This window comes from Apteryx mantelli, chromosome 15, assembly GCF_036417845.1.
Source record: "Apteryx mantelli isolate bAptMan1 chromosome 15, bAptMan1.hap1, whole genome shotgun sequence".
Classification (NCBI taxonomy): Eukaryota; Metazoa; Chordata; class Aves; order Apterygiformes; family Apterygidae; genus Apteryx; species Apteryx mantelli.
The window spans coordinates 17,756,266-18,283,673 of NC_089992.1; the positions used below are offsets into that span (position 1 = coordinate 17,756,266).

Here is a 527,408-nt window from a genome sequence, read left to right on the forward strand (position 1 = left end):
TCAATGTTGATAAACTCATAAATTTCTAAAAGTGAAATTGCTAGCATTGTTAAAAATATTCTGCATTCCTTTTGCAAAATCTGTTAGTTGAAAATCAACTTCACCTGTACACTAAATAGATGCAAACAATCTTCAGCTACTCATCCAAGGTAGAATAAAATTGCAAAGTCATCATTCTATATATATACAGATGTACCCGACAGATCGATATGGTCTTCTTTCCTGGAAAGGCACAGTTTGCATATCTACAAAAACTTACCTCAAAAATGCCCAGTTCACTCCTTTCACAATGTTAAAGAGGTATCACATGCTCAGTGATGTTACACAGATTTTTTTTATGCTTAATTCTGCCCTTATTTAAATGCATATAACTCACGGTGACTTCTTTGTGCCCTTTAGGTATCATCTGTGCAAAGAAAAATGGATGAGGAAAAAGCCTTCTCCAAAACAAACAAACAACCCCCCCCCCCCCAGGATTTGCGTAATAGCACCATCTAGGGGCATCAACTTCTGACATGGCTTTTAACCATGAATTAATTGGATAGAGCTATTTTTTATCTTCTTCATATTATCATGAAGCAGTTCGAGACATTTCTATTTCCATCTCAAAACTTGTCTTGCTATCTTATTCACAGGTTTTTTTTTCCTTTTTCTTTTCTTTCTTTTTTTTTCTTTTCTTTTTCTTTTTTTTTTTTTTTTGAGTTTTCCCTTCTCTGTTGTAATATAAACCACACAAGAATTTGAGGTTTCCAGTGAAATTACTGCACCTCTCCCTTTTAGTTATGGCAACACCACATTCCATAGCAAAGCCACTGTTTCAACACAGAGAATTAACTCAATCTGTTTATTAAACTTTTCAAGCTTGGAAATATCAGGCAAAGTATATTCTTTCAGTAAGAAGCAAGTCTGACAATTTGCACAGAGAAATGAAAAGAGTGCAGAGCAAGCCAATCAAACCCCACCTCTTCCCATGCAATGATAAGACATCAGGAAATAAATCCTTAAGAATTATCACACAGAGAACCTACAGTGAACTTCCCACAGGTCCCTTATAATTTGAGCACTGATCCTGCTCACGACCAAACTGCACCAGCCCTGCTCCTGACAGAGAGGCAGAACCTGCATAAAGACAGTGGGGACAACCCCTTTTGGCCGCAGCCAACATATAGTTCAGGCTAACCATCAAACTGTGATTGAAAACTTAGTTCATAAATTCCCCTCTCCCCCCTATTTTCCCCTCCCCAGATTCAGTTATAATGTACCACATACCTAAATCAAAAAGGAATGCAAAGTATTTCTGTTATCACAGTACTGAGGGCAACATAGATATCGGAATAAGTATGGGAAGTGTCTGAAAGGCAAAAAAATCTGCCAGATGGGCACAGCTCTTGAAACTAATCCTTCCTCTAATGACCAGCAGCACATAATGTTGCAAAGTCATTGTAGAGTTCAGAGACAAATTGTTTTTTTAAACTTTTCCAATCTCACACCAGAACATACAAATGTCAGTGGCATCATTACATCACTACTGCAAACACATTATAAATGTATTGCTTTTACAACATTAAGAGAAGGAAGATGACAAATACAAAATCCATTCTTTAGTATGAAGAAAAACTATCTTAAAAAACAACAAAATCCAAAAAACCCACTAATTCAAAAAACAACAACAAAAAAAGCAGCAGCTTTGGACATTTTAGACAACTCTTCTCAAAGTAAAAAAATATTTTAGAAGTGCTCTGTTTTTTTATTTCCCTTCTCTACTTTCCCATCTGCCTCTAACTTAATATCTTCCTTCTAACTAAGATTGTAAATGCAGCTTAACTTGAGCTTAAGGCAGCCACTGGGGGTGTGGGGGGGTGGGGATGGGTGTCTAGAGGAATAGTGGCCGTACATTCCTCTCTAGCTCAGAGTACCTGCTAGTTTTCTGGGCTGCTTACAACCACAGAGCTTTCACAATCCATTAGGACATTGTTGCGCCTTGCTTGAGTGCTCCTAAACCTCTACTATTATAAAAATAAAAGGCCAAGGCTAGTTCTCCCCAGGTTAATGACTCAGAATCTGGATCAGGAGCAGCACTCTATGCAGCCTGTAGGGCAGGACAGAAAGATGTCACAGTCTTCTTACTGGCTTAGACAGACTTGCCTTTAGCTGGTCTTCTGAATTTCCAAATGATCTGGCAACTACTCCTCCAAAGGCAAACCTCTGAAATAGCAGGCAAGTGATATTTGTTCTGAAAGAGGCAATGTAGACACTAGTTATGATGCTGTAGGCTGAAAGAATTTATCCGACGATGAGGAAGACTTAAGAAGCATACTCCAGTTCTGATACATTTCATTGCAAAAAATCAACTGATGGGTAAGAGCCTTCTTTTATCTTTTTCGTTTTAAGAAAGTGCTAGATACCTACTCTCTTCAATGGGCTCAAGCTAGGCATATACAAGGCCTACAAAAATCAATCAATTTTGAAAATTAAAAAAAACTGATCTTATCTAGTTATTTAAAAACAAAACAGCAAACGCAGAGGACTTCAAAAAGGTATTTTAGTCTGCAGTCATCCACTAATATCTTGAGTTTTAGGGTCACATTTCTCAAGCTTTAGGGTCTTTATTAACTTTCAAACCAGCAAATTTAGTCATGGCCAAAGACAACCGTCAATCTCCCATTAATCTCATTCCAAAGCACACGTACACTAGAGCATACATAATACACTCACAGCTTCCCATCTACAATGCAGCCGGTTTAACCCAGCAAAATACATTGTCTGTAAAGAAAGAAAAAAAGGAAAAAAAACACAGTTGTGTAAGGATGCTGTGCTATATTGCTGCAAAAGAGCTTGTGCACATCAAATGACCTATTTCTAATTGATTTGAAACTCAAAAGACAAGGCTATCCAGCACACGATCAAGCTCAAAGCTTCTCAGCAAGAAATGGTAAAACTTTTCCACTAAAAAATTCAAAAAATTAGGAAAAAAATTCAACCTCCAAAACATACAGGAACAGATCTAGGTCACTGCTGTCCTCAGAAGGCAACAAGGCTGCTGAAGGTACCCTTGTCAGCAGGCAAAGTCAACACCGCAGCTAGAAGGAATTTTCATGGTTTTCCTCGTCCAGTTGTAGCTGCTACCACAAACCCTGAACAGTCTTTCAGTGGCAACAGAAGCTAACCCGGCTTTTTAATCTTCCGACATAGACTAAATAGGCAGAAAGCAAGGATATTGCTGGTAGCAGCAAAACAGCTGTCTGCTGACCTAGACAACTATCTAGTTAAACTTAGCCTAGGAGCCATCCTTTTCAGTAGACTTGATCAGCACACAATAGCAGCATTCGCTTTGAATCAAATTCTGCAGCTTTCATCCTGCTGACACCAGCCATCCTCCAGTGAGTCCTCCTATTCAAAGTGAAATCGTGAATAACACTTCCCAAGGGGCATATCAACTTCAGCTCATCTACGGATTACATTAAGGAAAAGCCTCAGTGCTAATCTTCTAAACACTTTCTATTGTACAAGCAATGCAAAGTATCCCAGCAGTGACCGAAGATTGAATTCAATTCCCAATAATATTCTTCAGAATATTTTCTTTTCTTCACATGAAAATGGGAAAGACCTTAACTTATTGAGATCTATCAAGAGAGAAGCACTGAAATGAAGCATAGGCTTATTTCAAGGAAGGAAGGGGGAGACAAAAAGACAACAGCAAATTGCAAAAGCAAAGAGTTCACAATAATCAAATCTAGAAATGGAGGGTAAAGAATGACTATCTAATGAAATGTTCAAAATATACTGCATTCATAGTACTTGTGTAGTATTCACCAACTATGGTTCAATCATGAATATACCTACCTATGGTGACTATAAGTCATGCTGGTTTAGAGAATTCTTTCTGGCTAGGACCTGTTAAATGTTCCTAAGCACATTCTCTTAAATGCTACTTTAAAAAAGTAAAAAAAAGAAAAATGTAAAAAATGATAAAATAAAATAAGTCCTACTTTTGGTCTTGACTGTACAATACATCCATGACTGATTCACTCCTACCAGTTCAATCATAAATACAGTGATTACATCTAACACATTTTATACCAGTTTCCAAAGCCTGCCTGGTAATCAGCATGATGATGAGAAAAGAAGCTTAAGAGAGAACCTGGTTAGTTTCTCCTTTATCTTTTGAGTTAAACACCTGTGTCAGTTCCAGGATGTCTGAAAAAGGAAACAGAGCACATTTGAAGGTTTTGAACCTCTGGAGAAGCAACCTTTTAGGATAAAAAGCAGAATTCAAGTGATCTGTTAATTGTGTCATCTAGATTAATTTTTGTCCCATACTAAATTCATCTAATCTGTATTAAGTTCCTTGTTGAACTGCAGTGAAATAAAAAGTGTAAGTATACAAAAAGGGAGATAAAAGGACACAGTCATGGTTTCAGACACAATAGCACTCACTTTCTCCATCTGCAACTCTCTTATTAATAAAGCCAGTGGCAAATTTGTTAATTTAACATTTATTTTTAAACCAAAATTGTTTTTTAGAACTAGGCTTACATTCCTACACCAGACAATTTGGTAATTAGTGCATTCAACTTAGATTTGGCAGGCCATAGGTCAAGTCTGTGACTCGTCACATTAAAGCCTTGGTCCCATATCTTAAGTGACTACCATAAGAAGTCACATTTGCACAATGACTAATTTGGCTGATGGCCTGTGGCCTTTTCTAATGGTGCATTTGATGTAGAGAGGCAATACACAGTAAAAAACTTTTTTTTTTTTTTAAAAAAAGAAGACTTTATCATTTAAATATTGTTAAATGACAGTATTTTGAACAAGGTATTTATATACCTTGCTTTTCTTAGTTGCGCCAGCAAGAGAGTAACATTTTAAACAGCAGAAAACTTGCTACAGAAATCCTAAATACCGGAAATCCAAAGCTTCTACTGACAGCCACATCAAACTACTACCTTTAGAAACACCAGACCACAGCTGTGTAACTCAAGTGGCCAGGGTGGGGAGTAGAACAATGACATGTACGGAAATAACTACAAAACATTGTGTATTATCATCACAACAAATCAATAAGAGCCACCACACTGTTGATTGTGATTAAAATGTGGTATTAAAAATATTTTAAACAACGATTTGATATTTTGTTTACAGAATGATCGAATTAACCAAATGTGAAATTTCAACAATTTGGGGAATTCATAAAAAGCAGTGTTGTGCTTTGTAGAAAATCTTGAAGGTAAATGTAATCATTCTGACTAATCATTCATCTAAACAAACAATTTACTGTTACTGAAAACCATTCAAGAGCACAGAGTGAAAAAGAAATCAAGTCAGTGCCCATCTCATCTTGACACCGAGTAGTGTGCAGTACTTACCAATACACGTAAGAACAATCTTCTGTACAGCAAGACAGCTGGTTAGAGAGAAGAAAAGCCTACACTGATACAGTAATACCATAAATTATTTCCCTGCCCTCCCCTAGTCTGGAGATCCCTTCTCTGGGTATAACTGGTGATTGCATCCACTGCAAAGAGCACATTTGAGAAATGCAGTCCATTTTGTGATACTATGCGAGAACCCACTGGCTATAGGCAGGGAGGGAGGGAAGATTTGACACGAGTGTGAAAATGGGGTTTAGAAGGCAATACATTCCAAGGCACCCAAGGGTTACTTCTTAATCTGCTTTCACAAAAACACCAATAATGAATCAGAAAGGGATTTTTTATTATTATTATTTTTTTTAATTAAGAACTGCAGAACTACCGATGTCAAAAATCCAAGATGCTGTGTACAGGCTGTTAGACTTAACCTGTGTCAATGGGGGTGGAAATGTGGATAGATAAGATAGTTCCAAGTTATATAAAGCAATTTTTATTAAATTTCCTATCAGCACTGCAGTTTGCCAAGAGAGGAAAGCCATTACTACTGCAGCACAGTCTTAGCTGTACTAACTTTCAGAAGAGAAAACTACACTGATCCCGTTTGTAATTTTTAAATCGCTTCTCGTTTATATTTTCCTGTGAAAATTTTTTTTAGCAAGTGGGACAGTGCCTTATCTCCCCACAAATTTTTGTTTTTAATTTCTTCTACAGGCTTCATCTGTTTTATATTTTCCTTAGACCTACTCCCATCTTTCAGAAACCAAATCACTTCCTGTGCAACTCAAAGATGTGCATCTTGGATGATATCTTAAGTGTTTCTTTTAGAAAAGAGTATCAGTCTTCTATCCCCAATCTCCACTTCTAATGAAGTTATTATACATAAAAAGGAGATCTCATTCTTCTATTCTCTTCAGAGTAAATGAATCAAGTATTAAAGGTCCAGGCTTTCTTTAGATGTTACAAATATAGGTCTATATCCTACAGCAGTTACTGTACACTTCATTTTATATATGTTACACATACATGTAGACACACGAACACAACTGAAGAGAGGTACCATCTATACAAGTAGCACGATTATAGGAAAACTCTGCACCGCTACAAATCTTTGAAATTTTAAGCTACAGCAGTATACAAATAGATTTGTACTGGATTTTAAACTGGGTTTCTTCTCCTTGCTTACATTACAGCACCACGGTGCTCTGGACAAGGGCAGGTACAGCCTCTCCCTCCTCCCCCTCCCCCCTTTTGCTGTTGATGATTTGCAATAACTTTCCAACTTTGCGTCTGCCAAAAGTATCCCAACATATATGGAAATAGTCCAAGACAAGCTGTTGAATATGTGCATGCAGCTAACACCAGAGATCAAGAGAACGTTTTTGTATAATATCAAATATCAGCTATGGCATTTTGCTTTGAGTATCTTAAACATTCACCACTGAAGGTACCAGATAACTAAAAAGCACTGAAAATGATAAAACTTTCTTAAAAACAACACTGTATACACTCTTAGTCCTTCAGGATATTAATTACTTTCTTGAAAGAGGCCAACTGGTTCTCTGTAAAACTTTATTTTGGACTGTGATTCCTGTCATTAAAACAAAGTTTCACAGTAATATTCTGCACGGTCAAAAATTTATGCATCTTAATAAAATGAAAACCCAGACCTATTAAGGCTCACATAAAAAATAATTACAGAGTTCACATGACAAGTTAAGTAGAGAAAGCCAGACTGTCATCTGTTTTTCCTCTGGCAACAATAAACAAGACTTCATTAAGCACTAACCACTAGAATTAAAGGATATCTGATTTATGGGTAAAAAAGTATTTTGAGGAAGAAAACATCATGTTGTCTATGTTAACCCATCACTGAACATGGCTGTAGCTCATCTTGCAGGTGTCCAGCATGAAGTTAGCTTTTTGAGAGTAACAATTACTAGGTAGTAAAACAACTATTTTGTAACCCGTAATGTCTGGAAAGCCTCTTCTCCCACTCTAAATTCTACTTTCATTAAAGGAATAAATTCACTTTGTTCATATATTGCCCAGTTATTAGGACTGAGACAGACAAATTGCAAAGGCATTGTAAGAGGATTAAACCATTTATATAATTGGAAAGACTGAGGAAGAACAAATACTTCCACATTGTGACAAAGACTCCTGATGCCCACAAAAGACTAGGTGACACTTTAGTTCGCAAGGTCTCAGCCAACACATCTGTCACAATAAATTGTGAAAAAACTTAATTTAGCAGCAAAGAGATAAGAGGTTTGAATCATCCCCTTCTGGGATTTCAATCTGAAGCTCTAGAAAGGCTTGATATTTCACAGTTGATGTTCAGATCTCAAAGCCACCAGCTCCTACTATTGCTCTCATTGAAATATATCATTCAAGTGTCAAAACATTTGTATGTTAACAAAATAAATTTTTGCAGAGTGAATGCATCTCCCCAACAACATAAACCTGCACTACATTTATACTCTTCTATAATGCTTGCAAAAGTACTAAAAGGAGCTTTGAGTCTAAAAAGTAAATGAGAAATCAAAACCCATACAATAACACATACATTTACGAGAGGAGCTTCCTTCTCTAGTGTTATTGCATTATAAATGCTAATCAGCTTTTTCCTGAAACGTTAAAATGTGTTATTGGTGACTACGAACACAGATCAGTAACAGCAAGTAATGGATTGAAGACACACAATCATGCTCATATCTCCATGCTCCCTCAAAATAGTAGAAGCATTATAAATTCTAGTAATTTACTGAAGTGTTGTACTATTTTAATAAACTCAGTACATATTGTTAACACACCAGGTTTCTCATTGAAGTAACAGGTGTTTATTGACTGAAGCATACAATTGCAAGCTGTTTTCTCACAAAAGGGAGTAGACATTCAAACACGCAATAGGCTAGGTAAGCATAATGGCCTATCCTCTTCTGATGTAACTTAATCTCACTTTGCTAGGAGAAAAAAAAAGCTGTTATTGAAGAAAAGAAAATAGAGTTAACTCAGATTACATCAGTAACTGTAGTAGGAGATAATGCAAGAAAATTCATGGAAAAAATTACAGGGTGCCAAGTTGAGCTTATGAACTAAACAGTAGGGAACTCCAAGTTATACAGCACAAACCTTGATTCATCAGCACCTACAAGATAACTATGCCTGAGGAGGATTTGCAAAAAGAAAGAAATTCTCTGAATATAAGGAGAGTACTCACAACTCATCACAAGAGACCAGTCTGGAAGTATTTACTCAGGCCAGACTTCTATACCACATTTTTCTGTTTTGTTTCTTTAATATTTTTGACAAGTGCATCCCAATTACATACACAAATTTAAATGTTCAAGGTTATGTCTCTAGTGCTAGTTGCTATGTCTCATAGCAACTAGCGTGGTGCAACAGGAGTGAATTTGTAGAGCAAGGAAGGTGCCGATAAATGTGATGTTCATCCTCTTTGTTTCAAGAAAGTTTTAATTCAGTTTACCTCTAGCTTGGACTAGTGGGACAAAAGCCCATCAGCAGCTGAAGCACATTAGATGTGCTCCTGAAGCTCATCTTTCAGGTTAGTTTCATCTAAAAGGAAGCAATCTGTGTACTCTGGGACTCTTCCATGACATGATCGAAAGCATGGTAAACGGAGATCATCAGGAGATTCAAAAGCAGACTCCTGATCTAAATTAACATGATAACGTAAACACACTTTATGTTGAATTTGAAAGATGAACTTGGGAACCTACAAAGGATGTACACAACAGTCTACACAACAGACTTGTGTGTGCACAGGTGTAAGAAGCTTTCTCCCATGTTAGTCTTAGCAGAGACTAACTAAACAAGCTTCACAACACTTTGCCTGTGTTACTCCCAGACTTGCTGCTCTGGCCACCTCTAGGCTACTCTTGCCAGTCATGAAATATAGTTCTGCTGTATGCCAGACACTTAACTTCAGAGACAGGGGAAACAATTTACCTGAAGTAAATCATGTGGAAAGCCATACATAAAATGAGTTAAAACATTATATTGTATCTCAGCATATTTAAATAAGATATCAAGTCTTACATATAAACGCGTAAGTGTCCCACAGCACCCCGAATTCACATTCAAGACAAGGTAAATCTAACATCAGCTGCTTAAACAGCAACATAACAAACACATGACCCAGCCTATACCTGGATGTTGGTACAATCATTCTCTACAACTCCTACAATTAAGGAATACAAAGGTTTAAACGGAGTAACGGTAGGGAATTGTGGCAAATTGTAGTCTATTGTAGTTTGCCATTTTGAAACAAGATTATTCAGAAATGACAGTAGAGATTTACTGAAATCCTTTAATACAGAGAAAAACCTACAGATAATGTGTAGCAAACAGACAAATAAGGCAGGCTTACTAATAGCAACCTAAGAGATACTTGGAAATACTTTAATATGCATGACAACTCCTTTTATCTCAATTATGCAAGTCCAAAAAAAGTGTGATTTATAAATCGTCAAATTCTGTTCAACTAAAGAAAGTTGGTTTTAATGACCAGAAAGGGAACCTGGATGATTTGTCCAGCAGGCTTTATCATACATGACAGCACTAACCTAAAAACATCCTCCCCACCCCCGCCAGACCCCGGTCACTTCACTTCTTCCTGCAATCTTTCATTTTTTAGTTCTGTTGGATTGATTTTATGAGCTTCTTGCTCACTATTCAGCAGGACTCTCCAAAACCAGCCTTTTCCATTACTGTACTGCCAAGGATGTGTGTGTTACGGAGAACCACCATAGCTGCAAGTTCCAAGCAAGAGATGCCCTTCATATTGATTACATATTAAGATGCTTCTGTTTTAATGAATGTATCAAAATAGTCATTTCTTTTGAAGTCAATAACTGCCACCTTTTAAAGCTAAACCGCAAGGTCTTTGAAGAGCATACAACACATAGGATGAAACAAGCAGAAAAACTGAAGGCAGTATATTCAGTATCTCTAATTTCTAATTTCCACACAAACATTTAGCAAAAAATTATACCCATCCCAGAGCAATCTCTGACACTCCCAAAGCTCTACATACATGGAATATTAACCCAAACACAGCAAAGACAGAGATGCATTGCTTCTTATGTGTTTATACACAATACTATGAGCCCTTCATTTCCAGTGTGCCTCAATATGTGGCAGAAGACAGAAGGACCGGAATAAAGTATGCTCTTTCAGGTTTCATACATCCTTCCAGTAGTGGTAATTCAAATCTTAATCATACAGACTAAACACTAACACCACTTAAAGCAGTTGTCTTTTAAAAACTGACAAATAACACTGCCAAAGATGCCTTTCAAAGGACAGTTAAGCTCACAGTCTCTTGGCTAAAAAATGGAAGCTTTCTTCACTTCTTTGCAATGTTGTCAATTCAGGCCCCAAATTGTTCCACCTCAAAAAATTCTTTAGAGATATTAGAATCAGATACTAAAAATCTTCAAAAACAGTAGAAATGCAAAACTGGGGGCTTGGGGGATGAGGCAATTTTTTTGCTCCTATCTTAAAACAAAAACAAAATTCTGGGAACAAAAAACTCTGAACCAGTGGCCCCTCTATATTATTGACTTTGGAGGCCTACCTCCCAAGGAGAGGATTAAAGTCTAGCTTTTTCTAAACATGGAAGATAAATCTTCCTTCCCAAAGAAAATAAGAATACTATAAATCAACGAATTCTACTGATTAAATTGTGTACACAGGACATGTTAGAAGTTACACAACACTGTGACCAACAGCTAAATAAGGAGACTAGAAACACAAAATGAAGCCAGCCTTCAGCCATTTTCAGCAGAGAGAAAACCATTTATTTGACTTTTGACTAACAAGTCAACAGGCTACGAACAGCCCTGGCTAGGTCTCTGTATTTTTTCTTTCCTTTAAAACAAAGACATCCATGTCAGAAGCACTAACATTCAAAGATGCTTCTTCCAGAGCAAGTATGCCAAGTGCTCTAAGCGTGCGAGGTTCCCCCGACTAGTGCTCAGCTACATTTGGTCAAAACCACCCTTGAACAATGTGAACCTATTCACTATATACCTTTGACTTCATTAGCACTTCATGTTAAAACTGAGAATCTGCACTATCATGCAACAGTACCACTTAACAATCCCTATCCATAGCAGCATCCATACCCCGGTTTATCCACCTTTAAAACAGTATCTGCATCATAATAACACAAACGCTTTATTTACAAGTGGAAGAAACACTGATTAGCATTAAGCTTTCGATGACAAATAATTTATGTCTATTGTAAAATATATACAGATTCTCACTCACAGGTACTATTAAAAATGATGAATAAAATAAGAATAGTCTAAAGCATGTACAAAGAAGAAGACATTGTCAAAACAATCTCAAAAATAAGAGGAAAAGCAAAATCAAATTCATAAATATAAAAAGATATATGCTGCTAACTCTATGGTACATACACTTTCCTTTTCATATACTGTTCTCTGATAATTCCTCTATTTACACTAGAATTCCTTTGAGGCAGAAATCTAGTCTGTCTTACTAAAAATCTTTCATGATGCTTTGGGTGATACATAAGTAGTTTGGAACGTGATCTTATTTTCTCTAGAACGTCTGTTTGACAGCTGCTTTTGCTCATGGGATATGCAGAAATGCCAGAGGGGAGTAACCCAGTGCTCCAATTTTCAGTAAAGGCTGACCTTGCTCTGCCAGAGCACAAGGAGAGCTGAGATTACACTGCATCTCAGAGAGCTAAGCTTATTTTAATTGAGGGGATACCTAGGTGGAGCAACTTCTGTAATTCTGCATCATTAATAGTTAGTATTAATAAAGACATTTGTATAGGTTTATGCTGCTCACCTACATTTCCTCTTTACCAAAACTTGGCCAGACGAGCACTTCACTTGTTCATTGGTATGGAATGCAGCAGTCAATGAGAGCCCTTCAGCAATGCTGCACAAGAAACAGATGAGGACACAGCTTTGCGTCATACGAGAAGAGATGCCAGCCATGTTTTTAACATTCATTGTAACATCCAGGAGCCTCATATGAGAATCTTATTCATTAAGAAAGACCATGAATTGAAGCAACAGATAAGAATAATTCTCTACAGAACATACTTAAAGTATCAATACCATGCTAAACATGTGCTGTCTCACATTTTAATTCACTAGCTGCTTTTTTTTTTTTTTTTTTTTATTAACAGATTAACTATATCCATTCCATCTTAATTTTCATTTCTGTTATTCTTTGGGATACGCTTATGTTTGGGGAAGCCACTACAAATAGGAAGAGACTTTCTCTCCACTTCACAAAGAACTCTAACCTGCAAACAGACTTTAATATAGCAACAAAACTCAATACCGGCGCTTTGGCAGTAAAGCCTGAAAAAAGGTTTGTTGTTTTCTATTTAACCACTTCTGTTCAGATACTGCAGAGAGTTAACAAACAAGCTGAACAAAGGCTGATTATTTCCTTGATGTCACTTATTTAATCTGATACAGCAAAACAGCTTGCCAGGACCAGAAACCAGCTATCCATCAGTGATAATACCACAAAATCTTTAGAGTTTCTTCTGGTAGGATCTCTTTTTCCCCCACTACTGCAAATTGATTCACAGGCACTTCAAGGATCAAGAATTGTGAAGCAGTCATCTGGCTGTTGTTCAGGCACAGTGGACAGGGTTTCTGTGCCTAGGACGTTCTGACGAATTTTGCCTTCACAATTCACATTCTTTAATTCTCAGAAGAAATAGAAAACAGCATTTTAGCTCAGCAAGAATAGGGTAGAGAAGATTAACAGACCTTCCCTTTAGGCAAGGAAGTTTAAAGAAAATAACATATTCTCATTCTTAATTAGTAGCATAACAATCCGCTCAATCAAAATGCCAAATTTTAAAATAATAATCCAATAGAGCTCAACAACCTATTGTTCTGACCTACAATATAGGAGGAGGATACTGGGATTCTGTCTCAAGTTTGTAATTTAAACCTTCATCCAGCCAATCTGGAAATTGATGACTTTGCACGTCTCTGAAAAAAACTTTGAAAAATTTGTCAAGCACTTTGACAGCAGAGAAGGAAGAGAGCAAGACAGAAAAACTATTCAATAGTAACATATTACAAGTAACCTGCAGGGTATCTAAATATTGTGCATGTATTTGATAATAAAATGCACTAACATACCATGTAGCCGGTAAGTAGGAAGCAACGGGCTAGTCCAATAAGAAACAAAAAACAAATGTGGTTGCAATCAACTGCTTTGCCCGATGAGGAGTGTCTCACAGCCCACTTTCTTTTACTAGATCCTCCTCCTTTCTCCCTGCCTACGAAATGAAGCTTGACATTTTTGACTCTTTTGTCTCACAACTGTATGACGATGTTTGTTAGTTCAAGTCTCAAGGTGAACTGTCATAAACCAAGAAGTAAAGCAGGTACATTCAAAAAAGTTTCAGAACTGACCAGAGCAGAACAGTCTACTAAACAGAACTTCCCTCATTTAAATTTCATAACCACATAAATTTAAGAAAGGAAAGGAGACAAAACACCCTAAAGAAGTAGTCACGTTCTGGAAAATAGTCTCTCAAAGCAGTTAATCTTCACTTACTCATCCCTCCCTTCCCCTGCAAAGTTTCCTCTTTTCCTTCTTTTCATATATACATATTTGGAGATAAGTGATGCACTTCTAAGTCTTCTTACACTTGCATGTTGGTGCTATCTGAACCACTCACACCTCGGTTCTTTACGGGACATTATACATGTTATACTGCCAACAGGCTGTTTCCTTCTCTTCAGAGGGAAGCAAAAAGAAAGGTACAATCTGTTTTTGAGCAATCTGTTGAATCAGTGCAAACCACATACACCAAGACTATTCTTAAGTTATTGTTTGCCAGCAATTATCATTCAGTGACCTCTCACTGTCCCAAGTTCTTCGCATTTCACAAGAAATAAGCACAGACATACAAGTGAAATATGAAATGCATTTTCTATAAAGGTAGTCAATGTACATTCTTCAAGTGCAAAAATGTAGCAAACCAATAAAATGTTAATGATTGTAAGCCTATCTCTTTTCATTCCAGAGGAACTTTCCTGTCATCTTAGTGTTTTCAATAAAATAATGAAGCTCAGTACTACTATACTTGATAATACATATCTCCCACAGTATACCCTTCATGGTCTGTTTTGGATTTACTTCCAAAAAACATGTTTTTTAATGGTTAACATCTTCAGGAGAAAGGTCCCTAGGATTATCTTTTGGATTATCTTTTGTGCATAACTGGTTGAAAAGTGTTTGACAAATGTATCAGCAATTTTAACAAAACTCTTCTTCAAAAAAATTATTTTCTTTACCCACTACTGGTACCATCAGATTCATGTGGCTAGAAATTCAATAGTGATGACAGCTAAAGGAATTCTCAAATTCAGATGTTCCTGGGACTTCATAGACCCTCAAAACAAAATTGTTTAAGACCAGATTTATCAAAGATTGCAACAAAAACAAGATAGTGTTACCTGAACTGACCAGATTTAAAAAAAAAAAGGGAAAGAAAAAGAGACCAAGCATTTTCTGTTTTGAAACATCCAACTATCATCAAATATCAAAATCCCTTTCAAATCATTCTCCTGTCATTTCACAACATTAGGTAAAATAAATAAGCTCCTTACAAAAAGATGCACTTAAAAATACTGTTTTGTTTACAAGTACTGCTAGGTATTTTTTCAGTATTGAGAAGGCTTGATGGGAAAATCTTGGGGGAGTGGGTGTTGTTTGTTTTTCAATTTAAACTATATTAACAGTATTTCCAAAAAGAACACACAACAGCTTTGACCTCAAACACATCACAGATTTCCTTGAACTGCACCTGGCTATTTACTCCTCGCATGTCTGTTGCATATCACCATAAAGAAATGCTAAATGACTGCCTCTCCCAATGACTCTTTAGGCTGTTGCTTTCTGAACACAGGGCACTTGCCAAAGCAATTCAAGCCCTTGCCATGAATTTGTCACAGAAATATTGACAACAATACATAATGTAGTCTTTTAGAAGCATTTCAGCCTTCTAGAGACAATCGCACAACTTCACTGTAACTCAGATTTGCATTTCAAACCTAGGTGTTTTTGCTCTGTCTGATGAGCATTTCTCAAGCATAACAATATTGTAAATCACTTTTGCATTTTTCCCCATTCTCATTTCACCTAGAATACCCTAAAAAAACTCTGTTAGACTTGTTACAAATGCCCCAAGACAGAAGTCTCTAAAAAGCCACTGCATTAGGAAGCACAACATACTAGTGAAATTTACTGAACAACTAAAATTCTGCCGGGTTTTACCCTCACATCCTTCTACATTACTTTGTTAAACCACCCTGTGGAACTTAATTACAAAAACTTAAATGGGAAAGTGGAACAGCCTATACAAACTAATGCCATATCTTTTTTTCAGTGAGAAACAAAAGCATATTCTGCCAAGTTCTTCTCTATTTAAAGATGCTATCCAGTTAAATGTCACTAAAAATGAGTAAGACAGACAGCAGGATTTGCCATCAGAAAACATGCACTTTGCATCACAAATCCACACTGTTTGCATACACTATTGTTTCATGCATTTTTTACCAATTGTTTTTCATTTGTAAAGTCTAATAAATCAGATTCTTTAAAATATTAATGATTTATCCCCAAACAAAAAGAGTTCTAATAATTCATGAGAAAATGGGCCCCTCTTGTTTGTATAAATTATTTGGATCTCATACTGACTAAGGCTATGCTTAGGCATCTTTCTATCAGAAAGAAAGAACGTATAGTATCCTTTTTGCCTATTCTGCTATCTCAACATTAAGACAGCAGACAATCTAAACCATGCCACATAATCTGCTCTTCAGCTAAAAGATTCGTATTTTATAACTATGATTTGTGTAAGGACCATCTATAGTAACAAGAGGGGAAAAAAGTCAACGTTTTTACCTTAGTTCAATCTGTAAATGAGAGAAAAATACGGTACTCAAGTTCCTTTCATCTCTTAAATTATGTTTTCTCTATTCTACATAAATCATAAAAATACAGTGAATCAAACATGAACAGGTCACTGCAGCACAGCAGTTAATTTACTGCTCAGCCACATAAATGCTACATATGATACTAAAACTGTTTGATGGACACTGATTTTTTGCATATGGCTTCAATGAGCAAAATACCATATTAATGAAAGATTTTTTTCATTGATTATTTTTAGACGGTGGGATGCTTTCCAATTCTCACACAGGAATTAAATTTGCTTTTCAATGTAACAAAGCAATCTCAAGCAGGCAAGTCACAGATATAGAACAAAATGTTTTTTTACGCAACTGCACTGGGTTGCAGTCATTTGTCTTGTAAATTGAAGCAAAAAAAAAAAAAAATCCCAGGGGGTCTTTACGGATCATTCCAAACAAATTCCAGATTTTCATACATGCTTAACTCTTGCAATGTATAAAACACTCCAGCTATGTCAAATATGCAGGACAAAGCAACAAACTTTTAATGCGGTATCTGTACTAAAGCTCGCCACAGCGAGAGCACGAGAGAACTGAAGCACGTTGTAACATCGTGTGGATAGAACTTTTCTGCGGTACACCAAGACATTAATGAGGTTTCTACTAGTGTAAGGGAAGGGGATTCACAGATTCCTCTATCATAATTAGACAAAACCATGAAGATTACTTGTTGCTAAAAATATTGTTTCCCCCATACACACACACTCTAAACCAGCCTTCAAATGTCAGAGATGCCAGAAAAAGAAAGCTTTTGAAATTAACATTTCCACCATTCCACAGTTGCATCAGCCAGGAAAAAAAGTTAGATCTTACTTATCCACCTGTCAACACATATATGTCCCCTATATTGTTATTCCTTGCTTTGGTCAGGCTAGTTTTATAGTGACAACAAAATGTATCCTCTGTTTTCCAAAAGTTGAACTAGAATTTACTGCTACAGACCTCTTGGTCTGCTTGCACTCTGATACGCTGAAACACTCCATGTCCTGGCATGTATCTGGTCATGATAAACCCATGACCAATGGTAGAAAAAGGGATCCAGCAATATGACAGGACTCAGGAAGTCGGCTATTCCTCTGAAGACCTGCTGAGAGATGCCGTGCTGCAGGAATACTTTCCTCAACTTCTCTTCAGGTTTGGGAACATTAAACACTAAGAACAGCCATAATAGCAAAGACCTTACAGAGCCATGCAGCCACTATCGCCAACACGGGAAGGGAACAGGAGATTTGGCTAAACAATTTTCCCCTAAGGGTTTTATCTCTCTTGTTTAAACTTCTCAGATATTTCAGAGACTTAGCTATCTGCCTGCTTCCTCAGTCTTGGAAAGTTGGTAGCATCATGATCACTTGTGCTAATGTTCAATGAATAACTTCAAACTTGTTGCCATTCTGCAGCCCCCAAGCATTCAGCTGCTTCTAAGCAATTATACATTCATTTCTTTCGAAGGACATTGTTTCTTTGATGTCCTCTAAAATTATCACCACAAGGACACAGTTCTGCAGCATGTCTTTACAATACTCTATACTTAGCTTTTCTCAGTGTAAAGAGACAGACAACCAAAGGCAGGTCGTTGTCAGACAACCAAAGACAGGTTTGTACACAACTCCTTTTTTTTTGCCCAGCAGTGGCCTATAACAGATGCTTCTGTTCTCTTCTACTTCATGTATAATAATCACCTAGCTATGAAAACAGCTTTCACAGTATTCACCACAGTATCAAACTTTTGTCCAGAGCACAGAATAGCAATTGTGCTCTTCAGTTTTAGGAATGAACTGCCAAAAGGCCTCAGTAGTCATCTGCTGCATGATATCCTACTCAGGCTAATATCAAACATATTTATCATTTTCTGTGTACTACTTCACGAAAATATTCTCAGAACTGGTAAAAGTTAGAGAATATCTAGATTTACCTCTAATATTTCTTTGAAAACAATCATCTTAGATTATTAACACAGCTTTTTGTCCTGTAGAATGGCAGTTTTCTAAATGCTACTGTTGCCAGAAGACTGGCAACAGAGCTTGAAAACAGTTGTGACAGTAACGCATTAGACTAACATTTTCTATCAAGAACTCACATCTAATTAAAGAAATTGCCAGGCAAGAACACAATTTGCTTGTTTCCTTTCAAATCACTTATGACTTAATCCATGCTTTCTTAGTCCTTCTACCACAAGGCCATATGAAATGGAAGGTGGGCCTTTAACATATGTGTAAGGACCTTCACCAGCATCAGCCCTAGGTTTATGGAAGGGAGACAGGTGACAACCCTCAGCTTAACCTGCAGTCAGTCCACTGCATACTCTTTATTATCTCTTTAAAGAATATGCATTTCCAGTAGTCCATATATACCAAGCTCATTTATTACTGTCCTCCACTATTTCAGTGGTTCTCTTCCAGAGTCTTCTGAGTCATCATACTGCAATGCAGTTAAGTCCATTTCATTTAGATCAATTAAGCAGTATTTTTTTCTGATGTCTCAAATTACAAAAAGAAAACATCCAACATTTTAAAACTAAAACTGGCTTTAGAGACTATTTTCTGCCCTTTATGAGTGCAGTTCATGGTTTCCAATCACTGCTTTTACCAGAAGATTCATCATCTGGAAACATTATACACTGTGCCATTCAACCTGGTTTTGGCCAGGGCTGGAAGACACTTAAGATGACTAGCCAATAGCCACCTATGATGTTAATAATTTGTGGATTATTACCAGTAGTATAAGGGTAGAATATTCCATGAGAAAACAAAATTCCTATGTAGCCAACTACTGTTTTTGCTGTAGCAACGCACAGGAATCACTGATATACCTGATACTGCTGTAAAGAAGAACAAATGTCTGCCTAGCCTTTCTTCTGAAGAGCTTACAGCATGACAGAACTACAGCTCTGTTGAACTACAGTTCAACCTTCTTTAAGGCAGCAATATCCAACCAAATGGATGGAAGTACACAGCAAGAACAGTCTTTTAGACTATTCTTCTCTTTTACTTTGCTAGTTACAATAGTTTGTGAAATTTGTTTATTCAGAAAAGTTTCCAACTTTATCCATTTATAGCAACCTTTTCTGTATAAGTTATGAATATTTTTCCTTATTAATTTCTATCCAGGCTTTTCAGCACCATCAACAATAATTCTTTAAAGCAACCATTTGACTTCATCTGTTCTGTAAAGGAAATGCACTGAGGCATCCAGTATGTGTTATTCACAGATCCGTTTATTACAGAATATAATGCACTTGGACGAATTTCTTTAACAAGATTTAGGCCAATAACTTTATCAACAATATACAGGAAGGATATCCCTCACAGAAAATTCCAATACTGTAGATATAAAGGAAAAACTATGTCCAACAGTATCCCTAGCTTCTCAATGGACAGTAACATCTATAAGTATAAAGTGTATAATAGTACTCCATGTGTCTCATTTTCATTTTAGGGTGTTTAAGATGCAGGCAACAAACAAGTTTAGTAAACATTTGCCCAACTCTTACAACCTGTCCTTTCTACTATTTTTAACTTCCATGGTTCAACGTGTTACATACCTACAGATACTCATTTTTTGAGGTCACTTAAGGATCAAATTAGTAAGATCAAAGAAGCAGAAACAGGTATTGTCATTTAAAATGAGCTGTATTTTTTTTAGACTGCTTCTTTGTATAAATGAATGTCTAAAGCACATTATCTAGAGCCAGGCAATAATTTGAGCATTGCCAGCACACCCTGCAGAATTAAACCCAAACTTTCGCAAGTGGTTTGAAAGACACCATCATCAAAACTTCTGAACAATCAGTTCTGTTGTTGTACAAAAAGTTACGTCTCCACCAGACAGGGGAGGTTATTTCAGAGAATGTATGAAACTAGTACTGGTCTGAACTAGTACACCCACATTGTGTGGCATATCACTGTGGAAGGTAAGCTCAGTAGGATACGACCATACTATTTCTAAAGTTAACATTTTCAGTTAGCTCAAGCATCTCTTCATTATGTTTTCTCTACATGACATAGACCACTAATTTTTAATACTGTGTTCAAAAGATTCCCATACTGAAAATCTATGTCTTCTTTGAAATCTACTGACTACTTGCTTCCATTTAAAAGTTCTCCTTTAGTGCCAGGTATAGAAGATCCATTAGAAAAACAAGCAGGCCCTGCAGTAAGAATCCTTTTTTCCAACTTCATGACGAAAGACAGAGACTTCAGATTTTATACTGATCCATTTATGGCCAACAGCCAAAAGACACAAATAGACTTTATCTACTGAGGGTCTCTTCTTCAGTCTTGTTTTGGGAAATGTGTTACTTGTGGCCACCATTGCTATTGCTATTACTGACTGCTGCCACCTAGTGCGGTCTGACAGCTTCTCCTTATACTAGAGGGACTCTTCTCCTAGCCCAGTCTTTTTAGTTATTATCTTTGACACATTATGGATGTATAACTCTCACATAAGACTGCTGATAGTTCTCTGTTCCTCAAGACAAGAGGTCTTATACCTGAGCTTCAAAAAAACTATCCATGGACACAAGGAATAATGAATACAGCTGTCAAGGCCCCCGAGTGCACTAATTGGCCTTAAACCCCTGACATCACCATAAACGTGCCTGATGACCTGGACTCTCAGCTGCCCCCCACTGCCTGCCCTGCTCCCTCGCTTGGGTACTGTGGGACAGGTCCCTGGCTGATGAGGCCCCTGCCCTGTTGGCCCTGTTACTGTGCTCAGCTCCCCCTCCCTTAGGGAGCTGCGTCCTGATGATGACGACTCCATAATTCATTCAAATACTTGCGCCGTTTTAAAGATGACTGCAAATGCCATTTAAGTGTCTTTCACAATACCATGAGAGGGTCTCATCTTTGTTTTAAGTTATGAAGGAAATAACATGGTGTCAGGTTAAGATATTTTGCCAAGGCTGCATATCACCTGTCACCACTAGAGTTGACTTGCAGCACTGTGTCCCTGCTGAACCCAAGGGATATGATCACATAGCTGCAAAAAGCAACTTAAGCAAAAACACAGTCTTTGGTAATATTGGGGAAAAAAAGAAAAAAATCCTACTATGTAAAATGATGAAAACGTATACAAAATACTTCTAAGGTCTAGATATGAAAATTCATACACTGTGACATGTATGAATTGACTTCACAATGATAATATGAAGTTGTTTTTCTATAATTTCATTGACGGTCTGATTTTGTATTCAAATGGATTAGGTTCCCTAAGTATTTGTAGTAATTATAAGAATTAATAAGTGCCTTCAACAGAAACTAATTATTTTCAAGCCATATTACTGCTACTCAGGTTCTTAATATTAAGATAATTCTACATTGTAGCTAATATGAAATATTTTCCTTTTCATGTTCATGGTTGATTTAACATGGGATTTTTAAGCAGAGGCTTTTTTTTTTCCTCCAGATTTCCAATACATGTAGGTAAATACTCAAATAGCAAACAGACTTCCTAAAGGAGAGTTGATGATTCATGAAACAGAAAATTAGAATTCAATACACCCTGATGCCAAGTATCTGCCTTCAGAATAAAAAAGGACTTCTCTCCTTTACGGCATTAAAAATGCTAAGCAAACTACAAAACAATTTGGAAAGATGCATTAGAGACGGAAAAACAATGTTCACTGAAAGAAGCTCACACAGAAAACAAGACATGTATATTCTCCATTGCAATTAACACTTGCTAGCAAGAAGGGCATATGTTATATCTGAAATTCTGAAATACATGAAATACCCATCTTGTATCATTTTTACTTTCTGAAAGTGAAAGATCTATTTAAGTCACATTCTGCAGAGTCACTGAGCGGCACCCATTGTTACTTGCTTACTGAAGCAATATACACAAGAGGAACATTTAAACTTATTTAAGCCAAACTCAGAAAAACCCTTGAAGGCTTCTGAGTTTAACTTACAACAGACCTTCTGCCTGTAAAAAAATAAAGGAAGCCATCTGCCATAAGCAGTCCTGGACTTTACTGATGACTGGCTTCAAAACACACAAGAAACTCAATTAATTACCCCTTCCCTTAACCTCTGCATATATTTTCACCTAAACTGTAACATCCTACCTTGCTGTTTGAGAACCAACTGCACAATTCAAAATCACTGCATAACTGAAAAGGAACAGTCATCACATATTAAACATTTGTTACATTAACAACCACTTGTCTTCAGCCTGCAGAACTTTCACTAAAACCAAAGTAATTTTTTGGGCTGACCTGATCATTAACATTCACCTGAATAGAAGGGCTTTCCAAAAAAAAATAAAACAAACCAAACATAAAAAAACCCAACCCAAAACAACAAAAAAACCCACAAACAAACAAACCTGTCTCACTTGCTCACTTGCTTCCATCCTTCTCAAGGGGAAAAAATTGCAGCCTGCCTTCATTTCAGTTTACTGACAAATTGCATTAAAAAAAAAAAGAAAAAAGAACTGTATTTTAGCTTAATTTTCTGACAGAAGCTTATGAGATCAAATTGTTTGTTTAAAAAGATGAGGACCAACCCTACTACAGCCACTGGAACTATTTCCAAGTAAAACTGAATACAAGATAGCCCAAGAAAATCAATTTCTCCAGTTCAGTGCATTAATAGCAATAAAACAAACATGGTGCTGTTCATGAAATATATTTCCTGTATTTTGTAACGTAAGTATTGCCCTGGAGACTTCTCTCTACAAAAAGAAATTGATGCTAGCTGCGGATCTGCACAAAGTCATTTTAACACCATCTTCTAATTCTAAGAGACAGAAAATAGTCTACTAATATGTTAAGTCTTTTTTTCTCACTCCCTAACCCCCTGCAGTATGTAAGCACACTGAAATTACTGTAGCTGTAAAAAGAGAGAATCAAATAATTTCTCTTTTTTCACATCATTTAGAAAGAACAGCTGTTGCTATTAACTACTGAGGAGCAATATTTGGGCAAGCTACTTGGAGAAAAAGCAACAAAAGGTTTGTCAGCATTTGGAGATTGGAATATTGAGAATTCTGGACTCCTACAGTAGAAGAAAGTATAGTAAAATAGGCCTTAATATCCTTGAGATTTTTTTAGGCAATGCCTACTGCAGTGAACAGTGTGAATGGATGCCTTAAATCTCCTGTGAAATTCACTTTGCATAGGTACATCTGAAATTTTTTTGCAAGAATACTACCTTTTTACTATGCAGGGTTTTGTACCACTGGGTGTCAAAATGTGATGAGAATAACGCATGCGATAATCCCAGATCAAAGTAATAATGATAATTAGCTTCTATGTGCCTTTTCAGCCACTGATCTCAAAGCTCCATATCACAGAAATTAACAAAGAAAGCTCCATTCCACCTATAGGGGAACTGAGGCAAACATAAGTAAGTTACTTCAAGTCACAGAGAAAATCCAATGTAAAAAACAGCTTGTTAAACCTCAGCCTAACATTCTTCCTGTTACACTACACTAACTATACAAAAAGCAAGATACTAAAGATTTTAAGCAACCTGCCAGGGCAATCAAGTATCATAAACACAAAAAAAAAAACATTTTTATTAACAAAGTTGATCCTATCATCACTCTGTAATATAGACAATATTCTCTCTAGAATGGAGGTTTATTCCGAACTCAGGCAGATTACACTGCACTATAAAACTTTGAGCATATTAGCTATTCAGTAGATTTAGAATATTCATAGTACTAGGTGTCTCCACAGCTGAAACTAGGCTTTAAACCTGTCATTCTAAGCTGCAACTAGGCTTTAAACCTGTCACTCTATATGGAGTTTCACAGTAAACCTTTTAATTAAGGGAGAACAATTACATATTAGGATTTTGGTGTTTGGAAGTTTGATCTATTCCAAATATCACATAAAACTGGACCTGGAATTATCCTTCAACAGATAATCTAGGGTTACAGAATAGCTCCAATTTGCCAATACAGTAAAACAGTGATGCAAATTCTTAGGAAGTTACTTCTTATTCAGGCCTGAGGACAGAAGGAACCAACTCACAGCTTCTAAGTAGTACTCCTCAGACAAGCTGTTAATTCAGAGTTCTCTTACTTGATAATGTTCTAGAACCAGTAGCAAGGCTTCACTGATACAAGATAATTCAAGCATCTAGCTACAGAAAGAAATAAATTTGCAAGGACTATGGAGGATGTAATTGCTGGGATACTGTGGAACCCAGGTGCACACTCAGCCCACTGTTAAAGTACTTTCAAGGTGCAAATCATTTCAGGAACTCCACAACTCACAGCTTTCTCCCTCTTTTCAGCTCTCTAATGTAACACATTGGCTCTCACATTTATGAAGGCTTGTATATGCAACTAGCAAAGTCAGGAAGGTGAACCTTAGAAATCATGTACTACTGCATTAATTCATATTTGAATTACACACAGATTAAGTCATATTCTTCCTTACCTTGCTTCAAACAGGAAAAACATCCAGATAGCTAAGGTTTGGAAAAGAGCAGAATCTGGTAGAAGCCAGGCTCAAAAAGCAAAAACAAAACAAACACTACACAGAGTATTAACATCAACTGTTTGTTACATTGTTCTGCATATAAATCAAAATAAGCTTGGTTTAAACTGCTTTGAAAAATGAACCCCCTATGTTATTCTAAGCGAAAGGCTATCTGTGGAGTTCGCCTAGAACAACAAGGGAACTTGGCTCGTACAGGTTAACTGTCAGGACAGAAAATACTGGTAACACCACAGCAGGAGAAATCTGCAGTGAACTTTAGTGCAGCTCTTTCAGCCTCTAGAAAAGTAATTCCACATGCAGAAGTAAAGCATAATCCAATGTAAAATGCAATCTCCAGATATTTGAGTTTTATGAGAATTCTAATATAAATTCCATAAAAGAAGCTTTTACACAACAAAGCAACACTGACTGCTGAAAACAAAGCTCAGGATCTAATACAATTTAGAAATCTAAGCCTTAACTCATAACACAAAACAGGATGGTTTCACACAGTTAGTGTGAAAACAACGGTGTAGATGAAACAGTCACTTTAATCACGCTTTTATACAGCATCAGGAAGTAATATTATAATACTGGAACCACTACTGGAAAACATCTTTAGTTTCTTGATATCTAGGTGTCAGGAATTTTTTTTTTTCCTTTATACAACATAGCAATTCAAATGAACTAAACCAGGATTACAGCTTTCAAATGCTTAAAATTTACTCCCTGTATTTTCCATCCATTCTATGTCCCATCAAGGTATCTGAATTCTCCAGTGAAGCCACAGCCTAGCACTATTGCATAGTACAGAAACTAATAATCTGATGCTTAGTTATCAGTTACTTCTGCAGGCACTGTGTTTATGGAATGAAAGAATCTAAGAACAACAATAATATTTACAAATAGTGTCAGAAAGAGATGCAAAGATCTAGAGAGAAAAGGAAAAAGGAACTCCTTATAAGTGGAATGAAATGTCATTGCTCAATGCTCACAAACTCCATATATGCAGAACCAACTTTCCCTGGCAGTTTCCAAAATCCTGAAACTATGATCTAGTAACACGTACAGAAGGTACCAGGCACATAATAGTGCAAATATATCATCTAATAGGAAAGACAGCTGCAGAACCCTTAATGAGACCAGAGTTTATTTAATAAGGAGGATGTTACCAGATTTCAGAAGCAGGCATCTTGGCACAAGAAGTCTAATTTATTATCAGGCTGCTTTAAATCTTACCACTACATCACAAATTTCATTTACATTGCACATAAACAGTTTGCAAATCCAAATGAGGATTGCAAACAGAGTTTAGCTTCCAAAACATTCCTCCCAAAAAAGTTAAAAGAATATTGCAATATTAGACTTTTGATTCATTTCTATGTTCCTGAAATCCTAGATGTACTTCTAAAAAATTCAGCTAAATTATAGTGTCATTGAAGAATACTGAATTTAATCATTGCAGGTTTTTCCCCCTATTTTCAGTTTGCTCTATAGTTTTTACTTTAAACCTTTACCTTTAGATCTTTTACTTTAAACTTAAAAATATGTAGAAGCATAACAACCTTCCATTAAAACCTGTGTATAGCTAGGGTTTATTTGAGATTAAGCAAGACTACTAACACTTTATGCTGTTGATTTGGGGAATTCTATAAATCAAACTAATTCTAGTCACAACATATTCCTTCTCAATTACAACATATTCCATTAACATAAACTCCATGTCTGAGAAATTAACCCATAGATATTATTTAACATTCTTATTCCATCATGCTAGTTTTGCAGCACAGTTCCTCACCCTCTTCCCCTTCTCCTACCCCTGTTGTTCTATCACCTATGCCATTAGAAGTCTCGGATGTGATACCAAAGTCGTCAATTAAGAAGGCTTTTTCTCCTGAACTGTGAATGATAGAAATCAGTAGTTCCCAAGCTTAAAAGACAAATACATCATGGTTAGATAAATAGCTGTTGAAATTTTGCCTTTTTTTGTACATTTTTTAAAAAAATATAAAGGTACACTCTTATTTTAATATAAAAATAATATCTAATACACAGAGCACTGGCTTTTGCAAATAACAATGATGAAATCTCTAGAATCACTTTTATTGCTAATACTGAGCATTTTTCCTTTCTCCTCACTTTACCTAGAAAACTTTTTTTTTTTTTTTTTAATAGAACACCCATTTATCTTTATGCAGAAATAAAGGTCATAATTCATCCATTTTTCTAATTCTACAGATGCCAAGAATAGGCTATAAAGTCCACAGAGCCTCAAACCGAATGATTCATCCATCTCTAGCTCTTATTCCTAATGGATGTTTACTTCCTAATTTATAGCCAGCATACTCTGGATTAGTATTGTTTTAGAATTGCAGCCAACCTGTGAGCATAATTCCTTATCAAATCCATTTGAGTTAATCAGAAAGTATAATATCCATTGGATTTACTTCATTTACCATGACAGTAATAGCTTAACAGACATCTCTGATGTCTTCCAAGTTAGATTTCTCCTTTCATAAAGGAAAACAAAATTGACAATCTAAGCATGATGTTGTGAAGTACTTAAGGTTTGGGTCAGTGTTCCCATTATTTAATTTATAACTGGTTTTTTTGATTGGCATTTAATCCTTTGTCTTTTAGAGACAGAAAGGACAGAGGAGAGAATCCTGCCACTGTAAACTCTCATCTACTTCCACTCTCTCAACATGCTTAATTACCATCTAACTCTGTCTTCCCTTGTCCATTTCTATTCTTACCATCAGACATCTAGTACTCTCCAAATGCTGGCAAGTACACGGCAATTTCCTTTGAGGAAAATGGATAACGAAGACATACGCTTTTTTCCCCAGTCGAACACACACAAAACAAGTTTCCCAATCTCCCACTTGCAGGGTTCTTTTTTTTAATCCCCCTCTACAAAGCATATTTTTCTTAACATTTGAGACACTCCCAAGTGACTAATTTTAAACACCTCACTTTCCTTCAAATGTAAAGGAGGTTTCAATTAAATATGTGAATCAAGTATCAGGCTGCATGATTTTTTTTTTTCCAAAAGAATGAGGAGGACTGTATAAGATAGCAATACAAGTTTTCAGGCATTGCTAAATTCCTAAGTAAGAGCACTTCTGCAGCAAACCTTCTGGACACCAAGCATACATGCCTTAACTAAGATAAGGAGTGAAAATATACCTTACCTCTCTTGTATTCACATTACAGTGACCATATCTACTTAGCTATTAAGACAGTGCGCTCTCTCTCTCTCCACTCAGTTCCTTTATGACTCTTTCACCAACTGTACACAGTTGAGAACACTGAGCTACTGCTCTTGCTGAGAAAATTCTCATGTAACTTTCCATTCAAGGGTTAAGTTTTGAAGCTAGTGATTGATACAGGCCTGCTCACTGGACAGTACAAAAAGCATCTTTTTCTCTTGTACTAGTATAAAGCACTTTCCTCAATTTGGAAAGGAAAAGGAAAGGATAACAGCCTCCATCTTTTTTCAGCCACTGGGGTAGACTCCTGCCAAAGGAAATCCACCTACAGCACCTCAAGAAATGATGTCCTCAGGAGCTCTGAGAAGCTTTGTGCCCTATCTTAACAAACAAGCCCTAAAGGCAACATGTGAACTAAGATTTACATAAATCTTCATTTAATTTAGGATATAGAATTCAGTGTAATGTTTTCCAGTCACCATCTACTTCAGAAGATGCTGCAGAGCCCCCTAATTTCCCCATCTGTCCCTAGAGACTCATTGCCTACTATTCTAGTCTCACACATTCCAAAGGCAACACTGCTACTCACTTTGGTATGCAAGCCTTAGGAGTCAGGAGAGAAAAGTATTATCTGAATTTGCCATGTCATTTTTGTTAATTGTGTTTCCTATTTAAACACCAACAAAAGAAATACATTATTGCATAGTTAGTTTTCAACTGTTTCTGCAACTGCTAAATCAAGATGTTTCTCTCATAGGTAAAACATTCATTCTACCTCCAGTTAGCTTGAAAAGCCGACCATTGCCCTCACATACACCTTCAGAAATTCCTTTTCTAATTCTGAACTCCACTTCTGTTTTATTGTTTAAAGAGAACATGTCATGTTCAGCAATTCTCAATCTATTCCTTTCAGATAGGTTAAGCTACTGTAGTATGCAGATGAACATATTATTCTTTGAATATTTTCTGATACTGATACAACGGGAAAAAACAGGTCATCCCTTCAACCTCTCCACTCCTAGGGCTCAATTTTCATTGTCTGTCTGAATCATTAGACTTGAACTGCTAGAGGATTCCTGCAGAAGATTTCTAGGCAATAAGAGTTACACAGGCTATTCCACTCAAAAACATGCAACAGACCTGCTACGCAACATTGCTCCATAACCAACCAAACTGAAGCTGGGGCTTCTCCATTACAAAGAAATAACCAGTCTATTAATCCAAAAGTTACAGCAGATTTCTAAATCTTGTCCAAGCGTAGAGGGGCAAACAAATGGTATCAAAAATGTCTGGCCTCTATTAAAATAGAGTCACTCTTTGGTCAAAATAGAAAGTAGTACAGCATAATGCATGGGATAAAATAATTATTTCTGCAGAAACCTTTGTTCACCTTATAAAAAGTTATAATCTGGTCTCTTGAGCAGATACTGAGCCATGATATCATTACTCCAGTAATGACAGGTAATGTTGTGATCACACTGAAAAAAATAACTGTAATCAGAGTATATTTACACTCATGAAAAGAAAATGGGAAACTTCTCTTAATCTTTAACAGCTAGAACTCCATAATGTCCAAGTGTGGTTTTGTTTCTTTCTTTCTACGTAAAGCTCACTGGAACATCTACTTTAGAAGTAACAGTCTTATTAGCATAAATGAATAAGTCTGTAATTAGAAAAGAACAGTCACATCAGACTCTGCACCATTATTCCTGTTAATTATAATTCTGCAATCTTTAATGTTGCTTTTTAAGAGAAACACACAATTTGTAAATATGAAAAAACAAATACAAAACCCTGAGAAGAGAAAAAGAGTTCTCAAGCTCCTTCTTCCCATTTTTACAATAGCTAGTTTTTATGATTGTTGGTTTGAATCTTGGAAAAGGAACTTGCACCTAGAGCCAGCCCCATTTGTTCTCTTCTGGCTCTCTCTGCCTACATCCAGACATCCTTGAGCTACATTCCCTGATCTGGTTCCAGCCCACTTGCCCTGCCAAGGACAGCAGTACTTATAATCCCACTGCAGAAAGGATGAAGCATGCCTCTTGTACAACAGGTCCCTCCCCCTCCGTTTTAATTTCAAAAAGCTCTTAATCATTTACCTGCTTTCTGTTAAAGCGAGGTACTATGTAAACACTTAAAAAAAAATGCAATGTGGGAATGTCTCCCTTTCTAATATTCCTTTCATGCTCTTCACCTAATCTTCCTTTTGTAAAAAACTTACCAAATTCACTGATCAGTTACAAAACACATTTTATACTGATTCATTCTTCACCAGTGCTATCTGGGCTGCATCGCCAGCAGCCTACAGGGGAAAAGAGCCTTTTCAATAGCTAAGCAATAGAGGTAGGAAGGATTCTTGAAGCTCTTGGTGCTTCTGAATGCTAGAGGAAAACACTACAAAGAGTAGATATTCTCCCCCCAGCATCTGTCCTCTGTCAGGCTCCATTTTGAGGAACTGTCCTATAACCAAGCTTAGGCTCATTTCCCTGCCCACTCACTTTGCAAGTCAACTCTACTCATTTTTCCTACATGTTGCCATGCAGATGGGAAGTGATGCATTTCCTGGTTAGTTTCCTATGGATATAAAAAGGGCATTTCCTTGACTCAGCAGGTTGGATTTTGTCATACATTCATTACACCAGTGCTTTTACCTAGCAGACCACATTAGGTTTTCCTATGTGTGTGTGAAGTGAACTAGTTTTATAATAAACCCCAACTCCATACTGAGAAAAAAGAAAGCAGCATAAAAAGGTGTTATAACACTTTTTAACTTTTCCTTCCCTGGGAAACTGCCACAATCCAAGATTACTAATAACATAGTGATTCCATGACTTGTTGCCCTGTTTTCGCAATGCTACACCAATAGAGAGGCAATTAGACCTCCTAGCACACACATTACAAAGTTGATTGATGTCTTTCCCTGACTGCTCTCAGCAATTCCCATTGTGCTACTGGCAAATCTGAGCAGAATCTGATCACAGGATAAGCAACTGCATTTCAGATTCTCTCAAATAAAACTGACAGCAGTTCAAGGGTTTGGGGTTTCTCTCCTTAATTTTGCTCCTATAAAACAAACAAACAAACAAAAAACAAAAGAAAAAAAACAGAACACCCCCAACATGCTGCTACAAAAAAAATAAGGGAAACAAATGTGTGCAAAAGAACCATTTAAAACTAGGTTAGCTTCTTAAACACAAGAGGAAGACACACTTTTCTGGATTTGCCTGATGAACAAGCCACAGACATTTTGCTCCTCAGGAACTTGATCTCATACTCTTCCCTTAGGAAGACACAAAGCCACTGCAAAGCTACTTGCAGCCCAATATCACGTCTAGAAACTTATCCTCAATTTTTCACAGAATAACACATTGAAGGCAAAACTGAATGACAAGCTATGGAAAGCAGCTTAAGAAGGCAAGGGCTGACACCAAGTCTCAGTCTTCCTGAGCCAGGCTCCAGTTCCAACAGTTTGGAAGTCAGGGACTCACTGAACCAGTCTTTGTACTTGATATCCCTCAACGAATTTCTTTCATAATTTACTTAGTCTTAAGTAGATTTTTAGCATTCGCAGTACCCTTTGGGGAAGGAATTTCATAGCTTAAAAACACATTGTTGAAAAAGCACTTGTTTGTTTTGAGCCTACCACCTTCATTGTACATTTGCTATGCATTACATATGAGTAATAATTATACACTGTCTCTTTCCACGATTTTACAGACCTTTATCAACATCTCATCTTAATCATCTGCTTTCCAGCCTGAAGAATGCCTAGGCATTGCTTGTACATAAGCCATGTCCATCTGGGCGTGCAGAACTACACCTAGTATTCAATACGCAGACACCAACGACGATGCGCTCTCATTCTCCGTTCCTTTCCCAAACAATTCCTATCATTCATGTTGCTTTTTAACAGTTGTGACATTTTCATGGAACTAACGTTACTCCTGATGAATTCATGGTCAGCTCAGGGCTCATTATTTCACATGCAAAATAGGATTTTCCCCTCCATGTGCAGCACTCAGAATTCAATGCAGAACAACAAAATCTGACATTTTAAAATTCAGTTTCTGCAATGCTTCAGCCTCTACTAGTCAATATAGTATAGCCAATTTATTATAATCAGCAATCTTTCACTTTTTATGAAGCCTCTTATGCAAATACTGAGCACCACAGCAAAATATACTTTTCGGTGTCCAACAGAAAATCCTCAACTTGTATGGTATTTATTTGGCTGCAACCATTTTATTTATTAAACACTCTGCAGAGGTTTTCATGATGACATCAGCTGAGATGGGGTACTTAGACACTTCCTCCCAATGAAATTGTTCCAGATTGTACATGTTCATATTGTATATGCTCTTGAATATACTATTCCAAAAAGATCTTCCTTTTATGGTATAATGCTACAGTTAGATTTTCTATTTAATATACTTACCAAATGATCAAATTCTACCCTTATTCTCTTTCCGGTAAGTGTCTACAGATGCAACTTGTTTCATTTACAGCAGGAGAGAGAACACAGATCAACAACCTATAAAAGAATTTTCATCTAATATTCCATTACAACACATTAATTTAATGCTCTGATGCTTTTTCTAAACTTCAAATATTTCACTTTGCGGGGGGGGGGGGGGAATCCACCTTTAACCAATAAATTATAAAAAATTAATTTCTCTTACTATGAGAGTATGCTTTATTGCACTGATTTTCACACACTAAATCTAAACATTATCATATGAAATATAAACATGCTGTTCCAAAATTTAAAAGTATATTTATTAGATAGTGCAAACACAGTTAACATGGCTGTACTGATAAACAAGAAAAGAATGCAAAGCATATAGTATTTTGGAGTTAGCTAAAAATAAGGCTGGGATTCAGATTCAGGACTGTAAAGTTTGAAATGATCAGGCAACTACAGATCTTGAAAGCTTCAAAGAGCTACAAGAAACACTATTCTTACTTGAGCTTGACCTACATTTAATGTGCAAGAGTTTTGCAGTGGTAGAAATACAGGAAGGACAAAAGTTAAAGTTAGGGTTATAGTTAAGATTTAAAAAAGCAATGGTTGCAGAGCTTATTATGGATTACTGCCAGATCACACACAGCCCAAAGGGCTTGAAGGAGGCCTGTTGTAAACCAGGACAGAAATTATATAGTCTCTTCTAGTGATTGTGATATTGCAAAGCCAAAGCTAGGATTAGAAGGAATGCAGACATATACTGGAGTACAGTTCGTGCTACTAAATGTTACTTGGCTAAGGTTTATGGTTTAACATTATATAAACATTAATGGTTTACATTTAAGAACACAAGTGTGAAAAAGCTCAGATCATCAGCAAACCTTCGTTAGCCCGAAGAGCTGGAATAAAAGAAGGCTTTGACTGGGACAGAATACGTACGGGTCTTTCTGGGTATTTTGGCATTACGCAGTTCTAGCTTTGCATTTACTGTCTTATATGCAGCATGATATGTTGCATATTCCTAGACCTATTAACATTACAAAACCCAGTAAGATGTATAAAGTTATAGAGCATTAATTTTATACACAATGAAAAGCCAGAGTATAATGTGTTCCACTTTTCTGACCTGTTCAATTCTACCATAGAAATGAGTGACTTCATTAAATGTACAACAAGGCTGTCCAACAGATTTCTCTTGATGTTCCCTGATGATGCTCTAATACAAATAAAAATTCATTACATCTAGGATTTGAACTTTATGCCTCCATCTGTCAAATGTACACCCTAACCAAAGGGGAAAAGCAACAAGTCAGAAGGGCCCTCCCCACCTTCTCCATGACTGTTTAGCAGCTTCCTTAAGTAAGCATAACTACTTCAACAAAAGAATGCTCTAAAGTCCTGCTAGTACATCCCACAAGTGTCTACTTGAACAACTTCAAGGAAATGCAACTGCCCTGCTTATAGACCAAAATCGGCCCAGCACAAACCACTCTTGTTCAAAATCTGTACACTCAGCAGACAGTAACCAAATTACTATGGCCTCATGTCCACTAATATGGCCCTGCAGCACTTTGAACAGACACTAACGTCCATCCAACTCAGAGAATCCACTTGCTAACTTGGATCAACATGCATCGAACTATAGAGACCCTAGATAATCCAGTATACTGGTTATATACACGTCACATGGTGCCAATTAAATCAGTGCAACACTACCTTCATGTCCTCCTCAGAGACCTAAACTTATGTGACAGCCAGTATTTTTTCTAACATCTATAATTAAGAAAAATTTGCTAGGTCATCAGGACAAACCTTCTTTAACCACTGCAACAGGAAAGCATTTACATCAGTTTTGGCCTTTTGTTTGGTTTTCAGAGAATAATCCAGTTAGAAGAGCTGTCACTGAGGTGTGATCAGCTGCTTACTACCTTTGTTTACTGCCTTATGCAAAAAGCCCAATTACTAAATGGTCCTTTACTGGCTGTAAAAATCAAGGTGTTCTACGATACTTGTATGTAGCCAGCTAGTGGTTAGGTTCTTGAACTTCAGGCCCAATTTTGGATCACATAATCTAGGACCCAAAGATGAAAGCAAATCAAAAAGCTGAGAGAGAGATTCAGGCATACAGAAATACCAACACAGTTGTCTATCTACTCTTGCAATTTTTTCAGTAATAATTAAAGACAAGCCTCTAACCTCTGTCTTCTGTTCCCATTCTGAAAATAACACTGCTCGCCTCACGAAATACACCTGATCCTTGGTCTACTCACTTCTTTGACTCTCTTTTATGAGAAAATTTATTAAACACTACTTTGTGCAATTGAGACTCCTGCTTGGAAATGTATCTAAACAGCCATAAAAGAGTTATCTAGGTCAGCTCTTACTGACAATCCAAATTACAACCAAGTGCTTAAATTCTGCATTTGGTTCCTATTTTTTTTCTGGCTAGCTTTTGCACGTCTTAGTCCTACAAGGTTCTTTCTCCACTTCAGAGAGAAGCTAGGGCACTTGAGCAAGATACAGGAGACAAAGGCACCACAGCAACGGGCTCAACACAGTCTCACAGACCAAGGAACTGAGAGTGTTGTTTGGAAAATATACTTGGAAGAAAATACAACACCATTCAGTCATGTTTCCTCTCATAACAATAATCTTTCTACAAGTTCATTTCAGCTTTAAAAACTATTTATACATTTGTATGAAGTCTGTTCTAACCTTGTTGTTTGCTAGTCCATCTCCACTTCCATGCTTCAGGCTTCCTGCTAATTAATTCAAACAAAAGCTAAGTTTTGCAAACTTTGGTTTGGACAGGCTTCACAAATGAGGAAAGCAGTTTCCTCAAGAAATAGCCATAATTCACACTTCTGCCTTGCAGTTTCTCACAGCTGCCATTGTCACTGAAGAAGCTTAGCCAGAGTTGTTGAAAACAGCACCACATGGGCATCTGTCTTGCCACCTACAAAGAACTTTTCAATCTGATAGGGCTGCTGCAAGAAGTTAGCTTTAGTACTTCCGAGGCCCAGTAATGCATTTAGAAATGATAGTTCTGCCATTGCCTGCATTATCCACATTGCATATGCTGAGTACATATTGCTAAGTGTCACACATAGAGACCATCTGTTATTTTTTAGTTGATAAAAATGTATGTCCTGCCTTGTCCTTTGTTCTCCAAGAGAATGTATCAGCATGCTGAAAGTGTCTGCTGTTGCATCCACTAAACAGTCAAGGAAAGTCCAAAGTAGGAGAAGAAGCCACAAAAAAGCATGCCTCAAAATTAAGATAAAAAATACTCTCTTGATAGTATTTCATATAACAGAGATTATAACCTTGCAACAGAAGCTAGGACTCGCTCTAATTTTCTCAGTTACATGGAAAACTGTATGCCAGACACCAGAAATTAACTAGTTCATTCACAGTGAGAATTTTGAGTGGGTTAAACACATCATTCTAGTGTACCAGAGAGCACAAAGGTTCAGGGCCAGCATTACACACAAATTAAATAATTTTTTATGGTTTCAGCTGTGAGAAAGAAAATCAACACTTCAAGTACGACTTCATGAAACTATACATTTTTTTGGAATACACCAATGAATTTTGTTACAGTCACTTCATCTGCTGATTTGTGCGGAGAAATTAAAGATGAATCAAAAAAATTCCACTAGGTTATCCCAGCAGAAAACCTTTTCTTTTTTTTGGACGAAGCAACAGCTGATCACTTCTCATCGATTATTTGATGAATTTTTCTGAATAATTAGGTTCATGAAATACGTTCTCAGTTGAACTGGTTTTATTGTTAAGAACAACCTCTATTTCCTGATCTTACTGTTGCTACAATCCATTCTCTTCCCCTTTATTTCATCCCCTTTTCCCAGACTTCTCCTCTTCCTTTTTCTTTATGTAAATCAGGTGCCTCCCCATGCAATTACATTACTCCTATATCATTCAATTATTTCTATGCTCCCAGTATATTTGCTGTTCTTTCCTGAATTACCTCAATCTTCAGATATCTTCAGGTTTAGAAGCGCCCAGAACTACAGAAAATAAAGTTTTAGTTTGTGTTCTTTTTTTAAAGTACTGAAGACCAAAAACTTCTAATACAACTTAGATATGAAGGTCCTGAAATTTTTTTGTATGTATTCTCACAAAGCTATTAGCTTAAAACTGAAGCAAAGCACAGGAAACTAAAATACTTCAGGACAGGGAATTCCCTGCCCATTGATGATGGAGCTGTGTAAGACAGTCTGTAGGAAATACTGAAGATGCATGGATTTATCTTCTCTGGACTTTGACACATCACTCAGTGCTACTAGGTAGTTCTTCCTCTTCCTTGTAGTTGGGAGAAACAACCTGGTACTCTCTCCTGAAGAAAAATATTTTAAACTTTTCTTAATTTTTAAAGTTTGCAAGAGAAGGAAGGCTGCCACCACCACCACCATTCTTCTTCTTTCTCCAACAGCTCATTCTCCTATGAGTCGGACAAGGTTCAATTCCCTCTTCCATCTTAATTTATACCACCTAAACTGCAGGAGTAGCTTCACTCCCAGACAGCTGTCCATTCTGAAATTCACCTTTTGAAACTGTTCTGCTTTGCATACATCATTTTAAGAGTCAGAGGAAAAAAAGAGCAGAATGAGAAGAATTATCTCTGACCTGCAGAAGAGGCAGTCTGCTTTAAGTGCAATATGATATTAAACAGTCCTTTGGATAAAGTAAGTAACAGTACTTGCAGCAAGGACCAGCTCTTCCAACTGAAGACTCTAACCATTAAATTAAAAAGTGATACTCCCCCTTGGTTTCTCTTTGATCCTTTTTCTCCACACTAGAGGAGATTCAGTAAGAGCAGCAAAGAATATATATACCACAACAAATGTAAGACTGAGTCTGCTTAGAAAGAAAAGAGAATAAATCTCAAGCTTCCCACACGTGCAGAAGCAGAATTTGCTAAACACAGGGAAAAGTTTTCTGTGGAGAAGAAAATAAACAAACAAACAATCCCCCCTCCTACCTCCCAAGGTATTCCTAAGATCAGGCAACAGCTGAACAAGTGCAAGCATTACCACTTTACATTTAGGTGCCTGGATTCCAACTCATTTACATATTATGTTCTCAATTTTTTTTTTAATCTTGTTCTCAGTAACTAACAGTTTGTCTTCCTTCTACCTTCTGAGTTCTAGCTACCCCAACTGCAGAGCCACAATACATTAGAATGTGTATTCAGCCCACCATGCATGTTTTTTAATGAACAGCCTTCAAAACATACATGAGAAAAGGAAGGGTGTTAACATCTAATAAAATGAGAAAATATACAGTACACTGTGACTAGTTTAAATGGACACCTGCTCAAGAAATAAAAGCCTACCACGAACAAACTGCATTAACAATTGTCATATGAAGCTCTTAAAAAGAATTCATGAACTTGCCAGAGATAAATCTACACTGCACCATCCATTCCCATGAAGCTATCTCAAACGAATACCCTGTACAGTGAACATATTTTAAAAAGAGATTACTTAACATGCCTATTTTATACACATCTCCACTGTCTCGCCATTTTACTAGAAGTCATACCCCTCTGCCCCAAAAAAGACTTCAATTGCATATCATGGCAAATACTATACACAAATGATCAAAGTGCTACACAAATTAAAATGAAATATTTAAGAGACTAATTCTGTCATTTAATAACAATATTCAGTATTTCTCCCTAGAACAGAAGCTGCAGTAGACCAACTCTGGTTATAACAGCTTTCACTTTTCAGTTACTCCTTATCTACCAATATTCCTGAATTGAATATACCTCTGGAGTTACTCTAGCCAAACTGGCCAATGCACATTTTAACTTCTCTAGGCCTTTGCCATGCCAGTCTACAGCACAGCTAAGCAATAACTAATAAACATGTTTTACAAATCCAAAAAGATAAGGTTCGTACTAACCTCCTTGGTAGACTATACCACAGCTTGATACACCACACCGTGTGACGTCTTCCTGATACTTCCCTAAACTACTTCATTCTAGCATACTCAAGTGTCAGGATTATCCTAGGTATTTCTGCGCCTTGACAACATTCATGCCCTGCTTCACTGTTCAACTCAGCAACCTTCGAGAAAAGATGCTCATAATGTCACAACATTTGGGACTCACTTCAGTTGAAACCAGGCGTTTGCCAAACCCTCCTCGTTAATAAGGTGAAATGAAGTGTGGCTGCAGCCTGCTCTTTCCAGGATGGGTGGTTGTCCAGGAGTTCATCGCTCTTGCAAGTAAAACCTACTCCATCTTTAAGTGATCATCTGCATATCCATCTAAACATAGATTTTGTCATTAACATCAGTGAGCCCAGCATTTCACCAGAAATACTGTATGGAGTATGTATTCACACTGATCTTAATTAGGGTAAAATTATCACAAATAGGACAACAAATACTTCTTGCAATAATATGATACACTTCCTATTAGAATATCAATAAAAAATGAACAGGGCTCTTTACTTTCTCCATCTGTTACAGGAGATCTTTTAACAAAAAACACCAACCTCTTCAAGAAGCAAAGGGAGTATTTGGTAACACAGTTAATTAGTGCAGACCCTCAACAGACTATAAGAGTATGTCACATCCTCTTCAAGCTTCACTTGAGCTGAAGGTTCTTGAATAGAATACGAAACATGCTAAATCAGCAATCCCAGATTTATGGGCAGCTTAATCCTTCAAAATTAACTTCAGGAGAGTCACGAAAAGTGATTCTAATTTAGATCCAGCTTCTCAAGTACCAGCTGACTGTTCCAGTGTGATTCAGAGTGCATGGATTTACATTAACCTTTAGTTGTTTTATGCACAAGGCATGGAGCAAATGTCTGCTTCACTCAGATCAAATTCAAGGTAAATTACTGGGTGAACAGCTAAGGGCTTTTTTGGAACTTACATTTATGAAGCTCCACGAACTTCCAGAAACATGCATTTACTGAATTCTGAAGATCAGGGCCCTTATGCATTCCTATTTATGAATCAACATTAATTAGAAAATAGTTTATTTTTCCCATTCAAATTGGTGATAAAAAGGTTGTAGGATTCTTTTTTTTTTTTTTGTGAAGAGCAGGATTATTTTGGAATCTAAGAATTTATTCAGGTTAAGCTAAACATTCTTTTACATCTTACCATTGCAACTTACAAATTCTAAAATGAAGCTTTTCTACATGTTTAAGAAAATTAAGTTGGTCATTCACCCAGTGAAGTGTATCATTTTAAGAAGCTTGCCTGAGCACATTACCCCCCCCCCATTTATTACACAAGTATTATGCAAGTCATTTGGAGTTCTTTAGGAAGCTGAATAAGAACCTGAAGGGCAAAGTCTTTATATATATATATATGTGTGTGTGTATGTATGTATATGTATATATTTATGTATATGTGTGTGTGTATATATATGTATACATGTATATAAAACAGACCTCTGCATTAAAAAAAAAGAAAACCTCCAGAACTTACAACCCACACACCAAAAGCAACAGTACTAAATCATTAACTCATGACACAAATGTGTTGTTACCTGCAATGGGGAGACAGGAGCAGTTATAAGTAGGATGTACAGCAAAATGCATTTTTCTAAGTAACTTTTAAAGAACTGTCACAGTTACATATTAGCAACTGAGCTTCCATTTTAGCAAGCCTTCTATTCTCCATTACTTGCAATGACACTTTTTTAGACTGTAACTGCAAGATTTGTTTAGCTTTTATACAACTCAAAATGGAACTTTATTATTTTGTATATTCTCTTTCATCTCTGCGATTGATTTGGATTAGATTTGTAATAAACTGCTCTCTTCTTTAAGCAGTATTTGAAAGTAAATTTTTATTTCCACCTGTTAAGTAATGTTTAAGAACATGGTTTAAGGAAACGCATTACTATTGTGCAATTTCTGTTCTCAGTCTTCATTACCTCACAAAATGATAACATGGAAGATAATGTTCTTTCCAATTAGTAATATATCTATGTATGTCAGTCCTACATTGCACAGCAAGGCTTGCTACTAAATAAGCATTAAGCAACAGATGCTAGTGTTGCACTCTTTAGATAGCTGAAGGTCTCAATCACACTCCAAACATGCTCTAACTTTGTAGTTCACTTTTCCCAATTTCTGCACCTTAATAGTTCAGATTTGCTTTTCCACTATCCACTCCACTTTTCACCTCCCCATTCCCAGTCAGGTAAGTCAGGAACTTGTACTTTAGGAAGTAAGCTGAAATTCTGGGGTAATGACATGCCACCAGGGTCAAGGGCTTTAAAGTAACGCTCAAATATCTAGAGAATTGTGCATCCAAGTGAAAATAACATTTGTGCCGAGGGGTACTAGAAAAATGCAAAACTCCTCATAGCAGCTACCAAATTTGAATTGCTTGAACAGCTGAGCCCCAAGTGAACATTTCTATTTGGCCAGCCACTGAACCGTTATCCTAATGGCACACAGGCAGAGAAGAAAAAACAAGCAAGCAACCTGCCCTGCCCCCCAAAACATCCCATACAATCACACCTCTGTTTTCATCCCCCTGAAAGTTCGCTACAATATAGCTAGAGTGGATTTGACAAAAATCATTCAGCATGTGAAACAAAATTAGTTTAGTGAGCTTCTGTACTGTAACAAGAAAAGTATGAAAGTGTAAGTAGGAATCTCTATTTTCACTTTTGGAAAATAATTAAAGCACTCATTGCTCAGTGTCATACTTTCTCTGTCAGCCTTGACCAATCCTCAAAATATTTCTAGCAAACAGAATTGAGCAATGAATTGTCACATAAATTGGTATTTTTTTTTTACTTTTTGTTTCTATTATGGCCATTTCTGTTTGAAACACAGAACTCTACTATATTTGAGAAAACTATGTGTTTAGGAGTTTACACCGCAAAGTTTGGATAGTCTAAAATATTTGTGGCAAGGGAAGCAACACTGTCTATAGAACAGCAGGAAGCTGCATTTCAGTTCTCTGTGATATTTCCTGTCCTTTGTTATACCACTTTGGCAAATATCATACCAAAACTCTTGGAGAAATGCATGCATTTATTTCTTTTATAAACCAAACAGTTCATTTCAGTGAATTCAGTACTCAATATCTTAATAGCCTAACATCATGCAGTGCACTGGGAAAAAAGCCAAGCCTACTATGAAAGTACAGAACATTAGAAAGGCATCTATGACATCAAACTCCAAATGGGGTAATCACAGAGCTTTTAGAGCAGAACCTAGAAAGAAGTAGGCTTTTGGGATAAAACACTGATTTGAAGGATTTCCCTTTTTTTTTTTTTTAATAATTCATAAAACAAAATTATTTTTGACAGCACATTCATGCTGTTTTGATGAAAGAACCAGAAGTTTTGAATGGTTAACACTGACATAAAAGAGAAAGGAGAGGGCATAAGGAAAGAGCAGGAATCTGCTCACCCTTTCTCCTCCTCAAATACAAAACAGCACACTTCTATTTTCCTGTCTTCCTCCCACAACGTAATTTTCTTTTTCCTTGCTCTCTCCTCCCAGTTCTGTATTGTTCCAGCAGTCACTACCATGAGATTTAGCTGCTGAAGCAAGATCACATCAGATGCCTTTCATTGCTGTACATAACAATATATACAAACTAAGGCTGGATTTGAGATAGATTCACTGGCCCCCCCTTGGGGATCCCAAGGGTGCAGTCACAACAGCTAAAGCCGATTAGGACCTAACAAGCCTATCCTGGCTACACATACCCCTGAAACTCAAGAATTTGCCTGATGAATCAGCTCCAGTTTAAAAGTCTAACTATGCTCCTCCTACCGCCCCCCCCAAAACAAACAAACAGCTTCATAAGGACAACGGACTGTTGAGGTCAAGCAGAAGGAGCAGAAGACTACCAATTGCAATGGAACCAAATCCTTAATCTCATCCATCAGCTGGCATTAAATTAAGCAATCAATTGCTTGATTAATAAAACTAACATCACTTTCTGCTTTCCATGGCACAGAAGAGATTGGACATTATTATAAATGCTTTACAAATGCTAAACCCCTTGCATAAGAAGCTGATAATATTTTATATAGCAATTTATTGTAGAAGAGTCTTTAAGGGCAAATTATACTCTGGACAATATATAATATTTTAATAGTTTACAACCCCAAAGGTGTTACTTTAGCTTTTGTTTGTGATAAAATTTACATTTATCATTATTATTCTTCATTTGCAATGGAAGATCAGAACACTACACTTTTTAAACTCTGTAGACAGTAAATAGCTGCAACTCATACCAATACAAAAATGTAGGCATTATATCTGTTTGGTAGTCTCCAGTAGGTAGCTTGTTGGAATAAGTATATAATTAGCTTGAGATAATATTTTAGGAATATTACTGTGAGCCCATTCAGATATTTACCTCCAACTGTAGCTTAATTTTCAGACCTAATAAACAGTCTTGTTGCAAAAAAAAAAAAAAAAAAAAAAAAATCTGTGCTTGGGCTGTGCACCTCTTTCTCCAGAGGTGCAAAGAGATGCTGTAGCAATACTCTGATGTATTTGCAAGGATCATATACAAGCAGAAAAGAGAAAGCCAAAACTAATACTACTTTTGACAATAGCTGTTCCTAAAACATCCAGTGGTTCTATTAGTTTTCCATAAGTGGTCTCTGCCAGAGCAGGTATGTTTGAGGCTAACACCTAAATTTTTTGCCAGCTACCAAGCATGACACAGGCTTTTGTTAGCCACGATACCACGCCAACAAATTACCCAACTCAATTTCTGCTTTTGGCAGAAGCCACATGAAGAACCATCTATTTTCTCAGCATCAAATAAAGAACATCATTAGCACCTCATGGTTTATTTTCCTATCCCCCTGGCCAACAGGAAACAATTTGTTATCAAACTGGTGTCAGCTGCTCATCATGAAACACTTATTTATCTGGGAAACTTTAAACCCTTAAGCTTCTCCTCTGTTACACTGGCAAAGGCCTCCAATACCCTCTAAGGACAAAGACAATCCTTCATTCCTTTCCTTTACAGAAAAATTAATGGGAATTGCGGGAGTTCAAGGAACATAGTATTTATAACCCACCATGAATCCTGTCCATTGAAGGATAAGTCATTTTGATATCATGGTTCTTTTTTTGTCTAAGGGAAGATTCTTGGTAATATTTCCATGTCACAGAAAAGTTAATTTTTTTTTACCAAACTCATTTTATAGAAGAAAATCCATCACAGAAGCTATTTTGTTGAGACAAAATGTACAGCACAGCAAGATCATATGTCAAGATTAGGATCTGAACTTAACTTCTGTTAAACCAGTTGCATTTTGCATCCCTTATTTTTAAATAAATACTTCCCTAGTTGAACTCTAAAGTAGTCTCCAATAGGCTATTGAATACTTGAGAACCGCCAAAGCACAAAATCATCATGCTACTTCTATTCAGACCGCGAATTTAATGAATCCCTAATAATTGAGCTGCTTAATTTAATATAGCCTATCTTGTTATTCCCTGTTAAACACGACCCTCTGAGTTGTACTGGGACTTTGCCCACTTGCGGTTTATGACCACTAGCTATATCTTAGTTTCAACACCATCTGAGAGAGAAAGCAAGCTGCGTTTTCTTCATACAATTTCTTCAGACACAAGTAGTGCTAAGACCTGAGTTGGAAAATTTGCAAATAAATGCATATTGCCTTTATTCAAAAAGGCTTGCTGAGCCATTGACCTTTGTGGTCCAAGGTAAAGAAGCCAGAGTTTAAAACAGTGTTGCACAGGAATGCAATAGTTTTGATATAAATATTAGATTAGACATTAGCCAGACCCTCATTTTACTATATTGTTATGATAATGGAAAACAACAAGCAACACCAAGAGGTAATATTATATCTCCACTTCAGAAGTGGAAAAACTGGTTGGCAAGGACTTCACAGGGAAACATAAGAAACTTTCACAGTTCAAAAATGCTAGAGTTCATAGGGGAAGTTGCTCTTTGGACCACTGCCTCTGGTGAAAGACACTTACATGCAAAGGCCCAGCCCTTAAGTCCTCTTCAGAGGCTTCCTGTGGTGCATGTGCTGGACACATGGCAGACTTTTCCTCTGGACATTCTGCAAACTGAAGTCAAGTCCTCCGGAAGCAACGCATAACACAGAGTAATTTCTTGTCCCTGAACTGTTCTATCTTTTGAACACACCTGTTCACTGCTTCAAAAAAAAGCTGTTTTTTCATTTAGTTTTCACACAGCTGTCTCACCACTTTTAACACAATAGCTGCGAGGTAGGAATTTGTGAGAGACAGAGTATGTAATAATTCCTGTAAAAACCTCATGAAAGAGAGAGCATCTTAAATAGTTTTCTTTTTTTTTGGGGGGGGGGGATGGGCAGGTAGAGACACAATGCAGTGTTGCAGAACTGACTCAGGATTAACGAAATAGTTTATATACATACAGTAAATATGCTATACTTCAGATTTCTATGTGGAGGCAAAATTCTTTTCATTACTACTACATCAGAAGAGAAATCAACTGCCTGATCCACATCCATGCTTAGATGCTACTCCTAAGAAAACCGGTAAGTGACAAAAAGGTTTTTTTCAGGAGATTCAGAACTCCCAACCCTTTGACAGAAGAACTATCACATCTCTTTTCCACTAGTGCAACAGAATTCCATGTGAAGTCTCTTCATTATGAAATGGGCAAGCTACTGTTACAGAATCTGTCCTCCAAATTTTCCAAGTTTTGGAAAGCATACAGCAATGTCCTGAAAATAAAATGCACTGTACAAATAAAACCTGTGTTACTTCTCAAGCACAGCCAGACAAGGACTCATGTTTAAAAAAGAGAGACCAAAAAAAAAAGAGGCACGGCAAAACAGCAAAACAAGACAAAATGCAGTGTCACACTGATGTTACTACCTATTGTCACTATTCATCGTCTTTTGACCTTCTCTGTTTGGGAAGCACATTCAATTAACTGCAACTAATATTTTCTAAATGAAAAGCTATAAAACACATACCAATATAAAGAAGAAATAAAAATCTGCAGGGGAAGCATCATTCCTACCAAGCAACATAATTTCCATTCCTTCTGCTCTATAACAATCTGAATTCCAGTCCTCTCTGTTTTATTGCAGCAGACCCTGGAGATGACGAGCAACTGTTCAGGATGCCATCTGGCAGACACACTTGGAAAGTGAAGGCAAAATAAAATAAGAGCAATAGTCACTGGGTTTGTTGCAATTCGTGTAATGGAAGAGCAGTAGTCTATGAACCCTTGGAATCCTTTCAAATATATCCCAGTCCACCTTTTAAGAGAGGTTCCCCTTTGAAATGGTTTCAGTACACTAATACAATACCAGCAGTGGCAAGTACAAGAAGACATGGAGGTTCTACACTCCAGGAACTGCAGCATATGGAAAGGAAGCCCCACGATAGAAAAGTTTTAAGGTTGACCAAATGTAGCTTTTCAACACAAATTCTTAAGGTCAAGGATAAACATCACCTGAAAATTCTGCACTCATTCATCTAAACACTAATATACAAGCCTCTGGGAAAAACTCCTGCTTGCGGTCCCATTATTTACTCCGTTCAGTGGATAACATTTGCAGGTTGAGGGCACTCCCCTCTGCTACAGACATGGCAGCAGAGATCAAAAAAAACATGAAAAATTTAAGATGGAAGGGTGAATCCACTTAAAACACTCATGAAGAACTGCTCAAAACTTTTTTTTTCTTTTTTTTTTTCAAATTTTGCTTTAAAATATAATTACACAGCATTCCAAGAACAAACAGGCATTCATTTTGAAATGTATTACTTAAAGAGTGTTCTGTGGTCAATAGTATGCTCCCTGATAATTAATGTAGTATCACTAATAAAAACTAATGCAGACATCTGAGAGTCCAATATGTAATAAAATTTTTATTCTACCTAAGTTTAAATTCAACAGGAACAAAATAAACTCATTAATAAACTAGTACAAGATCTTTTATATCCTATTTATCAGAAGTGTAATGGCTGTTTTCTAATTATAGAGAACGCAGTACTGTTGAACTATAGTAAAAGACTTGTTATGTTTAACTGAGCATAAACTTAGCTGCAACATGAGAACTGCATCACCACATATGAAGGTAATAATAAAAGCAAAAGAGCCTGTTCAAGATTTGTATGATTTTAGCAAACAAAATATATCCAAAAGAATCTTCCAGTGGTTACATGCACAAGTCATGACTCCCACACACAGCAATTGAAGTTTTGGACTTAAAGAGCAGAGAACAGACAGGATACAGCATAGACTGGAACAGGAGAAAGCTATCTAAATTTTTGTTTCTCATCAACTTTTAGTAGCCTGTTGTTGTAATACATGTTTCTTTCTACTGAAAGATGGATGACATGCAAATCAAACTGCTACAGCAGCTCAAGAGACTAGCTAAGATATTCTCTAAAAAATCGTTGCTATGTTTATGCCAAGGTTGCGTGTTCAAAAAAGGTAAATAAAAAGGATACCAGTTTTAGCATTTTTACCTCAGGCAAGCTACTAACTGCAAAGATAAAACCTTGGATTTTTGGATCTTAAATCTAGAGGTTCAGCTGTCTCAACTACTAGGCAAAATGAGCGAGCAAAACTACAGATTGTTTAAACAGGTCCATTAATGGAGCTGGTAGAATGTGCCAAGCAGTTGAATGTAAACCAAAGCATTTTTGAAGATTCAGAAAAAGAGGGATGACACTTTTGAAGGTTAAACATTATCTTTTGCTTTCTTCATTTCAAATAAGTTATTTATTTATAACTTCCATTTCAAATTGTCTTTCCTTAAAGGCTTTAAATTAAATGAAAAGGAATTGATCAAGTTTTATTTCAAAATTCCCCTAGCTCTGCTTCAGGGTCTGCAGGCTACATGTAGCCTCAGACTATATGCGTCTATGTTAAATAAAAGGAAAGCGACCTTCTTATACAGGCAAACAGGCAGTGTGTATGAGCACACTAAAGGGAAAGGCTCTAAGCTTCAGAATTAAATTCTTATTTAATTTCTCTGTCTGTTTGCCAATATCTGAAGAGAAAATGGTTGCCTGTCGGTAGTCACGGAAATAAACCATCCTCTGCTACCAGATGTCGGAGTGGGGGGACGGACCCGGAGTAACGATGAGTCTCAATATGAGTATGGTCGTTCTCCCTTTATTAGAGCTTACACAGAGTATATATAGACAAGCAATAAGCATGCACTAGCAATAGCTGTATGATTGGTTTACAGTCTGTTCACGCGCCTAAAGCGAATACACGATTGGTGCAAAGTTGCTGTTCACGTGGAGGGGCTTGTCAGCCCCCTCCTTTACTTGTTTACCACTACTTGCCTTCCCCTTTTGTAATGGTCTAGGAATGCTCAAGGACAGTTCACATAGCCGTGGGATCCTCCCTTCATCATGAAGGCAGGATTGCTCACTTCTAAGAGATCATACCCTCTCTCGCTTAACCATTCTCCCACAGTTGCCCACAGAGATTAGGCACAGCTTGGGTTGTATTCAGTTCAAAGCATATTCAAACATAACAGTGCAGATTATTAAAGCACACTAAACAATAATATGTGGGAATGTAACTGAGATGCACGTGTTTAAATACAAGGTCCCATGATACTAAATATATCTAGATGAAAATACTTACCAAGACCTTTCAAATCATTTTCAAAGTGGCAGATTTCAGATTGCAATAAATATTAATAAACCTAAATTGAGGAAAAAAAACCAAAACTGTTCTCCTTTAGTAAAAAGCAACTTTGTATCTCCTGCAGAATACTAAGGGGCTGCAGAGCCAAACTGAAAGAGGCAGACTGGCTGGCAATCTCTTCATGGTATTTTGTTGTATTCTTGTTCTCTGACTGGTGAAGACAAAAAGAAAGAGATGCAATTCCTCTAATCACACGCACCTATATTGGCAAGGAGACCCATGCTGAATTATACAACAGCTTCCCAACACAGGGCTGAAAAGATGCCAAATACACTGATATTGGGTTAATGAGCTGAGACTAGAGCTTTACAGCTAGAAGAAAAAGAGTAGTCACTGTTCTCTGTGCCCTTCTAAAACAAAAACCAAAACTGAAAATCATCAGTTCAGCAGCAGAAGCTGAAAAGGAATGGCAAGGGAGATTTACAGTATTCTTTGTCTGATCAGTCACTGCTCATATAGAGATCCAGGTGCTTCCGCCTTTTTGCTAAAAATATTCATAATCACAATGGATTTACTGTTCAATTTTAGTATGTTATTGAAGCAATTTTAGGAAAAGTGACAAGTCTGCAATCACAGGAGCTATGCCAAGATGTTCAGTGTTTGCCAAGCCCCAGACCTGGCATTCACTCACTCTTCATCATGCATTCTCAACGAAAAACTATCATTACTTTTGTTCAACAATATCTAATGAGGTGCTGTCTTAAGACTAACAATACCTAATAAAGACAGATACAATATGGATTAAAATTTCAAGATAAGTGTAACATAAATCATATAAATATCTATCAGAGTATAAAAAATTTAGTAATTAGAAATTCTTGTTATGAGTTCTGTTGTACCTGAGTGTGGTAAGCAGCAAAAACACATTTAAAGTCACAACCCACAGAAAAGTCCTAATTTTTCTTTACAATATCTACTGGAGAAATGCACTGATATTTAAGTAATTAGGCTTTATTATCCCTGTATCTCACCAACAGGAAGCAGACTACACAGAGACTAAGGTAAAAGCATCCAGATAATTCTGGCTGTCCAACCTGAGTTCCTACTATTTTAACTGCAGCTGGGAATACTAACTGCAGCTTTCAGAAGTAAACATATATATATTCATGTGTTATAAATAGGGCAGGAACATCCATAACCAAGGGATCTGTGAAAATTCTGGACTGACCTCTTTGCTCATAGTAACCTACCATCTGTACTTAGAAATAATAGCAGAGCTGATGGGATCAAGATGCTTTTAACATGCTTCCAGAGGGTTAGCTATCATAGGCTTAAGCAATTTCTGCGTTTTTCTACATTTCATTATTTACTAAATAAAACAAAACAAAAATTTGGCCACATCTGTGCCCTATCCTAAGAGGTAGAAATAGAACACCAACAATAAGATTTAATGAAAGACGCATAGCCTCAGGTCAAGCACAGGAACAAACAATGAAGGAGCTGGTGAATTTTTATACATATGGAAAACAATAAAATTTGTCTGATCCTACATGTTGTGAAATGTGTTTTTTCTAGTCAAATTATGCCATTACAATAGACAAATGCACTTAAACTGCTAATTTTCTTCAAATGTTAACCAAAGCTCCACTAAAGCGTTAGACTGAAGAGTCTAGATATATGCTCAAAAGATGCTTTATTGATCAGGTATTGCCTAACAGCGTCTAAAATGTTATATACTGTGATTGCATCTCTGTATGCTACACAACATGAAGCCAACTATCTTGCCAATGACAAACGTAACCTACTCGCCATTTTTCACTCTCACAATGAGAATCAATGAATTGGAGGAGGGAGAGATAGACAGGGACAACCTGATGGCAGCAGACTGAATACGTAAAATTTCAATAAAAATTCTCAGCATGGAAGAACCTCAGCTGTTACACTTGTTTTAAACCCCTCCAGACAGGAGGTTGAAGTTTACTGTGTAGGCAGTCCTACAGTAGGCAGACTATAGGATATACAGCCACACCAAAAATTGGCATTTGTATAGTGCTTTAACATCGTGAACTGGGATCAATACTGGGATTTTTTTTTTTTTTTTGGGGGGGGGGGGTTAATCCAAGAATAATTTAAAATTGCTTGGTAACCGTATTCCATTGGAGGGGGGGGGGGAACAGTTCCTCTCTGAAGTCCTAGATCTACTTCAGTATTTAAATATAAATTTAATAGGTTTATATTTTAACGAGTTAGGTTTTATTTTTTTTAAATAGTTTTTGATTTATAAAATTTTGAGAGCAGTTTTCCAGGTGAGTCTTTTTGTGGGAGAGAGTTGGTTTCTTCTAAGGAAGCTCTCTAAAATTAATCTATAACTTATGGATGCCACACTATTACATATTTGGTACACCATATCTGATGTTGCAGAAATCTCAAAACAGAAAAGGAGGTCTGTATTTTCACATAAAAACGGCAGAAATATTCACACCTAAAGAATGGCCTAGTGTAGCAGTTTGCAAAGGCATATTATTTACACAAAACTGCTTTGCATTTTATTTCCCTTGCTGTCTACAGACTGAAAACTAAGCCTGCAAGAGACAGACAAGGCATGCAAAGAATTAGGAAGCAGGTGTCCAAGAAAGACAATAGGAACAATGACTGGAGAGAAGCGGCTTTGAACAATACAGGCCTTTACTTAGAAAAAACAAAACACACATAAGTAAAGCTTCAGTCTGCGGTTTCCCAAGCCAGACAGCCTGAGCTAGGCTGCAGTGCAACATGACTGAGGGCTTGTATAGAAGGGGGAGCAGAATTTTCCACTAAATATAAGACTGGAGGATCCACTTTTCATAACCGGGGAACAAAGGAACACCTTTCTTCCTATAAATACAGGTTTGGAATGAATGAACAAGGAAAAAAACACTGCTGAATTGACTGTCATTTTTGGTACCATGTGAATCGATCTAAGCAGAACAACAGACAAACCATTGTCCTGAGCACAGAAACAAATATTCAGTTCAGAGTTCATGAAAATTAGAAGAAATTGGATGAAAAGGGGCATTTACAATGGATGTATGGTTTTATGTACAAACCCGCACTCAGTGTTTTCAAGATTGCTTAGAATACAGAAAACACCAGCTTCATCACAACATTGACTAGATATTAATATCCTCTTCTAAAGGAGATAGCACACAGCAGTACTGGCAGGCTAAGTTTCCCTAGTGGGGAAAAAAAAGTAGCAGAAATGGAATCAGCTAATTATCTCCTGCTTGCGCACACTGCTACAGACAATTTCTCAGCTAGTTATAAAGAGGTACAATTGTATTAGAGTAGGTAAACCTAGACACACATTTCTAAGCAAAACAGGACTTCTTAAGATATAAACTTGACGTATAAATAACATTGGCTCGTTGCAAGGAAGCAAGATTGGATTTGACAGTTCAAAGAGTGACAAGACATATTTGCCTGTGGCTTTCTAAAGAACATCAGCTTTTGATTTTCTATCAAAAGTCAAATTTCAAACAACCAGAGACACTTCAGGGACTTCATGTTTATTCATCAATATGCTGGTGCATTTCCAAAGAAGAATATTTAGAGTAATAGCTTGTGGTTTTATGACAAAGTAACTAGAATTTCCATCCATTCTGGCTGCAACTAGTGATAAATATACTACATTCAGAAAATCCTCAGGGAAGAAGACCTTGACCCAGAGAAAACAGCTAAATTGGGGTTTAATAAGCTATTCTTATGATTGAAGTTTATATTTATATAACTACTCACATGCCTAAAGCAACATGAATGCTTAATCTCATTGAAAAAAAAACAGGATTCAAACTTTCCTACAGAAACAAGCATGTTTCTGGATTTAAGGATTTAAGTTTTGCTCAATTCCAATCTCAAACCTTGTCCCAAGTCTTTCAATTGAAGTCTTTGGTATACTCCTTTAGTTATGAGGAATCCATTCACTTCTGAAATCAAATCAAAATTCAACTGCATCAAATCATTTCATGGCATGTTCCACAGCACTACCAAAGCAGCCAGCTATGAGCATTATTAGAAGGCAAGGAGTTAACACAATTGTCGTTATGTCACTCCGTATCTAGGAGCTTGGCAACCATGACTGCACTGAACACTACCGTTCTCCATGCTGCCTGACATGGACTGCCCTGGCTGAATGGCCCCCAAAATTTTCAGCTGTGGTATGCGCTGCTCAGCTACTTAACCAAACCAATACTTCAAGAATAGTGAGATCAAAGCACAATTCTAGGGCCTCTTAGGGAGATGTTGCATGAGAAGTAGGCAAAGGTGGACTCGTTTATGATACTGCAGTAAAGGTAAACTTTCTTTTGTAATCTTTAGAGCACAAGCTGAGATAGTCTTATAATTTCTTCTGCAACCTAAAATCACAGTACACAGTAAATGTAAGGCTAGTTAATAGTTGCTAATGCCGTTTCTCTGTTTTTGGTGGTGGTGGGTTTTTTTTAAGTGCATTCCGTTCCATGAAGTCACAGTTTGCAGACTTAAGCAGCAAGGGTTCAACGTGGCTTAGCCACTAACGATCACCATGGACTTCAGCTCCACAATGGATACTAAACCCCTTGTTGTGATCTTCTGTGATCATGAAGCAGAACAGAAGAATTTATGGAATCAAAACCAGTCCCTTGCAATCGTGACATGCTGTGTCATGCAACAAGACTCATGGTACAGAAAAATTCATGGCACTCCACGTGCCACTACACATCTCCAAACACCCTATAGCCCACCTAATGACCAGAAGTATAATGTACTAGGAAGAGCGCAAAGGAGACTGCTGTTGGTTGTACAGGATACTGAGTGCATAACAGGCAATGAAGGATTAATATTAGCTCTTTAGCATATAATGGACAATCAAAATAAAGAGAACAATGCTGTATGCTCTCAGCAAGGTAAGGTTGTATATGAATTTCACCTACTTAGCCATTACTACCAGAACCCCAATCAAAACTATATAGTCTTTTTTGTCAGCATTCCCCAGATAAAATATGCTTATTTCCAGAAATTAAGCACAGCTTGTTCCCTATTTCTGGTCAAGAATAGAAGAGATTTCAAAAGACTACTTTGTTCATCTCCCTTTCCTGAGGCAAGATTGAAAAACAGAAGTTTGTTTGAACTGTCCTTATCTACAACAACTCCAACATTTCTCCCCAGTCAGAAAACAGAGGTTGATTCTGTTATTTATTCACGCTGTTACAGAAATCTTCCTTCTTGAAATTTAAATTGGTTGCTGCTTTTCCTATCCTTGCCAGATACAGTTATTGATCAAGATACTCCTAGTAATACAATAATAATAAATTTTTTATAATAAAAAACCCAAACTGCAAAAAACAAAACAACAAAACCAACACATTTCACGCCATGAACTGTTAAATCCATGTCCAGGCTTCTTCTTCTAGAGTAAACAAACGGAATTCTTTTAAAAATTGCTCATAGTTGATATAGTGTAGCTGTTGGCCTGGAACAGTATTGTATGAGGAGTTAGTGATCCACATAAGGACTGATCCAAGTGTATGCCTACTGTGAACACTTGCTTCAGTAAATGAGCGTAAGATGAGATGTACTGTTCTGTCCATCTGATTTATACTATAACTTTGTCTGTCCACTGTAGGTACTATTCCCAAGAACTGTGGCTTAGTTTGTGATAAGAATGCTAGGGCGTATCACCCCAGAGGCCTTCCAAAGCCAAGTCCATATTTCACCGATTAATATTAGTGGATGGATCGCGAGCTAGGCTCTATAAAAGCAGAGAACAAGGAGCTGATGAACCTCACCACAGACAGGAATTCCACCTGGCATGCCATGGCCCTATGAAAGAGGTCTGTCCAATCCCGTATCAGCTCAGGGTTCCCGGCATCAGAAGACATATAAGATTGTTAAGACTGATAGCTATTTATTAACATAGTTATAGAAAAGGTAATAGCAGTGTCTGTGCCTTTCTTCCTGGGATCCCAGTGCAAAACATACAGTCTAACATCTTTACTTAGGTTTCCCTTTTCCAAACGCCCTTCAAATTGCCAATATTTCTTTCCATTTGGAAATAGGACTTTGGTAGAGGCCTTGTAAATGCTAGGGAGAGAGAAATCATTACTCTTACACAAACTCAGGTTGTCCAAAAAAGTCACTGTCGGAAGTATTAACTGTAATTATTCATTCAGCTTGATTTTTAATGCAGCTAATCTCCTTTTTGCGTTGGAGCATTTAATTTTACATTCTAAGTGCAGTATTTAATAATGTAACCTTTCTCTATTTTATTTCATCTACTGATTGCAGGCTTCAATTTACAAGCTGGATTCCTAAACTGGTCCTCAGAAGTACTTGCACAAAACACAGAAATATAGCATATGTATTCATATCAGGTTATGCACGAGCAAGAATTAAGAAAGTCAAGAAGCTGATCCATTGTCTGCATATGAGTACCTTCTACACACATAATATCTGTTGTCCTCATTCTTGACTTTCATTAACAATGTAGGAAGTATTTGATGCTCTGCATCCAAGTCCCAAAGAAACTGTCAAAGTGCTATGGCAAGAACATGATTAAAATGTGGACTTAAAGTGATAGAACATGATCTATGCACAGAATTTCTCTCCTCATTTTTGGAAGCAATTTTTCCAATAAACACCTTTTCCCAAGGTATCTACTAACAACTATAGAAGAAATTATTAGAACAGTTATACGTTTGTATTTTCTCACTTCCTCCTTTTCTACTTAAAATTGGTAAAATAGCAAAAAGCTTAACTGCCCACAGATGTTCCCATTCTTCAGACTCCTCAATCAAAAATACATCAGGAAAGTCTGACTGGGGACTTGCACCATTTATGTAGCTGAGCATAACACACACTGATCTCTGGGATGAAACGATGAAGCATTACTACATTTTATTCTCCAGTTTTAGTCAAAATTCAGTGCTGAGCACATGGTTTCAGTTACCAAGCAAAAATAATTTTTGAGTCAAATTCTTCTCTGTAATTAAGCTGGACACTCAAACTGTAATCAAAGAGATTACAAACTCTTGTTTCCCTTAATTCTGCAGTAGCCAAATAGCATTCACTTACAGTTCAAAGCCCACCTGACTTAGCGGGCTCCTAGATTGAACTAACACAACACCAAGGCTTTGAGGATGTCCTGAAGCAAGCAGTCTAAGAAAAAACAACAGAAGTTACCTCAAACTTGCCCCAAAACAGCACCTTCAGCTCCAATAACTTTTTCTTTCACCTTCATGTTTCTTCCTACTTCATTCTGAAGTCAGGCTTAATAACAAGCTGAAGCAACAGTCAGTCATATCCTAAGAGAAAAAAGGCACAGGTTAGTGTACTTACCAGGCCAGCATGTTTTTATTCCATTTTGAAGTTCTCTTGCAGGAAGTAGTAGAACCATTTAATAGAAAAACTTTTATCACAGACTGGCTAGTAATGCAATCCAGCACAGCTCCTTTAGTTTCAGCGGAATTCTGCTGAGTTACACTCCAGTGATCTGATCTGAGATGCCGTAAACTCATGATGGATCTCAGACTTTTCAAGATGGAAGAAAGATACCTCTACAAAGCTCTGAAACAAAGCAGTACCAGAAACCAAAAACCCAACCCTCAAGGATGTGGATTTGTTTTGCAAATACTCAGTGCTCAGCTCAGGAAGTGCAATTCCAAATATTGCTAATATAGCAAATATTTTGCTATGAAAAATAAGAAAAATGCAGATCCAGGTCAGCCAAACTAGTTTTTAATTCCAACATATATTTACCAAATTAATTCAAGGGAAGAGGGAACTTTAAGCATTAGTGTTTTGCCTTTTCAATATATCATGCTGTATAAACACTTTTGAAAGGTAAAAAAAGCATGTAACATGAAGTGAGATTAATTGCTTTATTAGATATAAAAATGAAATTATGTCTTCTTTATACCATCAAAAGAAAAAACAAGTTTTGTTTTGATCTGAAGCCTCTAAAATAAAGTTAATACCCTTTTCAGTTTTCTCAACATTTTTACATCTTCGTACCCAAGTAAATAGAACAATCATTAGCATACAACTAGCAGGACAAGGGCCCTTCTCTAACCTATGTCATCCCTCAAGGTAGCTTACATGTCACAACTATGTATCCGATGTGCTACATATTGCCCCCAAAAGTACCTGTAGCAGTATGAGGCTGGGACATCATCATGCAGAGCAGTGGAAGAGATACCTCATCCCTAAAGTATATGGGTTACAAAGCACTTAAAATGAAAGATAAGTGGATATTTCAAAGATGGACAAGCCTGTAAAAGAGACTGTCAAATAATTCACCTGGAGAGCCTAAACAAAAGCCAAGAACCAAATCTACATTTTAAGATTCCTGAGGCAGTGCTGAAAGTTCAAAAACATCTCTCTTCCTGTTCAATTCTTACTATGCAAAAAACAGAACTATTCCACTATTTCTAGGGAAATTAATCACACAATAAGCTCTGAACGACAACGTAAAAAGCAAGCAACATGTAGCACAAATTCTCATAAAGTCATTTCCCTGCTGCAAGCTAATGAAGCTATCTCGATTCTACTTTCGCATCTCATCACACCTCAGTGTGAGCAAACATGCAAGTATTTAAGTTTCTTTCTTGATATAAAAGTTACACCACACAGAAAGAAAATGGAGGCAAATAAAATTAGGTTCAATTCACAATTACATATGGAGAATTTGCTTGCATACATATAGAAACGGATAGAGAGAAAACTGAACTTCTACCTAAATTACCAGCATATTTAAGAAAAAAAAAAAGAGGTAATTAAAGATTTTTTTTTTCTTCCGTTGCATAGCAAAGATTGGAGACCTGAAGGGATCATCTCTCTTTCCTTGTACAGAAAAGCACCCACAAAAACACATAGGCACTTAGTAGAACAAACTAAGGCTTCTCTTTTGTACTTTGGAGTGCTGTTTCCAAAACCTGTACCGAGATCAAAACATTGATAAAAACAGCACTGACCTACAGAAGGACAGGAAAATGGATTTCAATATATAAAAATAAATACATCCCATTTTCATCTGTGGATAATATAAAGCACACAGTGCCTTCTGCTGTATTTATTTCAGTCAGCCTATGCAACTCTCTCACACCTATTTCTATTCGCAGTTATCACTTATATGTCTCTAGCAGATCAATGAGGAAGGAAAGAAGGATATTTATTGCACAGAAATATTTTACCTTTCTAAGCAAGCTTAACCCAGATGAAACTAACAGTGAGGAGTGTATCATCTCAAACAACACAAACGCACGTTTACTTCCATCCATACTGTTCAGTGTATCCTCAGTTCATGCCTATCCAGCCTATACATACAGATGTGCAAAGTGAAGCATAGCTTTCTTTTGCAAAGCACAGAAGTTGCTCAAGAGCTCATTAGTAGCAGCAAATCTACTTCAGAAAAGGTGATGACTGGCTAACAGATTTGTATTCATTTTCTAAAAGTACATAAAGATGAGTCATTGTAAGATTTGGCTTTTTTTTTTTTAATATATAGTGCAAATGGTTTATGACATATACTGCTCAACATTGGTTTCACCTGGGTTAAGGTCACTCATAAAGATAAAATATTTCTGTGCAATATCCTTCTTTCCTTGAAAAGCCCAACAGATATAAAGAATAGAGAAAGGGGCAGGGGGAACTTTCATCATCTGAAAAACAATCAATTTAAGATTCTATCTGCAGACATGAATGAAAACCTACAGACTTAACATGAAGTAGTGCAATTAGGGCAACCATGAAACTAATGCAAACTGTTGGGGTTGAACCAATTTACATTTCTCATGCAATTCACAAAATGGGTTCACTAATCAATTTTTCCAGTACGAGTTTATATACCTGTCAATACTGCAAGAAACAGTGGTCAAAGAATTTCAAAGCATCTTGCAAACAGGAAAGGTTGCAGCTGCATAAGATTCTGTACTCAGAAGACACACTTGGAACATGAATCACTGGGCTTAGAGCACAAGAGAAACTAATGACTGCAACCTTTGGGACATTCACTGTTCTTCACACACAGCTCTTAGTGTCACCCTCCTCATTCACCCCTTTTACTGCTCTTCAAATTTTGTTTTCCCTCCTTTCAGTCTCCAGCACTCTCCTCCTGCCTAAGCACCTTGTCCTGCACCCTCTCCGCACAGTACAATCTACTATACACTAGAGAGGATATATGAATTTCATAAGGTGGCGGTTATGTACAAGACACAGCTTGTTGGAATATCTTTGCAGTGAACACTGAGGTTTTATGGAACTGTGTAACCACTGCACAAATGAAATGTTTCATTAATTTGAAATTCCAGCTTTCATCCACTGACATGCCTTTCAAGAAAAATGATTCCATTGCCAGAAGCAGGTCATTGTGAAGCAATCATTTAACTGTGTTCAAATTGTTTCAAATACATTCAAAGTGCTTCAAACACAATCACACATTCCCTGCCCTGTACTTAAAAAAAAAAAAAAAAAAAAATGCAAAGGGAGGTACAGTATCAGAAACAGTTAATTAAATTTATCACCAATCAGCAAGAGGCCTATTTTGATTACTTGAATGCTGCATATGCTTTTTGTTGGTCTTGTACAGTGGGAAGGGAGAGTTATTCATTAAAAGAAATTGACGGTTAAGAATAATGGCAGTAATTTTATATGCAAAGGCTTTACTGCTTAAGAATATTTTTTGCTTTTAAAAACATGGTAAGATAATTACAGTGCCCTAGCTTAATGCAAAAGCTGAGGTTTCAACTACAAAAATTAAGCTCTGCTATCATTTCTCCCCTGTAAACTTTGTGCTTTCATTCAGACTGACACCATAGGGATGTGAGATAATGAAGTCAGCCGTTAACTTGAATTGGGAAGCAGGAGCTCTTTGCAAGGGTTTATTTACCATTACCAGAGCCTGAGCAATGCAGACGGTAGCTGCTACCTCCTTCACACAAGGGAGGACTTTTGATCATATACCATAGCATAAAGCAAAAACAGTTACCTGAGTGTAAAGCAAAAACAATTACCCAATGCAGACAGTGCCCCTATCCCAGTAGGATCTGATTTCCATTGGATTATCATAACACAGCTATGGACTGCCATTTCAGTAACTCAGAACTATAGATTCTAAAGTCCAGCCCTACATAATTCACACAATTGCAGAGTACGATTCACTAGTGGGGTGTTTCTGGAGGGGGGATTGTTTGTTTTTTTCCCCATATAAAGTAAGAAAAACATACTGGAATGCTGAGAATTAATTGGGAATTATGCTGGGGAATATTATTTGCATCTAATTATCAAAAGAATTTGTAAAGGCACAATTCATAGGTACAACCTTCAGATTCCTGCTTACTCACCACTCTGGAAAGAGATTCTCTCTCTTCCAAATAGCAGTTAGTCTAATGTGAAGCAAATAACAATTTTACAGTTGCTGGACTCCAACCAGATTCAAAGCAGACGTGATCTTCTTGATAATTACTGGAATGCTTCGCTGATCCATTTGCATACATATGTCCTAGTAATTGCATTTTCAATGCAGGTGATGTATCATGTTAATTTTATCTCATTTGAGTCAATTGCTAGTTTACCACTTGGACTTTAAATATTTAGTTATCTATGCCTTAATCAAATTACACAATGTATGAATATGAATGCAGTATGAAAATTATTTTAATCTAAGAGTAAATTTACTGTCAGTTCCTGATGTACTCTACTGGATTTTGTTACTCCTGACAGTCATTTTTTCTTTTTTCATACACTCCCTTTTCAATATACCTCAACCGAAATGAAGAGCAGAGAACAAGCGATATAAAACAGGCCGATGCAGGAAAGAAAAGATCAACAGAAATCATCTATAGCTCTCCAAGATGTGCCAGACATTTATGTGCAAATATTTATTTCCTCCCCTTTGCTCAGTTCCTCCTTAACTCCATTCCAGAATCTGTGCTTCTGATCTCAAGATTGTGATCAAGTCTTCTCAATCATTTGAGCTGTAGAAGTTACACATTTGAAGATGACACACCAGAATTTCAAATTTTAGCATTCTTCATATTTCACAAACTGTGGAACACTTAATTTGGTCATGCCTGAAGATCACTGGTGAGGAAAAAATCCTTGCTTTCTAAAACCACCACAGTTACTGGGCCTCTTTCTTCTGGCAGTCAAAATACAATTCAAAGTCTATTAAAATTTTACTTAAGTCTCATTTTCCTTAGCAGCACCATGTATAAATGATGAGTTAGTTAAATATGTATCCTCATAGTTTAATTAAATAGAAGTGTCCTCAACTTTATTTAGGGAAGTATGTGCAAAACAAAAGCTGTATTAGAGACAAGTTCAGCCCTTAGATTTGTAAACGTAACTCCCACAGAAGCCAACAGCAACTAGTCACCTAATATAAGCCTCTCACAGCACTTCACACAAACACAAAAGTAGTAAGTGCACAAGAAACTTCTAAACAAGCAGACCAAAAAGGCAGCGATTTCCTTTCTCCCACAGAAATAAAATTCAAAGAGAAGAACTTGCATTTCAGTATCAGGAGAGCTTTTAAAAGGGTAAAGTTTGGGACATTAACATAAAAATCCTCATTTTGTGTTTTGGCACTGAGAATATCTAGTATCCACTCAAATCTTATGAGCATCCATCTACTGAAAAAGAGCTATTTTAAGTATATCATTGCAATAAACTGTAGTTTGTAGTAAGATAACAAGTAATACTTGATAAGCAGTAATTCAATTAAACAAGACAGATGTAGACAGCATAAACAAGGTATCCACGTGTTTTTAACAAGACCTCTGGGAAGCTTAAAGGCACAACTCCTATTACTGTATATCCAATTATCTGTAACCAAACTCTTGACAGCTAGCATATGGCCAATTATAATGAGAAATACTAAATCAGTGGGATTAAAAAAAAGAAAGAAAGAAAAAAGAGAGAGAGAGAGAGAGATACTGAAAAGCTGAAGGATTTTAGTGCCTTTGTCCAGACATATTAAGTACATCTTTTGTACAGTTATTGCTTTAATTCTGGATGCTATCTGTGCATGCACTTTGGTTTCCAAAAGAGAACAATTTTTCCCCAGTGTCAGAAAAGAATCATTTAGCTTTTTCTCCAGCTGCTTCAGTCCTTCATCCCACCTTGAACATGTCTCCTAATACTATGCAGTCATACTATAAGACGTACATACCAGCATAGCCTGGTACAGCACACTGCAAGAGAAGGGGGTTTATAAGGGCAGGGGGATTAAAGGAAAAGGAAGTTTTAGTGAAGGTCTTCCCTTCTCCCTAGTAAAGAGAGGAATAGTTAAGAAAAAAAACAACAGATAATTTCATGGATTAATTCTCAATAATTAATGTGATATACTAGAAGGTATTATGTGAATAATACCATCTTGTTTTTTTTAGCACTGTCAGCTTTGCAGCATTTCTGGGAGTATTATGTTTGACTGTGCCTCCAGAAACGTTTTCAGCTAGGATACAGAAACTTATAAAAACTCATGTAAATAAGTGGCTTGCTCTCTTTGAGCTACTTATCCTTAGAACTCCAGGCATCCTCGACAGTGGGAATATCATTTGCCCCTCCTTTTCCTCTGTAAAAGCTTCTATAACATGACTTTTGTGGTTATCACACATTACTGAATATTGTTAAGAAAAAGAGGGAAGACCAAAAGAAATCATGAGTGTTCCTTATTACATCCTGGGGATTTTTCTCTGTCACTTACTCCTGTGATAGGTAAGAGAGAAGAGAGCAGTTTTCCAGTAGCTGGATTCGATTTGATTACAGAGAAGGATATCTTGGGTGCAATGTCCTGGTTGGCTCACCTAGAGGATTAAGGGGCAACTCCTCAGGATTGATTAAGAATTTAACAATTTGGGGGAAATAGGCATAAGGCTACATTCTTTCTCTTTGTATATACACCGCCAAAAAGCCCAAATAAATGAAATAAACACGAAGAAACCAACTGATTCTCAGTCAATGCTCAGATCAACCTAGTTGTACTACAAAATACGACAGCAAAATAAAGCCAACTTCCCAGTATCTATTTTTTATTGGAACTGGAATCTGAGGAGAGCCAAAATTAAGTTTTTGAGTTGCTTCTTTTAAAACTAATTCTTTGATTTTACTCTACGATAATGGTTTCCTTCAGTTTCCATTTGTTTTTGAGAGTACATGGTTAGCCGTAGCTGTATAAAAACTACTTGTATAAGGATATTCCAAACTGACAAACTAAAATTTGACATGGAAGCACGGCACTAAGACAGGAATTAGAGATCAGCACTTTGCACTAAGTAATTAATCAGTGCAGGGTTCCATGCCAGGGCTTAAATAACTTTGGCTACTGACTCCATATTTATCTTTAGACAGCAAACAACAAAAGCCCACTCTTCTCACGAGGAATGGAAAGGAGGAAACCCACTTTGCCTATGGGCAGAAGTGGGCAGTCCCTGCCAATACTAAATCCTTCTCATCCTACTCAGACCTGAAAGCTCTCATGACCTGTTGCACGTGTTGTGACCACCTCACTGAGGCCAAGATACCACTTCTGAACAAAGATGAGAGGAAAACAGGTACAGCATCCGCTACAGGACTGTAAATGTTGCATTGATATTTTAAAGAACACATAGAAGAAGTAAATTTATTATCAAGTAACTTTACAGCTCAATAGTCTAAGTTCGACTTTTTTTTTTTTTAAGCCCAGACATCCATTAAGCACCCGCAGCACTTTCACAAAGCATGGCACCCCCTTGACACCCCCTTCAGGGACAACCAGCGCCTATGAAGAACCCTGGTATTTAGTTTGGCCTGCACTGCAGCAAGGTGTTGAGATGAGGCACAGGAAGCACCATGCAGTACTTCACATGTAAAATAACCCAGCATTTACCTATCCACTTCAGCACAACAGGTCATCCAGACACCAAACTACTAGACAGTCTGGAGTAGTACTATTATTTCTGTTTTCTTACTGAGGGGCCACAGGTGGTCTTATTCTTGTAAAGTTTTTCTCTTGCTTTTTCCTCAGCATACACAAAGATCCCTTTCCAGTTTTCTGCCATGAACCTGCTTCACTCCTCATCTCCCCAAGGTATCAGAAAAGCAACTTACAGTTGGTGGCAAAGCATGTCCTTTCAGTCCTCCACCTCTCAGCTCTGAATAACCCCCACTCGTAAGCAGCTCACCGATCTGCCCTACCCCTCAGCGCCCTGGTCTCAGCAGGTCTTCCACAAGCTCGCTCACCCCACAGCTCCTGCTGGGGCCCGGCGCCGGGGCCGAGGCAGCCGCAGGGCGCTGCGGTGGTCTCCTCAGGACAAGCGCCCACGGGAACAGCCCCGCTGCCTCCTGGAAGAGCGCGTTTCACTACCGCCAGCGCCCTGTCCCTGAGGCGCAAGCACAGAGGCAAACCTCAGCGCCCGCAGAGCCCAGAGAGAGCAACAGGCCCTGGCGCCCCGTTCTCCAGCCCCAGGGGCCCCCACCCTACCCGCAGGCCCAGAGAAGGGGGCTCAGGCTGGCCCGCACTTACCCCCTCGGTGCGCACCTCCAGCTCCGCTCCAGGTCGGGGCTGCTCGCGTAACGGCTCGCAGCCGCCGCGCGAAGCGCCCGCCTGCCCCTCCTCAGCGCTCGGCGCGGCCGCCTAACGGCCGCCTAACGGTCGCGACGGGGCGTGTCCGCACCTGCGCCCGAGGCGGCGGCCGCGTGCCGAGCTCGCCGCGGAGCGGCCGCGCTGCGCCGGGAGAAGAGGCGCCTCCGCCGCCCCAGGCCCGCAGGTAGGAGCCCTTCCTCCCGCCCGCGGCGTCCCCCCTGCGCCCGGCGGAGCGGGCAAGGGCCGGGCGCCATCCCCCGCCTGGCCCGGGGCGTCTGCGAGCGGCTGAGGGCCACACTGAACGTTCCTGCTTCTTGGACTAGTTCTGTGCTGGGAGGTTTCTACAGGACAGCTGAACTCCTTAAGGGAGCGCTGCAGGCATATGGAAGAGCCAGGCCGGGCTGGGGTTAATGTTTCTGTTCCGTGTATCCCAGTACTTCAGTCTCAGCAGCCGCAGATGCGCTGACTTGAAGCAACTTTCTGCTTAGGACGCCTGTTCGGGGGCGCCCAACGTTCCCCTGGACTACGTGGGGATGCCTCGGCCCGCTGCTCCTTTGCGTCTGGCCCTTCAGGGCAGTACAGCCTCCGGCCCAGCTGATCTAGCTGCCGGGGCAGCACGGGAGCCCCAGTGCTTTCCCCAGGCATTCGCAAGGTCTGTCCACAGGGATCTTAGACCGTCTCCCCAGCAGTCTCTTGTGAGGAACCCAGTCAGTCCAGTGACCTCTGTGAACAAAACTGAACAGACTGTGTCCCCCACGCACCCTGGCCCAGTTTGAACAAGGAAAGGAAGTTCTGAAATTAAGCTGAGATGATCTTGTAAATAGTGCCATGTAAGCAGACTTAGGCCGATACACTGCCTTCAGCTACGACAAAACCCATTTAACTCAAATGAAACATAAATGGGACAGTTTCATTTCTACCTTCAAACAAAGCAAAAATAATGTGTGCTTTCCCACATAGAAAAAGACAGACTGATTTGTGATTAATTTTTTCACAGGTAAAAAATTATTTAAGAAGTTTCATATTGGAGCAGGAGCTACATGAACTTAACTGTCACTAAGATTCCAGAAATCTACACTTTCTTTCTAAAGGCTGCCAGTTTTTCTTTGTTCACAACACAAGCATTAAAAGCACCAAAAGGAGATAGTGGCATGATTTCAACTGTCGAGTATGGAGGGTAAGAAAAAGCACAGTTGTCCAACAGCTCTAAGGAAACAGAACAGTAGGGTTATATTACAGGTTTTCTCCTTTCACCTGGTCCATAGAGAAAATAGCAGTTGCAGCCCTCTAGCGACAAAGTCTTGGCTCTAATTTTAGAAATACCTTTGCATGCTTTTAGCTCTGGACTTTGCTGTGTCAGTCCTTGCATGTAAGCTAAGGGAGAGTCCTACTTACCCCAGTAAGTCTGGCACCTCAGGAAGCTTGAAAGGTTCTTCGTGTCTCCCCACCATACTGTTATGGTCGTACATTGTTAAACATGTAAATTACAAACAAAATTTAAGAGAACTTTAGTCCTCCAGCAAAATGTTAATACCATTGGCTAAGCTTCATTAGCAACTTTCCTCTGCTGTTTAAGTACTAAACTAATTTGTTTAACTGAAGCCCTAGCAGATGCTTAGGGAAACACCTGACATTGTACTGCTTTGTAAGGATCAATATTGTGTGATCTCTGCACTTAAGAACACAAGCAGAACACTCAGCAGTATTAAAACATGTAAATTGATTTAGTCAGCCAAAAGGATCCAGTTATAGGACAGTGCCATGTACTGTATGTATTTATCCTAACATTCACAATCATTATTGTCTATTGATGCAGGATAAGATTATTGCATTTCAGAACATAACTTGGACAAGGACCTCTAAAACAAACAAAATTCTCCCATGGCCTCCAGAGAGAATACAAATCTTAATCTAATTACTAAGGACTATATCCTGTGTGCATACCACATTTTTTTCTTTTCCAATACATATGTATTTTGGAAAAAAACCCAAAATTTTAAATACTGGAAACTTCCACTTTTCTTGAACTATATGGAATTTCTCACAACAGGAAAGATGAAAAATCAAAAGACATACACAAGTGATTTCCAAAAAAGCTTTGGGTATTGTTTTTCTCCCTTGGAATTTCACTGATTAATAGTGAAAGTATAATGAAATTTGTAATGAAATGTCTACATTTCTGATGTAGTTATGCAAGAGTTGGGGAAAAAAGTATAATGCTTGATCAGCTACCAACAGAAATTCTACCTACAGCCTGCACATTCTGTCAACACCCTAGGATACTTTAAAACATAGTTTTGTTGTATGAACACAATTTAGCTGCATCTGCACTGGGAGTATTTTGTTATTTAATGGAAAACAAAAGCAATTACAAAAAGATCACAAGATTCCAAAACTCAGAATGCCAGCTAAACGAAGGCATAGCAGGCATTACTGCTCCAGGAAATTTGTATTCAGCTTCTGGGAATACTGACAGCATGATGCAGCTGAGACTGCAGTACAGACTTCCATGTTTTCAACACCAGGTATGCAAGGTGTGTCCTAGCAAAACAACTTTATGGAGGAGTAAAGGAAAATCACAAGAATTAGTGAGAAAAAACTAACCAGTTAGCATTTAAACCATAATGTTATGAACCACTTCCTCTGATGAGTCTAGATAAGGGAAGTGACAGAGCTTTATTCTGCAAATTGACAATCAAGTTGAGAATATACAGGGAGCAAACCTGCAGAGGATATGAACAGGAGAGGATGGACCACCAGGAAATGGCCTTCTTTCTCATTTGTAATATGTATGATTATTATTATGGACAGTCTATCCAGATGTTGCTGGCACTTCTGTAAGGTTGTAACATAGGTTATGTAGCTTTTTGCAACATGGTTATATTTTGCCCAGGGTAAATATGAGTAAGGATTTCCTTAGTGAGACTTCTGCTTAATTCTCAAGAAACAATGACACAGGAAGAACAAATCAACCAAATAAGAAATACATCATGTCACATAAGTTCATCTTTAATTACTTTATTTTTCACAATAATAAAAATAAATTAGTCATAAACAAAAATAGTTAACATTTTTTCATCAAAGAGAAAATGTATACAATATGAAAAGGATGCTGTACAGTTCTGGTTCAGGTGCATGGCCATGGATACATATTCCTGAACGAGTCAGAAAGCAATTCATCTATATTCCCCTTTAATTCACTCAATGAACTGGCTAATCAGAAAGTTTATAAAGTTGTATTATGGATTTACAGCATGACATATATACATAAATATATATGTAATACCTGTGCTATAAAATTCAATTAAAAGCTAGATTAGTATGATGAAAGAGCTGGACAAAATGTGAATGGTATATGTAAATAAATACATATTAAGTCCCTTTTAATAAAAATCTGCCTATTCTAAATATTTGAAATATTTTGGTGCAGTGGCTTGTTCCATAGACACAGCTCAGAATACATATTTCCCATAGACATCTTGTATTTACAAATAACAACAAAATAAGTTATAATAAAGTATATCCTTCTGCCAAAATCAATTACTAGGTTAGGGTCAAGTAGAAATAATTTTACACATATAAAAAAGTTAGTTTTTTTTGTCACTCATAGTGTCAGGTTTAATAATCCACACAGTTAAGGCTCCAGTCCTTCTAGATCCTCTATGTGGAGCCTGAGTGACTTCAATGGGGCTTTAAAAGCTCATTTGTACCACCCCCCGCTAAGGCCACTTTAGGACTAGGTCTCAAGAGACCCAAATGTAGCATGAACAAAACAGCAAGCAGCACTGACAGACTGTCACTGGGAAGTTACTGATTTCTCAAAGGAAATAACTAAGCTCCCTTCCTCTCCACAGTGGCAGTTTCTGTCTTCTAATACATTAAAATACATGGGAATATAAAAGATTTGTAACACATTCTTAACAACTTGTGATTGCTGAAAGCTGAGAAGCAAAAGAGCCAAGTTCAGGCCTGGTGTAAGTTCTCTTAAATGAAATTGTATCTCTTTCACCAGGTTGGAATTTCACCCACACTATTTCTATTAAGATCTAATAATGCTGTAAAGTTTTCTTAAAAATATACAGAAAATTATATTGGTGGATGATTTTTCATTTCTGATATTAAAAGAAATATTTTACTGCATTTTCTAAGCAGAAGCTAATGTAGCCCCCACAAACATATTTGGTAAGCTCTGTTAGGAACTAAGGAAGTTTACTTTCAGTGTTCAGAATTTCATGTTTTGTGTTCCAGATGCAGACAGGCATGCAAATAATTATCTGGCCAATAAACAGAAAAGGCTCCTAGAGGGAGAGGAGTTAGAGGCACTAAGTGTTAAGTCTCAGGAAAAAGCAGGTGGATACATGAATTTCCTATTTGAGTGTAAACAGTATAATTCTTGTATTTTTTTATACAGTAGATGTTAGATGTGAGAATAAAGGGCCAATACATACTTTAATAGCTGTGCAATCACAGGTTCATTGCACAGGAATTTATTCAGTAGTTATTTTAATGTTATACATTTAAAACTAGGCAATGTGGAAACAAAAAAAATCATTGTTCGGGCAGAAATACAGCTCTATTAATAGCTGGGCTTATTTCTGACGCTTATTTCTTAAAAACACATTGCCAGTTCAGAGTTTTTTAGCAATGTTGGCAAAATTGACTGTTGTCATCCAAAGGATAGAGGGATGGAGCCTGTTGGCTCTCCATATCCAAAGGAGGGGTAAGAGGAAGAGATGAGCACCTAGCAGGGATAAATGGGAGAGAGGGTGGGATAAAAAGCCCTGGAGAGCCCCTTTTAATACCTATGGTGGTCTAGGTTATAAAGGGTGGAGTCCAGATATTCTTTCAGGGAGGCATAACCTCCCCTTCTATTAGCCATAAGTTGCTTCCAAAACCTACCTCCTTCCCCCCTCAGTGGTGACTACTGCAGATTTCTAGGACTCGGACATAAGCAAAGTAGCAAGGCCATGGCAGTTTCGCTGCCCTTGTGGTCTTCTGTTGAGTTCCATGTACTCACCTGAGTTAGGGCTATACTGACCACTTTTATCAAGTCTCTGTATAGGTAAGCTAAAATATGTCTTTGCATTAACACATCATCAACTTAACATGTTCTGCAAGACTCTGAACTGTACCATATTGTCATAAAGACGGGATCTAACAAATTACATTGATGTTAAATGCCACTTTATTCATATAGACAGTTCTCCATTTGCTGGAGCACTCCATGTATTGGGGAAAAAAAGAACAGATTATGCATGTAGTGAAGACGACACTGTGCAGGTATACTGAGGTAGTCTTGCATCAATCAGTGAGCTTACAACATAGCTGGACTTCAAGGCTAGCAGACTAGCAAAAGTGTCTCCTGCACTGCTCTCCTCAGCACTCTACTGCCTGCTAACAAGCTTTTCCCTAACCCAGAGCACTGCGGACTGAAGGTCAGAAACCCTAAAGCAAGTATTAATTCTGGCTCATGGCTGGTCAAGCCAGACACAGGGTCATTCCCACAGGAGCAATCCTCATGCTTCCACACCATCTTCTTCAGTTTCCCAGCTCATGGGAGGAATGGAGAAACCCATGAATTCAGTGCTGCCAGTAAATGCTCTCAGAATTTGGCATACAAGGGAGGGTGCTGATAGCTACACCCAACCAATTCTACCTATGTTTGCTTGAATCTGGCAGAGCTGGCATTGAGCAGGAGCTAGCTGTGCTAGACCCTTGATAACATAATAACCACCTGCATTGGTGCCCTCAATTCCAGGAGGAAAGTGCTTGAGACACAGAGCTGACTCTAGACAGAGCTGATTTTGGCCAGTATGGTTTTATCACTCATACTCTGCAAGACATGAAAGCTGCATGCTGTTTTCCCCCCTGTAAGCAGTTAGACTTAGAGCACTTCAAATCAAAGATCTACAACAGTAGATCTACACTTACTCTGGTCTTACTGGATCATATAACTGAAAATCTTTAAGGCAAGAACAGCTTTTTTTTTTTTTTCCCACCTAAGGGATTTTGATTGGTGTTAAAGTACCAGAAAAGTAACATTCAAATTCAGAATCAGTTCTTGCTTATAGTGGTTTTACACCTGATCTAACTCCACTGGATTCATTAATGCCACCTTTGATTTGCAATCAGATCATGAAAGTAAAATCAGGTCCTCTGTAGGCATCATGCTAACACTGGTGCACTGCTCTATTAAAACAAACGCTTGCTATAGTCACAATTTCAAAAGTGCACTTTGTGTGACAGTGAAATACTAGCATGGCACTTACTTTGTGTAGGTAGTTCTCCTACATCAAAGTGCTGAAAGAAGGGCTGATTAGTTCATATTTCAGGAACAACTATTTTGGTTACGCTGATACATGAGAAGAGATGATAAATGATTTAAGTTCAGTAAAATTCTGACAGCTTCCTTATCACCAGATGTTTAAATAGGTGGAGCAAATCTGTTATCTAGCACATCTGAAAACTGGCCACAATCTTTCAAAACCTTTTACTGGAAAAAAAAGGAACAATTTGTATGCCTGTGACCATAATTTACCACATTCAATTCACAAAGCTATACACCTTAGAAGTAATACAGGGTTATATTGTACATGTATGCATATATTGGATATTTAGCTTCTATGAGCTCTATTTACTTCAGTGGCAGCTTAATGGAGCCTACAAGAAAATAATCCTTGTAAAGTATTCTAATGGCTATTTATTCCAGAGCAAAATAACAAATTTTAGAAAAGACCAGGATAGCCTGCGTATTTGCTGACTGCCTCACAGTGAAAAGTGTGTGCAAGCAGATTATTCTCTAGGAATTGTTTGCAAACCTGATTATTTCTCTGTATTTCATTCTCCGTGTGGGTTTCAGCAAGTCTTTTTATGGAACAGTTATTTCCCTCAAGCTGACAGGATACATTTCCTTGAGACAAAAGAGACAACAGCAAAAATTATATACTGTATGTCAAGGTTTGCTGCAATGAGACATACACCTGAAAATCTGTATTTACGAATACTGGATTCAACAGTTGTTGATGCTGCACTTTCTCCGTATCACACTTTGGTCAAGAATCTATGGTATACAATATGATCACAAATCCCTCTGTTATCTTCATGATACAATGGAATAGGACTGAGAAAGCTTCATGAACTCAAATGAAAGGTTTTCTAAGTAGCATTTCTAACAGAAACACTTTCTTCTTTGTTTATGTCAATTAATTACAGTGAAAAAGCCCAAACCAAGGTATACAGAAACAGCCAGTGACATTTAATGATTTTAATCACAAACAGTAACTCCAAATTTCAGGGGAAATACTTGTTTCACTTAGCCAAACATTAATAGTTCATTGTGGCTAAGATATATTCTACATGAATGACAGAATCAAAAAAATCTAAGGTTTGTCTCAAGCCAAGGCAGCTGTCAGACTAGAAGAGTTCCACCTTGCTGTGCTCCTAGCTTTCAGTACACAAAGTGATGTGACTAGTATCACATCTAGCAACCTTTGCCTCCCACTGTCCTATTACTCTTCCACATCTCCTCCACCCAAACACTGAAAAGGAAATAAAAACAGATACACAGCTTGATTACTTGGGATGGGCTTTGGTACAAATCCAAAATGAGGCTCAAACATGCCTCTGAATCAGTAGCAGGAAATCTTAATCATTGTATTGTCACACCACTGGGAGTGGCTTAACATACATTATCAAAACTGTTTTTGAATCGAGACAGCAGGCATCTTGGAAGTAGATGCATAGTTTACTAATTTAATTTAATTTAAAAGCAATATGCTGTAATAATTGAACAAGCAGAGGTATTTATTTCTTCCTCAGCCTTATTCACACATTCAAAAGACCTCACACGTGAAGGCTAGAGAACGTGCACATAATACAACAACTTTCATCTGCACTGTATAGCTCATTCCACAGTGTATAGCACATTCTGTTTACCTTTAGCAAAGCCCAAGGCTGATTATAGTGATTGTGGAAATGAAAAATCACCACCCAAATTCAGGTCTAAGTCTGGAGCCATTCTTGAGTAGTATAAAAGAGGTGGTATGAATAAATCTGCTGGGTGAAACACTGACTACAAAGACAAGTATGGTTTAATAATCTTTCAAAACCTGAAAAGTGTCAATAGTTAAGATCTCCTTATTACAGAAGCTCAGCTAGCACACTCGCACTTACTGCCTCCTGATACTAAGAGTAACCGACTATTATAAAACACAGACACATCTTTTGGTGGTTGGTTCAGAAACTGGTGACGTATCCAGAGTAGGTCTGGACATGTTACTTCAGTATGGTAGTTCTCAAGCAATTGTGCAGAGACAAGATATTAGGCCAGATACCAGTTCACTGAAATAACTATCCTACAGGAAAGAGATTTTGCTGATGGAAACATTCACTTTTTTTTATACCAGCAAAGACTCCTCACCCTTAAATCTCAATCTCACTGACAGCTGCAGTTGCTAAAGCCTTAAAGGTCTGGACACTAGTGGCACTCTAGTGGGTAATATATTGCTTTTAAAATCCATACACAATTAGAAAAGTGTAACTTCAAGAGTTTATGAATTAAATATGAAGGCACTTCTTGGCAGTCAACTGTGTATATATTTGCTGCTAGAGGACAGGAAGTTAGTTAAAAGTACAACTGAGAGAGCTTAACACTAACACTAATTTATTATGCATGGACTGAAGTAATTAAAAACATACATTAGGGTGCTAAGAAACTGATCATGAATGGGTCTTCAAGGGACTGAGTTTTTGTGAAGTAATTCTTCTGATGTGCATGTTTCATTGATTTGTTCTAATTTAAGTCATTCCAAAATACCAAATAAGAGTAAGCACTCAGGAAATAATGCAGCAGCTGCATCCATACTGGTCAAATATCTCCAATAATTGCCTATGACTGATTTTCTTTTTATTAACTTCTCAACAGTAAGGCTGGTATGTTCTTTATATGATTATCTGATGAATAGGTGCAAAGAATAGTATCATTAAAAATTAATTCTTTAAAAAGATCATGGTTTTACAACAAACATTTTAAAAAATATGTAACTGCTCATTAAGCGTAACTGAAAGGGTGTGAGATTTAACCATAGTCTTGATGTGCTCAGCAATATAAAAAACATCTCTTTATGAAGGTAGAACCTGCTGTGGTCAAAACAGTAACACTGTTTAAACTCCATCTGAAGACTGATATTGCTGCTTTGAGTTGCAGAGTATTTGTTATCTGCGTCCTAGAAACCCTGACTGTCGATTTGCCACACGTGTACAGGATGCACAACAAGCTGTTTTGTAATAGGTGTAGACACAGAGCCGAGCCTGAACAACCACATTGCAATTGTAGTATTTATCTTTGCAGTTCTCATCTGTGGAGGAAAAAAAAAAAAGAAATTGAAAAATATAACATTAGAGCAACAAGGAAACAAAATCTTTTTTAAAAAAAACAAACACATGTAAAAACCCTTGAACCTGTATTTGAAAGTTCACTGTCAAGTTAAAATAGGCTACCTATGCAAATAACAAATTAGATGAATAAGGTTTAAAGATTTGCTGCATTTAATAAAGATACATAAAACCTGGGAAGAAATGTACCTTTCCCCATTTACATTGTTCACTTTTTTCTACAAAATTTGTCTTGAATCATAAAGATAGGAAGGTTTCTAGTCTTCTTCACTTAGGTACCCTTCCACTTCATTTTCAGATTCACAGGTACTAAACACTTGTAGCAGTGTAAAGATGACACCAGAACCTGCAAATGTTATTTTCAAGTGTTGCCAAGTCTAAATATCGGAAAATAATACATCACCTCCCTCCCTCCAAATAATATAATTGGTTTCAAATAACTGGATTCAAAAAAAGCACAAGTTAGTGTTCTTAACACTCCCAGCTGCTTTCTAAGCTGTTAGGATGCTGTCTGTTCATATTTTGAAATTTTCTATTACAATCAATAGGGTTAGAAACGTTTTGAAGTGATAGCTGATATTTTCACAAAATCATGTGATCACAGAAACTGAGGCTTTAAGAAGACGACCAAATGACAAAACACTAAAATCAGATGTAACAGTGAGCAATTCTGTACAAGCCTGTTTTAAACCAAGAAAAACTAACACTAATACAATAAAAATATTTTTACCAGTATCCATATACCAGTATTTTTAAAATAATTATATTACAAATACCTATGTTCAAAAATAATTCTGAACTGAAAACTGTTGTAAACAAAAAGTTCAAACCATTTCTTAATATTTGTGTCTTCCTTTCCCTAGCCATTCTTATTACTGTTAAAATCAACTCTGTATGAGAAAAACAACTAATTTCAATGCTGAATTACAACACTTGGCATGTGTATGTTTACAAAAAAAGTTGAAGCCACATTGGAATTTCAAAATCAAGAAAAACAGTGTTTTGCTATTTATGTTTTTATACAGAATATACATAATGTAATTGTTTCTTGTAGAACCTTTTACCAAACACAGTATATTGTACGTGGGTTTTTTTTGTTTTAGGGTTAAAGCAACAAGACTCTGCCAAAAGAAACACATGAGAATGCAAAGAGGCTGCTTAAAAACCACCCTAAATGTGCCATTTTCACAGAAGCAGACTTCTCACATTCTCAGCAACTTCAAAAGTAAGCCAGTTTCTTATATATTTCAAGGCAAACATTTTCATCAGAAATTAAAACCTATTTTCACACCACAGAAAAGACCTGTATTTTGTGTAAAAACAAAACCCTGAACTTAAAAAAAACAAAAACAAACAAACAAACAAAAAAAACCTTTTACATGATTATTAAATATTTTCTCCACTAGATGGAGTTCCTTAGTTAAAACAAGTTTCTCCTTCTCCTTCCTTACCTATTTCTGGGATACAATCTTGTGTGTTACATGGTTCTTTTTCTTCAGGTTTAAGCTGTGGATCACATTGAGTACTGGTTGTCATGTCATCTGATAGACATCGCACCTCTCGAACCCGAAATCCTCCTTCACAGGATTTGGAACACTGAAACACAAAAGTTGAATTTTATGAAGACCATATGAGATGTACAAATAAAGAGAGAAATAATGGGAGCCTTTAAGTCAGATCCAAATATCACCTTTTATCAACTTCAACACTTTTTGTCACTGTTTGTTTTCTAACTATAAAGTCCTTAACATACAGGTGTAATTTCCGTTAAAGGCTCAGAAACATTCTTGCCTTCAGGGCCAGTAACTATGTAAGTGAACAGGGAAGACATTGTAATTGAAACAATGCTAGAATATCCCTTTCTGGTATTATCAATTAGCGTCTTGCTTCTCTAATTAGTAGTCTTGTTCTCTGCTTATTTGTACATATCTCTTAAATCTACTCTTTCCACAGTGTTTACTTTTTTTTTAATTTAAGAAATTCTTGCACTGAACTTATTTCACTACTTGAAGGCACTGGCCTCCACTGCCCTTTCACCTCAATCTATAAGCAATCAGGAAAAATTTTAATCGCATTTTCTCTAATGCTCAATTCTTTTTTGCTTCCTGCAGCACAGTAGCTCTACTAAGCATTATAGGCTTGTCTGAATTTCTAAAGAAAATATTTCTGTGTTCCTTCAAAAACTGTTCTGAAGCCAAAGACTTTTGTACTTGCTTGACATGGTATTTTCAAAGCCAGTTACTACACACTTTTAGCCATAGTGAACCAAATCCTCTGTTGACTTCAGGAATTTTGCCCGAGTGAGATCTTTCAGATTTGGCTTACTGGGTCATTTATAATGATTAAGATTTTAATAGCCCCAAACTAGTCAAAATATTTTCTTTCTGCCTTTTTCTTGGCATATTTCCTTTTTTTTGTCAACACTGGAAATAAAACTTATCACTATCATCAAATCAGCTAACTGTAGCAAACTAACTAAAATATTCCCAATCATAAAAATTATTCTTAGATTTCTTCTTTCATCTCTGAATACAACCTTTCCCCACTTTAGAACAGACATGGATGTATAGCCACAGTAATGGCGCTCTCACAATTTTTTATATAATTACATTTGTTACATGTCTGTATAGGGTATTTCAATTGTTCCCTATCCAACAGTAAGGACTTCAGCTCAGGTCCATGGAGACTTAAGCACTTAAATGGAACTAAGAATTTAGATGTTAAGTACAACAAACCATACACAAAACCCAGCATTCTGCAATAGGTAGCCATTAAACATCCATAACTGAGAAGCTACCCAGTTTATCCAAGGTCACATAAAAAGTTGGCTGAAGATACAAACTGGACTGTTTCAAAACCTTGTACAGGGGCTCTAAACCAGCAACTAGCTAATGTGTTCGCAAGTAATCCCATAATCCTTTCTCTTCAGATCTAACAGTAAGAAATATCACATATTCTGCTGATAACTAACAATATCAGAAGAAAAATCAAAAAATGCTTGGATAATGATCTTGGAAAGCCTCACCTGGCATATATATTTGTTCCTGCAGTAAAAAAGATGGTCACCAAGGTTTAGCCCTTAAGGATTTTTAGACACTTAATTCCTACTTAGGCACTTGCATAATAACCAGGGATCTCTAAATACTTGTCAGATTCTGGGACTTAACATCTGTTTCTTCAGCGCTTGCAAAAGACAGCATATATTTTCGCATTCAGAAAGAATATATGTGCTGCCTTCTGTGAATGCAGATGTCTGGATTGCCTAAGTTGTGGGTACATAACTTGGTGCAGGTTCACATTTGAAAATGTTTTGGCTAATGGAAATGTATTTAATTTAATGTCTCAGAATCCAGAGAATTTCCAGCAACATCAAAGGAGATACACAAATCTACCTGGCTTTACCATGAGCCTAATTTGGATCTTTGTTTTCAAATAAATATCTATACCTGTGATTAAGGGAGAAAAATCAGGATTCTCTTTAGCTGATTTATTGTTAAAACTATTCTACCTTCTTCTCTGCTTTCTGGTGCTGCCATGATGCCAGGCAAATAACAGAGCACTTACTGAAAGTGGGAAAAACAAAGTAATTGCTATCTTTCATGTCATGTGGATGAAGAATTTTCAAAGGTTCCTGATTAAGGGAACTCAAGCTGAAGGGATTTGAGGGGTTTTCACATTCAGAGCTGTCATTCTGAGTTTGATTTAAGGCTCAAGGAAAGGAGTAAATTACTGCAGTCGATAAGGTGTCGTCTAAATACCTTTCATACCATTTTTCATTCTGAGAAGATACTGGACTTTCTGATTTTCAATTAGGAGTAAGATGTTAATTTTTCATAATAAATCCAATGAGCTTTGTAAAATGTAGAAATGTTGGGAAGATAGATAAAACCAAAGCCACTTGTGGCACTGGTGAATACAGTTGGTCTGCTTCCAGTGGAAACTGGAAATACATAGAGTTCTACAGTAAGTAAATAAAGGTCTAACTATTATGGTAAAGATAACATTACCTTAAAAAATAAATACATCCATCATTGTTTATTAAATGCCCCTTAATTTTATTGAAACCAGAGTTCTGAAAAAAACCACTTAGTGCACTACATACTGTCATTAAGGGGCAAACCAACTTTGTAAAATAGGAAGATTCTTCGAAGAAATCAGTGATGAAAAGACAACTATGCAGTGTTTCCTTCTGGTCAAGATACTGCCCAACTTTCCGAAGCTCCACCGGGTACTGCAGAGTGTGCTTTCTTTTCACCATCATTCTTCTGCAAAATTAAGTCTTATTTCATGAACAACAGTTTTATCCAAAGGGTGTTCCTTTTCAATAAATAAGGAAAAAACAGAAAAAGATGTATCGAACAAAACTAGATATAGAAAAGCCTGATGGACTTACTGTGCTCCATTCTGTATGAAACCACTTAGCACCACAGGGTTTGAGGTAGCAGGATTGCTGACTGGGAGGTCTTTCCAAATACGAACATTCATAGGGGTTCAAAACATCGAAATTACCTTCAGTTTTCCTAACACAAATGACTTCTCTCTGTTGAGTTCCACTGCCGCATTCAATAGAACACTGTATCAGAGAACAAAAAGATGGTGGAATTTATTACTCTACTTATGCCCTTGAACTTGTAATCTTCTGTTCACTGCTTAAATTGATTGCCAGTATTATTTCAGGCAGGACAGGCCACAGTCCACCAATTCACTTAAGTGTCAGCTTTCCTTCAGGCCCCTGAGTATTCTCGCTAGAGTCAACATTTAAGTGCTTTGCTGCATCGAGGCTGTTAATCGTGTTTGCAGGAGGGCAGGTTTTGGCTGTACCAGAACTGACCTGGTCAAGCCATACAAGTACTGTTCTTTTAACTGCTCTGTATGGTTAACTCAGTAAACAACTGTCACAAAAGATTTACGTAATTGGCAACCCAAGACTATCTTCAAGTACACTAGACTGACTTACAGCAATAACCCCTCCACCAGACTTTAGAGTTGCCATACTGTAGCATCCACAATTCTCCATTTCTGTTCTAACAGATACATTAAGTAGTATTTTTGTCATATCAGAATCCTACAAATAAATCTCTTAATACATTTAAAATATTTTAAGAGACATTTCAATGCCATTATTTCAACCAATCCTAAGATGTGGAAAAAGGAAACAAAGGACTTTCAAAGTGTCCCTTTTTTTTTAAATAACTCTTATGATATGAAATTCTATGCAACCATATTCTTTTCAAAAACAGTAACAGTACTTACATATTTTTCTTATCTGAATAAATGGTAACAGTAAAAATCCAACGTTAGATATTCAGAGTGGCAGAAATGTCTCAGTGAGTTAGAAGCCTAAGTCCCTTTGACTTTTAGTGAGCCTTAATGCTGATTCACCATCAAATTTTGCAATACTTTAGTTATTACATTAGTTCAACATCTAAACTAGAGTAACTGTGCCCCCAGTCAAAGGTTGCTTCATTTTCTCATTTTCCAATGGCCATAATGAAAAATGTATAAAACCTGTATATAAATAAGTCTTCTGGCTCCTAAATGCCCATGTCATTTTTGAAAATCACACTGAAAATGTGTTTCTAGTTAGCAGTCTCACCTAACTGGAAACCAACTGAAAGGTGTATAAGAATTAGTCAAGTGGTGATGAAATACTGCATCATAAATACATATTGAGGATTAGGATAAATTAATAAAATGTGTTTTCCCAAACCAAAATAAAAATCGCATCAGTCTGAATGGAACCTACTGGAAGCATTTTATGCTTTCTGTAGAAAGTGAGACAACTCTGTTTAAAATCAAATTTGAATTAAGAGCACAAAGTCCAAACAAATGTTACAAAACCTAATTTCAGAAAAGATATTCTGACTAAAACCATGATAATACTATTTGCAAACTTCTGCTAGCTCTAAATTTCACAGCTGTTGTTGTTTCATTTTTGTAATTGATCTCATCACATACTACCTATGGGACAGTTTCTTGATATTTATAGAAAAAGGAAAGTCCTTCACCGCCTGATAAAACAGAGCTGGGTAATGGTTATCACAAGGATAAACACATTTTGCTCATAAAGAGAAATTTACAGGAAATATAGGTTTAAGTGTTGAAGACAAAAAACTGGAAAATTCTCACTAAGCCAGAATATCAATCCATGATATTAAACTGAAAAGTCCTTGCACTCCAAAGCAGCTTTCTGTCATATCAAAACATTAATATTCATCATATAATACTGTGTAAATTGTACCCTGCCAACAATAGATACAGATTTCTGTCATGCCCCATTGGAAATATAAGGAAAGCAGAAGATTACCAGTGAAAATCTTGTATTTATTTATTAGATTTTAGGATTCAATTCTGATTATAGTAAATAATCTGCAAATATAAAAATAACAGCATTAGTCTGAACAGTGCACAAGAGGCTTATCTGTTACAATATGGCCCAAAAAGAATAAAGGAAGTGCTTTTAGCATATGGTACAGACTCTCATTCTCTGTCTGCTCACTGGTATTATTTTATGTATCATTTGTATCTTAGACATGACTACACCATAATTATAAACCTAACAGATCTTATCTTGACCTGTTCGCACAATACAGGAAGAAGTGGAGCCTGGAAGTTATCGGACTGTTTCATTACCAACTCATAGTATCAAAAAAAAAAAGAAAAAAAAGAAAAGAAATAAAAGAAAAGAAATAAAAGAAAAGAAATAAAAGAAAAGAAATAAAAGAAAAGAAATAAAAGAAAAAAGAAAAAAGAAAAAAAAGAAAAGAAAAAAGAAAAAAAAGAAAAGAAAGAAAAAAGTCATTAAATATTTCTTTTTCTATCTCTGAAGAAAAAAAAAAGCTTTAGTTCTTCTTTTCTGAACACATTCATTGCATGCTGACTTCCTATACCTCTCAGCTGTCAAGAAGTAAAGCTGCAGCTAGTAGATAAGGGATGGAATCTCCTTCCAAATGGAAAAACTGATTAGAGAAAATCACATGTATGCTTTGCCATTTGTAGAGAATATCTGCTTCCATAATCTTATATGGAACTATTATAAACAAACTACTTTGAAAGATCCCTTCTTTTCATGCAGCAAGGTAAACTCACTGCTGTTCATACCTCATTATTTTGGAACCCAAGTTGTGTTTTGTTGTACTTCTTTAGAATTTATTTTTATGAACAACAAAAAGAAAAATCTATCCAGCAGGCTGCATTCATCTGTGAAGTGACAGAATCCACACTGAATTTTGGTGAAAATTTTGTACTTTGGGTGATGAATGTGACAGGTCTTGTAATGTAGAAGTGATGAAATATTTTCACAGCCTCTAAAATAATTTTTAAACTAAATTTATAAATGTAGAGATTTCTGAGTGCTGAACAGCAGAACTGCCTCCAGGCTGCCTGTAGAAATAGCAGAGGGAGCTTGCCGATGTTGTCTTGTACCACTGTGAGTGCCCGGGCTTGATTCGGCAATGGAAAGTGACATATAGTCCAAAGTAGTTGAAATATCACCTTCATCTGCTGCAAAAACAGAACTTTCTTTAACTCTTTTCCCAGGCAGTAAGCCAATCAGGAACAGAGTGGTATATGCATGACTTAAGGAGAAAGGAAGAGGGAAAGGTATTCCTTAATTCCGTAAGTTTTTATCCCTCAGACCAGAATAGTAGCCTAGTTAACCATTGGATTATTATTATTATTATTATTATTATTTGTACGTAGTACTAACATAGTCCAGCAGTCCCAGTTAGGAACAAGGGCAAGAAAATGCTGAAGGACAGAGTAATGACTTAATTTATCAAGTGAGTAGTGACTGTGCCAGGTATTATATATTTGATTATTAATCTTAAAAATGGCTACAATGGTTAAAATTGTGCTTCTGTTAATTTTTATTCTAAGTGGTACTACAGACTGAAAATGTATTTCTAATTATTGTTACAAAGAAGAAAAAGAAATATGACTACAATGTGCACTCTTGGAGAAATCTAAAACTGTGGTTTTACCTGTAGCTACAAAAAGAAACTGATTTTTATTTTTCTAATAAAAAGGGAACCAAGACTTACTTTCTCCATAAACAGTGTTACCGCTTCTGGCTGAAGCAGGATTATATGCACTAAACTTCTAAGGGTTGTAAAGGTTAGAGCACATTTCTGCAGTTTTTCAGATCCCCACATTCTGTGCGGTTTTTAGAAAATGTCTGTATCTGCAAGAGTGTTCATTTAATGTTTGCAAGTGCAAACAAAGTGCAAGTGCTGGTTCCAGTTCTGAAATGCAAATTTGACTCACATGGACTCTTATTGCCTGTTTAAAGGTTAAATACACACATAATACTGTTCCTGGCACTTTTAAAAAGTTTTTTAGAAGATGATTCCAGCAACATATTGGTTTCTACATTGCATAAAAGACTATGATTTTCAAAGGCTTATTCTAGCCTAAAACAATAGAATGCTATTAAAAATAAGGATTTTGTTTGTATTTTGGGTGGAATTTGTGATCGCTTGAACAGATACCCACAAAAGACTTGAGACTAATGAAAAAGCACAAGGTCTATTGAGAAAATCAATATACAGTTCATCTACAATATCTTAAATAGCACCTACGCTGGCTTAGATTTACAACAGCAAGAGCTTGAAACTGTATGATTCCTGCAGCTAAAAGCTCCAGACCAATCCGCTACTGCACCCAAATAAATTCTACAGGACAAAATGTAACTGTTTTCTTTAACCCTGTACAGCTCTGTCCCTGCTCTCTTTTAATGGTTCTTCCAAAAGATGTTATCTCAACATTCGGCCTCTGCTCTAAAGAAGCTCAGTAGAGAAGGTCATCCACCAACGCTCCCTGCTCTGGTCTACTGACTGTCCGCTTTGGTGTCAGTATTTAGAAGTCGGCTGGTAGACCAGATTTGTCAGACTCTTCTTTCAGGTACTGTTCAGCAAAGACTTTGTACCCCTGAAATGCATCAAACAGAATGCAACACCATGCAAAGTAGTAAGGTGAATTAGCTTAAAAGAACAAGAATTTTTAAATAAAAGAAACTTTCTTAATCAACAGAATGGGGAGAGCTGCAATGACCTTATTGTAAGCTTCTCTCTGTGGTGGCAAGAAGGGATACAAAGCTCCTATTCCCCTGCATGGAGTAGCATAAGTAACAAAGCCTAGACCTTATCTGTTATTAAAATTGCAGCTATGTTTTAAATCTGAATCTATTATTACTCTTAATACAAATAACTTCACTTACACTTGAAAGCATTTGCATAGTAGGTGCCCTTTAATCCCCATCTCAGCTGTATCAGTCTAATTTCCAATTGCTTATCAGCTGGAAGGATCTTGGAATCTGAAATGCAGTGAGTTAACAGCACAGGCAAGAGACTTTTCCCTAACAATTTGATGAAATGCTAGTACCAGCAGTCCAAATGACTCTATAGGCTACATAATAGGCTCTTAAATGTTTAGGGCACCAGTTGAAAACTTCTAAAATTCCTCTGCTCCCAGAGGCAGTAGTGTTTGGTTAGAATCAGAAAGAGCACTGAGGTGTGGAGCACTGCAAGAATTTATACTGGCCACTAACCAAGTTTTGTTCTTTTCACCTATCACCACAAAATTCAGCACAACAAAACTGAAGCCAACTTTTGTTTTTAGCCACTGCTTTTATTTTCTCATACTCTATGCTTTGGCTATGGCCTACATATATCCCTACAGGCATGCAGGATCTACAAAGGCTCGACTTCAAAAGGTGCAAATCCATTGCTTTAGCATTCCCTTGAATATGCAAAGCAGCTTTCTGACATCTTTTGTTTTATAAGTAAACTTGGCCAGTAGATGAGAAATAAAAATGAAGCTACAGAGGAAAAGAAGAACAAAATCTTATTTTAATCAAAGCTCTTTAGTAAGACACAGCAGATGAAGAAAAGTAGCTCAGTAAAATATAGAAGCAACTTATCCAAATGTTCCACAAAGACATAGGTATACTTTATGGCTCGCATTTTCATGGCACAAAAAGATTTTTTTTAATAATAAGATTCCAGCAGAAAATAAATACATGTGTTAGATCTGGAGCTTACCTGCGTCCAGCTCCCAGCAAACCACTCCACTTTACCAGCACAGGGGCCATTATTACAGGGAGTTGTTTCAGAGGGTCTGTTATTCCCACAGCCCTCCAGAGGCAGGCTGCTGACATGGTTGGTCATACAAACCACTGAGCGCGTACGGACTCCGTCCCCACATTCTGCAGAACACTGAGGAGCAGAAGACAAACAGACATTCATTAGTCCATCCTCCAGACTGTGCAATGAAATGAGAAGCAAGAACCATGGAAAGGTAAATGAATTTATTCAAAGTCATTTATTTTTACTTGTTATCCAGTTGTAGCAGATCATCTTACAGATTCATACTTTTGAACAAAGTACAAATGAAAGAAAATGAAGGATGAGAAAGAAATTCATAGTTCTTTTAATAGACATCTATTTCCTTCCTTCTTCCTGTCTGTAAATCCTTTCAGTTTGCCTTTTATCTTTTTGCATACCAATTAGTAGGTCTGAGAAGGGATAATTTCAACAAGCAGCTTTTCAGAGAGGCATCAAAACTATGTTTGGGCTTTCGAATTTTTTTGTGAGTTTCTCCTTTGACCATTCAGGCTGTCAGCTAGGTAAACTCTTAGTTCAAAGGATAAAAGGCTGGTTAAAAGGATGAGGCAAGGAAATCTTTCTTGGAAGAATCTGCAGGCATTGGTTGTAAAGTGACTGCATAGGGAATCCTGGCACTTTTCCATATAGAGGGTAGAGAATGAGAGCACAATGAGGTAGAAAAAATGTAAGATTTTGTGAAAGGTGATTTCAAAAGGCTCAGGCAAATCCTCAAAATAAAATTACGACTAACACTCATTATTGCCCAACCTGTTTCAATGCTAAGTTGTTAGTTACAGTCTTAGGAGAAGAGCTGGCCATAAAAGTTGACTTTCATTCAATGTTGCTTGCTAACGATAAGCCTTCCCAGTAGCTAACAGTCACCATTCTCAACTTTTCACTGGTAAATTCTGAAAGCTCTTGTGAGTGATATGCAGATTCATGTATCACATCTCTGGAGATGGTATGCATGTGACACATAGATCATGCAGGATAAATTCCATCAAACATGAACCTTTACGCTTTTACAGCTTGGTCATTAATCTACTTCATTGGGAAAGTCTCTGATATTCCACCATTCTGGGCAGCATCAAACTATTGCCATTTAGAAAAACCAAAACATGCCAGAGAAATGATTAATTCATATGATAGACTCTTTTTTTCGTTTCTTACATCTTTCTTAACCTTCCTGTTTCTTTTTCTTTTTAAATGCATTTGGCATTTCATGACTAGACTATTAAAATAAAGAAAAAACATGTGCAGCTTGCTGAAAGATGTGTATATAATTGAATTTAAATAATTACAACCAATTATATTATATTACACATGCAAGGAAAACCATGAGTAAGAATGTGTTACATAGGAGAAAACATACACTTGATTGACATTTACGATTTTATTTTAAACATACAGTGTAATTAGTTAGGAGAAGCTGTGTATTACTTCCAGCATGAACAGAGCACCCCTTGTGAATGAACAGGTAGCTCTGGATTGGGATTTTTTTTATTGATGAAAAGTAAGAATGATTCAAAGAACTGGTAATGACACACAGACAGGCCCACTAGCTTGAGTTGGCTCCCATCAGTAATAATAAAAAGACTTCACATCCAGTAGTTGGAACTAAAGAAGAGCAGATGCTATGACAACACCGCTATTAAGAACAGGACTAACAAATACAGTCACTCATCTTCGCAAGAGAGACCAATGACTGAATGCACAATTGGTTGTAAACTACTCTTTAACCATACCCAGTGATGAATACTGGTTGTGTGGGAACATGCAGTAACGTATTTTTTCCACAGATCCAGGATAGAAAAACAGTTTTTGCTGTTACCAAGTCAGTTTTTTTCACAACATGAAAGACAAAGCTTTGCTAAAATGGAACCCCAAGAGGAATAAAAAAGTGATTCAACTTCTAAAAAAAAATTTTTTTACCAAACAAAATACAATTTTGGAATAACTAGAAATTCAGAATTTAACAGATGCTTATGTATTTCATTGGAATAGGACATAACTCACAGTTTGTAATGATTTATTCCTGGATCTGAAAGATGAAATAATTATGCTTCTCCTAAATTAAGTCTCTAAGTAATATAATGAATCTTATCTTTTTTTGTTGGTGCAGAACAAAATTTTCCAGTCACTTTCACACAGACGTACATAATAGTCAGACTCATCTCCTCAGCATACTGAGTTTGATGGCTAAGGAGGTCTTCTCAAGTTGCCCTCCATTCAGAAAACTGATAGCATCTTGAAAACACAAGAATCATGCAGATGTTGCTAGTAGTGAACCTTTTCCCCTTTATATACATTAAAATATATGTTTGACCCCACTTCAAACTGCCCACTCCTAGATAAATCGACTGTTTAACTGAGCCCCATAAATGGCTGCCTTTCAAACCCACTGTACAGAACTAAGTTTTGTGGCTATTCATCATATCATGTGCCAGGAAAGTACGCTCACTTACAACACCGCATAGGGAACTATCCTGCAAATACTTCTCTTATTTCTAAGTAATTTTCATTTGACAATCTAATTTGCCTTTATGCTTCACAAACCAAACAGAGCTGGGAACAAGTTTAGTCTATAAAATCACCCAGAAAATCTCCATAGTCTTGTGTTTAAAATGAGTATGTATGAGCTAGGCTTACAGATCAAATAACAAAGGAAATACCATATGGGAAGGTATAGGGCTGTCCCACCCTCTGCTGTAAGATTTTAGTACAGATTAACTACCCTCAAAGGATTTGCATAGCAAACTTAAACCTGAATGTTTCTGAGTTTAGTTTGGTTTTTCATGTTTTTTTTTTTCCTCTCCAGTAAAAATCTTCTGTGTGAAAGCCATGACTTCCAAAGCCAAAGGCAGGCAGCAGGGAGTGTCTGGAACATGAACTCTCTCCTTTCTGCTTTTGCAGCTGACACACCCACTACTTTCAATTTTGTGCCATTAATTTGTTGCATTAATACACTGTAACTTCCATAATCTAACACTGTATGACATGTTGAGTTACAAAATCTGAAAGGAACATTCACAAACTACCACTTCACTATTCTGGTCCTATTATTAAAGATATTTTGTTTCACTTTAATTGGCTGAAATTCCTTCAGAAATGTTAGCCTGTGGAATACCCTCCCTCCTTTTAAGAAGTTTGCCATTTCTCCTCTTCCTGAGGTCCTTCCCTCAACAGTTCAGTTTTAGAAGCTTTCCACTCCCATTAAAAAAATCCAGTACTCTGATAGTTGTCAGAGTAACAGCCCAGGAAAATGACACATGTTCCTGCAAACTTGAAAAGCTGCAAGAGGAAACCTGAATTTTTGTGTTCATCCATAGGACATGGTAAAGCAAGTAAAACCCTTTAACAGTGCCAGTTCCCTTTCACTAACATGCCAACATTACTTCTCATCCCCAGCTTTTATCCTCAAGTAGGACAAGTATGAACAAGCAGGAAATGTACCAGAACTCCAGTCATTTCACACAGCATTGTTAGCTTAAATTTTTAAACATCAACCAAGTTCTAATAAAATGTTCCCACATTTGGGCAGGATTTGTGTCTGCCTCACTTCAGCCTCTATCACCCCATAAGATACTTAAATTTTTGTGAATCATCATGTTACAATAACGCAAACAATATCAATGACAATCCATGTTTGAAATACATTTATGAAACCCCTTAGCATTATTAGACCTACTCTGAGAAAACTGGGTATGACTCCCTTTCAGAACAGATTTTTGAAGGATTATGTAACCTATGATTTACCGGTAAGAAACAAAGAATCTTATTTTAAGAGCTCACTTCCTGCCTCAACTCCAAGACCTGCAGCACATCTTCAAAGGAGGTGATGTTGGGAGCAGCCTTGTTTCTTTTAGAAAGGGGTCAGAAAAGCCCTAAAGGGTGGCCGCAACACTTTTTGATATATGGATTTAAGTTATTTCCCTCAGAGAGTGTATAGAGTAGATCTTGGATCAGAAGTCAGACTGGTCCTGTATTTCGTCTAGCAGATTCATGCCATCTTTCCAAGCTAACAATACTTTTGAAACTCGTTCTTAGAATTTTTGGACACTCTGGCTGGATAAGGATTGCCTCTGCTTAGGCATTACTACTTTCTTTGTATTCAGTCAGTAACACTGTTGGTGCACTCTAAAGTAAGCAACATTATGGAACACACTTCATTCCTGAACACAGCTCATACACTATCCCTTGCCTTAGAGCTGCAAGGACTTGTCAGGGCTGTGACTGCACTGACAGGCCTTAATGGCCCTGACCAGCCTCACCTGGGGCCTCCGCCCACGGGCCCAGGAGCACCATTTAGGCTCAGACCGAAGCCTTTGGTCCCTGCCTGAGCTGTGCTGTAGGAGTGCTGGTCTCTAGCTTGCTGGTGCTAGGCCGGGGGCCCTGCTAACCTGGACCCTCACCCTTGGACTGACTTCCTGGCTTGACATCGGACCTGCCTCATCATCACAAACTTGCCTGATGATCTTGACTCCTGGTTGGCACCAGCTGCCATCTGCAGGTGCCTGCCCTGCTCCCTCACTCAGGGAGCTGTGCCTCCCAAACATCAAGTTTCCTAAACCAAGGAGAGGGTTTATGAGGGTTCTTGCTAAGTGATTAGATGGAGTTATAGTGGTGAGGATAACAGAAACAATAGGATAACAGTTAGAAATGGAGTATAACCAGTGAAGATTTTAAAGCATTTAAAACTGCAAATTGCAGTGCCTTCATTGCAGTGATCTGATTTAGTAAAAGTTAGACCTTCCACAGCTTGATCTCTGAGGAGAGCTGAAACTATAGGTTACGGATAAATATTGGGAATACAAGTATTTTTAATATAGTAAAGTATCTTTGTACTTAATGTTCTGTGATGAAATACTAGCTTGCTTTACTGTAATTCTAATCGCTGTGTACAATTTCCAGTATTAAACTGCCTGGCTTTCCTTTATATCCATAGATATGACAGCACTGTGTACTCACCAGAACACTCCAGTCTGCCTATAAACAAACCAATTTGCTTTTGGTAGTTACATGTTGTTTAGAAAGTCCAGAGCAACTGAGTTTTGACAAAGAGAGATCAGCTGGAGAGGAAAAAAAAGCTTCTTGTAGGTCTTGGCCATTCTTCTATCAATGTATCCTTCAAAACTATCCTAGCTCTGTGTTTCAGTGCAAATCATGAAATGAGTTACATATTCGTACATAAAGAATGTCAAACTCCTGCTTCCATATGGTTTCCACACAACAAAATCAATTCCACACACAAAATCTTGGTTTCACTTCAAACTGAAAGCAAGCGAACAACGATAATGAAAAATAGCAAAACACTTCCACAAACTCCTGCATTTCCATGGTGGTCTCCACCTCCCCTTCCTCCCTTGCCCCCTCCCAGGATACAGGTGATTTTATCAGAGATATCCAGATTTAAGGAAAAAACAATGAAAGAAGAACGTGAGCTACAGTACTCACTGGTGGTTCCACACCTTCTGACTAGTCAATAAATCCAGTGTACTTGTAGGTAATCTTTTAGGATTGTGATGAATAAAGCATTGATTTTTATGAAGCACATTAGAATTCTCTGTTGAAAGCTGCTAGAGAAGCATTACTGTTACTCCTTCTAATGAAGTGTGAGATCCAGAGCATGCTTTTGATCTGCTCTGATTTGTTCCCTGATGTGCAACACTTCTTTCTTCCCTAGATTTTATTTTGGCCTCAGAATCTCATTAACATGTAAGAAGTTTTCGTATTTTGGCTTCTTTTCTACGTATGCTCTCAATGTAAATGAGAAACAAATGAACAAAGGACACGGCAATGAGGAATAAACAAAAATGCAATAGGGGAATGCTCTGGTTAGTTGGAAGGAAACTTTGGTGAGTTTCCCATTGCTGTAAATCAGGAGAAAGCAGGTTTCCTGCTTCTGACCCACAGGAGGAGTTCACTTTCCAGCAATTACAGCTGCAAAAGAATCAGTCGTGTGAAATGTTTGCAGGCATCTCATCTGCTCCCACCAATCCAATTTTGCTTCTAAGTTCAGTAAGGTTCACCAGCCTTACACATAGATCTCTACGGATGTATAGGTGCAGTTTAACACGGTATGACCTCTCAGGAGAATTATGAGAGACACGAAGCCATCTTCACACAAACTCATGTAAAAAAATTATGAAGGTTTGCCCAGATTGTCTACAGGCAAGAAGAGTTAGATCATGTAGTAGACAAAGCCTGTGAAACTTGAGTTAATTATCATTTATACAGAAGATAGAGCAATAAAAGTAAAAAGACAGGTAGATACAAAATAAGATGAGTCTTGCTGCTGGAGACTTTAACCTGCACTCTTTCCTTCCCACTGAAATGAGTAAACATTTCTGTTTCTCTCAAGATTGAGCCTGGGGGATTTGAAAATAATGGTGTTTAGATCTACTTCAAAGATAAATAACATACCATCTTCAGAAAATAAGGTTTGTTTCTAAAGGATGAATCACTTTCCTTCACCAGGTACGTATTCCACTGAAAATACAACATTATGCCCATGGTGGCCATACAATTCATAAACTTTGCATATAAAAGATACTGTGTAACATATATACAGTGGGCTCTGATACTGGTTTATCAAAATAACTCAAATCCAAGAAATTTATTGTTTCTAGGAACACAGAAGTTTTTTTATTCACATAAGATTAATTACATGTATCAGGAATCAGTCTATGCAGAAATGGAATCCAAGAAGGTCAATGCCATGTGGGGAAACAGGTGGGCTATAAAACACATAAATATGTGTTGTGGGAAAACAAGACAGGAGAACATGACAACAAGGCAGCTAAGTGTTATTTATGGAGAAAAGCTACATACAGTGCTTCCTGGGAAGGAGAAAGAACTACACACAACTTTGTACTCTGCGGCTTTTCAGTGCATATACACTGTATTGTAAAAGTTATATTTAGAATATTTTAATTATAGTATCTGCTCATTCAGAATCACAGAAACTATTAATGAAAATTTAAGGAACTGAATTGATTTTCCATTGGTTAAAACTGTGCAAGGGTTTATTAAAATTATTTTTAGCTCTAAATCCATTTTCCTTGTTCAATATTTGAGCTATCACAAACTTCTGAAACAACAACATACTGTAAACACGACAACACTGTAAACACTGTAAATGGATTTGAAAACACATGCTATTATATATCACAGTTATCAAGTCCTGAAATTTAACATCTGGTAGCAGTAAAGACAATCATAATTTTTATGTTACTCTATTGTTTTTCTCTAATGCTTCACTAATTATCCAAATCTATACTGAAATGCCCTATGTATCACACAGATCCAGACATATAACTTCGATATAACCCTTGCTGAAACAAAAAGTATGTGCCTAACAAACCCTCGACAGGCTTCTGGAAATCTCTGTTTGTTGCACATGCATTAGTACACATTAAGTATTTGCAAAATGGATTCAGAAAAGTACAGACTAGGCGTTCTCTTACGGCTGTAATCAAGTTTGAACGGAACCATTCTGAAGCTCCAAAGTTCTCAAAAATTATGATAAGTTCTTTTACCTCTTATTTCTAGCCACAGCTGAAATGCCAAAATACAATGGGAAAGACTGTTCTGTGGTATTTCCATCTGGGACTTGAAGTAGACATGTAATAAATCTCACAAAGAAGGTCTGTTCTTTTGAGATTTCCACCACAGTGTTGCAGACCCAAGAAGTCTGAACAAGCCTTCTTTAAGCATTTGAACTTTTGGCTGCTTATCTGAACCATTTGTGAGCTGCCCATCCCTGATCTATGCTTATTGCTGAAATGTGGCTTGGCTTAAAGTATCTTTTAAAGAATTGTTTGTGGAAATTAAACATAGAAAGCCCACGCCTCTGGGAATGCCCATTTCCATTCTCTGACAGAAATCTTCTCTTTGGTGTCTTTCAACAGAAACACACTCCACTATAAAGAAAGAGACTTCTGATCCCAGAAAACAGCCCTTGAAAGGCACAATAAAAAAGCTAATGGCCAAAGGCCTGACTTTGCAAAGCTACTGACTACTCCCATATCCCACCGATTTCCTTCAGAATCGCTACTGTTCATCACCCCTGAACATCTTATTCAGGTATGTTAGGTATAAACTGGATCCATACAAGATCCAAGTTTGAACATTCTAGCCTGAATCTGTCTTTATTTTTTTTTCTGAATTAAGCAGTTCCTTCCATTCTCTTTGTGAATCAAATTCCAAACCCATTTCTGGCAGAAGTGCTGGTGAATAATGCCAGATACAGTAGCAAGCATTTGGAAATAATTAATTTGTTCACTTATATAAGCTGAAAAGATAACAAAATCCATTCTTTACTTTCTGACCCTAAAATGTTTGTGGTAAGAACAAACACCAACATTTTCCACATCATCTACTTCATTTTTAGGTCTCATGTAATATAAGCATATATAAGCATAATAACATTCTGTAGTCATAACCTTCAGGTTTGCATGCAGAAAGTAATATAAAAAATCCTTGGCTACAAAGTTGTACTTTTAGTTCTGCAGAGGACAAAATATTGATGTAGGAGAACAAAAGAAAAAAAAAGATGCTAGAGCCTTCACTGGAATATATGTGCTTCATTTGATGGAACTGCACCAGCCGACAGTAGCTGAAAAGCTGGGCCAGCTTTTCTAAGAAATATTATTTTTAATTTCACTTTTAGAATGCTTTTTTCTCTCTCACTTGTAAAATACCACTTCAATAGCACTAATCTGTCTCTACAAGCTCAAAAAAAAAAAAAAAAGGGCACTGCCATTTGCACTAGAGCAAAAACTAGTGCACTGCCATTTGCACTACACATAGTCTTTAGCTGGTAACTTTTTGGCCAAGCTGTACAAGAACAACAACAAAAAAAGTTCAAATAACAACTACAATAATCTATTACTGTGTGAAGATTCTTTTTTACAAAAGCTATTTGAATTCTCTGGAAGCTGGAAGTTTTGCAGCCCTCTAATTGTAGCAGAAGTCTGATCATCTTTTTTTAAATTATGAGACAAACCAGGTACCTGTCCTATTTGTGAAAATCATCCTCCTCTGCATCTAAAACATGTCGAAAATCTTTTGATGGGGCAATACCTTCACGCCAGACCTTCTTAATTTATCAGAAATGGTCTAAATAATAAATCTGTAAAGTTATGAAGTCTTACAGTTTCAATTGATGAATGAGACTATTTGCCTACCATAACAAACAGTCAAAGGAAAAAAGGGAGCTAGATCAGGATTTTATAGAGACTGAAGGCTCAACTTGCCTGTAGATGAAATCTGATCTGGTCCACAAGAGGAACCAAAATACCAGGCATGTCTCAGCCACATTTGCAAGTCTTTTAATGAAAGCATATATGTATCTATTAAAGAACTTCTTTGAGCCCAATCATGAAACAAAATAAATCACCACCCTTTTTATTGCTTTCATGCTGAGAATCTGACTCCTTAGAATAAAAAAAATATATATCCACCTTCACAAAGCACAGAAAGCCTGAATTAACCTTGCCTGAGTTTGTGGAGTGTTCCCCTCTTCTTGCAGTTTAAAGATCATTGTTTTATGGATTGAGCATAAACCTAGACATCAGACCTCAAACCTCTCTCCCTTCAAAAAAAGCAGCAAGGAAACTTTTAAAACCTGAATCTTGAGACTCAGAGCTAAGCAAGGCAGAAAAATAAATCTCAACACACCCAATCTTTTGGGAAGTCGAAATTCAGATTCAGTTTTAAATCCAGATGTTTGGCCATGCACCCACACTCTTGTCCTTTCTATGGATTCTTGAATCTAACACAAACTCAGGATGCCTTTGGGATTGTTATTTTTTTGTTTGCACTTGCCTGTTTTACAGATCAAGTATAATTATAGAGAATAAGACCGTTCCTTTTATGGCTGTACATACATATATTTTTATTTCCAATGCATCTAGGTTGTTTTAGAAGATTTGGCAGAACAAAGATAACAGAAAGCCTTACCCTGTCACTCCATTCTGTAAGGAACCAGCTCTTTGCACAGGGACCCATGTCACAGTTCTCAATGTCATTCGGCCGTAGCTTCATGTTACATTCCTCATCATCAACAATGTCTCCAAGGTTGCTGACACATTTCACATCTCGAGTCCTCTGCCCCACTCCACAAGGTACTGAACACTGTAACAAAATGGAGGTTGCATCAGGATTCTGTGCAAGAATTGTCATGTTTTTTTCTTGGAGCTGGGAACATTCTGCTCATTTATTCCTATTAAGATATGCACAGGAGCTGTAGAACTACTCTGGAATCACTGGAGTAGTTTTACAATCACATCCTCAGACCATAGTGTATTCTGCAGTAACTGCGTAGATACATTTGGAAACATAAATTCAAATGGTATCTTTCACGCAATGGCCATGCTAAATGAACCGCTGGAATCTGGGGAGCAGGCCGATATATTCTGCTTAATTGTGCAAAAGCAAGAGAAATGCAAAGAAACACAACTTTTAACCCCTGTTAAAAGGAAAGGCCTTCTTCTCCTGCTCTATTTTCTCCAACCTGAGAGAACGCTGACAGCTATTAATGTCTCTGCCTGATGATGTGAAGTGTCCAGATCATCAAGCAAAAGGGAACATCATTTTCTGCTGTGTATATACATCAAATGTTTTGATGACTCCTGTAAATTCTCTAGAATTACTGTGGAAAAATCACTGGGAATTTAGAGATTAAAAATCTTAATACCTGCACACAAAGATACCTACCTGACATTGCAGAGGCAGCCTCACTCTGTTGTTTCCTTGGTTTTGAATGCTTAAACACATATACTATATTTACAGGTAAAGTTATTTATCACAGACCACTGCCAGGCCTAATGTATTCCCTATGGAAAGATGCCTTACAGACCTCATCTTCAAACTGCAGCTATTTCTTCACCTGTTTACTCCACAACACTTACCAAAACCCAGATCAGATATATGAAGTAAGTCATTAAGTGATGAAATAATAAGACTTATCAAAATAAATACTCCATTCTTCTGCTGTGTTTATCAGTAGAATTTAATCTGTGTTACAAAGGAAAGCATCATTATTATTACTATGTCATAAAAAGGGTGACTTGATCAGGGTTACTCAGTAAGTAATATAAAAGCCAAACATAAAATTGAAGCTCTCAGAGTTTAGTCTGCTGCCTCCGAGCTTAAAATTGTCACAGTGCCATCTTTTCTAATCATATTTAGATCAAAGTTTTTGACATTTGTTTGTCAGAAAAAATGGTCAGCACACTGAAATCTTAAGACGGGTTTGCTTTTAAGATCACAGAGCTGTCTCCAAAGTGAAAACCTAATTTCAGCTTCAGTAGGCTAACACAAAAATATTCTACTAAAACCAGAGTTTCCAAATTTCCTTACAGTGAGTCTTCCTTACCCAAAAGCTTAATTTTACTTCCAAAGTAATCACGTAATTACTCTTAATTACATAATTACTGGGATTACTGTTATATTCCACCAGTTACAGTTACTAAAACATATTTGTTTAGCTCGCTTCACAGTATGCAATAAAGCTTTGTATGCTGAAATACTAGTCAAAATGTAGTAACACAAAAAAACGGCTACTCTTTCTCATCAGCAACAATAAAATAATCTAAATTTTACCTTTAATAGCAAATCTACTGTCCTTGAACCCAAGACAGATTTTTAAATGCTGAATTCTGAATAATGCATTAATCAGCCAACATATCTTTGTATTTGTTTAGGTACTTCTGTGATGTTTATCCCAGGAACTCATCAACATGTCATTGATATCTCATGAATAAAAGCTAACAGTGTCCCTATTAGCCTCAGAAAGGGAGGAACAGAGAGAGTTAAGTCAGCAAGCTCAAAGCCACACAGATCTGCGGCGTGACCCCACTGGAAGTGTGCACATGGGAAGCTGCTCTGCTCCAGCCAGTGGAGCCAGCCCGCGGCCGATGCAGTCTGTGCTGCAGTATGCTCCGGCACGGCCATCACCTGGGGGAATCAGGAGCGAGGAGGTAGTTGGAAGGAAGGAGAAGGGTTAGGTCCAGTGCTAAGTTGGATTTTTTATGGTCTATTCACCCATATAACTCAGCAATTCTATTAAATTTTTTCTTTGTTTCACTGTTAAATGTAAAAGACCTATATATCGCTACCCCTAACACACCAGGTATTTTCTCCCTCTACATGATGGCCATTAGAGCATCTAAGATGGTTGTCTGTTGGCCAAACTTTCTGTAAACTGCACAGAAATTAAAGCTAAAATCTGTACCATCCGTGCTATCTGAAAGCTTTGGCACAGCCTCACACCAAATACGGTGACAGCAACTACTGACTCCCCAGGAACACATACGTAAGGTTAACTTGAAGTCCTGGAATGAAACTCTACATGCTAAGGAAAATAACTAAGTTTGCTGCCACAGGCAAACCTATCAGCTCCCTCCCAACTCTATTTCACATAGAACAAAAAAGAAAAACATTTTTAAGAAAGCTTGTGTGCCTCTGTATATATATCTGTTTTGTTCTATGCAATTGTTCTTTTTCAGTTTCTTTCTAGTTACAAATAGTAAATTTTCATGGTCATAATCACGCAGGTTTTTTAAACAAGGACACACTTATTTTCAAGTCTTTCTACATTCCATTTCTTTGTTGTAAACAAAACCAAATTTCATGTTTGATTAGCAATACCTGAGAGAACATTCTTGTTCCCTTCTAAGGTTTTATACCCCAAATTAATCAATTGTACTTACTGAAGTCCACTCTGTCCGAATCTGCCATTCACTGCAGATCTTCAGCTGGCAAGTGCTGGTTGTCTCTGGCTTCTCCAGGTGATGGCAGCGATACTGCTGAACTGTCAAGGTACGATTGGCATACATTTGCCGACACAAGATTTGCCGATGCTGCATACCAAGACCACATGTTTTGCTGCACTCAGACCACTCCCCTATATCCCAGCTAAAGGAAAGAAATAAAAAAGAAGGTAATTTTTTTTGTGAATAATACTAATAATACTAATCTGAACACAGTTCTAATGACATGATTCTGAAGCTGGGACAGAATCTTGAAATAAGACTTAAACCTCTGCATGCTTAACTTAATCCTTTATGAAGAGACCAGTATATATTTACAACCAGTCTACTTGTAGTGGTTGATACTAATCAGTATGCATACAGACTGCACAATGGCTTCAAAAGGCATTCATTAATATATGCATTAATTATGCATTGTTTTTAATATATTAATCAACTAAATTATTAATCATTAACATTTATTGATAATGTATTATTAATTAAAGTATTGCTACTCAATTTTTGCACTAACTAATCCACTAAAAATTGCTATTTGTATTTTAAGAATCTGTATTTTGTTACTCTAATGACACGTCCCAAAACTTTAAGATCTGTGCTGCATAAGGTTTACAGACTTTTTCTGAACACAGCTCAGCAAAGGCTCTAGAACGGCTCAGAAAGGCAACAGCACAAAAAGCTCCTAATGCCTATAGGCACTAATTCACCAATAAAACTGGAATGGCAAATGCTGAGCAATGAATAAATGCATTCAACTTTACAGATGAAAAAATCCCTAAATATATTCTTCTAATTTCAATAAAGATTTTACTGTATTTATTTAATCCCTTTTGTATAAATATATGCTTTCCTCTCAGTTTTAGTTTCAAGCATGCATACATATACAAATAAGGGAAATATCTGAACTGTTCACAAATTTTATTTCAGAACTCTTGCAGGAAGTGAGTGAAATCTCTGTATTCTTTTTAGTAAGTATTTATCTCGATTTACATTCTTGATATTATCTTGTGTGAATAAATGACACTGAATTAATATGAGCTGTTAGAAAGAAAAAGGTGGGAAAAATATTTGGTGATAGAAGACATCTCCATAGAAAGTGCTTCAGGAGTTCCTCTGAGTATCTAACAGTCAGACTACCTATAGGAAACTCCTTGTCGGGCAGCTCGAACACCCAAACAGCACTGCACCATTAGCAATTTCTGTGGGGTAAAGAGTGGCCAGTAACTGCTCAGAGGAGAAGCACTGAAGAATGTAACTACAAGAGAGATGAAAAATACAGTTGCTGACCTGAAGGAAAGGTTCTCTATAATGGCTACTAGGTTTAACTCATTTCTCTTCTTGATATGCAGCCTGGGTGAATGGACATTTTTTTCTATTTCAAATAAGCTTTTTAGTAACAGCTGTAGCTGCTTAGCTGTTCCAAGTCACAGTCTCTTCATGGAAGTGTCTTTCCAGAAGAAAATCACACCTGAGCTGGTGGGATATTTGGAGTGCTGGAAATGAGGGCTATCACTCTAGAATCCAGCCTTGGAGTTGAAGAACTACCAGCTCCCAGCAAAGACAGAGGAATAGTTGTGAGCGCCACCAGGCCAATCTCTAACAATGATACCATGCAATGAATCGGTGGGGACTGCAGCACGCTGATCCAGTCTGCAGTGAGATACCCTACAGAGCCCCTTCTTTGGACAGGCACATGCAGAAGCCTGTCACTTGGAAAAAAATATTCCCATAGAGAGACCACAGGTACGGTGTGTGCCTGAACAATCACACAAACTTTGAGAAATTACTAAACTCACTTGTTGCCAACTTCCCTTTCGTGTTCTCTGAATGCTATTAATGCCTGTGAAGAGAAGGCCCCCAATAGCTAAGGGATAATATCCACTGCACTTCATGAAACAACTGCAAAGTACTTAAGTGGCTCAAACTAGTTTCCTACTTAAAATAGCCTCTTCCATGTGCAGAACTTCAATGACATTAACTTCTTTATTTCACTCAAATCATAATGTCTTACAAAGCTGGACATGGGAAGAGGTTGCAGGCCTCCTCTTCTGGAATAGGCTTGGTGCTGCTGTCACAATAACCCTCAGGAACCTCCTCATGAGTGATTCTGTTGACACAGTGGAAAACTGGGTACTGTGACCCTAAAATGACAAAACGAAAATTAGGTGATGCACTGCAAAAGATCCTGCAATATAAACCTTTCATAGCAATAGGATCCAACACTGATGCAGAGAGGAAAAGCATAACATAACAACAAAAAATCTACACTAAGATTTTATCCAAAATATCCCAACACAAGAGAAAGCTGAATGCTACACTGTTTACATTATAATATTAAGGGAAGTGCTTCATATACAGAAAGTACAACATGGCATTGCAGGAAAGGCTGAGAAAACATACTACTTAGCCTGCATGAAATCTTTACAGTGCAGAGATTACAAATAGCAAGCCTAAGTCTTCAGGCAATTCAAAAACTGCAGCCAAGTGGCCGGAACACAGGATTGAGAGGATGAAAAATTTAACTGTCATCTAGCCCTCTCATGCAGGCTCCTGTTGTGCTTCTGGAAAAAGATTTAGTCTCATTACTTTAGAGTTGTCATGTCATGAGTGTCATGTCATGAGTGAAGATACAAGAATACTATCCACTTCACTCGGGTTTTGAGAAGCTTCATAAGATGAAGCTCACAGGTTGAACACTGCCAGAGAGTTGCTAATGATTACTGCTCTCTGCATTTAATGTGCATACATAATTTTACATAATTTTCATGCTAGAGCAAAAAGACAGAACTTCACCTTCACTACTGTTGAAAACCAACTACCAAAATGATGACAACAGCAAGGTGCTAAGGTGTCTACTTAATGAAAGAGTCAATTTTTACTTATTCAAACAGGAGTACAACTCCTACGGTTCTATTTATTAGGTTGAAAAAGATTTGTATAGCTCCTTCAACCACACACAATCCCTTTCTCATTTCTACAAAAGTTTTCCAATCTTTGCCCACAGAGAATTTGTTTTAATTCTTTTGAGAAGTTAGTCCCAAGTTGGCTGACTCTCTCTGTGCCGTGTTTATATCATGTAAAGCAAGAGCAACCCCTCCTCCTGCACTGGCACAGCAATGGCACACGAAGCCTGGAGGCACCTCCACGGTAACAGGAGCCACTTGGTTAAAAGAGAAACAGGACTCAGGCAGACAAAAGCGTTCAAGGTGCAATCCTCAACTGCAAGTTCAACCACTTGAAGTTATCCACTGCCCTATAAAAATTAGGCTGTTTTAGTTGTTTTAGGATGTCTGTCCTACAACAAAATACTCAAAATGGCTAATAATTTTTTGGTGTTGAAGCCTTCACAGTGTAGACATTCACAAGTGGGCAGGGAAAAAAACGACAAACAAGAAAATAAACTGCAAACTGAAAGAGAAACATTTAGCTTAGGCTGTAAGTAAGTTTATACCACAGAATGCAATGAACACGAATGGAATGTTCTTTAAGGAGACAAGCAGACACACAGTTTACACTTCTTCCCACAAACATTTCCTGGAATGCTTTCCTCCTTTTACTAGCTCTCCTTCCCAGATTTTGTGTTTGTCGTTTTGTCTTTGAAATGCATGGATGATCTGTGCTTGTTCTGAGTAAAAGCTTTGTTTCTGAACTAAAACTTTACTGACAGACTTTGATATTAATATACTCCAGAATTTGAGGAAATGTAGTGTACAACCTGAGGACAGTCAGAAATGTCTAATGCTCAGTGTCTGCAATCGAAAATGGAAGCAGTTAAAAGGCAAAATTCAGGTGGTTAAAGCAAGCACTTTTTAAACAGGACTCCTACCGCTTTCACACTGCTCTTTTCCAAAACATCTGTGCTTCACTACAAAAGCTACCGCTGTACCTCATGAACGTACTGTATACAACAGTGTCTCTAGACCAAGCACCTGTAGGATTACAGCCTTTCAGCAAAGTTTTTTTTCCATGTTACTGGCAAGACTTGAGAAAGCAAGGCATAAATTATCAGTGCAGAAACGTCATCTTTCTACCAAATGTATTTCTCTGTTCCTTAGACCAAAAATATATGCACACATATATATACACATTTACAAAGGCCTAACTGCACACCTCCGAGTAACGACAAAAGAAGTCACGTTCCTGAATTCACAGAGAGGTAATTTGCAGAGAATATTCAGCTGCATTTTGTTTGTTGTTGTTGGTATTTGTGTCAAAAAAGTGTAGAAAAGGGTCAGATTGTAAGAGTTAAAGCTCACATACCTCAAATGTGGGTTTACCAAAGCCTGCACTGAGTGTGATACTGATTCATGAGATTGCTGACATGAGATCTTAGGCCACTGGCTTGACGTTCAGTTTTCTCCAGCTTTCTAGTTCTAGTTATCCACTTGAACTTGCAGTCTAAGCCTAACATCCCTTGCTAACTAGCTGCACATTCTTACCTCCTGGAGCTCAAAATCTCTATAGTTTTAATGGTGAATGTTAAATTCTTAAAATTTTTCAGTTGTTTTAACAGATTTTGAAATTAGCAGTTCAAACATCTTATCCTGGGTTTACAGAAACCAATTTCCTTTGTCATGCAATCTACAGGTAATTTGTGTTTGTGAGCAAGAAACAGGAAGAAAAGAGATCAGTACACTCAGCATGTATTCAAAATATTATTGCACTAAAGTTCTGTAGTAATTTTACTTCATAACTACCATTTTGAGTAAAATAAGGATGGTCCTGGTTGACAGTAACTTTTGGCTGACACACTGCAATTTCATACAGAAAATTAAGATTTCCACAGAAGTAATATTTGCTCAAGAATTTTATCAAGGAAGGCCTTGCACCTCACCAGCTAACTTACATTAATACTGCAGAAAAAGCTCTTTTATTCTCTGAAATCTAAGGAAAAGATCTTAAGGACAGGCAGCTTGCACTCTTTAGATTTCTGATATTTTTTTTTACAGGAATACACTACCATGACATCACTGATAATAAACTACACATCCAAAGCCATTTCAAAGGCTTCGATCGCTGTTTTAAGGCCCAGGCTGCGCTCAAAGAGGATGAAGTGAGGCAGCTCCTCCCGTCGGACCTGGCGGACAGAACGGGAACCCAGTTCCTGCGGCCCCAGGCCAGGCGGCACCTGCAGCGCGTCTCTCCCCTGCTCTCGCCACCCAGCAGAGAGGGACGATGTGGTAAAGACTCCTCCGCTTTCCTGACATGGTACAGCAGCAGTGTCCATACTGTCCAAATTCAAGGATCTCCATTTTCTCAGTCATCTTAAATGGAAATCTGGGACAAGGGTTGGTGGCAGTTCTCATGTGAAGGACTTTTGCTTATTTATGATAACAGTGTTTTTCACCAAGCCAAAGCTTTACTGAAAAGTGCTTTGAAATCTTCCAGCTTTTCATCAAAACTGTTAATTTACTGTCCCTTTTTCCTTTGCTAGCACAGAAAACTTTTTCTTTCTTTTCCCAAACTTAAAGTTTTCCAAAGTTAATTAAACTCTGAAAAGTTCATTTTGAAAAAACAAAGAAGAAATTTAAAAACCACACTTCATCTACATTTTTGCCTGAAGGAACAAAAAGTAGGGGAAAAAAGGCAAACCTGGAAAAAAGAAGAAAAAGAAAAAAAAAGAAAGAAAGAAAAAACATTCTATATTGAATCACACAAAATGAGAACAATGCTTTAGACAGCACAAACTTTTTGGTGTGATTTTTTCACTCCATTTTTATCAGCCTATATAACTAGTTTGACTCGAAATGCCTTAGAGGAACCAGAGATTCATTAAGGCTTTCCAGGTCAAGATCATAAGGAAGGTTTGTACAACCCTAATAGTGTCAAGATCCTCCTCTCAAGGTCCTTTTTTTTTTTTTTTTTTTTTTAATTCAACTTGATCTGAAAATGCACACATTCTCCAAATCAAGGGAAAGGAGATACTTATTTTTGACAGTTCTGTTTAATTTCATGGAGGAAATTGAAGCAGCATAGAAGGCTGAAAGCTATCCTGTGAATTCGACATTTGTACAATTTTGCTATTATCATTCTGATTCAGATTTCACTAAGACTAGTGCCAACGGCTACCACATCTCTGAAGACATGGCAAAACCAATGTCCAAATGCCAATAAGGTCTACAGGAATCACAACCAAGACTTCCACACTTCTAGCAGCCCCCCTACAAAGTCAAGGAAAAATACGCTTACCCGAATGTGTATGTGCACCTGCACCATAATTTGAATATGTAAGTTCACCACATACATGATAATCCAGAATCTCAGCTGGTGATGCTCACTGGTTGTTGCTAAACAATAATCAGGTGCAATTAAGGAGTCTGCCCACATGACTTGTATCAAAGTCACCTCTAAGTATCAACCAAAATAATTCTGGTTTACATTCCCTTCTTTTCTCCACAAAAAGGCTGACTCCCAAGTGTTATCTGACTTCATCTGCTGTAGTGTAGCACTGCAACACTTTTGCAGTAAATTCTCCAAGCAAGACAGATTTCTCAATATATTCTCCAGGACAAAGAAGAAAGAAAAAAAAAGGAAAAGAAAATTTAAATATTGTGTGCTTTGTAAATAATTATCGGAACTCATTACTGTGATAATATAGATGCAGATCACAATACTACATATACTTTAACCTTCTTGCTGTAGCTCAATTTTATTCCTGAGAACAAAAATGTGTATTTAAAGAAAATTAAACCCATTTCCCACCCCCACAAAAACAAATGTCATATCTCTCTAATCCCCGTGTTCTCAAGAATACGTTATCAAGATAAAGTTAACTGCATCTGTCTCAATTCAGGAACACTTTACTTTTATGCAGAGAGGTATACATTCTGCTGCAAAAGAATGACTGCATTTCCCAAAAGAATATCTCTACCATCTTTATAGAAGTGTATGCAATTCGGAAGTAATTTTGGCTAGTATCAATACTGCTGTTTTGTCTTAGCTGTCGCATGGATATCTGTCTGGCCTTGGACCAAATTTGCAAAGTGTCCTCTCATTAAAGAATGAGATTAACTGGGAAGCAGATGTTGTCAGTGTAGGAGATCTGGTGACAATCTTCTCAGCTGAGCTCCTTCACTGGCAGGTCTGTATTTCTTAGCTCTGTGATTTTTCAGGTATGGTGATGGTGGCTATGTGCAGTACCAAAGATTTCACTCTTATGACTACAAAAATGTCTTCTTCCAAATAATTGCTAGTGTCATGCTTTGTTGAATCTGTGATCACTGTGAATGTTTTATGGCAAAGGTTTAGCTGGCAAGCTTAAAATAGTGTATGTGTCACCTCTCAAAAGGTCACTAATTAGCAGTCTCTTTCCATCTCCTCCTCCTTCCCAATCCTCCCCTATGAAAACTTCAGTTTTCTAAAGTCACATTATTTCTGACACAACAATATTCAACTAGGCAAGGAAATGTCTGGTGGAATCCCTGTGACATCTTCCTGTAAAGATCAGAAAACTGTTGACAGAGATACAAAAAGCACCTGACAAAGCTGAGAGGCTCAAAGAAAGGATAAAGAATGCCAAAGACCGCTGAGAAAAGCGTGTCAGGGGTGTGAGAGAGAGCAGCTTGCCACAAAATCCTTAAATACGGCCTTTCAGAAGCAGATGCCATACATTCCCTTTTAATTTAAATTTATTAATTTAAATTAAATTAATTTAAATGCTTTGCACTTCATATTTTTATTGTTCTGTTGATAAGAACATTTAATACTACAGATATGATTTTTCCTTGTAAAGTAACAGAAAGCACTGGGTCTAGCTATGCTCAGCGCATACGAGAGCTGCTGAGTATCCACAGTGCTTCTTCCCTCCATGCTTCTCTCCCAGGCTGAAAACCTCCCATGTCATCTATTTTCTGTGCATGCTGAATGAAGCACTTACCTTTCCCACATGTAGTGGTGCATTCAGTTTTTCCAATCTGTTTCCAGTTGTGTTCTCGGTTTTGTCTTGGTGGCTGCACAGCAGGCACCTGGTTTTCTGGCTGATGAGAAGAAAATCTTCCTGGCTGAATAACTGGAAAACTTCCAGCTGACTGTCCAGTGAGAGTGTCTGTCTCCCTATGCAAATCCTCATCCTCATGATTTGTACTTTCTGGAATTTCTAACTGACCATTCAAGGGCTCCCCTGATGACGGACAATAACAAAAAATTAAAATAATGAGCCTCACTTGCAAATATCGGTCTACGTTTTCAACCACTAATAGTCACAATGCTGGAGCATTATTAAACTTTAATCTTAAACAGCTTTAATCTGCTATGTACAGACTTCCTAGTATTGTTCTATGAAGACTGTGTTGTTTTAGATTAAGACAGCCAAGTCTCAGTCAGCAAATTCATTAAAAAATGAACACTCTCCAACCATGCTGTAGCTACTGCACCCAGTGTCCACATTTCCCAAAGCTTGTCTTTGTATCATGCTCTGTAGTCTGTGCCTCCCATGTCACAGAACAGCTGTTCCTCATTACAAAACAGACTGCAAACACACTCCAAAACTTGTCAAGGCAAGTCATGAACATTAAAAGTAGGACCAAAGTCACTTGCCAGTTTTCTGCTCTCCTTCAGAACCTCACACTAGCACACACAGCACACCTCCATGGCACAGAACTAGGAGCACCATCGGTCCAGATTCTAGCTTGGGAAGGTAACAATTTTGTCTTTGATCCTCTCCAATTGGGAGAGGAAAAGAGAAACTGAGAAGGGTTGTACTAAAAGTATCTCAAAATATTAAGAGAAAAGCACTATTTCACTTCTGAGATATGGATACAACACTGCAGCTCAAGCAAAAGCTATGCTTAACATTTTAACTAAAAAATTACTACTGAAAGTAGAAATATGTGACCAGATTCACTGCTACACAGGCCAGTATAAGTTTACTGAAGTTACCAGATCTAAGCAAGACTTCTCTTTGAAGTAGGGTGAAATTCCACACCTCTCCCAAATCAACAGCAGCATATAAACACTGAGCTTAATGGAATGAATTTCTCCATTAACTTATTAGGTAACAGAATGCACTTAATAATATGAAATAGTGGCATTTTACCTGGCCTCCTGTGAGCAAGCAACTGAGGACTAATGACATTGTCTCCTGGAATGATATACTCATAATGTATACCTGGGTTAGGCTGCTGATGTATCATCTAAAAAGAAAAACAGCCATATATTCACTTCTTCCACTTGTTATATTACTAATGCTTAAAAACGTACTTGAACTAATCAACTGCATAACAATATTTATCATTGGAAATGACAGAAATTTTGCTTAATGACTGCCTCCAAAAATGCAAAAAAGATTATTTGCTTCTGGAAAAAAAACACGAAAAAAAATCGGGTTGCAATGTTTGCAAATGGAATTAGGTTGTGATGGCAGAGAACTTGCTTCTCTAAACCTTCTGTACAGGTGCAAAATGTGTAAATGTAACCAACAACAACTTCACCTTTTGCCACTAGGTGGCAAAAGAGGTTTACATGGGCCAAGAGGGAATTAACAGACACATCTGAAGACTGCCAAAATATTCTCAGATACAAGGAGCTTGACAGATGCCAGAGGAAAGATAAGCAAGGAAGAAACAAAGCAGTGGCAAATAAATACCTCAGATCCCGTACCACAGTCTAGCTAACTCTCTTGTTTAAGGTTTATCACTGGTACTTGAATGGGGCATGGGCAGAGAGCACCTGTGAGTTAATTCATTTGCACCATCTCATAAATCAAATGATCCCTTGTATCACTGAGTAGCTAACTATACACAACTCAATGAAGACTTAGTAACCAGCTAGCAGAAACTAGTACGAATTTGTGTAGCTCTCACCATAGCCATTGCTCAATTATGCTCAAGTGAACAGATTACAAAGACCCCCATACTTGTTCCAGCAACTGGAGAATGCACCATGCAACCCTTCTGCAACTTTTCAAATGGATTTTCAACTGCATTGAGATTTAATGTACACGCAAACAGATTCCCACTGCTTTACAGCTAGCCACAACAATTCTTCTTTCAAGTGCTCCTTATGAAATATGGGTGGGAACTTTAAGTTTCTCTCCTTTATACATGAAAACCAGGCTGAGTGGTTTTAAAACCCTGCTGCACAACCCACATGTAAACAGACACAAGCAGCCGCTGAAGTTCAGTACAACTTCTTGTGTGCTTACTTAAGTAGAATTGCATAATAAGGTCTGAGCAAGATGTAACTTGACAAAAGCTTTTTAAAACTGTTAGCAGCACACTCTGCACCCAACTGGCTTGTATTATGCTGCTGATGAGGGACTGAGAATACTTACACTATAAATTTAAGGATACTATCAGCTGCTAATTCCATTAGTTGAACTTTGATTACTTGAGTACTGCCGCTACTGACACTGCTGCTTTAAAAGGGCTAAACCTTCCATGGGGATTGGTCTCATAGAAGCCTCAGATTACAGTTTCATTTCAAATACCTTTTTCTTTTTTTTAAAACAAATAACAGAGCTCGCACTAGTCCTCCGGTTCTGTCAAAGCATTGGCCAAAAGCGAAAACTCATGCTATGCCACTGGGTATAAGATCTAGCCAAGCACCCTTGCACTCAAGGTTTCACTACATTTGTTATACCAATTAACACCAACTAAGGATTCAGCCCTTTGTTTTTCCATGCCTCAGAATCACTTTTTCCTTGCCAAATCTAATAACTGTTCAACTCTGTCCCACAGAGATCATTTACTTCTCTGAACCATCCAATAATGCATTGCCTGTAGTACTGTCTATAAGGGCTGGCACTTCCCACGTCACTTTGTTATTTTGAAATGCGCTCACTTTGTGTTTGGCCCTGAGAGCTGAGCACTGTGAAGTCCTGTGGACTCCAGGGGAAGCCTGCAGAATGCACACCTTGCAGAATCAGGACCCCGTCCCTCAGGGTGGTTCCAGGAACAGTTTTCCAATTGTTTCCATGGTTTTTCCATCATGTTTCCCAACATAACTTACAGGCACGTTATAAAGAGCATAACTGATGAAGTCCCTAAGAATATATTGTCACAGCTTTCCTGTACATACTATGGAACTAAATAATAGTTTGGGTTTGAGTTAGTGGACCTAAGTCTTTGAAGCAATGTATACTGCATACTTGTGAAAAACTTGTTTCTCTTTTACCTTGCTAATTAAAACCTGTTATAACTTAGAGAGCTTTTTTCCTGTTTATTTTGATAGTGAAGGAAAGACAGCATGATCTGAGGAAAAAAAGACAGAAAGCCATTTGGAGTTATCATCAGAAAATCTCTTCATTTTTCCACGGAGAGTGTAAAGATGGAGAGTATGGATCAAAAGAGAGTTATACAATTCAGGAACTGTGAGATAAACACTGAAAAAAGGGGGTTGTATTGGTGCAGCCAGAACTTCTAAACCCATACAGGAAAGGCTGTATCATGCTGATGCTTGATTTTCTTTCCTCTAGCACTCTCCACTTTTCATCTTCCCATACTGTTCTGAAAAAGATACTGAGCTGTCAGCTCATCAGGAATTCCAGTATTCCCCACATCTAACAAGAAACGTCTCAGATAAGAGTGCAGTCAAATTATAAGTGGCAATCCACAGTAGCAGCCAAAGAGCAACTGCTGAAACTGTGCCCATCACATCAGCTTTGTTGTATTCATTGCAAAAGGGAGAAAAAAAGACTACACCTAAAGTAGTGTAATAGTAAAAAAACCTAAATTCATTACAATAGATTTAAGCTTTTAAAAAAAATTTTTTTTAGTGATACTTATTTGGAAATATCTGTTTTATTCACTTCCTGATCCTTTCCTCTCTGGGTAATGCAGTCATCATGTATTAGGCCTCAATTTGTTGACAATAAAAACACCTCAGCTCACACCATCATATAACTTTACATAAGAGCACACAGATATATTTTAAAAAACATGGAGTTTGTAGTGTGGAGTCTGGGAACCCTATTACCTAATCCTCTAGGCTTTTATTGTCTCATGTTGCAGTCAATCAGAAATTATTCAAATAGAAATAATGTTTTTGCAATTATTACATTGCTTTAATAAGAAATCACATAGCAGCAAATGGGGAATAACTTTGCCAACATCTAACTCTTCCCAGCTGAGGAATCAGGGTAGTTACTGTTTGTTTTTCTATGAAACAACACAGCATGTTCACTTTTCTACCACTTGTTGCACTTACAGGCAACAAAACTGACTGGATGAAACAACCAGTATCACCATTCAATCTGGCTTTTTTGACCAATACATTTTAACATGTGGAAGCGCATAACCTCAGAACACACAATTTATCTTATAAGTTATAATCAGCCCCAGTTATACTCAAGATTTCAATAAGATGCAGTAAAAACCTGTCCCAACTAAGTAAATAGGTTTTTCACCATCTTCCACATGGCCAGAATTCCCCTCTCCTAGCCAGTTTTTTTTTCTCTTCCTTTCTCAAATGGCTGTTTTCTATGATTTTCTAGTACAGCTTCCTGTTAAAACTGCCCTACTCTATCTCACACATTCTATGAGTTTTTTGGACTTGTATTTCTTTTAAAGGAAACTGAGATGGTATCACTCTGTGAGAGGTCTCGTCTGATCTGGTTACTTGCTCCAGTTCACTGTAAAATTAAACTATGACAAATGTGCTTGAGTAGGAAACTATCTGGAGGAAATCCATTTCACAAAAAATACAGACACCTGTATGTTCTACCTCTGATTTTACTGAACAAGTAAAATTGGTTTTACTGGGTCTATAAAGTCTGAGAGCAAAAGGCATCTGTTGCCTTTTAGACTTCCTACAATCTACAGCAAGTTGGGAGTAAAGAAAGTAATAGTAAAATATCAAAAGTGCCGTTTTAAGATTAAAGGAACAAAACATTAATGTATTGTTACTGAATGCGATTTTAGTGTTGCACGTTAACAGCAACTAGAACAAACATTTTCCATCAAGAAGCTAAATCTGAATACAAGAAACTTACATAGACATCAAGGACTTCATTTGTTGGGCCATCAGCTAAAAATGACTCTCCTGCAGTGCTGGAGATTTCATTTGGGCGTTTATACGTGAACATCGTCCCACCACCTTCGTATCTCCCAGGCCGATCAATTGCCCAATTCCCATTGATGATGGACCGTCCTGATCGACTCCGCAGTGCTGTTGAGGATGGGGACAAAAAGATAAGGACTTTGATCAGAAGGAATCATCTTTACATACCAGCGTTTAATCAGATTCACATACGTGTGTTACACTGTCCTGCTGTGTGACTGTTAAAAACAATGCTGTTATATTAACAGTTGTGCAAAAAAAGCAAGCTCAGAAACTTTGGCTGAACACTGCTTATATTTATGATGCAAGAAAGAAAAATCAAAGATACGCTGGATACTTTTTCAACAGCTTCTCCCAGGATGCCAGGCGGCACGCTCAGCCAGCCAGATGAGGACACTGAAAACGCCTGGATTCCAAGGAAGTGGTTTTCTCAAATTCCCCACTGAAGTGACTCTTTACTTAGTGGTTTAGTTACTGTAGTATAGAGATATAGTAAAACACCAAAGCAGACACAGATCACTACATTAGAGAAGCACCAAACAATCAAGTTTATTGAATCCATGAATATGCTGGGTTGGCAAATATTCTGGTTGTTCTTCACAAAGCCACTTGGCTACTGTTTCCTTTTCAGAACACTTTTCTTTTTGACAGAACATCTGCAAAGTCCAGATTCGCAGGCCTGTTTGGAATGACAAACTAGCTGAAAATGCCAGCATGCTAAGTGACTTTGCAAATCAGATACTAGACAGGGAAATATAAAATTCAATATGCAGTTGGGCAGGGCATCCGCTTTGTAAACACAGGCAAGTCACTCATTTGCTAGGTGCCTCTGTTCCTTCTTGCTTCTACTTCCTTCATCTGTCTATGTGACTTCAATTTTAAGTCCTTAAGTCAGAAACTCCTGCCATGTGCATATGCATGACTTTATGGAATATTACTGTTATGTGGTTTTTAAAATACAGTAATATCTTGAGGTCAAAACCATGTTAGACACTGTATAAGTACACAGGAAAGAGACGATCCCTTCCCCAAAGGGCCTATTCAGAGAATTTTCTATTTAATTATATGAACAAAGTTGTTTTTAAATACAGACTTACAACAAGACAAACAAATTTAATCATACCCTTGGCTGTAGGCTCTATATTGCTTGGCCATTTACTTTTTAATGCAAATTCAAGGCACTAGCTTTCATCTTATACAGCTTTAGGGTTGACCCAGTTACTTCAGGGACTGTTTGTTCTATCACAACAATTACAATACATGATTGAAATGTTCTCTGTGTTACACACATTATACAAGTAATTATTTAAGATATTGGGAACAACCCTAGAAAGGCTAGATGAATGGCCTAAATGATGGGAAATTAGATTTAATGCAGTTAATTCCAAGATAAGACATATTAGGGAAGAAATTTAACTGTTCTTGCATATTGCAGACATCTGAATTAACTGAATTAATCAGGAGAAACAGTCTTTGCTTTTACTGCAGGCCCTCAGTGAAAAACATCAGTGTGACAATGTGATGAGAAATGGTCACAAAATGTCAATGCAAAGGCTCATTATTTTAGAATAAAAAAGATAAGGATGGAGAACTACACTCCAAATATCATTATTCTTTTATATAAATTACTGATATTACTAAGTAGAGTACTATTGCCACATTTCAGAAAGTAGACTGATCCCTTCATTACGCTTTGAGCTCTCCCTTTTGCTGAAAGCAAACCTTTTGTATGAAAAACAAAATACGATAAAGATAAAAATGCAGAGAAGTATAAAAATATGGATTCAAAATCTATTATTCCTATCCAAAACCCTCCAAAATAAGGGAAAGTCAATGAAAAAAGTTTGTAAAATCAACAAGAACACTGTTCAAATGATGTGTCCACAGGACTACTGGATTCACTGCAACAGGAAGGCGTTGAGGTGAGTAGCTTAATAAGTTTCAAGGAAGGACTGGAGTGGCATAATTTTTTTTTCAATTAATACCTGTAAGTAATGGGAAGGGAACATCCTAATATTCTACGTTTCAACCTAATATACTTACTACATATATTAGGTTAAGTCCCATAACTTGAGCAGATTATTTTATATTTGCCAACTGCATATTCTTACACTATCTTATGAAACATCTTACTTTTTGGTCACTATAAAATAAGCTGAACTAGACAGATCACTGGCTTGATCAGCAGAGCGTTTTCTACCCTGCTTGAAGACTGACCTGATACCCAGACCCAGGCTTAAAGACAATCAGGCACAGCAGAAGGCTGAACGGAGCGTGCTGGACGAAGGGACAGTGACACTTTCTGTGCCCTTGCCTTGTTAAGTTGTCAGGTCCAAAGCCTTTTTCTTCTGTTATAGGAGTGGTTGCTGCTGACTAACTTATTTTCTGAATTGGTTAACTCTTGGTGAGCCTGTTTAGAGAAGACGGCGTTAGCAAGACTTCATTGTGTTTTTGATAAATTTTATAAATAGGGCTTAGATGTAACCATGTACCTATGTTAGCTGTACATCCTAATCATTGATATTTGCTAATGAAAATCAATGGCTCCTAAGACAAAGTGGGAGACTGCAAACTACCAGTCTTCAGGCAAAAGCTAACTGGAATTTGCAGTAGATTTGTGATTTCAGATCAGCTTGCATTAGTTTGCTTCATAAACAAAGACAGGCAGAAACTGGGAAGCGCAATACTAGTATGTCATCTAACTACCATTAATACAATTTAATGCAGTTGTACAGGCTTTATTAATCCTTCCAGTAGTAAACTGATATATTCATACTGCTAGAGAGGCTAAGGACTCAGCAATCGACATTTGTCAGGTATGTGAGGTAACAAATGATATAAGAATAGGTGCAACCTGCAAACTGGAAATATAAATTAATGCAATCATTATTAATTATTAGTACTCCAGTTTATGCAAGAAAACATTTTTAATAGGAACAAATCTGTTTGTCTTTAAAAGGAAAATAAGCTAGTAACTAAACAGAATGGGTTTTAATCTACATGAATGAATTGAAAAGCTTTTAAATTTTTGTATACCCTTCTGTGTACACCATAACACTAACAGTTTGTTTCATACTTCTGGATAAAATGTAAAATGTAAAAAGGATAAGGATAAAAGCAATTATCTACAGCTAGGTTCTGAATCTATGAGAAAGAAGCCCATACTGTTGCCAGTCAAAATTGCAATCTTTACTTTCAGGAAATGCATAGTACCACCACAGTTCCCCTAGGACCACTTGTCCTTATGAAGAGCCTTGGCCAGTGAAGTTTCAGACTTCTATTTCTCCATATGCACAACACTCAGTGGATTTTACTGGCTAGACAAAGCTGTACCCACATAAATTTAGTAGGCATGAGTCCTGCTGGAGAATTTTCTGCCTTTTTGGACTCCTGAAGAAAAGCAAATCTGTATTATTCTCAAAATAACACCAGAATAACTGGCGTAATCAAGAACTTGATACACTTGGCTTGCAATAAAAATATTTGTCATAATCTTACTTAAATAAAAAATTAAAATGGCATTAATGGCCCTCGATCACACTCCGCATAAATGTACTCACACATTCTGAAATTTTATTGTACTTAATGCAAAATGTTTTTCTTTCCAAGAGCTGTCTTGCATCCATTTGCTTCCCACATGATGTTAATGAATTAAGAGACTCTGTACCATGGACACTAGCTGACAAGTATTTTATACAACATCAGTTTTATTAACCATGAAAATGGCATTATCATTCTTCATACAGTGCTAGGAGGTAAAGTTATGGCTCACACACTATTGAATACAGATTACATATGAAATTCATCCACACTATTTACATGCTACTTACCCTTGCTAGTTACATTTTAATTCAGACACCTGTGGTATAAGCTGCTTTGCAAAATCTATTGGATACTAGCTTTACATTGTTTATCTGGAACACTTCCATTAAAAGCTTATGATCTGAATATTTTTTCTTACACTGCTGTTAAATAAAGAATTATTAAGAACTCAGAAATAAAAAAAGAGAGAGCTGGCTAAGATTAAATTGTTGTTAATAATGAAGCTGTAGAAAGATGGCTGTCTGGGAAACTGAGAGTCCATTAAATTTTCATTTGAAACCCATCACATGACAAGTCTGAAAGAGGCCTCCCCATAAAAAGTGCCTCTTATGTTTTGATCACCCTGCAGTTACCACCTAAGCTCTGCCCCCGCAAGAATTTTTATCACGTTAGTATTTTAGTCAAAGCATGAAAAAGTATGAAAAGCTTTACCCTTAATTCCTCATTAAGGTACAGTCTGCAGCTGATTTCATCTATCTGAGGGCTAGCTTCTTAACTAAAACTGTGTTGTTTACAGGGTCTTTCAGTAATGCTTTGCACTATATATATGGAATGGCTCAGGCTACAGACTCTCATCAACATTTCTGCTCAGGCTACAATTCAATGACGAAATCTCAATGTGCTATAAATTAAGACTGGTATTTCAAGTATCTTCAGAATATTAATTTTCCTACAGTTCAGCTTGCAGCACTCCTTTTAAAGATGTTTTACAGCTCCTCTCTTCCTACCTATAGATTCCATACAGCTTCCTCTGCAACTGGAAAAAAACAGTAAGAAATAATTTAAATCATATGTAGCTGATGTGGTAGTACTGGAAAGTGAAGTTGTGTAAACAATACACTCGCATCCCCTCTCAAGGCCATTATCTGCAGTTACAAGAAGTTGATGTTTGATGGTTTGTAAGTGTAACTTTTGGTATCCTTATTTAAACCACATGACTGTGATCAGAAAATAAAACATCAATTTCTCCAGTACTTTAAAGATAATTCCATTATTACTGTTCCATTTTATTGCATTTTTCAATCTTGCCAACTTTCTCCATTTCTCCATTCCATCTCCTGAAGACAGTACTCAAATACGTGCTAACATTCCCATGACAGTAGCTAATAAATGTACCATTAGACATGAGATAATGGCTTGATAAATTTTCTGCTCCTCCGGGCAAAAAGTTGTTTCCAGAATTATTGTCTGATCTTTAATGGCAAAGGGTTACTTTAATGACACAGCCCACTTGGTTAAAACAGACCAGAAAGTCTTTCTGGCCCTTCTGAATTCTCAAAACAAAGTAAATAGCTGCAAGTTGGCCGCTTAAGAGGTGCTTCACCTGCCATATAGTAAGTATTAACCTGAACAATAAAATAACTCTCTCTCTCTCTCTCATGAGCTGTGCCTGTGGAATTGATTGCCCTGATGAAAGAAAAATGTCATGAGTGAGTCGATAAGTAATTGTGAGTCAGCAAAAGAGTATTACATGTACAGATTAGCTGCAGAGGTTATAGAAATTACTCTTTATGAAAAATTCTAATACAGTTCCAGGTACCAAACAAAGTTTGAATAAAATTAGTTTTCTACATATTGTTAAGTACCTAAATTAGCAACAAGACTCATTAAATTGACAAAGGAAAAAGATTTCCAACTTCTAGAACTCTTAATTTCATAGTATGGTCACGTCACACAAGAAGAGCCTCTTCTCATGACATTTTCCTAAGTCTTAATTCTGGAGAAAGCCCAAAACACTCCTTTATGAAAATTAAATATAGCCAACCCAAATTTAATCTAAAAATATATTCAGCTTGATTTACAAGGCAAAGGTTCATATTATATCTTAATTTATCTAATTATTATTATAACATAACACAACAAAAAGACAAAGACAGAAAGAAAGAAAGAAACTGGACAAGTAAGAGAAATAAATGGCAACTGCCTCTGTAAGATAAGTAATTTATGGTGAATTCATGCCATGTGTCAGGTATTGCCAATATTACACATGTAGAACTTATGCATTATCAAACAGCATAACTTAAAGATAATCCAAAACATAAAGGGCAAACAGGAGTTTCTGTTTTATTCAACTTAATTGTTCTCACCTAAATATTTCTGAATAATGATGACAGAAGAGAAAAAGAATTGCCAAAACAGATTCAAGTATTTGCAAATAAAGATGGGACCTAATAATTAATTGAAAGTAAAAATAGCTTAGCATTAAATACTAATATATATGCTTACAAAAAGAAAGAAAATGTGTGTTTTACAGAGGAATACGTCTTTAACATGAGTGAATGATTCAACATCTAATAAGTTATCTTTCAAACTCTACTGTGAAAGTGCTAAATAGTTTTCAAGAGAAACAATTCTAGGCAACAGTTTATCTACAAGGAGAATTTACTGTGAAATTTTGGAACAAACATGCTAAACTAGTTTGGATTTGAACTTTGCAGGTGGGTAAGTAACGTAATTATTTCCTAGACCTATGTGAAGCACAGCTATCTGAGCAACTTCTACAATGTATGGCAACACTGAGGCTTTTTCCAGCGTAGCTGGCACTTGCGGCCAGTCAACTTTGTAAACCTTTAGCAATGAGGCTCTCAAACCCTGTTCTGTAGTATAATGGCTAACTCCAAATTTTTTTAATTAAGTTGCTTAATATGTTTTATTCTATGAAGAAGAGTAGTTAATTACTTTGTATTCTTTTTTACAGTAAAAAAATCTATGCCCTGCAATACACGTCTTTTCCAGACACAGTACCCTGCTAGGACAGAAATAGCTCTAATTTGGTATCTGGTAGGTGTTAGTTCCTAGCTAAATCATATCAATCTTAATGATCTTAACTATAACTTAAATAATTTGAAATTTTAGTTGAACAAGAAAAGATGATGAATACCAGTTATACCTCTGTATCTCCTGACTCTCTTTGCTCTTTTGCTCCTAAAAGCAAAAAGAGTCAGTGTAAAGGATATCAAAAGCCTGCAGCATGTAGTTATTCAGTATGCAGAATTCCTGCAGAATGGAATAATAAATTAAAACAATAAAAGCTATATTCAAACGTTACCTTTTCTTAGCCACCTTTTGCAAGCAAGCTATGTCAGAATTTCTTGTTAGTGAAACTACAGCTAGTCTGTCTGATCTACAGGGAACTTTATTGATTCATACCAGCACTTTTAACTGTGGGCAATAGAAGTAGTGGTCAATCAGCTGAAAATCAGGCTAATTTTTTCCGATGTGCAAGGTAAAATAGAGTTTCCATTTTATTCATCCTTATGTCCCTCATATGGAGGTTTTCACATGTCATCTATGTACACATTCAGATCAAGTCTATACAATGTCAAACACAGCTTATAGTAAATGAAGTATCTCTGCTCTGGCACTGCAAATGCATAGAACAGATGCTAAAAGTTTTGTATGATCCAGAAAGAGTATCAGTGTAGTATTCCCAAAGCAAGAACATAGCACAAAGTCCTATTTGTACTTCAGAAAACTGGAACTATCCCAAGCCATAGAGCAGTCTGGTATTTTCTGTAACCTTATTGCTGAAGGATTCTTATTTTTCTAACTGCTTCCTATCTGAAGAGCTGGAGAGAAATATTTTATGTGTAGGTCTAGTACCTAGCTATCTACAATACGTTTTCACCTAACATTATAGTATGTAGGCACAATACCGATAATACTATTCATTTAAAAATTACTTCCCATCTTGAACTAAACCTCTCAAACCTGGCAGCAGCACTAATACCCAGAGTAATCTAGTTAATTTATTTTCTATCCTAAGGCCTTTATGGTCTGGGAGAATGGTGTCTTTAAGTCCTACTTAATTGCTTTAGAAACCACATAAAGTTTTCAGACAGACAAAATCAAAGTTATTTCCTGTATATTAAAATGATTATAAAGTGTCTCTCATTTGGTCACGACCCAAACAGAGAAAAGCAGAGAAACAATAAAGAAAAATACGGATAAGGAATAGCAATGGGAATAGTGCACTCCAGCATGACTAGAAACTTGCAAGTTATTAAATGAGCGTGCAGGATGGTAATGTGAATTAACAGGCCTTCTCTTCCGGCAAGACCACCAGGTGCCTGCAACCGAGATCAGTGGGAAACAAAGTCAAGTCCGGGGCTGTTGAACTTAACTGCAAACGTCTCACTGGTAATTTAGGCAGGTGAATCTTTGATGAGCTGCAGAGGAAGGATGCACCCAAGATACAAGTCAAAGATTGGTAGAACATGGTAAAAAATTACCTGATAAACCCCCTCAACAGAGGGAGCTACAAAAGGTGAGCAGGTGAGATGGATGGTGCTCTCAAACCACATCTGGTTTGCAGCTGGCAGTTAAACCAAAGTGGCTTACGGGCAAGTGTAGTGACTACCCTTATTTATATCCCAGCACAACAAGTTTTACTCGACACATCACATTTGGGGCATATTTTTGGTATTTTACTTCAGTAAGCTCTTTTTTTTTTTTTTTTTTTTTTTTAGTTCTGTTGCAATTCAAGTTGAATTAAAGTTTAAGAATGTTTTGGCAAAACTAGTTTGCTTTAGAAACAACGTCTTCCCAGCATCTTCAGAGACAGAAACAACGCAATAAATAATATGACCACTTCTGAATAAGCACTATGATGAAAGGTGTGAAAGAAACACACAACGTCTACTCTTTATTTTTCCTATATGAAAATAAGTTATATGGAGCTTTTAGAGATAAATCTAAAATATTTACAAACTGGATTATGAAGACCAGTGCAGAATGGTTTATCAGCTATCAATAAACCATGGAGATACCATTTGGGGCCTTCTCAAGTGAGATAAAAACTTCAGTTTCATGGTAAACCCTAGGCCTAATTTGGTGGTGGGAAATTTAACTGTAACAGAGCCCTGGAAGGGGGGAATTTGTGGGCAAAGTGCAGCAAATGGACTGCATCAAGGTGGCCATTACTGGGAACAGCCCAGCTTGACAGCCTCTTGGTCAGCTGCCACACCACAAGTCTTGCAGTGTAGCTTTTAAAACCACTGTCTACTTCTTCATACCTATAAGTTGTAAAACCCTCTCTACAAAAGTACTTAAAAACAACTTCAGAGACAACATTTTCTTTTTCCTATTCAGTATGACAAAATATAGCTTGCCTTCATGCCCCTGAGACTTGCAGTATGGAATATATGGTACATTTTAAGTCATTAAAGAAACATAGCATAGTGACTACAATCTAGAAATAACCTTAAGTTATAGTATACAGTTTTTAGGATACTTAAAGCACTTCTGATGCATAAAGCGAAAAATAGACAAATGCCTGGAGTCTCAATAATCTACAAATTTTGAAATAATGAAATATGCATTAGTACGAATTGATTCTCCTGAAATAACTGCTTTCCAAAAGTACAGATATTTGTTGATTATTGGAACACACCTTAATATCTTAATTACAGAATATTTGGGAAAAATTTAGCATGCTCGTCTCATTATGAACTGAACTGTGCATTATTTGCCTCTAACCTTTTGAATTCAAACTCCTACTGAGGTCACGGCAAAGCTTCCGCAGGACTCAGAGCTTAATTCAAAAAATATTAGTAGAGCTAAGAATCTTGTAATCAGCATGAATCAAATGGTTTTGAACAGTCTGATTCTACAAAACCTTTGTTCTAATGCCAACTGAGGATATTAGAAGATGGTCAGCAGTTCACTGACTGGGCCCTAAATCACTATCAGATTGCATACGCTCAGTCTGAAAACAGCATCTCTGCAGGTGTGACACCTTCATCTCTTGCATTCTATTTGGTTTCTTCACTGGCAACCAGGACAGCATAAGGGCAGAGAATTTCCACAACAAAAATTGGGCATCTTCTAACTGTTCATAGCTGAGACAAAGTCTTGCCGAACTTTCAACAGTTTTGAAAGTTCAAAGACACTGTTGGTCACATTAACAGTGACAGAAAGGACCAAGACCAGGAGTTGGACTCTTCAAGGGGAAGTACTATACAACCTTCTATAAATACATTATCCTAACCCAGAGGAGTAATTTCTAATACAAACTTTAGGACCAAAAAAAACCCAAACAAAAACAAAACTGTGAATGCTTCTGCTCTTCTGCAGTCCAGGAAGGAACAGAAGCAAACATACTACACAAGCACAGTATGATTTTTCACATGGTATTCAGAGCCTTTACCTCATAATAATGATTACATAGAATAATTGGAAAACAGCTGAATGGCATCCAGTCATTTTTATTTTGTATAGAACATACTCACTACAAACTACAGTTCCCCATTTTTCTAAGAGGACTACAGCAAAAACAGGAAAAGCATCACCATAGATTACTTCAGCCACACACATCATCCATAGAGTCCAGCTGTTGAGAGGATCACTCACCCCTAAGGACACTGACCTCTATGTCCTTTACTTCTTGTCTTTCTCACTGAATATTACAATGAAGAAGCCCAATTAATGCAGCCTAATATAGAATTTGCAAAGTTTGAATGCGTACATATTAAGAGGTAGACTGGCACCATCATCGTCTCTAATCATTCATGAAACTTCATACTATCAAATGCTAACACTGCCTTTTGGTTACTACCAAGTCAAGGTGGATTGTAAGAGCTGCCAATTCAGAACTGAAAGGCACTACCATCCTGTAACATTATCAAGCTTGACAGCTACGTGCTCTCTTAAGAAAACAGCGTTATTTTTTGATACTCACACTCTCATCCAGAATACTGCACTACCTTGTTTCACAAAGTAATGATACGGGCAACTAGGAAAATCTACCAAACAGCAGGAATTTTAAGTAAAAGTACTTATATTTTCTAAATAAAATGTTGGGAAAAACATTTCTACTTCAACTGTCTCAACTAAATTCATTTGTGCATTCAATTAAATCAAGCTTTTTATCATGTACAGCATTAAGCTGCAACAATAAAATCAGTTTTTCATTTACTGGAGACTCTTACAAGTAATAACACCTGCTAATAAGAAACCTAAAGCAATTTAGATTTCTTTATAGAATGATTCTACTAACCTTTGTAACTCTAGTAGGAACTTGGGGAATCACTATGGTGTCAACTGAAGAGGAGGAACATTTCTAGAAATAAGTTTCTTTCTGTCTTTATCATTCTTTTTTCACTATATCATTTCATCTGAAGCCTCATAGGGCACCCACCATGTTTTAGAATGTCATCAGTAAAGCTGTCACTAAAGGGCCAGGCAGGAAGATCTCTAAAGAATGGTCATGTCATATCAAAGAAACCCTACCTTGTATTAGAACAAATTTGATACAGTGAATTGCATTAAATCAATTTTTCCAAGTTTTTCCCAAGGTTCTGCTTTGGCAGGTTTTACACTTCCATGCTAAAACAACCCAAAAAAGCCAGTATAAGAGATTTATGCTCTGTTGTCTTAGGTCTAACTTACTGTTGTTTCAGCTGTGCAGGCACAGAAATATTCTGGATGCATTTCCCAATGATTATGAGAGCCATGATTATTTTTTTAAACAACATGGTCTAGTAAATTGGCATCAATTTAAAGCCTGGGCAGTGTAATTGTCAGTGTTAGAATTGAACTAGAATGATTAATGGTAAGTTAGAATGGGTGGATGGGAATTCAGCTGATAAAAAATAATTATTCAAAGAAAATTAAACTTTAACCTCTATTACTGATTATAAGCTGGCAAAGCAACAGTTTTTCTGAATCTGTAGTTTTGTTTTACAGATCTAAGTTACATATTTATATATGACACAAATAATACAATCTTTATTATTAATACTAAGTGAGTATTCTGGCAGACAATATTCCTTCAGGGTTCATTTATTTTTTGCTGTTCACCTTGCTTGGTCACTTTGCTACCATTCATTGAGAAGGCTTACAGAGACCAGCTCTGCGAGTTCCACCTCACTTTCTGGGCAATTTCCCTTTCTGGACTGCACGCGAGTAGCAACCATGGAGGTACTTGGAACGCAATTGCTTCCAAAGACATACTCAAAATACACAGAATGTTCAAAACATTTTTGTGAAGACAGTTCTTTAAGTCCTCATCCTTCTGCTGTCTTATCTACTTCACTTAACCTTGGTTTTGGTCCAAAAATCATCTGACAGTCTCTTAAATTATGATTCTCTGGCAATGTCCTATAAATACTTTGAAGCATTTTTCTTTTGACTGACTATATCTATTACAAGAGGGTCCAGTATTAACAGACTGATAAAGCTAAACTACAGTGGCTTTTGGTGCTTTATTTGTAAGCTGCATGCTGGGCATGAACGATCAGTCACGTTGCAATTCTCCCTTATGCGCGGAGACATTTCAGCGCCTGCAGCACTGCATGCACCAAAGACAAATTACTGCCAATGGTTCCAAACACGTGTTGCCTGGAGGAGACACACAGTCTCCTAACGTTTCAGTTTAGATTTTCTGACCACCACTCTAAGCTCACAAAGGTCCATTGCTCAAAGCAGTCTAAAACCAAACACCTGAATGGCCTTTCTGTACTGCCTACAGCTGTACTAGCCCGTAAAGCTCAGCAAACAAAGCCAGGCAAACCCCCAAATCCACATAATACTACTTTGACACAAAATGAAATATCTCGCTTTGGTTTCAGAGTATTAATACTTTTGGTCTGACTTCGAAAAATGTAGACTGAATTTAAAATTTAATTGTGTCAAAGCAAAAATCCAAAAATATTGTTTCAGAAACATCTGTTGCTTTCCCTAAAAAGTTGTGATCAGAAGTACTTGCCAAATTTGCCACAGATGCATAGTTTCCATCCTGCCTCAGCTTTTTGTTGAATTCACTACTTTTCGGCAAGTATTTCGGAAGTTTTAATTACAACAACAAGTCAATTTTGGTTCACTTGATACAATTCTCTTTTTTTCTCCCTATATATTAAATTACCAAATTTCTAATGCGGCACTATGGGCAAAGCTTCATAGTTAATTACTGCTGTCAATACCATTTATTTCTTTCATGATAGTTTCCTGATCTTCCACAGAGAAGTGAGTTTAATCTTGCTCTGACTCGCTCATGTGCCTGTACTTACAGATCATCTCAGGCAACAAGTCCCACTGCAGCTTTCAGAAAATTCCTAATTTTTTTCTACCTACAAAATGAAGATACTATTTACCAGTGTAAAGGCAAAAGCTTACAGTTCATTGCTGTAAACTGAAGGGCTTATTTTCTGCCTCTGCAGTAAACAGTCATCTTCATTAAACTGTTGCTCTGTAATTTTCCGCTACTGATGGAGCTTCCTCTTCTCTCAGTTACGTCTGTTCCTTCTTTTGCTTCTGACCCCAAAAGCCTTGTCAGTGCATCAGCACAAGCAAAATGCTGTGGCAGCAAAGGAGAACAGAAAATTAACTACCGATGCAATAAATGGCAAGGACTTTGAGAAACAAAAAACAATTTATCGTATGGCCATATGATCTATTCAGGTCCAGGCACCACAGGAGGATTCAAAGTCTTGACAGCTTTCTAAAAAATTTCCCAACAAATTTCAGACTTAATCTGCATATTACAAGAAGGCATACGTGTTTATACTCTATGAGGGAGGATGGAGTATTTCCCCAGATGTTTTTTTATACAGTCTCCCTCAACAAGTATTACTAACAGTCATCTTAAAGAAAGAAACATTAGCATGACCCTTCCTCTTTTGTTACGTGTTTCTGATGAGATCAGAAAGAAAATAAAGCAAACCCACTCCGACTGCAGTACTCCCTTTACCCTCTAATCTTCTGGCATGTGCAAATTATTACAGAAGGTACATATGGTGATATGATAGCGACATATACACAGATACGTGTTTATACGGTATTCATTGTGCCTCTATGTCACAACTGCTCTCCCACGCATTATACTCAATCCTGCCTTAACATTATACTGTTAGTATCATGAAATACGGAGAAAACTATGCAATACTGAAGATCTAACCGTGGACTTTTTGAAAACAGATATAAATGGTAGTGCAACCTGATCACAGGATTTTTTTAAACCCATATACTCACCCAGCTGCAATATAAAACTGTAAATTTGTAACTATATATGGGCTGGAAATTTTAAACTAGGGAGTTCACGAAACATATCAGATGATGCAAGTAAAAAGGGGAATGAAAGCAGAATTTCAGCATTTTGGCAATTTTTACACAGCAAGGCATATGCATTCCTTATGGATTTAATCCTGGCTTTCATTTTCAGTTTTTATTCTAGTATGCTTCACCTTTTAAAATTGCTCTAATAAAAAGTCTTTTCCCATTTTTTTCAATCAGGCACACTTTTCTGAATGATTGATGACTTTTAATATTATTATTCACAGGTACAGAATTAATAACACTTACGTGACTCCTATACTTTCCATAGGGTGTAAGTTATGTGGAGGCAAGACTACCAAATGTTGAAATATGACTCTAAGTAGTATAGATGGAGCATACAATTAGTTTCTAAAAGCATTTCTTACAGGACATGTGAATATTTTCCTGGGAAAGTGAACGAAAGAATAAAAGGAAACAATAGTGATGAGAGTTGTCTTTATGTGAGTGTAACATTAACTAGGTCTCTAGCACAAAAATAAACCTCTTTAGTCCTCTTTAGCATGAAAGGCTTTACTAAAGTCAGGAAAGTGAGCAGTCCTATTTCCTGGTATGCTGTAAACTAGATACGCAATTAATTATATTTTTACCACTGTTCAGGTCTCTCCTGAAAATACTGAAGAGGAAGGATAGAAGGGCTGGTACAAAAGCACGCTGAATGAAATGATGGGAAAAGACAGCACTAAAAAACGGAGCAATGGAGTAAGAATCATGCATGTCTTGTGTCTACAGAGAAAATACATTAAATATATATGAAATTACACATCTCCCATTCTGTTTTACAGAATATGGTACCTCAGATTAACTCCTGTGGTTCAAGATGTCATAAGAATTGATCAGCAGAATCACAGACCTGTCACACGGTTGTGTTTCATTCTATACAGAACTTCCAAAAGTCTTTTCACATTCTTGCATATACATCTTTTATTTTCTTCTTTAAAGAAGGTAGAGCACAATTAAAGTTTATGAGTGACAGTTTCAGAACTCCAGTTGTTATAAGGCTTCACTAAAATTAAACGGATTTACCCCAACTCAAATACCTGTTTTGATTTTTTTTGTGATTTATTTCCTACCATACTTCAGTAACATTGGGAAATAATCTTCACTGAGAAGGGCTGTAAACCAAGCATATGGAAATAACAAACAATATTCCAAACTGGAAACCAGTAGTCTCCAAGAGGGATACATTTCCAATGTAGCAAGTGATATTTCAGCTGCATGATTCCCACTGAACCTGTACATTATAGCACTTGGTCTAGTTACATGATTTCAGTTAGAATCTGGTTCTTGTATTTCTGAAGTTGATCAAACTGGTTGTTAACGGTTCTAAGCACGATAGCTGAGCCTTCTGGCACAGTTCAACTTCACATTAGCTAGCCCAGCACACAAACTCAGCACACATTTGGCATAAATCTTATGGCTGGATAAACGCAATAGAGATATTTTCTAATCTAGACACCACTTGAGTCGGGATAGTCAGATTAGTAAAATGCACATGTGCATCTGTCTACCCCATTCTTTTCTCCAGCTGGCATAACAAAAAGCATTTCATAGCTCCCTGCACTACCTGACAATTGCCAAGGAATTGCCACTGGAATCATTATTTCAGAGCTAAGTAAAAACAGCAGACTGTGATATCGCTGCAGAACAACAGCACCATTTCTCATTATAATAAAAAGCTGAAATAGAAGGAATTGTAACTGCTGCTTTTGACTGCTAAATTGCTGTAATTCCTAGCAATGAAAAATTAGAGCTGATGAGTATTCTAAGCTGTTTTGAATTTCAGGTGGAATTTCTCAAGAATATTGGATACTCTGTGTGGTAAAGTTGAATACCCTAACTCAAAATACACAGATTTGTGAGCTGTAGCGCACTCTTGGGTCCCCGAGTTTAGACAGATCTTTCTCTGGTTCAACATCTGTCATTCCCACTCTCCAAAGAACTTCTGAACCTACTGTCTGATTTCAGGCAAATTTGACAAAGGTGCACAAGTCTCAAATACAGTAATACTTGAACAAACATTGGCAGCTGGATAGATCCAAAATATCGATCTGGGAGAGATCCAAAATAGTTTTCCCTTCCTGAAAAGAAGGATAAAGCCAAAGCCCAAGAGCTCTCTGTAACGCATGGCTGGCCACCTGGCCAGCCAGCACATCCATAGCTTTGAACCAGGCCCAGCACACAGGGGTGATGGGAAGAGGGTGCCGCAACAGGATTTGGGGGACATGGGATAGGGAGACTGAAGCTATTAAACTGAAGACAGGGATCAGAGGGTATTATGGGGGGGGGGGGTAAATAGGATTTAATTAGTTCAGTGGCAGGTAGGGTAAGGATACAGGACAGACTAAGCCTGGCTGCCTTAGTTCCACTGTTCATGGAACTAGTTTAGTACTAAAGAACCGTTTAATTCTTCACTTACTCTCTCTTCCAATAAAAGCTGACAACAACACAGTAAATCTTGGTCTTCAGCTTAAAAAACACATCAGTTTATTATGGATCCTCCTCAGTATTTGGCTCCCAGCAGAGAAAAATAATACATGCACTAGTGGAAAGGTGTCCCTATTTATCTAAGTACACTTTGCCAGAAGACGAATTCCTGGCAGTGTAAGTTGGGTGGCCAGAGGAAAGCTGGAAATACAGCAAGTCAATTCAGCACTGCATTTCTCATACATTATTTTCTGGCTATATGGACTCAATGCAGTCTTTGAAATGTTATCTTTCTGTCTTCACACAGGCAGTCCACTCATTTAAAAGTAAAAAAAAGATGTTCTGTGACCAAACTGATTAGATATGTATTAGTTATCAAATCATGTGAAACAAACTTCTCTCTGGTCAAATTTTATCATGGAAGCATGGAAAACATTAGGGATTTGCAAGTTCTGAATTTTTCTCCAGATGCTAAATAAGTCTGGCTAATTAATGGCCGTACTTCGACCACCTGCAGCATAGACAAAAGAATCAAGTCCAGATTTTGAATAGTTAATAGAAGAAAATGAGTTAAACTTAAGTATAATTAGTACAAACTGTATCATTATTTTCGATTCTGGAACTAAACTAAAGGTATTGTAAAGCTAATGTGGGAAATGTAATACTGAATATATGTCTAAATAACAAGAAAGCTGTTCTTTCCTTACTTTACTGAACAGCTATGCTGCACAGATAGACCTCTTGGCAAATTGCCCTGCAGACAGTCGTGCTGTTAATACATCTCCAGTATGACCTTCCAGACCTTCATCTTCCAGTCCAGTAGGTCTCCTGACCAATACTTTGAGCAGAAATAGTCATAGATATAGACTCATACCAGCCCAGATTTTCCAGAGAAAGTAGGGGAATCCCAGTAGTAATAGCAGGCTATGTATATGCTCCTGAGCCAGGAAACATGCCTACAATGAATTTACCATGTTGAACATTCAATTTTCATTACATTTCAGAATTTAATTCTGAAATTCATAAATTTCAGATTTGCACTTCATTTCAGAAACTAATTTCTTATTTCTCCTTTACAGCTCCAGTACAGAAAAGATAAATCCTTGCCAGTATCCCTGTAAGGGAATTTCTCCAATATCACTTTTTCAGAAGTGTAAAAAATGACTGGCTATAGCCTTAGTTTTCCTTTAAACCAAAAGTCATGTAATCTTCAATCAACTTTTTCTGCATTTCAGACAGCATTGTTCACATTCCACTCCTAGACAGCACTGAAAATCAAGTTTGTTAAGTGACCTCCTTGCTACAATTGGCAAAGCACTCCTGATCTTCAAACAGGGTAAGATTTCACCCCTATCTAGTCCACTTCAGTCTTTTCATGCTTCAGAGCACTGATTTTAATGGTTATCATTATAAGCATCAGTTCAATAGCTACTCTGCTAGTGTAATATTAATATTAATGATAAATTCCCACTGAAAACTTCTTGAAAACCAGAGAGTAAATGCTCAAGTAAACTGAAACATCTTTTTAAAATGGTGCTTTTTTATGGCTCTTACTTCACCAACCAAACACTTGTGTCTTTTAACTGTTTAATTTCAACTTTTAAATTGGAAATATATGACATCTTTTTACCTGTTATTACTGACTGATGAAATACAGAAATGGTCTAGCTACTGACCAAGTCTCTTATGAAAAAAATTTCTGGGGAGAAGGAAGCCAGAGAGGACCAAATATACAAACTTTAGGAAGCTATAGAGGCTAGGCATGTGGTATGTAACTACTTTACATACTGCATAGCAGGATGGGTAGCAATTGAGAAAGCAGAACTTGGTTAGTTATATAATGTTAATGAATTGAACTTGAGATACATTCATTTGGTAAGGCTACTGAATCACCTAAATGAAAAAAAATGAAGAAAATAAGTTTTAATAAATTAACTGAACCAAAAGAGTCTTAATCAGAGATGACTATTAATAAAAAAAATAAACATAAATCCACAGGAATCTATTTCATGACTTTTTATAAACATGTAAGTCTAAGTTAAAATTAATCTTACCATTTTAAAGATCACATTGGTAGAGTCAGTTTTTGTTTGAACGGGCTTTTGGTATTTCTCCTTACACTTCATTTCAATTCATATCTTCTTTCCTTTACTTTCTCCACTTCTTTTCTTTTCTTTTTCTACTATTAGCTGCCAAAAAATCTAAACTACAACACAAACCCTGTCCACCTCATCCAAAGAAACCAAAACCAGCTGATCCAATAGCAGTATCTTTTTCACTCAAGCCAATAAAATCATTACATACATCTGCACTGAAAGTCTATTCTGCTCAGAAAAAAAGGGGGGGGGGGGGGGGAGAGAGGGAGAGAGAACAAAAGACCCGGGATAATACCGCACACCAGTGCGTTATAAATAATGTACTGGCTGGGCAGCACCCATAATGGCTTTGACTGGCATAACACACACAGTCAAAAGCAGTAAACATTTGCTGAAGCTCACTTATTGCCGTCCAACTAATCAGCTAATGGAGTGTGTTTTTTTCTCAAGGGAGAAATTCAACACTTTTCTCAAATACATCATGCACACACCCCCTCTTTCTTCCCTCTTGTAATTGCAGCACGTGCAGCGAAAGGCCTCAGGACTCGGAACACCCTTCTGCAGTTCGCCTGGACGCCGGGGCCGTCGCGCCGCCCTCTGCAATGCTCAGCCGCGGGGGCACAGGCTTCCCCCGGCTTCGCGGAGCGGGGCCAGCAGGAGGTGCACCCCCTCAGGCAGCAACGAATGCTGCGAGCAGCACAGGAGCTTCTCTGCACCCATTAATAATCAATAACGATTGCCAATACTTATCGAGGCAGAATTAAAGCAGCTCTTTGTGTAGACAGAAATAGGGCAACACACAGCTGGATTAAACTTGTAGAGGACTAAGATCTTCCGTATCTACTGCCCAAAAGTAGCAGTCTCTTTATTTGTGTTTGTGCATATGTATAGGCACGGGAGGCATTAACATATCCATGACAAAACTTGTTCAAAGCCAAGAAATATTGCTGCATTCTGAGTTTTCTCCAAAAATCCCTGCTGTCACCCTGGCTGCCAACAGCCAAAAAAAGGGAGAAAGCAATATGTTACTGCAAGCTCAGTTTTATGCAACACACAAAACATAATAGATTAATAATACACTCATACACAAGAGCTCTAACACCTTCTCCCATCACTTAGATTCATTTCTGTCTATACTAAATAGGAAGATAATCACAAATCTAATAAAGTGAAGGTAAAATTTTCTCATCTAAACTGGCAGACTGAAATACTATTCACAGTCTTCAGTATGACATATTTATCCGTCTTTGTCTAATCAATCTCTGTTTCAGATTTCCAAGTTCACAGACTACTGCATTAACAATTATTTTCCTTCCAAACTAAGTATTATCTTTACTTTTTTTTTTTAAGGGTCATAATTTCTAGGGAATATATCTGACCATCAGCTGACAATGTATAATGTGAACCTAGTATTAAAGACATGCCTGTTTTTCTAAAGAAAACCTGCAGAAAGATCTGGGTGATACTGATATGTGTATTTTCTAAGGTCAGTGTGTTTCAAAGCTGCGTATTTTTTATTTATAATCCTATCAAAAGATCCACACAACTTTAATGGTTAGCAGGATTTCTTTGTTAACTCAGATTAAAATAGAAACCAACTCCACTCTAAATACCAAAATACAAACTGGTTCCCTTCACAATGATTTACTGTCAGATACATTTTAGTATAATGGTCACTCGATAAAGAAATTTTTGGTAATTCAATAGAAAGATAAAATATTTTGCATTATCACCTAGGCAAATACTGATGATTTTATTTTGTTTTACCTTTCTTTTTCCCTCATTTAAAGTGCCTTTCTCTTGACTCAGTCTCGCACAAAATCTATTCCATGTGTTTGCAAGTATATCTTCATTATAGGTATTATTACCATTTATTTTTAGGTTTTAGAGTTCTTTATTCAGCTCAGGTATTACTACATATTGCTTTACTTCCCAAGCAAAGAGCCAGGTCTTTTAGCTAGGCTAAGTGAGCACAGTCCCACTGAAATCAATGGTACCATTGTAGTTTACAAGCCACTAAGGATCTGCCCCTGCTTGTTTCAACAGCAGCTTTTTTACGTCTACAAGCACACAGGCATAAAAGTCTGCCGAAAGTTCAAAAGCATTTTTAATTTTTGTGCACTTCTTTTCAAACACTTTTAAAAGTTATTTGGGCAGCAGAAAAAAACAATTTATCCAGTCAGGCTCCAATGCTGTTTAATACAGTTCATTGCAGCAGCAGTGTTTAATGGGCATTTTCAGGCTGCTCCTTATCCTGCTCACAGGATCGTGAGGATCCAATTAATTAATGTCAGAAAAACACTTTGAAGATAAGAAGCAGTTTTTGTGATACTTTTCTCAAGGAACCAAGGAGCTTTTGTTTCAACAGCCAAATTCTTAATGTGGGCATGAAATACAAACCCATACACTGGTGGATTTCAGCAGAAAACACCATGGAAAGAAAGTGAAGGAGGGCAGCCTTGAACAGCAAGGGGTTTTAATCGCTGCTCCCACCTTCCCTCTTCAACTACTTACAATGCTGAATGGATTTTAAGTGCTACACAGCTACATTGCTACTAATTACTAATTTAAGAAGCCAGTGTCTTGAAATACTTTTGGAACATCATAATAATTTATTAAAGTCTGGGAATCTTTCAGAGAACAAGGAGAAACCCATGCAGCTCTACTTACACTCACAGACACTAAGTACACTAAACCATGCACGAAAAGAAAGGTCTGGCCCATTACTGCATTTCCTCAGAAGGAGATCAGTTTGAGCATTTTTCTCATATTGATTTGGACTCTGACACTACTGGGTTATAACAGTGGTGTTACTGAACTGCCTTAGAAAGAAAGAAGAGGTGAGAATTCAGACATTAACTGAAACATTAAGACAAACTCAGACATTAAGAGCTGTTTTCATGAATTTTTAAGGAAACAGAGCCATGGAATAGCAACTTTATACTGGAGGAGGGAAGAAAAAACACAAGTAAGGCAGCAATGCCTAACAGTTATCAGTTCTTGTTTAAATCTAAGTCCAACAGGAATTTGACTCCTATATAATAACATACCAATTTTAAGACCCAAGTCTATTATAGTCAAGTAATAACAGATTACTCATATATGAGCTGATACTATTATCAATGCTCACTGTTTGTTCTTGTTAGGTCATGCTACCTCTAAGATGTAATGAAAACTTAAAGACATTAAGTGAAAATGGCACAATTCAACCCAGTGAAAAGAAAAGAAACCAGCAAGCTGGTCTGACTAAACCCACTAAATTCACTAGGAAAATCTACTTCCTCAGCTGCATATGCTAAATGCACTAAAGAAACACTGAAGAAAACTTCAGATTTCATTAAGCAGTACCATAGCATTTGCTCTGCCTCTCTACTCATCTGTTTTAACATCCAGCACTTTCAGTTTTAGATTCTTATCTTGCCATCTAAGAGAGAACTTACTTACCAAACGTCTAACCTCAAGGACAGTTGAGGGTCTCTAAACACAACTATTTCACCTCCAGAAAAGTCTTAAGTCGCTGTTACATCATCTGTATTAGATATGGCATTAAAATAAAACTCAAATTCTTACACCCCCTTCCACACACTTCCCTGTGTTCCTTCCTCCTGCAGCTCTAAAAATTTCCAAGGTGGGAGCAAACCTACACCACTTGATTCCGTCTTGGCTTCAAAGTGTATGTAGTGGAAATGGTGATGCTAAAGACATATCATGCATTCTAAACTGAAAAACAGAGAACAGTAATGTTAAAATCCTTACTTACTTTGTTCCTCAGTTTAACTTCCAACTTTGGCCAACAAAATCTAACTCAGGAATGTGACTCTGTCAGGATAGAGTATCAAACATCCTCAGGCATCAGCCTCACCTGGTTCTCAGCACACACAGAATATCATTCATCTTCCCAGGTGCATACAGCAAGTCACATTCTTGTTGTCTTAAGAGTTTGAATCTCTGAAATAATACTCTGGTTTTTGTTTTTACAACAATACTGTGTTCTACTTGTTGGTATGTTCATTTCACAGTCTGTTAAATAAAAGCAGAAAACAAAGATGCAAGTTCCACCCTCCCAAATAGCTTGTGAAAGTGCTTTTGTTTGTTGTATGGTCAATGGGAATACTTCTCCTGGGTTGTTCTGCTCTCCTGACACATGATTACCACCCACAGTTTGCTATGGAGGCGCACTCCAAAGGGCCATCATCAATGCAAGGCAATTCAAGGTTAATGCCAACACACTGATAGAATTTTCCATGTTTATCTGTCTAAATTAAACTAGCTACACTGTTCACGGCAACACAATAAATTGTAAATATGTGACACTTCTTCACAAAGAAGGGGGAGAACACGACAGAATAAAATCCTGCAGTTTCCTGTGAAGTTCTCCAACATCTGTCTCCTGTGCAACAGCTCAAAACGGAGCCCACAGTAAGTGGCAAGGGGAAGGAACTTTCCATTTCATTCATAAACTAGCCTGTACTGGACCTTTGCTTGTAACTAACTGGTAAAACTGTGCCGTTTCAATGCACCATACCTCTCCATCTAATATGGCTAACCTCTAGTATTTAATAGTAAACTTGGTCTGCTGCTCACTAGGACTCTAAGACCAGTTTTAAAACAATGAATGAAGAATTGCTTTCAATCCAAGACTCAAAAGGTTTAGGAATGGACTATGATGTCCATTATGAAAGACAAGGGTTACAGGAAAAAGTAATTTCTCATTATACCAACAGATGCATTTGGAAGAAACTGGTAAATTCTTAGGAACACATGCTTTTTTTGGTGAGACTTTGGAAACACTCATTCAAAAGTGTTTCGCTTTCACAGTTCCACTTCAACTATAACAGAAAATGGTGAGGCTGAAAAGTTGCAATCTCCTAACACAAATGTAAGACTCCAAGATGGTTCTTCATCTACAGGTGTTTGCAGAAGAAAACCAGAGGAAAGCATTATCTCTTTACAATGTACATTTAAGCTCAAACCAACCCCATGACTTGGTTTTTCCCTGTTCCCCCCTTCCCCCTGTTGGGGAAGGAATGAAAAAGTATTTTGTAAGATCAACAAAAAAATCAGAGTGGATTATTGTTCTGGATATATAATAACTTCTCCTAGCTCTGCCAGCCAGTTAAGGAAAAATCAACCTCCCAGACCTCTGGAATATGAACCTACAAGAGAATGATGAAGTGTTGTGACAGAAACTCCACAGTAAACTTGCAATTCCACTTATTGAAGGAACCTTTATTCTACAGTCTGACTGAACATCTGCATATACATCATATATGCAGATGTCTTTGCCTGAGGCTCTTACAAGCAATTCAAAGACAAATGATGGGATCACGTTTTGCCAACAGAAATGTATCTCTTCCCAGAGTTTTCCAAATCTCTGGTATTGCTTGCTGTTTAAATGTTCTCATACTTTGGGTAGAGTATGCATTTCCTGCTCAGTGCAACAGCTGTTTACCTGATGTGTTTACTCTTTTTTTTTTTGGAGGGGGGGGTGGAGTAGAGAGAGGGGCTTGCCAGCCTGTTACCTTTAAAAAAAATAACTTTTAGCAAACCAAAGTTTCAAGTGTGCTTCTAAGCCAGATATTGAGTAGAACAGTGCTCATCATGCCAAACAAAAAGATTATGTTTATCTGAAGATAATTAAAAATTATTATTATGTATGAATGTGCAAACTTTGGTCCTAAAGCCATGCTCTTGAGGAGGCTATTGCTTTGTTTAGCTTTTGCTACTGTCCTTCTCACCGTTCTTTCCACAGGGTCCATTTGTGCTCACAGGGCAACCTATTTGTCCATATCAAGTATCTGAGCTAGCGCCATAACCTGATGATATTGCCCCAAAGAAAGTCCCATTGCTACTTATTCCTTTCTTTAAAAAACAATAACCAAACAGTCTAAGTCTACTAATAAATCCACAGAGAAAATCCACTAACAGATACGAAATATTTTCATCTCCTCCCTTTCCAATCTACCAAGTACAATCCTGCAAAAGCAATTTTCTGCCACAACATACTATTTCCTGAATCTGTGCTCTGGCCTCTGCCTTCTCCCATGATTAAGTTCAGGTAAGTCACCTGAGAGCTCCCCAAGTCCTGCACATGTCTGGTTCTGCGTCACTGCTAGTTTCTGGCAGGGTCCTAGGTACACTGATAGGTTCTAACTGCCCAGACCAGCCTCACCTGGGGCCTCCATCCCTGCACACTCTACCCCCAAAGGGTCTGGGAGCTCTGTTTAAGCATGGACGTGACCAGCCCTGACTGGTTTGCCTAGACGGTCCTGATCTATGTTGTAGCAGCTTTGTCTCCAGTCCTGGTTTTGGCGGTTTCTCCTGGACAGGCCCCAGCCTTGCCTCCAGGCCTGTCTCTGGCCCCGTACCCTGCTGTTCCTGCCCGGACTCCTTGGCTAGACCCCAAAGCTGCCTCCTTACCTCACCTTGTCCGGGACTGTCGATGGAAGCTACCAGCAGCCCAGCTCCACCGGCGAGGGCACTGCCTGCACCGTGCTCACCCCGCCGCCTGAGCTAGCCTCGGTCGTGCTGCTCCCTGACACGCACCCCCCACAACTTCTGTGACACTCTAGCACAAACTCCTTACCTTGGGTTATATTCAGACTTTTCCTGCTCTGTAGCAGCTCCAGATTAAGAGCTTTATATACGTAGAGAAAACAACTCTAGCCTCACGCCAGATTGATCCTTCACTCCAACGTACTGCATACTGGCTTAAAGCTGTGCATTATTTTCTTTGCTGGAAGTGCTGGTATAGGTGAATGTAGGCAAATGAGATGACAGAGGCAGTAACCTCTTAATGCAGATTAGCTGCAGTTGAACTACCATGTCCTAAATAAATCGCTTTATTTGCATTTTGTGGTTGCTGGTGGTCAACAGATATTCAGATTTTCTATCTCGAGGTCCCTAAACTATGTCCAGACTGGCAGTGCAAACTTTGCTAAGTAGCTCACTAAAAACAAATTTGTAATCTCACAACAGACATTTATCTGACCCAGAACTCAGCCAAGCTACCAAAAATTTCAGAATTAGAACATCTTGATTATAACACAGACTTACAAATAAATGGAGCCTTGACCATGCAGTAACTAATGCTCCCATGGGTGCCAATACAAAAGGAAGATTGGGTCTGTAAGGTTTCTAAGAAGCCAAATCTTTCTGACACAAAGTGTTTGAAGTAATATTCAATAGAAAACAAAGATACTGGACAAGTTAAGAAATAAAGGATGAAGTCTCCCTTGATTAACTTAATCATGCCGTCTATAAATGAAGTTTTAAATGCCCTACATTTATTGTCTATTAATAAAGACTTGGATTTCTTCTGGAATTTAATGCTGCAACGTAAAAATATTCTCTGCGAACAAAATCTTTTTTATTGGATCCAACTGTGAAGCCACTAATTACGTAGAATTTCTACTGGCTGATTATTTTACTAAAAAGTATTATAGAAAGGGCAAGCAATTCAGAAGTTCAAAGGAAAATCAGAGAAGCATCAGCAAAAAAGATAAAATATGTTTCCTTCACAGAGACAGACAGTGATGTAAGAACACATTCTATCTGACTAGATCAAGGGATGCTTAAGGAACAAAGAAAGAGGCTCTTCTCTATCCAAAAAATAATTTTGCTCAGAATAAAGTAAGATTAGGGAATCAAAGAATGCTGTACAGAAATGTTTAACACAATTGAAACCAGGTTCGCAGCCATTTTTTCTTAAGTTTTGTTCTGTAGAACTTGAACAACTATTTAAATTAGTAACAACCTCTCTTCTTGGCAAGAAAAGGAAGGAATGTGTCTTGATGTGATTTGGGAATTTGCCTATGGATAGTTTATGAATTTGGACTGACACTGGTGATTCTTTTCATGTAGCTGAGTCAAGAGTAGAAAATTCATTTTCAATTAAATTTTCTAAGACACGAGAGGAGAAAATGATTGTATCTGACACATGACTAGCAATGTTAAGATCACTACACCTTGATCACAACTTTCAAGTAAAGAACATCCTTAGGTAAACTAATGTTTACTCCAAGTAAAAAAACAACTGTGCAACAGATTGTGTATGAGGGACTTCGATCACCTCACAAAGCAAGTGATTTCCAAAGGGTACATGACATTCCAAAAATGACCCCTTGTTGGACATCTTAGAGACAAAGGAAGAAGGAAACAAGAAAGTCAGCTGCAGTAGCGAGAGAAGAATCCATGTTCCAGAGGAAAATCGCATGCAAGAGACAAGGAGAAGAACTGAAGTTCTAGATCCATTAAAAGACCTGACTGGAGGCCAGAGAGATCCTAACAGTGGTGAGGAAACTGAGACTAGTCAACAGGTACAGATGTTTTACTGTATAAAATTCTTGTATTGTCTACACTGAGATGCAATTATTACTATGTATTACCATGTGTTATTCCTATGGACTATCATAAAGATGTAAACAAATCAGGGTACACAAGACTTCAACTCCAGAAAAGAATGTGATTAAGCACACTGGTCACATGATGGGGGGAAGAGATGAACAGATCTCTGTATCTCATGCTACTATCAGAAAGCTACCATGATGAGCCTGTATCATGGACGAGTGGCAGAAAAGCTCATCAGTTTCAGAAGGGTTGAAGCCTGCTGCAATACAGGGCACGCTTCAAAGCATTCCAGCAGGTTCCAGCATCCAAAACCAAGCACGGCAACCTGATGGCTCCCCATCCAGGGCTGTGACACAGCGTATCACCAAACCCATTCTTCTAGCAGCCCATTTAGGATCACAAAGCTTTTACATTGAGAAAACCCAGTGTTTTCAGAACTCTCTGATTTTTATATCTAATTATCCCCTGTGTGAACACCAGCAGAAAAGCAGTACTTTCTATGTCACTGTGAAGAGTCACAGAGTTTCCTCTATGAACTGAGAAGAGGAGGAACCCAGTTTGTGCACAGAGCCTGCTTCAGAATGAAAGGGGAGCACGTGGGATCACGGGAGCTCTGCTTCCAAAGTGCACTTCTAATCCTAAAATGATAATGTAGATGCATATTTAATATTCTCTTACACCTAGTGAAAACTTGTGAGGAGACTGAAAACTCACAAATGACAGCTAGGAATGAATTACTCTTTGATACTTCGAAGCCTCAAAAGAAACACAGAGAATGAAGGAAATGGTCATGAAAATTGATCAGAGACATCAAATGTACACCTTCAGAAACTTAATTAACATATGCTGTTCAAAAGAATTTAAGATTTTTAATAAACCTTGAACAAAACGTGTTGATATTCCAAATACTGTGTGCTAGAGACAATAGCAAAACTAGTATTTTCATGCAAACTACTTAATGCTTTGGCCAGCAATGAGAAAACAAAACCAAACTCAGACCTTTCTAAAAACTTAAGATATAAGAAGTTCACGTAAGTGGGTTCAAGGAAAAACCTCACTCTGTTGTTTAAACCTCTTTGCCCACGTCTCCCCAAAATGCATTTTCTTTGAAATTTTGCAGTCAAGTTTCTTCATTCTGTCCATAACTGGAAACAGAAGCATAATCAAAACACTGTGAGAAAGGCTGAAATTAAAGATTTTGGGGTCTGACAAGAAGCAGGAAATACTGAAAATCTTGCAACAGAGTCAGTTCTCCAGAGAATTCCAGGCCAAGGGGGTTTGGAAAGTTATATAAGCAAGCAACTTGCTGAGCACTTTACAAGCCAAACTGAATGGCCAGACTTTCTGAGTTTCCTCTGTTTTACATACTTCTCTTTATCCCTTTCCCTTCCTTTCAAAGCAACCTTTTCATATTTAAAGGGAAAGAAAAATCATTCCTTTAATATAGTAGTTAGGAAACAAGCACCTCAGTGGGACTCATTGCTGCTGGCTGTTGTTCAGATGATGTATTTGCAGGGCAGATCATCAAAGCAACAGCAGGCTTCAGCTTGTGCACTGCTGTAGTGGTAACTTCTTGCAAGAACATTGCTTACAAACAAATGGTAAAAAAAAGAACATCACCTTTGTCAAATGCTGACAGAACTAAGAATCATTGAAAATAATAAAAACAATTTCTATGAGCTCCAAAACTGGTCATAATTGTTGTCATCATTGAGCAGGTATCAGCCACAAAGTCTAGCCAGTATGTGCTAGGCAAAAATATTCATGTTCTTCTTCAAGCTGCAGAAGGAAACAAGGGGGAGAAAAAGGGGGGGGAGGGGGGCAGGAAGCTGCGTACCTGGAAAACAAGCAATAAAGAGAACTCTCCTTGAGACTGAGGCCAGATGGATAAAATCACCCATCACCCATGCAAGACTGCTCGCTCAGCACCCAACTTAAGGGCTCTCTCTCAGCAGATGCCCTGCAATTTGGCAAGCAAAGGAAACTCTTTTAGAAGCTCCTGGGTGAAAATATCAATGACAACCTACATGCAGAGGACTGTTTTGTAAGATAGTGGTATAGAGGTTACTCTAGCCATTAAGGCTTATTCACTTTCCTGAGACCAGAGGAAAGAGTATTTCCCACTGTTCTTGAGACACCTAGCTCTTCATCACACAGCTGAGCTGCATTTTCATAAGATTTGCTGCTTAATACATGAAAAGGAATAAACCAGCTCTTGAAAAAGCATTTATTTTGTATGTTTTCAAAATGCATCTGGAACCCTACAGATCACTGTACAGTGTTACGTATTAGCTGGCTGTTTAATGAAGCCAGATGGGAAAAGGTCACCGTGGAACTACTATAATAAGATAACCTTGCCAGAAACTCTAAAATGTAATTATTTAAGCAACACCCATATTGAAAAAAATATATGGTCAGCAAAGACTATCGTACTAGCTATATTCTGGTTCAACCAAAGGTCATTAGGCTAGGTAAAAATTCTTGTGCAACTTTAATTCAGTAGAGTTGAATTCATTAACACCAGGGTTGAATTTCATCCAAAGTCTTAACAACTTCAAGGGCTTTAGTAAGCAACTACCCTAGCCAAGAACTGCATGTTGGCTAGAATAAGATGAACATTTATTTAGTGAAAGAAACTTTCCCTGCAGAAAATCAATTTGAAACTATTAGAAGGGTAATAATTTAAAGGATATGTAAATGTGTGTGCGTGTGTGTGTGAGTGAGCACGAGCAGGGGGAACCAGGCAACTTAGTAATGAACTTCACCTAAGAAGTGTGAGAAACATAGGTACTGCACTTTTCTCTTCTGTCTTAATATACTGTTTCCTGTTAGGTTTTAACCCTCTTTTTGCATTAGAAGCAAACTTGTGACGTATTTACTCTCCTTACTTACCTACTTACCTACACATACATTATCCTCAAACGTAGGCTGAATTTGTAAGATTCAATACGGACCCAACTTGCAAAGACTTCAAATAGCACTATACCAGGTCATAAGTGAAATTCCCTTTACAGCTTCAGGAGTGTTAGCACTGGATTTTAGATTGCTTCCTGTCCCATGACACTTCATGTGAAGCAGTCTCACCTTGATTCTTTAGCCCTGGATTTTTCTGCTGTTCTTTTTAAAAATTCAATAATAAGCTCACATTGTTTTCAGAAATGTTTTATACTGAGAAGAAATCACATCTTGTAAAAGTTTTTAGATGTGAAAGACCCTATGCTCTCCCTGGCTTTGTGCCTCCTAGATGCTTACCTAGCATCACCACAGAAGAGGCCTTCCCAAAACCCAGTATGAACTAATCCACTTGACAACATACAGCTGTTGCTAGAAAGCATAAGCAGTAATCTCCATCGTCCTGTCATCCAGCACTACCTTTCACAAAGGAAGTCCAGCTACCATATTCTGGAAGGAAAGGTTTAATAAATAGAATATTATCAATAATGCAATTAGTATACAGAAAAAAATACAAAGCACGACTGTTAAAAATAATACAGGGAACACTTCACCCGGGCTGTGATGTTTTATACAGAAGAACCTAGCTTGTCATGGCAGAGATATTACCACATAACACAAACTCCAAGCCCAGATTGACCCCAAAATTCCTGACAAAATATGCTTCCTGGATTTCTGTCATCTCCAAGCATAAAATTGAGACTCGTCCTGCCTCTTCACTATTGCCCTGAACCATCCAAACACAGATGGGCTATGTTAAAGAAAGACTGGCTATGTTAAAGAAAATCAACATCATCAATATAAAAATAACATCCCTCAAACAACAGAAGGACTTTTCTACCAGTAGCATAAAACTTTAAGAATTTAAGAACCTAAAAAACAAGGCTAGGTTTTAGAGCCCAAACCCACTGAACTACGGTGTGCAGAGGAAGACCATGGAATGATCACCTGTCTAAACAGAGAGTTTTGCCATAACCAATTAACGCATTATTGCACTTACTTTTTGGCTTAAGAAAAAGCAACCTACTGAATGTTTAAGGCCAATGGACATAGCCAAAACAATGTATATCCTGAAGCGAATCTGTCAGCAATTTGTATAATATTAACTCCCATGCAATGGACTGGGTAACTGCTAAAAAATACACATTTATCTGACCAGATTCAGAGCTCCTGTGTATCAAGGAAAAAAATTTTCCTGGATATGTCAGCACTAGACACTTCAGTACTGAGGTTGTTTATAAATCCATGTTGAGAAAGGACAACTATCTTAGTAACAGACCTGTGAAACTTTAATCCAAAGTATGGCCACTCAGCAATTAATTCAGATTAATATTAAACTCAGTATATCTAAAACTAAGCAACTGAGGCTAAATAAACTGAAATGTCTGAACTGGGAAAAAAACAGAATCTTCTTTGCTCATCAAGTCTTTTCTAATATTAATATGTAATTGAATGTTTTGAGGTGGCCCAAAATTGATTAAGCTTCAGTTTTGCAGAATAAGAAAATTTCTCAGTGGAAGTAAAACCTGATAAATACTGTAAGAAAAGACATAAGGCTCAGAGTAGGGAGGAGGAGATAAGGCAGGAGCTAATGACCAAAAGATACCAAGTGATATTAACATTACTATGTTTTCATAGGAATGCTTGGCTTTGCAAACATATTTTGCAAGCGAAAGTTATTTCTCCCTCAGTGTAGTATTTCTCAGCTCTTCAGCTCAATATTCAGGAAGTAACTACAAAACGGATTTGTTAGGATTCCCAATTGTGAAAAAGGTGTATTTTAGCAATATTATTGAAAATGTCATAGTTACGTTTACACAAAGATTTTAATTGCCTATTCAAATACTCGTAATTTACTCAGAAATTTCCTTGTGGCTTGCTTGTTTTCAGTTTATTTAGGAAGTGATTCTTTACATCTTTATTTTCATTACGATTTGGACAAAATCTCCTTCATTTGTTCAAAGAGATGTCTTGTTTAACTCAAGCAGAGGATAGGAGAGAGGACCAATGGCAAAAGGAAGAACAACAGTTATTCTAATCTAGACACTGTAATAAAATAGTTTATAAGTAATGCATACAGTAAGCTGTACATAATGACACAGACACATTCCAACTTTAAATGCATACATTGACTTGTATAGGGATGCACTCAACGAATGATATACACCATAAGAAATACACTGTCAAAGTCCCAGTGGGGATTTTACAAGCCACCACGATAACAACATAGCTTTGGGTTGCTGTATTTTGTGAACTCAAATGAAAAATTAGTCAGATTTTTTTCTGAACAGAAACAGAAGAATTATTAATGGTTCACTAACAGCTCTCACTACCCATTTGGGACAGCCACTGATCCCGACACACACTTGAACGCCGAAGTCCATCATGAGCAGTTTCCTTGTATATATGGTAACTGAGGAAAAAAAACAACAAAAACGCCTCAAGCCCTGAAAATTCAAACACATATTCTCTCTTCTCTATATAATATTTAGTATATGATGTGACTTTTTTGCACAGCAATCTTTAATCTTGTCTTGCAAAATCCAAATATAATAATCACTGAGAGCAATTTAAACAGCTGTGTTTTAGGTATATTTATTGATCTGATTAGCACCAAATGATGCAAAACAGTATGTTGGTCATGAGCTAATAAATAAATTATAAAACTTCAGATGATTACATGTGACAGAGAAGTATCTTTAACAATGTTGATATTTTAAGTCCTCTGCCAGTGTTCTAATATATTTAACTCCTTTATTTGGTGTCAATTTGAATCTATACACTGATTTTAAAATGGTACGTTAAGCTCAAGAGCTGCTAACAGTATTTCATCGTGAGACATACAGTTTGAATGTTATCTGTGCTGCAGGGGATATTGAATCAAAACATTTTTCATAAAATTTTATCATGGTCTCTTTAGTATCAGCCATTCTTGCTTTCATGTGATGAATTCATTAAATCCATATTCATGTTCAAGTACACTAATATTCACAACAACACTGTTAAAATCTCTTAGCCTTTTTTTAAATTAACCTATACTACTTATTTTAATCACAAATACTGTATACTGGAACAAGGTAAGAGAATTTAGAATAGCACGTAATCACGTTACAGAATAGGAGGAAATTAAGTTAGATTCATAGATTTATCTCACGTAATAGCTGAAATAACATAATTCCATGGGAAAAAAAACACACTAAAATACATGATACATTCCATGAAAGAATTTCTTTACAATTAGCAATGAATTAAACTTTACATTGAAACACCTCTGCAGTAAATGCTATACAGATAAGGTACAAAAAGGTTAAAGAGACTTGCCAAAACTCTTATGCATAAACTTTCATAAAATATCTCATAAATGTCTACTGCTAATGATAATAACAAAATGCTTGATAGTGTTTGCAGAATTGAATCTCAAAGCTGTCTGACTCCAGAATCAGAACTGTTTCTAGAGTCATTAGACATTATCACATTCTTTCTGATTATAATCAGTTCATTATACATAGTTAGTATGTATTAGTAACTAATGCATTTTCATCTACTGTATCTTTAACTCTTATATTAGGCTAAACTATAATTTTTGCTATTGACATCTCCTTCTCCTTATCAAATTCTTTCTGTTAAGGCTATGGATATAAGTAATAACCAGCTTCTTTAAATTAGGTCCTCCAGACTCACCATGCAAAAAAGTGCTTTCAGAATATATCAGATTGATGTCATTCAGCTTTAAACTGAATCCCAAATTTCAATCCCAAGAATACGGGAATATTTATACTCAAACCCTTATGTTCCACAGCATAAATGCTTTAACATATTGGTCCTACTTAAGGCATTATGGTCCTACTTAATTCAGTGGCAAACTTCCCATTTCAGGGTATGAGAATTGGCCATGATGATTACCAGGGGGATTAAAAGTACGTCTTTGTCTCATTCCTGTATCAGACTAGCATGTGACAGAAGTGCTCTTCCAATGGACAGGTCTGTCCAAGGTCAGCTGTTCTGTTGCCCAAAGGTCTGACAGATCAGCCAACAAGAAAATATTGCTGAGAACTACTTTGAAAAGCAAGTAATTTTGTATATACCTCAGGATTGTATAGCAGAGTCTAAACCTAAATTGTAATATGTAGGTTTCGCTTCAAAGTGAAAGGTAAATACTAGAGTAAGTACACAGACTGATTAATTCACTATTAATACTTATTAATAGCTATTATTTAGGCTGTGTAGTACCAAAACTGGACTGCTTCCTTTCCAAACATCTCCAAAAAAGTACAAGCTGTTCCCTGGGGAATTTCCCACTTTGGCTCACTAAAAACACCTATTAAAGTCACAGGCCATTCCCAAACTGGCTGTTAAAGTACTTCCTCCGCAAGCTTTGCTTACCACATAATGTTCTTTTCCCTGTAAACTGTGCCACACATTGCATGCTTACGCTTTTCCTCTGCAAGCTCATGAACCTAGTGGGGGAGAAGAGGAGTTCATCTCTTCTGGCTACTTTTCCCTTTGGCCCCATCCGCACGAGGTCTGTCCTGGGAAACCAACTGCTATTCCTTTTACAACATGCCTCTTCCCACCCTCCATCACATGGATACTCTTTCTACAATAGAGATCTTTAAGAAATGGAAAACTTAAAGGATTTGTAGCACACACTGGTGGGGAGAGAAGGGGTAAAGAAGGAGGAAGTTTGAAAATAGTGCTGCATGAAATTAATTAAACAAGAGGAGAACACCCAAAAGAGATAACATAAGCAGTAGGAAACAGAAATGATATTGAAGGTTTCTGAGGTATACAAAGATAAAAGAGCATAGATGCACATATAGCATAGCACAGATGCACAAGAGGTCTATGAATTGGTAGTTTTTGAAAAATGTTAAAGTTACATAAAGTATATTTAAAGAACCTTTGAAAGAGCCTATCTCCTTTAGACTGAATATTCTGACTACCCAGGTAATGACGTATTCCAGAAATACCAGAAATTTTGTACACAATTGCCATTTTTTTTCTAAAGCAAAGTTTATTACCGTTTCAAAGTAGAAAGAACTTACACATTCTGTTCTGCAATCACTCCCTCTAAACTGTGCATAAAAAAATGAAAATGCAATGCTTAGAATTAGTAAACCTTCATAAGCTACCATCGCAATAAGCAGCATCATTACAGCTATGCTTTTCTGAGGGTCACAGCTTTTGTTCTCAATTGTAACAGACAGCACAGTAAAAACAAGCATTGGCTAAAGACAAAAAAACAAAAGCAGTAGGGAGAAGCATTCAAATATTTAGATGCTTTGATGACTTTTAGCTGAGTTTGAATTTCTTTGAGGAGGAAACCTCACATTCTTGCCTGCTTTTTCCAACACCTATTGATTTTACAGAAATCATGAATACCTCATAGTGAGAACACGTGTTCTGGATTGTGTATTTGATTAGTACTTTTGACAAAGCAGTGAAGAGGTGTGGAGCTGTGTAAATCCACATGGAGCTTGGATGGTCATCTGAACCAAGATGAGCAGAATACTCAGATTCCCAGAAAGATCTGCTGACATCTTACTAAAACATTTCTAGTGACTCTGAGCTGAAATATGATTTTATACTGAAACAACCAAAAAATGTGCAAACTGAAAGGAAATTGAAAACAACTGAACTTAAATACTTTACAAGAAGAAGAATGTTGCTCACAAGCAGCTCTGATAACTACACTTGGATTCTGACAGAACAGGGATTTGAAAATGCAGTTTAGCAAAGCACTCAAATATATGCTTAAAAGAATTGCTGTTGGGTTACTTTTTTGTTGCTGCTGCTCCGGCAGCATAAGGATGGACTTAAGACTTTTTCAGGTTCAAGGGTTTTGCTTGTTTCTACAAATTTAGAGAAACCTGTAAATATCAGATCTGAGTTTTCAAGTTTCCCAGCTTTACCAGGTTTACGTACTCTACAAAAATCTGCTTGAATGCAGAGATTTTGAATGCTGTGCTATCTGTGAGAAATCTGTGACCATTAATAGGCTGGAAAACATCTTTCCAAATACCACTGAACTGGGACAAGAAATTGCCACCAAACCTTTTTCTCATTTTAGTTTTCTGATCCTTTAGAACACTTTCTTTTCTGTCCTCGTGCAATTATACCTGCCTTGATAAGCCAATCTGATAATGTTACAGTGTAAGTAGAGAGGCTGGAGTCCTTCTAAATGGAACTACAGCCATAAGAATTCTTAACAGGGTGGGAGTCAGTAAATTTAGCAGTCTAAATCCATACCAGCAGCTTTAAAATGAAAGCAGGGATGACAGCATAAACTCTGGGAATAAGAAATAGCATGGGAAAGAGAAATCTTGCCACTTTACCATACATGCCAACAGCCTTGATTATTTTAAAGCAAAAATGTTACTATTTTTCTGTCCTGCCCTTTCCAAAAATGTTCATGTGGCTCAGGATGTCTTATTACAGCTAAGGGAATTTCTCTGTTACCTGTTTTAATAACTAGACATCTAAATCTGAGTAAAAACATTACCTTCAGTTTCATGATTTTATAAATTTTGTAATGTGGCAACTTTCATTGGCTTGCCAAGCAAACTGTATTCTCATCCACCTCCTACCACATGTACAGTATCTATGGAAGTACTTTAGATAGAATAATTATTTTCTTTCATGATCAAACCAGTTAGTGTTGATGAACAGCGGTGCACATAGCTCATCAATATTTTTGGAAAAAAACAGGACAAATCAGAACTGATGATGAGTTCACCCTACAGGAGGTCCAGAACATCTCGGGTTTAGTAGATTATGGGTAGATTATATTGTTTTTTCATTTTGAAGAGTCACATTTTTGGTCAAATTAGGGAGTTCACATTATGCTACAGTCTGTTCCCCATAATAAACTCCCATCTACAGGCAGATGTTTCTGTAAAACTAGTTACAGCTCTGACAGAAATTAGGGAGAAGAAAGCGAAGGAGAAGAGAGATACAATTCAATAACGAGCATTTTCCTTGCTTATACTTGAGCAGTAGCTGAGATGCTTAACAGCCACAAGTGAGATAAAGCAGCTGTCAGAGTACTGAGATTTGAAACTTCCAGTGCAGCTAATAGTTCTAGTAATAAGGACATGGAGCTAGTGAAAAAAGGCCTCACGCAGCCCCATTATTATTATTTGCTATGGTAATTCTCAAGAGAGCTCTAACGATGGACAAATAGGTGAAGAGAGATTAAAGGCAGGGATTTATAAATTCTGAACAACTGTCTTCTCTCCAGACCGCTCAACAAAATTATGTCCAAGAGGGAAACACAAATGTAGGCAAACTAAGGGCTTTGCAAATGAAACATGGGAGGTTATACCAGGGAATGGAGCCATTCACAATGTACACAAGACAGAGATATATATGTAGAAAGTTCCACATCATCTCTAATTTGCAGCACACTACACAGCTCTAAAAATATAACATAAAATGCTACAATGTAAATAAAAATGCCCCAGGATTCTCTTTTCTTTTGAATTAAGAACCTGCTTGAGAATAAACTGTATGAATGATCTCCTACTCTGAGAACACCACCCCAATACCACTTTATCTCAGCACAATTTTGGTATACTTTAATGTTAAAAGAACTTAAATATTGAGCAGAAAAGAGGATTCTCTGATTGCCTAAGTTAAGCTCGATACACTTCACATAAATGAACATGCTCCTTTGCTGGATTCTCTGTCCTTTCAGACAAGATTAACAATGTGACAAGTATAATGACCACAGTGGAATCAGCTAATAGGGAATGTCAAAGCCAAGTCATATGGACAAGGCAGCGAACATTAATGGATCTATGGTGCCTCCCAGACCAGTTCAAACCAGAATTATAAACTGATAGTTAGTTCTGATCAAAAAGTCTAAGTAATGCTTTTTTTTCCTTGATATCTATTTTACACTGCTCAGAGGGCCTTACCTGGGAAGGCCTCCACCCACGTTGCACCATCTCACAAAGAATGTATTCACTGAGATACAACTTACCCAAATAGTTGTTGCTCTTTGACATCTCTGTAATGTTGATTTTAGTAGCTCCTTCAGGAATTTCCACTATCTTGTGGTAGCCAAGGTTTGTTAGTGTGTGTTTGAAAACTCCAGACACAACTTTGCAAGCAGTGTTGTCCCCTCCACATATTCCACACTTGTCAACCACCTTGTCTGAACCCAGATAGTCATCACAGCCAATGCTCTGCAAAATAAAATACAGTTTTTTCAAGATCTTACAACTGCAAATTTTCAGGCATAACCAACTGAGGACAGTATGACTTTCAGAGAACATAAAGCCTGAAAAGATTTTGTGAATTAAGGTATCAACAATTTCTTCCTTTGTTCTTCTACATGCAATAAAGTAATGAAAAACATCCAGGTCAGAGAATATATACATGTGGGGATTTCAAGTCAGCCTACACGTTTTGCACTTAAAAGCACTCTATGTCAAACTTTACAATATTATAACCAAAAATACAAGAACACAGTAGAGATCACTAGTGCATTTATCATTCCTGACCACACTCTCCTCAGCTGAAAGCCAAGTACCTCTTAACAACACAGCTCCTATAGCTGCTAGTCAGAGAAGAGGTGAAGCAGTGCTGTGATTTTGTTATGAATCCAAAATGGGCTTTCAATACAGGTAGGACTATTTTATACACAAAGCATCCTTTTAATTTCCTCCAGGAATGAGTATGGAGCCTCCTCTCATGCAAAGAGGCTTCTAAAAAGTATTTCTGCTGTGTCTAAACTCAAGTTATCCTCTTGTTTATAGAGCAGGCAAGCGAGACAATGTCATTTTTGGCCCACTTGGTAACACCTCCCCAGACAGGACAGCTAAAAAAAACAAAAAAACCCAAAACACAGAGGAAAAAATAGAATCAAACTTATTGTACTTTAAAAGTGCACACAATGTACAGATTAGTTTTTTTGCAGAAACATTTCTGTTTGTTATATTGCTGTTTAGTACTTACAGACTTTAAATATCACTTTTCATAAACACTTATCACCTACCTGTATGATTAATTCCCTATTTGAAACAGTGGGTCAGAAACATACATGCAAAAAAGAACTTCTTATTCTCATTCAGGTAAAAAGGAAACATTACATGGGATAGCAGAACAGAAACCTATCACACTTTCTCTGAAACATATTACTCTGATGTAAAGTGTTTACATTAAATGACGGACAAAATACTTGCAAATACTTGCAAAATACTGGATGAAAAAAATGGCTAATTTTTTTTATAGTCTCTTCTGAAAGCAAACAGCCAAATAAGAAGAATTTTCTGATACCACCAACTTATAACATAGGGAGTGTCTTGAGCCCTGGCGTCACTGTATTTCTTTACTATCCCAATACTAATGCTCGTCCCTTGCTGTGAAAAATGTTCTAAACTGCAAGCCAGATTCTGCTTAGTTCCAATATAAATATTTAACACCCGACATCTTTCTTATGACTATCCAAAAAACACAGATAAAACCATCTAACTCATCGCTGCCAGGATCTTGTGGGGCTTGACAATGATGCCTGTTTGTAGTCATGAGGCAAGAGGATGAAGAACATCGCCAAGCACTTTGAGTCTGATGGCGGGATAACGTGATAACTAAAACCTGTTCCATCCTCTTAGATTTAGTGTGAGCAGACTGCTGCACCATTTTGAAAAGATTTAGGATACGGACAGAAATACTTGATTTAACATCTTGCATTTGCATTGCACATCAGAAACGTAAAGATCATGTATGAGTTTGAGTTTTGCCATAAAATGCATTTTATGTACTAAAAATGTAACAATGCTTACAAAGTTACTAACATACTACAGGTACTACTATACTAACTACTATACAAACTTACTACACCTACTAACTTACTAATATGTACTAACTTACTAACAATGTAACAATACTAACAACGTTTAACCTTTGGTTAAGCACAGTAATTACCACTGAGTGTCACTATACCAAATCATACAGTATGATTTTAGACCTGCCTAAAACAATCAGAAAAAATGAAGTGATCTAAATTTAAGACTGCTGTGACCAAAGACTGATTAATCTCTGGACTCTTCCTCCTTAAAGGGTATTTTGCTGAGAGGATTCACACTTTCCCCACCACACATTTCTTGGACAAAAATGTGGTGGTGCTTAGAATCCTCCTATGTTACTGAGTGACTTCCAGGAAGTTTCCACTGCCAGCAAGTTCTTTTATGGAGGAAATCCTTTCAAATAAGAGGTGCTATACAATATGAACTGCTAGCATAAACGTTTAATGGTCTTCCACATCACTACTGAGTCCCCTAAACATTAATATAATTTTCTGCCTTCTAGCAAGTAGAAGAGAATACAGAAAGATGTTTTATTCATTGCATAAAATATAAAGCAGAATTACTATGGGGCAGTCTGAACAGAACTCCTTATGACAGAAGGAACACAATGCATCAGTACAAACGCGATTCCTTTGTATGGGAATAAATATCAAACCTGTTTTAAACTCACATATCGTTCTTAATCAAATATTAATGGACATACAAGACAACTGTCATTCTTCAGATGCAGTATTTGGAATTCTTTCAAATTTGGGGTAAAAGGAGTCTGTGTTGTGAAAAGTGCTCATAATTTTTAAATACTCTTTCACAGAAAACTGAAAAAGATACAAAGAATGAATTACTGGAGACGAGGACCTAATAATCTGAAATCAGTAATATACAATGAGACACCACAGTACCACGACCAGTAAAGATACAAAAAAACCCATATGAATTATGCACAGTTCACTCAGATACATGTTTTGCATACCTATAGAAGAGGTATTTGGTAATGGACTAAAATGCTACAAAGAAAAGTTCAAACTTTTTATTGGGTTTTCTGTCGAGATGTCTCTGTAAATGGTGGGCTTTATAGATGAGTATCGCACAGGGTTCAAAGGAAAAGGCCAGTTATAACCAGTATGTTCTGGAAAACATTTGACAATTCCTTAATTCAGTTTAGGCAGGCATATAAAAAAGACTGCATAGTCTCTAATATTTCCAGACCTGGCAAGGACAGTCATATAGCAAGTCTGTGTCCAACTGGTCAGTGGGAATCTCCCTTCCCAGCTGTATATAGCATTGATTTCTAGCACTGACAGGTCATGAGATATTGGATCTGACACCTGTCAATGGTCCAGGGCTCAGCACTCAATATGTCCTGGGCCTTGCTCCAGGGTAATTTCAGGAAGATGAAAGAAACACCTTTCTGGCAAACTGATTCTGGTTTCTTTCTGCTCTTAAACAGTTGTTTGAAGCTGTTCAGAGCTTTGGAAAGATAGAAGTCATCCTGGCAGAACTAGACTGGTAAACAGAATAAATGCAAATTAACCAAAAATGCACAACAAATGCAACTGTATTAAAAAGGTCATTCAATATTTTATATTCTTTTCTAAATTATGACTATAAACTTAAGAAGTACCACCTTGCTGCTTAGCTAGCAAACATAAAAAATACGAACCAACTTGTAATCTGTCTCAGGTGGTGGTATTCATTACATTTAAGCACATGTACATGCAGCAAAGCCCCTTATCACATCACTGATATATCAGCCAGAAAAATGCTGTTATGGAAAGAAGTGACGCAAAACCGGAATCCACACCGAGTGTTCCTTCCAACATTTGCTGTGGGAGCATGGATCAGTCTTAACTACGTCAAAGGATCAGATAATGATCAGAAGTTTTGCTAGATAAGTAGATAGGTCTGAAATCTCAGATAAAATCTCCTTGCATAACTCTGGAGCTTGAGACATCAAGTGGGTACCAAGGCACTGACACCCAATTTAGCAGTCTCTTACTCCGTCCCAGTGGTGAAAGAAGGCCTCTGTCAATGAAGAATTCATAGTATAGGTTTTCATCATGTAAAAGTTATTTCAGGAATCTAAAAGCAGATGTCACAAACTACACACAGCATTGCTACTGCAGATGTAAAAATATCAGGACTGTGAGTAAGAGGTGAGTGAGCAGACACAAAGGTAAATGCATCCTGCCCACAGAACAGCATTTCTCACTTGATGTGACAGTCAGGCCTACTTTTTGGACAGGACCATTGCGGGCTGTTCCTTGGCTATCAATAAAAGGAGGACTAGAACATGTCTGTCCCCTTAAAACAAATTTTTGCTAATTTTTTTCTTTCTCAGAATTATTTCTGCCTTCAAATTTTAGTACTATAAACCAAGCATCTTCTGTGTTGTTCAAATAATTTTTGCATTATGGTTCAAGAAACCTTTTTAAGTTATAGGTTAGCGTGAAAGACACTGGTCAAGAATTACAGCCAACTGTGTGCCAAAATTAATTTAAATGAAATCCCCTGAGCAAAACAAGGGACAATCTGGATGAAATATTCAGTGGTGGACTTAATAGGGATTTAGGACTATGTATACAATAAAATGGGGCTGGTGCCAGGCATCTGAAGAGATGAAGTGCTGATTCTTGAAATGGAAAACAGATGTTACAATTTCAGTATTAAATGATTCTACTAAAAACTGCAATCTATGTGGTAAAGTGGCATAAATAATACAACATGACAATAACTTGCTTCCATTGTTTTAGTTGCATAAAATTATGAGGGAGGAAAGGAACAGTTATGAGCTGCAGTATGTCGACACCATTAACTTCAAAAATCAGCCATATTGACAGCTAGATAGCTGAAAAGTTGCAATACAATAAGTAATTTGGAGTCTGTGCATCCAAGAGGTTAGAAGACAGATGAATAAAATGTTTATTTTAAGTCATATTGAAACATAACTGAAAAATTCTAGCAAAATGGTCAGGACAGTTATGGATGTACTGCTCTACTAAAGTAAGGCCAAGCAGTACAGGGTGATGCGAGAGGAGTCATCTCGCAAAGTGTATTGCCTAAAACACCACTAAGGAAGTTAAATGGGAAGCAAAAGAATACCAGCGGTATTTTAAGCAGTTACAGTTAAAACAAAAAGAAGTGGGAGACATGCCTGAACCTTATACAGTATCAAGAAATTCTAATTACTACAAATTGCTGAGGCTATTGCTAATCATATTTTATATGCTACTGTCCTATAAAAAATTTAGTTTTATGGGAACCATTGTATCTGCTGCTCTGCTTGAGCAATACTGCAACTACCCCAGCTCAGTATCATCGATTTAGCCAACAAAACCTTGAACTCTTTCTCTCGCACTATAGAATAAATAAAAGTACTGAGATTAATTATTAGAATTGCAGGCGATTTCTGGAAGTTAACTGCAAGAAATGACACCTTTACTTTACTGTTATTTTATCTCTTGTTTGTGTTCTGAAATACTTGGTAGTCGAGTCTTATAGGGTGGTATAATGTAAACAGTATTACAACTGGTCATACCTCCTTTCTCGAATTTCTGGTCATACTTCCAAGTAGTGCAATGCCCTTTAATAGTGAATCCAATGAAAACCATGAAATACCAAGACAGTTAAGAACTAGCTTTGTTGGCTGATGTCTTTGCATATTTTAATTTGAAGTTACCTTTCTCACCCTCCTATAAAGTACCAGATTATTCAAAAATAATATTTTGGATATATTTGGAATTAAGCTGTTTAATACCATGTGCTTCCTACAGAGAAAGAGGATTGCATGAATCATTATATACTAAGAGATTATACTAAGAGATAGTATTCAACAAAAATTACTGGATCTAATTCTAAGGATTAAATCTTAGCTGCATTTTAACGAACAAATAAGTAAGGTCTTTCAGATCTTATGCCAGCTAGTTTCAGTCTCGTTGCCTTGTACTTACCCAAGTACTTCAGTAGAAAGTAGTAAAAATGCTCTGTGGTTTCCATTAAAAACATGCTTGTTTTACATGGTTTACATGGCAGATTAAGAAATCTGCATATGGAGACATAAACACACCAAAGCAAATGGGTAATCCAAGAGGTATTACCAACGTGCGCAATGATTAACGATTTTAGCACACGTCCTGCCAAATGACTTTGTGTTGAGAACAGACTGATTTTTAAAAAAAGAAGGAATCCTGGTAGCGTGTCTACATGTTCCTTTGTTAAGATTTAGCATAACCTTCTTATCCAACATTTGCTATTACTGAAGTTCATTTGTACTGCTAATGGCTATTAATTGAAACAAATTAGCCTTTATATAATTTAAAACTGAACAGAAATGTAGAAAGGTGACTGTGCAGCATACAGAGAGTAAGATGCCTCTAAATGTATTCAAAGGTAACGAACAAAGGCTGTGTGTCATATTCTTAGTTGGTGGCAGTGAAACCAGTGACTTAGCAAAGGGTTTTTAAGTGTGGAAGAGTAATAGAATAAGAATTATTCTTATGCAATCTGCACCTAAGAAAGAGAACGTGTAGATCTTTCTACTGGAGACTAGCAAGAAGCAGCACAGATAATCTATCTATTTTAGTCAGAAGGTTAAATAGTCTACACACACTTTTCACAGGTAGCCTACAAAGACTATTTAAATTAACAACAAAGACTGAGATCCCAAATACGGCATATGACTCTAGACAAATTCAACCTAGAATGCATATATTCTCCTAACAGTGACTGCAAGAGATACTATGGATTGCCCACATTTTAAAGTCTTTAACCAGGACTGTTTGGTAAGACACTTTGAAATTCAGTCAGATGGAGATTTGAAGGTTTTGATGTAGGAATACTAACTGGTAAATCATCCAGCTAGTATTATCATATATGTCATCTAGCCGGTATTATCAAATATGTCACCCTGATCATAACACTATTTCTCAGATATCACAGACTCTGATCCAAGGGTCAGGAGTCTGGTATTTCCAGCACTCATACTGTAAATCTGCACATATTGCACTTTGAATAAAAAATCACTTCAAACCAAGTCAAGATAAAGCAGAAATAAAGGCAGACTGGTACTAGAGTCATTATTTTGAATTCCTGCCTTTAAATGACACAGAAAAAATAATCAAGAGGGGGACAACGTTTTAAAGCTGGCCTGTACACATGTAACAACTTCGAGGCTGGGTGGTGGATGATTCAAATAAACACGGTCTTTTCAGCACACTGCTAGTATTTATTCTGCTTTTTGTTGCTTCTCAGGTCCATGAAAAGAGTTGAAACTTTTCTAAAGACATCCTGGTTTATTTTATTCCAGGTATCTTGTTATTTCTGTAGTTCATTGTGATTTCTTATAACTACATCTTACAGAGCAATCCATTGTACGGCTGTTCACCAAAGACTTTGAGAAAAGCAAAAGCAGAACAAAAAACAAAAGTCATCATGTTCGTTATCAATATAAGCAACAAACTGAAATAAGGAAAATGTGTGTGTGTGTGTGTGTGTGTGTGTGTGTGTGTGTGTGTGTGTCTCTGTCTGTCTGTCTGTCTGTCTCTCTATAGCTATACATCTGCCCTGAAATGGCCCTTATTCTGGCATATCTGTACTACAGGCCATATAGCCTGGTTTCTTTCCTTCCTAAGAGAAATGATTGACTCATAATACAAATTCAGGTAATAGAACGGCAGTGCTAAACTCTGCAGTTGCTGCTTATTCAGCAGACGTCCTTATTTGACGTTGTTGTTGAGGAGGCTCTGCCTTACAAACAGCATGGGAACAACAATTCCAACACAACTTTAGTATCTGACATTAAGATTCTCAGTTCTCCCACGTCACTTGTTTTCTCCTAGAAATTATTACTTTTCTACCATTCTCCTAGATGATCTATAGGATTTTGACTAGTACAGAAAAAGAAATATGGAGTACCTTATAGTCCTTGGTCTACTTTTATTTTTTATCAGATAAAACATGTAAGAGTAGATTATAGACCCTACTATCATATCAATTTTCCCATAGAGTTACGCTAGTAATTAACTCTGCACTATCTTTTCAAGTTCTGTTGGCTGCTTGGCACTATACAACAACAATTTAGTGCTTCACTATCTTAATTAAGTTGTTAGAGAAACTGAAGTTTCAGTGATCCTTAGCAATGTCAGCAGGAACTGACTTCTCAGTTTTCCTCTCTTGTGCAAAGCTTTCAAGGTCCCCAAGACACATGAGTAAAGCCTGTAAAAGAAAAGATTTTGACACTTACCTAATTTCTCCTTTCAAAATAAATGAAATAAACTATGGCCTCTCCAAGAAGGATGAGAGAAAAACAATTATAAAATGGGTGGAAACATTACAAATGCTTTTAATGTTTAATTCATTTGGCTTTTCCCTAACCTCTAAAAATTCTCCTGAACATATTAGTTCAGATCCATTTAAAAGTGGCTGTTCAAATGCAAATAAATGACCCCCAAAATCTACAATCAAGACAAAGATGGAAGTCAGGAAAGATCTCATAATAAGCTATATATATAGCAACAACTTAACTGAAAAAAAGGGAGAAGCTAAGACTCTAACACATAAATAAAGGGACTATTAGAGCCATTTAGGGTACAGCTGAAAGGTACTGAAAACCTAAAAATGAAAAATAAATAAATAAATCTTCTATCATTCTTGGTCTTTTCTATCAAATGCTGTATCCTCGACTTTCTAGCTAATCTCTGATCTACACTGTTCATGACTCTAACAGAGTGTCGTCTTCTTTCATTCCCACCTGAAGAAACAGCTTTCTATATTCTAGCCAACTTTCTACAGCAGCTTGAGCTCTGTTTACTATGTCAGGTATATCCCCACATACACAGTCCTCAGGCTGTGTCTACTTCCCAGACCTTTCAAACAGAAAAGGAAAAATGTTACCTTAGTAATTCAACAAGTATTGCAATGCAGACAACTGAATTTGCACAGCAGAAAATCAGTGTTGCCTCCAAGACACTTAGGCAAAGTTACAAATTTTAAAATATGTAAAATGGCTTCCCAAAAGTTGAGACTCTCTAATTACAGACTCCACCAGTTACAAGGAATATAATTCTATTTTTATAAAAACAATGCTGCTGTATATTTTTGTAATAGTCTCATTTAAAAACTACTTATCTAGAAGATAAATCAACTTCTGTTTTGCAACAACATAGAAAACATTCCATCAACAAGCCAAAATTTGAGGTCCTGTAGTCTTTATGTTGGTTATTGCCTACGCATAGCCTGGAGATAGCAGGAATCTGCAATTGCATGTGCACAAACAGCTGGAATGGCTGGCAGCTAAACAGCATACAAACAGGCTGCACAGTATTTGCTTCAAGAATACAGGCGTGTATCTGAGTCAGCTAGAGGGGAAGCTCCAGATGCTCAAGAGACACTGTTAAGACAAAAAGCAGATACTTAAAATACCTTGTATCTCATAGCATTATTAGAAGTTACTAAAAAGTAGAGAAGTAACTACATATAATTAGAAGCTTTTTATTCCTCAGAATAAAAAATGGTTTTATTCGTACAAAGTAAAAAAATGCCTGAGTTGGAGCTCACTGTTCCACGCATCAGCGTGCACAGGCACTGGAGACAAGCCATTCCCCAAAGCCCTACAAACAGATGGCGTGGCTGACCCACCCAACGCCACGAGACACCGTGGCACCATGTTCCACAGCCTGCTGGGTCCCAGGAAACACTCGGATGTCAACCACAGAAAACCCTACAACCCACCGGTAGAGATGCAGAGGGTTCACCGTCTCATGACAAACTCCCAACATAAGGACTATGACCGAGCTGCTCAAGAGCCACAGATTAGTCACTCACAAACAAAGACAGAAGGAAGATAGTTTAAGCAGCCTTACTTTTCAGATTTGGGATGATAAGATTATTTGAACTACCTGCAGTCACACAGTCTGTAACAGAGCCCCAAACTCCATCCGGACACAAATCCCAGTCACTGCCTCCATTACACCTGTATTCTTACTTGGTTTCCTGTCTCTAAACTTAAACTGCTATTGACGTGTCACTCCTTAAGATAATTGTTTTGCAAGTGAAACCAAGTTAAAAAAACACTCTGTTGATGCAGAAACCAGAAAAAACATTGTCTCATTTTCCCTAGCACTGTAGAGCCAATGCAGCTATGGGAATGTGAGACTAATTCCTTTCTGGTTTGTGCATCAACTGATTTATTAACTAAATCCCAATCACAGAACAATTACCTGCAGGAGTGACACTTCAATAGCAGTTTAACTACATTTATAACGCTCTTTTAATAGGCTAGTATTGTTTGCTTCTGTGAACATGTGATGAACAATATAAACGTCTATTATAACGCACAAAAAGAGCTCTTACAAATACTTTCTAGCAAGCTTTTTTAGTATTTAAAGTTCAGAATATGCTATAGATATTTCAGCTAAAGCTCACCAAAACCTGTAAGAATGTTTGCCAGCTCAAAGAGGCCTTAGGAGGACCAGTCATCTAACTCCTGCAGAGCTTCTCCTCTTAGTGGTCTCTGGATCCTGAGAACAGATCACTGCATATTTCTGGTATTACTAAGTACCAATTTTGCCGCCTCTTAGGCTGAAAACAAGATCGTGTTTCTCACCACACACTGAGATTAAAAAAAAAAAATTCAAATTTAGACATTCCCTTCTCCTACCATCACCTTCTCTCTCTTTTGCTGCTGCTCATGTTGATGTTCTACTTATATTCCTGAGAATACTGACAATTCAGCAGCTTTTTTTTTTTTTCTTCTGGCTGCTAACGTATCTCTGTTGCAAATGGATACACAATAGAGGTGGATCTAGTGACCACAGCCTGGTGTTTCTGAACACATGCACAGTCATTCGTGTGTACAGAAAATACTCAAGTCCCTCCACTCAAACTGACTGCAAACCTAATCAAATTGGTCAGAGACACAACTGCAGTGAGGGGGAGGAAGATAAAAAAGAAAAACTTAAAAAGAACCAAGATATAGGCTAACTAAACTACAGTTTATTTTGTGTGAAAATCATTTTCCTAATACTTGTTCAATTTCATTGATTGGGGAAGTGGACAACATAATTCTATTCTGATTTCCTATGTGCAGTTGCATTTTTAAAAACTAGTAAGGGTCAGTTCTCCCATTTCTTTTAATTCTTAACCTAAAATGCCTGAGCAGATCATTAAAACTATTTTTAAATCAATTTACTTCTCCCAAACGCACTGTTTACTTTGTGCATTTCATTCAATGTGCATTCATGTCTATCTTGTTAACTTCACTTTAATTTCTAGTTAATAGCCTTCTGGTATTACTTAGAGGTGCTGTAATTTTTTGAACAGACATTATTTGGAAAGCCCACAGAGGAAATTAATATGACTGAATTCAACAACTTCACACTTTTCAAAGTCTGCTCTTCTGTGATGCTAAGGACACGTACTATAAAAGCTTTTGCTGCATTGCCACAATTGCATTTTGTTATGCATTGGCTTTGGGAAATATTGCCTCTTCTGTTCTCTCATACCTATAAACAAATTCTGTGAACTAAGGTTAGTTTCTTTAAACAGAGAGCTCTGCTTTACATACAGCTTAACATCTACATATAGCTTAAGTGTTATGTGCATGCACTGATTCTGAAATTCCCTTCCTTTGACAGAACTGATGTAAGACAGTCCTAGGTACTTTCTGAGGCACTCATTTGCTGGCAATGAGACTGTCATTCAGAATTAAAAAGCCTCAGGGCAGGAGATTTTGATTACTGTAGTATGAGAAAAGTAAGAGCTCTTAAAAGAAAAGAGTGTATACATGTAACAAAGCACAAACTGTTGATAATTAAAAACTAGAAATATTACTTCATCACTTTCCAAAAATTATTGTTATTGTAAGGCCACTTTCACACTAGGACACTTGCAGCTTGCCAAATTACCAGACATTCAGGATTTGAGTCTTATGGCATTCTATGGACTTCTTAGAAGTTGCCTAAAAACACAGCAGTCTGCTCCATTATACATTTAGAAAGTACTCCACCCTTCATCTTTACAAGAATTCCTTGCTTTTTCTCCTCAATCCTTAAATGGATTCCTCTTTCACCTTCCCATTCGAAAACCATGTGGGGATGAAGTCAGCTGTAGCATGAAGTTCCTCAGCTCCAAACTTCAGCATTTCATTTTCTTACCAGCACATTGCAGTCAGAGTCCAACTTTTTCCTTTGAATACTCCAGCCCTCCTCGTGATGTAAAATCTAGTGAATGTTGGATTTTTTTCTTTCTTTTAGCTCCCTAGCAGGCCAATTGTGCTAAAAGATGGTGTATTACCTTCACAGAAAATGTCTCGCTTAGGGGCACTCAGCTGAGTGAACGCAGTGAGTTCTTGGGCTATTAAATAGGCAGGGAGCTTTAAAGGGGTTAGTAAGAATGTTTTCTTCTGGATCTCTTCTGATTCCCCCTGTGTTTTATATGTAGAATGTATCTGCACCAACAACCCAGGCCTGATTTTTGGTAAGAGGCCAGATATTCCAAAGCTTGTCCAACAATATCCACTTTGTGGAAAAACACATTTGTACTACATTAGTTGCTCTCCATCCAAATCCCACTGAAATCAATGGAAAGACTCCCTTTGAAATCAGTGGGAGTTGGACCTAGAAATGTGTGTGAAAACCAGCATTAGTTCTAGTCTCCAGTCGCCAGTGAAGTGCCATTCTATAAAAGGTATCGGAGCAGCTGCAATTTACTATCTTTGATTCACCAGGAATAGCTTGCTGAAATCAAAGTTTACTTCATGGCTCTTGCTAAGCGTGAAGGATTTTCAATTTACAGTCGTGAGATGCGTTGTACCACAACCAACGCACGATCAATTCCGAACCCCTTCACCTCAGACAGTAACTTGCAGGGTTCCCACAGGGACAGCTCTGTCCGTATCTTCTAAAGGTGCTGTTCTCTGAAGGATTTCTGTGTCGTTCATTTCTGCAGTCAGTTTATGATTCTATTCTTTAGTCTTCAAAATTTATCTTAAATTAAACAAACCTCAGCTCACCAGGACAACTACCAAAAGTCAGGCCATATGAAGAAGAAAAATTTTAACATGAACCTTTTGTACTTGGTGGCTGCTTCACAAGATACCTCAATCTCCTTTATGCATTTTCCATTAGGATTCATCACTGCCTTTGTAAGCAGAGCCAGAGATTTGTTTTATCAACTCCCATTTGCCTAACAGGTTTACCTGTCTCAGTGTTAAATTCACACTTGCAAACATTATTTTTTACTTATAATAAGCAACATTTTTTTTTCAGTCTTTGACAAAGGCTTCAGGTTAGAGCTGTAAATGTTTGGATTTCTGGGTGTTCTTCCAGCTTCCTTGTTAAGGCTGTAGCTTCATAGCTTTTAAGAACCATGCCTGTGGTTCCGTCTCACAAGTTAACGACGCTTTTCCTCAATATGTCTGAGAAGCTTTTACGTACATTTTTAGTGATGTTATTTGTTCCTCCTTCTGTCATCTACTTAGAGAACTTGTTTGCAATTTCTGAAACAAGAATTTGCACATATGCTCCTTAGACCAAACTGAATACTGACTCATTTCTTTATTCTTTTCTCGATTTTCTCTCACACAAAAACAACTACAACTACAGGATTTATGTTAGTAGTCTCAAAGAAACTGATATAAATTTTAAAAGAATTTAGCAAACACTACATCCACCTTTAATGAAGTAGGAGACAAGAATTTGAACCTTGCTAATCTATCGTTATTTGTTAAATATCCACTTGAGTAAGACTATATTTAGAGGCAGCACAGATAAGGCTCATGTTTGTTTAGCATTTTTATATACAAACTTAACAGAAGGTCCTTTTATTTGGAGCTCTGTTAACTTGAAGACCAGTTTTGAATCAATTCCTCCCTCACTAATCTCACAGAAGGGCAGTGAGGTTTATTAGTCCCAAATGCAACACAGAAAATATCACTGTCATTTAACAGACATTCCAAAACACCACTGTGGAAGATAAAAACTATCAATGAGAATGGGAAGACGTGGGGAATCATGCCTATCACTATGACTAAATTCCACTGTAATTGAAAATGCACTAACATTAAAATAAGGGGAGAGGAGAAAATATATCTTCTATATATTGCCTAGCACCATGTATAATTGAGCCCTAAATACACAAGCAAAATGGGCAAATAATTGTCTTGGATAAGGTATTGGGAAACCAAACATAAAAGACAACTCACCAGAGAAGCAGGAAGTGAAACTAGAGTATTTTTTGGCTCATTTCAGGTTTCAAGTTTTGCGGCTGAAGCTGCTTAGGTTCAGTTCCAGTTAAAGCCAACAGCAGTCAAAACTAAGTTGGGAAACATGATTTGGTAAATCAGTTCACATTGCAAAATATGAAAGGATCACATGATGAAAGTAAGCCTACAAAAAGGGGCTTTAGCCAGGGAGGCAGTTCCATACTTGTTCCTGCTCCCTAAAGAGACAACAAGCACCTCTGACCATTCAAGCACTGCAGCTGCATCTGGTGCTCAGAGAGAACTCGAGAGAAATTCATGCACTACACTCACTAGGAAGATGTCCAGGGACCCTACACACCCACAGCTTGGTAACTGCAAGATGAAGTCTCTTTAGCCTCTGTCCCCTGCCTTTCATCTAGTTGAAGCTTTTTCAGTCGTGATTCTGCTGTTTTATTCCCTGTTTCAGGCCCTGAGCACGTACCTCCTGGGGATTTGGCCACCCAGGCGCAGGGCCAGTTTTGCGAATGCAGCCATCCAGCCTTGAATCACAGAGCCACGAGGTGCCTCCTGCCTTCCCTTCACCCAGGAGGGACTTCGAACGCCAGCCTCTTGCCGCTGGTCTCTGAGCCACGCTGCAGGTATGCCTGTGCTGGGTCTTGGGCCTCCCTCATCCTGACCTGCTGACTTGGCTTTCTGGCTTGACCTTGGACCTGCTGCATCACTAGGGACTTGCCTGGTGATCTGGACTGGCAACCATCGCCAGACCGCTCTGCCTTCTTGCTCAGGCACTGCAGAACTGCACCCTTGCAGGTGAGGCCACTGCCTTTGCCTGCCTTGCAGGGATTCTCAGCTCCAGATTTGCCTTCCCCTATGGATAGGCATGCCCTTGCTGCTCCCTAACTTTAACCTAAATGGTATTTCTTTTTCTTCTGTCACAGCACCCCACCACTCAGAGGTCCAGTCAAAGGAAACAGACATCTGCTTGGAGCAATGCAGCTCGCTTACTGAAGAGAGACAAGTAACCTGCAATAAGCAAATGAATGTTGCTCCAGGTAAGTGGAAACTTGCTGAATTAAGATAAGCAGAAAACATACAACTCTAATTTTCACCTTAATCTGGTGAAAATCAGAGCGCTAGAGATGTTATCTGCGTTTTACTGTATGTCATTACGTAACACTGCCAAAAATAGATATTCAAAACCTAGACAATCCTGAAGCTCTTAATAATGCGTGATAAAAAGAAGAAAATGAAAGTAGAATATAACTGTTCCTGCAGGCTCCAACATTCTTTTTAAAGTGCAGGCAAAATACTGCTTTTTTTTCTTCTTAATTCAGAAATGTTAGAAGATCTGAGTTCAATAAAAAATGGTTCTTGAAAGGTTCTACATTACTAAAAAGGTTTTTGAAAGGTTTTACATTGCTAAAAGAAGGGTCATACTGTTTAACATTACTGGGAACACATGCCATGTCCCCAGGTTATAGCTCTCAAATAGGCACATATATTAGCCTTGCAGAAACATCGACTAGGCCAATATCCTGGCTCCAAGCAATCTTTTTTTATCTGTTTCAACAAATGACTCTTGCTGGAAGTATTGACTTCATGGCAGTGAAAGGAGAATATATGCTGAAGCACTAAAATTCTAAAGTTCCTTGCAAAAAAAACAAAATGATTTTGCCTGCTCTGGGAGTGATGGAAAGAGGGAGCTCAAATGGCTTTCAAATCTGAGACCTCAGGTGAGTATTATGCCCCACAACCACAGTGCCAGCCACAAAGTTCCTATTAAGAAGTCCTGTAGAATGAAATGGAGAAGTTCATGGAAAGCACACATATCTCATAGGCAAAATCATGGAGCACCTTTTACTCCTCAAATATTCTCAAACCTCCTATTTTCAGACCTTTACCACCTCGTGTCTTGCTACTCAGATCTGCAATCCAGCACTGCAGAAGTTCTAAGTAGAGTGCAGTGCATTTAGGAGCAGACTGGCAATGCTATCTCTGACATGTGCTCACCACAAAACTGGAAGATTGTGCAACTACGGCCTTGGGTGTTACTCAGAAGACAACATTGTTTATTTGATATGAGTAGGACTATCTGGTGACTATTACAGGTAATCTGAAGAGAACTCATGACTGAGGTAGCTGAGAGGGAAAAAAAAAAAAAAAAAAAGGAAAACTTTCTAAGTAAAAGACCTGGTTTCTGGCTATTTACAGTTCTTCAGTAAAGTTCCACCTGTCATTTAAGAAGAGAGAAACTGCTGTTTGGACCAAACCTGTGATCCACTTAACTTAGCATTCAGGATCTGACAGTGACCAGCAATAGATACTTCAGCAAGAAATACAAAAGTCTTCAAGTAAGACTTTATGATAAGACTAGCAGTTTTTTAAAAATTAAAAGATTAACTTTACACTATGAAAATTTTGTCTTATTCTGTGTTATCAAAGAGGACTCAAGATGTAAAGTAAGTATTTTGTTCCTATCAAAAGGATTCTGTTGACTGACATCTATGACCATATCTGTCTTGTTTTTCTATACAGTACTTTTTTTTCTTTTTTTTTTTTTAACCAGTCAACTACAATCTGTTCTCACACTTCAAAAGCTCCACAGATGGGTTGATACTAAGCAATTGCTGTATGAAGGTTTTATTCACAGCCATTTAAGTCACTGGTAAAATGCTCTGTTGACTTCAGAGATTTCTCATACAAAACTCAGATTTTAATTAAGAAGTTAAAAGTCTCAGAATATCAATTAACAACAGCGGAAAAATACAGTAAATCAAAATCCTGCAATCACCACAGCAAACAGAACTGAACTATTTTCTGTCTCAAAATTCGATACTAAATTTTACTATCTTACCTCACCACAATGTATCCTATAACAAGATACAAGATAAAAACCTTTGTCCACAAGGTGGCACTTACAATCCTTGTGAAATCAAAATGTAAAAAAGTCCCCCCCCCCAAATGTTAATAACTTAGGTTTATAACTAAATGCAAAGTTCGTATTCCTCCCTCCCCTTTTCAAATCGGCCTCTACAACATATAGCTATTTTGTTATCAATAATATTTTCCTAAAACTTACCAGTAAATCCCAGATTTTTATTGGTTTGGGAGGTATTTTAAGGTAAAATAAAATATTATACAGAACTGAAACAAAAGAGAAATTTGTTGAACTGATTTTTTCCCATCATCTGCTCTCCTTGTCTGGAGACCAGATGGACTTCATTTATCAGCCATAAATAAATATTTTAAGTCAAATCCTGCTGTCTTTACTCAGAAAGAAAGAAACCTCATTGACTTCAAAGTTGACATCAATTGGAAATCCAACGGGTAAAAACATAGGAGTTGGCTTCTATGGATTTGACAACACAGAATTATGTCAATGTCACGGTCTTTACAATCTGCAGTTCAGAACATTTACTTGCCTTAACAAATTTAAATGATAACCTCATGGACTTTTGGTTTTGAGTGTAGCAAACAGAAGTATACATTCTAACTTTTTCACTTGTGCATATTTTCATGTAGAATTATGTCACTGAAGTTCACCAATTACTATACTCAAGAATGAATATAAAACTGAAAATATCATGTTATATAGTTAAGTAAAAAATCATTCTGAGCATTTTCTGATATTTTCAAATTAAAATCAGAGTAAGTTTACAGAAGCTGATTATCTTAAAGACTGAAAATATTCAACTGCATTTGGATTCTGATTTTTCATGCCAATCAAAAGCAGAAGACAAGACAGCAAAGCAAGTTCACAGTTGAAGCATTTCTGACCTCTCTAATAGCAGTAAGAGTTGGCTTCTGTAAGTGCACTGGCAGCAAATGAAAGATTCAGGAAAGTGCAGGCCCACTGAGGACACAAGTAAGACTGACGTACTCAATGCCATTTTTGCCTTGAGTTTTACTGGTAAGTTTTGCCCTCAGGCCTTGCAGGTGCCTGAGCCCCACTCAGTTCATGGGAGTGAATCATTACCCACAGTAGAGGAAGATCAAATTAAGGGAGTACCTGACAAAATCGGATATGTGCAAGTCTTTGGGACTAGATGGGATGCATCAAGGGTGCCAGTGGAGGTGGCCAATGTCAGAGTGAGCTCATGGTGATTGGTGGCAGTGTGCAATGACTGGAAAAAGGAAAATGTCACAACCAGCTTCAGTAAGGGCAAGGGCTCAATCACAGGTTGGTCACCTTAATCTCAGCCCTCAGACTACAAAGGCAGTCCTCCTGGAAGTAATTTCCAGCACGTGAAGGACAAGTAAGTTATTGAGAACAGCCACCATGGACTTACCAAAGCCAATTCATGCCTGGTCAAGCTACTGCCTTCTGTGATTAAATGATTGGTTCATGGGACAAGTGGAGAGCACTGGATGCTGTTTACCTTAATTTTAGCAAGGTCTTCAACATGATCTCCCATAGTGTTCTTATAGCCAAATTGGTAAAGATGGACTGGGTAAGCAGACAACAAGGTGGGTGGAAAACTGTCTGCACTGCCAGGCTTAAAGGATAGTGATCAGTGCTACAAAATCCAACTGGTGGCCAGTTACTAGTGGCATCCCTCAGGGATAAATACTGTTTAACATCTTTTTAATGACTTGGACAATGGAACAGAGTACATTGTCAGCAAGTTCACAGAATCACAGAATCGCTGAGGTTGGAAGGGACCTCTGGAGATCATCTAGTCCAAACCCCCTGCTCAAGCAGGGTCACCTAGAGCACGTTGCACAGGATTGCATCCAGGCAGGTTTTGAATATCTCCAGAGAAGGAGACTCCACAACCTCTCTGGGCAACCTCTTCCAGTGCTGTCACCCTCACAGTGAAAAAGTTTTCCTCATGTTCAGATGGAATCGTCTGTGTTTCAATTTGGGCCCGTTGCCTCGCGTCCTGTCACTGGGCACCACTGAAAAGAGTCTGGTCCCATCCTCTCGACACCCTCCCTTCAGATACTTGTACACGTTGATAAGATCTCCTCTCAGCCTTCTCTTCTCCAGGCTAAACAGGCCCAGCTCTCTCAGCCTTTCCTCATAAGAGAGATGCTCCAGTCCCCTAATCATCTTTGTAGCCCTTCGCTGGACTTGCTCCAGTAGTGCCACATCCCTCTTGTACTGGGGAGCCCAGAACTGGACACAGCACTCCAGATGCGGCCTCACCAGGGCTGAGTAGAGGGGGAGAATCGCCTCCCTCGACCTGCTGGCAACACTCTTCCTGATGCACCCCAGCATACCATTGGCCTTCTTGGCCACAAGGGCACATTGCTGCCTCATGCTTAACTTGGTGTCCACCAGCACTCCCAGGTCCTTCTCTGCAGAGCTGCTTTCCAGCAGGTCAACCCCCAACCTGTACTGGTGCATGGGGTTATTCCTCCCCAGGTGCAGGACCCTGCACTTGCCTTTGTTGAACTTCATGAGGTTCCTCTCCGCCCACCTCTCCAGCCTGTCCAGGTCTCTTTGAATGGCAGCACAGCCCTCTGGGGTATCGGCCACTCCTCCCAGTTTGGTATCGTCAGCAAACTTGCTGAGGGTGCACTCTGTCCCTTCATCCAGGTCATTGATGAAGAAGCTGAACAAGACTGGACCCAGGACTGACCCCTGGGGGACACTGCTAGCTACAGGCCTCCAACTAGACTGTGCCGCTGAGCACAACCCTCTGAGCTCTGCCATTCAGTCACTTCTCAAGCCACCTCACTCTCCACTCATCTAGCCCACACTTCCTGAGTTTGTCTGTGAGGATCTTATGGGAGACAGTGTGGAAAGCCTTGCTGAAGTCAAGGGAGACAACATCCACTGCTCTCCCCTCATCCACCCAACTAGTCATTTCATCATAGAAGGCTATCAGATTGGTTAGGCATGATTTCCCCTTGGTGAAGCCATGCTGACTACTCCTGATCACCTTCTTGTCCTCCACATGCTTGGAGATGGTCTCCAGGATGAGCTGCTCCATCACCTTTCCAGGGATGCAGGTGAGGCTGACTGGCCTGTAGTTCCCTGGGTCCTCCTTCTTGCCCTTTTTGAAGGCTGGGGTGACATTGGCTTTCTTCCAGTCCTCAGGCACCTCTCCTGTTCTCCATGACCTTTCAAAGATGATGGAGAGTGGCTTAGCAATGACATCCGCCAGCTCCCTCAGCACTCGTGGGTGCATCCCATCAGGGCCCATGGATTTGTGGGTGTCAAGTTTGCTTAAACGATCTCTAACCCACTCCTCCTCCACCAAGGGAAAGTCTTCCTTTCTCCAGACTTTCTCTCTTGCCTCCAGGCTCTGGGGTTCCTGAGGGCTGGCCTGACCAGTAAAGACTGAAGCAAAGGCGGCATTCAGTAACTCTGCCTTCTCTGCATCCTTCGTCACCAGGGCACCCACCCCATTCAGCAAAGGCCCCACATTTTCCCTAGTCTTCCTCTTGCTACTGATGTGTTTGAAGAAGCCCTTCTTACTGTCCTTGACATCTCTCGCCAGATTTAATTCCAAACGGGCCTTAGCCTTCCTCGTCACATCCCTGCATACTCTGACAACGTTCCTATATTCCTCCCAAGTGACCTGGCCCCCTTTCCACTTTCTGTAGACTTCCTTCTTCTGGTTGAGTTTTGCCAGGAGCTCCTTGCTCATCCATGCAGGTCTCCTACCTCCTTTGCTTGACTTCCTACTCACAGGGATGCACTGCTCTTGAGCCTGGAGGAAGTGATGTTTGAATGTTAACCAGCTCTCTTGAACGCCCCTTCCTTCTAGGGCCCTAACCCATGGGATTCCTCCAAGTAGGTCCCTGAAGAGGCCAAAGTTTGCTCTCCTGAAGTCCAGAGTTGCGATCCTACTTAGTGCCCTGCTTCCTCCTCGCAGGATCCTGAACTCCACCATCTCATGGTCACTGCAGCCAAGGCAGCCCCCAACCTTCACATCTTCCACCAGTCCTTCTTTGTTTGTTAGTACGAGGTCCAGCAGCACACCTCTCCTTGTTGGCTCCTCCACCACCTGGGTCAAGAAGTTGTCACCAATGCTCTGCAGGAATCTCCAGGACTGTTTGTGCCTAGCTGTGTTGTCTTTCCAGCAGATATCGGGGTGGTTGAAGTCCCCCATGAGAACCAGGGCCTGGGATTGTGAGGCTACTTCCAGCTGTCTGTAGAAGGCCTCATCGACTTCCTCTTCCTGATCAGGTGGCCTGTAGTAAACACCCACAACAGTGTCACCCATGCTAGCCTGCCCTTTAATCCTTACCCATAAGCTCTCGACTCGCTCTTCATCCACCCCTAGGCACAGTTCAATACATTCCAGTTGCTCTCTCACATAAAGAGCAACTCCACCACCTCGCTTACCTGGCCTGTCTTTCCTAAAAAGCACGTAGCCATCCATGACAGCACTCCAGTCATGCGAGCTATCCCACCATGTCTCTGTAATGGCAATGAGATCATGGCCTTGTGACCGCACACAGATCTCGAGTTCTTCCTGTTTGTTCCCCATGCTGCGTGCATTGTTCATAGATGATACCAAATTAGGGGGAGCAGTCAAGACACTGAAGGGCAAGAGTACTATTTAGAAGGACCCTGACAGGTTGAAGAAATGGGCTGACAGGAACTGCATGAAGTTTAGCAAAGGCAACTACAAAGTCCTGCATGTGGGATGGAATAACCCCATGCACCAGTGCTGGGTGCTGACTGGCTAGGAAGCAGCTTTGCAGGAAAGGATCTAAAGGGTCCTGTTGGAAAGCAAGCTGGACATGAGGCAGAAGTGTGCCCTAGTGGCAAAGCCAGCAGCATACTGGATTGTGCTAACAAGGGTGTAGTCAGCAGGTCAACGAAAGTGATTATGCCCCTCTATTTGCCACTTGAGACACAACATCTGGAATACTGTGTCCAATTTTGGACTCCCAGTACAAGAAAGACATAGAGGCACTGGAGTGATTCCAGGGGAATGCCATCAAGCCAGCCAGGGACTGGAACTGTTTAGCCTTGAGAAGACTCCAGGGAGATCTTATTGCTCATGGGAGGGTACAGTGAAGTCAGAGCCAGACTCTTCTCAAAGGCACACAGTTATAGGATGAGAGGCAACAGACACAAACTGTAACAAGGGAAATTCCAATTATATATACAGAAAATATTTTTTATCATGAGGGTAGTCAAATCCTGGAACAGACTGCCAAAAGAAGTCGTGCAATCCTCATCAAAACTTGACTAGACTAGTCTCTGAGCAACCTGATCTAGCTGGACTCGCTCTGAGCACATTTTGTACCAGATGACCTCCAGAGGTCCCTTCTAACCAAAATTATCCTATGATTCTATGAAATGCCATAAGTACACCTCAGGCTAAGTAAGAATAAAATTTGAACTTGGTCAAAGCTAAGGGAAGAAGGAAAGAACACGGGATGATATTAAACCCCAAAACATGCCTGAGGGTGGGAGACATATATACACATTTTCTTTAAGAATATTTTTGAAGAAAAAGTATTAAAGCTTCATTCTTGTTTATTTTACATAATATTGACTAGATTGCAACAAACACTTCACAGGCAGGAGCACTAAATGAGAGTTCTCCCCCATCCTCATTATGCTTGATAAGAGATTCTATTTCTTTGCAAGGCTCAGGCTCCTGACAAAAAAAAATTTGCTAATTTTCTTCATGTACACAGAACTGAGCATGTTGAATGAGAGTTCAGGTTGGTAGAAAAGGAGCTACATTATTTACTTCCAAGATGAATGCTGAACTAGAGAGTTAACCGATAACTAACAAATTAGTTAGATTAACAGATACTATCAACTACATGTATAGATGGACAGATAGATAAGGAGATATTAACATCAGTACTGTGTTCAAATACTAAGACTCTTGTGTGATTTAATACCGTTAGAAAAAGGCAGGAAAGACCTTTTGGTTTATATCTGCAGTAGCTAAATAACAGCACCTTGCACTTACTAAACAACTGCTGTCTCAATACTAAAGAGTAGTCACAGAATGTACAAGTCTTGGGTCAAAATGAGATTAAATCAATGACAAAGTTGGAAGTAAAAATCACTATATTTATAACCATTAGACACAAACTTTGTACAACTGCTTCTAGCTAACTACCATAGATACACATTTGGCTTGCAGTATTTGGCTTCAGAGTCTTCAAAAAAATCTGTGTTTATCAACTGACATGAACTGGAGTTATTACCCCAGTCCTCACTGAACTGAGGCATGAAGATGGCAGGACTTGCTGTTTGCAGCCACAAAGGCAGTTTGATGGAAACCAGAAGTAAACTCCACTGTCTCCAGTGACAGATTAGGGACCTAACACAAGCACATTCTTTTGCATAAATGAATATGAAGAAATTCACGAGCATATAAGGATATTGCTGGTGTATACACTATTTATTTGTAGTTTCAACTTTTCACATATGGAAGCGTCAGATCAATAGCACAGCGATTACAGAAGGCACCTTATTGGTTCAACATTTCATGCAATGTGATGGTTCCCCAATGCGATGGAAATACCGTACTTTTAAGATCCTGGTGGAGAAAAGTCCAAACTGGAATAAACATAGGAAGTACAGTTTACCTTTCATTTGACTTCAGAGAAATAAAGGTTTCCTGCTCATACGGACAGGAAGATGATTTGGGTAACTTTAATTAGGCAAGAATTCTTCTTCCAAGTTCAGGGGAAAGATCTATTGATGACATGAGAGGTTTCCCTGCTAGTAAAGTCATTGCTCAGGAAGAGCATTGCCTATGCTTGGCACATCTGATGCAAGATTAACGCTTACTAACATTTCAAAGATAAACCTTTCTCCTGTTCTTCCTTCTCTTCTCCTTCCCCAGGTCTCTCTTTCCCCTTCGCTTACTCCAGAAGGAATGTGAAAATACCACAGATATGATACAAAGAAACATGAAACCACAGAAAAATGAATCATGTTCAAAATAAAACAAAACCAGTTACCAACTGTTTCCACTGGACATCTTGGAAGATGATCTGCATCATTTCCTTTTACATATTTTCTATTGACAGCTGGATCAATCCACTAGCAATGGTTCTTCCTGATGTATTATTATTTCCACTTTCACTCCTTTCTGCCAGTTTTATGAGACGCAGTCATTCCAGAACAGGCAGTAAACTTGATGAAAACTGGCTAAAGGCAGACATCCACACTTATGCCTCCAAGAAATAAGGGATTTGAATTACTTTTATTTATGCACTTGAATTAAAAGCCATGCATCCTTTAAACTACAACTAATGTATTTAAAGGCAAAGATCTTGCTTTTATTCTCTTAATACCAGGTATCTTCTTCTAAAGAAAGCTTTGTGCATCTTTTTTTCAGAGCCAAATTCATGGTCATCTCACAGAAATAAAAAAATTCCTTTAAAACAATAAACTCAAAATTCAAAACAGTAAGAAAGGCCAAGGATGTTTGGCAAGAACAGCTCAATGCTCATTTTCTCCAGATGAACATTTAGCACTTTGTTTCATACAACACTAAGAACTAGTACTTGTTTAACCAATTAATGCCATAAGACTTTTTTTTTCCCAGAAGTAACTAATATAATGGCTGAGAAAAAAAAAGATTAGTACTTTTATACACATTGTAGCTACAGACCAGTAGTACCAATCTATTCACTCAGTACTCCAATTTCCAGTTTATAATACAACTCAGCCTCCTTATTTCGCTTCAGGGTATACCATGCAGAAGGTCCATATTCTTCCCTTCAAACACACATGTACCTTCCTTTATAAACAGAATATGCTAATGTATGAAGCTCACAGCAGGAAGTGAACATACTTTTACAAAATCCAAACAAACGTAAGTTCAGAGATCTAACACCTATAACTAACAATGAACAATACGCTTTAATTAAAGGAAAAGCAAACCCAAACATTAGAATATATATTTGACACCAAGTTCAAATTCTGTTTGAGCAATCTGATTCTTCTAAACTTCTCACTGTGATTAAAATGTTTGATGCATGGCACTGAGGAAAGCATAGTAAAAACAATTTTGCCATATGAAAGATGAAATTTTTCTCAGACCAGTCAGTTTAACCTAGTTAAATACTGTAGGATAAAATTTAACATAAACATTAGCAAAATCAGACCTTAACAAAACCCTGCACCTTAATGGTTACTTAGCCACAATGAAATGCTGCAGCTTCATCTATGAGATTCTATGGCAATTTACATCAAATGAATATCTGACACACTCCAGAAGCTATTAGTTTACCTGCAAAGTCATTAATGATGTTAGGCTGGACTGGTTAAATAACTTGTTAAGTACTTGCAATATTGTTTTAGCTTGGTGTTTAAATTCTAGCTCCCCCCCTTTAGAACTTCTACAAGGAAACTTGGATAAACAGGGCATCACAAGAGATTTGAGTGCAGTAAATCCCAACATTATTAATTCCCCTCAACAGGAACTCCCAGAAGGGCATCTCACTGTTTCTTTTCCAATCATTCCCCCCTGGCAGGATGAATCTTGGATCAGTAACAAGAAGCATGTACTGCTTCTGCATTTGAAAGCTTTGGCTCCTCATCTTTTGGAATTACAGTTAGTTTTGTGTACCTACATTTGCTGTTCCAGACTGTCCATTTCTGACATTTGTTGACACTTCGAAGCCTTGTTCCTCCAGTTCTAACTTTGTTCCAAGGTCACGCTGTGCTGCGCCAGCTCTGGAATTGGGAAATTACATCACAGGATAGTCCTGCTGCTCCTCCAGTTGTTCTATCGTTTTGAATCTTTTGTACTGTTCTTCCTCTTCTCATGGAGTAAGGGACCATTGACCTGGAGAGATTTAGTCTGGCAGAAGAACCACATTTCCCAGCTTTATCTTCTCCTTGCAGCACTATTAGCTTTGCCTTCTTAATCAAGCAGATTCCTTACACAGAGTTATCAGATTTGTTTATGCGCTAGTCTATGTGCCATTCCCCTTACCTGATTGCCCTGGAGGTGTGAAATCATTAGATATAAAGTGTTAGTATTACACTCGCTGCCATGTCCTTTCATGTGCACAAAGGAGTGTTCCTGGTTTCAGCTGCAACTTTTTCACAATCTGCTGTGGAAGGTCCCTTAGAACTGGTCTTTGGCACAGTCTGTGCATGTGGACAAGTCACTGAACTAAGACTGTGCCCAAGCATCACAGCACCCTGCTCTTCAAGTCTTTCATGGGATATAGAAGGGCAACGTGAGAGGAAAATCACCTCCCAGCCCCGAAAAGCCAACTGACACTGCCTAGAGCAGATGAAAAAATACCCACGTTCTTTCGAGGGTGGGAGCTTATATAGCACATGCTGGAATAACAGTATTTGTATAAACACCCTGTGGGTAGAAGGTTTAGTGCTTATATGAATCCCACTGGCTGGCCCGTGCATTCAGGTGGTACCTCTCTCCTCTCTGCTCAGGGAGGATCCTAGTTTTTCTCTAAGCATGGCTTTTGCCAAGTCTCCGCACAGCTGCCTAGAGATTGGTTGGATAGCCCTCTCCTCCTTAACATGTGAAAAAGCTGAGGATAAAAATACCACCTTTCTTTGGCCACTATTAAAACCTTGAACCTTCACACTCATGAACTTACAGTTTGAACTCCTACAGCTAGATGAAGGTCATTCCTTTTTTTGCTATCTGTCTTGCTATGATAGGCATTATTAAATGAGATGGTCGTGAAGATTTTATGACTGCTAGAGAATAATAGCTACCACATGGCAGTACATCTCTCTCCTGGTGAAATTCTTTCTAAATGTACACCTCATTCACCTGAGTTATTTGTAAATCAGAAGAATGATACAGATATCCAGAAAGTGCTTTCAGCTTTTCTGATTCCCGAGGGAGCCAAAATGTACATGTTTCCTAACACTAACAGACCAGCAAACAACTTATACCACACAGCCAGTATTTTAAGCATTTTTCCATATGAGGTACATAACGTGGAAAAACCAAAACGCTAAGTTCACTGATGCATATCCTCTGGTGGAAACAAAATAAACAGGGTGTTCAACAGCGAGGAACCATGCCTTTTTCTTGTAAAGCAAGAGATGCAAGCCTTCAAAAAGAAAGACAACTTCCAAAGGCAGAACACAACAAAGACAGGATAGCCTGCCTGTCTTATTTTAATATGTCTCATGCCTCTTCAGGGTTGCAGCCTTTCATTTGCTTTACAAGTAAGAGGAGTGATGCTGAGAATTTACATTCAACCACAGGATAACAAACAACGGTCTAATGGCTCTCATTTGATTTGTGGTTAGTTATAACCATCATTTTTACCCAAACATTTGATCCTACTTTGGCTTTCAAATATTTCCTGCTGTCTACAGACCTAATGCTCACAAATCTTTGATGCTATTTACAGCCCTCTACAAATTTATTGTGGTCACATCCACATGCTGGCCACTTAATTAAATACTGATGTTCTACCTGCACATTAGATATTTTCCTTACCTATCTGTCCTTAAAATTGAAATTCATTTTGTCAGATACACTTCTGACAGCAAAAAGAAACAAACTATTTACTTTTGACAATCTTAAGAATCCAAATGACATTTACAGGATCTACATATACAGCAGTTTAACTAAAAAAGCCTCTCATATAAAGACTTAAATATCCTTTCACTAACACATTCAATGGTTTCTTGCTGGCTAGAGACTTAAGGAGAGAGGAAAAAAAAAAAAAAAGAAAGGTTCTATTCCTGTAACAATGGAAAAAGTAAAGCAATCCAGGAAAAGTAATCACGTGTGAAGATGTCCTGAAAGGTATTAACTAGTAATGGCTAATAAAAAAGGATTAAAAATATAAAGCATGCCTCTCCTACTGATGCCTCTGCTACTTAGCACAACAGTTTCCCTCACATCACTTTTGTTCTGAGGAAAGATATTATAAATTGGACTTGCTGCTCTCCCATACACAGAATCACTTTAAGGTGTACGAAACCAGACTAATAGCCAGCAGCACTGCAGCAATAAAGAGCTGAAATCGACTGTCGCTGGGTAGCCCCTCATCAAAGTAAAGATAGCTACTCAACTCGGAGACCTCTACTCCAGAAACAGACTTAATTTATTGAAGGAGTTTGTTACTCAAGTGTTTTGATGTGGCTATATGAATAGCGTTTAAGAGGGAAGGAGGATAAGGCTTCCAGCCGTAAGACATACATTGCACTGGAAACTGCAAAACATAGTTGAAGGTGAGCACACAGCTTGTAGGCCTTTTCCTTCATTTTATACTGCACAGTTCAGTCAGCATCATTCATTCTGCTTGGGATAGAAGAAATCTGTCTTAACCGTTCCGGAGCCTCTAGGCACTGCAAGCAAGCACCAGCACCAGGCTAACACAAACACAGGGAGTCCAGTTTCACCATGCCGGGACCCCAGGGTGAATCTGTGCACATACAGATCAGCAGCCTGGAGCATTCGCAAGTATGTCTGGGGCCCTGGGGCTTCAGTTTTGTGCGTTCACACCTTCACATGGATCAAATAGCTCACATTCATTAAGGATGGGAATAATGCCATAGAAAGAAAATGACCAAAAATTACCTGAAATTGAGTTTGGCAATTTTTTTCATCTGAACATTTACACACGCACTTCTTGGTTCCAGCTGCAGACAGCAAACATCTCAGGAAGGACTGTTGTTGTACTAGTAATTCCAGTGCATGCAGGAGGACAGTGTGCTGGATATCAAGAGATTTCCAACAGTATCTTAGAGACATACATGGACTGGTGTAAAACTTAGCAAAACCAGTGGTGGGATTTTTTCCACTGTACTTAAATGGATCAAGGCCAGAACTCAGAAAAGCACCTAAGTTACTGGATGCTTATTTTGGGGGGAGGGGGGGAAGAACCTTCAAAGTTTCTAAACTTTGAAGACTGCTTATAGTTCTTACAAACTGCAAAACAGGCATTAGGATAGTGAATGCAATCAAACAAAGCAATATCTAGACCTTGGTCTTTGAATACACTAGAGATTTTCTCAAATCAGGTGTTCCAAGGAAATATGATAAGGCTGAAAATAACTTTTCTCAGGTTGAGTTATTTCTGCATGTCTAATCTCCACATCAAAAACTGTTCACAAAAAGTCTGTCAGCAACCCCTACTGCAGGAACTGTGGCTGTGTCTATGTTAAGGATTTGGCTCACAGTTGTAGTGCAGTTTAAATTAATCCCAACTGTCTCCATTTAACATGTATTGATTTGGCAATACATGTTAACTGAGAAAAATGAACTGGAAGCTTCACACCCCCAAAAACCTTTAATACTCCACAGGTACGTTAGGTTCCAAACAGTATGGATCACCTCCAAAATGCACAAAATGCTTTTTCCCTTCAGAAAACTTAAAACCACGTGGATAGCAAAATTGCTCCATCCACAGGATCAGGCTAAATCTAATCTGAAATAAATAATCCAAACCACATAAAAAGAAGCACTCAGCTGTTTCAATTTACTGACCTGCTGCAAATAGGCCAAATTACTTGATATCCTAGACAAGAAACAGTTAAATAATTCAATTGATGAGATTAATGTTAACTTTACACCATTCTAAAATACCTCTTTATCTAGGTGGCTCAAGGTAATGCACAAATCCATACTGCTCTTATCATATCTCAGTATTGTCGCCAAGTAATATTATGCCCATTCCACAACTAAATGGAAGGTGTCTACAATTCTCCACAAAAGCTTGATACTTCAGAAAACAGATATACAACAGTAAATAACCCATTCAAAGGCATGGCTGTTTCCCCAGTACTACATGTCCATTCCTTAAAATGCAATCTGTTAGGGGCAACTAGCAGCTTTTTTCTCAAAAACTTTTACAATACCTACCATTATTATGTTCTTGTCCATATAATACCTATCACTATTATGTTCTCATCCATGAACATCATAAAGAGCATAAAAAACCAATAATATTAAAGATATTATGATTTAAATTTAGAATAGTCTCCTAAACACTTGCAGGGAAACTTTTGCCTCTATCTACACAGCAGTGAGAGTCCCTGCTTGTAACAGCGAGTACATAATGATTTGAAGGCAGGTTCTATGACATGCTCATCTCTGTGGCACTGTTTTTATCCTGCTCTGTTGGAACTGGACATAGGAAGAGGGACTGGCAGCTTTTCCATTTGAATGATGGACAAACACAATCTCTTCCTTCAGAAATCAGCAGAGCAGCTGCTCCACAGCGCAGCACTGCATCCCTAAAATCAGGGGCAGGAGTGGAATCCTCCACTCAGTACAGTTGTCCTTCCTCCGTCCCTGGTGCTAAACAACTCTACAGTACCACCCTAATCAGCACTTGTTCAAACAACAGAGTAAGTGATTCTGCAGAAATGCAAGTGCTTTCTTCATTTTGAAGTTAAGAGTTAACAGAAACTATATACTACACAGAGCTGTAACTGAGACACCAGAAATCTTTAAAACTTACAGGTTCAAAAATTTTCCACTTAAAAAAAACATAAAATAGGTTTTATCCTTGCAAGACTCTATTGAAGCTTACAGTACTGAAATATTAAAATTCCACCTATCCTACAGAAAATAATAGCCCTTAAAATATTAAAGAAAAAAAATGTTATTGCAAATCTCATGCAAGAAAAATGGAATCTGAACACTGGAGCTTTCCATGCTGCTGAGGGCTCTTCTTCATCTCAATTAAAGAAAGGAGCCACTGGATCCTGCCACATGAGTTAAGTACAAAACCCATTCAGTGTTCAGCCACTTGGATTTTTGGCTGTACATCAGGCCTGTAGGGAAAGTAGATGTGTGACTCCAAAAGGGAGGAGACCACAGGAGCAGAGGATGTGATGGCATAAGACAGCTGCTTCCAGAGCATCCCAAGTAGCAGGAACACCCACTGCCTATGAATGCAAGCAACTCCAGAGAAAATTTCTCTGTGGAAGTCTCCACACAGCTATGTATCACTTTTCTCTTGGATCTTAGGTGGCCCTGAGCATTTGTCAGACTTCTCAGATTTATCTTGAAAACGGCACTCCTTTTCTTTGCAGCCAGCAAAGACTGGATTTAACTAGTGTTTGTTTTTTAATAGGGTGGTACTGTAAGAGTTGGGCCAAAGTACTATGCTGAGATTCAGTCATTTCATAATCTTCCAAGTTAAAAAAAAAAAAAAATCCCTTTGACGTGATCAAATGAAAGCAGTAAAAAATACTATCATGTCTATGTATGAAACATAGCCTAGACACTATTCCGTCCTTATCTGTATAAGCTCTTTGCTGATCATCCTGCAACCAACGTACTATAGGTCTACAATAGATTCTTTTGCTCACATTCACTCAAGTTATTTTACTGTTTGCTGGGTCTAAGTGAATTCAGCGCAAATAACTTCTTGTCCCTACAGTATAATAGGACATTTTTAAAATACAATTATTTTGTATTGCAGCTGGGCATTTCCTTTAACAGGTGAGCTTCACCTATGTGTGAGAAATTACGCGCCGAGATCAGTTTCCTCTTTACAGCATGACTCCGTGGTAACAGACACGCGATGAGAGAGTAGCAAAATGCCAGCCCTACCTGTAGAGCTCATGTTTGAAGACACATGGAACACATTTCTGGAAAAACTAAAACTATCAATCCTTCTATAGCAACAAATACGATTTATAAAAAAAATAATATTAATATGGAATACTGCAAGTTCAGACAGAAAACAGCTCTGCCTTTCACTTATTTTAGTAAGACTGCTTATATGGTAGTAATCACTTTAGTATATGGTAGTAATCACTTTGCATTTTTTCAGGCCTAAGACACTGTGAAATAATGAAATAAATGATTTGAATGAGATTTCTGAGGCCAGAAACCATGGCATTTGGTACATTATAATTTGTTACCTGACTTAAAAGTAATGTTTGGACAGAGAGAAGAAAATGTCCTCCTGTCACCTTGCACAAAGCAGTTACAATAAGGGCCTCATTTGAACAAAATGACTATCCTTCACGCTGTAATAGAGGGCAACCCGCAGATCAGCGGACAAAATTCAGGTCTTAACTGGGCTTGGCCTGGTCCCCTTTTCTACTCATCACCTCAACAGTGCTCTTCCCTAACAAAACACATGGTGGGATACAAAATCCGACAGCCAAATTAGACTTGGAGCAATAAAATGCAGCTTATGACTTCATTCTCTCATGCTCATCATTCCAGGATGGAATTTATTACATTACAGGAAAAATTAACTTGTCCTTGCCTCCTCAACTATGTAAATATACAGTGCTAATAAGTCTAGAAGATGCTGTGAGTGGTTTCCACTGACCATATGTTATACGACTGGAACTGTTTATACTAACAACAGACAGTCCTGACGTCTTCAACATAGCATATTTTGAATTTTTACTTCCTTCAATATTTTCAACATTTTTTTACACTCTCGCACTGTTTCTTGATATTTCTGGGATCAAGACCGGTGGTCAGGCCTAAGGGAAAAGATATATTTAATATTTTGACATATATCAATGCTGCCAATTTTCAAATATTATTATTTCCATTAATCAGAGAGAAAAGTATACACAGCATCAATGATGTGGTCCCGGAGTAATGGAAAACTGCATCCATTTATTTTGACTGGCATATAAAATAGGAAAAAACTTAGGCTAATTTCTATCTGCTAGATGAGTATGTTCAACATCACCATCACGTCAATAATGATTTCATTCTTAATTTGCATTAGAAGTTCCTGGTTCTGAATATTTAGGCTAGCAAGAAAAAAGGACTGAGAATATGAAGGATCAACAGTGAGTGCCTAAGAAAAGGACAAACAAATACTACTTTGACAATGTATTTTTCCAGGCTGTGTTTTTTATGTGAGGCACAAAGATTTCCTAAATCAGACATAATGTCTTTGGTATCATTTAGTAGTCCTTTATTGAATATGCTTAATTTTTTTCTAAATTTTCATAGCCATAATTCCTATGGCAGTGAGTTCTACTGTTTAACTACATGCTGTATAATTGTATTTTGAGACTGACATGCAGTCATTTCAGCTAATGCCTCCTATGCCTCCTAGTTCTTATACTGAGACAAGGACAAGTCATTTCCTCTTCATGTTCTCCATGAACTCTCAGTTTTATGGACTTCATTCATTCATTCTCTCCCAAGTAATCTCTTTTCCAGACTGAAGTGTTCAGCCTATTAAATTGTTCCTCAGGCAGAAATGATTCCATTCCTTCATCATCCCTGTCAGCCTAACGGCACCTATTCTGATTCTACACTATCGTATTGGAGATGAGGAAGCCCACACATCGGAGATGCACAAGCACCATACATGCGTGGCTATGTATACATACATATACACGTATATACACAGAATGACTTAGTGATGTATTCTATTTTGTATTCCATTCCTTTCCTAATTCCCAACTTCTGACTTAATACCTAACTTCTGAATTGCTTTTTCTCCTATTTTCTGTTGAGCTAATGTTTTCAGAAAATCATCCATTGTAACTCCAAATATTTTTTTCTAAATAGCAAACCAGCTTAGTATCCATGACTATGTTTGATTGTTTTGTAATTTGGGGCTATCTTTTCCTTTGTGGGTGACTTGAGTTTTATCAGTGCTGAATTTCATCTGCCAGTCTGCCACATCATTCAGTATTCTGAGATCTTTGTGCACTTCTTCACATTCAACTTTTTTTTTTTTTTTTTTTTACTATCCTGGATAGCTTTATACCTTACTGTTCATTCCCTTCCAGAACGTTTAAAAATATTTTGAATAGTATAAGGCTAAGCCCAGACACAACGATAAAAATCAGTAATTTCTCCATTAAGAAACCTTAGAACCATATGTTCTTAGGCTTGTTTCTTATTTTTTAAACAGTTACTTATCTATGGTAGGACCTTTCTTCTTATCCCATCACAAATTAATTGAAGGAACTTGCACAGAGGTTGTGGAAATCAAAGATCTTCCTTGTTCCCATGCTGATGCACTCCTTCAAAGAATTTGGACAGATCTGGGATGCACTCCCCTTTGCAAAATCATTAAAGAGATTACACTCATCATCTGTAAAGTGAGATTCTCAAGTCCAAAGTCATATAAAGTACACACTATGACACTGTATTTGTTTACATGAAAGGGTTTTTAATGTGCGAAGATAGTTTCTAAACATTAAAAGAGTCTGGGAAAAAACATAAATCGAAGCTCAAAGATTTTTTTTCCTAATATGTTTTGTTCATTTCAACAGACTAATTTTCCTCCTCTTCCCATTTCATCCTCCAGATATACCCTACCTTAGCGCTTCAAGAGGAGGCTGCACTTAGACCTAACAGTTTTTAAGAATCAGGTTTTAGGGTCTAACTGTTTTTAAGATCTAATTGTTTTTAAGAATGTAGGTATTTCAAAAGTTCGATCCTGATTTAAATACCATATTAAGCTCTGTGCAGACAAATTTCAGTCACGTGCAAAGCCACAATGACACTCACAGTGTTTTGCCAGGACAGAGCTCACTACAGGATTGGTTCATTTTGGCATGCTAAGCAAAAGTCTGATGCATCTCCAAACAAAAGCAATTACATCAGTTCCACAACTGACCCAATTAGTTACCAGACCAGCCTACTGCTGTGCCTTGTAGGGTCCTTACTTTTATTGTTTATATACAAGCCAAAAAAGACACACAAGTTACTGAAATATGGGAAAAAAAACAAAAAAAACACCACTTGAATTTGCACCTATACTCAGGCTAGGGCTGACACCTTCCTTCAGATACCGACAGACTGAAGGCAAAACCACAGAGACAGGTATATAGTGACCTTTGCTACACTCCTCATAAATCGAGCCCAAGCTGGTACATCTTTAAAAGCCATAAATGATGTGAGAATAAAACCGTTTTCTGTTAAGTGCCATGAACATACGAGAGAGATTTTTGTGAGCTTTTTGTGAGCCAAGGAAGGACTGTAAAATTTATATGATGAGTTTCTTGTAAGACTATTCCACTGCCTTGGCATGGAGGTCACAAGACTCACATACGGTTCATTCTAAGCACATGCTAAGTTTTATCTTCATGACATCTGAGGTGCCCACTGTAAGATCTACAACAAACTAGAATTTTGCAGAGACAGAAATTATCTATCACTTAAAGCAATGTGAACCATTTTCAGCACTTGGCTACTTTATTACAACATTTACATTTTTAGTATGATGAAATTTCTGAAGGCAAAAAGAACTAAAACAGGCCTAAAGTACATTAAGCAATGTTAAGTTAGGAAACAGCTATTTAATTTACTAATTCATTTCTTTCACTCCCTCTCTTCTTTCCACACAAATTACTGAGTATCTGTGCTTTAGAACTAACCTAGTAGTAAGAAAGTTATTGCTATCAATATCTACTTGCTTTATCAGGAGCTCATGTTTTACTGACCATTTTGCTTTCTTTCCTGAAGAACTAAAGCCTTCCAGGAACCACCTGCACACGGTTCAGACAGATTCAAGCAAAACAACATTCCCACTGTCCGCAGCTTCTGCTGCTGCATTCACAGCTTCAGCGACAAAAGTGGCTCTTCTTGGCGAGCAGCTTCTGGAACGTGCCGGAAGAGCTAGCACCCACCCCAGCACAGACTAACCAGCTGTGGAGAACAGGAACAAAAGGGTCCAAATTGTCAAGAAAACTTGGCCTGAAAGCAAACTAGGAATATATTATGTTTATTTAGTTCAATCAATTCTTCAAGGTCTTTAATAGAATTCCACCTGCCTTATGCTTAAAAGACTTTTATAATGCTAAAATAAAGACAAGAACTGTGTTGCATAGAACAAACTCACAGAAAATGTATACAGAAAAAAAGCATCTCTTTTTTGCAAAGTGCTTTCATTAGAGTTTTGCCTAAGAGGAAATTCTTTGTGGCTAAAACAGATCATATTGCAAGCTCTGACTACCACAATACTGTACATAAAAAACAGAAGTGTGTAAATGTAATTATTAAAACAAACATAAACCTTTACCATATAATATAAAATGATAGATAACTGACCATATCTGCTTCTATAGAAGTGTCGCATTTTAATTTCCAGAAGAAATGCTAACTACTTAGTTCTAAATACATCATAAAAGCTGCTACATAACCTATTATACTCTGCAAGAAATAAAGAGTTCATCCAAAAACCTTTACAGCTGAGATAATGTTAATGATGCCCAACTGAATTCTTAATCCCATTCTGCTTAAAAAAACATCTGTTCATCTCAAGGACAGAAGACTGACAGCCATACTTCCTAAAGTCAATAACCCCCCAAAAGCCTTACAAAACTGCACCTTTCCCTTGGTATATGATCATTTTGTATTTACATACACACTTATGAAGATCAAATAACATATCTGTTTTTCTCAAGGCAGACAAATTTTGTGTTTGGAGTGAGAAATTTCTGGAACAGTTTTGTGGCTTAAAACTGCAAATTGCATAGCAATTGCAAAATCCGACCAACTATTCAGGTATTTAATTATGGGCTTGATTATTATTCCAAATAACCTTTTCAAGACTGAACCAGCTAGCCTATTCTCCCATCAGCAGTGTTATTTTTCATAAGAAATTCCTAAAGTCTCCTATGGGATACAGGCCTACAACAAGGTTTCTGATCTACACAAGGCTTTTGACTGAGTCACTTCTGGAGTTTCACCATTTGTCAGTACTTGATTAAGGCGAGTCATCTGTCCAGGATAAGCATCCATGAAGAAGATTTACTCTAGTTATGACCCCTAAGTACTTTTACAAAATGCTGCACTCTCTTGTAAGCCTGTGGCTACCCTTTTTCATTATCTTTATTTAAAATATTCCAGAAGGCATTTTCTGGCACAGAGAAGACTGATTCACTAAATACTAAGATATATTCTCTGAAAATATGTGCAAGTTGTTCAGTCATACACACCTCTTATAGTATTATAATTATAATCCTGAGGAGTATGTGAAAATTTTATTAAAGTTCACAAAGAATTTTTTCACAAAGACTTAAAACCATTTCCTGAAGCACTCAGGCCTGCAAATGCATCCACCGAGTAAAGGATCACCTAAGTAAGTATTTTCCACCTCAAAATCCCACATAAAGTGAAGCAGATCATGCTGTTAAATAACTATCAAAGTTCAATAACAATCAACATGATCTGAAAAACTGCATCAGAAAGTGGAAAACAGAGGAAATAACACTGTAAGATCTTAGAAAAAAATCTGTTTTCTTCACGTTTGTCAGCCTCTGAAACTGTAGATGTTTGCTCAAGCTTGACCGTTTCAATTTTCCTTTATCCAACTACAGTCCGTGCAGAACAAGGGTCCTTTTTGTGCAGGGTACTGGACCCGATTGTCTGGGCGGGGTATGCAGTAGCTCATGTCACTACAGCAATCAACAGGAACTACAAAAATAACTCTTTGGGAGAATAAAGAAATTAATACCACATCAAACATTATTTGACCTAAATGGAAAGTTGATTTTAGAATTTGACTGAACTCTACTTAGTCTTCCTAACTGTACCTGTAACTGTGTACCTGTAACTGCTCCGTTAAGTTTTCAATAAATATCAGTGGAACAGCAGCTCAGCAAAAAAACCTCACTATTTTTATATAGTCACGTTCAAAAAATTGTGGTAATTTTTTCAGGATAACCAACCACCTTTTTGAGAATCTCTGGAGTCCACAGGTGGTAATGTCTGCATTCAAAAAGCCAGCTTTGTGCAGCAGCTGGGTACCAATTCTTTTCCTGGCTTTCTCCTGTTAATCTGGAACCAAGTATTATGATGTAGCATCTAAGGTGAGAATGCGTATCAAATAGAGGAGCTTGAGTGTATCTTTTCTCCTTTAAGAAATAAGAGTATCGCAACAACATATATCACGACCATCTCAAATGACCTCACATTCTTTTTATAGACCAGACGTACAAGAAAGGACATCGTAGAAGTGTATTAACTAATGAACCATACCAAGAGAGTGCATCAAGATACTCTGCTTTGTCTTTTTCTAATATAGAAACAAAGAGATTCAGTGAAACTGAATGGCAGCAAACACTAAATAAGAAAGGGCAGGATTTAACATCTGATTATACAGGGGGGTTCAGTGCCACTGGAAGCACTGAAGCTTAAGAATTTAGGAGGATTTTTTTAAAAGCTGTATATGAGGAAAAAAAAGAAGAAAACTTAAGCGCATGACAAAAACATGCCAGGCACTTGACTAACCAGTATTACCCTTAGTAATTAATGGAAACTTTAACCAAAAAAAAACCTTGAAATAAACTCCCGAAACAGTAACTGTTTGGTCTGTACTTTGATACATTGCTCAGGAGAATTTAAAGGAAACCAAAATGTAGCTGGCTACACACTTTGGAGCAGGTTACTTGAGTTGCTCTCCTTTATCTGCTGCTGAGCAGCTGCTTCCCGGGGATGCCTGCGCGCCGTGCCCCAAAGCGGGGCCTCCGCAGGGGACCCCTGCGGCGACGCTCCTGCCTCCGCCCTGCCAGAGCCCCGCGAGCTCCCCGGCTGCCCCCTCTCTCTGCACAGCAAAGCTTGCGACAGAACAAGGAGGGAAACCTCTGTAACAGTTTAATTTTTTAATAAATTAACATTTATTCTCATGGAAGAGAGACTGCACCCTGCACTGACACTCAGACACATGAGGGGGGTTGATGAAAGAAGGGGGAGGTGAAAGGCGGAAGAGCCACCAGTTCACATAAGAAGGACAATTTTAAAAGTGCTCAACAGACTTAAGAATTTCAGTTCATCTTCCAAGAAATGTAGATGCTGATAAAAACTTGATGTCAAATGGGAATAACAGATTTGGAGATACTTTGTTAATAAACAGCCTTCCCACCTAACACATGGGAGGCAGCAGAGATTATGATTAGTAACATCATCAGTTCTCTGAAAACATACTAACATTCATAAATCTTTAATCCCTTTGAAATGTTACCTACATAAATGATTTGGTGCCTGGAAATCTTTTCATGTACTTCAGGAACATAACATTTCAAAAGGATAAAAATTCAAAGGCTTAAAGTCTTAAATATGTTTAATCCAAACAAAACACTTCAAATTTTTCAACATAGTGAAAATGCAATTTTTAGGACCCGAGAAGTTATTTCCAAACCAGTAAGTTACTTCTAATCGTCCACTCATTTAATAATCCATAGAAACTGTGCCCTCTCCCCTCTATCTGCCTGCAGACACAAACACATGCAAAAGCCCAATAAATCTGCCAAGGGCTGGAAGAGGAAAAAACTCATTCTCATTTCCAGTCTTTTTTTCTTATTTAGTTACCACATTAGTTTTATATTAAAATGAATCAACTGTAAAAGGTGTCAAAAAGGAACACAAACACCACATTTCAGCATTGCGGTTACCTCCTGTAATGCTGGAAGTGCTTCCATTATTTTCTGCAGAAAAATACTATGCACCTATTACATCTGCTAACCACGTGACTGCTGTTTTTATGAACTCCTAAAAGCTTCCCTGGGGCTCCTCTGTCTGTTCACTCGTACCAGCACTGTAACTGGGACATTCAATGGAGTGAGCACTGTTTCCACTGTTTTCATACTTTGTTATTTGTCAAAACGCAATATTTCAGAGTGACCAGAGAAACAAAGACAGTGAATTACATAAATTGGAAGAAGGAAACTAATCCCATACAGCAGCCTCATCATATGTCCCACTTTCTGCATGCCCCTCATTAGCCCAGCCTTTCTCCTGGGCTCCGACTTTTCACTTCCGTTCCATTTCTTTTTAAAATAGGCATGTTAGTAACAGTCCTTAGATCATACAATACCTCCACAACAAAGTGGATTTTGTCCTGAAAAGAGAAAGAAGAGACCTCCATAGCTTGCTTACATGCATATACTTACTCTTCTAGCTGTACATATAATTTTTATAGTTCCTATGCTCCTAAATAGTTTCAGAATTTCTTTTAGTTTACATACTAAGCTGACTAACATCCAGTCCCCAGGCAATACTCAGCGCTCCAGGACAATGTTTCATTTCCAAACCTCAACTCATTCAGCACTCCTTCAGATATAAATAGTGAGCAAGCTATTAGACAGGAAAACCATTCTGGTCATGGTAGCCCACTTCCACACCCCCTGCTTTTTGAGGGCAAGAATGAGGATGGAAAGGGAACAGGAACAGCTTTACCACAGTGCAGACAGAAAAATTTGGTGTTCCAGGCAACTCAGGCACTTCAGTAATACTGAATAAGCAATCCAGCCTTACCATGTGACACAGAAGAAATCCACAGTGTATGGATTGTGAGTGCCTCTGTAAAAGGCAGTAACAGCAGCAAGATTGAGCGCTGCAACCTTCCGTAATTAGATCATGAAACACCATTTCTAAAACTGTAGGCCAAAATACGAAAGTCAGCTCTCTAGCAAAGTTGTTCATATGCTGATAACACACTACATATACACTGGCATATTTTTTCTCTATTATTTCCAGACAGTATAGTTTGTTGGAAATCCTAAACTTGGGAAATTCAGTAAATGGAAAAACCCATTTCATTGTGAAAGAAATACAGCTGTCTTCTTTAAAACTATTTCCATATGAAGAATCATAACCTTTAAAAAAAATCCAAATTCCAACCAGAAGAATTCAGTGCAATAATTAGAGTACACATTACACTGCAGATTAAAGATAAATTTACTTTATTTCTAATTCAAAATTTCTTGAAGTAACTCACAGCCATCAGTTTTTGTTACTTCTTCATTTACCAAACTGTACAGCCCGTTAGTGTTTGGCTGACAAGCCCTGTAAATTCTATGCAATGTGGGAATGGCAAGGTGAAAGGGTTCATTTCCTGCCCAGAGGTAGGATGAGCTGCAACGCTGCAGCAGAGACAAGAAGATGGGCAACAGTCCAGTCTCAGAGACAGACTACATGGTTCTGTCTGCAGAAACTGTACGGCCAAGGAAAATTCAGTGTTTGTGAATGAATATTCCCTTTTGAAAGAAATGTGACTGGCTGCATTTGTAGGCCGCCCAGAAGAACAAAGACACAGATATGCATTCGTGACTGAATGCCTAAAACATTCATTTCATCATCAAGCCACCAAACCCATTTATAACCACTGAACTACACTTCTGTTTTTACAGTTAGTTATTGTACACCAATCTCCAAACCAGGGGCATGGCATTTTTTTCCAAATTTGTTCTGTCACTGACTTAGAAAAACCATGGTAAGTCTTTTACTACGAACGGAACAGGCACGCACTTTATTGATATACTGAAAGCAGTCACAGGGGCATTATGTCACAGAGCATATTTCTCCATATGGTCTTTTCAGTCATAAAACTTCGAAAGAATATTAAAATCACACAGTAGGGTTACTCGGTTTTCATGCTTCTGTTTCAGAAATATGGCAAATATTAATAAAAGATAACCATTAGTTTTCCCTTGTCAGTTAACAGCTGCAGCAAAACTTATATCCACCTTCATGGGAATACCATCCATTTATAAACATACACATGCACACGGAAAGGCAAGACGAAGTGCCTGAGGTCAGCAAATTAACAAACGTAGTGCAGTCCAAATCAAAGAAATACTACTTCATTTCATACATCTTGGTTCAATTTTTTAATTCCTGAATCTGTTCCATCTGAATAACAACTTGAAAATCCTTTAATTTGGGCATCTTTACAGATTCCGAAAGTGAAGAAGTTGCTTAGGTAAGATTCCTGTTCACGATCAGGGATAGTTAGCTGAAGCTGGCAGTCTTGAACTCATTTAGCCTTTGAAAACCTACATTCATTACCTTCTTTTCAGATTTTGATCCCTTTTCAGTGTTTACAACAACAACAGCACAAACATACATGGTGTTAGCGACACCCCCTTCCAAAGGCTTGACACATCATCAGCCTTTAAGAAAACAAGACTATTTTTTGTTGAATCTTTTAGTTCTGTTTTCTTCCTCAGCATCCCCCTGAAAGCAGGTGGCTCCCAAGGACGTCTGTACTCCAGCAGAGTAGCATGCGCCGCGGCCACACGATGACAGCCAAACCCTCCTCGCCTTAAAACTTCCTCCTCAGCAGAAGCCAACAACAGTTCTGCAAAGGGGCAAGGTCTGCTTGTGTTTCAAGTGTCTATGTGGGCATAACAAGTGACTTTTTAAATAATGCACAGCTAGGGTTTTGGATATTTCTGGTGGGAACTCTCCACAGATAAATGGATTATTATTATTATTTTTTTTTTAAACATGGGGTCGGTTTTCTTTTCTCCATTTTTGCAAATATGCATCCCCTACACAAGGACCACCTTCCACTAGTACTTCGCAGTGGCAAGTATGCAGACTTGTGGTCAAGCCTACAGTTAGCTATGCTATTAAGTGCACCTTATTAAAACTTTTTAAACTCTTCAAAGACCAGATTCAATGTGACTTGATGGTTCTCAGCCTTTTTCATAAAATGCTTAAACACAGGTATCAGTGGCTGAAATTAACTGGATACAGTAGTATTCAATTTAGTACCAAACTATAGAGTATTTAAAGCATTAAAATGTTTTATCATGAAAAAGTATGTATTACTAATTCTCAAATAGTTGAATTAATCATTAATAATTCCCTGCCATTTTGCTTTTGTTAGTCTAATAAAGAATAAAACACATGATGGTGTTTTCATTTAAACATTCTCTCTTTCACCAACTCTGGTCACTTTCTCATCAGCCAGTGGATACTTTTACAAAATAAACATTTTGAACATTTTCAAATCGGAACTATTCCATTTCACTGGACATGGTCCATTACTACTACGCAATTTGAAATCACACAGAAAGAACACTGACTTAAGACTGTGGCCTAGGGTGGTTCCACAAACCCTTCTGTATAGAAGATGAAGCCAAAAACGAGTGCATTCCCTGACTTCGCAGCTTTGTCTGCACCCCCGTGCTTTAGAGATCCAGCCTACAGACACTAGAACAGTTGTCTAACATGAACAACCAAATACGGCACTGGCAAAAAACTCAACTGCTGACATAATTGTTCTAATTTTTTTGTTAAGTTTTTCAGTGAAACTCCTGAACACTTTGAAGCAAAATATCTGTTTATTAAAAATGTTTTGTCTTCAACACAATGTTCATTAGACCAGAAATAACTTTCCAATGAGTTCTAACTGGAGGGACAATGAGTGGGAAGAGAAACACAACCTCCCCAAGAGAAAGCGCCTGGTAACACACGGCTCATCACAAAACTCATCACCTTCAATGTGTGTGGGGTGGGGTGGGGTGGGGGGAGGAAGAGAGGAAAGGGGAAGTGAAGGGAAACTAAAGTCTCAACAATCCAGAATTCACAGATCTGGATAGAGCTAAACTTAACTTTTTAAAAGATATTTTATTATAACTGATGTAGTTATTGAATTAAAAAAAAATCTAACTTCTTTTAAATTGCTGGAAGTCTTCCACTAACAAAAATGTCACACTTAATCTTAAGGAACCATTGGGAAATAAGGACTAAAGATAAAATATCTGGTCTTTGTGGACCTCTGCATAGCACCATTAGAAGAGGCAGTATGTCTTAGAAAACAAAACTGCAGCACAAAGTGCAAGATTACATTTGCTGTACCTGCTCTGGAAAGTCCCTTCTAAGGCCTCTCTTAACACTCGCTCTAAAACTTTCTCAGGAGACAACTCTCTCTGCCATTCCCTTGCTTCAAATCATTTATGCGTATCTGATCTCAGGCACTGTTTCCCTGTTTCAGTGGAACTATTTCTCATCACCTTTTTTCTTTCTGCTGGTCAACAAAGATACAAAAACTGTCAGGAGTTTTACAACCCGAAATCTTTGCCCAAAGCACCATCCCTTTGCAATGAAGTCCCAGCAACAGCATTTGGATTCTTTTCTGAGGTAGCTGATACCTCTCTTTTCTTAGAGCACTTAGGTGAAAGAGTTACATTTAGATTCATGCGGTTCTTTAGACAATCTTCGTGCTATAGGGAAGACGAACGGTAACTGTTTTTTGAGCTACAGAATTCCATTAAACTTCTATATTCAGGTTGTAAATGACGAAGAAGAATGCATAGGCTAGGTAACACAGTAATGTAACACAGACTGTGTCTGAACTAGAATCAAGGCTTGAACTGATAATGGACAATTTGAGATCACAAATTTCATGTCAAATTTTATTTGATTTGGTTTTCTAAATTTGTTCGTGAAAAGGTGAGAATCGTGACAGGTAAATCAAGGGAATCTGAAAATGACTCAGACTCTCCCTAATGTGAATTCAGCAATTGTTCACGTAGTTGGATCTGAAGAAAGTTTAAGTCAAACATCACCTGAATTTCAAATACTGAGATATTTTATTATAAAACAGAGTAACAGTTAAAAAGAACCTAATCCTATGTCTCCTAGATTACTAGGAAATGGATATATATATATGCAACAAAGTTCTGACTTCAGGAATTTAACTTTTGTTTCTCATTGCCAATGGTCACCAAACCAGAAATATTCAATATGCCCTTTGTATCCCAGATCACCATTACAAAAATCCCACCTACAAGACATAAACAGGTTTAATGTGGCAACTGTTCCCCTACACAGATTACGTGAGGTGGGATTCGCACTAAGAATACCTACAATGGCACCAAGGCCACCGGTCTGCTCCAGGAGCTACATCCAGATTGTACAAGACATCCAGACAAGGAGATCATCAAATCACTTAGTCACGGCAGTTTTGCCTGCACATATTTAGATTAGAAAAATATGAAATGAGAAAGAAGCATCAAAGTTTGAGCCAGGTAATCTTCTCCCATCACCAAGGAAAGTCTGATGGATTTTAACTTGGCTTAAATAACTGAAACATTCTTTCTTTTGTATAATCATATGCATCTCTTTACTAATTGATGAGATCTGTGTTTTATTTCCAGCAGAAAATTTCTTAGATAAATTGGATTTTAATTTGAAAGACTGTCATACAGATATGCCAAATCCTGACGCTATGACCATTTCCACAGTTCCACAGATACAAAGGCGTAAAAGATAATCTAAACAGGTCAGTCTCAGTCAGATCTGTTATCTGAACTCAAACAAATTACTAGACAGCCTGCATTTCATCTTGTGGAAGGACTGAGACTGTTCAGGAGACATTTGCAGGTTTTAAGAAGTCACTCATGGTTTTGTGTGTCTATTTAAAAAGGGCCAATTCAGAACTGCTTAATCTTCAACCCTTATAAATCAGGTCAAACTTCATACAGGCTTTGCAAAACATGCTGTCCAAATTTAAGGCAGCCAAAATAATAAGACATATTTTGAAAATGGTAGTCAGTACTCTTTCTTCTGGGAGGCAACTAACAGTGTAAATGAAGTGAGTCATGATGTACCAGTCAGAGATAGCCTCCCCCTAATGAATACTAATGAATAACTACCTCATGAGTTTCTCCAAATCAAAAAAATGATCCAAAAGTAACTGACCAGTAAGAGAAATTGAAGTAGGAACAAACACTCAAAACAATAAGGCTCTGAAGGTTGCAGCCTACATTCTTTCCAAGCACAGAACAAACATCTGTATTCCCACTTTCTCGATTACTCCGTCAAGGATTCACAAGATGCCTGCAATTGCAGCGCTGACAGCACGGAGGGCTTCGCCGCTGACTTCAACAGGCTCAAGAACTGGCCTGTCTTCCTGACCCGATAAGCTCAGGAAGCTGCACACCCCGCACTCGAACACAGGCACAAACCTGCTGCGGTTGAGGACAGCAGCCTCTGCTAGCAGCTCAATACTTGGTAATATTAAACTCCTGGGTTCTAGCCTTGTCAACAACAACAACAAAGTGAGAGAGGAGACAGAGAAGGGAAACAAATACAAATACCTCTACAGTGAGTTGGAAACAGTACAAGAAAAGGCTAGATACGTATATTACACATCAAGGGAGAGGGAGGATTTCCTGCTTTTTAGTATGATAAAATCTACTCTGAGCCACATCTAGCATTTGCAAGCTCTCAGGCCATCTCAGTTTCATTTGCATTTCCCCGGCTCCATAGATGAACACTGACAATTCTGTCTTTCAGAATTTTCTTTTTCGTAGACTGATACACTGGAAAGAGAGGAGGCACAAGCTTCATTCAAAGCTGTCATTACTTGAACAGCAGCTATCTAAAAATGCATCAAGTATTTGGAATTTTTTGGCAAAGATGAATTAGTGGACAGAATGTAATAGAGGAAATTAATTATAAAATATTCAGATTATTCCATGGCAGCACAAATAAAAATACTTTTGCTATTATTTGAGAAATATAATTTTGACAAAACTACATTACATTTGAAGGGCAAAGGTTAAAAAAATGCTATCGCCATTCTATGTGCTTCACAGATTACATTAAAAGGATTACGTAGCAAGTTCTACAATTAACTAGACAAACAAGAAAAGAAAAAGTAATGAATATGTAGAAGTTCATTTTGTTAACTGGAATCTTGTTTTTTATTTCTAAATGCTTTTTCCTGCTAAAGCAACAGCTCTCACTAAAGACATTCTATACAGCTCTTAAGTTCAGAAAATTTTTCTTTCGACTGTTGTGACAAGGCCTATATTCCTCTGGCAGGGAGTCGTCGTATTTGTCACCTTCCCACTATTCAAAAATATTTGGAAGCCATTTATCTTTATGTTGAAACAAGTAAGTAACAATCACAATTAGACTAAGCATGGGAAAATTTAAGTCAGAAGATAAAATTTTCATAGAAATACGAGCACTAAAAATGGCAGGCATTACTGGAAAGTATCCTGCAAATGTATCCGTTTGCTTGGCAGGCGGAATCTGAGCATGTTAAAAGACAAGAGTTAAATGCATTAGACAGGCAGAACAGACAAATATATTTTGTCTTATTATTCCAATGTATTTGCAGCAGAAATCAAAACAGACTTTCAAGAAAGTACTTGTTTGGTGTTTATCTGAACAGCACTGCGATAAGAGCAATAAATGTCTCCATTCAGCATAGAATTAGGTGTTAACTTCAGGCAAGTAAATAATCCAATCTACCTTCAGTAAAGCAGTTAATGCATGCCTAAATTTGACTAAGCCCTAAACTGAAACGATGTGCTTGGTGCATTATCTTTCAAGGAAGATGAATGTTGAAAATTTTGGTTCTCTTACTAGAATTAAGTAGTACAGCTCACAGCAGTATGGTATCAGTGTTTTGCTTCCTGAAGTATCCTATATGGATGATACTGAGTGAATCAAGTCATCTTAGAGTTAGTGCAACTAGCGATAGTTATTCAGTCTTTAATATTCTTCCTTTCTCTGGTTACATCAATGTAGTAGTAAATCAGGTAAATCTAAACGAGGTTTTACTGACACTAGATAAAGCTGCTACCAGTCATCTTTCCAAATGTGTCAGGCTCATGATCAGAAACAAGAGCCCATAAAAAATAAGCAAAGTTGTTTGAAGTTGCTGATACAGACATACAAGCATGCCTTTGCCCTTCAAGATTTCCATAGCTGAAAACAAATAAAAGCCAAATTCTGTATAATTCCTGTTTCGGGTCAATTCATAAAATCACTTAATGATGGTAAGAACTAAGGGCTGAGCTTGTGTCTCCTATGTATTCGTATCCATCTGCGCTATGTATTTCTCAGTCTGTGGTATTCTCCATAGGAACCTACAAGCTTTGTCACAGCAATGTTTCTGCAGAAATTAGGAGCTGCTACAAATCAGAGGAGTATAGTAGATGATCTGTTCTGAAGCAGAAGGTTGGAAACATACAATGAACACAGTGAATCCAAGGCAAATAATTTAAAGGAGATTCAGTCGAGTGAAACAAATCAGATCTGTAGGTAAATATACTTCAAAGTGAATCTGCCAGACATTCTCTTAAATAGAACAGCTGTTACTGCACCTATTGTCTTAAAAAATAGCTAACATATTTATATAAAAAACATAACACAAAATTACAACTAAGACTTATCCACATTACCATATCTTTACTCTCTTGCATGTATAATCTTCTGTCATACAGCACACCTCTTTCAATCAGTACATATGCTGGACAATGTTTTAAAAAGCTTGTACTGTAAAATGGTGTTTTTCCTTCTATATGTCAACCCTGTATCTCTGAATCAATGGCAGATTAAAGTAGATTCATGATACCGGTAAGAGGTTCTGCAGAACATGTCCCAAACCAACGCTTATGACAATTCACAGAATCCCCTGGTCCTTGGTCAGCCCCACATTACATCCTGAGTTACATCTGGGCAGGTTTATAGGCATGGCAGGTACTGCAGAGGTGCGATTTCCTTGATCTTAGAGAACTGTTACTAAGACTGGTTAAGTTCTTTGAGTGACCAGGAGGAGCACGCAGAAGAGAAAGACTGTTCTCTGCATACATTCTACCCATAAAAAAGTGTCTTTCTGGTTTTCTAATAAAAATATATTAGGAAAGGCTCTCTAATCAAAACACAACTGAAGATTGTTCTACCGTGAAACTAGTATCTGTCTGGGTTTCTTTTATCAGCAAAGGACATGTATGTAAATACTATTTTAATGGCAATATGGTATTAACAGTGTTATATTGCACGATTAACACCATCTTTACATAATATACAAGGCACAAAAAGCACCACATACTCTCTGAAGCTCACATAAGTAAGTACTGGGAAAGTGCAGAGACAGTAACAAGAATTTATATACATTTTTATATATATAAAGAAATACAGCTGCATATTCTAGTCTAACACATTAAGAAAGAAATGTAAATCCATATTTTTTCCCAATTCATATTCTATTATTTTATGAATTACTGTGCAAGACAATGTGTGTGTTTGTAAATAGCTATGTCCAAGGCAAATGATCCTATCAAGAATCGTTTCAATTCCATTTTCTAGACTTACCATCAAGATTACCTTGTTGTTGGAAAAGCTCTATTACATATTACATTACCTATACTCATTCTTTTTTTAGCTTGATTTACAATTATTGCATGCGAGGGAGCATGTGTGACCCTAAGCAGCTTCTACTAATATTTAAGATATCGTATACTTGTATCTAAGGACCACATTAAAAATTCTCATCACAAATTTCAACAAATATGGGTGCCCAAAGTTGACGCACACCCACTCCAACATACAAAAACCACACATCAGCAACCACAAACCAAATACTTGAGCACTCAGATTCACAATTTGTACAGGGACTGTGAGAAAAGAATGGATTCCAACCAAATAGATGACATATTCAAAAATTATCATGCAGGTTTTTGTCCTGCTTCTGTAGATTTGTGCACAGTTCTCGCAGAGTGGATTGGTTTCCAGGATCAAGGTATTCAGGGGATCAGCTAACATACACTGCATGTATCTTAACTCAGTGAGCTTAAAAACTCCAGCAGATGCCCCATATGTCTCCTACAGTTTTTAAAAACCTTTGAATATTTCAACCCAGATTTCAAAAAAGCTGAAACAAAGCAAAGGAAAGTTAGTCTGCAATGACTTCTATCTTCAAAGTTGCTAACTTGCTCCTTCAAGAAATCTGAACTGTGCACACTGAAAAATATATGAAAACTGATAAACAAGACAAGCTTTCCTGAAGTGTTTGTAGTCTCTTATTTAGAGCACATTTGTAACCCTGTAATTTGTCATGCACTTAGACTTTTTCTAAGGGTCAAGCAAAAAGGGGTCAAGCAAAAAGGTGTGAAGCAAACAGGTATCTCAACACACTTTTTCTGAATTTTCCATTATAGAGTGCATCAACAGCCAGCACAACTGAAACAATACAGCACAGTGACATTAAATTACTAATAACAAACGAAACTTTTAATCTTCAGAAGACATTAATGAGTGAATCCTTAGATACTCTGAAGAAATATCTAGGTAATTACTACTAAACAGAAACCAAGATAAAACCCAACATTGCTGAGGTTCAGAGGAGGCATAGGTCCTAATTCTACCGTGCAAGCTCATAGTTAGTTTTTGTTTTATTTAGGTATTTCTTGCAGTCTGTCATGCCACAGTGTTGACTCCTCAGGATTCAGTACAGTACTCCACTGATAGACTGAGGTAAACAAAAGTCAAAAGTCTCTCAAAGCTCTAGGATTTGGATCAAAACTGAAATGCCCAGAGGCAAAGCAAAGCACAGTCACTGCTGATCTGTTTCTGTCCTTCCCTCTTTTACTGAGGAAGGAAAGATTAAAATAAAATGATCTGTTAAAGCAGTAAATTTTATTTTACAGTTTTAACAGGTAACAATTCAGTTACTTAATCCAAGCGTCAGTGGATTTTACAAACCTAAGATCCTTGAGGAAGGTATGATATTGCACACAGTTTGCTGATAGGTAAACTGAGGAACAAAGTTATTAATATCCAGTTTGAGACATTACTAGCATTCTTGTTACCTGATTTAACATACAGAGGACCCAACTCTTACAAGTTCTTTTTTATCTACCAAGGAATGTGCACAAACTTCTGCAGAATTACGTCCATGGTTAAGTAGCAAGGCACCCTCACCCTTGTCCTTTGGAGCACAGGTACTTCAGCTTGCTATGTCACTCATACTTCCGAATTCTTTGTTCCATAACACCAAGTGGCAGCTTTGGGAGTTTTACCTGATTTGTATGTGTAAATAACTGTCCGTATGTGTGCACTGTATTCAACAAATGCTTGTATGTTTTCCAACAGTGAAATTAAAAGAAAGAAATACATCGTATTTTCTGAAAATGACACCAACTATAAATAAAAGTGATCTAACATAATATTCTTGTAAACATCTGGCTTTTCTATGCTGCTTAATAATTTAAGAAGCTACAACAACCAGGGGCAGACTTAGTGAGCTACCCTTGGGATGGAGGAAGTAAGAGTCATTGTTTAATAATTCCCAACGTGAAAGGGACTCTGGCCATTGCCAGCAGACTAGTCCCAACTGGCTTTCTACTAGGGTTATGTTTATTCAAGTGTTCTCCTTTATGAAGAAAACAACTTGGCTTTATTTCAAGATAAAGAAAAACCTTCAAGCAGCAAAATATTTTAAGGACAGATGTCTGATCTTGAAACAGCAACTAACATTGCCAGAATGTATCTGTGTAATAAACACTTACTCATCAGGTCCTCCCTAGAATTGCATGCATTTCTTTTTATCCACTATGCTGCTCACAAAAAAGTAGCACAGGAAACAGTTTTCTCTACTGTCTCTCAGAACAGCTTTAATTAATTCCTTTTATTCTAATAAAAATTGAAGTTCTATTATAAACATTGCTTTTTTCTCTCTGGGGACTTAATTATGCCTATTACACCTGGAACTGTGCTGCTGAGAACAAGGAGGTGCGTGGTCCAAACAGCAGCAAGAGAGAGGGACCTCAGTGGGGAGGGCACCTGCCCTGCACCTCACTACTGCGCCCACCTCTGTTCACCACCCGTGCTTCCGACTGCTCAGCACACGTCTTTACTTCCTCTCCACCCAGTGCACCCACTCTTGAAGCTAATTGCACTGATGCAGTTTCATCCCCAGCAATCTTTCAAGCTACGATTTAGCCAGAACAAATTATAGGCAGAGCTGGTAACCATGGTAATGACTAGTATTTTCTAACTCTTTCCAAGATACATCCCTGTTGCTTTTACATGTTTATGTCTTTGCCAAACCCTAACAACTCACGCTGAAAATTTCCTTGCCAGGTACTTGAAACAAGCTGAATATTTCCTAAAAATAAAAAAAAAAAATTGCATTTTCCAGAAACAGGATTACACTGAATTCAGTGTTTTGTAAATATTTTTTAAAAACAACTCATAAACCATTTCACTGAGAAATTCTAGTACCTTTCTCATTTTAGATCAGGGACTCAAAATTGGCAAGGAGACTGACACAGTATCAAGGATGTGCTCTTTTCTCTTCTTGTGGAGCTGTGTCCATCTCTAGTCAAGATTTAAAGCCTCTGAATATCACCATGGCACCTTGTCAACAGGGGCCTGTAAAGAGTTTGGCAGCACAACACTCTAAAATCAATATTCCAGCCATACTGTGCATGCTCCAGAGTTTCAAGGACATTCAAGACTTTGCCTGCGATTGCCACTGTCATGAAGGAAAGGCATGAACGCCGAAGGCATGAGGCAGGAAGGAGCAGCTCAGAAACACTGTATTTTATTACATGTGACAGAGTAAGAGACAACTGGCGGGAGACAAGGACAGGAATGGAAACTGGAGGACAACTTAGAGGAAGTATATAACAGTACCATGCCCAGGCGTCAGGGTGCTCACATAAACTAGCAGGCTGAGCTGTAAATGAGAAGAGCGCAGGCAGGCAGCATTCGCAGCTGCCTGCTTAGTTCGCATTCTTGGCAGCTCCAAGCTCACACTCACTCCTGGCAGCTTTTCGCGGCTGCCCCTGGACTGCTCTAAAGGCCACGTGGCCATGGTCCAGAACATCTTTAGGCCTCTGCCTGTCAGGGAAGGTTTGCAGGTAGGTAGCCAGGCCCTACCCTCAGCCCCTTCTCCAGAGACATTCCAGCTTGCTATATGCTAGAAAGTCATCAACAGGTCATGTTAGGGGATGGGATCTAGTTCACCATGTTTTCACCCTTAGCCCGTCACACACATCCAACATCTCTCTCCTCACTGTGGTTTAATTAGGTCACAAGTTGCATTACCAACCTGCAGAGCCCTCCCGATGCTCAGGGGCAAGGGTCCGAGTGCAGCATTCTCCCGGCCCCGAGCAGGAAGCGCTAGCCCCGGGACAAAGGCAATTTTAACAGGTCCCCAGGGGCCAAGGGATTGCTTAGCACTGATGCGCCGCAGCAAGGAGATCCGAGCTGTTTATTCAAGAATTTCACATTCATCCCTGGAAGTTATTTTCCTAGCTTCATTTCTACACTGAAAAATAAAATCTATTATATTTACCATGCTAACGGCAAAGCACATTCACCTTTTTCACAGCACTTCCATTCTTAGAATATATAATCCATCTGTTACTAAATTAGGCTGGCCACAAGGATTACGTGACATTCTCACAGTCACTCATTCTATGGCAACAGTTACACACAGTAATCTCAGTTTCAGCCATATTTTAGACATTTTAAAATCTCTCACCCCAAACTACCAATGAACTCACTGATGTAATTATTGCATGTTGTTTGTGCCAAAACATGAAAGTTTGGATTAACCTCCTAGTCTGTCCATTCTTGATCCTCAGCAAAATCACACAAACAACTCTTCTAGGAATCTTACTTTCAGGCTCTCTCTCTTCACTGTCATTGCCTGATAAAGTACACTGTAAGAAGCCAAAGTAATAATATATTTCTATTCAAGGCACATCTTCATTTAGAACTATGCTGGAAATAATTACAAATTTTAATTTGGCCCTAAACTGAAGATTTTTACCCATTTAATTCTGCCTTTTTTTTTTAATTTACTATTCTGCCAGCGAGCACTTTTCAGATAGAAAACTGTAGTTTTCCTTCACTTAGCTCTAAAGAATCTACTATGGCCTGAAGGCGAAAGCATTACTTTGCTAGCTGCTGTGAAGAAATTGAGCCCCATTCCTTTTTCAATCCTCCATGCTGTTCTCCAGCCTTTTCTCTCTACCTTATCACTGGAGCACCTGCTTGTTCATTTGGCAAAAACACTGTTTTCAGGAAGCACGTGCTGTACTTAACCTTTTAAATAAATTTCTCTATGTACTCAAGTCAAGAGTAATTCTATTACTTCCTTTACTGAGAAAAAGAGATTTCTTAATGAGTCAAAACTCTATGGAGAAAAAAAAGTGTCCCTTTTCCATAATATTATTCAGCAACAGCTAATGAGATGTGTGTACTGTCTAGCTAAATTTTCCAGTGTCCTTGGCCTGTGATTTATTGAACTGGTAGGAAGCACTGACGGATATTTACAATGATATAGCAATTTCAGCTGTCCATGGTAAATACAAAAGCCTGTCACAAAACTAACAGTGCAGATTCTCTGACATCCAGCCAGACATCCCAGACAATTATGATGCTATCCATTAAAACGGAGTTAAAATCGATTTTGAGCACAACTACTCATCTAAGTTTTTATGGCACATTCTATTGAAGAGAAAAATTTAACTTTGGTATCCTGATCAGATTCTAACTTGCCTACAACTTCTGAACTTGAAATAGAAATTGCATTTAATTCCTGTCTTGATAAATGCTATTTAATTAGGATTTTCCTAAACGTCTGCTGTAATAGGTATCAGAACATGATAATTGGCCAACTGTAGAGACACAAGTCTATCAAGTATGAAAAGCAGATTTTTGACATGTAAAACCATCAGAAACAATAGGAAAACCTTCGTCTGCAATAAAGAACTCTAGGGAGTAGGAAGAATGAGTCCTTGCTGAAAGTAAGTATCTTAGATGAAGGCATATGAGACTTTCCCAATCCCAAATAACAACTTTTCTGCTAAGAAGTAACAGCACTTAATCGGGTCTTGTTTTTTGTTATTTTAAGTTAACATAAAAGGAAAATCCAGCAACAAAACTGGCTTTACTTGTATGAAAGTTAGCATCATTTGCTGAGAATATGTTGGGAACTCCTTTTGCTTAGAAAAACTCGATTCAGAAAATGTATTTTATATAAAGAATAGAGGGAGCCAAAATTCTGGTCTACCATTATTCTTCTGACTTCCAAAGAAACTGTCAACATCCAAATTAAAAATATATTTATAGCCTGCTTTAAAATCAGTTCAATTAAAGAAACAGCCAGTATTTCAATCAATGAGATGAAAACCTTATGTGTTTTCTTTTGCAACAGGCAAACTGTGAAGATACAGTTATGTTATGCTATGAAGTCTTCAAAATTTATTATAGTGAATTTTTTATAGTGAAGTTGTAGAATTATAGTGAATTTTGTAGGCTACCATCTCAAAGTAAAATACTAGTGGAAAAATTAAATACTTACGCTCTCTCTTCTCCAGTGCTTTAGAGAAGATTTTTTTCATTAGAAAAGAAATTGTATTCTAATTTTGAATCAAACTAAATGCCAACAAATGAACTTTAACATACAATCCAGAAATCGCATACATACACCACCTTATGACGGTTGTGCCAGCTTAAATATCATGGTGCACACATGCATGGAATAAGAAGTAAAGCAAATTAGCAAAAGCATGAGCTACATAAAAAACAGTATGTTCGAAGTTACCAACATGCACAACATAAAATATATGGCGATTTCTAATAAAAAGCAGCACTTGTCTATAAGATATCGCACAGTATCCCACATATTGCAGGTCTTTTATACTGTTCTGTATGGGGAAAGAGATAAACTTTTGATGAATAATAACTATTAGGCTACGTTACTTCCTATGTGATAATTACCAAAACATTGGCTAAATAGTCAGGTAAGTTTTAGCTGATGGGATAGTAAGACTTACTTTCTATATGACAGAAAAAGAAACCTTTTAGTCTTTAGGCAGCATAGGAAACTCATTTGCACCTATATATCATTTCTGATGAGCTGAGAGATACTCCCCTTCTGCCAGGCCTCTGTGCTCCCCTTCCACGACAGCCCTGAGGAAGCAGACAGTCCTCACTGATAAAAGACGAGGCTCCCAAGCGAAGAACACAAAACCGACCAGCCTCACCATCATTGCAGCTGCCTGTCACTTCACTGGCAGCTTTATTTTAACTAGAGGTTAAGAGTCTATCCAGGTGAAAATACGAGTGACGAGGAACAGTGTGTTTTCCCTTGCACAGCTAGGGAATTTTAAATATATGCTTACCAGGATTACTGAGCACTCCTGTAATCAAAGAAACACCATTTTAAATAGTTCATTCTATTAAATCCATTAGCACCAAAAATTCACTTTAACCAAAAATCCTGAAGTCCTAACTCCACTGTGAGTTTTAATTGCAATGGAGACCTTACACTCAGTAAGGCATGAATGAGATCTTCAGAATGAGCTCTTCAGAATGAGCTCTATCTTGACAAGGAAGGTGTAAGTGTGCTTTAAGTAAACTGAAGTTGAAAGGAAAATGTGTCACAGATTTGTATTTAGCAACAAAAACTACAACGTATCCCATAAAAATAAGTATATTTCCCATATTTAATGTTAGGACATCTATATTTAAGAGCTTAGGAACGCAGCAGAAGATTGCAAACACAGTTTTAATGTGCAAAATTAAATTCTTTCACAATCTGAAGAAGTGAATTCTATTAAAAAAAGGATTTTCCTTTGAAGTCCTAAGCCACTTCTACCTTCCTCCCATCAAACGCTGAATTCAAATTTGAGTTTAAGCACACAGCAAAAGGTTTAAAATAAGATATGGGTAAGCATTTCCATAAGAGCCTTAACCCAGCTTAAACTGGCACCAATGCCCATGAAAATGCTTAGTATAGATCAGCAGTCAAAGAGAAAGCCATGCAAGAGACTTGGGCTGTCTGGTTACTTGACCATGCTGAAGCCCTGGTTACTACTACTCCACTGCTATCATTCCTCTTATCACAGAAAAATCACTTTATACCACAACCACAACTGATTTGTTGTGTAGTCCAACTCTTGGAGGGGGGAGGATGAGACATGCAAAACAGATAACCAAAGTGAATACAACCAGTAACGAATACAGTAACTCAAACATCTCTCAGAGATAAAGTCTGATAAGCATATTCTATGACAAAATTTTGCTCAGATTTATATATGCAAATCTCACAGAATTCAAAAGGATTGCGAAGATGAAACAGCTCTAGCAGTGCACAAAGAATTCAACTTTACAAATAAGAATCCAACTTGCAAGTGCACATCAGTGGTCTGCTGATGTCACCTTAGTCCCACCCTTAGGCCATTCTCACTTGCAAAACTGAAGTCTTACCTAGCTGGATGCCACAAAGTATTCCATGCTGACATTTCATAAAGAACTTAAGAATTGTTCATTTAAAATAAGATTTTAGCTATAGCATCCACCCATATTAATGCATTTAAGTCAAGAGAAAAAGTCCTGAATCACTTCCTCAATTCAGTCCTGCAATATGCCCAAAATCACTTGGCAAAAAAAGAGCAATTAAACTCTGCTCTTTTCCGTAGCATGAAGTAGTACAAAACAAGTAACCGCAACAGCAGGTAGTAGAGTGGCAATAAATTTTTCTGGCACAATTAGGTTTTTCCACTTGAGTGAAACAGCCAAAGGATATAAGAAAACAGCCAACAATATATCAATGGCAAGCATGGAAAGAATCAGTCAAGAGAACACACAGTTTGGTTCCCTATTTGAGGAAGGAGAGAAGGAAAAAAGGTGAATTTCCACCTGGAACGAATTCATAATTTAGTCCACAGTGCAGAATTCTGGCAGCTGTATTTGCTGTTATATCAAATCAATATCCTGAATCAAATTTGCAAACACCATTTGCAAGCAGCCGTTTTCATGCATTCACACCTAGGTAAAGGTGCAGGAGCGGGTGGAGGGAACAAAATTTTCCATTAGGACGCTATTATCACCAGCCTACACAGGGATGTAGTCACAACTAACCATGCCCCCACTTTCACCAGCTCTCTTATCCAGTAAACCTATCATATGCGCACAAAGCAGCTGATTTAGACTGAAGCAGTGCTTAACTACAGGTTTCTACGCATCTAATGATACATGAAGCAGCCTACGTCTTCTCAAAAATGGAAGGCTGAAAACTGGTAACAAAATGGAAGCTTGCAGTAACATAACAAAGAACTTAAAAACTCCTAACAAATTAGAGATGAAAGAAAACATGAGCACAAAGGCAGAAAAAAGAGACGAAAAAGATGAATTTGTCAGTAAAACTATACCGCTGTACAAAGCAAGTAAAAAGAGCTTCCATCAGAAATCAATCGAAAGTCAATGGGAAAACTGAGCTAGACTCTTTCATAAGCCCTGAAATTCAGAGCTACATCAGCTATTCCTAGGTGGCCTTTAAAAAATGACTGGAGTACTAAGATGCAACTAAGGCTTTTGAAACATTGAACATTACAATTCCACACAATCTGGCTCTCCAGTGCTACAAAAACAGCCTGCAGGAATAGCATCTATGTGGTTTTATTTTACGTAGCTTTGGAATTGAGAAGTCAAGGGATGAACAGCTCATTAGTCCTTAAAAGAATCAGGGAGCACCAACAAAATGTGTACAAGGTGTTCATGTCAAAATCCCTAAAGGTGTATTTAAACTGCCATCAACAAACTGTCACTGATTTGCTGAAAATCATTATTCTAATCATAGTTATTTACTCTGTAACTGTAGTCGGGCAATACTGACAACTGACCACGCAAGAACTAATATATTGCCACATAAACCTTCTAGACTGCACTTATGTGTGTTTCTTACCTCTGCATTTAACTCCGTATCATTAAAAAATTAAACAAACAAAACAGATAATAAAATCTGCCTGATAGTCCAGTTTACATGAAATTCCAGAGAAGCAATAGAAGACCGATAACACAATGTAGTTCTAATAAATTCTGTTGTAGACAGGAAACTACCAAAACATAGTAAAAGAATTACAACAGGTTGCATAATATTGCTATATTGTGCTTTTAGTGGCAACAGACTGGCTATGAAATCAGAAGAGACTGTAAAGATTTCAGTCCTGGCTGAGGTAAAAGTTTTAAGGTAAAGAGAGAGAATGAAGAGATTAGCAGTTAGACCAGCAGTGGATACAATGAGAGAATCGACTAAGCAGGCAAGTCGCACAGGCTAGACTTCATCCTGGTGCCAACTGATGTTCTATACCTATCAAAAAATTTGAATTATTCTTCAAGCAACAATTAAAAAATGCCCTGTGTTGATAACAAGGGACACTGATCCCTAAAATAAAATTGAGGAACATGACATTTACGTCAAGACCAGAAAGCCTGCACTTCACCCTGACCCCAGAACAGATGACTTGCCAGCGGGAGACCCTGCCCTCTGACCAGCGGAGGATGCCAACCTGGCTACAACGCATCACGCCTGCCATTACAGCTGTGAAGTTACTCCTGACAAGAAAAAAAACAGACAACGTGCAGCAACCCTGCCTAGGATTTAGGGAGGCTGAAGTAAGTGAGACGCTGAGTCAAAAAGTCACTCTGTGTTAGTTCTTGACTTCTAAAGGTTAGAAGGCATCTATCCAGAATCTGTTCTTCATCACCAACCAAGAACTCAGGAGGACTTGACAGCCAGCATCTCTTGTCCTCCGTAGTGCACAGAAACAATCCTGGCCAAAACACTTGGATATGTATGCCTTGGTGTTCAAGAGTATGTGGGTAACATGAGTTTGAGTGGATAAAATCAAGATGCTTAGAGATTTTGTGTAATAAAATCACCTTCTTCTTCTGTAAGACACTGTACTGAGTTTTGTTAGTTTAACTTCCTACATCTCAACAATTAAAATACAGTTCTCCTAATGTCTTGTCCATTTCCTAATGCTAGCACAAACCTTTTCGTATGTATGCTAGTTGAGCTTCTTTCTAGGACTATATATCATTTGTTGATTTAAATTAAAGACTAGCAGAATACAGCACATATTTACAGTAAATAATGAAATACCATCATAGCTCCATGCTCCCTTTCCGACTTAACGAGGATGCCTTCCAAGTTCCAGAAACAGAAGAAATTATTTTCTTCATGAAGGCATTTGCATACTATTTCATTCAACTATTTTAGCCATCTCCCAGTATAAAATGATTTTGTTTCTAGACACTTACTGCAAGAGTAGCCAAAAACAACATGAACATTAAGGCACCTAATGCAAGACTGCAGTTTTCAATAAAAATGTGTTAATTCTGTAATTTTGACAAATCTTAATCTTCCTAATGAAAATGAAAACAGAAGACACTTCTCAGAAGGATGACAGTAAAGAGGAAACTGCAAAAATCTTTACTATCACTGCCTCTTTAGCCTTGCACCGCTTGCTGAGTGGCAGCCACGCCATATCCTCTTTCAGTGTATTCTTTTGGGGAGTGGATGTAGACTACTTGCCTCCACCATCAATCTGCTTAGATAATAGGTAATTCTTGAACACCCAGCTAGGGGACAAGATCAGACAAATTAGTAATATTGCTACTGTAGTTACGATGTTCTTTCCGAATCCACAATTTTTTGCAGGAATATGCAGGAAATGCAAGAACTGACAAAGATTACAATGAATCTATCCCTCTTCCACTTAGTTCACAGTTTGTGATGTTAGTGGAACTGACATGTCACAGACGGCCAAGCTACCATGCTTAAGAAGCAGAACATGACCAATTATTCTTGAAAGAAAACCCATCAATGTATTTAAAATTCTACTATCTGCTGAAACCTTCATAAAACCAAGAAATAATATTTCACATATTCATGGCAATTTTGCTTACCTCTTGCTACCAAGGAGTGACCTCTCTGCAATATGATCAGCAGAAGACTATGAATTTTAAGGTTCAGCAAAAGCTCTGGACTGTATCCTCAACTGATGTAAACACACGTGTTCGTAATGGCTAAGAATCCAGCGCCTATTCTGGTTTTCCAGAATGCATATTTCAAAGCTGCTGCAGCATCCAAATAAATGCAGTATACCTTAACAATTCACTTTTAATCTTCTATTATTTTTTGTTGAGTAAAAAATGAGGGTTGTGCTAGTATAAATGTTGTTGAGGCAGACTGCAAAAGAACAGTTATGAATTTAATGAGTCCATCTACAACATCCAGTATATCTAACAACTAAATGGATGATCCTAGCTTAAAACTTAATAGGCTGGTCTGGCAGTTAAATCCTTTATAGCAATTAAAGTGCTTAACCAACAAGTTCAGATTCCGTTTACTGTGATTGCAAGATTAATATCTACTGAAACTTTAATGAAAAAGGAAGTGAAGCAAGTGGCTTCCGTGGCTTAAGTCTGACAAAAGGAGGTATCTGCATTAGTGTTCAACAGTTTGCTGAAGAAATTGCCTTTCTTATCTGTAAGCCTTTTAATCTCAGTCCCAGTGAAAGAGAGGAGTGAAAAGAAAAAACAGGACAAATAATAGTTCACATGAAGGACACCCTTTATCAACTATTCATGAGGTAGCATGGACAGATCTTCCAGCCTTTTGGAAATCTTATGCTGGTTGCGATAGGATGTTGTCTTTGTAAAGTACTTACGCCTGACCTCTGTAAAGCAGCAGATAGGAACTCAACGCCAGAGAAGAGTGAATTGTTCCAGGAAGACCCAACATTTATATACTGCACATCTGTTTAAACTGAAGAAAACTAGGGGAAATATCCTAATGAAGACTCATCATTCTTTATCACCAATGTGCCACTGGCTGAGAAATGAGTCACACTGAAGACTCAGTGTATGGAAAAGTTATAACCGGGACTCATTTACAGCACAGATTTTGTATCACAACTAGCTGTTGACCCTTTTCAGTAAGCCATAAGATCTCTTCATAAGATCTGCAGGATGATCGCCACAGCTAGCTATATTTTCTTAATTTTAACCTCCAGAAAACCCCTAAGAAGTTAGATAAAATTTGGAATACTTCTAGAATTCCATAAGTTTCCTTAACTTCAATAAAGATCCAAAATTATTACCAATCATCTATCAGCTCTGAAACAAACCAAGTCATTAATGAAGTCTTCCTGTCACTGTTGAAACATGTTAAATGGGTTAAAATTCTTAATCAGAGAGAGATTATATTACTATACCACCCACCTTTAAAGAAAATCACTAAGTATATGTAACAGTAGAGAAGAAGACAAAAGAGAAAAAAGGAAGAAAGGAAAAGGGAAAAAGGGGAAAAAGAGATATGGGAAAAGGGAAACGGGAAAAACAGAAAATGCTGTTTTCTAATCACATGATTCCCCCCCCCCTTACTTTGCCAGTCTTGGATAATTTTAAGTAACTGAACCATCTGTCCACTATGAGTTAAATTAAATTTAAAACAATTTAAAGTATGCACTAGCATTTAAGAGTTAGAATGCATTTACCACCTTAAGTGAATTATCATTTTGATACTACATCAGAGACAACTTTACTCTTATCAAAGTATCAGAATACAAAGCATATCACCTACTCTCATTCTGCTTACTGTTGAATTCAGGATTTGTTTATCTCAGGTTTCTAAATTCAGTCAGGACTAAATAGGAGTCCTGAATTTCAAGGCTGAGGTTTAACAGACAGAGTATTTTCTAAGTCCTTTCCTCCCTGTTTGGAGTCTTACTGCAAGTCCTGTTTATTTTTTGTTTCACCAAGAGTGATGGAAGATTAATCTTTTGTTTCCTGAACAGCTAACACCAACATCACCCCTTTTATCAGAAAGTAGAAATGCCTGACTTTCTACTGATTGACTCATGTGCTTGGCCAGTTCTCCTTATTCTTTACAGACTTATATTCAGGCTCTTTTTGCTAGACTTTACTGTTTTGCAATTCAGATTTTAATTGCATATATCTTATATTCTGTATGTTATATACAAAGACAGCTCAAAGATAATGCAATCATTACTAATATTGGTAATTGAAAGAGACTTTTTCTTCTAAAATTATCTTCAAATTTTAGTGTTATTTCACCAAGCACAGGAGGGCATGTAGTAAAGATAGCTGCAACGTGATATATTTCCCCTCCCACTGGAAAATTCTACCTGACAGACTTAAAATTTTTAAAATATTGCAGGATTTGTCTAGGTGAGTTCTTGCCTATGTCCCTCCTGCTAAAAAGGGAGAGTGAGTTAGGCAGTAGCATGGGCACATCGTAACTGCTACACTACAAAGTTGCCGTGCTAGGAAAGCAGACTCCAGATTCTGCTGTCACCACTGACTGGACTGCCCAAAGTGCAAAGTAACAGGGCCAAGAGCGTCCTTCACTGCACTCTGTAGCGTAAGACCAAGCATATATTCAAGCATGCAGTAACAGGACAGGAGGAAAAGTAATTCTCTGCTCCTCCACTACACTGAACAGGATCAATGACCAGCAAATTCAGGGAGTTCTATGTAAGCAGCTCAGATTTCCAAACTGCAGGACCAGGAAACTTTACAAACACTGCAGAATTTGGCCTATTACAGACTTACAATATTACCTTTTGAGATTTTCTTTCTGAAGAACTTAGCCCAGATTGTAAGCACCATTTCATATGAAGCTGTAATAAAGTCTCCATGTGATGTTTCCCTACTACCTACTAACTCAGTATCCCTACGCACAGGTTACAATTCAAGGAAATCAGGACATAGTCTGCCTGTACGTGAAGATCACTGTTCTAACAGACAATTTCTATTATTCTGAATACAAAGCATACTCAGACTCATTATAAAGAAAAGTCATATTGTAGCAGGCATACAGACAGCATGTTAGAAACCTGATGCTAGGATTAAGAAAGAGTCAAAATATTCTATTCTCTACCCTAGAGCAAAATTAGCAGCACTTTGAAGTTCTGACACAAAAATCTTCAAAGTCTGCCTAACAGTAACAAGGAGTTTGGGTTGAAGTACACTGTTTAAAAGGGACTGTGAAATCTGTAGGCCTGAATAAACTATGCTGGTTTAGATCCAGCCCTTCCATCCCCTCCCTACAGTCCTGTGTGGCTCCAGACCTCCCTGGCAGACTTCCCTTCCTCCTAGCTTTGGCCACAGGATACACCACAGGATTTATATCCAGAGGCAGAGTTTCAGGATGCCAGGGTTCAGCATGAGGTCTCATCAACTTTTCTCCATTCTGTTTTCACATTCCTTTGCATTCTCCAAGGCTATGCAGAATACCACAGACTATAGCTACAGTGGTACCTAATCTAACCACCAACCAAGAGAGCAGATAAACTGCTCCTGCTAAAGCAAACACTCATGTGCAATTCCTATCAACCACCATCTTGGCCCACACTAGTATTTCAACAAGCCACACTTACGATAGACCCAGGCTCAACCAGCATGCAAGTACAGAAACCAATTTCATGTGATAAATTTCAGGCCTCACATCCTGTTTAGTATTGAACTTGCCGATTCTCTGGTACCAAGTACCTAGGAAGATGCTACTGCTACATTTTTGCTATTTATGTACTCTGTAGGTTTGCTTCTCCAATACCTTGCACTTTGGTGGACATACGCATCAGGGAAAAGCAGCTGTAAAACACCAGCATTCTGATTTGGTACTATTTTACACTTATTTTGCCCTGTTGAATGAAATCGATGTGCTTAGCCAGGTACCTGAGTTATTATACACTGTGATGAAGAAAATAGTCCTAACTGCATTTTCCTGGACAAGCTTTTTAAACAAGCTGTAAGCAGTAAACGATTGTAAGGTGGACTTTTTGTATATTTATCGTTCCGGGTAAATAAATAGAAATTTCCTGGACTTTGTTCATGGTTTGTGTGTTTGTGGGCTATTTGCACAAGTAAGTCTTTGTTTTAAACTTAAAACAAGAGAAAGCGAGTACATTGTTTTTTTTCACAGAACACCCATTCTGTTACCACATGACAAAAACACTGACCATACTAATACTTACTCTAATTCATTAAAGAGCATCTCCTTAAACTTGGCAGGACTTTAGTACAAAGAATTCCAAATGTAATTCTTAGCGTCCCCAGTCCCAGACGCTGGCAGCGTTTAGAAGCCAGGCTTTCTCAGAAGGAATGCTTTTAACTTCATCACTAACAGGGCTGAAATTATTGTAGAAAGAAGCGTATTTCCTTTTTGCTTCAAATACCCACTGTCTTCAGCACAATCCAGACCAAGGTTATAGAAAACTCTATGTTCTAAGTTTGGTGATCCAAATCCTTCAGTCTTTACTTAGGCAAAACTCCCACTGAAGCCAGTGAAAGGAGTTTTGCCTGGTAAGGACTGCTGGGTTTGTCTTAGAACATAGATGGCTTTAGAAGCTAAAGAGAATATGAGTGGAAGTCATTGCTGCACGTAAGTAGCACATGTTTTTAGCCATGAAAATTGTAAATTGCTTTACAACGTACAAGTAAGCATCTTAAAAATATTTTTGGAGTACTTGCATTATGTTGTGGAGCACACATGACAGAAAGGTACGACTGAGTTAAGTGACCAAGATGACACTAATGCTGCGTACAGTTACAGTTTTTCAGTATAACTCTTTTCTTAGCAATCATGAAAAAAAATTTGAGACCTAAAATAAAAATTCATTAAAAAAAAAAAAAAGGGACCAAGGAAATGATTACTTGAATGTGCAGCTTTGCTTAGAGCTGTGTTCCTCATGAATGTGCAGTTCTGCTTAGAGCTATGTAAATCATGTTATTCTTACCTTTTATTTTATGGCTTATTACAACCCATAAGATATTGGCATCCTTCAGTATGTCTCATAGCCCCACTAGAGAACTGTGAAAATAACCTGAGGTATATCAAGATGTAGATTCACAAAAACACTTCCTAGAAAACAAAACACTCTGTTACCTAATAGGTAGAATATCACTGCTCTAACTTGTCAGTTCTGTATCTTCCAGGCATCCTAGCACGCTTGCACTTGCCTGCATAAGTAAATTCTCTCTCACACATGTGCATGCACGCAGCATTTGTGTGAATTCAATCTATGTCCTCTGATTTGGACAGCCCTACACACCATCGGTACGGGCAGAACACAGATGTGGGTACTTCAATTTTGGTTTAAGAGGGAAAATAATGATTCAAATTGAACCGAAGCACAATTAAAATTTTTATAATGAAACAAATTTGATTATGCCCAATTTCAGCCAACCTTAAATATTTCACAGAACTAAATTTCAAGCATCATGCTTCATTTTAAGATTGCTTTTGCATGCTTCCCTTTCTCCCCCTTTTTAATTTCTTCTTTTAAATTTAGACTCAAATTTATAAATAGGTTTCCAACCCCATAAAATTCAGCTTTTGATAAATAACTGAACTTTTTCTAATCACTTTAAGCACCAGGCCTTGGCAAGATAAACTACATGATGTACCACTATCAAAAACTCTAACAACTGAAGTTCTGCCTTTGGGTATTTTTAATTCTCACTCTTTTCCTCTGCCAGTATGCACACAAAACAGTTGAATCTGCTACCTGAAATTAATTATCGGAGATGTAGATCTCTCCTTTGCTCCTTGAACAGCGACTTAAGAGTTCAGTCTCCACCCAGACAGAAGAACTTGAAAAGTAGTAAGAAATGAGTACAAACATCTTGCATCCTGATTTTCCACTTTTCCTCAGTATTCTCTATGCTGCACCTTGTCTATAAGAAACCAAGACAAATAAAGCACTCTCACCTATGTATCAACTACACCAGTAATTTTCAAAAGATTTCTGTGAGATGCAACTATTTTTATATACATGATCTTTACAAACTAGTGGAAAGTCCCTAATTCAAGCTCAGATCTGAAGAAGTTATATTCAAAAATCTTTACAAGTTTTAAAAACAAATTTTCACATGTTCAAATGGACCAGCATCCAAGTTTACCATATATGAAAATGGTGAAGACGGATTTGGTTTGGGAGATTTAGATGGGAAGAAGATACTTATTTTTGCCACTTTACACAGATAGTGTATTTAAAGCTTTGTAGAACAGCTCTCCTTTTCAGTTTAGCAACAGTGCTAAACTGTGCTGCGGCATAACATATGTCCCAGCGGTTATGTTTCCACCTGTTTTAAAAGCAACAGAGGAACCGAATTCTCCACTTTGACACAGACCAGTACATGTTGGAAAGGACAAAGCCTACAGCAACAGGAAACAAGTCAAAGGACAAACGAATATTACCACATTAGCCTTCTGCATAACTTGAAACCACTCACTTTTCAGCAGAAAAATAGATCTTTTTCTACCAAGTTGCCACGACAGATCTTAGAAAGACACAGACAGTTTTATGGTCTTGTAAGTGTTTTTTGCTGAAAGGCAAACTTGGAAGTAATAAAGCACTTTCTTACAACTGAAGCCTGACTGTAACTGCTGCCAATTCAATAGTACACTGGCTCAAAGCATGTGGAGTCCCATGGCTTCAGCTCCACCACTACAGGGAAACCAACTCTGTAGCCTGGCACAATCACCGTCTGGAAATCTGCCATGATTGTGCATTGACTTAAGCTCCAGACAGACTGCAAGGGCTGCACTTTAAACCATTTGTATTTTTAATGTACACAAATAAATTTATAGCTGCATAAAGAAATGTCATGCTTCAGGGATTAACCTCTAATAACCCCTCTTGCTATGTTAACAAAGACATTTAAAATCTGCCTCTCCAAGTTACACAGGACTCGGGTTAATGAAGGCAATTCAAAAAGAAACAGGGGCCTCATTATATCTAATAAGGGATTAGCGACACCAGCAATTTTTAAGACTGTTTGTGGACACTTTGATGCCGCCCTTCGGCTTGGGTCTCCACTGTTTTACCTCAGGATTCCTCCATGAAGGTTAGTTTGGAACAAGTTGAACAGAATGTTATAGAAGTGAGTGTCACATATGACTTGCAAAGTGAATTTTTAGGATGTCATGACACGGCTTTTCTGGTAGGTATTTTACAATTTAATAATTTAGTGTTACCCTTATTTAACAGATGAGAAAAGTAAGGCCAACCATGTAAAGACATTCAGCTAGAGACTGTAGTTCTGCTCAGGATGCAGAGTTTACCAATGAAGAATAGCTACAGCTAGGCAAAAAAAGAAATTCTTTAACTAGAGTATGAGAATATGGAAGAATGAGAATGTGGAAGAACATGGGACACTGCCTCCTAAATCCTCACTGTTCAAAAATTATGCCTGTACTCTGAAAAATATGTATGCTGATTCTTTCCTATGGAAATTAGTTCTTCCTCACCAAATTTTTAAGGTCATTTCAGTATAAGAAAGCTACCGCAATCCAGATCACATAACCAGGGTTGTACAGCCAGGCAATAAAGTTATGCCTTGTAGAACAAGTCAAAGTCTCCTACATCAAATAGACACTTTGCAAAAGCTTCTTTCATTCAGCAATTTCTGGACAGCTGTCTTACAGATCCAGATGTCTTCATGATAGCCGTCCTTTCCTTAAATAACAAAATAGCGGTATCTCTACCACAGATGAAAGATTTGCTGTACAAGCGACAAAGGAACTAGACTTCTGCCTAGAAATCTGACGGCATAAAAGGTCAGAAGTTCAGCTTGTTTCACATTAATCTTAAAGACATTTCTTGAGCTAAAAATCTAATTCATTTCCCCCCTATTTCCTTACTGCAAATACTATGAGATCTGCAAGTCTGAATCTACAGCAGTATTTACAAATCACAACTTAGGATTTTCCACTGCAATCTGTTCCCATTCTTAGCAGAGCGTATATCCTGACGGGCTGAGCAGTACCCAAACCTTTCCCACTTCACGAGCCAAACAGAGAGGAAATACAAGGCATAAGAGGGACTAGTCAATGAAAAGTAGTAAGTTCTGACCATTTTTAACAAATTGGCAACTTCAATGGCTATACATTTGAGAAAAGCACCCCAGTTTGTGATAACAGGAGATTATACAAGAAAGTGATGATATTACCATTCACATTCAGAAAAAGGTGTCAGAGTAAGCCCCAGTCTTACAGGGGTTAGAGAATCCACAAAGAGCAGCGCTGTTCCAAATGTCACAGCTACAGAAAAGCAGCCACTTGAAATGTCGGCCTAACTGGACAGTAGAGGATCCAAATGGGAAAGACCCCCTTAACTGAGGAATATGGGAAAAAAGCTTCTTTTAAAAACTTTTTCTGAAGTAGGGCATCCATGCTGTTTCTTTCCCAGGTGAATTCCTTGAAGTATCATATGGTAGTCTCAGTAAAATTCATTTAAATCAATCAAGCATTAGACAGCATTGGATTTCTGCCTGTACCACCAAAACTGAAGAAACAAATCAAAACTTAATGTATTGATGTAACTTGCAATATAATTCTGATGAACTTCAAAGCAGAAAAACATCAGAAGTTTGTTCTCTTTTTTAGTTGATATTGTAGAACTGTTTCAAAAATTATTCCAGTTTTAAAATGGAAAATGTGAAAGGCCTTAGGTTTTCATGACATGACATTTTCTGTGAAATTGTCAAATGTTCAGACTACACAGGATTTGTAGGTTTATTTCCAAACAGAAAGCATGTCCTGAAGTTTAACTACTTATCTCAGTATCTGCAGGGAGAGAAGACAAAAAAGGGAACTAAGATGGAACTTGTCAGGTTCAGGAAAAGGATAGTAACAGTGACCTGCAATAGAAAGTTGGACTTGCTTACACACAAGGACAATTCTAGTTCTACTTTCCAGTATGACTATTGATGCTTGTATTTCTGTCCAAACAAAACAGTAAAAACACTTAAAAGGGAGAAAATTCAGTTACATTTTTTAGAGCTTCAAGGAAATAGTTTGGTTTGACTTTTGACTATGAATTACTAGGTTTTCAACAGTTATTTTATCTCAAAAAAATTAATAAATCTCTTGTAGCAGCCAGTCCAAATGGATGTAAGAAACAAACAGGTGAAGAAGAAACAAAAGCCCAACCATACAACCCCTAAAGCCACCATTAGTTCACAAATCTGATAATATCCTTCAATCCTTTAATGAGAGCTTCACAGGCTGTGGTCTGTAGTTTGCGTTCTATGCAAACCACATAGCACACAACTACACATCAAGGCTTCAACCCATTACACACCGAGTATATTTAATTGACAAGCACTATTATATTTTATTTTTTACCCAGAAGATGCTATGAAATACAATGAATATGAGTAATGCATCATTGTATTCACTGGTGCCAGGGACCAAATAAATATCAACAGCACATCAAGAATATTTTGGCAATAACAACTCATAAAAGAGCGAGTGAAAAAAAGCAGCTTTTTGGTGCGATTTAGGAATTATTTTTAAAGGGGTACTTTCCAATGAAAAGCAGTTTTCTGCCAACAGACTAAACCGTAGCATTTATATGCACATCTATACATGCTGGTAAGCACAGAGGTAGGGTTTTTTAATAGGAAAGCAGCTGTTAGAAGTGACAGCATATCACAGTTACAGCTATCTTAATTCTTCATGGTTTAAACGTCTTCAAACTTGAAAGAATAACATTTATACATAAGGTTAAAAGCAGACAAAAGGGAAAGGTACACAAGAGAAGTCTACCCATAAGTAACCATTCCTATAGGCAACCAACCAACCAAAAAGAACCCCAGCAAAATGATCTGTTTGGAACAAACTAGTGTGAAACTTCTGATATAAATTAGCTGAGAAAATTTTGTACGCCTACCTAAATATCACTGCATTAAACTTTTAGGGCTTAACTACTTACATGTTCTAAATAGCACCAAATAAAAGTAGAATGCGATTAATAATCTGACCTAAAACATGACAAGTCTTACCAAATTTGGCAAATGTAATAGATGTTATCAGTATTCCACTTTTATTAGACTTTCATTTACATCTTTTTATTTACATATTCCTACTTATAAAAGCTCATCTATTACAAACCAGAACACGCTCTATTCCAACCATTTTTGCAATGTAGCTAGATTTAATTCTTTCAAAACTACCTAACTTTTAAAAACCATCTGAAGAGCTTCATTTGATCATTACTAGAAGGACTAACAGATTACTTTTATATTTATTTAAAGAGTTTGTTTTGGAATAAGTGTTAAGGTATTACCTTAGCAAAACAAATACAAGAAAGCAACAAATATTCTGGGGTTTTGTTTGTTTAGAGAATGCAAAGCCTCCTGTTAAGAAAGATTTCCTACAGTTCAGCATTGTAATAATGCATCTATGTGACAAATACATTCTAGCAATAAAAATACTTTTCCAAGTCTAAAAAACACAGACTTAACTTTTAGTTTACATATCTATGGTTTTCTAATCAAAACATTGCTATTAGTAAATTAAAATGCTAATTTTTGATTCAAGCTATAAGCAAATTTTAGACCAGGAAAAAAAAAAGGGGGGGGGGGGTTATTAGCATTGAAGGAAGGTGCCTGCCATCAGCCTGTTTGCCTATAAAACCATTAACAATGGAAAACTGAAATAAAAAAATGGAGGGGGCAAAACCATACCTAAAAAATAATCATGATTAGCTGGATATCTCTCTCCTGTAAATTTTTATATATATCCTCTAGAAGCCCTGGGTGTTAGAAAATGCAAAAAAGCTATGGAAGTCTTTTTAATCCCTAGATCACTGCTACCCTCTGAAGCATCCAAGCATGGTCTCTCAAAGGTCTGCTTCCAGTACATGAAAATAAATTTATTAACGTCACAGAGATTCTGAGCCAGGTAATTATTTATCTTACAATGATTTCTGATCTGATAAAGATACGCCTTCATACCAGTAAGTCTGACAGTTCACTGAGTGAATAACATTCTGACCATGCTACTTACTGATCATCTGGTTTCCAAGCCACAGACTTATTATTCTCATTGATCTCAACCAAGTCATTTCAACTTAAAAAAGATTAAATATTCCAGAACATCTCTTGCCTCTCCCTGAGCTTTGATAAACACCAGCCTTCCTCTATATATTTGCCAAATGAACAGATCAAGTCAGCAAAGCAAAACTATTTCTGAACTTCAGCAGGAAAGAACAAAGAGAACGACTACCATCAACATATTTTAATTAATGCTGTATTCTGAATCAATTTGTCTGTAGACACAGTTTCAACAAGAAAAATATACACACTTGAGAGGACTTACATTATATAACAAACACTAGATTAACAAACATGAAATATTAACAAGTAGAAAAGCATTTCTATATGTTCAACCTTTACTCTGCTCAAACTCTTATCAAGGTTTTATGTTTACAGCTATTGCACTTTTCCTGGAGAGCTATGGAACAAACAGCTGATTTCTCAGTGATTCTTCTGGTGTCCCACTATGTGAGCTTAGATCTCTTCTGCTGAATATACACACCAAAGGAAGTTCACTTAAATACAGTACCTTGCATTCAGGGATGAGAATTTTAAGACTCCTGAGAACATATTCATAAAAATTTAAGAAAAGTCATTTCATTAAGGTAATAGTTATCTTCCATTACTAAGATTATGAAGCAGAGGAAACCATTAGATCAATTTATGAAAAACATGCATCTTACTAATTTTCTTTTTCAGGTTAGGTTTATTTATCTGTACTATCAGAAATTAACAATGGATGAAGATAATTAGTCAAAGAACCCCGATTCGTTTACGGGCAAGCAAAGAGCTGCTTCTACCATGGACTGACTGTCAATGAATAAATAACTATCAAAGCAGTATTGCTCATTAAATTTGTATTCAATTATAACTTGGTTAGTTTCTGGTATTTTTCTATGAGCTCTTGTAAATATAAATATTACTCATTGTATAATTACAGAGAAAACTAGGATCTCATCTACAACTCTCCAAAATAGATGGAAAAACTCTTAGAGGCTTCAGAGCTTCAGGATTAGGCCCTAAGACAGTACCTGTTTTCATATTCTTTGCATTATTCTTCCTCAGTTTCAGCACTTGAAAACCACCAAGGGCTTGGTAACACCCCACCTCCCCCCAGTTTTTTTTAATAGTTGCCCCTGTGACTCAATAAATTGGTAAAGATTTCAGTGGCCAATTTTCATTCCTTCCTGTCTACTTTTCATGAAAATCAGACAAGGATCAATGATTTAGAAACACTGGAAAGAAAGCAAATGCATCTCATGTCAGGGTATCAGTCTGCCTATGGGGGGAATTAATTAAAGAAATTGATTTCAAATTAATAAAAAAAAGGCCTTAATTCTTCACCACCTGTTAAAATATGTATTTCCCTTTTCTGAATTTTAATCTTTCAGAGCACTGTTTAACATGACATGTCATCTTTGATGAGTTAAAATTTTACAGAAAGAAACTGTAAAACTTCAGAACAGGCATCCCAAAATTGAATCAACCTTCCCTCCATCAGTTCTGAGCACAGTCTGTCCAGGCCAGTTTTTGAAGATCACTACAGCCCCAAACCGACTCTAGGGAATTCTATCAGCTGAATTTATCCCAGAATCCTATGTATATTCTGAGCATCTGCATCTCAACTGGTAACCAGCCTCACAATAACTTCTTCACTTGAAAAACTATCATTTTGTCTGAAAACTGCCTTCTTTCATATTGAATTCTGATCAAAAAGCTTTTCTCCCAAGAATAAAATTATGAGTAGCTTTGAGACAAAATGCTATTAATTTTTTCCTTCTCTGTGAGGAAGCAAAGAGGTATCCAAATTAATCTTTTTAAAAAAAAACAAAACAGAAGAACAGATGTGATGACTATTTTTAAACATAACTACAAAGTCCATCTTAAGTCCTCATTATTTATCTCAGCACTATTTGATTGCAAAAAATGCTTCTTCCTGGTATCTGCACCAGCAGGAACTCTTGACCTAATTCATTTTTCATAAACTCCACATGTCTGAAGATGTCATATACCACAGAACATCTGGGTCTCAAGACACTGCATAAGGAATACACCCATAGAAAAAATCCTTCAAAATCAGGCTTGCACTCCCACTTAAGTTTATTCCTAACTTTTCCTTAGCTGCCAATAATGATGTGGCCTTAACACTGCCAGAAACATGGTTACATTCCTTACAGTAGAAATTCCTGTCATCCTCACTAAAAAGTAATACTATGGTCGCATGTGAGGAAGAAAGTCGTGCACACAACTGCACAGTGAAACTTCTCACATGAAGTTGTGAATGTGTTAAGTGCTTTGCTGAAAAGGGCACATCTCTAATTCAAGAGGAGCCAAAAAATAAATGGTATGTTGTTTCATTTTTAATCACTGCTGATGCTGAGGCATTAAAAATAATCTTTACTGGTTGCTGTAACTGTCCTGATTACTGAATAGGAAGCCTACCACGAAAATGATGTTCACAACACTGACACACATTTTTCCATCAAACATAAGCATACTTGGTACTTATGACAGGTAAAAAGGTATAAAACATTTCCAAAAGAGGAAAACAGTGATAATCCTAATTAGTAAGATATTGAACAGTTTTGGTGACTCAAGTCCTAACACTGTAATGGTTAAACAGTCCAACAGAAAATCAGCAATGTACAATACATGCTCTGCAACAGAAATGATATTGTGGCTGGATCTGAGTCTTTACAACTAGTGAAGTTCTTTTCTCGCAATAAAACGTAGGGTTTAATGCATCTCTGAAGATGTAAGGGGAAGCACCTGACTGAAAACCATGGAAACAGTATCACAATTGAAATTACTAAACTGAAATTGTTCAATCTGAACTACCCTTCTCAAACTAATCAGGAAAATCTGTAAGAGGTAATGCTGGAGCTCTGATTATAGAGGAGAAAACTGCTAGAACATTCAGTGTGATCACTGTGGCCCAGTCACAGCGAGCCAGTCTTTGGCAGATGGTCAATAATGCAGAAAAGCATGAAGCAATTAATGTTTCAAAACACTGTAGGTTATGCACGTTACCTTTCAGCACATTTCCAGTTGTGCAGATCCATGGAAGAAAGCTTTGAACTCGTTTCCAATTATTGAGTTAATTTCTTTACCTGGTATGTTGGTTTTAATTCCATCAGTCCTACCAGACCATACAGTAATTTCAAAAACAGCTCACAGCTTAAGGTTCATGAATCTAAAAGCAGTATTTCATCAATATCTGTGTCTTGAATTCAAGTCAGTCATTAAACAGAAGTCTATATCTCTCTCCATCTCTATCCTGCATAGCTCCAACCTCAGCTTCAGGATCAGCTCTCTTCCCCTCTTAAGCCCTAATTTGCAGAATTAAGTAAACCGCATATGTGTTCAAGAGGAAGCCTGGCAATGCTGCTCTGAGGGTATGTAGAACAGTACTCTAAAGGACCAAATTTCTAGAAGAATTTGGTATCTTTTCAGAATTAAAGGAAATTTGCTGCAATATCACAAAGTACTAGGATATATTTGCATATTTTTATTTTTCTTAAACACACAACAGGAAAATATTGCTTTTGTTCTTTGCCTTTGTCTGAGAACTCCATCTTTTACAAGCCCTTTGAAACCACATACAAAGACTTCATCACACAGAAAACAGGCATAAGACAGGAAAACTAATGCTAACCACCAATCATGACACATACCACACATCACATAAGAACATTTAAAATCTGGTAAAAGAGGAGCAGTAAGGTTGAAAGAGCCTTTTCCCCATGCAGTATTATTTATCAAACATTCATCCAGCTCACAATCAAAACTCTGTGAGTCTGGACATTTCGTTGAATGTCCAAACTGAAACACAGGATTTTGATTCTCCCTCCAATGAAATTAGCTTCATTTTCAACCCTCCACATAATGAAATGTTATTTGTAGTGTTACTGCCGATCTTAGCAAAGTTCAAGCATCTTTAAACAAGATTTAAGGTTCACCGAGAACTCTGACAAAAAAGGCTGAAGAGATGCAATAACATACTTTCAGTTCCTGATACTTAGGAATACTTTTTTCTTGTTAGCTTCACTTACACAATACCCCAAAATGCTCCAGGCCTCCAGGCCCAGGGGAACTCAGGGATCCAGCAGTACTCCTCCTCACTGAGGATGGTGTCAGTCAAGACCTGAAATGGCTCTTACCACAAGCACTTCTCAATCAAATGAAAGCCTGCACAAGTGCCATACAGAATCAGATTTATCCCTGAAATACTTTGGACAATACTGCTGGATGCATCTGAATCTTAGTTTGAAACTACCTGTCCATTAAATATTAGTCACTGCCCACAAGGATTTAAAATGCCTAATTATTCTACTGAAAGAATTAAACTAAGACCTATGAATTCTGTCGTCACATTGAAGCGGGCTGATCTGCTGGAACCAGCGGAACCAGCTAACAGTCCTCGCTCCTCCCTTTATAGCTCCGTTTAGCTCCATTTAGCTAAGGCATCTGAAGTATGCAGAACACTGCAGTTTCCCATGAACTTATTCAGGATAGAACTTACTAGGGTAGAACAGTAGGTGACTATTTTTCTATTGCAATAGCCCAGGACAATTAAAATCTTCCAGTGAAAAATGAAAACATGACTCCCTTTCTAAGGACATGCACGCCCAGTTACTACAGATGATCCATTCTTATACAGTTTCCCCTTGACAAATGGTTATTTATAATTGTAACTCTGCATTTTTATTAATACAACTATGATCTCTGAGTCCCAAGTCACTAATATTGTGAGCCCCAAAATGTTCATTTTTAGTGGTCAAGAGAGGAATTTACAAGCAAAATATTTGGAATGATGTTATCCAGGCAAAACTACACATGTGATGCACAGGTACAATGCACATTGTCTGGATGGTCCTTAAATTGCGTACTCACCAACCTCTACCTTTTGACAGTGTTTTTAAATTAGATGAAAAATCAAAAACTTATAATGCTGAAGTGCTACTACCAATGAAAAGAGATAGAATTCCATGCAACAGTTTTAGCCTTGCCATTCTAAAACTTAAAATGGCTTGCACAGAATTTGGTTACTATTTTTAGATATATTAGTGGTAATGTTCACTACACCAGATGGGTTTTTTTTTTCCTTTCTTAGGTTGCAGGATACCACATTTATTTCCAGATCCTCCCAACAAATGCATTTACAATTCAGCCATTGTACAGATATTTGTACAATGCATACATGGAAACTTGCATCTAATCAAAGCAGGCAGGATTTGGCTAATGACAACTCTTTCCAAAATCATGAGTTACCTAGAATGAAATCCAATTTATGTCAGTCTTAGATCAGTGAAAATCTGGCTTTCATCGTCTTCAACTGAGCCAAGATTTCACCTTGACATTCTTAATTTTGATCCTCTACTTTTACTTCCCTGTAATGTCTCCCTAATGAAGTCTCCAATAGTTTCCACAAGGCTGATTATTTTTCAGGTCATTTCCTTACTTTCCTATAGATCCATGGCCAACCCTTCTTAAAGCAAACAATGTTTTAAGCAATAGCAAGTGTCCATTTCTTACTTTCTGAATTTTTGCCAAACTGTTTGTGATAAAGTAAAAGTTTCCCTCAGACTTTAAGCAGAAATATTAGCATTTTCTAGCAACATTAGCTGCTATCCAAGAAATAACTTAATATCCTTTAAAGGGAGATTTTAAAGTTCTGTGAATTTTTACTTGCTTGCTAGATATTCCCAGCTCTCTCTTCAACGCAAAAAAGAACCCAGTCCTGAAACTCGAGTGGAAAGAGTGCTATAGGGCTATAGGCATTGAAATTTGCTCTTGCCAGTAGTGAAGTGTTTCTCCTTCACTAAAATACTGCTTCACCAGCTCTACAGTGCTTATTTAGCAGCTGAAAACAGCTGCAGATGTTAACTTTTGATCTCATCTGTTCTCAATCAATTCTTAAAATGAACAGTTGTAAGGATGGTTGGAGCTACACCAACTGCCATTCCTTCTAAGGACTAATGGACTTCTCAGCATCACGATACTGACTTCTGACAACATGGAAAAACATATTACGTCTTCCCAAGTAACTCCTACCTTTTCAATACTCTGTATCTTGTCTCGCAAACAGACACTTAATGCTCTTCCTTTTCTAAAACTACCTTTGGGAAAACTGTAAAAGGATTTGACTTTTTTGTCATAAGCAGAATCTACTGTGATGAAAATGGCACAAATTAATCTAATGACTGATGTGTCAGCTACTGAAGCAAAAACAATCGACAGAAAAGAAAACTTTTATCAAATGACATTTATCATTACCTTAAAACTAAATAAATAGTATAACCTTTAGGTAGTTTGTTAGGAGTGAGGACAAACAAGGAACCAGAAGAGTACCTGACAGATTTATGGCCTGATTCTTACTCAGATTAAGATTCCTTTAAAGCATTCGTCTATTGTCATAGTCACATGAGGAAAATTTAGTACACCTAAAAATAAGTCCACTAGTCTATTATCTTCTTTTAAAAGAAGTTATTATGATTGCTCATCTGCATTTGAACACTAAGCATTACTCTGTGTCCATTGTTATGTGGTCAGAAATTGATTTCTACAATCTGTATCACAAATAAATTATCATGATAGTAGTTGCCACTATTAATATTTCTGGATCTCACCTAACTATTAGAAATAGTGGTCATTCGATAAGAAAAGACAGGACACAACCTGGTCTCCGCTGACTGGTCTTACCACAGATAATCCCCAAGAGTCATGGTATGACAGCTGGATGCATTAGCTATTTTCTTATTTCCACTATCAGACTGGTCCGACAGTGGAGTAGCTTATCATTTTTCTTTGCTAACTTCCTGAATCATAATGAAACAGTTGAAGAGATATGAACATATCTTATGACAACTACTATTTCCTTTGGTAATGCATTGTTCTTCTGAGTGCCATCATATTACCAATAACCAAGCATCTCAATGATTACAACATGTCACCATCATTTGGTGTATGCTCTGTTAGGCAACTTTCGTGTAACACCAAACAACTAACCTTGATATATTAGAGAATCACCCAAGTACCTGAAAAAATTCAAGAGGATGAGACATTGTCATAGAGCTAATGATGGTGTATCATGAACAGGGTGTGTGTGTGCTGTACCACGCTATCCTAATGATGCAGAGCTACAATGGATTTATCATTCCTCTTGCAGTTCATCCAAAGTACCAAGAAAATGTGCATCCAAGACACTCAGTATCAAAATATATACACAAACACTTAAGAACATTGTCCTTAGTTCAATAGACTGGCTTAAACAATGCAATTGTGGAAAGCTCAGCAAAGAATTTTCCATGTAATGAGGAAGTAAGAAATTCAGTTTACGTAGTTATTGTGCATCTTGTGCTCTTCTAGAGGATATTGGCTCATAGTTGACATCAAAACAGTTCGTGCCCCTGACTAGAATACTTTACTATCACCTGCTCATTCAAGCACTAAAATAAATCTCAGTTTTCAAGTACTTACAAGCAAGAGTCCAGCATGTGATTGAAATGCTCTATTCATGTACAGATGTTGATATACCCTCCATACACTGAATGTTTATCAAAGATGTTTTTATTGTCTCTGCAGCAGTTCCTTATAAACTTGTTTCAAAATTATACTGAAAATATTACATTAAAATAGTGTAAGCCATGCAACATATCATCACTGGTATCCTGCATGTTTCTAGTGTCACAGCTCTGACATTTAATTCTGTCCAAAATTTTTCACAGAGGAAGAGCAAGCTAAGAAACATAAGAAATAATAGTAATAATAATAATAATAATAATAATAATAATAATAAAAACTAAACTAAAAGAGAGAAACAAGAAAACATTCCTTAGAGGGAGTAAAATTCCTCTGGTAAATCTATTAACTGTTTGAGATTAAAATGCAGCATTTCCACATGTTTTTACCATTGTTTTCATAATTTCAATTTCCAAGGAGCAAGGAAGCAAAATTGTCTTGAAATGCCAAGCTTTCTACTGCTACATCATCCTTTACTTGTGACCAATTGCATATTAGTATCTTTTCACAAAACAGTTCTAAAAATGCTTCTAAATTTTTAATGAAAGAAAAGATTTCTAACTGACATATTTTAGCAACAAAAGCACTTTCCCTTTAAGTTGAAAGTGTTACAGTCTCCCCCCCCCCCCAAACAATTTGGGAAGAAATTTCATGAAAAATGGAATCAAACGTTATGCTGCTGTCAAAAAGCAGTTACAATGGAAGGATTAATTTATTGACTCCAAATTCACCTCACTCTTCTGTGTCTGCCAAATAGATGAGAGTGGAAATTTGTCAAAAACTTCTGTTTCCTGATAAAACCTTCCTCACAGCCCACATGCTGGGAAATTAATACTTGTAACCCATGAAGAAACAGATCAATTGCTTCAGGCAATCACATAGACAGGCAAACCTTTAATTTAATGCTCTCTCATGATCCACTTTCATGTATCTCATTTAGACGGGGTCTTTAAAGAGAAGCAAGGTAGCTGCTGTCAGTGATATAATTGCTGTGTCGGTGCCTTTGGGTCCTTAAACACACCAGCAGATGATGTTTGATCCTTGCTGCTGTCTTTTTGGCAGCGATGAAGAACAGTAAGTGCACAATCAAGAAAGGAACAGATCCAGGAGGGATAGTGATATGGGTCACATATGCCAGCTCCCTTCTGTTCACTATCTTTCAATCACACAGTGAAAATCTGCCTTGGGTTCCTGATCACTGCATAATTCCCTCCAACTCCTGAATCACAGGCACTGAACCACAGCCCAGTGAGCATTGCTAGTAATCCAGCTACAGCAGTATACCTGCAGGAAAGCTTGTAGCAAAACTACAGTCCTGACAGTAACAGCAGGCCATTTGTTTAGTTACTTAGCAGCCTCTTTTGAGTGCCAGGTCTCATTTCCAGAAGGACCCTGGTGGCAAGAGACTGGGTAATTCTGTTAACATACCAGTCCCTTTCAAAATGTGTACATGATACACATGCAGAACATAACAGTGCTGTGCATAAAATGAAAGATAATTTCAGACATTGGGGGGAAAAAAGTGTTTTAAGAAGTAATAATACTTAATAAAGGCAACCAGCAGGAGTTTACAAGAACTTCCATTCTTTCAATTAAACATTTTATGAGTCTTGGAACACATTCCTGTACCCTATTATACATCAGAGCATTTAAAAAATCAGAGCCTTCTAAAATTACCATAAAGAGATAGGAAAACCAAAGTCTTCTTCAGAAGAAAGAACTATTTATACAACAACTGCACAATTTTTAAAGCAATTACAGAGACTTATTTTGCTTTAGTAGAATTTTTTTCCCTTTCCTTTTTTGGGGAATACTTTTCAACATATTCTAATATAAACTCCCTGACTCCTAAATTCATTGCTCCATTTATACATTCAACATGTTTGGAACAAATGTTAAAATTCTAAGAAATTCAAGATAAACTGGCTATGCCAGAATAAATAAAACCATTTATATTATACTCTTAAATAAAACACAATCATCAGCATTCAGTTATAAGTGAATTATTATTAAAAAAAAAACAGAAGGTGGAAAGAAAATAAAAACAAAGTAAATCAGCACTACTGATAATAAAACAGGATGAAGAAAGCATTTTGTGAACTGTTTTAAGACTAAGTCATCCAACCAACAAGTTTCTAGAGTAGCTTTCTGGAAAACAGTTTATGAACCTTTTTTAAGAAACAATTTAGCTAATCAATCACACATAACCATTTAACTGGTAACCACTTAATGAATTTAACTTTGCTATGGTAGGACAGAGCATGATGCTAAAATTATCATAGGAATTACTGTAGCCCTCTGTCTTTTAGATGTTTATAGCACGGAACAAGAGGCTCAGCGCAGGCCTCAACCAGAGACCAAAGTCAAAAGGCTTTGGATCAAGGCCTACGATCTGGGAGCTATTAGGAAGGTATTTCTGCCAGTACACCTCACTCTGCTAATATTTCAGTCCTGTCTTTCCCACAAGAGTAGGTGAGGATATGCAGTATAGGAGGAACAAAAAGCCCTACAGGAATCTTGGGAAGAAAATGGGAGTGAGAACATTCAGCTTGATCACAAAGGATGAAAGAATACATTTTGAGTCATTTCTGCTACAGTGTAATTAACTTCTAAACTGAATGTAAAACAGGCTACTACACAAAGCTTACATCAAGGTTTTTAAAGCAAAACAGGGTTGTATTATTAATACTGCAGTTGAGACCAAGACATAACGTAAAGGTAGCAAAAGGGAGGCAAGTATGCCAGAGGTCAATTAAGCTCATTCTGCAGTACTTATACACAACAGCAATACTCAGAGCATATTCTTATAATTTGGCCATGTCTGGGGATATTTACTTGACAGGATTATTTTTTAACTACATTAGGTCTCACTTTTAGATGTTCTGCTGGTGATGTCAACAATTACTGCCATATGTAAATTACCATCTGTTTTTTCTAACTCTGAATAGTGTAATTTTAGAGTAAATCCAAATAACTTTCTACTATGCATGCTAAATAAATAAATGGTTCAATCCCTCCTTAGTTACCAGTCCACAAAGGCTCTTGAACATTCTCATGCTTCATAAACAGAGGGGTTAAGGGTGATGTTTTATGGGAAAATATAGTCAAGGTGACATATCAGTTTCTCAGGAGAATCCTGGAAGCCCTATTAACCTAGGCTTACAGATGGGAATACTCAGGTACAGAGATGAGAAATGATTTTGTCAGCAAGTCAGTGGGAGAAATTATGTTTTCTTTCTTATGTACTGGCCTCATGGAAAGCCAGAGAGGGAAAAGCTTGTTTTACTGGGTCACACCATGTGTTCCCTACGTGTAACTGATGAAGCTGTATCAGTAATTACAGCCTGGTGACAGAACAGACAGGGGCTAGCTAGGCTGACGCTCCACTTTGCTTCTCTGCTTCCTTTGGACACGTTATTTTTTGCAGTGAGGACAGTCACACTGAAGTATAAAAGAATGGGAGCTCTTAAGAACAGTGTCCTCTATGTTTCTGTGTGCTTCCTCATTGTTTAGCAACTTGTGACACTGTGTAAAACAACACTCTCCCAAGTATCACCCAGAAGTTGCCCATCAAAACCAACAGATTCTGAAGCATACAAAGACCAGAAGGCAGAATGTAAAGTCATTCAGGCTCCCTTACTCAGTTTAGGAGGCAGATCTTGATGCTTTCAGCCTCTCTATGCCCAAATGCTGAGAAGGATTTCACATAAAATAAATAAATACTGCATTTATAACAAAAAAGATATTAAAATAATCTTTAGGAATATGGTTTAATATATTTTGTGCTTCTTGTTAACTGCTTTGTAACTGCTACATAAATAATATCTAGTATCTGGATATTCTTAAAGCTAAATAGTATCCATATATCTGAAAGGCAAATTTGCTTCTGTAACAAGTTTGTTGGTACTGTAGGTAAAATATTTGTTTATCCAGACAAACGCTATCCAAGAACTGAAAAAAACTGAGGTCAAATCTTACAAACCAGGTCCCACGCACTTAACCCTGTTGAAAGTTCTGCTGATGGTCACATATCATCTATTTTTATGATTAGTTCACTTGCAAGATTAACATACAGATAAAGTCAATATTTACATTACAACATCATATTTGAGGCTAGTTTCCTTTCACCATTTGTATAATCCACACACTTCTTGTCAGCGAGACAGAATTTTTGAAATGCTAACAGCAAAACACAAAACTCAAAATTTGACAATTTGCCCTTGCTTTTGGATAAGAGGTGGTCAGGCTAGTCACTTCAGTAGCTTTGCATAGCTCCACTGATACCTACTGAAATACTAGTATTAATTGAAGGCCAGCAGGTACAAGCTTAGAGAAACTGCTGCAATGGGAAGAGTATTGAACTGAAATCTCAAATAAGTTCTTGATTCTTCTCAAAATACAAATATTTACCAAGCATACTGCAAAGAGAATATTTAAACAGCTACCTGTTTGGAAATTAGTAATGAATGATGATTTAGACCAAGTATGATGTAACTGCATGCTCATGTCTGAGCTAGGAAACACAGAACACGCTTAGGAAGACTTGAACGTACAGGGATAGGCTGCTCCTCAGGAGGACTCTCCAGTTGGTCAAAGATTTTACAAGCTCAATGAACCTAGGTAAGCTGGCTATTTTCACATTAAAAATGATTCAAAACCACCAGATCAGAAGCGGGGAGGAGGAAATCTTGATTAACTCTTGTTTTGAAGTTAGGAATTCAGGCCTTATGCATTCAGCATAATACGACGTACCTTTACCCTGCTTTGCTTTTACTTTGTGATTCCTCCTCACACAGGTTCCTCATCTGATGCCACTAAACCTTAACTCTTTTTCAGTCGCAGAAGATACCTGTACAGTTCAGTGATGAAGAAAACTGCTCCTGGACACCCCAGAGAGAAGGAATCTGAACTCTGACCTCTAACAAGGCTGACCCTGGAAGGAGATAACAGCCAGAACTTCCAGCTATGGGTGAAGAGAATCATGCTCATCTCCTCAACGGCACAAGAAAAAATTTGGTCTCGGCCAGTGCAAACATGGGGTGAGTTGCAAAGTTATACCACGTTTCCCTCCAGAATGGAGAAGTGATGCAATGCTCAGTTGCATGGACAGAATGTCCGTTCCACTGACTTCACATCAAGCCATTCCCTACCTCAACAGGGAAAGAAAAGCAGAACATAACCAGACACACATTAGGGACAAGTATTGGGAGTTAAGAATCATTAGGAGGAAACCATACCATTTGTATTTTTGTAATTTTCTACTGTATTTCTTGAGTGGTCAGAGAGACAGTATTAAAATAAGCACAAACTGGCAAGAAAAGCAACTTCTGATTGACTTCATAATCTATCACATACTGACGTTTTTATAAACAGAACTTCTAAAAATATATACCTATAAATCAATCAAACTGTTCACAGAAGTAAACAGAACACTTTAAAGGAACACAAAACGACAATACAGGTTCCTTTTAAAAATGGCTTCTCACTTATTTTTCCTCTGTTTAGTTCACCGTCTGTCCACCACGGGAAAAATCCTAATTGAATGATTTCCTAGAGAAATAATATTTATGTAGCCAAGATTCTGCAGCTGGAACAGGGAAATGCACAAGATTATCAGGTGGTCTCTTACAATGCAGGACAAAGAATTACTGCATCAAAAGTGGACACAGTGTATTTTTTATTATTTTCAAAATCAGCCATAGGAACATAATAAAGAGAAAAACTCACTACCCTTAGTAAAACCTATACTCTAAGATTCATTGATACAGTAACAAATCATTTTTCCTATTCTGTGTATTAGCTGAAAAACTAACATGAACAGTACAGTTTAAAGTACTTGGCGTAAGGATCACAGTGCTAAAACATTCCACATTGCACTTCTACTGCATAAATTCATTTCCAGGTAAGAACACAGCATTGCTGTTATTCTGCTTGCTAACGAGGATAATTGGCAGGCAACACCGCTGCTGCTGCTCTAGATTTGCTCTTTATATGGATCTCTGAAGACCACATGTGCAAGCAGTGGTGACAGAAATATTTTCCATATGAGCCACCACATGTTTTAAGGTCCCTCAGCCTGGATAAGGTGAGTCCATCTATGATTTTCTATGCTCAGTAACAATCAACCTGGAAGTTAAAAACTCCAGCGACAACTAGAGGGCAATGATCAGCCTTCAGTCGCTGTGATCATCAACCCTTTTAAGTTCCCTGAGCCTCTGCTGAAAACTTTTCCCTTCTTTCTTTTAATTAGATCAAAGATAGCACAGGATTTCATTAAAACAAACATTTTCTGGGATCACGACTATTACAATTCCTCTTTTTAGAGCACTGAAAGCAAAATACAGTCTGTGTAAAGGCATATGAGTTATAGAGAGTGTTAACCACGCAGCTTTGGACTCAAAATGTTTTTTCAGTTCACTTCCACTTTCTTTTACCAGGGAAAGTAATTGCTCTGGGCTTTATTAGGCTAGTAGAAACTTATGACGGAGCTAACAAAAGGCAAAGCTCTAAAGCAGAATCACCATTTTGAGAAAATTTACTTCTCACTTAGCTCCTTTGCAATGCAGTTCATAAACAAGAAATGCGTATTATGGAACAGAACTATCCAATTACTCCTTTGAAATACATAACTATGCATCATATTTCAGTTAAAGAGTGAGGGAGAATGAGTATCAAATGTACTAGGAGTGTTTGCTGCCAGAGACTTCATAAACTGGAATATTTTGTATCAAATAGTACTACACTTGATGAATTATTTCCCAAATGACAAATGAGTAGCTGGAATTTTCTGCTTTGGTATGAAATAAGGACTTGATGAAAAACTAGTCTGATCAGAACAGAAATCTGGAAAACTGCTCTTCGTAAATCAAGTAGCAACTTTTTAGAGCATAGAAAGGGCTGTTTTACTCCATCACTTAGATTTCTCATACTAAGAATGCATAAAGTCCCTCCTCAATGATGTGACGTACATTTTAAAACAGATGCAGTTCTGTTTGCCCTGCTAAAACAACAATACATATACTAAAAATTAAATATATTTACATAATAAGAATGTTCTTAAAATAATAGAACATGGAGTTCTTACCTACTCAAATCCCCCCCAAAACACCCAAAGTAAAAACTTTTTCAATCATGCACACTTTTTTCTAGAAAATCTGAATATAGCACTACCATCTACTGCTGTAATGAGTATCAAACTTCTCTGGATGTTAGTAAAGAAAAATTCACAAATTAGTCGTCTCTCACAGAAAACACATTGTAAAACAAATCAAAAGAAGCTAACTTGCCAATTACTCTAGTACCTACAGATTCTTGCAAAACAAAAAGCTTTTTATACATCAAGCAGACAATGTAATTCTGAAGTGCCTAGCCACACAAAAATCATTCACAACCCCTCTCAATAGACAGGAAGAAAATTTAACTCTGACAAGACGACAATTTTTGACAAGACGTACTTTGCTTACCTCTCCCCCAGGTCTTGCTAACACTGCTGTCTGAAAGTAGAGCAACGTTAGTATCAGGTAGCTGACAAACATTATTACCCAAAGTTAGAGCTACCCTGGAGGAGAAAGCCCTCTGCCAAGTACTAACAGCTAGCAGATGCACTTGTGTCTCAGTATCACAGCCCTCAGTTCTTCTAGGTAGTGCTCTCTTTCTCCCTCTCCCCCTTTCTATCTCACTCACTGTGCTACCAGGAGCTTTGCTCTCAGCCACTGCTCTGAAGACAACTGGTAAGTTGATCTCTTCATGTAATGACTTCTCCCTGCTGGGGGAGGGGGCTCAGCCAGCAATGAGCTAGGGGGCTGCAGTTAGTATAAAGCAAAGAAGGGGAGGGACAGAAATGGTCACTGCCAAGTTATGCATCTGCTCTGATTCATGGAACGAGCTAAAAGGTAACCTTTAATGCACGAGGAGGTTTGGCAATGCCTTATTGACTTAGGCAGGCATGATTGGAGAAACAGAGGCTACGGCAGCTTGCAAAAGATGCCTGTTGATGGTTAGACGGCATGTGCTACTTAAAGGCACAGCACCTCCTTTTATTAAAGGAGTTTATAATAAACAAATCAATTAAATTCTAAGCGGGAAACAGCCTCCTATTTTACAGTCAGCCCTGCGTTAGCACAATGCTGCAACATGCACGGCCCCATCCTGCCAGGGACTGGGTCAGATTCTCCTATCCCTCGGGGCCCACCGCGAAGCCTCGTGTGCCTTTCCTCCCCAGACACAACTGCTTCCTGACGTGGGCCCCCCACCCTGCAAGATAATTCTGGAGCAGTATCTTCACGCAATCTTTTCATTTTTTTATATGAAATGTTGAATAAAAGAAATTTTGATTTAAAAAAGCCCTACACATCAAACGATAAACTGCTTTAACTATGGAATCAGGACAGCAGGCCTTCAAAAATAAAAATTGTTGACTTTAGAAGATGAGCAAGACCTGTTTTCAAGTAAAGAGTAAAGCAGTATCGAAAGTATGACACAAGCCTGAATTACTACATCACCCAAGCAGACCACTGAATGCTTCTCTCCGAAACAAACAGAACTGCAAACTGAGTTATGGAAGTGGCAGGGCTTCCCTTCAGTTCAGTATGTCTGACTGTAATCTCCACGCAAGACACCTTCTACTGTTAAACTAAGCAATATACAAATACGGAACATAAAAAAGTTTTTGAACCCCAAAAGATTTAAGTGTATCACATTCAACAACAGGACAGAACAGCTGTTTCATAACATCTATGGGACCCTCCTTCAGTCCTGTATTCCCTTTCCTTCCCTTTCTCATTTTACTTTTTAATTTCTTCTAACTTTACTGTTGCCAACTTAAGTATTTTATCACAGGAATGTGAGACATTATGTTTTTCTTAAAGTCCCAACTCCTGAAGTCAAAAAAACACATTAGATCCTCATCTTTCATGTAAATACATATTTCTTCCCCTTTTGGTTGCAGAGGAAAGCTCAAGAATATGATCCAAGAATAACCTAGTCTCCTATATCAAGACAGTAAACCACAGGAACCCCAAACACAGATACTTTAAAATATCTCAAGATTTTAGGAGGTGGCAAGTCAAGAAGAATTTTGGCAAAACTGAGAGCCCCCACCATTACTAGGTATTAATTTTCTACTTTGTAATTTTGTAAGCTTTGTATACACAGCTGAATATGTCAGACTCTTCATCCTATTTTTAAACTAATTTCATCAACCATCCTTTTCTTCTGCCACCAAGAAGTGAAAGATTCAGATATTTTTCTTTCCCTCTTTAATATTAAAACAAGTGCCCTTATAACAAGAGAATACTTTTACATATTAGGAAACTTTCAGAATTTAATTAAATATGGCCAGACTACTAAAGGCGTATAGAATACCAGCATTCTTATTGCCGATAGAAGTCCAAATTCTGCTGTCTTTAATTGAGTAAAACTGCCACTGACGTCAATTGGAATTTTGCTCAATTAAAGACAGCAGAATTTGGCCCAAAGCAATTTTATCTCCAGTCATCACTTACTCCCAAGCCATTTAATAGCTAAGAAAGGAAATCTGGATGAACCCTAGCTTAGAGTGGATAGGCTAAGACTTCCATTACAGTAGACCCTTTATATTGCAAATGACTGAAAACACTTAGAACCCCAAATACATATATTCATCTCTGTGTACCCTTCCGTTAAACCCCCTCAGGATACAATTTTTAGAAACAATATCCTCTTCACCCAATATCAGACTTAAAAGATGGGTAGTCTGATTTGCTGTCTTTACCCCATCAGACTTGCACTTGTCTATGCCTTGTTCCTGAATAAAATCAAATAAAATTGATAAACAAGCTATTTTTAAAGGTTATACCAGGTTATTTAGCAAAAACTTTTGAAACGTAATATCAAACATTTTTGAAAGGCAAGATTTCATGAAGATGTCCAGTTTCAGACAACTTTTTTTTTTTCCCCTCTTCTTCTTCAAGCCTCTCTTTTATGACAAGTTACCAAAATCTGCAGTTCTCGGGAGATTTTCCATTACAGCACCTCCATAGAAGAATTCAGTCTTCAAAAAGAGTAAAATACATGCTTTTCTAATTCTGAACCCTACAAATCAGGACTTTTGCTTGGAGCTTATCCCAATTGTTCTTATCTTCTGACTCACTAAAATTTCTCCTCTTCTTTATGCAGTAGTTTCATTTTGCATACTAGCTTTCTTACTGTTTCTTCACAGAAGTTTTGTGCTGGGAACCAGAAAAGCAAAGGTCAGGTCATAAGCTCAAGTCTGAAAATACCAGGAAACAGACAGCAAAATAAGGAATCTGGTTAGCGAAGGAAGCCAGAAAAGGGCAGTTCAGGATGCTCCCTTTCAGGAGGGATTCAGAGGAAGCTCCTGCAACAGGAGAGCTCTGGGCTGTTTCAGAATGAACAGTCTTTGCTGGGCCTCGTCTGTCCCTGGTAGCACATGACGAAAGGGGGCAGAGATTTTAAAAATAGTAATTGTAGTATTTTTGGCTAGCTTTTAAAGTATTGTTCTAAAAAGAACAAGTAACCCAAATTTGCATGTTTTTGCAACACTATGGCTCTTTCACTTCTGGAAAGAGGGGAGATAAACAGAGCGCATGACAGAGAGAGAGAGAGATGGGGGGGCAGAGAGGGGAGGGGGCAAGGGGGGCAAGAAAGAGGGGGGGCAAGGGGGGCGAGGGGAGGTGAGAGGGGGGAAGAGAGGGAGGGGGCGAGGGGTGGGCTGAGAGAAAGGAGGTGGGGGGGGCAGAGCAAGCGAGAGACAGAGAAAGAGAAGGGAGAGATCAAGAGAGACTGACAGAGAGAGAAAGCAACAACCCCAGCCATAGGGCACTGGACCAGGAACCACCGAGGACAGTTTTGTTAAAAAGCAGCAGAATGACTTCTCTATGAAACACAGAAAACTCCCTTAGTTACAAATGCTGCAGTGCACCCCCAGAGACTACCCCTTCAATGTAGACAAACTGGGTACGGTTCCAAAACCGGGGCATTTCAAACTTACTGCTGTTTTTAATGAATATATTTTATTCTCTAAATTGTAAGTATTTTTATTTCTATACCACTTCCTCTTCTGTAATTATTTAGTATATTTTATCAATAGGAATATCAGAACTCAAGGGCAAAAAAGATCAAGCAAATTAAAAAATATATTGGGAATTTTTCTACAGCCATAAATGATTGTGGCATCCCAACTAAAGATAGAAGCATATATTCCTGCAGTGAACCTCTGCAACACAGTAAGATGATATGACCTCCTAGATGTTTATTACAGCCCTTTCACTAGAAATTAAAACCTCAAAGAGCAGTCAACAAAGCGGAGTACGTAAACTGCTTCACAACAAAATCCAACACTTAGCTCAAACCACCAGCTCTCCTGCAAAGCTAAGGGACAGCAGTAAACAGCTGAATGTTAGTTTAATCTTAAATCACCACACCCATCCACCTCTCTGACCCATTTGCTACAATGCAAAATGCAATGCCAAATCCTTAAGCTTTAAGGAGGGGTAGCTCTGTTATTCTGTTATTGCAAGTTCAGTGGCCAGTCCTGCACATTTTTCAGTAACTCTCCAAAGTTTCTCAGCAACGTCAAGTCCCTTTGAAATTAACAGGGAATGAATCTTCTCCGTGCCTTGAAAGAGGAGGGCCTGAAACACTCACAGCATTACCATACTTGGCTTCATAACTGTTTAGGCTTAAGATCACCGGCTTTCAGAAGGGTATTATTTGCAATCACAGATCTAATTCTTGTAAGGTAAGGGCTCGTGGATGTCCAGATTAGCTTAAAAAAGTGAACTGCAGAAGTCATGATACTAGAAGACAAAATAAAATGACCCTCCTCTCTTGCAATCTATTGTTTTTTAAAACTTCAAGATACTGCAAGTGTGACTATCTTTTCATTTATACTTGGCAATATGACAGTCAGCATTTCAATACAGAAAATAAAGAGTTTTTAAAGGTCCTTGAACTCCTACTTACAGGCAAAGAGCTTTGCTGGAAAGGTCAATTCAGACACAGTTATGGAGAGCATAATCTGCTTCTAATCTGGCTATCACGAAGATCTTTAAAAGCAAGGAAATATCAAGCAATTACTGACTTAAAACTTTTGCTATTTTATTCTGTAATGTGAGAACATGAAATGTTTAAGATTTGGAATTTCACTAACATCGAATGAACTCTTTTTACTTCATCTATTTGGGCTCAGGTAGGTTCGGATAAAGCTCTTAACTGGCAAGTTTTTTCTCAGCAGAACTATGTATTACAAGATTGCAAAATTTTCTTAAACTACCAACTTTGCCAACTTTGTATTTGAATTTGGGTATCTGGTTCTCTAGAAGAGTAATTTCTGACTTGTATCAACTAAATGTCATTGCCAATGTCTTTTCTCTCTCAGTCCTTTCCTTCTATAGACTACTCCTATTGTCTGTATTATACAGAGTATTATAATCTTTTCCTGTGTAACCCACTCACAATGCTGCATCTTTCTTCTACAATAACGCCTCTCCTTTTCCACATCTCGGATGTGCAGCCTGCCTTTCACAGGGGAACCTCTTTCTTTCCCGGCCATTCCTCAGCCCTGCAGGGCTCTGGCAGTATTGCTGCTGCTACCTGCCCACACTGTGCTCAGCGATGGCGTGCCAGGTAGGAAGCAATGCTATAGGCCAAGCTGCACTAGGCCTGGCCTGCAGCATTGTACAGAAGAGTACAGATATACCCCTCCTCGGTCGATTCCTCTCAATAGGGCAGCACAAACTTTAAGTGAATCTAGAAATCCAGAGTAAAAAAAGATTCAGCCCGGAGTTTATCAATGGCTATTCTGAACAGTCGCTTGTACAGCCATCGGAACAGCAGCTGACAACCAAACCTATAGCTTTTGAAAACTCAACACTGTAAATTTTAATGGTATTTTTTGACAAAAATCATCCAGAACTCTCTATGTTGATCTCACAAACACAACACTTCTGTTCAAAACCTAAATAAAAGAAGCATTTTTTTCTCCGCCCTCTCCCCCCCCACCTTTTTAAGGCAAGCTAAAGCTTCCCAGACTACACCATTGTGCAGGTACCTTAATGTAGAGCTGCCATTACAGGTAGTAATTACAGCAGTTGCTTGTGGCAAAGTCTCTGAACTAAAAATGTGAAGTCAAATAAATTTAGGGAAAATTTCCATCAAAACACTGTCAGGAAGCCAACCTGTCTTTCCATATTTTTTGCAAGGATCTAGATATACCACAAGGGGAAAAATGATACTGAGTAAGCTGTCAACCAAACTGCAGTTCATAAACACTTTCAACACGAGATATCAAAAAAAACCCCTACAGTTTAATTGCTAAAAAAGCTTACCTAGAACAAGCACAGCATTTCAGATTTTGCAGTGTATAACAAATCAACTTCAATACAGAAAGCTGCTTCATACAGACTGACTTCTGTTCCTGTAAAATGGAGTTTTGCTTTTTTCATCAGTTTCTCACAAAGAGAACTGATTTTTGTGAATAAATACATACTATAGGCACAAAATTGCCACTCCTCTCTTTTTTGTAGCAGGTAGAAAAGCAAATTTCAAAAGTAACGAATAACTGTGATTTTAGTCTTTTCTGGCAACTCCACAAAGCAGTACAGCCCCTGTAACTCATCAAAAGCTTTTTCAAAGTCTAACAGAATATCATTACTATGAATTTTTGATCACAGAAAGTTGTACTACATTCCCATTTATTATTTAATCTAATTAATTCATATTCATTTAATTTTCAGTAAGGCCATTTTTCCTCTGCAAAAACATAGAGGCAGAATTCCCTCAAATCCCAAAGCTGGTTCTCCATATTAAGGCAAGAGATCCATCCAAACTTGGTACTATAGCTTTCAAGGTTTAACCAACCAATGACAGAATTGTGCGTGCTCATAATCATGGTCTTTCTTAGCAAAGTGCATGCAAAGTAATTTCAAACTTACACTGTGCCAAATTTGTACTGCTGCAACGAAGATCAGAATTGCTCTGCAAAGCTCAATAGTCACTATACTAGGAACTACAAAATTACCAGTGCAATAGAAGTCACAGTCCATGACTGAAGAGCTATTTCAGACACAAACTTCTGCAGTAGTAGAAAAACCAAAATATTTTGCAATAATAAAACAGAAGTAATAACATATCTAACTAATTTCAACAGAAAAGCATCCTTGCTTTTACTTAGAAACATAAAAGCATAGTAAAAGAATACTGTAATCATTTTAGGTATGTCATTTAGACAGAAAATCCCAAATAATCTTTCTGTTTTTACAGAAAAAGGCAGAATTTTTCAGAGAAGATCCTACCTCTTGCTCTCAAAAATTAAAATACAGCAAAGCAAATACAAAGTATATCTTCATAATATATTTCTCCTTAAAAATACTAAGTTTTACCTGTGAACAAACTGTCAGTCTGAAGGGGTTTCTAAATATCATTTTATGAAGTTTGATTCCTGGCTACCTCCTAAGGCAATAGCACCCAACTCCCAAAGAAGGACAAGTGTGTTAAACTTACCAAAAACAAGCGATTTTTCTTCTAGGTCTCTAAGCCTTTCCATAATTCCACTTGAAATCATGAACACTATGCTCAGGTAAACTCATTCATAATTACTTCTTTCTGTTAGAAATATATTTGCTTAGAAAGTTGACCAGATTCCTAATATCAAAGTATTAGCAAGACTCCAGAAACATGAGTCAACATGACATTTTAAAGCAGGTATTTGGACTTCCTTTCTACTTCCTACAGTTTTAATGTATGTAAAATTAAACTCACAAACTTTTACACCAAGATAATAACAAGTGTATCAAGCTACCAGGGTTAACTGGAATATCCATTTGTACTCTCCTGAAGCATGTAAACCTATAAAATACTTAAAAGGAAAATAAAGGCTGAAGAAAGTCTGGTGTACTCGGGATAACCCATAGGTCCGTTAACTATTTTCTAACTATTAACAACTAAAAAAAAAAAAATCCAACTGGAACACTAAGGAAATTAAGTAGACACTATAAATTCTCCTAATCTTTAAAAAAGTATTTTCTTTACTTAAATGTTCCAGGTAAAAAACCAAGGTAGGCGAAAAACAGCTGACTGTATGATAAAAGAAGAATAAATTACACGAGATGCTGATGAATGAAAGAGAAAAATCAAGTGGAAAATCTACCGTGTGTTGTTTTCATTTTATTTGTCAGTCTTTTTCAGTTAGTGATCTACAGGCTACTTAAAACAAAGAAGGAACACAAGTTTCAGAGAGAAAAGTCATATATACTTGACAGATTTATGTGAAAAGATAGCTGCCATATTTAAACCTGTCAGATAGGCATTTCCAATAATTCTCCCATTTCATTGTTTCCAGGAAGTATTAGTCTCTGAGTTCATTATTCAGGTACTTTAAGGACAGAATAAATGACTACTATCCTTTAGTCTGAACTACTGAGAGACACCAGCCATAAAAATTCACTCAAAATTTCCTGTATGAGGCCCAGAGTTTCTCGATAAAAAATATGTTTCTGTTTATTTAAAGACTTGAAATAGAGAATAAGTCTCTTGCCACCTCATGTGTCTTTCTGAGCAGACAGGGAACTTAGACTGCAGAAAGAAGGTATTTTCCTTGAAGATGAAAGAATGTACAGAAGATGCAGCAGAAAAATGCTTCTCTCTGCGCTGCCTCACTGGATGCAGGAAACACTGCAGCTGAACCACAACAGGAGTACGTTACTCCCAACAAGGCTCGTACATCCACCTCACTGGTCTGTGTATGTCACTGGCCAGACAGCGGAAAGAAAGCACAGGATTCTCTTCCATACTCTCCACTTCCAGTTAAAATATTTCTCCCGGTTACTGAAGTCCTTCTGAAAGAAGCATGCTCAACACTTTGACTGAATCTGCATTTCATCAGTATCTCTATCTATCCTTGACCAACAACCAACAAAAAACAGGTACAAGAATGTATGGAGAAAGAATATTTGAACTTTTATATATGCCATTAAAAAAAAAAAAGTCAGCTTGAGAGGGAAGTCCAAATGTGAGCTGTATATTACAGCCTGAAAGTTTAGTATATGGAGTGTTATTAGAACAAACCCATATACTAAGCACCTTAGAAGAAAGAAGTCCCAGAGCTTCAGATGTATTTCAGTGCATCTCCGTATCTCTTCATGAAGTTTTAAATCAACATAAGTACCTCTGACACTAAAATTTTTCTAAGTTTCAAAGTCTTTATATGTTTACTTCAGTTCAAAAGTTTTCTTTATAGATAAAGCTGCAGACTCTAAGTAATTTCTTGTCCACTTACATTGTTTGATGGAAGAAACCTTTAAAGGGATAATTATGCCCATAAAAGAATTTCTTCTAAAATTCTGAAATACTGGTTCACTAACAGAACGCACTGTAGCACAGGGCGGTATCGCTTCTGTTATGTTACGCAATAGGGCTAGGCATGTTCCTATTTTTATGTCTAATCATTTTAGAATCCCACTGTATAGTATGCATTAAGAAAAAGAGATGCTGTGAAAAAAAAATCTTTAAAGTTTTAAATAAGTTGTTTTATACGGTCCCTTTTTGTGCTTTATTATTTAACTAAACTTTCCAACCTACCTTTTAATTTAGCCTATTTCTAATTGTTTATTTCCCTTTCTAAACTGAACAATCTTCATTTTTTCACTAGCTTCTCATCTGAAAGTCTCTCCAAGTTCTGGCTTTTCCTCTGTTTCTCATCTTTTTAATTTTTCTTTATAAGGATCTGATCAAATCAGTTTAGAAAGCCCACCATTTAAAAAATGTTACTTGCATCCTGTGGAAATAGCATTACAAAATAAACTTCAAATGGGCATTAGTACATAGATAGGATATCTCTGCTTAAATTTAATCCCTGGCACTTTGTTAGTTACTTCAGTAATAAGAGAATGTTACTCTTCATTATCTAAAAACAGAAAGCAAACGTCAAAGAATTATACACCAAAAGAAAGGCTAATTCTGTAGCACTGGTAGCCCTCTTCTCTAGTGTCACAGGGGTGCTGAATTAGAGGTTACTTCAGATGCAAAAAAAAACCCAAGCTCTCAGAAGATTTGCATTCATGGAAAAATTGTATTTTCAGTAGTTTATAGGAATACCAGATTTCTTCTCCATTCTTCAGAAGGAAGGGAAATAGCTGTTGCATCACCAAAGGAAATGAATACACTTGGCTGAAGACCTGAGATTTAATTGCAATCCTGATCAAAACACACTGGATTAAGCATTCATCCTGAAACAAAATACAGGAAGAAGGCAAAGATTTCCAAAGCCATTTTCTTACACAACCCAGATACCTAAAGTGAGCAGTAGGAGAGAACTAATCTCACAGTGATATTACTTTTACTTTGGGCAGCAACCACATCTCAACCTTTCCCATCTAGTCATAAAACTCCTGAGCCAAAGATGCAATTACGCATTCCCAAAACCTCCCCATGTTCTGTTTAATTCTGTTTTCCCAATTCACCTCCTCTTCCAATAAAACTGTCTAATCTAAGTACAGTTAGCATACATCCCAACCCTAACTGCATTGCAAATTAAAAGAATCAACACCAGCCTACGTCACCAGCCTACCCTGTTAGGGGGCTAAAGGCTCATTTGTCATCACTTGGGGTCCATGCCAGGTCAAGTACAAACAAAGTACCAAACAGATCAGTTACACTGCTGGTGCAAATCAGGTACAAATTAAAAGCAAAGCCGGAGTGCAAGAACAAGGCTTATCTTTTTCTGTACAGAAAAGAACGATCTCTTTTTAATTAAAGAGAAATTGTTTATCTTTATTATCTTGATGAAAACAAAAATCTGGGAAAAATCTGATGGCTTACATAATAGATTTTTGGATAGTTTATCTTATAAATGTGCTTGTTTTTAAAGTAATCACATTAAACACATTGCCATTATGACCAAATGCAGTATCAGCATATGTGGAGTCTTCCAGCTGTCTGGACTCTGGACAGTGGTCCCACATGCAGAAAGGGTTGGGAAGCACAAAGAGCAGATACCTGGACATTACTCTGTTTTTCTAGGTGTCTTAAAGGCTCACATAAAGAAAATTGCTGATTCTTGTGCACGGTTGATGTCCGTAATATAAAAAATTGGAAATAAGAATACAAATCTAGATTATGTTAAATCCCAAGCTTTATATGTTTTACATGAATTCTGTAAAAAATGCAGCCCAAACTAGATAAAGACAACCTTAAAGTAATTATGCATTCATATGTCTTTTAGAGATTTCATTTACCCCAGGATCAGCAACTCACAAAACTGCTAAATAGTTGTGTAATCAGCTGATAAGCCTGTAAGTACTCAGAGCATGTCCAATATATTTTAACTTGAAATATATCTTCCTGAAACAGACAGCCAAGACAAGTTCAGTACTGTCAAATTTTCTCCTGGGATGAATAGCCTGTCTAAATTCAGGAACACTTTTCTACTATATAAGGATGAGAGTCAAGCCCCAAATGACTGCAGGAAATAGTTAAATAGTCTTTGAAAACATTTTAAAAAGTAGTTAGTGTGCCATTTTATTTTTATCCACTACGTACAGTAATAAGCTAAAAAAACTAAACCTCCAGTATGCAGTGTAAAATCTCTAAAGAACGGCACAAAATCTGGAAATACTGTTTGCTGATAAGTTGTAAGGAAATATAAGATGAACACTAAAAAAGAAAAAGACTTTTTAAAAGGCCACACAACATAGGAAGTGAGGGAACATTCTCTGTATCTTTTGAAAGGCATAAAATTGTGCTGATTACTTTATCCCCATACTCTCACTATCTACATGGGTTAAAGCTAGCAGTAACACCAGTTCTAATCTTAAAGGCCCGTAGAGAGACATAAAACTTGACTGTTTGAAAAATCAGGCTGTAAAAGCACATCTGTGCAGCCAACACCATCACATGGCTGGAAAACAATCAGAACTCCAACAAAAAGCAAGTGAACAAAACCACAAAAAATTCCTTGAGTTCTGATGCATCAAGAACACTCCAAAGATTTCCGGCCCAGTTCCAAGTCTGTTCAATAGAGTAACTTCACATTTGTATGGATCATGTCTTAAATCACTTTCAGCCAATGTTTCAGGGAAGACTTCCTCACAACGAACCCTTTCTCACTGAGTAAATCAATTTGTTTCGATGTATAGCTCCACATGCATACTTATGTTCAATAAAATGCGTAATGGTACTCACCAGTTAGTCATTCTACTAGTGTAGTAACATTATAACTTTGGTGTTCAATTGGCAGTATATTCTGTTTAGAATTGACCCATCTTTTCCCTTGTTTTTCTGAAACCATCATTGCTGATTTAGAAACATTTTTCAGGGACTAATCCTGCAATACCAAGCATCCATAAAATTTAAGAATTAAAAAAAAAAGTGTAATATAAAGAGCTCTTAATTTCTCCCTCCTGGGGGAGGGGGTATTAGTTTGCTTATTTCACAGTGATTTTTTATATTCCTGTAAGAAAGCTTTTGGAAAAAAACGATTCTTGAAAGACAATGAACTTAGTGATACCTTCTGCAGGAAAGAATCTCTGGCAGCAAACAGTACAACTTAATAGACAACATTACATTTACACTTAGAAAAGTCAGAGTTTGATTTTTCAAGGCATCAAAAGGACAACAAATTCCTAAATTACAGATTCTCAGGTTATCCAGTTATTACCACTTCCAGCAGTTGAAAAGCTTTCCTAAAAGCAGTACATCCAGATTTCCAGAGTTTACTGGTCTGATGCATAGGGCCCAAACTGTTAGCGACAGCAGTTTGCCCAAGTGACTTTACCATAACTGTTGACCATTTATTCAGAATCACCAACACAAGCTAGTAATAATCAGACATGTTTGTGGTAGGACAGTTACGGATTACAACCATGCTTCAGTAGGAAAGAAAACACTCTCCTCATTCAAAATTCACAAGGATTAGGATTCTTTTAAAGCTACTGATCAATTCAGTTACCGATGATTTAAAGTACTACAGATATTCGAATCTTACTTCAACAGACAAAGTGCAATTCAAGAAAAGTGTACCTGCTTTAAAAAAACAAAACAAAACAAAAAAGACGACAAACATCATTTTACTTTCTTATACTGAGAAAATTTCTGGTCCAAAGGAACCTGCCCATCAACACAGAAGAAGCCTGTGGTAGGACACAGAACTGAATGTTCTTCTAAACATTCGTCTAAATTCAAAGGTTAGTGCCCTAGCCATTGACCCATCATTCATGCCAGCAATCTGTCTGTTAATTTAAAAAAGAATTACTCAAAGCTATATACCCATCTAATGACATGAGCTGATGAAGGATGTTATGTATAACTAACACCACAGCAGCCCTCTGCCAATGTATCTGAGAAACACTCAAAGATCAAATTGAGAGCTTGCTATGGTATTAGCTGCATGGAGAACATTATTTATTGTTAATACTTGTCATCCGGAAAAAGCATATATCAATACATACCAAATTCCTAAAACTGCAAATAAGGAAACAAGAACAGACACCATTTCCAAACTGGCTGTTTTATTTTGTCTTAAGTTTGCAAATATGTCATTACTTGCTTTAGAAGCAAATTTTCAGTAAAATAAGGTCATTTTATCTCTTTCCAAGGAAATATACCAAACACAGTGCATTTAGCATATGCTCTTTTTTTGCAATTTGCACTGTTAGGTGTATTATCTTTTATCTTTTGTGTTCTCAAGCCTGTAAACCAGGTAATTGTTTTGTAGTGTCTTAGTTAATTTATACTTAATCAGAAAATACGGGATACATCGGAGACTGTATGCATCTCTCAACCTCAGTATTTCTTTCATTTTCATAATAGCACCACACAAAGATTTTCCCCTTCCTTCTTTTTATTCATTTTTATTATATTTTATGCAAATAATATTCTTGTCCTTTAGGAAATGATTCACAGACAAAATTCTCGGTGCTGAATTCTACACAATATGTTTGAATAGACATATAGCCCATACAAAATAAGTTTTTTTAATTTCTAATTGCATTATATGGAAGTAGATGAGAAGAACATTTTAGTATATATGCTAAAACGTCATGGTAAAGGGCAATGCACAAATACAATCTGCCATGAACAACCAATGACTACTTACTCAAGGCCAAAAGCAGATAAATATTAAATCAAGCCTTAATCTATGTATTATTTATTATTAAGCTTTATCAAGGAACACTAGGTATTTATCTTAGAAGGACCCTTAAAATCTCATTCTTTGACTTTCTAAACACTCCTTTTCCGTCAAATAGATGCCAATCTAAATGTAATACATTGCAAGAACTTTTTTGCAGATTTTCCATCCACTCACTTCCACGTTCTCAGACACTTTTCATTCTCTGATGTAATTTTCAGCTAGACTCCACTGTTACCCCCATTATTAGCCCCTGTTTCCTCATGACTTCTCAGCTTGATTACTACAATCAAATAACAAAATAGCTACTTTACTAAGATCTTAAGGGGAAGTAAAGAAACTGATTGTTTCCCAACAAATATTTGTAAACAGTCTGATGCTTGAGGCATGTTCTTATAGGTAAATATTAATTTTCATATGTAATACACTTAATCTAAGTGCCACACACTGCTTATTTTTCTCTCATTCTCATGTCTTGTGGCATTGGCACGGTAGAATCAGCAGGCTCTACTCGAGCTAATTCTCTGACTTATAACATACTGTCCCTTTCAAAAGTTTTTTGCAATGCAGTTACTAAAGAAAGTGTCTGATAGAGACTAGTTTTAATTTTGCAACGTATCTCACCAAATATAAAATTTATAAAAACAGATCTTCAGCTTCCCTCTTAAAAACTTACTGTACTTAGTTTTATTTACCAAAGTAAATATTTTTAAGTCCATACATAGCAATAATAAATAATCAATATAGCTAAAAAGAAAGAAAATTTGCCTAGAAATCTCCATCAGTGATCACTATTATACATACTATTTGGGAGAGCAAAATCAACTTTAAGACCAATAAGAGATGACCCATTAGGTTCTTTAGTATGTCTATCCTAGTATCCTAACACTTTTCATCACTGCTTTTAAACGTGTGTAGGAGTTGTAGAATATATTCCCTTCGTTGTGGAGAAAAATACAGTACATATAATTCCAAATCTAACCTTCGTATCATTCACTGCCAAGGCAGCTTGGCAAGCAGTAGAGATATTCCTAGGGAAAACACGTATGGCCTCCCTCAGCCAATGCTCCTTCGCATTCCTCTTGCAACATTACACTGCCCTTAAGGCTTACTTAACTACAACAACATCTTTTGCACACAGGGCTTTCAAAATAAAGACCTATGTAGAGTATCCAACATCCGTACCAGTACGTGGTTTTCGCCTGCGCACAACTGCCATTTTACTGGAAGAGCTTGCAGTTACATGAGAACAAAAAGCGATATACAGCTTTTGAATTGCTGGTTCTTGGCCTGCTTCAGCAAAAAGTCTACTTTTCTTTTACAGCAAAACTAAATACAACTTTCCAGGAAGACACACTCCCATCAAATTTTAAAATGAGGAAATCCGTTGATGTCACCAGGTCATTTTGGAGAAAAAAAAAAAAAAATCTACAGACTTAGACAAATAAGCAACCGCAGAGAACAGATCTAGACTAGAAATTTATTTATTTATTTAAAATAAACACGTATACCAGAGGGGAAGTGGGGACTGTCCAAGATATGGCTGAAAAACTAACATTCAGAAATCCCTTTCCCAACAAATGTCTTCTCTAACCAAGTGTTTATGTTACGAGTAGTCTAGCACATTGTTTTAATTGGAAGGATATACAGATTTTTAATCCAAAAAATGGTCAACACATCATGCTTAATTTAACATTCCTCTTACAGACTGAAAACCAAAAGAAGAGTTTGATTGGCTACAGTATGTTGCATCTTACACTAAGGGGACAAAGAATATTGTCACAACTATGGGTCTGTGAAAAACAGAAAGAGCTGAAAGCAAAATCTCATCTTGCATTTAGATGTGCAAGAAAAAGCAGCTGAGAATTTGAAGCCAAACTCATCAGTGTGATTCCTAAAGCTCATGAGTAATGAGAAAAGACAAAACACAGAGCTGCTGTGCAGTAATGACTGTGAGTAGTTTATCAGAGACAGAGCTGACTACAGAGTAGTTTAGAGACATGACTTTAAGGTAGCTTCCTTTTTACTTTGTTTTTAATAAGGCCCTAGAGAACATTTTTTAAGGATCAAACTTCTGAATGTATAGCATATTGGATCCACCTTGGTCATAATTTTTATGGTAAGTGTGTAAGTGACAGATTCACAATGAACTTCTGAGCTGGAAGCTTTTTTCTTTTTTCTTTTCTTTTTTTTTTCCTTTTTTTTTGGGGGGGGGGGGGGGTTCTGGTCCTTTTATTCACCAGTTCAGAAATATGGATGGAATTATGTTGCAGGAACACAATCATTTACTCCTACCACAAAATTAACTTAAGTTTTAATGAAATTGCTCTAAATATGACTTGCCATGCAATATATGATAGATTCTGCATCTGATTCTACAGTTTTGCTATAAATTCAATCAAGCCTTAGCATACCACCAGTTTAAGATTGCTATTGTTATTCACATCAACCACATAATGCTTAATGTGAACATACATATGCTTAGCCTGTGTGGACACTCTGTAATATAGAAATTTCCAAGGATAACCTGAGCAAATGAACGTACCTAATTAAGGAGATTAAAACCAGTACAATAACAACAAAACAAAACATCACTCTTCTGCAATACAGAGTGATGTTACTTTTCCCTATTAAAGTACAATTTACTTCTTGCATCGAACAGAATCTTAACATTTTTAGACTAGTTTCCTGTCACTACAAATAGCAGGCTTTTAGAATCTTGAAGTGCACCTAATTCTGCCACTCTCTATTTGGAAGAAAAAAACACAGCAACCCAAATTTTTGAAAATGGTCTTACAGTCCCCCTTTAGTGGATCAGAAGTTGACCAGACAGTAATCTTTCTTTTTATATTTACAAATCTAATTAAGTCAGCCTTTTAAAAAATACTCAAGAATTTTTTTTGAGAAAAAACCTCTATCTGGTGTTAATTCTACTTTCTTCTCATAACTGATCTCAAGGATCTCTTTTCAACTTCAAATACAGACTCATCAACCACTCTTTGGCAAATTTCCATACTGTTTAGTAGGCACACATTCTGCTCAGGGCTCTATTCTTTTGGTGGTCAAAACATGTGCTACTTGTTCCCATCAGTCATGGGAGAGTTGAAGAAAAAAAAGCTGAAATCATGATAGCAAAGAACTTCTTTAGCCTGTTTAAGGAAAGCATGGATGTTCATGGATGCTCCCCACCACATGTAAACCCCTCCAGATACAGTTACCAAACACAAGTAACACAGGATTTGATATTCTGTTAGCAGAATGGCCAAACTGTGTCTTACACGTCCTTACAGAGATTCAGCACTGGCCTTCATTTTGCTGAAGCTATTTCCAAAATCTGCCTCTTCTTTTGGTTTGACAGAACTCCAACTGAACAGCACCTCTTTGACTCTGTATCTTGTTCAGCTACAGACTGCCTTGTTTACATATTACAAAGAAACTCATGAATGCAGTTAGATAGTCTTCAGACTGCTACCTGGCAACCCACAGAAGATCTGACTAGACCTGATGTGTTCTGGCAACCTTTATTGTCTTAAGCTGTCCTCTGAAAGACCTGTTTTACTTCTAAAAGTGCTTTCTTCAAACACATGAAAAAGGCTGGTGGAACTTTGTAGAATTCACTTGCTTGCAGTACTGGCCAGATTGTTATACATCTGGATATCCTGGACAAACACACAAAAGCCTTTAGCTCTCTCAGGTCAACATTTCCAGGAAGAAAAAAAGGACATATTTTATAGCAAAGAGATGAAGCCTGAACATATGGTTGCCATAACCAGTGCAGTAATAGAGAAGAACTGAAAAGGATAGGGCAGTTCATGCAATTTCTTTTCATAAAGAGATCTAAGACACACCCATAGACACCATATAAACAAACCCAAATATCACAGGCATTACCCGTCTAATGAAAAGGAGCAAGAGAATGCCCTTTGCTAATTTTCTAGCCAGCAGCAAGTATAATAACCTTCTGTGGTAAGAAAGCTGGAAGCCAGTGGCAATAACAACAGAACTAATCAGCTTTATTGGACTGGAAAGTTTATGATTAGTATGGGAGGTCTGAAGCCTGCTGATCACTAAAAAAATAACATTTCACTTTGATGCATGTCTGTCAACTCTCACTATATTATAATGTTTTCCTTTTTAAATGTGCTTTTCAGCTGCTGTGTCTGGCCATCACCTGATCTAAAAGTAAAGATCCTTAGGCTGTATAACATATTGATTGTCTAATCAGCATTGCATATGATAGAAATCAGCAAACACTGAATATTCTTTGTGCTTCTAGTGATTTAAAAAGACTTCAAACAAAAAAAAACCTCCCTAATTTTTGGAAAACAGGTATTAGAATAAAAAGCACAAGTTTGCCACTAAAAGCAAGATGTTTTATGCCAAACTGAGTTCTAATTTCTTAAATAAATCTATAGAACAATAGATAAAATTTAGGACTTCAAAAAACATGTCAGTGTCTCACCGGATTTAAACTGTAAGGTGTATAAACTACTGAATGTTAATCATATATCCTCTATCAAACATATTGAAAAGAATTAATTTGTGTACAGTCAGAGGTACAGCATCTTACATATTCTCTGCGCAATAAAAATGTCATCAGACACACAGCAATCAGACTGTATGATGTTGAGAGTTTTAATATTCGTTATAAAATGATACTTTATATAAGCTAAATCTGTGTTTGTTGGTATCTTCAATATTTTCCAGCCAGAGGCAAACAGTTCTTCACAAATATGCCAGCTCAATCTCTGACTTGAAGATCTGGGATTGGCTTCCCTAAATAAGGGAATATATGTCTTGAGAAGGAGAGACAGACAGACAGACATGTATATAGGTGTTGGTAATTTACAGCTTCACATTTTGTTGTTGTACAATATGTAAATCTCTCCCTTTAATTCTTATTCATCCTGCAGTACGAGAAGAGCTGACAGTGGTCTTGTACCTATAGAAATAGTCAGGGGACTTCGAAAACTTGCATTCAGTTCTTAGCCCTAACACAGTCCTTTTAAATACAAGTGAAATGACCTGCCTGTCTCTACACAGGCAGGTGGTCTCTTACAGCCCAATAGTTCTCTCCAGGCAATTGCAATAGTTAACAACTCTGCAAAGACTTTCCAAAGCATATGAAAAAACTTAGGTATCATCTAAAGTAGTCAAAAGACTAAGGTATTAGCTGTCTGCATTTTTTTTAATGATTTCTTTTCTAAAATGCCTTCTGTGATTTCCAGTTCTCTTCTTACGCATACCTGTCTTGAATCCTACACAGAAATTAAGACTGATTCCAAGCACTCAAAGCAGACAGTCTGTATGCGGAGTATGAGCTACAAAGTAGATTCAGTCACGTAGTTAATGAGAGTACGTATGATACAAATGAATAAACTGAATAGACTGAATACCTGTTTAACCCACAGCACAACACAGAGACATCACATCACCGTTTGAGGAATGCCTCAATTTCCCTGGTGACAAACAAAAATCACAACACAGAAATTTCCAGAGAAATTCAATCCTTTCACTTTCTTTACTCCATGTCTCCTCCTTTTCTATCACAGCTCCTTGTGCTTCTTCTTAGGCAAAATGAGTTAACGAGACTGCTTTTCATATAACGGTCTTATTTAGATAGGTGTCTACTTACTCTCCACCAACAGCTTAGGCTTCAGTACTATCCAAAATGTAAAAGCTCTCAGAGTCAGAACTTAGGAATATTTAACAAAGTATCATAAAATTTGCTTTGGACTGCTACTTTTAAGAAGAGTCATTTGTTTCTACGTGTATTGATTAGGAGCGTAAACATTTCAGAGCAAAGAATATATATCTATATAAAATGTTCACCAAATGGGTCCCAATTCTGTTGAAAGCACCTAATGATTACCACAGTATGTAAAACACCTTATTAGTAGTACTGCTGCTGTAGAGAAAAGTATTTTAACTCAAATATTCTTTAAAAAAGAGGCAAGAATTAAAGCAAACAATTATTTCACAAAATATTTTTCATTTATCCTACCCTGTTTTGATATGCTCATAACATTTGATATTTCTAACACAGTATTTTAAAATGTCTGTTATTCTTTTGGTAGCTGAGGGCTGACAGCAGTCTGCCAAGACTCAAACATGTGCAGTAGACTAGCCTTTTTTTTTTTTTTTTTTTTTTTTTTTAAGAAATTGAAATCCTGCTTCTTCCAAGTCCCCTGACTAATCATTAGAAAACAGGGGCAGAAGGAATGTAACTTTATGAATTAGTCAGTTGCCAAATTGTTTTTAATATCTCAGGGCAGTTGCTGAGTTATATATTCAAAACAGAATGGTAAACGAGTAGAACTTTTGTTACTTTTGTATATGTTAGAAGCATCTTAGTACTTTCATTAAATCATCTCCAGTCCTACAGCTACTCCATGTTTAGCTCAGTCATACCTATACAGCTGAAGAATTCCCAGAAATTAGTATTCCTATGAGAAAACTCAATAAAACTTAAATAAGTGAAATAACCTTCAGAGCTAAGTATCACATTAGACAGTTGAAGATAAGCTTCTTCAATAATCACTTGCCAAGAACAGCTGTCATGTTTCTGTGACTAAATTAGTGATAGTTTGAAATGTAGGAAACTAAGGTACATATGCAGGAAGTTGAAAATTATTTGAGACTGATGACATTATGAAAATAAAACAAAATGGAAGTTACATGAAAGGGTCTTTGTCATAGCTGAAATAATGACTGGGTACATTTCAGAGAGAAATGTCACTGCATGTCTAGTAAACCTACTTCTGCTAAAATTACTAAACAGTTCTGCCAATGACTTTAACGGGCAATTAAGTGGCCAGGGTGAATTCATTAGTAACTTTGTTTTGCTCACTAGTCAGATATTCATATTCTTCATTTCCTGCTTTCTGTTCTAGATTTTTGTATTCAGTGCACAGAAAAAACTCTGAGCAGACATCAGTTTCTGATCAAGTGAAGAACAAAAATTAGGAAATCTTTCAACTGAAATAACCAGACTACCCAGTGTTAACATAACACTGGAGTATTTGTTGATTTGATGGAAGAAGTACCACAGTGCATGTTTAAGATACTTAACCTTTTTTTTCCCTCATGTAAGATTAAGCTCAAGTGAGTATGTTATGTAGTAAAGACCTCAGCCCTGAAGAGACTTAGATAACTGGGATAGCTTAGCATCAATCAAGTTTAACAAAACTAAGATTATGGTAATATGCATGTTGTCAGACTGATACAGAAAACCATTAACTTAAGCACTAGGCTTTTGTTTGCTCTAACCCAATCTGATTAGTCTACAGTATTTCAAATATTTTAATAAGCATTTTCCTGGCAATGTTTTCAAACCTTTGACTTGGATTTTTTCACTAGACTGTTTCCGAGGTGTGGGCTACTGCTTATGAAATATGGTCTTATACCAATCAGATTTCACCTTCTGGCCATGCAGTTTTAATAGTCAACTGTGGTTTAACTAAATCTCCAGCACGAGAAAATCAGAATTAGTGTGGAAGGAAGATCACAGAATCACAGAATCACTGAGGTTGGAAGGGACCTCTGGAGATCATCTAGTCCAACACCCCTGCTCAAGCAGGGTCACCTAGAGCACATTGCACAGGATCGCATCCAGGCAGGTTTTGAATATCTCCAGAGAAGGAGACTCCACAACCTCTCTGGGCAACCTGTTCCAGTGCTCTGTCGCCCTCACAGTGAAAAAGTTTTTCCTCATGTTCAGATGGAAGCGTCTGTGTTTCAGTTTGTGCCCGTTGCCTCGCGTCCTGTCACTGGGCACCACTGAAAAGAGTCTGGTCCCATCCTCTCGACACCCTCCCTTCAGATACTTGTACACGTTGATGAGATCTCCTCTCAGCCTTCTCTTCTCCAAGCTAAACAGGCCAAGCTCTCTCAGCCTTTCCTCATAAGAGAGATGCTCCAGTCCCCTAATCATCTTTGTGGCCCTTCGCTGGACTTGCTCCAGTAGTGCCACATCCCTCTTGTACTGGGGAGCCCAGAACTGGACGCAGTACTCCAGATGTGGCCTCACCAGGGCTGAGTAGAGGGGGAGAATCACTTCCCTCCACCTGCTGGCAACACTCTTTCTGATGCACCCCAGGATACCATTGGCCTTCTTGGCCACAAGGGCACATTGCTGCCTCATGCTTAACTTGGTGTCCACCAGCACTCCCAGGTCCTTCTCAGCAGAGCTGCTTTCCAGCAGGTCAACCCCCAGCCTGTACTGGTGCATGGGGTTATTCCTCCCTAGGTGCAGGACCCTGCACTTCCCTTTGTTGAACTTCATGAGGTTCCTCTCTGCCCACCTCTCCAGCCTGTCCAGGTCTCTTTGAATGGCAGCACAGCCCTCTGGTGTATCGGCCACTCCTCCCAGTTTTGTATCATCAGCAAACTTGCTGAGGGTGCACTCTGTGCCTTCATCCAGGTCATTGATGAAGAAGTTGAACAAGACTGGACCCAGGACTGACCCCTGGGGGACACCGCTAGCTACAGGCCTCCAACTAGACTCTGTGCCACTGATCACAACTCTCTGAGCTCTGCCATTCAGCCAGGTCTCAATCCACCTCACTGTCCACTCATCTAACCCACACTTCCTGAGCTTGTCTATGAGGATGCTATGGGAGACAGTGTCAAAAGCCTTGCTGAAGTCTAGGTAGACAACATCCACTGCTCTCCCCTCATCTATCCAGCCAGTCATTCCATCATAGAAGGCTATCAGATTGGTTAGGCATGATTTCCCCTTGGTGAAGCCATGCTGACTACTCCTGATCACCTTCTTGTCCTCCACATGCGTGGAGATGGCTTCCAGGATGAGCTGCTCCATCACCTTTCCAGGGATGGAGGTGAGGCTGACTGGCCTGTAGTTCCCTGGGTCCTCCTTCTTGCCCTTTTTGAAGACTGGGGTGACATTGGCTTTCTTCCAGTCCTCGGGCACCTCTCCTGTTCTCCATGACCTTTCAAAGATGATGGAGAGTGGCTTAGCAATAACATCCGCCAGCTCCCTCAGCACTTGCGGGTGCATCCCATCAGGGCCCATGGATTTGTGGGTGTCAAGTTTGCTTAAATGATCTCTAACCCACTCCTCCTCCACCAAGGGAAAGTCTTCCTTTCTCCAGACTTTCTCTCTTGCCTCCAGGCTCTGGGGTTCCTGAGGGCTGGCCTGACCAGTAAAGACTGAAGCAAAGGCGGCATTCAGTAACTCTGCCTTCTCTGCATCCTTCGTCACCAGGGCACCCACCCCATTCAGCAAAGGCCCCACATTTTCCCTAGTCTTCCTCTTGCTGCTGATGTATTTGAAGAAGCCCTTCTTACTGTCCTTGACATCTCTCGCCAGATTTAATTCCAAACGGGCCTTAGCCTTCCTCGTCGCATCCCTGCATACTCTGACAACATTCCTATATTCCTCCCAAGTGGCCTGTCTCCCTTTCCACTTTCTGTATACTTCCTTCTTCTGGTTGAGTTTTGCCAGGAGCTCCTTGCTCATCCATGCAGGTCTCCTACCTCCTTTGCTTGACTTCCTACTCATAGGGATGCACCGCTCTTGAGCCTGGAGGAAGTGATGTTTGAATATTAACCAACTCTCTTGAACACTCCTTCCTTCCAGGGCCCTCACCCATGGGATTCCTCCAAGTAGGTCCCTGAAGAGGCCAAAGTTTGCTCTCCTCAAATCCAGGGTTGCGATCCTACTTGGTGCCCTGCTGCCTCCTTGCAGGATCCTGAACTCCACCATCTCATGGTCACTGCAGCCAAGGCAGCCCCCAACCTTCACATCTTCCACCAGTCCTCCTTTGTTTGTTAGTACGAGGTCCAGCAGCACACCTCTCCTTGTTGGCTCCTCCACCACCTGGGTCAAGAAGTTGTCACCAATGCTCTGCAGGAATCTCCAGGACTGTTTGTGCCTAGCTGTGTTGTCTTTCCAGCAGATATCGGGGTGGTTGAAGTCCCCCATGAGAACCAGGGCCTGGGATTGTGAGGCTACTTCCAGCTGTCTGTAGAAGGCCTCATCGACTTCCTCTTCCTGATCAGGTGGCCTGTAGTAAACACCCACAACAGTGTCACCTCTATTAGCCTGCCCTTTGATCCTTACCCATAAGCTCTCGACTCGCTCTTCATCCACCCCTAGGCACAGCTCAATACATTCCAGTTGCTCTCTCACATAAAGAGCAACTCCACCACCTCGCTTTCCTGGCCTGTCTTTCCTAAAAAGCACGTAGCCATCCATGACAGCACTCCAGTCATGCGAGCTATCCCACCATGTCTCTGTAATGGCAATGAGATCATGGCCCTGCGACCGCACACATATCTCTAGTTCTTCCTGTTTGTTCCCCAAGCTGCGTGCATTGGTGTACAGGCATTTCAGGGAGGTGATCGAGCATGCAGGTTTCCCAGGAGGGACACAAGAGGGTCCTCCATAGCCACATCCCATGCGCACTTCCCTGGCTGCATTCACCTGCTGGAGGCATCCTGACTTGAGCAGTCTTTTGCCAGCTACCCTGTCACTATAACTCTCCCCTTCCCCCATCTTTCCTAGTTTAAAGCCCTCCTTACCAGGTTGGCCAACCTGTTGGCAAAGACCCGCGTGCCCCGCCTCATGAGGTGGATCCCATCTCTCGCCATCAGTTGTCGATCTTCAAACAGGGTCCCATGGTCGTAGAAACCAAAACCCTGTTGCCAACACCAGCGGCGCAGCCAGTCGTTAACCTGGAAAGTCCGTCTCCTCCTCCTCTCATCCATCCCCCTCACTGGCAGGATTGAGGAGAAGATGACCTGGGCTCCCAGACCCTTGACCACCATCCCCAGAGCTCTGAAATCCTGCTTGATGGTCTCCAGTTTGCCCTTGGTGTCATTGGCGCCCACATGGAAGAGCAGCAGTGGGTAATAGTCCGAAGAATGGACGAGCCTTGGCAGTCTTTGCATGACATCTCTCACACGAGCCCCCGGCAGGCCACAAACCTCTCTAGACAAGAGGTCAGGTCGGCAGATAGATGCCTCCGTCCCCTGTAGCAGGGAGTCCCCCACAACAATCACCCGCCGCTTTTTCCGGGTGTTCCGGTAGGGCACAGGGTCTGTTGTCCCGGTTACTTCCCTGGCAGCCATGCCCATCTCCTCCTCATCCTGGAGGGCACTAAACCTGTTCTTCAGCTTCAGGTCTTCAGGAGGAGTAGGAGCCTTTCTCCTCCCACGAGCAGTGACCAGTTTCCAGCCTTCTTCTATGATGTTATGTTGTACCGTTTCACACGGCACAGAGCCCTCTGGCAACTCCACTGCTGCAGGGGGTTGGGACTCCTGGAGCTGCACAGTCTCCGAGAATACCCTCTCTATCTCTTGCTCTGCTTCTCGGATGCTGCGCAGCCTGCTGACCTCCTCCCGTAACTCCCTTAGCTGATGACACAGCTCGCCAACAGCAGCACACCTCCTGCAGGAGAGCTGGCTGCCAGCCCAGGCCTCCCGGAGAGGCCCCAAGCACTCCCTGCAGCCTGAGACCTGTAGAGCTGCATCTACTGTCAGAGGGCCGGTCTGGGTCCAAGCCTCTGACACAGCAACTCCAACAGCCGCTGGGGAACGCGCTGTGCGGCGTGTCACGACCATACTTGAGGAAGTGTACACCGCAGGGAACAGAAACAAAGGTCCCTTCGCGCGCCCTTCTGCGCGAACTGCTGCGTCTGATCGCTGCATCTGCGAGCTGCGCTCTGGGAGCTGCGCTCTAGGCCTGGCTCTTATATAGGCCTCTCCCTAGCACTGACTCACAGGGTGCTTGACCGCCCAATCAAGGGCCACTGGGATCAAAGGCCCCAACCCCCTCTGGTCAGGGGCAACCCAGAGAGCTCGTTAGCAGCAGCCACTCCTAGCTGGAGCTTTTCCCACGAGCTTTTCCCAGGAGAAGTCAAGGCCTCCTGCAGTTGTCCTTGCCTAGCTTCCCCTTTCCTGTTCACAGCGATCACCTTCTAGGTCCTCGGGGGTCCTCAGAAAGCCCACAACTTCCACAAGATCCTCAAGTTCTAGTCAGAGCCCAACCACTGCTGCGCAAACTGCTGCATCTGCGAGCTGCGCTCTGGGAGCTGCGCTCTAGGCCTGGCTCTTATATAGGCCTCTCCCTAGCACTGACTCACAGGGTGCTTGACCGCCCAATCAAGGGCCACTGGGATCAAAGGCCCCAACCCCCTCTGGCCAGGGGCAACCCAGAGAGCTCGTTAGCAGCAGCCACTCCTAGCTGGAGCTTTTCCCACGAGCTTTTCCCAGGAGAAGTCAAGGCCTCCTGCAGTTGTCCTTGCCTAGCTTCCCCTTTCCTGTTCACAGCGATCACCTTCTAGGTCCTCGGGGGTCCTCAGAAAGCCCACAACTTCCACAAGATCCTCAAGTTCTAGTCAGAGCCCAACCACTGCTGCGCAAACTGCTGCGTCTGATGGAGTGGAAGAGAAACTTTTAATAGTAATTAATACCATAAACAAATTCAGGCCCATGTCTTATGTCATTACTGCCCATATAAGCACAGCTGGAGTGCAAAAGTGCTAGATATTTTTAAATATTTTTAACAGAACTCTTAAACAGTAGGAAAGTTATTGTTGGTCTGAGCTGGTCATGAGCTAATAAAAAAATCTGTGTTTTAATTAGGTGTGATCTAATCAGTTTTCAGTGCTCCAACAGAAAAGCAAATGTTTTATCCCTTCCAAAGTTGGGTAGATTAAGATATTTTACAGATTATTCCCTGTTTTACATTTAAATGAATTAGTCTAATTGACTATATATTAATGACTTTTTAAGCAACATCTGATCTGCAAAATATGATTATGCAGGTATCCACTGCTCATTCTCTCTGATAAATACAGCCTGAGACAGAAAATTTTGAAAACATGGAGATTAGTACAGCTGTATTACTAAGTGTGCAAAACATTCTACCTGAATATAACTGTGCAAAGAAAACAGCTATTAAAAATGGCAAAACAAAGGATGATATGATGCCTAAAAACAAAAACCTTTCCTTCAGGACTCTAACAGTTATGACGATGATGAAAGGAAATGAGGAAAACTAGGGAAAGACTACTGAATTAGGGGCTAACACTTTATTAGTAACAAAAACACAGGACTGATATGGGAAAGGGATGATAACAGGAAGTTGTGTGTCAAGCGGTAGGAGAAGGAGTCAGACTAATACTGATGCTTAGACTGAGCCCAGAAACCTGAAGACAACTTTCATGAAGTGAGGAGAGCGCAGGGACTAAATGGTTTGGGGGAGGAGTATTAGGGCTGACATGTGAACACATACGTAAATGAGGACTTACTCTCCCCAGGCAGCACCCTGCTTTTAAATGAAGGTTAGGCTAGCCAGTCCTCTTCAATCTTCATTTCATTCAATTCAAACTCAGCTATCCAGCTATTTGTCACCAGAGAAATTAAATTTCTGTTCCCTTCCAGCTATATTCCAGCAAAGGAACCTGAGGAGCAAGCATGGCGAGTACTGTCTTATAAGTGGAACCTCTGCATGCTATAAAACCATATTCTGTTTGTAAAGGAAACATTGACTGCCTGAAGATTTGTGATATAGAGTAAAAGGATCCTGTGAAATGGGAACATAATCCCCATTTGATTCCATATTAATAGCACTTTATATCCAAGTGAAAATATCACAAATAATATTTTTAAGTAACTATCTCAGGAAATATTGGAAGAGATTATATGAAATTATTCAGGCCACAATATAAAATGCTTGCCAAATGCAACAGAGAAAAAATGGACAAGAAAAGCATCTTATATGCAAGTTTCTTAGGAAGAATAATGAATGGCAAGTAAAACATGCCATACTAAAAAAAAAAATGCTGGCAGGTTACAACAATTGATTTACTACCCACTATAGAAATGATACCAATAGGCCTCAAGAACACTATTCCTTAAAAATAAAAGATCATGGACCTCTTGCGGACAACAGGTTGCAGAGGAACAGCAGTAATCTACACAGGCACCAGAAACACTGACTGGGCTAAGTATTTCATCTGGGGCAAGTTTTTTTTCTTTGTGGAGCATGAAAATTGTAGAATAAAGCATACATAAAGCATTTCCATTTCAGTTAACCATTATTTGAAAATTTTTCAAAGTACAGGTCTGTTTTACCATGGCACACAATTAAAAATATATTACAATGGAAAAAGGAAGAATGTACATAAGAATCAGCCTTTGTAAACCAATAAAAACACATACTTGCAAATTTCAACCAAACCCTTTGAATCAGTTATTACATGTGTAAGAATGTCAAATAGAAAAATTCTGGACTGGACTCAAAGATCTTGGCCAACTAGAAACTACCAAAGCTGGATCTTCTCTGCTTACCATTTATAAGAAAAGCCTTCTCACTGTAAATGACAGAAGTACTTGTAAGAGTGGCATTCCACTAACATAAATATGAATGGCTTTCATCTGTATTTTATCAAGTAATTAAAAATGATATAGCATTTCCACTGTTTCTGTAAACTTTTAACCTTTTCCTGACAGAAACTTCTGGGAGGCAGTAACATTTTCCCCATGCAGTAAGAGAGAGATTGCAGATATAAATAATACAGAAAAAAAACCATAAACATATACCAGCTTTCATATAAGTGCCTTTCCTCTTTGGTGAGCACCTGCATATCAGTGACAATGATCAGAACCAGAAAATGCACTACTGACCTGTATAGCTACTGGGAAAAATTCCTACACAACTCTCCAGAGATTCTTCTACAAAAAACCATGCCAGTGATGTCAAAGATAGGGGAGACTAGAAAATTGAAACTCGCTCAATGAGTTTTGAGTCTCTTCAATTCACTGAAAGATCTGCTCATGAAATATGGAACCATTGCAGAAGATTTCCAAAGGCAACATTTCATCTTGAATTTCAAATTCAAGATGTCATAATCAATGCCTAGCAAACATTAAAGAAAGGTTGGTGAAATTCATTAGTCAAGAAGCCACTTCTTCCTTGGGGAAATTTTGAAATGTGCCGAAGTTTGATAGAACTACATATCCTACTGCAAGTCAACACATCTTTTTTGTTCACCTTCCCCAGTATTTTGAGAAAATCTCCCCAGGAAAGCAACTAGAGCATAAAAATATCCTAAAAGCATTCCTCCGTCTGAACTGTTTCCTGTAATCAGTATTACCTTTCTGCTGTGTTTCTGAGAATGTGCCACCACCTGTTTCCTTTTGCGTGAAGGCTTGACAATTACAAATGTATTTTAAACTATTTTTCTAGCAAGCAATTTAGTGAAGATCTTCACTACCAGATACACTGCAGTGCAATGCTGAGATATCTAGAGCTTGGTCGTTAAGAAATCTGGTCCAAGTACAGGAAGTATTTTATCTGTGGCAAGGTAAATCAACCTTCTGTAAGTTAGTTCAGTATTGCCAGATTGCTTCCACAACTGCTCCAAAAGGAACATTTCCAAAGATCTCATACCTTTAATACTGTGCTGTGTCCAAAGCTATCACTGCCGGAGGTGATGACATTGCGAAAGAAATGCTGAATAGGATTAAGAAAGAAGAGTGTGGCCGGAAAGACTGCAACTGTCTTTAAATGAACTCCTGATTACATTATAAATGTTATATGCAATCAAATTGTCGTGCTTTCTTTCTCCTCCAAAAATTTAAAAAAAAAAAAAAAAAAAAAAAAAAAAAAAAAAAAACCACAACTATCAAAAGACCTCAATGAAAAAACAAGCAGCAAATGCTAAAGGGGCAAAAGCCTGAAAAATATCAGGCTTTTATTTTCCTAACATAGCCACCCTGTGAGTGGGCTTCATAGCTTTCCTTAACAATGTTCCTAAACCAAGAAGAACACAAACCAGTTTCCTCTTTCCCTTGGGTAATTTTAGGCCCTGTAGGTTTTGAAGCTAGCCCTGTAAACAGCAGTGTAGGTCACCAAGTGTCAAGTGCTTGAACTGGTCAACCTGAGCTGTATGCAACTGTAATACATGATTCCTGTGATACATAATCCTTCTGTGCCAGGTAGGTTTCTGCACAAAAGGTTTACTGGCAACAGTACCAAGGAATTAACCAGAGGTTCAAGTCGCAGAAGTGTTTTATGCAATTCCAGGAAAGATAATTTTAACAGAGTAAACTGTAAACTACGACCTGAGCTTTTGTAAAATCTTATCACAGAAACTAATTAATTCTAAGTGGAAAGCTGGCATGCCACTATGTTTTCAGAACCATAATATTCTCTGGATGTTAGTCCTAGGCACAGTTACTGAAATAATATTCTGCTATGTGAAAGCTGAGGTGTATTAGTAAAAACGTCAACAAAACATTTTCATAAATCAATGCACTCACTCCACAAAAACACCATGGAGCAGCATCTGAAGATACCCACCTAGGTGGGCGGACAGCTGGCTTACAGCTAAAGATGGTATATTTTTATTTAAACATTTTTCAATTTTTTTCATGAACCATTTGAATTACTTCTAAAGGAATGTCTATACAATACTTTGCAGGCAGATACAGCTTTGTTCTCCTTCAAACTGGCCAGAAAGAAAAACTATATGTCCCCAGCAAAATTTTTCATATTTTGTGCTTTCAGCAACTGAACAATAGCAAGGCATTAAAATCAGCAGTCCTGTTGAAAAGTAGATTCACATTAACGTTACGTCAAAGATGCAGACCACAAGTTACAGACAGTTGCAAAAGTGCAGTCATACTTTTACTCTGTATACAAAAGGAAGCAGAAACAATTGTTAAGCAGATTTCATATGAATTCCTCACAAGTTGCTAGTAAACTGCAACCCTACTTCTTCTGTGTGTTCACACTAAAGTCACATCTGACTGATTTCTGCAATGAATTTCTGCTGTTACCAATGATAGTTCACCTTATTACTTCAGACTGTTTCTTTTCAGCAATGCTCTGGCTTCTGCTAATTTTTTTTTTTTTTTTTAATGTTCAACCAGTGATAATTCCTCCTTTTCTGTTTAAGAATATCTAAGGTTTTGTAACAGAAGTCATAGGTTGATTAATACCATCAGTTATGTACACTTGCTATTTTGCTATGGTTTCCAACGTTAGCCTGGCAATTTTTAGATAGGCAAGAGGAGAGTCAAGCAAAACCTCAAAAACTGGTGAGAGAGCCAGTCATGACTTTTGCAAATGCTGACTGAAACTGTTCAATGTTACTATTCAGTTATTTAAAAATACCTTTCAATTCATAAATTATAGAACATTACATAGAAAAAAACTGCAAGCATTTAGTTCAATGTGAATAATAATAGTCTCAAACTTCTGCACAAAGTCTGTGCACTTCTGCACAACTGCTGCATAAAGTTATGATTAAGGTGTATCTTTTATCAAAATATCACACTCTGATTTAAAAAAAACACCGTGATTTAAAAATATTGTTCCCCTTTTATTCAAAACAATCCTTGGTGAATTATAATTATTTTGTGAAGTCACACTAGTATTTGTTAGCTGCTATGAGATACACACTTACATGATCCTACCAAAGCATAAGCCAAAGCCAGCTACTTATTTGTTGACAAAACCGCCATGAAGAGAATAGCTCATCTACGAAATAAACAGTTAATATTAAAATTTATTTGCTCTCATTTCTTTTGTCAGTCTCCATACAGTTTAGCTCAAATTCAAATAGGTTGCTTTCTAGAGGTAAAACAAAATACATTGGAGGCACAGGTTGAAAACTACATAAGTGCCTTGGAAACCAAGGAAAATCATTCACAGTCAAATCCAAACAACCAAGCCATCCAACAATACTCATTTTCAAAAGCTATACTGTAAAGGACCAATCCGTTAGCATATCCTATAAGTAATGCTCCGCATTAAACCTCAAAGTAAAATTCTCAATGCCAATTTTATACTCTGACCCAGGGATTCTTAGTTCAGCCCACCCACAGAGAGATCAGTAGTGCAATGTTCAGTAAGTCAGAGATCTTCTACATCAAACTTGTAACAGAGATTTGCTTTCAGTTTCTGTGACGGTGATTTTTGATTTTGAAATTGGGGATTTTGCTGCTGAAAATTTCTACATGGTGAAACAATTGGTGTGACTGTGGCAAAACCACCACCATAAATTCTAGGCAGCTGTACTTTATAAATAAATGATATGTAATGTATTATAAGCACCAGAATTAAAAACCAATACTGTATTATTCTGCTACCAAAGCAAACAGAGCTTCATAGGAAAAAAGATTATTAAGTTCTTTCATGTTATTCACTTATTTTGTCATGAATTGAGAAGAATGTGATTTATTATGAATACTTAAAATTCCTACCTTCACATAAAGCAAGAGTTGAGCAAACCAGAAAAACCTATTTCAGCAGCTTCACATGAACTACAAAAGGAAAACGATGCAGTTTGTTTCTCAAGGGGAGAAATATTTCTTTTCTCTCAAAATAATTAACTCCTTAAATTTAGAGAAGTATTACATACAAAACACAGATCATCCTGTGAAAAACATAGTTACATTTTTATGTTGTTTCTTTTTCTTAAAAGACCACCCAAGAAACTCCATTAATAGCTCTCTACTTCAGAGTATGATGTGTATGTAACTAAACGGTCTATGAAGAAAAGTGAACAACTTTTATGATAGAAAGATGATAGCTGTAATGTCAGATTACAGTGTCATCCCCATATTCAAACACAGATGCACAGTATCATCCCATTTTATAAGGAACAGATTATTCAGCATCTTCTCTTAGATATCTAAGGCTTCATTTACACTGGTAATGAAGCAGAAAATGATGGAGGGAGAGGAGGGGAGAGGGGAGGAGAAGAATGCGCATCACCACCACAGGTAACGGAGGACTCACAGCCAAGCACCGCACCTTACAGAACGCTAAAAGTGCTCTTGCTCCCAATATCACACACTCATTTTAACTGCTAACTGATCAGCTTCTCTTGAGCAGGAAGGAAAAAAAAACATTCAGAGTATACTGATTAAGGATTGGGTTGCTTATTAAAGATGCCTATTTATGTTTAGCTTCTACCAGGTAGATGACACAGAACAAACTCCTTGGGCTACTCTGCCACTTTTAGAAACACTTGAAATAACAAGAGTTCTCATGCTATGTGAGATTCCTCAGAATCATTTACAGTCCATTAAAAGTTACATGACTGTGATTATTGTATTAATGAAAAATAACTGAGTTCTTTAAAACAGATTTAACACCTGCTTTTAAGCATTCAAGCTGTGTCCTATTAAAGATTAGGTGATTATTTTCTGAGGTGAATTTCTTTCTATCCCTCCACTATGATCCTGAAATTCATTACAAAGCCAGGAACCACAGACTACACATCTCACAAGATGAGATGCTCTCTGCCAGGTTACTCCCTGTCTCTCGGGAGCAGAATTCTGAATGCTGGCTCCCATCACCTGAACTTGGTAATGCTGACTCTTCGGCATCAGGCAGGAGGTGCCAGCCATTAGGCTTCACGACTGGCATGACCAGGCAGAAGGAGCAACCACCAATGTCCTTCCCCTAAGGCTCACTGGGGTAGCACAGATTCAAACTAAACCAAGAAACTGTCAGCCCCACCAGAAGACACATTCGTGTTCTCTGTCAGCTTGTAAAGCAAGAAAGTATTTTCTGAAATCTGAAGTTGCAGCACTGCGGGTACTATTCTTCCTGAAAATTGCCTGAAAATTCTTTTTCATCCAAGTACTCTTCAGCTGTATTGTCAATCCTGGAGTTAAAGAGGTATTTTCACTCTCTTCCATTTAGTTGACATGCCCTTCAGGCAGACCCATATCATCAATAACCTAATAATATTGCAAGGTATGATGTCATTATTTATTTTATTCACACCATCACATTAATGAATTATTCATAATCGAAACAACTAGAGGTTGATTCTTATTTCATAGGGGTTCCTAGAAAAACAAACCCTCTGTATCTAAAGCCTTTAATATCCCAGTTTGCATACAAGCTCTGACTTAATCATTTAGTACTTTATCTTCCATTTTATTATTTCATTCAAGGCAGTACAAACCCCTTGACTGTAACTAGGTTAAGCCCATCTCAAACTGAGGTTCTGTTGAACATGTGTTCTTTCTTCTAGAAAAAGAAAAGGCAGTAAATGCTATGGATCTTCAGCTCATAGGAGTTAAATGTAATGCAGTAGCTGCTCTCAACTCATCAGCACATCATGCTAATCTTAGAATAATTGTATCATTTATTTTCCCACATGTTGATAAAGGCAGAAGAGCTTAAGACCTTCCACAATAAGCCAGTCATTGCTCTCACTCATATTCAGAATCATACTATCTGAGTACTGTTATTCCCGATACAGCAGCCTCTTCACTATGTGTAGTAAATCATATCTTCAAATATGTTGGCTAAGGAAGGATTTTCCCCAGCCAAAAAAAAAAAAAAAAAGGATTAAATTCCCATTCAGATCAATGTATGCATATTATTCCTTTCAATGCCAGAACAAAACAAATCATCTTTTTGTTCTCAGTCTGGAATGTACAGGACAGCCTCTGAAGAACAGCATTAGTGGAAAATAACTGCCCCAGTTCTGCTTCTTGGTTCAGAAGCTTACGAGGAGCATCTATCCTTCCCTAAACCAAAACCACTCAGCTATATTCTCAGCCATTGGAAAGATGATCCTAAGGAGAAGTCTCTGAAGTATTAAAGTTACATCAGCATAACCCCATACATAATTGTTTACCTCCAGTTCTGGAAAACACATAGCTATTCGTATTTATCTGGTATTTCAGTGGAGCAATTTCAATAGATTCCTAAATTGGCATCCATTTGTCAAACAAAAATTTTGTGATAAATTTATATTCCATGTGAAAATATGAATAGAAGCCAAATGTGGCTTTATGAATTAAGTTAAATCTTGCGATTAAGTGTCTCTGGTTCTTTCATACAATAACTCTCTGTCCATACATTCTTTCCTGGGTGATTCTCGTAACTAAGAAATATTAAAACTCTCTAGAAATCAGTGAGATTAGATTGGTGATCATTCAGATATGTAACTTTTTGTAGTTTCAATGGTCAGTTATAATTCTGGGACTGTACAGTATTATACCACATTTCAAATGATTTTCAGAGGCCTTAGCATAAAAAGGCATAAGTTCTAAGTTCTGAATGTAGGATTTTACACTACCATTTTTCTAGCTATGCAATAAAAACACTCTTTCAGTGTTAGGGTAAGATATTGGCTTGACAGGACAGGATAATACATATTTTATTTTACTGATATATTCTCATTACTTTCAGAAGGAAAAAAATTTAATTTCTCTTAATCTACCATATCTGGCAGAGAAGATGCCTGTTCTCTTTCTTAGGACAGATTTACAGATGGACTTTTTCAAAGCACACATGGTCAAAGCAGTCCTAAATCCAGTCTTAATGTCTTATAAAATAATCTGTCTTCAAAAGATAAATGATATCCAAAGTATACCAAACATACACACACACACATCACACATATATTTCTGTCAAGAGATTATGCTAAACAGCACTGTATTTCCCTTACAGATAGCTTGTTCTCTGCTTCTGTTGGTTTAGCCAGTACCACTCTTACTGAGAAGCTGAAAATGATCCAGACATCACCTTATGCAAAAAGCTTCACCCATCAACTCAGCCTTTCATGCAGCATTTTTATTACTATTTTTTGGAAAACTGAATCTCTGTTCCATTTAAAATATTAAGATTTATTTCTAATTTACAGTAAGAAGAAACAAAGATTCTGTAAAAAAAAAAACTATGTTCTCTAGATTCTATACAAAAATACTAAAGGTTTTAATAGTTCTGAAAGGTTTGATACTGTGATCAAAATGTTTTAATATAATAAAAGAATATTCTATCACATGCTTTTGAGAATATACTAATCAATATATATTTTAAGAATCAAATCAAGATTGTTTGAAGCAGTCATTTTGAAATTAAACATTTTAGCACTACTGCAGTAAAAAAAAGTAGAATGATTCATGCTGACCTTTTTCTGTCAACAAATTTCAAAGTCAGTTCTTTGCAGAATATTGTGATATCCATGCAACCACATATTCTGACAAAGTATTTAATTGTTTTTAATTTCATCAGCTTTAAGTATAAACGCAATGAGATTCTGAATCTTAATGTGATTCAGCTCCTAAGGAAAGAAACAGAGGTGATTTTCTTGACTTCAGTGGGCACTGGAACCAGGTACAAACTCAGAAAAAAGAGAAAATTATGAATACTAAATTTAAAAGATATTTTTCCATTTACAAATATAACATGTAATTGATACAAAAACCAACACAAAACTGAAAACCTGAAACTCACCATCTCTTAAAATTCTAAAGAAATATTAGGCTATTCTTTATGATGAGCTCTTCTCAGGCATGTCTACATTACTGTTTTCATTGGGAACAGCAGTGCAGTCTGAATTGAAACCACAGTTGTCCTCACTTACAAGGCTTTGGTTTGATTAGCAGATCAGTTCTGCTGTAGACAAATTAGATTTTTTTTCCTGAAGGAACTCAACTGAAAGCCTTGCACCAAGCGTACACAAGGTGCACTCCCTAGTACAGACACAAGAGTCCAAACCAATTACTGTTACTTTGGACAGCCTTAAACCATGTACGGGGTGTGAACATTCACTCAGGGCACTGAACTAAACCTCATCCAAAACAAAACCTCCAAAGTGCACATGTAGGTACCTAAGCACCAATTGCAACTGATTCACTCCTGCCATGCAAAAATTACTTGCTAATGTAGACATAGCCCCTTTGTTGCACCGCAGTCTTTTGTGAGCAGGAAGCAAATCTTGACATGCTTTTGTTATTTGTAATTAGAGAAATATGAACCACCTATGGTTTAAACACATGGGCCTGAACAGCTCTTAACAGTTCTTAATAAAACACAGGCTTTCATGAAAAATGCAGACTTATCAACTCAGTCACAGACTCCTGTGTGAAGAAACTGTTCATTCATGCCACAAACATCTAGAGAATCAGTAGTGGGCAGACACGGGCTCTAAAATGACCTTGGTACAGAATTAACAGATGGCCTTTGTACCTACATGGAGAGGATAATAAAATTGCACTTAAAAAATTCAACTAGCAAACAAAATAAAAATAAGATACATTACTAGCATAATGCAGGTTTAATCCAAGGAAAATATTTAATATTGAAGCCAAAAAAATGGGGCAGAAATCTGAAACATATTTTATTTTCTTATTCAGGACATGCTGGAGAAAGGCGAGAAGAGTTCAGACAGGATCTGTGCTATTTTAGAGAATTTTCGGAATCTGTGGTCAAAGCAAGATTTCTACAACCATTTTCAAAACCAGGATTGCTCCGTCTTCCAAATCTACTTGACACAGTAAAGTGCTTAAACATTTAAAATAAGTGACTATTCAGAAAATCTTCCATCATACGTTTATTCTGAAATAGACCTGACATATCTGAATAAAGGTGTATTCTATATGTGATCTACCTCATGTGTATGAGGCTAAAAAATGCAGAATTTTAAGTGTTTTGTGTAAGTTTCCACATGGAAAGCACAATTAAGTATAATACTGGAATGTCTTCCATGATCCAGAAGCAGAGTATCATATAAATCCCATCTATCTAACCAGCAAGATACCACCAACCTCCCTAATAACGTAAAAACGTATTTCATGACCAAGAGCATCAAGTTTTTTTGAGAAGCTTTAATGAGATACACTGAGTTATTACCTATAAAATCTTGTGCAGATCTCAGGAGGAACAGACTGTTAAATTTGTTATAGTTTGCAGTCTTCAGCAAAGCTAGACCTAATCATTAATGGAGAAGTAGGCAGTTGGTTCGCTAATTAAACTTAACTTTATTAGTGAGTCTTTACCAGCCACATAAAAAGCTGTGTTTAATGTATAATATTTACATATTTCAATTCATTGGACAGTAAGTTGGGTTTTTTTGGTCCTTTTTATCCATATTTACACATAGTCCCACAAATAAGCACTTAAATTATGAATTGCAAAATACATTTAAACATGTCTACAGTGTGAAAACATTCTACCTATTGCTACATTGGGCATGGTATAACTCAAAGTCAGTTGTATGCCAGCTAACTTAAGAGACTTCACTGAAGTTTCTGGTCAATGTAAGAGTTCTTGGAAGTCAATAAAGACAAACACTTTAGCTCCTGTAAGAGCAGTCCCTCAAGATCCCTGTCTTCTGAGTAAAGAAAAAAGGGCAATTATGCAGATGCCTCAGGTATATACCGAAAATTAGAAGTGATTACATGGCAATACATTTAGAAGAAAAATCCTACACATGTACTTCACCATTTACATTTTTTGGTGTTAAGAAATAATATCTGGAAGGGAAGAATGAAAGGAAATGAAGACAAGCATCTTGATTATTTTTTTTCTTTGGGAAAAAAGTAGCAATAAATAATGTGCAACCAAGTTATCTTAAGCCACTTGGCTTGTATTGTGCAAGTCCTAGCTCACAGAATATACACAGACCTCTCTCTCAACATTTTTGAAAGTACAGACCAGACACAAATACATATTCTCTTTCTGAAAGCTGCCAACTATATTTAAGGCAATTTAGACTCCTGTCTTTTGAAAAAACAAAGTTCCTGCTTTAACGAGACATTTAAATGTCTGGACAAATACAAACAGAATTTTGAGTAAGTATTAAATTCAGTGTTTTATCATTTTTTAAAAATAGAAATACATCATTTAAAACTGTTTTTCCCTGAATGACTGGACAAAAACCAAAACTAACCAGTGGTGGTCACCGTATCAATAAAATGGTCTTTTTCACGGTTAGTTATGAACTGAAAAGACTGAGAATAAGAATAATAAAATAGACTGAAAGTCAATTATTATTTAACGAAACAGATTTTTTCATTTCTTTTTAAATTCCTTGTTCATTAAATGCAGATTGTTAGCAAAACTAGTTTTCTAACCATTCTGGCATATTTGCCTACTTTTCTACAGGCAATATCATACTTGCATACTACTGTTCTTCATGTCTTTCTTCAAGTAATTTTAAGTACTCCTGATATATCAATAATTTTGAAAACATTAAAGCTAGATTTTTCATAACACTAATTTTACTACAATGTAAAGGTTTAGATTTAATAGCAAAAAGAAACAGAAGCCAGAATATCTGTATAGCTTAGAAAACTTCTGAAAAAGATTATGTGGTATATTATACCTCCTGATTCTTGTGACAGAAAGCATAAATATATGTCTTACAAAAATAAAAAGTCCCTACCACTAATATAATGCTAAAGGTCTGAAAGTAAGACCATTAAATATGAGAGTCTTGCAACTGTATTTATTTAGTTTTAGATTTCTAAGCTGTAAATAATATGAATACAACATAGCTTAGAGAAAAATGTAAAACATTCTTTATAGCCTCTGATTTAAGTATTCTGCTTGAACCAACAAAAAAGAAGAAAAAGAATGGGGAGGCAAGTTAAGTAACCACCTTGTATTTAAAGTGCTATCCTGTTTTGGAGTATTTCTCATTTCTCAAAATGCTGGAGGTACTTGGTAGTTTGGAATCTACTTGATATTTGCTGAGTGTACAGGATGACAAATCTAGTGTTCTGTAAAGGACCAAGAAATTTTAATGTCAGCACAAGATTTGTCAACATTCTTCAGGCAGAGTCCAACCATGTAACAGTGCATGAAGGTGCAAAGGTAAGGACTTGTATCCTGATTAATACAGTGCCAATGTTCTGACCTGGATTAGCTTCTATCCCAAGCAGTCCTGTACAGTCACCATCTTCAAAAGTAAGGAAGGCCTCGGTGAATACTGCCAACTGCCTTCTCCATAAAGTCTAATTAGGCTCCTGCTCCCCCAGTCACACCTATGGCTATAATGCTGGGTAAAACTAATTACCTCCAATTCCTCCCAGCATGTCTGGATAAATCAGAATTGCAACCATTGCAGGTCTATCAGTTTGCTTCAGCATAAACGTGGACTGGAAAACTTGTCCACTTCTTGCATTAAATGGGCATCTCACCACCACATGTAATGTGGGAGTTTTTCTGAAAACACAGCATGGAAGCTTCATGTTCACTTCCCAGGACATTTCTGAAAATGACATTTCTTGTCACATAATCCACAGCAGCACTGTAATTTAATATTTCATTTTCAAAATTCTTTGTTCAAAAGCGTGCATGAATCAAAAGTTCTACCAGAGGAACATGAAGAGAAAAAAAACACCTCTGAAGGGATAAAGAAACTCTGGTTTAAACACTGAACTGTGTAATGAGCTGTGGGCTCGGACTGAACTCAGGAAAGCATTCTGCTATATCCTATACTTCACACAAAACATTGTCATTGAAAAAAACTAGGATTACTCATGCTTAAAGACACGCAGATACTTTTGCTATAATGGCTATACTTCGTATTCTTCAATTAGTGAAATTACTTGCCTCACATTTTCCATAGGTGATAGATATTCAATACAGTGGTACCTCACTAAAATATTACCAGGATTCTTCTACGGAATTTCCAAAATGAAAAGTACTATATGCCAGTATTATTAGTGTAACATGGCTTACAGATTTATCACAAAGCTATTAATTCAAGTTATCAGGAACCATATATTTATCGTATTTCCAATTGAGTTTCTTTGAATGATTTTTAAGAAATCTGTATTTTCCATACATTTACATTAGGTTTGGGTTGGCTGATATCCAACACTAGTGTGAACAATACCCTGAAGTAAAGCTAAACATCAAGTAAATTCACAGACAAAAGCCATATTGGAAGAACACTAAGGTTCTGGCTTAAACTCACAATAGTACACACATTTAAGTTAAGACTCAAACTCTCAGTACCTAGTCAAAACAGGAAGTTATGTTAGTGTTGCTAAAATACATTGAAATATTACATAAATATCTAATCCATACTTCTTTATATGCTCTTACAATTTATATTTAAATGTTAAGGCATATTTTTAATATTTTTAATGTTATTTCTGAAACTTGTCTAGTTGAAAAATACAGAATACTTCACTATATTTTTCATTATTCATAATTTCATATTAGTGTTAGTGCTACCATTCTGTTTATATTAGAACATATGATGCACCTCAAAAATACTGTTGCTAGAATTTAATATTAGAGAATACAGTAACCAACCTATACCACTGTCAAACATGATGTATTCAAATAGGATGTTATACATTACCAAGGATTTGAAACTGGCACGTACCAAAATCAACGCAAAGTATAGACAAAAAGTCTTCTGTTGCCAAGCGTCTGACTGGGGAATCAATTACCAACTGATTTAAGAACAATGGGGACCTTTTCCCACTTTCAGAGAGAAGCAGGTTTAGAACTATGAGGTTCAAATGGTATAGACAATCTTTTCTCACTTTTCACATTTCAGATCAAAAAAAATCTTTCATTTTGCAGCCCATTCGTATCATAAAAGTTCTCATTTTGTCTTCAGCATCTTAAGAATTAAACGCTGTCCTTGTTTTACATAATTGTTTCCCCTCCTGCCACCTCTGAAAGTTGAGGATAGGGAAGATTAGTTCTCACAGAAACAGTGTCTCCAATTAAAAAAAATACTGTTAAAGTGAACAGCTTTGTTAAAGAGATGATTCTGATTCTTAAATACACTATAAGTGCTTTTGTAATTTTCAGAATAAAAAAGTAACACTTAAGGATTCCTAAACATTGATTCTTTTCTCATTATGCTTACATAGTCCCTATCCTTCAGTAAGGAAACCATAAGGAATCCCTTACTCATTTGTAAAGTACCTTGGGCATTTTGAGCTGCTTCTAAAAACCAAATGTTGCTTTATTCTGAATATTGCATTCACAAAATACATGTACCATGAAAAATGCAAGTTATCTCCATTCATTTTCATCTGCGTATTTCTACCAGCCTGAATTCTGCATACCACGTATCACCACAGAAAACAAGAAAACAATCAGAAAATATGCAAGCTGGCTGAAAACAAACTTAAATCATGAGATGATGGGGTAGTCCTTAATATGCCTTAGGTTTATAGCCATTTAAAGATCGACGTTTTCACTTCACAGAAATGTTTGACATTTCAGAAGTAGTGTATGTTCAGAAAGAAAGAAACGTTTTAAATGAAACATTAAACAGAGCTTCCAAATAACTTACATAGAAAATTTCAACATTTTGCTTTGGAATTTTACTTTTTTGTGAATTGTATTTTTTGAGTATTTTGTATTATTAAGTGACAAATATTACTACTACTCTAATGTCATGATATACATATTAATAATCAATGTTCAGTTTTTAAACAACTGAATTCAGATGATAGTTAATTCAAACTAGAAATTTTTCTTTTCTGGATCAAATAATCTCTCATTTTAGGTTGTAAGGAAAGAGTTACTACTCTGTCCTAAATTCAGAAGGTATTTTTCCTTCAAAGACAGTTTTATTTTCCATCCTGCTCCAATCAAGACAATCTACAGAAGTGTAGGTCAACTGTGAAAGTAAAGATTTTAGAAAATCTGTAAAGATTTCTGTAAAGGTTTCTAGAAAATTACAACATATTTGAAACTATGTTTTAAAACCAATCTGATGACCTACTAGTCAGCAGAGAATCTGCTTCTTTGCAGCTGAATTAGATGAATTAAAATCCAAACTGAAATGTGCATTCACACATGTGCTGACTTTAAAACTTAAATTATCAAGTGCCTCATTTTTGTAAACAAACACTTAAAAAAAAAAGTATGAAGTTCTTTTTGTATGACTGCCAGATTGTAAAATAATATACAGGTTTAAGAGCATGAAAATTAGTATGAGTTATTCAGCCCTAGATTTTATCCTAGTAAATACATTATCTCTTCCTGAATTTCTTCAGATCAACTAATTCAGTCTTACAGTTCATCAGCTGGGCTTTGATTCTTTGCAGAACAACTTCATCAAATCTCTATGCAAACTGACATTCAAATTTCAATATACATATTAGAATCACTGCTTCAACAATAACATTCATTATGCACTACAACTTGGCAAAACTGAACTTTTTTGCAAAAGCAAATTACTTGTTTGTTCTGGTCTTAAATTTACACCTTTCCCCCTCAGCTGGATATAGCACAGTTGGCTTAATGTGAACGCCACAAGGAGTTCCATGTGTACAGAACTATTTACATACACTCTCTGTGACGTGTAGCGTAAAAGCACAAACTATGACACGTTTCACAAACATGACCAAATGTCAAGTATCACCAATATCTGGAATGTTTGGAACTCTCATCTAGTTAGTAAAGCGAAAATAAATGAAAATTTGTCAATATTCAAATTTCTCTCAGAGAAGCAATGTTACTAAAGCATCCTTAACTTCAATGACTTAAAATTTTGCACTTGTCAGGAAGTGCAAAATTGTGTTTACCGATATCCTGTTATACCGGGGAACAGCCAGATTATTCTCTCAGTGGCGCTTATTTAAAACACAAGTAACAGATATTGAAATAAATGTAGTTAAACAGACGCATAAGGACAATCATTTCTAGTAAATTTAATACAGATTTCTAAAAGGACACTGCAGAAGTTGATGCCAAATGGTTTTAGCTATGCTCTTCACAAATATTTTTATGTGATACATAGCTTCATGCTACAACTTTTTATAAAGTTGGAAACATACGCTTCTTTCAAGCCCCATGTTACATAAACTAAAACTTCTCATAAAACTGTTATACAACAGTAGTTTGTGAAAAAATCTGACAAAAGTACAAACTGATAGTTTGCTCAAAGGAGTTGTTTGACACTGCCAAAGCTCAAAATGGCTTAGAAATCATTAATTTGGTGAAGCTGATGATTTGATCTATTATAGACTTATCTGCATGTTATGAGGCTCACAGGGTATTTACCAGCAACCTTTACATTTCTGTACTTTTATTGTCTTTTTCATCTACAGTGGGTCTAAAAAAACTTAGGTAGAGGAAAAAACTACAAAACACTTCCAAAAGAATAACAGAGCGCCCCACAAAATGGGTAAGAAAATTGGTGGCAATGACAGCAAATACTTTTGCAGCTATTGTGATCTTCATCTGAGAAATTTTCATGTGATCTGCCAGCGTGATTTGGGTAAGCCTCAGAAGTATTCTGCACTAGAAGAAAGCGACATCATTGTATAAACACAAGGCAGAAGAGACATTACATACAGCGTTTTAAAGTATTCTAGCAAATGAAGAAAAAGGCTAAAAGATGGGAATCCTTGCTTCTATTCATGGTCTAGTGACTGGTGAACTTGGTGGTCTTCCGTCAATACCTTGATCTGGCTATATTCTTCTCTCCTGGTATTTACAGTCTTTTTGCTTATTTACTTCAAGGAAACAAGCGTTCTCATTATGCCACTGTAGAATCCTAACACAATGGTATCCCAGCATCAGTTATGATAGAAAGAAAGAGCACTAATTAAATCACATATTTTCATTCATAAATAGATACTGTATCAGCTTGGAAGCTGCTTTATTCTCTTAATAACTAAAAGTAATGTCTCAAACTATAAATTTCACAGATTTTGTTACCTGTGAAGCATTTTCCTGCATATTAAGAAAGTATTTGCAAAAAGAATGTGCAGCTGGACTAGGGAAAAATGGTACTAAGTACTGGAAAGAGAAGCTGCTGGCTACTGTTTCTCACTGATAATCACTCATGACTGGTGCAGATCCTAACTCATAAATGTACCATCTTTATTGTACCAGTTTTTCTAATAAGTAGTTTAAAAGTGAAGCTTGATTTTCAAATGCTTCATGGGCTCTTCCGTTTATATGAACAACATTACAGGTCAAATTACGCCCTCAGTACAACTACAACTCTCAGTTCCACTGCCTCCAACTCTTGTTCAGGTGCAATTGAAGTCAGAATTGATAGTAGCATCAGGAATTCAGTAACGGCTGTATCCAGAACAGACTTTAGCTCGCAACGTAACTTCTTCTGAACGGAATGTGGTTGCTGAAGCTGTAAGCCAATTAATTTGGTCCTCAGAGAGGGTAAATAATTTCTGAACCAACATTCCATTTCTAATACTGCAATACAGTCTTCAACATCATTTATACAATCTACCTAAAGGACACACGAAGACCAGCATACCCAAAGGAAATTACAGCTCTTAGAATTCAGACATGCCAAAGAGTAAACAGAATAAATTCTGTTATCATGAACTTGCTATGATTTGAGCCTTACAACACTGCTCTAAAATAGCTTTTCCTCACTTTACTTAAATAATACAGAAGTCCACCTAGAATTATCTGTCATCGTGATTTTTTTAATTCTACACAGTAACTGAACAGGTATTGCCAAGTGTTTCTTGATTACAGAAAATGACTTAAAAATGAACCTTAAAACCTTGTGTATTTTTTACTGCATTGACTGGACAATTTTTATAAACCGGAGTAGTCTAAACCAGCATATAGTGTGTCAAAATGTTCCTCTGACTACATTTTTACAATTTTCATAAATGCCAGTATGAAAGCAATTTGATTCTGTATATGTAAGTTATGAAATATAACCTTAAAAAAAAAAGCATTCCTGCCACAATCCTTCTTCAAGTAATTAAACAGTTATTTCCTTTTCACATTGATTCAAATATAGAACAAACCTTCAAAGCCCACTTAAAAATTAAAGTTTAAAAAAATTAGGAGTCTTAATTAAAAAATTAAGTCTTAATTAAAAAATTAAGACTCAGGGCTTTGGAAAAAATAATTAGTACCTGTTTCCAAAAAGCTTCAGCTCTTGCAGTCTTCCTGAAAGGTGCTGCTGGGAAGGTAACTTGTAAACTATTTAACTGCTTGCATCTTACCTGTTCTCAATTATTTTGACATTGTTTTCAAAGTAAAAAGCAATAGCCGTCATGACTTGTAAAAAGCTCCTGTCAAAAGCCTTGACCTGGATAAGGGATCAGCATTAGTACTTCTCAGAAATAAGCCGGATTTGAGGAAAGCTGACATTTTATTGCTTCAATCCCTATATTTCTACGTATAAATCTACAAATTTTCAAACTAATGAGATGTTTGAAGTAGATAAGACAAAAACTGAACTATGATCCCAAAGCTCCTAAATTTGGTTTCATCAGTGAATTAAATTTGTTACTTCAAATGAGAAGACGTCTTTGTCTAGCATATATCTTACAATAGTGAAAACTATCACCCCTTCTGGGGTAATGGGAGTGGCTGATATGGCAGCACACTGCAATATAGCTTAATATATATTATAGTGATCCAACACAAATGTCAGGGGAAGCAATAATGTGCTCTAAATGAAATGCCCTCTTCAGCTGCAAAGAAGAATCTAAGTTCAGAGTCCTATTACTGGAAGAGCTGAACCTGTCTTGCTGAATCCCACTGCATTTCATAAATTCCTGCTAATTTAAGGCTCAGAAAAAGGGGGAAATAAAAATCAACTGTTTAGTATTTCCCTATGACAATCTGCTTATGTTTTCAAAGTTTAGTCATTACATATGATACTATTTCTCTGCAGCAGTTTTCTTCGGCACTAGCATCAAGAACCTAACACTCCTCCAACCTTTTTGCTCTCCACTAGCACAGCACACAGTATAATGTGATTCCAGTCCCCGACCAAAGGTCTTAGGTGCTATAACACAAACAATTAACAGAAGAGCAATTTAAAATACAATGGTTTGTAGCAAGGCAATACTGTTAACAACAGAAGAAGGCTCACTAATGTTACAAGCATTTGATGCTTACGAAAGAAAAAGACATGAAATTTGTCACTGGGCAGAATAGCAAATGTGGTTATAGCCAAAATGACGAATATTAACACGTGGCTGAATGGAGGAAACTGGTTAAATGCTGATGTATAGGAAATAAATACACTTGATCATTTGATTTCCATTTATCTTGCATGGTGTTAATTTCCTGCAATAATAGAGCAACCTTAAGTGTTCTGGTAGCAAGTTCCTTAAGTCAGTCACCTTTTTTGCTTTTCTTGATACTACCTATGATATATGCAAACGTACTATGTAAGTGGGAGAACAAACAAATACAGCTATCAGATGAATGATGATAAAAGAAGCTCAGCCTGAAAAATAAAGTGGAAATGCACCTTGAAGCAAAGTATTTTCCATCACTACTTGCAAACGAAAACTCAAAAAAAAAAAAATGCAGAATAGCATCAATTTTAGGACAAGCCCTCTTCAAAAATAGTTAAACAGTTTCTGGTTTAGGTTGTGCTCCTAACTACACAGTTTTATAGCCACTGTCTTTCTTTTGTACATCTCCCTTTTGCTGCAAGAACAACCTCAAAATGCAGCAGAAGAAATTAAGTTTACTTAATTAGCATTGACACTGCAAGTAAATTCAGAGTATAATGAACAATAAGAACAAACTAGCAAAAGGTAATTTTACACTATTCCTTCTTTGATGTTTCCCCTTCATTCTTACACATACAGTCCAGTGTATTTAATATCCAAATATCCTAACCTCTCAAATCCAAACATTTTAAATCTGTAAAAGTGTCAGCCTACCAGATTACTCCTGGAGATATATGCGTCTCGGCAGCCCACCAAATGAGCGGTAAAGGAGCTAACCAGCCTGAAGGTTAAAAGCCTGGGATCCAGAGCTTCTAGGGCTAAGGGCTATAAGGCCTAGGTTGCTCTTAATCCACCAGAACTGAGCCATGTGGAGTTTTTCTACTATGTTTATGTTAAATATCGCAAGCTCAAGCTATTTATAGCTCAAAGTAATAGTCAAGCCCAAGAAGAAACAATTTGAGGAATTCCACAGACAAATGTGGTATCCATCACAGCCTTTGCTACGCCAAATGCAAAGTCCTTCACTAAGCTGAAGGAAGCAAATGCCTTCAAGGTAACATCGAACTAGAAGCATAGCTTCCCACTGCCCAGAGACTTTATGAGTTGCTCCATCATCCTACAAGTGCTATTGCAGCCCACATGCCTCATGCAGGAGTTGATATTATTTAAAGAGATGGAGAGAAGCAGTGGAGAGAAGGTATGCATCTGTTTGAATCACGTCTCTGTCCCCGTACAGAGAGCAAATCACACAGAAGTATAGAGAAAATTCCAGACAAAAAATCAGTAGGTATGCACAAAAGACTATCAAGCATCTTTCCACTTGAAGCCAGAAATTCTGCCCAATTTCCACAACCACAACCTCAGCCACTAAGCCAGGACAAATTCAGTGCAGGACAATTATGATGCAAGAGCTATACATTATCACTGAGTTAAATAAGAGTTACTGACAGGTCTAAATATGTGACCAATTAAAGCAGGACCCAGGGCAGATTAAGAAGAAACATAAAACCTGACAGTGTTACTATTAACAGATTAAGACTTTGCTTCCAAAATTATTTAAGAAATCTTTATGTGCAGTTTACAATGATTTCATGAGCATTAAATGTATATACTTAGTTTCCATGCAACTATGTGATACAGATGCTATGATACTGCCTAGAAGCTGATACTAAGACTCATAACTGGGACTTCAATTACAAAATTAAATGAATGCAGAATTAGTGTTTTGTCAAACCAGATTAACAGTAAGATGACACAGTTGTGATGTGTATCACCAAAAAATGATGCAGTTCTGGTTACAGAGACATGTTTCTAACTGAACCAGTTTCTGAATGTTAACTATGCTTCTTATTAGGGCAAGATGAAAACAATTCCTTTAAGTAGTCCGCCACTATTGCACCACAACAACATTGTGGGAACCAAACTACCTAAATTTGAGTACAAGTCTCATGGCACTCCAATATAACACAGATCATGAACATCTTTCAAAATATTTATCTTCCTATCACTGTGTAACTGGAGAACAAGAACAGCCTGAAGCCAAAGTAGCAATTTTACCCAGGCAGGGTACCACAATTATTGGATTGTAACTACAAAAGCAGGAATTTCACCAGCAACAGCGCAGAGATCTTGGCTTTGGGGCCAGGAGGCAGACTCCTTGAAGAATAGGACTGGAAAACAAGCTGGCCTTTGAAACTACATACAACTTCACCACTAAAATTCTTACCATGTCGCCATGCCACTCAAATTTGGGAGAAGAGAAAGAAACAGTAAGTAACGCTAAGACAAAGGGTAGGATAAGAGACGTCACACAACTTTTACTTGATTTCACACACAAGTGTAATTCCCTGAGACAGAGGTTTCAAGGCTGCTCCTGAGAACAAATACTAAGCAAAAAATGTACCATGCAGTTGACTTTCTTCTACTTCTGGGGATTAGCTCTCTTTTTCCATAAAATGGTGGCCCTAAGTCTCACCTTCCATTAAATTGGTCAGCTTTCCAGTCACTTCAGTAAATTTTGTGACTGCTACAACCAATCTCTGCTTCTCCTCCTCCAATTTCTCACCTTGCTGTCTTGCGCTTGATTCTTGCATACTTGGTTTCCTTGCTTCTTCACCTCTACATATGCTTTTTTCTTTTCTTCTTTGGCTACATCTGTCTCTCTCCTAGTCCTTTTCCCACCAATATAAAACGGTACCATTCATCTTGACCTTAGCATCTAGTCACTATTCCATTTCAGAACACAAATTATGTTTTGAGAAAATAAGCTGACATCTTCCATATTGTTTGCTGGAAACATCTAACAAGCCACAGATACATAATCATTCAACTTGACCTCACATATACTGCTAAACAGAGCTGGTTAATGACTGCAGTCATACTCAACACTTACTCATCAAGAAACTTGTTGATTGTTCCACTCTCTTCACAAAAAAATTAGAAAAAAGCTGTTGCCAACAGCTGCTACTGTTCATCTCTGCTTGTATACTATAAAGTACATAACGTTGTAATTTATATATAATTAAAAATAGCAAGCCCTGTGAGTCCCACTGCCACACTGACAGCTGTCAAAATGAGCAATTACAGAGCACGAACATAAAAGAAATGCAGGGGAGAGGTCCCTTTGGGAAAGAGCTTTTTGACTAGTTTGAAGGCCACTGACCTGGTTAAATTCAAAGGCCAATCTTAATCTCTCACAGCAAATCTTCCCACAGCATTTAAGGCCAATCACTGCCCTAAAGTATACAGTCACAGCAATTGGGAGTGATGTGCATGTATCTGAAGGCAAAGCTCTTCCCTTCAGCAACTAGGAAAAAACATCCCATGTTTCTTTTATATATCTGACAGCATACAGATCCAAGATAATCAGGATTTTTATGTGTATCTCCTTTTAGAGGACTGCAACCTAACTAAATTTCTAACTAGAAATTCAGATGGAATAATATTAGAGTCCTCTGGCTTAAGGTACCTAGGCTCTAAAGAGGTATTTTAGATTATCATTCCTCAACCATCCATCATTCAGTTCTCCAAGGGTTAATGAATCAACATTGACCACTGACATCAGGCTAACTTAATATACCAGCTTGTAAACAGTAGTCACTAAAGAAATGACATATATCCCTCGCTCTACAAGATGGGCAGTAAACTCTGGTAGAAAGGCAGAGCAGGCATTGGGAGCAATAATCTCTTAAACTGTCCCAGTAGGAATCAACCAAGCAAGTCTGGAGGTGCCTTTAAATTTATTCCAAAGTATGTACTAGGTATTTTATAAAAAACATTAAAACAATCAGTGTCCCAACTGGTCTATAGTTTGTTTTTGTTAAAAAAAAAAGTAAGACCAAAAAAGCCACCTCCCCAAGAACAGAATATGAATTACAGGTATCAAGCAATCAAACAATTGTATGAGAACAGTAATGTCAGGTAAGTAGCAGTGGTCAGATTGTTTAAACTTGACTGTCACCACTAAAGAGCTGCTCACCTCAACAGTGGTCCTTGGGATTGCAGGTAGTGTCTAGAACACGACTTACAAGGAAATAAGTGAAAGAGCAATGCAGAAAGAGAAAACAATCCCAACACCCAGAAGTAGTACAAGGTGGTTCTCACAGCTGTACTGTATCAAGGGAAAAACAGAGTAAGCAGCATGGATAAAGTATAGTAACGACAGTAAGGAATTGGTAAACATGTTTACCTCTGGCAAAAACTAAATCCTTTAAGGAACAAAGGCAATCATCTCAGTCTACCTCAGGGAAACAAGAAGTCATTAAGTGCAGCAGAGCCCATTATAGCGCATGACAAAGGACACTAAGAAAATCAGAGTGTAAATAAACATGGGCACTAAATGCGTATCAGTAAATTCAGTTTAATTTGTAAAATTACACTATAAGAATACAAGAATAAGAATATTGTATAAGAATACTGTAAGAATACAATCCAATACACACAATATATATGTAATCTACTTATTACATATGAAAAGGTTTTCCTTATCATGGACAAGCTACTTGTTATGTATACTGCAGCGATTTACATGGTAAACAAGCACAGTGAAAACTGAATGGCAGTGGAAGAAATTCGAAAGAACAAGACTTTGTGTATTGTCACTGCATCAAAATTATTCACGTATATTATTTATGGCCTATACTGCCATACTACTTAGAAAAGACTTCCAGAAAGTTTAAATGAAAACATTCTGCACTGTTATTTTGAATGCAATAAATGTACTATAAACAGGGTCATGACTTGCTGTAGACACTGAAGTGCTTAGGAGCAAACAGTGTTTGATAATGAAATGATAATCTTTCAGAATAAATTTATCTGAACTCCTGCTAATCAACAAGTTTCTTCTTCAAATCAAAGTTGGTGTAGAATTACTATCATTAAACCATGAGAAAATGCCCTCTACATTAAGAGAATACGACATTTGTACAGAACTGGATTGGGTACACAAATTACAAAATTAATCCTTGACATACAGCTTTTCTGGAAATCCCATTCCACAGTTACTACTCTGGCCAACAGCTGGTCAACATGGGTAAATTATTTTTTTCAGGTTACCTTTCCTTACTTCTCGTATTTTTTATGTCACTGCCAAAGTTGCAGCTCCTAGAGCTAGGAGTTGTCTATTTGAAATTCTCAGGAAAGTCAAGGGATTTTTTTCTGTCTAGCCAGTAGGTTCTGATTTAGCTCCCCTCATATGTCTAAGATTCTCTCAAGAAATCAAAACCAGAAATATTAAGAACAACCTTTCTTTACTATGCCAGATAAATTGTTTAATTAAATTTTAATTTGTTTAGGTATGTGAATGGGTATGTTGTGCTACATGTTTAGGCACACAATTTATCTTAAAGCAAAACAATCATTAGATTAAATCATGAGTTAGCTAGATGCAATGGGCAAGATTTAAGCCTGCTGAGTCTAATTCAGCTGAAGCAAGGCAAAGGTTAATTGATTATAGTGTTCCTGCCTTGAATAAAATATCCAGAAACAAATACTCTTCCTCCTCCTCAAAGGACAGATACACAGCAGAACTGGTGTGTCCACACTGACTGAAAAGGGAGAGAAGTGAAAGACGGTATTGGGAACAAGGAGGTCAGAACTCACTCACAGAGTCAGAGGAACAGGAATAAGAACTAGGGCAGATATCCGGGACAAGATCCACCAATTATTTCACAAAGGGGGCACTGGAGGGGGAAAAGAGAACAGGAAATACTAGAACTTCTCTGCTTATGCATGTGTCAAACCAAGCATACGGCACCTTAAGTTGTGAATGTGCTCATAACAAAAGAAGTCATTAATGTGTTCGTTAGTTCAGCTAGTATATTGTGAAGTTACATTATACAATAATAGACGAAGTTCTCCTGAGACTTCTATCTATGCATTCGAAACAGGGAGGGAGGGAGGCTTTCTTTTTTCCGTGCGCCAACAGAAGTAAAAGAAAAGTATGCCTAAATATGCCTGCTTATATTTTCCATTATAAATCACATCTAAACAAAAATCTGTAGTCACCAGACAGCACATATTCAGTATTCTACTAGAATTCTAACTTGAGTAATATACAACATATAACGAAGCCAAATCAGTGACTTGTTCAAAGCTCTGCTTGCACGAGCATATATGTCAAACTACCACTGGATGAGGGTGAACTGTCGGCATGCTTTACACATCTCCAGAAGAACACTCCTGGTCTGAGAGAGTCAACAAAGCCAAATGGCAGTTTCTCTGACACCTTTCCCCACTTAATTAGCCTGTACTCTTCAAGAATGAATCCAAATTCCACCACTCCTGGAGGAATTCTGCAGCTGTTGTATTTGGATCTATAACTGCTACAGAAATTTCCAACAGCAGCCTATATAGGCTCTTCTAATGTATAGCCTTTCTGTTCAGCTTTTCTCTGGCTTCATAACAATAACTGCTTATGGAGACAAAATGATTTGGAAAAAGAGCTTTAAAATAAATTCAGTATATTAGGAGTTCCTTGTACCACTTCACAACTACTAGGATTTCATTACCAAGATGCCAACATACCTTGCACTAAAAAAAAAAATAATAAAAAAAATATATATATATAGGGCACATTCTTTTACAGTATGGAAGTACTTCTGCAAATATAAAGTATCATACAAATATTCATTGTATCAAATTCAAAGTATAGAAATAATTTTGGTCAAAGGCTGCTCAGTAATTCTTCAACACTGGGAAATAACATTAAAAAATAAATAATATTTCATATTTAGTTCATTTCTTTGGAAGTACTTGGAACTAAGTAATTATTATTTCCTGGATGAGAAAATTTGTACTAAGCTATCATAGAGGAAACACTTCACATTTCCATGACAAAGAACCACCTAATTAAAAGAAGAAAGTTTTCCCAGCTTATCTTCCCAAAGACTCCTTTTCTGAAACCACTGCACAGGACAGATGGTAGAATCATAAACCTATGTAAGCACCTATTAAAAACTTCATTATCAGAAAAGCTGTTATCATACAAAGAATTCTAAATGGAACTAGCACCTGCTTGGACATGCAGTCCTATTGCTTGCATTTATTATCTGCACTTTCAGGATGCAATTCTTATAGAAACATTGAGACTTCCAGGCTGCGTGGTGGAACACTGTGACAGTATCTTTCACCTGGGCTATTCTGTTAGTAACTGCAAAGAGACACTTGGGAGATACTGACTGACATAGTACTAATGGCTGCTAAAACTTTTTTTTTCATCTCTATTTCAGGAATGATGAAGTATCTGTTGAAGCAGAAAAAAAAAGTTACCCTACAGGATGAATATTAGGAATATCCTATTACTCATATTTACCGGCTTTTTTGTTAATCGAGGGCAAGGGTGACTTAAGACAATATGTACAGATCTTACTCGAAGCAGTAACACTGTTTACTTATAATCTAACCTCAGAAACATTGACAATTTTGACTTGTGTTTTGCTGTAGGAATGCCTGCAACGAGAAGCTCAAATCAGGCAGCTGATCATCTGGGCTAACTGTGAAGTATACACATAGCCTCAGTCTGCTCTGGGCAATTCAGGTCTTCTTGCTGTCCATGCAGAATCTCACCCTTAACAATTTGTTCTCAAGAATTTTTTTAAGATCTGAAAATGAGCATAGCAGACAACAGCAACTGCCTTTCTGGGGAATCCCAGAGCACAAGAACTCTAACTAAGGGCCGGCTTAGCTTAAGAACTTTTAAACAGTAAATCCTTTCCAAATGAGTTCATTTGACTGACATGAGTTAGGGAACGCTCACACGAGTAACTCATCCAATCAGACCTGAACTGGCAATAACCCTCAGCAGGGGAACTGTAACGGGCAGCTGGTACACTAGCTTCTTCAGTCAGGATGCACGTCCAAAGCCTGAGAGAATAAAACAGAACAAACTCAACATGCCTGTGTTATTTCCTAACTTCATCTTTAATGTATTCTGAGAATAACCACTCAACAGGTGTAATCTGTTGTGGTTTCAGCATGAGTCTTGCAGAAACTAATCAGGGCAGTGCTAAAGAATGCCTCTTCATATTAAAGAAAAAATTGGCTTTACTCTGTATTTCACATAGTCCCACATACATTTTCCTTCCTGACAGAAGTCCCTTCATTTTTTCCTGCTTAATTAAACTAAAGGAGCAGCTGGAGTGCAACGGAATATCAAATCTGCAGAGATTATCAGTCAACTGCACTACACAGTAGTCATTCATACACAAAACACCCCAGGACTGCTGTACCTGAAGAATACCGTGTCTGTACCGATGGTCTTAAGAAACGCTGGTATAGGTATTATCTTCCTATACAATCGATTTTACCACCACTTAGCACTTAGTGTAAGACAAATATTTCAGTGTATGTGTGTTTATCACTGACATCTTGCTTTTATATCATTTACTAAATTGTGAGTATTTTTAAGGCACAAAGGCTCACTACCAAACTCATCACCCCTGCAGTATTGCTACACCAGCTCTCCCTTCTTCAATCTCAGAATATTTTTGCAAAGTCATTAAATTCTGGCACTTCATAATGTGGGCCCCACCACACAAAGTAAGACTAATCTGAAGTGCACTGATCTAGCACTGCCTCTGAGCTAAAGCTCACTACAACCAATAGATCCATCACAGGTTTTCTGATCTTTAAATCACTGCTGTCATTATGAATGAGAACATGAGAGAACCTAAATATGCCAGCACAGGAGAAAAGGCTGCAACTGTTACAACTACTGGATCTGACTTATTGGAAAACTCATAAATTAGAACACTAAGGCAGGTTACATTTACAAAGATCAAACAGCAAGGAAGTTTACATACCAAGCAATACTAATAAACTGAGGATGAAACCTCTCTCCCACCAGAGTCACAAACAGTTGCAATGCTTAACTTCCTACTGAAACAGTTGTTTAAAAGGAATATTATATCTGTAGCTTCTGAAGACAGGGTTGGAATAAAACTGTGATGAGAACTGGACTTGATTATGAAGGTTGATGTGTATTTAATGTTATAAAAAGTTTCACATTGCAGAACAACCAGAAGAGGACAAACTGGAAAGCTTCAATCTGCACCTTGGGAGTTCTGGTTTGGTAGATACTGTGTTGTCCCAATCATTGAGATGTTTAAATACTTTTGCTACTGTTTTTCTATTATTCATTCAAGGTTATGTTTAGCTTTTAATTATAGTAAGAATTCCAGTGACATCAAATTCCTTTTCCTCCCATTCTTAGAACAAAAATAAAATATTCTCCTTTACAGAGGAGACAGAATGAAGCATAAAGCATCAGCAAGACAAAATGATGGACATACAAGTGGCAGGACACAGTACACAACTTGCTAACTTATTTCAGATAAAGCTGAAGGAAGTCCAGTAGGAACAGAAGACCATTTCTACACCACAACAGGCAAAGACAGAAGTGGACTCCAATAAAAGACGTCTACCACTATTGGGAGGAAAAAAAAAACAAAAAAAACCCCACAAGCCAAATATGGAATTGCCACTGCAGAAACTCCTGGGGCAGGAAAAATATGAGTGTTTTCTTGTAATTTGAGATTATCATCTGGCTGTAATATGACTACTGCAAACACAGTGAAGTCTTCAAGGAACTTGGATGAACCTGAATGAATTGGGGTAAAGACAAAGCCTCCTACAACTACTGATGCTCAGCCGTCGCTGTGGAACAGTAAAGCCCAATGAAGCTTGACCCTTGTTGGCATTCAAATGAAATAAGATGTCAGAGATGCCAGCAACAATAAGCATAAAATTAGACTGCTGGTGGGTTAAACCAGGATGATATTGCCCTTTTTACATTGTTATTGCATTGTACTAAAGATATTACTGAAAATATGATTTCATTTTTCTAACTGAAAGGTCCAGAAAAGCTCCCAGTAACAAGAAAGGCTCAAAATCAAGAAAAGTGGTATACAGTCTATTGTCATGCAACTCAAAAAAACCTGCACTTGATTTTTTCCAACAATTTTATCTGCTGTGCCAGTTTTGCAAAACAAATAAATGGCAAAAAAACACCCAAGAAAATGCTATGGGGTCTATCAGCTACACCAGAACACTGAAACCCAGATGCTACAGTGTATTAAAATTTTTTGCTATCTAAATTACATTTGCAAAACCCATCCTTTTCGATTAATCTCTGGCACAATCCTGTGGGAGTACACTGAGGGACTAGTATCCATCTCTGATTTTAAACTGCACCTTTAAAACACTGCAAATATAGAGAGACATGATCCAACAAATTTGTACAGAATTTGTAAGCTACACTGAAAAAAGAACAACAACAACAAGAAAAGTTTCAGAAAGCTGGCTCACACCACTAAAAAAACAATTCTTAAATGCAAAATGCTGCAGTCCTGTGACTTAGCATTTGCATATGAGTGACTACTTCCTAGTGAAGCTGACTGATCTCTGCAGATTTGACTGTCCTTTGCACTCCAACTGCTCCTTTAGTTTTATTAAGCAGGGGAAAATGAAGGAACAATGTTCCAAATTCTTAATCCATACTTTAATTGTCTTGGTATGGTTATATCAATGCAGCTATGCCATAGGTGAGCTCCACTAATTAAGTTATATAAGAACCTGATCCCTGCAATGTTTCCACAGAGGCTGGAAAAGTTCGGGTACCATTTAGTATTAAAGCAAATATATTCTATCCCTAATGTGTCAACCAGATACTACAGACATTGAGAAGTGTTCGGCATTGGCATAACCCTGATCCAAAAGGTATGTCAGTAGTAAAACTTGGATTGATTTCACATGGGGAGAAGGGGGGGGAAGAGTCCAATGAATATTTGGGGGGGGGGGGGGGGGGACTTTGGAAGTTCCCAAAACGAAGTTTGGCTATTATGTCATAATGGATAAGTGTGGGAACAACCAAATTCCAAATCTTCAGTCTAAACTACCAGCAGGAAACGTGAACTAAGGAAAATTAAAAGAATGGTTATGTCAGAATGGAAGATGGACACCATGAATCATTTTAGTATATATGTTATGAGATGCAGAGTTATGAAAATAAGTTCTGAAGACGTGAAGAACACAACAAAGTGTAACAGAAGTTTTTATATAAGTCTATGCATATTTTATACATATGTGTATTTTTTCCTCTCTGACTAGTAAGCACATACACACTCTCTTTGCTAAAAATTTAGGAGTCTATACAGAAGAGAAACTGTGAGGGAATTTATACTTTGCTGTACATAAGATGCATCTATATGCACTATAAAACCTCCAAATTAAGTTCATCCATTTCCCCAGACTTATCAAGATCCCCTTGACAAAATAAAACACACGCACACACAACAAAAAAGAATCCTTGTGATCTCTTACACACATCTTTAATCTCATAAGCATTAAAATTGACTCATTTTTCTTAAAGGAAAAATCCAGTCAAAAACAGTAGCAGAGAGCAATTAAGATGCAGTATCACAGCATTCTGCCCACCTGGGGGGGCACTAACAACTCTGTAACTGCTAGTTGAAGTCTGAAACCTCTATACCACAGCTGGAAAAATAACTTCCATAGTTTGGCATCTGAAAAGCATTCCATTAAATAATAATACTTGGTTTTGTGTAAAGCAGATGTTCTCAAACTAGGGTCCACTGCCCCATGAGATCAGTAAAGACCTTCTGGGGGTCTGCAAAGTTCCTAGATTTTCCTCGTAAAGCTTGTACAGTTACACGACTGGGCTTGACGGGGGGGAAGAAATGGTCTGCAGAAAAGTCAGTTCTTCAAAGACTGAGAAAAGATTATTTGATTTCACAATATTAAACACAAGTATAAACTGAAGAATAAAAGTGTTTATATGGTTTAAAATCTGAACAATATTGATTTTCATCATGCCATGACAATGGAGAAATTCAGAAACAGAAGCAAATACGTATTCTCAAATTTAAACAGGTAATGTTTCTTTCCGTAGGTAATCTTTATGACAACAGATCGTTTAATTTAAGCATATGGTACATTATAATCTGTGCACATCTGCATTAGCACCAAGACATGTGAAAGCAGCCCACACACTTCTGCCCAGCTTCTCCATACATCTAGTCAATCATTTGTGGTTTTAACTTGTAACAAGAAAATCTGTTCTGATGATCAATTAAATCACCATAAGTAATCACAATGAGTTAACAAAGTACCTGTGAACTGCAAACCAAACACTTAATACACACAAAGGTTTTAAAGAGAACCCCTTTGTCATTTCTTGAGTATTGCTTGTCCAATTTGTTCACTTACATTCACATATGCTCAACTTCCCATGTACAGTACCATAGTGGAAGCACAATAAAGCACTGAATTTGGGATATGCACTAACCTAGGAGTAAGGAAACCCAACTTCTGTATCCAATTTTGTCAACACAGAAGGATAGAGAAAAAGGGGCATCAAATAAGGAGAAATATGCCTAAGTCCCATCAGTTGATTCATTTACCAGTGAAAAGCAAAAAGGCTGAAGCAACTATATAGAGAAGGGAGAGAACAGAACATGAAAGGGATTACCCTGGACAACCAAATTTTTAACATCTTTTTCTGACATTGACTTATTTTCTGACTATGCCTATTTTTCTGCCAGTTCTGTATCAGTTTATTAGACTATATTCATACACTGCTAAACATCAAGACCACCCCAGTTTCAACTAAATCCTCTAAGCATTACTATAACGTAAATAACAACAGTGATAAGTAAGGATAATTGTAACTGCATTTGTATAAACTGTAAGTGTCCAAACAGTAACTTTTGCTTCTTTAGGTCCTTGATGTGTTATGGCTATTAACTACCAGGATTGTTTTCTTACACTCCCCCCTCTACCCTTAATCTCCTTGTTCAGAGAATTTTCCAGGCAGTCTAGACAAAAGTGCTTTTAGTTAATTACTATGGCTTCCAATTCCCATAAACAGTAACTAAATGTAGCTGCATCATGCTACACCATACAAAACCATTTTTCTAAAAGTTCTAGCCAGAATCACGTATATTGGGGTATATTGTGTACTCCAGAAGGACAAGAAGTCTCTGAGTATCCACATCATAGAAGAAAAGGGTTGATATAGTACAGATCATAATTTCCACCTGACATTAGGTCGAAGACACTGGCCAGGGAAAAAATACACTTAATGGAAATCTATTGTTTAAACTTTATAACCTGGAAATACCTTTAACAAGAAGCATTAGTCAGCATCTCTCAAATCTCTTCCTTTTCCCTGCTTGCCAGAGTCTTACAATCCTCCCAATCAACAATACGGTGTATGTCAGGTCATAGAAAAAAAGACAAGATACAACACTCATCACTCAGAATGGGTTAGATTTGCTCATTTGGGATTTCATTGTGCCAGCCCACTAACAGCGAGCTCTTCATACATGCAACAAGATGAATAGATAGATAAATAATCTCTTCTCCCATTTTTTTCTTCTTGTGCAAAGGCCTTCTCCTGGAAAGAGGTATAGGCAACATTTTGAGTCCTACTTTCCCCCTACCCACAGCCTCCTTCCAGCCACTGTCACTGACTCCTGTTCATCCTACTGCTGCAACTCTTCAGCTCTCTTCCTAGAGGGCAACAGAGAAGAGAGCAGCAATCCTGTCCTGCTATGGCTTTTGGCCTTCCCCTTCTCAAGCGCTGTCAGACTCCGTGCTGTAAAGAAATAACACACAGAATCAGAAAGAAAGCATGCAAAATATTGCAAGGTCAGCTCCCACAACTATGGGAGTTGTGGGTGTGCTGTCATGCATGGCCTTGGTCCAGAAAAGACACAAGCATGGGTATGACTCTGCAGATGAATGCAGCCTCACTAACTTCAACTTCTTATCCCAGTATATGCTGACCACTATAGTACAGCGAGATCCCTCTCTAGGGCTCCAGGTCAGAAAAATACTTCTTTGCTTCACTGCATACAGGCAAGTCCACAGTGAAGGCAAAATTCCGATTACTTTATATGGAGAGTGTTTCTCTACAGGAACTGCTGGAAAATTCTTCAGATTCGGAAAATCCACTAACATGGAGAGCTAGGGCATTTTTCGCCACTCTTTTCAAAAATCATTACCTGAATTTTAGCTATTAGCGAAAAGTGTCTACAACAGTTTAGTGTGATTCAAATTGATACCAAATGTCTTCTGGTATAATTAACTGAAAGAATAAATAATAATTAAAAAAAAAATCAAACCGGGGGGGGGAGGGGGAATGGGATGACAACTGCTTTCAGTCTCCAGTGGCTTTCCATCTTGTTCCATCAATGTTCATATGCTTTAATTAATGAAAAGTACAGACGAAGTAACATAAGCCAAGGCAGGGAAACAAACAACAAAGCAACTAGGTATTCTGAACATTGAAAGTGGATTCTTTTTTCTACTCTTTTTTTTTTCATAAATCAAGGGAGAAAAAGATGATAAACTATTATGTTGGACCATTCTGCATTATGTGTCCATTATTCAGTGCTCTAGGGAAGTATGTACCAAATTTTTTAAATGATGCGGGGGAAATTAAGGCACAAAGAATTCTAAAATATCACAGTAAGACATAACAGTAAAGGCTTCAATGAGGTTACAATACTAACTGAGCATCAGCAAACTGTTTGCTTAGCTTGTATGAATTCTCTTTTCAAGGGAAGTAATCATGAAACAGCTTTGTTTGTCTGAAAGTAGACTTTGGCTTCAGAATCACTAAAAAGCCAGAAAAACTTAACATTCAGAAAGTAAGCTCACCCAAGGAAATTGTCTGCTAGTTTGCAATGCTCCAGTAAAAATACGGTACCATGTGAATAATTGCCAGCTCTAGAAAGAACGCTGTTTAAGGTATCGTAAGCTACTGCCACCACAGCTCTTTTAGCCAACTACAACTACGTCCGGTCAAAATACATTAAAAAAATGCAACATATACTGGACTTATTTCACTGCAACATTAATGCTAAATACTCCTCGAGGATTTTGCATCATTATTTACTATTTTTTTCCATCTAGTATAATATAGTATAAATATAGTATAACATAACCTTTTTTAAACTACATATTTCTGCTTCCATCCATGTGAGACGCATCACTTGAGCATTTTTATTAATACAGCTGTGCTTAGCAAAGGTTTATTTCTGTTACAAGCCGCAGTTAGTCAGTAAAGCTTCAACTCAAAGCACCTAGGCATATACCTAATTCAAACTATGCAAGTAATCCCATTGACTTTAATGGGACTTCTTATTTCCTTAGTTAGGCATGTGTTTAAGAATCAAGACCCATGTAAGTGTAATTGTGCTGTCTGGCCTGGACCCAAGTCTGGGAAAAAAAAAAAAAAAAAAGGAAATGAGCAGAATGGCGAACAAATGTTCAGTAGAGTTGCAAGGTACAGCAGCTTTCTAGGGAATGTGCACAACATCAGAAACAATTTGTTTAACTATCTTTGCAGAAAATCATAGCAATCAGGGTCAACTGGGAATCCACTTACTGAATTCCACTGAGATACTTTCAAACCTAAAATGGGTATTTGTAAGCATACTTACTCAATAAAGGTGTTGGAAAACTTAACAACTAAAAGGAAAGCTAATACTAGAGTGTGTAGGTATTTCTCCAGAGGCATTTATGCTGTTTCATGCAACTCATTCAGTTACAAAGGAACATTCTTGTCCAATGCTGCTGGGCACTGCCACTCTCCCTTCTTTGTTATGGGCTGAACTTAAAAAAAGATATTTTTATAACAACATATTTAAGTCTAAATTTGGAATAAAACTTTTTTGCTATATTCAATTGGATGTGCTTATTTAATCTAAAAATTCTGTTTTGCAGCTTTGACTTCTACAAAAATTTAACCTCTCTGGGTTTTTATTCAAAGGAGAGATTTACAAACCCTTATGTGAAGATAAATATTTTTACAAGTTTTGACAAAAAAAATGGCCATAAGTTTGTAATGTTGGATGTTAACTGTGATGCAGTCCAATGCAACGTCTCGGGTGATACAGTACTACATCCTCATATCAGGCAATAACTTAGAGCTGCATATATCAGTTTCTGCTCTGCTGGACCTACAACCAAAAAATTCACTGCCACTCCTACTTAATTTTTTTATTGATTGCAAAGTTCTCTCTCTGCTCCACAGAAACGTAAAAGGAAAACAGTCTAGATGGACTTGAAAATAAGCACATCAGATTTTTTTTCCTTGGTGAAAAGGAAAAAAATTGGGTGTCAAACTAAAGCATGTTCAGTTTGAGAATAACTATTTCATTTTAAAGCACTTGTAATAAAAAAAAAAAAAAAAAAAGAAATGAAAGGCTAACTTGAAAAGAAGATTACTGAGATACCGGTAGTGATGTCCTTTTAGTATCCCTCCAGGTCCAGAGGACACTCAATCAAGATGTAGTAACTCCAGGATCTAAGAAGACTTGCCAGAACGTTCAGATCCGTGTTCTAAAGCAGGCAGAGTTGACCTGGATGTGGGATAACTCTAAATTCCTCAGTCTTTTCCATAGGAGTTACTCCATGCTGAGGCAAAGAACAAGAAAGAGAAGGGTTCTGTAGTCTGTTATGGATATTTACCTGGAAGGTGTAACCTACTCCAAGTAGCATCAATAATTTATATAGGAAATGAAACAGCTCCTACCCTGTAGATGGATAACACCACAGCCAGTGTATAAAGCAGTACAGCTGTTGAGGTATTTTTCTCAAAGGGATGGGATATAGCTCCAAATCCCACTGAATTCACTGAAGTGTAAAAACTAAGAATTTCAACCACCTCTAAGGCTGGTCAAAAATAAAAATATTTGCAAAAATACTGTTTTTTCAATATTTTCCAGCGGAACTCCTTGAAAGGGTTGTAATAACAAAGTAACAAATTAATCTGAATTTAATATTTAATATTTACCTGCATTTAAACATTGCAGATTCCGACCTTTGAAATAGGTCAGAGTGAAATTTAAACATTTGACAGTTCAAATGACCAAACACCCAACAGGTAAGATTTTTATACCTTTCTATAAAATAGTTACCGGAAATTTTAACATGAGAAGAACAACCTACAGAAAATATTTTCTGAAGGAAGTGGTCACAAGTTGCAGTTCTACTTATACTTTGGTCAGCAAAGCTGCACTGCAGGAGAAAGTAAATAAGATGAACTCATTTTTCAACAATGACTCATCATGCAAAAATAAGCCTGAAGCTTTTCTTAAGTACTGTTTTCAATGGCTGGTTGATATCCCAGTGCAGAATTTAAAACTAACACAACTGCAAAATTAAACTCCTAATACTTTAGATTCACAAAAAGCACACCATGGTTTGCTTGTACTGGCTCCTGAATGATCCTCACAGAACTTTACAGTTTTAAATGTCTGGTACAATTGAGGCTATAAGCATTAAGAAAGATTTTGTTCAGCATAAAATTCAATATTATTGAGAATTTTAGTGGCCAATGTAAAAAAATTAGGATAAGGGAGAATATCTTCTAAAATAAGAATTTTTTTAATTAAAAATAGAGCAATAAGCATTTGAAGGATTTTATCAGTCCAGTTTTTACTTTGCCTGTTTTTCTTTTCTGCCATAGTCTCAAAACATTGATATTTACACACCTTCACAAAATAGTGTTCAGTCTCAAAAATAATCATATTTTAAAGTGGGGAAAAGAACAACAGACATGGAAACAGCACACCTCACAGGGAAGAGGCTCTGACAGCTACAGTGAAGCGCTGCATCTCCCAAATGGCTGCTCTGTTCTTTGCACTACTTTTTCTCTCAAGAAAGCCCTCTTTGTGCCTCTGTGTGTCCAAAACCTTCTCTGCTATCAAGTATTAAACAAAGTCTTTTCAAAAGTCATTAGAAAGGTTAAACAACAACAGGAAGCCCACATTTTAGAAAGTGCTGTACAGCAGAAGTCAAGCAGCTTGTAGTCTGGGTAGATCCAGCTGGTTACTTCTGCTGTTCATAAACTCCTTCGGGGCTGTTTTAACGGGTTGGAGTCAGTATCTAGCCTTGTGAACTAAGTCTTTAGCAGAACAACTGACTATGGCAGTAAAGCATACCTGAGGTGTACTTGCTCACAAAGCTTCTGCTACTTTTAAAAGCTAAGAAGCTATACTTCTACAGCACACCTGTCCCATTGCTTTCATGTTTCATTAGTGATGGAAGAAACGCTGCACAGGCAAGACAGCATTTTTGGAAAATCATTTGCAATAAGCAATGACATCCATACAGAAACTTTTATTCCAAAGATTCTGAGCTTTACCTTTCTTTGGTATATACAGTTACCACTTCATTCATCAATGAAACAACAACTTGAAGTAACAGTACACAGCAGCCTTTGAAGGCAAACACTCCATACAAAAGCTTTTGCATTTGAAAGCACAAAAAACTTTATGCATGAAGTTCAAAACCAGCCTTTATCCAAATTGCAAGAATATAAAGTGATTTTTCAATGTGGAAAAAAAAAGAAAAAGATTTTTAAGAGAATAATTTGAGAAATACCTTTTAAATTTGAACCAATTAAAAAAAAAAATCACATGCAAAACTTACATTCACACAATGAAAAGGGAAAGGAAGCTAGCCAGTCACTGAAAACCATGGTCTTAAGTGGTTTGTGTTGGGCTGACAAATTTCTGGGCAGTTTGATGCTGTTGTGGTCAAAGCCTTGGTTTCAGTTCTCACTGGAAAGACAGTGTGCCTATACCAAGCTGAAAATTTTAGCAGTGCCGCTACAGAGAAAAAAACTTATTTCCTAGTGATTCATTATCACATGGGTCCTTCTTTTCCACTAGGCCTATCAAACCATGCACCAATCTCTGCTTGCTTTGCAAGAGCTAGTAAAATTTCTGCAATCCAACAAATAAAGTTTGAAAAAATTCCCAGAATATTAATAAACTGCTCCTCTATATATCTTGCGGGATTTTTAAACGCAATACTGACACTACCAGGTGAACCTCTGTTGCTATGAAATTTATAATCAGACTACTCATGGTACGTGAACATACAGAGTGCTTGAAAAATTATTTTTAGTAAGATAAGTATCCAGCAAAAGACAAGGTGAAAAAATAAGCAGTTAATATATAACGAAAATAGAAATGGTGACATCAGAACCTAACTCATCCAATTTGATTTTGTTGCCAAAGAGAGGAATGATCGCAGAGCTCTATGGAAGGTGAAGAAAATTATATACATTTTGGTGCCTTCCTTTGTATACTATTTGCTATTGCTGCATTTAAAAGAAATGTACAAATACCACTTGCAAAACAATAAACTTTTTTAATGTCTCATTCTCCAAGAGAACTAAAATTTAAGCCCTATAAATAATTCAGATAGGGGGAAAAACTACAAAAGTAGTTCCAAGGTCCAATCTAACTTTAGTAGCTGTACAAATTCATTAGTGTCCATAACGGAGGTGAATGACCTTGGAGCAGCATGGATGTCCACTGCAAACATTCCGGAGTTCAGAAGTCATGTCTGTCACAGTGCAACTTTGTGTGGCAAAGGGGCTTAACAAACGTCAAGCATGTAAGATAAACTGCATCTGCCACATACAGTGAACTCTAAAACAAACAAATCTCACAGTAATAAAATTTATTTGTTTTCTATAGGCTGTAAAACAATATTCTTGTGCAGGTAGGATTTCCACAGGTCAAAGACTTTTTCGTCATGCCCTATTTCTTGAAACATGAACATAAATTAGAACAATCCCTTTAACATGAAGGCTTGCTTGGGTAGTAGATTTAGAGGAACTATAAGACAGCTATTTTCTGGTCTTAAGGAATGCAGATACTTAAGGCTGTTTCCATGCAGCCCACTGTACCTCGGTAAGGGTTTAAATGCTAAATATTTGGACACTAATAGAGTTCCGATGTATGTATTTTTTTCCATTCAATACAATAATAATCTGATGGAAAGATCATGTTTCCTAATAATATTCAAGGGTCACATATGGTCACCCAAATCTATAAATTGTTTCTTCCCTCCCACCAAATATTAAGATGAACGTTTTAAAATTATGCAATTATCTGCCCAAAATTGTCCAATTTGCCTGTGTTCATATTTCAAAACTTTTTATATAAGCTTTAGTGAATGTGGCATCCCTCAAACCTCTCAAGATTTCACATTACATCCCTCTCCAATTTTACTACTGAAGAAATCTTAAGACACATTTTTGTCTAAACACTTTATAAGAATACTAAATGATGCAGCAAAAACATGTACTAATGGCATAAATGTGTGAACTTTTATACAAAGAGGTAAAGATCAGCCAAGTTCTTCTTTAGCTTATGCTATATACAGCTTTTATTGGATTTCAAGAAATACAACAAAAAGATACTTAGCCTACCAACACAAACCCCAGAAAGATGTTTTGAAATGGCCGAGGTAAATTCAGACATAATAATCCTTAGTTTTAAATAGTAAAACACAGTGAAAACCCCCAAATACATTTCTACTTAATTAAAACAGCATTAAAACACATTTCATTCACAGAAAAACCCCTAGTAACACAGCACAGCAATACACAAAAAAAAAGCAGCATCCATTTGAACTTTAAAATTCTATTTACCTTCAAAAATAGAAGAACCCCTAGCTATAGGTATGTATGGTATTCTCGCATCGAGTAGCCTCACAACAAATGTTGAAGAAGTCAGGAATGTGGAATTTTTACCTCAAGATGACTCAAGTGCTAATCAGAATAGCTTAATGCAGTCCCTAAAATATAAAAATATGCCTAATCACTGGAGAGTCATGAGTCATTAAAGTCAAGCTGTAACAAACCATGGGGGGGGGGGGGGGATGACAACACATCGAAAACAATCCGCATACTGGTTTTGAATTTATGTAACTCACACTAGGCAGCAATGCTCTCTGCAAAATTTCATGCACATTTATTGTATCAAACTCAAATACATCATTCATATTTACTAATTTTTGTATAATTACTCGTAGCTCCTTCAGCCACTCACTGTTTTCTCATAGAATAATATGAAACCAAAGTCTCCTTCAGCAGAGCAACATCCAACACTCTGCTAAAAATTCATTCGCTTCCAAGGAAGCTGCTGAGAAGGAAACAGCTCACCATGCAGGGCATACCAAAAAAGAAAAATCCCTAAAACAAGAAGATTCTGTTCAAATATTATCAAATCTTTATAATGAATACTCTTACTGAAGTGACAACTTAGGAAAAACAGATCTCATGAATCTTGAGGGACCTACTGGAGAAATCAGAGGTCCAACCATCTTTTAGGCTCTCTCAAGGAGATCACCATCCCAGTCTCCATCACTGAAGTGTAGGAGTTGATTTTATCCTAAAGTAACTTTCAGCAGCAAAGCTGCTAGAAACTGCTCAATTTCCTACTGAAGTTGTTGAGATGCAGGCGTGGGTTCCCTTCTGATAACTATGTTTACTCAATTCCCCTTCCAGTTACCTCTCCTGCTGTAGGGAGCCTGTTGTTTTGGACCATGAATGCTGCTGAGAAAAATTAAAGGAACTATTCTAACATAAGATACATTTTCAAAAACTTTTTTTTTTTTAAGGAAAATTCATTTTCAGAGTAATTCTGATTATTTAGTAATAAAGAAATAAAGGCTCAAGCTAGCAACTGAAATTTAGTATGTTACCACACATCAGAGAGGCAGTAATTGTATAACCCTTCGCCCACAGCAAATGAAAGGTAATGTGAATTATCTTAAATCTTTTTAGCTGCAGCAAGGCTAGGCTATAGTACTTCTTATTTGTCATGAAGAAGTGGTACAGACACAAGTGGTTACTGTTGTTTAGCCTATCTGCAATAATGTGGTCTTACATCCAGCCCCTAAATCACTCTCCAAACCTTAGCATAACCAAGTCGATTTCAAAGCCATGTTTTCCTCAAGCAATTTGTACTGCACTGTTGCCCTAAACAAGCAAGCCACTAACAAGATTTGCAATCAGATCAGACTAACTTGATCCCAAATTCTTTCTACACATTTCCTTCTCATTCTATCCAAGCTGTATGATACTTTGAAGTCCTGTATACTTCCTCCACCAAATGCTCCTTCTTATTGGTGTCACTGCAAAACTAACATTTATGGTAGAATGGTCTAGATTAGATCCTGCTCTGGTATCATCAATAAAAACATCAACTAAGTTGCAAACAGAGAATCCCTCCTCTGCCTTAAGTCACACTTTTCCACCCTACTGAACTGGGTAAACCTATGCATGTACTAAAGAGAAAGGATCAGTGACGTAGCACTTTGCAAAACAATCTTTTCCAGCAAAGCAAGACTACACTGATTTATCATAATCAGATGGCAAAAACTGTGTTGGGGAGAAAGCATCTACTTTATGAGAACATAGATCTAACACTACAGCAGGAACTTACTCCCCTTCAAAATCATTCTTCTAAGCAATTCTTCTACTTTGCATTTTATAAGAGGTCACCGACACATCCTTGAGACATCTGTGTAAATTCACTGCACTTGTATGCAAAGATTCACATTCCTCCTCAGAAAATAGGAGACTTTAAAATGGACTAAAACAAGGAGAGGAAGGGAGAGAAAGTGCCTACATCACAGAAGTTAGAAGATTGGGAATAGCAGACTTATCTTACTTGTAACTAGTTTCTGAAGTACCTCACTAGTATTTTACAGGCATTTTTCATATTTACATAAGGAACCAAACTAATATGCACACTACTACTTCTGTCATCCTAGTTCCTTGTGTGTTCAAGAACCTCAGCAGAATAAGCTGGACTGCACATAAATAGAATCAACAACAGCCCAGTATCAGTAAACACTGGTAAATCAAACGACTTAAAAGGCCTCTGAAATTCCTAATTTCTCTAAGTCCAACATCCAGCAAATGGCAGTGATCATTAAAATTACAGGCACAGCTCTAGTATGGAAGGGAAAAAGGCAAATTCTATAAAAATACTTTGTATTTTATAAAGAAAGGAGATTTTTTGTTTTAAACTCATCTTCCTCTGCTATGAGATAGATACATACATACTTATGTTCCTAATGCCCACTACCCAGGGTTTGTTAAAACTACACACAAGCCAAACCACACTAAAATACTGCCAATGAACTATTAGGACTGACTGCCTGTGGGTACAACTTTAACCTGCTGGCCAAGTTCTCACATCATGAAATGCATTTAGGTGCCAGGTTAAGCTGTGTCGAACTACAAAGCTAACTTAACGTCATATGGCAGACACATTATTGATACATCTAAATGCACCATAATGTAAAAATCTATCAATTTTAATACATGCACTGAAGTAGATTTTTACAAGCAACTTTCAACAGATCAGGTGTCACCATTTGCTACAAACAGGAACAGAAACTTGTTCACAAGCACTTTAACTACCTCTCTGTTGAGCAAGGTATAAAACTCTTGTTCAAAGATGCCATATTTTCAGAATTCCAGGAAACCGGATTTTCCAACATCAGTAATACCAAAGATATATACTTCTACAATTGCAGGGAAGCTGTGGCCACAAAAAGGATTAAACTTATCAATAACATGCAATAACATCACATTTGTTCTGTTTTGTTCAAGTTTTATCAGCATCTCTGTCTTTAACTACTCATCGGGAAAAACCTGCTGTTACAGTAATAAAATGTTTGGGGCCCCCAAAATAAGGGAAAACAGATTAAGAAAACAATAGATTTTTTATAACAAAAGATATTTAACTCTTCTGATAGGTTTTGTGATGTCTGAACCTTTTCTGTGTGTTCACATCATACTTATTTCTCTCAGCAACCATGAAAGCTAGGAATTTACATGACTAAGCGAACAACTAAATTATCACATATTCATGTAACTCCAGGAAACAGGACCTCAAGAAAAGTCACCAAATATCATGGCATTTGTGAAGGAAAACCCCTACACACTATGTGAGCTGCCAATGTTGAGATTCCATAATTTCACTGTGAAGCCACAAGAAAGTTTGCCCAGTTTCACGTTCTGCTAGAAACTTCAATTTCAACTAAGTTTGATCAAGCTCAGTTTGATCCAGCAGTAGGCCAATGTACAATCTGTTATCTAATCTTATTAAATTTTAGAGAGTGAGGTAATACCACGTGACAAATTTTCTTTATATTGAACTTTTGTGTTTGATTAAACCCTTACAGGAAAACTTAAGCAGTATGAAATTTGAACTGAGGGGAATTCTGCACAGACTCCTGTGAAAGTAAACCACGTCTTGTAAACATGAGCTTCTGCATCAAAATTGAGACTCTAGGTCTCAGCAAAGGATTATGACTCACATTCTTGTTTTCCCTGAGAATATTCTTTCACACATTTGTCCTGCTCAAGGGTAACGCACTGTACTTCCTGTAGACCAATGGAGACTGTGGTGAAAACAGACAAAAAGAAAGCTTGCTACAATGAAGTGCTGCACTTTCCCATTTATCCATTAATTCCATTAATCCAGTCTCTAAGCACATTTCACGACTCTAGGTCCCACAAATTATACTTATCCTATAAAACAAGGAATGGTCACACTACTCCTGTTTTAGAGTCAAAGAACCTAGACATAACAAGTATGTTTGTGACAAAGACGTGTCATGTATAACATACAAGAACTGGCTCCAATGTAAGCTACCAGAAGGAGGGGAGTCACAGTACTGCTGGGCTCTGCTTTTGTTAAAAATTTTGGTTCTTAACAAGGCTATTGAAGCCTGACAAAGAGCCTTTAACTCCAGTCTGCACATTCAGCACGCACTCAGGTATCCTTACACAGTACTCTCTTAGCCGTAACCAAAGAGTGAAATATCCAAGGCCACACAAGAGATCTACAGCAGAACAGCCCTGCTAGTTTTGCTGGAACAGGGACCTGAAGCCAGGCTAGCTCTTTGGGGCAGAGGACCAGCCACTATACGCAGTTTGGTCATTTCAGCCCTCCATTAGGTGTTCATACAGCTTTAACTGCTGGTTTTCAAGTGCCTCTCCTTTTACAGGTATCCAACAACAGACTTAATGCCCTTCTGTGTTCCTAATACAATAGTACCTTTTTTGTGGTTTTTACTTAACATTCAACACAATAAGGCAAACTAAGCTTATTTTAAGGGCAGCTCCTTAACTGCTTTGTATATGTGAGAGCGTGTGTGTACAAAAATATATACACAAACTAATGTTTATGCATCTTCCTCCCAAAAAACTTACTTCATGTGACAAACTGGTCCAAAGTTTATCAAACTTGTAATTTGTGCTTTAATAAAAAAATGCCTAAAAACATACTGGACCCTTTCCAGGCTCTCAAGTAATACTGTAATATAGTTAAATGAAAACAAAGCTTAAATACTTAATTTCCTGAGAGACCAGAAAAATTTCTGAGGTTGTTGTTCCAGTTTCTTGACTAAATAATACATATTTTGGAATCTTCTGTTACAGTTCTTATGAGTATTTCCAAATTAAAGGCATAATTTTGAATAAAACTGACAAGCAATACATTTCTTTGTAAGAAAACACCTATTTCACTTCATAATTTGTAGTATAACTCTGTTGCTTAATGTCAAAGTTTGCTCCCAAAAAACACCAAAATGAAATTAAGACTCGCTATTTGGTTCCTTAGTTTAAAAAAATGAAAACTTAGCTCAGACAGCATCTTGCTGCACCACCATCACCTTTTTTTAAATATATACTTTTTTTTTCTTTGAGACTTCTGTTATTGTCTCCTGATATTATATCACAATTCCTTTCTGGACTAAAAATGAGAGAAAATTCTGTTTAGCCTGTCCAGATACACTGAAGCTTTAGTAAAATACTGCATTTGATGTGCCACATTAACAACTTCTTGAAATTCAGCCCCAATGTAGTGAACCAAAAATTCCCAGGGTGTCTAAAACAGAAATTATGTACATTTCAAATGTACTCATGCTCCCTCTCCTCACACTTTACACAGCCCTAGTATCTTATGTATTTGCACAATGGCCTCTCTCCCTTCATGTCCCCATCTGCCCAGTGGACATTTCTTTCTGCTGATCTGCAAATCTGCTTCCCATAGCATACATGCTGGTTAAGTGAGGTGCACAGTGCGCTGGTGCACTGCAGCGCAAATGAACCTTCCAGCAGAGCTACGCGCTCCAGGGAGCTCTGGCAGAACATGTCCTCCTTCCAGAGCCATGGCCCCTCTAAACTACCTGGCCAGTCACATCCAGAAGAAACCCCTCTCACATGATCTAACACATCCAAATACTTGCTCTCTTTCACAGGATCTGAAGAAGCGGAGTCTCACATGTTGGGCTTCTGGAAATCTGAGAAGTCTGTGGTGTTTTCACACCAAAAAATGGATGGCATCATCCTCAACACTCATTCACTCCCCTCTGCCCCACTCCCCTTTGTACTAACTTAGGGTAGTCTTGCAGGAGTACACGCTCCAAGAGCGGGAGTACATGCTCCAAGGCCCCTGCAGACCAAACCACACTAACAGACCCTCCGCAAGCAAGCAGACAAAGCACATTATCAAAGTTGAATCGCCACAAAATGCGTCATACCATATCAAGCCTGTGCTGATACTGTAAAGCTGAGAAGTGTTCGGGGTTTTTTGTTTGTTTTTGTTTTGTTTTGGTCTTTTGCTATGTTTATCATAACAAGGTCATTTGTAATTGTTTGCAGTGATAGCTGCATGCCTTACCATAGTATAAATATATCAGACTAATTTTTAGGAATATTTTCTCACTTTTTATTATTATTGGGTTTTTTTATTCTGTGCTATTCTCGCACAAAATTTATACAGTCCAATCCTGAACAAACTGATATATCACAGCTTCTACTGACATAAATACAATTCATAAGCAAAAATACCACTTTCTCTATTGGGGTCTACTGACAATGTCTAGTTTCAGGCATCTAATTAAGGTCTTAGGGTATCCCTATATATTCAGCAGGGAGAAAGACATCTAGTTTAAATGATCCATACGCCCTTTTGAGAATCCTACCATAATTATAGCAATCAGCTGCTGAAAGTCTGAATAATTCCAAACACTCTAGCACAATAAACATAATCCAGTGAATCACAGACAAAAATTCTGCAACTAGAAAGACAGATCAAAATTATTCTATGGTATAACTGCAAAGTTTTGACCCACGCAGAGTAACAAGAATGAATATATATAAAACCAGTCTTCTTAACAGCTTTCTCCCCATTGCTTGTCCAGGTGTTAAACAGATCCCTTGCATCTGAGTTGCAGAACAGTATTTCTGTTGCAGCCCTCCTTGTTTCTATGCAATAAAATTTAAATGACTTTGTTTCCTTTTGCCATTTAACCTCTGAAGAAGGGTCTCACACTAGCTACGATTCTCTTTTACAATCACTTTCCTGCCTCCTCCGAATGAATTTCAACTGGTTGCATTTTTTTTGTACATTTTTTCTTTGAACTGCTGTGCTTTGTTCACTCTGATTTAATGTAATATGAAACAGATTTGGTTCTCTTGTTTACTTAAAAGGTGTCAACCATAAATTAGTAATTCCTGAATTAGAGGCATTACATGAATCACTTCACCTCAAACGCAGTATACAGTTTTTCATCAGTTTGCCTCCTTTGTGAATGCAGTACCATTATACAAGCTATCTTATTACAAACAGTCACAGCCTGTTTAGAGTATGCCCACCAATATTCTGGAAAAGAACTGTGAAAGAGGAATGGTTTTGAGTTCATGTTTATTTTGTATTTTTACCCACACATTTCTTCTTGTCTGAACTGAATTCACACATCATGGCAGAACACTAACAGAGCAGAAGCAAGACCACTGATCAGGGGCTCATACTTGTTTATGAACAATAGTGTGAAGGGACTAGTATGTTACTGAAGCTTTCTTAATAAAGCACTCCCAGACAATGTCCTTTGGTAGCATTTATATTGTCCTTTCAGAGTACATTCAAAAGATTTCACAGGATTTTATCTTGTTTCTTTAAAAGCGTGTTTGGTGCAGAACATGACTCTACTGGGAGGATTACTAAACTGGCATGCCCTGCTGTTTGTACTATGTACTCAAAACAATTGTGTTTATCTCTCTTACCTCCTACCTAGCAAATTCTGCCAGTTGTACGCCTCAGAACTACACATTTAAAATTACTAACATATCAACAGCTCCAAGCAAGAAGAGAAGCTTCAAATAAGAAAGTCAAACTAAGGAACTAGCATAAAAAGAGCTAACATATGGTCCAAAGAAGACTAACAGAAAAAAACTGACGGGCAGGAAATTATAAAGAACATTAGATCATTCTTCAGACTAGAATCACCAATTGTTTTGGGAGCAAAAGTAGAAGAGTGAATATACTCAATACTAGATCCAGGGAAAGTCAGCAGTCCCCAAAAGTTATCATTTGAGTATTCCACCCTGGGGAACACTGTCAAGGTAACAAGACATTTTCACTTGCAGCCTGATATATATTGATCTGTTTAATCGGGGGGAAAAAAAAAAAAAAAAACAGGGCCTTACAAAATACAGTATTTTTATTTTCTATTCCATGAGGATCTCCAGCATTTTTGAAAAAATATATATTTTTTTAAGTTCTGATTTTAAAGAGATGTATTATTTCGAAGCTAGTGAAGAGGGGTAAATATCTTAAATGTAGTAAGACTGCCTAATGATGTCACTTACTCACTAGAGATAACATTTGGTTTCAGAACTACTCTTACAGTGTCACCGACAAGTCGGCTCAAAGCTGATATTCATTTTCTAACACTGTTATCAAGTATTAAGATGAACGTGTATTGCATGAGCAAGAATTACATTTTGCCTTTTTTGAAAGACATCTGAAACCGCAAAATCACTCTTAAAAAGAACTGGAGAAGTAAGTACAAATTAAGAGTCACACACAACCCTTACCTCCCTACACCTCCAGGTGCTTCAGAAAGGCAGATTAAATATTAATGTCCACAGGATAGAAAACAGAGGCACAGATAGAAGCACAGGGGTAATTAAGATTTGGAGTAGCCAATCTGTCGGAAACTTCTGCATTTATTTTTGTTCCAAACGAAACTAAAATATTTTCTAAACATTATGTTATGCAGAACATTTCAAAGCAATTTAAAAGCATTTTAGAATGTAGAAATTTTGAACAATTTTACAAAAATAGTTTTCAAACATTACAGAATGTTATAATTTCATTTTTTTTTACATTATTTCATAACATTCCAGCAATAAAGTGTGATGCAATATGAACCAGAAAAAATACTGAAACTTTTCTCCTTTTATATGGAAGCTGTTTCCTCTTTGCCTTATAAGAATAGTTACCTGAGATAATTTGATCTAAAAGTAGTAAGATGCTTCATTCAATTTTAAGCATCAGTTACCCTTAATTATACACTCTATTGATATGCCATGGAACTTAAAATCATAAACAAAATTCTACACAGTCTTTTAATTTTTGGATTAAGACTTTTTCAAGATGGAGATTTTACATCAGGTATTTGACACAGGAATTTTTATCACTTAATGAAGATGTTTAATTAGGTTTTTTCTAACACAAATATTTTAACTTTTTTTCCCCCCAGAAGTTCTGGTGAAGAGATTTTAAACACACATTCATGATATTTTTCTCCACTACCTGGAGCCGCAAGCCGAATTTTAATGTTATTGAACTACATCATGTCTTTTCACAAGTCCCTTGTTAGGCTGTAGCTCAATGAAACAGTAAAATCTCGCTCTGGAGTTCCACATGTTGGAGCAAAAACTTTTGTGTCCACATACTATGACATACAAATCTTACATAAATTTATTCATTGTTTAAATTTCTTCAAAATTTTTGTGCCTAAGTTTATATCGGTTGGTTTTATGCCACATCTGTACTGTACTAACTTAAACTGAATCAAATAGTTTGCATGAAACTGAAAAAAAAAAATCACAGTACTAGCATAAACGTATCATATGGTCTAGATAAATATATTAAATGCCACTATAAGCCATGTCTGATCCAGATCAAATCTGTACTAGTGGGTGATACATAACTATACTAAAAATTGCAGAACTCTACATTCAGATATCAGCTTCACTAAAGAGCTAGGGAACTCCATCCTTTGCATTATAAGTTCTTTCTTAGGACAAGAAGAAATACAAGGGGAGAAGTAGGAATATATATATATAGATAGATCTAGTGCTTACACTTTTTGCTTGGGCTGAACTAACCTGAAGGTTTTGCTGTTCAAGACTTCCCATCATCAGATTTTGCATCAGTTTTATTTCACTTCAAACATAATAAAGTTAGCCTTTCAATAACTTTTGCACACAGTAATTGTACTTGTTGTATATTAGCTACCAAAAGCAACTTATATTAGGTCATGGCCAAAGACAATATGCCAAAAATGTTATAGTGTTGTTTTATAACTGCACAAAGGCAGAATGGCTATGGGATGCTATGTGAAACCAACACTTTTTGGACAGCGAGGTCAAAAAACCTCACAGAGGCTCACTTACTCTCTGTAAAACAGAAAATTATGTGAACAAAGGAAAAGGGTGGCAAAAGGAGGTGTTTCTTTGCTCCCAGAAACCTGTTTCCTCCATTAACATCTTAAGGCCAAGCAGGTGTTTCCCAAAGCAATGCTTGGCATTAGCAAGTCATCATGAAGAGAAACAATGAAGAGTCACACTTCCAACAGCCAAGAAATCATAATGGTGTACATGAAAAGGCAAAGAGAGGAAGAACACATTCTACTGTAATTTTATGTATTTTTCCCCTTTTGTGGTTATTTTGAAAATTAACCCTTTTTCCTGAAATAAAAAGCCTCCAACAGAAGCTCCATATATAATAAGAACAAAATTAAATAAGGATCTGACAATAATGTTGATTAGGCAAATTGTCATTCTCTGAACACATCCTACCTACTCCTTGAAATGGTCTTAATCAGGTTAATGTTAAATACCGATGGCCAGAATGCGCCACTGAGGCAAAGCCAGTGTTTCAGTTCCTGGGATTCCTCAGGCTGTTTCCCAAAGCCTTTGCATCTCAAGACATACAGCTTTACAAAGCTCCTGTGTAGTGGAGAATACACCCCACTCTTCTGAGCAATCCAGCAAGATAAACAAATGGCCACTGGCATTTTCTGTAATTTGGATGAAGGACAGATGTGGATATCCACGTGTCCTTGCTCCTACATTATTAATCCACGTATTAGGTTATTCCTCAGGTTATTATTGATAAAAATAAACATTGTAATCCCTAAGGAACAAGAAGACGACCTTCACAGAACCTAGCACTGAACAGATTGTTTGCCCCAAAGAACCTACAAACTAAACAGAAGAGGACAGAGAACAGACTAAAATCTGGCTCCAACTTTTAAAAAGCATGCCAAAAACATGGGCCTAGGACCCCTTTCTTTAGTATAGGGAATCAACAGTACACAAGTGAGTTGAGTTTCCTACAGAAAACAGACTCTTTACCTTATGAAAATCACCATTCAAAGCCTTCTATGGCTAGTCTATATTCCAACACTTCTGAGTTATGAGAATAACCCGAACCTATGAGAACTACACAGTTCTCAGTTCTGGCCTGTTACTCTGATAACGCAGTCATTAAGAGTTCCCTAATCTACAGTTACAGTGCAGTTTATAGTTCTGCTAACTGGACACTAGTGCATGTCAGCAGAGTTGCAGATGGGAGCTCCTTGCCTAATCATGTTTTTATATGATGCAGCTGTGCCTTGTTTGGCTACGCTTTCTGTAGTTGGCTGAGATACTTCCCTATGAAGTTTGCAAGGGTTTCAACACAATGTAAATTATTTTTTTTCTTAAAAGGCAAGTAAAGTTTCTACTGCTAGTCATTTTGCTAGTAAGGTTACTTACTGTGTGCATCATAAAACTGCTCAGATGTTTTCAGTTCAGACAACTTCAGAAGTTAACTGGAAGATAAAAATAAACTACAATGCAAGAGAAAGTGTAATATAAAAATGAGGAGAGAGAAAAAACACCTGTTTCAGATAGTTTTAAGATATCTCTATAATTCCTACCCAAACTGAATCGCAGGTGAACAGCTAAGCAATACTCTTGTAAAGTGCGCCACTATGTGGTTAACCAGCATCTCCACAAAGCAATTGTCATTTGCTTCACAGCTCCAGAACCACCTCTTCATTGTCTCCAAAATTATAATGAATCAGTGCTTATAGCTATAGCATCTAGTGTCCTAGATGTGTGGAAAGAATATATATATATATATGCAACGTATTTCTCCATAGGTGCATACAGTAAGCTACAGTCAAGGCCAAAATAATTAACAGCATTCTTTCCTCACACTTTTATTTATTAATAATCTCTCAGTATTCCACTAACATTGTTCTTCTGAACTTAAAAGTTACTGAGGAGGACTCACCCTGCTGGCTTCAGGAGAAGAGGAAAAGAACACATCAACTTAAAAATACGGGGGGGGGGGGGGGGGGGGGGGGGAACCACCAAAACACCATACCTACTTCTGCCTGACTGGCAAGTTGAAGAAGCCTATTCACAGACATTTTCAAACTTAAAAGCACTGTGAAACTTTAGAGCAATAAGAGAGCGACAGCAAAAGCATTATCAAAATAAGGCATATATTGTAATACTGAAAATGTGTCTAGGGCATATATATTAGCAACAAGCTACTGTGACACCAAATATCAATTCTGAAATAAAAAGTGAAATTCAGTACAGCCATAATTGAAATAGTCCAATCACTTTCCAAAATTCATCAGAAAGAACACTGTTCAAGTGTGTAGAAAAACAATTTTATACAAAAATAATGAAACTGATTAAGATTACTGCTGTAGTTCTTGCTTCTGTATAGGCAGAACATCATCAAGTTCTTCTTATTTTGTCTAGAGTTATTTTAAAATTATTTAATTGCTTTTAAAAATGATTTCATTAGAATTCAAAGTCTAGTCTAAATCAGGAAGTACATAATCATTTTGATGAATGAATAGCATGTTTGTAGTACTTACAATATTGGCTGTATGGCCGTTACTGGAACATCGGAGAAAAATAAGAATGTAGCAAAACAATAAACAAATTGGAATATTTCATCATAAGCACATACACTTAAGTTTAGTTACAGGCCTACGCACAAAAAAACAAGCGTTAAGATCTCACCTCTCGTACCAGACAAGCTACAAGGTTTGTGTTTCCAATTTCGGGGCCAGATGAACCAGAGAACAGCAGACAGTGAAAGAAAGTCAGTCTCTGGAAGTTAGGAAATGGCTGCTGATAGGTTCAGAGGTACTCAAAAAGATACTGCTGCTCCTGCCTTCCTGCATGACTTCCTCTAATGGCCACAAAAGAGGGCCAGGCTTTGGAAAGGACTTTTGTACATACTGCTGCTTTAAAACCCTCCTTCATTATACATGGTTTATCTTTACTGCTAAGGTTAAACAACACTTCAGTTTTAAAAGGCCATTGTATCTGATATTGATCAACAACTCAGAGAAAACTAATAGTAATGTATTAAACATTCTGGTTAAGACACAGCTGTTTTGACAAAAAACACGTGTCACAGGGAAGCATGTCAAAGGAGACCCAATTTAAGTGTGTAAGAAGTAAGATGATTTTATTCCAGGAGAACGAAAGCATGGGATACAGGACCTCAAAAAGGAAGAAGAGCTGTAGGATCAGAAAGTTCCAGACTGTTGTACAATTGTGACAATCTTATTTCAGAACCGTAAAGAAACAACAGATTTCAAGCAATATTTGGAAATGCCAAAGTCTTTCACATATCAATTCAGAATCGATTAAAAACAAGGTGTGTTCATAGGACACTCAATAGCAGAGCCAGAAAAATATTTAGATAATCTTGTCTTCCTGTCAGAGTATTGCAGTGCAGTCCCAGGAGTAAGAAGTTCTCCCTCTTCAGTGGAATAAGAACAGAAGCCTTTATAGCTAAATTCAAAATTACTGGAAACAAAGGTATAGTTTTTCTCCTCAGCAATGCATTAATTGCATGAAGTCTTTCTAAAAGAAAGGTCACTGGACAAAACTTACGTTTAATGAATCTTCAGTATAACGGCTATGACTGCATTTTGTGTAACCGGAATCTCTAATTAAATTGAAGTTAACTGTGGTTGCCTCATGATCCGAATCCTTAAAAAGCAAGAAACACCTTACTTTCTACACATATAATCTTTATTTCAGATGAAAGTAAACATGACTCTCTATGGCATTCTTTACCCTATTTCTCACTTCATAATTTTTATTATTCTTATTATAGCATGATTTTCCATCTGTCATTTCAAAGATTAGGTAAACTCAAAATACTAACCAGACAACACACATAGGGACAAAATGGACTATTTTTTTAACAGAAGTCTTTTATTCTTGCTTTGGTAATGCAGTAAGATGTCCAACAGAGGGTGACAGAGACCACAAATTCCTTTAGACAACTTAAATACCTGATTTAAAACAAAACAGAACACTAACATAGAGTTAAGGAAAAGCTACCTATTGCCGCTAAAATTTGAATAAGCTTTGCTACTGGGGAGACATTTTCACTGTTAAGCGTAAATGCTGACAATTTCTCAGAGAAATACTCAGATGCATTAGATAGTACAAAACATAAATCAGTTGGTTCTCTAATTATTATATCCTTCAGCTACATCCCTGTTCACTCTACAGTGTGTAGACTGTTTAATCACTATTAAATATAATTTAAGAAACTTTTGTACTTCCTAAGTGAAATACAAAATCTCCAGTCCAAGGAAACAGGCAATATGTGTCACCAGTTTCACCAGAGAGTTTGCACCGGTGTGTCCACACATGTAACCAGGATGTCCACATATGATTTATCCCTATTTTGAAAGACGCTGAGCATCTGCAATAAGAGGCTGATCATTTGCCAAACTGTCAGATTTATGAAAAATACTAACCTTTTCATTCAAAGTATACTACTTTCTTATAACAACCAGTGCAAGGACTGAACACCACATAATGCAACAATATTCTCCCCTTGTCTAAAATAAATCCAAAGATCTTTCTGAGCAGCTCACATGCAGAGTTACATTTGTGGGCTACAGCAAGATTTTCCCTATATGCACTAAAGGGAAACAATAGGCATTTTAGCATTAGGTAACGTATTTGGATTATTTTATTCATCCCCCTTTTATTTTCCCTATTTCTACCAACGCTGGCATGCACATGGGAGGAAACTAGTTCTGGAAAATTATATATCTGGACCACAAGGCCATCTTTACAATTTTTAAATTTTGATATTTTATAGAGATTCTCCAGGTGCTTTTTGAGAGATGAAAGCCTTCTATCTTATTTAAATATACCAAATACATTAAACGAAACACTCCTTCATAGTTTGCAGAGGAAAGCTATAAAATGTTGACCCGAAAAATACAGCTTATACAAAAATGATGTGTTTATAAGGAGGTTGAGTTGCTTTTTTTTGATAGTTTTCTAAAAGCAATACCAATATAGGCACTTTCTTTCCAGTTTCCATATGTATTGCAAATAAAGAATCAAACTGCCATACTTTATTCTCTTATAAACTTTATTTTAGAAGAGACTTGCTCGTTACTAATACTAAATCTCACCTTTCATGACTGTTCTAGAACAAGTTGTAACGTAACTTCCCCCAACCCTCTGTAACCCAAACTGTAAAACCACATACTTCAAGGGACATACTTAAGTGCTGGCAGGATGGACATCAACAACTCTTCCAGTTACTGGCAAAACAGGGACAAAGCCTATGACACCTTTCACCCAGGTAAAACGCATCTAAAAAGAGTCATACCTACCCAGACTGACATTTTCTGGAGTATCTTGCACCATTGCTGAAGAAACCTACAACGGGCCACCAAGAGAGACAAGGACAAGGCATAAACTCCTCAAGCAGGACGAAGCAGAAGAGAATTGTGAACCACACACTTACAGTACTGACCAAATACATATAAACAACAAATGCTTCTACAGCTTCTCCCCTCTGATCACCCTGTAGCTTTGTTCTCATTTTTCTGGAATCTCTTAGAGACTTCAGTCACAATACAGTCTTAACACAGTAACACACAAAACAGTAATCAAGACCTGCAATATTAACTAGTTTTCAATGACAGGCTAATGTTATACCTCTGACTTATGTCCCAGCAAAGCTACTAAAAAGTTAACCTTTATTTACTCTTTAGCAAGTAACAGTCTCACCACTAAACAAACCAACAATCACACCCTAGTCATACAGATCTTACCAATGTTTGTTACAAAATACAACAAGGAATCACTCTGACACATATACAATAACACCACAGAACAACTGCATTTATAAAATGAAGGTAGTGGTAAGTGAATTCACAAATACGCTCAGATTGAATGTTATTAAATGAAAGCAAATTGTTGCATCTAAATAAGCCCATATGAACATTGCCAGCTGGGGATTCTGCGTGGCAAGATACATTTGGACAGCCAGAAAACTAAAAAGCATACGGGGAAGGGTGCTAATGATTTCCCTCATTAGCAACTGGAAAGGCCAGAAGTTGAATCATGATCTGTATATCCCTGAAGTCTTGGCTTTGTAACTAACTTGTCTTAATCGTGGTAGTCTCTTGACAGCAGCAGATAATGATATGTAAACACTTCAAAGGAACGTTGTGATCAGTGAAGTTACTCCAGACTTGCCGCGAGATGAAACTGAAGCTGATCCCAAATCTTTTCAGACCACTTAAGCAGAAATTCATGGATTTTTTTTTAAAACTTACAGAAAGATGCATAATAAAATATTAATAAGAAGCAACCTGACAAAAAACAATAATTACTTCCATCTTCTTTAAATTTCACCTGCTTTCCTCAATGCAATCCTTATGAGAATAAACTTTTGAGAACTCACCTTTCAATAATTTGTGTTAAAAGTCATGAACCTAGGAAAAAAATGTAACAAGTCAAGAAATATAAACTACTCTAGCTACTGCAGGAAGACAAATAACAACAGTCCACGGGGAGGGGGGAACACACCACCACTACAGAACTCTTTATGTAGTCCTCTAAGCACAAAGCTTTCTTCTGTCTTGTGTTGTACCCATGATTTAGTTGTGTTCAGCTGTAAAAAGGTGAAAGGACTAGATCCTGCCACTATTTTTCATAATGAGTAGTATTCTCCAGTGTCACAGTTAATTACAATGAAAGAACTTGCCCTAGATTAGTAACTATTGTGGATTACAATACAGTAGCAGTTGATGTTCCAAAATTCTAATCCCCTCTAACAGAAGCCCTATTAACATAGGCAGAGTGAGAAATTTGGTCCACTGTGTGCCAGATCTATAAATAAAACACTTATTTTCTTTCACAGACCTTGTAAAGAAGCTAATTGGTTGATCTCTTCAAGTCTAACACCCTTGTTACAGTTTAAACTTGAGAATTTACATACCACTACCACCCAAAGGCCAGTAAATACAGCGCAACATAGACATGAACCTTAAAGAAAATATTTGTGTAACTTTCAAGCACCATAATTTTTTGGCAAGAATTCTTCATACCTTTCAGCTTCATTCCAAACCCGTTTCTTATAATCCAAACAGCTTTTGTAAGAGGACAGAACTTTACTTCTATGCTGAAAATAACCAGCACCTAAAAGCAGCTGTGCTTCTTCAAACCAATCTATAGTACTTGAGAGCTAAACAGCAGCAGAAGGTTGTTTCTACCTACTTTATCATCACATATATTAAACAACATGAGATGAGCTTGTTTGCTACCATATTAAAAGAGTCAAAAACCTATACATGATTTTCACCGTATGATATTTGTATCTGTTCAGAAAGCAATCCAGAATCAAAAAAATGGTGGTGATTACATTCTTCTTTGCTACACTATAGAGAGGTCAGCTCAGTGAGACCAGGAGGAGCCCAGTCTCCTCACCTGGGAGCTGGTAACAGAAAGTTGAGAAGGAATACAATAAAGACTGGACTTGCAATTTTTCTTTCTTAACAAGAAGCAAAGAACCAAATACAGTCTTGTTCTCAAGCCTTATGAAATTCTGCAGGTCCAAGTGACAAGATGGACCTGCTGCCTACACTGACTTCTTGAGGCTCAAACACCAAAAATGCAACTAGCAACAACACAATTAGGAATAAAATAAGCACAAACTAACAAAATGTATACCTGCATGGGGGAGGAGAAAGAAATAGGACAGATACACAAAATAATGAAAAAGAAACATCATCTGTAACACATTTTTGAACAGTATTTTTTCCACTATTAAAATAGAAGGACAGAACTGCACAATAGCTTAGGCTATATGCTTCATAATATACATAGGAATTCAAGTACTCCTCTTTCTAGTTAAAGCAACACAATTCAGTATTTTGAAATATGTACAGTCTAATGTGCAGTAGATTTAATAAAAATAATGGTAAACTATATACTACATCATGATATAATTATAATGCAGTTAACACATGTTCTGACTAAAGAATACTAAATGATCATACTGAATCACTGTCCTCTGCATTTTTCCCAAAGATAGGCAAAGGCAGATGCAAAGAGATGTTCATGCTAAAGCAATTAGAAAATATTTTAATAGATTCAGAATCTTTCCAGAAGTTGAAAACAGTAAAAGGAAAGGGCTTTACTAGCAAAAAATTAAGATGGGAGTTGGATTAGAAACGTAAAAATAGGTTTAAAATAAATTTTCTCAGGGAAAAAAACAAAACAAAAAACAAACAAAAAGAAACAAAACAAGAGAGCCCACATTTACACAAATGCATACAGAAAAATCACACTCAATTTAGGATATACTCCTAGGGCTCAAACATAATGTGAGCTAGGCAGATGCACAATTTCACCTATTGTGAATCAAGAACTGAGTTTCTTTATGTTGTGGACTTGCACAACAAAAGGTGTAAGCATTTATGAACTGAATCTCATGTTTTGCATTATAAATCACTTAAACACATATACATCAGAATTAAATAACTGTATTAACCTCCAAATGTTTGCACAAGACTTTTTCTTTTCTAATCCTACAATGTTTAGGTTACACTCTAAATTACTAAAGAAAGGATTCAGCATTATGCAATTTCTTTGTTGTAACTTATCTGATGTCACCTGGCAAACAAAACATATTCTATCCTACTAGTGCACTAAATCAAACATGAATTCTATGATTTTTTTTTCTTGACAACATGAATGTTATGACATTAAGATTTATTAATCCATTAAAAACCTTTTCAGCTAAATCAGTTAAAATGCATTTGTAAAGAAATCACTGATGTGCATTTGAGAAATAAGATTCGCAACTAAATCTTTAAATAAAACAGGGAGTATCACCTATTAAGTCAAGAAACAATATATTTATACTGAAAGAAATAAAACCTAGTTATGTAAGCCTCAAATTGTCCAAGAGATCTGCTGCAGTTAAAAATCCAAATATCCATGCTATTACTATGTGAACTTACATTTGTAATACTACCTTGGAAATTCATGGTAGCTATTTCCATAATTTTCAACTTTTGATATGTCCAAAAACTAAAATACGACTAGTCATAGGAGGCATTTCAGCAGCGTAGCAGCAGGAAGTGAAAGTGAGAAATAAAGAATAGAGTAGAATGAAACAAAAAATATTGGGCTTAAAAGAAAGGAAAAGGAAAGTAAAACAAAGTTCCTCATCATTCTGGAAAGACAGCATTCTCGTTTGGACTAAAATTTAAAGTGAACCTAATCTGAGTCATCATGTAGAACGTTCCCATTTGATCTTCTCCTATAGAAGTATCAATAAAATACGCGCTCAGCTGAAAAATCACCTTACAATTTTACTGAGATTACACTCATGAGTAGGGAGTGCATGGTTACAAATCAGAAGAATCAATCATCAGAAGTCAGAAAATATGTTTGTCTAATTAAAGTTCCTCTTTAAGGAAAAAAAAAATACAAACCTTTTAGTATTTTAGCTAAAGGTGTGTATATACTTACTGCATATCCCACAACAATATTTTGCAGTAACGCATACACTTACATGGTTAAGACCGACCAGACAAGAACAAAAACTAGGGAGATTTGTTTTTTATTTAAAATAGTGCTTTCTATATCAAAGCATCTTTGAGCACAATTCAGCTTAAACAGTGTTCTGTACTCTTCTCCCAAAGCAATTCAATGTTCAACGTTACTTCTGCATTATGGAGACTTACTCAACTCTCTAACTTTTCCCAGCTTACTCTTTAATTCTACTTTGCTATAGCAAGAACCACCACAAAGTGCACAAAATAAAGATCATCTTTATCTGTTTTATCTTGGCTTTCTCACAATAATTTTATTGCTTCTAAGGTACTGAGCACCACTACAAAACTGGTCCTACTTAAACTCTTTAGTAATGATATATTACACCAGTTAACTGAACATTAACTGAGCATTGCTGAGGAGCAGTTTAAACAGATACACAGAGACACTGATTCTTAGGACCATTTAAAAACTAAAAACCCCACAAATCTTTAACCTTAAGAAGGCTAAAGAGACATCTTACTGCTGTCTACATCTAATCAGACAGCACAAAGCAGATGGAGCCAGATCCTTCTTGAAGGTGTGCAGTGGTAGGTCAACAGAAGATGGACGCAATACAGGAAATTTCAATTGCATGAGGAAAAAAAGTCTTCATCATGACTATGCTCAAACACAGGAACAGATTCAAAACCCAACCTGAACAAGATCTCTCCAATATAGCTGCCCCTGCTTTGAGGAGGGTGATGAACAACAAGACCTCCAACAAGTCCTTTACAACCTGAATTCTTCTACAGTTCTATGAATCCCAGGTTATATATTCACAGTGAGGATTTTAAATACATCCCAGGTTAATTACACTTTATTTACATGCAGCTTTGGAAAGTAGCGTTCTGTACAGGTAATCTGTGATTTTCAAAACTCAGAACAATATTCCTATTAGGCTGCAGAACACCACCTTTGCTTTCTATCCCAGAGCTCCAATACAAAAGTATCAGCATATATTTTTTATATGCATGTTACTGGGAAAATATAACAGCTGGAATACTAAACTTATTTTTCAGTTTTCTGAGTCATAGATCAGAACTGTAATTAAAACAATTTTCTGGCCTTTTCTGAATCAGTTTGAGATCAAGGGAGCCTTTAAAGAATAATCAGCTTCACACAGATCTATCATCTACAAAGAAACTCAAAGCTATGGCTTTGCTTGCATTGCTAAGAAATTCAGAACAGAAATATACATGGTGTTGTCCAGATGTGCACAAGTAAGAGGAATCTGGACACATAGAAGAAAAAGTTGTATTCATAAGAGATTTCCTCTGGCAAACTAACTATTTAAACTGGATTTGACCTTTCACTATTTGGGTTCATGAGTCACATGTGACCCACTCTGCTTCTTCTGTCAACAGATACAGGAAACATCAGCCAAGCATCAAATGCCACTTGCTGGTAATTTATTTTATACACATATTCACTGATCTTACTTTAACAAATTTACAAATAAACATTCTTTCAAACACCGTAACTTTTTGCTCAAGATTGCTACCATCTTGCAGAAAGCACAGTGTATTTATTCTTTACAAAGATAACTAGACAGCAGACTGTGTTAAGTCAACCCAGTAGTGCCTCCTGAACCCTTGAAAAATAACCATTCATCCCAGTATTTTCTAAGAGAACATCATTGCTGAGTAAACAGACAGCCAATAAGACTTGAATCTTACAAATGGCAGACAAGCCAATCAGAAAAGACACACTGACATCAGTTAAAAAGCAATTAAAATAAAAATATAATTGAACAAACCATTACATTGCAGACTGAAAAAAAAAAAACCCTCCTCTCTAAAGACTGAACAAAGAAAGATATTTTTTCTTTTTTAAACTTCGAGTCTTTTTGCTCCAATTCTTTCATAGCTCTCTTTTATAGAAAGCTAAACATATAGAAAAAGTTCACTGCAAGTCACCTTAATCATGGCCAAAATACCATCTGTATCCAGTCTTTCAGCATTCCAGAGTTTCCTTTCAGTAGACAGAAAGGTTAGTTAAGAAATAAACTCAATAATAAAAGTTGGCATTTTTCACATCTACTGAAGAAAAAAAAAATTAACACCATTTCAAAAGTAACATTGTATCAGTCTGTTATATAAATTAAATAGGACACAGTCTACCAGCAGCCTTGCTAAAGACAGTGACCTTACTTTGCTAAAGACAGTGTCCTTACCTTGCACTGCCCTGCCACACAGATTGCTGTTCCATTTTGGTCACACGGTGTTCCATCTATTACTTTTTCAGCTTGTCTCACATAGAATCGGTAGCCTATTGCACGGCAATTCAGCTCACACTTCTGACTTCCCTTCACTGAAGAAAAAGACAAAAATCCCCATTACAGAGACTACAGCAGTAGTTTTAAAAAGGAAATGCACATTAAACTAACACTGAGATTTGAGAGAAAAAAAAACATAGGCAAAATGAATATAAATGTACCAAACATACTTAGTAAGAAAGCAACCCCAAGGTAAGCATTCCAACATACCTCGTAAAAATGCAAACAGTATCTTTTTTAATGACAGATGTTTTCCTAAATGATAAGTATGTTTAGTTTTAGAAAAATCTTTCCAAATTTAGTCTCTTCGCAGCATGATACACATTGTAACAAGTTATGACATGACATTTCCTAACTCCTCTTACGAAGAGTCAGCAAAATTTCACAATGATCAGAAGGATGTGCAATAAATTAGGCTCACACACAGAAATGAGGATTCTCAGAAAAGGGGTCTGTTCCTTAATCTTAAATATATGAATTTTTAAAAGTTCTTACAGACTTTTAGAGTGATAGGAATAATCTAATTATGAAATTGCTCTAATTATTTAGCCTGATTCTATATACAGACTAGCTCCTCCGAGCAAGTTTATTCTGTAGGCTCATAAGCTTTTCTCCTGCTCCTTCAGGTAGCTTGAGTATAAACAGATGGAAGACAACAACAGAGGGAAATACATATCAGGCAGCAAGTAGACAGTCTACTTCTGAAATATTTTTGGCCATATCTCCTCTTTCTCATGTCTGTGCTAGAAGCACGAAGGGCAGGGACAAATATTCATTTTTATTAGCAAAATATTTCTAAAGATATAAAGTTAAATAAAAACCCCACAATTATTTCTTAAAGAAGTCATTAAGAAATGAAATGCTAGAGTTGTATATGCTGGTTAAACAGAATTCTTTGATAGGACAATGACAAGCAAAGCACAAGGGACATTTAATTTTAAGCAGAAACCATCTTTGAAAAATCAGTGATAAAAAAAATAATGCACACATTTAAAAGGACATTGCTGAATTGGAGTTTAAAATGGAGCTAAAACCCACAATTTTCAGTCTTTTGTCCAGCAAAAGATATTCAAAAATAGAGCCACAGCTAATAGCTATCACAGATTCACATACCATCCTACGAATTTTGCTACATTCCAGTTTATCATCCAGGCTTTATCTCTAACTGAAAATCCTCTAGATTATAAAATTCTGAGAAAATCATGTGTTCTAATTGCTTATGAAAAACCTAGCACATTTTTCATTATTGAACTAAAAATTGAAAAATACTTATATTGTATGTTCTGCCCTTTTGTGAAGATTCAAAAGCTCAAGAACTGAAGAGCTCCTGAACAAGAAGATACTGCTATTAGTATCACACTCCCTCCATTTTCACTTGTTCATTTCAAGTGATCAGCTTCACACCATATATTAAATTCTTCCAAAAGCCGTCACAAACTCTCCAGCCATCCAACTCTACTGTTAAGGAACAACGCTTGAAAACCTTTTCTGGCAGAAGCAAAAATCATTTAAGCCATTCTGTAAATAATCCTTCACTTACTAATGTTTCCACTCTTCAAAACACAGCTAACATAAGGTATTTTACTGCAGCTTCAGTAACATAGTGAATAAACTCAGTAAAGCTAGTGTATCATCTGAAGATATGAATGATCAGACATTCTAGATACCAAGCACTATAATCCATAGGCACCCATTTCTCAGCATTTCAGAGTATTCAGAGCACAACTTGGCCTTCCCAAGGAGAGGGTAAAATATTCATGGTTAAAGTACATATCACTCATCTCAGGGTACTACAGTTTATTTCACAGGAAGAATGCAAGGAAGACAGGACTCATCCTACAAGAAAGATTAGAATTATTTGGAATAAATGAATGTGTAAATTAAGGGCACTTTATTTACCAAACTATTGAAGAAGAATCCACAATTTTATACTATATTATGAATTAAACAGAGCTATTTAAACACAAAACTTCAGTGAGAACTGAATTATTTGGGCAACCGGTATTAATACTGTAATGTGAACATGAGCTGCCCAAAATTTTGAGGTCAATCTTTTTATATCTTCTACTGAGTGAAGGATAACCAAGTGTTTTAAGAACAAAAAAAGTCACATTTTATTGAAATATATACTAGAATACTAGGATTTTAAATACAGAAAACTCAAAGCAACTAGGAAAGAACAGAAATAAATAGCACTCCTGCAGTCAGTTTCTTACTCCCTAGCTCAAACTTTCTGAGATACAGCAAACTCCGGTCCAGTTTCTTCCAATCTAGGAAGATTCTTGCTGCATCTTTGTGGCTTGGACATGTTCCCTGAGGTCTCTAGAAGCTTCCCTCTGTGATCACCCTCAGATGCCCTCCAAGAAGTAACCTCCTACTACCTTAAAGGGGTTCTGACTCACCAGTCTTCTTAAAGAAACAAAGTGCATCTGTGAGGAAAGCGGTAATCCTCAGATACTGACCATCACAAGTATAAGGCTGTAACTTCAGTGCATTTGCAAATTGCTGATGGCTTTTTCTGTGGCATGGCTCTACAGTGACTTGTACATAATGAGTTAACAATCTCCATCAGACTCTCCACATCAGAAATGTTGCCTCTACTGGTACCTGGCTTCATCAGAGTAACCCAGCAAAGAAAACATACTATGTTTTACTCCTAGGAATAGTTCCTCCCTTATATGGCTGAAGTATCCTAAGGCTATGAAATACAAGGAGGAATTTTTCATAGCTGCATCTTTATTTGTGTGTAGGGGAAAAAAAATTCAGTCTTCAGGCAGATAATTCAGAATTATCTGATGATAAAGAATGACTTGATGATAAATAACATATATGCAACAACAACCATGGCTATGTGGGACTTGCACATATTCTTGATATAGTCTTGAAAATCATCCTTCAAAGTCTGATTAAAAAATAATGTCCCATCCGGCCTGCAAAGGACACACTGTGTTTTGTTTTATCTGAGCAATATGCCATTTCTGGTTAATTTCTTAGCCTCTTCTAAAGAGTTCATGACACAAACTAATCTCTGTTCATATTTGCCCATATGACAGCAACCAAATGGCAAATCCAACACTGAAAGCTTTTATTGGACCGATGTAGAACTGCCCTGCCAAATCTTTCCTCCAACTACAACATGGTATGAGGCTATGATGGCAAAGCCAAATTTTGCAGTTAAGACACATGCACAAAAAAAAAACATGACCAGAAGTAGAAAGAAATAAGTTTTCAGAGTTAGTTTGCATTAATGAGACATAAGAATCTCAAGATTATTTAGATTCTCCAAGTTATTCCCCATTTATTAGATGGGATAATGTCCCATTTGCAAAGCTAATGCATATAATTTGAGAAACCTGAGCTATAGCTTTCATTTCACAGAAGTCAAGTATTTACATGTTGTTGCATCATTCAAGTTCATTAAGCCTATGAATTGTGGAAAAGATTATTAAAAAAACACAAATTACTGTAAATCCAATAATGCCTAGCTTCTTCAAAAATAATAATAAAGAAAAAAGGCAAAAAACTTTAGTGCACTAAGAACAACATTCAGCAACCAAATTCAGTATGAAGCTTGATACTGAAAAGGTGCTGAGGTTTTTTTCATTTTATGAAGAGGAAGAGCAGTTGCTCTGAACACACCATGTGATATTGACTCTGGAGCAGATGACCTCAGCATGATGAATCAGACTTCCCTGCCAACTGCAGCTTGCAGGAAAGCTGTGCTGAAACAAGAATAAATCATGAAGCATTATAAGTTGCAGGAAATATGTGTATATACGATAATTAAAAAGTCAAACTGATGCATATTAAAGATGCAGGAATAGATGCCCTGGACACCAAAAAATACCTGGAGAAGTTGCAATATGATGCAAAGCAAGATTTTTCACACTTTCTTCCATTCAAGTGGCCTTGCACCAAAGTAAGGAGTAGAAACTTTTGAACTTTTAGAATTTCCCAGCAAATTTTATCTTTAGTCTCCCAGCGATGATTGACAAGAAGTAGACTAATTAACACCAAGTCCTCGTGACTATAGGCAAAGAAAGAGAAAATTATCTACCACTCTCAGATCACAGATACCTGTATCTAAAGAACTGTGCCAATCCATTTGACATCTTTCTGTATCTGGAAAATTGAGGCATACAAAGTATTAGTTCAAACTGTTCCAGATATTTAGAAGTCAGTTTAATTCTGCTATATTATGAAGCTTTTTAGTTTACTACAGTTCATACTACATTCATACATACACACTGCTTTACTGCAAATCATTATGTCCCACTTTGTACTCATCTGGCAAAACACTGAGGTGTAGCAGAATTAAACTATTTCAGGCACTGTATTTCCAACAGCTGTGAGCAGGCACCTAGGCAAACATCTAGATTAGCGTATTTAGCCTTAGGTCTTACAGTGTTTTAACAGTAACACCATACAACCACCCATCTTCTAAATGTCATCCATTTCACTGCTTTCTATGGAGGCTGACACCTGAGGGACACATAAACTTCCGGTGACTTCCAAAGGAGTTCAGAAGTTTTAATTCTCTTGAAGGCAGGGGGGGAGAATTAAAAAAAAAAAAAAACAAAGACGGAATCGCTATTGACATAGATTGCTTCAAGAAGAAAAGCTCTGCAGTTATGGTAGCTTCTGTGTAGCCTAGAAGTTGCAACCTCAGCTTGAAATTTCTGAGAGTTCTTACCCATGATTTTATTCTTGCATATATTTCTACTGAACCAAGAAAGAAGGCAGAAAGAAGATTCTACTATACTTCTGAATAAGGAAAACAAGACCTTAAGGAAATAGTGTATTCTTTTCTTCTTTATCTTCAAACAAACAAAAACACCAGCATAACTTTTGTGAAATTGGAAGCTGACAGTTAAGTGATCTATGAATGGATCCTTTCAGCCTCAATGGTCAGTCCACCTCAAAGAGCCATATTTATGTCTGGTATTAGTAAGCGCTTAATCTAGATGTAAATTAAAAAAAACAACAACTTTTCTTCCTCTTCATTTTTATAAGTTTCTTTTTTGTGACTGTTCCTTAGTTTGAGGGAAAAATTAAGGGAACAACCCTGAGTCTTAAAAAAGTATCTAAAACATGGGCTCAAAACCTAGTGAAAGCTCATCACAAATAAAACCTCAAGAACTGCCATCACTGTTGACATGCAAGAAGAAAAAGGAAGTCAGCAGAATGAACACTGGGTCAGAGCAACATAAAAGGCAAGAAACATTCTTCTACTCTTGTGAAGATCTATTATTTAAACAGATACAGCCTAATATACTACCTATCTCACACTAAATACACTCAGCCATTCTTTTCCAAATCATCTGTTGCATTGAAGTTGCAGTTATCCCCTAGTTTTCTTCCAACGCAGAGTAACAGTGTCACGTAGGGACTGTGACGTACAAGTGGAATTCTTTTTTATTTTGATAGCAAATTTTTCTTTGCTGCCATAATCAAAGAAGTAAAATTACACTGACTACACCAAGCTTCAGTTCATACTCTACAGCATAACTGAAATCTACTGCTGTTTAATCTCTTTCAAAGATACATATTTATTAGCTGCTAATACATCATATTCCCAGAATTTTCTACTTGACCCATAGAGTACAACTTTAATCTTCAGCTAGGATGTAACAACTAACCACAATGAATAGATGCAATTATTTCAAAAATATGTTTAACAACTGCTTTCTGTAAAAGTTTTCAGCCAAACTTTAGTTATCCCTTATGGGGGACAAAGGATTAGCACAGATCTGCTCTAAAATTTGGACCTTAGATATGATAGAAGTTTTGAGAACTTTATCAAACAATTCTACTTCTCCACTACCTCAGTGACACACTGAAAGCACAAGGAAGTGTCACAACATCACCTCTTTGGAGGTGTCAAATCCAACCGCACAGATTCAGAAGGAATTTCAACCATTATCGAAGCTACTAGTCTTCTACTGAATCCAGTCCAAACTACTGAAGCCCTATCAGTTGAAGTTTGAATGATTACCTGGATACTCATAACATCTTTTAGAAACACAATTTTAATATATCTATTCCCCACGTATTTGCTAGCTTTCTGGTTCAAAAACCAATTAGTTGTTCCTGTTGATGTTTTAACATTTCTAGACCAATTTCTGATCCATAAAAGTCATTACTTATCCTTTTCTGTCTCTTAAATGGTCCTTCTTTTTAAAAAAAGGATAAGCTGCAACATGAGCTATCATGCAGCAGCTCTGCAGTACACATTTTCTTATCTTTGCAGTTATTAAAACCAAGCCAACCTAGCAAGTTAGTGTTTCTGAAGTGTCCTTATCTTTTGTGTTGGTTTCCTTTAGTCCCAAGTCCCCGAAGCCTCACATTTGGGGTAGCAGTCTTCCTCCTCCTAGTATTTCTCATTTGGTTTTGATCCTTTAAATTATTCTTGAAATTTTAAGTTTGCCTTCTAGTTTCTAAGAAAATATTTATCTTTCCTAGAAAGAAGAACAGATTTGCTGCTCAACTACAGCATTTTTTACTGGACCCTACCTCTTCCTAACAAGCCTACTGCTTTGTTAATGCAGCATGTTAACAACCACAGACAGGCTGAGCTTACTTGCTCTGTAAAATGAGACTCTTGCTTCCTAACTTTTGTCCTTCATTCCTTTCTAATTAGGAACTGTTCCTGCTCCTATAGAAAGAAATATTAAAACAGCCATTGGCTTTAGACAGTGTATCTATATCTATATATATATATCTATATCAAGCCAACAACAAGAAGTAACACCACCAGAATGAAAGTTTGCCTGACAGTCTCAGACCCTTTGGTCTTCAAATTCTTTTGAAGAGCAACTGTAAAACATTGCCTCAGTTAGTCATATACCACATACTACCACTACCTACAGATAACATTCCTCTGATGCAAATAGACAACATTCTTCTAAGATTTAAAATATTTTTCAACATCTATGAAGAGCATAATCTGTTAAATGAATTGTCCCTACTGAATAACAAGAATTTCCCATTAGGATTTATAGAAGCATTGAACACTTACTACTTAAATTGCAGCAAAACAAACAGATTTGAGAGCTCACTTGTAAAACAAGATACCAAACTAGTAAAGAAGTATTCCATTGCTAATTAACCTCACATGTATCTTTACACCCTTCTCTACCCAATATTTTGTCACAGCTCTCGAGTTTCTCTATATAGTTTAAGCTCAAGTTAAACTACACTATCGGTTTGGCAACAGGACATAAAATGTCAATTAAACAATGAGCTGTGAAGCGACTGATTCCACACAGGCAACATATTTTACTGCTATGTCATCTGATCTCAGACTTTACAAAGGATCTATCTGGCCTCAGGGAATAGGGGAAGGCTTCAAGGTGAAGATTTTTCCAAACTGACTGGCAGCAAGATGTATTTCCACTCAAAAATGGGCTCTTTTTAAAACTGTGACACAGTTACTAAGTTCACTATACAGGCACTGTTTCAAGTATCCTCATAATGGATCTGCTTTTCATTCTTATGCCTACCTTAGCACAAGCAAGTCTTGTAAAAATTCTCACTTTACCTTTTTAAACTACCTTATTAAACAGTGAATTTGGGGAAAATCTCATGCTACTGCACGGAGCCACACAGTCCTATTTGTTATTGACTTAACTGAAAAAAGTGCTTTCAGTAAATAATCCTGGTAACATGTACTGTTTAGTTTTCATTTTACAGACTGAACACATAATCTAACCCCAAAAGCAAACTACATTTCTTACAATGTCCTTGCCAAACCAGCTGTGAGTACCTACCAGCTATCCTGGGCATGTGTAAACTGCAAGACTTGGGAGTATTTCTCAACTCCTGTGCTGAAACTTACCATCTAGCCACAGCCTGAAGAAAACTCAGGCATGTAGGCTAGAATGGGACCATAGTATGCTTCAGCCAGGTCCCTGACTTAGGCAGTATGGGGATGAGGACCTCAAGATTAATTACAAACTGTAGCTATTCTACATAATAGGGTAGACATTGCACTTTAAACTTTCTACCATAAATGAATCCTCTTATATCTTCTATCAAAACAAAGAAACTCAGAAATTGGACCATAAATTAAAAATCACCAGTTTTCCACAAAGCTGAAATTACAAGCCTGTCGCTCCCAGCAGAAAGCTCAGTAAGTAAACCTAGCATGCTTTCCAGTTGGTTTTATCCTATTATTTGAAGCACTAACATTCACATACAGAGATTTTTTGCATTGCACGTACGTGTAACTAGGAGAAAGGAGTGATTTTCTAAAACACTTTATCAAGTTCACATAGTAAGCCACCCTCAGTTAAAACGAATGCAAGAATGGAGGAATAAGGGCAACCCACATGTTAATTTATCATTGCGTTTACTCTCCTAAGGTGCTTTAAACTAATCAATCAAACCTAAGTCACAATGAAATACCAACACATTTCATTCCCTAAATACAAACAGGCTGTTCAAGAGGAAATTTCAGTGCATAGGTTTGAAAGGAAAAATTAAACTGCACATCCCTCCTACATCTTTTCCAAAAGAGGTGGGATTTAGATGCTCCTGAACAACGAATGGTATGAGCACTAACTAGGACTTAAATGCCACTTCAGGTTGATGCCTCTTTGCTGGGCTGGCTGCAAACTGGCCAGAAAAGGCACACACCCACCTGGAGCTGTAAACAAGCATGGCAAGACCAGTCCTCCTCCTCACCCAGGGTCCATAGTCTAATTCCCAAGAAAAAAAGCCTTAAAACTCCCTTAACCCCAGTATTGAGAAGTCATTGCTTTGCACCAGACACACCAGGCCGTGACTTGCCCACATAGCAAGGTGGCACGGCCCCTGGGAAGAGGGCCTAGAGACGCGGGCGGCAGGGCGCCGGCGGCAGGCTGCGGGGCGCCGGCGCAGCCCCAGCTCTCCAGCGAGCACAGCATCGCTGACCGCCGGGCTGCTCCCACGCCAGTTGCGGCGGCGGCACCCTTTCTGAGGAGCCTCGGGAACAAGACGCTAAAACAAACGGGTCTGTAATAAAACCCCCTACAACTGAACCCCTTGTTAGCTCGCCCTGAGTCCCGCCACGCTTGGGGACCATCAGGATAGCGAGCAGCCCCGCACACGCCTACCTGCCGCCGCCCGCCCCGCTTCTGGAGGGTTCCGCCGGGCACACGCAGGGCCCGCCGCCGCCCGCCCCGCTTCTGGAGGGGTCCGCCGCCGCCCGCCCCGCTTCTGGAGGGTTCCGCCGGGCACGCGCAGGGCCCGCCGCCGCCCGCCCCGCTTCTGGAGGGGTCCGCCGCCGCCCGCCCCGCTTCTGGAGGGTTCCGCCGGGCACACGCAGGGCCCGCCGCCGCCCGCCCCGCTTCTGGAGGGGTCCGCCGGGCACGCGCAGGGCCCGCCGCCGCCCGCCCCGCTTCTGGAGGGGTCCGCCGAGCACGCGCAGGGCCCGCCGCCGCCCGCCCCGCTTCTGGAGGGTTCCGCCGGGCACGCGCAGGGCCCGCCGCCGCCCGCCCCGCTTCTGGAGGGGTCCGCCGGGCACGCGCAGGGCCCGCCGCCGCCCGCCCCGCTTCTGGAGGGGTCCGCCGAGCACGCGCAGGGCCCGCCGCCGCCCGCCCCGCTTCTGGAGGGGTCCGCCGAGCACGCGCAGGGCCCGCCGCCGCCCGCCCCGCTTCTGGAGGGGTCCGCCGAGCACGCGCAGGGCCCGCCGCCGCCCGCCCCGCTTCTGGAGGGGTCCGCCGAGCACGCGCAGGGCCCGCCGCCGCCCGCCCCGCTTCTGGAGGGGTCCGCCGGGCACGCGCAGCGCCTCGCGAGGCACGCGCCGCTCCGCGCGGCCGCCGCCGCCGCCGCCGCCGCCGCCGCCGCCGCCGCCGCCGCCGCCGCCGCCGCCGCCGCCGCCGCCTGAGGGGAACGGAGCGGAGCGGAGAGGCGCGGCGCGGCGGCTCCGGCCGTGGAGCGTCTCGGGCGCTGGTGCTGAAGCGTTGCTGAGGGGAAGGAAGGACGGAACCTCCTCGCCTGTTTAAACCACGGCAGTCTGTGCTGCGGGTCAGTGCCCGGGCCCGCTGGCATTTTGTGATATGTGCTAATTTGTTGCATCAAAGTGAGAAACAGCCTTGGGAACATCTTGTATTGTGGTATGTACTAATTTGTTACATCAGTGAGAAACAGCCTTGGGAACATCTGTGGGAACATCCTACAGCCTGTGGTGGGGGGCATGTACTCCGCCTGAGAAAATTGAGCTGAGCTAGCGAAGCAGCAATGTTAGTTCAGATAGGCTAATATGGCACACAATGCAGAGGAAGACTCCAGCCTTCATCCCCACGACCACCAGAGGGCTGAAAAAGACCCCCTAGCAACAGCCGGCGCAACCGCAGAAGTTACAGGAGGTGCCCCGTATACCCGGGACTGGAATCGCATATAAGGAGACTGTGAGGGGGGGTTGTGCGCGCCGTTGGTGGAGCAGGAGACTCCCCCCCGGCCGCCCAGCGCTGTTTTGCTTACTTGTGACTTGCTCAATTATTTTATTAAATTGGAATTTATGCAACCCGGCCCGAGTGGTTGTCAATTTGTCACGTTTACCTATAACAATTTGGAAGCAGAAGGGCACACGGACGTGTGCTCTCTAAGGTGGTTTTCCGGTCGTCATAAAATCTGCACGTACAACATTTCTGTGCCGCCGCGGTGCGACGCGCTCGTACCAACCGTGTCCCTCAGCGCTCGTTAAGCAGGGTGGCTCCCCGGCAGCATTCCCTTCCCAGGGCTGCACCTCTGTCTACTGCACACAGTGCAAGAAAATCACCAGAACAAGCTACCATATTACTGTAAACAATTTCTGTCCTATGCTCTCACTTACTACCTGGCACACGATGTGAATTGATCCCATTATATAAGAACTCTGCCTGATCCTAAAGTTTCATCCTGGCCCTCATTAATTCCTTAAGCTTTCATTTCACGAAATCAATGTCCTCAAAAAACAAAACACAGCAGCCCAAAACCTTTCCTGATGAAAAAGGGGAAAGCATTTTGGCAACAGTCCTATTTGCAGAAACTTTTGAATATATCTGTTTGTGTTTCATTAAAGAAAAGTATTTCCAAACCTTTAAAATCTTTCAGAAATGGACTTCTCCACCCAAATTGAGCACACAGGTCTTCATGCCATGCTCACAGGCATATGCAAGGAGCCCAGAAGAGTATGGCTTGCAGCAAAGGCCCTGTGGCCCCCTGCTGCAGATGACCCCCCACACACTCTGCCAAATTAACCTCCCTTTACCTCAGTGCTGGTCAAGGCTGACACAATCCTCAAAAACATGAGGGAGGGGCCTACATGCATCTGCGCACATATATCCTCTAGAGAACTAAAAACTTCAACTCATCTCCAACAAAAACCATCTCCCTCCCTCTGCTAAGGCCTCCCTCTTCTCTTCAGATCTTCTGTCTTTCCTCTACAAAAGGCCTGAAAGAAATTCCTCTCCCTGAAGTGAACAGCACCATACAGCCAGCATGTGCAGCCAGTGCTTTTGGACTTCATGCCAACTATTCTCTTCCTTCAGCTTCCTCTTCCCATGCCTTCTGCCCTGGTCGCAAATTTCTAGCCCAAGGGAATGCTCAGTAATTGGCAGCAGAGAGGAAAACAGACATGGTGGATAAGCAGGGAGAGCCGCTCAACAATGAGCCTGAAGAGGTAAGGAGGAGACAGCTGAATAAGCAGTGTGCCCCTGCACAGAATTTCAATCTAATGATATTCTTCAGAAAAAAATGTTAGAAGAAAGAGCATGCCAACTGTAATACCTTTGCTAAATAATGTATTCACGTGTTCAAAGGGAAATTAAAAATAGCCACAGAACAAAAAAAAAAAACAGGAATGCAAATCAAATCAAAATGCAATCGATCGGTAAATTAATAGAGAAAATCTATCATTGTACACAACTGCCCACTGAATGCCCTTGTGAAATGTAGATAATAAGTTCCTCGTTTCTTGCTCTGTTTCAGCTCCTTAGATTGCAAGCTGTTTGCAAAATATACTGTGTCTTATCGCGTGGACAGTAAATCTACCACCATAGACAACAGAGAAATTTCACATTCCACATGCTGTAAGGTAAGGACTAGAATGTACAAATTCACATGGATGACTCCTCAATCCAAATCTTAATTTAATATGCAATTATGACTCCACACTGTTATCTGTGTGGCAGTACTAGTTCTCCACAGAACATCACAGGATGCTTTTACCATTTGTCAGTTTTTGTCATTTTGCCTAAATGTCTAAATATAGGTAGTAACAAGCTCTGTAATTTGAGCAAGATGCCTTGAGGGTGCCCATAGAGAAGTGGTATGCACACTCTTGGCAGGCAAATGTCACGTTCACACTACTACTGCATTACAGTATTAAGCAAATTTAAATTAGGCTTCATTCTGTGTGCACACTGCCTTGTAAAGCCAACCTCAGTGTTTCTCCATAAATGTCTCCAGAACACACACACATTGACAATGTGTCAGAATTGATTGTTCTAGGGATAAATTGTCTCCACACAGCCCTGTTATTTTCAGGGCATAGTTTGCCATGGGCTATAATTCAGTACTTACTCATGATAAAGTTATGAATTTGCTTTATGGAAAGCTTAATGTGGCAGAGCAGACACTGGCAAAGCTGTTTATAAGATTTGCTCATATCTGTCTACATAATGTCTCTTTTAGTTAAAGTGAGTGGGATCTCAGCAATATACTTGCAGGTCAGGCTTCAGACTGAGTGACGCTCCTGGTTATCCCATGGCAGTCTGCAAGGTAGAGAAGGAAGAAGTCTGGCAAGTCCTGGGCTCCTGTATCCACTACACTTGTCAGTAAACCTAGAGTAAGTCTACAAGCTGACGTTGTTCAAATAAAGCAAATGGTCTCCCATTCAGGAGATGTAGTTTTATTTGCACCATATTCAGTAAGGCAGAACTTAAGTTTTGTGAAACCAAAGTTTCTGTTTAAAGGCATACGCTTTTATTTTCACATAGGAAGTGCTTCAAGGCACATGTGTACTTAGAGAAAAATAAGAACAGGTCCAAAATCTACTAGCAGATGTCTAGTCTTTTTACACACTGTAATAGCTCATGCCTAGGAACAAGACTTACAAGTCTTAAACAGTGCTCTGCCTGTAAGCTGACGGCTACACTGCAAATATAGATATCTAACTAACAATATGCAAACATTCTCCAAGAAATAACTACATGTAACTACATTTGTTTTTCCCAACAGAAGGACTACTATGGTGTGATCTGTCTTTATTTGAGCCTCTTTTGATACTTCATCCTTAACAGGCCTAAAGAAAATTCCATTCGGTTTGGGAAGATCTTCTGACAATAACTAGAGAGAGTTGCATTTATTTTTGACTTTGTCTCTTTTAGTTTTGTTAGCGTTCTATAAACTTCTATTACTCTCACGCTAATTTTTTTTCAATTATCATTTTCTAGTCTTCATTTCAGTGATGGAGGAACATTTCCATTTTTTTTTACTTCCAATTTCCTTTGCTCATATATTTAAAATGCTTATTACTTCATCTTGCTTCAAGAACTTCATATATATTTAAATATCTGTACAACGGTTCAGATATTAAGTCAAAAATATATTCAAGCTTTGTTAGAAATTGCAAATATATTTTAGCAAATATCAAACCAGAAGGGAAGATACAGTTCAAACAAACTCATCTTTATCTGAATATATCAGGACACAGTTTGTTCTCCTCCCAGATCCAGTAAGCTCTATGTTAAATAGTAATGAGAAACTTTGAAACTTCCATAATAAAGAGGACATCATCCTTAGTAAAAATAACCTGTGTACAGCTGAACTATATGAAGAATTTTATTGGGAGCAATGACACAAGGAAGAACCTCTTCTCTCCTCCATTGAAGCATGGAGAGCTCATTCAGTTTTTGCAGCCTGAGCCACGGTTTTTTGCACCTTTGCAACTTTTGAAACCTTTGCAGCTGCTTCATGACCCCTATACACAGGCACACATGGGCTGAGGAGTTTAGATCCTGTGATTGCCTCTTTAAGCCAACCAAAACCCCTGTGAAATGTAGCCAAGCAAGCGCAGGAACAAGGAGTCCCAGCACAGGGTCCTCGCAAGGTGTTCTGCAGCTCCGGGGCTGCTGAGCTGAGGCTGCTTTCTATTGAGAATTTACAACTATGTCAGATACTGGGCTGGGCACAGGATTGGGCTGCTGTGTTCATGACTAAAACAAGTGCTGAAAACAGGCCATACTATAACTCACTAAATCTAACAGGAATCTGTCCATTAACTTCAGTTGAGTTGAACTGGAACCCAAATGACCTATATTGAAGACTATGGGATCAATTAGTTTTGTTTATTTAACAAGGTCAATTTTATCCTTAGAGCATATTCTGCTTGCTACTTGAATACAGGACCTTTAAAAGGTCTTTTACTTTAGTAGTTAGATAAAAATTCAAATTTCTTTCATAAGTAAATCACCAACACCCAGAAAAGGAAGTTTTATTTACAATTTAATTTAAAGTAGATAATGTTATTTAACAGTTCCTAAAAGACTCACTACAAAGATCTACATTATGGAAATACACCTTTCTTTAAGAAATAAGATGTACCTCAGATATTTTGAGTAACAGTAAATCTCACTTCTAAATATACTGTACTTGCCCAAGCTTTCTGGTTCATAAATGTTCAATATTATGCATACAATCTTTATTTCAACTCTCCTTTGCAACAGAATTCCAGAAGCCTAAATAATTAAAGGAACACAAATACCTTGCTACCTTTTCCATGCATCTCCTTGCATTTGTATACATTTTTGTATACATCCTTTCCTTGGATTACCTTATGTTTAAATGAGCAGATGCAAGCAACCAATTTCTCTGGGAACTGAAAAGGAGAGAAAAACCCTTCTGCTGAGTAGATTTGGTAAAGATTTTTATTCAATGAACAGAAACATCTCTGAAAGGTTCTGATCTTCCATAATCCTGTCATTTTTAGTGTATATGGGGTACTATGAAAGAGAATAAGCAACATGCAAACGTTATCATTTGTTCAAATTTTCCTCTGTAAAAGTGGAGGAATTTAGGTATTTGGAAAGTTCTGATGTTTGATAAAAGTGGCCAGTAAAGTGGCCAGAATAACCTGACATGTCTTGCATCTTGAATTACTTCTAAAAGAGGAAGAAATCAAAAAAACTGCCTTAGCAACCTTCAAAGGTTTTGTTTCTTTTTTCACAGTTCGGAGAAATAGTCATACATCATACAGTGATGCATTCTGCACAGTAGCAGTAGCATAACTGCTTTATGAAATAAACACCAGATCTGTGCACTGTGAATGCCAAAGACAACAATTACAGGAATATATACTCTTCTGCTCTGGTCATACTTTTTACAGACATAGGCAGAAAACCTAAAAATATCATTACTGAGCCATAATGAAATCAAACATCTATAAACAATTGTGCCTGCTTCAAATCATTTCATATTGTAAGGTTATGAACAGACTTCCAAGGAAGTCTGACCAGTCACTCCCAGCTTTCTGTTGCTGTATATTTCTGTATCACCAGATCACTGTGGAATTCTAGTTAAAGGCTTTGGGAAATCACAACACAACTCTCAATTCCTTGTCTTTGTTGTTTCTTGGTTAACAGTAATTTTCTTCTATTAATGCTCAAAACAGAGTTCTTCATTCAGAGTTCTTCACCTTAAGATTTTTGTGTGCTCGTAGCAATTTAAACCTAAAATGTAGACTTCAGTGTGCTACTGGCCTGAGTTCAGCAAAGCACTTTATCAGGTGGTTTACCATGAGTACCTGAATAGTAAGTAGTGTCGTCTTCTGTAGAACTGCCACAAGTTACATGTTCAGCAGTGGCACAGGGCCAGTAGCCCTTTATATGACATGAACAGGCCCTGTAGCTACTTCTACAGACCTCAGTTTTTACTGTGTAGCATTTGGAACTCTTTTCTGAATTAAAAAAAAAAACAAAAACACAACCAACAAGGACTGTCTGTTCTCACATAAGCCTCTAGTATGTTAGGCAATCAGAATTCAGAGAATACAATTTGTCAGTCGTTGAGGACACTGGCCACTGGATGTCTCCACCACTCCATGCAAACACAGATTAAAGTACTCTTCTGGCACTGAAAAAGAGACTTTCGAAAAGGCATTTGTTTATGTTAGAAACCACCACTTACCCTTTGCATACAATGCACAGAAGCTTCACAAAGTTGTACTCTGTGGCTTTCAGAGCACCCCAGGAGAGCACCCCAGGAGATGAGCGTTTCATGTGAAATTTAATTCTAATAGAGCTTTGAATAACAGCTTGCAGCATATAAAATCAAAATTATTAAAACGTTGCTAGATAAGTAGGAGAAATACATGCAGCAGTTGCTTTAACTCAGAACTTTTTTGCTTCTCTTTATCTCCAGTAATAGCTAAATTGTATCAATAAAAACCTCATGACAGATGAGGAACTGTCCAAATAGTCAAGGCAGGTTCTTCTAACAGGTGGAGAAATTTTCCCCTCAAGATTTTACTCATTTGCTGGAATAACTGGCTAACTCATGTAAATCTGATGAAACCTACCATTTGGTCACTGTATGGTTTGAAAACCCCTGAAAACTCTTCATTGAAGATGGAATATTAGGACTTCATGGCAGATACCTCCTCTCACAGAGATACAATACAGAATTCATTAAATGTTTGGAATACAATATTTAAAGAATATATTATAAAAGCCGAAACTAAGGTCAGAGACACAAAAAATGACATTAATCCAAAAAATCAACATCTCTCTTTTCCACCCCAAGATGGGGGTTCGGTTTTTGCTTTTTTTAATTCTGGCACTAATTGGAGAAGAAAACCTGCTACACGCAGTGCAATTTCTCATCTGGGAAATACCATAAAATGCTCGGTCCAATGAAGCTCTGACCCGTTCCTGAGGGAGGCTGAGAGGTGTCAGTTACAGTTGCCATTACTGTGAGTTAAGGGATTCAGCTGGGATGGCTCTAAAAGAACTTTGATACTGCTTTCTGTTAGTCTTCAAAATATAGAGGAATTGAGTATTTCTATTTTACTCTGTTAGCTGAAATCTCAGCTTGTATCCAGATCTGTACTTTGAAATATGATTCCATCTCTGTCAGCATGTAAGTAGCCCAAAAAAATTTGCAAAGTAGAATCATGTAAAATTAGTGTATAAAAGTAATACCTTGGCAACATTAGTAAATATAACTCCAAATGCTGCATTCAGACTTTCCATAGAGTCCTTGGCTGTTTTTATTAAAAAAAATTCTACTGACTAAGGACTTCATGTTACACCTCAGAATTATAAATGTAAAAGGTAGAGAGGTAGAAAGGAGATTCAAGTTTGGGCTTGTGAAGCCCCCAGCAACATTCCAGACAAAAGCTTTCAGTCATCTCTCAAGGGAATATATTTATGCTCACAAAGTCAAATGTCTTAGAAGTCTCTCTCCCATTAAAACAGGAACTCTAAATTTGAACAATAACAATGCATAAAGTCATGCTTCTCATTAAAGTGAAAAGGTAATGAGCATAATATCCAGATCTTTATTATTTCATAACACTCTTAACAAGGATACACAGAAAATCATAACTAATATTTGTGTATCTGTGCGCTTCCATGTAAATTAATAGCACACTTTTACATATTCAAGAAGTCACTCCTCATTGAAAAGTGTATCCTAACCTTCCTTTAATATGAAGAAAAAGATTTACCTGTTACCTGTTACCCAAATCTAACAGCAGTAAAAGAAGAAAACATTGAGTGTTGTTGTTTCTTGCTATCAAACTCCTGCACAATATAATTCAGGTCTTATTGACTAATTTCGTTGCATGACTAGGCAATAAATCTCTCTTTTTTTCTTAAACAGAATTTTTTCTTTGAAAATTGCAGATTACGTTACAGTCAAACTGCTTTATGAAATTGTGCTTGAGTTATTTAGCATGAAAAAAATGAAGAAACCTAACATTTTATTTTTAAAAATCAAAATTGTTACATCATTACTTACAAGAAATGATCACACTATATTTTTTTATGTGAAAATCAACTTTAATTTTTCTTTAATTGCACAACTCAGACAGAAAAATAATTTTTCAGTCATCTCAATCCACAATGTTTTTAGCGTCCTTAAACAAACTTTGAATTTGCCAACATTTCCCAAACAAATCATTTAGATCAACCCATAAAATTGTTTGTTGTTCCCAACCTCTTTTCCCTTGCACTCTCCAGAACCAGCAGTGAATTGGAAACACAACTTTTTTGGAAACACAACTTTTTATCCACAAATCCAATTTTTTGACAGATTAACATACTGTGAATCATTTCAGAGCTCTCTGATTGATAGTATCCCCATTTAGAGTTTTAGAGACTGACAGAAACATGGCAGCATTGATGAATACAGACTCAAGATCTGTTATCCTTGGTTGTATAAATTAATGAAGTTACATTTGATTTATACCACCTGAGAACAACCCACAATTTTTTGTGTCGTAATTACTACAAATATGCTTTATTAAGTAGAGGCACACTGTTGATAAAGTAAACTTTTGTGAAAAACTTTGGCATCTGGACAAGATGAGACAGTCATTACTGAAAAAGGGTGACATATGGACATTTTAATGGTATGCACATCCATGTGTGTTGAGGAAATCAAAGAATAAGTAAAGGGAAAATCACAGAAAGAGGTTTAAAGTTAAAAAAAAAAAATCCAGTAAATTGACTTGATAGTCTAGGCTTATGAGGCTATAAAACAGCACTGTAGTTATTTTGCTTCTCTGTGATGCCCAGTTACACTGCTGAAGAGCCACAGATGTTCCTGTGACTAAATTTATTGTCTAAATTATACCAATCACCTGTCTGTAAATTAATGCATATATAAATATGTATAATGAACTAATTTTTACTTATATACAGCTAAGCTATTTTCCTGTTCCTATGTTCAGTAGAATAAACAGGTTCATAAAATGATTAAACATATTGCAACACAAACTGCCTGTGTAGCCCTCATACCTGACACATCACATCAAAAACTCTTGTTATGGAAAGGTCCAAGATTCCCATCTTCATAGCTAAGGAGAAAAGCTGTATCTTGTGCTAAATACAAAGGTTCTGTAACTGAAACAAAGCAACCACTTGTATCCTTTATACACAGGATCCTGTAACACGTACACCTATCACAGGCTAAATGAGAGGAGACTAAATCTCTTTTTTAAAGGCTTGTAGCTGAGAACTTTCTGGTCTGGAAGAACACCAAGAAATTACCACTTTAGGATCCGCTGAAGGAAGAGCACATAATTGGAAATGAGCAGTAGTTAAAAGTCAGCCCCGCATTGAATGACACTGTCCCTTAGCAAATACATGTAAATATGCTCTGACTGAACATTTATACACTTGAGGTTTGACTTAAGTAAAAAAACTATTATGGGGTGCTGAGTTTTTCTGGAATACTAGAAGACACTTTTTCTTATTTAAATATTAAAATAACTATTATTGGGTCTAACATATTTTAAGTGTATTTCTATGGCCTCCTGCCACAGCCCTTAATAGTCAAATACATTTTTAAGGATTAGTTAAAACATTTTGTGCTTTTATTTACATACTCAAAGATACTTATTTCCTACATTCTCATAAACATTAGTTAAAAAAAAAAGAATGTTCATTATAACATGGTTTTCAACAGGATGCCAATGACCTGGAGCTCAATGGGTTAACCTTAAAGCTGCTCTCCCTTTGGTAACAGATAAAATCCTAAACATTCAAAGGTCAGAGATTTGGTTTCATATTACATGTATTTTAAATACTGTTCTTAATTAAAGGGCTGTAATGGTCATTGCTCAGCTCAAGATTTCCTAATAACTTTGCTTCTAACTTCTCTATATTTTTATTTTAAAATTTCAAAGTTTTCATGTTTTGATTTCTAGATATTAATATCCCTGCAGAAAACTGGAAGGTAACAACTGAGTGAGTCTGAATCTGGGGAAATCTAAGTGAAAGGCACTGGGGCACCAATTACTGCCCCGTGGTCCTGGGAGCTGGTCTCCACTAGCTCAGACCTTAGCACTACTAGCCTCTGTTCTCTTAGGGATTGGACTTCAAGATAACAAACTTTAAGCTCTCTCCTCCCCTCTCATATATCTCTCAATTTAGGGGAAAAGTAGGGTGTCTGATAAAAGAGCATTATCATTTTGGAGAGTTCTGTCCCATGAAAAACTTTCTGATAACAACTTAATCAGAGCATGGGACTTCCATTGTTGGCCAAACACAGAGGAACCGAATGCCGTTGTCCCCTTCAAAGGGTAGAAACAAACGACAACCAATGCAGAGCAGACTACAGAAGAGGAGATCAGAGCATGCCTCTGCCACATACAGCCTGTCAGGTTGTTTATCTAGCTCACTCTCTCCTGCTCTCTTATCCAGGAAACCCTGAACGCTGCAAAGAAACTGACTGCAAGTTAGATGTTCAGCACACAAGAGCACACCCCAACCCTCCATTAGTCTCCAGCAGCCACCCTCCTCTGGCAGCCCCTCCATGACACAGGACAAAAGTGCAGGCATGTCCAGAACGTACAACAGATCCATGCACATCCCATTATGTGATGAGAAAGATGTACACTTCTGCCTAAAAAAAAAGAAACTGTAGTGAAGTGAGCTGCACACAAGACTTCCCTTCCTAACATCACTTTCCTTTTCTTGACAGCCATGGTAGCATGTCATACCCTGCCCTTGGCTTGCCAGTTCTATGCCCACAGAGCCCAGGGAAGTGCACAGGGACAAATGCTGAAGGTAATCACAACAAGCAATCCCCTTCCGCTAAGTGCAAGATTCCCTTTAGGATCTCTTACAATCATCTGTGGCATTACCCTAAATTACTTTGCCTCCAGCGTATTGCACAGCATACTGAGGTGCTCAATGAAGGCTGTAACCGGGCTGTAAAGCTTCTTGCTGAAGAGGGCTGCAGTAAACACTGTAGGAAATTTTCATGCCACAGTGCTTTCCAGTTAGCTGCTCCCTTCTGCCTGCAAATTATATACAATAAAGAGCACTAGAAATTCTAAACAAACTATGTAGCAACTTCTTCCCCTCATCCCCCGTGTTATCCCTGAGAGCGTGCTTTCTTTGAGGCAGATGGAAAGAGCTGACAATGTAGGTTTTGTCATCAGGCCTTTGAGTAGTTACGCCATGGGCCATGTGGCCTGCAGAAGTCAAGGGGCTTGGAGAATACTGGGATATACCTGAGGTGCTCACAACAATTGGGCTTGAGAGAATCTCTCTAGGATACTTAAAGAAATTACTGAAGCAATCTCCAATCTGTCATTTTCTTTGAGAATTACGGAGGGTGGGTGAGATGACAGAAACTCAGTGTTTGAGCTGAGAAGTACAGAATAAAGGGGAGCTGATAAATTATAAACAAGTCAACTCAATTTAATTCCCTGGAAAAAATCTGTGAGAAATAAAACCCGCTAACTGTAAGCGCCCATAAAATAATCAGGGCAACAGTAGCAGACAATACAGATCTGTCAAGACAAAAATCTTGTCAAAGCCCTCTAATTTTCTTCTACAAACAGGCTTTGAGAATGGGAGAAGTGGTAACTGTGATTTAACTTAGCTTTACTAAGGTTTTTGACACTGACCCCTTTGACATACCAATAATAAGCTAGGAAAATCCCATCTAGAAGAAACTGTTATAAGGCATGTACAAAATTGTTTGGAAAACTGTACTCAGTAGTTCTCACTGGCCAGGTTATGGGATTTATTGACTGGGAATCTGCAAAAATCTTTCCCAAGGCTGGTTTCAATCTGTATTTTCACGAACAAAGTGGATGATGAGATTGAGACATTATATTCAGAGATAACAACAAGCTGGGAAATGTTGGGAAAGGATTACAGTTCAGAAAAGATGTTGACACCCTGGAAAAGGGTTTGAAAAGGTAGGATGAAGTATAACAGGGGTTGCTGCAATGTCCTTCATTTATGACAGAATAAACACCTGCACAAACATAGGATGAGTTGCTAATGGGGTGGCAGTAATTATACAAGGAACCTGGAGTGGTGACAGTGGATCTCATATTTAACATAAGATGATGAAGTTATAATGCCGCATATTACAATAAACCAATGAAGTTATAAAAAGAGCAAGTATTGTACTTGTTGGCATAAACGTGAAGGAAGTTTGCAAATCACATCAATAATTCTAAAGTTTTGCTGGAGCACTACATCCACTTTTGGACATAGGTCCATGTGAAGAGATTCCAGAGAAGACCATGAATGTGATCAGAGATCTAGAAAACACACGCAAAGAGAAAAGATTAAAGTCATGGTGCTGTTTCAAGAAAACAGAGGGAATGACAGTCTCTAATACATAAAGACAAGTACAAAAGGGAATAAAACATTCCTATGTGCACTGTGAACTGGACAGGAAGTAGTGGGCTAAAGTTGCAGCAAGGAAGATTTATATAATACTTCACAGAAATTTTCCACTGGTAGGGAAAATTAAGCATTCCATTTACATATGGAGGCTGCAGGATCTCCGCCATGGGAGACTGGCACTGGGATGCAGTGGATGAAGCCCCTGTGCTCTTTTTGAGCGTTCCATTACTTCGCCTAAGCGCAGAGTGCGCAAGCATTCCTTGCTCATTCACTGACCTCTTCCTTCTTCCACAGTGACTATCCATAATAGATGTAGCAGCAGCTTTCATTCAAAATATTTGTTGTCATACAGTAAACTTCCAGATGCTGTTGTTTACCATTAAGGAAAATGGTTACCGTTAATACAAACAGTTCACAACAGTCCCTTCATGAATAAACTTCACCACACTTTCTCCCCAAAGAAATGTAAATATTCAAGCGCAGCCATAGAAACACATATGTTCAGAGTTCAAAATGAAAAAGGAAGATTTCCTTTCCTTGACTCTGTCAAGGAGAATTGCACCAGACTATTAGCCCTTAATTGCAAAAATATTTCTGACAAGTCACTTTTTGCCTCTGGAAGGCAGTAAATTCTGAAATTTCACAATCTTGCAAATCCTCTCTCTAGCTTTTAGCTGCAGAAAGCATAATTAAAATACGCAGATTTCCTTCACCAAAATTGTTTATTGAAAGCATCTTCAGATTTATTTCTAAACATGAACAGTGTACAGCTATGAGTCTAACAGAGCAGGAATAATGTAAGTACTAACACTTAAAAATCTTTCCGGAAATATTATCACCAGCATGCTTAAAACAACCCCTATAGTAACTGCTGCACCAAATACTTAGGTAACAGCCAACACAGGTAACACTGCCTATTATATATTTGGTTTTTTGGCTGTTGATTTAAACATTGCTGTTCAGAATTTTTTTAATTTATAAGCAAATTATTCTTAAATAACAAATATGTTAAAACTATTTTAGAGCTTCTTACATACTCCAAAACATCTTAATCTCTATCAGCCTTACATTCACTCCTCGAGCTTGAGCAGTCTGCATTCAGTATAAATGTCTTAATACGATGCTGGGCATCAAACCATGAATCTCTAACAACGAAAATATCAGGATTATCACCTGGTAATTACATACATCCTTCAAAACTGGAAAATGCTTCTTTTGATTGATGACATAATCATTAACGTCATCATAAGGGAGCATTACAGACCACTTTTGTTTAAAGCTTCCCTTTTAATTTCCATACCACAGTTGCCAATAGTTACCTATGTGTGAAAGTATCAGAACCATTTCAAAGCCCTGAAATGACAAAGTTTCTCACTTTTGTGAAATGTAATTTTAAGGTGTTACAGATAAAACAATATATAAATACTCTAAAACTTAAAACCACCATGCACTGAATGCGCAAGGCAGATTAGATTATTGCTTTGTGCCCCTACAGCCAGACTACTAAACACAAAACAGTAAAGAATTTTAGTAGAGATGTGGGACATTTCAAAAATGTTCCCAAACCCTCAAGAAACCTAAGTTAATAAACTGTGCCTAGCCTAATTACATTCATTCTTCCCAAAGCAATTTGGGGGATGGGGAGAAGGTGGAGTGTGAATGTTTAAATGTGCAAGTCACTTTTATACACTGTATCAATTAATGGTTGCAAACATAGCATAGAACCACCACCACATATCGTCACAACTCTGCTAAAATTTCCTAAAACTGCTCTCCCCGCTCCAACCTCAAGTTGGAGTCAATGCAGTATAGTAATACAGCAATCCTTTCAAGTTTGGCATAAGGTTGCAGTGAAATATGTAAGCTATTCACAAATACTGTCCAAAAACAGACAGCAAGCACAGTTTGTGAGCTAGAAGAAGATTTAGGGTTCACCTGGTACAGACCTAATGGAAGAAGAAATTGTTTGTGTTGAAATAGCAGAGGTAGCTTTACTAACTGTAAAGAATCCAAGGGGGAAAGAAGGGGAAGCTTCAGCAAAATACTATTGTGAAAAATAATGAATCACACTCACAGGCTTTAAATATAAATTACCTCTCTTTTAGCCAAAAAGCAGCTGTACAAAAGCTGATGTTAACCATTATCCATTTTCCACTGAAACCATTCTGTACTGGCTCAAATACTTTAAAACTATATATACATACAAGCTTTCAGCAGCTCACCATCCCCCTTTCTGAATTACTGCCTGCTCTTCTGGTGAAAATGAGCTAGCATAAGTCATTTAAGCAGCCTTCTCAGTGTACTGCCCAATCCACACTGAATAATTAAGGATTTGAAAAAAAAAAAATCCACTGCCTTACTGTTCTTAAAGAGAAACACAAGAGGGCTTTAGACTGTTATTCAATACCCAGATTAATAAAAACAACTAAATATCCCTCCACACTCAATATTCTATTATTTGGCATTCTCCTAAATTCTGAAATACTCTGCAGTGAAATAGGAGTATAGACATGAACTGGCACCCTATTATCACAAGGGAACAACATAAATTGTAGTACAATGATTGTGTCTTTAAAGGAAAACAGAGAAAAGTCCAAAGAAAAACACAGCAGTTCTGAAGTTGCATTAGCTCCCATTCTTCTGGAATTAATAATTACTGGACAAAAGAAGATACCAAGCAAATGAACTATTCAGATAGATTCTGGGAGGAAGGAGATTACTGATGAAATAAATATTTTAAATTTTGTGGCTTTCCAAAAGACCAGTGAGCCTCAGTTGCAATGTGCCAGAGAACACTGACCCTACAAGCATTCACACTAGATAAACCCTACATATGCTAGCACTTCAGATGTTCCAAAGCTTACTGCCTGTGTATTGACCGGCTTACACACAACACAAATGCAGAGCAAAATCATATACTAAAATAATAGCATATTCTGTGAACTCCATGAAAGAATGCAAGAGAATTCAAAACATATGGAGGTATTTTCCTTGACTACGGACAGTACTGAAAAGGAAGACAGACAACTGAAGACATTACAACTGAAGACATTACAACTGAAAATTGCTGCATACTCCTATCTGCCACAAACATACTCCATGATACTTAGCAAGTTAGAACATTTACAGTGCATATTATGACCTGATCCAGAATTTTGCATTTCCTTGGGTTACATAGATGCATCAGTAGAACTGTTTCAGTTCTTCCATTATGAAAGACAGTCCTGATCCTGATGAGAACTACATCCACACTTTAAGTTATGCCACTAAGTAAATAGAGTAGATAGCAAAGCTTGTTATTAGAGGTAGAAGAACAGTAATACACCACCCTGGTGGTTTAGCAGGTATTTCCTTAGACCAAACTAGATTTCTAACAGTGAGCTTTAGCTACAGATTTCAGTCCCTATATGCTACTTGTACAGCACAGAAGAGTCATACCTGGGCCATCTCTCCATTTCAAAATAAAAATAGCTAGCAAGCTAATTCATAGTACTGAAACCAATTATTTTGGTTTTCAAAGAAAAGATGAGAACACAGATGGAAGGACCTGTAGACGGACCTACCTGTATATACTCCAGAAACAAATACAACTGGTAGATAATCAGATGCACAGGTATAGATACTTAACTGTATTTTACAATACATATAGGTACCTAAACTACTTTATCTTCTAAATATTTTCCATCTCCCTTAAATCTACAGTCTGTATGTGTTTAAACTGGATTGTTTTACTGATGCTTCAAGTCCATTTTTGTTTGCAGACATCTCTAAGTATGAGGACATGATCCCATTCTGCAATGAGCAGTAAATTTAGAGTCACAGAAAGTTCCCACAGAATCTATTTAGCCTTGGCTGGAAGTCCTTCAGAAGACAATAAGGATGGCTCATGGGAATGAAATGTGAATGAAACATGTATTTCAACTGGGCTAACCATGTTAGAAGATAATTGGAGTCAAAAAATAATTCTTGATCTAATATTTCATTTCCACTGAAAGACAATCACTTCCATTTTGATGGTGATTGTGGACAGAAGAGTGATGGCACTGGTATGTGTGGTTTGGCACAACATACCAGTACTAGAAATAGGAAGAAGAATGCATGCTGGTTTTATATGTGATTCACTGTGCTCAGTTTAGAATTGATTAGCTAACAAAAAAGATGAGCAATTATCAATATTTTTCTTTTGTATTTACACTGAAAGCATTTGAGATGGGTTCAGAATCATTTTCAAAAGGCTTACATCATTAGTAAGATAGAATGCCTTCACACCAGAGTTTTCACCAAAAACTCATACATAGCTATGAGTTAAATTAATCATGACATTTAATGTCTCCTTTAATAGCATCAAGAATGATGATTAGAACAGAATAAGCAGAGTCCTGATTTTTATGCAATCAAATGTTCATTCAGTTTCTCCATTTTAAGCACTGGACTACACATAGAAAAATCATCTATTTATTTTAGGCAGGAGGATTCATATCAGATCCTGCCACAGCTATAACTTGCTTCATTGTATTGAACAAGTTACTAATCAACCATATTCTATAAGCTCCAAACTGCAAAATGAGGAGAAAACTTTCCTTTCTCATGGAAGTAATATGGGAATAAAATCCACTGACTGCTGAGATGTTCACATAGTACTTTGATCAGAGTCAAACCAGTGCCCAGTAAGTAAAGTCTGCTGCCCCTCCAAGACTGGGTAGTATCATACTTGACAAGATGCCTCTTTGATCAAAGCAGGTTTATGTGCAGAGTGAAATGGCACACAGACTGAGAAAGCTTGACAGAATCGACCTCCAAGTCTTCACAACAGGAGTAGCTTTTGAAAGCAAGAATTCCTGAGGAGTACGGCACACAAATCTTCATCTTCACAGAGCAGACACAGCATCAGCTCTATCTGCAGCTCTTTTAGTCAGGGAAAACTAAACCCATAGTTTGGATATTACTGGAAGTATAATCTGACCTCATTTTAAACTGGATTTTATCCAGTGTTCCTGCAATGTCCCCAGGAGACTTGATCCAGTGATGACTTCTAAACTGATTTTCACAGAACAAATTCAGCATTTTTCAAATATCTCCTTTAATTTGCCAGTGACTAATATACAGTGTTTCCATCAAGATAAGGTTTTATTCAAGCAAAGAAAATGAAAACTTCTCATTTATTAAATTCAGCTTCTTTCTGCATATGCTGCATCTTCTCTCTTCACTGCTCCCACCCCAAAAGAAAACAGAACTCAAGTCCCAGAAGAGCTAAACGTGTCAACTCAGTTAACCACAAGAACCTTCAATCTTGCCAAATGCAGTTTTATTCAGCAAAAGCTGTTGTCCCCAGACAACAGGACCTTTGACATTTTAAAGTTAAACTTTCTAACTTAGCTATTACCATTTGGAGAATGTTTTAAACTTTTCTTTAACATGAGGACTCTGTAAACTTGCTAGAGAAATGACTGAAAATATTTTTCTAGATAATACCCACTGATTTGAACAGGAGCTACTTGAATTCCTCTGTGGTAGATAATCCTCACAGCAAGCTTACATACATACATGAAAACAAACATACCATTTGTGACTTACTCAGATTCATACATGCTTAAGTATTTAAATATTGCATTACCGAACTAATAACTAGTGAACCTGTACAATACCTGAAGGAATGCAGTATTTCTTAATGTTTCATTTTCCTCCCACTTTCCCTATGCCCTTTCACTGGAACAGGAAGATAGTCCCTACGTACATCTCCCTTGTGCTGCCAAAAAGGCTATACATTGCCAAGATACTTCATCTAGTCACCACCCTCAATAAAAAAGTCCTTAGGTAATGCTTCAAAGACCTGATTTTAAACTCTCTTGCTTCCTATGCAGATTCAATGCAAAGCAAAACAGTTAGGCACAGCCCTGTCATTCTCTACACAATAGGAGAGAAGAGACAAACCACGAATCACTCACTCCACCCCATTCCCCAAAGTGAGTAGCAGTAGCCAAAGGAATTCTGTAATTCCAATTTATGCCAGTCAGGACACTAAATACATGCAGAGTGATCTTACTGGATTCCCTCCAAATTTCAGTGCAGCAACAATCTCAATATTGTTTGAAAACAAATTAGAGATTGAATGTTCTGCAATAAAATTTCTGTCAATGACGTTAACAAAAATATTAAATTTCAGCAGTATGCTGACTTTTAAAAAATGGACATCTGTTTACATTTAGGATCTTCATGTGACTGTATTCAGCAACAATGAAAGGATGAGAGCATTCCTTCCCCTACATCCCTCCAAAACTGGTGATAAATATCATGCTGATTAAATTGGGAAATTAGCAGCGAACAAAATCAAATCATGCAGTCCTTGTTCAAGGAAAACACTTCCGCTGAAGTCAAAGGGAAGAACCTAATTAAAATTATTTGACATTCATAAGGAAGGCTGGATTTGGCACAGGACCTGTAAGGGATCCTAGACTGTCCCTCAATGCCTCTCCATCCTTGTCTTCTGCAACTTCCCTGTTGCTGGGGCTTAGCCAACTACACCACATTGTATGGTTGTTCTGAAGTGTGTCAAAGCAGAATCTTCCTAGAGTCAAGAAAGTCTGTTTTCACATGTGAATTACAGAAAATTTAAACCACATGGATGAAAATGCTAACATACCGATTCATGGTACCACCTGATTCTCCTCACCCCAGCAGACAAGGCAGTAGCAGATGGCTGCTGTGGCTGCCATTCAAATCTCCAGACTTAATGTTGCAACGCCACTGTCACTGGAAGTTTAGCAAAACATGCTAACTGGAGCAACTGTGCAACACTTAAATACCACCTGTGTTTTGTGTAGATAATTCCTGGTTTACTATTTGAAATTCAGACCAGCCCACTTTCAGTGAGACCCACCCCCAAAACAGCTATAGTTTTCTACTAGGATTTACACCCTCTGGCCACAATTACCAGCAGTCCTGTTGCCTAATTTTGGGGGAGTTCCTTACCAACCATCTGAACACTCACAGCTGGCAAAGGAAACTAGAAATCCTCAGCCTCGAGATGCTGGGTTTTCACTGCTGTAACACACTTCAGTGGATGATGGATTATTTTTGTGCTAATAGGAAATTTTAAAGAAACATTTGATGTCATTGGGAACAGTGATAGCCAGTTTCCTCACAGCACTGAAGGCTATTTCAAGTCAGATACAAGACTATTTAAAGAGTGCTTGGACTAGGAAATGAGGAAGAGACATGGACAGATGCGGAGGATTAGGTCTGTCTGGGAACAAATGAAAAGTATGAACATTGCCTGTCATTGCCATTAAGAAATCGGTGTTGGCATATTTATAGCTACTGACCTCTTATTTTCCATGATAATTTTTTGTTTGGTTTTTTTTTGTGGAGTTATGTAGGTACAGTTTGCACATTTTTATAATAATCTGACTATATTATACATTAAAATTGTGTATTTTTCACAAGTAGCAATAAAATAATTACTGATTACAAACTGAACTAGTGCAGACAGCTTAGCACTATCTCAAATAAAGTACTTTTGGAAATGAATAAGATTTTCATGTAGTTGAAATTTCAGAAAATGAAGAAAAACATGGTCAGATCACATTTTTTGTCCTGTTATGCAAGTATGAATCTGGACTATTTCAGCTGAAGATTTGAAGTGTTTGAGCAAAGGTTAAGAAGGTTAAGAATCTGGTTCCACAATCTCAAAGCAATGTGAGTAAATTAAATTATACTTCATAATCAACCCTATACATTAAATACATAGCACAGGTTAAAAAGCAACTAATAACAATGAAAAATTGTAGGTGCTCTTACAATAATTTTTGATTTATTGCTTTCCTAGATTACCATATGAACAAGTTATATATAAACAAGCTCCACAGAAATCTGTTCATTCACTATCCCTCTTTAAAGCCATCTTTTCTAACAGAACTAGAAAGGTAAATGCAATCATTTTCCTTAGTTATAAAAATGCTAGGTACATACTCCCGGTCTGGGAATATATATTCCCAGTCAACTAGACAATGCACGCTAATATCATGCTGTCAAAAAAGGCTTTATTCCATTGTACTACCACTTAGTTAAAATTGTTAACACTTCCATAATTCCATTTTCAGAGATTTATGTTAATGACCTGCCACATTTAGTTGCTGGATGGCAGACACTACACAAAATTAACCATCTGCGTCACCACCATTCCCCCATGAATGACCAGCACTGCCACTGTGACCACATGGGACCACAACCTCACACAAACATTTTGCCTCTCCAGAAGAGGTGCATCTCTGGGCATTACAGAAGCATTAACTTCCACCATCACATTAGAAAGGGTGGAATGGCAAAATTCCCATTGCCTTTCATCTTTTAGACACATGACATTGAAGGAATTATATTTTACAGGTAGGACTAACAAAAGTCACACCAAGCAGTTTGTTTTTGTATTGTAAGACACGAGAACTTTTTGTGATAATTAACAGCTGTCCTAATTCTTCTTTAATATACTATTAACAGTAGAGCCACCCGTATTATAAGCATATACAGTCAATTTTACAGGCAAGACACCTGCAAAATCTCCAAATGTTGTTTATTAAAAATGGAATTTCCTGGTGCATTGGGCAGTATATGGGCAGTAAAAGCAGAGACAGAATCAACAACATACACCTTTGCAAGGTCTAGTATCAGTTATGCTCAACTTATTTATAGGCTGAATGTTTGAACCGGATAGGTGAGAAATATAGACTTAGGGAAATAGCCTTTGTTCTAATTTTACTTTAATACGAACTTGTAACAATTGTTGTGTTAGTTGCACTTTAGTTTTCACACTTTACGCTTCTCCCTGGGATGTTGTTACATGATTGTCATTAGCACTGAAGCCAGCGTCAGAAGTTTCCATCACATCACCTCCTTCACCCCCTCCTCTTGGCACTTGTTCCTGCCCTAGCATTGCTCTTTGCAGCCCCCTCAGCTGTGTCATCAGCCATGTTTGTGAGGCCACTGACATGATCAAGGTTAAAATAAATCTCTTCCTTGGAGGATTATTAACTCAGATTGTTTAAATTGCTCAGTTTACAGGACAGCCTGGCAAACAGCTGCATTCACACAATTTCTGGAGGCTCTGAACTGCAGGGGGAGGTAGGAATAAGCATCTGGGGACAGGACCTTCTTAGTCTGCCAGATCCAATGAACTAGGTAATCACACTTCAAGGAAGAAGAATGGGTAGAAACCTTACAGTAGATCAAAGACTGGGATTTTCTTCCTACCTGGCTAACATGAAGTAAAATGGTCCTTCAGAAAGTGAACGAGGCAATTCTGAGGAAAACACCTTTTACAAAAAAATGGAAAACTTCAGCCATCAGTCATTAACTCGCAGCAAATACAAAAGAAAATAAGAAGCTGATACTACTTCACGATAGTGGTTGTGATTCTTATCTCTTCCCTCAGCCTCAGAAAGGTAATTTTAAGCATAAAATAGCAGCAACAGTCCTATTGGCTCTGACAATCAGTGCTGATGGATTTGCTATTTGGCAGAGCCTACCTTCTTAGATTTCAGTTTTGGACACTGTACTGTGGGACTGCCTTCTCCTGATGCTCAGCTGAAGTAGTCATGCTTAGCTAGTGCATAACCAGGGACCATTAACTAAGAGCAAACACAGGAAAGAGCGTAACAAGCCAACAAGACAGCAGTAAAGCTTATTCTTTTCATTTAGCTTTTGCCAGTTCCCTCTCTGAAATGCCTATCGAGACTTTTTTTTTTTTGGTAAATCAGAATAGAGCACTTCACTTTTCAGATCACTAGTACCAATAAATAGGGTCTGATTATGCCTCTTTCATGCAAACCATAACTCCTATTATTCCATTAACTAAAGTTCAGATTTGCAAATCAAAAAATATTTCCAGTCAGTTAGCAAGTCTGTAGGTATTTTTGGAGACGGCTGAGTGTATGGGTTAGTCACAATTTGCAAGTTCTGTTTTTCTATACTAGCCTGTAGAACCCACATCTGGTTACTGGGAGCAGTCAACATAAAATCCTAAAGTAAACAGAGCTCTGATTTATTTGCTGCTTCGTTTTTAGACTCTGATTCTGCAAACATATTTAGACATGCTTACTTCAAAAACATTAACAGTCCCTCATTTATTCTGAATATTTACCTGACTAAAGTGAAGTATGGAGGAGGGTAACAAGAAACATTTACTTTCAGGCTCTTTTTTTCACGGTCGAGATGTTGGAAGGCTCAGTTTTCTTCTCTTTGGTAGACTGCTGTAGAAATTGCAGCTAAGTTGAGTATAGTGTTTGAGCTTGCTTTTTGCCTGTTTCCATTTACTGAAGCATACAGACATCAAGTTGACTGTCCAAGGTCATACACGGAGCAAGTGGCCCCACTAGGATTAGAGCCCAAAATCCACTCCCTCATGTCCCTGCAGTTCTTTATGCTAAATCACATGGCAAAGTTAAATCTTCCTCCCTGAAAGCTTGCTCAATTTCTCCCCGATTCTTCTGTTTTACCATCTCTTTATTGCTTTTCTACAGTTGGAATCCAATGGATGGCTTTTTTTTTCTTCTACTTTATTTCTCAAGAGAAATAAATAAAAGAATTATTGCATACTTAAAAAATATCTTTTCTGAGTGTTTGTTTAGTTTCTTTTCTTTAAGAACTCCCCCTTTGCAACAGCTTTTTGAAAGTCTGAAAATAAACGGCTTTTTTCTACCAATCATTTTCTTTTGAAAAACTCTGTTTTTTTTTCTTGCACTGAATTTATTCAGTTTTCTTAGTTGTGGACCATCTTCATTATGGTAGGCTAGGCTGGGATTGGCAACTTCTACTGCAGGAAGGACAAGGGCTGTAACCTGTGTTAAAAAATGATCCATTTTATACAGCTCCTAAAAGGGCAGGATATCTGCATTACCAGGATACCTACATTATAACAGTTCCCAAGCACTTCCTGACAAGATAGGCATTTTGCAGAACGTTTACTGCTTGTAGCTTATGTACTGAGACTGTGACCCCTTCATCACTTATATGCAGGTCATTCATCTTGCAGAAGTTTTTATGCCTTTATTTGAATTGATTCCTTCAAGAAAATATATGGATGCACAGGAAAATACATGGCACAATAACCATAAGATTGCCATTAGGATATGTATTAGGATAGTGTGCTGGGCTATGCTCCATACCCCAGGTTTCACATCTACAAGCCAAAAGGCTCAAATTGTCTCACCCCTTCCACTACCATGTGTGCTGACTGACTTGCAGCTGGCACATAGGGGCTGATACTTTTTAAACTACAAAGCTGTATCTCTTATACACACCCTGTGAAGTCATGTCTTGACCAGAAGGGTTTCAAGAGCAGAACACATCTCTGCCACTATCCATGCTCCCCAAACCATTAATTTGAATGAGACAGCCTTCTCTGGCTGCACAACACAACCTTTCAGATCAAAATGACAGGAAACACCAAAGGACTTGGCAAGGGCTTATTCTGCTCTGCTCTTCCCTCAATTCTCTTCTATCACATGAACCTGAAGGTAGTAGAGCACACTTCATAGTCAGATGACTATTTAACAGAAAAATACTACAGTCTTTGAAGTAAATGAATGCTGATCTGTCTTCACACCAGAAATGTTCATAGGTAACCTAGCAATTCAGTAAGCATTTCCAGCCCACGGGAAATACTTCCAAATTCAGAACAAGTGAGGCAACTGTTGGAAGAAGCAGCAATGAGCGATTTACATCTTTCTGTGAGGTAAACTTGTCATTTCAACTTGTGATTTATTGAAAGTATTATAGGCAAGCTATTAAAATCTCCAGTCCCTGGATCTAAAACATCATCATATTCAGCAGAGATTCCACATGCTCATTAACTTAAATCTGTGTAGCCTTCTAGATAATATCTGAATGAATTCCTGGTAATTTTAGCCATACCAATATAAAGTGAAAGGTTAAAAAGATGCAGTAAGATAGTGGTACGCATGACATAATCCTCAAGAAATACTATGAAAAGGACATCTTGAACAATAGGGGATTATTCTTATTGTATCTGAGGGTTTTTTGTTACTCATGGCAAATAAAAAACATCACTATCTCCTTCCTTCAATTTACTGATAGCTTCTATTTTCTCTTACATGCAAATGAATGGATAAGATTTTCCTTGTCTTGATCACTACACACACAGGAATTATTTGTGTGTATGCAGGAACTAATTAGCAGTGCTTCACAAACCACTTTCAGGAACTATATTTTCCCAAAGAAGAAACAGATCTGACTGCACTGTCAAGTTCCATTTCCCAAGGCTAGCTGAAGACAGAGTACCTTTCCGAGGGGTAAGCAAGCTTGAAATACAGAGCTTTGTGTGGCTCATAGGAAACCTACAGGAAGAATCCTCCCCCAGAGGTTAGATCAGGTCCCCAGTGGGATCACCCGAGGGTCTCCTTCCCCCAGCACCTCTCTGACTCCCTATGCCAGGGCATGCGTATGTGCAGGTAGGTGCTGATGCTCTCACGTGCCAAAGCTGGTCAGACGCAAGCCAGGTCTCTCTCCCAAGCTGTACAGCAACATTAGCATGATGACGTGGTGACGAATATGCCTCCCTGTATTTTCACTAGACAGTCCACTAAGGTGAAAGCAGCTTTTTAGTAAAATACAAAGGCATAGTAAACATATTAAAAATGAAAGTGTTTTGAGATACATCAGCTTCCTGCTTATAAGGCTGTCTTTGAAAATAACTGATTAATCATGTTCTTAAAAATCTGATATTGTGAGATACAAAAAAAGAATGGTTGGGAAAAAACTCATGCTTCAGGCAGATTTTTCAAGCTTAAGTATTTAAGCATAAAATTTAGGAACAGCTTAGGAACTATAAACCTGAAAGAAATAGCTTGTATTCTACAGCTAAGATGGTGTATTTACTGTTTATGGACTTTCAAATGAATTCATCTTTAGAAATAACTACAATTCAAAATATTGCAGCTAACGCAACTACACTTTTGACAATTTCTTAAATAGGCCTGAACATTCTTTATTACCTGAAATATCTTCATTAATTGAAAAATATATTTTAAACTTCTAACTAGATGGCAAACACAAAGTAAATGGAGTAACTTATTCTAGAAATCTCCATAACATAGGTCTTGCACTTAAATTCAGATTCTGTAGAGTTATGAAGGATTAATCAGATCTCATGATAGCTCTTTGCTTTTAGACCATTACATTCATAAAATTTAAATTTCTACTCCACTGTAATAATTTTAAATGCATCTGTAAATAATATGAATACAGAAATAATAACTGAGAACCACTTAGATTGTTTTAATGTTTTAATGAAGGCCTGTATTGCTCTCTCTATGTTGGTAAGCTCTTTTTATCTTGCAAAAAGGAATGTTTGGAGGTTAGATGAAGGCAAGAATTCAAAACCTGATCATTAGAAAAAGATCTACTTCCTATTTGTCTTTCACATATATAATTTAAATCACTACAAAGAACTCTAGTGTTTCTATGCGTTATTACGGCAAATGCTCTAAACTGTAGGTAGCACTGCATACAACGCTAATTTTATTTTGCCACTAGGTAATTTTACTTTTGCAAGTATGAGTTTATAAGACACAAGAAATTCGGATAGTATCAGACATAATGAGGGAAAAACAAGAAATAATCTAAATGGCCCAATTAACAGCTCTTTTGTTAATATGAGTCAAAATGTTTTCTGAGGATGGCAATATGACAAACATTTGAAGTAAAGGTTTTCAGTCATGTAGAAACTTATGTCAAGAAATTCTAAGTTCATCTTCATTTTTGTGCATTCTTACTATTCTTAAAATAGGTAGTCTTCCTTCCAGAAATGGAAATTTTTTTATGTGCTAAACTGACTTTCTTAATCTTAACAACAGCAACAACAAATTGTGTATTAAAATACAATCCAGAATAGCAGCTACTTCCATTTTACAGAAAATGCTTGGAATGTTTTGAACTCTATTGTCCTGAAACTGGAAGCTTAAACATGAAAATGTGTTTTGAAGAACAAATGCAGATCAGGTAGGACGGTCCTTCCTTACCCTCAAAATTTTATTTCAAAGTCCTTCCTAGGCTATGATCTCAGAGAGGATAATTAACCAGCATGTATTTTAAGATACTAAGTAACATCTACTGTGGCTGAAGTAAAAGCCTAAGCTCCTTATTATTGCATTTTGTCCTTAGCACATGTCACACTAATGGAGCATTTTCAGGTATGACAAGATCACATCTTAATCTCCAGTTAGCACTATCAATTTTTTTTCTTTTTTCTTTAAGGCTTTACTGGAAATTGACCCACCTCCCCTTTTGCAAGAGACAGGTACACTTTTAATTCGTTTTTCTTGAATTTCAATATATGATATATAAATGCAGAGGAATATTCTGTACAAACTTTATAGTTCTACGAGCCTTAAAATATTGTCTGTAATGTATTTTGTTCAGTTTAACTGAAAACACACTTTTAGTTTTGATTTACTTCAACAGCAGAAGAGTGAGGTGAGAAAGCAAAAAAGATAAACTGAGGGGCTGTAATTTTAAGAATTCAGTTGTTGATAGTCAGGATTAAACTAAATCAAGAATAATTCCATGTGCTGTAGCCATTTATCAGACCACTTGCATTCATAGCAGCAGCATCTAAGTACAGTAAGACCTGCTGCCCTTTTAAGACTAAGGCAGATAGATCAATTACCAAGACATGAGTGGGAAAGAGTCAAATTATTCCTGCCTAAGGAGGAGTGAATCTACAAGTAGTTTCTCTATTCCTTTGGTAGGCCACAGAGGGGGCTTCAAGGCAGTCAACTTATAATAAGAATAGGGAGTAGTTCTGCTTTGTTATTTTGGGGTTTTATGTTCAAGTAATAAATTAAGGTCTGCAGAAGAGGGGCTGCTTCAGACTCTGGGCGTGGTGTCAATTCCTCCTGGGTTAGGGAGACCGGCCAACAGTCTCCACTGGCCTCAAAACCAGAAGTGCTAAATACTTTGTTTAAAAACCACTAATAGCAAAACATACAAACCTGCTGCAAAAAAACCCTCCAGATATTACTTACTGACATGACACAGTTTGTCCCAAATGCTTGAAGCTGTTACCTATGCTCTTGGCAAAATAATTCATAAAAAAGGAAAAAAAAAAAAGAATTATCATTTTGATCAGTTTTAATAACAAGTTCCCTAAAATTTCACATAAGTGTAAATAATTAAATTATGTGGCACATCATTGCTTTTGTTTAAAGCTTTCTAATGTATAGATTTTATTAAACAGCTAAATACTAAATAGATTTTACAGGCACAACTTGAAAAGCAGATTTTTCACCCTTAGTATTAACAGGGAATTATAAACTCCCCCCTGTGAATCACTAATAAAATAATCAACTCAACATGGAAAGCAGTACGTGGAATCTAGTGATGAGGTAGGATTTTTCTATAAAATGCCCTATTCACTTTAGAAAGGGTCTTAGTGCCTGAAAAATGGGGATGCTAAAAAGTCTCAAGAGTCTTCTTCCCCTCTTTTTTCTGGAGCTTGATTTTGTTGCAAGAGATGCGTGCCACTGAATGTGGTAGTCCTACAAGAATTAGAGAGAGGTAACGTATCTCCATGTTCACCACAACAAAAACAGCATGATGCTGAAACTGCTACTGTACTTCCTGGATACACAAGCGTGCACAGAACAAAAAGCACACCACAAAGCACCGTTCCATTTCTTCCAGCAATTTGCTTGCAAAGAGAGGAAAACAGTAGCCTGTATCTATTCAGGCAAAATAATAAAGAAATCTTGTGTGGAAAAAATGTGATGCTCTCTGCATTACCTGGGCCTGTAACCCTAGGAAAGTGGGAAGAGGGCAAGCATTTTGCCCCCCTCCCCAGGATTTATCTACACAGATAAACTGATGCCCTCTAAGGGGGAGGCATGAACTTGAACCACAACAGGCAGTGATACACATTTCTAATGTGAAAAGTCTAATTCTGCATAATTTTTCTACTTCAGCTTAACATACAGAGTACACCACACTGAAGTCACTCAGAGCAAAATAAGCATTTCCAGTAGAAAGTATGTGCAGACAGGCTTTCTCTCTGTTCTAGTAAAGTAAAATGGACTCAATTATTTGTATTTGTCTGCAACTTGAGCTTCACCTTATAGTTATCTGTTTTTTATTTGATCATAATATAGTGGTATTGGCTGCAAGTCTGGGCCAAAACCCAGAGGGCTTCATGATTTCAGTGCTGCTTTCATGTTTTTCGTTGCTTTCCTTTGACTATGTAGAATGAGCGCAGGAGCTACTTTTCAAGCATTCATGTCGGCTGTTGCAGTTTCATTTGCAAAGGTACCAACCTTGAGAGATCATCCACTTCTCTGTTTAAAATCAGCTATGTTTTTATTCTAAGATACTCAATGAACCTGTTATTTCATTTACAAAGGCAAGTAACAGCCTTCATTTCCATCTAAAAACTTCAAATTCAATATGCTGATGTTTTCTTCCACATTTCCTCTTTATGAGTAGGAAAAGCTTTCTCTCAGTATCAGTGAAACCATCACCTTGTCCCTGAGATCTCTCTTCAAAACTCACATATATTGTACTCATGCATAAGAATATCCATAACAATCATATGTTTGTAACACAGGAGCAAAATAATTTGTGATCCTTCAGTGCAGTGAAGCACTGAATAGTAATACAGACATAGTCAAAGCTCACATGTATAAATAGGGTGCTCAAAATTAGGCAATAAAATTCACCCTGTAGTTTCTTAAACCACACATCAGATTGACACATGCAATTGCATCCACAGTTTCTCCAGACAGTCGGTTAGATATACCTCTACTGGGCATCACGCATGTTTCAACTCCTACAGGTTTTATCACCAGTACAACTTCCTTTACCAAAACCAGACATTAGTGCTTTCCCAGCTCTTTGAATTTTATCTTAAATCTCACAATATTTGATATTTTTCTTAAAGCTCCAGATAAAAACATGACAATATTATAGCCCTTAAAAACGTTCCTTTGATTTTCATGTGTGCACAAAAAATGTTTTTAAAAAAGTTGCCCCAGTAAAAGCCTCAAATTATAATAAATGAACAAAAAATCCCTCACCAAAACATAATTTTTGAGGCTTCATGATTTCAGTGCTGCTTTCATGTTTTCAATTATTTAATTTAACTATGTAGACTGCAACTAGACAAGTTAGGTAGAGCATAACTACCAATAGTTTGCCCAACCGATAATTTTTTTATACCAGAATTTAGTATAATATTTTGAGAGGAAAGTAAACAAACCCAGAAAACAGAGAATTGTAGTTTTCTTCAAATAGTTGATACTATCAGTATATGTTTCATAATAAATATTTTCATTTTTTGTTTAGCAGCTTAGTCAAGATTTTGCAGGCTTCTTTACAAAATTGATTTCTTGGTGGAGAAAATAAGGAGGTCAGGAATAAGGCTTTTCAGCAGGAAGGTCCTCTGTAAACCCGTTCAAGTAGCTGGAAATCTCAGGTCTAACCAAATGATTCCTCCTACTCAGAGGAATAAACATAAGCAATGTTAGCATGCTAAGGAAACAATTAACTCTATGATAAAGAGGGTGGAGTAAAAGAACTTTTAAAGAAAATATTGACCCTGGAAAAGGAAATAAACATATTTTTGTTATGGAAAGTAATTCTGTACTTTTCCTTGCTATAGCACACATAACACAATCTACAGGACATGCATCAACACATACTCTAAATATTTTGCATGCCTTCCCCACCCTCACACTCAGAAAGGCAGCCTTCCAGCTCATGACCTCATGCAAGCCAAACAGTTCCAACATTTCCAATGCCTTGTAGATAATGAGCAGAACACACTGCAGCATGCGATGGCGTACTTCCCCCCATGCAGCTGCAGACTCCCACGTATAATCTGTATCCCAGAAGAGCTCAGACAGACACATCTCTAGCCTGTTCCTGAAACATTCGACCCAATGTATTTCAGCAGCTCACCTAACATTATTGCCACAGTCTTACTGATTTTATTCAATTTATAGTTTAGCTTGGCACTTAAAAATCATGTTTCTAAGGGTGTTACTTTTAGATTGCTGAGTTTCTGTTCATCCCAAAAACCACATGTGAATTTGTAGACCTGAAGTCCAATTTCGCTGGCTGTTGAGCAGGAATTCCTCCCCCTATCCAGAACCAAAGCTAATGGTCTGTCTTCAATTTTTTTTTCCCTATTTTTTCTTCATATTTATGAGAATACATTTTATGTGCTTTTTCTAAATAATCACAGTTTTAAAGAAAAAAATTAATGTATATTACACTAGCTTGGGACAAACAAAACTCTGAAACGACAATCTCAGAATCCTGACTTGTGTCTTTTGACCTTTTAGAAAGCATGTTATTCTCTCATTGCATGCCTCATTGTGAACTTAGAAGATAACATCATTCATTTACAAAGACAGAAATATAAAATTTGTGCATCTGTCAGTAACAAAATATGGAATCTTCACAGGACCGGGAATAAGTTCTGACTTGGATCTCACAAGTCTTTCTTTACAGTAAGTAAATCCACTGAATTTCAGAGTTACAACTGACTTGCACCTGTAGAAACAAAATCAGATTCCAACCTAAAACTCTACTAGTGAACTCACCTTTCGTTCATATCATATAACCCATTCCTTCTTTCTTTCACACAAATTTGGCATCCTTTTGCCCCTTCTTGGAGTACAGACTGTAAGCACGCGTTACAAGCACAAGGGGGCAGACTTTCACATGAGCCATAATTGTTCCCTACATTAGAATTAAACTAAGATAGTAAAAAATAAATTCATCTATCAGTTCTTCAAAACCTAGAAACTATGAGTAGCATCTTAAATTTAATATGACAATTCATTATAAACTGTCTAACAAATGAATCCACCCCTGACCTGTGCATATCCAACTACTACTGTCAGTCTGTCCTGCACTGATAGTTACCCTAATCAGGAAGGACATCTCTTCAAAACTATGTCTTTACGGAAAATCCATTCTTCCAAAAGTTTAGGCTTTTCAGTCTTAAATTGCAACTGGATTTGGACTCTAAGACATCCCTATCTGAGAGGCCAAGAAGCAATTAAATCAAACAACAAGATTAACTTTTATTTTCAAGAAATAAATTGGCCTTTGCTAAATGATTTATTTAGAAACAACTTCCTACCCTTTCTTAAGCCATTGATTTTTATTGTTCCATGTCTACTGTGGTACTTAGTAGTCCTCGATAACAGATACTGGAAATGACATGTCTTTTGATTAGAGAAAAAAAATGTTTAAATTGCTTCATATCAGCCAACAACAAAAAAGTTTCAAAAATTTCAGTAAACCAAAAGCAGAAAGAGTCAAGCAAAGTATTTTACTCAAATTGAAAATTATTTTTTAGTTTAATTTAAAATATGTTATAAAATGGAAGAAAATGTCAAATTCAAATGTCTTGAATCAAAATTTAAAAAATAGTATCTCTTGCTTTCTTTTTCTCTAAGATAGCTGAAGCTTAATCAAATAACCAAAATATTTCAGTATCACTATGTTTTCCTTTTGCACCAGAAAAGTTACAAATGAAAAAGTCTGCCCACCTCTACACAGATCTGTGCTTCTCTATCCCCCAAAGTCACAGACAGAAAAAAGATGCAACATGTGGACAGACTTCCAGTGATAGTTATGTACATTATTTTATCTAATTGCACTTTATTCTCCTTATCCCTATTGAGGGGATAGTGCAAGAGGAGAAACTGTGGCCATGCATAAATTTGCTTTTTAACAACACATACAACATAAAATAATACATATAACAGCTCATCATTCTCTCATCATTTCATTATGAGAGTTGAGGTGTTATGGAGGCAAGGGCCTGGTCCAGCTCTGCCATCAGCCACCCAGAGTTAGATTCGTTCTGTGACAGAAGATTTCCTTTAATCAATAACCAAATGTAAAGGTCATTCCAGATAGTCTTCCCAATAGCTTATTTGCTTGATTTGTAGTTGCTTCATGGGAAATGCTATTTTAATGGCACGTCTCCTTCGAGACAGAAAACCACAGCATATTAACGGGCAACTCACTCAAACGGGAAACGAAGCCCCCCCAGCATGGCCTTACAGCTCAGCCAGCAGCAACCGCTGAGCCACAGCTTCTCCAGAAAACTTCCATTAAGACTGAAGTAATGACATAGGGATTTCTCAACAACATAAAGTACATCTTCAAATATTAATAGGTACAATAGATGTATCTGCATTATCATTTTCATTTGGATAAGGAATTTTCCTTCAATGCAAAACTCACTTCTAATCCCCGCTAATCATTTTTGAGTTCACATTGCCAAGCAATCTCAAAGCATGCAGTCTGGATTCCTGTCAATTTAAATTAACTTAGAAAATGCTCCCCATCTGAAAATTTGAATTCAGTTCATGGGATCAGACTAGAGCAAATCCACAGTAAAATTCCCCAAATGCATACTGTGTGAATACTGGCTCAACGTAATTTTTTCTCTACAAAATTCTCACTTTTATTGCATGCAGACAAAGCCAAAGTCATTATGGTATTACTTTATGCACAAATCAAAGTATTCTGTGTTAAGATGAGGAACGCAGTTCTACACCAGAATTTTTTTCATTTGTTTCTTGGACTTTATTAAAAAGATGAAACAAAACTAAGGCAATTCCCAGCATGGTTTGAATTCATAATTTAAAAAAATTAAGAATGACTCACTCTCCAACCCGTATATAATTTTGAATAGAATGTAATTTTCTGTTATACTTTTATATACATTTAAATAATTTATTCTAAAACATATTCATTTCTATTTTACAGATTAAATATTCTTGTCAGATGTGTGCCTGATGTCTATTTCTCATGAAATAGAAATTCAAATCTACACAAGGTCGAAAAATTTTGCTCAAATATTGTAGGCAGATCATTACTTGGGGCAATGCTGAAGACCCAAAACATTCGCATCTCAGTGATAAATATTTTCCACTGCTACAGAAATCTCAATATATGAAATTAAAGAACATTAACATTTTGAGTTTTAAACTGCTACACTCATGTCTCCAAAAAGCTTGCTGACCTGCCCATTCAGTGCCTACATATTTGCACTGACCCTGGAATAAGTTGTCTAATATTTGAAAAGGAATATTTACTGCAGTATAGTTTCTTATCTTATAAACTGATTAAACGTGCAAGATACATGACATGAACTGTAGCTTAAGGCAACACGATTGGTACAGTAATACAATGAGTGGTTTTACTGAAACCTCACAATTTGGGCAGGGGTATCTTGGGACACAAGCTCTCCAAAAAAAATTACTGTGCATAATCTTAGAAAAGAGGCGTTTTAGGTAATAGTGTGTTACTTGTTCGTCGTGAGAACTCCATATCTGAAAAAGCTGACAAGAGGCAGTATTCTCAGAAGCAGTATCTCTGAGCATCCTTTCTGACTTGATAGCTTTGTTTATTATAATTCATAAAAAAAAAAAAACAAGGATAAAAAAGATTCAATTGAATTCTTCAATTAAATTTTGCGGGGGTGGAAATTACCAATGTATAAATAAGAAAAGACAGTAATAGCTATTAAGCTTAGTCACACAGTTTTAAAACTTGTTTGTACATAGTTCAGTGAAATAAAAAACATATTTCAGTGCTGACTATTGCTACTTGTTTACTTTTCTCTCTTTGTAAACATTCATGCCATGGAAATTAAATTCCTATAAACAGACAGACTAGAGGTACACTTGATCAAAATGATTATCAACATATAAGAATAAAAGCAAAAGCTTATTTCCAGAATTACCTTTGTATGCAAGTGTCTGCATGCACTGGACAGTTATCATAGGACTTGTACAGTCAGAGAGCAAGCCTGATTTTGAATTTAAATTTTTTTTTTTTAAGTCTTTTACTATAGTTTTTTGCAATGTTTTTTGCAATAAAAGCTGCTACAGCTAAATTGTATTTTTTAAGTATTGGGATTTAAAAATGCTAGGTACAATAAAGTTTTTGATTTTTCCATTTCATTTATGCTAATTTGAATTTCACAGCTCTCCAGTACTAACACACCATTCCAGCCATTTCATTCTGAAACATACAACACGTCCTCCATGGAACTTAAAGACATTTCTGGTGACTGAGGCAGTAGTGGTGAAAATACAGAATTATTGTTACTATTGGATGAGCCAGAGCTGACTTCAGAAATAGTGTGTATTAGAAAAATAGCCAAAAGCAATCCTCTATTAAAAGAACATTCTGAGCTTCAAAATTTCCTGCAGGATAATGCTAATTGTTTATTGAGATTTAAGTTTTACTCTAGGCTATACAGTAAGAGCAGGCATACTTTCACGTACAGTACACAGGATCACATTTCCTCCATCTCAGTCATCCAGGGCTGACCCTAGGCACACTTGCTGACAAATTCTGCATGCTTTAGAGTATGCAGTGCATGAATGACCATCTAAAACTCAAGACAAACTGCTAATGCTTGCTTCAGGTGTGTTTTTTTCCTTATAAAAATTGATAATAAATGCTATCCTCTGCTATAGAATTTTTATATCATGTAATAGTGAACTTCACTGGAGTTGGGCTGTACAAGCATACAGGAAGCTGGCTGTCTCTGCCCAGTTTACTGATGTCAATGAGCAACACATGGCGTATTAGCTCCATGACGTATCTTCATAATTGAAGCAAAGACAACTAAGGGACTGTTAGTATAAAAAGAAGGATGAATAAGAGAGAAAAGGGAGGGAAGAAATTCAATATAGCAAGGAAAAAGTAAACCATAGTGCTATCCAGTAACAGCTCTAACCATGGTGCTAGAAAAAGAACATTGAAAGCTTATAAACAGTCACTAGAGAAAGCCAACTTTCGCATCAAATTCCTGTTAAAGAACCTTGGAATATACAACACATTTATCTACCAATAAGTTTGCTCTTAGGTTCTATAGTGATTTCTGGTGCATTTTTAATGTCTTAGATTCACCCACTTTTGCAATTCACTCTAAGCATGAATAAAAGCGGCTACATGCAGTATTAAAGTTCATATTAGTGGTTTCTCGGGCTGTTGTTGTTGGGTTTTTTTAATTCAGTTCTTCATTAGAATAGATAACCAAATGGTATCTGCTGAGAATAACCAATACCACACCTGCCTCTACAGAAATGAAGGCTTTATAGAATTTCACACTTTTTCCCATAAATCCTGAATATGAAACCTTTCTTACCCCATACATAGCAAAGGAAATTACCCTAATCTGAACATACATTATTAGCTACAAATACCCTGCCTACAGACACCACATCTATTCTAGACTAACGCCCATGCTTCGATTACCATGTGGAGCTAAATCTCACAGCAAAATAAAACTCAGCATTAGATTTCTTCCTAGATATTAAAACTTTCAGGACTGCCTTGCAGGTTTTCCTCTGTCTCAGTCACCTTCTCACTGATCAAGGGCAGCAAGACTTCATCCTTTATCAGAAATAACAAGATCCGCCTTCCAGAATGCATCCCTGAAACTTTTAGTGTAACTACCTTGTAGCTGCCAGAGTGAACCAAAGGTTGCAGGTTGTGCTATGCTCTGAGAAAGAAAAAAACTGATGACTCAAGCCCAGTAAATTACTTCAGCTCTTTTGTGGAGCACCTTTCCCCCACCACAATGTGCCAAATATGTGGATCCAGCTCCTTTTCCAACCCCCTCATCTCTGGTTTGCCCCAACCCACATGAAGTAAATACTTCCTATTTTTCCTTTTTTGCAAATGGAGTCACAATTTTAACAAGACGCATGTGAAACTAAAGAAAGGTTTTCCCCACATAACAGCTGAGTAAATATTACCATCTTGCTTAAGTATTTTAAGCAGTGCAAAAGAAGAGTCCTGCATTTTTGGAAGTCTTTGACCTAGCTTTCTTTCACAATGATGAGATGAATAACCAGACTTTCCCTCCAAATTATTTTTAAAGCTAAACATATACAGTAAAAGTAACCATTATAAACATATTGCATAAACACCTGAAAACATTGTAAGTACATAAAAAAGGATTAAGAATGTTAGATAAATTGTATAAGGGCTTTAGAAGAAATAAGATCAAAATAAAAACCCCCAAAACCTGAACCCAAAATCTAACTCAAAAATAACCCTGACAGTGAGATCTATTAAATAATGAAAAATTCTCCCAAGGAGATTTAAGAATATTTAAAGCTGGAAAATAAAGCTCTAAAAATATAATGAAATGGCAGATGGATAAACCAAACTGTTCAATGCATCCTTTTTGACTCTCTTCTGTATCCACTTTCTGTAAGTTCATGGTGACAAAATTAATGTTTATTCTATAAGCTTGCTGTTGAAATTCAGGTGTCATTAACGGATGACCACTAGGTATCATGTTCTCTTATGTGCTCTTCAAGCTCCCTGGCAAAAACTTTACTTTTATGGTGAACAACAGCTGCCCTGCTGCAATAGATCACACAGCAGGTAATTTTCTTAAGCATGCTATGCTTGACCTGAGGAGGTAAAACGATGCAAAAAATCCATGCTCTTCTTCTGACCCACTTTTAACTGTCACAGCGAATACTGCTTACCTCTGGCCATCTGCCCAAATATGACCAGCAACTTCATCGAATCAAATTAAGCCATTTATACCACAAGCAAATTTGCTTGTTGCATGCCATTTGTAGACAACGGATGTAATCACACCATATAAAAAGCGAGTTATAAGAAAAAGGACGGTATTTTTACTTTCCTACTACAGTTTCTGGACTGAAATATAAAGTAAAAGGAAATTTCTTGGGTTACGCTGGACTATTAGACTTGCAGATTTGGTTATATTTTTCAAACCTGGGGGAACAAACCAGGAAATAGTGCAAGGGAATTGGTGGAGCTGACTCTACGGTGCCCGTGTAAGTTGCTTTTGAGGAAAAAAGAGAAACTATGCCAAACAATATTCCATACAATTACCCTCTACATTATTTTACAAGTGCTTTGGAAGATGGCAGTAGTTAAAAAAATCATCTCAGCTGAACTGTATCCAACAGCATGAAACAAACTAGTGACTTGTTCTCTTCTTGTGGTGCACATTTAATCAGTTCAGATTCAGGCTTCTCTTCCTTTTCAAATGACTTGGCAGTGTGCATGAATCTCTTGGAAATGACTCAAGTCCAAGAATCTAATAAGTAGTGTTTATATATTGTCTGTCACTCTGGCATCTTTTAATCTTGGTCTGAGCTTCTTCTGCCGAAAAGACAACACACACACACACAAAAAAATCTCCTCAAAACACAAAAATCCCTCTACCCAGCCCCCAAACCATGCCATTCAGATTCACTGTTCACAGCCTTCCTACTTAACTTGGGACTTTTGGACCATCTTGGACCACCTACGTACTGACAAACTATGGACTTTGCCTTGCTAACATTTGTGGATATTTCTGGCGTTACAAGCCTCTCTTTAAGCCCTAGAGATAGGAACTTCAATGAATGCCTTGTGCTGCACCTACTGCTTCTTGCAGAAACACACCGAGCACAATGTTAAATGCTTCAAAAATCACTTTTCAAAGATGACCACACAGGAAGGAAAGAAAGAAGAAGAAGAAGAAGAAGAAGAAGAAGAAGAAGAAGAAAGAAAGAGATTTACTAGAACTTATAGTAAAGTAATGGATTTCTGGGAGAGCTGGAGACCATTTTTGGAATTAGTTTTGGAAAGAATAATTGAGTAATTAACCACTCGAATAATTTAACTTGTGACATTAATTGAAGTATCAAAAGTCAAAATTACTTTCATTCTGAAGGATACATTATGGTTCATACAGAAAAATTCATGCCCAAAGGGCTTTAACTGTACAACCTATGCTATGCAGATGGCAGGATTATGTGATCACACTGGACCTTTGAGGGACATGACAGCCATAATTCTTTGCATCTGAGACTAAGAAAAAATCCTGAATTAAGAACTGATATTTGACAGATTTCCATTGTGATTTGTAACTTCAGCTGTGTCACCAAAAAGAGAAAAGAAAGAACAATAAGAAACAAAAAGCTTTTTTCCATCTGCCCCAAACATAGAGAAAGCCAGGAAACGTTACAATCCCGAGAGCTGGTTTTAACTAGACCAAAGCAGCACCACCAGCTCCAACGGATCTACACTGAACCACATCCCTCCTGCCCTGCCTGGTCACACTTGCATGGCATCGTGTCACTGAGTTTTACCAAACAAGTCTATTCGTGCACTCAGGCTTCCCGAGAGGAAAATATTTCTGATATCGTGGTATTGCTACAGATTACTTTATGTGGTAACGGTTACTGTGATATGAAAACGTGGTATGTAGTGGGGCTTTGTTTCTGGTTTTTTGGATTTCAAGTAGCTAGTAGAACGATACTTTGCAATTAACGTGCATAGATGTTCGTTGAGTCCTTTGGAAAGTTTGACATTCTTTTGTCTTCATCCAGATTTTTATCTAAATTTGACTTTTATACATTAACTCAAAGTATCATGCCCAGAAGTAGTTTAATGTTTCCATGAAAACATTTCATAACAAAGGCCTGACATTTTTCAGACTTACTGGTGCAGTTAAAACTAAAAGGAAAAATCACCATTTTAAAATGAGATATTTCAATATTTTCCAATCTCACAGTGTAGATGTCTTCCAGGGAAATTTGTGCTGAGTTATGCAGAATTCCCTAGCCCAAATTACAGAAATAAAAGCCTTTTTATTACTTTTACACAACTCTGAGGCAATTTAAAGTCCATCCTCAAACTTCCAATATCATTGTACACTGGACTCACTTCAGAGTACAGCTTTCTTTCAGCATGGTAATGGATATTGAGAGGTAAGAGGGAGGATTACAGTTCAGAAAAGTACAACATTTCCTTTCAAGGTTTTTCTTTAACATTTCATTGGAAGTTACTTTTGATTATTTCCCACTAGCCAAAGCAGTAGCACATTGTCAACATATCGGCAGAGAAGAAACTGAATACACATAAAACTTGTCCAGAGTGCAAATGGCACAGATGGTAACCATGAAAATATTTAGCCCTGAAAGCAACAGCAACAGTGACAACCCCCAAGAGCTGGCTGGCTTTAAAGGCCCTCTTGCACAGGGGCTCTGCCAGAGAGCCGGGGTGACCCTGCAGCGGCCGCGGGAGGGACAAGGCCCCAGTGCCGGCGTTGCTTTGCCCTCTGCTCATGGATGCTGCTCCTGCAGCCAGACTGGAGGCACCCCATGTAGATGCCAGCCCCTCGGCTGCCGCCGCTCGCCACTGAATGGGACAGGTTCAGACTACCTTTTCAGGGGCAAAATCAGAGCTGCGAGCTTCCCCAGCTGCCTTAGTGAGGACAGCGGGCGGCGGACAGCAGCACCGGAGGGGCCAGCAGCGTACACACGACCTTCTGCTGCCCTGTCTTTGGGCAGTGCCTGCAGCCGAGAGCTGCGCCGACAGCTAGGGCAGCCACGCACGACCCTCGTGCTGCTCGATCGGACAGAGCCCCTTTGGGAGACCCTCCAATAGCCGCGCTGGCAGCTCTCACACAGGCTGCACTGGTCCCTCCTTACCTGATCAATCAAACCTTTCTGCCCGCCTATCTGATTTGTAAAAGCTCACTTATTTTTAAAGGCTTCTTGATGATAGTGAAAATTTAAGGTTAAATCCTGCATTGTTTCGAGAGCAAGTTCAAGGTGCAATTAACTGACCTGACCTTAAGAAGTGCAGGATCTAAGTGGTTTCACAAATTAAAAAAAATCTTAAAAGAGAACACATTAGTCACTGTCACCTAACAATATCATACATCACCATTAACTGAAGCGACAAATCTTTTGCACAACAAGAATTTCATAGGGAAATGATCATTTTAGTACCTGCACTTAAGAACATGGGTTTATTTATATGTATGTATATATATATTTCTCAACTCTGGTAACAAATAGAGTGGACTCATTCAATTGACATTTTGTCACATTTATCTGAAAATTCAGTTTTGTGAAAACTGAATTCTTCCCTAGGAATACATTGTTTTTACTGCAAATGGACAGAGAAGAGTCAAGATCATTTCCACTTCCTTGCTTTATTTCAATGTTGAAACATTTCATTTTACTGAAGTAAAAAAAACCCTCTTTTTGAAATGTTAATTGTAAAATTACAATCATACATATATTTTGAAGTCTCAGCATTACTGATCCCAAATAGTCTGATGCTTAAAAAAAGTTTTGGCATATATATTCCTGCAAATTTTTTGCATTTTCAGTTTTTGTTCACATTTGGAAAGAAAACAAATAGTCAAAATGTTAGCACTGCAACAACTTTAAGTGACCCTTTTCATAAGACATACAGAGCAGAAACTGATACAGTCACAAAGCAGAGGAATAACAAGTATCATTACAAATCATGACAAATTTTGACCTAAACTTTGATCTACTGTTTGTTTATAGATGCTTCAGCTCTTACCATTAGTGTTAAAACACCTCATAAGCATTACAGAATACCAAAGCCCCTGAGAAAAAAAAAAAAAAAAGCCATTTTCTTAATTGAGTTTTAGAGTCAGGATCTGGACACAGAAAGATTAACCAACTTTCTCATCGTCAGATAGGAAATCTAAGCAAAACAGAAATCTGGTTTTCAAACCCACTCCCACCTTTTCCTCTGAATACCAGTTCCAGTGCCTTAAGCCACAACACCATTAATAACAGCTCTATCTCAGCTTAGATCCAACAGCGTTACTCTGCCTTTCACCAGACCTGCATTTGGTGCATTATTTATAATTTTATTACTTCAGTTGATCAAAGTAATGGACTAGATGTTGACTTTTTAGCCGCTTTGGCAGCATTGTTGGAGGAATTTGAAATTATTAAGCAGATGTTCTGCACTATAACTGGGGGCTTGTTTTGCTCTAATGAGATACAGTATTTGTTACAATGAAGGAAATTGCTTGAAGATTTGCTGTAATGCATTTTACATACAGTGGGTTACATTTATATTGGAGCAATGAAAAAAATACAGTAAAAGTCCATATTACTTTTCAGATCTGATGATGTCACCAGACTCATATTATTATATTTGGGGGGGTGGGAGGGGGGAATCAGGCTCAACTTTTTGAGGTCTGGTTTTATATTTGATATCTACCTCAATGGTGTAACGGATCCAAACAGCTCTTTGCGATCACTCTCCAGAGGTATCACAGTAGTGTTTCAGCATAACAAATCATAGCAAGTTATACTTCAATATTTTTTAGGCTTTTGACCAAAATTATTCAGAAGCAGATCTCCTCTTTTCAGATACATGAGCAAATTTAATCCACACTTTCTTTGGCTCTTTCAAACTTACTTTTAAACTTGTGGTGTTTGGATTTAAATTCACAGTTATACAGTGCAATATGGAAAGCGAATTAACAAATTCACAAGTTGACTCTGTGGGCAAATGCCAGAGATTTGTAACTATCTGGGTGTAAGAGGGAGGACTGACCCAGAAAAACATTAACAGGAATTCTCTCTCTTTTGTAAATGGCCTCAAACCATGGCTTAGATATTTATTATGCGCCATGCTTATAAAACTTCCAAGATGTCTAATGGAAACAGAGCACAACAGAAGCCGGTTCTGCTTTTCATTTTATATACTACCACTGGGAATCTCTTTCTTCTGATGTTCATCCGTATTATAAGTTTTTCTTTCACAGTGGTAAGATTTTCCTTGCTTTGAAAACAGTAATTCATTATAACAAATGGGAATATCAAGCATATATAAATGCCAATCCAACTACTTATCCTGGTTAAATTGGCATAATCTTTTTAACTCTCTTCATTACACTCAGCACTACCAAAAACTTCCATTCAAAACATAATACTCCAGAAACAGAGAAATGCTTACATTTAAATAATAATGTGCAATACAGGCACCCAAGTTCTTATTAATAAGAATAGTAGCCTCATTTTTCCAGCAAAGTTGCATCAATGAGAGTTGCAATCTTTGAAATACTGGGGAGTGAAGTTGGAAATTGTCAAACTGAGGGTTTTTAGAGGGGTAGCATCTGAAAAAATAGGCTATAATACTTAATCCTCATGAACCCTCTGTAACAGTTTAGCCTTTCAATCTCTCATACCTCCCCCACCTGTAAAACCCCACGCAGCGACTAGGGACTAAGGCACAGCTCCCCGAGTCGCAGCACCTCAGCTCCAGCCACAGGGACCCACCTGGCAGGCTTTCATCTCCTACAACAAAGCACAAGATAAAGTGTTTGCACTTAAATCCCACAGAAAGAGGTTTCATCAGAACAAAAGAGGCTTAAGCAAATGCCTCTTGCCTTGTATTTGCCACAGGCTAAAAGTATGGAAACTACCAGTTACCACGTTTCTACGGACGCACTTGTGTTCAGGAGCAGTAACTCGGGGGCACACATGAGGACCTCCCCTCCAGCACTGACGGGCATGCACGCAAACTGATAAGTCTGCAATTAAGGCCTTACCTAAGGGAGCTTGGTTTTCTAGTTCAGGCAAAAACTGCTCATGCTTTAAGTGCCCAAGACCTGTGGTTAAATTTCTATCACCAATAAACTACCTACTATTAAAATACAGCAATAGATAAATTACTAGATCTGGAAATTAATATCTTCTGTATTTGAGCCACACATCCTAAACTAAGCTTCCTCAGCTTTTCAGCTAGTCACGACTTCTGGACTTGTGAACTCACATCACCCCACTATCAATAACTATGCCTGCAGCTCCTGGCCCACTTGTAAGCTGACCCAAACCACAGTTTGGAAATTAAGGAGTTCGAGCTAAAACATTTATAAAGCTGACCAGATAAAATCCATTAATTTTTACTGGAACCAGAACTCGCGTATTAACCTTATCAGTATTTAGGTGTTAACTTCTAATACCTGCACAAAGCCATAGGAAGTAAATTAGGAAAACAGAATTTTCCACCTAAATATTCCAGACAGTGAAAGTGCAGGCTTATTGCTGAGAGTGCGCATAAACAATATTTTGAGTACACAAGTGGAAGTTAAGAACGTAAATGTTTTAGAACATCTGAAGTTAACAGCATCTTTCCTTTTATATTAGTTGATACTGGGACAGACTCAAAGTGAAAAAAAAATCATAAATGAAAAGTATCTTCATAGTAATTCTTTCAGCATAATGAAAAATATTCTGAAGAAATCTGCCTCCCAAAGTAGGTGGGAAATTGTCTACATTTAATAGGACTCCTTGTGTGATTTGTTTGTTACTTCAGCATTTGGAGGATTTATGACCTACTAACATATTTTCTATTTTCTTCTTCTAGGACAACTGTTAAAACTTACAAGGATCAACTGTAGATCAAATGTTTTATTCAGTAGCCACAATTTCAACTGCTCAGGAACCCATACAGCAAAACAGAAAAAAGGAAATCTTGGAGAGGAAAACCAAAACCAAAAAACTACACATGCTTCCTTCGCTTGTAATTCCTCACAGAATGGGGAAAAAAAAGCTCTTTGAATCCCATGTTTATTTATTGCTGCTTTCAGAGCCCCTTTGTACACTAGCCCAAGAGAACTGGGCCTAGGCTCAGAGCTTTTGAATAAAGTATGAATCAAAGACGAATTCTTTGAACTTGTCATCATTTTCCAAAGAAACTGAATCCTGATCCTACAAGGAATTAGGTACATGCCTAATTCTACAAATACACAGATATCTGGATATTATCAACTTGTAACAAATCTTTGCAGGATCAGACATCAGTTTTGTTCACTTTTTCAGTTACGTGGTGAAATTTCATCTAAATGAATCTGCAACTTTGACCTCATCCAAAAACCACTGAAGTAAATGGAAAAAACTCCTACTAACCTCAACAGTTCTTGGACCATTAGGACCTATAAAAAGTCATATTTATATTGCACTCCTTTAACTTCAGCAGAAACTGGGAACTCCACAGCCTGCTACACACACCGCACTAGATTAGGACAATCACTGTTGACTAGAGTAAATAAATGTGAAATTTCTTATGAAATCAAACATATGGAAAATATTAAAATACTATTTAAAACCTTTTGAAATGTATAATTTAGTTAACAAAAACTACTTCCAAACACAAACTGAGGCAAAGATAGTAATTTAAAAATCTAACAAGTTTTATATGCATTTATATGCATTTTAAGTAGGGAATCTCTTCTCTATTTTACTTCGCAAACTCACTTTTTTTTCTCTTCCCCATTTCTCAGCTGTTCATTTCTTTTTAAACATGAAAAAATATTCACCAGGCATTTCTCAATTTTGCATTCTAAGCTGATCAGCCCACACAGCACAGAAGAAAGTGTTTAAAATCAAGAATATACTGCCAAAGATTGAAAGTGATACAAGAAACATGTTGAATAAGTATTTCATACACTTAACAACAAAGATGGAACACATGTTGATAATCTTTTGCTTAGTTGTTGCCCCATTTATTCAATACTCCCCGAAGTTAACCTATAACATATGTTAAAATTATTACACTGTTTCAACCTTGCAGCTCTATTTAATCCTCCAGACTATTTCAAGGATCTAGAAGACATGACAGGATCAGTGGTCTTTTTGCAAAAACTGCACACCTGCAAAATACTATCAGCCCTAAGTTTTCCCCCATTTCAGTGCGTTAATACCGTAAAAAAAATGGTTGCACAGATCTTCAAGACAAGCACTCCTAGGACTACAACATAAAAATAACAAAGAAGAGTTTCTTTGTGAAGCTGTGCAATAAATCTGTACAGAGCATCTGAGCCTGCTTGTCTCAGTCTGCTACAAAAAGAATCTACCACCAAAAAGAGCAGATCTAGGAGAATTAAGAACAACCTTCATTTTTCACGTCTGAAAAGAGGCCTTTGAATAGGGATAAGATGTCATGTTTACCCTGGGGTTTTGCCATAAGGAAGCCAAAGCGCAAAAATTTGGATCCAAAGGCAAAGGTAAATTTTTGGAGTGACATTTTGGCTCTGAACCTCACCTGAGGACTATCCCCAGACACAACAGGAATAAAAAGTAATACAGTATCACCTCAAATAGGAGATGACCACCTCAATTAATTCTCAACTGGCCTAAAGCATCCTGAAGCACTTATTCTACATGTATACTTATATAGAGTAACCATTGCAATGCAAACAGCACTAAAAAGTGTGAGGAAAGCTCTCTTTTGATAAAACAGTCAAGGTAATCAATTTGCCCCTCTGTTCTCTCCCTTATCTTGAGGAATCCAACATACAAACAGATCTGATGCTACAAAATGAAGTGGAGATTCAAAAAGGTTGTAATTCTGCCACCAGATAAGGTTCCCACACAACCTTTACTAGAACTGATGAAAGGCTCAAACTAATCAGGATTATTTTTATTGAATAATTCCTAAATGGCAGAGTCCTTGGCTCTGAGAAGGTTTTGCTTGGCACAAGATCCAAAGTAGAGGATACAGAGAAGGTACAGACCAATCCCTGAAATTGCCTTGGGCTGGTTAAATTCCTAGCATATGTTAATTTAAAGCAACCTTGCTCTAATGCTAGTTTTTACTCCTGGATAACAACCTCAATAATGACACCCTCTGACTCCTAGTACAACTCGTGCTTCTGGGGTATTCCCCCACTCACCTTTATACTAGCCAGACTGCTCCCCAAATCAAAGGGAGCAACTCCTCAGCTGTCTGCTTGCAGCAAGATTCAGACTGCTCTGTACAGCCACTGCATGCGAAGAAACTATACAAAGAATAAAGATCTAGTCCAAAGACCTTTACAGACTAGGTTGGGTCACAGACTGTGGGCTCATGCAGTCCTGCTTGTTAAATGTTTGGCCTGATGGCTAAGTCAGACCCTGAGCAGGCTGGGATAAAGGTGGTAAGTACTTCCCTCCAGTACAGTGTTTTTGTGGATCAAAGTATTCCATTGGCTTTGTTTTTATAGAGGGGTTAGATTGATGTAAAAAAAGTATTTTTCTTGCATGCCTTGGCAACTTATTAGAGAGAAAGAATCACATTACCCTGAGAAACGGGTACCATTTGTTTCCTTTCCTTGCCCTTCTTTGTCCTGACACATCCTCACACAGTACTTCATAAACATGACTTGCTCAAAATAAATGCATTTCAAAAGAACACTGTGGTTTAATTTTATATTGATCCCAACGCTGCAACTAAATCTTTTAAAGTTGCCGTTTAAAAATTAAAACTTCAGTCGAAATTCCTCTATTCTTTGGTTTTTTCCAACGTTTTCCCCCCTCTTTCCAGGAACAACTGGTAGCCATTTTATACCACTACACCTGTTAAACACTGAAATCAATGTACCTTTTTTTACTGGAGACAAGACAAAGAAAAACACAATGTATGTGCAAAAATAGTTACACCAATACCTTTTTAGGACTTCACATTCTATTAAAATCTATCTTAAGGCTAATATTAATTTCTAGCTACTACCAGAAATTACAAACCATAGGCATAAATTTGGCAATTTATTGTAGAATAAAGAATGTTCTGTAGAATAAAAGATTCTGTGTTATTGGAATACTATTATATAAGGTTTCTGCTGAGTTGAAAAATCCAGATGCAGCATAATATCCTTATTTATTACTAAAACTTCCCTTAAGATTTTACATTTTAATGTGCTAACACTAAAGTGAGTTATCATTGCTTCCTATGAAATGAGTATGCAGGCGATGCATGCAGCCACAGCAAAGTATTAGACTAGCTCATAGTTGCTCTGAGCATAAATTGTCACCACTTTACATCTCTTATGATGCAAGACGGGCAGCATGTTTGGTTCCCAACATCAGTTTTTGTCAAGAGGTTGCCTAATGCTAGGATTCAAAGTGAATTTCCTTCACTTTTTTAAGGAAATTAAAATCAGAGATTAGATTTTGCTTTAAAAAGTTTCTATCAAATCTAAGGCCAGCTCAAGTAATGTTAATTTTATAAAATTTCAATAGAAGTAGTACTAAAAAAAAAAAACCCTACCACTAGCATATCTTTGGTAGCTTGAAATCTAAACTTGCCAGCACTAAGCTACATACTGTTAGAGAAAACCAACAGTAAAGGATTCTAAGCAAAACCAAGACTCTCGGTTTTGTTCTTCATTGATCAAGTGGAAAAGGAAAAATAACATACATAATAAAACATTATTTGAAATATTTCCAAATCTAGTTATATCACCAATACCGTCAAGGACCAACAACCTTTAGATTATTACTTTTTTTAAAATAATGTAAACCTGATGTCTTTTTTCTAACTGATTTCTCAGCATTGGGTGTCTGCATCCTGTTTGTTTCAAGGGTCACTAACAGGTAAAAATCTGCTATACGAATTCAGCCAGTGTTTTGTTTGCTCAGTTTCAAAAGAACAAATAAAATCAGAGACAATTTCACTGGAAAGAAGAATTGTAGGGTTTTTTCCTTCAGTTCAAATCATGAGTACATGCATTTGCATGATATTTCTCAGAGACGCTTTCACAGTATCAGGTAATTTGTTAATACTGCAATCATGAATACTGATCTGAAACCATGCTTGTTGGTAGCAGCAAAGGAAAATGGAGACAAATGTTAACAAGGTAGGCTACAAAATTACTTTTTCATTGCTTCCCAGAACGACATATTGGTCCTATTATTTACTTGAATTTAATATTAAAAGAAGGGATGCGGGGATGTAACCCAATACATATTCACTTCTCAGAAACGTGAAAGTCCAGATTCCCTCCTCCAACTTCTCTTTTATCTTTTCTCCGTAAGTATTGCTGACACCAGCAGTACTGAACATCCCAGGACCAGCCTGAGCCGCTCCTGTCTTTATACTGAACATGGCTAAAGATATAATAAAGCCATGAGCAAGGACTTAATCACCAAGAGCTATCACCTCCAGCAGCAGATGCAGTCCTGCTTTTTTCTATCAACTTTATTATTGGTGACTTTATTCATATACATGCTAGTATAATCAGAGATCATTTTTAAAACTAAGCAGAAGCCAGGAAGACTTACAATGAAGGTACTGGACTGGGACTCAGAAAACAGGTTAAATTCCCACCTCTGATCCTAGCAAGTTTCATAAGGAATTTTTGCTATTGACTTTAAGGGACTACAGGATTAAACTGTTAAATTTTGTGCCTCAATTCTTCATCTGCATGGGAATAACAACTATGCAACTAACTATGTCTACCTAACTATGCCTAGCAAAATATAGTGTGGTTCCCATGTTAGCTACACTTAAAGAAATGCTTTTAACTGCTATCAGTGAATTCAAGTGTTCCATCAGCAGTAGAGGTCCAGAAGCTATTTCACAGCATGAAAATCCACTACAGAACAAAAGAATTTTATCACAAGAAGGTTTGAGAGTTTTTTTTTTTGGGGGGGGGGGGGGCGGAAGTCACTGGAAGTACAGCACTTAACAGAAATGACTGAAATAATTTGTTTTTTATTTCTTTGTTTGCTCTTCAGGAGGAATGCACTTTGGTTTTGCATTCTGATGTATAAATCTACCACTGATTAAAGAGAAAATTCTTCACTGAGCTACCAGTATCTCAAACTGTCTGAAGAAAGTTTTTTATGTTCTGTTTTCTTAATTAATCACAACAAAAGACATTTTATACATAGGAAGGAAGGAGATTGATAGTATCACTCTGTGCCAGATTTAATGTGCTCTGGATGACATATACTCGTATTTGGCAATTTATCTTGATCAGGTAGTGCCATCCTAGCCCTCTTTACTTCAGAAATGCTACAATGTGCATCCCCTGTCTGAAAATAAACTACTGGAAAGAGTTTAACACCAGAACTAATTCACAGCTTCTACATTTCAAGGAAAGGTTTCTAATTTCCTGCCAGTGAGCATCACCTAACAAGGGATAACCCAGTCTGGCCCAGCCATGCTTGTTTAACAGGATCAGGTGCTTTCCAAAGTCATAACCTATTTCCAAATTCTAGCATAGACTAAAAATCTTTTTGTTACCACACAATCCAGATACAATTTTGTTTCTAAAACTGAGCCTAAAAGCCACAGCAACCTTCCTTAACTTTCTGGTCCCACCAGAGGAACTTAACTATGCTTTGAAATGAGGGCATAATTCTTCATGAGATGTTCACACAACTTGCGGTTAATCCAAACAGGCAAGACAGATGCTCTAAAATAAATATTGGTCACCCGGATACAGAAGGCAATCTCTTATACAGCAAAGCTAGACTGAATTTATTCAAACCCTGTAAGGGTAAGACAGATACGGCTTGTCAGCTTGTCTTCTTTTTCTCCTTTTGCCGTCTTCTTAAAAATACATTCTGTTTACATGGTTTACTTTCAAGCCCACTTTGGGGTGTACTGAGTTTACTGCTGAATGATAACAGTGAATGGATGTCGTTTCCCATTTCCCAAATACAGTAACAACCCTTTCCAATTCCTGAGCTGTCTGTATCCAGCTGTCCATATACAAACACCCGTATCTTCTTCGCTCTCATCCCTCTAAATCCACTTTTCCCTCAAAAGAACAAGTAGAAAAGTGGGGAAACTGAGGTAAACAGTTAACTAGACACATTACACATACATTACATATATTACACATACAACTAGACATATTTGTGCATGTGGGTGTGACCTATTACAGGAAAGAGGGTTGACTTCATAGAGTAGATAATGATGTCTGCCTGAAATAATACAATTAAAAATACATATACATTATTATTTTAATTGTAACACACCCCAGAACCCCAGATAAAAGCCAGGCTCTGATATTGCTAAGCTTCCTAAAAATGCAAATCAAAACATATATATTAATAAAATAATACAGGAAGAATAACTATAGACAGCAAATTGTCACGTTGAAGCATTAAGTTTTCATATATATAAGTGTCTAAGTATAGTTTTTATTAAAGCTTCCTACAAAAGTGATTATAGTTACATATTTTAGTAATACACAGGATATTTACAATTTCCAGATCAAGCTCAACACAACAGATGTTCAGGAAGCAGGCTTATTGATTAAGTTCAAGAAATGCCTCAGATACTTCAGCCCATAGTTTTAAAGCACTGTAAACTCACATCTGCTCTCTCTTCTGATCCAATCGCAGGCCAGAATTAAATAAAGGGGAAAAGGGGGACATAATATAAATGAACTTCACATTCGATTATATGTGAATAAGTTTTAGTCTCATAAGTGAGCAACATTTCAAAGAGATTTCAGTTAAAAAAATGAAATAATTACAAATTTCAGTCATGTCTAAAAAATGGATACTTCACTGCCTTGGATGGGATTTTCAATTAATCTAAAGGAAATCAGAGCTCACGGAACATTGAAATTCAAGAGGAATTGTAGGCCTAGAGCACTTAAGCTCTTGTCAATAATTTCAGATGCGTGCTTTAGGCTTTTGGACCTTGTACTGATTCGCCACTCGCTTACTGTTCACAGTTTTAAGTTACTCATTTTCTGAGCACTGTTCATGAAACAGCTAGAGATTAAGACTGATCCAAGTTAAAATAACCCAACAGATAATAGAAAAAGCCAAGCAAAGCAAATTGCAGTATGTTTCCTACATCAACTTACGCAGTAGTTGAAGAACTGAAGCCATAAATTCTTGTAATATACAAACAGGATAAAGTTTTTACTATCTTTTTCCAAATTTATTTTCTAAATCTCAAAATATTATACTAGATTATAACCCTGAAGAAAAGTACTTGTGAAGTGATGACAGAGCATGTAGAAAGAGATTACATCAGCACAGTTATTTAATGTTTATTTTAATTGATAGCATAGACTTAGACATTCAGTTTGCAAGGAGAAAGTGCAAGACAAACTCCTAGATGGTTTCTTCCTATACACATACTACAAACAAGGGAAAAAAGGTGATGATAATCCTTTTTTTTTTTGTGATGAAATGTAGGAATGCAAATTCTGTTACTACTTATATGCTGACTTATAGTCACTGGAGAAGTATGCACTATTTGAGCTGTAGCTAATCAATGAATATAAACACCATCTGTTCATTACTTTTCAAGCCTCTCAAAACTCTGTTTGTTGCCTCTTTGATGAATCTGGCTGGCTACAGAAGTTTATGTAAGATAAGAATAACAAAAAAAATTACCATATAAAATACAGTGCATGCAATTAAAGTATAAGCTTTAAGGACAACTAATTCCAAACTGAAATAAAAGCAATCAAAAAGACTTCTAACAGATGGAGGCAAAAAGCAGAGAAAAAGTATGGTCTATTGTCATGAGAAATGAAGACTTCAGGCAGCTGCCTCATTGAATAAAATCCCTTGCAGCTGGATGAATTGCAGCACAGCTGGATTACTTCTTGAGATATGGTGTATATACTCAAACATCTGCATGTCCACTAACTAAAAGTAATTTACCAAAGAAAGTATAAATAAAACTGCAAGGTTTCTGCTCATGTTTTTGGAGGAAAAAAATCAAGCTATTAAAAGTTTTGCACCAAAAACTAGAACACTAGCTCAACAGAGCAAATCCTGCGTCACAAGCGCAACTGGCAGTTACAAATCAGGAAAGGCCAAGAATTCATCAACTGGGACTAAGTCACCTTTGCTTCAGCACGATTGCACTCCTCTAGTCGAGGAGCTGCAGGCATTCAGGAAACACATCAGGGCCTACCTGACTGCCCTCGCCAAAGGACCAAGTCTCTAACTCCTCCAAGCTGAAGTTCTAATTCCATTTAGCCTAAAAAGACAACACTAACACTGTTTCTCTGAGTATACAAAACTTTAGAAGTGTTTAGTTTACAGTGTTTCTAGAAAGGTTTTGTATACAGACATAATGAGATCTGACAAAGGGCAGTGAATAACGCACTAATAATGTGCATATAAACAATATATCTTTAAAATAACTTGTTTATATACACAAGTTTTAGAAAAACAAAGAAACAATCTACAAAACATCTGTGATGAGTCTAAAACTACCTCCCACTGTCTACAATCATACCTTCAGTAAAGCAATGTTCTGTGGAAATAGATACATAGCTTCGGTATCTATTGAATCCTGGTGGTGACACCTCACATTAAGATAAAACAAAATTTATCTTTCAGATATGCAAATTTCTGCATTCAATTTGTTATTCAACTTTGGAACTATCTGAACACAAAGCTGTTCAAGTGTGATTTCCTTTGCCATTTCTTTGTGGTCCAAGAGACAATTAGGATATACTTTGAACTGCCTAAACACACACTGGCATTTCAAGAGAGACATCCCAACATACGTGGAAGCACTGCAAGGACATCTTGCTTCCTATTCCAGAAATATGAGGAAGCAATTAAACATAACACTCTTGTTTTTCTTTTAAGACTTGATCATTAAAGCTGTCATAAAAAACCTTGTGAGAAGTAACACAGTGACCATGCCACACTGGTCTATCAAAGACCTTTGTAATTAGCTTTATAGAAAATGCCACATCTATTTTCCTACCAACTTTGCTAGCTATGATATGATGAGGAAGACAGATTTACTTCAAATAACTCATTTCATGAAGCTCCAGAAAAGAATTCTAAGCTTTGATGCAGACCTAGTCTCTTAAAAGGCATTACTTCCAAGACAAATCTAATTAAAAACTCAATTTTTAGAACTCAGAGGAAGTATTACACTCTCTGAAATAAAGAATCAGGAGGAAGCTATGGAAAAATCTGCAAGTACAATGTAATCCCTGCTCTGTTAGAAGCACAACGTACAACTTTTAAAAAGAATACCATTCTATTCAGTCATACAGCTTCCAGGCACAATGCCCCATGCTTTTTCCTGTACAGAGGCAATAAACTAAAGCTCTACCTGTATCAAAGTTAATGAACGATAGATGCTCTGTTAATTAGTTGCTGTGGCAGAAAAGGTAGATCAGGCTTGTGTCACAGAACCATTGCACCTGAAGACATAGACTGGTAATAGTTTAAACACTGGACACATTTAGCAGACTAGCCTACGCTCCCAGCACCTCCCAAGCCCTAAGGCATCCACAGAACTATGCCATGGCTGCAGCTTGCTGCTGAGGATCTGTAGGTCGTGCCCGCATGGTCCTTTTAACTAAACTTCTATAACAATTCTCTGATGGCACCACTCTGACCAGTGTGTCCAAAAGTGCTTAACGCTATTTGCACCTTTAAAGGTGCAAATTTTGATTTTTAAAAGATCAGTTAGGCTTTTCTTCTATTTTATAATTCATCATATTAAAACAGAGTTCATTCAGTGCATCAGTTACCAGCAGACTGGAGAATTTCCCTAGCAGCTTAACTTCTTAAATTGGTTCACTGCTTTACAATCTACTAGAGAAGTTCTTTTTGCCATTTAAAAACAAAGAAATCTGTTGTTACAAATCCAGCAATACAAACACAAATAAATAAATGTAGCAGCTTTGCCTTGGTCTTTAGTCCCCATACTAATATCAAAAATGAACCCAGTCTAAACCATAAATGCCTCTTATCTGACGTGACATCCCAAAGTTGCAATACTTGCTACACACTTGTGGGAGTTGTATATTTAATTTTCTTTAGCGTTTATGTATTTCACAACTATAGCTGGGAAACATCTATAGCTAGAAGTCAGCTTACTAGAAGGGATTTTAAAACAGTAAGCTCAGACAGGATTTTTACTGTCCACACAGTGAGTTCTCCTCTGAATGCAGTGCAGGCTTCAGGATGGAGTGCTGACATGAAAGTTATTTCAGAGAAAGAGTACCACGAAGTCCAATGTGAAAAACGTACAGATTAAATATCCTTCCGGGGATACAAATGTTGAAACTGGAGAAGTCTGGATTCTGATCCAGTTCAAGCAGATGCAGTAAATCTTGCCCTCCCGTACGAAGGGATGTGTAGCTTGGAGGAGCGCTCAAGAAGGCAGCGGAAGGGCCTGAACGCCCTGCAGGGCGCTGCCAACCCAGGGCCCATGGGCTGCAGCGCGGCCAGACAGATCCTGCAGCCACCCCAGCTCTGGCTGATGCTAGGACACTCACCACAGTGCCCACCAGCAGTTAAGTTTGGCAACAGTGATACTGGGGGAGACTGGAGACACATTTTTTTCCACTGAAACTGCAGCAGTTTCATTAGCACCGTTTCAGATACACTGCTGCAGCTATCAGCGACAGGAATTTTCATTGCAGTTGAAACCCAACCACACTCAAAGCCTGCTCCAAAGAGCAATGTGGTGTATTGGCTCTGCACTACTTTTTTCTCTCAGCAATCAAATAGAAAAATAAAGTCATAAGAGGAAGCCAAACCTGGCAGCGGCAGAGCTGAACGAACTCTGCCAGGCCTTCCAGGGCCCCCATGCATGCCAAGGTTCACCTACGCTGGCTGGCTCGCGGATTCCATGGAGGTGAAACTCCCCGACTCCGAGGCCAGGGTGTCTGCTAGCAGGAGGGTGCACAGCCGCTCCCTACACTCTGTGCAGGCTGCCAGTCCAACAGCCAGCTGCCAGCAACACACTGTTCAAACAGCTCTGGAGATCTAAGCATGGCTCTGTTCCTAGCAACTTGTCTGGCCTGATACAGTATTTTAAGCCAAAGAAATCTTGACTCTACCAAGTGGAACTAAATCATCTGTACAGCCACCACTCTGTGATGATCCTTTAGCCACGTCTTCACTCCTATTACCTTTGTTAGCTAGAGTTCAGCAAGCTCTAACACAAGTTACAGCTGCATATGTAAAATAACACATACATTTGAAACAGCAAGACCTCCAACAAGCCAAACAAGCATACTACACTGCAAACAAGTGCATTCACCTGAAAGGGAAGCACTGAAGAAAAGAGCTGGTTGTAGACATTTGGAGGAAATTTTCAGTCAAGTCTGAATTTCAGAAAAATTCGCATTAAAATGTCTATAAAATAACAAACATAACTAAATGAAAAAAAATTCAAAAAAGAAAACAGAATTATTTCCATGAAAATTTTCCATTTCTTTTACCATAAGGGAAAGTAAAAAAGCTTCAGTGTCTTTTAGGGGCATATCCTGTCTGATTTTCAGTGCACCAGTTCTCAGGCTCTGATTTGCAAAATTAGCTACTTTCTCTTACTTTTTCTTTTTTCTTTCTTTCTTCTTCCCTTTCTTTTTCTTTCTTTGTCTTTCTCTCTTTTTCTTTCTTCTTTGTTTATAGAAAGTGGAATTATCCCTGAGAAGAAGCTGCTCAGACTTTGCACTATTTTTCTGCTTGTAAATTGCTACTTTTAGAGGGGGGGGAAAAAAACAAAGCCCCAGAAGAACACTTTTTTAGTTATTTCAAGTTTTACACAATAGACACTCAATTATGACTCCTCCCAGATCTTAGAAGTCCTCTTAGATCTGCTCAGGAGGGAGAGGGAGCCCTGCCCCTGGCTCCCCTTGCTGGTTTACCAAGGCGGGCACAGGAGGCAGAGTGCCCCCGTAAGGCTCGGCCTCTCCAAAGAGCGCGGTGCAGAGCCGCAGCACGCTCTCCGCATGGGCCCTGCACCTCCCACGCCTGCCTAGCACAGGTTTAATTCTCAGTACCGTAACAGAAACCCACGGTTAGTATTTCAGTATTAAAATACTGTATATTATAAAAGCCTGACTGTCATTATCAAATGCAACTCAAAGCAAGAAGACCAACCTGCAGTTGATGAGGATGTGATGGGGTCATTGATTTGAAAATATTATATTTCAAAATGTATTTTGGATGTGGGAGATTATGCAGGTGTCCTTATAAAGATGAAGTATCAGACAGAGATTTTCCTGGAAAGGACTTTATTTCATTTTTAGGCTTACAAAGGATTTCTGACAAAAAGTGTTCAGTGTTCCTCTCCCCTCAATAAATGCAGTTGCTCTTCACTAACAGAGATTCCTGTAATCAGAGTTTCATAGAATTATACTTTTTAAATGAACTAATAAGGTTTTTTCCTTTAAACAGATTCCTTTAGTATGTCCATCAAAATATCTAACACTTTCTTTAGATTAAGAATTTTTTCCCACAATTAAAAAAGTTAACTGAAATTAAGAGCTCAAATTTGAAGAGTTCAATTATCAGAATGATTCAAACATTTATTGCTTCTGTAGATTTAAACTTCCTTACAGGCTTTATTATCATTTCACTATGATGCTTTCCCTGCGTCCCAACTGGATCTTCCTCTCAAATCCTGCCCTTAAAGTCATTTTGAGCTATTGCTTCTCCAACACAAACTAGGGATTTTTTCATTAAATACTCTAAATTCACAGGGTTTAGAGTCCCTTTAATATGGCTTTTTTAATAAAGACAAAAGTTTTTGTTGGAGCAGTAGCAGATAAAATAGGGATTAGAAACGCAGCTGCACCAAACTGAAAAAGGGAGAAATAAAAACATCTGTATTTTTCAAAAATAATAATAATTATACTTAACTCACCATCAAGACAAGGCTGTAAATCATGGTTTAGCTGTCCTTATTAATCCAACATAAACATACAGAGCAAACTGTGCAATGCAGGGTAGGGAAAAAGAAATGGTTGTGGCATGTTTTAGATCCCCTGCGTCATCTTTCCTGGCCCAGGGCAGAAGAGTCAAAGCTTCTGTGTAGGAAGCAAGGAGATGGAGGTGGGATGAACTGGCCCACCATTGACTGTGCCTTGTCAATGGCAGCTTGAAAAGGGATGCATCAGAGCTAATACATCATGCGTCTTTGGGGCCATGTTTCAGAAGGAGTCATTTTGCCTAGAGAATATGTCTCCAGTCATATGACTGCTGGAGTATCTAGCCCTCTTCCTGCCTCAATGCTCAATAGAAAGTGTTAGAGTTGTACAGCTCTGAAACTTCCCTTTGGGCAACTTCACAATGCCCAGCATGACAAACTAAAAATACAGAATATTCATAATTTGAGTTAAAGAGTTACAGCACAGCAACACTTCAGTACACCCACAACAGTTAAAATCAGAACCGAGGCACGGCTACATTAGAAACAAATACTATTTCATCAACCAGGAGTCAGATATTAACCCACCTGAATCTGCACTGATTCAAGTTTAGCTGTAAAAATAGCTAATGTCAACTGTGAATCATAGCTGCTCATCTAAAGGAACTACCGAGAGCATGCTATTTACTGCTTTACAAGAACACATGGAAATGCCCATTTCTGCATACAGAAAAAAGGAACCTCACACACTTGCAACATGCCTTGAGTATCATGGGAGAGTCCCTTAAAATATAAGCAATGACTTCTAATACCTCCTTCAACACATCTTTGGAAGCATCTTTATCATTTCCAAAATAGGCATTTTGCCTTTGCGTGGTAAGGCAAGGCACAGAAACCCAACAGCTAGCTCTGAGAGAGCTATCCACACAATGCAGCCTAGCAAGGGGCTCACTGGTCCCCAAAAGCTATACAATGACATTAGTTTGTGCTGTCTTCCAGCTGACTTGCCCGGCCTGCACCACTCCCACTTCCAAACCTAGTATCAGGCTCTAACTCTGCAGGGCAGACCTGACCTCAGTTTATTGAGACACCCAGCCTTGCAAGAGGAATCCCTCCATCAGGAAAGGAATTTTCCTACTCCATTTCCATATTTCTCTTATTTTGCCTCCCTTTTAGAGCAGATCATGGTGCATAATCAGGAAACACTTGCCACTACATCAGCTTTAGGACTTACAGGGGCAGGGTGTCAACATAAAGATAAATCATAGTACAAACTGAAACCTTTGTTTGTAATGGAGTCTGCTGCAAAGAGAAATCCCTGCAGACATTGCCTGTAAGATACTAAAAGCCATGGAATAATTTGTTACAGCTATTTAGTTGTGTGGAGTTGTGTTCTATGCAGTTACTTACTCAGAAGGCAATAACATCCACATCCAAGAGAGACTTACAGAAAGTCCATATAAATTCTCTTCCTTCTGCTTTGTTCTACACATATCCAGAAAGGATAAGTGGATTGGCCTATATCCTGATTGATCCTATATCCTGTCTTTCAAGGTAAGACTTTCTGCCTGCATATGGTGGGAGACATAGCACAGACCACATGGCACAGCCTCCTAGGAAAGGAGTCTATGGATAACTTTCAGTCATCGATTCACTCCAAGAGATAGAATGGCCTCAGAATAATAAAGATAGCTAGTCACAGTATGCATACATACTTTTGTACGCTTAAATCCTTTTTGTTCTTTGAAGTTTTGTGGAAGAGAAACTTTTAACATTAATTTAAAAAATAAGACATTAACAAGACTCCTTTGAGCCCAGAGACATATTTGAAAAATAAAATGCTATTTACCTCATAAATAATTGAGGATCTTACCTGCAGCAGGCCAAGCTCTTGCTGACAGAAAGATGAATAAATAAATAATTGTTCCACAAAACATGTTTCCAGAGAAAGGCTGCAACCCCAGTTCACTGAGGTTTTGTCCTCCAAGGGTTAGGAGTCTGGAGGGGTGGCAGACCACTACTAGAGCTGCTGCTTTATATTCCAGGGCATTCATTTCAAATTGCAGCTGGGAAATCCATAGCATACCTGCCCTTCCCACAGTCACCCTCCCAACTGTTGAACATGTCAGTAGAAAATACAAATTACAGATAGCAGAGAGTCCTGAACTGAATGTATCATGATCATGAGTCAGATGCTAAGCTAGGATAAAAAAATAAAATAAAAAAAACTTAACTCCATTTACTGAAATGGAGCTATACTGAACCTTTGCCATCAAAAGATATAGACTCAGAAATGAATAGGTAAAAGAGAAGATAGTTAACTGTGTAGTAGTTCAAACACCGTTGCAGCAGTGCAAGAGAAAAGGTATACCAGTCAATACAGGACTTAAGTGCTAAATGCTCATTCTTGTGTACTCTAGGAAATACCAGTGTGAGATATTTACTTGTCCTCCCATGAATAAATTCAGCAGATGAAAAGGGAAGGATCAACAAGACTCAAGTAATCAAATCCTGGTGGCTTTTGTTGGGTAAAAAGCATATTTTTCTTTCCAAAACACAGTCTGCATAAAAATACAAAACAAAGTTGTCTTCCCTTACCTTCTGCAAAAGGTTCCCATTCATAAAATCGACCCATAAATGGTTTGTTATTGTACGATGCACATTGCACCTCTCTGATATTTCTGCTGCTTTCAGGACACATCTGTTGAAATAGAATACACAAATTCAAATTATTATTTATCAACAGTAATATCATTACTGGTTTCTTACAAATTCATTTTAGAAGGTCAATGAAGGCACTGCCAAATTCTAATCCATATGAACAATGTTAACATCAAGAGACTCCTTTTCTTTAATAGAGATAAAAATTAGAAACACATGGCAGAGGGAGAAGAGATTCTGGTTCTTCTCTGTTGTCAGAATACCCCTAAGCCAAGAAGGTCTTGCTGTGAAGATCCTCCTTTAGGAATTTTAGTGGCAAACTTAGCGGCAAATTCATCTCCTTATATTCAGTCTGTGGAACGACTGTTTCTGTGGCTTCATACATATCATTCCTATTCCATAGATAGCAACCTGTGAGGAACATGTTGATGCTGAACAGACTTAACTCCTTGACTAGGTAAGATAGTAAGCAAAATAGCACTTTTGTGGTATTTAGTAGCGCTAGCAAAACACACCTCTCAGACACACAGGTGGTGCCTTTGTGGTGTTACAAAATTGGTATTATGCCTAGTATGGGTACAAGATATTGATCTTGCATTACAGAAGAGCAAGAAAAACTAGTATGCTTGGGTCACTGCCATAACGAACAGTGTACTTATTAGTTATAGTATCAAAAGGTGAAGTGCCTGTAGAAAAAAAAGTGTTAGACAGCTTTGTGGAATTCATGGAGTTAACAGTTCTGCAAAACAAGCAAATTAATTATTGAGTTGTCTTTTTCCCCAGCAAAAAGTAGATACTTCAAGATAAATTCAATAAACTAGAGCTGAAGCATTTGCTTTCCACAGTAGCTTTGCATTTTTCATTATTAATCTTCTGGGCTCAAATTTAACACAGTTGAAACACTTACATGCTTCCACGACATATTAAAAGCTGGCCACACCAGCTTCTTATCCTGCCTCATCCTACACTTCAGTACCCTATTACAACTTTTTCTTTTTTACTTCTATGTACTACTATTACAGTCAGTTACATTACTTTGTATTTTAACTTGTGCCTTCAGCTGCTAGCTTCAGAGTTCTTGAAGCTACATAACAAGAAGAACTCCTCCTTATATAGACACTTCCCCCCATGCACACATGCATGCACTGAGGCAAGGCAAGGCTTACAGGCAAAAGTCAACATCTTTTATTAGGTCAACTGCAATACAAGCTTTTGGGCAGACAAGTCTTGTTCAGATCTGAAACAGATTCCAAAGCTAAATACAAGTTAAATGTCTAAATATTTTGCTCTGCCTGTGTCCTCACACTATCACAGTTACAGCAAAAGTGTGCTCTGCCTAGAAACACACACAGAGGAGCAAGATTTGTAGAGAACAGGGCTTTAATTAGAGCAATCTGTATGCTTGGAGAAAATAGACGAGTTCTGGTCACGCATGAATTTTCTTTAGGTAGCCTTAGATGATCAAAACAGCTGTTAAAAACACTATTACTACATAAAAACAGTGGAAATCACACAAAGAACTAGAATAGAACAGCAAACCAATTTTTTTCTAAAGGAAACAGATTTCAAGGAAAAACTGGAGACAATATTATATAAAAGCAACATGGTTAAATAACTGTTTTTGAGGATGCAGTAAGAAGATAATCAGTAAGAAGAGATCCTCCTGCAACTACAAGTCATTTCTCTCATATTAGTATAGGGGGAAATCTTTGTCTTCTTTGCAGTGAAAGCCAACCTACCAAAGGCCCCAGAGGAAGTTCTCCCCAGAGGAGTTCTTGCTTTGTACCCACCCTCTATAGGTGAAGATGCATCTAGCTGGATGAGTGAGACATCAAAGCCAAGTCTTTTCCAGTGGGCAGTAAACTGCACCAAAGATATGCCTACAAGGTGGTTCACAGACTACTTGATCTCCTATTAGAATCAGAAGAGCAAGTCTTCTAAAACAAACAACACTTCTGGCCAAACAGCCATCTGTGCTTTGTTTGCCCACCCATCTGAGATCTCCAAGTACATGCAAATATTGTTTCCTCAACAAATCCTCACAAAAAAGCAAACAAAAAAGCCTCCCTGAAAATACAGCCATGAGTCAACAAATTTTATTGTAAGGGTGGGACAAAAAGCCTTTCTAGGGCCAAATACAAATCAAAGCTATATTCCCACAACTGAAATACGGATCCTTAAATCTGGGACACAGCAATGCAGTAAGAGTTAATTCAGCCACATCAACCAACCAACCAAGGCTAGTAGACTTAAACTTTTAACGGAAATTAATCATCCTATGTATCCTAAAAGTGAAGGGCCAGAACCTGAAATGGCATAAATTAAGGTCATTCCAGTAAATTACAGCAGAACAATGTCAAGTTGCACCAAAGAACCCAGCCTGAAGTGTTTCTTTTGAGAATGCACTTGCCTTTTCTTTCTTTCTTTTTTTTTTTTGGCACAGGTTTTCTGACAGTCTATTGTGAAGTTTTGTTGTTTCTTATTTTTCCTTCTCTGAGCCATGAGCTTGTGCTCTTGTGTATCAGTGTTTCTGGCTCCTAAACCATTTCCTGTACACTCTGTTCATACCAACTGCAGACAATGTATGAATAAAAAGATCAAAATATTCATTGCTGTTGCCAAAAAATAGTGCCTTTTTTCCCCTTCTAAGACTGTTTTTATATAGCTACATTCTCTATTTTTAAACTTACAGAAAGCTGACACAGGACGGAGGTCCCATTATTTTAAAGCAGGACAAAAGACTGAAAAACAGTAAATACACTGTATGGAACAAGTCTGAACTAGATGAAAAAAAGACTAGCTCAACAACTTCCCTGCGACTTTTAAAAGTCCCAGCACAATGCTACGAAAAATTCAGTTGTCCTTCCTCCATTTCTTTCACTAAGATGTAATTTCAACTTAAAACTTTGTGTAAAAGTTGGAGTGAGTAAGCTGGCCAGCAAAAATTCTTTGCTTTATTCTTTATACAGATTACAACCATTCTAATTCTGGTTTTTTTTATATAAATATTTTAGTGAAGATAGTATTTAGTAAAGAGTTAACTACAAGGTGCAAGCAGTCAAAGTTACTACAGTTTACGAATCACCAAGGCTTAAGATATCTATCCTCTACTCTATAAACATACTAATTAACATCCATATATCGCTTATTAACTCTTCTTAAATTCTTAATGCACAATTGAACAAAATGACATTTTCAGGCAGCCTACTGCTCAGCCCACCTGAAAATTAAATCCTTGAACATTTGTCAAAAGAACAAAGTGTCATGCTCTCTATCTTGGCCTCTCTGGCTTTTTTAGCGCATCTTTTCGGCAGAAACCACAATGTTATCACTCCCCCCCCCCAAAAAAAATCATACCCTTATACAATCAAAAGTAAGACTTTAGTGAAGGCTTTTCTATAGATCATCTACTTTGATTTTTTCCCCAAGAGTACAGTCAGTTTTTAGGCTCTTCTTTAATTATTATTTCTATCACAACTACTTATAGCTTGACTATAAAACTCTCCAAGGACAGCGATCAGCATCTGTGATTTAAAAGGAGCCAATGCTAAAGCAAGCTATTTACATTTGCTAAAGGTTGCACCTTACCCAGCTCGTCCTTTGCGTCTCACCCCTCGCGCGGGGCTGCGACGCACTGGAGGGAGGCGGGGGACAGGGCGGGGGTTTGCTGTCACCCCAGCGCGGGCTGTGCCCCACGGTGCGGGCTGCGCCCCACACGACGGCCTCGCGCACGCCTCTGCTTCACCCTCCATCAGCCTGCCTGCCGTGACAGAGCAGTGGCTGCTGATGAGAGAGGCCCAACACCTCTCCTGGCTCTCTGGCAAACTAATATAAATATTACTTTAAAAAGCAGACATGCTTACAGATGAAAACTGTTCCTGTGGTTAAGCCACAGGACTGGGATTTGAAAGATCTGGATCTGTTCCCTAACTCTTCCTGAGGCTCCTGGTGTGACCATCATCAAAGTACATAACCTCACTGGGCGACTCTCCCCTGGCTCCCCCCCATGACACAAGGGCATCAGCAGCCGGTTGCCTGATGGGGATTTGAAGACAGAATTTTTGAAAAAAAATTAACTTCGTTTTTTGGATTGGTTTTTTTTTGGTTAACAACAGATCTTGAATTTTTTTTCCCCTCAACAACATTCTGTTTTGTAATCACTGAGCTAGTCTTTCAGAGGTTTTGATATAAAAACAGGATGACTTTTTTAAATGTTTGTCAAAAAAATTATTTTTTTAAACCAGCTATGTGGAGACCAAATGAGCAAAACTATACACATACTAAGAAAACTCTCAGATTCTGTTGTGTAGAGCCATATATAAATTATCTATAAAACTGTATCTTATGCTGGGAGACTTTTCTTGTATTCTTTCAACTGTACACTATAAAATTAGAAACAGAATCTAGACCCCATAATTTTGCATGTTTTCAGGTGATGTCTCATAGCTAGAATATGCTGGCAGAAAAAAGCAATGCTGTAAATTAGTCATGCTGGGCTTTATTCAGCTAAGTACCTTAAAAGTGCTAGACATTTTCACACAACGTAAGAGGCTTTCAGAGCTTCCGCTGCTTCACTTTGCTGTGGCTGTTTCAATGAAGCTGATGTCTCAGCCAACTCTGCTTCTTGTACTTCCATGATGTGAAATCACAGCAGCAGCAGCACAGCACTTGAGGCAGGGAGTGTTTAAGATGAAATATTTCAGAAGCATCCATTTGTTTTTGAGGATCTCAGGCTGAATTTCCTGAAATGCACCATGTCTGCAATTGACTCAAACTTAGCATTTCTGAAACGGTAGCCTTATTTATGCCTACATTTCATCTGCAAGGTATGGATATGAAAGTAAAGCATTCCAAGATATAGTGACACACTACTTCTTTGTCATGTACCATTCCTGTTTGCTTAAAATGAGCTGCTAGTACAGCTAAGATTGTAAAACAAACTGCCCTGTTTGCTTTTTAACTTTTAGAAACCACTTGAAAAAGAATTTTTTAACAAATCTTTGACTCCTCAGTTAATTCATGAAGTGTTGGCAAAATGCCAGAAAATTTACTACTCTCTCAGCTGATCTATACCCACACTGGATGCATGCCTGCCATTAGCAAAATTGCTTCAAAGATGCACTTAGATAATGCACTTCCAGAAAAGCATATATAGGTCATTTTGAAACCGAAACTGCCTCTAAAGGCATTTAAAGCATTGACCGAGATTTTTGGCACTGTTTCATTCTTATGACCTACAGTAACTGGCAAACTCTTTTTCCAATGCCCCATAGTCCCTCTGGATTCTCCAGGCTAAAGCGTAATTCATAATTAATATTTTCTGTGTGTACATTACTATATATTAAGTCTAAGTAATGTAGTTATACTCCATTTGTCTAAAGGCCCATTTCATTTCTGCAGTGACACTGTCTAATCTTATTAATCCTTTTACATTCCAAAAGATAAGCACAACTCCAGAGAAAAATAATTAAAATACTTATTTCTGAAAGTGTAATCTGAAGATTCTTCTTTCATTTTGAGAACAACATCTCTTAAAAGTGGAATTTCCTTGCAATATGCACATCCAATTCTTTACCTAACAATCCACCATGTCTGCAGGGAACTTCTTCCCTGACATGCTTGTGCCTTGCTCCTCCTGCAGTCTATGGAAGTTCCATGTCCATGTCCGAAATCAAAATCTGGGCCTCAAAAATTAAATTTTTCAGGTAAGGAACCTCTCTCTGCATTGCCAACGACCATGCACACCAATTGCAGTCTTACTTGGGTTCACCACACACTGAAAGTCAGCAGCAGATCCTTTTAAAAAACTTTGAGACTATTTTTATTCCTCCAACAGTTTTAATTTTTAAAAATGAAAACTAGACATGAACATAATTGTCTGCCAACTAGAAAAAGAATTAAGGCATATTAAATGTGTCTAAAAGTCTTTGGCTCAAAATATCAGACAGACTAAAATGAAATTGATGCTTGTGAAAAACAAAAACAGGCAACAAACTTTAAAATGCAAAATTTTTTAAATTATATGAAGAACAGCTATTCAATAAAAATAGTGCTAGTCAGCTCTAATTACAGCCCATGACCCCAGACAGTACACTATAAATGTCTAGCTTGACGTGGAATGAAAATTAACATCTGTGAATGCAGCGGTATCTGGACGCATTTAGGAAGATCGAGCAGCTGTAAACCTAAACCTCAGCGCTGCCTCAAGCAATGAATTTGCGCCTACGTGCCTACTGCAGTGGAGATGCTTAAACCTAGTAATGGCAATCGTCAAACTACCAACTTTCTCTATGAAGCAGAGAGATGTTGAAGTGAGGCAGAGCAGATCGTACAAGGTACCAGCTGCCTTTCACTTCTCCCTTGCTGCTTCCAGAGGGCTGCTCTATGTCAGAGATGGAAAAGACCCGAGATGTGCTCACAGGATAAGATCACTGCACCTCTGCCCAAACTCCATCCAGCTGGAGGGAGCTCATGTAAGGAAGCTCGTACAGCAGAGCTGAATGCAGGGCGCCTGCCCTCACCGAGGCACGTGCTGTCTCCCACTGCTGCAAGCTAGGCAACCGCTCTTACCTCACACTTTCATATGATGACTTTCAGGTACGAGAAACCGAGGAACCTCTGCCAAATTGATGCGACTTGTGCTCCCACTTCATAAAACCTCCCCAACTCCAAATATTAACTTAATACCAGTCCATTCATTTAGACATTTCCACAAAATTTCCTTCATTTTTCTTATTCAGCCAAAACTGCTCTCCAGATTCATCTGAGCCAGCACATGAGTTTTTCTCAGCACCAAACATTTTTCAGCGAAGAAGTTTTTGCAGAAAATATTACTTCAGGCTTAAAACAGGATGGTTCCCCAACACTTCTTGCTGCAGTGGTTATTCTCCATTTGTTTACATGACCATGCAGCACTGTATCAAAACACCAACTGAAATCTAGCTATTCTCAAACAACTGCAGTGGGTTTATCCATCAAATTCATACATGTAGCCAAAATGTCTATAGATTCTCTTTGGCATCACCTCCCGTTTAATCTACTAGGTCCCCACATTCACAGTCCTGCTTTTTATATATATTGCAATACCTTACTTGATACAGAAGTCAAATTAGGAAGTTTCTATTTTTGAAAGGTCTTGCCTTCCTTTTTGAAAACATCGCTACATAACTTATATTTGACTCTGAAATCACCTCTTTCAGTTCCAAACATATATATTGTTTGCATGTTCTTAGAGGTTCAACAACTGCCTTCACGAATACTTCTAAAATCCACTGAGTGCATCTCACCCCGCTGTGCTGATGTGCATATGTTTAGTTTTAACAGGTAATTCCTTCACCATTGCTTTGTCGTTAACTTATCTTTCCTTTTCTTTCTCCATCTGCCAATTCCATTAAGGTTTTTGCATTCTTTCTAACTAAAATAAAATTAACAGAACATGACTGTTGGACGCATGAATACAATATGGCTAATGGCTACAGTGAGTGAATGACTCCAGCATTTTTAGGAGTGCAGTCGGAACTTAAATTTTTTTTTCCATTATTGATTTCAGCTTTGCATGACAGAAAAGTTCTCTGAATATACCTAGAAAGTCTTTGAAGTGTTATCTGAACCTAGTCTTTATTAACTTTGCAATGTATCAGACATTAATACAGATAATACATTAATGCATAATGCAGCAAGTGTGTCTATTAGTGCTTTACCTTTTTTTCCCTCTTCAATAGCACTTTACAGCTTTAAACACTATGTCTAATAATGGGGAAGAAAATTCAACCAAACAGATGAAAAAATAAGCATTTTTGCTTAATTTACAGGCCTGTGGGGGTTTTTTCTTTAATTCTCACTGACAAATCCATCTGATTAGACTGAAATAACTGATTTTATTTTAGATTTTCAAGAACTTGGAAAGGATTCAAGTTCAGCCTCAGTTTTAAATAAAATTAATTTTAGCCACTCATCCACCCCACAAAGTATCCATACTGATTTAATGTGCATGCCAGGAAATGCTTGGCAACACGAGCTTAGGAGGGGCTCACCAAAGAGTTGTAGTAGGAAAATTAATAGTACAGTTCCTCAGTTGCACCTAGTATCTCCATTTTAAGGAAATCATATTTCTGATCTAAAGTTTTACAAATGTTATTCCAAAAGGCTAAAAATAAATTGAGAAACAAAAACTGGTTTTTACAACATCTATGTTTAACAATTAGAAAACGGGGAAAAAAAAAGGAAACAAAAAACAAAAAACAGACCATTCTGGAACAGAACATCATCTGGTGTAAAGTGATACGCAAGTATGCTATCGAAGTCAGAGCTACGCCTATTCACACCTGCCAGTGATCTAGCCCACTGACTGCTGGCTAGACTTTCTTTGATTCAGTGAAAGACCAGATGACTATCACCTCATTCCAAAGCATTTTTTTTTTCAAAAAGCAGTTATTATTTTACAATGTCCCAAATTTATTTTAGTGCCCAATTCCCTGAGTGAAGAGGAGCTTCAGTACTGAGACTGGAGTGCACACAGAATAGTCTTTAGATGATCCCAATCAAGCATCAAAAACTTGGCATTTGCAACAAACATCTTAACTGCATTACACAATGGCTACTCTCAGGCTCAACGGTGGTATCATCTTTTATACAAATATGTTGCATAAAAAAAATCCACCAAATACAAAAATTCTTCCATCCAAATATCTATTTATAGAAATGCTATATAATGTTCATAGTGCTTAAACCGCACGCTACTGCCTCATTTAATGGGAAATCAATGAAAAGTTATTTCCATTTGACAAAAGCTGGCTCAGAGTCTGAAGAATGCCTCAACAGGGGAGCGTTCAGCCTTGCCGCCGATTTAGGGTCTCATCTGTCTGCATTTTTCCAGTACAACATAGAAATAGGGAGTACTTCTGTAGTCCTCACCAGAAAATGAGAGATTTATGTACCTAGAATAGCTGCTTTAATATAATTGTTAAATAATAACAATAATAGCTAAAAAAAAACAACTGCTCTCAGAATTTTTATAAAATAGTATTCTTTATACTAGAAAAATCAGTCACTCCAAAATCCTCTTAAAAAGGTACCAATGCCAGCTTTGAAAGACCTTGAGACAAACTCATATTTGATGCAAGCCCATTGAAATAAGAGTTGGAGAAGGCAGAGGTGATATATTTTGTCTCTATATTTTATGGAAATTTATGCCAGTTTAATATAACCTCCACTAGAATTTTCAGCAATATTTTATTTCATTTTTAAAGACCATTGTTAGAGTAGCCTCTTTTTCTAGGGTATAGCCTATATGTTGGGTAGGTTTCATTATTTTATTATTTTATTCTACCAGCATCATAAGTATGTGGGAATAATCCTCTACTAGAGTTTTCTATATGAAATATAGAAAATAGAAATATATGGCAATTCAATTGTATGCATTCCATTTAAATGACTGGCCTCTGTGAGGGAGGAGGGACTACCTGAATGGATCCAGCAGCAGGACTAAAACTTCAGGGAAGTTTCTGATTTATCTTAACACCATATTCCAAGTTTTAATTAAAAATTCTTATTACGGCAAATAAGCACAGTGTTATTAGTGGGGGATCCCTACTTTAACTGAAGGCTGGGCAATAGAAATATAGGAATGAAAAAAATCTTGATATGTTTATGCAGCTTTATGTGAGGCACAAACGTACAGTTCCTGTGTCTAGGGTGAATTCTGGTAAATCTGTTGTGAGCATGCATTTTGTTCTAAAAGGGAACATGTACTACTGACCGTGAATTAGAAACAAAATTTTAAAAAAGACCCTTAATGGACCTAAATATGGAACACATCTTCCACACACAGTGAACAGTTGCAGAACACCATAACTGTAGCTTACACTTGGCTCCTAGAATCTCAGTCATTTTTTGCAGAAATTACAGCACTATTCATATTTTGGAGCTCGTTTCCATCAGAAATCACATTCACAAACAGTTTCTGATACAACACACACTTAGCTTCTGCAAAATATTCTTTCTTCCCAGGTAATACTTCTTTAAAAAAAGGCACATTAAACTAACAAGCAGATACATTTAACAGATTTTATAATGCCCTGGTATAGCTACAGCTTGTAGCACCATCTATCTACTATTCTATTTACTAAAGTTTGTCAAACTTTAACCATTCAGACTAAAATCTCCCACTCCTGGTGTCTGTCTTAATATCATTTTTGACCAAAGTATTTCCTCCAAGGATAAGTCTAAAGAAAGATAAGAGGGGAGGAGTGTTTTATTTTTTTCCATGTTTCAAATATTCTGATAATTTTTTTTACACCCAAAATGTAAGCGTGTCTCCTTTTAATGAGTGAATTGAAGTCAGCAAGAAAAGTGTTTTTTGTCAAGAATGCATCTTTCGCCTTTTGTATGGAAATCTATCCAAACATAGCCAGACCACAAGCTTTTGAAAAAATACTGATAAACGTACTTTGCATATGTTCAGAAAAACCTTGTTAAAGTTTTGCAGCTAAACTACTGGAACAACCTGTTTACAAGAAGTCTGTCTCAAATCTGAGGCTAAAAGAAAGAGAAGTTTTCCAGTAATAATTGGTATGTGCTCTTGAGGTCTGAGTTAGGGGCATGCCCTGGAAATGAAAACAGGACATCTGTCTCTTCTGTTTTCAGGCTCCAGAGGAGTCTGGATGAGCAAGACTGCTGACAAAGGTACTGAGAAGAAGAAAGTGAAATTGGAGGCAGAGAAGACAGGGAACTTAAGCAGAAGGAGGAGGGACTGAAGGTGGAAGAAATGGAAGAAGAGATGGAATACCAGACAAGGCACTGAGAGTGAAAAGCATAACTGAGCAAGAAAACACAAAGGTAGAGCTTCTGCTGGAAGGCAAGGGAGCAGAGATGGGTCATATTTGGAGGAATGGCAGAAACACCTGTGGTGAGCAAAACCTATTAAAATCCCAGCAAAGCATTTCCATTCCCCTGCAGTTCGAGTAGCGGGTGAATTCCTCCTACTGGTTAGTCCATTGGCTCAGTTGCAACAGCCTGATGAGTCATGTGAATACCGATATATCACATGATGGGATTTGGGTTTTGAAGGCTTTTTGTTTTGTTTTAAAACTAGAATGTTATATACAGTAAGTCAAAGGACATTAAAAGAATGCTTAAACTAAACTTAGAAGACATGAGAACTGAGATTTTGCATGCAATTACTATTTAATTTGGCGCTCTGTGCCTATGAGGTCCATTCTCAATTGTATGATTGCATTTTTTCGTTCTATATGACCTATGACTCATTCGGTCTGCAGGATAGACTTACTCTGGGGATGAATCAGGAATGTTTAGTGAGAAGACTTATTTATATAATCTCTGTCTCATTTACTGCAGAAGCTAGTAGGTATGCACTGGATGTACAGAATGAAGAACAGGAAGGATGGTCTCAGGTTTCTGGGACTGGGTACTATACCAGTTTTGGTGGGGGCAGGTGGATGGGTGGGAATCATGCATGGTGCAATTAACTTAATCCAATCCTTTATCGGCTCATGAATAACTGTGCACTTTCCATTTTGGGTGTCTGACCAAAAACCTCTGGATCCGATCTGCAGAGGAGCTGCCATCTTGTAATTACAGTTTTGGTCAATGTAAATTTTGCTTTGGCTATTGTCAAATAATAAATATGGTATTAAACATTGGAAAAACGCCAGTTCTAGTCACTCAACACTGGGTATTAAAATTATTGAATACTTTTTTAAACCTCATTCTTCCATATCTGAACTCCCTTTCTTACAACAGGAATTACATCCTGCCATTGCACAGCAGCTTTGTGAAGGTTAAATCAAACACTACAATGATAATATCAATGACTGGTCCCTACAGAAGTTACTTTTCCTTGTCTTTAGCAATGCACGATTTTAAGGCAGGGAGCCACAGAATGAGTAACAGAGTGTCGTAGTAACTGAGTAACATTGAGTAGTGTATCACTAATAAATGAGTTGCTGTTTTATGCAGGAACCCTGGGGTAAAATAATACATGATTAGGCAACTAAATAATTTTTGTAACACACAAGAGTTACCATAAGATTGTACATAAAACTCTAGTTTTCTGAAATTTCTAAGCCTTTCCAGGTTTGGCTTTGTCACCTTAAAGGTGTCCTTTTGATATTTCACTGCTCAGAGTAAAACTGTGCACCACCACAGAAAATTGTCATCAAAAAGTGACCCAAATGTCTCAAAACAGCAGGTCAAGATACTTAGTATGCTTGCTGTCTTTAGCAAATGATAATGCAAACAACAGAAACACAGAAAAAGAAAACAGTATCTTGCTTGGCTGGGAAGTTACTGAAAGTTGATGCTGAGAACAGAAGAGAGGTGGCTGGCAGCGGCAAGGGACGTTTCCCTGGCTTCCTTCCCCCCAACCAACCATTGCCTTGCTAACGCTGCACTGACACGGCTATGGCTCACCCAATGCATTGGCACTCTTCCCTCAAAACGTATCAGAAATACAGGATTGGCTCTTCCACAGCTGGAAGTCAAAAATATGAAGATCAACAGCATTCCCAACCAGTCAGTAGAAAGAAACTCTCTTACTAACTATGCTTGCATGTTGCTACACGTGCAATGTGTTGCCCTCAGAGGTGTTATTTCTGGACAAACACAGAGCACACTTGGCTGACGCACTAGCAAAGCAGAGACAAAGCACCACAGCCTCTCTCCCCCACACACCTCAATTTCACCACTGCTTTAATTATTTCTGGGTTTTGCACTGTTCTGTAGGCAGCTGGCTCTTAATGTTTCCTGTGAGAAGGCCTTATTGAGCCGTTCTGGTCACCACAGAGCACAGAGTGACAGCTTCCCACTTCCAGTCCTTCTGGGGAGAGGCTTTGGGCTACCATCCTTCAATGCAACTCTTCCTTGGTTAGGCAAGGAAACACCTCTTTGCTAGCGGCAATCTTACAGTCACATTTCTTAACTTTCAGCATGTTTTAACCATTTGCAGTTCACAGGTTCCAAGATCTGCTTAAAAACAGCAGAAATCAAAACTAAAAACCCTAGCAACAGTGTTGCTAGCAGATCACCTTCTCCTGATGTACTCTTAGCTTAATTTCAGCAGCTTCTCCTGTACTTTGTACTTCCTCCACTCAGAGAGAGAACTGGGAGCGTACTGGTGGGTGCCTGTGCTGCAAGATCCTGTATTAGTGTAATTCACATTATCTTCTCGCTATCTGGCTTTCAAACACACCTTAGACTTGCTCATTGTTATCAGCAAGACTGGACTAATCTACTAAAAATGCCAGGAAAAAATTACTCCTTTCATGTATACACACGGTGACATATGACAGGAGGTGTTTTCTATCCCTCTAATTAATGGGAATAGTTACCAAATGTCCATAAAAGTTTAATTTCAGGGGGAAAAAAAAAAGTTGTGTATAAATTAATTCAAGGGATTTCCCTTGAAAAAGCTGCCAGACATCTGCAGCTTCTTCTGCTTCTAAAACCTGGATGCAATTAAACTAACACATGAATAAAAAGCAAATTTCTTGTTCAAATTATAGTAGTGTGATATGTGCTAATTTGTTGCATCAAAGTGAGAAACAGCCTTGGGAACATCTTGTATTGTGGTATGTACTAATTTGTTACATCAGTGAGAAACAGCCTTGGGAACATCTGTGGGAACATCCTACAGCCTGTGGTGGGGGGCATGTACTCCGCCTGAGAAAATTGAGCTGAGCTAGCGAAGCAGCAATGTTAGTTCAGATAGGCTAATATGGCACACAATGCAGAGGAAGACTCCAGCCTTCATCCCCACGACCACCAGAGGGCTGAAGAAGACCCCCTAGCAACAGCCGGCGCAACCGCAGAAGTTACAGGAGGTGCCCCGTATACCCGGAACTGGAATCGCATATAAGGAGACTGTGAGGGGGGGTTGTGCGCGCCGTTGGTGGAGCAGGAGACTCCCCCCCGGCCGCCCAGCGCTGTTTTGCTTACTTGTGACTTGCTCAATTATTAAATTGGAATTTATGCAACCCGGCCCGAGTGGTTGTCAATTTGTCACATTTACCTATAACAATTTGGTGCTGTGACTCGGATACAGGCTTCCCTGGTTTCGGGACTCTGACTCAGGGGGGGTGCCCCATCCCGTTTTCGGATGGCCCCTGAGTGGGTAGTTCCCCTACCAGAACCTGTATTTCCGAACCCTAAATCAGGACAAGTAAGCAAAAGAACTGCAGTACCCCGTAAACTTTGTGCACGAAGATCCGAACGAAGACTCAGGACTGAGTGAGTATATGTATGCGGTTCCGTTCGGTTGGGGTGGGATACCCGGAGCACGTGAGACGTCCCCAGGGAACGGAGTGAGCGCGGACCCTCCAGGAGAGGGGGTCCTTAGCGCGGACCCTCCAGGAGAGGGGGTCCTTGTGTAACTGGGGACGGTGTGAGTGCGGACCCTCCAGGAGAGGGGGTCCTTGTTGCGGATCCTCCAGGAGAGGGGATCCTTATGTAGCGGGGGACCGAAAAGGGGCACCCGACAGCCAACTGGGCGGCCCTCTGCGAAGGGACAACCGTCCTAGCAGTAGAGACTTGGGTGGTGTGAGTGCGGTCCCCTGCGGAGAGAAAGAGAGTTGTAAAAGAGAGTGACTGAGGTGGGTGCTCCGGAAGATGGGACAGAAAAAGAGCAAGTCTTCTGATCCCATAGAGGGCTTTACGGTACGGTTACCGGATATACCGCCCGATAGCCCTTTAGGATTAATGATTAAGTATTGGAACGATTGGCCCTCCCGAGAAGGCAAAAGCCGAGAAAAAATGGTATATTACTGCATGCAAGTATGGGGTGGGAAGCAGATTAGAAGAGACCACCTTTATTGGCCAGTATACGGGTCTTTTGAAAATTGGATATGTCAGACTCTAAATATATATGTGAATTCAAAGGAGCCCTTTAGTCCAGAAGAAAGTGAGTATGCTAGTTTATGGATAAGACCAGATACTCGGACCATGATATTTACCCTGAAAGAGAAAGGTCCGAGGAAGAAAAGCAAAATACTGGAGGAACTTCGTTTCTCCTCCCCCCTGTATTCCCTCAGCTCCGGCTCAAAACCCAACACCAGCCCCTCCTCGTAGCCCCTCTCCAACGACCCCAGACTGGGATCTAGACCCTCCTAGTTCCCCAGAAGAAACCCGAAGGGTCATGAGGAGTCAAACGAGGGGAGGTGGGCGATCTGATCAGCTGTACCCCTTGCGAGAACTCCCCACGGGAGGACCGCAGCCAGGGATGGGATTTGTGTCTATGCCCCTGAGTTCAGGGGACGTACGGGATTTTAAGAAAGAAATGGGGAATTTATTAGAAGAGCCTTTAGGGGTGGCTGAAAATTAGATCAGTTTTTAGGTCCAAGCCTTTATACATGGGAGGAATTACAATCCATCTTAAGCATATTATTTACAGTGGAAGAAAGGGAAATGATCTGTAGGGCTGGGATGCGGATTTGGGATCAACAACACCAACAAGGTCCCGCAGCAGATATTAAATGGCCCACCCAACGGCCGGACTGGGACAATCAGAATGCTGAGCATTGGACACATATGTCCGATTTGAGAACCATAATAGTTCAGGGAATCAGGGAATCTGTTCCCAGGGGGCAAAATATTAATAAGGCCTTCATGGAACAACAAAAGAAGGATGAGACACCAACAGAATGGCTCGAAAGACTTAGAAAAAATCTGCAACTTTATTCCAGGGTAGACCCCAGTACCCCTGTGGGACAGGCTCTATTGAAAACACAGTTTGTAGCAAAGGCCTTTCCAGATATCAGAAGAAAGCTAGAGAAGTTAGATAATTGGCAGGATAGGGGGCTGGACGAATTGCTGAGGGAAGCTCAGAAAGTGCATGTGCGGAGGGAAGAGGAAACCCATCGCCGGCAGGCAAAGATTATGGTGGCAGCAGTCCGAGAAGGGCAGAGAGGAATTCAGGCGCAACCCCCTAGGTCGTATAACAGACCTAAGAGAAAGTCACTTCACCAAGAAGGACAACCCAGAGAAGTTGTGACGAGGGACTTGAGGCAGGTTGAGTGTTTTTATTGCCAGAAAAAAGGGCATCTGAAGAGGAATTGTAAGAAGCGAATGCAGGATGAGCAAATGTTCCAAGATTAGGGGGGTCAGGGGCTCTATCTGCTGGGGACTCATAAAGGAACCGAGCCCTTGATAAAACTGAAATTGGGTCCCCAGCGACAAGAAGTAGAATTCCTTGTGGATTCTGGGGCAGAAAGATCTACTGTCCAAACGGTACCCTGGGGGTGTAAACCATCCCCAGAGAAATTACAAGTGATAGGAGCTAAGGGAGAACCCTTTAAGGTCCCAGTAATTAAAAATGTGGAAATAGAATCAGAATCTCAATTAAGTGTTGGATCCTTTTTATTAGTTCCCGAAGCTGAATATAATTTACTGAGCTGAGATATGATGGTTGAATTAGGAATCAATTTAGAAGTAGAGAATCAAGAATTAGTTATAAAATTATGCACCCTTACTATTGAAGATGAGGCCAAAATCAACCCTGAAGTTTGGTATACCCCAGAATCAGTAGGGAAACTAGATATTGCTCCCTTTGAAGTGAGTATACGAAATCCAGAAATCCCTGTTAGAGACAAGCAATATCCAATGTCACAGGAAGGGAGGCAAGGACTCCGACCAGTAATCCAGAGGCTAATAAATCAAAGGTTACTGGAGCCTTGTATGTCTCCCCATAATACCCCCACCCCATACTCCGTGTGTTGGCTGAAGAGCCTGTCTGCCCCATGTGCGGCTCCAGGCACAGAGCGATGAGACAGCCCCCGCCCTGGCAAGGAGCCCCCTGCCCGCATCAGCCCCTACACCGCCCCGGGAAGGCAGGATGAGATCCCGGCTGCTCCTGGGCTGAGCACTCTGCTTGGGGTCCCAGCAGGCACTGCGAGAAGTGGGGTGCAGGCTTCCCCCTTCTCCCCGCTGGAGACGCTGCTGCCCTGGCCAGCGGTGGCAGCAGCCCCAGGCCCCCCCCAGCAGGCAGGTAGTGGGGTGACGGTGCCTCCCCCAGCCCAGCACCGCCTGTGCTGCTCCACCTGCCGAGGCGGCTCGCTGTCTTCCTCTGCTTTAGTCTGGTGCTTGGAGCTGGGGCCCCACCTCAGCTCTGCCAAACAGAGACCTCCACTAGATGTAGCCATTCACCGAGTTAACCCTGGAGACAAGGTTTTAATTAAAAACCTGGCTAGACTCGTCCTTGACTCCCCGCTGGGAGGGACCTTTTCTTGTCTCACTTACCACAGACACTGCTATTCGTACCGCAGAGCGAGGATGGACACACGCTAGCAGAATTAAAGGACCGATTTCAGAATCATCGTGGGAAGCCTTTGGAAATCCGGACAATTTAAAAGTAACCTTTAAGAAGAAACCTGGAATCCTCGATAAGTGAGACCACATTTTGTAAAACCTAACATAGTATTTGTTATAACCCCACATTGTATTTGTTATCCCTTTGTGTGTTATGCATGTAGGGTTTGTAAAGGGAAATAGTGGACTCATTGTTAGTACGGGTATCTCCCTAGCGGCATTTGCCGCCCTTGTTACGACAAAATTGACTTATTGGACATTAAAAGATCATAAGAAAAGATCGGTAGAATGGTGGGAAGCCTTTGTTAAAGGAGTACAACCTGAGAAAGGTTGTACCCATGCCAACCACCCCGATCACATAAGGCTAAAATTAAAAACACCAATTGTAGGTGGACTGTGCCGTATGTTGGGTGTCTCTCTCGAAAAACTGGGAAGCCTTTCAAATCAGAAAGGCACATAAAGGAGGTTCCCCTGAAGAATACGGCTGCTGTCGAGAAGACGGTACACCCTGCTGCTCTGAGCAAAAGAGTAGGCAGAGGAGACAGAGACGTATAGAAACTGTGGGGATCGAGGCCGACAAGCCACCTCCTGAGCAGGAATACCTTAAGTTATAAGACCCAGACTCTTTAAAGTCCCAGAGACACCTGGCATCACGGATCGCCCCTCCAAGGCATTAAGGGTTTGTAAAGTATCCGTTAACCAAGCCATGGGTCCACTACTCCTCTGGAAGATGATTGTGCTAGGCTTATTAGGAAGATGAATCAAAGGGGAACATAATGTACACCAACCCTTTAAGTGGACATTAATAAGGTGGGAGGATCAAACAGCGATCCAAGTACGAAGTGTACCTGGGAGTCCTACATTCACAGCTACCTTGTGTGAGTTGGCACCTATTGAACCATGTCTAGATCACATGGGGTTTTACTTTTGTCCTAGTTCTAATCCTGGGCGGGGGTATTGTAATTGTCCAAACTCCTATTATTGTGCTTATTGGGGGTGTGAAACTATAGCCTCGGATTGGGCCCCAGGAGCAGGGTCAGATAAGTTTATTAAAGTCCAGTGGGGACCTTATGGCTGTACACCTTCCAATGGGAGGTCCAGTACAGGTTCGTGCCCTTATTCGGCTTTTGGCAATCAGGGTAACTGTAAGCACCTGATGATAAACATTACCCGCCCGGAGGACCCAGGATGGTTTTTGGGAAAGACCTGGGGGGTCCGGTACTGGGAACCCGGGACCGATAGGGGAGGATTATTTACCATAAAGAAAGAAAGTGTGCGACCTACTCCTCAAGCGATAGGGCCGAATCTAGTTGTTAAAAGGGTGGAATCAAGAATCAAACCAACGAGGGCAATCATGAATCCGACAAGTATTCCTATGAACCACCCCACCCTGAGAGATACTGTTGTGATCTCAAAAAGTAAAGCCACAGAGAGGGTAGACAATCCCCTGTGGAAGGTTGTGCAAGCAACCTACAAAGTATTAAATGCTACAACCCCTAGTATAACTACCCATTGCTGGTTATGCTACGACATAAGACCCCCTTTTTATGAAGCAATAGGAGTAAATATGACATATACCTTAAGCAATGATTTCGACTCACATTGTCAATGGGAAGATAAGAAGAAGGGGTTGACCATGGAACAAGTTACGGGAATGGGAATGTGTATTGGCAAAGTACCAAAATCAAAAAGAAAGCTGTGTGGGTCTATAACATTGCAAACCTACACCTCCGAAAATGGATGGATTATTCCCACCAAAGGAACTAGGTGGGTATGCTCAAAAACGGGCCTAACTCCCTGTGTCTCCCTAAAGGTACTCAGTGGGTCCCCAGAATATTGTATACAAGTGGAAGTAGTTCCAAGGATCTTGTACCATCCAGAAAATGTGATGTACGATCATTGGGACACCCCTCACCCGGTCCGAGTAAAGAGGGAACCATTCACCGCAATTACTATAGCCACCTTACTGGGTCTTGGGGCAGTGGGAGCGGGAACCGGAATTTCCTCCTTAGTGATGCAACAGCAGAGCCTTAGCACTCTATGGGCAGCTGTGGATGAGGACTTAGAACGAATAGAAAAATCCATTACAGCTTTAGAAAAGTCGTTGACATCGCTATCAGAAGTAGTGTTACAGAACAGAAGAGGGATGGACCTCTTATTTTTGCAACAGGGAGGATTGTGTGCAGCCCTAGGAGAAGAATGTTGTTTTTACACGGATCATACAGGAGTTGTCAGGGATACTATGGCAAAATTGAGAGAAGGCCTTGAAAAACGTAAAAAGGAAAGAGAAGCCCAGCAAGGGTGGTATGAATCATGGTTCAGTCGTTCTCCCTGGCTAACAACCTTATTGTCTGCAATAGCGGGTCCATTAGCTTTACTAGTACTTGTGTTGACCTTTGGGCCGTGTATAGTAAATAAAATAATTAACTTAGCAAAAAGCAGACTCGAAGCTGCCCACCTACTGTTGATAAAAAGTCAATATGAACAACTCAATGAAGATGAGAGTAAGCATAACCCTATGCTCTCCCTGGCACAGGAGGCTGTTGCTCGATTTGATGAACAAATTAAAAGGGACCAAAACAAAAAGGGGGGATTGTGATATGTGCTAATTTGTTGCATCAAAGTGAGAAACAGCCTTGGGAACATCTTGTATTGTGGTATGTACTAATTTGTTACATCAGTGAGAAACAGCCTTGGGAACATCTGTGGGAACATCCTACAGCCTGTGGTGGGGGGCATGTACTCCGCCTGAGAAAATTGAGCTGAGCTAGCGAAGCAGCAATGTTAGTTCAGATAGGCTAATATGGCACACAATGCAGAGGAAGACTCCAGCCTTCATCCCCACGACCACCAGAGGGCTGAAGAAGACCCCCTAGCAACAGCCGGCGCAACCGCAGAAGTTACAGGAGGTGCCCCGTATACCCGGAACTGGAATCGCATATAAGGAGACTGTGAGGGGGGGTTGTGCGCGCCGTTGGTGGAGCAGGAGACTCCCCCCCGGCCGCCCAGCGCTGTTTTGCTTACTTGTGACTTGCTCAATTATTAAATTGGAATTTATGCAACCCGGCCCGAGTGGTTGTCAATTTGTCACATTTACCTATAACAGTAGTATTGAATAATCATGCACCAGAATTTCAGACAAAGACTTCTGTCAATATGAATTGACAAAAAAACAAAGACACATCGGAATGTTTTAAAATACACAACGCTTGTGTACATTGATAAATGACAACTACTCAAATTTACAGTACACTATTAAACACATCTACAAATATGTCAGGAATGCAACAATCTGACTTTAGATAGTTGAAATTCTGAACTTGCAATTTTCCTTTCATTGCTTAGTTTCCTCTTTAAAACTTAACATAGACATTATTTTTGAATAATAACAAGGCTATGCACCTAAATCATTCTGCACTCATGTTTTACTGTGGAAAAAAAAAATTGATTCACTTCAACAAGCAACAGAATGAAGTTTCTGAATCACTACCACAATATTTTGAAGTGCTAACACTGCTGCTCAGAACTGATGAAGTGATCAGATACTGTGAATGTTTTTCTCCCTTCCTCTCTTCTGTGACATACGAATTCCATTTACATTCTTTAAGAATAAAAAAAGGTAACTCCTCAGACATTTCCAATGATGAAATCAAACCACCACACATAGCTGGCTGAGAAATTAGGGAAGAAGTGTTTGGGTCATTTGATTTGTGTTTTGTTTTTGGTTCTTTCAGATTCCTAATGTTTTTATATCACATTTTTCCTAGACACAAATGAGGGTCTGAATCTTCAGCCCTTCATAGACACAAATTCAGCCTCAACCAGTATGCAAGCTTTTCAAACTTCACCATACAACTAATTCAACAGACTCAGAAGTTCTTAATAAACCTCACTGAAAAAAAATACAGCTCAGTGCTTACTGCAGTAACACAACATACTGAAGTACTAGTGGTAATTACACCTTTTGAATGAGTAAAAACCAGGAAAATATATATTGCGAAGTTGAAAGTGCCTCTGTGAAATTCAGCTACCAGAGTGATTAAGCTAAAAAACAAATGCACCAATTGCTTTCTGACAAGAGCTCTGTATTGATCATCCATTATTTGCCAACCAGTTGAAGAAAATACAGCAGTTTGGAGAACTGCTTCCTCTGAGCCATCTGTACTTGTAAAGATTTTCCTAAAACAAAACAAAGCATAAAATGTACCCAAACTTCCCCCTCCCATTTTGCAGAGCAGCAAAGCTGGTCCCCACAGGTGCTGGCATTGCAACAGCCCAGAGTGACCCAGGCTGCAGAGGTGCTGTCAGAGATCACCCCGTTGCAGTGCTACGCATTGGTGCAAGCTTCATGTGCAAACAAGGTATTTTCGAAGTTTGCCAATGATTTCAGTTGAGGCTCTATGAATGAAGTGCTCCATTATACACAATATATATCACTAGAATACGATACTTATTGGGGACTTCATGAGGCATTGGGAAGAAATATAATTTGTAATCATAAAGTTTTTGGAGACTCAGTGTCATGTTGGGAATAAATTTGTCCTTCAGAAAACATCATAGCTTAGCATAGATATATACACATAACTTACAGGAATTAGAACTCCTCCTTCTTTGATAATTCAATGTAGTACATTACACTACATGAAAACTCAAGGTAACTGAAGATGAAACATTACATTTACAAAGCAATTGTCTTTTCTTGCTTTAATCCAGGCCAACACATCTTAGTCCCAATGGTATTTTAATTTCAAATACCAAATTCTAAAATGTTCTCCAGAGGGCATCATAAAGCTCTCTGAAAAAGATTATTACTCCTCTCTCTGAAAAAGATTATTACTCCTTAAGCATCCAAATTACACCACGCATAGAGCAGTAAATGCAATGTGGTTATAAACATTTATAGCAAAAAATCTATAACTGAAAACCCCTCCATTTACAAGATGGCTGCAGAGCAGAAAGAGCTCTCAAACTACCTGATATTCTTCCACCAAAAATAAAACAGATTCTGTATGCTGATTTCAAACTGCCTTCAACACTGTATGTCAGTGAAATATTTTCCAATGTGGAATATGAACTAGGTGTCCAACTTTTGCATCATGTCCTAGAATAGTGCAGCCAACTTAAAAGAAATTCACAAAGGAACCTGAAAGGAGCAGTCTGAGGAAACACTAAAGGAGCTAAATGTATATGAATTGGTTCTTATGTTAGCATATAAAACTGTCTACATGGTATAAACACCAAGAAGGGACAAGAGAATTCCTTAAGATTCCTAAATAGGAGCAATAGCATGAAATACAAGAAAAGTGGAAAATTTAGGTTGAACATCACAAACAGTACTTGGACATTTTAGTAGGAAGAGGGATTTTGACGTAGCGAGAACTCTTAACAACGGTACATTATCCTGAGCTATAGTCAGGATGATATGAGTTACTTCATGTTTAATGTCAACTTATATGCGACCACTGCTTCAAAGAGGAGTACTATTGCCTATGGGTTAAACATAATGCAGTCAGCAGAGGCATTTGCTACAGAATTTCCAAACATGGAGGAGGAATCCACCACCTTTCATAACATTTCAGTGGAAAACATGGTGTAAAAGAGGCTCGCTCTAAAATAGGAACATGTCACAAGAAGCATCAAGCGTAACTAAGTTCCTTCTGCATGACACAATGCAGAATTAAAATGGTTTGACTGACTAATGGCAATGCTGGCATATTATGAACATTTTACTAGGTTAATAATTTGTGTAGAACAGCTGACTATGTTTTGTTATTTCCAGAAGCATAGAGTACACTTACAAGGGGAAAAAAAAATAAAAATTAGAGAAGGCCTTTGAAGTTTCCTCAAAGCATTTTTCCTAATTTTAAGACAGCCAGCTTCCCACAATTTTAAGTTCTAATAAGAATTTCATAATACAAGATGGTTTCTAACCAGTGTTCTTAGCCATTGAAGCCACAGGTGCACAAAGCCATAGGTGCAGAGATGCTAAGGAAAAACTGTGGTCCAAGAGCTTCAAAGATGTCTCTGTTATTCTTCTGTATATATGGAACAACTGATGAAATTATGTAGAACATTTAACGAGTAGTATGTCTGCTGGTGACCAGTAAATTAAGTCTGTATTGGTGACAGTGCATTCTTAATTGATATTTATGAAATTCTAATGTAAAAAAATCAAAACAGTCATAGAAATTTCAGTACAACCCAAAGTAACGTAAACTTGCATAAGCTTTTAATAAGCTTCCTATACACCTACAGAACATCAGACTACTAAATGCACACACAATCCCACAGGGTTTGAATGGAAAATTCCTCGCATAAAGTGAAGGTTAAATTTCCTCAGGAAGAGGTATGTCATCATAACCCCACTTTGCCATTTATGCCAAACACCTACTCCATACAAATCTCAAAAAGAATATAAATAAACCACACAGTAGCTCTTTGAGGATAAGAAGGGGCTTTTTGAGTAAAAAAGGTTCTCTTAAAATAGGTAGGCATAGATTTGTCTTTATCTCAGTATCTGAGCATCCCAACTACATAATGTATAAAGGTGTCCTTGCAGCAACCCACATCGCTTGTGAATAGACCTGTGTGGAAATTGCATTTTTCCATTCCATACAAAATTAAACATTTCCACACCTTTGTTATAAATTGAAACATTGGAAATGTTTCATTTCCTACATAATGGAAGACTTCAAAAACTCTTGGGCAGACTGCCAGCAAGCTGGTGAAACAGCTCAAGACTCCAGACACCCAGGGAGCCTGCCAACATGACCTGTGTACCTATGTGGTTAGGCGACAGACAAGCACATCAGTTTTTAACAGACTTAATGCATTCCTGCAGAACATTTCAATTCTGTTTGATAGGATTCTCTATCCAAAAAAGACTTCCACTGGAAAGTTTTAACTCACACCAGTCAAAATCAGCATCATCATCACTAATGCTCTTTAGGTAATCCAATATATTAATTTATCCCATCACGGTAGAGCTGGGGATTGGCCCTTGGTCTTACATCCCACCCCAGCTCTTCAACCATAAGACCACTCTCCATATCCAAAATTATCTTTTCAGATCTTTGCCTTCCCTGCTTAGGTGTCATTCTGATGCTCTCTGCACACAAGAGTACAGATCCAAGTAGAGCCCTCTTATTCGGAAAGAAGAGCTGGATTTTCCATAGTTGCACTACCCGAATAATGTTAATATGCATGTCTGAAGAGTTTTCTGATCCTAGCTAGACACTTCTCCAAAACATGAGTGACTCCCTGCTAAGTAGCAATTACATAAAATACTGGGAAGGGCAGCATCAACTAATTGAAGACATGATGCTAATCCGTATGAACTAATGGGCAAGCTAGCAACTGTGAATGGAACTGGACCAGCCTTGCAAAATTTCGTTCACAAACATTTTGCTGAGTTCCCAGCAATTAGTCTGTCATGTTTCAGCTTGTTTTTTGCAAACACATAAACAAAGAAAGGTATAAACTTGGTTGAAAATATACATCAGTCTGTAGCAAAAGGCAATTCAGGTTTTAGTTCCGTTTTGTGTTGCTCTTAGTGGTGAAACTGAAATATGAATTCCTCTGCCTCTTTTTTCACACTTCTTGCTGTGCTGTAACTGAATCACCTAAATGGTCTCTATTTTTCAGGTTTATTAACCAGAGCAAGTAAGTGGTCATGACTGCCATCAATTCCACCCTTAACTGTATTGGTGCAGTTTAGCTGGTGGGGAACTGCAGAACAGGGGAGGTAATGAGCTGTCAGGGTAAGCACGACCTTCTGGCCTGCATTCGCCACCAAGGACTGCATATTAAGAGTTAATGTCTCTACGAATAAGCCATAATTCAAACTACATTTGAGAAAAATTAAATTAAATTAGATAAAACTGACTTTAAAGAGGGGCACTCTGCATTACCAAATTTACAGTACAAATCAAGTCAACTCAAGTGTCTAGTACTCTGGAAGTCTGCTTGTGAGCACACCACTAGCAGCCCTCAGCCTGAAGTTAATTTATAAATGTATTCACACACATTCAGACACTCATGAAGAGCTAGCAAACTGGCAACACTTGAGAGCAGTAATAACAAAAAGTGTTCAGCAAATGCTTTCATTTGAGTTGTTTCCTTTGCTCCGGTGACAAACAGTGCAAACAAGTTTGCATTCAAACTCTACTTCCTTCACAAGCCCATATAATTCTCTTTGCTTCAGTGCAGGGGGACAGGGAGAGGGAAGTAGTGAAGACTTACTCATCACTCCACTATTTTGGAGGAATATAGACTAAAGTTTAGAGAATATTATTGTATTATGGATAGCATATGGTTTCAGTAACCGATGTATGCAGTCAGTGCTGCTTGCATATAAAGGACAGACATTTACTGCTTGTTTCATGCTTAAAAAGGTGACAGACAGCTGTATATTCTGAGGACAGCACGTGTAAAGCATATATGCAAGGTGCTGAAGACAGGAAGCCACTTGTACAATGAGAAAATCAGTTTAATGATCTGCAAAAACACCTGAACAAATACAAGTGCTTCCGAGGTTCTCACTAACCAAAATCTGCAAGTTCAACTTTTATGAATCAGGCTGTCAGTCATGTAAAATGAGTTCAGCCATTAATGGAAAAAAATAAATGTACAATGATGAGGAAATGACCTAATGGATCAAGGCAGACTGACTTAATTTGTTATAACCAACTGCCCTTAGGAGAAACTATAGAGGGAGTGGCCAAACATCAGGATAACAGTTAACAGAATCTTTCCTCTTGACAAATTAATTTTTTTTTTTTGGTATGTTTCAGAAAGAATAGGAAAAAGAAAAGAAGAAAGAAAAAATATTGTTCTCTGCATGCTGGAAAGGTCTTTGGTGCATATTACTGTTGATAAAAAAAAAAATAAAGCCCACATGCAGAAGTGTTTAATCAGGAAGAACAAGCAAAGTGAAATACTATCAGCCTTGTTTTACGCTCATCCTGGCCTTTATACCTGTAAGTGTTCTTAGCAACTTTTTTTTTTCCTTTAAGTACATTAATTACCCCATTCTAGGGAGAAAATAACCCTGAATACCCATTACAGCTTCTCCCTGGCTAACAGGAATTTTATTAAAGAACATCGCCATGCAGAGTTCCATGCCTAGGAGGAACTAGATCAATTATCCCTGCTTAGTAAATAGCTCACATAATATTAATGATGATTTCTTTTTAACTGCATTGATACATGCAACCACAGCAAAGATGCAGCAACAGAATGCTCACCTATTTTTTCTCTTCTTCTGTTTTTTCTCTTCTTCTTCTGTTTCACTCCTGTTCCCATACTGCCAACAAAGAATTTGAGGATGGCCAGAGCACTCACCATACTGACATGCCACTGTCTAATTCACAAGTTCACAATCCTCTTCTCTCCATCCCACTTGTCATTTTCACCAAGTTTCAGCTATAAACTTTTCTTCTCCATTATCTAAGCCAGCTGGGATTGTTTCTTTCCTCCACCTCCTTTCTAACTTCCTCACCTCTCAACTTTTGATCTCCGAAAAGAAATTTCTTTTGGAAAAGCTTGGCACATTTCTTAGTCAGATGGAACACTGTTCAACTTTTTGCATTGATGTGGTAACAAACAAAATAAAGGTAGGGATGAACAGGAGGAAAGCAATATAAGGAAAAGAAATGAGGATCCCAAACAAAGGCTAATCACACAGGGAGAAGACTCCCTTGGCAGTATTTTCAAAGCAATGCACAAACTGGAATGTTGGATATGCTCATAAAGAAAGATTTATTAGGAAAAACAGAGAGCTCAGGTGTTGTCCACTGGGATGTTTCTTTATCACCAGAACACCAATGACCAAATTCAGCACAGACAACATTCCAAATTAATGCCCAAGCACTAAGTTCATTTCCCATTTCCTTCAAAAAACAGAAACTCTTTTTCAAAACAGCAATTTGTAACAGAGGCTCAAAGTAACTCTTTCATGCTTTCCATTTCAGAAAAATGCGCTAAGCCTTCCTTGACATTATGTCTTTTCAATCAACTGCTCCAGTCTCAGTCCATGGACTTAATTCATAAATAAAGCAAATGTGATAACCACTACACTAAGAAGCAAAAAGATGCTCACCTGACTTGGTTAGGTCGTATTTTTGTTATCCTGATCATGTGTTCCACTGTGCAGGCCTCCATTAAATGAAGCAGGAGTTCCAATAGGCAGATTAAGAATCACATATGCACCCAGAAATGTATGGCCTGTTATGTCAACACACTGAAACCACTCTAGAATACTCTGCTCATAATATCCAAATAGGATATTCTTGAAGTCTGCAATATTAAGTTAAACTAGTAGCCGAAAGAGGACACATTACAAAGAGGTACTTTAGGAAATACTGAAATAACATAGCCAAAACCTGAAAATTTTAGTATCATGGAAATTGCTTGTGGGGAAAGTATTAAAACCTCACTAGCCTCCCACATACAGTGGAAAATTGCTCCAGAGCACAGAGCTACATGCAGCCAGACATTTTTGATTAAGTAATAACAGAGTAGTTTTAGTTAAAGATTAAAATATAACAGATTTTTACTCCAATAAGCTAGGAGACCAAAATCAGAGCATGTAACTTGGATGCTGATAAAAGCAACATCTGTCACAGAATGCACAGAGCACCATGGAAAGACACTGTAGTGATCTGAACTACAGGATGCTAAATGCTATTCGGAGCACTGAACATCATACCCGAAAGGACAGCCTTATCTTATGGGACTGAGAAGTAGAAAGCTTTCATAATATAGTCTATTCTGATTCCTTTTTTTTTTTTTTTTTATTTCTTACATGGAAAAAACTCAGCTTGTCTGTGACTCAGTTTTTCCCTTCATCAAATCATAATCATACATGTTAGTATGTGTAGTGACTGCTTAGAATCCTTAAATGTCTGGCATTAAATAACTATAATATTATACATCTACTTTCAGTATTCTCTCAGACACTTAAAATAAGTTCACAAAAAACATTCATAAAATTAATAAAAGAAATGTTTCACTTTTGGTCCTGGATGACATGAACATCTAGCACACTAGGGAAAGCAACAGCCGTCCTAAAAATTAAATATAGAAAGATCCAACTTACATTTGTGTTGCAGAGTTTATATTGCTTGTAGGTGCCAATGCACACAATAGCTGCAGCCCTTTGAGGCTGAGGCTGACCCTGGAGCACCTGGCGTGATGCAGACCCATGATGGTTTGAGTCACTATTATGAAACAAACTTTGAGATGCAGGAAATGAAGTTGACTGATAAACTGAGGGTCCTATGACTTTATGTCCAGCCTGAGGTCCACTTTCTTCTTGATAAAGATTCCCATGTTGAAGTGAAGGATTAGCTGACTGGCCGTAAGTGTTCCCGAGACTTGGACTCTGATGAAATACATGGTTCCTTGATGACTGTCGCTGCCTCCGAAGTTTCTGAGGCTGCTGACCAGTATCAGTTTGCAAAGGTAAAATATATGGCACTTTTCCATATCCATACTTTCCTGGGCCAATAGGATTTCTGTTTCTGCTTCTAAAGACAGAGAGAGAAAGACAAAACAGTTACTGAACTCATAAGTGAAGAAGCAGTTAGATATATATACGACTTTTTGTCCAAGTTATTCGCTGCAGAGAAAGAGGTACCCAGAAATTTCAATCTATTAAAAAAAAAAAAGAAATACAAAACTGTAGTTTCGATTTGTGTATTGGGAATCTCGGATGATGTCAACTGGTTGGACTAAAACCTGGGTCCTCTTTGGCTAAGTTGCACGGGAAGTTAGTGTCTACTAGCAAAGGCAAGGTGTTAGTCATGGAATAAAGTAACAGGGTTGTTCTGATTTGTTTTGTTAATGCCTAGGACTCTCCTTTAAAATGGAAATTCAGAGAGTCAAAGCTGTATTCCTAAAATTTATAACCATGTTTCTGAGAAGCTTAAGATAGATAACAGCATGGAATGGAATCCCTACTGCAGATTTGGGTAATGACAGAAGAAAAACTGAAGTCAGTATGCACAAAGCTCACTAAACAACATTTTGTATCCATTTAAAAGGCTTCCTGTGCTTCCACTTCATTTGCTACTTAAGAAATAATTTAAAAAATTTAAAAAAAAAGAGACAGGAAAAAGATGAGGAACATCAAGATACTACTAAAGACTCCTGGAAAAGATGACAAACAGAAAAATATTTCTGTTATGATACACAGTTTATTTTCATTCCTTCTTTGGCTGGCAGAATTATCTAATTTTTTTTTTTTAATATAAGAGGTATGTATTAGAGATATATTCAATTAATAAATCATGAGCCCCCAGTTCAGGTTTTTGGGATATAAGCCCACCTTTCACTGCATTCTACTACAACATCATACAGGAGCCTGACAGCCCCCAGCACTAATCACATAAGTTTCAGGGGTGCTTTCCTGTACACAGATCTCCTTTTCCTTCCTCAAGACTCCACATTTTGGACAGTGACCCATATATCAAACCATGTGCCAGAAGTACAGGAAGTCACAGGGTAAGGAAAAGCTGAGGACACCACAGTTGTATTCCTGGAGAGCATACCTCCCAGGAGATACCCCCACCTGCAGCACACCACCGAGCTCGCTCTTCTGCTCGAGGGCACGTTACACCAAGTGCAGCTTCAGACAACAGGTCAGTGACTGCCCACTCATCGGCACCTGGGATCATGGAAGGGGAAATGGTGGTTGGGGTACTGTGCTGCAAAGGCAAGATCCGAGCACAGGGCTGGGAGAATGACTCAGTGAGATGCATTCACTGCTAACGGACAGTAATGGACAAACTCAGACCCACGACTTGCAGACAGGGTGGAACAGAGTGATGTTGCCCAGTCGGGTGCATGTCCCACCTCCCGACACAGCTCTGAGCCAGCAGGGAGCACTCTCATACAGCAGATACTCCCTGGAGGAAGGTTTGAAGCCTTCTACATACCAGCAGCAACAGAAGGAACTCAGCCCAGAAACTCAGCTCCCACTTAGGAGTGGAAAATCACAAAATGAATAAAACCACATTCAGGCCACATCATTCAAGTAGGTTAATCTTGGTATTTTATCTGCAAGCAATAAGTCCATTTGCATATGTTTTCCTTGTCACCCTGTACAGCTCAACATCACATCAGACTTAGATTTCTAATACTGCAGTCTGAAGAAATGGAGTTGGCAAAGAAAATTCTTCCTGTTCAGAGCAATGTGAATGTGTGAACACAGCTGTTCTTGGGTAACCTTTGCAGCTCAGGAAGGGAGACACCCTTGAAAGAAGGTCATTTTCCTCCTGTCCATAAAATGTATTTTTAATATATATAAAATACATTTGAATTGCAATGAAAACTAGAGGTTATAAATCGACACACTTATTTTCTAGAAACTGAAATGTTACAGATGTCAGACAGCCACCAGATCAAAGGCTTTTCTTTGGATTTGTTTTTTCTTGTATTTATTTTCTTCTTCTCTTACATGGAAACCTTGGAAGTCATTTACTTAACAGTCTAGCTTTATGGACATATTGGGCTTTTAATCAATCTTCCTGGCTCAAGGATGTGTGAACTGAGAGTACTGATTTACCCTGGCCGGTAAGTCGCTAGCACTCTTGAGCTGTCTATACCAGTTAATGTGCTCTGTGACAGTGATGGTCATTGTTGAGGCATGGGTTAGTAGTTACAAGAGAGAAAAGAAATATAATGGTTTTGTGGCATTAAGGGAGGATAAAAAACCCTCCCTGTAAGTGCACCGGAAAGGAAGGGGGCTGAGAGAATTTATGGACTGGTAATAGTTCAGAAGTTGAGATTAAAAACAACTTGATTTAAATGAGCACAGTTTGGGGAGGTTTTTTCCTTTCCTTTTTTTTTTTTTTTTTTTAACAGATAAAGCCATTAATTGCCCCCACGACACTGCTATTTCTCGTTTTTAACATAACTCTTCACTTCTGAGCAAGAACAAAACTAAAAGGAAGAAATAATCTTTTTTCTTGAGATTTCTAATCATATTTTGCACTCAGAAACACTTTGGTATCTTAGTTCACATGAAGCATTTAGATTTTGGAGCAATTCAGTTTATGTGGAAAATAGATACAATTCCTTATTCTCACTTGCCCCAAACTCTAATGATTCTGACAGACAGCAAATTTCTTCTCAAGTTGACCACAGGAAATTTGAGGTATCTGAGATACGAACAAACCTTGGTGACAATTCCTGGCAGCTAGAAAGTGCACCTATTTCATTATGTGGACCACAGGCCATGGGGTGGTATTCCAAAATAGATGATGGCATTCTCCACAGCAGCACCCTTGCAGGACTGGATGGAGGGTGGCAGGTCTACTGAAATTAGTGTGTGAAGTCTATCATCTATGGTCAAGTCGTTGCATTTGGCATCAACATGAGGAGAAAGCTGAGAAAAACTGAGCAATATACCATCTGCAGACTATCTGGAGCAGTAGGAATATGCCTCTGTCTCAGCCTTCTCAGCACCAAATTCTTTGCAGCAAGCAAACACTAGAATCTTGCACAGATGAACAGCTAGATACAGCGTCTGATCCTCCTGGAGGAACGTCTGCCTGGCAAACCAGAAGAGGTCAAGCAAGAAGTTAAATATGGGACTGATATTTGACCGTCAATCTCTAGTTCAAGGTCATGAATAGGAACTGAAAAGAACTGAAGCACATGCAAGAAATGTTGATATAAACTAGGACTCCTCAGCTTGGCAAAGATGATGAAATGGGCATATGATGGTCTTGAATATAGCATGCATAGTATCTGAAGGAGGGACCCATAGCTGAAGGCCAAAAGTGTCCAGAAGCTACTAGAATTTCACCAAATTCTTTGAAAAAAATAGAAGAAATTTGATTCACATGCAAGTCAATTTTTTTTTCCTGTAAAATGGTTGATTGCTGCAACAAACGTAACAGTTCACGAGAAATGAAATAATAACATTCTCCCTGTTAATTCCTGTCTCATCTTGGCTTCTTTTTCTACACTTTGACTTGGAAACATTGCTGAAGTCCCAACTTATGAAGAAATAAGGCACCATTTCTGGTAGCCAAAGCTGCTAGCACCCTTATGATGAGTTGATCATGGTAGCATCAAGGCTCACCAATGAGTCCTCTCCTTTGCCCTCTCCTCTTTCCTTAAGTCTCCCACAGCAGCTAGGGACACAAGACTTTGCAGTGTAGCACTGAATACAAGTTTCAATTTGCTCAGGTTGTACAGTAATTATGATCTGGAATTTCGCTGGAACGCCCTTCCTATGAAATGGAAGATTAACTTCTTGTAGCTGGGAACATCACATTTCTTTCAACATATAAACTGCTGGAAACAAAGCATAACACACAACCTCTAATTATTAACATCTTTATCAGTGTTCAGGCACTCATTTAAACCAATATTGCCTGGAATGAAACTATTCAGCACAAGGTTTGCTTTGCCTTAAAGCGCCTTTCATTCACATTTGGCAACATCCTTACATTGCAGTTTGTTGCAATGTAATTAAGAAGCCTGTAAAAATAGCTTGGCAGTAATTAGCTTTTATATTTCTTGGGGAGAGTCAGCTAGAATTGATAATGATGACATGTAGTAACGACAGAGGGACTGTTACGCAGATCCATACAAGAGGAGAAAACAATGGGGAGAGAGGAAGCAGGTGGAGGAAAGAGGGAGAAAAAGACTTTCATTAACTTAATGATTAGAATTTAACTAACCTTGCAGACACTACTTGTTTTATGCAACTACTTGCAGGAGATGGAAGTAGGCCAAGCCCTGATGGCTTGTGAGGAATTTTGAGTTGCCAGCAGGACTTGTTCTTACCTACCGTTCTTGTGACCCACATTACTCACCCCTCACCACAGCAGGGTTTGAAAACTCCTCCCTTTTGGTTTACTCTGAAGAATCCTGCATTGTACTTTTTGTTAGGCTAAAGATAAAGGGCATCATATGCACCATCATGGCCCAGGTCAGAGCTGGGATGCATTCTCATTTAACGCAGCAAGCTAAGGAGAAAAAAAGAATCAGCAAGTGACAGCACCCCCTGAGCCTTGTTCCTAGTTAGTCAGATATAAACTAGATTGAGGTTTCACAGCAGTCAACTATACATGTTCAAGTATGCTGGAAACTAAGACTCAACCTTCTTAATGTAGCAATGGTAAGAAGAGCATTTGAGCAGGATGTTGAGGATGTGTTGCTACAGGAGTAAAGTTGACTGTGTGAACCACAGTCAACAGCTCTCAGACAAACACTCTGGAAATCCAGTTTGAGCAAGATCTGAGTTTTAGTCACAGCTTTGACAAAGGTTTTCCCGAAAGGTGCTAGATTCTGTCTTTACATATCTGTAGTTCCCCCAGCATTAATGGGAAACAATTACATAAGTCTGGGAGCAGAATGCAGCCCAATATTCCTCCCAGCACAAGAGTTCCCAAAATAGCTGTATTCATACAGGATTATAACATATTTCCAAAACCTGCAACATGCAGCACTGCACTGACATATCTAGGATACAAATGCATCAATATAAACTCTTCACATAACCTTTATGAAAACAACAGTAGTAATTTTAGATAGCTTCTGTTAAACACAGTCATTATGGAGCAGATATTGTTTATATATGGATTTACTTAGGTATTAAAACTATAACCTGGAACACTGAGCATGAGAATGACTGCAGGGTTGAACTCCAGTAGATAAGTCAATCACTGGCGTTAAAATATGAGCATTATCATCTCAGAACTGAAGCATTTAACATACCAATATTTTGCTGCTCATTTAACTATGCAATAAAGAGTTTAAAAAAAAAAAGTCAAGAGGAACCCAACTCCCAGAGAGGAGAAAACACCAATTGTCTGACAAACAGGTAATGGGAAAGAGAAACCTGCTACAGTCATTTCATAATCCTCTGAAAAAGGGAAGGTATTTTAACTGCTGAACTCGGATCATCCTTTCCACAGGATTACTCAGTGTTTCTCAGTTGTGTTAATTCAACCCTCCTTTTGCATCTTCTTGGACCCTTTAGAATGTTAAGCTATCAATTACCGTCTAGATCAGTCTCCTCAAAAGCACTGTCCTTTTCAGCTGAAACAAATTAACATGACTATTCCACTAATACAATAATTTTCATCACCAGTTAATGAATGTTCTTAATCACAAGTTTAATAGGTCTGTCAAGCATACTTCCTTCTCAGGGTCCAGACCCAGTCCTCAGATGAGCAGGGGCAGCTTCACTCTCATACTCTACAGTTTAGGATACTGACTTAGGACTGGGAGACGTGGGTTCATAGCCTTCATCTCTTTCATTCAGAAAAGAGTTACTCCTATATCAGCCAAAATCAGGTAGAGAAAGTACATGCTCCCAGGTTGCTCGTATGCAATGGCAATTATTTTTACATAGGGCTTTTGGCTGTATAATTCTATGTCAGTCAGATTTCTGCTACTTCTGATGCAGTCATGCTAACAAAGCTGTTTAATGTAGGCCAGGCCTTTTATTTAGTTGCTTCTAATAAAAAGATACCAGTCAGCAATTTTCTACATTATTTTGCATGGACAAAGGCCCTGAACACTTCTTCAAGAATTAGAAGCAACAGAAAGGAAGAAAAAGCATCTAAGATAAGTAAATCTCACCAGTTTTATCACCTGTTAGGCTTCCTGGATAAACTGTTGGTATATTATAAGCATCATTTCTTACCTCGCTATGCATAGTACCAAATAAGCGCTCATTAATAAAGAGTGCTTTGATAACTGAAAAGATGGGCACCTTAAACTTAAGCCAACCTAAATATATTGTTGATTTCAAAAATACATTTGCCCAGACAAATATGAAAAAATCAGTTTTCATGCTATTAGTGTAAGGACTGTAGCAAACACATTTTAAAATAATTATTAGCTAGTACACTTGTTGGTCTAACTATTAAGAATTTCTCTCATATTCAGGCTAAGTCAGCTGAGAATACTGAGAATTGGGCCCTCACAGTACCTCCTGAGTGATGAACAGGTATTTCATTGTAGTAGCTTTTTCTAATTTTAGCCATAGGCATACATGTCCCTTGACAGGCAAATAAAAGTATTATCACTGCCTCAGAGTTTATGAACTAAGACCAGCACTTTGAACCTCAAGTGTTCTTGAGTTTTATTAACAATGAAGTACTTCACTTAACTGATGGGCTGGTTATTTACATTGCATAGAAACCCCCTTTGAACCTCCTTGAAGGACACACAGCATCTTTAAAACATGCAAGTAAGATTACAGATTTCCTGGGCCTCCACCTGTTCTCTTAAGTGCTTGTCACAAAGCTCCTCTCCAACATTCTTCATTTTTTCCCCCCTTCTTCATCAGCTCCTTTCTCCTTACATTTCTCCCACAGTTCTATTAACAGATGTTCCCCAGCTTACTTCCATCCAAAGCATAACTCATTTTCTTTCTTTTCTGATGTCAGAATAAAAAACGTATTTTACATTAGCTTTGCAGCATTTCACTCAACTTACCTCTCAGTATCATTATATTGCTTCTGTTGCAAATGAAAAACTGTAAGGTTGACCAGTAGCAAAAACACTGTTGATGACATTACAAAAGACTTGCCGTACTACTCTTGCAATATTTTCTTAGAATGAACCCAAAGAAACTGCCAGTTTCCTTCACTTTCAATTCCCAAACTTTCACCCTGTTTTTCAAGGAGTAATTAATGTTCTTGGAACTTCCACTTCCTAAGGTAACACCCTTGAGCCACTAGTTTCACAAGAGAAGAGGAGGAAAAAATGCTCAAGAATCACAGACTTAGTGATGCTTTTCCAGATTTACTCATTTCCATTGACAGAAAATATTCCATAACCTGAGAAGACCATTTCCTTCCCTGCACGCCCAGCCAGAACAGCAACTATTATGAAAGACAATGCAATCTCATCACAGAGTATTCAACCAGATTTAAAAACAAACACTGAGCACTTTCTCTTAACTTTGCTGAGATTTAGGTTGACTTTGAAGCTTTCACCAAAACCTTCAGAGACCTGTTTTAACAGAAACTCTGTCCTGGAATGAACAGACAAGTCCTCCTGCTCAGAAGCAGGACAGTGAGCCTTGCATAAGGCCACAACGTTAGATCAGCCTTCCAACTTCATTTTTATCTAATACATATCCTAGCAAATTGATTTATTCAGTGCAACATTACCCCTCATCTCAGGTAATTTTGTAGATCCTCATCCTCAGTAACAGAATTTTCAGGATATATAATATTTCTAGTCAAATCCTAAAAAGACAATTGAGTTTCTAAACCAAAGCAGTTCAAACACAAAATCCAAATGTCAAAGATACCTTCAGCATATAGTACAAGGCCCCAGCAACATCCCATTCAAAAACTGTAATTACTAATAATTTATCAAATATTGGAAGCCAGAGCTAAATAAAACATTTCCACTTTAATTCAAATTTAAATCTTCCACACAAAACATCAGGTTATTTTCTCTTTCCCCTTCTGATATGATGTAACACATCTGCGTTAAGCATATTTAAAAAAAATGCATTTAATAAATGAGAAAGAAAGAGTTTCAGTCAGTGATCATTACTTAACAAAACAAAACCCATAAAAATAGCCGAGACAAAAGAAAACTGGACAGTCCATAAACATTAACAGCAAGAATTTACAAAACACATTCACTTTGCTTAGAAAGAGAGGAATTTTGTTTCTGAGTGAGAAAACATTGCCAGTGAGTGCCCTAAATAGTATTACAACAAGAGAAAGAAGTTACTTTCACCACAGAAGACACAGGAATGTAAAGGTAGCACAGACCTTCCACGTCAGCTCTGACCACGCTCTGACGCGGAAGGAACAGGGGGTTATAATTCAGTCAAACGCATTAACACGCGAGTTGGCTGGCACATCAACTTCCCACTGAAGACCGAGGAACCAAAATGCATTTTGCAAGTCCCTGCTCTTGGTGCCTTGATTCCCGCTATCACTATGAACCATCATAAAGTGTACCAAGAATTTAACATACTTCTGTCCTCTGGTACACAGAAAGTCTGGTATTGAGCCCTGCCAAGTAAGCTAGAAAGATGTCAAAAGATAAATTTAAACAGAATATGCTCATGTATACAAAGTGAGTAGAAAAATCAGAACTACACAGACTCTGGTGCTGACAATAGCTATTAATATGTACAGTGATTAGTGTATAGTAAAATGATTTCATTGGCACTGTTAATAATCTGTATACATAAGAAGTCACAAAGGCTTCTGCAAAACTGGGCTGACCTCAAATCCCTCGCTGACAGGAAAAGAATTTTCCATTGACAGCTGGATTTAGGGGCCAAACTGTTGCAGCCTAGAGCTACAATAAGCAGAAAATGTCTTACCATCCTCTGAAATCTGTAATTCTCTGAGAGTCTCATCTAACTTGATATCAATATTACACATGTGGGTTAATATGGGGAAGCAGACTGAAGTTACAGGAGGTGACAGGACATAAAACAGTATGATTAGCAGTAAAGAATATATTAGAAGCTTGAATTCTGCTAGCAGACAAGAGGAGAAGATCAAGCAATAGAAGTTATTTTATTTGAGGCTGTCATATATACACTGAAGCCAGGAAAACAAAGGCTTCAGCCTTGCAGGATATTTGCTTGCAGAGGAACCTCTGAAGCAGTCTGTGGCAATGCAGCCTGAGCAAACCACAGAGTGAAGAGGGAATGGCAGGATACAGGCCCCAGCTGAAAATGTTCTTCATGCAACAGCTCCTCGTCTTGCTGAGAATCATCCACAGGCTATGAGGCAGCTACTTATATGTAACAAAAATTTTTAAAAAGAGAATATTAAGACAGCAGACAAGAAGAGAATTAAAAACACAGTTCTAACATGTTACAGTTACGGTTCTTAAGTCTTATATATCCTATGCGACATGTGCCTGGTAAGAGATGTTCTCACTTGTTTTCAGTTCAGGTCAAGGGCAGAAACCTTTACTTTATATGTTACTTTCTGAAGAACAAAAAAACATTTGTTGTCAACTAGTTTATCATCAGGATTATAACCGTCTCAAGGAATATAATGACAGTGCTGCAAAAATTAAACAGATTTTGGTGATATGTCATGGAAACCAGAGAGATCCCTTAAGGTACCAAAATTTTTAACAATTTTGAATATAATGTGCCCATGATAAGGGCCTGATATTGCAGGCTTGACACTCAGGTCAGAAAAACATGCAAGAATTTAAGCACATTGGTTTCAACACAAAAAGCTGAGCTCAGTACTGGTAACACACAAATGGTCCATTGAAGTCACGGGAGTAAAGAGGATGCATTACATAAAAGGCATATAAGACAGGAACACTATGACTGGCTTCCCTAGAGTTGCAAATCAAACAACTGGACCAGTCCTGTGCTATTCATGTGAACATTTTGCCTTCCCTTTTACCATCTCAGTTCTGTAAAGTGTTCAAAATACAATTGTTCACCCCTCTGGTGTTTACAAATAATAGAACCGAAGGGATACACATATTTTAATCACACCTTCTCATCCTGAAACCAACTTCACCTCAAATAACCACTGTTTCCCTTTCCATCTTCAAAAGCCCCTTATCAATTCTTACACATTATCATCTATTTGAGGACTACTTTTTATTTCAACACTTTAAATCAGCTACTGTATCGATTCCATTCGTCAAATTTTTGTTGGTGAACTCTCACAAGACTGTGGTATTTTTACAATAATGATACAAACTGCTGTCTCATCCTATGAGGAAAAATGCTGAGACAGGCTTACAGGTCTGTGCTTGAAGCCTTTACTGACTGCAGGCCACAGGGACCTCTTGGTGAGATGTAACACTGCACCCTTTACTCTGTAGCTGGAACTTTTTTTGATATAATTGATGCTTTAACGTTTGCATTAAGACCAGTGAAGTAAGATACAAAAAAAAGTTTACAGGGAATAAAGTGTTCTGCTACTATTAAAAAGACAGTGTCCTGGAAAATTAAGTAGAATTTTTATTCTTTGCTCCTCACCCTCCTTTTCCTTTCTTTAAAAAGCATCAAAACAAATTTAAAATGTGTCATACTTTGTGAGCTTCTCATTAAAGAAACCTAAGTAGAAGCCCTTCAAGCTTCTATAAGGAAGAGAGGCAGAAGCTAGTAAGCCAAATCCTGTTTACCTAAATCAATTACATGTATTCTACATTAATTAAATCTGTTTTTCTAGATAAATATAGCAAGATTTAACCTAATATTTTAGATCATAGCAAAATATCTATTTAGCAGCATATTAGTGTAACTGACAACTTTAAAAGCACACTATCCATTTACATACTTTAGACAGTTAGAGTTGCCTTGATTTTCTTTCTAAAGAATCAAAAGGACTTATTAGCTACTCCTGTCAATATTGTTCCAACCTTAAAATTTACATGTAAATAAGAAAAAATGAAAGGGAGACCAAGAACACTTAACCGAGACCGAATTTCAGGAAAAAAGGGTCCTAATTATGTATGCTTCTGTTAACAAGATAGCATATATTTCCTTAAAATACAATTCATTATTGTTATTACTCCTAAAATATTATCCTTAAAATATTTTCAGATACACAGTTTTAATCCCTGGCACAACCTCCATAATTCAAAACTATAACTGGCCTAAAATTGTCCTATTCAATCATTTGCTCTCTAGCCCTTCCGCTATTCTCAAGTTTTCCCATGTTTTATATGTTCTTAGGCACACAGTTAATAAGATTTATTTTAAAAAGACTGTCCACCACACATTTTTGGCCCCCTTTTCTTAAGACTGAGCCACAAAATAAACTGTCTTATCCTGGACATAACTGCTATCACGTTTATACCTCATGGTATTTTAGCAAATTCTGACATATGTAACAGTTTTAATGAAAAGGAATGTTTTAGTGGTCCTGGGGAATCTATTGCCAGCTACTCAAAAGGGAGTGATCTTAACAGTCCGGTTGATTCACTCTACTCTTTTGAGGCAAACCCCATTACGTATCACCTCTCATTACTGTACCGTAGCCCTGTGCAACTTTGCATTCCTTTCACTCACCTTTCACCAGCTTTACATCAATCTGGAGAAAATCACTTAAACATGAATGAAAGAAGGGAGCCCTTTGACTCTGCTTTATATTATGAAAATACATGCTATTTGCTCACTGACCTAGAAAATAGCCTTAAGGTGTTAAGCAGTTATCTTTGTCAAATGTTTGGTCACAGGAAAGTCAAGCTACCCCTTCCGAGAATACATTAAATACTGGAAAGTGGAGCCGTCATCATAAACTTTTTTGCCACATTATAGTATGTTATTCACACTTCATCAGCACATTTCATTGCAATTAAATCAGTGCCGGCATTCATTTTACTCCTATTTTCATCATCAAGGTATCCAAAACAATGCAACTAACTAAAGAGTTTGGTTTACTTTTCAGATAACTTTAGTAACTTTTGGTAACTACAATATGATTTGTGGATATTCACTAACATTCCTTCCTTCCTCTCCAAAAAAAGTTCACAAATTTAATTAGGATTCAATTCTGTATAAGAATCAAAAAAGGATTCAAGAGCTTTACTTCATGAGTTATGTTTTAAAATCAGTATTGTGAGTATATTTGAAGTAAAAATTTCAACTGCCAGAAGAGACAGAGTAACCAACGGTACTTGAGAAGCGTGTCTTCCATAGAGAAACAGTATTAAATCGTAGGGCTGATTCTTTTGTCATTTCTGTATTGTATTATGGGCAAGCAATACTTAAAATTTTTCTGAAAAATAGAATTCATTAAAAAGGTCACTAAATAAATGGTCACTTGGGAACAGGTCTCGATAGCTTGGATTACTACAAGATAAATACATATGGACCGTAATAAATGGAATTTTCCATCCTTAGACATCATCACTGATATCTAAATCCAGCACAGTTTTAATACAGCTGGTATACAAACTTCTTATATTGGCTTTTACTAATCTCACAGCAAGTGCTATATCACCTCATTTACATCATTTCTCTTCAAAACTGTGATAGCATTCCAGAATTTGAATCCAAATCCAGCAGTCCCCTTTTTCCATGAGTAGAATAAAACCAAGGAATTTGTTGGAACTTGCTATCTCAGTTGTGAGACAACAAGTTTTGCACCTTTGATTGAATCATGTAACCATGTAGTTGGTAGGTAAAACAACAGACATTCAATACAAATAATCACATAACTGTGTCGAGATGCTCTTCCCCTGGGCATTGCAACTATGACAGAAGTAATGTTGTGTTTCTGCCCCTTACTGACAATGTACTAATTCATTGGTAAAGTGGTAGTAAAATGGACTATTTCACATTTGACTGAATGCTAACAGTGTTCTCACTTCCCTTCCCCCAGTCATCCCACTTCAGAAAGGATTGAAATGTTCAGCAATAAGATTAAAAAAGCTTCTAGGGTGGCTTGCAATTGTAGTATCATGTTAGCTTTTTATTTTTGGTAATACCATTCAAAGTGTGCTCACAGTAACATAATAAAATTGATAGTAATTGGATAATAATAAGTGAGACTCATAGCATATTAGAGGGATTAATAACCAGATGAGAGGTGGGACAGCACAAAGTCAACCTGAGGCCAGAACAACCTCAGTTAGGTATTCATCTTCCCAGGAAATACCCCACATGGAGATCTCTACTGCTATGAGAACCTGTTTGGAATTTTATTCAGAAGGAAAATAAACATCTTCCTCATATGGCTTCAAATCCCCCCGAGTGCTACCAAAATGAATTCTTTGATATACTACTGCTGCTCTTAGATTTTTCTAGAAAATTTATCCTCAGAGAAGGATCAAATCCTTCTCCCTCTGCCTTCCCCTTGCACACACACCCACCATCCCCCACTAAGCTTTTACATCCCCTACTGTGTTTGTGCTAAAACGCATCATGTTTTCATTCTGTTAGAGAAACAGTGAAAGGAGGGATTGCCAAGCATCTGAGCTGGGTTTCCATTGCAATTATTAAGAAAAGCAAACACCCATACTAATAAATATAAAGCCTGAGAACTTGAGAAAAATACTACCTTCATGAACCGGAGAGGCCAGCAATCACACATTTGTCCACCTCTGCAAACTGGAACTGACTAAAGAGGTCACAGAAATTACATCAGAGCATGCAGCTAATGATGCTTACATTGGTTAAGGGAATACAACTGGATTGTCCCTTTAAAAGTTGATTTTAGGCCTGCCAACTGAGTGACCTACATTTGCTGGTCAAAGCAACTGTAAAAGAGGGCAAAAGAAATACGTTCAGAAAGGAAGCACTGTTTTGACATTCAATAATACACTCTTCCTTTCCATTGCTCACGGGCCTAGAAATGTTCTACTTCTGCGAGATGACCCTATACAGGGTACAAAACAGCACAGCAGACTTTCACGTCAGCTGTTGGCACCAGAATAAAGACCACAGAGCTATAGTGGTGTGAGAAGTTGATGATTTTTGGATTATTTCCTCAGTGCAAATCTTTCCTCTCATTCCTCTTCCAAATACAAAAAGAGCTTTAGGGAAGCCCTTTCCTTATTAACATATTTCTTTAAACTTGAACTATTTATATAAGCCTGCTTTACTTATTATTCTGGTGACAAATGGAAATTGTTCTTTCCCCTAGTAAGAACCACATATGCTGGTGTTTAATCCAGCCCAAAGCACACTTAGCACTTGCAGATGCAGACACAGAAGTTTTGCCTCCATCGTGAAAGCCCATTTGCAGAGAAAGAGGTGGTGGCAATTGTAAGCATCTTAGCACCAGTTGGAGATAGCTGAAACCAATCAAAAAAAGAACAAGCACCTCCAGCCACCACCTCCTAATAGACTAATCCAAGTATTTTTAATGCTGCTTATTAGCTTGTAGAATTCAAACTGCAGTTTGAGGGTCCGTACATGTGATTCTCAATGGGTGAGCCCCACACTGAAACAGATCCTTCCTGGCACCTAAGGCACCATGTGCATGTAAAATTGGGGCTTTGCCTTCTCTATCACCAAAACAGAGAATTGGAAAAGGCAACATTTAAGAAGTGCTAAAAACTAGTCCATGAATGATACGACCTTTCGAGATTTGTTTTCTCTCTTAAACCATTTGCTATCCTTTTGCATGCCCTAATTACTTTTCCATATGTGCCTCTTTTTAAAGCTGCCTAAGTGCTTTGATATTTTTACATTATCCGCTCATACCTGTTTGTTCTTATGGTATGCTCCAGGCACTTTATCCGGGTGAAGTAAAAAACAAGGCAGTGTTAATGGGATCTCAGCTCTTCAAAGCTGATAAGAGCTCCCTTCATTTCCAAGTGGATAACCCAGAGAACCATCAAGGTTTTTTTGGTGTGTGTTTCCATCCTCATTCCAGTGACTATGATTTCATAATCCACTTGAATTACAGAAAAACTCCACTTACAGCACAATGATGAAAAGGCAAGGTTTTAAACTTTTTTCTTTAGTTAGGCTTCTTACTGTAGGTACCCTCAAATCTCTCTCCCCTGAGCTTGCTGGGGAGCCCAGGATTCAGCCTAACTGAATCACATATGAACTGGATATCAAAAGCTGAAAATGTCAATGCCCTCTTCACAGACAAGGTGTTTTGAAATTTATGATTACGCATACTGTGGTACCAGTCAGTGAGCTAGAAGCAGTTCAGTTGGGTGACTACTGCCACCCCAAATTATTCAGACATAGAATCACAGAATAACTTCAGCTGGAAGGGATTTCTCAAGGTCCACCTGGTCCAACCAGATCAAAGCACGGCCAACTTCAGGCTCGATCTAGTTGCTCGTGACCTTGTCCAGTCAAGTTTTCAGCATTTCCAAGGATGGGTATTCCACAACCTCTCTGGGCAACTTATTGTAATGCCTGACCACCCTCACAGAGAAAGTCTTTTTCCCCTCACATCTAACTGGAATTTCCCCAGTTGCAACTTGTGTCTGTTGCCTCTTATCCTATCACTGGTGCATCTCTGAGAAGAGTCCGCCTCTGCCCTCTCTACAGTCCCCCATTATGTAGCTGAAGACAGCTAGGATCCCCCTTTAGCCTTCTCTTAAGACTGAACAAACCCAGCTCTCTCAGCCCCTCCTCCTCCATGTACACCAGCTTCCTAACCATCTTGGTGGTCTTTTGCTGGACTCATTCCAGTATTTCAATGTCTTTCTTCTAAAGCTAAAAAGGCCAATGCTATTTGAGGCATTTTTGCACCTAATTCAAAGACAGATTTGATTTTAAAAATCATTAAGTAATAAAATCAAGCCTCATGTTAGTAAACCAAATTAGAATGGCCAAAACTAGATTTTAAAAAATTGGTCACAGTGTGTGAAGAATATTTGCAGTAAAAAAATCTTCTAAAATGTATGATGATGTGATTGCAATCAAGATTAAACAAGTTCTAGAGTAGTTTTTTTTAATTGATTTTTTGTTATTAATTTTCTGATATTTAGGATGTAACTTCTTTAAAGAAGGGTCTAATTCTCTTGCCAATATTTACACAACTGTCAAAATCCTGGACATTAGCTATTTTAAAGAGCAAGCCCCAAAAACATGATTAATTTTAAGCATTAATTGATGCTTTTTTTGATGTTTTAAAGTTGTTAGACTATGATGTTTTACTTGACAGAGCATCAGTTCTTCTCAGTGCTTGAAAAAGTACTTCTTAGTCTGAGAATGGGCCACACCCTGGAGCATGCACTGTTCAGAGCTATCAGTGTTGTGCATGGTTGGCATAATACGGATGGCATAACTTTTTAACTTGTTTCAAATGTGTAGTATAGCTTTGTACATTTTGTTTAAAAAGTTGTGTCTGAAGAGTAGCAAAAGTGCTCTTTGGTTTTATCATGAAAAGCATAATTCTCACAAAGAATCTGACTCAAAATGGGGAACACGGTGACCTTTCTTTGGAGACATACACTGGTACTAGTGAATTGAAATTTTCAGTTATTTGCAAGTTCTCAGCTTTCTTTTTTTCAGTACATTTTTACATTTTCAGTAGAAGAAAAATCACTTTCCAGCTGGCTCTAGTAGTTTGTTGCTTCCATAGCACTTGAGCATGCACACAAATTTACATCAGAATAAAAAGACTTGCTCTTTTCCCCCCAATTACTATTGATGTAGCACTCATAGCTACTGATCCACACTGCATTATTTTGCTTTCTGAAATAAAGATTACACCAGGAATCTAGTACTGCACAAGTAGGAATTTTAGGAATCAGAGAATAAAGAACAGAAGGGATGTGATGAGGTAACCTTAACTCCTTGTCATTCCCTAAAAGTTTTAGTAAATTATTAAAAGCATTACATGATTGATGCAAGTCTCGTTTTATTATTTGTGTCTGTCTAACGTTTAGGTCTAAGATTTCTGTGAACACTAAGCCACGTTTGCAGATTGTAATACCTGGCTTTCACACAGGGCTATAGGTATTCTGCATACAACATACAAACACAAGATGGAAGTGTGTTTTGCACATGCATAATGTATCTTTACTCAATAGACTATTACAGGGCTCCATGGTCTTTTTTTTTTTTTTTTTAAGCCACAGCACAAGTATATTTTGAAATTTGCTTTAAAAAAAAAAAAAACTGAACAGTTGGTATCTTTTCAACTGTATGTCCTTCACAGCCTTTCCATTGTCTTTGCAAGTCAGTCACAGTTTTGTTTTGAAAATGACCAAACATGGGAAGCACTTCTCTGTCTTCTGTTCTGAACAAGGTTACACCCTCCTCCCCTCCATCCCAACACACCGAGTAAAACTGCAACAAGCAGAGCAATTTCTGTTTAATACTTTTGAGGCTGTAAAACAGTAACAGGGGACAGAGGAGCCATCTACAGCTGTAGAAGGTATGCAGAAATAATTATTGCTCCGTGCCCATACCCTTAACATCTGCAATATCTCAAGCGATTCTTTCTCAGGTTACATACCACAATAAAGCCCTGATATTCAAACTCATATTTCTTTCTCTTCAAAAAATCGTAACTAATTTTTTTGTGAAGATTCTGAGTTAAGTCTTCTTCCTTTCACCTTCACCAACTTTTAAATTGCCTGACTATACTTGTAAGAGGGCTTCTTCCATTCTTATGTCAGTAAACCTCTACCTTCTTAATTGCATTAAGCTATAGAGTTCACATTTCCCAATTTTTCTGCTTTCCTAGTCAGCTGCCTGGAAGTAGCCAGAAAACTTTTCCACTTGCTGCTAAAAGATACAAATATATTTTGCTGCTTTGAAGGACTTCCACTGCCGTCAAAATGTATTTGCCTTGGAAGCCATCCAATTTCATCTTACTGTGATGTCAAATGTAAGCTCATCTCAGTCACAAATCTTAATCCCTCTTCTATTGTTTTATGGAAGCCTGCTAAAATTACAGCTTTTACATAAAGTCTGATACAGTAATTAGGAATATCCCCCAAAGTTTCCACTACTTGAATACATTAGGAAAACAGGGAATAGCCTCAAACCAATATTTTTTTTTTGAATAGCCTCAAACAAATTCTCAATATCACCCATTTAGTGAACACTGAAGACTGTTCTACAGTATAAAAATCCTATCTACAGTACCTTACCTTTTGAACTTAACTTTCCATATAACTGATAGGTACAGTAACCACCTTTGTAAAAGAGATCTGCACTCTGGACTTTGTAAAATTAAGGAAAGCTATTAGGCTTGTCATTCTAATACGTATCATCTTCAAGTAACATTTTTTTTGTCTTCATTCTGTTTTTACAATTACTAGTAAAGCATCTGAAAGTTATGCAATACAACAGGCTCTAAAGCCACCAGGGGCCTCCTAACACAAGATGGAAATTACTCATTACATAAATAGGCTTCATACTTCAGGCTGACCTTAAATCCATAGTCTTTTGACGGGGGAGGGGGGGGGGGCGGGAATCAATGGTGATGCAGTAATTTGCACTGTGCTTAGACAAGTACAAGAATTGTCAAAAACAAAAGGACCTCCATCATATAGGAAAGCAGAGACACAACAGACAATACAACCTTTTTAATATTACGTATTCCAAGGCTCCTAACAACATAACTTCTCTTCTGCACAAAGTCCATGCTATTTTCTGCTCCTTGTCCTCTCATTTTCCAGCCCTTAACTGCAGTGGTTGCTTCAAACTGTGCCAGTCTCTCCTGGCCTGCAGAGGCCACCAGAGCAGCAAGGGACAGCCTGCAAGGAGGAAGGCTGGCGGTGCCAGCAGCCCTGCCGCAGAGCCTCCAGCCAGCCGGGATTCCCTTGGAGGCTGGAGGTGCCAAGGGGCTGGAACAAGCAGGCTTTGAATGACTCTGTGCCGACAGTTCAAGGCCAAGCTTCCAATACTAGTAATAACTCAGCTATGTACTACAACTTGTATCTGTTACTCCACACAGTTGAGAAGTAAAACATTATAGTAAATGATTAAGTAGGAAAACCGAAAAAGAAAATATGTTTGCCTCAACATAGTCATGTTAACAATACCTACTAAAAACCTACCTCTGTCAGTCTCTGAATTTCTGTAAGATAATCAGTGCAATATTAAAGTTATATCCAAAAGTTCTAAACTATCCAATTCTATCGGTTTGAAAGAAAGGAAAAAAAGCCCAGCAATTAAAGGAAATTGCCAATACCTAAGAAGATCAACATTTGAACAGCTTGCCCCAAGCACCCTTTGAAGTTTACGCTTCACTGACACAAGCAGGAGGATAACAGGTTAATTCTTATTTTCAAAGTTTCTTTAAGATGGAGAGAGTTTCTTGAGAGGCTCAAGATGTCTTTATCACCAGCAATGGAGAGTCATGCTGTCTTACTAGGAATATTGCCTCAAGGTAACATTCTTTTTTCGATTTGGGCCAGTAAGATGTCTTTAAAAAGGGAATTATAGTTGACTGATTTTGCCTAAGAATCTTAAAAAAGTAGATGGCAAGTTTTGTTGTTACTGCTGTTTTAAAAACTCCTCTCAGAAAAATCGCTCCAAACATCTTCCAAAACAGGGCTGAGAGGGAAAGCACTAGAGAATTTCCATCTGCTGGAATACATTAAAAAAAAAAAAGAAAAAGAAAAGAAAAAAAAAAGCTGACCATGGTCTTGTATGCCATTCTTTAGATACATTATTCATAACAGGAATAAAACGTAGACACTGTACCTCTTTTCTGGCTTGGTATTATGCCTCTGGGACTGAGAATGTCGGCTGCCTCTTAATGCTCCTCTGCTCAGATGGCTGTTATTACGGCCTCCCAAAGAAACAGGAGCCCGAAGGCCAGCCCAAAGCTGCTCCTCATTTCTGTGAAGTGGCACAGATGTACGGATGGCAGAAATGACATGGCCAGGATAAGCAGTCAGCGGGTCTTCACGACGGCGCGAATTCTGATGAGCAAGAGTTCTCTCTGAGGCTGGGTACTGTCGCCCTGGCCTTCGGTAGCCCCTTTCGTGGTAATAGGCTGGGAGGCAGGGCCGCGTTTGCTCCATCACACCACCGCTGCAGCTCCGGGAGCAGGCGGACCAGGGGCCCCAACTTCCCCACATGCCTGGGATTCCTGCGCTGCTATCTTCAGATGCATCTCGCTGCTCCTCTATCCTCTGGGGAACCTGCAGACATAGCAGACTGAATTAGGAACTGGAATTCACACTGTAACACAAAGATAGTACTAATATCCTTTGTAAGCCATTCACTCCACAGTCACAGCAAGTGAAACTGAACTACACAGTAAGTGATTTCTCTTACTCATTCCCTGCCACATGGCTGTCCACCCTGCTAGTTAGTATAGGAGGGTCTCCTAGAACCATCAGCCCTTCAGACCGAAACCTAGTTTTGGACTATCTACATAGGAACAGATTTCCTCAGCAATGGAAAACACTGCTCAATGCAAAAGTTAGAAATTCAGAGATGGAAAACTATTATTTCAAACACAGTTAGGAGGTAAAGTCATTTTTAATATCAACTTAGGTCAAGAGACACTGGCTGCTCTCTTCCACTCCGATGCCTGAACAATGGAAACTGCTTGTGGCAGACTCCAGTTGCAATAATATTTGAGAAACTCCCACGTAAGGTCATACTTTTTAGGAAAACAAAAGCCTAAAAGGATAGGCTGATTTCCAACAAGCCAAAAATACTGAAATAGTTAACTCCTACGTTATCGTTGTTTTTTTCCCCCCTATTAACGCTCTTCCAAAAATACTTCAAGGAAAGAACTGTTAAAGATGACACACCCAATCCTACATTCACAGAAATCACTATCAAATTCATGAACAGTAAGATGGGGTAAATTGTTAGTCTTGCATATTCAATGCCACTTAGTCCAGACTCATCATGTAACAGGACAGGGAAAGGGAAAGAAAGAAGAGCCCCAAAGGCGAGGCTTTTTGCTCTTGATACGGCTAGCAGGGATTGGCAAGGGCAGGGACTAATGCTGTAAGGGGAGTTAACCCCTCAAACAGTGGCCACATATTTAAACATCCTGACTTTGTAGCTGGCAGTATCAACACCGGCTGGAAGCTACATCTCCTGTGGACTGCTGCCCTAAGCTCTAGCCATTCCTGGAGTGGGCTGTAGCCAGGATTTCACAGTTTCACACTGGGCAGAGTGCTTGAATTCACAGCACAAGAATTTGAGCCTCTTTCATTAAATGTATAGTTCTTCTGTTGTTTCGCTTCTCCAAGTGGATGAATCATAAGTCAAAGCAGGCTTCTAATGCCCAATTCCCATGGCTATTAATATGCAGAGCATTCTTTTACATGAACATCCTTTAATAGTTTCATGAAATCGTACTCTGAGTAACCTTTGTACCAGCAAGCATACATACATATCATTTCAATTATGAGATAAAAAGGGATTAAGTGAGATTAAATCCACAACCATTTGCTTACCATACCTGTCTAGCCCTACTCTAGTGTGTAGCTGCCTCACAATTAGCTTTGGAAAGGCAGCCTTGCCTCTCTGCATGCCACTTCTCCCCACTCCAAAGAATGGCCTCCTAAACAGAGAACTGTCATGAATAGTTTTGCCCCAAACATTCACAGTAGGGAAAGATTAACATCTACATACTTTGCCTCTAGTCACAGATTACATGAGCAGTCGCCGGCTGAACTGCAAACCACCTCAGCCAGTGAGCACACACCACTGATCAGCCAGCTACAAACACAGGGAGGCTCTGGTGGAATGTGGTTTGCAAACACGGGTTGAATACACCATTACAATATGAAAACGCAAGCCAGTGCAGGGTTTGTGGTGTTGCTGTGTAATAGTCAGTTGTGGTCTACATAATCTAAAACATTTCCCCCCCTCTGAGGTTGCTCTCACTCTTTCATCACCAACCACAGAAAAAACTGCATTTAATTATAACTAGTGAATAATAAAAAGCATCTGCATTAGTGTGATATGTTCCCAATTTCTGCAATGTTACTTCAAAAACAGGAGCAGATGTCTCTGTGTTTAATATGCTTTTTTTCTGTGGGTAGCCCATTTGGCATCAGCCTTTTAAATTCAATAGCCTGTACAACCTAATAACCACATAATATGAAAATTATGAATAACATGCAACAAGGTATTGGTTTCTGGCTGTTATATTTGCATTCATATCCAATAAGAGAATACCACTGACTCTCAATATTACCAAGTAAACGAGCAGTTCTTCAGTTTGCAATTGCTCAGTGAATACACACTGTTCATACACAAACTGTAGGTTAATCTCTACCACAGATATAAAATGATAATTGTTACATTAAAATATTCATTCATTATGTTTCTTCTGGTCTGACATCATTTTGCAGTAAAATTTACTTGTCATAAAACTGTAAGTCCATTGTTATCAGAAAGATCAGGTTTCATTTTTCTGGACTATTTCATAATCATTTTTGTGATGGTTTGGTGTACTTTTTTTTTTTTTTTAAGCCAAAGGCATTCATGTAGGCGACAAATAAAAAACTATTAGTCTGCCAGCAACTGAAATCACTACTGAAATAAGAACTGTTTCCGTGTGTAGAAGCAGAAACTGATATAATAGTGACAAGTGTTGACCTGCTGTAGAGAGATCCTCCTGGCTACCAAACTTCAACACAGCAAGAACTGTTTTAGATAAAATTATACTTTTAACGACTGAAGGCAATGTGAAGTAATTTCACACAACTTAATCTTCACAGCAAAAGAGTTCTAGACATAGCACAGGATGGTTTAATCTAGCTATTCAAATCAAAACACAATAATAAAACTAACCCAAAAGTAACTATATAATGTCTTATACTGGAGCACAAATTCATCAGTTACTTAGATATGAAATGATAAAAGTCTGAGATGAGGGGATTTTCAGTAGCAAACATAACCCAGGTTATGCATTTTTTTAATTTAGATCTCAGCTTTGGGCACTTTTAGAAAGATATGGGCCACTGAAGAATCTTTAGAGGAAAACATGACTGGTCAATGGCATAACCTACTCAGTAAAACCTACTGAGAAAGGCTGAATATATTGAAGCTATTTAGATTAAAGAAGAGAAAATGTAATGGGCAATAATGGGACTCAAACACTTAAAAAGGAAAAAAAATACACACACACACACACACACACACACACACACACACACACACAGAGTTCACTCTCTCTTTGCAGCAAGCTGTTCTCCATGTCCATAGCAAACACGTCAAGGAACAGTGGATTTATATTTCAGGAAAGGTGATCCAAATCAGATAGCAGGAAAAACTACTTAGCAGAAAGGCAAGTGAAGCATGGGAATAGATTGCTCGAGGAGATTCTGGAACCTCCATCAAAAGGTGGATGGGGAACATCCAACAGGAACAACTAAGGTATAACTGATCCTTCCCTGAGACAGGGGAGGTGAACTACAGGACCCAAAGGTCACTTCCAGTCCTCTGGTTCTAAGATTTTCAAGTTACTCTGTAGCCGTTAATGAATTCTCACACAGCCCTAAGATATAACTGAGAATTTCCCCATAGCTAAGGGGACAGCAGAAGCATTCCAAAATACTCATGGTTGCAAACGAGCTGATATCTCAGAAGAACTACATATTCAGAGATTGCCAACTCTAGGTCTCTCCTACTCTCCCTTTAAAACTTATTCCTTAAACAGGACAGTATCTATAAGGAAGAGTTTGAGTCTGCACCTGTGAATAAGTGAAATATATAATGAATTTTCCTTACCAAGTTAAATGACGGAAGCAATTCATGTCATAGAACCTCACAGCCAGCAAAAGGGAGAGATCAATTAAGACATATTCCCATAGTTCATAATTGATTTCTCCTGCAGGTGACCTAGTAATATTCATTCTAACTATAAATGCACCATCAAAAAGGTTTCTGTCTACTGCAAGTTAATCAGCAACCAAGTATCTTGCTCTACAAATTCAATCTAATTTTTTCCTCTTAATTTCATCCCATAATTCTAGCTCTTTCTTTCTGTATATTTTTTCAAATATTTGGCAGGACAAGAATTGTAAGTAGAGGCAATACTTTTTGCCAGATACAGCTGTAAACTAGTATGGTAGGAAAAGTTAAGACAAGCTTACAGATGTGCAAACACTTGCAATTCCTACATCTGCACTAGTCTCTCTCAAGTTGCTACAAAGATTCTCTAATTCGTAAATCTTCTTCCTAATGACTGTTATGCACTGAATATCTTCCAATCTTTTTGGCAGTAAGCAGCAAGCTACATTGAGGCTAGATTTTTAGAAGGGAATTTGCAAGGCCACACTTTTTCCCTTTACATATCAGTACTATGCATTCTTTTGAGGTTTTTTTCCTCCAGTTTTCTTGTATTTTGCTAGTTTCTAATTACTTATACTTGTATGAGTAACTCTCAGTGTATCACAATATACCCATTTGCCACCTATTTCAGATGATTGCCCATCTATCACTACGCTGTACTAAATGCCTCTTTATTGTTCTGTTTCCTGCAAGTGGGAACATGCCATCTTATAGCAGGAAGAGTACAGTTGTGAGTTATTTCAAAAATAATAATAAATTCTCTTGTTTTCTTCAAGATACTGCTACTACAGGTTGGGGTTCTAATCTGTAACATCCTTCCAAAGAGCAGTTTATCTTCTGTTATTCACCACCACTGCCCTGATGTCATTAGTGGGCTGCCTCTTGTACAGCCAGGAGAATACAGAAATGGGTTGAGAGCGAACTGATATTGTGCTAAGCCATTTACAATCTAGAACAATGCAGAAGATGGAAAAGGAAATGGAAAAATCTAAAGATACTGTCAAATTGTTTTTACCAAAGTAAAAACAGTAGTTAGGAAAATTTTTTTATTTCTTTCAAATTGGCTTCGGTGAGTTCTGTTAACCAAGTTTAAGAGAACACATACAGGTATGAAAGATTCTGAGTGAACTTTCTTCAGTTCACACACATGAAAGCATTTTTATTCTTACTCATGTAAAACATGCACCACAGATGAAACATCAGATCAAAATCCCTACTCCTAGATTTTAATAAAATCCAATCTTTCCACCAGTATATAAACATGTGGGACCTATGGACCTTTTAAGCTCCACATAAGCTCATCAAAATGAAGTAGAAAAATAAAAACCTAGCTCTTCCTCTGCTAGCTTTTCATGCAAAATACAAGCAAAATACAAAACAACTGTTACAATAGCAAAAAAATTGGTTTGGCCAGGATATTAGCATAATGAAATTGTTATAGTCCATAATTTTGAAGGAAGCAGACTTAAAAAATATATATTTGAAATATTATTTTGATATTTGAACCTTTGACAACTCTATTAATTTCATGCAATTTAATGCATCTTTAACTTCCATGGCAAAGTTGTCAAGACCTCAAATCTAGAATCAAAAGACCCCAAAAATAAAGGAATGAATAAAGTCTGTAAACAGGAACTGCATTACATGCAGGTTTTATTCTGACACTGTCTTCTTTTTCATTCAAGTTAGTCATAGTTTCTAAAACCAGCTTTTTTTTCTTCCTCTAAAACATCCCTCATATGTAGAACAAACATATGAGTTCAGCATGCAAAGAGTATATAAAGATCAAAGCTTAGGAAAGGAAGTAATCTATTTAACTAAACAAACCTGGCTGAACCAAAAACATAAACCAAAAGCTGGGGAGACCAAAAACTTATTTTAATCAGTTGCAAATTATCTGATTTAATCAGAATCTATTAGAAGCTCAGCACTTTTGAATACCGGGTCATTTATTTAGAACCACAGAAAATAATGTAAGAGAAAAACAATACCATCCCAAAGTGTTTCAGGCATAGGTCAGCCAAGATCTGAAAGAATTCCCAAATATCTTAACCAAAATACCACTGTGGTCAGGTAGTCTATGGAACAACTTATTTTCAATTTTAATTTTTTTTTTTTTTTTGGGGGGGGGGGGAATACTAAGAACTTCCCTATTTCTTTGGAGTTTGTTTTGTTCCTAATGTATAAAATGGTTTGGTGCACTAGATCTGTAAGATAAGAGTTGTGATTTAACACATCTTTTGTGACCACCAAAACAAAGCTAGTTAAAAAAACGATTAAGACAGACAGCAGAAATAAATGTAGCAAAGAGGGATATTTTTATCCACATGAAAAAATGGGAAAATCCATTCTGCTTCCCCTGTTTTCCTTTGTCTTCCCCAGGTCCATGCGACATGCATTTGCTTCTTTGGGCTTAATAACTATGTCAAGACAGACAATTAAAAACTATACTTTGTTTAGTTCTCCACATAGGTGGCATACAGAATCTTCACACAGCTAGTATTTAAGTCTACGGAATTTAACCCTGTAAGCAGAACTAAAAAAAAAAAAAATCCCTAACTAGCATTGAAAATTACTATGAATTGTGGAGTACAATTAAGATAGCTTGATTTTAAATACTTCCACAAACACATATTAACTCGTCTTCAACACAACAGGCATGAGTATGGAGATTACAGTACAGAGTTAAGAAAACTCAGCATATCATGGGTAATAAATTGAAAAATTAAAAGCACAGTTTAGAATATTTTGTCTCTGGCCTCCTTAGTTACATCCACTATTTTTCATGCTCTGGAAAAGGAAAACAAACAAACTTTACCAGTGTGCACGCACTGGCAGTAATGATAGTGCACTATAACAGAAAGCCGTGGTATTGGGTGCCAGGGCTCTTCAAGGCCAATTTCTGCTTGCTATTTCTAGGAATAGTCTGGGACATTATTTCATATGAAAGGAAATCAGAATTCGAATATTAAAAAAAAAAAAAAGATGCAACATGCACGGTGGCTACTCAGACTGTACTAAACTGCCCAGAATATCCACACTTTTGTTTCAGATAAGGTGAATGCTACCATGTCCATTTTTTTCTAATATCTGCTATTTCAGAGTCTTCAGAGTTCACTGCATACAACATGTTTTCTCCTGATGTCTTCACTAATGCTCAATTTCAGCCTAATTTCTATGTGAATAAACCCACTGGAGGAAGACAAGAACAGGTTAGCTACATGCTTATACATACTGCAAAACCTAGATGTAATCAGATGCATTGAATCTGTTCTTCTAGTATTTGACTTTTTCAGTGTTTAAAATATGGACACTTAAACATTAAACTATTGATCTTTCTTTCTCTCTTGAAGCCTTGTTTCTCTCTCTTTTCTTGAAGCTTTTCAAGAAATGCATTTTTAATGTTCTTTATGTAACAATAAAAATCAGACATTTATAACAAAAATGGAAGAGAGAAGTAAATCACGTGACTCCAGAAGGCGAGTTTTTATGAAGTGATATACATCTTGAGTCTTGTGCTCAAAATAATTCTGATATTAATCCCTTCTTTCCCATTCAATATTCTCTAGAACAGTTACCACCCAATTTTTTTTTATATTCTTTCCCCAAGAAGACTCCAACACTTCTCTATAGTTGGTCAGCTTTTTCCACATTCTTTTTCTGTAAAGCCTCTTACGCATAGTAAACCTCATTTGCTTGACTGTGTAGGCCTCTGTTCTATTCCTGTTTAAATTCCTTTTAAAGACCTATTAGTCCTTTTGCTGTGCTTCCAACATAGAATCTTTAGTGATTTAAGAAAAGAGGGGATTTGTTATTGCTTCCCTTCTCCTAATTCTCTGCCTCTCTCTGCTTAGGCTGCAAACCCAGAGGGCCAGAATACTTCCCCCCACACCCCAGTCTGAAACGTCTACTATATCAGTAACAATTACAAATATATCATTTCAGTAACACAATCTTAATTTGGTAATACTCCTCTCTATGAGACTGGCAATTCTGCTCTGTTGAACAGTGCTTCAAGATTTCTACAAAAACTTTATTGAAAAAATTGTATCCCTACCACATTATGGGGATTTCTTGCTGACAGGTCAGTATGAGAGACAGATTCAGCCCTGGAATGTTTGTTTTTAAGGGTTGGTTCTGCACTTAGCATCTGACTGGATGAAGGGATAATGTGAAGTCAGTGTGAGTTTTATTATTAAAAGTCATCATGTTGAGCACTTTCATAAGCTTTCATACAGACTGTAGCTGCTCCAAAGTGGGTAGGGAAGGAGCAAGAGAAGAAGTATGTAGTAGCAATATTGTTCCTCGATCACCTTCATCTTTCTGTATCTTTTTAATGACCAGAATAGTGGGTATCTGGATCCTTTCAGGCATTTTAGGTGCTTTTGTAACAGGTAATGGGACCCAGTCCTAGGCACTTTGCTTTTCCCATGTTTTTTTGGAATGAGATGCACAAGTTCCCCCCACACACACATAAAAACATCTCTGATTTTTATTTTTATACATATATATATATATACACACACACACAAACATACATATACACACACACACAGAGCCCATAATTCAACATATTAGTCTTTCAGAGATTCATTTGATGAGGAAACGCTGACTCCTTCATTGAATTTTTTATTTACTTTATAACCTCACAAGTGTATTAGTCTAAGCTCAGGTTCTCATTGTCCAGGTTTTCTGAAGAGAAAAATTTGGTGTTGCAGCTACTGCAGCTTATGAGTTTTGCAGGTTTCACTATGGAATGTGTCAGTTACTTCCACAACAGCAGTTGGAGCAGCTGGTTTACGTACTTAGCATGTACTGAGAAGAGACAGTAAATTCATCTGGAGCTAAGTTTCTGGTATCATAGAGAAGCTGTCAGATCACTGCAAGATCTACTAACTTCACTTACTTTTACAGCATTACCTTTTACATCATCAGCAATTCTGCTTGCTTGCTTCTCCAGCCTATACCACTAGTTGCCTGTGTACCATATAAATAACTATTTACAGAAGCACACTGCCAAACATCTTAGCATGAAAGCATTCTTGTAAAGACCTCCTCTGCTGACAAGTTGTAATTTTCCTGATCCAGTAATGCTCATTACTCCACCAGGATAGAAGTAAGAAAGGTATAAAAGTGTGAGAGGACAGCAAGTGAAAACATTACGCTCTGAGGCTGAGAAACTTGTCTACCTGGGCTACTAAAATCCATCTTCCTAATGATTATAGTTATCAGTTAGCATCTGCAGTAAAACACAAAACATCTACAATGACAAAAACTCAGAAATTTCACCTCCACCCTCTGACTCACTGGATAAAGATTTTACAAATCATTTACAAATAATGCTTCTAATTTATTTGAATTTACACAATTTGCACAGACTGTATACAGAAAGAATGAATGAAGCAGATAATTTCTTGCTTATTTCTAAATTTTAAGGATTTCAGAAATCTAAGATTATGCTGTAGAATTTTTACATTTAGTAGCTTTTAGGCAGATTAATTGTTAAATCACTGCCTAATGCAATATTTGTTTAATACTTGTCATTCTTGTAGCTATAGTCCTCTATGACAAGTCTTAAGCTTTTCCCCAGTTTTACCTTATGACAATCTTAGATCTTATTAAATTAAACATGCCAGTATGCTTGACATAGACTGCACTTAAAATAGAAAAACATTTTTTCTTGGATTCATATAATACAGCAAACACGTATAATCACTCTGATCCTGAATCAAGAATTTCAGTAAAAATGAGCAGTACACCAACTATTGAATTTCTAGTACCACCTCCATCAGACAAGTTAGAAATAAGATCCACATCTCGGGATTTAAGCAGCAGTTGTTGAAATTATACTATGTGAGAACGTCCCTGAAGAGGAAATATCACTTGAACTGTAAGCCACAAATATTTCAAGTATAACTAGGTGCGCATGAAGCTGAGGACTGACAGTGCAGTAGTGATGTGACAAACATTGATTTTAAAATACTGTAGGATACTTCATCCTATTAAACTTTAGTGGGCATGCAAATGAACTGTTCAGAAAAAGCAGAAAAAGAGGATAAATCAAAGGCCCATTTAACCAGTATTATGTTTCTGACTGTGCAGAAGAAGCAAAAGCTTAAGAAACAGTGTAAGAAACAGGACATGCCTAGGGAGACATTTCCTCTTCCACAGACCCTCTGCTTTCAGCTAACCAGCAATTTAAGGGCCTTCCAGAACTAAATGCCATATCCAAACAGTTGTGTTTAATAGCCACTAATGGACTTAACCTCCATGAATACAACTAATCCCCCTTTTAGCCTATTTATAATTTTGGTTTCCAAAAGATCCTGTAGAAGTGAGTTTTACAATTTAGTTGTATGTTGGCTGAAAAAGTGCTTCCTTTTCTTCTGCTTAAACATGCTACTTCATAATTTCATGGTGTGTCCCAAATTTTTTATATTGCAATAAATGAAGAACGATCATCCTGTATTCCCTTTCTCCAGACCGTGATGTTTTTAAATTATGAATACTACCCAAATCAGTGATCCCTCTCCTAAATTCAACAGTTCTAAGCTGTTCAGTCTCTCTTTGTAAGGAAAACAGGCCAGAATTTAGATTATCCTCATTCTCTCATTCTTGGTACCTTTTCCACTCCTACATTTTGACATGATCATGCAATGCTGCACACCGTATTCCGAATGTAAGTTCACGATGGACTTTTGCAGTCCACAGTGATCATGATGCTTGGGACAGCTTGGTGATCGGTCCCACAAAGTCAGAGCTAGTTTTTGTCCTCTTAAAATTCCGAGACTGTAAAAATTAAAGCAGGCTGACACACAGAAACTAGAACTGAACTCGAAGTTCAGAGCAAAGCATGCCAAACTTTGAATGGGCTGAAGAAATTACAGTTTGGTTTTAGAACCTGTTCAAGTGTAACATTACAGTATTTCCCTGCCAGCATTATAAACATATCTATGAACCTGGTTTAATTCTTTCACCATTCTAATCATCTTCAAGGAATATTCTTCCAATATTAGCCCAGCTGATTTCCAATAAAGGCCAAACCTAGACAGCCATAACAATTTCCCAGCAGTAAGTCTTTACAGTTCATTTTATAGACATTCACTTGGAACAGCCATATTTTAAATGTTTCTTACAAGAAACATGTGGAACATTGGTGGTTTGTTAAAAATAATCTATCAAAAAAACCTAAAAACTTGTAGATAACTTCTCAGATCTCTCACAGCTAGCAGAAAAATGGAGCAGAGGCCAAACAAAACATCATGACAAAATGTGTACATGTCTGCCTGGTTAGCATGCTCTGCTATTTTAATCCTTCAGTGCATTTTGGAAGCCTTTAATCAGAGATGTAGTAAACCGTTTGAATTTTACAGTACATGGTAAGTGTAAATACTACCAGCTTAAATGATTTGGGTTTCCATTCTTTGTATAAAAACTCTGCCTGAACATCTGTGCCTGTGAAGATTAAAGGCCTAAAAAGCCTGGAAATAGAAGACCTTTGTATTCACAAATCACTGAAGAGAGTTACAATGCCTGGAAAGCTTAACTGCCCCTTCAACCAACTTTGACCACATCTGAAGAGACTTTAACTTTATTTTAGTAGTCTAGAAAGTAAACAGCTCTGAATGAATTCAGAACAGGTCTTGTGCCAAAGCTTGAAGCTTCCTCCAAGTTTGCCTAATTTTTTCACACCAAGACCACCTCCATCGTGCTCTGTGAGTTTAGTGTTTTAAGACAGAGGTTTCTTTCCATTTTTCTATGAGACCATCAAGTACTTTCAAGTAAATACATGGCTCACTCCTGATCTCACTTTCACAAATTCCATAAAAATCACACCTTATCTCCAGAAGGATTGCTTCTGATTTACAGTAATATAATGATGATCAGCATCAGGCCCTCATTATATCAGAAATGAGGTTTCTTTATTTTAAGGAAGTATTTATCATTGATTTTCATCTGTGATCTAATCACTCAGCCTCTAGGCCTTTTCAAGGTCAATCGTTTTCAGCTGTGACAAAGTTGTTGCCATTTTGTATTTCTACACTTTATAAAACTCTTTGGAATCCACATGTGGTAGAGACATGGATTTTATTTACCCAGTAATTAACAGAACACCGCCTAGATCGCTCAGTGAGTCATCCATACAGCATTCCAGAAGCGGAGAAGACAAACTGTCATAAAAGAGAGTGATACTCCCTGACAAAAGAATTTGTCTAAATTCTGTCTGAAGATGGCTGAAATCTTTATCACTGCTCCGGCCCAAAGCCTGGGACAGACCTAGCATTAAGTACTGCTCGAAAGAAAGGTGAGCAGCTTATCTATCACCTTGCAGTTTCACCTGTTCTGAAATCTAACTGGAAGGAAGAACCTTCCATTTTTCCCAAAGAAACACAGAACAAGCTCTAAGTCCCTGATGTTCCAGGGCTTAAAGTTAATATATTTATCTAAAACCTAATTTTCAGAGCTCTACGGTAAAGCTTGTTAAAAATAACAAAACCATTGGCCTTGACTTTCAAAGAGTATATTTGCATAAAACATATCTTTGTCCTGCCTCCCTTTTCCCCCACAAAATAAGAATTTTATTCCCTAACCATGTTAACCCCCAACATCAAGCATAGGGAATTAGTAAAAACCCAGGGATAGCAGGAAACTTCTTTAAAACTGTTATTCAAAACATTTTGCTGCATTAAAAGACTAAATTTACAGGAAAAGTCCTTGCATGGACTACATCACCTCCCTTCCTAAAGATCACTGCTAAACTAGAAAAGGAACATTGTTAGCTAGAAGCTAAAAATGTTCTATTACAGCAAAGTTTTTAGGGAATGCTACAGCTTATCTAACTGAACAATTAAAGTAAAGCAGCTTCACCAGAGGATATACAAACCTGTACAAAATAGCAAAAGGAATATGGTCTACATTTCAGTGGACAGTGTTTTCTGGAACTGACATGTATGAAAATGCAGTAGTAATGGACTAGTATTTATTTCATACACAAGAAAAACAAACAGAAAACGAATGCCATTAGCAAACACTTGCTGTAAGGAGCCTGGGTGCCGCAACTGCCCACAGGCGCTCAGTATGCCGCCTCAGTGAAATCCGAGTCAGTGGATGCAGCCCGGCAGGACAGAACCACAGCCACCTTGCAGGAAGGCTGTTAGCAAGAGCTGGCTTGCTGCTTCGCAAGCCCTAACAAGTTATAGATTCCAGTCACTGCTGACCTTAGGCTGGAGTTTCACCCTACCTGACTTCAAGGAAGAAGCACACAGAGCCTCCAGTTAACATGCTTCTCAGGATATGTAATAGCAAGGTGGTGACCAGCTGTGGTGGAGATCCCATAGCACTCCTATTAAGCATTAGCCTTGGTGTCTTGGCCAAAAGCCAAGCTTAGATATCAACTACTTTGTCTAACTCCAATTTCCCCCAGTATTTCAAGGATATACAAGACTCTTTCCATGCTTCATGTTTTAATCTATTATAGTGCGTTCAGATGTATTGGGCAGCTGTATCCTTTCCAGTTAACAGAACTGTGACTTTTACGGGGCATAGCAGGGTGAAAAGAACTATGGAAATGAGGAAACACTGCTCTTCACTATCATTATTACAATACAAATGTAGGTGTAAGATCACATTTATACACAAAATTTCCTGTATTGATCTTAAAATTGACATCGTCAGCTTTAGTAATCAAATTCTCATAGCCTGGAATAGTACTCTTACAGTTACCATCCTCTCTGTACACTCCCCCCCACCTTCGCACTTGCACCTCCAGCATCTTCTTTCTACAGCACAGGAAAAGGAATCAAGCCTTGCAATTTAAGCCCTTTACAGTAGTTCAGTGTATTCGAACAAGCAATACCACCAGGGAAAACAAGGATGGAAAGACAAAGATGGAAAGAAATCAGCAGCCAGTTTCTTGATTTCTTCCTAGACACAAGAGAACAAGAGCAAAACCGGTCTCCCTGCTTCTCCCTCCCAAAGCAGGTAGTCCAAACAATCCAAGAATATGCCAGAATTCCATAAAATTTTAGAGTTTCAATTTACTTCTAACATACAGATTTTCACAGGACAAACTTCAGGGAGGCACAGAACGACTCACAGACAAAAAGTCTGTCTAAGCAAGTAAGTCCCAGATGTTAAGCAATTCAAAAACTCTAGATAAGAGCACAGGGGCAGGGGGGAGGAAGAGGGGGAAGAGATACTTATTAGTTGTAACCATCTTGTCCCGAAGCAAAGGACAAGTGCACAGATCTTCATGGTCTGTCCACAGTGACAGATTAATTTGATTAAGACGACTTCTGTTCAGCTCTTAATTCACTTTCACATATTCTGCCAATGCAACCAACACACTGTTATTATGTGGTGGATTTAAGGAGAAAAAGGAAAACAGAAGCAATTCTGAAATGACCCTCTCCAGGGATAAGCAAAATTTCAATGTCCACTTAACAAAACAAAACAAAAAACACCTCCCCCAACCAAAACAGAAAAACTCAACCTCTCCAAAAAACAATACACCATAGGTAGGAAAGTTGATCTGAAGTAGCAGAGCAACTGTAGAAACTCCCTCTCATCCCAAAGAGCTATTTGAGCAATGTTGTTATTTGGCCATTATATTGCAGTGTTACTCAGGCTACATTTCCATGAGTAACTGAACTGATCCAACAGCTCACCATGACCAAAGGGATCTCACTCTTTTTCCACTTTCCCTGTTCCTCCCTTTCCCCTAGTTTTCACTCCTGATTCTGTTCCTTATTTCTCCTGATTCAGTCATAACCCTTCAAGAAGCAGATTCAACTCCAACACAGGAAAAAAAAAAAAAAAGCCCCAAACCTGCTGTCTCTTCTTTCCTACTGGCTTGTTGAGATAAATCAGCTTGCAGAGGATTCCAGCAAACACCTGAGAGAGCACAAGGTGGGAAGCAGGAGTAAGCAGTCAGGGATGGGACTACCTTACTCTGTCCCATTAGTTTCAACAGTGGTAAACTAAGAGCAGCCCAGCCTGTCTCAAGAAACTGCAGCCTTTGACACTGGCCTAAATGTTAGCCTCAGCAGCACACAAGAAGCTCCCTAAGGCCAATGAGCTTGCAGTGTGGAAAAGGATTCAATTCTGTAACACAGAAGGCTATGCTCGTTTTTCAAAATGACTCTGAAAGTACAGTCTTAATTAAATACTTCTGAAGTCACATTCTACTGATACATAGTTATTTTTCATAGTCACCATCATATGTCTGGTAGCAAGTGATAATACCCAATTAATTTCTTCCTGATTTAAGGCTGGCATAAAGGAGAAAGAAACAACATTAAGCCCAACCAGGCTCAGAATTCTCCAACAATATTGCAGCGCCCAATGAAATGTTTGTAAAAATAAATTCTGACACTTCTTCCATACACTGAAAATAAATTGGTTAATATACTGTACCTCCATTAAAGTCAAAAAATATGCATAAATTCAAAGCTACTCTATGGCTTCAATGTTACAACAAATGCAAGATTTTACAGCAAGAAAGTGATTTGGATATTTACACCAGAAATTTTATTTAGACCAACTTTACTACTGTGTACGCTACCAGCTTTAACAAAACAAACAAGGCACAACTATAACTACAGCTGACTATCTCAACACAAGAACATAAGAATAGTTAATAATCCACCCAGAAATGACTTTTGAAAACTTAGGAATACAGACTACAGTGGCTGTCTGGAAAAAGAACTATAATGCTTCATAGTTTAGCCTGCATGATGAATAGCAGGAGGGTTGCTCATACATCCAGTACGGATGGACATGGGAAGTTAATTGCCCAAATATTCAGAAGGATTTCAATCTAACCAGTTTCAGAGGACTTGTCTGATTTTTACTGAACACAAATGGCAATTATTCGGCTTCACACTATATTTCCTCCCTTTTTCCTATTATTATTAAGTAGTCTGACCTCACAGTAGAGTTAGAACAACAGGGCGGGGGGATGACACAACCTCCTGGAGATACTCACCAGCATTACAATTCATGTCTTCAACAGGAAATCAAAAAAACTTCTTTTGCATAGGAATTATTTATATTTGATGAACATAGCATTTTTAAAGTATTTGTATTACTGTCCAAGCCTGTGTTACTTGCAGAGATAAGATTAGCTAACAGAGGGATGCCATAAGCTCAGCTGCAAGAACGTGTGAAGATGCTCTTTGTTTTCAGCTTATGTGGGCATCTGACAACAGTGACAGCATTGTTTAGCGTAAATAAGCACAAAGCTATTTCTAAGTAAAAATCAGGTAGCCAGGTATTGCTGAAACTAGAAATTCTGTTTTGGTCACCTTTTTCCTGTGACCAACAAGCTTCCAACATTAGTTCCAAAACTATAAAAGCTAAAAGCAGAAAACATCACCCAGTCAAATGTTTCCCTAAAAAAGTATTTTCTTACTAGATAGTGTTCAAAACATTTTTATTTATTTTTATTTTAATAGCCAAGCTTATGTTTCCCCAGAGCAATAAAAGAAGGGGAACTGAACTGGAAAAGTATTACATTTGGTTTGGGGATGGGGAGGGGGCTCTTGAAAAGAGAAAAATTACAGAATAAATTACAAATGAGAAGGAAAACAAAAAACCCAAAAAACTTTCCCAGTTGGTGCTGTCATCCCCCCAAGTCTTTTTCCACTATCTGCACTTCTCTACTATGTCAGTAATTTGGCTCATTTTTCTAACAACTCCTAGACCATCATGCCAGAAATGGATTTTTGTGTGCACTCCTGAGGAAAGCAACCTGCTGAGCTCGGCTCTTCCAGAATTTGTTAAAGTTTCCCTTAAAAAAAAAAATTTTTTTTAAACAGCTTGAACACTTCTTCCTTAATATTAAAGTCCTAAACATATGTCACTAAGTCAAGAATAGCTAAATGCTACTTTAAGTGGTTCTAAGATATTAAAGACAATTAAAAACTCTTACGCTAGTTCAGAAACTAAAAAAAGTTTTTTGTTCAAAATCTGTATTATATGTTAGCCTCTCTGAAACTATTATGATATTAAACAAGAACCTACTCCAAAAAACAGAAGAAGAAGTAACAGATCAGAATGTATTAGCAAGATTTTAAAATAAATGCAAACTTGTGTTTTCTGATGTTTGCAGGTGTTTTCAATTCATAAAAAACAAGATCTCAGCTGCACTGTGGGTGTCCAGAGGCATTTAAAACTGGATTTCCAGCCACTGCTCTGGGGACTGTCCTGGTTTTTGTTTCATTTTCCCCAAAGTTTCAGTGTAAGGAAAAAAAAAAAAAAAGACTATTTGGAAATGTTTTAATGGAATATTCAGCCAAATACCTAAGCCCAGTTCTCTGATTGTATTTCCCTGTCCATAGCTTTCAGAGCAAAAATAACTATATGCAAGGTGCACAAGACAAAATCCAAACACTCTCTAGCAACACACATTCAAGGGGCAATCCTGCACACATGCTTAACTTTAAGCTGCAAAATAAACACATAATAAGGATAAGGGTATAAGCTCTTGTTTTACTGGAAGTCAGCTCTAGTTACTCATTTTACACATAGAGTAGCTTATATATGGAAGTTACCAAGTAACATTTTGTTGTTTACTACATTGTTAAAATGACATATTGTTCCTCAAATCCTTCCCTCCTCATCCTTTCCCTTTCTTCCCAGAACACCAGTCTCCTCTCATGTAGACAGAATTGCCAAACAGCAGAGATCTCTGCAGAAATACATAGCTTCCACACCAACAGAGAAGGGACATCTCCCAGAGTTACTAAATCAAGAACTTGCGCTTTATCAGAAAGATGCCTGACTTGGTCTGCAGAGCTACTAGCAGCCTTTTTTGTCTGGAGCCACAGGTATATCAGAAGGTTTCTGAAAAATTTAACACAGCACACTTCCAGTCTAAATACAGTATGGCACGAACAGAATCCTGATCCGCAGTGTAAGAGCTGAGAATGATAGACAGCCTTGGTGCCTGTGTAAGATCCATCACTAGGGGACTTCGGCCTCTCCTGTTTTCAGTGAAAAGAACAGCTCCAAGGTGGTTACCAGTGGAGCTTCCAAGAAAATGAAAAAATGCCCATTAATGCCATATGCCTTCAGCCCCTTTAACTAATACAGAAGATGCTCCAGACTCATAGCGTTTCTCATTCAAATAAAAACAAAGAATTTAATTTTATCAAAATTAATTCCGGAGCTTCACAGAATGAGGCAATTGTTTCTGACTTGCTCTATTCTAGTTAGTAGATTTTTTTCTTCCCCTAAGGCCATATGGAAACTGGATTGCACCATCTCTCCACTGTCAATATTACAAAAGAACGTCTAATTAGACTGAGTATTGAAAGCAGAGCAGCAGCAAACATGACCATCTCAACTGTACAAGGAAAAAAGAGATCTAAAATAGTTATTTAAACAGGGCAAAATACTATGTTTTATTTAAGGTTTTAAATGAAGCACTCGGGCATCTTGAGAAATGCTGCAGTCTGAACTGTGCTAGTTTCAGACTACATGCTGTATCATTAGTGACCTCACCTAACTCGCCTTACAAGTAGGCTGTGCAAGGAGTTGAAGGTGATGGCTGCGTTCTTCATGAACTATGACTATGATAGACGAGTTTGTCCAAATAATATTCCTGCCTAAATACAGTGAAATACACAGATAAAAAAACAAACTTGCCTTGTGGCAAACTCTCCCTTAATAAGTACAGTTTACAAGTAAACATGTATCTTGCATATTATTTAAAAATCTATAGAAAAAAGCAAACAATTTAAACAAAGAGGTTGACATCTTTAAGTTGCTGTGCTTGATTACCAGTGAAGAATGATGAAAACAGCATGGACAGGTCACAGAATTTATAGAGATAGAAGAAAGCTCTGGAGGTCTCCCCCCAGGTCTTTGGCAGAATCAGCAATGCCGACATATTGTTCCTGACAAATTTTTGTCCAATACATTCATAGAAACCTCCATCATGGAAACCCTGAAAGTTATCCAGGCAATATAATCAATTCTTCTTTACCATCATTACTGCAAGAAGTTTTTTCTGTTGTTAACCCAAGTTTCCCTTGCTCCAGTTTAAACCCATTTCCTCTCATCTGTTCACCACAGACAGAAAGCACAGCCCTCTCTTTAGCACTTGTAAGTATTTGGAGATTTTGTCTTCCCCCCCCTCAGTCTTCACCTCTCTCGACTAAACAACCAGAATGTATTTGAGCTTCCCTAAGAGATCAGATTTTCAAGACCTCTGGTAACAATCACTGTTGTCCCCTGCCTCTCTCCAAATGGTCCACTACTTTTCAGGAAAGTAGTGCAAAAAAACTGAATGAAGCATTCCAGCTGAGGCCTCACTAATGCTGAGCAGGATGGAAGAGTCCTCTACACATCCTACAGGTTGCATGCTTTCTTAGACATGCCAGCACCTAAGATGTGCAAACTTTTCACAACAGCACAACAGAAAAGCATAGCAGTTTCCAACTCCAATACCTAGCAATAATTTAAATCTAGCAAACCAAGTGTGGTTGGAGTCCAATGTCTGTTTGTTTCAGACATCTCCATCTCCGTAAGAAAAACTGTTACCTATGAGCAACTAGACACTTCTGTTAATCACTCCGTATTTGAATGCTACTCTCAGTGGACAACACTGACTTGAATTCTTCTTCTTCCCCTTTGTCTTACACAGTAAAAATGCTCTAAAGCCTGAGGAAGGTGTCCATGTATCTCCAGCTCCTATGGCCATTCGAGCAAGTAGTTGTTTTTTATTTTTTTAATCAGTAAGAATAGTGAATCAAGGCCAAAGTTATTTCCCTGCGACTTGCAACAATACACTCCCTACAATTTCTTTATTCTTATTTATAACCACTCAGCTAATTAACTCTGATTAGTCTCTTTTAACTGAGTATACATTAATACAAAAAAGTCACAAAAGTCACACTATCACCAGAACTTTATTTGGATTGCACTGCTTTATGTATCTTACCCTAGCGTTTTCTACATTTACCTCTAAGTACACAAAATCTAAATATTTCTAATGCTTACCTTTCTGTGTTCAATTGAAGGCTGTGGGATGACAAGCTGAAATCCCAGCACTGCTAGGGAACTGAGAAGTCTGAAAAAGCGAATAGTGAAATGGAAGATATTATAATTACCACTAAACCAAACCACACATCTACCACCTATTACAGGGCTTGATACTGCAAGAACTTACACACATCCCATTACTAACCAAAGCAGACTCACTAAACTGTAAGAAACGCTCTTGTGACATTCCCTTCACTACACAGCAGGTAGTAACAGGTACACACATACATTTGTCTACCTATAAAGCAAAAGTACACTAAGTAGAATCCATTAAGAATATTTCAGATGACTTTATGTCTAAATTAAAATATTTTCAGAAGTGTCTGCTTTTACACCTCAGCATTTGGGGTCAAACTGATTTATGCTTTGCAAGTTTTCAAAGTAAAGCAAAAATTCAGCTATCTGTTGACTAAGTCTACTTCTAACTCCGGCTCCTCACTTTCATGGATGAATGCTCCACCTCTTGCACTCAGGAAACATGCACAAAACCTCCATGATTTTGCAGCGAATAGCTCCTTCCCCAACTGCCTAACACTCGTGGAAATTGAATAACCTAATGGGCACAGCTCACCAGAGACTCAGGATAAGCAGCCGAGCATCACCCAAGTCCCCACATCTTCAATCTGAAAGGAGCCATAATGGGAACCAAGCCCAAACAAACTTTGCCCTGCCAAGCCTCACCACCGTAATGACTCCTAGGAGCCCATTACAAGTTAGGCTCAGTTAGCTCGGTCTTCCGTTTGCTACAGTTCGTACGGGGGACTGGTTTGTCCCCTCCTAGCAAGCCACTTCATCAGAAAACACATAGGTAAGAGGAAGGGACAATTAAGATATACTTATTTTCACAAGGAGTTTGACCTCCAGGTCTACAAAGCGAATCCTTGGGACCCTTTATGAAGGAGAAAGCTGCTAATAACTTGTTGAATTTCAAAGCAGAAACAAAACTGATGGATTTGAACACAAAATCCATCTGCAAACTAATGGACCAGACAAAATCCAGCTGTGCTTCCTACTCACAGCTCCTTCCTTCTCTCCCTACACAGTAACATTTTAAATATTTCATATCATCTCATGTATTTTCAGAGACAGACCTACTAAACAGAAACAGCTTTTTTATATTAAGCTTTTCATTACCGCAAATACAGAAAACTCAACAAAAACTCTCCCTAGCAGAAAAAAAAATTGTGTTTGCTCTTGCTAACATACTGCAAAAGGAACTATTAGATAAATATTAATTGTTAATTAATAGGCCATTAATATTAATGGCCTATCATCACCTCATCACCAGTCTATGCCCCTCTATCTCTCAAAGTAACAAACCATTCAAAAATGAAAAAGTCATTATTTCCTTATTGCCATGTTAATTTAGGAAAAAAATAATCAAAACACTTTAAAAGCCCATTAGAAAGAAGTAGTGTATTTTATATAGCTATCATTTGTGATAAAGCAAAGCACAAAGGAGCCAGCTGAAATCAGGGCCAGTTTAAGGCACTATAAAGAAACAGCAGTAAGAGCCCAAAAGTGCAGTTCAGAGCAAGGCCCAATAACACAGTGGTGGATGGAAGCCAAAGGCATGAAGGAAGAAACTGATTTGCCAATCACACCTCGAATCAAAGACAGAATTAGAAACAGAACTAGACCTCCAAAGTGCAACATGACAGCGTTAAGTCTGCCTTCAGCTGACCTGCACGTCCCTTTTTCAAGTACTCATGCAATAAAGAGATCCTAACTATTCTCAACAAAAATGTGACAAGTGTCTCTGTAGGCAGGACCTGCATTTTGACAGACCTAGCCTATACTCTCTCCAAAACACATTTAACTTTTTTTCAGAATCTTCCAACAGTCCCTTCTCTCCCTCATGGCTTCTAGTCCCTCTAATCCCTCAGAGCATGTGAAAGAAAGTTCAAAATTTGCATAAGGAAATGAATGCTTTCACGCACAGCAGAAGGGCAGGGTTTTCTGATCAGTCTGAAGGACTACAAATTTCCATGAATAAATTCTATTGAAATCATACACAAGGTTGAGAGTTCTGAAGTGAGAACTGTAATCTTCAAAGCAAATTACCTACCAGATTAAAGATTTTAGTTCTGAAGTGTATTAGAGTATTATCTAAGGTAGTATTTGTGTGATTACTCTGTGCTAAGCTTTTCCAGATCATTCTTTAAAACGGCTGCATTGTAATCTGCAACTGTATGTATGCTCAAGGACAAAGAAGCTAGTTTTTAGCTTGCTGCTCTATCTGCACTTGGATCTCCCGGAAACAATGGTTATCAACCTACTGTTTCTAGCTCATTGGAAATCTAGCAGGAATACTTAAGCCATCCTGAGGTAAGGCCTCTAACTTCAAATCAGCATGGTGATTTCATTTCTTTTAGTGCCACTTCACTCAATAGCTTGCTTTGGCTAACTCCTCTGGACTAGGGGTTTTTTTGTTTGTTTGTTTGTTTTGCACTTGACTAACATTAGGCCTCCTGAACTACAAAAATATGTTTCTCCAGCCTCAGTGGGTTTGTTTCAGGTATACTTACTATGCAGAACAGCCAAAAAGAAAAAGTGCTCCTCAAAATAAGGCAAAACTTTTCAAATATACATGGACAGCACAGTATTCAAGTCAAAATGTCTATCTGTCATGCAAAGAGGGGGATTATTCTGACACAACCATCTCCTCATGCAGTCACAGCTCATACACCCTAAACTTTCTTCAGGTTTGACAGTTCAGGTACCAATTGCAGTTGCTCTATGGCTGCTTAACTCAGGCCTCCAAGTGCTTGTTTCTGGAGCCCATGCTGTCAGTTATGCAACTATTTGTAGCCAAGCTGCTAGTTTAAGCTAAGTCAGGTATCTATCCAAGTTGCATGGCAATAGACCAAAGAGCAAACACGCTCACTTTCTTTTACTGGCAACACCACTTTCTGTTTAAATGGGAAGGCGTCCTGGTAAGAAAAGCAATAGTAGCTGTTTCTTAGCAGCAAGAAAAGGCTTGCTATTCTGGAAAAGGGGCCCAAATCACTCATTCCCACCAAGCAGGAAGATGGAGGATTCTTCATTAGAAACACCTCTCCCAGTTCTTCCTCTGTCATTGCAGCAAGTAGTAGTTTCCCATGAAATAAGCCGGAGGGTACCAAAGTAATTTCCTTGCATGTTTGCTGTCCCTCAGTAGTTGTACTTCTAAGGAGAGCTATTATGGCCAACTGTGGATTATCCATATAGGAGTGAAAGGATTTTAGGCACGTGATTAGTGTCGACTAGTGCAGTCTAGTGGCTGACAAGTGGCTCTTGTCTCTTATTCCTAACTTTCTCCCCAAATGGCTGTAGGACAGCCTAAGTCTGGGACAGCTTGGGGGAAGATATGCAGGGAGAAGTCTCAACAGGAAGGATAACATAGCTATTGTCAATAATATGTGACAGATCCATTCTGATGTGGAATCTGCCCTGGAATATTAGGAGGGTGCCTGAATTCAAATTCCAAGATTCATGTCTGAATACACAGTGAATGAAGGTTAGATCAGAGTTATTACTGACAGCATCTCCACACAAATCAAAGAGTATGTGGTTCAATAGACTGCAGCTGTCATTCCTAGTAGGACATGAACTTTTGTCCCTGTGATATCACAGCTGCCTGTTTTCTCCAAATCTGCTTGTCCAACTACAGAACTGGACAGATCAGCTTAAAAACAGCTGTTTGCTTTGTCAAAAAAACTGTTTGAAAGGTCTTTCCTATGCTTGCCCCGTGGCAAAATGTTTCATGAATGCATAATATAAGTCTTTGAATGAACTGCAGCACAGATATGAAAGCATGCAAATCTGAATTATTTAAGGCCAGTGACAGTAGCCATGCAGTCTCATCCAAAAAAAAAAAAAAAAAAAGGAAATTTAAAAAAAGGAAAGGAAAGGAAAGGAAAGGAAAGGTTTTTCTGGTGTTTCCAAAAAAACATGCTATCACAATGGCACAGACTAACAGATGCTCAAAGCATAAACAATTACTGAGACCTTTCTCATCTTACTATCAAAGAACGCTATGTCTGGGATGCACATACTTGATTATTTAGTCTTTGGACAAGACTTTTATTTATCCTCCTATGATCCGAACAGTTAAAACGCCTGTAAGCTTTAAAAGCAAGAGACAACCAAATGAATATTGCAGTCTGTTAAAAGCATATTATATACAATTTTACATTTATTTTATTGCGTCACTTACCTCAAAGAAAGTATTAAACTGTCTACCATGATCTTTTAATGCAAAGAGTTTTGAAGTGAAAAGTATTCTTCGGTGTGTTAAAACACGATGCAGATCGCACACAAATCCTACAGAAAGAAAGAGAAAAACATGGAACACGAGTCAGTGTTTTCCAGGATGCCTTTGAAACTAGAGACAGGCCTACATTAGTCATGTCTACCCAAACTCCTGGAGTCTACAGCAATTCAAACTGGAACTTCAGTATACGTTCAATTAATAGACAGGACACATCCCATTTTAGTCAAGAGAACTTCGGAAGTGCCAAAGTGCTTTGCTGAACAGGAATGGAAGGCAAAATCGTGACTTGAATCTCAAGGGTGCAAAACCAGTGTTAATTGCCGTTTTATCTCACATTCCTTGTAAGTCACTTCAGTGACTTTATGCCTTTTCTGTCAGCATACTGGAGATTTTCTTTTTAATTTTTTTCATAGCAAACAGCTCATATTGACTTGTATTAGTAGAACTCTCAAAATTTAAACTGGCTTACCAATTTCTAGTGTATAATAATATTGTTAATACACTCTCAGAATATTTCATGAACAATGCAAGGATGATTCTGTTGCAAGAATACAGCCTGAAGAAAAATCAGGGAAGACCAGTGCTGTTCCTTTACTACAGACAGCAAACCAAGCCACAGTGAAGTTAAATACCTTGCCCATAGGAAATTTGCCCCCAGGAAATCTGGGGTTAAACAACATTCTGAACCCATATTCAACTAATCTTTATTTCTGAATTCTATCATTGAGTCATGACTACTGCAAATGCATGCAGAAGCCCTACCAGCCCTTGAAAATGTTATCACCTGGATACATCTCATGTGTTTGGGTATATTCTCAACTGTTTAGACACCTGGGGTCTTGGTTTGGTAAAGTTGTTATCATATATTGGACAACTAAATTGCTGCAATGAGATTCTTAGACAGGAAAGAAACCCCTGCAGTAAGGATACAGAATAAAGCTGGGGGACAATGAGGGGAAATAAAACACTATTGGGACTGAATTTAAATCCATACATTTCAGAACTTGGCCAGCCGTTGTCTGTATCTTGCCATTTACAAGTGGTTACATGTTGAAATGCAGTGCAGTGAACAGAAACAAGAGAACACTGCTGTTAATAGATAAAGGGCTCTCAGCTCCTGTCAGCCAGCCAAATAATTAAAAGCTGCCTAAAAAGGGACAAGGCTTATGAGATCTTTAAGAAAAGTCAGGTAAACTAAAAATTCAGTGCTAGAAATGTGGATTGTATAGAGGTAACTAGACAAGCTGCATATCTCACAAAAATGAAAATTAAAAAAAATACCAAAAGGACAAATTTACATTTATTTTAAGCAAGTATATAACACTTCTAACAACTTTAAAAGAACAGTCCTTTTACGATTTTGCTTTTTTTTTTTAATGAACCTGGAAAAGTATCATGATAGAAGTTCTGAGCATAACAGGTTTGAGTCAGTCATTAGAAAGAAGGCATTAGAGCTCAGCTAAACTTTATCCTTTCTTTCTGTAGTTCATGGTTATCAGAAGATCTAAGAGCCCCTCTCGAACTTCTTCATTAATATCACTGCTTAAAATTATATAACTGTTTTTTAAAAGATAGGAAACATTTCTGAACGCATTTTTTTTAGCCTAGATCTCCTGCAACACTTTTCACCATTTGAGCTTTTGCTCTGTGGTTTCAGAAAGAGCTACAGTCTTTTAAATGTTAGGCAAATCCATATACATGCCACTAGCACAAAGCATTTAGATAGATCCCCTAGGAAACTATTTACTAACAGACACTCTGAATTGTGAAGGAAACAAATGTTTCATTTCCTGTAACCTGATTCTTAATTACCAGACATTCTGAGGCCAATGGCCTTTTATACCACTTATTGAAAATGGAGGATATGTATGTAACATGGATTGTCACCAACATGGTTTCAAGTTCTCATCATTCTGTTTTTTCCAGATGTATGCTCTTGTTCTGTTTTTTCACTCTACAATAATCTTTTTAACTTACATCCTTGTATGGAGGGACATGATCCCAACAGATTATTGTTACGTGATACACACTCACACAGAAAGAAATGTGTACCCTCTAAATCCACTTTTCTACTTTTCAGAATGAAGTGTAATTTGCAAAGATATTGCTATTGAAGTAATTTCACTAAGAAGCTGGAAAAAAAAAAAGCCCACTCCAGTGTTTCTGGAGATTATTCTTAAAAAGAGTACTTAAAGTACATGCATATTTTTTCCATTTTTTTTTGGTTCACCTGTATCTTCACAGTCAACAGCAGTTTGCATTACAAACCCAACTTTCAGCAGAATGTCCTTTTCAAAATACTTCTTGCTGCAACTCATAGATCCATTTTTTCTGAAATATCATTAGTAGCACAGTGTAAAAACTGTGCAAGTATCTAGAGTGACTTAAGAGCTTGTTTTCAAGTCATTTTCAAAATGACTTAAGTATTTAGGTGCTTACAGCCTATTGAAAGCAATGTCATTTTGCCAGTGGTGTTTTTGATATGAAAATTTGCAAACATGACAATCATTTTCCCTCCATTAGATCTAGAACAAAATTAATACTTGAAATGGCTAGACAGTCAACACAGGGATTACATAACATGAATTTTGGCAAGAAATTTTCAAAAGCCTGATGAGGTGTAAAATGGGTTTGTCACTGCAATAAGTCTTGCAAATGTGAAAGTCAAATTACCTTCCTGCAAGGGGCTTAACAGCACTACAGATCTACCTAGGTAAAGACTTTCTAGTATTCCTATGTGTATGAGAGTAAATCTTAATATCTCAACTGGAACAGCCCACACTCCAGTACTTGAGCAGAGTTTTTCCACTGCATTAAAATCTTTTGACATTTCAGCAGTCTCCCCCATTCTACCCCAACCGGGATGAAACCAAAATCTGGGAAATTGCATAATAAAAAAAAAACCCACCCAAAACACCAAAACACCCCTCCCCCCAAAAAAAAACCAAAAAACACAGAGGATGAAAAAGATTGCAAACCTCTTCTCCAGAACAACCTTTGCTTGACAGTCAAAGGGCTCCTGGTCTCTGTCCAGGTCTAACAGGAGACAACAGGGAATTAAACCTAGGTTTATTCCGCATGTGTAAGAAACTCTCATGGCCAGTTTCGCTGAGCTTTACTGATCTTTTCGTGAGGGGTGTGTCACTGCGTATAATATGTATCAAGCCACAGAAAATTAGATTGTCTATGCAGAGCCTGATTCAAGTCACCTCTTACAGGTGAGTGATCCTAACACCTTCAGACTGCTGCCCATCTTAGTAGTTAGACTACCAAGTTCTGAGCTAATCAGAACCAGCTTTCTTCTTGAAATTAACTCAAATTTACTCTGAGACTCTCAACCTCATCTGCATGGTCTCTTTAATCACCTCTGCCTAGCATCCCACTAGTAGTCAAACACCGCACACCTTTGTCAGCAGGTCTCAGATGAAAGTCTCTTAAGTGAAATTAGAAAGCAAAAATACTCATCTGTAAAGGAGATGTCAAAAAGGAGCAGGGATGGAGAATGCCAGTAACTTAAAAAAAAAAAAAAGAATATAGTAGGCTCATAGGTAATTCCAGAAATTTGGTAAGATACAGACAAAATTAGATGTCTCAAAGAACTAAATGATGCAATACACCAACATATCAGTGCAGGCATCACAGACACTGGACAATGAAGAAAGAGGAAAGCCTACTGGGAAGTCAACAGTGAAATTTCTCCCCACCTCGGCTAATTAACTTGAAGAAATTTCTTCCTATGAAGTGGTCTGAAAATTTGAGAAAGCTAATTAATTAGTTATCCTAACCTCTTAAATATCATGGGACCACTCGCATGCAATTTTTCATGTAGTTATATCCTCTGTGTATTGTGAGCAGATGGCGTTCCACTTTCACAAATTCCAATGTAATTTTAACAACAACCAACCTTTACTTTTTACAAATCCTGTCATTCACATATATGTAAATGTATCTGCGTATTAGCCATAACAGAAAATTTTTAACATGTCCATAAGTACACATGCATACTGACACAAGCCAAATACCTCTATTTTAACTCACAGTTATGATGTGAGATACATCATGTAAATACATATCCAAACTGAATTAAGTTCAGAATTGCTCTGAGCTGTATAGTCTATTTTATCTTGTTGATTTAAATATATGCCAAGCTAAGTTAAATTTCCTTCATTATTTATCTTTCTGGTTAGATTACGTATCTTGCCAGCTACTGACAATGGCAACTTGAAGTGGCTATGAAACTTGAACATCATTCCAAAGTCACGTTTTCCACTGATGTACAAAGCTCTCCTTTTATATTGTTTAGGAAAAAAATCAGTAGTAAATAATATTTAGAAATGCTTAAAGAAAAAAATACTATATTGTTTAAGACTGCCTTTGAATCTGATGCCTTGCACAATGGTAAAAAACAGCATATATTAGATTATAGTTGCTCCCACTTATTAAACTAGATTCAACACAGGTCCTTTGGATTGCATCCAAAATTCACTACATTCATTAGACCTCCATAAAGCACTGCACAGTGCACCAAATTTATCTAGCTACATAACTTGTGTGTACACTCAATAACCTCTTCTATAGCTGTTGATACATACCGCTGTAATCTCTTCAAATATTCATTAGTTATATTAAAAAGCACACTTGTCCCTGAAAGCTGCATGATAGAGAAACCTAGTCTTGGATCTGATAAAAGGTTCTGATGCTTCCATGGATTACACATTTTCATTAAATCAAAAATTGTAAGTTACTCCACCTAACCCTGAAGGTGCCTCTCCGTTTTACTATAAATGCTTTGAAAACTTTAAAGTTCTCCTTCTGGGTGTGTCCAGAATTACTGCAGTCCAAGAAAGCTCTCACTGCCTGTCTCCAATCTAAGCTTGATCAGGATCCAGTTTTCACTCCTTCACTTAAATATTGCAAAGAACACAGTCTAGTAAGTATACTCTACCAACAACAACACACAGAGAGGCTCAGTGAAGCATCTCATAATCACAGGTGCCTACACTCATATGAAGTAGTGCCACTGTGCTCAAGATTTTCAAAATTCCCTGGACCAGAGAGCCTAAATAAGAAATAACTGTGAGGCTAGGGCAATCCTGAAGTAAGTCCTAAATTTTGGTCCTTTTTCTTTTTCTTTTTTTTTTTTTAATCCAGTGAACACTCCACTTCTCAAAAAAAATAGTTTCAGCTCACGTCTTTGGAACTTAGGGGAAAAATGTGTAACCTGATTGTCTGGCATCCAATTCTATCATATTCAATTCTCCTCTGAAAATCTAGGAGCCAACTCAAAGTTGGGGAAATCCAACAGTGACCATATGACCAAATTCTTTATTTGATCTAGCCTATAATATTCACAGACAACATGCAAATTTTGGCTTGTAAAAATATGGTTATACTAAAGTCTGTCACAATTCAAACATTTTTCCGTTAGTCTTTGTTGGAATATGTATAATTTAATTATAGATCTAACAAGGGTTGTGGCATTTATCTTGAAAGTAAAGGGGGGAAGCTGTAAAGATAGGTGCTCATTTACAGATTGTGAGCTACAGTTATGTTATATATTACTAGTAGGATTTGTTCTTTAATATTTCTCTAAATTTATTTTTGGTTAACCTTTGTTTATATTATTGGTTAGGTAGCATTAATGCTTAATTAGAATTCTGTGAACCTACATTTGTAATAAGAGTATGATAATAATGAACCTAATCTAAAATCCACTAAAGACCTCTTCAACTCAACAAACAAGCTAACTACTTAAAAATAGATTTAACAGTGCAATAATGATAGGCTTGATAATCAAATGAAGTACATTATTCTGGCATGAGTTATGACAGATAATTAGTTAATTAAGATCGGATGCAAAGGAAACCTGCTGGAGTATCAATATTAAGTCGATCAATGGTTCTAACCAATTTATAACTCACAAATCCTGAACAGGTTGTTTATGCCGGTATCAGATTCAGCCAGCTTTAAGAAAAAAGAAAGATCAAATTGAGTGTCTGAAAAACTAGAAGGACTTGCTCTTTCTTTCTTCTAAATAACAACCCAGAAAAAAAAGCCTCTTTCTCAAGATCTAGGTTGCACCAAGATTTCCATTTAGCCTGATTTGCTTTCCTTCACCTCCTGAAAGTATTAGCTAATCCTCACACACAATTACTGCATTTGAAGTTCTCAAGTGTTGTTTCAAGGCAGAGGATAGATATGTAAAAGGTAAAATGATTCACAAAAATGAGATCATAAAACTCTCCAAATTAGCAGGGAGACTCTTGGGATGTAACTGCATGGAAACTATTGCAAACCTATCTTTAGTTCATCTCAAGATTCTAAATTGACACGCTGTGCAATTTTGGCCAAATCTTTAACCTTATTTTTTGTAACTATGTTTAGTAATTACATTTTTTAGAAGATTGATTTCTTATGGTGACAATATATGCTTACAGTCTCGTTTCTAACCAATGTTCATCAAGAAATCACAGCTAAAAACACATCTTAAACAGTTCTTGAATCTATGTTATCTTCTACAGCAACCCATCCAGAAAGCCTTAGTAAGCTCAAAATAAGGAAGCTGTAGAGCTTCATCAGGTGACTGACCTTTCCCTGACTTTACTTATTATTTTCTAAGGAAAATATTCTAAAGGTCAGGGTAACATTTTCCACAATTTCCTATAACATAGCTCAGCCAGATACTATACTTTATTGAAAAGATTCCTCAACTCTTCAAAAAGCCTTTGTAAGCAGAATAAAAGCAAAAAGAAAATACCTCCAATAAATATAAGACAGATCAGCTGGTTGCAGCATATATTTAATATTGTTTTCTATATGTTAATTAGTATTCCTGCTCTGGAGTTGTATAGAAATTATGCACACATGTATCTGCTAGAATGTGAAAAGAAGCTCAGCACACAATTAACTAAGATGTCAAGCTAAGGTAGCCAAGACACATAGTGGTTATTTCTCACCTTACCTTCTCTATCTAAAGAGGCTAGTATAGGAACCTTAATACCAGCTCTCCACCCTAGAAGGATTCATTGATTAAAGGAATTCCAACCATTGCCATAACTGTTCTGTACCACTAATGCAAAACAAAGCGACTAGACCTTTCATAAGATGAGGACCTAGGGAACTAACCAATTCTGCCACCATCTGAAAGTACTTTCTCACTGCTCAACTAGTATAGTCCACTTCTGTCTAATAAAAGCAGCTGCAAACTCTGCCTGCTCGCAGATCTGCTAGTAATCATTGCATACACTGACACTAGGAGCAGAGTGTTAAACATTTATTCAACTAAGAGAATTAAAGAAAGAAGTTCTCACAGTTTTAGCACAGTAAGAAACATTTTAAAACTATGAAAAAACCTACTAATCAGACTTCTATACATTACAAATGATCATCTCTAACAAGACAGATTGCATATATTTTTAATTAATTTGGGTCTCATTTTAAGGAACTTCCTTGCTATAACCTGAACACTCCAAAGCAAGGATGGAGAAGGGAATGCATATGCAAAGGGAAGGGGGAGGGATCCAGGGCACATTGTGAAGACCCTTTTCATAAAACAATCTCTGTTAACCGTTCCACAAACCTGAACAACATTAATCTGATTATTGATACTGAAAGAGAGAGCAAAGAGAATGGTTTAATGGCCTAAGAGGTCAGGTGGAAATACCTGATCTCTCTACAGGCACCAATTCAAAATGTAGGTAAATCCTTTATTCTTATGATAAGTGACAGACAAACAGACTTGTGTGAACCCTGTTATGATGAAATAACTGCAATCTTGCCTACAAAATGAGTAAGAAGAACAGGATTTTTTTTTTTTTTTTTTTTTTTTTAACAACCAGTTGCCATTCTAGCTACTGTTCTACTAAGCATAAGTGGCTAGAGTGGTGTTTTGGAACAGTTCATATACCACTTCGAGACCCTCTCCACATTGTATAGGCTCATGTAAAACAGCTTGATAGATATTGTCTGCTGTGACTGGTAGTTAGAGTGCCCTAACTAAAACTCTTTAATTGAGAGAAGTAGTATAAGCAGGGAATTTCAGTCTCCAAGTATATTTATTTAGTAAAAACCTGAGCAATAGCAATATTTCAAATTACATGGCTGCATTTCAGAGCAACTAGGAATACCAGAAATTTCTCAGAGCCTCTTTTAGCCATACTAATTTCTTTACCTGTAAATAACTCACAGAATATGTGCTGTCCTTATTCTTATTCTCCTTTTACCACTTCCTTAATGAACACTGTTTTCAGAACACAAATCCTCCAAAATGCTCTCCAAAATCAAAGAAAAGCTTCTAGCTTTCAACCTATCTCAGTCTGAGCTTCTTTAAAAGATAGGCTTGCAACAGTATTTAATTGCAGTTTACATTAGGCAGTAGATGATGGTTCTCACAGGAAAACTAGCATCTTTTGGATGAGAACCAAGGATCCACTAGCCTCACTCAAAGAATTATAACACATCCTATTTGAAAAGCTTGTAGGAAACAAATATTTCAGCATAGATACTAGAAGACACATGTACAAGGAAAGCAAGGCACAACATATTTCAATAGTATAATCAGCTATTTCTCAGAAACACAGCTGGAACACAGACCCCTCTCATCAATTAAAAATCATATCTATTACATAATTATTGTGCAGTTAAAAGATATCTTCCTTTTGTAAAGGGAAAACATTGTTTTCCAGCAGTCTGTTTAATGAGAACTTCTGTCTGGTAGAATACCAGTCATATTTTCATTTTTTAAACAGCTAACCATAAAAATTAAGTTTCATGCGGTTCATGAAACATTGCTAACACATGTCCAAGCATCAATACCCACTACATAAGAAAAAGGGAATATAATTAAGGAGGCTGGGCTTCAGTGAACAAGTTTTTTGGCCTGTATATTACGCAACATTCAAAAGCATACATGGGTGAAGATCAAGTTATTTCTGGTGAAAAGTGCTCTTTGAAACATTTCAGTTACTAGTAAATAGCTGTGTGTATCATGAACCTACCACAAATGACTCTCTCCATTACCGCAATGCAAATAAAAAATGGAATGAAACTTTTTATTCTCTAAATTAAGGCTGCTTCACACTAATAAGATAGTATATAAAGAGTCAGCAGTTTTGTGGACACACAGAAACACTTCCAACAATGTAAAAATCCCAAACTTTATTACTGTGATTTTCAAAGGAAAATATTAAACAACAGCTGAATGTTCAACTCTACCATGGTCCTCTGAGAAAATTATTTGGTGCTCCTGTCAAGTTACTTGTGACGGTGTGCTCCTTCCCCACCAATGTGCTCTCTCCCCCTCAACCTGACCTCCCTGTAAACAGCACGTAGGCAGGGGCTAATTGAGCATGCACCAACTAAGACCGGTCTAGCATGCAAATATGAGTCAATCATCTTCCCTCCCCCCATAAATAGGGGGCAGCCCAGAGCCCATTGAGCTCTCCTGCACGGCAGCAGGCGGCACTGCAGAACCTCCTCTTGAGCAGGGACACCTCTCAAGGCTACTCCTCGAGGCTGAGAGACTCCTTATCTGTGACAAATCCTCAGTAAGTGATTAATAGCATGCTCAACTTTTGTGAACTTCACAAAACTTTGCTGAGTTATATCTCTGATTAATTGTGTACATAATCCCTTAGACATAAACCGTTGACCAAGTCTGAGACTAGGCTCAGATCCAGCCACACCCAGGCTCCTCTCAGAAGGGGTTTGGAAAGCAAGGGGGTTCTTTCTGAACCTCGTCACTCAACGGGAGGGTCTCCTTCACACACACTCCTTTAGACATGGACCATTAACCAAGTCTGGGACTAAGATTGGATCCAACCACACCCATATTCCTCGCAGGAGTTTGGAAAGCAAGGGGATCCATTCTGAACCTCGTGCTCAATGGGAGGGTCTCCTTTGCACTTGCATCTGACCCTGCCTTCCATGCAGTAAATAACCGAGTGAACCTTGCCAATCGAACCTTGTTAAATCATTCTTACTTATGATTGAACTTTGTTAAGTCTCTATCTTACTGCAATAAACATAGTGCTGCTTCTCTCTTACAAGAGTGAAGTGCATCACTCATCCGCAACAGTACTACATGAGCACACAATTTCAAAGTATTAGCTTTCACAAAATTCCTTCTCCTGTTCTGCTTGTAAGATTTCTCATGTACTTGGAGCACCTGTATAATGAGACAACAAGGAGAGAGTATGTGATGGAGACTTGAAACCTCTGCTTGCTTATTCAAAAGCAAAACGTTTTCTTACAAGTATCAGTGGAGGCAACATCATTCCACAAAGTAGTGCATCATAACAACAATGTTTTCTGGGAATACTTATACATTGTTCCAGAGCAGAGGAGTTATAAAACTGTATCTTTACATCTGTAGAGGGCCACTCCAAAAGTCAAACCAAACCACCTTTTCAGCTTGCTACCTAACCTTTAATTGACGCATCCCTAGTCCTTAAAAGAGATCACTATAGATCATCCAAGTGACCACAGGGAATAATCTTGTCAAGACTGGTGAAGTGTCTCCCTTCTGGGTAGCTATTCATATCTGTTATTGTCAGAGATGCTTAATTTTCTGAAGTAAAAACCCTATGCAGCAGTACTACTACTAAGTGGAATATGTATATATAGGTATAATATAGGCATCCATTGAAATTATCATAAGGCCCACACTTATGCTACAGTAACTCCAAGGACTTCTGTAATATTATTCTCTGTTTACAGAGCTGTAAATGGGATAAAAATCATTCCCAGAGGACTTCAGAGATTTCTCTCCCTGCTATGTAATTCTCTGGGGCGAGTTAAGCATTCTAAAGAAAACCTGACATTCCCTGAAGAATTCAATGGGACTTCAACACAGAAGGCATCTATTACAGAAGTACAATTAAAAAAATCTACTTGTTAATACCGAAACAAGCATGACAATTCAGTGTCAGCTTATTAGTCTATCTACTTACAGACAAAGAAAATACATTTATAAATGGATATGCAAGGCCACAGCCAAATGGATATCTTGCTGCCATGCATTCCAGCTGCTACAGCAATGCACAAAGGTCTTGGTAGTCCAAAGAGCACACCGCTGTGACTCAATGGAGTGCTGCACTGCGGATCACTGCTTTCCTGTACTTTCTCTAATGGAGATTAATGTGGGCACACGTCCCAAAATAACTCATCAAATTCTTTTCTACACAAGTTTTCAAGGACAAGTATTTTAACATACATTTCACTACTGCCATAACTGGAGGGAAAAACAACAGTGACTATCTATTGACGCACATTTTGTACTAACCAAGGTCCGAAAACAGTGACCAGAGCTCTAGTAATAAACATTAAATATGGGGGACTCTCCTCTTCCCTTTCGTCCTCTCCCTGCAGCCAGCAAACCCAACTGTTTTATTTTGGCCAAAAAAGAGATTTCTTTTCTCCTTCATGCAATCCCCATCTGAATTAAGATATACTTGAAGTAACTAGCGCTGCTCAGATAGCAGTATTGCTGCAATCCAGCTGTCATTAGAGAACCAGGCAATGGCTTTAAGCCACAGTTCTGTACTGAGGGGCCAGGCAGAGGTGCACCATCCTCTTAGAAGCTCAAAAATTCACACAGATGTAGTGTCCTCTAACATTTGGGAGAATTTAGGCACTGCATACCTTCTAAAGAGGTGCAGCATATGAGAGCAACATGGGTTTTCAACTAGTTTCTGGATGGGTGCAAGGAAGCAGAAGCTTCTCAAGCTCCCACACAAAGATGGATATATTTTAGTAACTGCCAAAAAACAACTGACAAATAGTGCTGTGATACCGCGGCATTCAAATTAATCCTAAATTAATCCTAAGCACGCTCTTCCTTAGTAAACCACAACAAATCAACTGTCCTGGTCTGTTCTGAAAAAATTCCATATAACTAGTAGTAAGACTTGTGTGCCATGCTTTATTTTTAAGATTCAGTTTAGATGATAACTGCTGGATCGTGGACAGAAACACAGCCCATCATAGAGCTTACACATCTTGCATGGCAGATTTCAGAGTCTACACTCCTGAAACATCTTGAAATGAACTAGTTATAAAATATTGTTTAAACTGCTTTTTACTAAGTAATCCTGTAAGAATGATGAGATTCTAACTTATTTCTCATTAAAAAGCTGTCTGATCTGGCTCCCCACATAGTGGAACAAAAATGCAACAACGAATTTTGAGGATTTACTGCTTTCTTTTATGTTCCTACATAATGATGAATAATAGGGCTAATGAGAGATCTTAAGAGAGTTCTGTAAAACTAAATATTTCTTTTGTAGCTTTAAAACAGAATACCAGAGAATTTAAAAAGAACATGAAACAGCAAACTACCAATGAATCTCTGAGAGCCAGCTACAGAAATGACAACAAAAAAAAAAAGTCTTGTAAATCTTTTGCAAATATTAAATTCCACGTGGAAATAAATAATACGGGTATGACTCAGAAAACCCACTGAAGACCTGTTTCATACAGGGTTTTTTTTAAAACTTTCATCCACAATAAAACAAAGATGAGGGCTCCAGCATGACAACATAGACATTTAATACCCTTATCCTCCAGGCTTGATTTAAGTGGTCGTACAAAAAGTTCATTGTCGCAAAGCTAGATAGGCAACCAAGAGAGCAGCATCAGATGCCAATGGTTTTGTTAAGCCTTTGCTATTTAAAGGGGTATATCTGCAGAGGTGCACCTTCTTTATGTGAAGAACTTCTTAATAGAGATGAAAAGGAAAAGGCTAAGTTGTCCGGTTTTAATAAGAAGTAAGGACAACAGACAACAGCATGCATTGTGTCTTTAGGAAAGAGACATGAAGATGCTGTATGATTAGTGACAAAAGAAGATGCATATAATTTGTATGTTCAGAAATTAGGAACAATTTCTGTTCTCAGTCGTACCCCTTGAGACTGAAGCCACTGAATGTAAATTTCTTAAAGTCTTTATTCAGTTCAGGTTCGGTCCAGACTTCTACAAACACCCTAATAATAGTGGTATCCATCATACCTCCATGTGGTGAACCATTCTGCTTCCTGTATTTTACAACTGAGCTACAAGATCCTTTGTGAGAGGGGAGTGGGAGCTGTTTATTCTTATCCTGTCAATTTGGAAGGGATTTTAGACATCCTACAGATCTCGTCTTGCTGCTATGCCTCATGCGCTCTGGTGGTCCACATGAAGGTTAGTATTTCAGTCCATTTAATATAAACTGTATAAACTGTTATACTCCTACAGGAGATATCAGTTCCAGACACAAAGATCAAAGTTAATCATACATTCAAAAGAATCTCAAGCTATCAATCACTCAGCAGCTCAGTTAAAACATTTTACTACCTAAATATTAAAATCTCCCTAGTTGGAAAGAAATAGTTTGACAGACGCTGTCCAGTGACTTGTAAAGAATGAGTTTGACTGACTGACAGATAAAAGACACTAACTTCACAAAATCATCAACAACCACTGCGACCCTCCCTAACAGTGCTACCTGAGAAACAAAAGTAATGAGTCAGGAAGAAGGTACTCCCTTTCGACTCCCAGGCATCCTTTCCAGGTCAGGTTCTAGATCTGAGTTTTTCCCCAGCCTGTAAGTAAATCTGCCACTGCTTTCAAGAGAGGTTTGCCTGGTGACAGGTTTAAGACTAGACTGTATAATCTGACTTTCAGACAAATGGATCGAGGCTACTTGCAAAGTCATTCACTGGAGCTGATGCATACAAGTACAGTACCAAGAAGGCCCATTCTCACATGCTGCAAAAGCCAGGCAAGTTGAAGAGAAAAAAAAAAAAGAAATACCATACTTTTCTACAAGTCCTGCGTGGGCTTGCAGAGAAAGACAGGTTGATAGAAATCCCCCTTTTAACAAAACAGTGGAAATATTCAGTGCAGTTCAGTCACAGCATAATAAAAACGTGCCTGTATCTTACCTCCCCACTTACTAGTCATACATAATTTTATTCAGGATAAACTAGTCTATTCACAACCCCACCTTGCAACACAGCAGTTTGAGCAAGTTATTGCACTTAGCATCTCACAGCTTAAGAGTATGCCTGGATTATCACTATGCCAAGAGGGAGAAAGCATGAGTATCACCATACTACTAGTCTAGCCACTGACAGTATACACAGCCTTATGGCTGTATCTAGAGTGACTAGCTTCCATGACTTTTGATCAGACCTTTATCATTCTAGGCCAACAATTTAGAGGATTTTATAAGCAGTCAGTTCACCAAATAAAAGAAATTAGTTTGTGCCTTCCTAGACAAGCATGAACTATTTCTGATGTTGCTAAATATAGTTTTACAAAGAACATTTTCAATCCACTTAGGTTTGAATAGCCATTTACAGGCCTCCCCAGAGTTATTCCTAACAGGCTTCAAAATATTTTAAGAAACTAAAAAAAAAAGGAAAAAATAGTATTATTCTGTAATAGTCAACAATGATCACTTGAGCTTACAGTGTTATTTTCTGCCTATATACAACAAACGTTTAATGCAAGTTTCTTTGCTCACCATCTCTGTTGATAATCAGATTTACCTTAAAAATAGTAGTTATTATTTGTAGTTTCCAAGTTGGCAGTCATGTAACTCACAAAAAAATCCACTCTGACATTTTACCTCTCTTTTCTGACCACAGTAAATGTTGAATCTAATCCAGTTTTTCTAACTCATCTACAATACAGAAGCCTCTGCCATCATCACATCATGCTTTAGGGACTTTTGTAACCCTCTTCACTCAAGCAAATCTATTCAAGTGCCCGGGGCTTTGCATAAGTAAAGTGAGAGTGAAGAATTCTGAATAGGGCCCTTATTGTGTCAGGTAAAAAGAAATCAAAGGTCATCTCTTGGCAGATAGAGGCTGAACTTATTTGTGCCCAAGGCTAGGTTATTATAGTGCCCTGACCTTTACCTGACATCACTTGAAGCTTCAAGCAAAATATCCCTGTGCCTACAAACTGAAAAATGGGGACTCAAAATGTGAATGGGACACTTCTTGAATTTGTAAGAAAGACAAGTACAGCCAAATGAAAACTGCTGGCAAAGAAAACTGAGCAACTCCTTCAACACTATGCAATTCAGTTGCTGCTTTAAACATCCCCTATATCACAAGCAGGGCATCCAGCATCAGCAAGGTGGGGTTTTTTTGTTTTTTTTTTTTTGATCAACATTAACAGAGTCTACTGCTACCTGTGCATATTGCTTAAAGTCAGAAAAGTAGGGTTTTATACAGTGATATGTGAGCTTCTAACTGAGGATCTGCCGTTGGAGATTGGGGAAGGCTTGCTGAAAGGAATGCAACTTGCATCTAATCTCTCTTGGGGCATTGCTTGACACAGGATTTCTCAGTTAAACAAAAAACTGTATAGGATCAGTAAACAGGCATCTTGAAAAGCTCTTAAACATAGCTTTAGAAAAAGAGCAAAACAAAAAGCAGAAGCAAACCAACCAACCTTACCTTTCTGAACTCTGAATTGCCAGCAAGATACATTTGGAAACAGTTTCTCCTCCTCTTCCAGTTCAAAACAGTATAAACAAATCACAACTTAAACATAAGCAGCATCATTCAAAAGAAGTCAGATCAGTTTCATTCCAATCCTAATAGTATGAAAGCAGCAGAGACAATTCAGTACTTTCATGCCCTCATTAGTTAAGATGGCAAAGGGACTTTTTTCTTGTGTTAAACATGCTCACAAACTATTGCCCTGCATTCAGCCTGGGTGTGATAAGTTCAGCCAGCAACTGACACGGGCAACAAGAACTCTATAACGATAACTTAAATACAGCAGCATTATCAGTGCCTATGTAATAAACTAGAGCCTGATCCTGCAATATTTTAAACATTCCTATGAGAAGCAACCAAAGTACTCCAAACTCCCTAATGCCAATTCGAGCAAGCCCCTGAACTGTAAGTAGAAAAAAAGTAAGAGTCTCTCTGATGTGCAATATGTATTAACAAGTAAAAGCAATAACTGAAGATGTAAAGGAATATAGGAAATTACATTTAGATTTTTGCAGTGATAACCAACCATAAGAAACTGGCATCCAGCCTTAACCCCTGTGTTTCAACAGACGAGCAATATTTCTTTGGCTGTCAAAGTTAACAATACTAACAGTTAATGGTTAACACACACTATTCTTTTAAATCCTTATTCTTATGCTACTCTGGTTAAGTGTTTAAATACCACGTACAAACACAGAAGATGTGCAAGCAAGTTTGCATGCTGTTCCACATTCACTTCTCCAGTGCACTGCTCCACGAAACTCCAGGAACATGAGACAGAGTTTTCATTGCTGCCAGATTCAGTAATTGTATCCATTCCATATAAATTATGTGTCTTTTGGGCAGCTTGTGTCATGGGATGTCATTGTGTTGTAATTACACAGGGTAGAATTGGACAGGCCCTTGCTTCTCTTTGCCAATCTGATAAGCAAAATCTTTTTTTCTTTATATTTTTGTTGAAACTACATGCTTTAGATAAAAATAACCAAACATACAAATATAAATACGACCAACTACCAGCAGCCTGACATTACCAAACCAGGACTGCAGCAATCACCTTTTACCATGGAAAAAAATCCAGAGCATCTGAAAACTTTCCAGGTCAACATTTGCTCTCACAGATTACTGTCAACTGTTTTGCTGAATTTGCCTGTTAGAGATAGGTTTGTCCCTCCTTGCACTTCACACCAGATAATCTAATGGAGTCATAGGTGAATCTGTCTGATTCAGGATTATAGTTTTTTACTTGAGTATCTTAGTGACGTTTTTGTCCTTCAAAGAGTATTCTTCCATGCTCACACAGATCCAAGTGCTGATCCAGCAAGGCCACACACAACCAATGTTTTTCATCAAGAAGCTTTCATGAAAAAGGGCTTTTTAAAAGGGTTTCTTTGATCCATCCTCTTCACAAAACAAAAGCGGACAGAATACATTCCAACTTTGGCACTACGACTTGCACAGAAGGCAACCAGCAGGCAACCACGCTACCTCTGTATAGGGCCGCAGACAGCGTCCTCTAGGCTCCTGACAAACATTTACCTGTGGCAGCCTTCTTCTCTTGTTTCTTTATCACACTAGGCCATGCAGTCACAAGGGACAGACCCCGGCCCACTTTCTGGGCAAGCAAGGCCAGTTGTGTCACCCCACAACCTAGCAGCTCTGCTTCTACATTGACAGAGAGGAGACAACTTTGGGAAGATGCTGCTCATGACCAGGTTTCTCCACTGAACTTCATTCCTATACAGCAGAGGTTAACACAATCCCCAGACACAGACTAAGTAAACACAGAAGTTGAAACTTCCATCATCACCACAGATATCTCTTGAATTTAACAAAAAGGGAGTATCCTTCTCTTACTTATTTTAATATTTTTAAGAAGTGTGACTTTAGAAAAAAGCCTAATTAAACTAGCAAAATGAAAGTAACAAGAATGCAGTAAAAAACTAGCCTTCTAAAGTAGCATATTTCTCTGTACATTCAATCACATACAGCTCTGTATAACTTTTGTGTTTATAGCAGCTTTAGGAGAAGGGGAAAACAGATCACAGAGATCAGAAATTTGTCCTTACCAATGGGTGAAATCTGTGTTTCTAAAGAGCATTAAAGATATTGTCTCTCAAATGCCTCAGCCTCTGAATATCTCTTACCAGTAATTTCTTTGAAAATGAAATAAATGTTTAAGTAGTAAATAAGCCTTTTGCTGATGCTGTGCACAGGGTTGATTTTTATCTATCATTACCAAATCCTACAATCCAACCATGATTTTTTTGGTATCCAGAGGGTCTCCTGAAGGCCCCAATTCCAGCAACTATAGACTATATGACAAGCACAATTCCCATTAAAAGAGCAAGTTACTAGCTCTTATACTGCCAGAGGAAGACTGCAAACGCAAACTCTAAGGGCTCCAAAACCACCAAGTTGGATGTATTCATTTAGAATTTCACTATTTGTAACCTTGTGATTCTGGGGCAGATCTACCTCATGATTCCTAAACCCTCCATGTGAGGCAGTACCGCACAACAACAAACTGCTAATGGGACAACAGAAGAAGCTTCTGAGACTCTGCTAAATGCCACCACCTCACCAGTAAGATTTATTTTTAGATCTCTGAAACTTAGCCATTCCTTCCCACAAATCAGTGACGATTTGTTAGGCGTATCTTTGCTAATAAAGCTTTTCTCCCTGCTCCTTTTATAAATAAAAAAAACAAATGAACACATTATAACAGCATTCCTCAAAAATTCACAATTATTATATTGCAGGCATTCCCTCCTTCTGCTGAAACAGTCTTCTGTTCCATGGAGAGTTGTGCTGAAGTGACAATATAGAAAAAATGTTTGAGGAAAGGAGGGCTCCATGTGTCAGGCACAGCTAAACTCCAAGACTGCAGTCATATCAACACTTCAATTTTCATGTTTAACACCAACTGATTAATGCAAACTGGGAATACAAGCCAATGCTTGAGAAGACAGTTGCATTCAAGCATTTTGCCAAGTCATTCTACCAGCTATATTGGTAACCAGAGAATGAACTTTGCTGTGTTCAGATATAGCATTAGTTCTGCTGGAGAAATAAAGCACACTGTTTGTTTGCAGGACCAGCAGATATATGTAATTAGTTCCTTATTTATGAATGCAAGCACATCCACAGATAGGCTTTAAAGAAATACTGAAATGGTGCTTTAAAGTGCCGCTAAGATTTCATGGCTCAAACCAGTGGTCATTCTTTTCAATGACAAGAGCACATCACATGGGAATGCCTTGATCCAAAAGCCACTGCAGTTACTGATAACCTTTCCATTGACTTTAGCGGCTCTTGGATCGGAGCTTTAAAGAAAACAGATAGTGGCTCTTGCCCTTACTGAGAAAAGAATCTACAGAACTGATGGAAAAAAGTTATTTTTTTAAACCAGTTTTTCCATATAAGGAGTATGGAATCTTCCTGTGAAGGGAAATTCCAAAACCAGGACCAAAATAAATACTGAAGTGGGATGCCAAGAAGTAGCAGTGCAGCACAGGACTGATGTAAAATAGCCAACAAGCATGTCCTTAAGCTGCAGTTTGAAGAGAGACAGTAATAAACCTATGAGACACATGCTACATGATTTGTTTTTCTTCATGTACAATAGATATTATTACTCCAGATGGTTTTTTTAAAACACATAAAGCACTTGGCATGCAAATTATCTTCAGGAAATTTAACAATTGGCCAATATCCTGTGATTATCATACCTTGTTCAGAGATAAAGGAAATGGAGAAAGACGCCAATAAGATTTGATTAGCACCACACAGCAAGTCAATGGCAGTGTTAAAAACAGAAGTCCACATTCCAGCAACACTCGCATATGTCGCCTAACCAGCAGATAAGGCTGCTCTTCTCTCACAGGAATCATATTCACATCATATCAACATGGGAATATTTGTAGTGCAAGGACAGCTCCTGCTGTAAAAATTTCCACATTTATCGGTTGTACTGCCATTTAAAAAATATATAATGGATGTCTGCAAATGATGTTGACAAGTGCCAATTGTTTAATAGCAACCAAGATTACAAACACTGACCCATCTCTGGGAATGACATAATCCTGCAGGGAGAAGCTAGGCAAATCACATGTGTGACATGACATTCACAAGTCCCCAGGAGAAAACCTTCTAAAATTGAAGCCTATTACAATAATACAACACTAAGGGGGACACAGTTAAAATTGCTTATGCATGGTTGACTTTGGAGTTTCCTGAATTTAACTGCTTAATCATCAAACCTTAACGTTCTCTAACAGAACAACTCAAAGCCCATAGGAGTCTCTACATTGAGCACACTCAACTTAGATCATAAACTGTAACGGAATTTTAAAATAATAATAAAAAAACCAAAGAATCACTACTAAGTGTCTGATTGGCATTTTTTCACCTCCATTTTCAGTAGAACTGCCTCTGTCTACCAATGGCCTGAATATCATACAACTGACACCTGTATATCACACGACTGATGTAACATCACAAGGAACTGAGAACTACTATGCTGAAACCCACTTTTTCTGCTGTCATTGTCTGCACAGAATCACATACTCAGGCCAGTCTAAGTCTTCAAGAGGATTCAGTTTATTTTTATTTAACTTTTGGGCTTAATTTAATGCATGTTTAACTAACACAGTTATTCATTTTGCTCTACAGCAAGAGCGAGTGTTTTATACTCCAATCATAAAACTCATCCCTGCATACCATCAACTTAATTAATTTTCTGCAATTAAATCTGCTGCAGCTCTGAATGAACCTGTTGTATGAAGTGTGAATGGACAGAAATCTTGCACTGTGCAACACCTCCTACTCCAAATGCTTCTGAGAGAGTCATAAATCAGAAGTAGATCCTTTGATTCCAATGGAGCTGTGCCAGATTAGAGTCATCATAAATAAAACCAGGGATTAGCCCTGCTCCTAAATAGAACCTGACAAGCTATGTTCAGGACACAAGCATGGCAATCTGTGTTTTCTACCTACAGTAACTCTGAAGACCCCTATATGATACCCCAAGTCAAAACAGCTCATCTGCCATTTCTAGCACTCCTAAATATTCTCATTTTACAGCACTTTTCTCCTTGAAAGGCAATCTCTCCTCCTAGTCTACTTAATTCCACTGTCCCACTAGATTCCTTGGGAGAGAGGTGATGGAAAAGAAAGCATCAAGAATTACAGATGTCTAACGGATTTCAGCAGTCTCACGTTTCATTTTAAATCCCTGATGATACTGAATGAGTGGAAATCACATCAACCAGTAGATTACTACTAATCTCATGCCAGAAAGAAGTCAGAGTTGGCAAGCTGCAGCTTGATAGATCAGGTTGTTAGAGCGCATTGGCAGTTCCACAAACAGCACAAGACACAGATAAATTTTGGCCTTTTTCAGTTTCTGCTCTTGCCGTAGAACAGAAAAGGAAGATGAGAAAACACACAGAGCAGAGTAACAGAATATTAAGAGCTTATTAAGAGACTATTTCATCCATGGAATTACACTCATGTATTGCACTACTCACAGCTAGTTACTTAAATACTATTTTTTGATTTAAAAAAAGTATATCACAATGATTCATCAACAGATGATTGCACAATGAATCACAAATATTTCTATTACTTTTGTTGGTTATTCACCCTTATCAATGCAACTACTTAGATCTGTCATCTCTGCTAACAGAAATCATTATGCCACTACGAAACCCATGCTGTGCTGAAGTCTTAAATATAACTCTTAGTTTTGCTCCTCTCTAAATCAAAAGATATAAAAGAATTTAAAAAAATACACAGAAAGGTAACAAGATTGGTAAAAGATATGAAAAAAAAAATACTAGAAGTGAGTGGAAATCTAAGAGTCCTTTAGCTTAAAAAAAGGGATAGCTGAGGTAGGGATATGTGGAACTCGCTGCTGCTGGTTTTTTTGAGCCATTTATGTTTCTAGCTAAAGAAAAACATTTGAACAAATTCATGGAAAAGTCCATCGAGAGCTATTAAACACAGATGAGGGGACACACTGACAGTTGAAGAATTCTAAAGAAGAAAAGGCATTTGCAGATGCCCCTTTACTTGCGCCGCATTCCAACATCCTGTAGCCTACACAACAGGAATAGCCCAAGTATCGCTTGACTTTAAGTGCAGGTAACAAAGCCAGAAGCAGGAGAGCACGAAGGGAACTACAAAAAGCCGAGCGCACCGCATGCTTTGCGCACTGTGCTTAGATATACCAAAAGACACCAACACGAGAGCACAGGTGACACATTGCCTCCCTAAGGACAGTTGTTTCTTCTTTTAGCGCCTCGCGCAGGCCGGAGCTGCCGGCCGCGGCTCGGACAACCTGCCGCCGCCGCTGCCCACGGCACACGGGGCAAGACGGGGCCGCTCCTCGCGGGTACCGCCCGCGCAGGGAAGCGCCCTCCAAACGGCTGCTCACACCACCCAAACCGAGTGGAAGCGCCAGGAACAGGGGTCCCACGGGGCACACCAGAAAGCCCTCTCACGGCCGAGAGAGGGTGAAAGCTCCCCGGCTGCAGGTCTGAAGGCAATCGCCTTCCCGCGGTCTCGCAGTCCCCACAGGCCGGTCCCGGGGAAGGGGGCGGGGGGGCCGTGCTCAGCCCCCCGGGCAGCCCCGGCCCCCTCGGGGCGCCCCGCGGCACTGCCGCTCCCCCCGCGGCGCGGGCACGCCGCCCGCCCGCCCTCGGCCCGCTCCCCGCCACGGCGCCGAGCCCGCCCGCCCGCGCCCGCGCCCCCGCCCCGCAGGCGACCTGCAGCGCCCACCGCCACCTGGTGCGGGGCTGCCCGGGCTGCCTGCCCCACCGCGCCGCGCCGCGCCTGGCCTTACCTTACCGTGCCGCTCCTCTCCGCTCCGCTCCGCGCCTCCCGTCCCGCCCCGTCGCCTCACGGCGAAGCTCTCCGCGCCGCGGGCTGCCGAGGGCTGACGCCCGCGCCGCGCACGGGAGGCGGCGCCGCTCCGCCGGGAAGGCCGCTCCGCAGCGCCCGAAGCAGGCTCCCGGGCTGAGGGGACAGCCTCTCCCGCCGCCGCCTCTCGCCTCGCTCCGGCCGCCTCCCGCGCCAACGGCAACCGCGGCGCACCGTCCGCGCCGGCAGCCGAGCGCCGCCCGCGCCTGCTGCCACCTGGCGGCCGCCTGGCCCGCCGGCACCGCGGAGCCGCCCGGGCGCGCCCGGGCGAGGCCGACGGCCGCCCCGCGCCTCTGCGCCGCCCTCCGGCCGCGCCCCATCCCGCCATCGGGCGGGCCAGGGGCACTGCGCCTTCCAGCGGCGGCGGCGGGCGGCTCATGGCGAGGGGCGGGGGGCGCCGGCGCGGGCGGCCGTTGGAGCGGCCGTTGGGCGCGCGGGGGCCGCGCCCGCCCCCTCAGCCCGCTTCCAGCAAAAATACAAATGGAAGGTGCTGCGTGCTTTGTGCTGATGTTTGCCCAGAAGACTGAGATTTGAAAGCAAGCCAGGAACACTGATACGCTGGCACTGTGGAAAGCAAGCCCCATACAAGCAGATATGAGGAGAATCTTTTTTTGAGAACTCTTGAGGCAGCATCTGAGAAAAAAATTGGATTTGTCTCTCTTTTCCTGCTTTCTATTAAGTGTACTGAACATATCCCTCAGGGTACTTTTATTTAACAGTGCAATTAATTGTCCAACATGAGCTCTAAACCTTAGAACCAGATAGTCACTGTCAATAGTTCATTGCGACATTTAGTTTTATGCTTTATTTAAAAAAAAAAAAAAGTCTGTTCTTATGCTGGAACAGACCCAACCAGGTGAATCCATTTGCTGCAGAACACAGCAAAACAGGTTGTGTTTTCTTGGCAACGTTTTGGTCTCTGTTACACTTGAACCCAGCAGAAACAGTAACAGATGAAGTGTTGACTGTGTTGTTCATTGCCATGGCCCTACCAAAACACATCCACTCCATTCCCAAGCCCATATGTAGCAACAGGCTCTAAGCAGAAGACATGCAAGAAAGAGTGAATTCACTAAGCAGGTTCTCCAGGCAATTGCTACAAGATTGTGCCCCCGAGCAGTGTCAGATGCCTTGTGAGCACCATAGCAATTTTGGCTGTTAAAAGGCAGCAGTAGAATAATGCAAAAGATTTGCAGGACTTTCTCATTGGCAAAGACAGACTGTATTATAATGCTGAGGGAAGGGTAGGATTAATCAGCTATGTGACCTCCAAGAGATCTAGCTCTCCCTGATAGTAGGTTAATGGGTTTGGAAACCACAGATTTAATCTAGAGTGAATTCTTCCAAGTCCTCCTGAATTACAGTGTGGTACTGTAACACAGGTAAACATGTCTGTGCCCAGGAAGCTAAGCTGAAGCCTGCTGTAGACAAGCTAGCAGGAAGCAAACACTACCCTGCTCAGGCCATGGTCTAACGCAACACATAAGTGACTAATTGCTGAGCCAGGTAGCACATAAAGGAAGCATTGTTACAACTTCTTTGACTAGCTCTGGCAGATTACTTTAATCTGTATTGCAACTACATCGTCTGCTCTGCCAATTACACAGCTACTGTTTGTTTCTGGGAGGGTGACAACTTCAGTCAGATGGATTGCAGGCAAGAGTTTCTTTTTAGGAGCAAAGATCTGAACACTTAGGTATTAATTAAGCTATTCAGCCAACATGGTGAAATTGCTTGGCTTGAGGCAGATATTGGGTTATCATTACTTAATCTGTACCAGTGTGAGAATGAGCTACCTAAGCCTATCCACCTTTGGCAGGAGGAGCAAATGCTTCTCTATCACTGGAAGCAGAACAGCATAGCCTCCACTCTGGAGGTCCCACAGGTCCGGTCTGCAGGGTGCTAATGGCATTCAGAAGAAGAGCTGGAGCATGACATTCAGTCTTAGTATATTAAAGTGGAGACCACAATAACAGTCTTTGGAAAAAAACAAAGAACACACACTTGTCACTGTTTTCTTTCCTCATCTCTTTTCATCTTCCTTTACTCGTTTCCTTAATGTCTCTTTTGTTTTTTATTTGACTTTTGAAATGATTGCTCCCTCCCAAGAGCTAGTGCAGAGTCCTGTCTCCCATCCCTACATCTTCTCCTCCCATTGCCTGATGAACTATTCAGAAGAGCATTCATCGTATTTTCCCAGCAATGTTAGAGGAAGTGTGTTGTCAAGCTGACAAGGGGGAGAGGAGCAGACCCGTACTCCTTATCTGTGCATCAGAGCAGCTGACGATCAGAACTTGTTCTGAACAAGTGCAGAGCTGGGAGTATCCCTTTCTCATTATATTGTAATGTTATCTCAAGTCTTGCATAGTCTCTCATAGCAAATAAGGTTAGGTAAGAAAAAAATCTACTCTGGTTATAGCTGCACTTTTCTTAGAAATGGACATGAAGGGCATTGTGGAATAGAGCAATTCTTGACAGAGAGCAAAACATGAATGCTTGGAAGAAAACAGCATTCACTAGGAATTTAATGTAATCCCCCTGCAGTAATCCACAAAGGAAATGCTTGTTTCAAGCTTCCATCTATATTTGCTATCACAAGATGAAGTAAAAAATAACACCTTTGAGGGAGGTGTAGGAGAAATCCAAACCACCAAGCAAAGAAAGATCTGGATAAGGACAGGAATCAGCCCACTTGATCTTTTGTGATCCAGCCACATCTTGTTTCTTGGTGTGTAGGTAGGGGTAACCACCAGCTCCACTTAAACAGCAAGTTTCAAAGATTCAGGTTTGAGATACAGGGGAGCATCATGGGATATTTTCACATCTAAAGTTAGAAGACTTCCTTGTCCATGAACCAGTTCTTTGGCCAGCTGCCTCTGTGAAAGAAGAGGAATCTATTGCAGTTGGTTTCATTAAAATTCTTTGGTTTACAGCAGTCTGGGAACAAGACATTTAGTATTAGTTTGAAAATTCAGACTGAATTCCAATGTAAAATGATAAGACTAGTGAACAGATACTAGAGTGGAACAGAGGTCTGCCTTGCAGGACTGAACTGCTGCTCACTATTCGTGAAGAAGAACCTGCACTAAGAGTCAGAATGACTGCATGTAAAATTCCCTGTTAGGATAAAGAAGGAGAGACTCTGAGAAGGAAAATCAGATTGTGTTAGAGTTGGAAGCTGGAGTTTCACTCCCTTTAATTGTTTCATCCATTTATTATTTGTTTTGATACTTCTCTGTGAGCCATTAATTGTTGCAGTGGGATCTTTCTGCTTCATCTCCTTCTCTTTGTGAGAGCAGGCGTCAACACTGCAAAGAGGTAGAAATCTGCTGCCTAGTATAAGGATGACAATGTCAGATTTGCGACAGGTCCAGCACAGGTCAGTGGCACAGTTAAGGTTTGGAAAGTGGCTATTATACAAGCTTTAGATTCTGAGATCTGAGGAAAAAGGAGATAAAGAAACCCTAAAACCTGGAGACATCAGCTGGCTTGCTGGCTTGGAAGTAAGACAGTATAGTTTTATAAATTTTGTCTTTAGCCCTAGATAATTACTCTCTTTAAGCAGGAGTATGAGCAGGGTATGAGTATGAGTTAAGCAGGAAAGAGCACCTATAACAGCTATGAAAAAGAATAGGAACTAGCTCAGTTGCAGTTTAGCTATTTGGAACAGCAGTAGCGTTTTGCAATTCACACTCAGAAACTGTGTTCAGAAAAGTCTCTATTTTTTGTCTCCTATCTGTGCCTTACCCCAGTGCTGGCAGTTCAATCCTCCCTGTCAGATCCCTGCCTGAGAACAGCAGAGAGAGAGAAGACAGAAAGTTTTTCAACTAATAGGTCACATTACAGAAACTGGAGAACATGCCTGTTCTACTCTTCAAAGATATTTTACCTACAAGAGTGAGTTCCAGGAACAGAACTTCCCCGGGACCGGCAGTCACTCTGGGCTGTGGTACCACTGACTTACCCCATAAGGAAAACTCCCCACCAGCACAGCAGGGCAAGTTAATTTTCTAGCCAAATGAAAAAAAGGACTTTCCTTCCTCCTCAATACCAAGTATTTCCCTTTGGTCACACTGGAGGACTTCTCTGTATTCCCTAGAAGCACCAGCTAGACAGACCGCATCCCTCGCTACCTCTCTGCTACATATAAATACCTCAGTACAGTTTTCTTTATAGGGCTATACTCACTAGTCTTTCCCACTGCCTTTTGCTAATTACCATCTTTCATAACAATAACTTTCCTCAGACTTTCATTTACAACCAGTAGCTTTCTCCCAAGAGCCAGTGACAACCAGAAGAGACACAGTACTCAAAACATCCTGGTCTTTTTTTTATTGAATGAGAGGAGCCATGTCTTACTTCCATGAGTCTTATTTATACAATGCCTTAAGGCACGCTCTGGAAGTGATAGTTTGGCTTTTCAATCAAAGGAGCAGTTCACAAAGAGGAACTGAGTAACACCATAATGGGGTAGGGCAGTGGAAGTTAACAGCTAGATTTTTATTTACAAGTTAAAGCAACACATGCTCCAAAGGGTTAAGGAGACTGATTTGGTGGAGGATCAGCAAGCTAAATAAGTAAGGATTAGAAATCATATTTCAAATATCAGCCATGGTAATTAGAATCCATATAACAGAAAATCCGTTTCAAAGAGAACTGCTGCTAGAGCTGCTTCCTAATAGGAAATAGGCATATATCTGAGGAAAAAAGGGAGCCAAAAAACCCAATGAATGAAGAAGGTGCTTTAAAAGGAAGGCTGGAGCAGGAAATATGTGTAAATAGATTATTTTACAGCTCTAAGAGACTAAAAGCTCAGCTTGACAAGCAGGAGGATACATACATTTAGGTGAAGCAACAACATGCATTTAGGAATAGATGAGGGTCATTCAACTGAGTGGCCTTTTTAATTTGCATTTCTTATCTTGACTATAACGCAAGAGTGTAGACCTACAGCACACACAGCATGTGCTGTTTTATATTTATGTTCCTTTGTTGTTTCTCAGCTGTATAATTTAAACCTTCTTTATTATATCTGTAACTACAACACATTCTAATATTTATAAATGGAGAGTGACTTGGCACAATATCGGGTGCAGTCTGTCTGCCATCAGGGAGGCATTCTCCAAATAAGCCTGCCTGCCTGCCTTGAGAGCTGGGAGATCTGGATTGTTTGTTTAAAACCTAACTTCCTCTGAGAATAGCCATGCACAGCTGTAGGTCTATTGACAACTGTTAAATAACCAAAGGCTTCGGCCAAAATGTTGGAGCAGGGCTTAGAGTTTGGGGGGGGGCTCAACTTTTTCATGACCAACTCAATATCCCATAATAAGTGGGAGCAAAGGGTGCTTATGCTGTTCAGAAGCCAAGCAGCCAGGCTAGACAGCAGAGTGCCCGCAAACCTGTGCTTAATACTGTCATGGAGAAGAGGTAAGAAGCCTGGGACCTTCAAAATAGTCATAGACTTTGACAGCTTTTACAGGTTAGAAACAGCAACTTTTGGGTGCCCAGTCACCAACAATCTTTGCCTAAGATATTTTTATTCCCTCTGCATGCAAAGGGAGACCTAAACACCCTAGGATAAGATTCAAAAGAGCCTATATTCTAAATGGAAAGCAGCTATGAGACAAAGAATAGGAACTGCTGCATGAAAGAGCAGTTGTAAACTTCCAGCTCTCTCAAGATGCTCTTAAATCAGGGATTTATTGCTGGGGAAACATAAATAGCACAGCTTGTAGTACAAGCAGGTAGTACTGCTAACCACAATGGGCAGCATGTGGCTGGAAGCTAACCCAGAGAAGCTCTGCAGCCAGGGTGCCACCAGTGAGCACCATGGGGGCGGTGTGGGGAGAAGCCACCCATGAGTCCCCCTTGCTCTGTTCCTCCTTGCTCATCACGAGTTCCCGCACTTTTACTCTTCTCCCTGCACTGGAGCTCCTCAAGGAGCCTTCCAAGTAGTGTGAGAATAACAAGATGATACTGAGGAAATTGTTCTTCAGCATGAGTTTTGACCCTTCTGGGCAGCAAATATGAGACACATGGTCTGGAGAAGTCCCTGGCACATTAGCTGCCTTTGTGAAGTTATTTGCTGATTCAGAGGTGTGAAAACTCCTCTGAAACACTGTGGCACCGCTTGTGGTACTGAAACAGCAAGGACTCCTCCTGGGCCATTAGGACTTCATAAATATTGATTTTGGATAAAGCTTCTGACACAATTCTGTTTTTTCTTTTTTTCTTTTTCCTCCCAAGTGGATTCTCAGAGCTAATTTGCTTAAGGCAACATACATGACACAAGAATAAGCCTTTTGAATAGTGATGCAATTGCTTGGTCATGAAATGAAAAAAGGCTGTATTTTGATTGATAGTTTGAGTTCATGCTGTTTGTTTGATTTACTCTGCATTCTTTGTCACCTCATTGCTATTCTTGCCAACACATGTCAGAGGGCTATTGATTATGGGCTGAAATACTGTTTTAAAATCTTTTTTGATTTTTACACTTTATCCGTTTCCCTATTTTCTTTTCCATAGAAGCCATGCACTTTTACCCATAAATCTTTCTCTTCAATAAGTTTTCTAAGCTACAGCTAGCCACATGCTGGCCTGATTCTTTTCTCACTTGCAGCAGTATGAAAATTTAAGCAATATAATTTACCTCAGCAAAATGATTCCTACGCAGTTGATTAGAATTTGGTCTAATGTATTTGACATAGTCATGATTACACTTGTCTTAGTGCACTAGTACACAAGTTCTCAAACACAACAGCTGCCATCTCAATTGACACCAACACGATTCTCCCAGTCCATGCACTGGAAAGCCCTGTTCCAGCACAGAAGTGGCACAAGGTTACATGTGAACACAGGTACACTGAAGAACTGACTGTTTCCCTGTTTTGGAGGGAAAATCAGACACCTCTTCCCCTAGAAAAGCACTTCAGAATATGCTAAAAATGTGCTCATGTGTTTTGCTGAATTGGGCCCAAATTTCCAATCTTTTACTCTCAGCAGAACAGGGCTAAACCAAGAGGAGGATGAGGGCAGACAATAACTACATCTGAGCAGACATGAGATTAAATGTGAAGTAAGGCACTTAGCTATGCTCTCTCTTGACAAGGGCAAGAGTAGTCTGGTAGACCCAGCAATATTTCCAGGAATGCAAGTCAAGTATATAATATTCACTTTGTACCTGTTATTTCTTCTCCTTGCACTTCAGTGTGCATCACTGCACCTATACCAGAAGGCCCCTGCACTGAACTCACTCAGTGTGGGGCAGAGGCTGCTTTCTGTTTCCAGACAGTTTTTTTCCTTGACATTACCTACTTTCATGATTTACTGATTTCTGGGAAAACTCAAAACTATCCAAAAACCAGAATCACTGAAAAAAGCTTTAGTATCCATATGCAAGCACTCACTGAATGTCTAACCTGGAAAGCAATACCCAGATATCCAGGCTCTGTGATATGGCTCTGATCAGATACTTGAGTGCAGCTTATTGGCAAGAACACTCCTATCATTTCTTGTCATGCTGTCTGCTGACAACCTGTTGCTAAATAGTTTAAGATTTGTATCAGCAATTCAATCAGAATATTAATTTGAAGCAGAAGAGAATTGTTTACAAAAAAATAAATAAAAGGCTTACAGATGAGGTAAGTGCTGAGCTATGGACTTGCTTCCCTGTGCAGTGGACATGCCTAGATGCTTTACCCTTGATTCATGAAAACAGTTGGACCATAAGCAACTTGCATACCGATATGCAAGCAAATCTAATGTCAAAACATTGGTTTGCCCCCAAAACATTTTCAGTCCACGAGGAATAGCATGAAACTAAACACTGTGGTTGCCCCCTCCCTTGTACCTCCTGAGCATTAATAGGTCTGCATCATCTTTTACTGTCACTGGAGGGTGTTAGCACTCACAGTCATGCTTTCCATTCTGCGTTGAGAATAAAAGTGCAATTGAACACTATGTACTGACTGAATTATGAGGTTATTAAAGAGAGAAAATACTAGACAGTGGAAAATGGACCTGTGTTCAATTTCACTTTTTTAAAAAGAAGATTTTTTAGGATGAGGCATATGCACACAGCAGTTTAGGGAGGTCATGTACGAGTCATCCTTTTACATAAATGCTCATTTCCAAGACTATCCAGCTGCTTTGTAACACACTTCTACACTGCAAAAAGTCATATTTACAGCCAAATCCTCATGCACATAATGTGAACAAGATTTTACTCTGTCCTCTGTAGAAAGAGGGAGTCATTTGGGGCCAAGATACTGAGATGTTCCACGTAACTCATGAACAATTCCCTCATCTAATAAGCCCTTGGGTAAAGATTTTTAAGCTAAAGATTCCTATGTTTATAAGAATACACTTACAAAAGTGTACTAGCAGAATAACTAGAATTCCTAACACACTTGCATATATTTTCTACACTAGAGATTCAGGCCATAAATTTAGCAACTTATATTAAGAATACATAACCTAGTGACTACTGGAGCCACACTTTTTAATTGCCTAACATGGGACAGTTTAAGGGAGTCTGATTCACCACAAATGCCAAACTCCTGTGCACAAAACACCTCTCTCTTTATTTCAGTTTGGGCTCTAAAGAAGTGTTAGGCTGTAATGAGTTCTTAAAATCCTGCCTTTTCTTTTCTCTTTCTTTATTCCTATACACAGGTGTAAAGCAGGTCCCCAGTAGAGTCATCTTCCCCTTTCCCTGCAGACACCTCACACAAATAACAGAAGGAAGGAAGAACAGCAGGAAGATTCGTCTCGCCGAGACAAGAGCAAGAGAGCGTAGCCGCGCTGTGCTAGTGACAGCAGGCAGAGCAGCCCTGCCGGCCTCGCTGCGGTGCCTTTCTCACGCAGTGCTGAAGCCCATCTACGCTGGCCCCAGCCCAGCACAAGGAAGCGCTGCTGACAGAGTCAGTCACAAGCAGAGCCGGACTCCACGCAGCCGAGGGCCAAGCACCCACGGTGATCCCTGCATGCAAGCGCTTGTGCCACTGCTGCTTCGCTGCCTGGTTGCTCCCTGCTCTCTAAAGAAAGCCATGATCTGGCCTCTCAGAAAAGCTGCTGCTGCTTCTAGAAACTTGAATCAAATCCCCTTTATCTGCTACAGAGAAATAAAGAGAGAAACAAACTGGGGGAGGAGAGGGTACATTTAAATTATAACATGAGGATAATTTTTTTTTCAATGGGACTTCATGTGTTGTCATTCTCTGTGCATAACCATAAGCAGAATTTGGTTCACTTCAAGTAGATAGTCTATAGACTTCAAGCATGTGAAAAGGGACGAGCATAGGCAAGCATAATTGGATGAGGGAGATGGTCAGGGTTTTTAAATCATCTCACTATAGCCATGCTCTTAGGGCTATTATGCATTACATACTATGTAATAAAACACCCAAACTCTGCTTCACTTACCTACCTTCCCATAAAAAGCTAATCTACACAACACCAACATCTGCTCAGAAGAAGGATAATTATACACATATGTATATAAATACAGTCTCAGATTAGACACTCACATTTTGTAAAGAAGTAAATAGAATTAATTAAATAAGTATTATTTTGGAAGACATGGCTCATCTTTTTGGAGGAACAATTTAGAGTTGTTTAGAGAGTGAGGGCAATACTCCTCGCTATCTAAATTGCTCTAATTCCTGAATCCTTTATAATAGCATTGCTACTTTTCTGAAGAAAAATATTTTCTTTTGCATTTCAGCTGTACAGAGAAGAAAAAATTTTATATGTAGCTTTGCAGCTTTGAACAGGTGTGTTTGTAGACAAGAGAGAAGAAAAACCATAACTTTACAGTTATGTAGCAACTCTTCAATCTGTAGTGTTTCTAGATGTTAGGTTTATAGTTCCTGCAGTTTATTGCAGTTGTGCGGGGTTAATTAAAATACTTTACAAAATCAGATAACAAGACAAGCAGGGGAGGGAAGGTGTGTATTTTATGTACTGTCTGTTCATCTCCAGTGAAGCCTGTCATGTATACAAGCAAACATCTGTGGAAAGTCTGCACTTTGACCAGAGCAATCTCCCTTGGCTTTCCAGTTTTTGTAGCTTATCCTTTACTAGAATTTTCTCTGTGTGCGTGTGTGCACGCACATGCACAGGTACATGTGTTTTGGGCATATTTTTCACAAACGAAAGAGAAAATTAAGACAGTTTACATGACATTTTGTCTATGTAAAAGCCAAAACAACTTCTGTCCTTATTTCGTAGGCAGATGTTTTAGAAATGTCTCCTCTAAGATTCTATAGAACTTAAGAATTCTATAGCAAATAAGAATTAGCCCTTGTAAGTTGTATGTACAATGTACAATGATGTGAGAACTAATAATCTAGATCACATTTATCCTCTACATTTATATAGTATTCAAATACATGATCTGATCCAAAATGCAATGAAATCAATGAAGAAATTCCCTGGGGATTTCAGCCAGATCTTTACACTGTGAGCAAGAACAAGCTTACTTGCAACTTTTAAGTAACTATTTTGAACAGAACGATGGGCCCATGATTACCTAAGAGATCATATTCCTCAGGATGCTAGCGAAGAGCATGGTTTGTTTCCTAGTTGTGCTATCTCCACCTGCCCTGAAGTCATGCATCTCAGTAACTACATGTTAGTCCTTCTGAAGGGACTAACTGAAGGGCATTTTACTCTTCCCAGGTATGCCTTGCTGCATGTAGAACGCCTAATGGCACGGATAAGCTCTGAATGAAGCTTCTTTAGTCATGCCAACGTCCTTGCTGTGGGACTTGGAGAACAGTGACATGAACTGAACATTTTAGGTCAACTTCCCTTCTGAGTAAAGGGAATTTTACCAATAGAGAGGGCAAATCTTTGTTTCTGGGTGAGAAAGAAGAATCCACCTCATTCTCCTCACATGAACCCAAATAAAACTTCAAAAGAAAGATGGAAAGAGCTATAACAAATTCTGCCTGTTCTGCTCTCATTTGTCACATTTGGGTTGTGTCCATGGGGAAGGCCCACAGCTGCAGTCATGGCACACCACAGTGCTACAGTAAACACAAAGCAAACATCTTCACTGCAATAACATGGGTGCGCAGGTCAGTTGTGTGATTTAAAAGGTAGGCAGCACGCATAACAAGAAAATTTGATGGTAACATAGAAGTAGTCCTTCGCATAACAGATTTTAGATACTTTTAACTGAAATCAAAATAGATTTTTCTTGTTATTTGGAGAAGACAGAAATTTGTTGTTAAAATTTTTGGATTTATTTTTGATAAATCATTCTTCAATAGGACACTGCAACAAGATGTGCAACTCCCTTGATAGAGTAGGAGACTATCATATACTGAAATAACATCACAACCATCAGTGACAGAATCTGACAGCTAACAATCTCTCTTTCTACAGTAACAGTAGTAACAGTTCACCAGTCTAGCATCTCAGATAAAAGACAGCATTTTTGGTACTTACATAACCACCAAATAAGTTGCAGCAAAAGAGACTTTTTTATGGACTATTAAAAATGCTGTAAGAGTTACTTGGTTATTAATTTCTGTATTATTACATAATTTACTTCCACTATTTCTTCAGCAATCACTGCATCTTTTGGAACATTTTGCAGCTCAGAGCCAAAGGATGCAATGGGATCAACTCCCCAGGTTCTATACTGTACCGCTGAAGCATGTTTGTTGCACCTCCCTAACATAATGTCTTTCCAGACTTCAATGTTCATCTAAAAATCAGTACAGTTCCATTTATTTTTCTTCAACAGCCTTCCTTTTGAAAGTTTAGCATTTTCTATTGAAATTATGGATCCAGTTTCAAGCTTGAGAAAGCCAGAGAAAAACCTACGGAACTCTCTCTATTATTCTCATACTGTCTGTACAGTGAGTCAGAGCCTCAGCACAACTTGTCAACACAAGTAGCTAGAGCCAAATCATAACCTCCACTTTAAGGTGTGGACTAGATGAAAGGAACAGAAAATGCGTTACAATGTCCAGAAATCTGTCAGAGGGAGGGAGTGATCTTCAGTCTTAAATAGCACTACAATTTGCTTCCCCTATTCCAAGGATACTGTGCATTTGGGAGTCCAGTACGCACAAGGGAAAGCTGGCAGGAGCAGAAGTGTAGCCGGAGACCCCTCGCTCTGAACAGCGGAGGGTTTTGACACATCCCTAGAAAAGCTCTGCAGAAGTAACTCCATGTTTTTTTTCCTACCTGCACAAACTCACAGGTCCCTGGTATGTGCAGAGAGGAATATGAAGCTAGCTGTTCAGCTAGGGCACAATATTTTGGATGGGACAATCCTCTGCATACTTTGAGATCTAGAGAATTTCCTGATGGATTATGAAATAATTAGTTGGCCTGAGAATCAGTCCTGGGCCCATTCTGCAAGAAGGCAAACTTAATTCCCTCACAATCTCTGACTGGAGCTGGATAGAAAAGTGATTCCTTTCCCTAGGGGAAAGTTGATCATTTTGAGATGTTAGGTTTTCCAAAGAAGTTTTCTAAATTGTACTGAAAATTTTTAAGTTTTCTATTTTTTTGTATACTTTTTTCTGTTTTTCTCCTTTTTGTCCTACCACTTCTTCTAGAAAGAGAGAAGTCTGGGGGAGGAGGGAGAAGGAAGAGAGAATGAAAGTGATCCTCCCAAACATTTATTTTTTTAAACTGTTTTCTAATAGGAAGAATGTTGAAAATTAGTAAGAAAATGTGAAAGATAGAAATAGTCTTTCTGTTTCTAATTGCTAAGATAATCCAAATGTAACCCAGAAGAGTGTCAAGATTCAAACTGCAAAGTACAATCCATCAAAGTCATGAAATGCAAATAATTACAGAGCTGGAATTCCAAGATTACTGTTAGTACAAGGTAAAACCAAGCTCCAAAGAACTTCTTAAGCAGCAAGCAGAAGAAAACTTATCAGGAAACTTTTGATAACCAGAAACATAATGAGGCCTTTTGAACTTTGCTGACATCAGATGGAAATATTTGGAAACAAACAAACAAAACCCTCCATATGATTTAGAAATACTTCTACTTTATAATCACAGTAGACTGCTGCAAAAAATATAATGTCATAAGGGATTATGACTTCAAGAAATAAAAAGCAGAGTACAGTGTTCCAAAATTATAACTTGAAACAGAACAAATAAACAGAATTTGTGACAGAACTGCTTTCACAAGACATTATTTAGAAAAAAGTCTTCCAGAATGCACTGCATGGTCTTTTACACCTATACCAAAGACAGTGACACCATTTAGCTAGTCTGTCTAAAACTCACTGAAAAGTAACTTCTGTGGTCACAAGTGTGTGGTCACTTCAAAGGCATTTCATTTTTCCTGGGTGTTTTCTGTATACATGCTGTTCAGAAGAGGGTACAACATAAATAATTACACGGTACAGGCTTGCATTACTGCTTGTCTGAAAAGATCTGCATAACTTATTCATTGGCATACCAATTGTAAATTATGCTCGTGACACCAAACTGATGCTTGTGTTTACTGTTCCTTGGGGGATAAGCAAAAGCTAAGTGAATCCTTGTTGCATAAACTCAGAGAACAATTATACAAACTAGGCTGTTCCTCACCAGATTGTCCAAAACACCCAGCCTTTCTGTGAAGTGCAGGATCTTGAAGGCCCTATCTGCTCCCCTACTGGACTAAGTTCCCATCCAGAAAGACAGGTCTTTGAATCCCACAACTGTGGGTAATCAGAAGCAAAAAACAGGAATCAGGGCAATGCCTCTATGATATTGTACCCCATTAGTTGCAACTCTAGCAGCATCACCCGGGAGAAAGGTCATTGCTCAGGCAGCGAAATCAGAAGCCTATAGACTGTAACTAACAGCATATATATGCTGTAGAAGCCAGGTGTACAGATCCTAAAATACACTTTTATGAAGAGTTCAGTACTCTTCATTTACCAAGCCAGCTACTATCTCATTTTCTTCTGCATGAAATTAGGGGATAACCTAACAAAGAAGAACCTCAAAAGATTATGGTCATGTACAGACACCTTCCCGAGACACCTCTTAGCTAACTAGATGCAGATGAAGAAATACATGAGAATTGACCTGCTAACAGACCTTTCACCAGCATACAGCTTCTGTTTCTAACTTAGAATGGTTCCCAAAATACCAAGTCTTGACGTAGTTACCAGCCCATGTTTTATCAGATAAAATCTGGAATATGCATTACTTTGAGGCATTACCTTTATAATGGAAAGAGGAAAATATTTCTCTCCTGTGAGACTGGAAGACCTCAAGGACCATGACAGAAAATCAATACAAAATAGAGACACAGCATACCACATATCAGTCAGCTTTCTTTACTCTCCATTACTTGGAAATATTTCCTTCCATGGAAGCCAAATGCATTCTAGATCCTCTTTCTTCTGTTTTGCTTTCCCTAATGGCCTGGCCTGTGGAGCCATCATCACACCTCTTGGTTCAAAACAAAGCCAGAGAGCCTATGGACTATGAAGGGTAGCTAAGACCTGTTATGATCATGACACAATCAGTAACGCTTACGAACGCACAAAAAACAACTTTCTAAATCCTTAGGGCAATTCACAAGCTTGTGAGAATCACATGTTGATACTGAGCATTCTCACTCTTCTCTTCATGACAGAATACCAGGACTGGGAGTAAAAATAGAGCATTTCTTTCTACTGAGGATTATAGAAGGGCTGAAAACAACAGGATATGGAGTGAGGAGGAAAAAATCGTCCCTAGACTAGAATCACATAGAAAAGATTCTTCTACTTTCTTTGAAAACACAGAAGGCTTCAATGTGTCTCTTCTATTGCAGATATTCACACCTGCCCACACCATTTTGCTGGGCTCATATAATATAGCAATGTGTCATGGGAAAGAGGAGCACTTCGAAAGCCCAGCTGTGGTATAACAAGGTGAGTCATGATCCAGATATGTATCACTGATAATCACACACACAACTCCCTCAAGAGAAACCGGAGGACTGAGAAGCAGATGAAAACTTCAGTCCCCTAGGTGCTGAAGGGTAAGCAAACAGTGAGTCAAGCAAAAGCATGTGACAGAAGAAATCTGTATCAGCTTTCTACCCTACTTAATTTCCCATGGATAGATTTTCATCCAAGGACTGATGCTGTCTAGGAAGCTTCTGCCAGCTCATCTTGAACAACCACCACCCAGCTTGAAATGGAAAAAGAAAGTTCCTAGATGTTGAAAGTTTTCCATGGCACCAACATTAACTGCCATCTCTGGCTGAAACAATCTGTCCCCATTGCTTACTCTGATATTCCTTTATCCTCTCTACTCTCCCATAAGGGCAGATGTTCAAAGAAATTTTTTTTTATGTATATATATATATGCATATGTGTGTGTGTGTATATATATATGTGTATATATATATATATATATATATATATATATATATGAGTCTATCCCTAATCTTGCCATTGCTGCAACCCACTTAGTTTTGGAAAAAGGGAGCCTAAATATATTTTAATCACAAAAAGCTGATTAGAGCAGAGCAATGAAGAATCATAAATCTGGCCTGTTTTGTTGCTTATATGATAAATTGCTGCAACAGTTTCACCTACTGTGGCACATTGCCAGTGCTGGCCCAGAAAGTGAGTATGAGTGCCAACTCTAGCTCACTCATACTCCCTTCTTAGTGTTTACTCCAATATTAATTCCTTTTATCCTCCCTGTTCTCCCATGACTATGGGTGCTCACTCTCTTATGACCCAGCAGCATAAAACCTTTTGAGGCTATAATTCTTGTTCTGTTCCAGTTGTTTAGTTTTTTTTCTTACAAAACAAGAAAACAACTGTTGTTGGCAGTACATACATACATTTTAACAAGTTTGTTTCTAACCCCAACACACTGCTTCTGGTGCCAACTAGTTGATAATGTGCTCACTCACCCCTAACAAAGGGGGACAGAAAAGGTGGGCAATCAAGGAAGAAACAGTATCTCCCCTATCTCTAGTCACAGCTGCCCTGCAGTGGGAGATGAGGAGCTTGCTGTCAAGTCACACAGTTCTAATAAGGCTTCCAAAAGCAAAGCCCTACTCAGAACTGGCTGAATATGCATGTCACCCATTATTCACGTACTCAGGCTTGTTATCAAAGTTATGATGTGTAAAAACATAAAGCTGATCAAAAACAGCACACACTGTATGCTTCAGCCAGAAATTCCTTCTCAAGCCCTGTAGTATAAAAATAGTGTTAAATATCAGTTGAAGATCATAAGAAACTACATGCGGAAATGCGATCTGAGTAATTTGACATCTATTTTGCAATATCCCTAAAGAACAATATGGTATAAGAGCTTAAGTCATCAAGTTTGACCTCTCAGTACCTACATAAATTGTGCAGCATTACACCCAGCTTGGGCACAGAATAAAAGTGAGCAACAGGTAGAAAAGACTGACTGAGGTAGGCCATTCTTCTACCCACCTGAATTATTCCTATATCTTGTTGGTCCTTTTTATGCCTCAAAGGAGCAACCTTTAAATTTTGCTTGTAAAACTATCCCACAATTTAGGCTGACTTTGACTCTCTTCCTTGTCTTCAACAGATGCTAAATTCACATCCAAATTCACCTCCTTCCTGGAATTTGTCAAGATGTCATTAAACTAAAGAGAGAATTTTGTCACAGCTGGAGTTAGTAAGTATCAGCTACGGATAGCAAAAAGAAAAAACTACCCCAAAGCTTATGTGCAGACATTCTGGCACCTAAACATAGACTAAACTATTTCTATACTGTCCTTGCTGCCTTTGCAATCTCACTGTATCTTTTATATTTAATCAAAACTGCTCTATGATTCTCATAATCTCTTTAAATTTATGGCTACTTGTCTCTCTGGTGCTTTCACTTGTGTCCATGTTATCAAATTGTCCAATAATTCTACTTCAAAAATAACCTGAATAACCAAGTCCACAGAGGCCATGAATCTTGTAACCACAAAAACACAGAAAACACTAATGGCAGGGACTCCAGGAGCTTCTCCAGCCTTGTCTTCTCCCCACGGCAGGATCAGCTCCACCTGACAGATGCCTGTTAGAGCTATTTTTAAAACCCCAAGTGACAGAAAGTTACAGTCTCCCAAGGAAAGATGCCCCAATAGTGTATTATCCATAGCTAACTAAGCATTAGCCAAACTAAGCAGAATTCATCTTTATGCAATTTAGGCTCTTTATTTCTTTTCCTGCCTATCATAACTGAAAAAGAGAATGTTCTCTTCTATTCTACAATAGCCTTTGAGATATCTGACGTCATTATTTAAGGAAAGAATTTTTGTTTTCTCTCAGTCAGAGAATTTATCTTTTCAAGAAATCACCTTTGCTATTAGAAGATGAAAAAACCATATAAACCCATAGCTCCCACAGACCTACTGGGAGCACCAAAATATTGGTTCGTTTCCTACCATATTTGACAGAGCTGTTTCTGCAGTAAGTATTGAGTAGGGAATAAATATGAATGACACGACTGAACTTGACCACACCAGAACTGAACACAATACAGAATTCAGAACTGACTCACAGACCCCGGTCCTTCTGTGCAACAGAGAAATGACTTTTAGTCCCTTTAAACCTTAAGTATGCTCTTTTCTTGGGTTGCTCACGTACTGGTCCTTTGGCACAAATCAGCAAAGCTTATTGCATGATGGTTCTGCAAGGTCTCTGAGGAGCAGCTGGAACACCCAGGAGTAGGAAGAAGCTGCAATCACATCTTTCATTTACCTCCAATCCTTTTTGACTCTGGCCAACGTAAGGAGCAGGACAGAGCAGTCACGGATATCAGGGAACTTTGTGCTGGGCATCATAGCACAAAGAACAACTGACTGGAGAGAGCATACATACATGATTGCATTGGCCTACTTTGCAGGTGGAACTTAACATACATGCATTAAGGAAGGAAAATATGTACCCGTATTTTTTTCCCCCTCTAATCTTCCCATACTATGGCTTATGATTTATGCAATTCTAGGAATGTTAATGGTGTCAAGCCTTTCAAGAACTTAAATAGAAAAAAATCCTTACCCTGATTGTCTGTAATTCAACCCCTCAGATGACAGCTTTCCCACAATACCATGCTCTCATGGTACCTGTGAATGTGTACACCAGGCAGAAAGAAATATTTCTGTTCTCAAACCCTGCCCAGCACTGAGACATGCCAAAGTCAAATACCATATTCTGCAAGTCTCTTATGAACACAGTCTTTGGCTTCTATTTCACTCCGGCAAGCATGAGCATGTAATTGATGTCCTCGCAGAACCTTTAGAAAAATTAAAAAGCAAGTGCATTCTGGTAAATTGCAACAAAAAGTCCATATCACTAGATTTGATTAGTATACATAACACTACACTGAATCAAATACTGGTGCCCTGAAATTAGTGCAAGTATCTAAAAAAGCAACGCCAACCTGCAATCCTTATTTTTAAGCTTTTAAAACCTGAGCAGCTGTAACATGCTGCCATAATACACTGTGAGGCTTTAGTCTATGTTAGTAAGACAAATACTGACCTGACAATTTAAAGACTGATTTAAATTCTACAAAACAAGGAACATTGTTTAGAATGAGATACCTGCTTTTTAAAGACAGACATTTTGATTTTAAGGTCTTTCAGTAAGAGCTGGTAGAATATTGAATGGGCTAGTAAACAGCCCTAAATAAGTGTTCCCTATGTGCACTGAATTTAGGGGAGCTGGAGTGGAAATGAAGATTTGTCTATAATACAAATAACATTTCCTTGGACTTCAGAAGGGATTCTGAAATATAGGAACTGCCACTGTAAGTCAGACTAGTAGTCCATTCAAATCTCCCCCTACTGTGACCAGTGAGAGTGCTTCTGAGAAAAGCCTCAGAACCTGGCAATTCTTTTAGTGTCACTGACATCTGATGGTGATGAGTTTTATTATTTCATTATGAAAGCATGTAGAAGGGATTAAAAAAACAAAAAAGCAACTGTAAACATTCTGCTTTCCAATCTGTTTGAATATTCTTGTCCATGTGTTATGGAAAAGGTGAAAAGAAAAACAGGTGGGCTTTTTCAGAACACACATCACACATACACCAGTCAGGTCTTCTCTCATCTTCTCCTATGCAGTAACAGCCCTACTCTCCAGTCTTTCCAGGAGCTGAGGGCACTTGTTCCCCTTCTATTTCTGTTTTCTAGTAAGAGGGAGGTGCAGCTACAGCACAGTTCTCTCTCAAAGCATGAAAATAATCTGAGTATTACTTTCTGCCCTTTTCTTTAAGCATCTAGATATAGCTTGTTTGCTTCTCTGACTGCTGCTTCACATTGAGCAAATAATTTCCTTGTCATTTACAATGATACTAGTTCTTTTTCCTGAGCTTTACAGCCAATTTATGTCTGACTGGCTAAAATAATTCCTTCCACTGCATGTTACTGAGTGTTTGACAATTGTTTCATCTGTCATCATGCTGCCTGAGCCAGTGGCTTCACTGTGTTCCCTGAAGTCTTTTGTGGTCTTCTCTAGGACTATGTATTTCACAAAGCATTTCCAAAGCCTCTGTGCCGAATAACAACCCTCTGCCCATTCAATTTTCTTACCTGGATTTCTTTACAATGTCCATGGGAAAGCAGGTTCACAACAGCCATAAACACTAATCCTTCAAACATCAGTTATTCAATTCACTCTGTCAGCTGTCTCCATTCTGTAAGCTTAGACAATCTTCATTTTGTTTCTCATACTATGCAGCACTTAAGATCAGCACTCAGCAGTAACCACTAACAGAAATCAGTTCCTGCAAACAGTTTCACTAGACACTCTGTCCGAAAGACAAGAGCAGCAAGAATATGCTGGGTTTCAGAGGCACAGTGGGGGGGGGGGGGGGGAATAGAGAAGACCACAGTTAAATAAGGCTGCCATTTGCTCATCAGCAAAGCACTTAGGTAGGTTCACAATCACAGATGAGTGGAATACGTTGCAAGACATACTGCATTCCAGGTGCACTGAGATGGAGGCATGAATGTCCCTCACAAACAGAAGGCTGCTTTGTTTCACAAGTGTAATGGTACTAAGGTCTTTTAGACAGTCAGTCACAGATGCTGCAGTTTGGATTCTACAGTGAGGCATGCAAAGAAAAAAAAAAAGATTAGCACATTAAAATTAAAACAGATTAAGTAGACAGGATCAGCTCTGACTTACTAGAATGCTTCTGGAATGTGGTTGGTTTGTAGTAACACAGTTCTGCTGAGGTTTGTATTCAAATTGTCACAATATATTACCATTCCTGACAATTTCAAAATGTAAAGGAAGCCCCAATTTGACTTTTAATTTAATGTCTTAGACAGACTTAGTAATATTTTATTCACTGAACTTCTCCAGAAAAAATAATGGCATCTGCAGATTTTCAGAAAGCTGCTGTGAGGGTAATCACTCCCAGTCAGCAGTTGCTTCACTGGTTTCCTGTTAAGCAACTGGCCTATGAAATTGCTCCACAGATGCATCAACAGTTGTCCTGCTTTGCCCCTTTGATTTCAGATGATTTTCTTCCTGATATTTTCTGATGGTTCTCTTTATCCTTGCTTACACTAGATAAATTACTTGCTGCTGGTTCAGAGGGCTGAAGAGCATGCAACTGCAAGCTAAGTGCAGAACATGCCGTATTAGCATTGTTGGGTTTAATGCCAGTTCCCAAATGGTTCTGAACAGACTTTGTCCTTGTGTATGCTGTCAGCTAAACCACATTCATCTGTGACTCAGCTGCAACATTGCTGACAATACCAGCAAGAGATAATTTTCCTCGTATAGACATAGGTCTTTTTTCTTGCCAGATGTTAAGCTTTGTGTCATTTATAAGTACAGGGCAAGGTCACTCTGCCATAGAACTTTTGGGAATAATTTCCACTTGAACTGACTGTGCCTCTCACTGTTGAAAGTCTTGAAAAGTAGTCAATGAAACAGAAGGCCAGATTTCAGAGTGGTGTAAATGTGTGCATTTCTATTGATGGTGCTGGTTTGTCTGATATAAGAATTTGGAGCATATTTTAAGATCACATTTTGCCTCTCTTTTCATTAACGTAATATGCTCTAGTTTTCTTCAAGCTAACATGATATGGAAAACACTTTGAATTAGGTGACAAAGCCCCCCGTGCACACAAAGCTTCTGAAAAGTTGTACTCAAATGCAAGAGCCAAACCGTGTTCACAACCAAAGGCTGCTCTAGGCTGCTTAATAACTTTCAAAATCCAGCTTGATGGAGGTTCTTACTTGCTCTGCCTCTCTCACTCAGAGGATGAACTGTAGACTTGAAACAAGGCAAGGCAAAGATCATTTTTATATGGTACACTGTTTGACATGAGGCATGAACTCTGGGTATCATGACAAACAACAACAATGAAATAATTGGGCTCTCCTAAACTATATTCAGCTCCTCATTATGTGTACCCCATATCCTAGGTACCAGCAAGCCAGTGCCCAACAGCCATCATTTCTAAGTTGAGTTGTATCAATTCACATTCAAATGTTTGTTTCTAGTTTCAGTGAGCTAAATCTTCAAGCTAGTCTTAGCATATTTCCTTAAATATTCTTTCTGTGCCTTACTGATGTGCAGTTATTTTTCATTTGGCCTGAATGCTAATCAAAGAGACAAAATCCCTACAGTTCCACCCCTGCTTTCTTCCCTTCTCTACAATAGTGATACAATTGGCTTGCCTGCTAACTCATTGCTCACCTGCATGCCACTGACTGAACAGAGATCTGCAAACAGCTCCTTTATAAATTTTCAGAGACAAATATACATAAGAACTAGGTACCCAAGAAATCTGGTAGATATATCAGGAAGACCTCTTTGGGCTACCTGAGGATGTTAGCACAAACCCTGGGAAAGCTGCATACATTGGAACAGTAATCCACTTCTGTTTCAAAGATCCAAAGTTTCATGGACTTTTTTCTTCCCCTGCTCCTTGAGGTGGTCCCCAGGATCACAGCTGAGATATGTGGGCAGAAAAGATGAGAAAGCCTCTGAAGAAAACATCATTAAGAGAGGTTGGATAGACATAACAATGCATAGCACGTTGGCAATGCCTTTAACCTCTCTGCTCTCTTCCTGCACATTATAGCTGTGGCTTTGGGGGTTCTACAATGGATACAAGTTGAGAGGGTAAGAGGTGGGTTTTGTGGTGTCATGTGGAAAGGCCTGCAGCATAGATGTTCTATGGTTCTTTCTAGACTAGATATTTTCTGTATGGTTTTCTGCAATTACAGGGATTGAGCTTGAGGATCTAGCAATCTCTTTCCTCCCAACATTTCTGTATTCCCACGTTTCTAATCAAGAAACAGTCACATCAGGTTTACTAAGAGATACACCCAAGAAATTGTTTCCTCCAAAAGCTAGAAGAAAACAATCCTCTTGCGCAGAGTGGAGGGGAGGGGAGAACACACAAAAAAACACCAGAAATGACTGTTAGAAACCCTGCTTGTGAATAGGTTGGTGGTAAGAGAGAGAAGCTAAAGTAGTAAAACCCATCTAGATTGCCCTACAGCAAATCTTTAGCAAAAATGCTAAAGAACCTCAGATCTTCACATAAAGACTTACACTGTGAGTAGACGTATGATATATTGGAAAAAATCTCTTCCCCACAGGCTGAAGAAAATGTGTTTAACATACAAGCAATAGACTGAGCAAAGATAAGCAGTGTCAAGTATTGAAACCTTCAAGATCTTTAATCCATCCCTGTACAGACTTGATTCCAACAATTTCAGGAGCTGGCCTTGGGCATCCACCGATTCAACTGCTGAGTTTATCCAAAAGGTGTGACAGTGTATTACAGGGTCATTATTTTAAATACACCAATTCACAACACAATCACAAAGTGCTCAGCATCCTGAAGAACTGCAGGATTGTACCAGAGTCCTTTCTTTTACCGGAAGAACAAGTTTGCTACAGGCAAAATATCTCCATCAGCTGCTAGATCAAGGACATATGATATTTTATGGTGACTTAATATCTTATAGGAGTACATGCTTAGAATGCACAGCTGCATTCCTCAAAATAAGCGGCATCTCTGCTGTGTTAATATACTGATTTCTGTCCTTTTCCAAAGTTTGTTTGCTAGCAAGAGGTCAAATGCAATTTTTCCTCAAGTATGTAACCAGGAAGAGGGTGCTTAAATATCTGGCTTAGCTGATGAAACTGCCAGGGAAAGAGTCCAGTTGTGGAGATAGATTTTTCAAGATAGACATCTGTTCACTAGTAACTGGACTGCAATTACTAGACACTTTCTTCAGATGTTATTGATCTGTGAGAAATCAGACAACAGCTACTCAACCATATTTTCTACATGAGTTTAAGTTTTTAGAGGCCTTCTAAAAATTAGAAGTAGCAATAGTGTAAAAGAAGCTCCTAAGAGCCCTGACAAAGACGAACAAGACTTATAATGCCAGACCCTGTACAAGCAAATAGTGAAAACTGCCATCCCTAAGAAGCTGATAGTCTAACTAAACAGTGAGCAGAGTCACAGGGAAGATACCCTTACTGATTTTAAAACTGAGGAAACACAGCACAAAGACTGAACTGCTGCCCACCGCCCCAGCAAGCGAAGCCTGGTTACCCAAGCTCTAGTTTAGCTCCAGTAGCCAAAATGTCATCCTTTGACAAAGTTTTTCTTTAGACAGCACAGAGCATCTGCTATTTTTTTCCCTTGTTCCAGGACAACTTATCGCTCCCCTTAGGGAAGGAGGGTGGGAGAGGAGCCACAGGGTCACCCGAGTCCCACCCCGGGGAGGCCATACAGGCCCACAGGATGCCCCACTGGCTGTGGGGCCACACCAGCAGAGGGGCCACAGTTATCCCTGGGGCAGTGTGCCGCTCCCCCGCATTTCTGAAGCATTGTGTTTATGAGGTTTTAATGCCAAAATTAAGTTTTTACCCTCAAATTGATGCAAATTTTCATAGGGTGGAAAAGCAACTAAAAAAAACAACAAAAACACACAAGTCAAACTTTTTTCAGATCATAGAATCTATTAAATTCTGCTCAAAATGAAATTATTTCCCCTTTTATTTCAACAGGTGAAAAATAGAAAGTTGATGCCATCTGTCAGCTCTGTGGCTCCCCACCAGCACACAGAGCACCTCGCAGCCCAGGGCCGCAGGGCTGGGGACAGCAAAGCCCTCTCTGCTCCCGCTTCATTCTAGCCTGTCACCGACACTGCAGCCCAAATGCTGCAGCATTTAGCTCATGTTTCACATACCATATACTGCATAATGGGGGAAAACCATAAGCTTACTAACTGGCTCCAAATCCAGCTTAGCACATGCCTTCCGGGTCCTTCTCTAGACAGCAGCAAGTGAACAGGACTAGATTCAGCTATGTGGACAAATAGACAGATACTGCAAGATACTGCACACTTAATCCCACTATCAGAGAACTACTTTCAAGGAGGGCAGCTACTGGATGTTACCTTGGCATTTTGTTCCCCAAGAGAACAGGTTTAAGGATAGCAGAGTTCAAAGCTGCAAACCAGATGCAGTGAAGTGAGGTGGCCCAGCAGCTGCGTCACCCTGGCTAGAGGGGTCAAGGGAAGTCAGTGAGGGAATGCACTGCTTCAGAGCACAGTGGCTACAGGCTCTGTTGTCTGGACATCGGGCATCCTCTGAACGATCATTTGCAGCTGTCCTCTCCTTTATTCCTCTCTGAATTTCACCCAGACTCACAAGACCTCTTTGCTAGGGTCTATGCATTGAGAAGCTGATTTCCAATTACTAGCCTGACAAAAACATTTTTATTTATTATACTCCAGTTAGAAGCCACACCTAGCCTTAAGTCATCATTTTCAACTTTATGACCTGGCAAAGGTATTTTCCCCTCAGAGTTTTATAGTGGAAGATCTGCAGGAATGTTCGCACCACAATTCCTTGGAGCCTTAGATCTGCTGCTAGTGCACTCTGAGGTTCTGCCCTGTCAGAAGACATTCTCCACTAGGAGAAACTTTCTGAAGAATCCCATACTTTTCTAAGACTGGTGCTGCAATTCTATACACAAAACTTAAATCACTGCTGTAGACAAGGATTCTATGACTGGAATAATTCTTAATTTCATACCTGTTCTCCTAATAGATTATGAACAGGTGTAAGTGACACTTTGAAAATGGCTGCTGAACAAGAGCCTTGCTTCTGGCAGGTTCACAGTGCTGCAGCTGTGATAGTTTTAGCAGAATCGGGAGATCCCAGGTGAAGATGAGGTTGTAGCTTGCACCTGAAATGAACATATTGCTGTGTCTCAAAACTTCCATAAAGTACTTTTATTAGACAGGAAGTTAGACTTGTCCTGTCCTTTGATATTTTAGTTTTTATGAAAACACTGACCAGGAATTGTAAAGAAACCACTGCTTTGCACCAGCCTGAAACCTATAAACAAACTTAAGTTATCAGTGGGAGTCTTGCATGTAATGGCCAGGAAACCTGAAGCCTGTCAAGCTTTGAGCTTGATTTGGATGTTCTCTTCCCATAAAGCTTTATCTCTTCAGCACACGGCATTATATGGAGCAAGCCTCCCATGACAGATATAAAAATCAGTGCACACTAAAGTTAGAACACACACAGAGGAAGAAGGAATGCCAAGTTAGCTTCCTTATTCAAATGTGTCACAGCTGCTTGGCTATTTTCAACTAGAGTGGCAACAAAAATTAAAAAACACACTGAAATTAATGAAATTGAGTTAGTAATTACTCATAGATTTTAAAAACTCACTAGTGACAAATGATGTTATTTCAGGAGGAACACACATAAAAAAACTTGTTATAAGATAAAAATTTTAGCTTAGAATTGCTTAACTGCTTTGGTGGTTTTTTTGGGATCAGCTTAGGTCTTAAACATGATCGTCTGTTTAAGAGGACTAACAAAAGGGACTATAAAATAGGACAACACAATTGGGAATCTAATTCTGCTCCCACTGAAGATACAGTACAGTTTAGAGACCTCAGGAGTTCCTTTGGTCCAACCACTTGTTTAAAGCAGGGCTGACTGACACTGGATCAGGTTGCTCAGGGCCTTGTTCCTGAGTCAACAGAAGAAAAACAGTATCTACTAGAAATTTTCATTCATTCAAGTGAGTCCTGGGAATAAGCCTAATTCAAACAAGTTCTTTCCAGTTTTGCTGGAAGTATTCCTTCAGTTGAAAAACTGCTTTCCCAGGATGGGAAAGATACTTTATCTAGCTAATCCAGATTGAAAGTATGAGGAAATGTTTTTTCAGATATTAATCTAAAATGATATTAACTTATTTCACTATCACATCCTCATGAATTGTACAAGCAGTACCAAATATTGGTATCTCTATAAAAGATCAACGAGGATAAATCTTTATCAAAGCATGCTGTTCCTCATATAGATGAAGATTTAGTAATTATGAATAAAAGTGAAAAGTACATCATGAGGTTAGAATATGGGACAATGATCCAAAATACTTGGCTCTCCTCCCATCTTGGCCATATAATTAGTGTGCGATCTTGAACAAGAAGTTTAGGGTCAAATATTTAAAGTAATTCAATGATGTTGGACTTGAAAGTTGAAATACTGTGAAACTTCAGATGTAGGACAACTGGCATTGGGGGAGAAGAAAGGACAGCTGAAGTTGCTTAGCAGCCAAACTACAAATGCTTCATGAGTATTGCCCCGAATGCCTCATACTGAAATCCACAGCATTCAGAAAAGTGGTATGTTCATAGCAGTTTACTCTTGACTTGCAGTCGCTACATGCTCACTTCACACTTAATCCTTTAAAACTACTAGGAGACTATCATGAGTATTACAAATATTTAAAGTACAAATTCCCCCAGTATGCATGACTATATTCAGCCCATGGGTAAAATAAAGCTCTTCCATCTCTATTTAACAAGATACTCTAAATACAAGAAAATCCTTTACATTCTTTACCTTCTTCTTCTGTATCTTTTTCAGGAGAACACCAGATTCAAACAATTCTTATCTCTCTTAATTCCATCTCTAACGCCTGTCCAATCTGTGACCTGTCTAAAGCAGCAAGAGTAGTAGTTGCAATAGAACTTGGTGTTATGAGCAACTGTCACTACCCATGAGAACAGCAATAATAGACTGCTACACAGTGCCAAGGAAAATGCTCTGTAAACCTTTAGCAGTTACCTGAACTATTGCTTGACTCTGAGCAGCACAATATTTTGCTTTAAAAAAGTTACCACAATTTTTAATTACACATTAGTCTCCCACATAATTTATTTTCCATTTCCTTGGTTCTTAATGAGATCGATGCTCTGAGCCATATTTCAGCCCCAAGGCTAGCATTAGGAGCATGCAAACCTTTCTTAGGAAGAGTTCCAAAAGTCTTGATATTTTGCTGCCATGAGTTCACAGGCTGCCTTTAGCCCTGATCCCAGTGCTCTTGGACAGCTTGCTCCTGAACAGAGTCAAGATTTTCACAGAACCTGCCATTGCCTAGGCAGCAGCCAGTGAAATCATGCAGACGTGCATGCTGTTGAACAACACGTTCCAAGCTTTGGGGGGGGGGGAGGGAAAAAAAAAAGGGAAGACTTTTTACTCAATTCCTTTCTTCCCTCTCCCAGTAAAAAAGTCTCAAGTTTTATAAGATAGCAGAACTTATGAAAAGAGATGGAAAAGACATTACTATTAAATATACTGCTGGGTGAATGTCTGTGCACATGTATTTGTGCTTTAAAGAGAAATGCTAAAAGAATATTTTAAGAATTAAGGGAAATCTTTGACTTTTTAGAATCAAATTCCATTTGTCAGGTGATCTTAACTCCTCTGCACCTCACTTTTTCCTTTTATCCCCATCCTTTCTTCCTTTTTTCTTTCATTAAAACACACACACGAAGACAAAAAAAACAGAAAACCCCTTTGAATGTTCCCTAAGGCATAAAGCAAGCAAATGGAACATACCTTCTCTCCAAACCATCTAAAGTATGTATTTAGATGAGAAAGTGAACTTGTCTTTGTTCTTTTTAAGTGACAGCAAACAGGTGAGAAATTTTTGAATGAGGGAAGAAAAAAAATCAAATAGATGTGCTTATCTACTGCAGTGAATTTCACATCCTGTAACAGGAAGAAATGCAGCAGGCTCCCTTCCTCTTGGTAGAGGACCCTTCAGAAAACCACAGGTACTAAGTACACAGGCAGATACAGGTTTTATAGCTACTGTGCTGCTGCTTTACCTGGATCTCCAACAACTGGCATAACTGACTCCACTGCTAGTTGTCCAAATGGATATTCCATGAATATAATTCTTTTTCTGAATCATCCTGGAAAACTATACTTATTTGAAAACTTTATCCTTGAAACATTGCTTGGAATTTCTCAGGTGGGAGCTCTGGAATGAAAGAATTCTGAAATAGTTAAAAATCAAACTATGACCTGAGGGAGACGCTACTGAACGAATCAACCTTGAGACAAAAGGTGCAAGGTCCTGCCTTTTCCACTCAATCACCAGGCTCAAACAGCTATTCACTGACAACAGCAGTGAGAAGGTGTATAGACTTAAATTTTCTGTTTGCTAAGTTATTGTCCTCAATAGCTGTTCCATGGAAGATGCTACTTCAAATTTGGTCATGGATTTTCAAAGAGAGACTACTAAATCGTGAAGTAAAAACAGATGTCAAACAGGAGGACTTACTTATAATCCAATCAAAGACAGAGAGCAAACTGTAGAATAATGAAAGTTTACATGTTAATGTCCTTAGAGTTGTCTGCAAGAAAATGAAATGGCCTCTTCAAGGGAGTACAAAGTAGCTTTCTGTTCTGCGGTCTCATATCCCATGGCAAATCTAATTTTCCTCTTTCATCAGATGCTCTGGTTTTCTGAGTTTGTTCCAGTGTCCTAAAGGCCTTTCATATGCCAGAGATGCTTCCTGTCCTAAGTTACTAAGCTCTACAACTGCTCGGCCCCTGGTTCCAAACAAAAATCTTTCCTAAGGCTCTGTGAATAAATGGAAGGAAATGAACTGCACTCAATCACCAAAGGAGAGACCCTCTTCTCACTTTTGCAGTTTCAAATTTGAAACTAAATACAAGAAATCCAAACTGCTCCCTCTACCTGGAAGGAGTGGAAAACACAACCGTCATCTCACTGAGAGAGAAATTAGATTACTCCTGCTATCATCAGCAGGGTTCTGCCTCAGTAACACATACAAAACCAGGCTCAGCTATAAGCATTTATTATGATATTTAAGCATACGCTTGTCAACAAACATTTGTATACATACTTTGTTGGAATGTGACCCAAGTAAGGGCAAAGGCATGAAGTTAATATTTATGGGAGCTTTTCATTTAGTACATTTTTTGTGACACACAATAACAACAAAAATGGAATAAGGTTTACTGTTTAAAAATTAGTTCTACAGTAATTTCAGAAGTGTTTTCAAGAACAACTGTATTAACATTTTAAGAATAAGTAGTACTTAATGTAGTACACTGCCCATTAGGACTCTCTTTTTCACAATATCCTTAGAGCTGTCAGGGACAGGAAAAATATCTCTAAGATGAAGTGTAAGGTCTTATCTCAGAAATAGAATTTACCTATTTAAAACAATTTATGCTCCAAAGGTTAAGTACAATAGAAATGGTTCTATTAATTGGATTTCTGCTTATAAGAACTATGAAATGGCATCTGATGACAGAGCGGCAAGGTTATCATTCCTAATTATGGATAACCAATGGAATAAAATTAAGCCCCCTCCAGTTCACATTGAAGGAATTGTGTGGGTTACATTTCCAATTATTATTGAAAAAAGTATACTAAGATGTTTGTAGTGGATCTGTATAAGATGACAGACACAAGCAGCTCTGGCAGATATATAAAATCACTAGATTGAGTTCTAGTGCTTCTACTCAGTAAAAGGTTAGTGATGTCACCTGTTGAACAATTAAATCTCCTATCAAGATCTTTGGTGTGCAATAAACTGTTCCACATTATGACATATTTCTTTGCAAGACAAATTCAGATTGCTCCAGAATGTATGTCACTGGGAAACTCACAACGGCAGTTTGTTTTGTTGATAGTTACTTCAAGAAGTTATCTGAGATGCAGTGACTACAAAAGTACGCATGCAAACACTTGCATAAGCATGTGTGTGCATACACACACACAACCTAAGCATTAATCTATCAGCTTCTTACAAAGTAAGGATGACAGAAGGGAAAGTAAAGAAGAACTTCTAGTCACCTTCTGAATTTCTGGGCAAAAAAACCATCCTTCTAGCTTGAAGCTTTTTTTTTTTTTTTTTTTTTTTTTTTAATTTAGCAGCTTCATGGGCAAGCAAAGAAGAAAATACATGAAAAAGTGGGTTTGGATTTTTTTTTTTTTTTTAAACACCTGGCCTAAATTTCTAGTATTTTAAAATGTGATTTTCCACTTAAAATTTTTTGGGGGTATGGACTCTTTTATGGTTCCCACAACAGAGAATTTATTATTCTCACAAAGACATTTCAAATGTGGCAACTTAGGGACTGATTCAAATCTGACTTCAGGCTGACCACATGCATCAGCTGTATAAAGCTGCTATAAGCATGTAGGTAGTTCCCTTCTTGCTTATATGCCCAAAGAATAGCAGTTGCTGCAGTAGATAAGACGGGGTAAAAGTATTTCTTTCAGATTTTTTAGCTTGCTAGCCTTCAGATAAATGTTATAGACTGAGAAAGGTGGGTGGAATGGGAGGAAATGGTATACACAAAATGAAACACTTCATAAAAAAAGAGAATGAGATTCAGGGAGGTAGGTTTATGCACTTTGCTTCTAGAAAAACGAAATGCAAAAAAGACTCAGCACACAAAAATTAGAATGCAGGTAGTGGGCTCAGCTATGGATATCAGCCATAGACTATTCTATGAGTAGGAATAGCTTTGCTATGGTAAGTAGTGTATACTAGTATTATAAAACTTTGTAATAATAAATATTTTAAGCAATCATATGAAGTTCTGTGTAAATCTGCAGAGTATAAATTACATAATTTTAGGACAATGTGAAATTAACTTGATGGGCTTAATTGGTCATCATCTTTGGAATAGGTAGGATGCCCAGCACAAGCAGCATACTGTTATTTGGATGATCACTAAAGCAGCATTTTTGGTTTGCTTTCCTAAGTTTGTAACAGAATGATGTTTTTGGTCTCACAGTTAAAAACACTAGCTCTGTAAGGTAACTGGCCAAGCTTTACAGATGTGCCTAACCTCCATTCTATCATTAAATATTTTGCTGACTTGCAAACTCTGCTTTGGGTGACCAACTTTATGAAGAAAGCATGTACCTAATGTGTTTCATTTAGCACAGTATGGCCCTAACCCATTAAATGTTTGTTTCTTTAAAAAAAAAGTAACAATAGTAACAGGAAAAAAGTCTTGCGATGCAAAATGCAATGTAGAAAAAACAGAAAACACAAACCAGTTGAACAATTCCAATAAGTCACCCAGACACTCACTTAAGTTAAGGAATCCACTGGGGGACTGGACCCCAAAAAGATGCTGTGGATGTAATTTTTTTTTTTTAATGGAGAAGCTTGTTTTCATCTTCCTCACCAATATCCGCACATTGGTGAGCTTAGTCCTGTCAGATCAGGTTCACAGCAAAGGGTTTAGAAAAGGAAAAGGACTGAGGGAGGTGGTAGGCACAAGGTTAAAAAAGCCAAACAAACAGGAAGCATTCAGGAAGGGGTGGCTTCACATTTGTCTCATTTTGGTCTTACAAATGTTTGAATACTTTCCTATTTAAAGATGATCAGAGTAGTTTTGGTCTTAGAAATATCTTAATACTTTCCTATTTAATGACAGTCAGAGTAGGAATGGAAATGAAGGGTGGTAACATTTCTGCTCACAGATAAACTCGAACTCTGAGAGCTGCCAAAATCTATCAGCTCTACTCCTTGGTTTCCATCTCTGTGGGGCTTTGTTGTAGGGCTAAAACTTGTCTCTTTTGCAACGTGCACAACCAGACGTAACTCTCAAATGCCACTAGATGCCTCCCACGAGACCTCATGCAGCTTTATGGCCTCCCATCTTTTTTACTGACTTAATGAATTAAATGCTTATTATAGACAATTACACACCACTGCTGAATACCGGAGCTAACACCTAGCAGATACAGGCAGCAGTTCACACCTCCCATTGTTGTTCTTACAGGCTCTCTGCAGAACTACAGATCTGCATTGCCTGCATCCAACTCCACATTTTTGAGGTTTTCTTTGCCACTTAAACAGCAAAGGCCTAACTTTCTTCAAATAAAGAATATCAAAGCTGAGACTGAGAGGAACATCATGGAAGTCTCAGAGAATTATGTATGAACCTCCTGGACTTTTTCAATTCCAGATGATAGATCAAGCAAATGAGACAGACAGAGAGGAGTTCTCTGCAGCATCCTCTATGTACAAGTTCTTGTGATAACAAGAAACACTTTTAGTACTAAATCCCCCAAAACCACTAATAATAAATGCAGGAGCACTAGCAGTGCTGTATTTTTATGATGATGCTTCATCAAGCATCCAAGAAGGTCTAGATGCTGCTGCAAAGTCAGCCAACTTTCAGCAATGCAAAACAGCTGCATTCTCCAGCAGTACAGTTGTGAGGAGAGAGTTTTGCAGAATCAAAGACAGCTGCAACATGTTTTAAGTAATTCTGTGTAATCCTAATTCTACTGCCCATTGCACACAGGTACATTAGAGGAACAAGGATTAATGTTGCTACTTGTAGCAGAGTAGGCTCTGCTATTTGAGAAGAGAACTCAGAGCCAATGAGTTAGCATTTAAATGCTTATTTAGTGTTGGAAGCTTCCAGAAGCCTGTAGACAAGACACCTATAACATTGCAAGGATGACCCCACACTTCAGGATGAAAATATACATCTCAGTAGCTTGGTTAACCAATACTGAAGATTTTTGTCTCTGTATCAAGACTGTTGGCCAGACCACACTGAAATATGAGTAGTTGTTGATGGAAATATAAAAGAATCAAAATAAATGGCTAAGTTGAAAAAAAAAAAGGCCAGAAAAATGTTTGAACCTGTTTGATCTATAGCCTAAAGCTCAGGTCCTGCCAGAGAAAATACATTTACATTTTTTCTTAAAAATCTGGGAGAGGCATAATGGAGTAACAGTGCCATAATCTGTAAAATAAATGGTCCATTTAAAAGACATTTTAGGCCAGTTTGAAGATTCTGTGGATGCTTGTCTGATTTTCCAAGCCACTTTCACCAAATCATTCAGAAGTCTTCTCAGGTCTCAGGCATTATCTCCAGCTCTAGCCTTTGACTTGCACAGGTTCTGCAAATGTGTGGTTTAATGACGGTGACACACCATCTCAGAGAAGCATGAAAAGAATAGCTGGTCCTCTTGAATTCCATACAAGAGGAAAGTACTCCAAGGACTGGGCTGCTGGCAGGTTGGAGGATGATTTCCAAAATTAAAAGGTGAGTGGTTCAGTCCTGCCTTCAAACACTATACGAGCCAGATTCCATCAGTTCAGCCTAACTTGGAAGCAAATGGACACACTTTCTGTTAGTAGTCTCACAGAAATACATGAGACTGTTGAGGAAACAGTTCTGCCTACTCTTTTTTCCTAGGAGGACTATAAACTTCTCCCTAGCAAAGGGGAATAGGTGCCTGGATTGGACCATTCCCTGCCATGTGATTGGAAAGGGACAGTTTACATGAGCATGACAGATTTGCCCACAGCCTGTTTTCTGCTTATATCTGAACAGCATCAAGGAAAGGTGCCTTTTGAGAGCTAGCCGCTGTCGCCCACCACTTCTTGCCAATTTTCAGTGCTTTTTAAATTGGGATTGAGGGTATTTTATCCCTTTATCATAGTGGAGATGGTCTGCCAGCTTCCTGGGAAAGGCGGCTGGTGGGAGCAAGCTGCTACCCCCAAAACCCAATTCATCTAGCTTGAAATTCACAAGCTTATCTGCTCTGGCACAGAACAGAGCTGTGAAAATGTTTTTCCGAGAAACGTATTAACCCTTTAATAGCTCTGACCATATAACTGCTCCCACTTCCTCTGGAAAACATGAAAATGATTGGTGCCACACACTTGTAAGAGTTTACACAATGACTGGTTTTCATAAAGCATGTTGCTTGGGAAAGTTTCTGGCAGATTAGCAGGAAAGAGACATCATGCAGTAAAGATTATCAACACTGCTCATAAAGGATTTATACAGGGCTCAATTAGCTTTGGAGCTCAGGCTTACCCCTTCGGCATTAGGATATCTATTCATCTGATTCAGCTATCCTTTGCCCTTTTATAAAGCCATTACTAGAAATTCCCAAAGTGAATAAAGTAGTAGAAAATACTCACTGGTGAACAAAATCACTGAACATGACACATGGCAGAGGCATCCTGTTTTAACATACAGTCTGCAGAAAGCCATCTTGCGGAATGAATTGGGAGAGCAACCAAAGAGAACAGTTAAGGATTGGTCCGAGAAAAAGGTGAATGTTCATTGACGTTGGGGTGCACATATTTCTCTCTGAAGATTACACAGCTATACAGGTTCAAAGTGAGACTTGGGATCCTGGCTCCCAGCTCACTCATTCCCATGCCTAGCCCTCTGTGTAACTCAATTGCAGTACCACAGGCCTTCGTCTGCTCCACAGCCCTACCTACCAGAGGCAGCTGGTTTGCCTGATTCCCCTCACACCAAGGAGCCCTTCCAGACAGCATTTCCCCAGCTTCTATTATTATGGTCCCCTCCACCTCACAAACTTGCACTCTTCCTCTCTTGCCACCCTTCCACTCCTCTTCATCTTCCCAACATGATCCAGAAGAAGCAAAACTAGGAAGGCCTAAATTACAAATTTTGTGCTGGTTTGCTCCTGATCTCCATTCCAGCCACAAAAATAACCAGTTCATCCACCTAGTTATGATCAGAGCTGAGCCCAAACTTCCAGATGCAACTGCAAGAATCCATGGCCTTTCCCAGCTCCTGCTAGGAACAGCATGATATAATTTGCTATTTATGCAGGCACTCATTTCTCAGATCTGAAAGTAGATGCAAATTTTCCAAGAATCCCAGCAATTTAGGGTATATTTCATTTCTTGTTCCATTTGGAAGAACAAATTAGTACCACAGGCTGACTGCTTTGTGCTGACCAAGTAATGAAGAACAGCCACATACCCAGCTTTCTTAGGTAAGTGAACAGGCATCAAAAAAGTACAAAGCAACAGCCCCACACAGAGACTCTGACAGTAATTTAATTCAACTCTGCTAAAATGACTTTAGTAAAGCAGTCTATGAAATCTTAAATACAATAACTAAGAATTTCCAGAAAGCAGCTCTGAATTTTCTGAAAACTACTTGTGAAACTTCTGCCTGACAAGTCAGTTTTTACGAAGTTTATTTCAACATGCTTTAACTCAAAATTTCCTTCAAAAGATTAAAAAACCCCACATACCTTATTGGCCTACAGTGAACAAATTATGTACAAGATATCTATCTGCTCTGTTTCACTGTGTACAAGTGACTGGTATTCTTAGCTTGCAGTTGATGACCCTCATAAGACTCAGTTTACCCTAGCCAAAATCATGATCCCAGTTTATAGTATCATAATTCCTGCCAGGCAGATGACAAAGCAAAAAGATGTTGTAGCTTCTGAAGCTCTACCTCTCTCTGATTTAAAGTCATCACACAAGACTAGAATGAAGGAAAGCCAGACAGCACCTGACATCACTCTGCTTTAGCCTAGAAAGAAAACAAAATGAACTGGGTGGTATAATAATGTTTCTCTCTAGAAGACTCTGGCAAGTCCCTCAAAAAAAGTACTTTATGAAATATCTAGTCTTGAGCACATTACAAAACAGTCCTTTGAAAGGTTAAGAAAACAAGTCCCTTAAAGCTTTGTCCAAAAATAGGTAAAAATTTTCAGCCAAGATATTGAAATAATTTTTAATTGAGCTGAAGTCAGTTTTCCCCAAACCTAAAGATTTACAAGATTCTTAGCTGTATCATATACTGCCATAAAAAATTAAAATACCGTAAGATCAAAAGCCAGGAACTTGGCAACCTCATTCTAGATTCCCAAATGCTTCTGATTAGGAATCACTGAATTGATTGCATTCTGAAACAAAGTGGGCTGAAAAGGGAAAACCCGAATATGTATGAAAGAATCCACAGCAGAGACTTCTACTCTAAATCAGCAAACATTTCAAAGACGTTAAATACTTAGCACATAAGCACACAAAAATAATACCTACTTTCAGCGCATTTTATCCATTGCAAGTTCTAGTCATTCTGTAGATTCAGTGACCAATAAACAGAGCCATGAATCCTCCCCAGAATATAAGGCAGACTAGTTTAAAAAAATCCAGGCAATACTTGACCTGTAACTGTTACAGGTGAAAGTGTTAGTTAATGAAGTCTGTGTTAGTGGTAGCCAAGCAACCAACTCCCTCATCTGCTGATTCACTTGAACCAAGAGCAATCAAAAAAGAAACTCTGAGTGCACCTCCCTTTGCAACAAGACAGTGCCAGGAAAAAAAATCCCATTGAAACAACATGTGCTAGAACTATTTCACTCCCCACTGACAGAGCATCCCTATCCCCAGCATTCTTCCTCTTGGCCTCTCTGCACAGCACAGCTATACTGCTTAAGCTTTACACTGATTATAGAAGGTATTAATTAAGCAATAGCTTCACTGTAGTAGTTCCCCACCAGAGAGATGGGGAAAGGGATAAATTTGCTTCTGCCTGCCTTCTGTTGAACCAAGCACCAAAGCTAAAAGCAGTGCTGACCAATGTTTTCCTTAATAACAGAATACCCTGGAGCTTGGAAATAAAGGGTGGGGAAAGCAAGAGCCTCCTAACAGGAGAAGAGCAGGAGAAATATAAAAGGATCTGGCTTCTCACAGCAACTCTCACACCTCTAAAAATACTCAAGGCTGCTCTGTAGCTGCCCAGCACTTAATATACACTATAGATGACACATACAGCACCTGGCTGCCTTAACACCTTTGTCAGCTCATTATCAGGTATCTAATATAACTAACCTTTTATTTCATTTTTGCTGCTAGTAAAATTCAGGACACCAGGGGACAATCCTCTCCAAGGTACTGCTTTTTAACCTATGGCCTCCTTCTAGTACCATTCTGGATGAGCTTGACAAGTGTGTTTTATGAAAATGTGTCTCTGGAGTATAAAATAAGAGCTAGTCAGTGAGGGAGCTCTTAAATATTCTTTAACATGACAAGCTTTACAATTGACATGCATCTGTTATGCTGAAAGACCTCAAACACATTTATAGATCATATACTGAGAGAGACTGTTATTAAAACGCAGTTAGTTTGTCCCAGCAACATGACAAAGTTTGTCAGAGCGATGAGGAGTTACAGAATATCTGAAAATTATGATTTTCTTATATAGGCAATACGTGATGATCAGATTTGGAAACTGCCCTGAGCACATCTAGATCTATTAAAATACTTTCCTGATCCAGCCACTCAGTGTCTCTAGTCAATCCTGTGAGTCTACCGCAGTAGAGTGTTTGCTAGCATCAAGCAAGGGCAAAAGTTCAGTACCAACAAAGAAAAACCAAATCAATACAACTTTCTTGCATCACTTGTGGTTCCTTTTTTGATTTCCCTTCCAAGTAGCAATGAGATCAAGATTCATTCAATTTAAAGAGTTCTAACAACAAAGCTGAAGAGTCCTTTACACCTCCAAATTCATATTTAACCAATCTAACTCTCTCTTTAAAGATGCAGACCACTTATTTTTTTTAATAAAACTTACAATACTATGAATAGCACTCTTTGCAAAATATATGAAGAACCTGTTCTACAACTCAGAAAATATTAGTATTATCTGCAAATGACCTACTTTATTTGTAGTCAACCAGCACATAATACTCACTGTATGGGGGTGTGTATATTATTGTAAATGGATGCCCTGAGTGAAGAAATAGCTATTATTTAACAATTCCCACTCTAACTTAGCAATCTACCCATAAGAATAGAGGAGGCTCTATCCATAAGAAACAGCACCATATCATCCTCCTTTATTTGGCAATATATGTACTCAAAAATAGCCAAGGAGAGTCCCAGTGTGCCAGATCAAGCCCCTTTTTCAAAGGTGACAAAAGGACTTAGCAATCTAGAATTCAATGAAGTCTAGCATGCTTTGGAGTATGCATATCTGATTTTGGAAATCTAGAACACTCAAATTTTATCCAAAATCTAAGTGAGCACATGCTTTTTTATGATAAAGTGGGCTAGTTCTGTGGCTTCAGACTGGCATAGGAGAAAATATCAGTGTTAACTGCATGAGAAGGAAGTAGACAACAGGTGGTAAGGACAGAACTTGTCTGTCCAAATTCACACTTCTGCAGACATCAACATCTGAATGAGTGTCTAGACTCACCTGACAAGGGAAAAAAAACAGGCAATTCCACTTTATTACTCATCCTGTGAAAAGATGGTCACTTGCATCAGATGCATCACATTGTAGAAGTGTCTATTTCCCTCTAACTACTGCAGAGCCTAGATGACTAGCTGAGGCATAGATATCACCATAGATATAAAAAATAAGTTAGGACAATTCTCACCTTGCATATAAGTTACATGTGAAATTCTAGCCACTCAAATCACTGGGAATCTTGCAACAAGTTCAATAGGACCACAGCTTCAGTCCACACAAGTTATCTGTTTTAGATTTTGCTTTGTGATTATGCATCCCAATTAAGAATATAAATCAATACAAATACCTCTTAAAATCTTTAGCAGCATGTCAATTCACATTTAAATCTTGCAATATTACATCTGCAGCAGAGACATATGATAGCACTGAAAAAATGCAACATAAACAAAGCTTCATAAATAATCCTTTGGATCAACAGAATTGCTTATCCTCTATAAATTCAGTCTATAAACAAAATGAATAAACTAGCATTTAGACTCCATTCACAGCATCTTTAATATAAAGAGTAGTCCAAAGTGAGTTATTATTGGGTGGGAGAGGGGAGGATGGGGAACTTACATCACTCATTTCTCAATTAGGAATAAAACCAGCATCCAGGTTTTCATTAAACAAACTATCCACTTCCATTTTTATTCCCATCCTTCTGTTTCATAAACTTGCAATTTCAGATGTCTACAAATGGTTAGCACTTTTCTTACAATCTACTTCGCATTCCATCAAAGATTGAATACTGTCACGGAGACATTCGTTATTGTAGTAAATTAAACTGCTCATGTTAGGAACAGTTCATAATTTACATTAATAAATGAAAACCACCAAAGAGAATGCCTTTGGCTTTAAACACTCATAATACTTAGTACAAATTAAGTGTAACTGTGGTTACATCAAGATTTGTCTTGGGTAATACTCATTCCAATTAAACATCCAGTAACAGGCTTCAAAATATAAAAGGGCCTGAACCAAAGACTTACCTAATAAACTTAAACTTAATTAATATACTGCCTTTAACCTTACACCTCTTGTTTCAGGACAAAAATCAAAGATGTTTTAGCTCTCATGAGTCCTAGTCTCTGAAAATCCTAAAAAATAATGGAAATACGTGGTTAGAAGTAACCATGTGCTTAAGTGCTTTGCTGGATGATGGTAAATGTGAAAAAGATAGATCTCAAAGTCTACAGTTGTATCTAGAAGTCTGGACAATTTACATAAAGGGCCATTTCCTGTACGATCCCTGATTTATTCATGATATGAAAGAGCAACCAGGCACCTTGCTTTATAAAGCAAGAGAACAAAAATAAAATGTTTTGCTTTTTTGATTACTTCTTAATCTAGACTCACATGCCCAGGGCAATGAAGGCTTCAACTCTAATAAAGCAATTAGCATTATTATAACTGTTGAGTGTGGAGCATATGCTTCTGCTTATGTGGCTCTCAATTAGATAAACACTGAAGAACACAAGAGAAGAAATGAAACCTCTAAGGACATGGTGAAAATTCTGATAGCCTCTGGTTGTTCACTGCACTGGCATAGAGTGTTGTGACATACAGCATTGAGAGTGCACAAGTGTATTTTAAACAAATAATTGCCACCATGTCAGAGAGGTTTTCATGCTCATGTCTTTTAAACAGTGCTTATGTCTTTTGCCATGGGTTTACAGGTTTCCACAGTTCCCATGCGTCTTTGCAATCTCCATAGGAATACAATCACTTTATCAAATATTCTACTTACTATTCACTGACTAATCCAATGGTACTTGTCACAGCTGGAAATGCTTGCCTCAGATTTTTCCCAGTTCTTCCCTTTTCCAAGTTGACAAGCCAGTTCTCCTCTTCTAGATTACAAAACTGAATGTTCACATTTTATTATTGACATTTCTTTGGAATCGAAACTACATTTCTACAGAGGCTCTTGTTTGTAGACCTACACAAAAGCTTTATAGTCAAGTCACTCCAACAGCTTTGGCATGTACTTTACCCAGGATGTGATGGTTGAACAAAGTTTATTATATTCTGTCGTCAACTCTAATTCTCTCTTTATTCCACTAGAAAACATAGATCATTGGAACCTGATGCAAATAGGCTACAAATGTGATACATATCTATACAGAACACAAACTACAACATATGTTGTCACATAATTTAATTTCCAAGTGCAGTATAACAGATAGCCAGTGAACTTAGCATTTTTTATGACTAGAAAGTCATGTCTTCTCCATACACTGCTATGGTTTGTTTCACCGAGTGTAAATTATATTAATGCCACTGTTACTTGCATAACCAAGTAAGATGTCTAGACTATGTGAGCATGTAATACAAACATCACATTCATAGGCACAGTTTCTCCACCACTGTAGTTTGAATTAACTTTACAATCGCTTGTCTGATGGTATATTATACATAGATGGAAACCATATGTGATTCCAGGCTATCCTCCCCTGTGCTTAAGTGTTAAATGCTTGATATTACATAAAGGCTTTTTGTTATCCCGATTCTTGAAAGACATCGTTCTCAGCTCTGAAAAGGTTAGTGATGTTTATGTTACCCATGTCTAGTGTTCCAGAAAGAATGAACTTGTTTATGAACTGCTCAGTGTTCATGTAAAGTTCCAGATCTGTTAGGTGTAACATGAAGTACTGCTAATAGATCAGCATTTAATCTTTGGGATGTGCATATTAATCAAGCAAAAGCGATAGGAATAGTTTGTCTGAAACTAGAAAGTATCACATTTATGAATCTAGCAACATACTGGATACCAGTAAAACGCAACCAGAATCACATATTGATAGACTGAGCACTGACACACTCCATAACAAGAAAATGACACACAAGAATAATTCTTCCTGAATATAGAGGCAGCTGCCTAATTAGGAAGATAGCCACCAAAAGTGGAATTAAGCATTGCTGTAATTCTGTTAGCCAATATGTAGATTGCAGCACCAAGAAATCTGATCTGTTTGGATTATATATTTTTTGTATTGTACCAATTAAAAGTCCAGAGCAATCCTGAAGCCATCAATTTGCGTTTTGGGTTTTTGTTTTGTTTTGTTTTTTAAGTGGATAAAATTTATATATTGCCCCTCCTCAAGTCAATGCAATCAGTATTAGGGAATACATGGTTAACTTCTACAAAAGACATTTCTTGGGGATACTCAATACTTCTAATGCTGGATTTGGTAGAAATATTCTAGCCTATAGTTGTTCTACTTTTCTGTGCATGGTGTACCTTTATCAAAAAGACTGAGATCAGTTTTTCCCCATAAGACTTCCCTGTTCTTCACCAGGGCTTCCTGACATTTGACACAACAAGCAGAAACATCCATCTATACAAGAAAGGCATATGGGGTCAAATACACAACTGGTAGAGAAATGCTGTTTTCACCACAGTAAACAAAGACAGAAGTTACTCTAGATGGTGGACCTTTCTGCACAAGCTTCTGTCTCCTGCTGATAACAAAGAAAAGCTAGACAACAAGTTAGATCCTTTGAATGTATAAGTAG

General features: G+C 38.0%; 1 protein-coding gene across 1 annotated transcript; it reads right to left on the reverse strand.

Annotated features, from left to right (window-relative positions):
- Positions 1 to 70,708: 70,708 nt before the first annotated feature.
- THSD4 (thrombospondin type 1 domain containing 4) lies at positions 70,709 to 485,664 on the reverse strand. The gene is made up of 18 exons (XM_067305466.1): positions 485,449 to 485,664; positions 463,051 to 463,157; positions 458,811 to 458,880; positions 438,738 to 439,180; positions 418,767 to 419,196; positions 390,290 to 390,392; positions 321,012 to 321,148; positions 146,645 to 146,849; positions 108,897 to 109,072; positions 105,003 to 105,099; positions 103,845 to 104,087; positions 97,980 to 98,109; positions 95,912 to 96,116; positions 93,159 to 93,332; positions 83,133 to 83,306; positions 77,486 to 77,665; positions 74,544 to 74,688; positions 70,709 to 73,055 (listed from the first exon to the last, which is right to left on the reverse strand). Exons 2-18 carry the CDS (start codon positions 463,077 to 463,079, stop codon positions 72,913 to 72,915), a joined length of 3,084 nt encoding a protein of 1,027 aa, XP_067161567.1. The 5' UTR covers positions 463,080 to 463,157; positions 485,449 to 485,664; the 3' UTR covers positions 70,709 to 72,912.
- Positions 485,665 to 527,408: the final 41,744 nt, after the last annotated feature.

Bases quoted from the DNA above. Each gene is read 5' to 3' on its own strand.
- THSD4 (XM_067305466.1), bottom strand. From the start codon at position 463,079: ATGGTAGACAGTTTAATACTTTCTTTGAG. The intron at 109,073-146,644 runs GTAAGTTGTATC...CATCCTCAACAG, and splicing joins AAAGAGCAACAACTATTTGG to CACTGCGGAGTCGATCAGGA. The intron at 93,333-95,911 runs GTAAGTACAATT...ATTTTGTTACAG, and splicing joins TTCGGACAGAGTGGACTTCA to TGTTCAGTACCTTGTGGAGT.